Below are 576,716 nucleotides of genomic sequence, written 5' to 3'. Positions count from 1 at the left end.
TGCCCCAGAGGGCAGTGGAGGCCCAGTCTCTGGATTCTTTTAAGAAAGAATTGGATAGAGCTCTTAAAGATAGTGGAGTCAAGGGGTACGGAGATAAGGCTGGAACAGGATACTAATTAGGAATGATCAGCCATGATCATATTGAATGGCGGTGCAGGCTCGAAGGGCAGAATGGCCTACTCCTGCATCTATTGTCTATTGTCTATTGTCTATTGTCTATTTTTACATACTGATCTGCTTCAACATTGTACTTTCAGAGAGCATTGGCCTGATCCCAAAGCCGATTTAGTTTTTTTTCAATCTTGATTAAAAATTATTCACCTTGGAGTCAGCAAAGGTTCTCAGTGGATAGTATTTTAATTGTACAGCCAACTTCAAAGGCAGAAGAATCATGCAGGCTTTTGTAATTCGGCCTGAGATGAAGTAAGGATCCTTCCAGTGCTAATGCTGGCTCTTAGTCCAGAGGAGCTATTTTCCTGAGGACAGCCAATAAATAGCAAAACCGGAATTCAATATCATATTGAGAATGTAGGCTCCTGATGATACAAGCCCAATCAGTCTCGATATCCCTATAGGAGGAGGTTAAGGGTTGACAGAGAGCTTCATTATGGAGATGTGGTCAGTAGAGAAAGTACAAACTAAAATCTCATCAGAATCCAGTAGATAGGTCCCACAGATTGAAACCCCATCAGTGACAGAGTTTGGGTCTTGAGTGAAACCTTTTGTTGGTGGTCTCCCATTGTGAGGGACTGAACCTACTGCTTTTGATGTCCCCCTGATTTTAACTATGCAGATTGATGATCCACCACTTTGTACCAGATATGCATTCCTGTCTGCCCCTGTAAAACGTCTCTAGTGGCAGCACTGCATTGGGGAGCATCTAGATATGACTGCCTGCTGTTTTCCCAGTTGCTCTTTGGAAATTGGGGCCCCCTATAATCATGTGTTCACTCAATATTCAATGCTTGTTATTTCCTTTATAGCATGAAGCCTCATTTAATGGTGTTACCCTTGAAAGTAATCTTCCACAAGCATAAACAAAAGGTTTATTCTGAGTTCAATGTTTTTGGAATTAAAATAGTTTTGTTCTTGGAAAGAAAGCTAGCCTTCAAATGGAAGTCAGCAAGCTAACAATGGTCATCCTTGCATTTTGAGTAGCAGCCCATGGTCATTGGTTGAGAGTGTGTAGCCAGGTGATTGACACAACATAGCTGGCCAGGCCCAAAATTATGTATGTCAAGAGGAACAAATGGGGAGACAGGATTACGAGTAAGAATAGGAAGATGAGCCACATAATCCTGAGGGAAGGTCAGGTGCTCCCTTTCATCAACCCACACAAAGAACAAAGACATCAGCCACCAAAGACTACCAAAAAGTATTGTGAATGACTGCAAGACATCTGGGATTGGGAATATTGTGCCTCTCCCACATTTTACAGAACAGATTTGGAATCAGAAAAGCATTCTCATGTATCACCAGTTGCATATTTGCTTTCTTTACCTAATTAGGTGGAGTACCATATCAAAACTGCTGCTTTTCATTAAACGACAAGAAAACTGTGACATCTTGTCTGCTAACTGTACACAGTAACTATGATCACAAACATTAGCATTAACAGTGGTATTAGGTGGCATATCACAGAAGTTAATGTTTAATTGCCTTTACGTTTGAGAAGCTGGGAAGCAGCAGTCATAGATTGAAGTTCAATGAGTGTTGAGAAACTCTTAAATCAAGAATGGTCCATGGAGTATTTTAGAATGTGACTGATGGACAGTTTAAATGAAAAGTTAGGATTATCAGTAACAGGAGATTTACTGGAAATTGCATTATGTAATGGTATTTATGAATGCAATCTTGATAGGTTTTCAAATGAAGTTATGAAAGGAATAATGTGTTAAACAGTCACGAATAAATTAGTGTATTGTGCTTATATGTGTGCTTTAGAGTTGGATAAGGAAAATACCAAGGTCCCCCCACCATCTAAAAATCAACATTTCCACACATCCACTTCCAGATCCATTACTATGGGATCAGGAAAACTGGGTAGCAAGCCTTTAAGTTTGGCACTAACATATATCATAATGACAAAATGCATATTTGTCATTCAGAGTGCTTGTTGTTTGAGCCAGTGTATAAATAATGCACAGCAAGTCAATAGTTATCTTCTTGGAGTGTTTGCATGACAGTTGACATTTTACACTGCACTGAAATTAAAGGCACCTTCCAGAATCCGTTAAATGCGAATTCCACCTTTTTAATTTATTTTCATTCACAGGAGGTTGACCATGACCTCACCTCACATCACCAAACCATCATCTCCCAGGTCATCCACAACCTCATCACCTCAGGGGATCACCGATCCAAAGCCTTCAACCTCATCGTCCTGGAACCCTGCACTGCCCGGTTCTACCTCTTACCCAAATTTCACAAACCTAACTGCTCCCAGTCAACCCATCATCTCTGCCTGCTCCTGCCCCATCAAACATACCTCCTCATACCTTGACACCGTCCTGTCTCCCCTTGGCCCAGAAACTCCCCATATATATTCGGGACACCACCCATGCTCTCCACCTCCTCTATGACTTTTGTTCCCCTGCCCTCAACACCTCATCTTCACCGTACACAACCAGTCCCTATACATATCCATCTGCCATGCCGAAGGTCTCCAAGTCCTCCATTTCTTCCTCTCCCGCCGACCTAACCAGTGCCTGTCCACCAACGCACTCATTCAATTGGCAGAACTGGTCCTCACCCTCAACAACTTCTCTTTCAAATCCTCCCACATGCTTCAGACCAAAGGAATAGCCATGGGCACCCACATGGGCCCTGGCTATGCCTGCCTCTTCGTAGGACACGTGGAACAGTCTATCTTCCGCAGTTACACTAGCACTATTCCCCACCTTTTCCTCCGCTATATTGATGACTGTATCGGCACCCCCTCGTGGTCTCACGAGGAGGTTGAACATTTCATCAACTTCAGAAACAACTTCCATCCTGACCTCAAGTTCACCTGGACCATATCAGACACCTCCCTCTTCCTGGATCTCTCCATCTCCATCTACATGGACTGACTCAACACGGACATCTACTTCAAACCCACTAACTCCCCCAGTGACCCGGGCTACATCCCCTCCCACTGTTCCTCCTGTAAAAGCACTATCCCTTACTCCGAAATTCTCTGCCTCAGCCGTAGCTGCTCCCAGGAGGAGCAATTCCGCTTCAGTCATCTCAGATGGCCTCCTATTTAAAAGACCGCAAGTTCCCCTCCCACGTGACCAACATTGCCCTCCAGCATATCTCCTCCACTTCCCACACCTCCACTCTTGAACCCCATCCATCCATCAAGGATAAACCCCCACCCCCCTACCCCCGGTCCTCACCTTCCAGCCCACTAATCTCTGGATATAATGCATCATCCACTGCCATTTCTGCCACTTACAATCAGACTCCACCACCAGATATATATCATTCTGCAGAAACCAATCTGTCCACAACATCCTTGTTAGGTCCAGGCCCCTTCCCCCCCCCACCCCCCACCCCCCAACCCACCAACCCATCCTGCACTCATGGCACCTTCCCTTCCTGCCGCAAAAGGTGTAAAACCTGTGCCCACACTTCCCCTCTCACCTCCATCCAAGGGTCCAAAGAATCCTTCTGCATCCGGCAGAGAATTTCCTGGAAATCCAAACCCTGTGTTACTGTGTCCATTGCTTTTGATGTGTTCTCCTTGACATTGGGGAGACAGGACGCTAACTTGCAAAATGTTTCAGGTTACATCTCTGGGATACATGCACCAAACAACCCTATCGCACTGTGACCAACCACTTCAACACCCCTTCACACTCTACCAATGACATGCAAGTCCTGAACCTCCATCACTGTGAAATCCAAGCCAACCCACGCCTGGAGGAATAATGCCAAATCTTCCGCCTTAGGACCCTCCAACCACGCAGCATCAATGTCAACTTCAGCAGTTTCCTCATCTCCCCTACCCTCATCTCATTCCAAATCCAATCATCCAACTTGACACCGCCTTCTTGAACTGTCATACCTGTCCATCTTCCGTCCCACCTATCTGCTCCACCCTCCCCTCTGACCTATCACCCTCGCCCTCCACGAGCATCTATCTATTGTCTTCCAGTAACCCTCCCCTCCCCCCACCAAAACATTCCCAATAAAGGGCTTATGCCTGGAATGTTGATTCTCGTGCTCCTCGGATGCTGCCTAGCCTGCTATGCTTTTCCAGAACCACACTTTTTGACTCAAGATGTTGACATCACAGGCCAGACCAGCATTTATCGGCGATCTTTAATTGCCCTTTAGAAGGCGATGGTGACCTACCTTGTTGAACTGTTAACCACAGTGTTAGGAGTACCAGGATTTACAATCAGTGAGCATGAAGGACTGGAGATAGAATGGTGTGTTGCTTTGAGGGAAATATCAGTTCAGTTTGCTTCTATATATCTAGAAGGCATGGGGTTAGCATCCATTTACTTATTAATGGTAGAAGTGCAGATGGTGCTGTTGAGTAAGTTTTGGTGACTTGTTGCAGGGCATCTTGCTAATGGTTCATCCTGAGGTCATTGTGCATTAATACTTCTGAGAAGGAATGTTGAGGTGTTGGGTAGAGTGCCAAACAGTGGTCTGCTTTGTTCTGGATGATGTTGAGCTTCTTGAATATTATTGGAGCTGCGCTTATACAGTTAAGTAGAACAGATTCCATCACACCCTGACTTATATCTTGCAAGTAGTGGACAGGCACTGGGGAGACAGGAAGTGAGTTAGTCACCACAGAATTCTTTTGCATCGGATCTCCTTTGTGGTAAAAATGTTTATACTTTTGATCCAGGTTTATTTCTAGTTAATGGTATTGACCAGGATGTTAAAGTAAGAGATTTAGAGAGAGTTATGCTATCAAATGTCAGATGGAGAAAGTTGGATCCTCTCTTACAAGATGATTAGTGCCCAGGATGTATGTGGGACAAATGCTATATGCCATTTACCAGCCCAGGATTGGATATTATCCATGACTTAGTGTGTAAGGAGATGGATTGACAGATGCCAATGGTGCTAAACATTATGCAATCATCAGTGAAAATCCCCACTTCTAACATTATCATGGATAGGAGGCCATTGATGAGGCAACTGAAGAGTAATGGGACCCCACCCTGAGGAATGCTTACTCTTATAAACTGACATGATTGATCACCAACAATAACCAATTTTCTTTGTGCCAAGTCTGATATCCATCAGCTCTCAGGTTTCCATTGATTCCCATCACTAGTTGACGATCAAGAGTAGACTGATGAAGTGGTAGGTGGCCAAGTAGGATTTGTTCTGTTTTCTGTCAACAAGACATACCCAGACAATTTTCCACATTGATGGGTAGATATCAGTTTTGTAGCTGAACTGCAGATGGTTGGCGATTGGTACGGCTAATTCTGGAGGATAAGTATTCAATACTATTGCTAGAATGTTGCTGGGTGCATAAAATCTGCAGTATCAAGAGCCTTCAATTGTTTCTTGATATCATATGGAGTGAATTGAATTGGGTGAAGACAGACATCTGTGTTGCTGAAGACCCACACATGGGGTTGAGATGGATTATCCACTCAGCACTTCTGACTGAAGATGTTTGCATGTGGTTAAGCTTTGTCCTTTGCACCAGTGTGTTGGCTTCTCCCATCCTTGAGGATGGTGATAAGTGTTGGGCCTTCTCTTCTTATAGTTGCGTAATTATCAATTGCTATTTGTGACTGGGTGTAGCAGAACTGCCGGGTTTAGATTGATCCCTTGGGTTCAGGATCTTTAGTCTGTCTATCTGTATAGTTCCTCAAATGTATGCAGTTTTAACCATCTGTGAATCATCTCTTCTTTTCTGAATAGTTAATGTTCTGCTCCATCAGTAGCAATTGCCCTCTAATATTTGCCTTAGTGGACATTTGTTATTAATGAACCCTGACAATGAGAGTAGGCAGGTTATGTTATCATAAGTGGATCTTCACAGCTGAGCTCAAACTTATTCTCGTGTGATATTCACTCAGCAATATTTTCCGAACAGCAGTAGGAGTACAGGTTTGTTTGCTTCTGTGTTTTCTAATTCTGGATGCTGAGATTAAGTGCAGCTACTGCCATTTCGATCAGTTAGCTGAGGGTGGACTGAAAGTTTTATTGGTTCATTTTGCTTATCTATTTTCTAATCAACTTACTTTAGGTATGATTCTCAGCTATCTCCCCTTACATAGATTGTTGAGAACAGTAATATGAACGGCTATAAGATAAATAAATCACTTTAATGGAAAAACTCATCAAACACCAAATGTCATATATCAGCCCTTCATGCCGGCAGTCAGTTTTTGGAGGGTTGTGCCAATATTTACTAACAGAACGAAATGCTTCTCACATGGTGCCTGCATCCTCTTGGAAACACTTCCAGAAGGTCTTTCGAATATCTGCCTTGCAGATGTGTTCATACAGATCTTGTTTGGCCTATATAAAAACAAAATGGATGCTGGAAATTTGAAACACAAACAGAAATTGTTGGAGAAACTTAGCAGGTCTGGCAGCATCTGTAGAGAGAAAGCTGAATTAAATTTTTGAGTCCAATGACTTTTTTTCTGAAGTGAACTGTTTTAATCCAACACCAGCAGGTATACACTCTTCACAGTCAGTGACAGTAATGACATTGGCTCAAATATTCCAACAGAGAGCCATCAGAGCAGCATAGGCTGGAGTTATACATTGGAACTATGTGGAATCCAAGATGCATTTGATTCTGAGTAAATTGCCAAGGAAATTGAAAATTGCAATAGGCCACTTCTCTTGCCTCTGGAACCATCCATTAAGATAATTACAAGGGTCTTGACTCATTTTGAATTGAATAGTTACCCAAGGAAGGTTAAAGATTTAAAATCCACTCTAACTCATTGGTAATTTTGATCCGAGTCCCTAATAAGTCATTGACCCTTCCTCAGCTACACCCCTTAATAAGCCCTGACAGTCATTGAACGATTGTCACCAAACCATCCAACTTGCTGAAACTGTTAGGCCCTGCCGCCCAACATAACCCCACATTGTGACCTGTCACCAATGCTAATCTGACACTCATTCTGATCCGACACCGCTCACTCCCCACCCGACTCTTCCTATACTGACCTAATCCAGCATCCAGTCCCCTCACTAAAACTGATCCCCTGCCACCTCTCAATCCAGACCCAACATGACCCCCACCACAAAATTTGACCTGACATCACCTCCCCTGAAACCCTTCAACTCAACCTGACCTGATATCTACCTTGATCCAACCCTGGACTCTATCCACCCTGCCAACTCATTCCCTCATGACCCAATTCAATATGATATTCCCTGCCAACCAAACAACCCACCTACCATAGCCACTCATCCACTTACCTGACATTGTACCTACCTCACCCATTTGGCTCCTAACCTCGTTATGCATATTTTGCAGTTGCTGCCAAGGTTTCAGCTGGATATTTAAATTACAGAATATGGCACTCAACACTGTTAAAGGGGGCTTATTTTCAAGCACGATAATGTTGCTGCCACACACATATGTGAATTACTGACCAGGTTCGTACACCTCTGTACAGGAATCTTTGGCACAGATGTCAAAATGTAAGTGGATATTTTTAATCTGATCATGTTCACAATAGGGCTTCTGACTTATTGGACCTTCTGAGCCATTGTGTCATGTGATTGTTGAAAAAGAATAATTTTTCTATTAACATGTTTGTGTTGAAAGCATCTATAGGATTTGGAAAGTTATGGAATCATGATTTTGAATTGCATTATTTCCAAAAATTGATTCTCAGTGAAATGTATAGCACACCTTCAGCTCTGCCCGGAATATCAGCTTACATTCTTCTGCACTAGTCTCACAAAGGTTTGAATCAGAAGTGTTACCTGAGGGTCATCTGATATTTGAAATGAGATGCAAAGTGACTCGATTGAAATTCTTCACAGATAAGTGCATAAGTTAGATTTGGCTGAACAAATAATTATACTAAGGGAGGACGACAAAGGATGGACCATTTCTATTGTCCTGTATTGAACTGTATTCCCTGAATATTTCTTTCTCCACCCATAACATTTATGTTTCTGGTTTGACTATGGTTGTCAACATATGGGTCTAGGGATTTAGAAAGAAGTAGAATTTAATTCAGTTATAAGTTGATAATTTATATTTGCTGCCTGTGCTAAGAATTGATTTATTTGTAATAAGTAATAATTTTTTGTTTAGGACAGAAATCTGGTCAGTGTATTCTGTTAACCTAATTTAATCGGAGTGGACAATTGGGGAATTTGAATGATTTGGTTGAAATATTAAACTTTGTGATGATACAGGGAAAAGAGGACCTCCAGTACTCTCACGCTTTACCAAGTAAATTGTGGTCATGGTTTCATTGAATCCCTACAGTGTGAAAGCAGGCCATTTGGCCATTGAGACCAAACCAACCATCCAGACAGCATCCCACCCAAACCCACCCTTCTACTTTATCCCTGTATCCGCTGCATTTCCCATGACTAACCCACCTATCCCTGGACACTATGGTCAACTTAGCATTCCCAATTCACCTAACCTTCAGATCTTGGGACTGTGAAAGGAAACCAAAGCACCTGGCAGAAACCCACACAGACAAAGGGAGAACATTCAAACACCACACAGACAGCAGTCTGAGGGTAGAATCAAACCTGGATCCCTGGCGCTATAAGCAGCAATGACAGCCACTGTGCTGCTTCATAGAATCCTTACTGGTGTGGAAACAGGCCATTTGGCCCAATAAGTCCACACTGACCCTCTAAACAGTAACCCACCCAGACCCATTCCCCTACCCTATTACTGTACATTTCCCCTGACTAATGTACTCAACCTACACATCCCTGGACACTCCAGGCAATTTAGCATGGCCAATTCATCTAAACTGCATATCTTTGGACTGTGGGAGGAAACCAATGCACCTAAAGGAAACCCATGCAGATACTGGGAGAACATGCAAACTCCACACAGACAGTCTCCCAAGGCTGGAATTGAACCCGAATCCCTGGTGCTGTGTGCCAGCAGTGTTAACCACTGAGCCACTGTGCTGCCATGACTTCCATTCTTGACAAAAAGAAGACATGATGGCATTGGAAATAGGCTCAGTACTTGGAAGTCTAACTGCATCATTACTCTACCCATACTGGAATTAGTACTCGCTGGTTCAAAGGCAGATTAAATCACAGACAACAGTGGACACATCCTCACCAACACTGACGGGAGGATTTGGATTGATATTTAACTTATATACAAGCAATGTTATCAATTTGGCCAGCGCTAGCATGAAGGATGCACCTTACAGGGAGCAGAGCTGAACCCTGCCGAGATAGAAAAAGATTTTAGTATCACAGCTCGTAGTTCTCTAATGGTATACTGACAATGCTGTGAAGCAATAATTGAAAGCAATAGGATTCTGAACTGCATTCACAGGTACATCCAATGTTAAAACAAAACAGATATCTTTTGAGGATTAAATGTATGCCATTCAAGAGTGAAATCAGGCAGCAACTATTCACCCGATGGGTCATGCAGAAGTGGAATTCTCTTTCACTAGAAGAATATGGACTCTGGATAAATTTAGGTTTTAATTACCAAATGTTTAATCTAAAAATAACCAGCACAATTTTTTGTTTTAAATAAGGTAAAGCTTTAGCTTGTTACACGATTATTGCTGAAAGCTATTCAGGTAAAAATGATGCATTACTCGCTGAAATACAAATACAATGGATTTAAACTAAGTAAAGATTCGAGGTAATTATGAAGATGAAAAAACAATACTTTTTAATACAGTTGTAGGCCTGGCTTGCTTGGAGATAGTGTGTCTGGAAGGCATGATTGAAAGTTCAAGTCAGGTTTAATAGTTCCAGTGGTCTCTGTAGTCAAATAGTTGGAGTTAGCTCCAATAGCTGGACTACATCCTGGGGTGAGTCAAGGCTTCATTGTTTTGCTTTTATGGTTAGGTTTATAGTTTTAGGTTTGGTTCTTTGTAGTCCAGTTCAGCATAGCAATCCTTACAGTGCTCTTTTTTGCTTTGCATCCCCTGTCTCCACGTTGAGAAACTGTTTCTATTTCAAGGTTTCATAGTGTTCAAATAGAACCATAGAAAGGATACAGCACAGAAAGGAGACATTCATCTATCATGCCCGTACCTACCTGACATCCAGATGCCCTTTTTAATCCCTCATGCATGCAGCCCATCGCCCAATAGCATACAACACTTGTGGTGCAGATCGAGGTACTTTTTAAAAGAATTTAGTTTAAAAGAGTCCAGACACCCATCACCCTCTGCATAAAAATTACAGACCGATTAGCCTAAACTTGGTCATGGTTAAGATTCTGGAATCCATTGTGAAGGATGAGATTGCTGAATACTTGGAAGTGTATGGTAAAATAGGGTAAAGTCAGCGTGGTTTCATCAAGGGGAGGTCATGCCTGACAAATCTGCTAGGATTCTTTGAGGAAGTTCTCAGCAGGTTAGATCAAGGTGAGCCAACAGATGTTATCTACCTGGACTTCAAGGAGGCCTTTGACAAGGTGCCACACAGGAGGCTACTGAATAAGATATGGGCCCATGGTGTCAGAGGCAAGGTGCTAGCATGGATAGAAGCTGGCAGAAAGCAGAGAGTGGGGATAAAAGGGTCCTTCTCAGGATGGCAGCTGGTGACAAGTGGTGTTCTGCAAGGCTCCAGTGTTGGGACCACAAATGTTCACTTTATACATTAATGATTTGGATGAAAGAACTGAGGGCATTCTGGCTATGTCTGCAGATGATACAAAGATAGGTAGAGGGACAGGTAGTATTGAGGAGGTGGGGAGGCTGCAGAAGGATTTGGACAGGTTGGGAGAGTGGGCAAAGAAGTGGCAGATGGAGTACAATGTGGGAAAGTGTGAGGTCATGCACCTTGGTAGGAAGAGTAGAGGTATGACTATTTCCTAAGTGGGGATAAAATTCAAAAATCTCAAGTGCAGAGACTTAAGAGTTCTAGTCCAGGATTCTGTCAAGCTAAACTTGTAGGTTCAGTCATTAGTTAGGAGGGCAAATGTAGTGATGGCATTTATTTTGAGAGGACTCAAATACAAACACATGGATGTACTTCTGAGGCTCTGGTCAGGCCACATTTGGAGCATTGTGTACAATTTTGGGCCCCATATCTAAGGAAGGATGTACTGACCCTGGAGCATGTTCAGAGGAGTTTCACGAAAATGGTACCAGGAATGAAAAGGCTAACGTATGAGGAGTGTTTGATGTCTCTGGGTTTATTCTCAATGGAGTTTAGAAAGATGGGGGTGGACCTAACTGAAACAAACATAATACTGAATGGCCTGGACAGAGTGGATTTTGGGAAGATGTTTCTATTGGTAGGTGACTAGGACCTGTGGGCACAGCCATACAGTAAAGGGAAGACATTTTAGAATAGAGATCAGGAGAAACCTCTTCAGCCAGAGAGTGGTGAATCTATGGAATTCATTGCCACAGAAAGCTGTGGAGGCCAGGTCATTAAATATATTTTAGCCGAGATAGATAGGTTCTTGAGTATCCAAGGGATCAATGGTTACGGCATGAAAACGGGAGAATGAGTTTGAAAAGCTCATCAGCCATGATTGAATGGTAGAGTAAACCCAATGGGCTGAATGGCCTAATTTCTGCTCCTACGTCTTATGCTCTTATAGTAAAACAGTTTTCCTCACATCCCCTCTAATGCTTCAGGTACTTAGCTTGAATCCATGACCCTGGTGTTTGAAGTCGCTGCTAAGGAAAATAGGGTCTTCCTGCCTACTCTGTCTTTACCCCTCACAACTTTGTACACCTCAATCCTATCGCCCCTTAGCCCTCTGTTTCAAGGAAAACAACCCTAACCCCTCCAATCTCTCCTCATAGCTACAATTCTCCACCCCTGAAAACATTCTCGAAGATTTTCCCCCGCACACCCTTGAGAGAGAGAGAGAGAGAGCAATATGGCGACCAGAACTTCATACCGTACTCCAGTTGTGGCCTCACTAGTGTCTTATACAATTTTATCATTACATCCCTACTGTTGTATTCTATACCTCACCTATATTTCATATATAAGCATTCCACATGACTTATTTACAATCTTATCTACCTGTACTGCAACATTTAGGAACCTATGAACTTGCATACCAAGATCTTAAAATTTTATCTACCCCTCTCAGTATATTTCCGTTTATTGTGTATTCCCTTTTACTGGTTTACCACCCTAAATGTATGATCTTACACTTATCAATGTTGGACTCCATGTGCCCTTTTTTTTCCCACTCCACCAACCCATCTATATCATTTTGGAGCTTACAGGTATCCTCTACACTGGCCAATTTTTGCATCATCTCTAAATTTCCCAGTTGCTCCCCCCCATGTTCAATTTCACATTTTCAACATATCAAACAAAATGCAGAGGTCTCAGTACTAAGCCATGCAAAACACCACTTGAAACAGCTTTCCATTCACAAGGGCAGTCATTGACCATTACCTTTTGTTTCCTGTTACTAAGCCAACTTTGGACCCAATTCAGCATATTACCCTGTATCCCAAGGGTCTTTACTTTTTTGACCAGTCAAATGCTTTACGAAAATGCACAATAGACAACATCCACTGCTCTACCCTTATTGATCCACCTTCTCATTTCATCGAAGAATTCAAATTTGTAGGGCATGATCTTCCCTGAACAACTCACTGTCCTTGACTAGTCCATGCCTTTCTAAGTGACGGTTTATCTGCCCTCTCAGGATAGATCCTCACAATTTACCCACCATCAAAGTAAGACTGCATTCCTCCAGTCTTCTGGCACCTCATCTGTGTTTAGTGAAAATTGGAAAATAATGTTCAAAGCATCTGCTCTTTCTTCCCTGACCCCTTTCACAATTCTAGGGAACAATCCATCCAGCGCTGGTGACTTACCCACATTCAAGGATTCCAACTCATCTGACACTTCCTCACTCATTATGATTATTTTGCTGAATATTTGCCACTGCTCCTCTTGGATTACTTTATCCATAGCATCCCTTTCCTTTGTGAATGTGGAGACACAAAGTTATTTGAAATTCATTGTATATCCTCAGCATCTTCACATCAGTTCCCTTCATCTCTGAAAGGTCGCACTTTTTCCTTAACTATCTTTTGCGCTGCATATACTTGTAAAACATCTTTGGGTTTTCCTTTATCTTGCTTGCTAATGTTTTCTCATGCCCTCACTTTGCTTTCTTTCTTTCTTTTTGTTTTACTTTATCAGTACACTTTCTATACTCCTCTAGACTATCTGCGGTGTTGAGTTTTTTTGTGACTGTCAAAAGTTTTCCTTTCTGTTTAATCTTCCCCTGTATTTTTCTAGATGGCCATAAGGGTGTTGATTTGGCAGGCGATATGTCTGCTTTGTGCCCTAAGGATCTCACATTTTAGTGCTTCCCATTGGTTTACCACTGATTTATTCTTTAGCAGTCCTGTCCAGTCCATCTCAGCCAAATCACTTCTCAGTGTTGAGTCTACATATCTCTTCTTCTATCTACCTTTCACTATTCAGGGGTCTGTTGTATACTCCTAGTTGTATGACTGCCCATTTTTGTCTCCCCAAGCTCAACTCATAAAGCTTCATTTGTTAACTCACTTCGTATATCATCCTTTCTCATAACAGTAATTAATTCTTCAACCAATACTCCTTTTTTGTCACTCACTCTATCCAGCCTGAAAATTCTATTTCCAGAGATAGTCAGCTGCCAATTTTGTCCCTTCTTCAGCCAGGTTTCCATTATAGCAACAACATCATGCTGCCATTTGTCTGTCTGTGCCCTTAGTTCATCTGCCTTGTTTGGCATACTCCTTGCATTTGAGTTTAAACAGCTCCAGCCCCTCATTATCCTTAGCTCAATGCTTTTTTTATCCTCCTTTCTTTTGTCTTTCTGAATCACTGATGATATCAGCAACCAACATTCTACCTCCTGTTTTCTGATCCACTAAATGCCTGTCTTCAATCAGCTGTCATCACAACCAAATAACATGGCTACTAATGTTAACTTGTATGATGCAATTTTTCTTATAGCAGTCAGTTATGTTGGGATTCTTGCATGTCCTTCTTCCTGCCTCTTGGTCAACACTAGAGAAGTTTTGAATCTTCACATCTTTTGAGGGTCCCATCGTCAGTCATGAAATCTTTCAATTGCTGAAAAACACATTTTTTTTAAAAAGATAACACAATCTGATTGTTTTTGACAGTTATTAAATCCACAAGTCATGAAGCTTTTGGAAGCTATTTTCTAAGAGTCCTTCAGTCCATTTTAAAGACAGATATGCTTTCTTTACAAACTACATGATATATTTACACATATGCGATATTAGCCAAAGATATCAAGAATGGGTAAATAAAATTGTGGTTTACAACAGGTATGGTCTAATTGAAGAGCAAAATTGTCTCTAAATACTGATTAACAAATGTTGAAGAGTCAACATCCAATGATTTCTGTAAATACAGCCAAAGGCTCACAAATATCCTCTCTAATAAATTTCAAAATCGTGGGACAGATACCATCAGGCCTAGAGGTCTTTTAGTCTTGAGTCATTTTAACTCGATAAGTATGCCTAAGCGGATCACTGATCACGATGCTTGTCTTTACAAGGACATGATTTAATTTGGAGCTTTTTTTCGAACATTCTGACATGAAGGCATTTGTGTTAAGCTCATAAATACAGATTGCTAAATCCTTTTGAGTATGTGTTGCAATACCCTCATATTGCAATGTTGCTAAGTCACACACAATGTTATATCTTCAAAAGCTTTGTTATTACTGTCAAAGATAGAATGTAGGAACAAGACATATTAAGGGATATTAAGATGTGCCTAGAGCACGTGTGTAAATGCCTATAGTGAAGAAAGGCAAAGATGCATGTGGGATTATGATATTGTCAAGACCTAAAATAAACAATAGAAGAAATAGGTACACAAACCACAAAATTTAATATGGCTCACCACTGGTGTTACTGGTATGGAACCTTAGAACTCAAAAACCAGCAGCAGGCATTCTACCAGTAAATTTTATCAGGGTCCCCACAGCAGCTCTACACAGGGAGGACTCCATTGCTGGTTGTGCTATGTGCACATAAAGCGGAGAAAGTGGGCTGTTTGTAATGTTAAACAGTCGTTAACACTGATTTGACACTCAAACTGCATTTTTGGACCCTGCAAACTCAGTTACCACTATGTGTTTGTTACTCCCAGCTGAGTATACAGTCATGTTATTTGAAGGACAAACCTTCCAGTTTCAAGATTTTGACCTACTTTTGCTGATTTCAGGGAAGTGCAATGATCTGCATTATTGGAGGAGGTTTGAAAACTTTCTAGATTTTCAAGGGATTGGTTAAAGAATGGGAAATGAAATACGGCTTATCCTTTGGATGGAATGGGAGGGGACGGGGAGAAGTGTGTCTCAGAGTTATTACTCTCCCAGCTGTTGTACTCATGTTGTTACTTTCTGCCAGCCTACCGAACCCCTTAGCTAGTTCCTTAGACCATCTGATCATTCCCCATCCCAAAATCAAATCCTATCTGGGTCTGGGCACCATAATTATCCTCATCCTGAGGCTTAATTATAGTCCCTCCAACACTGAGACTGCTTAGAGCTGTTGGTTAATCAGATTAGCCAGCAGCCCTCAATGAGGGATTGACATCCCAGTCTCACATAGTTATGGCTGCCTGCACTGTGCTATTGGTATGGGGTGATTTTGTGCATTAGCTACATCTAACACTGTTCCAGGGAGGAGAGCAGTAAGGTCCCTCCTCCTGAGAATTTCAGCCCATGTTAATGTTTTACATTCTTTGAGAATCAGATCACTTGGGTTGGCGATTATAAGATATTTTTCTGTCTCACCCATGAAAAGCTAACTAGGCACTTGCATTCAAGAAAATTCCAATAAAACCAAAAAAAAGTATGCTTCTGCCCTAAGGCAAGAACATTTGATCACTGTTGCAGTTGGATAAACTGCATTAAAGTTTAGGCAATGAGAAAGATTTACATTTGTGAATCCATGTTCACAAATCTGAATGATGCAACCTACTGTGACCTGGTAAGCACTCAACAGCATTAAAAGAAAATATTCTCCACTCAATTTATTTTCTCTATAATAATTTAATGTGACAGGTGCACTATTTGAAACAGAGGAATAGAAACAAATCATTTTTAAGCAAACAAAACGATTTCTATGTCATTTCAGATAAATACTTTGTTGTCAACCTTGAAAAAATTATGTGTGACATATTATGAAAGATATTAACTTGGCTGAGTCAAGAGAGAACATGTAAATTCCCATTTTGAAGAGCTAACAGAAAGAAATTGGGAGAACTTGTATATGAGTAGTTGGTTATAAGAATATTTACAGTAGAACCTACAAATTTAACAGATTCAGGATAATTTTGAAGAGCTCAATAACTTACAATATCATGTGCAAAAGTACAAAAATTGCTTTGGACAGTGTGCACATTAGATTGACAATGCAGCATTCCAATTTATAAGGTGTAATGGTTGTTTTGTATAATAAACATGTTTAGCAAGCAACTTTGAGAAAATACATTTGCTGAGTTTTCAACTTTCTATTCAGTTGGTTAACTCTACTCAGTATATCAAATATTTTAGACATTGCATAAAGCTAAAACAAAATTATCATGTAAACAATGCTCAAGAAGAGTACTGCAAACAACACTCAAAACCATCCAATGCAAAACATTTAACTGCCATCCCATACAACATTTTAAAAACTCACTTCCTCCAGCACCAGATAAAGGGCAGCAAATCACCAATCAGCCATGCTGTCCTGACGAAGGGCTTATATCCAAAACGTCGATTTTCTTGCTCCTCAGATGCTGCCTGACCTGCTGTACTTTTCCAGCATTACTCTAATCCTGACTCTAATCTCTATCATCTGCACTATCCACTTTTGCCATGCTGTCCAAACCTGTGACCTCTAGCACTTAGAAGGACAGAGGCAGAAGATACATGGGGCTATCATGTTGTGCAAGTTCTCTTCCTAGTCGCACATCGTCCTGACTTGGAACTATATTGCTGATTTTTCGTTGTCACTGGGTCAAAATCCTGAAACTGCCTAACGGCACAGTGTCCTTCATGGTTCAAAAAGGCAGCTCACCACCACCTTCTCGAGGGGAATCCGGGATAAATGTTAGAAACTAAACTTATCAGTGACACTCAGATCCCAAGAATGAATATTTTAAAATGTTTTTGTAACAATGAACATACACTAAAGAGTGTTCGTTGCATTTTGATAGTAATATATGAATCATTAAATGAATGTAATATCTCTCAGCTTGACAACTTTTTGAAAAAATTCCTCATGTGATATGGTATCACTAACAAAGCCAGCATTTATTGCACATTCATAATTGCCCAGAGAGCAGCTCGGCGTTAATCACATGGCTGTGAGTATGAAGTTACATGTAGGTCAGACCAGGTCAGGATGGAAGATTTTTTCCCCTAAAGGGCATCAGTTAACAGAATGACTTGGAGACAGTAAGGACTGTGGATGCTGGATGGCAGAATTAATAAATGTGAAGCTGGAAAAGTCAGAGCGCATCCAAGGAGCAGGAAAGTCAAACTTTTGTGCCAAACCCCTTCCACCTACCCTTCTTCCAGCCCCCTCCCACCCATTTACTTCTGGGCTCCCATCCCCTCTCCAGTCCTGAAGAAAGGTTTTAGCCCAAAATGTTGACTTTCCTGCTTCTTGGATGCTGTCTGATCTGCTGTACTCTTCCAGCTTCACATCGGTTAGCACAATGACTTTTTTATGGCGATCAACAATGGTTACTTGGTCCCAAATAGACTAGGTTTTTATTCAAGGTTTTTATTTAATTCAATTTCATCATCAGCCCTGGTAGGATTTGAATCCATGCCCTCAGAATATTCGTCTGACTGTCTGACTCACAGACCAGTGACATTACCAGTGTGCGACATTACCATTACCACTACCTCTCCTATGATGTAATTTACTTGTAGCGTAACTTACGATTTACTAAATGGGTCTTATTGTATAATGTAATGTTTCTGAAAGTTTAATGTTGGAAAACTTATTGAACTCTGCCCAATTTGATGATGTAATTCAGGTTTGGATGGAGAGAACTTAGGATCTCATGGAATGAAGACCTATATATCCACAGAATATATCCACAAGTCTCCTTATTGTCTTTGTAATATTGTTTATCTGAATGTAAAATATAGTTGATTGAAATCATGTAATAAACTACATGTCAAGATTCTCTTTTGGTTAAGACTCAGTTGGTGACAGATAAGTACCATGACCACAAGCATTCATTGTTTAATTCCAGAACCAAATACAATATGGTGAGCAGTGGTGTGCATTGAAATTCAATTTGGCTGTACTGTCCAATAAGGGATTGTGAGCTAGAAACTGGTCACACCTATCAGATCATTTAGAATAGAGGGTTTGTAGGGACCGTCCTGTTTAGAACTTCAGCCAGAAAATGAAAAGGAATTGGAGGTGTGGGAATAAAGTTTAAAATGCCATCTGGGCAAGGGGAAATCTTTAAATGGGTTGAGAAAACTAGAAGGAAACAAAAGAATGCTTATAGCTCACGAAAACAATGCCACCATAGTGAGTGATGAACATGAGTCAAGGCTACTGTGTGGAAATCCAGGGCTATAAAAGTAATTTAGAATGTTTGCAGTACCAGTAAAATCACCAAGTCAGGATTCAAGTGACAAATAGACAATGTAAAACCATGGTGACAGACCCTAAGAGAAGAAAGTTGTAAGAAGATTATTGAAATTGCAATAAGAGCAGGAAATCGATAACTTACACTAAGACTCAGGTAGAAATAATGTATTAGCATCACAGGCGCCAGGGTTTAATTGGAAATGTTGTAGAAAAGGACAACTATTGCTTATTAGACTGTGAAAGGTGGGAAATATTCATTTTCCCCATTTAAAAATAAATTGGGAACCCTCTGTATGGTCTGCTAAACAAAATGAGAAAACTTCCATTTCAGCCAGAGCAAGCAGGGTTGTAAAGAAAAAAGCTTTGTTCTGTCAATATGAGGGCCCTCTGGTTAACAGAAGCATATAGAGCAAAATAAAGCAGAAACATAGAGCTTAAAAAAATCTCAAAACAAGTAAGATTTTGGAGTCTTAGAGGAATATGGAAAATAACTTGGCAACATATAAAAGGAAATTAAGAAAGCAAAGTGGTGTTTCAACAGTATTGTTTGGTGATATCAAGGAAAATCCAAAGGACTCTCCATTTAGAGTAAGAGGATTACTATGCAAAAGGCAGGCCCTGTCAAAGATTGTGCATAGATTCAGATCATATGGATGTGGTTCTTAACGAGTACTTTGTATTTGCCTTCACAAACTTGAGTAATGATGCACACTTTATGGTTAAAGAGATAGAGGATAAAATGTTAGATAAAAAAATGCATAATAAGACAGAAGTACTCCAGAGACTTACCTCATTAAAGGTGGATAAATCACTTGGGTTGGATGAATTGTAAACCTGCACAAGTCAAGGAAGCCGGGGGAAAATATTAGATACTTTGAGATCATTTACAATCCTCGCTAGACATAGGCAAGGTACTGAAAGATTGGAAGATTGTGAAAATTGTAGATTTTTTAATTGAATTGTTCAGAGATGTGAGAACATACCACAGAAAATGGTAGGACTTGAAGCCAGGTCTTCTGGCTCAGAAATAGGGTCTTTACCATTTTCCACAAGGCTCAGTATTGGATCACTGGCTGTTTGTGTCGTATATTAATGACTTAAATGTAAATGTGAGAAGTATGATTGGAAATTTGCAGACAACACAAAATTGATCGCGCAGTTGATAGCGAAGAGAATGGCTGTCAGCTGGAGGATGATACCAATGATTTGGTTGAGTGGGTGAAAAAGTAACAAATGGAATTCACTGCACAGAAATACGAGGTTATGCATATGAGGTAATGCAAAGAATATGCAATAAATTGGAGTTTATTGAGAGGGGGAGAGGACGTGAGAGACCTTGAGGTACTTATTCACAGGCACCTGAAGGTGGCAGCACAGGTACATGAGATTGTTTTAAAAAAAGAATTTAGGATACATTCTTTCATTGGGTGAAGCATTGAATACAAAAGCAAGGATGCAATGTTAAAACTTTATAAGACAATGGTTAGGCCACAGCTGGTATTTTAAATATAGTTTTGATCAACAGGTTATGGAAGGGGCATAATTACAGAGCACAGGGAAGATTTATACGAATGCTTTGGGACTTGAAAAACGCAGCTATGAGGAATGATTGAATAAGCTCAGGCTGTATTCCTTAGAACATAGAAGCTTGAGGAGTGACTTAATTAATGTGTACTAAGTAATGAGGGGCTTGGATAGAGTGGACAGTGAATACCTGTTTCACTAGCAAAAAGGTCAATTCCCAAGGGGACTTAAGGTGTTTGATGGAAGGATTAAAGAGGATACAAGGAAATTCTTGTCACCCAGAGGGTCTTGAACTTGCTGAGCTCTTTGAAGGTTGAGGCCTCAACTCATTTGAAAGGAAGCTGGATCTGCATCTGAAGTGCTGTAACCTGCAAGGTTTGTGGACCGGGGCTGATTTGGGACACTAGTTTATTGAGGCGTAAAAGTATCATGGGTTGAATGGACTCATTATGAGCTATTCAATGTTTTCTGTGGTTCTATTGAGCACATGCATAGATAGCTTGTGCATCCGTTTACTGAGACATGTGGAAGGGGGTATCCATTGATATTCATTTACCATATTCCACTTTGTCAATGTGGCTTAAATGTGACAGACTACAGATTGAAGACTTTGAGTAGGATTTTACAGGGGCCTGAAATGGGCTGTGGCAGTAAAGGTGAAAAAAATCACTCAGAAGATCCAGCAAGGACTATCTTGATGTTGGGAACAAGTTGCTGCACATTTTGGCTCAGTTCCAGGCATCAGGCCTGGGAGCAATGTCTTTTGGTCTTAGGGTCTTCTAATACCGTTACAGGGACTTGGATTTTATTAGTCAGTTGCCAGGGTGGTCAGGATCAGATCCTCTGCCTCTAAGGGGTGAGGAGCTGAATGCTGGGCAGCACTTCACTCACCTTGCTTTCCTCCTGGGATGAGCAAGGGACAGGTATTAAAGGAGATGAAAGTGGGTAGCATATCTGTTATTTTTGGTGATGTTGGGGAGGTGTCCTGAGAAGATAAGTAGGCAGCGCAGAAGACATGTCAGGAATTAGGCTGGGTAACAGTGAGCAAGGAAAGATGCTACAGGCAATGGTGAGAGGGCTGGAAGTGCTAGATCATGGGGAGAGGTGTGTGCAGTAACAGAAATAGAGTGAGTGTGAGGTATCGGAGAGAAGATGGGGAACTAAAGCTGGTGGACTGGGTAAAGTTGATGACTGTCGTACATTGCTGTGCATTCCTACAGGTGGCTGAGACCACATTGACCCACCTGAATGACCAGTTAGGACTTGGCTGTGACAGTTTGGTAGAGTGGCCCCCCACTACTGTTTTGGGGAGAGGTGATATCGCATGCCTGCATTACACCAACTACCGGGACCTACAGGTCCCTGCCCATAAAACAAGGCACCAATGTTCTTGTATCTGCCATGACTGAGACAAATGCAGGGTCTTTCTGGACTAATTGTGCTTATCCTGGTCTAATAGTGCTTGTCCTGGTCTAATAGTGCTTATCCTGTTCCTTCTGAAGATGATGCTGGCAGCAGAGATACCAGTCTATTCCAGGATATTACATTGATGATGATTTATTCCAGGAAAGGCATATGGTCAGATGGGGCTAGAATTGGATGAAGGGTTGCCAAAGGGCAGAGTAGGTATTTAACAAAGCATATTTGTTAGGATATGGCAAGGCATCCCACCAGGCCAAAAGAAGAGAAAGCCTCCAAAAATCTCAACAAAATTCACACTTAGCCAAAAAAAAAGTTAACTTGAGGTTATCATGGCTGCATTGAACCGACATGATGTACTGGATATAGTTATACACCAGCTGGACATTGAGAGATTGTATGGCCTTTCAGTTCCAAGGAATGTCAGCATTTGATTTGATTTATTGTTGTCACATGTACCTAAATACAGTGAAAAGTTTTGTTTTGTGAGCAGTAGACGCAGATCATAGTAAACAAGGGCATACAGATCTTAGGGTGCTGAGACAGACTGAGGTGTACAAGGTTATGGCTGCACAGGAGGTGCACAGAGCAAGACCAACATTGGCAAGATCAACATTATTTGAAGTCAGAAATTCCATTCAGCAGTTTAATAACAATGGGGAAGAAGCTGTTCTTGACCTGTTGATGCAGATGTTCAAGTTTCTATATTTTCTGCCTGATGGAAGAGCTTATAGGAGAGCATTACTCTGGTGGGATGGGTCTTTGATGATGTTGGCAGCCTTTCTACAGCAATGAGAAGTGTAAATGGAGTCCATGGGTGGGAGGTTGATTTCTGTGATGGTCTGGGCTGTGCACACAACTTTCTGTATTGTTTTATGGCTCTGGGCAGAGCGGTTGCCGTACCAGGCCGCTATGCACCCAGTTAGAATGCTTTCTAATGTGCATCTGTAAAAGTTGGTGAGGGTCCTTATAGACCTGCCACATTTCTTGAGCCACCAGAAGAAGAAGAGGCATTGTTGTGCCTTCTTGACCGTTGCATCTATGTGGAAAGTCCAGTTTAGTTATCATCAGTGCTAGAATTTAATGCTCTCGAGTTTCTAGACCTCAGCTCCATTGATGAAGGGTCGTGTCTTCCTCCTTTCTTTCTGCAGTCGATGATCAGAGATTGTTATCATTGCACCACGATACCGAGCACTCTATCTCCTTCCTGTATCACCATTGTTAGATATTCGTCCTACCACAGTGGAGTCATCAGCAAACTTGTCGATAGCATTCATATGGAATTGTCAACAGAGTCGTGGGTGTACAGGGAATACACTAAGGGGCAGAGAACGCATCCTTGTGGGGTGCCAGTGTTGAAGATTGTCATGGATGAGGTGATCCAGTTGATGTAGGCCATGACCAGCCTCTCTAAGTACTTAATGATTGCACGTGGTACCTGGAAGGTGACATGCATTCAGTCAATGCCACCCTGCGGTACAGGCAAGCTCATAAACCATGCAAAGTCATGAGCTTATGCCATCTACTTATTCCTGGCAGGAGACAATGAAATATGTTCCAAAGCAAAATACTGCAGATGCTGGAAAACTGAAATCTGACAAACAGAAAATATTGTACAAATCCAGCAGTTCAGGAAGTATTTGTGATGAGAGTTGTTGATGTATGTTTTGTTCCACAAATCTGGATGACACAAGTTTCAGTATAACGGTAGATGCTTTATTATCGGACAGCTGGTGAGAGATTCACAATGTCCCCAAAAGTAGTCGTGCATCTACTTGCGGTGACACTTCGCCACAAATCTCTGCTCTATATACAAAGGCAGTACTTCTTATAGGAATAATACAAAAGGTCTATAAGTCACATGGTTGATTGTCATTACATTGTTTAAAATGGGCAATTATAATTTTACAAGGCCTGGTGAATGTCGATGTCCTGTGATAACAAGTGAATGGATTACAGGGACTGATTATCGTATTCTTCACAATCATGTGTTGATGGGAAGAGAGTAAAACAGAAGGGTTGCCTGTTCTCAATGGGGGATTCACGTACCTATGCTAATACAGAGGGGAAGCAAGATAATGGGAGCAGGAGGCAGTTTAACAGGGTTGTGGCCATTGCTATCAGTCTGCTCCAGGGAGGACAAATACCTTTGCCTGAGGCTGCAGAGGAATCCACATGTGTGACTCCAATGGATTCATTCTCTACGATTCAGTTAGCCTCCTCCCTACTGAGATGTTCTATCTACTTTGTAAGAGGACAGACATGCAATTGCTACTGCAGTGAGTCTCTTTGGTAGTGGAATGTTTAACCCTTGAGTCCCCAGTATGTATTGAAAGAGAAGTAAAACATAGAACTGATCTCTTTGTGGCTTTCTAACTTCCTCAGAGTAACAGTGTTGCTATCTTACATTGATGATATTACATCCAAGTAAACATCAAAACGTACATGGTATGCACTGTTAGGATTAGACTGGGCCCTGGTGGTAGAAAGCACAGTGGAGGCTATTGCTGAAACTATGTTTGAAACCAATGGCTCCTTAAAAAACTGAAATGTATAATGAATGACTGATTCTTTTAATATTCTAAACACTAGAGCTTACTTGTAAGATGCAAGTAATTTAGTGTAACTGCATACTTTTAGAAAGTCATGCATTTCCCTCTAGAAGTTGCTCTGTTACTTTTGAAAGAAATGGTGATGGTGATGATGATGGAGACAGAGGCAGAGCACATAAAATGACAGGCAATGTGATATCTGAAATGTTCACATCAGAGGATATAGAGAGACTGAAGACCATACCAGGATTTCTTGCACCAGCAGGCCAGTCAAGCTAAGGTAAATATTAAGGCTCATATAAAAAGTTTGTTAAATTGTATAGATTTGACAAGCATAATATAGAATTCTAACTGCAAGTTAATTACGACTTTAAACCTGAAGCTGCAATCAAATTATTGTCCAAATAGATAGTTTAGTAGCCACATATCACTCTTTAGTTTGAAATGTTAAAGATCTAAAATTATACCATTAGTATTTTCCTATCTTAGATTTTTCAGTTTATTTAAAATAATTTGGCAGCTTTCACATCTTTAACTTGCTGCACTCTTTGATTCAAAGGTTTAATACGATAGCTAGGTTTATCTGGGGTTTGGCTGAAACTGATAAGGATCTGAGTTGCATATTCTCAATCAATGGAAGGAAGGAATTGCCGAAACAGATCTTATAATAGTTATAAAGTGAATGATCTTTTTTGTCACCAATATCTCCTTCTCCTCCTGAGCTAAGGTAGTTAGCTGATTGTAAAATCCTAAACTTTGTAGCTCAGGAATCTTAACTGCAGACATCCTTCATATTGTCTGGTTTTAAAGAGAAGGCTATTACAGTATTGACTTGCATGGTATCATCAGTTTGTAGTTATAACTAGCATTAGCTTTTTCTGCTTGTTGCAATATGAACTTTGCAGTTTAGAAATGCTAACAATCATGAAGCAGAAATTCTTTATTCCATCAGTGTTATGTCATTACAAACAATAAGGGATATTAAAAATAAACATTGCCCTATGTACATAGTATGACGAGGAGGGTTACACTGATCTAAGGAATTCCTTTGTCTGTCTGTTCTCCTTTCACATTAGCACTCTCTCTGCTAAAGTCACATTCACGTTTCAAGTGAGAGTACATGTGATTGCTCAAGCTATCTTCCTTCACTGTCACCTCCTGCTTGCGAAGTCCTCAAGGACTGCTCAGCTCCCCTGTCACTTTTGCCCCAGCTGTTAGTGCCCAGTGTCATACTTTCCTGGTTGAAACTTCCCATTTCTGCAACTACACATAGCCCATAGTGATTGTGGCTAAATTGTTGCATGACAGCAGCTTTATTTGCTGTGATGATTACACTGTTAATGGCTACATTAATGGCAGCCTCCTCTTCGTGACCTCTGATCTGTGCAAATGACAGAGGTTTGGGTGATATCTAGCATTTGCTCAAGAAGACCTTCTCAGCTGCTTCTCTGTCTTGGGACCTTCCAAATGATCCAAAGCCTGTACTGGATCACCCACATTATGATCAGCCAGCCGTCTGAGGAGTCCAGGTACCTGTTACTTCAGTTTCTGCATCTTGCCAGCTTCTCCCTGGGCCATTTCACGGGTGGGGGAAGGGGAGTGGAGTAGACCTTTCTGCACTAGATGCACCCTTGTGTTTACAATGAATAGTGCACTCTGGGATTAAGCGTCACTATCTGACTCCACCTCACTTGGGTCATAACGCCTTGACACTTCAGGTTCCACAATGCCGCTGAATAAGCTGCTTACCTCCACATTGTTCACCAGCCTCCTGACTTCAAGCACTCGCTTCCATCAATCATTTTCTGACACTATCCCCCCAGCTAATGGTTCAGCAGTATAAGTGTGGTCCCCTGCGTCCAGCATTTGCTGGCCTGTTAATGTCAGGATCCCATGCAACCTATATTTTATTCTGACCTCTGGTATTCTGAATTCAGAGCAAAAGCTTTCCAGTAATTGGGAGGCTCAGTTCAGTTAGCATTGTGTTCAGTCATTGTTTTTCTTCTCAGAGTTTCACTGTCAGTCCTCTTGCCCAGCATCTCGGCTACCTCTCGCCTCTTATGATGCTGGGCTAAACAGGTATCAACCTGGTCATCCCCATCAAAAGGTCTGGTAAGTCCGAAGAGCTGATCCGCAAGCATGACCATCTTGAAAGAAGAGATAGCATGGAGAATGGCTTATGGAGGAGTGTTTAATGTTATTTCTAAGTATATAAAAGCTCCAGAAGATACTCAGGAAATCTTGGTTACTCTGAGGAGGAAAATGTGCAGAAGTTTATGCAGAGTCCAAATTTTTCACACTGTCACACTGCCCATCAACATGTTGGGGAAGGTGGTGGGGGGTGTGGTGGGGAGGGGAAGGAACAAGTCTTGACAATGACATAGACCTTGCAAAATTCTGTAGGATCTTGCTCTTGAAGTTATCTCTGCTCATTGTGAATCCAACATGGAACACCGAAGTGGACAAATTAATCAGGCACAAACACAGTGGCTGTACTTGACGCCATAGATGGGAATGCCTTCAGTGAACTTGGTGAATGTATCTGTGAGTACAAGAACATTTCCTGTTACTACTGGGGTCAGAATTATAAAACTCCTTCAAGTACCTCTGTAGGTCTCTCTCCAATCAGAGATCCCATCCTGGGATAAAGTCACTTCTCTACTTTGTCCAAGCTAGACCTCTCACATTGTGACAGGAATTAATATCAGCATCCATCCTGGTCTAATAAGAGCATTCTCTGAACAGGGAAGTCACCTTTTCATCACTTGGTATCCAGTTTGAACATGAACTGTTATCAACACTTGAGGCTATTGGAAAAGATGAGTTATATCAACTCTCTCTCCTTGAGATGAACCTGTTGGCGATGGACTCCAACCTCATCCTTCATCCTCTTCCAGCACCTCTACAGTTTCTATGTCAGTTTAGACTTCTTCATCAGTGCTGGGTTGGTGGACATTGGGCCATCTGGAAATGGTGCAGGCTACTGATGTCTCCACCAATCATTTGAAGCTTTTGAGGTCCTCTTTCAAGATAGATGGGTAAGGATGAAGCTACAGCAGGCTCTATCTGTCTGCACCTGGTTTTACATAACATAGGAACAAAAGAGCTAAGCACAGGAGTAGGCAATTCAACCCTTCAGTCCTGCTCCACTATTTGATATCATTACAGCTAGTCTTATCTTGGCCTCAACTCCACTTTTCTGCCCAGTCACCTTAATCCTTCAACCCATTAAGAATTAAAAATCTGTCTATATCCTTTAGCTTCCACCACACTCTGGGGTAGTGAGTTCCACAGAGTTAAGAGCCTTTGAGAGAAGTAATTTCTCCTCATCCCTGTTTTGATCTCAATCATAAATGCATCAGTGGTACTTTGCTGAATTTAACTCCAAATATGATAAGGAATCATAATTGAAATGCTGTCTTTAACTTATGGAATGGACAGGGCTAAGGCATTAGTCACAACCCCTTTCTGCTGGGCAGGGGCATTAGTATTTGCATTTACTTTTCTTTGACTCATACTGGATCTGGAATAAAAACTGCACACGTTTAGTGAAACATTGAGTCTCTTTTACCCAAAGCTTGAAGGATGTTTTAAAATAACATTTTAAATGTGGATTGTTTGTTGGTAAAGCTTCAAACTCTGTACCAATCAGAATGCCTCAGGGCGGCATGGTGGCATAGTGGTTAGCGCTGCTGCCTCACAGTGCCAGAGACCCGGGTTCAGTTCCCACCTCAGGCAACTGTCTGTGTAGAGTTTGCATATTCTCCCCATGTCTGTGTGGGTTTCCTCCAGGTGCTCCAGTTTCCTCCCACAATCCAAAGATGTGCAGGTTAGGTGAATTGTCCATGCTAAATGGACAATTAGGTGAATTGTCCATTTAGTGTTAGGTGAAGGGGTAAATGTAGGAGAATGGATCTGAGTGAGTTGCCTTTCAGAGGGTCGGTGTGGACTCGAAGGGCCTGTTTCCACACTGTAACTAATTTTAAAAAAAAGCCCACCTCAAAGTTAACAGTTCGAGTTGCGTACTGGAGTAATTATCCATGTTTGTCTCATTTAGCTTGAGATGATCACTGACAAAAGAAATAACAATTCTTTTCTCCCCTTGAGCCTCTGGCAGCTCCAATCTTAGGCCAAGGAAACAGGTGTCAGTTTCCAGTATAAAAGGGAGTAGGAAATCTGGGAGGCCAAGAACAGGTGATGAAACAAGCTTCTGTTTGAGGGTGCAAATAAAATATGTTGGCGTGCCGGGGTCCAACTCCCAGTGATGCCCCATGGGACATTGTGCATCCTTTCCAAACACTCCTGCAGCACACTCTGATTTCCTCGCAAATTATGGCGTGGGCTGGCCAACTGTGCATAGTCTTGCATGAATCTCCTATAGCGACCAGCGAGAGCAAGGAGCACATGCTATTCCCTTTGAGCCTGTACATCTTGAAAGCACAAGGCAAAGTCAAAGACTTCTGACTCTGATCTGCCAACCTTGTAGTCTGGTGTTTATTGGATTCAACATATATGGTTTCCAAAGATCTCATAATATATTCAATCCCAACATCTAGCTTTCTTCCTTCTACTGGAATATTGATTGGCTCACAAACTATCAGATCTGAGGCTATGAAAATTGTGATTGAGAACAGATAGGGCGAGTGTGATATAGCCATGACAGGGGTTGTCCAACCCCAGTGAAGCAGACACTTGGATGAGGAAATTAGCTCGGACAACGCAGGCTGATACTAATACAAAAACCAGTGAGTAACAGTTCCCTCATCCACTCCAGTGTCCATTAAGCATGACATATCTAAATTGCTAACTTTCCCAATCATTAAGTAGAGAAATCTCTCTCAGCATAAGACTATGCCTCTTCCTGAAGGAATCTCCTTCCAACCCACACTCTGCCCGGCTCTAGGTGGGGGGTCTTATTAGTTTGATGCCTGGTGAGAAGGGGAGGACATTGCCCTGGGTGGGGTCTCTGTGCCTGGCAGCAATGGGTGGCCATGGTTGTTGAGGTGGGTCTCACTTGAAGTGCCCAGCCCTGTGACAGTTACAGCACAGCTCTGGAAAATCCCTTGAACGGGATCAGCCACAAGGCTTACCATAGAGATAGGAGAAAGTGAGGACTGCAGATGCTGGAGATCAGAGCTGAAAATGTGTTGCTGGAAAAGCGCAGCTGGTCAGGCAGCATCCAAGGAACAGAAGAATCGACGTTTTGGGCATCAGCCCTTCTTTAGGATATCCCAACCCAATCTAGTCCCACTTGCCAGCACCTGGCCCAAATCCCTCCAAACCCTTCCTATTCATATACCCATCTAAATGCCTCTTACCATAGAGATAGGAAATCAAGGACTCGAGCTGTGCTGACTGTGTAGCAATCTGCTCTGCCTGCCTCAACCTGAGCTTTAAATTCCTGAAGGGAGCCTCTTTCCTGGAAGTCTGATCTTTCTCCCTGATCCAAATGGTGTAATTCCATGGTAAAAGATAATTGGCATTTGTCACTATTCAGCCTCTGCAACTCTACATGGAAATTTCACCCCTCACTGGGTGTGCTAGGTGGTGCTTTAGCTGCCTGTCTCCAGTTGATCAGGAGAGGAGCATGATGCAGTAGGTTTACTTCATTAGCTTCAGGGATTCTCCCCTCTGGCTTATTTGTGCTCATTAAAACCTGTTGTCACTGGGTCAGGCTACTGCTATCCCCAGAATTCCTTGGCAGGAGCTCAGAGATCTGCTGCAGACTTAGAGTCAAAGAGTCATAGAGATATACAGCATGGCAACAGACCCTTCGGTTCAACCCGTCCATGCCGACCAGATATCCCAACCCAATCTAGTCCCACTTGCCAGCACCCGGCCCATATCCCTCCAAACCCTTCCTATTCATATACCCATCCAAATGCCTCTTAAATTTTGCAATTGTAACAGCCTCCACCACTTCCTCTGGCAGTTCATTCCATACACGTACCACTGTCTGTGTGAAAAAGTTGCCCTGTAAGTCTCTTTTATATCTTTCCCCTCTCACCCTAAACCTATGCCCTCTAGTTCTGGACTCCCCGACCTCAGGGAAAAGACTTTGTCTATTTATCCTATCCATGCTCCTCATAATTTTGTAAACTTCAATAAGGTCACCCCTCAGCCTCCGACGCTCCAGGGAAAGCAGCCCCAGCTTGTTAAGCCTCTCCCTATAGCTCAAATCTTCCAACCCTGGCAACATCCTTGTAAATCATTCCTGAACCCTTTCAAGTTTCACAACATCTTTCCGATAGGAAGGAGACCAGAATTGCATGCAATATTCCAACAGTGGCCTAACCAATGTCCTGTACAGCTGCAACATGACCTCCCAACTCCTGTACTCAATACGCTGACCAATAAAGGAAAGCATACCAAACGCCTTCTTCATGATCTAATCTACCTGCGGCTCCACTTTCAAGAAGCTATGAACCTGCACTCCAAGGTCTCTTTGTTCAGCCACACTCCCTAGGAACTTACCATTAAGTGTATAAGTCCTGCTGAGATTTGCTTTCCCAAAATGCAGCACCTCGCATTTATCTGAATTAAACTCCATCTGCCACTTCTCAGCCCATTGGCCCATCTGATCAAGATCCTGTTATAATCTGAGGTAACCCTTTTCGCTGTCCACTACACCTCCAATTTTGATGTCATCAGCAAACTTACTAACTGTACCTCTTATGCTTATATCCAAATAATTTATGTAAATGACAAAAAGTAGAGGGCCCAGCACCGATCCTTGTGGCACTCCACTGGTCACAGGCCTCCCAACTGAAAAACAACCGTCCACCACCATCCTCTGTCTTCTACCTTTGAGCCAGTTCTGTATCCAAATGGTTAGTCCTCCCTGTATTCCTTGAGATCTAACCTTGCTAATCAGTCTCCTATGGGGATCCTTGTCGAATGCCTTACTGAAGTCCATATCGATCACATCTACCACTCTGCCCTCATCAATCTTCTTTGTTAGTTCCTCAAAAAACTCAATCAAGTTTGTGAGACATGATTTCCCACACACAAAGCCTTGTTGACTATCTCTAATCAGTCATTGCCTTTCCAAAAACATGTACATCCTGTCCCTCAGGATTCCCTCCAACAACTTGCCCACCACCGACATCAAGCTCACTGGTCTACAGTTCCCGGCTTGTCCTTACCACCTTTCTTAAACAATGGCACCATGTTAGCCAACCTCCAGTCTTCCGGCACCTCACCTGTGACTATCAATGATACAAATTTCTCAGCAAGAGGTCCAGCAATCACTTCTCTAGCTTCCCACAGAGTTTTAGGGTACACCTGATCAGGTCCTGGGGTTTTTTCCACTTTTATGCATTTCAAGGCATCCAGCACTTCCTCCTCTGCAATCTGGACATTTTGCAAGATGTCATTATCTACTTCCCTATATCTTCCATATCCTTTTCCACAGTAAATACTGATGCAAAATACTCATTTAATATCTCCCCCATTTTCTGGGACTCCACACAAAGGCCGCCTTGCTGATCTTTGAGGGGCCTTATTCTCTCCCTAGTTACCCTTTTGTCCTTAATGTATTTACAAATATTCTTTGGATTTTCCTTAATTCTATTTGCCAAAGCTATCTCATGTCCCTTTTTGCCCTCCTGATTTCCTTCTTAAGTATACTCCCACTTCCTTTATACTCTTCTAAGGATTCACTCGATCTAACCTGTTGATACCTTACATATGCTTCCTTCTTTTTTTTAACCAAACCCTCAATTTCTTTAGTCATCCAGCATTCCCTTTACCTACCAGCCTTTCCTTTCACCCTAACAGGAATATACTTTCTCTGGATTCTTGTTATCTCATTTCTGAAGGCTTCCCATTTTCCAGTCGTCCCTTTACCTGCGAACATCTGCCCCCAATCAGCTTTTGAAAGTTCTTGTCTAATACCATCAAAATTGGCCTTTCTCCAATTTAGAACTTCAACTTTTAGATCTGGTCTATCCTTTGCCATCATTATTTTAAATCTAATAGAATTTTGGTCACTGGCCCCAAAGTGCTCCCCCACTGACATCTCAGTCACCTACCCTGCCCTATTTCCCAAGAATAGGTCAAGTTTTGTACCTTCTCTAGTAGGTACATCCACATACTGAATCAGAAAATTATCTTGTACACGCTTAACAAATTCCTCTCCATCTAAACCCTTAACACTATGGCAGTACCAGTCTATGTTTGGAAAATTAAAATCCCCTACCGTAACCACCCTAGTATTCTTACAGATAGCTGAGATCTCCTTACAAGTTTCTTTCTCAATTTCCCTCTGACCTTTAGGGGGTCTATAAAACAATCCCAATAAGGTGATCATCCCTTTCTTATTTCTCAGTTCCACCCAAATAACTTCCCTGGATGTATTTCCGGGAATATCCTCCCTCAGCACAGCTGTAATGCTATCACTTATCATGCTTTGAACATTTTTACATCTTCCCAGTGTTACCCAATGGGCTTTTTCCCTCATGAACACTGCCTGCTCACTCGCATTGACACGCCTAGATGCCTCAAAGAGGTGTGTATTCTCAATCTAGTCTTCAATTGCTAGATAATTAGGTGTTTCTGGAACTTGCCTAAATCTGTCCAGCTTCCCATTCACCAGCAAATAGAAAGTCTTGCCTCAAGTACCTATTCATCCCTTCAATGCATTGAACAAATGCACATAGGGAGCCTCTGCCTGCTTTTGACCCAAAGGTCCAATCCTCTCTGCCAATAGCTGAGTTTCCAATGATCCCAGCGCACCTTCAGCTCCCTCATGGACTTGGTCAATTTCAACTTCGCTATAATCTGCTCCCTCTCTGGTTGCTTTCGATGGCTTCCACCAATGACTTGATGCTTGGTCTGTGGAATCCTGCTGACAATGCCAAAAATTTAATGTGAGGACACCGAAGGTTGAAAGATCATGAAGCAGGGATACTTTATTCTACTAGCATCAGATCATTACAAGCAAGAAGGGAAATTAAGTATAAAGACTACATGATGTACAAAGAATGACAGCATTGATTACGTTAGGCTGAAGAATTCTTTGACAGCCTGCTCTCTCTTCCCAACAACTATTTCTTCAGCAACAGTCCATTTGACTGTTCTGGATGCCCAAACTCTCAATTGCTATTATTTCTGGAAGTCCTGGAAAACTGCTCAGTTCCATTGTTCAGTACCCTCCATCATAGTCACCACCTGCTGCTGAAGATCTCGTTTCACTGTTGCCAATTCTTATTAAGAAAAAAAGAGAAACTATTCCCTTTTTCTGTAAGTAGTGACAAATCCACATTCATTATGCAGAAAGTCTGAAAATCAAATACGATACATCTTTTCTTCTGATGAAAACATGGTAGTTTTACAATGTTCTATTAAAGGTTGTATACTCAAAATCAATAAATTCTCAGTTACCATGAAATAGGCTATTTTTTGAAATTCTCATTTCTATCATGTCAATCCTGGGGAGATGGTTGTATTGGTGTTCTGATGCCTGTTACAGAGAGATGGACTTCAAAGCTGGCCTCAAATAATTTGCATTTAAAAACAAAATCTTAACTTATTAATTCAGTGCTCCACAAAAAAAAATGAAGGCAGTTCTCTCCAATGCCATGGCAACCCTGAACATCAGGAATACACAGTGATATTTTTACCTCATCACAACGTTTTCCTTTGGTGATATTAAACTGCGATTAAGTTAAAGCATTATTCAGCACTAATACATAATGGTTACAAAGTAAAGAAAATTTCAGGACTGACTTCAGGAAGCAGAGCTTCAGGCAAAGGATAATTAATTCTCGGAATTGACAGTCATCCGAGAACCAGCTACAACATAGATTGTGTAATGGAGGACTTCTGAGGCATCTACAGAAGCAGGAGACTAGTGGCCCTTTGTAGGAGAAACTGAGTGGGCAGATCTCCAAACCTTGTTGAGTTTTTGTAGGATACAAATATTGGTGAAGCGAACTTTGGTGGTGGTGAGACTGAAATATGAAAATACAGCTGAGAATTTAAATAACATTAGCATTAAATAACAGAAGCCTGAACACATGCACCAGCCAGTTTTGTAACAGTTTCTACCCTACTGTTGTTAGAATACTGAATGGACTCACAAACTCTTAACATTCGCCTATACTGGTGTTTTTGTTTTTGCTGCTGTTTACCTAATATTTTCTATCTATGCTCCTTAACTATGTGATCTGCCTGTATTGCTCAAAAGCCAAAGCTTTTCACTGTGCCTTGGTACATGTGAAAATAAATTCAATTCAACTTAATTCAATTCAGTGAGAAAATGACAATGAATGTGAATTATATTGCAAAGATAGAAATAAAGCACTCTGCATGTGAGATTGGCAGTTAAGCTTCATAGAGACTGGGCATCGTAAAGTTTAATCTGAACAAACTGTTTGGAAAAATTATGTTAAAAATCACACAACACCAGGTTGTAGTCCAACAGGTTTATTTGAAAGCACTAGCTTTCGGAGCACTGTTCCTTCATCAGATGTTTGTGGAGTATAAGCTGATGTGCTTCCAAATAAACCTGTTGGATTGTACCTTATGTTGTGTGATTTTTAATTTTGTACAGCCCAGTCCAACACCGGCATCTTCAAATCAGGGAAGAATGATGAATCATTGCTGCTAGAGGTGGCAAGTTGAACAGGATGGCTTTAATCTCGGTAATGGTAAATGGAGAAAATCTTTTTTCATCCATGATTTGATGCTGGTTAAGTTAGACAGCATAGCAACGATCATTTAGTCAAGGGTGGTGGCAGACGTTTTGCTTTCATTACCCTGTCAGGAAAACCATTTAAGTGTTAGTCACTCATTGTATAAGAAGTTCTTCCTGACATGAGCTCTGAAATTGCTTTTTACTGGATTGTCCTCTTGTCCTACGTTTAAGTTGAAGTAATTATCTGCATGAATTAATTCAGTTCTACTTAGTACCTTATGGATGAATATAAGATCCTTTCTCATTCATTTCTTTTCATGGTTGAGTGTTGTCAGAATGCATTGTGAAGGAAACTCGAGGTTTATGATTAAAGGGTTTGATTTCATTTTTGCCAGTGAGCAAGGGAGGATGAGACGGAGTTAAATATAGAAAATTGTGACCCCCCAAGTTACCAAAATTAGGAATTACTTAATGTGTCTATTATGTTCTTTTGTGAATTATATATTTAAATGACCTCCCCTGTGTATTTAGGAGACTCATTTACATTTATTATTGGCTGGCTGATTTTACAGGACTTGGAAAATCTGGCAGCTAATTGGCAGAGGGATTAATGAGTTTATACAACAAAGTGCTTTTTACAGAAAGAGGAAATGTTGTCCACAAACACCCAAATTCAAGCCAGTCCCCATTTACTTCTTGATTGTAGATCTGATAACCCCCGCCCCTCTATCCCAGCCCCCTCATCCTGTGATATTCCAGTGACCCCCTCCTGATTACCAATTGAAATTCCCCATAAATCTCTGATCCATCTTGGTTGCCAAGGAGTGTGTCTACATGATCTTTACCTGCAGCATCAACTTCAATTTTTCCCCTCCAGTAGCCAGATAACGTGTCAATCTGGCCAGAATAAAAAAAAATTGAGTCCTACTATAACTTTGGCAGGATATCTTATTTTAAGGAATTATGGTGCTCCCTTTGTTTTCTTACTGTAAGTATCAGAGCCAATGTTTCCAAAATTCAGTACAAGGATGAACAATACAAACACGCCAACAAGAGAACAATAGAGCACACCTAGATGTGTGTTGGGTAAGATAGAATGGAGAAGTCATTTGCAGGAGATGTGTTGGGTGCATATACACAGATACAATGGGAAATTGGTTGTGACATGGATTTTCATTGACAGCCATTGTGGCTGATCTATATTTGGCTAAGATAATTTCATCCTGTAGTGTAAAACTGCTTCTATCAATTTTCTTTCTTTCCAGCACAGCACATTCTATTGAGTATTCAGTACCTAATAAGGGTGACCAAGTTCAAGTGACAATCAAGACAGATATGAGCATATACGTACAATTTGGAAGTCAGCCCAAAATTGCACTATGAGTTTTATTGTGCTGCCATCTTATCAGCAAGAAACTGAATATAGAACACAAATTACAAAATTGAAAGTGAGCAATTAGTGGAGGATTTTCAAATTGTGGCTGATTTTTGACAAATAAAATTGAATATATTTTAATAACAATGTGTGATAAGAAAGGCTAATTTTCCTACTGTATTTTGGTCTACAGTGTACTGTTATGCATTTGTTCTGATAGTCTAAGACATTGAGGTGGTGGTAGTGAGTCCCTTTATAGAGAAAAGTTCAATTCTTTACCAGTTTCCAGGTGGTAATGGTCTAAAAACCTGTGATCCCACTCTCTGGGCATTACAATGGCTGGAAAGGGGTTTGCTATTCTTCAGTTATGCAGCTATTACTTAAGCTCACAGGAAGACTTGCATCAAGCAGCTGATATGCAGTCCTGAACTTTTAAGCTTCAGGGCCCTTTCCAACATCACAGCTGGTAAATTTTGACAGGACGAGCAACATCCATAATAGCAGCAAGGCAATACCTATATGAGAAATGAGTGATGAGCTACAGGAGGAAAGATCTGCGGGGAGGTTTGTTTGATCATGACAATTTTCCAAGAGCACATTGATTCAGATTAAACTGATCATGTGGGTTCCATCAGACTAAGCTTTTCAAAACAAAACAAAATAATGATTACACCATATGAAAATGGTGGGGTGAATTCCATCATACAATTGTCTAAGGGGCAAACCACAAACACGAGAATGCAGATTGGAGAATGAATGTTACAACATTATTCTGATATCTAATCCAGGCAGCCTTTGCATATAACCTTCCCTGCTGAGTGCACTAGTATCACAAAACTTACTGTCGCGTGCAATATTAGCACAAGAACTCTTAAAGCTTGTGATTAAATATTAATCCAAAAGCTGTCAGAACACTCACATCCTGTGGATTACATTATTTTTGTTTCATTGTTGCCGGATGAGATCTCAGTTAATGCTTGGACCCATCGAAACAAAAGCTTTCTGCACTGTTCCACTGATGTTTTTCATGTCTTTCCTTAAAGTTGAAACTGGCCTTGACAGTAACAATTGCAACCCTGGAACAAGGCAACGACATTTGTCAGAGACTGTGAAGGTAACCCCGTCTATATGTGTGGCTTCCTTCAGACTGCTAACATTTGCAACATGTTTGCAATCTATGAGATCATAGTGATTTCCTATTCGAAGAGAGATAAATTAATTTCATTCCCTCTTATCAGTATGAGCAGGCAAAGCAAACATAATGCTCTCCAAGGACAACGGAGTATGAACTTTACCCTGTGGTCACCTGTGAGGATGAATACTGGTGGATAGAACAATAAATTGGAGTGCCAAGCCATTATACAGTGCCCACCCCTGCCTGCCATAGTTTAATGGATGGTGGGGTGAACATCAGCTGCATTTCCCATGTATAACCCAATTTAACCCCTTATGTGGGTAACTAATGACCAATTAATGGACTTCATATAACTGCTGCTTCAGTATAAATGGTGACAGGAGATGCCTGCAACCAACTTGTAGTCTGGCAGGTTTAAAACACCAGGATTGTTTCTGAGCAAAAGGGGAGGGTCTTGATTCACTGATTTGCTTCCCTGTGTGCAACCTCCCCTCCATCTTGTCCAACATGCTTCCTGGTAGCCCTTCACTGGGGTCTGAAATATGGTTTCAGAAATATCGCAGACTTACCTCAACATCTAGATCCATTGCTAAATCTACTTCCTTGGCCTACCTTCAGGTCTTGTGTAGTGCTCTAAACATTCAGAGCTGTCAGTTTTCAATTGGTTGGCAAATCTTTCAAGGGCTTCCTGGAGGATGGATGGATGTGCACCCTGTCCCACACAGAAAAATTAAAACAGGGCAAGTAACTAAGCTCACACTAGAGTATGTAGAGCCCACTCTTATTGTAACATTTAGTTCCAGGTTTCCCATTGTGGCAGGTGCTGGTGAGGACACACAAGATACATTGCAAGCATCACAAGCCAACATTGTGCTGTGACAGAACCGAAAAGGATGCCACCAGTGTGTGACCAGAGCTATCATCAGGCAGATAATTACACCTTCATTTTTTTGGCAGTCTGGAATTTTTCAGTCACTCTGCAAAACCAAATGGTAGCTCCTGAGCAGCAAAGGATCTGAGCTGATGACACAATTCATGATTCTGGTTCAAATTAATGACAAGCTCTGCTGACACAACTAATATGACAGATCAGACCACTAACATATTGAAGTAATGATAATGCTACCCGGTCTGCTTTAGAAGGAGCCTTGTAGTACTTGGGTGGCTATTAAGTTCATGCTGGTATGCTGTATGCTGGTCAAGCTCACCTTCATGAAGGAGAGAATAATGAGGAAGAGGCCCTGCTGCAAACTGACAGATCTTTTCTTGGCTAGTTGCAGTCTGGGCTGGATGGGTTGACACCGAGGGCAGCAGGATCATAAATGCTGCCATATTGAGAGAGAACTTTTGCTTTGTGATACTATTGCGTGGTGGTACCTCAGCAATCCTGACAATTTGTATGAGGTTAAAGAACTTGATGCTCCTAAGCTCCTTTGAAAATCCATGGTGTCTGTATCCAAGATGCCAGGAGCTTACAAGATGTCATGAAGTTGGAAAATTTTAATTGAAAGGAACTTCAAGTGGCATAGCACCCACTTTGAAAAAGAATGGATTGCAGTTTAAACAAGTTTGTCTCTAGAAGCGCAATCAGCTGATACTGGCCTGAGAAACACTGCAATGTCAAGCCCATCAAAAAATATTGAAACATGTCATTGTACTTTAACATTTTTCCAACTCGCTACCTTCCCCATCCTAAAATCTATTTTGTTCTTGCATGCTATTTTACATACATATGTCACAGGACTGGAAATAGACTTTACCTTTTTAATAGGTTTTATACTTTACCTTTTTAATAGGGTTTATACTTTACTTGAATGAATTTTGCAAATAACTCCAGTTCTTCACTTGTGTTACGTCTAGAGATCTGACTGCCCTGTATTTTCGTTAACATATATGGAATCATAGAATCCCTATAGTGTGGAAACAGGCCTTTCAGCCCAATAAGTCCACACTGACCCTCCGAAGAGTACCCCACCCAAACCCATTCCCCTTACCCTATATTTATCATTGACTAATGCACCTAATCTACACATTCCTGAAAACATATGGGCAATCTAACATAGCCAATTCACCTAACCTGCACATCTTTGGATTGTGGGAGGAAACTGGAGCACCCAGAGTAAACCCACACAGACAGTCACCCAGGTCCTTGGCGCTATGAGGCAGCAATGCTAACCACTGAGCCACCGTGCTGCCCTATATCTTAAAAATAATAAAGTATGTATTGAATTGGAAAAGCAGCTCTTTTAACATTTCATATTCTGTAATAACTAATCTCAGAGGCAGTAAAGAGGAGTTTATGCAACTCTTCACAATACAACAGCAGCAACCAGCTGAGCTGGAATGAGAGTGTTTGAGCTTGTATGAAAGCATTCCTATTTAAAATGAGATCAGTCTTAATTTATACTGCAATATTAAGATTTAGGATTATACTGGAAGCTGTTTGTGCTATAATGAATAAGACATTGGCTATCAACTGGTAAATCCCACATGGGTCCAGAAGTGTATGGATGGAGTTCATCATTAGTTTCATGCTGAAAAAGATGGGCTTTAATTTCTGCTTGAATGACAAATAAATATAAACCTGTTGGCAGACTTCCCAATGCATCAGGCATTTTGTTGTGTACAGCTATCAGCCTTCATCTGTAGCTTAGCCTATTGATGCTTTCATCTGAGTCCTCTGCAGTGAAACTGAAGGCTAAAATCACTTGATGTAGCAGGCTGACATTGATTCTATCCATGCCAACCATTGCCCTGATTGTAATGCACTCTACCTGGTATCTCTTCATGTCCAACCATTACCTCTTTGATGGTCCAGATTAATCAGATTCAGTTAGAATATTATTGCAGGCTTCAGCACTCTGACATTGGGACTAAATGGAGACTCTCCCAACCCCCACCATAGATGCCAGCAAGGAGTGAACACAACATTGCTCCCAGAGATGGCCTTCTAATTGTTTGCCTCCAAGTTCATCATCCCACCTAAAGCCCATGCCTCAACAACCCCACCATCAGGCAGGTGCTCACGAGAGCATCTCAGAAATAGAGGTTTTTATCAATGACTAAGGCACAAGGCCACACGTTGTGCAAGGGGGACTTTTGATATCATATTTTGAGGCTGTTTCATACTTAATAGTTCTCTGAGGACTTGACTACAAGACCATAAGAAATAGGAAATAATTAAACCATTTGGCCCATTGAATTTGCTCCATCATTCGATCATGGCTGATGTGTTTCTTAGCTCCATTCTCTTGTCTTCTCCCCATAATTCTTGCTAAACAAGAACCTATCTATCTCTTTATTAAAGACACTTAATGACATGGCCTCCAAAGCTTTCTGTGAGATGAGATCCACAGATTTTAATACCCTCTGGCTGAAGAAATTCTTCCTTATCTCAATTCAAAAGGGTCGACCTTTCACTCTGAGGCAATGCCTTCAAGTCTTAGTCTCTCCTGCTAGTCGAACAGTGTTTCCACATCCACGCCATCCAGGCCTCTCAGTATTCTGTAAGCTTTAATCAGATCCCCTCTCCATTCAGTACAAAAAAAGACTCTTCAAAACTCCACATATGAAAATCCCTTCATTCCTGGGATCATTATTGTGAACCTCCCCTGGAAAATCTCCAACAACAGCACATCCTTCCTTAGATCCAAGGACCAAAGCTCACAATATGCCAAAGGTAATCTGACCAGAACCTTATACAGTGTAAGCAGTACATCCCTACTCTTGTATTCTAGCCCTCTGAAAATAAATGCTAACATTGTATCTGCCTTCCTAGCTGCCAAATGAACCTGCATGTTAACATTAAGGGAATCCTGAACTACGACTCCCAACTTCCTTTCTGCTTCAGATTTCCAAAGCCTTTCCCCATTTAGAAAATAGCCTCTGCCTCTATTCTTCCTATGAAAGTATATAACATCTCACTTTTCCACATTTCATCTACCACTTCTTTCCACACTCTCCTAGCCTATCCAAGTCCTTCTGCAGCTTCCTTGCTTCCTCAACATGACTTGCCCCTCTACCTAATCTTCACATTCCTGGACACTATCGGCAATTTAGTGTGGCCAATCCACCTAACCTGGACATCCTTGGACTGTGGGAGGAAACCAGAGCACCCAGAGAAATCCCAAATAGACACAGGGAGAATGTGCAAACTTCAGACAGAGGCCCAAGAGTGGAATTGAAGCTGAGTCTCTGCTGCAGTGAGGCAGCAGTGCTAACCATTGAGTCTTGTTGTGGCGTATCAAGCATTAGGGCTAAAGAAAGACAGTGCACTTGTCCCACCTTAGTTGTAAAAAGCATAAGTATAAAAGCTGACAATAGAGTGCATTACTGGATGAGTGTCATATTATTAGAGTCAGATTTTAGTTAAATATTAAACAGAGGCTACATCGGATCTGTCAGGTGCATATAAAGGATACTGTGATACTGTTTCAAATTTATTCTTCAATTAACGTAACAAAAAGTAGACTATCTGATTGTTCCAACATCTGGGGGTAGTTGGGGGGGGGGGGATCCTTTTTATGCACTCATGGAAATTGGATGTTACTGTCTGGGCCTGTACATATTGTCCATCCTGAGGCTGCCATTTGAGAAGGTGATGGTGAGCCTCCTTCTTAAACTACTGAAGTCCATTTTGTGTAGGTAGACCTACAATGCTGTTTGAGGGGCAGTTCCAGGACTTTGACCTAGCAACTCTTAAGGAATGGTGATACATTTCCAAATCAAGATGGAGAATTGCTTGGAGGGGAACTTGGAAATGATGATGTTCACATGTATCTGATGCCTTTGACATTCTAGATTATTGTAATCATGGATGTGGAAGATGCTGTCTAAGCTTGCTGTACTGGGGCCATAGCTTTTACATTACATAAGCAATTGCAATGTAATTTGCTGCTCAGCGATTCGAGACATCAGTAGTCATAAAAGGTGTTTTATTATTTACTGTGAAGATTATTCAATTCTAACTTATTTTATTCTTCAGTTTAGTAAATTTACTTTAAATGGGTTATTGTTTCTTTTAAAATAGTGGATAATTACATAAAAACGTATTCAGTAATTGTACAATGCACAGTCATTCCTCGTATTTTGTCCATTTGAAAAATTTGCTAACTTTTTTTTCAACCTCTACCTGGACTGAGCGTATCTATATGATTGTGAATTTTCCATGCTAAATAAGATCCATTATATTATTTCTAAATTCAATAATAATAATAAGATATAGCTAAATGGAATATAATTTATAATTAATTACTTAAAGTAAGACATATTATATCCGAAGGTGGCTATAGGTTTTTATTTTGTCGTGATCTATAATCAATTCTATTATCAGAGGTTGATTAAAAGGACTATACCTGTACAATTTTAAGTGAAAGCAATAAGTAATCATTTGGTAGTATAGAACTTGAGTATTTCTGGAAAAAAAAGATACAGTCTGTTGAAGTTTGTTTTGTCTTGCACTCAAAAGGACAATTAACAAGAATACGAACTAAAGGGGAAAGTGATACTTTTCGAATATGAGAGGAGTGTGCTGACTGGTTGTCAAGTAGATTCTGTCTGGTCAAGGCATTGATATGGAGAAAATGGCAGTTAATGATGATTAGCAATTAACTGCCAGCCTTTGCTTAAATTTTAAACCAAGCAGGTTGACTCTGATTGTTCAAGATATTGTCCTAAGAATTTAACTAGTGAATGGCTTTCACCAATTAATTTTATTTGAAACAGGAGCAGTGAGTGTTATTGGCCTTTCGGTTTTCAAACAATAGGGTCCTGTGTATTAATATATGTAGATTGTATATATACAAGTACAACAAACATGGCAATCCTTCTCACACAGTATAAATGTTAGATTTCCCCTTAATTAGGTATTCATGTGAATTAAGCAGATGAATGCATGATGAAAGCAATAAATATCTTTGCATTCTTCTATGAATGACCATTGAATAATGTCTCGCTTATCTAAATGCCTATCTAACAAAAAGGAATGGAAAGTATTAAAGATTGGGAAATACTCCACAACAAGATAACCTAAAATGCCAAATTCTTCTTTTCAAGTATCTGCTGAAAGTAATATATGGAATTCATCCTTTTATCCAGGCAAAAAATATTGTTACATTATCAAATAGTGGAGAGAGGGACTTGAGGGCACACATGTACTGAAAGACTGATAGAATACTATAAGATGAAGACTAACAATAGTATCTAGAAGTCTAAAGGAATTATCTAGACCACGTGAAGTTTCAGGCAATATTTCTGAGAAGAAAGAATATTGGCCATAATTGATCATAATACCCTGAAGTGATTCTGCAAAGATGTGATATCATTTATAGTAGTGTAGCAGAAGGTAAACTTTTCAAATTGAAAAATTGCAGACAAGTTACAAATCAAATAGGAAACAAAGAGGAACAAAGAAAGAAAATATTAATTTAAAATCCTGCACAGCTATAAAGTATACTGTTGTTCTTTTTGAAAAATAAAGCATGGGATAATATAGATAATTTAAAACATAAGAAATCAAGAGAGCAAATTTTAATCTGCTTTTTTATTTTACAATTTTGTTCTCTTTGTGGTTTTTATTTGGCTACTTAAGGGCCTCATTAGTGATGGGGCAAGAAGACTAGCCAAGAGTCTTCCCACCCAGAACGTAATTCTTGTCAAGGTGGAGGGGTTCAAGTAAGGCATTATCACCTGCCCCATTGTCAACAATTAAAAGCCCTACCTCAAACTCAACAACAGCTGAAGTAGAAGGTCTTTCATTATACCCCAATTACCCTATTGAATACAAACCTAAAATATTCTGATAATCAAATGCACATCTGTCCACAACAGGTGACAGATTTCTTTGAAAACAGAGATGTTGTAAACATCGTTCCTCAATGAGGCTGAAGGAGCCTCCTGCCCAGAACTCTTCCCCCATCATCCTCTTCCCTTAGGACACAGTGTCAACTGCAACCAAGTATTCCTCAGTTTCGACAGCACACAGTATCCAGAAGCAAAATGACAAGATACATAGCAAAAAGATAATCACTAGAACAGCTTGCTTCATTGCTCTATATTATATTAATCGTCTGTTAGGATACAACTGTTGGAGGTGAGAAAATTTGATTAGAAAACATTATATGCTCTGTGCATGCTAATGGACCACATAATGACCAGCTGAAGTTTGTCACAGGGATATATCAGAAACATCCGTTAGTGGACTATTATAGTTGGTATGGTGCTAGATACCAGAATTTTATTTTTGTTGTAGCTGTATTTTAAGAAATTTGTTTATTTTTATTGATAATGGCCATAGTTTGCATTCATGGATCAGACTGATACCAACAATGTGCGGTTTGATGCCCATTTCAACTGAGGGTTGGTAATGTCGATGCTATAAGGCAGACATACCTACAGGCAGATAACTGCAAAAAATAAGCTGCATTATTATGAAATACAGTTGAACTCAGAAAGAATAAAGTGTCAGATCTCACTGGGAAAATTCTGGCATGTGCATAGCTACGGTCATGTTGCTATATATGAAACTACTAAATTTGTGATGAGGAAGAGATACTGGTATATTCTGAGTTGCAAATTGCCACAAGCTATTGAATGGCCCCATTGATAGACTCACAAAAATAGGATTTCACCACCAAGCTCTCAGAGTTTCAAGAATTTGCCACATCTATGCCTTAAGAATAAATAAAACTCACCACATAAAGTGGGCCCTGTTAAAATGTGTTTCCTGCTCTTAATATGTCTCTTAACCTGGAGGCCACGAGATGGAAGATTTAGAACTAGAATTTCATTCTTAAATTGTTCAGACTGTCTTCTCAAAAAAACCACTGCAGGCAAATTTTGACAAGTTTTATGGAATGTTTCCCTCCAAGACTCCAAAAAGGTTGTCTGGTGTTATCTTCCCATGGTTGTCTCATTAATGAGACACCATGCCCCACGTCATTCATTCATTATATTCTCCCATTTGCCACAGGATGAAGTAATAGCCAAAGCCAGGACCAGTCAGGATTCCTAACAGCAATGTTTAAAACACAGCCATATGCCTGGTCAAGGCCTGCCAGCCTGTAGCTGCCCTGAGTTCATTTTTTTCCACTCTTAACATATCGGACAGAGAATAGTTGGACACTGGTTTGGAGATAGGGATTTGTAGGGCCTTCCAAACAGGATGGAGTGTGTGATGCAAGGGAAGAGAGAAAGGTGCATGAGGTCACTGTGCATTATATGTGCCCTGAAGTATTGGTATGTAATGCAGGCTGGAGAACCAAGCGGCCACCTAGAGCTAGGTTACTGCTTTGACGATCATGTCAGGAATTGTTGCCATCTAGTTTGTATGCAGAAGATGGGAAAGTGAAAGCCTTCATGTTGTCTTGGCCCATTTGGAAACTTGGCACTGACACTGGAGCACCACGTTCATGCTAAGTGTGAAAGAATAAATCAGTTTACTCAAATTTTCCAATATTCGGGTTAACAGAAAACACTGAGCTTCTATCATAAAGCAATCAGTTCAAAGCACAGGTAAAATAAATAATGAATTATTAACCTAACTCAATGAACTGAAACTCTAAACCCCTTCTTAAAAACCTGCACCACACACAGGCAGATACAAAGAAGCAAACAAATACAGATACTATGGGTGAAGGGAAAAATACTGGGGAAATACAGGTTAATAGTGCCAGCCCATAGAATTCAATGGTGGTCTCTTTTGCTTCTTTGGGTCCCTTCTGATTTTCAAACTCCTTATTTCCATGTTCTTTCAGTTCTTCACTGAAGACACAAAGGACAAAGAACAATACAATGCAGGAACATGCCCTTCGGCTTCCAAACCTGCGCTGACACATTTTGCCCTTCCATACTAAAACTGTCTTCACTTACATGATCCATATCCTTCTATCCCCTTCCTATTCATGTATTCATCCAGGTACTTCAGGAATGCTGCTATTGTGTCTGCTCCCACCACTTCCTCTGGCAGCTCATTCCAGGCACTCACCACCCTTTCTGTAAAAGAATGCCTCACACATCTCTTTTAAATTTCTCCCCTTGCACCTTGAACCTGTGTCCCCGAGTAATTGACCCCTCACCCCTGGGGGAAAAAGCCTTATACTTTCCACTCTAGCTATCTTACAAACTTCTATCAGGTCGCCCCTCAACTTCTTGCATTCCAGTGAAAACAAACCCAGACCATCCAACCTTTCTTCATAGCTAAAATCCCCCATACCAGGCAATGTCCTGGTAAACCTTTCTGCACCCTCCCCAAAGCCTCAACAGTCTTCTAGTAGTGTGGTGACCAGAACTGTCTGCAAAATTCCAAGTGCGACCTAATTAAAGTTCTATAAAGCCACAGGTTTCTTTCACTACCTTATCCACAGTTCCACCAATCTTTGTACTACCCTCAAACTTACTAATAAGACCAGCCATGATGGTTCAGTGATTAGCATTGCTGCCTCACAGTGCCAGGGACCCAGGTTAAATTCCCGCTTCGTACGACTGTCTGTGTGGAGTTTGCACATTCTCCCTGTGTCTGCGTGGGTTTTCTTCTGGTTTCCTCCCACGATCCAAAGATATGCAGGTTAGGTGAATTGCCCATGCTAAATTGCCCACAGTGTTAAGTCCTTTAGTCAGGGTAAGATTAGATTCTCTACAGTGTGGAAACAGGCCCTCTGGCCCAACAAGTCCACACCATCCCTCCAAAGAGCAACCCACCCACCCATTCCCCTACATTTACCACTGACTAATACACCTAACACTATGGGCAATTTAGCATGGCCAATTCACCTAACCTGCATATCTTTGGACTGTGGCAGGAAACCAGAGCACCCGGAGGACACCCACGCAGACACTGGGAGAATGTGCAAACTCTACACAGACAGTTGCCCAAGGCAGGAATCAAACCAGGTCCCTGGTGTTGTGAGGCAGCAGTGCTAACCACTGAGCCACCGTGCCACGACCTGATATAGGGTCAGGGAATGGGTCTTCAGAGGGTTAGTGTGGACTTGTTGGCCCAAATGGCCTGTTTCCATGCTGTAGGGAATCTAATCTTCCTCCAAATCATTTATGTCAATCACGAACAGCAGAGGTCCCAGCACTGATCCTTGTGGAACACCACTTGTTACAGCCCTCCATTCTGAAAAACATCCTTGTACCACTACCCTCTGTCTTCTATGACTCAGCCAGTTCTGTATCCATCTTGCCAGCTCACCCCGATACCACCTTTTGTACCAGTGTGCCATGAGGGACCTTGTCAAAGGCTTTACTGAAGTCCATGCCGACATCGTCGATCACTTTTTCATCATCAATCATCTTCGTCACCTTCTCAAAAAACTCGATCAAGTAAATGAGGCATAGCTCTCTTGTACAAAACCATGCTGTCTATCACTAATCGGTCCACGTGCTTTTAAATGCATATAGATCTTGTTCCTGAGAATCTTTTCCATAAATTTTCCTACCACCGAGGCTCACTGGCCTGTAATTTCCTGGATTATCCCTCCTATCCTTTTTAAACAATGGGACAACATTAGCTATTCTCCAGTCCTTTGGGTCCTCTCCTGTGGCCAAAGAGGACACAGAGATATCTATCAATGCTCCAACAATTTGTTCGAACATTGACATACTTCTTTGTATCCTCTTTGGTCACAGGTGAGATCCTGGAGGACTGGAGAATAGGGAAGTTGGCCCATGAATCGTAACATTTTTAAGGCACACCCTACAGCTACCAATGGGAGAAAATAGCTTGCTACCTTCAAAGTTATGATTGTATCACAGCAAAAGGAGAGAGAAAGAAAGAGAGAGAGGATCTGTTGCATTCTGGAGACCTCTCACCCGTATTGCTTACTCACTCTCTGCTCACCTGCTCAGGAGTCAAATAGAGAACTGATCTCATATTGATGTCTCCCTACCTATATATTTGATTCTAGTTGTGCAGCAATCAGCAACTGGGTAAAGCTGACTTTTCTGACATCCCTACAGTGTTGCAGCACATAGACATTCTCCCACGTTGCTTGAACAACACAACAGTGTAAACTCAACTCACAATGAGTTCCTGTAACTTGTTTTAAATGTTTTTAAAGGAATTTTTAAGCTCCTTCAATACTGCTTGGCTTGAAACAGAACTTTTCCCATTTTGGTCTGCCATTGAAAATAAGGAAAAAAATGTAATCTTTACAATACCAATGAGGAAAAATGACATAACAATGTTAAGAACATAGAACATAGAACAATACAGTGCAGAACAGGCCCTTCTGCCCTCAATGTTGTGCTGACCTGTGAACTAATCTAAGCCCGTACCCCTACATTATCCCATCATCATCCATGTGCTTATCCAAGGATTGTTTAAATCTCCCTAATGTAACTGAGTTAACTACATTGACAGGCAGGGCATTCCACACCCTTACCACTCTCTGAGTAAAATACCTGCCTCTGACATCTGTCTTAAACCTGTCACCCCTCAATTTGTAGCTATGCCAACACCTCCCCCCCTCCCCCCCCCCCCCGCCCCCCCATACAAGCTGACGATATCAGCCTAGGAAAAAAGACTTTCACTATCTAATCCTGTGATCATCTTGTATGTTTCTATCAAAACCCCTCTTAGCCTTCTTTTTTCCAATGAGAACAGACCCAAATCTCTCTGTCTTTCCTCATAAGACCTTCCCTCCAGACGAGGCAACATTCTGATAAATCTCCTCTGCACCTTTTCCAATGCTTCCATATTCTTCTTATAATGGAGTGACCAGAACTGTCCATAATATTCCAAGTGCAGCCACTTTAGCATTTTGTATAATTGCAGCATGACATTACAGCTCCGGAATTCAACCCCATCTACCAATAAAACCTAACAGACAGTATGCCTTCTTAACAGCACTATCAACCTTGGTGGCAACTTTCAGGGATCTATGTACATGGATTCCAAGATCCCTCTGCACATCCACACTGCCAAGAATCTTTCCATTGACCCAGAATTCAGCTTTCCTGTTATTCTTCCCAAAGTGAATCACCTCACATTTATCTGCATTGAACTCCATTTGCCACCTCTCAGCCCAGTTCTGCAGTTTAACATGCAACGTGTAACATTCTTCCACACCGTCCACTACTCCACCGACTTTAGTGTCCCCGCAAACTTACTAACCCATCCACCTATGCCTGCGTCTAAGTCATTTATAAAGATTACAAACAGCAGTGGTCCCAAAACAGATCCTGTGGCACACCACGAGTAACCAAACTCCAGCTGAATATTTTCCATCAACCACCACCCGCTTCTTACAGAAAGCCAGTTTCTGATCCAAACTGCTAAATCACCCTCAATCCCATGCCTCTGCATTTTCCCCAACAGCCTACCATGTGGAACCTTATCAAAGGCCTTACTGAAGTCCAGGCAGACCACGTCAACTGCCCTACCCTCATCCACACGCTTGGTCACCTTCTCAAAAGATTCAATGAAGTTTGTGAGACATGATCTGGCCTTGATAAAAACATGTTCACCATCTGCAATTAAATTTTTCCTTGCAAGATGATCATAAATTTTATATCTTATAATTCTTTCCAAAACCATTCCTACAACAGACGTATGGCTCACTGGTCTATAATTACCTGGTTCATCTCTACTGTTCTTCTTGAACAAGGGCACAACATTTGCAATCCACCAGTCCTCTGGTACTAAACCTGTAGACAATGACAACTCAAAGATCAAAGCCAAAAGCGCCAACACCTCCTCTCCCAGAGAATCCTTGGAGAAATCTCATCCAACCCAGCGGACTTGCCTAGTTTCACTCCTTCTAGAATTGGCAACACCTCTTCCTTACTAAACTCTATACTTTCTAGTCTCTTTATCTCGTATCTCATTCTTCTCCTCTACAATATTCTCCTTTTCCTGAGTGAAAACCAATGAAAAATATTCATTTAGCACCTTTCCGATTTCCACAGGGACCACACACAAATTCCCACTTCTGTCTTTGATTGGCCCTATTCCGACACTAGTCATCCTTTTTTTTCCTCACATACCTACAGAATGCTTTTGGGGTTCTTCTTCATGCATGCTAATGCATGCAAACAGCCCTCTCATCTCTCATAAGTGCAAATTTCATCTCATATTCAACTTTTGATTAGAAAATGGGACATTTTGCTCTTGACCATTGGAAATTGCTCACTGCCCATCTCATACAATTCTTCCAACTTTGTTGCTGAAGGCCACATTGTTTAGATGCTTGGAGGATTCCACCCTAAAATATCTCTCTTTTTTTAAACCCTCTTGTCTCTCATTAAATCCAATTTTATTTCCCTTTATTTCTTTTTCTGTACATTTTGAATCTATTTCACTCTTCTAAGCTTTTGAGAGAGGATCTACACTAATAATTAAATCACTGAACATTTTCAGAGCTTTCATTTGATTAGATTGGCTCAGAAATAGAAGATTCGGCCAAATTGGGCTGTACCTGTGCTTATGCTCAGGATTAGTCTCCTTCCAACACTTTATTATGTATTCCTAACTGCATTCATTAAACCCTTTCTCCCTCACACTTTAATCTAGTTGCCCCTTTAAAAAACATTGATTCTATCCACCTCAACAAGTTTCACATTCTTACTGCTTTCAGCTAGTGATGTTCTGCCTCAATTCTCTTTTGGAATTAACTTGTCACTATCTTCCAACTGTTTCTTTGCACTTCAGCTATTTATTCACATAAGAAGGTACAGAGCTCTAAACATTAAGGCAAGTGCTATTTCAATCAATATGAAAGAGCTTAACGTTTACAAATGTTGTAAAATAGGTGATGATGGAAAGTTACAATGAAATTGCTATTTCCAAAGATTAAAATAATTGTTAACAGCTCCTCTCAGCCTGAAATTGCACCATTTATGAATGTAGATCAATTTCTGATTTTATCCATATTCATGATGAATCCCTTACTTTTTGTTTAATAAGAAGGCTTTCTTCTTACATCTAGCAGCTCAGCTGTAATGCCAGGCTGAATCTTACAATGTTTTGGCTAAGTGACAATTTCATTGGGTTTGACAGAGGTGAGGGCCAGTGAGCGTTCTCACCATATCGTGTCCAACTTGTCTCATTGACTACCCACTTCAAACCTATGATGCACCTCTTGCTTGATGCTAGCCTGATTGTCCCATTCGCCATAGCTGGAAGAACTCACCAATCACTGGATTTCCCCAAGTAGACCAATATTCTTGGTTCCTACGTCATCTTTAAATCCTGGCTGAACACTGGGCCATGCATTGGAATTCCAGAATTGCCCTTCAACATCAATGTAATGGCATAGCAGCCTCAAAATCATAGTGCTTATGACAATAGCTGACACTTCCTCACGCATAAGCTCCACTTACTTGCTCCAGTTGCTAATAACTAGGCTACGCAACCAACCTATCCTTGGCCACATCCCATCCTAAATGACTGCTAAACTATTTCCAATGCCCACTGTACACTATCACATACAAGCAAACATGGGTGACATTGTATCAGCTTCTGTATCAGTCAGAATGCAGCCATGGTCACAGTGGGTCATACTTGTCCCACAATAACCAGCCTTTTAATGCACCTGGCCCTTCCAATGTAGCAGGAGCACAAGAGAGAGGGCATACCCCTCTAAGAATATAACGGTGATGACATTACCTGAATGGAAACTGTTCCTGGAGATGAGTTCTGATAAATAATGATAGGTGTTGATGAGGCAGTTAACAATCTCCGTTCATAGCATCTACCTGCTGCCTAGCAAGAAATTGAGCTCAGCACTCGGAAATTAGTTGGAAAATGCAGCCAGTTGCTCACAATGTTGAAGTAAACTTCACGGGACTTGTTATGCGATTCTTCCAAATTGTTTGCCATAGTCCACATCATACAGGCCTCAACAGGATTCCACCCTCTTATTTCCATGTTCTTACCTCATCTATCTTTTCTGTTTGCACTAATGTGCAATGGATCAATGAGCTTCAATATGTGTCTTTTTAAAATTCCCATCCTTTTATTTAAATCTGTTTCTGATTTTAGGCTGCTCTCTCATTGCAACTTCCAACTGTAACCACCTTCCTCCAACTGTAACCACCTTCCTCTGACATTATTGGTTGTGCCTCAGTTATTTAGGATCAATACTCTGAAATTGCTTCCTTCAACAGCTTTTCCTTTCCATCCCACTCTGCTTCTTTAAGAACTCCTCTTGACTTATCCCTTTTATCAAGCTATTGGCCAATCAATTTGATATTCAATGTCATTTTTATAAGATTACAGTGGATTAGATTAGGGCAAGAAAGGAGTTGGGAAGCTATCCACTCCGAAATAACTATTGCCTTGCCTGATTAAGATTGAGCTCAATAAATTTTATGGAGAGCAATACCTGTGAAAAAAGGAGCTGTTAAATGATGCCAGTGATCAATCAGCTTATTTTAAGGGTCAAGAACTGAGTCAAGAACAAGTTGAAGAACAAGTTGAGGAGCAGGTGGATGATTTTGTACAGATGATTTTGATGAGGAACAAGGGAGAGATGGAACCAATGTCACACAGTGCAGTATGATTGGGGTCAAGGCTGAGATGAGAATCCTGAGAGGGTTGTGTTGGAATCTAAGGTAGCCAGGCAGACAGACTCAATTTTGAAGAAATGAAAATCGATAAATTCAACCAGCACATCATTATAGGTCAATTGGGGTGGATGAACAAGTTAGGTTGCAGAAGAAGAGGAGTCCAGAATTATCCTTACCTGCCAAGGGAATTTAAAGAAGTAAGGTAGTTTTCATGTTGAGAAGGAGTTGCAGGATTGTTTAGGAGGAACTATTCTGTATTGGGCAAAATAATGATTTTAAAAAAGTACAGATCATTCAGATATGAGATTATAATAAATGTAGATTTAAATTGACATAACATTTAGTTATATTCTACTTTTAAATCACATTTGCTAAAGTTTGTTAATTCATAACAGTGAGTCAGATTTTCCCATTTTCAGTTAAAGTGAAATTCCGGTGTCTAGTCAGCTGTGGCTTGGAATGATTTATCTCTTGCAATCTTGAATGCTTCACCTCATTAATTATGCAACCAAGTTCATTGGTGCCATCTCACGGAATCGTGTGGCAGAATAGGCTGAAGTGCTCACCAATGCTGGGACATTCTGGCAAAGGCAACCATTTCCATATCTCCTGCCATCTGCAACCGACTTCAGAAGTTGCGCTAGAAGCTGGACCTCACACTGATGCTTGATCATTATGGCACAGAGAAAAATCTCATACCTTACCTCATAGACAGGGGTCTGGATGTGCTGGTGCACAAGGTAGCAGAGAGGAGGGCAGTCATTTTTGCCACAGACCAGCAGATGATGAGAGTTCGGACCCAAATTGCAGCATGGGTCAAAGAGGAGAAGGCCGCTGAACCCTCAGAGGATTCATCGACAAAGTCTTCAAGTGTGTTCTCACCCTTATTTACATTTCAGGAATTCTCACCATCTAGTTTCTCAGAAAGAAAATGTAATGTTTAAATAACATAAGTTGGGGTATTGATGAGATAGAAATGCCTTGAAATAAAATAGCTGCTTTTCAATGGTGAGATTCAGAAGTCACCCTTCAAGAGAAAATCATGAAAAATATTCTCAACTTTGAGATTCTGATTTTTTTCATTCCCTGTAGGTTTTTCCAACTTTCCAACCATTGCTTCTGCCACACCAAGGAGGGGAATATTCTGACCACAAAGATCCAGAGTAATTTTAACTAGCTTTGTTGTATGTAGACAGTGGGGATTTCAATCATTTTCAGCAAAGGGTAACAGAGAAAACAAACTGTATGAAGTGAGTAAGATGTTAACATATCCATAAAGCTAAAAAAATGTACATTTCTTGCATTTACACCATTCACATGAAAGCATTGAGTTAGCTGCATTAATTAAGGCACACCAAGTTGGAGGCTGATGAAGGGCAGTGTAACTTGAGGAGTAGCTCAGGTTCAAAACTTCAGTTTCCTTAGCAAACTAACTCTTTATGACTGCTAATGTATCCCTATTAAAGAGTGCAACTTTTAATTTCCATCCAAATAAATATTTTAACTTTTAATAAGAAACTACGGTGACTGCATTTCAAGTGGATTAAATTATTTAATTGAACATGCATAGCAAATGCATAAATTGCAAAATTCAGAGCTTTTTCCATTATCAAGTAAATGCAATCTCTGAAGGTCTGTGGTCCTGAAATTTTATATTTTGTAAATAAGTAAAACATGACTGCATCATTCTGATAATCACTGACTGCTTCATTAAAAATTGATAACATGACTAAGAGACATTAAGCAAATGTATATAAAAATAGCTATTGGTCTAAATCGGCAAAACAATTATATTTTCACATTCCCAATTATAATTGATATACGTATGCTCTCTTCAAAGGATGAAAGCCATGTTACTAAAGTGTGCAGATAGGAAACTACATTTTAAAAGCAGGGAGTTATCAATTGTGAAGATATTTATTGCAGCCAGCAAGTGACCCCACAAAACTTAATAGTTTAAAAAGGAAGAACTATGCAGTGGTTCTGTAAGTGTCTCACTTTGATACTCTGGCCCATCAAGGCATACAACTTACTTTCTTTCTTTTCTATGTGTGATGGCATTTTCAGTGCAGAAGCCTTTTACTGATCTACTCTCTTTGCAGTTTCTGGCTAACTTTTTCATTTCTGAAACAATTACACTCTGACATTTGTCAACTGAGTGATTCACTGGTAATAATTAATTCTTCTACAGGCTTGTTGTTATATTAACTCTAACTGCAGTTATCAGATTTCTTTGAATTCCCATTCATTAGTTAATAACAAATGTGTTCGTGCATTAAATTTACAATATATCACTTTAAGGAATTAATTATTATGCAATGGCAATGTATCAGTCTAACTTATTACGTAAATTAAAAATCTATTCCCAGTGCATATGATCATTAACACTCCACTTATGAACCTAATTATAATATGTCACACAAATTAATTAAGTTTGCAACTTGCTGTGTTGAACAGTCAGTATCCAATTGCATCTCATCCAACATGTATATTAGGTGAAACCTTTTAATTTCTAAAAATTGTTTCTTATTCATTTTCCAAAGCTAATTTGCCATTTAGTTAATTTGGTGTAACTTTACATTTGCACTTTTACCTTGTTAAAAATCACACAACGCCAGGTTATAGTCCAACAGGTTTATTTGGGAGCACACTAGCTTTTAGAGCGCTGCTCCTTCATCAGGTGGTTGTGGAGTATAAGATTGTAAGACACAGTCCTGTGTCTCACAATCTTATCTTCCACAACCCCCTGATGAAGGAGCAGCGCTCCAAAAGCTAGTGCTTCCAAATAAACCTGTTGGATTATAACCTAGTATTGTGTGATTTTTAACTTTGTACACCCCAGTCCAACACCGGCACCTCCAAATTATCATTATTAACAAGTCTTGTCCCTAATATACAATCTCCTACTCTACCACCTATCTAATCAAAACTAACTATGCAGGATTCTTGAGTTAAAAGTCACAGCAGACACCTGGTGACTGCAGCTCACTGATTGCTCCTGTGGATGTCTATCTTCGATAGTTGGCACCAATGCCTCCTATTTCATGGGCAGTGATTGCATGCGCTGGCATCTAGGTATTCTGTACCACCTACTTCACATACCAAGTATGTGATATGCCTGGGGTTAGCAGAGGGGAGTGGTAAAGTGGGCAGATAAAGACCCAGATAATTGGATTGAGTGGGGCCTTGAGGAAGAACAGAGAACAGTACAGCTCAGGAAGGGTCCTTTGGTTCACAATGTTGTGCCGAACATAATACCTAAATTAATCCCTTCTGTCTGCCTGTGATCCACATCCCTCCATTTTTCGCATAAAAGCCTATGGGGTTGAAGGGACAATCTATTGGGAAAGCAAAGTTACACCAAAACAGAGAAGCAGAGCCTGACATTTTCTATTGGAGGTATGACATTTGTTGCCTTTCATCATGCTGTAAATAACAAGTGGTCAATGGAAATGAAAATGGCTCTGACCACACCCTGAGTGGATGGGCTATGTATTTGTTCTGTGAGGGAAGGGGTTTCAAGTTTGATCAATATGAGACCCTTCAAAAGGCAGCAGCATCACACAGACACTCATACCCTGAAGCTGAAACACACCTGCAAACGTTACATGCTTTGGGAACCTGAAGCATTAGCCTACTAAATGCAGTTCAAATCCTTGTCCCAGTCACTCCTGACCATATCATAAAAGATCCAACTGAATCTCATTAATGCCTGTCATCCAATAATTACATTTATCTACCTGGAAAGATAAACTATAGTTGTCAAAGTAGCAGTTCCCTGTGATTTAACCACTGCTTGGACATGGTGCCAAAGCTGCTCACGTCACACTTTGGACCATGGAACACGGTGGAACCCTAAGAGTGGGTGAGCTCTGTACCTTTATTCTCGCAGTTGTGCACATACAGATGATAGTCAAAAGAAAACATACATTTACTCATGTAAGTACGTATTTAAAGTGATGTTTCAAATATGCCACACGTGTGCCCTCAGAAGTTCATTTTCATTCCTTCCCTTCTGCTATGTCTTAGTATTGTCCTGCATCCCACAGCTGTAGGGTTGGGAGCCTGTCCCTTACTGGAGCCCTTTGACCTTGAAGGTTTGGTTTCGTAAAGCCAGTGATTTATTTTTATCTCAAGGGCCCAGACATGTGTTCAGCCCAGAGGTAAATGCCCCTTACTCAACCAGTCCTCCCACTTGGCTGAGAGGGCAGGCAATGTGGAGGTGGAAGGCAGTGTCCTGAGAGGAGACTTCTGTGTTTGGGGTGGGGGTGGGTGGGGGAATGGTGTTTGTATGTTTTTCCTCCTTGGCCTGGGGACCTACTGTCACCTTGTGAGGAGTGGTATCTGAAGTGTGGCCAAGGTGAGGCTTTGTCCCTCTCTTGCTTTGCCATTGGTGCTAAGCACCATGGGCTAGAGTGATGGGGTCCAGGTTTGTGCATAAACCCAGCAGAATCTGAGTGTGCTGGACCTCGGTCCACCATGGAGGCAGCCAGGTGCTCTTGTGCCTGAGGCAACCGGCTCCCAACCACCCCACTGCAGTCCTTCTGACCTTGTATCAATTTGCCCAATGCCTGTGACTAACCTGCCTGCTACTCAATGTCTGCTTGATGAAGTCCCAGACACCACAAGGCCCTCTCCTGCCTGGGGCTACGAAAGTGCCTGCTTTGTGGCAGTTCTTCGAGTGTCAGTGACAGGACTGTTTCTTCCTTGGCCATCTGTGGAGTTATGGAAGTGAAGTTCTCCCCAGCAAATTCTCCAATTATTATCTAGAGAAAATATTCTCCAAGGTGTCAGCATCTGAGCTTGTGGGAGGATCAGGAGACAGCTTTACTGATGTTTCCTCTGAGAAACCCGTGGTCTTCTTTGTGAGGCAGACTTCTTGACAGCAGACAGCATGGACATGCTGCTGCAGTCTGCAGAAAGCAAAAGTGATGACGCTGCACCCTAGAGTCGAAGTTGTGGCGTGCTAATATTAAATGGACAATGAGAGAGTAGCATGACATGGGGCAATAGGTCTTACCTGGTTGCTGGGACATAGAGATTTCAACATTTCCACAGGAGCAGTCCCAGTCTTGGCTGGGCCATACCAATTTCCTCTCCTCATCGAGAGTGAGATGGTAAATATCTCATAGCCCACTAACCACTGTGGTCATCTCAGTCCTGTCTTATCTTGGAATGAGAGAAACAGAAGGATTGGTTGGTGCATGTGTGTGCATGGTGACCTGAGTGAGTGAATAGGCAGTGATGGCCCTCCTCCAGAACAATCTATCCACCAGGAGCTCCAAGTCTCATTGTGGGGAACCAATTTACCCTTCTCGCTCATGCTGAGGCTGCCGGTGCTTGATTTGGTCACAATAGCCTTTTAAAATTGTAGGCACCAGCACATCTCAGCATTGATGAGTATTTCTGATGACAGTAAGTGGGAGAAGGGAGCAAGCATCGGACAAGGCATCAAAGGTACACTGAGTTTGGGACGATAGTTTGAGAAAACTCTCTCAAGCTCACGAGAGGCAGAGCTGTGATTCTCGATTAAACTAATATTTTTCCAAAATGTGGTAAGATTCAGCCGCAAGTTACAGGTCAATGTGTTTTCATCAGAACTGTACGTGACGATATGTCAGAGATGTACTTCCCGACCTGTTGAGTATTTTAGAGTTGTTTGTTGGTATTCATTTTAGATTTCCAATATCTGATATTGTATGCTTTTGCATCCATTCCCATTATTATCAGTTAGTTGTAAAGAATGTTTTATTGTGAATACACAGGATTTAAAATTATTCATTAAATTAAATAAATAAAACAACATACCAACTACTTTTAAAAAAATTCAATTCTAAATTAAATTTTCTGAGTAATGCCATTGTTAAAGTAATTTACAGTTTTTAAATGCAGAAAACCTAGTCCCTCGTAAATACTGTCCATTTCTACCACATGAAACTTCTTTCTACTTTGCTTATTTATTTTTTTAGCTTCCTTTCACTTTTCATCTGTCCTATTTAACTTTTATTCCATGACTTAAACCAATTTTTAAACAGGGCCTCATATCATCAACAACACTTACAAAAACTGCAAAGAAAATGGACATTCAGGTTTTTCAATATTATTTGAACCTTTAATGGTAATGACATCATTGGGAGCTAGATCAACTTTAGCATTCACCTCAGGTATTTCATCATCAGCTTTGAGTTAATTCAGTTCCCTCACATTGTAGATTTCCAATATCTGATATTGTATGCTTTTGCATCCATCCCATTATTACCACAGTTAATTGTAAAGAATGTTTGATTGTGAATACACAGGATTTAAAATTATTCATTAAATTAAATAACGTTAAGCAATTTACCAACTACTTTCAATAAATTAAATTCTAAATGTAATCATCCTGGTAAATCATTACAAAGCATGATGCTACCAGTGCTTGTTGTTAGACAAAAATATCCACTACTGCAAATAAGCGAAGTGAAACAAAATAAAAATACATCAAAATTGTTTTGTAATTTGATTATGTCAGCTTGATGGTAATATTCACTCTTCTTGTTGATCTTTGACATTTTTTCATCAACTTTAACTGTTGTATTTCAGTTATAGAACCTCATATTCTGATTTAATGTTTGACAGTGCAATCCCTATGGACCCTACATGCTTAAATATAATATATTTAAATATGCTTTTCAGTCATTCATTCTTTTTGATATATTACTTCTAAGGGTTTGAAGCCTCCTCAGTCACTTCCCTTCTCTTACTTAACATTTTAAAGTCATATTCGTAAGATCCTGCTTTTGTACTTTGAATTTTAATTTAGATTTTTCTCCTTGTTTTTAAATTTCCCAAGATGAAAAAGGTGCAAATGAAGGGATAATTTTCTAAATTTATGATGCTGGCAGAGAACTTGCTCCTCGCTAGTGCATAGCAGAAAATTAGGAAAGGGCTGCACGTTATTTTCTGACCATTGAAATTAGCAGTTGGAAAATCAGGCACAGCATGAGGCCAAACCTCTGAAATATGTTTCTGATGCGCGAGACTCCCTGTCAGCATTGTGAAAATGAAAACTTATCCCTTACGGGGAAAGAAAGATCAAAGGATCACCAGCATTTTCCTACCGGAATTTACTTCATTTGTTTACTGTTTTATGATGCCTGTATTTGGTACTTAAAATAGAAAATGAAATTAGGAAAAAATATCAAAGATTGACATAGGCTAATAAGAATGGCCTGAAAATTCCTGAGGGCCCATTCATTCTGTAAGTGGTGCTGGACATACACTTATGGAAAACAGAGGAAGCTGTTCTCTGTCAGAACTTTTTGCGTTAGCTAATTTAAATCATAGAAATTTAGAAACTAGGAGTAGGCTATTCAGCCCTTCAACCCTGCTCTGCCATTCAATATGATCATGGCTAATCCTTTATCTCTCTGTCATATTTCCATTCTCTCCCCATAACCCTTAATGAATTTAAAATCTAAAAATCTATCTATGTCTTGAATATATTCTGTGACTTGACCTTCTCAACCTTCTGTGGTAGAGAATTCTACAGGTCCCCTACCCTTTGAGTGATGTAATCTTTCCTCATCACAGTCCTATATAGACCACTCTGTATCCTGAGACTGTGCCCCTGGTTCTAGTCTCCTCAACCAAGGCAAACATGCTCTGCATTTAGTCTGTTCAATCCTGTTCAAATTTTATACATTTCAGATAATATAGCAAGGCAAGAGTATATGACCACTGTTAGTACAGGACAGATGGGCTGAAACAACCCTAGAAATCTAGGTAATGTGAAGTAAGGATGCAACAGCCTGATTGAAAGTGCTGAATGGAAATCAGAAATGTTTTTAGTTTTAAAAGTAAGTTTGCCTTCTAAATTTGGAGAGATTGAAATGAAAGTCAAACTGGCCCATTGTTGGAGTACTGGGCAGAAGGCCATCAGATGCGTGAGTCATGTGGAAGGAGATGGCTGTGGCTGTGGATGACATTTTCTGAACTGGAGAATCTCTTTGTAATGTCAGGAGAGGTTTAATAACCTCAATGAAGAGTATCCTCAACTGAAGTTCAGAGAAGATTGCTGACTCATTCGGGAGAATCTTCTAGCCTGTCAAAAATAGGGAATAAATGTGGGTCCTGATCCTGCACCAGTTAGCTATACGTTGACAGGTAAAAGCATCTAAGTGGCAAACCATAACGAGCTACCTCTGCATTTTCCCCCAGTTAAGGATTTCCGACTGTCCCTCAGGAGTGAGATCTGATGAGACGGCCTGCAATACTGTTATCCCCACTAGAACAGTCGGGCACTACTGAGGCAGGAAGAGGATTGCAGTGGGACGTCAGAATGGGTGGGGTTTCTGAAAGATGCTGAATACGTAAAAATGAAGAAAAACCACTACTGTTTCACGTACATCTCCACTGGATTGCTTGTAGTCACAACCATAGCTTCATAGGTAAAGGATTAAGAGAAGACATGAATTGGGCTCTTTGCCCTGTCACCTGGGTCCTGTTTGGCTGTACAGTAATAGGGGCCCATCATAAATTATACATTGGGATAACTACCATTGATTCCAGAAATGAGCCCCACTGTTTGCCTTCATTGTCTGCTCACCTCCGTGAAACAAATTGCTGGTTTCCAGAACAGCTCAGCTCTAACAGAATCTCTTGGACACGGGAATGTGTCAGCAGGCCTAATTTGATACTTAATTCTCAAACTTCCTCACCCCTCCTCTCCAGCCTATAAAGCCACCTTTACTAACTTGATGCAATTCAGTGCATAGAAAAAAATAACCTCACAATATTCCCAAGTACATTATATTACCTTTTTCAGTGATTTATAATCATCACAATAGAAAATCCATTTAAAGTTGATGTAAAATCTTCTTCACTGGGTGTTTTACATTAAATCTTAGACTAAGCCCTTAGGGAAAAAAATACATGAGCTGCCATGACTAGGGATTCTTCAGTAAATCAAAGTCATTTTTTAAATGCCAAACATTCTGGAGGAAGATGTGCCAATATTCAGTACTTAACTCCACATGAAGGGCATCACATGGTCCTTTTCCCAGAAGCAAAGTCAATTGGCAGTACTTATATGAAATGTCTCGCATCTGGCAATGCACACTAGTACACTGTAGTCTCATAATCTAGGTTCTTGCTCTCTGACACCTATCATTATTACCATCGATTCCACAAATCCTGGCTGATTATGACTGCAGGATCTGGAGACTGCAGTAGCCAATTAACTTCATGCACTTTTTCTACAGGAGAAAACAACACAATGACAGGGAATGCCAGACACATTGGAGGAGGACGTGCCAACGTGAAGCATTTAACCCGACACAAATGGAAGCAGTGGCAATAATTGTTTCCCACCATATCTAAGCATTTATTAATAGTGATATTCAAGCACCTATACTATAGTCATTTGTGTGCACATTTTGCTTTTCTTTATTGTTCAGGCTGTTTACTACCTAATACCTTTCTCCTATTTACATAGCAGGTGCAGCACAGAAACAGCCACTCCGCTCAACGGATCTATTATTCACCACATGAGCTTCTTCTCACCTGAGTTTATCTCATACAATGAACAGACTTTTCTATTCCTTTGCCCTTGCCTAATTATCTGGTTTCTCCTTAAATCCATTGAATGAGAATGCTACAAAAGAAAAAGAGGAAGCATTGCAAAAGGTGTGCATGAGGCACAATGTGAATGATTTTGAAAGTAGTTATCATAGATCTATGGAATATTCACTAAAAAAACTGCTTAATGTTGTTTCTATGAAAATGGGGAACAGTTTAAGTGTTGATGCTAATCCTTAATGTTATTGCTGCTGACTAGAGCTAAGATTCTACATCAACCTTGAAGTGGTTGATGGGAGTAGATGGACTGAATCTTCAGAATAATATTACTCTATACTGCTCTGAGTGATTCCCAAATGATTTTTTTTTCTCTCAACTGTTGCCACTGCTCTGTTGGGAAATAAGATAACATAAAACTACATCAAGGTAACTACAACATGTCTGGTTCACTAGGGAAACAGCAGCATCAAGGGGATCCTGCAGTTGAATTTCAGTTCATGAAATGTCATTGCGACAGAAATAATGTTAATTCCCAACTCCTGTGTGTTAACACGGTAGTGTAACATATCTAAGGAATAGACTACCAACTATTGCAAATTTGTGAGAAAGATAAACATCTATAACATGTAGCTATTCACCCAAGGGAAAAGATAAAAAGTAGAAATGAAGGAATCCTACACAAGAGACACTGAGGCCATGATCTTCCTGTATTCAGACTAAGTCTGAAAGTAGAAGTTTTGAAGAGGAAGAACTATAGCTTAGCTAAATAAAAAAAGCCTGCTGAATCTTCTGGCAATTGGCTGTCCACATGCCTTTTATCTGAATTAGGACCCTGTTGTGAGAAATCCTGTCCAGCTGCGGCTACCATTCAATCAGAGATTGGCAGCTCCAGAACCTGGCTCCTACAGCACAGCGTATGGCTTCTGGGTTTAGAGGTCATGAGGAGGGGGTCAGAAGGGTCAAAAGTCAGGACAGGGTATCTCAACAGCCAACCCTTTGCTCTCGGTCCAATCCCATGTTCTTGTACAAGTTAGTGCAGACCCAGGGACCAGCTCCCCCAAAGTGACAACCTGCCCACATTTCTGGCTAGTTGGGTGGCCAACTGCTTTTCATTCCAACTGGAGCTAAGGAATTGTACCTGTGGTGCAACAAGAATCTTAAGTGACCGCTATCCATTAATTGACCATTGATGCTGTATCAGGAAGGTCAAGCCTTGGCTTTCCCTATCAGAAATAAATCTAATGGAGATGGGAAGGCAGTAGCATCTTCCTGATGCTGTCATGCCTGATTATCTTGTACTCCTGCCACCTTCCCCATTGCTTTTCAAGAGTGGATGATTCTGTCCCAAATGTAAGAACATCAAGATGGAAAGAGAGCTAGGTGATGTCAAATGCATGCGTAGTCAAGGAACAGGCTTCTGAGCTGGCAAAGTCACAGTGATAAACAACCTCCCAACAACATACAAAGGCATATACTGTTTTAAAAAAAGAAAAGGACAAGGTCAAGATAAGAGATTGTAGTACAAGTTGCATCTAATTTTGCAGCTGCTTTGAAACACAGTATGGGAATTGTACAGGGTAGAACCGGTGAGAATGCTAAAACCACACATCCATGGGAAGAGTAATAAGGAAAGACTAAAAGAAACAGGCTTCCACTTTGAAGGAGATTCACTCAATCCTCTAAAGATAAACAGCCTTGACATACATTGTTGAGCTTGAAGCTGATGGCTGGGAAGCTAACAACAAAAGCCATGGCCTTTATGCATGCCTCGATGCTTATACCGGGAAGGGCATCAGTCTTCAAGCCATGGTTATTTGTAAGGAATTTAAAAGGTGATGGGCCACAAGAACTACACCCCACTACCTTCAGTGACAGTACCGTGAGGTTGTTATAAAAACTGCACGTACCCAGTTAGGTTTTTTTCAATGTTTGTATGATAATATTATGGGTTGGAGTGGAAGATGAGAGTCTAGCTAACTACTGAGTGAGCCCCAGTCAATGTAGGGAAGTTAAAATTACCCATCATAATAACCCCATTGTTTTCACCTTTTTCCATTATCTTTCCACATATCTGTTCCTCCCACTGCAATATATGGGAAATCAGGAACATTTCCAGTGTCCCTGATTTCCCACATATTGCAGCAGGAGAATTCCAATGGCCAAGTTCTTCTGCCATTTCAAACCTTATCAACTAAGTTAACCTTATTAATGACATACAATATTCCAGGAACCGATTGTGCAACCTTACCCATTCATCACCAAACTCAGGTCTTTCACTCTGGTTCTCTGTTCCTGGCAGATTACAACAGCAAAAAGTACTTTATGTCTTTCCAGATACTACTCACTCAGGCTGCAAATTGCTTCCAGAGCAGCCAAGCCTGGGTTACTTTTTGAGATATGCCATCAGCTCTGGATCTCTATCGTTAGGTTCAGCTCCATGTTTGCTCTGACTGACCCCACTCTTCTGCTGCTGCCACTCTTCTTCACTTTGTTGCTGCTGCCGCTGTCACTGCTTGGACTGACCTTGGCCCAGGCCTCACCCCTCATGTACTCATCCTGCTACCACTGCTACTATTCACCCCAGAGATGGTCTCCTTCGCTCTGTTGATATTGCTCAGACTCACTGTTTCTTTAGTGTTACAGACTTATGTTATTGTTAAAACTAAATCCACAGCCTTGAGTGCTAATGTTTCAGTGGACACACTGTGTTTAATTTAAAATACAGCATAATCTATCAAGCCAGACTCATCTGGGATCTGAATTGTCTAATAGTAACACTAGCTTGGTTCATAACAGGACCACCTCATCCTTTCAAGAGTACATGTAAAAATGTTTTTGTGTGTTTGGATGCGACACTACAGTATCACATTTGTAACTTAATACCACTTCCCTATTGTTTATTCACTCCCGCAAAATGTTTGTTGACAATCCATAAGTTTTCTTCCTTGCTTCTTAACATTCTGGAATAAGGATAAACGGTCTTGTAAACGTATTGTTTGAGCTCATTTAACCGAAGACTTCCAACTAATTTAAAACAAAACAACTTTACTGTGACATTTTCCTCTGGAATGCCCTTCCTACATTTCCCTGCCTCCCCACGTCTCTGTGTTTCTCTCACTCTTCTCCTTTAGGACAGTCCATCAAAGTGCCCTCTTTGACCAGACCTTTATTTAGCTGTCTTGCTATCTCTTTAAGTAAGTCTAATATCTTGTCTGATAATGCACCCATGAAGAGCTTTGGGACACCTTACTGTGTTGTTTGCTTTCTAAGTTGCTGATGTTGCTCATATCTTCTGCTGTAAATTAAGGAGGTATAGTGAGATGAAAGCTTGGACAAAGAGAAAGATTTAAAAGAGAATATTGAAGAAGAAATGATGCGAAGGAGGTGGATAGATTTGAGATACAAATGCAAAGCTTAGGCTCCTAAGCTGAAAGCATACTGCCAATGGTGGAACCATTAAAATGGGGGGGCTTAAGAAACCAGAATGAAATGGAAACTTATTCATACTTCATGTTTACCATTCATCCTTTAAAGAATTCCATTTATATCTAATGCAATGTTTATAAAAATTATTTATCCAAATTTTCAAAAATGGTTTCTTGCACTGCTGATTAAGTATGATTTGAAACCATCTTCTATTTAAAACATGGCTGTTTAATTGTTAATTTATATTAATAAATGATGGATTATTATATTGAGGTAATACCCAAAAGGACTGCAGAGGCTGTAAATCAGAACCGAAAACAGAAATTGTTGGAAAAGCTCAGCAGGTCTGGCAGCATCTGTGCAGAGAAATCAGAGTTAACATTTTGTGTCTGTTTTAGGTTCTGAGGAAAGGTCACCGGACCTGAAACATTAACTCTGATTTTTCTTCACCGATATCTTTCCAGACCTGCTTAGCTTTTCCAGCAATTTCTGTGTTCCATCTTGAGGATTAGGTTTCACACCGTGGAGTTACCTTACCTTGCCCTGATGAATGGATTATACAAATGCCACTGTATGTTCAAATGGGAAATGTTCAGCAACTCCTGTTGATTTACATGTCTACATCATGAAAATTGTTGCTGTTAAACTAAAATAGAGGTTGGTTATTTGAGATATGAAGTGTTTGACTCGATATGCCAGTGCTTTCAGTAACGGGATGCTCCCTGCTATCAGATTTCTTGAGACCATTAGTCAGTTACAGTTTAATGATGAAAGGTCTGCCACCATCGTCACTTGGTGATTCATTGTTTGCATTTGATGATTCATTGCCTCCAAGATGGTAGGTTCTAGGAAAAGGTACTATTGTTTCATCATTGCACAGAACAACTTGATTTTGGTATAACTGCATGCATCGTATCATCTCTTCATTATAATTCTACATTTCTTATGCAGGCACATCATTGATTTTCTGAAGGATTACCTCTCAAAAGCAATTTTATTTGCCAAGGGCAACTTTATTTGACATCTTGTCAGAGCCTCCATTACGCTGGCTAAAGTGTCCTGATTTCAAAAGTTCAGCTTTCTTCATTTTAACCTCCACCTAACTTATGTCGAATGGAACAGATAAATTTAAAAAGAAATACATCTAATTAACAAATTTCAGATTTTGGTTTGGCTTTCACCATGTAATTTATTTACATGTATCTTACTCAAAATGTGAATATGAGTTAATAGTCTTCAAAAGGCTACAACGCAAATATTACATTTTGGTAATTTTAGCACACTTGACTCCAAACTTTTCATATTTCATTAGCTGTTGCTCAGCTTAGATTCTATGCAAGAATATATCTTTATTGAAATCCATCTGTCGGTAAATACTTTAGCAAAGTGAGTCTAGATAAGTTATCCCTTTCTGTAGCAAGAAACTGAAAAACATAACAAGATTGTGTTATCAATAAAAGCTATTAACAGTGTTACGATCAGGGGGAGTGGAATAGCTCCCTTCCTTTTCCACTTTTCATTTCGTTGTAATAGGGTATTCATGAATTTTTTAAGAGAATGTATTTGCCATTTCAGTGTGTGTATGTAATTGTGTACGTGCTGATTACAAAGGATGAGCCTGGGAAGTTCCCCCTCCAAATTGCCTACCGTCCTGACTTGGAATGATATTGCCACTCCTTCACTGTCACTTGGTCAAAAACCTGAGACTCCTTTGCTAACAGCAATGTGAATGTCCCTTCACCCCAAGGATTGCAGTTGTTTAAGAAGGCAGCTCACTGTCACCTTCTTCAGAGCAATAGGGATGAACACTAAATACTGGCCTTGCTAGCAATGTCCACATCCCATGAATGAGTTAAAAAACGACACTTACTTCAGTCTAACAAGTAATGGGTTAGTTTAATTATACTAAAATCAAACTGGGGTAAAACAAAAATTTAGCATTACTTTCTGACTGCCACAAAATCTGTATCTAACCACACACAATAGGATATATATAAGGAAGAGAGGATTGAGTTATCAAATTTGAGTCATTAAATTAAAAGAATATAAAGTCAGTGGCTCAGTGACTCTCCTAGTCAGACATAGAACATAGAACATAGAAAAGTACAGCACAGACATTCACTTGGTGGACTTTGTGTCTTGATTTAAATTTATGGCCCAATATTTTGTTGTTCCCCTGGAGACAGTGGTGTTGAGCCACAGCTTTGAAAGATCTGTGTTTGCAATAAGTATGTCTGGTTGATTTTGATCAGCAAACAGGGTTCAAAGCTTTTGGGCTGTTGGAGAAAAGGAGGGGGATGGGGGGAAGAAAGAGCTTCAGCTGCTTATTCTCAGTTCAGCAACAACAGCAGTGCACCTCAAAATCCTTTCATCACATGAAGGAACATTGCTGGTCATATGATTTGTCCTCTAATTTTAAGGAGTACTTCAGAATTATCTGTGAGTTGATTAGTCCATCTCTGCACAATGTGCTTAGCCCTAGTTTCATAGCTTCAGTCATTAGGCTATAATATCCAGTTTCCACTGTTTGCATGCTGTAGGGCTTCTACAGGTATTTTTCAGTCGAAAAGGATGAATGCATTTCACAAATATCCAGGGAAGCCTTTGAATATAAAGGATGCTGTGAAAGGATGCTGATGTAATTCATCTTGGCCATTTTAATGTTAGGCAGTTTCTTTATTTCAATAAAAGTAACTTTCAAAAGATCAAAAGAAGAAAAATTACTATAAAGTGCAAAAATTGGGGATTCTTTAAGTGTAAAAAAGCCTGCATACTAGTGTTAATTAAACGACTACACCAGTTTCAGGTCATGGGCTGGGTTGCGCCAAAGTGATCTACACTGAACATACATGTATCAAGTGCTTGCAACTTGAGCAACTTCAGATCTAAGTTTAGGAGCTGGAATCCAAACTTCAGACATAGTTGGGGGTAACCCTGTTAGTACAAGATGGAGTAAGTGCAATAGCAAGAAATGACCTCGAATCAGATGTTATAGAATCCATATCTGTGGAGATAAGAAATGATAAGGAGTTAAAGGCTTTGATGGGAATAGTCCATACAGCCCCTACCAGTCGCAGTCCTGCAGGATAAGCAATGAATCAGGAGATAATTAGGGTATTTAGAAAGGTCAGTACATTAACCACAGGTGACTTTAATCTTTGCTCATATTGGGAAAATCAAACTGGCAGATGTAGCCATGAGGAAGAATTTGTGGAGTGCATTTGGGACAAGTTCCTTGCAAAATATATTATGGATCCAACTATTGATCAGGCACTTTTGAATCTGGCAATGTGTGATGAGCCTAGTTGAATAAATTATTTCAGAGTAAAAGATCCTAGGAATAGTGGCCATAACAGGTTAGAATTCATTATTCACTTTGAGAGTGAGAAACTTCAGTCTGAAATGATTGTGCTAAACATATATATGGATATTTACAAAGAGATGAGGGCAGAGTTGGCTGGAATGGACTGGGAAAAGAGTTAAGCAGAAACAATGGTTGAGGAATAATGGTCCACATTTAAGAAAATATTTAATGACTCAGAGCAAAGGTATGTCTTAGTCAGGAAGAAGGACTCGAGTAAAGAGATAAACTGGTTAATCAAAGAAGTTAAGGATGGTATCATATTGAAAGAAAAAAACACACTGTGGCAAAGATTAGTAATAATATTTGGGAGAGTCTTTGGAAGAGGGGGGTTTAAACTAACTCTGCAGGGGCATGGGAACCTAGACTGTAGCTTTAGGGTGCAGGACCTGGAGTGTAGGGAGGTTAGGAACATGGCATCAATCTCAAAGGAGGGTGCCTGTAAACAGGAAAGTGGCTTGTAGTGTGTATACTTCAATGCAAGAAGTATACGAAATAAGGTAGGTGAACTTGCAGCGTGGGTTGGTACCTGAGACTTCAATGTTGTGGCTATTACGGAGACATGGGTAGAACAGGATTGGCTGTTGCAGGTTCCAGGGTTTAAATGTTTTAGTAGGGTCAGAAGTGGGGGTAAAAGAGGGAGAGGTGTGGCATTGCTTGTCAAAGATAGTATTACAGCGGTGGAAAGGACGATGGATGCAGACTCGCCATCTGAGGTAGTTTGGGCTGAGGTTAGGAATAGGAAAGGTGAGGTCACCCTGTTAGGAGTCTTTTACAGGCCTCCTAATAGTCCTAGAAACGTAGAAGAAAGGATTGTGAGGATGATTCAGGAGAAGAGTGAAAGTAATAGGGTGGTTGTTATGGGGGACTTTAACTTTCCTGATATTGATTGGGAAAGCTATAGCTCAAGTTCGTTAGATGGGTCGGTGTTTGTCCAATGTGTGCAGGAGGGTTTCCTGACACAATATGTAGACAGGCCAACAAGAGGTGAGGCCATACTGGATTTGGTTCTGGGTAACGAACCAGGCCAGGTGTTAGAATTAGAGGTAGGTGAGCACTTTGGGGACAGTGACCACAATTCGGTGACTTTTACTCTAGTGATGGAGAGGGATAAGTGTGCACTGCAGGTCAAGAGTTATAGCTGGGGGCAGGGAAATTATGATGCGGTGAGGCATGACTTAGGATGCGTTGCTTGGAAATGTAGGCTTCAAGGCAAGGGCATAATTGGTATGTGGAGCTTGTTCAAGGAGCAACTATTGAGTGTCCTTGATAAGTATGTACCTGTCAGGCAGGGAGGAAAGGGTTGTGTGAGGGAGCCATGGTTTAATAAGGAATTAGAATCCCTTGTTAAATGGAAGAGGACGGCCTATGTAAAGATGAGGCGTGAAGGTTCAATAGGGACGATTGAGAGTTTTAAGGTAGCCAGGAAGGACCTGAAGAGAGAGCTAAGAGCAGCAAGAAGGGGACATGAAAGGTCCTTAGTTGGTAGAATTAGGGAAAACCCTAAGGCTCTCTATAGGTATATCAGGAATAAAAGAATGACTAGGGTAGGAATAGGTCTAGTCAAGGATAGTAGTGGGAAGTTGCGTGTAGAGGCTGAAGAGATTGGGGTGACACTGAATGAATACTTTTCATCAGTATTCACTCAGGAATAGGACATTGTTGCCGATGTGAATACTGAGTCACAATTAAGTGAAATGGATGGCTTTGAGGTATGTAGGGAAGAGGTGTTGGAAATTCTGGAAAGGGTGAAAATAGATAAGTCCCCTGGGCCTGATGGCATTTATCCTAGGATTCTCTGGGAAGCAAGGGAGGAGATTGCAGAGCCATTGGCCTTGATTTTTATGTCCTCGTTGTCTACAGGAATAGTGCCAGAAGACTGGAGGCTAGCAAATGTAGTTCCCTTGTTCAAGAAGGGGAGTAGGGATAACCCTAGTAACTATAGGCCGGTGAGTCTCACTTCTGTTGTGGGCAAAGTCTTAGAGAGAATTGTAAGGGATAGGATTTATGAACATCTGGATAGGAATAATGTGATCAAGGATAGTCAGCATGGTTTTGTGAAGGGCAGGTCGTGTCTCACAAACCTTATTAAATTCTTTGAGTAGGTGACTAAGGAGGTGGACGAGGGAAAAGCGGTAGATGTGGTGTATATGGATTTTAGTAAGGCATTTGATAAGGTTCTCCATGGTAGGCTACTGCAAAAAATAGGGAGGTATGGCATTGAGGGTGAGTTTGAGGTTTGGATTAGGAATTGGCTGGCTGGAAGAAGACAGAGGGTAGTAGTTGATGGTAAAGGTTCATCTTGGAGTTCCGTTACCAGCGGTGTTCTGCAAGGATGTGTTTTGGGACATTGCTGTTTGACATTTTTATAAATGATCTGGAGGAGGGGTTAGAAGGTTGGGTGAGCAAGTTTGTGGATGATACAAAAGTCGGAGGAGTTGTTGACGGTGAGAAAGGATGTGTCAGGTTACAGCGGGATATAGAGAAGCTGCAGAGCTGGGCAGAAAGGTGGCAAATGGAGTTCAATGTAGCTAAGTGTGAGGTGATTCACTTTGGTAAGAGTAACAAAAAGATGGGGTACTGGGCTAATGGTCAGATACTTGGTAGTATGGATGAGCAGAGGGATCTTGATGTCCACGTACACAGATCTTTGAAAGTTGCCACCCAGGTAAATAGTGCGGTGAAGAAGGCATATGGCGTATTGGCTTTTATTGGTAGAGGAATTGAGTTCCGGAGTCCTAAGGTCATGTTGCAGTTGTATAAGACTCTGGTGCGGCCGCAACTGGAGCATTGTGTGCAGTTTTGGTCGCCATACTATAGGAAGGATGTGGAGGCACTGGAACGGGTGCAGAGGAAGTTTACCAGGATGTTGCCTGGTATGGTAGGAAGATCTTATGAGGAACGGCTGAGGCACTTGTGGCTGTTTTCATTGGAGAAAAGAAGGTTTAGGGGTGACTTGATAGAGGTGTACAAGATGATTAGGGGTTTAGATAGGGTTGACCGTGAGAACCATTTTCCACGTATGGAGTCAGCTATTACAAGGGGGCATAGCTTTAAATTAAGGGGTGGTAGGTATAGGATAGATGTTAGGGGTAGATTCTTTACTCAGCGAGTCGTGAGTTCATGGAATGCCCTGCCTGTAGCAGTGGTGGACTCTCCGTCTTTATGGGCATTTAAGCGGGCATTGGATAGGCATACGGAGGATAGTGGGTTAGTGTAGGTTAGGTGGGCTTGGATCGGCGTAACATCGAGGGCCAAAGGGCCTGTACTGCGCTGTATTCTTCTATGTTCTATGTTCTATGAACTAAAAACCGTAGAAGGGGAGAAAATAAGCCAGGGTAAATAAGCAAGCATATAAAAATTTGTAAGTGTTTCCTTACATCCATTAACTATTTATTAGTAATAACTTCCAAGAGTCCCAAGTTCTGGAAAAGTCATGGAGGATTAAAAAACTCAACATAACAGCCTAATAACAGCCTAATTCAAAAAAGGGAGGGAGACCAAAAGCAAATAAACACTTAGCTCATCATCTGTCATTGAGAACATTTTGAAAACTACGATAAAGGCTAGCATATTAGTATGGCTACAGGATCTGCAGTCATGCCCAATGGAAGCCTGCAGTCTTTCAGCAACTAACTTGTAGTCACTGAGGAGCGTTAGGCCAAAACAGGCAATTCAGAATGTGATTATTTCAGTTTTGTTTGTTTAATTGGATGCTTTATTGGAAAAGTTGTTATGGAAAGGTTTTGACAATTGTTTTCATTATTGCAGAATATTGCCCAAAGGGGCACTCCAATGGGGCATCAGAGATGAATGAGAGGTGAAGAGTACTGGAAACATATAGATGAAGGAATGATCGATCACCTTAAGGAAGTGGAGTCTGAGGAAACCCTACCAAAAGGAAGTTTGGATTCATCCTTCCTGCTTTTACTGATGTGGCCATGTAATGCTGGCTCCAATGGCAACACCCTCATGGTGTTGTAGAGAACACAACAGATCACCGTGATCTTTGAGGAATACTGTATAGCCCCATTAACAATTAGAGTCATAAAAGCAATGCTTAAGCATGTCATTGATGTGCTTCATTGTGCCAGTGTAGCTCCCTTGTACACACATCCTTATCAGTTATATGGTGGAGGTTTCCTTCTCACCATGGAGCAGACATGCAGATCACAATGGCAACAATCAAAAAACTCTGTACGCGTCATTTTGACACATTAGGATTTCTGTAGCACCAGCCTAAAGGTTTTGAAATTACAACAGCCAAGTAGCTTCTTTCAACTTGTAGAACATTAGTTATTTAAAATAAATGGACTAATTTGTCTGTCAGCTCTACCCTCAAGTGCCAAGCAGATCAACAGATATTTGAATGATTAGTGTGCTGAAGTATTTTTTGACCAAGACCACTTTTATATCATGGTTGTCCCAACGTAACCCCAAGCTCTGTAATACTTTGTTGCAGGGAACAGAGACAAATTGACTTTTGACCTTGTGAGATATGTCAAGTGTCAGATCTAAAGGTCTGATGATCATCTCACAAATAAGAGAAGGTTTCTCCTCAATAAGACTCGATCTCCAGATCGCCCCTAAGATTTCATTGAACAATAAAATCCAAAGAGGATCGCAGTACAAATCCCTTTATACTTTACCTGGGTACTTGAGGATAATAACACTCAGAGATCACAAAAACACAATTGCTTCCATTCTAGAGACTGCGTGCAGCATGCCATACGGAGACCTGGTCTGTGGAGTCTCTACTCTCACTTTCCTATTTTACTTTGGAAACTGAGCATTCTCCAGATGTAGAAAAAGAGAGAAGTCTATTGTACTACTTATGTAACCCCAATGAGAAACAGTCAAAAACAGAAAAGCTAAGATTATGGGAAAATTTAATTAACCTTGTGGAGCTCATTGGCTCAGATTCTGCAGTCAGAAGTGAAGATAAAAACGATTGCCGCTGACCACAAAGATAATTGCACTGAATGATCTCACAATCTCTAAAGTGAGAACTTTGACTCTCTCCTCATGCAATTGATTGTGGCATTCTTTAATGGGAATTTGAAGTGCCAAGCTCCAGTGATGTCATTAATCTGTCCAGCCAGTCAATAACATTAAAGTATTTACACAGACTTCGAACCAAGACATGAAAAACACTAATAAGCAAATCACTTTCAAGCAATGTTGCAGAGAATTACATAAGATTGGAATGAAACTCAAGGGTAAAGGGTAAGCTAGAAGTTAAAATACCAGGAACAAACCTGAAAAATGACTTGTTTAAAGGGCCTAAGTGTTTGAGGTTTTGAGATATAAAACCCTTTTCCTTCAATATCTAAGTTCCAACTTTTAATTTATAAATATGACATCCTCAGTTGTGCTTGACCTAACAAGATACAAATAAACAGTATTTCTGAATCAAATAGAATTTAAGCAACATTTTATACAAAATTAACAAAAAGCTAAATTGTCACAATGTAGAAGATTTTTATCTGCCAAGGCCCAGAATTCCTTGAATGTTGCCAACACAGGTGATGTTTTCATTCTTCTGCCTTTGAAGTGACATTTTGATGAATTGTCCTCAGGAAAATTACAACTCAAACCAGGGTAAAACTATGCCAATTAAAGTCTCTGGCTGAATTTTTCCAGCCCCTGTACAACATGGGTAATGGCAAGTCATTGGGAAAATATTGAGAGTTTGGGGAAATCAGCTTCCTGGTGTCAAAAGAAAAATTTCTACCCAAGTTTTTGAGAATGGAATGACAGTCTCACTAGTGAGCAACAAGAGGCCTATTTGCATTTTTAACATCTTATTATTATGTATTCTCACCTCATTTATGTGCAATTGCTCTTCTCCTAACCGGTGGAGAGAGACCAGAGTGAGAGACTTCCTGACGTGTCAGAGTGGATACTTGGCTATTCCGGCTCTGGTGAGCTCCATTTTGGATAGAGTCTTCCACATCTCTGACCACACGTCATCAACACTGACTGCTGCACACTCTGCACACAGAGGTTTGCTTCAGACATGCACCAGTCTCACCACAACATCATCACACATCTTTGGCTTACTGATAGTACAATCCATCACCTCAATACTGCACTATGGAACACACTGACAGCTGGCATTGTCATACTACTGCCACTCACTCTGTATGCATGGCCAGACATCCATAACATGCATTGGAACAAGGTCTTTCTGCTTGCTTTGTTTCTGCCTTCTCACTTCACAAGATATGATGTTCAAAGAATCTCTGCCTTGCCTTTTTTGATATTTGCCACCTCATTCAGAACTTACGGGTTCATAGTACTCTGTCTTTCCTTGCTGTTTGGCACAGGCACAAAACCAGACGGCATCTCATGGTTCTCAGCAGTGATCTGTCAAATGGGGGTGACCATGTTACTGTAGTCACCTGTCACACCTACAGCATGTACCAGCAATCTAGAGGCAAACTGACTGCATGTGCTTCAATCACACAGCTCAGTCTCAAAGCATAAAGGGAATAGTATTTTAATTGAATCAAAAGGAACTATCACCAGCTAGGGGCATTGGCACAATTCAGCATCAATACAGGATCTTGGATACAATGAGTTGGCCACATGGCAGATTTAGGGTCAGCGATTCCATATCATTACAATCCAGCAAGTGGGCCACAAACAGTGTTGCAGATCCAGAGCACCCAGTCTAGCAATCAGCATTAAGTCAGTCAGGGAATTGTACAGAGATCAGTCAGGGTCCTGCTTATCTGAGTCCTCCATGTTCCACTGTATTCAGGACTATGTTAAATCATCATTTGCCTGTAATGAGACTGCTGACTGCTCACAAAAGGAGCCTTTGCACGTCTCATGATCCCTACATGGATTTGTTCGAACAGAGACCAATGGATCCAACCACAGCAGCGGTCGTTATTTTTGCGGCCACAGTGCAATGAAGATACAAAAAAACTGAGGGAGGAGCAGATGCACCAGCAAACCCAGAACCAGCAGCAACTTCCAGTGGCTGCTGAACAACATCCATGTGAGAAAGATGCAGCCAAAAGCCCCTCAAGATGCCATTTCCTCCAGATGAGCAAGGCACAGTGTTGTTGCAGATTGAGCATGACACACTAAAGATCAGAGAGAAACTCTCCATGCAGTGAATATAGAAGAAAGCACAGCATGACAATATATTGCTAGAGCAAACACCGGGCTATTACTCTTGAGATGGGTTATTTGAGTTAGTCTTTTAGCCTACTCATTAAATCAACCTTGGTAAAAGGTAAGTACAAGAAAATTGGTTTAAATATGCAATATTTCTAATCCTGTGATACTGCTCAATGGATTTGATTGGATTTGATTTATTATTGTCACATGTACTGAGATACAGTGAAAAGTGTTGTTTTGTGTGCTCCACGGGCAGATTGTATCATACAAACTACATCCATTAACAGAACGGAGTGCAGAATATAGTATTACAGCTGCAGAGAAGATGCAGAGAGAGAGAGGGAGATCAACATTAATATTTAAGAGGTCCATCCAAAAGTCTGATAACAACAGGGAAGAAGCTGTCCTTGAATCTGTTCATGCGTGTATTCAAACTTTTATATCTTCTGTTTGCCAGAAGACAGTATAACCGGGGTGGGAGAGTTCTTTGATGATGTTGGTTGCTTTCCTGAGGCAGCAGGAACTACAGACTGAATCAATAGATGGAAGGCTGATTTGCGTGTTGGCTTGAGTTGTGTTCATGACTCTCTGTGGTTTCTTGCAGTCTTGGGAAAAAACAGTTACCATCCCACACTGTGATGCACCCAGATAGGGCGCTTCCTATGGTGCATCTATAAAAATTGGTAAGACTTTGTGGACATGCTGAATTTCCTTAAGCCATGAGAAAATAGATGCGGTTTTGTGCTTTTTTGACTTTCGTGTCGACATGAGTGGACCAATACAGTATGTTGGTGATCATCACTCCAGAACTTGATGCTCTCAAACATCTCCATCTCAATACCATTGATGAGACAGGGACATGCCCTCCACTCCACTTCCTGAAGTCAATGTCCAGCTCCTTCATTTGGTGACATTGATGGAAAAATTGTTATCTTTACACCACACCACTAAGCATTCAATATTTTTCCTGTAATCTATCTTGTCAGTGTTTGAGATCAACCTACAATTATGGTGTGGTCAGCAAACTTGTAAATGGAGATGGGGTGGAATTTGACCACACAGTCATGAGTGTATTCAGAGTTCATATTTAAAAGAAAGGAAAATATTCAAAGCCTTTGATTCTCCTCAAGATGTTAGTATCTTTTAAAAGCAAAGAAAATTATTTTCAGATCACACACCAAACACTGCTAAACCTTTACAGGACTGTGCTCCTATTCCTATGGTCCTTTGTGTGTTTCTCCTACAGTCATGTGAGTACAGGTAAGATCAGATCTGGAGAACTATTTTGATCATATTGTAACTGTAATCTTGAACTCAGAACCCCTCACTGAAATAATTATTGATTTTCAACCTCAGCAAAGCATTCATAATGACATAATAATAGAACTTTGGTAATGTCAACAAAAATCTCCATTGAAACTACATGACCATAATCTATTATATCTTTTTTAAACCTGTAGTATATTGACATTCAATTAAAGTAGTCCTGAAGCATTTTTTTTAACTCTCACTGACACCTGCAGCCTAATTTCAGTAATGGACAAGGTGAAGTTATTATTTAATGACATATAAAAGTTGGAACTTTCTTCCAAAATAACAATTGGTGATAGATCAAATGTTAACTTTAAATCTAAGTTGATAGATCTTAGGTAACCAAAGGGTTTAAGGGATCTGGGTCCAAGCCTGGCATATGGGGTGATGCTGCAAATCAGCTGTGGTCACATTTGGCAGAACAAGCTTGTGGGGTGAAATGGTGTACTCCTATTCCTATGGTCCTTTGAGCATTTCTCCTACAGTCATGTAGGTACAGGTAAGATCAGATCTGGAGAACTATATTGATCATATTTAAGAAAGGATATAAATGCATTAGAAGTAGCTCGAAGGACGTTCACTTGATTGACACCTCGGATATGAGAGGCTTACATTATCAGGAAACGTTGGTCAGACATATCCTTTATCCATCCGAGTTTAGAAGAATGGAAGATGGATCTTATTGAAACATTTAAGATCCTGAGAGGAATCAACAGGGTGGATTCAGAGAAGATGTTTCCCTTTGTGGTGTAATTTAAAAATAAGGGTATTTCCATTTAACATGGAGATTAGAAGCTTTTATTTCTCTCAGAGTTGTGTGAGTCTTTGGAACTCTGTTTTCCAGACAGCAGTTAAAACAAGGTCATTGAATGCTATGAAAACATGGTAGATAGATTCTTAACAAGAGAGTCAAAGGTTCTTGGAGATAAGCAAGAATATAGATTTGGGACATTGGTCAGCTCAATTATGATCTTATTGTGGCGTGGAGTAGGTTTGAGGAGCCAAATCATCTATCCTGTTCCTTATTTGTATATTCGTATGTCACGGTCCTGTATTGTGGTCTGCCAATTTCACAATGTACCCATCCTAATGGGTGCTGTTCCATTCCCGGTCACCATCATTGCCCCACTTCCAAATACTGCAGCTGCCATACCTCTACAAGGTACCACCACCTCCCAATTAATTGTTTGCCAACCCTACATTGGTAATTACACATTCCCAGTTTCAAGCTGCAGTCACTAAACTGAGAACCTTCCCTTGTATTACAGAGGCTCATGCCAATTCCATCCAATGTTCAGAAGCAGAACGCTGTGGAAGGTGGAAATCTGAGATAGGAGCAGAAAATGCTGGAAGTACTCAGCAGATCAGGCAGCATCTGCAGATACAGAAATTGAGTTAACAGGTGAAATTTTACTGATCTCTGGATGGCAGGCTGGAAAGTGTTGGGTGGATTCACTGGGGCAGGACTGGCAGTGGAATAACAGATAGCAGTATCAGGGTGGCTCCACTACAGATCATTTCCCAATGGTGTAACTAAGTGCCAGGTTTTGGTGGGGTGGCTGTTCTTTCCAAAGAGGTGAACAGCAAATTTGTACATTTAAAAAACAAATTAAGGACTAATTTGTGGAGCCATTGATAGTTTAAGGACTGGGCAACCTACCCAAACTATGACCAGAAAGATTATTTCCATGGATGCAGTGAGGCCTGCTAAGTATTTCCGACATTTTCTGTTTTTATTTGAGATTTCCAGCATTTGTTGTATTTTGTTTTTGTAACAGTATCTAGGGGGCCCATTATATAACAATTTCACTACATTGGTGTAAGTAGAATGTGTAGAAAGAGATATGGGGATAAATTTGTGGTGCCCCACTACCACAGCTGGGCCTTGGTTAGGGTTCTCTTCAGTGAGGCTTTATGCAGAATTGCCCTATAGCATGGATGTATTTTATAATGTAGAGTGGAGTCTACATTTGTCACTATTAGTAAATGAGTTCATTTTTAAATGGCGAGTTCTGATTTACTGTCAATATTCATAGTTTTGTTTCATTGTGTGATACAGCATTGAACACTTGCAGTTGATTGCTAACCCTTCATTAACTCCACTCCTGATCAAAGTTTAATAAAACTATGAGGTCACAGTTCATGCTTCTGACATTAGTGTTATCAATCATGCTGAATAGATCGCTTTTGTGTCAACTATTGATGAAAGCAAAGCCTTAATTACTGTGTAGGACTGCTTGCAATATTAATTTTTCAAAGTCTCCTTTATTGTTATAATTATAAACTGATCAATAATACAGGTGCAGTGGGCTGATTGCTGCAAAATTGAATAATACTCACTAGAAAGTATTTTATTCTTTCACTGAAAGTTTCCTCAAATAATATTTAATACATATATAATGCCAATGAGCTGCAAATGACTTCTGTCAATTTTACCATGAAGCTGAGGGAAACCAGAGTAGGAATTCGATGTTTTGAACTTTTTTCTTTCTGTCGCATCTTGAATATGTTTTATGAAATGTGAAAAGTATTTTATAGTTAACTGTTACAGTTTGACAGTGTATAAATGAAGGAAATAAATAGAATACAGAATTCTCCAAATCAAAAACATGCTTTAGCATCCAAATGCGTTAGTAGTCCAAGCCCTTAAGAGTCAGGGTGATTAAATACTTTGTTGGAGCCTATAGTTTTCCATTTTTTAATAGCCATACTTCATTCAAATCAACCAATCACCTTGAGGGACAATTACCATTTCTATTAAATATTTGGAATATGCACATTATAGAAAAAAAGCTTCACTTAATTCAACGCAAGCAAGGGCATGTCATTTTGTGGGAGGTGATAGCATCGTGGTAATGACACTCATGAGTGAGTTAACCCAGTGAGTGTTTGGAGGACCAAATCTAAGAGTTCAAATTGCACCATGGCAACTAATGCAATTTAAGTTTAACTTTTAAAATCTAGAATTGAAAGCTCTCAGTATCATTGATGATTATGAAGCTATCATCAATGTTTTTAGTAACTCACCTGGTTTGTTATTCTCCTTTAGGGATGTAAATCTGCCATCCTCATCTGGACTGACCCCAGATCCACAGTGATGTGGTTGACACTTAACTCTGCTTTGAGATGGTTTAACAAGCCATTCAATGATAATTAGGGATGGACACCCAACACTGAAGTTGCCAGTTATGGCAAATTCCACGAAACTTTAATCTTGCTGATAACTTGGAGCCTTAATTTCCATCCATTATCTATCTGCTGCCTAAAACTGAATCTACTAGTACATAAATGTAGTGTCCTGTTTACTTCACCTCTCCCTTGGCTAATGCAGTGTTCCACATTTTATTGACCACCAGGTTTGACTCCACTAGAGTCATAGGGTCACAGAGTCATACAGCATGGAAACAGATCACTTAGTCCAACCAGTCCATGCCAAACTTTTTCCCAAACTAAATTAGTCCCAGCTCCCTGCACTTGGCCCATAGACCTCCAAATGTTTCCTATTAATGAACCTTATCCAAATGTCTTTTGAATGTTGTAATTGTACCTACATCCACCACTTTCTCTGGTAGCTCATTCCACACACAAACCATGCACGGTGTAAAAATGTTGTCTCTCATGTTCTTTGCAAACCTTTTTCCTCTCACCTTAAAAATAAGCCTCTTAGTTTTGATCTCTCTCCAGTTTAACAATATCCTTCCTATGACAAAGCAATCAGAACTTCACACAGTACTCCAGAAGAGGCCTCATCAACATCCTGTACAACTTCAACATGGCATCCCATTTAATATTCAAAGGTCTGAGCAATGAAGGCAAGCATGTTAAATGTCTTCTTAACTGCCCTGTCTACCTGTGATGCAAATTCCAAAGACTTATGTAACTGAACTCCTAGGTCTCTCTGTTCGACAAAACTACTCAGGGTCTTACCATTAATTGTATAAGTTCCTCACATTGATCCATATTAAACTTCATCTGCCACTCATCAGCCCAATGGCCCAATTAATCAAGATGTCTTTGTAATCTTAAACAACCTTCTTTACTGACCACTATACCACCAATTTTGGTGTCATCTTCAAACTTACTAACCATGCTTTTGATATTGTCATCCAAATTATTCATATAAATGATAAACAAACGTGGTCCCACTGGGCTCTTCTTCCTGAGCTTTGCCCTGAGACAGGTTATTTTCATTTTTTGGACTGAGTACCTAAGAATGGGAACATATACTAAGGATAATGAAATAAAATATTACATTTTTATTTTAGAATGAGTTACTGAACTGTGTATGAGCTGTATCTACAAGATTGGCTTTATCAAGTGAGGAATGATCGACGCCTCTGCTCCAAGACAATGTGTCCAGGAGTAGCATTGCCCAATGACAGACTTTTGATTAGTTTTCAACCAGTTGTGATGTGTTCAGGACAATTCAGCATTGCAACAACTTCTTGATTGGTGAGTGGCTACAGCTTTGCATTTAGACAAAATAGCAGAAACAATCAGCCTATGAAGGAGAAATCATCTCTCTCTGTTCTGCAAGTGGAGAAGTGAAAGAACATTTAAGCGTCTAACTAAATTCCTTCTCTCTCTGTAAATTTCCTTCATGACAAGAAAGAGGAAAAGAAACCACCTACAGGTGGAAGAGCGAGTCCTCAACCAGTGAATTAAAGGTTGAGGGAATGATTTAAAAAGGACCTTAGCGGTAACTATTTCATGCAGAGGCTGGTGCATGTCTGCATTCACTGGCAGAGGAAGTGGTGGAGGCTGGTATAATTACAACATTTGAAAGTCATGTGGATGGGTATATGAATAGGAAGGCACAGTGGTTAGCACTGCTGCCTCACAGTGCCAGAGACCCGGGTTCAATTCTGTGTGGAGTTTGCACATTCTCCCTGTGTATGCGTGGATTTCCTCCGGGTGCTCCAGTTTCCTCCCACAGTCCAAAAAGAAATGTGCAGGTTAGGTGCTAAATTGCCCGTAGTGTTAGGTGCAGGGGTAAATGTAAGGGAATGGGTCTGGGTGGGTGCGCTTTGGAGGGTCGGTGTGGACTTGTTGGGCCAAAGGGTCTGTTTCCACGCTGTAAGTAATCTAATCTAATCTAAAGGGTTCACAGGGATATGGACAAAATGCTGGCAAATGGGGCCAGGTCAGATTGGGATCAGTTTGCATGGATGCGATGGAATAAAGAGTCTATTTTAGTGCTGTATGCTAATGAACAACAAATGTATAGAAAGCAGACACAACAAGTGCTTCAGAAGACAAATAGAAAATTGTTGCCTTTCCAAAATGCAGCACCTCACATTTATCCTAATTATTCTCCATCTGTTATTCCTCAGTCCATTAGTTCAAAAATGTCTTTCATTCAGCACTGACAAACCCACCAATTATTGTCCTGTTTGGTTTTGAGAAGATGATAGTGAACCACCTTCCAGAACAATCACAAATCTGTGTAGTGCTGTTCAAAATGGAGTTTCAAGATTTTACCCAGTGACAATGAAGGAAAAAAAATACAATTTTAAGTAAGGATTGCATTTTAAACATTGGATGCAGTCCAAAGTAGTGTTTCTCGACTAAAACCAAGAATAGGGATGGAATAGTTGTTAAAAGTGGAGATGTCAGACAGGCTAGGCTTGTATTTTCTGCAATTTAGAAGATTAAAAGTTGACTTGATTGCGACAATACTTCTTCTTCTAGGGGAATTGAGACCTAGGAGGTCTCTTTTGTTTAAAAATGAGGGATTACCCATTTATAACAGGAATTAGATTAACATTTCTTTCTCAAAGAAGATCATACATTTTTAGAATCTATTCCTGAAAAGGTGGTGAAAGGAGAATCACTGAATGTTTTTATGGCAGAGCTAAATGGATTATTGTTAAAACAAAAGTGTGAAAGGTTGTCAGGATTAGGAGGGAATGTGAATTTGAAGTTACAATGAGATCAGTCCTGACTAGCAGAGTGAGTTTGAGGGGCTGAATAGCCACCTCTTGCTCCAACTTTAAATGTTCAAATGTTCACAAATATGTTGTATGATTTAAAGTTCACCTGCTGTCGTTCCCTTTCTGGGTGCTAGGAGATGTGAGGAAAGCATTGGTGAGTTGCTTTTGAGCATTTCTCTCCATTGGGATACCTATGAGCTAATATCACGCCAATGCTGTACAGGGAGGCATTGCATGGCAGTACAGATTTCCCTTGGGATCATAGTGTGCCAACCTTAGAGGATGATAGCTGTTTCTTCACTTCCCTGAAAGCTATGTGATCATTTCCAAGGCTGACCCTTTTTTCTGAGTTGATGCAAAGATGCCAGGATGGAAGCCAGGTTATTATGAGCTTTCTGTAATAATTCAGCAGCCCAAGAAAAGACATAAGCTCTGGTACAGACATGGGAGCCAGGCACTTTGATTGCCTTCACTTTATCTTCCAGCTGGTGTAACCCGGTGTTGTCAAGTCTGGAGCCCAAGTAAGTCACTTTGGGCGCTTGGAACACCCATTTTTCCCTTCTTAGGAGGTATGCGTCTGCCTTGAAAAAACATCTTATCTAAGTTCTCCCAGTGTTCCTCATTAGTTTTCCCTGTTATCAGAATGTCACCCAGGTAAAATGGTGACCTGAGGTTGACTTTGTAAAATGTTCTCCATCGTCTGCTGAAAAATTGAACTGGCTGATGACACTGCAAATGGCAGTCTAGTGCTGTGGGAGAAGGCCATATGGATATTAAATATAACATACTTCTGGGAATCTTCATCTAAACACACATGCAAGGATGTGTGGCTCACATCCAGCTTTGTGAAAGATAGTCCGCACTGCCAGCTTCGCACATAAGCCCCTCTATCTGAGGCATTGGGTATTTATCCAGGTGTGAAAAGTAGTTTATCATTTGTTTTAAAAGCCATGCAAATCAACCCATCAGATTTTACAATTGGTACGACTGGTGCTGCCAATTCCACACTGGACTAGTTTTGCTGGTTTGCTTTCCATTCTTTGGATTTCTGCCTCTAGTTTTGCCCAAAAGGCAAATGGCACAGGGTGGGCCTTGCAGAATCATGGAATTGCTTCCTGATCAACATGCAAGGTGGCCTTGCATTCTCTGATAGTTCCTAGATCTTCCTGAAAAACTTCTCGGTATTTAATTAGGACTTCACTCTGGCTCAACATTTTTCAGTTAAAGAATGGTTGCCTATCTAAGTGAATCTTTCTCAAAGCCAATTTCACGTCATAAAGCTTGGGCCCAAGCCTTTTACTACAATTACTGGTAACTGGTAGCTGTTCATAAGAGACCAGAACCAAAGTTGTACCCTTAATCTGTAAAGATCCCCCAGTATAGGTTCACCTAACTGAGGTCTTCTGCAAACTTAAGGCCTGGAGTCATAGGGTCAGAGATGTACAGCACAGAAACAGCACACAACCCAATCTAGTCCCACCTGCCAGGACCTGCCCATATCCCTCCAAACTCTTTCTATTCATATACCCATCCAAATGCCTCTTAAATGTTGCAATTGTACTAGCCTTCACCATTTCCTCTGGCAGCTCATTCCATACACGTACCACCCTCTGTGCGAAAATTTTGCCCCTTAGGTCTCTTTTATATCTTTCCCCTCTCGCCCTAAACCTATGACCTCTAGTTCTGGACTCCTCCACTCCAGGGAAAAGACTTTGTTGATTTATCCTATCTGAGCCCTTCATGATTTTATAAACCTCTATAAGGTCACTCCTCAGCCTCCGACACTCCAGGGAAAACAGCACCAGCCTATTGAGCCTCACCCTACAGCTCAAATCCTCCAACCCTGACAACATCCTTGTAAATCTTTTCTGAAACCTTTCAAGTTTCACAGCATCTTTCCGATAGGAAGGAGACCAGAATTGCATGTAATATTCCAACAGTGGCCTACCAGTCTAGTGAGAATTTTGGTAAAACTGGTTCTATGATCATTGATATGACCACGCTGGTATCAACTTCCATTAGAACCAGGTGACCATTTAACCAGACTTTTATTTTGATTGGTTCTGACTTTGATGTTGCTAAGAAATTTAACAATTCCAACCAGATGTAATAAACTTTTCAGGGTAGGAAATCTCCTGGATGCAGGCCTATGAGTTACTGTACACAATTAGGTTTGGTAGGATTCTTTTGCAGCCTCGAGTCCACATACCAGCAGCAATTACAATGAAGTGCTGGCCAGGATCTTGAGGAATATCTTAACTGTTTGGCCAAGGCTTGGTTGTGTTTTGGGGTTTTGCTGTGGGCTGGCCGAGAGTCCCTCTGTCTAGGATATGCGCTGAGTGAGAATATGCAATTGCCTTCACTCAGGTGGTGTTTCCCAAGCTCAGTGTATCCACTTACATTGGAATACCTTGCAATTCATATGCTCCACTTGCTTCATTTTCCATTGAAAAAGCCAATTGTAGCGCCTGTTTGAAGTCCTGTTGGGCTTCAGCTAGTAGGCACTTTTGCAAGGTTACATTCTGAATCCCACATACCAAATTGTCTCTAAGCATCTCATTTAGGATTAAACCAAAGTTACAGATTTCTGCCAGGTGTCTCAATCTAGTTAAAAATTCTGATTTGGATTCCCCATGGTTCTCAAATTGCTAAGTAAGAGTGATAACATCTCCAGAATTAGAGAAGGCCTGGGGTGGTTATATTCCTTAACTATGTCTGTCAATTCCTGAAAGGTTTTAGTATCCAGTGCCTGTTGGAAAATGTGAATTTGAATAATAGAAAAAGCTGCCACTCTGCTGGGTGTCAGGCAAATTCCCTATTGTTTTTTTGTCTGCCATGATGTCGTTATCCCAGAAGAAATAGTGCATTCTTTCCACATACTGGGCCTAGTTCTCGATACTGGATTAGTGGTGCTGGAAGAGCACAGCAGTTCAGGCAGCATCCAACGAGCAGCGAAATCGACGTTTCGGGCAAAAGCCCTTCATCAGGAATCAGTTCTTGATAGCAGACTCAAACGAATCAAGGCTTGATGTAAGAAATGTTTACTCCAACTCAGAGACAATGATTGCGAACGTGCTTCTTCAGGATCATGCTTTACTCTCGTTGCCACCAAAATACCCCCAGAGGCCAGCATCTTATCACCAGTCCACCCTTTAATGACACATGCACTGCCCTTGACCTTAGTACTGCCTCTTCAGCATCAGCTATCATTTGGGAATAACTCTGACATTCCCTTTTTACCTGTCAGTCAAAGCTCCTTGATTGGATCAGATTAACAACTCCAATCCGGGAGTTCATATTCATTAGGTCAAGCTGGCTGACCTTATTACAATCACTACAGTATTCCCAGACTGCCTTGACTTTTAAGGGGTTTTCTTAGAATAAATATTTGTTTACTCCTGCCTGTGTATGCATCATAGTTTTATTACAGTATGGGTTGTACATTATTCTGATAATTGGATGGTATTTAACCAAATTGACAACTAATTCATTATTTTAAAATTTTGTGCCATGTTATAGGTGGTAGCGTTGGGTTGGGTGAGAAGGTGGAAGGCCAGCTTTCCTTATATTTTATATATTTTCGCACTGCAAAAAGCATGACCAGTCACAGGAACTGGAAAATCCAGCTCAGGGCATAAGTGCATCGCTGTAGAATACCTACAACCAAATCCACATCTAAGATTCACTCTCTTACCCCTTTTCTGGTATCTATATTAATTCCCTATCCTCTAGCATTGAATTCAAAGGTTTCAAATTTCTCTCTACTAGCCAACTTCACACTCAGGTTTAATCACCACTAGTCGCCTCTCTCTCTAATGAGAAAGCAGCCTCTATGGTCTGGTAAGACTATGGCAACACACACTCAGCTTTGTTCATTGTGGTACAATCTGCAGTGACTAAATTCTGGAATTTACTTCTGAAAACTCTTTTGCTGTGTTGCCCCAATTCTACATTCAAAAGCTTCTCATACAAACCCTGTTGACTGGGTTTATGGTCGTCTCTCAAACTCCCACCCTATTATGTCTTGGTTTCTAACATCTTGTAGCAACCTGCTTTCAGGGTTGGTACAGCCTGCTTTCATAGAAATGACCCAGAAAATATAAGAACGACCATGTTTTATGTGCATTGTTATTTGCAAATTCAGCTTTAAGGCATTTATTTCATTAGATGCTTTTTAAGATGATGTCAGATCGATTCGCTGTCTGTGACTTATTCAGAGTGTAGGTTTGCAACTAATCACTTCTAATTGAGAGGGAGGATGGTGGAATCCACTCTCAAAGCTCTATTTTCCTTTATACTATGTTGGGGATATTAGTATAGATCATAAAATTACAGAATGTAAAATGAAGAAATCACCAAATTAAAAATTTGCTTTTAGAGTTATGAGTTACATTTTTAATGATACTTAAAGAAAGTGATTCACTGGCTGGTTAATGAAAAATGTGAGATGCCATTAAATTGTGTCACCGTTAATGACTTGGTTACACTTACTGATTGAATATAAATAAACACTAAGTGATTTGGGTTCTGAATATGCAAATTTATGTCATTTTGTATGCCATCAAAATGGAACTCTTATGCTTTGCTATTTTAATTTGAGTTTCATTAATTTTATTGCAGGAGAAATAGGTGGGAAGTTACAGAAGTAGGTGTTATAGGCAAATATAACAAATAAAATATGATACCTACCTGGAGATATTACTGGTGACTTATTGTAATTGATGCAGATCATGTTGACCAAAAGGTATTTCTCAAAATTGTTTTATTTCCAGTTTCCCATTCCAGTCATGTAGATCCTGAGTAAGATGCTATGTTAATTTACTAACATGTCATGAAATAACTCTTAGGCAATCTACCTAATCATAATCAGTGCTAACTGTGCATTTAATTTTTAAACCACTCACTGAGTCAAGTGATTTTCCTTTAAGTAAGTGATATTTTTCTCCATTGTGTAGAATGTAATGGATTCATAACTCTTGAGAAAAAGAATTTCTCTTTGTGTTTTTAGGTAATTTTTGAATGTATCCAGAATTGACCTTCACTTTCAAAGAGTGCAGGGTAAGAGCTCATTGTGCTATTCAGTAAGTATTTGTGTAGGGGTATAGTTCCAAATTGGAGATAATTTCACTTTACCTATTTTTTGATGCAGCACATTACAGAACATACAGTGATTAAGGACATTATGGTTCATTACAAACATACTTTCACATTTTCTAGTGCACGTTCTTTTCATAGTCTTTTTCTACTTTCATTTTGTTGTGGATTCATGTAAGACAGTTTTTAATTTCCTGAACAATTATATTTGAACTGTTACCTTGTCAGTTCTTTCCTTGGATGATGCTTAGTCTGTTGTCTGTGCAGCATTTGCTGGTTTATTTGTGTAAAGGAAATGTCCCCTGGTTAGAATTTATAATCCAAGTATCAGTGTCAGATTGCAGTATAAATGTCCTGATAGTGACATGAAGAGAATAAATCCACCTAAACGTACTGAACAGACAATACCATGGTAAATATTGGAATGGATGTCTTCACAAAGTGAAGATTAACTTTAAGAAACAGAATATTTTTCAGTTGCATAAAAATGATGGTCTGAATTTTCCCAACTCTTGAACATGGGCAATGGGGAGTCAGTTCGGAAAATAAGATGGAATTGGATTAAAAAAACCAGATTCTTGACATTGAGAAAAGAATCTGATTTTGCAGCCAAGGTTATAACAGGAAGCTCAGTGATTGGGGTGAGGTTTTTTTAGCGTACATAAATACCTCATTGTTCCCCGTTCTTGGCTCATTTCTTTGCAATTCACTTTTCTCTGACATAGCAGGTAGGTGCTGACAATTCGCAACATGATAGCCTGAGAGGATCCTTGGTGGCTCCAGATTGCTGCTTACTCTTTCATCTTGGCAAGCGTTCCCCAACATCTGAGAACATGCTCCATGGGGGCCACTGCTGTGATAGTGAAAGTCAATTCTAGGAACTGGACATTATGCTGGGATGCAGAGGGACAATAATTATATTAGAAATCAATTCAATGTTACAGGGTGACAGATGAAGATGCATTGGAAAACATGAATTACTGTAGCATGAAGAGGAGAAGTGGTCATTGATAGTCACATTTGCCACCACCCTGGCTATGATGGAGGAACAGAATATGAGAATGGGTCAGTATGGCTAAATTATGGGACTGGCGCTCAGGGGTCATTGTGAGTCATTCAAACCTAAATGCAAAAGGAGAGTGGAAACATGTGAATATCCAGAACTGCTGGCGTCAACAGGGAATGGAAAGGAAGAAAGGAATGTGATCTTGAGGGTTAACTCGATCGACAGACTGAGCCTGCGATTCACTCTGCAAAGTGCGGTCTCTGTTGCCTTCCAACTTGATCTGAATCACAAGCATGCAATGGAAATGAAAAATGACTGGCCTCATACCATATAAATGTTTTCTTTTCTGTCTGAAGATGCAGGCTGTACTTGTGAGTGATATGAGGCCCTTCAAGGGCAAGTACAAGTCAAATACATCTATAATCATAGAATTCTGCATGTGGAATGAATGCAGTAACTAATGATATTGAATACAAATCCAAGCCACAAGTAATCTTTACCATGTCATTGATCATTAGAAATGAATGATAGTCATCACAGACAATGTTCAAAGTTGTTTGTCACAATTCACAAAGACAATGCAATGTCTCACAGGCTGCACAGATTGCTAAGTTAAATTCCTCTCACCTTGAACTGTAAGTAATTGCAAACATGATCTTTCTGTGATGCTGACTTTCTTGGGTGAATTGGGAGCAGTGGAATTACAGAAAAGGTTTCAGTAAACCTAGTAGATTTGCAAACTCCTACTATATTTGTGTGGCATGCCTTGACCTGTATACATCAGAGTATGGTTCATGACATTAAATAACTTTTCGAGGAATCCCATGGATTTACTTGTAAGAGCCCTTCATGTTTCCACTGTGCTGAGGACTGTGCTAAATTGTCATTTTAGTGATATGAATGCTGACTGCTTACATTGCTAAGGAGCTGTTCTGTGTATAATAATCACCACGTGGGTTCGTTGGACTCACAACCAATGTATCCAGATAGTTGGTTATCATTGCTGTGGCCATGGTGCAATTATGTGGCAATATGTGCACCAGTAAGCCCAGGACCAGCAACAACTCCATGTGAAGAAGATGCAGAGTCTATTATCCATAATGTCATCTCCTCCAGATGAGCAAGACACTATGAGTCCACAAAATGCCCCCAGATACTGTCACATGTCATCTGCTGGAGCAGAACTTGTGATGTAGAGGCACGGGTGGCCATCTTATTGCGATTTGAATGGTTGGGTGGCCATGATAGTGTTGTGATCTGAGGGATGGGTGACTATCTTATTGTTATCTGAGGGGTTGGTGGCTATCTTATTGTGATCTGGAGGGATGGGTAGCTATCTTATTGTGCTCTGAAGAGGTGTTTTACCATCCTGCTCTGATCTGGAGAGATCAGTGACCATCCCATTTTGATCTGAAGGAATGTGTGGCCATCAAGCTGATGGCTGCAATAACTGGTTATGCAACAGACTGTTCCCAACAATCCACTGGGTCCCCGTGTGGGATCTCTCAACTCTCAACTCACAAAGTTTTAAGGCTGTTACTGATGTAATTTGTGTCTGATCACAGCACTTTGTCTCATTTCTGCATGATGAGCTCAGTGTTGCAGCCCAGGCAGTAGGCTTTGCCAACATAGCTGCTTCCCCTGGTGCCTGGCACTATAAACTGGACACATTTTATGTTGAAAGCACCATTTCATAATGTGCTTCATAAATGGAAAAGTATGCCTTGATTAATTGGAACAAGTAATCTCTGATGATCGGTACCACATCTTGGTGATTTGTGTCAGCTACCTTGAGAGCTGACATGAGACCTATATTACTTAGAACATAGAACACAGAACATTACAGCACAGTACAGGCCCTTCGGCCCTCGATGTTGCGCCGCCCTGTCATACTAATCTGAAAACCATCCCACTACACTATTCCATGTACGTCCATATGCCTGTCCAATGACGACTTAAATGCACTTAAACTTGGCAAATCTACTACTGTTGCAGGCAAAGCATTCAATACCCTTACTACTCTCTGAGTAAAGAAACAACCTCTGACATCTGTCTTATACCTATCTCCCCTCACTTTAAAGTTGTATCCCCTCATGTTTGCCATCCCCATACTTGGAAAAAGGATCTCCCTGTGCACCCTATCTTACCCTCTGATTATCTTGTATGTCTCTATTAAGTCACCTCTCAACCTTCTTCTCTCTAACGAGAAGAAGGTTGAGAGGTGACTTAATAGAGACATACAAGATACTCTCCTGTTTCGACCTCATACCAATGGCCAGATGCCTTAGAAGGATGGTTCCTGGGAGATAAGGGTACCCTCCACAAACATGACTCCTGATTCCATTACTCAAGCTCCTGACTGATGCCAAATATTTGTATAATGGGTTGCATTATACAGGGGCATCACAGAGCAGATGATAGTTTTCTTGAGGATGGGTTTGCAATGATTGGATTGTTCCGGGTTTGGACATTGCCTTGCAGTGCAATCCTGAAATAGTCTGTCACGTAATCCTTGCATGTTGTGGTCTGCACAATTGGAGCAGGCAAAGAGAGCATTTGATGGCTGCTGAAGAGCTGGGAGAATGGCAGCAATCTTCTGAGGAGGAAGCTGATGACTTTGAGCAGGAGAAACGTCCTACCTTCAGCACGATGGAATGGTGATGCATTTACCACAACAAGCCAGGCAGGACTTAATTGACCCCTGCTTCCAATAGATCTGATAAAAGTAAAGCACTGTCGCTAATCAAGGTCTGAAATAGAGACAGCACAGGCTAATGAAACTCAACAGGTCTCGCATCATCTCTTGGGAGAGAAACAAGGTTTACCTTTCCAGTCCCATACGAGTCTTCTTTGCAACTCTAATAGATCTGAGTTAGGTAAAGTGATCATTATTTACTGGGTGTTACGGAAGTAGATGAACTCTTTCAGACAGGTTTCTAACATGGCGTGGCACTAAGGACATGTAGCCTGTGCATTTTGAATCTTGTTGCTGCAGTGACAATAACAGGTGAGTGATGATGCATAGTAGCAAAACATTAAGGAATGTGCAATTCTACTTCTAGTGTAGTGTCCCCTATGTCATTAATGTGCCCTTGGGAGCTTTTTCTTTATTTTCTTCCCATTTTATGTGCCTTAAAATGTGATTTGTGTTTGGGAGTAAGCTGGGCTTTAAATGTGGCACTAGCAGTGGTGAGTAATTCTGCCACTGGTGAGCAAAAGATAGTGTGAGAGCAGTTCCATAGAGGCATGATTCACACAGGATGAGGTGAGCAGCAGAGAATTACGAGATTGCTTGCTAGAGAGAAACCCTGCATGAAACAATTTAAAATTAACACTTAGCCAATAATAGTAAAATTTACTTCAATGTCTCTAACCAATGCAACCCAGTTAATATCTTGATATGGCTGCTTGGCTTAATTTGAAATTGTGGTGCAGTAGACCAATTGTTCTATCACACAACCAAATACAACATTTGTCAATGGTTTACATTTTCAAGCATCAATTTATTAAATAATTAGCATAAAGCAGGAAGGACATCATCAGCAACACAGACAGGATATTTATTTAATCAAGATAAACCATGTGAGTATTGTTTATTTCTGGGTCAGATTGATTTCATGTGATGACTTTATCCTGAACAAAAATATCTCAAGGAATAACAAGAATTTTTAATCTTTGTTTTCACGTTGTAGTTTGCAACATATTCCTAAAGATGTTTACTTTTTGAGATTTGTTTGACAAGACTCGAGCATAATTTAGAGCCCTTCCCTCTGGTGAGTTTAATAGTTAGCAGAAGCTAACAGGTTAACCTAATTAAGAGCCCCTTCCAGCCACTACTGCTTTTCTACCAATGGGAGGCTCAGGACTCACATTAGGAAAGCCTGCAAAACAAACTCTTACTGGAGGTCCCAAATTCAAAAGCCATTTAGCACCTTAATGAAAGACTGGGCATCAGGAGTGGAAAGCACTTCTGAGAGCCATCAACTCCCTTGGACCCACTTGTTCAGCAATCCCCACCTTGTGATTCCTTTGCAAATATCATTCAATCATAGCCTGGGTCCGTCAAAGGTCTTAGGACCTACAATCACTACCACCAGATCATTGTCGCTGCTGAGCAATAATGAGCTGTTCATCTTTCATTGACCAATAGCCCTCAACAGCAACAATTTTGGCCATTGGAGTTCATGAGCACAGAGAAGAACCAACTCTGTGGAATAATGCAGGAGACCTTTCTGAAAAGAGGTGAGACAGGGCTCTCACCAGCTCTCTTGGTATTAGGTGAGCCTCCGAGCACCTATGTTAAATTTTGTTTTCTAATTGAATACTAATGTGTAACATTTGGACATATAAGTGACAATTCATTTATTTCAGAAGATAAAAAACGGGATATTGAAATTTTTAAGATTAAAATTGACACAATACTAACCTATCATGTCATAAACATATATAATAAAATTCACCTGGATTCTTAAACTTATATTTGATTTAACAAACCAATTGAGACATCATATTAAGGTTGTACAGGAGGTGAGGTGTCTTCTGGAGTTCTGTGTACAGGTATGGTCGCCCTGTTATAAGAAGGATATTATTAAACTGGAGAGTGTTCAGAAAAGATTTACCAGGATGTTGCAGGGAATGGAGGGTTTGAGTTATAAAAATAGGCTTGAAAGGCTGGGACTTTTTTAACAGGAGCATAGAAGGTTAAGAGATGACCTTATTGAGGTTTATAAGATCATGAGCTGCATAGTTAAGGTGAATAACAAGGGTCTTTTCCCTCAAGTGGAGGAGTTCAAAATTAGGGGGCGTAGTTTTTAAGATGAGAGGAGAAAAATTTTAAAAGGACATAGGGGGCAACTATTTTTCTCAGAGAGTAGTTTGGGTGTGGAATGAACTACCAGAGAAAGTGATGCAGCCAGGTACTGTCAAGTTTAAGAATAGGAAAGTTTTGTTAGGATATTAGTCAGGCACGGATTGGTGTGGAATAATTGGACTGAAGCTTGGGTTTCCATGCTGTATGACTCTACAACACTATACACCTTTATAGAGTCATAGAGTCACAGAGATGGACAGCATGGAAACAGATCCTTCGGTCCAACTCGTCCATGCCAACCAGATACCCCAACCTAATCTACTCCCATTTACCAGCACCCAGCCCCTTTCCCTCTAAACCTTCCTATTCATATACCCATCCTTTTAAATATTGCAATTGTACCAGCCTCCACCTCTTCCTCTGGCAGCTCATTCCACCACTTCTGTGTTAAAATGTGGCCCTTAGGTCCTTTTTATGTCTTTCCCCTCTCACACTAAACCTACGTCCTCTTTTTCTGGATTCCCCCACCACAAGGAAATGAGTTTGTCTATTTATCCTATCCATGCCTCTCATGATTTTATAAATCTTTATGAGGTCACCCCTCAGCCTCCGACACTCCAAGGAAAACACCCCTAGCCTATTCAACCTCTCTCAATAGCTCAAATCCTCCAACTTTGGCAGCATCCTTGTAAATCTTTCCTGAACCCTTTCAAGTTTCATAATATTCTTCCGATAGGATCTGCCAACAACTACACTCAATGCTCTAACCGATAAAGGAAAGCATACCAAACACTTTCTTCACTATCCTATCTACCTGCGACTCAACTTTCAAGGAGATATGAACCTGCAATCTAATGTTTCTTTGTTTAGCAACACTCCCTAGGATGTTACCATTATGTGTATAAGTCCTGCAAAGATATACTTTCCCAAAATGCAGCACCTTGCACCTCATAAACTAAACTCCACATGCCACTCCACATGCCACTCCTCAGTCCTTTGACCCATCTAATCAAGATCCCATTGTAATCTAAGGTAACCTTCTTCACTGTCAACTACACCTCCAATTTTGGTGTCATCTGCAAACTTACTATCCATACCTCCTATGTTCATATCTAAATAATTTATATAAATGACGAAAAGTAGTGGACCCAGCACCGATCCTTGTGGCACTCCACTGGTCACAGGCCCCCAGTCTGAAAAACAACTCTCTGCCACCACCCTCTGTCTTCTACCTTTGAGCCAGTTCTGTATCCAAATGGCTAGTTCTTCCTGTGTTCCATAAGATCTAAACTTGACAACCAGTCTCCCATGGGGAACCTTGTCAAACGCTTTACTGAAGACCATATAGATCATTTCCACTGCTCTGCCCTCATCAATCCTCTTTGTTGCTTCTTCAAAAAACTCAACCAAGTTTGTGAGACATGATTTCCCACGCACAAAGCCACATTGACTATCCCTAATCAGTCCTTGCCTTTCCAAATACATGTATATCCTGTCCCTCAGGATTCCCTCCAACAAATTGCCAACCACCGACATCAGGCTCACCAGTCTATAGTTCCCTGGCTTGTCCTTACCTCCTTTCTTAAATAATGGTACCACGTTAGCCAACCTCCAGTCTTCTGGCACCTCACTTGTGACTATCAATGATACAAATATCTCAGCAAGGGGCCCAATATATTCTCATATTTTCTCCCTCTGGATTCTAATCCCATGATTATTTGTGTGTTTACCTTTTATTTTGTCCTAATACTAAATTAAATTCTTCTACTTTGATTTCACTTATGCAACAGCTGTTTAGATTTATAAACTTAACATTTATATTCTTTACATATGGAGAAAATTCAAGCTTAGCTGAGCCTTGGTAACATTCTGCCATAAAGGATACTGTGATTTTAGTTATTGCTGTTTCTAAACATCCCTTACCTCAGCACTGGATACATTTGAACATTTTGTTCTAAAACATACCTTAGGCATAAAGACTGTCACTAAATGCCTTCTGCCTGACCTCGTCTTAATGGCCTTTCCTATGTTAAAGATCAAAGGATACCTGCACAGCATTTAGAGCTGTAGAATTTTAAAATATTTTTCAACGACTGCATTTACCTTGTTCCTACTAGGATTATCATCTATGTTAGTTCTATTTAATTAATGTAACCAAATAGAATATCATTCACTTTCTCATCTCCAAATGGATCTCTGTATACCTTGACTAAGAATAATCTTCCATTTTCAAGCAATATTATCTGTTGATGATAATGTGCAACTGGCATTAATCTTTCTTAGTTCTAAGTGGACAGAATGATAGTCACTGTTGATGTCTGTCTAGATATGACAGAAAGAACAATAATGATTTAATATTTTTAGACTGATGGAAAATGCTGAAATAGCGCTGGTCCTAAATTGTGAGGAAGGTCCAAATGAACCTGTCAGAAAAATGACAGTAATAATGTTATCTGGGAAGAGATCCAGGTAGGTCAAAAAGAATTTTAGATTTAAAGCTAACTGTTTCTGTCATGCCTAATACTGTGAAGACAACTTTCTACATGATGCCTTCCTGGATCCACCTGCTTATTATTTATACACCTGCCTTCTGAGTTTTCAGCAGATTCCTAATGCGATTGCCTAAAAGGTGTATACTTACACATCTACTTCTTCACAGGCATATGTGTAAAAAGTGCTTGCTTGGCCAAAACTGTTTTGGCATAAGTGGATTTTTTTTGGGTTTTTAGGATGATTGCAATTGTAAGTATTCATGTATCTACATTGGTGAGTTAGAAAACGTAGCATTCAAAGGCAAAATTCGAGCAGATACCATCACATGCCAAATGAATGGGTTAGAGACATTATTCAAACCTTTACCTATACGAAAGGTGAGCAGGTTCCAGAGAAAGCAGAAATATGTGTTTTTTTCTTAGCTCATGTTGGAAACACTATTCACGAGTATCTGCATCCTTGATCTTCTTTGGGTTGGTAGGTAGTAGTCATTTCTCTAGCCATGTGCAACTCTTGGAGACCCTCCTTATGCTCTTATTAAAGTGTACATTATTTTACTTATGAACATAGGAACAGCTGTAAACCATTCAGCCATCAAGCCTGCTCCCAGGCAACATGATCATGGTTGATTAAACACTTCAATGCCTTTTAGTCATCCCCATAATCCTCTGGTAGCAAAAATATTTCTAAATCTTTACCTTAAACAAAGTCAAAGACTAAGCTTCCACAACACTCTGTGGCAGACAATTCCAAAGATTCTGAGTGAAAAACAACTCCTTGTTTCAGACTTTAGTGGCATCCCTTTACTTTTAAATGGTACTCCTTGGTTCTGAACTCTCACCCATGAGAAACATCAAACTACATCTACCCAATCACTTCAAGTATTTTGTTGGTTTCAATGGGACCACCTCTCATTCTTCAAAACTTCAAATACAAGCCCAGTTTTCCCTCTCTTTCCTCAGAGGACAGTACCATCACTTTGGGAACAAGTTTGGTGAAGTGCTGTTGCACGTCCCTCTGTGGCAATAATGTATTCCTTGCAATAAGTAAACCAAAACTACACATAGTACTCTGTACACAGTACTGCACACAGCACACAGTTAGTCTTCCAATCAAACTCAAACACAGTTGAGGCAAGACTTCACTATACCTGTATTTAAATCCTCTTTCATTAAAGACTGACATTCCATTAAACCTCTGAATAATTTGTTTCACCTTTATGCTCGCCTTCAGTGATGTTTCAACAGGGACAGTTAGATCTTTTTGTACAATTACATTTTCCAAGCCCTTACCATTTAAGAAATACTCTGCACATCTGTATCTCCTTACCAAAGTGGATAACCTCATATTTTTCCACATTAAATTCCATCTGTGCATTCACTGAGCCTGTCCAAATCTTCCTGTCGCCGCTTTACATCTTTATCACAATACATATTCCCACTTATACCATCAGCAAATTTGGAAATATTACATTTGGTTTCCACCTTCGAATCATTGATATATATTGTGAACAGGCAGGATCCAAGCACTGATCCTTGCAATACCCCATTAGTCTCAAACTGCAACATGAGAATGATCCATTTATTCCTTCTCTGTTTTCTGTCTGTTAGCTAGTACATTACTTCCTATCCTATGTGTTTTATTTTTTCTCATTAAAATTGTGCTGTAAGTCTTGTAATTATTCTTTAAAGACAATTCATTGACTAAGTTGAGTCAAGCTTTTAATATGGTTTCCAATCCACCTCGAACAATTTGTGCCTCATGCTTTCATATTTCCCTTAGTCAAAATTAGCAACCTTGCTTCAGAATGAGCTACTTCAAATTTAAACATAAAATAAATTTCTGTCATGTGAACATCACTCCCTCTGAAAGGTTCATTTACAAGAAGATTGTTAATTAGTCCCTCATCATTGCATAAGACTAGGTCTAAAATAGTCTCCTATTTTTCTGTTCAACAGATTGCTCCTGAAACCAATTCTTTATATACTCCCTGAATGCATCTTTCACAACTTTAATATCCAATTGGTTTATCCAGCCTATGTACAGATTGAAATCTCCCATGAAAACTTTGGTTGCCCATGTTACATGCTTCTCTCATCCCCTGGTTAATACTGCGTCAAGCACTACTACCACAGTTTGGTGGCCTATAAATAACTCTAGTCAATCACTGTTGCCCCATTCTGTTTATTAGTTCCATCAAAACAGATTGCTCACATTTTCTCATCTGAGACCCTTTGTATTGATCCTTTTTTAAAATCATTGCAGCTCCTTCTCCTTTCCTTCTTATTTGGTCTTCCTAAATATCAACTACCCTTGAATATTCAGTTCCTAGTCTTGCTCACCACAAAGCCATGTTTTGAAAAACGCAATTAGATCATATCCCTGCATCTCTATTAGTGCTTTTAGATCAACTTCCTTGTTGTAAATGCTGAACAAATTCAAATAGAGTATTCAGATAGAATAATTTTGGCTTTTTAATATCATGCCACTTTTGAAGCATAATTGACACTTGGCTTTATATCCCCTCTTTTCTTCTCTCCCTAGCATCTTTTCAAGTTCCTGTTACCAACTTTACTTCTTTTTAATTTGGCTCACCCCTCAGGTTCCCCCAACAAACTAATTTAAACTAATGCCAATGGCACTAGCAAATCTCCTTGCAAGGATATCACTCCTCGTCCCATTAAGGTGTCACCTATCCAGCTTTCACAAGTCTTACCTGTCCCAGAATCTGTCCCAATTCATCATAAATTTGTCATAAATCTGAAGCCCTGCCCTCTTACACCTATTCTTCAGCCATGTATTCAATCGATCAACACTGAGATTACTCCTGAGATTTAGATGATAGTGACAAACAGCTTTGATGGGTGTGTTGCTCAGAGCCTAAATAGTTTTTTAGTCATTAAATGTGTTGCCTGTTAATAAATATACTTTGGTCTCCTCAGCTATTTGTCAAGAAATGTCCTTTTTTTTTGCTAAAACAAACCATTTGTTGTTTTAAATATGTTTTATGCTTCTCTCAATCTTGACAGTCAACAAATTAATTTGGAGACACTACTATCATTATGAAGGCATAAATAAGGATTTACATACCTATAGAATACATCAATCGTGCAGTTTGGGAGGCATAAGCCCAATATTGACATTGATACTGAGAACCAGATACAAAGAAAATAATATTTTGGCAGATAGGATGGTAGTATTATTGTTACTGTCGCAATTACTGTTAGTACAGATTTTCTGAAAAATGCATGAAAATTGGTGGACCTGGCATGAACTCTTCCATATCTGTGCCTTTATTAGAGTGTTTGCCTTTACATGGATCTTTAAAGTTTGAATCTTTGAATAGTGCCTGAAAATAAACGAAAGAAGTTCATCCACTTAAAACAAAACTTGATTTTTCTCATTTGGAGTTATCATTTTGCAATAATCAACCATCTATAAAAAGAGACCAGAAATACTTACAGCCTTGATTCAATTGTTGCAGTGTAATTGGCCAGTGAAGGTCGACTTGGATAAATTAACAGTGATGGAGTTCAAGGATACTGCACCTAACAACCTGATTAGGTAACTGATATGGCTGTCGGGGTTTAGTGGAGGTTACAGCTGAAGCAGGAAATCGTGATAGATTGTCTGAAGGGTTACGCCACTGTATTATTCACAAATGATTTTAAAAATCTTACAGGAGAACACAAACTGTTGCATTCCATCTTTTGTAAGTACATGTTTAGTAAACTTGTGAAGCAATTGGAAAATAAATTTGCCAAATCTACTATGCTTAAATTACTGAGATGTTCAATAACAAATACATCACAATGTTGTTCTGCATTGCTAATGTATGTGGCTGTAGGCTGAAGTAAAATGTTTTTCAAAAGGAAGTCCACCAAAATAAACACCACAACTGCATGACTGACACTGATGGGAGATATACTAAATCTTTTTTGAAGCTTTGTGAAAGATCTTGTTTGTTCAGTGGTTTGGTTCTTGTTATTCTTGATTTTGGTCTGAAATGTTTCTTGAAACTTGGTAAATTGTCAGAGACAGATGCAATCTGCCAGAGACCCACAAGTAGCATGACTTCAGGCAAACTGCACAGCAGTCTCAAAAAATTATTTCCTTCATTACATTTCTTTTAGTTCAGTCACCAATCAATGATTAAGAAGCTCATATAAAAAGTTCATCCATGTTGTCTGTTGCAAGTAATGAGATGTTAGGCAATGTTTACCCAGAAAAATCTTCATTAATTATGATGTTGGAGGTTGAATGTGACAAATGGCTGTAATGAGCTGAAATCATTGATAGAGCATGTGTTTGTATTGTGCCAGTTTCACAATTGCTTTAGTTTTATGAAATAACATTTATCTGCAGACAAAGACACAGTGAAAGGTCTGTGCGCAGGTTGCCTCTTGCTGTCAGAACCTCTGTGATAATGGATGTCTGCATTCTTATTCTGCCACCAGGGGTCATTGAACATTTCACCTTCCTTTCTGATCACTGAATATCAGCACTGACACATTTACTTCCTAACCACTGCTTGCTCTCTTCTATTCCACAATTCTGTTTAATTTTAGGGAATCGATTTTAAAATGTCCTTGATATCTTTTGTGAGTACTCAAAATATTAATGGGCTTTATGCATTGTATGAGACTGTCTGCACTTTGATAAGTAGTCCTCACCTCTGCATCTTCCAATGGTTCAAGAATTTCAATGTTATTATCGTGGCATATCAAATATAGATGGCAGGCAAATATAAACTATTAAATATAGAATCTTATCCCTATGTGACTTGAACACATAATCTAACCTGACACTTCATTGCTGCTCTGTATGCTGGTGCCATCTTTCATATGAGATGTTAAAACGAGTTTGCTTCTGCCTTCTCAGTCGGATGTTAAAAGGTAGCAGGACACAATTTGCAATAATGCAGGGGAGCTCACCTGCTGTCTCAGTTAATGTTTATCCCTAAATTAAAATAAGTGTAATTAATCATTATCTCTTTGATATTTGTACAAACTTTCTGTGCACAAATTGGGTTCCATCTTTACTATATTTCAACCTCTCACTACATATCAGAAATATTTAATTGCCTGTAAAGTCCTTTGGTAGAAACAATGACTGCAGATGCTGGAAACCAGATTTTGGATTAGTGGTGCTGGAAGAGCGCAGCAGTTCAGGCAGCATCCGAGGAGCAGCAAAATCCTTTGGCACATCCTTATATCAAGTTAAGTGTTAAATATATGCTGCGTTAAAGTGGAGAAAAAAATTAAAAAGCTATGGATACCTTTTCTGCCTATTGTTATTTCCAAGTTGTTCCATTGAGGCGAAGTGTCACCATGGATGTTGGCGTTATCTGAACAAATCTCAGAAGGTATTATGTATTGCTCAATGTCCACGCGGTAAAGGCAAATATCTATCCTTGTGTAATTTTGCAGTGTGTTTGGGCAAAGAGATCAGTTGGCTCACTAGCTTTTACCATCAGTACAGAGTCCCATTCCAGCTAAGGTAAATTGGAAGCCTCCTTTTCATATTATCTATACCTTAAAAGAGAAGCTGCTCTTTGTCAGGGACCCTCTTGGACGAAGCGATCATAATATTGTTGAATTTAAAATACAGCCAGATAGTGTGAAGATAAAATCCAATACCAGAGTCCTGTGCTTGAATAAGGGGTGTGATGACAGAATGAGGGAGGACCTGACTAAAGTAGACTAGAAAAAGATACTTTATGGTGCAACAGTTAACGAGCAGCAGAAGACCTACAAATATTTTTTTTTAAGTGCTCAGCAAAAGTATATTCCAGTGAGAAGGCAGGACTGTAAGAGGAAGGGTAAGCTGCCACGGGTGTCGAAGGAAAGAAGGCAGGCTATCAAAGTGACAAAGAAGGCATACAAAGTGCCCAAAAACAGCAAGAATCTAGAAGATTGGGAAAAATTTAAATATCAACAGAAAGCCATAAAAAGAACTGTAAAGAAAAGTAAGATAGAGTATGAGAAAATACTAGCACAGAATATAAAGATAGAAAGTAAAAGTTTCTAAAAATATATATAAAATAAAGAAGACTGGCTAAAGTAAATGTTGGTCCTTTAGAGGATGAGAAGGGGCAGTTAGTTATTGGATATGATTAAAAGGCTGAGGCATTGAACAAGTACTTTACATTGGTCTTCACAGTGGAGGACACTAATAACATACCAGAAAGTGACGAAGAGATGAATGTAGGTGAGGACCTGGAAACAATCATTATCATGGAAGAGTTATTGTTGGGTAAGCTAATAGAGCTAAGGATAGATTAGTGTCCTGGCCCTAATTGAATGCATTCCAGGGTACTAAAAAGGATGATGAAAGAAATAGAAGGTGGACTGGTGATAATTTTCCAAAATTTGCTGGGCTCTGGGGCAGTCCCAGCAGATTGGAAAACAGCAAATGTGATGCCACTGTTAAAAAGAAAAATAGACAAAGGCTGGGGAATTACAGAGCAGTGAGCTTAACCTCTGTAACGGAGAAGATGCTTGAGTCTATTATCAAGGAAGAAATAGGGTATCTTGAAAGAAATTGTCTTGTTTACAGACACAGCATGGGTTCATGAAGGGCAGGTCATGCTTCACAAATCTTTTGGAATTCTATGAAGATATTTCAAGCAAAGTAGGCAATGGGGACCCAGTGGATGTGTTGTCCCTGGATTTCCAAACGGCCTTCGACAAGGTGCCACACATGAAGCTGCTGCATAAGATAAGGTTACATGGTGGGGGTAGAGTATTGGCATGGATAGAGGATTGGTTGACTGACAGGAAGCAAAGCTTAGGGATAAAGAAGTGTTATTCTGGCTGGCAATCAATGACTAATGGTGTGCCTCAGGGATCGGTGTTGGGACCATAATTATTTAAAATTTGTACAGATGATTTGGAGTTGGGGACCATGTGTTCAGTGTCAAAATTTGCTGATGACACTAAGATGAGTGGCAGAGCAAAGTGTGCAGAGGACTGTGAAACTTTGCAGGGGAAGATAAATACATTGAGTGAGTTGGCAAAGGTCTGACAGATGGAATACAATGTTAGCAAATGTGAAGTCATACATTTCAGTAGGAGTAATAATAAAATAGATGATTACTTGAATGGTAAAATGTTGCAGCATGCTGATTTGCAGAGGGACCTGGGTATTCTTTTGCATGAATCGCAGAAGGTTGGTCAGCAGGTAATTAGGAAAGCAAATGGAATTTTGTCCTTCATTGCTAAAGGAGTTAAGTTGAAAAGCATAGAGGTAATGTTACTGCTGTACAAGGTGCTGGTGAGGCCACACTTAGAGTACTGGGTGCAGATTTGGTCTCCTTACTTAAGAAAGGATGGACGGGCACTGGAGGAGGTGCAGAGGGGGTTCACTAGGTTGATTTCAGAGTTGAGGAGGTTGACTTATGAGGAGAGGCTGAGTAGATTGGGATTACATTCACTGGAATTCAGAAGAATGAGGGGGGATCTTATAGAAACATATAAAATAATGAAGGCAATCATTAAAATAGAAATAGATAGGACGTTTCACTGGTAGGTGAGACTAGGACAAGAGGGCATGGCTTCAAGATTAGAGGAAGCAGGTTTAGAACTGAACTGAGAAGGAACTTCTTCACCCAGAGGGTTGTTAATCCATGAAAATCCTTGCCCAGGGAAGGAATTGACGCTACTTCAGTAATCGCATTTAAAGCTAAGGTAGATACTTTGTTGAAAAATATGGGAATTAAGGGATATGGTGATAACATTAGTAAATGGAGCTGAGTCCATAGAAAGATTAGCCAGGATCTTATTGAATGGTAGAGCGAGATTGAAAGGCTGGGTGGCCTATTCCTTCTCCTCGTTCTTAAGTTCTTTGCCATATAAATAATTTCTGATCATCTTCCTTTGGTAAGAGAATTTAAGAGGGATACACATCTTTGTGAAAATAAAAATGTAGAAGTCCAAGGTACAAGCACTGGGCAGCTTTCATCTTTCATTTGGAGGAAAACAGCAGTACACCTTTTCTTACATTTCAAATAGCCTTTCAGAAGTGGTATGGTCAAGGCTAGCTTCGTCCAACATAATACATGGTTAAGTGCAAAAGTAAAAGCATAGTGATCTTCTCTGACATTTTTTCCTCACTACAGACCATCCAGAGAGTGGTAAAATGTTAGATTGGAGTCCATTTCATTGCATTTCACATCTTCAATTTCAAATTTTGTTCTGTGTATTTTTAGGAGGTAATATTATAAGCTTAGTCACTTTTGTGTAGGCCTATAATAGCAGTCTGCCAATATTGGCAGGAAGATGGATAAAACAGCAATTTGTCGCATCCCTTGTCATTCTTAGCAACCTTTGAAAGCATGCTGATACACACATCTCAAAATCAGTGTGAGGAGGTAACGTCAGGTGAGTCACAAGGCAGTGTGAAGAGAAGCAACAGTAGTGCTGGAAGAGGAGGAGGAACCTGTTAGCTAGAAAACTAACATTTTGCCAAAATTGTATTCCACAAATTTATAATAGAATCTTCAGCAATTTTGCTAACATCTATAAAATGATCACTATTAACGGCAAGATATAAACACTAAAAGAAAAAGAAGTCAGTTTTTTTCATTGAAGAGCTCCAATTTTCAATTTAATCTCACACAAAGTATGAGGCAAAATGAGAACAACAGACTGGAAATTTAAAAATGACAACTGTAATTATGATTCTCTGACCATTTCGCATCCATCACAATTTTCCGCAGGCTTTTTATTCTGACAAGTATAACACTTGTCAATTTGATGGTTTCCAGTATGAGATCTGAATGATGTACAACAGTCCTTCATACAATTTTGCAGTATTTTTACCTGTTTAAATCTAATTCACCCGTCTTCTCATACATGGTGGAAAACTATGGCTTTAGCCTTGGTTATTAATGTGATAACTTTAATAAAGTCCTGTTTAAACCAGAATGAAGAATTCAGACCCTCGATGGGTGAATCTTCCCAGACCCCTGAATAAGCCTCGGTAAGTCAGGGTTGGTAAAATATGGTCGGATCACAAAAATGAGATTCTTGACATTGAGTTTTGAAAAGCATGGTAAGCATCTCACTAGTGAGTGGAGGGAGACCTATATGTATGCCTAATCTCTCCTCATTGATGCACCGTTTCCTATTCTCACATTTGCCTGATAGAAATTGTATGGCACCAATTCCAAACATGAAGACAGACTGGGTACTGAGTGACTCCAGCTCACCACTTATTCTTCCAGGTCTCTATCTTGAACAGCAGTCCTCAACATCTCAGGTTACACTGAGTAGCAAATGCCTGCATTTCCTGTCCACAGTGGTTGGCATCAATCATGCACCAGCTTCACTGCAAACTCATGACACATCTCTGACCCAACTGCAAGATGCAGTGCTGGCTTTTGAGTACATTGGCACCTATCATTGTAATGCTGCTGTCAGGACATTTTGCACACAGAGACAGGCACCTAATTCATGGTATCATTGAGGTGCATTTCAGGACTCCTTACTTCTTTCTTAGTGCTCACTCACTTTGCACCTAGCAAGATACTTCCTGCATCTCTGCGTTGCCTGCCATTGTCTTTTTACAGTTTTCTCCTCAATCAGAACTTAAGGTCTCCCAGTACTTCTGCCTTGACTTACCTTTTATTGCCGACACAAAGTCATAGTTGTCAGCAGTCATCAGACAAGGGTCAGACACATAAAAAGAAATTGCTGGTAAAGCTCAGCATATCTGGCAGCATCTGTGGATAGAAATCAGAGTTAACATTTCGGGTCAAGTGATCCATCCTCAGAACTGATGGTAGCTAGGAAAATGTCAGTTTACATGCAGAAGAAAGGGTGGGGGAGGGGGTAAGGAGTAAACTTTAGGTGGGGATAGAGTCCAAAGAGAGAGAAGGACAGTTGGAAAGGCAAAGGAGTGGATAACAATATGGCTTGGAGGGTGAATAACCATTAATGGGAACTGTCAGTGGCTAACAATGGGTTGTGTATAATAGCAGGCTATGTGATTCACAAACCTGACTTAGAGTCATAGAGTCATAGAGATGTACAGCATGGAAACAGACCCTTCGGTCCAACATCTTCAGTCAACTCATCATATCAGCCTGCTCCTGTTCCACTGAACTCATCAATGCATATCTTGACACTGTCCTGTCCCCCTTAGTCCAGGAACACCCCACTGATGTTCAGGAACATCTGTTTGGGCCCTTGAATACTGAGGAAGGTGGAAGTAAATGGTCAGGTGTCAAACCTTCTGTGGTTGCAAGGGAAGGTACAGTGGGGTTGTGGATGGATGTTGGGAGTGAATGAAGAATGGACCAGGATGTTCCAAGGAAGGGGTTGGGAATATGTGTCTGGTGATGGCATCTCACTGTAGGTGGTGGAAATGTCAGCTAACAATTCTCTAGATATAGATGCTGATTGGATGGTAGATCAGGACAAGGGGGACTCTATCACTGTTGTGGGAAGGAAGAGATGGGGTGAGGGCCGAAGTGTAGTAGATTGATCAGACCTGGTGAGACATGTTGCTTTATACTGCATCAGTGAGGTTGATCATACTACATTAATCTCATACCTACAGCATATGCCAGCAGCATACATGGTAAACACACTGCATATGCATCTATCAAATGGCCATGTCTCAAATTCTAAGGAGAACAGTCCTCAGTCAGGCCGAGGGAAGCAGCTATTAGTATTGTAAGTTAGGGCATGGTCCAATATGCATCCAGGAGTGTGGACTTGGTTAGGCAGTTGGTCAGATTCAAGGGGTTCATATCACCACTGCCTGGGGCGTGGGTCATGGTCCATCCTACAGGTCAGGTATGAATAGTTAAGACAGTTGCTGTAAGTCAGTAGGGAAATGAACAAAGATCAGTCAAGGGTTTAATCACTCATCAATCGGGGCCATTCATCCAAGTTAGCCGGGAGGGGGTGGACCTTGATCAGCTCTGACAGTCAACTGTATAAAAGTCATGGGAGGTCACTAAGACTACTGCTGTTGTAGAGAAGTGGGAAAATCAATTGTGATGATTACAGCAGCATGCTGGGACACAGAAGGAACAATAATTGTGAAAGGAGAAATCTCAGCAAATAAGTTGGAGGTGACAATAGTGCATTGCAGGACATCTTTACCACTGGAGATGTGTCATTGATGGTCACAGCCACCCTGGCTCAACAAAGGGAAGAAGTGCAACAAGATGGTTGCCATGGTTCCGCTGTAAGTCTGGGGCTCAAGAGGTAATGTAGGGAGATGATTATGCCATTCAAAGACACCCACTCCCCAGACTGTGATGATATGGAGCCCAGAACTTGACCGACTAACTATATTCAACCGACTAACTATGTCCAGGCTCCTGGGCTGATATTGGACAATGCCCTGATTTAGCATGCTGGCACCCCTGACCAAAGGAAACATATGAACGCTCAGCACTGATGGGCTTGACAGGGACTGCAAGGAAGAAAGGAACAAGGAGGTTCGGAGAGAGGAAGCGTTTTGCTTACCAGGCTGAGCCCCACTGTGCCAAATGTGATCTGCATTGCCTTCCATAGTCATGTGAAATCTGAATGTGAACAGGGATGAAAAATAATGGAACCTCAATAATGTTAGATGAAGTAAACTTTTATTTCCTGCCTGAGCATGCAGGACTTACTTGTGAGTGATGTGAGACCCTTATTTGGCACTTACACAGTACAGACTGAAGTCTATAATCATAGCATCAACATGTAAAATGCATGCAGTGGCCAACCTTGTGAGATACAAATCCTAATCACCAGCAATATTGACCATGTTATTGGTCCTTACAGATTGATCAGTCATCTCTGTGAAATAGAAGCAAGCACTTTAAAAGGGTGACCTACAGACCACAATTCACAAAACAATCCAAGATCTCATCAGCTGCACAAAAGCATAGAGCTGATTTCCTCTTTTGTTAAACTGTACGTATTTGCCAACATGCTTGAAGATACAACACAGTCTTTCTTGGTCGATGTAGGGGAGGGGGGTACAAGGTATCAGTTGTTATACAGCTCATCTTTACGTAATAAGGCTCGTGTTACATGCATCGCTGTAATGTTCCTAAATCAAAGATCGATGGAGAGGCAAGCCATGGCCTTGATTGTCAAAGTCCTCTCTGTTCCACTGGATTGAGTGAATAATCAGCATACAGCCAGTATGCTAAGTCAAGGCATTGTCCAATACAGTTCAGGAGCCTGGACATCGTTAGTTGGTCAAGATCTGAGGGTCCATATCATCACAGTCTGGGGACTGGGTGTATTTGAATGTCAAAATCAATTGGCCAAGTTGATTTTTGTGAATGATGGAAATACTGATTAATTATGTTACTAAGGAACAGTTCTGTTTCTGATATTCCCCACATAGGTTCATTGAAAGCAGGATCAATGGATCTAGCCACAGCAGGAATGATCATCACTGTTGCTGTGATACAAAAAAGGCATAGAGCAATGGAGGGGGAGCTGATATGTCAGCAAGCCCAGGGCTACTGAAACTTCTAGCTGCTGGTAAACAGACTCCACATGAAGATCTCACAGCTAAAGTGCCCCTCAGTTTGTAGAGGACACCTACAGTCAGTTATCCTCAATGCCATTTCCTCCAGATGAGTGAAGTGCATTGACATCACAGACTAAGGATGTCCCAGAACTCTGTCACAGAAGTGTGCTAACTCCTGGAGCAGTTGAATATCACATATGAAGTGGTGAGTGGCCAAACTACCACGTTCTTTGTGTTCTTAGAAGCAAATGCAGCTTTTGCTTGCTTTTCTTTGCTTTTTCTAAATAAAGCTGAACTTTTCAATTTGTTTGAAAATCTTCCAATATGTCATGCGCAGACACTGAATGATAAGAAGATGTTCAACTGTATTGAGCATTGGGGAAAGAGGAACACATACTCAGATAGTGTACTGAGAGGGGATGATGTTGAGGATTGGTAAGCGATGTTGCTTGATTCTTAGAAGGATTTATTTTTGGTTCCCCTCCCATAGCATGCACAGTGAAGGGCAACACCAGGCTGGTGGCACATGGTCTGGTGAGCAGCTGAATTTTAAATATAGCTGCAATGCCAGAAATTGAAGGAGATCCCAGCAATGGCAAATATGTCCTCTCTGGTTGGTGGAAAGAGAACACGAACAGAGCTCCATAAAGTTGTGATGCAAAGCTAACCAGGTGAGTTGCGAAGAATAGAGTGAGAAAAGTCCACCATGAAGCTCACCAAGATTAACACTTAGCCATTTTTCAGCAAAAAATCAGCCATTTATTTCCTTTTCTTTTCACTTGACAGTTTAGTGACTGTTGTGCCAACAATTCTGGGACTGTCTGTGCTACCATGGTCTTAATATAAATGCTGTGGTTTCAAGAGCACTGGGTATTCTGTGATGAGTGACTCAACTCCTGCCTCCTCAAAACCTGTCCACATTTATAAGACACATGTCAGGAATATGAGAGAAAGATTCACCTGCCTAGATGAGTCCAGCCCCAATAACAGTTAATGCTTGGTACTATCTGGGACTATGCAGTTTGCTCAAACAACATACTATCTGCCACATTCAGCATCCTCTCCCTTCATTATGCGCAGTACCAGGATGCACTGCAGCAACTAACCAATGATTCTTTGGTCATGCTTTTCAAATCTAAGGTCTCTACAACCGGGAAAGGCAAGTGCATCAGATACATGCGAATACCACCACTTGTTCATTCTCCTTCAATCTGTACAGCATCCTGACTAGCTAGTTTATCACAGTACCTGCATTATCACACAGTCAAAATCCTGGTACTCATTTCCCAGCAGCACTGAGTGTTTGTGCACCATGAACTGTAATGGTTCAAAAGGTACCTCTGCACCACCTTCTGAAGGACAATCAAGATGAATAACAAATGTCAGGACGACCAATGACCCCCCATGAAATTTTTTTTAAAAAACTAACTTGGATGCTTTTGTTCAAAGTGTGGCTTAAACCCACAACATCTTCTAAATCCAAGACATTTGCTGGTATCATCATAACTACATTTTGAGAGTGAGGCTCATGTTGCTCAGTAGGTTGGAGGAACATTGCTTGAAGAGGTCATAATTCACAAGGACAAATCTAACTATTTGCAATGCATGCTAGTTATGCAATGTGCAACTGAACTCATTGTTAGGTATAGCACTCCAGCACTGAGTGTCAGAAAACTCACATTTTCTGTACTGCTGAATGATTTTAAAGTGTCATTCATAATTTCAGGTCCATTAGCTAATGTCCAGTGCTTAGATTTATAAATTTACTGATGAATGCCTTGTTTGCTGAACCAAGTAATTTAATCTTCTGCCCAATAAAATAAAGAGCCTAGGCTGTATTAAAGCAGCAAAATTTTTCAAGTGTCAAGGGATTGTAGATTGTAGTTCTGATTCTGCATGCTCCATTGTTTAATGCCACAACCTACATGATCATGATTCAATTCTCCATTCATTACTATCAACATCATAGGACGTTAAGCTAGCTTCGCAAGTAGCGGTCATAATGCTTTCAAACTGAGGCACATTGCCAACAAAATATGACCCATGAACATATGTGACACAGTGCACAAGGTTAATGTCACAGCGTTGAAAGACAGAAGCTGAAATCAGGCATGAATTTAATGCTTCTATCAGAAAAGATAACTTTTGGCACATGGAAACAACTGGATTTTCAATCAGCCATGAGAACAACTGGCTGTCAGGTGGGTGTGGTGCCAAAATCTACAATCCAAGCCATTTAATCCATGTTGTTTAATCAAATTAATGTAATTAAGGGGCCACTTCCAGGCCAACTGGAAATTCCTAAACCCATACAAGGTAATATGGTGGTCACAGGTCAGGAAATAGAGCCATTCTCGAATCCATGAGGGAACCTCCACCACCTTGCATCTATAGATTCATCTGTGGCCACTTGCAAAATGAACAGAAATGTTTACACCTAACTTTATCCAACTCTCTTTCTTTTGATAACATTACAGTTGTAGTTAGGGAAAATATTCCTGGGAATACGTCCTGGGAAGTTATTTGGATGAAAGGGAGAAATAAGAGAGGAATGATCACCTTATTGGGATTGTATTATAAACCCTCCAATAGTCAGCATGAAATTGCAAAACAAATTTGTGAGGAGATCTCAGTTGTCTGTAAGAATAATAGGGTGGTTATAGTAAGGGATTTTAACTTCCCAAACGTAGACTGGGGCTGTCATAGTGTTAAGGGCTTGAATGGAGAGGAATTTGTTAAGTGTGTACAAGAAAATGTTCTGATTCAGTATGTGGATGTACCTACTAGAGAAGGTGCAAAACTTGACCTATTCTTGGGAAATAAGGCAGGGCAGGTGACTGAGGTGTCAGTGGGGGAGCACTTTGTGGCCAGTGTTCATAATTCGATTAGCAATAAAATTGTGAGGAAAAGGATGGACCAGATCTAAGAGTTCTAATTTGGAGGAAGACCAATTTTGATGGTATTAGGTAAAAACTTTCAAAGATTTACTGGGGGCAAATGTTTGCAGGTAAAGGGATGGTTCAAAATGGGAAGCCTTCAAAAATGAAATATCGAGAGTCCAGAGACAATATGTTCCTGTTAGGGTGAAAGGAAAGGCTGATAGGCATGGGGAATGCTGGATGACTAGAAAAATTAAGGTTTTGGTCAAGAAAAAGAAAGAGGCAGGTGTCAGATGTAGGCAGAAGAGATCGAGTGAATCCTTAGAACAGTATAAAGGCAGTATGAACATACTTAAGAGGGAAATCAGGAGGGCAAAAAGGGAACATGAGATAGCTTTGGCAAATAGGGTTAAGGAGAATCCAAAGGGATTCTAAAAATACATTAAGGACAAAAGGGTAACATAGGGAGAGAATCAGGGTCCCTTAAAGATCTGCAAGGCAGCCTTTGTGTGGAGCCGCAGGAGATGGGGGAGATACTAAATTGATACTTTGCATCACTGCTAAATGTGGAGAAAAACATGGAAATTAGAGAATGTGGAAAAATAAATAACAGCATCTTGAAAAATGTCCATATTACAGAGGAGGAGGTGCTGGATGGCTTAACATACATAATGGTGGATAAATCCCTGGGACCTGATTAGATGTACCCTAGAACTCTATGGGAAGCTAGGGATGTGATAGTTGGGCCCCTTGCTGAGATATTTGTGTCATTTATAGTCACAGGTGAGGTGTTAGAAGACTGGAGGTTGGCTAATGTGGTGCCACTATTTAAGAAAGGTGGTAAGGAAAAACCAGGGAACTATAGACTAGTGAGCCTAACATCAGTGGTGGGCATGTTGTTGAAGGGATTCCTGAAGGACAGGATTTACATGTATTTGGAAAGGTAAGGACTGATTAAGAATAGTCAACAAGGCTTTGTGTGTAGGAGATCACTTTACTAACTTAATTAGAGCCATACAGTAATACAGCATGGCAACAAATCCTTCAGCCCAAACTAGTCAATGCTGACCATAGTGCCCAATCAGCTAGTTCCAATTGCCTGCATTTGGTCCATCTTCCTCTACCCATCCATGTACTTATCCAAATTTTTTAAAAAATGCTGTTATTATACCTGCCTCAACCACTTTCGCTTGCAGTCCATTCCATGTAGGCACTACTCTCTGCATGAAGAAGTTGCCCCTTCATTCCTTATTCAACCTTGCCCCTCTCATCTTAAACCTATGCCCTCTAGTTTTCAATTCCCCATCCCTGGGGAACAAAAAAAGACATTTGCATTAAAACTGTCTCTGCCCCTCATGATTTTATGTACCTCAATATGGTTATCCCTCATTCTCCTACAGTACAAGGAGTAAAGTTCTATCCTGGCCAACCTTTCCCTATAACCCAGGCCTACTAGTTTTGGTGACATCCTTGTAAATCTTCTTTGCACTCTCTCCAGTTTAACTATATCTTTCCTATAACAGGGTGACTAAATTTGTACATAATACTCCAGGTGTGACTTCACCAACAACTTATACAAATGAAACATAATGTTCCAACTCCTATATTCAATGCCTCGATTGATGAAGGCCAGGATGCTAAATGCCTTCTTCACCATCATGTCTACCCATGATGCCACTTTCAAAGAACTATGTACTTAGACTCCTAGGTCTCTCTGTTCCACAACACTCCTCAGGCGCTTACCATTTACTGTATAAGTCCTACCTTGATTTGACTTTCCAAAGTTCTCTGCATTGAATTGCATTTGCCAATCATCAGCCCACATCCTCATCTGATAAATATCCCTCTGATATTTTGATAACCTTCCTCAATATCAACAAACCCTCCTAATTTTATATCATCCACAAACTTACTAATCATGGCTTGTACATTCACATCCAGATCATTTATGTAAATAAAAAATAACAAAGATCCTGACCCTCAGTTTCCTCTCAACAACTTGCCTACCATGGATGTCAGGCTCACTGGCTGTAGTTCCCTGGTTATCTTGGCTACCTTTCTGAAACAATGGAACAGCATTAGTCTTTTGGAACTTCACCAGCGGCTAAAGATGAAGCAAACATCTGTACAAGGGCCCCTGCAATTTCTTCCCTGGCTTCCCACAATGTCTGAGGATGGACTTGATCAGGCCCAGGGAATTTATGCACCTTAATGCACTTTAAGGTTGCAAGCATCTCCACTCTGATAATATGTATGCGGTCCGAAACATCCCCACTTGTTTCCATTATTTCCTAAACATCCATGATTCTCTCATTAATAAACAGCCGATTCCTCAGAAACGAACCCAAACTAGCAGACGCAATGTAACCAAAAACTATAGCCACATTACCTTACATAAAAGACATCAGAAATGACTTCCAGACTACTCAGACCCTTTGGCATCATGGTAGTCTACAAACCTGCCAAAACACTTAAACAGTGACTAATAAACCTAAAGGATCCCTTAGATACTACCAGCAAAACTAACATCATTTACAAGATACCAAGTAAGACCTATAAAAAAACATTACATCGGACAAAGTAGCAGGAAACTTGCCTCCAGGATACATGAACAGCAACTGATCACCAAAAGACACAACTCATTCTCACTAGTTTCCATACATACAAAGAAGGACACCACTTTGACTGGGACAACACACTTATCCTAGGAAGGTGAAACAAAGACACGCACGAGAATTCTTAGAGGCATGGCATTCTAACCAGAACTCCATCGATAAACACATTGATTTAGACCCTATCTACCTTCCCTTGAAAAAAAGAACCGGAAATGACATCACCCACCTTAAGAAACCAAGACCTATAAATAGAGAAGCAGGACACACCACCAGCACTTCATCAGAGACTCTCACTGATGATGTTACTGAGTATGGTGATGAAACATCTGTAAACAAACCTTCAAGCTCAGTGAGCTAACTTACATACTTATCATCAACCTGTGCTAAGGTGAGGAGAAATATTCATGAAAAATCTCCCCCACCTCCTGTGGCACCACACGTAGACAGCTATGCTGATCTTTAAGGGGCCCTATTCTCTCCCTAGCTACCTTTTTACTCTTAATATAGCTATAAAACCTCTTGGGATTATCTCTAACCTCATCTGCCTGATCCATTTTGTTCCCTCTTTTTGCTCTTCTGACTTCCCTGTTAAGTCTGCTCCTACACCTTTTATAGTCATCTAGGGATTCACTTGAGCCCAACAGTTTAACCCAATGCATGCCTTCTTCTTTTTCCTGACCAGACCCTCAATATTCCTCTTCAGTCAGGGATCCCAAAAACTGCCAGCTTTTCCTTTCACCCTAACAGGGACATCCTGTCCCAAGACTCTTGACATCACATTTTTAAGTCTCTCATTTGCCAGTCATTCTTTTTCCTTCAAATAGACTCACCCAATTGAACTCTGCTAGATCCTGCCTAAAGGCCGCAAAATTGGCCTTGCTCCAGTTTAGCACCTTTACCTGTGGACCTGTCCTATTTTTATTCATAACTATGGTAAAACTAGGAGAGTTATGGTCACGGGGCCCAAAGTGCTCTCCGACTGACACTTCAATCACTTGCCAGAGAGGAGGTCCACCCTGCTGAGAAGGGCCCTCGACATATTGATTTAGGAAACTTTCTTGGACAGAATTAACAAATTCCATCCCTTCTGAACCTTTTACACACTGCGTGGACCAATTAATACAGGGGAAATTAAAATCTGCAATCAATACTATTCTGTTGTTTCTCTAGGTAGCTGCAATCACTCTACACCTCTTCTCCTCTACTACCTGCTGGCTATCTGAGGGCCTATAATCCAATCCCAACAAAGTGACCATCCCCTTCTTTTTTCTACATTCTAATTGTATGGTTTCATTTGATGACCACCCTCCCCTCCCCATCAGAATATCATCTTGAAGCACTGTTTTATGTCGTCCCTAAGGGCAACTCCTCCTCCTCACTTACTTGTGCTTCTGTCACACCTGTATCTTCTGTATCCTGGTACATTGAGCTGCCAGTCCTGCCATTCTCTCAGCCAGGTTTCTGTTATGGTAATATCCCAACCCCCAGAGCCAATCCATGCTCTAAGCCATCTGACTTCACCAAACAGGCCTCGTGTGTTGAAATAAATACACTTTAAACTAGAGGTTTTTTCCCTCCCTTTATTGTGCCCCTGTCTATCCTGAATAGCAAACTTGCTCTCGATGGCTAATGTATTTTCCCCTGACTTCTCGTTGGCCCCTCTCCAAGCCAGTTTAAACCTTCCTGTGGAAACACTAACAAATCTCCCCACAAGGATATTGGTCCCTCTCTGGTTCAAGTCAACCCGTCCGTCTTGTATAGGTCACCTCTATCCCAGAAGAGATCCCAATGAACCAAAAAATGAAAACCCTGTCCCCTAAACAGCTCCTCAGCCATACATTCATCTGGCCTATCATTCTATTTCTATCCTCATTGGCACATGGTACTGACAGTATTCCGGACAACTCTTGAAGTGCTTACATTTTAACTTCTTACCTAACTTCCTATACTCATTTCCCAGGACCCCATCCCTTTGGCTACCTATGCCATTTATACTGATGTGCACAATGACCTCTGGCTACTGAATTTTTTTAGAAGAAGTAACAAAGAGGATTGATGAGGGCAGAGCTGTGGACGTGATCTCTGTGGACTTCAGTAGGACATTTGACAAGATTCCTCAATGTAATCTGGTTAGCAAGGTTAGATCACATGGAATGCAGGAAGAACTAACCATTTGCATACAAAAATGCACAAAGGTGGTGGTGGAGGTTTGCTTTTCAGACTGGAGGCCTGTGACCAGTGGAGTACCACAAGGATTGGTGTTGGATCCACTGCTTTTCGTCATTTATGTAAATGACTTGGATGAACACAAAGGAGGTATAGTTTGTAAGTATGCAAATGACACCAAAATTGGAAGTGTAGTGGATAGCAAAGCAGGTTACCTCAGAGTACAATGGGATCTTGATCAAATGGGATAAAGGGCTGTATAGTGGCAGATGGAGTTTAATTTAGATAAATGTGAGGTTTAGCATTTTCAAAAGGCAAATAAAGGCAGGACTTATACACTAATGATAAGGTTCTGCGCAGAGTTACTTAACAAAGAGACCTTTGAGTGCAAGTTCATAGCTCCTTGAAAGTTGAGTTGCAAGTGGGTAGGATAGTGAAGAAAGCATTTGGTATGCTTGGCTTTATTGGTTAGTGCACTGAATATAGGAGTTGACAGGTCATGTTGAGACTGTGCAGAACATTGGTTAGGCCACTTTTGGAATAGTGTATGCTATTCTAGACTCCTTGCTATAAGAGGATATTGTGAACTTTGAAAGAGTTCAGAAAGAATTACAAGATGTTGCTAGTGCTGAAGGATCTGAGCTCAAGGGTGAGGTGGAATCGGCTGACACTATTTTCTCTCAAGCATTGGAAACTGAGGGGTGACCTTATAGAGGTTTATAAAATCATGAAGGGCATCGTCGGATAAATAGACAAGGTTTTTTTCCCCTGAGGTAGGGAGTCCAGAATTAGAGGGCATAGGTTTAGGGTGAGAGGTGAAAGATTTAAGAGGGATCTAAGGGGCAACTTTTTCATGCAGAAGGTAGTGCATGTATGGAATGTGCTGCCAGAGGAAGTGGTGGAGGCTAGTGTAATTGTAACATTTAAAAGGCATCTGGATGGTGATAAGAAAGGAAGGGTTTGAAGGGCCACGTGCTGGAAAATAGGACTGGATTTATCTAAAATATCTGGTCAGCATGGACAAGTTGGACAAAAGAGTCTGCTTCTGTGTTGTACATCTCTATGACTATGACTCTCTATCTCTCTCCATCATAACTCAAATTGACAACTTGCGGCACAGCTGGTGGGTCTGCTGAGCTGCATCTTCTGATGTACCTCCCTCAGTTCTCCAACATAGGGAGCCTGCCCTCCATCCCTAAGTGAACAACGTGCTGGCTATATTTATATTCAACCATTTATCTAAAAAAAGTGACAGGTTCATCTAGAACATACCATGAAGTGTCAGAATCTGAAACTGGTCCCATTATTAGGGTCCAGCCTTGGAATGCAAATAAACCCCCTGCATAATACATTTAAACTTGTACTTTCAACATGAAACAGTGCATATAAATTTTTGCAAAGCTGCTGCAGGAACCTGAAAAATCTTGCTATCTCCTTATTTGAGTAGCAAACTTACTTCTTTGTTTTGACATTTCTTATTATGAATTTTTATTTTCTCGAACTGTTGTATACTGTATTTCACAGTTATAATGAGGAACTGTGCCAAGAAGTATTAGGACAAATCTTCAAATTAAGCACTTTGAATAATTGTTGTAAACATAGTTCTGTATTGCAGTCGACATTTTTATATGCATCAAAAGTGGCTTTAACATTTCTTCTCTCTTTTTTGGTGGTGTAAATATAAATCAGAAACCTGAGAGGGAATCAGTTGAGCAAGCAATGTATTTAATATCTTGCTGCTGACACTTTAAGCTATACTCTTGCAGGAGTTGACTGCTTGTCCATATAAGTATTGAAATCTCACAGGATTTATTGCAAAAAAAAATGACAAAGCTAGTGAAAAGAGATGGGAGTTTGTGCTTGAGCCTGATTAGGTGGCAAAGTCCTGGAACATCAAAGGCTAAAATGAGCAAAAACTGAAGCATTTATCATGGTTAGACTGTGGGAGTGTGTAAGAAGGAGAAAAATAATCATATTTGCTGAGATCTTAAGTATCCTCCAGAGCCATTGATGGTGTCATAAACTGTAGTACCCTTCAGGCATGGAATGTCTGTTACAACACAGTGGAATGAAACTTGGGCCAGGACTGTCAAAGGTTGGAAGATGCATAATTTTGCACTGCTGGGCAGCTTGTCATTTTGTTGTCACCATTCCCTCAGCCTGTGTCCTTTTCTCAGAGGTGGAGTCACAGTCAATAAGGCTGTACACATGCGTAGCTAATTAAGATTTGGAGATGCCGGTGTTGGACTGGGGTGTACAAAGTTAAAAATCACACAACACCAGGCTATAGTCCAACAGGTTTAATTGGAAGCACACTAGCTTTCGGAGCGACGCTCCTTCATTAGGTGATTGATGAAGGAGCGTCGCTCCGAAAGCTAGTGTGCTTCCAATTAAACCGGTTGGACTATAGCCTGGTGTTGTGTGATTTTTAACTTTGTAGCTAATTAAAATATGGTTATGGCCAATTAGTGTTCATAATCACAAACTGGCTAGAGTTTTTCAAGTGAGCTGCAGAGTCCTCACACATTGGGGCCAGCCTAAATTCCTCCCTGTGGTAGACTGGGTTGGAGGTGTTGGGGAGGAAAGTATCCAGACACTTTCCAGACAGTGTCCAGCCTACCTGGTTACCACAGCAGCTCCAGGCCGTCCTACAGAAGATGCCTATCACCTTTATTGTTTCATGTCCACTGTAGTCTTTTAGTAATTCAAAAATGTTGTAAAGTTGCTGACTGGACACTTCAAGGTGACTGTGCTCTCTGTCTCAGCAAGACTTCCTATTAGCCCTCCAGCTTCAAGAGGCCACCTACCATAATAATTGGTAATAAGTGTACCCTCCAGCTATTGATTCACGATGTCAGAAAAAGAATTACAGCTCATTAAGTAATGCAAGATTAAAATCTCTCTTGTTTGATGCTTTCTGACCAACCTGTTTAGAAATGGTATAACACACATCTGGAACATGTATGACTTAAAGTCAGGTGTCCTGGTCTAGAGGTAGGGAAACTACCACTGTGCTATAACAGTCCTCTCTCTTGTTTGATGCTAACATGAATGCCCCAGCCCAAAACCCAAAACCCTACCTTTGGACAATCGCATCAGAATGGAAATACTCAATGGGTTTGGTAACATCTCGGAAGAGACTAACGCAGCTTTATTGGAATTTTTACAGCATGCTGCTGGTCCTACCAACCAATGATGACCCTAACTCTGCACAAGTTAACCTTTGAATAACAGAGAGGCAGTATATTAAAATACCAGTGCAGAGCCATTCATCCCATTAAGGGTTGTGGCTTACCCATTTCCAGACAGCTAGTCAAATCCTGGCCAATGTACCAGATCTTTGACCTTACATTGCAGATCTGAAAGAAGATCACTGACCTGAACATTAATCTATTTTCTTCTCTTTATATAAACTATAGATACTTTAAGTATTTTCTGTTACTTTGCAGAATTCTAGCATCCCTGGTATTTGGCTTTGGCAAATCTTAGAATGTGTTGGGAGTGAGAAGACAGGGAATTATTATAAGCACATGAGGAGATTTCCTTTCTAAACTGGAAATCTGTTATGTAAATTAGTGCATTGGAACCTGATCCATCAGTTGTGAATCAAATCTGTCTGAAACTTAAAATCTCCAGTTTGCAGGATTTACAGCAGGTGAATTTGGTCTGTAGGCTAAACATGTGTAATCTGTAACTGGGCTAGTGGTGCGCTACATAGCTTGACGTGTGAGTGAACTTTTAGTTTCTTTTGGAAGTATGAAAGATTGAAACATAAATGGAGAAGCAATGGCAAAGGCTACAGTATTAAGAGCCGAGGAAGGCCAGGAATCTAAAACTGGAACAGAAAATGTTGGATGTACATGTCATGTTTGTGATAATCTAGGACAAGTTAAATGTCAGGAGGATGTCTTATTTGGAACTGAGTTAAGCAATGATGAAAGGCCCAATCCAAATTGTTAACCTCTCATTCTGCTGACTGAATCACAGCCCAGTTTGTTTTTATTTTCAAGTCTTATTTTGAATTGAATCACACACAAGTGAATTAATTGATTATGAATTTCTATTCAACTTTGTTTTTTTTTAAATCAAATTCTGAAAGCAAACTAAAAAAAACACACCACCATGATAACTCAGTTCAATTTCTTAGATATGTAGGGGGAGGTATATGGAATCTATAACTGCTGAAGATAATACCCATGTTTTAGAGAAGGGTATTTGAGAAGTTGCTACCAGTTGACAAAGATGATAAGAATGGGTGCAACACATGGGGAAGGAATTCATTGCTATTGCAAAGACTCTGGCAATATCACAGGCTCCATGGTGCCATTGAAGTAATCACTCTTGGGCTGCAACAGTCACAGGGAGATGCTGCAGAGACGGCTAAGAAGGTATCTGAAGATGGAGAAAGAGGAGTGGATAGAGGATTGTTGGGTCTCATCCATCCAAACTCTTCCAGAAGCATTTTTCCTACCTCCACCAAAACCAGCAACTGTGTATTTAACATCTTCTGTTCACAGAAAACATATATTTTGAACTTTGTTACCATTTTGAACTAGGTTTGTGGGTTTAGAACTTGATGGATGATTGTTTTCAGTGACTATGAAAACAGCTCTCACAGTCTTTTCATCAGGATCCTTTCAGATACAGTCATAGTCATAAAGATGTACAACTTGGAAACAGATCCTTCGGTCCAACTCGTCCATGCTGACCAGATATCATTTCAGTTTGCTATCCACCGTTACATCTGTGAGGTGTATGACTCTGGACTGTTTATGGCTGGAGGGTTGGGACAAACTGAGGCTGCTTTACTATGATGCATACTCACCCTCCTTGGCTAGAACTTTTACAGGGTTGGGGGTCAGAGGTAGGATGGAGGTGGAGAGGCCAATCATCTCTGGGTGTCCTGAGTGGAGATTTCTAGGTGGTGGCTATATATAGTTCCTCCTTAGGTTAGGTGCTTGCTGGAACACCTTGAGAGGAAAGGAGACTTTGGGTGAGTTCAAAATTTCTCATCATCTTGTCATCTTGCCTTTGATGCTGAGCACCAGTGGGTTAAAATGATAGATTACAGTCTGTATGCATTTCTGTAAGCCAGTGAGCGTTCTCCTTGACCTGAGTTTCCATACAAATAGCCAGACACATGCGTGCCAGAGCCATAATGGTCTTGATAATATTGATGGACTCCTCCAACTTTTGATCCAGTTTACTGAGTATCTCTGTCCAACCTGTATGCTGCACTTGTGTCTGTGTGTATTCTCAAAACGTTATTGATGGCTGACACCATGAGGCTATTTTCTGCCTGGGGCTGAGCTGGTGCCTGGTCTACAGCAGTCTTCTGACTGTTGGAGAACTATGATGTTTCTTTCCCAAACAGATACAGAACAATCCTCATTTCTGAAGAAGGGCTTATGCCCGAAACGTCGATTCTCCTGTTCGTTTGATGCTGCCTGACCTGCTGTGCTTTTCCAGCAACACATTTTTAAGATACAGAACAATGTCAGTGATGTGTTCACTGGATTGTGCTTCCGACTTTAATTCATGTAAAATACCCACTGAGTACCTGAACTTCATCAGTGCATCCTCCAAGGGATTTATAGCTTCTTTCTCAGAGGTGGAAGAGGATTTGATGTCTGGAGAGACTGGTCTTTTCAAAGAAGAGGCTTTTTATGAACTGTTGTAGGGCTCGAGTCCAGAGGGAATGAGTTGCCCATTGGGGATAGCAGCTTCAGCATGTTGAGAATATGTTCACAGTCATGCTAACAGAGGAGCAGTGTAGCACACATTAATGAATCTTATTTGGTTGCTGGGACACAGAGGTCTCAGCATTGCCATGAGAGTGGACACAGTCCTCTCCTTAGAACAAAAGGAACCTCTACTCATACAGGGTGAGAAGATGAATGTCAGCCACCCCATCTGACCTCTCAGGATATTCAGTACACCTCCTGGACCTGTATTGCAGGGTGCACCAGCAATGAGCATTGAAAGGCTGCAGCAAGTTTGGCACGGGGATTCACTGTCTGCATGCTCACAGCATCCATGTAATGTCTTGCCATGCTGTCCCATGTCTGTGAGTGCCTTGACAGTTTAACCAGACTGCTAGGCTATCAATATTGCCATAGTGACATACTGTTTTGTGCAGATACACATTAGGGGTGACATGGTGGCTCAGTGGTTAGCACTGTTTCCTCACAGCGCCAGGGACCCGGGTTCAATTCCCACCTTGGGTGACTATCTGTGTGGAGTTTGCACATTCCCCCCATGTCTGTGTGGGTTTCCTCTGGGCGCTCTGGTTTCCTCCCACAGACCAAAGATGTGCAGGTTAGGCGAATTGGCCTTGCTAGAATTGCCCGGTGCATTAGTTGGGGTAAATGTAGAGGAATGGGTCTGGGTGGGTTGCTCTTTGGACGGACGTTGTGGACTTGTTGGGCTGAAGGGCCTGTTTCCACACTGTAGGTAATCTAATAAATAATGTGACTTGTCAGTGTGGATTTAATTTTTATTCATTCAGGGGATGTGGACATGGTTCGTGACATCATTGCACAAATCTTTAACTGATGCAGAACTTGAATACAATCGTGCCCCATGCTTAGAACAGGGCTGTGGTGGAGCAGATCATAGGGCTACTGGAGATGCGGTTTCACTGCTTGGTCTAGTCCTGGGCCACCCTTCAGTATAGCCTAGATAAAGTATGTAGCATCATTCTGGTTTGATACATTCTATATAATTGGAGCAGCCAATGAAGTGAAGTGGGCAGTCAGGGGTAGAGTAGTGATGCGCAGAAAAGGTGGTTCCATGGAATGTAACAAAGGAAATGTAAACTGTTTAACCTGGTGGTTAAACAGTGACTAAGGAGAGAAAATGGGGTTGAGGATATGTGTAAGTGTCAGACATATGCCTTGAACAGTATGGCTTTGTGGTTGCTGTGTCATTACATTGCTGAGGAGGGGGCAATGCCGGTTTGCCAACTTTTGTTTGGGTGCAAAGCAGCCTTTTAAAAAATGGCACAGATGCCAGGAATGCCTGTCCTTTGGTGGATATCTGGGAATGGTGCTTGGTATAATGGGGCTAGAACTGGGTGATAGGAGTGCCAGGGGGGCAAAGTAAATAGGTAACAAAGTGTGTGAGAGGGATCTTACTAGGCCGCGCAGGAACAACAACCTAAAAAAAAAGATGAACTGTCACATCCAAAAAATTGTAAGATTCATCCAGCAAAATATAAATTTAGACCTTGAAAAACATGAACAACCACACGCACACAATCTAATTGTGCTAAAAATACATGTTAGAGTAAAGTAAGTTAACTTTGATCGGGTTGTAATTCAATAATGAAAAGAGATGAATAACAGTTCACTGATTCTGGATCCTTAGACCTTGGTTCTCAGCTAAGGTCATTTTTAAAGTAGTAATTACTACGTCCTTCTTTGAGAGACGGTGCTGTGCACATGAAAGTTTTTCTCTAGAATTCTCTGTTTGCCTTCAAAAATGTAGTCATGGTCAAACTCTGCAAATTGGGTTTTCTCTTAGATGGAGACAAAGGGAGAAAGCAGCTAAAACATTCTGGAAGCTAAAGTCCAAGTACACACACAAAGCTTGTTTGGTTTGAACTGTCATCAAAAGTTTCAAAATTTACCACATATTACAAGTGTAATTTTGATTAGGTTATGCTTACAGTCATTTTAAGAAATTAAAGTTTTTTTGTGTTTAAGCAATTAATATTTTAATTGTTTTTCCAGAGTTGTGAGTATCTCCATTTTGGTAGAGCAGGAACGGCGCCGTTTACACCTCTCCAGGATTGTATTCATAGAACATAGAACATAGAAAAGTACAGCACAGAACAGGCCCCTTGGCCCATGATGTTGTGCTAAGGATTATTCCTAATCTAAAATAAAATAACCTAACCCACGCACCCCTCAATTCACTGTTGTCCATGTGCATATCCAGCAGTCGCTTAAATGTCCCTAATGATTCTGCTTCCACCATCACTGGCAACGCATTCCATGCATTCACAACTCTCTGCATAAAGAACCTACCTCTGACATCTCCTCTATACCTTCCTCCTAATATATTAAAATGATGACCCCTCGTGCCAGTCAATCCTGCCCTGGGGAAATGTCTCTGGCTATTGACTCTATCCATGCCTCTCATTACCTTGTATATCTCAATCTTTTCACCTCTCTTCCTCCTTCTCTCCAGAGAGAAAAGTCCAAGCTTAGTCAACCTCTCTTTGTAAGACAAGCCCTCCAGTCCAGGCAGCATCCATATAACTTCTTTGCAGCCTCTCCAAAGCCTCTGTATCTTTCCCATAGTAGGGCAACCACAACTGGACACAATATTCCAAGTGTGGTTTCACGAGGGACTTGTAGAGTTGCAGCAAAACCTCGCAGTTCTTAAGCTCAATCCCCCTATTTTTGAAAGCCAAAGCACCATCTGCTTTCTTAACAACCCTATCCATTTGGGTGGCAACTTTGCGGGATCTATGCACTTAAACAACAAGATCCTTTTGTTCCTCCACACTACCAAGAATCCTGTCTTTAATCCTATATTCAGCATTCAAGTTCAACCTTCCAAAATGCATCACTTTGCATTTATCCAGGCTGAACTCCATCTGCCATTTCTCAGCCCAGCTCTGCATCCTGTCTATGTCGTGCTGCAGCCTGCAAAAGCCCTCAATACAATCAATGGCACCTCCAACCTTTGTGTCATCTGCAAATTTACTAACCCAACCCTCAACCTCCTCATCCAAGTCAATTATAAAAATTACAAAGAGCAGAGACCCAAGAACAGAGCCCTGCGGGACCCCACTCAACACTGCACTCCAGGCAGAATACTTTCCATCTACAACCACTCTCTGCTTTCTGTCAGCCAACCAATTCTGAATCCAAATAGCGAAATCTCCCTGTATCCCATACCTCCTGACTTTATGAATAAGCCTACCATGGTGAACTTTATCAAATGCCTTGCTGAAGTCCAGATACACCACATCCACTGCTTAACCTTTGTCGGCCTGTCTCGTCACCTCCTCAAAAAATTCAACAAGATTTGTGTGGCATCACCTGCCCATCACAAAGCCATGCTGACTGCCTTTAATCACTCTATGCTTTTCCAAATAGTCATAAATCCTATCCCTCAGAATTCTTTCCAAAACCTTGCTGACCACAGACGTAAGACTGACTGGTCTATAATTGCCAGGGATTTCCCTATTCCCCTTCCTATAAAGAGGAACAACATTTGCCTCTCTCTAATCCTCCTGTGGAGAGTGAGGAAGCAAAGACCTTAGCCAACGGCTTAGCAGCCTCTTTTCTCACTTCCCGGAGCAGCCTAGGATAAATCTGATCTGGCCCTAGGGACTTATCAATCTTAATGTTTGCCAAAATTTCCAGCACATCAGCTTCATCAATCTTGATCTGTTCAAGCCTATTTCCCAGCTCCTCAAAGTTCTCATTCACAAGTCCCTTTCCTAAGTGAAAACTGAAGTAAGCAACTCATTTAGGGCTTCCCCTATATGCTCAGACCCCACGCACAACTTCCATATGCTATCCCTGACCACCCTATCTTCTCCCTGATCATTCTTTTTATTCCTCATGTATGAGTAAAATGCCTTTGGGTTCTCCTTAATCCTTCCTGCCAAGCATTTTTCATGCCCCCTTCTGACTCTCTTCAATCCATTTCGGAGCTCCTTTCTAGTAAGCCTGTAATCCTCTAAAGCTGTGCTAGATCCTTGCTTCCTCCATCTTATGTAAGCTGCCTTCTTCCTTTTGACGAGAAGCTCCTCTGTTCTTGTCATCCAAGGGTCCTTCATCTTCCCCCTTCTTGCCTGTCTATTCCTTCTGGCGGGGTCTTCATAGCTGCTGTGTATCTATCCCAATGGAGTGGAATGGACACCACAAAATAATTTAAATTGTCAGACACTTGCAGTCTTAGTCAATGTTCTTGTTTTGGTTAGAACTGTCCTGTTAAAATGTCTAGTGTCTAGCCAATAGCTTAAAAAATATTTGACATAAGCATGCTTCTACAACACCTCTGCACCACATGGAGTGAAAAATTACTTATAAAAGCACTTCATTATAAGGAGACAGGTAAAAAGAAAGCATAGGTACACATATTCACTGTTTTAACTTTGTTTTTACCATAATGTTCCATTTCAAGTTCTGCAACAATATAATCTTGTGTAAGTTAAACTCTGGACATTGCATCAGCTATCACACTGTTATTTCCTGTCTTTGTTTGAGTGCTTCCAAACCTTACACTGAGTCTTTGGATTTCCTTGTTTTTTTGGTGGCCAGGCACCTAACGGTTGATATTGATTCCGAACCCAGAGCCTTCCCTTTCTGTGAATCCTGTTTATGTATCATCTTGGGAATGATAGGTGGTAATTTGGTTTTAAACTACTGTAAGCTGTGTGTACTTGCTTTCCACATTTCATTTTCAGTTATGATTACATCTACACTGCTGGGTTTGTTGGGGTTTAATATTTAAATTCACCAGCAGATCATTCCAAACTGATTTCACTGGATGTCCTTCATGACTTTCTCGAGTGGCATTCATTTTTAGATGTGTTTTCTTTACTTTCACCTTTGTCTTGGGAATGAATGGGTTTCCCCTAAACTGCCCATGACCCTCTGGGACAGTACTGTCCCCAGGGTGGAGATGTAACTTGTGTTCTCCTGTGATTCTTCACCGAAGTGAGGCATCTCCCTCACTTATGTTTTGTCCACTAGGGACTTCTGTAGTCCCTGTTTAAATCTGGAAAGAATGTTTGTGCTAACCAAACGTGGCGCAGCCTTACCATCCCTTTAAACACAGTGGGTTCTTCCTTAACGCTTTTTAACTTTACCGTCTCTGCAGGGTTCAGTCCTGAGTTTTTCTAATAATGTTGGCCTGGTTTTAGCATGTTTTCAACTTTTTCTTAGTGTCTTCAACCCTAACAGTTTCTATTATCCCTTGTACAAGTCTATGGACCTCCCTATATTCTCTGCACCTTGTCAGAATGTTTGCTGGCTTTACTTAGCCTTTTCAGTTCCTCTAAAATGTCCTCGATGCATTGGGCATATGGATCTCCAAACTGCCAGTCATTCTCCAGCATAATGCCAACACAATGGATGGGAAAACATGGAGTTACATACATCATCAATAGATCTAGAATAAGATCATACTCCAAGCAAGCATTTACCCGTGGCGCTTGCCACTCCCATGAGCCTCCGCATTAATAGACTGGAAGCTACCCTGCTCTCAGCTGGACATTTTTCCCTGGGATGGGGAGTTCAGAACTAGAAGGCATAGGTATAGGGTGAGAGAGGAAAAATTTAAAAGGGACCTAAGGGACAACATTTTCACACAGAGCGTGGTGCGTGTATGGGATGAGCTACCAGAGGAAGTGGTGGAGGCCGGTACAATTATAACATTTAAAAGGCATCTGGATAGGTATGTGAATAGGAAGGATTTAGAGGGATATGGGCCAATCGCTGGCAAATGGGACAACATTAGGTTAGGATATCTGGTTGGCACAGACGAGTTGGATTGAAGGGTCTGTTTCCATGCTGTACATCTCTATGACTGTATGACTTCCTCCTTTTGTAAACAGCCAATGTCTAGATAAGTGTTAATCTTATTTTCTGACTTTTTTATTCAAGTACTGTTATTATCCGATGTAATGGCAATCCTAGGCAAGTCAACTTGGCTTGATTGATCAGAAGTCTAGATTTTTTGCAGTTTATTGTGTTGGCTAGTCACTGGCGATATTCACACGAGGCTGCTAAAGTTCCTTTAAGAAAAGGAAACAAACTTATGATGAAAAAAAAAGCTATATAGACCTTAACATAAACAACAGAAAAACGTAACTCCATTGCTGATTAATCTGCTTCTCTCAAATCCCTGTTTGCTCTTCAGCTTGCTTCACTTTATTAGCTTTTATCCATCTCTCCTTCGTTGGTGGAAATCCCAGTTTACTTTTGAGTGTCAGCTGCTACAAGTGTTGTATATTTATAACCCTTTGCTTTTTCCACATGGGTTCTAAGTGGTGTGAGTCTGTAAACTTAAGAGTTAACTCTCTGAGGATTTTGTGGGTGATTTTTACTTTAGGTGCTCACATCCATTTGTCAAAAACAAGTTGCGGGATCCTTTCAAATTCAATGTAAATTTGTTCAGGCTGATTTGGAAGATTCTGAATTTCTGTTGGCATGCTTCAGCATTAATTCAAAAGCACTGGGGATAGCTTCGTTAGTCGGTGCAATTTCTGTCAAAATCTCAATGCAAAGATGGCATAAGTCTTGAGTAATTTTCCTGTTTACCTTTTCTGTACTGGCATAATTCTTAGCTAGAATATTCTATTCTGAAGTCTAATGGTGGGCTCAAATAATAGGAAGTATTTCAGTGAGTTGTGGGGTGAGTTCTCCAATGCAATTACATTGTTCACAGTTCAGTACTTATGCATGCACATGTGACATGGCAATTTTGTTTTGAGCGGGAAGCTCTGAAGCCTGCCAGGACATCTTTTGTTGCAGTCTTGTACACTGACAAACTTGCAATTGTAGCTCATACTCATATAGGCTTGAAGCATTGAACTGATGGTTGTAACTATACAGGTGGAGCAGAAAGATTTTCTCTTCAGCAAAAAATTGATGATCCGGTTGTGTTTTCACAATAATTGGCTGTGGTTTATGGTCACCATTGCTGAGGTGAGATGAGATTTCATATATTTGTTGAATAAAAATTCCTACCATTTGGCCGTAATGAAATTCAAACCCAGTTTGGCTGAGTATTAATCTGGGACTCTGTATTCTTAGTCCAAGTAACCTTGCATGTTAGAAAAAATGCCTAGGTGGCAGCAAACTGGGATTTCATGACAGGAAACTAAGCTACCAGTGTTGCACTCAAGTCACTGAGTGGTTCTCTTTATACCACAATTGTTACGACATGGGTAAACACCTCTGCTAATTTAAACCAGCCACACAGAAAAAGCTCACCTCACAAGTAATCTGTTAAAATTCGAGAGGCAAAGAACTATCCCAGAGGTCACTATTCAAAGTAAAATATAACAATTTTATTCTTTAAGTCCAATAGAGAATATTAAAACCAATAACGATTTACAACTCCTTTTTCTTAAACCTATCTTTTGCCTCCCACTCTACAATACTAGTCCGATAAAAGCACTGATTAAGATTTTTTTTTTAAATCACGTTTCAAAAACCAGTCAATTTTGTTGATTCTCCTTTGTAGATTTTTCTCTGTAGATTTTCTCTAGGTTAGTTTTGATGTTCTGCTGCACAAACTCACAAACAGGTATCTTTCAGAGAGCTATGTTGCTGGCAGTCTGTACTTGGTGGTGGCTTGGTAGTTCTCCTTCTAACTGTTCAAAATGTCCAGTCGTATATGCCAAAACATTGGATCATTTCATTGGTTTTAATATTATCAAAATACTAAATTCAAATTCGATTGGATTTTGGTATCTTGGAACATAATTTAAACTGATTGGCTGAATTTGAATTTGTTTTTGGTTCATGGCAACTCAACTACAATTATTTGTTTCCCAAATGTTACATTCTTACTTTTTTCAGGACTTTCAGCTCTCTTAAAGGTACAGTACACCTCTACAACCCTTATAACACAATTAATGCTGAGAAATCAGCCAGCAGCTCATTCCGTATACACACCATCCTCTCTGCGAAAAAGTTGCCCCTTAGGCCCCTTTTAAATCTTTCCACTCTTGCCTTAAATATATGTCCTCTAGTTTTGGACTTGCCCACCCTGGGGAAGAAAACCACAGCTATTCACCTTATCAGTGGCTCTCATGATTTTATAAGCCTTTATAAGGTCACTGCTCAGCTTCCTACAATCCAGGGATAAAAGTCCCAGCCTATCGAGCCCCACCTTGTAACTCAAACCCTCCAGTCCTAGCAACGTCCTTGTAAATCTTTTCTTCACCCTCTCCAGCTTAATAATATCTTTCCTGTAGCAGGGCAAACAAAACTGTACACAGTACTCTGAAAGTTGTCTCACCAATGTCTTGTACAGCCATTCCAAATTCTGTAATCAATGCTCTGACAAATTAAGGCAAGCATTTTAAATGTCTTCTTCATCCGTGGTGCCACTTTAGGTCTCTATGTTTAACAGCACTCTCCAGGGCCCTACCATTAACTGTGTAAGTCCTGCTCTGGTTTATCTTACCAAAATGAAACACCTCACATTTATCTAAATTAAACTCTATCTTGCCATTCCTTAGCCCACTGAACCAGCTGATCAAGATCTCATTGTACTCTTAGATAACCTTCTTCACTTTCCAGCATACCACCAATTTTGGTGTCGTCCACAAACTTACTAATCATGCTTCCTATATTATATTCTCATTCAAATTGCTTACAAAAATGACAGACAACAGTGGACTCAACAATGATCCTTGTGGCACACCTCCAGCCCAAACAACTTTCTATCACCACCCTCTGTCTCCTATCATCAAACCCATGTTTTAGATCAGATTAGATTACTTACAGTGTGGAAACAGGCCCTTCGGCCCAACAAGTCCACACCGACCCGCCGAAGCATAACCCACCCATTCCCCTACATTTGCCCCTTTACCTAACACTACGGGCAATTTAACATGGCCAATTCACCTGACCTGCACATCTTTGGAATGTACAAGGAAACCGGAGCACCCGGAGGAAACCCTCGCAGACACAGGGAGGACTCCACACAGTCAGTCACCTGAGTCGGGAATTGAACCCGGGTCTCTGGCGCTGTGAGGCAGCAGTGCTAACCACTGTGCTACCGTGCCGCCCACCATGTATCTAATTAGCTAGCTTTCCCTGTATCCCATCTGATCTAACTTTACTAACCAGTCAAACATACATTATCTTGTCAAACGCCTTGCTAAAGTCTATGTAGACAACGTCTACCGCACTGCCCTCATCTATCTCCCTGGTTACCTCTTCAAAATTCTCAATCTAGTTTGTGAGACATGCTTTCCCAAATACATAGCTATGTTCACGATATCCTTAATCAGTCATTGCCTTTCCAAATGCATGTAAACTCTGTCCCTCTGAATTTCCTCCCACAACTTATTGACTACTGATATCAGGCTCACTGGTCTATAGTTTCTTGGCTTTCCCTTGAAGCCTTTCTTAAATAATGGCACAACAATAGCCACTCTCCACTCTTCCGGCACCTCACCTGTGACTTTTGACTGTACAAATATCTCTGCTAGGGGCCCTGCAATTTCTTCACTAGCTTTCCACAATGTCCTGGGATGCACCTGATCAGCTATTAGGGATTTATCTACCTTTATGCATTTTAAGACTTCCAGCATCTCCTCTTCTGTAACATAGCTCTTTTCAAGCCATCACCATTTATTTCTCCAAGCTCCCTAGCTTTCATGTTTTTCTCCACAGTTGATACTGTTGTGAAATATTTGTTTACTATCTCATCCATCTCCTGCGGTTCCACTCATGGACGGCCAGGTTGATCTTTAAGAGGCCTAATCGCTCCCTAGTTACTCTTTTGCCTTTAATGTACTCGTAGAATCACTTTGAATTCTCCTTAACCTGATGTGTCAAAGCTATCTCATGTCCCCTTTTTGCCCTCCTAATTTCCTTCTTACGTGTACTCCTACTCCCCTATACTCCTTAAGAGATTGATTCTAGCTGTCCTTATCTCCTTCTTTGTCTTGACCTGAGCTTCAATATCTCCAGTCATCCAGTGTTCCCTACTCCTACCAGCTTTGCCATTCAGACTAACAGGAACATACTGTCTCTGAACTCTCATTATCTCACTTTTGAAAGCCTCCCACTTGCCAGTCGTCCCTTTACTTGTGAACAAGCTCTCTTTAATCAATATTTGAAAGTCCCTATCTAATATTGTCAAAATTGGGCTTGCTCCAATTTAGAACTTTAACTTTTATACAAGGCCTATCCTTTTCCATAACTATTTTAAAACTAATGGAATTATTGTCACTGGTGCCAAAGTGCTCCCACACTAACATATCAGTCATTTGCCCTACCTTATTTCCCAAGAGAAGGTCAAGTTTTGCTCCTTCTCTAGTAGGTACATCTACACATTGATAAAGCACATTTTTTTGAACATACTTAACAGGTTTTTAACCAGCTAAGCCCTCAACACTATGGCAGTCCCGGTCTATGTTTGGAAAGTTAAAATCCCCTATCATTACAATCTTATTATTCTTACAGATATCTGAGATCTCTCCACACATTTGCTTCTCAGTTTCCTGGTGACTATTGGGAGGCCTGTAGTACAATCCTATCGAAATGATCACCCCATTCTTGTTTCTCAGTTCCACCCAAATAGCTTCACTGGACTATCCACCAGGAATATCCTCTCTGAGTACTGCCGTGATGTTTTCACTAATCAAAATGCCACATCCCCTCTTCTCTTGTAACCATTTCTATCTTTCCTATGATATCTATACCCTGGAATATTGAGCTGCCAGTCCTGACCCTCCTTCAGCCATGTTTTTGTAATAGTTATAATGTCCCAATCCCATGTTCACATCCATGCATTAAGTTCATCTGGCTTATCTGCCAGGGTTCTCACTTTGAACTAAATGCAGCCTAATTTATCAGTCTTACCTTCTTTGCTGTGCCCTTGCTTGCTTTGTCTATTTAACTTGTTCCCTTTAAATTTTGTACCAGTCTCAATCTTTTCTCACTACTGATAAGGGTCCAACCCCCTGCCAGACTTGTGTAACCAACCCCCCAAAAGTAGCTTTGTAAATCTCCCTGTCAGGATATTGACTCTCCAGTTCATGTGCAACCTGTACCTCTTGCATGGGTCAGTTCTGGCCCAGATGAGATCCCAAAGATACGAAAATCTGAAACCCTGTCCCCTGCAACAGCTCCTCAGCTACGCATTAATCTGTTCTATCCTTCTATTCCTACTGTCATTATCACATGGCACCAGGAGTGATGCAAAGATTATCACCTTTGCAGTCCTGCTTTTTAATCTAACTTCCTGTATTCATTTTACAGAGCCTCATCTTTTCACTATCTATGCCATTGATACCAATATGTCCAGTGGCCTCCAGCTGTTCACACTTTCCCCTTTGAGAATTTGCTGCAACTGCTCAGCAATGTCCTTGACCCTGGCACCAGGCAGGCAACACACCAACCCGGAGTCTCAGCCATTGCTGTAGTACTGCCTATCTGTGTCCCTGACTTGACAGTCCCCTGTAACAATTGCTCATTTAGGCTTTGACAAACCCTGCTTAAGAGTGGAGCCAGTTGTGGTGCCAAAGGGTAGGAATTCAAGTGCTATCATAGGGCTGAACCTTTCCACTTGTGAACTGATACCAGTGTTTGGAGGATTTCCAGATCAGGAATCTGAATGTGCATCCTATAGGACATTGGGCACAATGTTCATGGAGGAGGCTAATTTTAAAAAAACACCTCCAGGACCACTGTCCAATTCAGGATGGCAGGTCGAAGATGATGTAGGAGAATCAACTGGCCTGTGTGAAGTGAAGGGCAGCTATGAATTATGGGTGCTGCTTAGGTGAACCTGTGAAGGAGATGGCTGAACACGAGGGAAGCAAAAAATCACTGCTGGAACTGACAGCCAAATTCTCATGCTTAGCACAATCAGATGGATCCAGCTGTAGAGAAAAAGCTTCCAGTGAAGAATGCTAGTCTGTAGATGTTTGAAAAGTGACAAATTTGCTGCTTTAAAGACAATACTGCACATGCGTTATGTGACACTCCAGAGTCCTGCTGGACTCCTACCTCAAAGGAGAGAAGCTAAAGTCACAGCAAGGCTTCTGGGTGCTGCTGGAAAATTGCCACTGACTTAAAACAATCTATGATAACTGCCATTAATAATGGTATAATGCCGAGTATCTGACCTGGTCTAGGGCAGCACAAATGCTCCTTGCCACTTATCAGCCCAAGCCTGAATATTGTCAAGTTCCGCTGAATATGAGCATTGACTGCTTCATTTAATAGATGTAGCATATGGTACTGAACACTGTTCAACCATCAGTGAACATCCTCACTTCTGACTTTGTAATAGGGTGATGGTGATTGATAATTCAGCTGAAGGTTGTTGCACACCAAGGCCTCCAATATAGAAACCATGAACCTTTGAAAACAGTCTTTTACCATTTGCACCAGAAGTTGTTTCAGGTCATCGCCCATATGTACCTAACTTCAGTCCATGCTGTACCAGAATCTATCTTCCCTTTAAGAGATATAATTTGGCTTTATGCAGTACAGACTAGATTTAAGTGGTGCTCACCTCATCAATAGTTGTCAATAGAATCTCAGGCTAATGCTTTGGGGGCATGACAGATGAAATTTCAATTCAATAAAAAAGAACTAGAAAGAAAAAAGCAAATGATGACCCTGTAACCACTACTAATTGTAACTTTTTAGGGAAGGAAATTTATCATCCTTACCTGGTCGCTCCTGCATATGACTTCAGAACCACAGTAATGTGGTTGATTCTTAACTGTTTTCTGGGCAATTAGGGATGGGCAAGAAATGCTGGCCTGGCCAGTGATGCCACATCCCATGAATGAATGAACGAGTAACTTGGGATTCTCTGAAGAGGTGTATAGGCACTGAGCAGTGCAGTCTGCCTTGGTTTGTTTAATCAACTGCACATTTTAACTCAGCAGGGGGTATTCAAATCCCAGCCTACAATATTTGGGCTTTTTAATTTAGTTCACATTGAGTTATATTTTGAATCCCATTTATTTTATTTATTTTAATTTTATGGATCAGATTCATAATAATGCAGAGACAACAGTGTTCTACAAAATGCAATAACTGTTTAAAATCCAAAAGTTTCTGAACTTGATACGATGATTTTGTATAATTGAAAAGTGCCTGAATTTCTGATACACTCTCAATTCTTTTGTTTGTAATTTATGTTCCCTATCTTTCTGTCCATACTTTCTGCAGTTTCAATCAACTTGCTTTATCTACTTTTGTATTCTATTAAAGACTGTAATTTTTATTGTGAAGTGCTGTGACCTTGTATTATTGTTATTTACACATATCCCAAGAGTATTTCACATCTGATGAGCTACTGGATTGCAGGTTTTTTTATACTTGACTTATTTTGAAGATTAAATCCAAAATCACTTCTGACTTCACTAGCTTTTCAACTACTTGTATTAGAATGCAATCCCATTTTGGCTTTAGCAAGCACTATGCATTTGAATTATCACACTGCTGTTATCTCAGAGTCTGAGTAATGGAAATCCCTCATGATTATTGTCTAGCATTCCATTGATCTTGTTTATCTACAAAGACAAAATGTAGTTTACATTTTCTTAGGTAAAATAATGCCATATGAATTTGAGAGACCTTTTTTAATATGTTGTGCAACAATGCAAACTTTTGTGTCAATCAAAATATTTCCAACATTGCTTACCTGTTGCCATAAAACTATGCTACATCTAAATTGTCAGCTTCATCTGGTGCACAACTGTAAATCACTGATTGACCATAATACTGTTTCTAAAAGAGGTTCCAAAGGAAATTGCAGCAGATGGTAGAAATCTTAAATGAAAACGAAAAATACTGAAAATACTCAACCAGGTGGACCTTATCTGAGCAAATGAAGCAGAATAATCTTTCAGGATGATGATTTTACACTAAGTGAAGCCACTTTGAAGTTGGTGACTTTCTCAATGGAGCAGCTTACAGAAACTTATAATACTGAAACACTGTGAACTGTATGAGATGAATCGGCTCCTCCATTCCCATCCTATGTCTTCACAGTTCCTCAGGGAACTCTGCTTGTGGGCATACATTTCTCACACAGGTTAGATGAACAAACCTTCCACTATTATGACTCCCTGGGTTCTGCATCTCTGCCCTTCTCAACAACACTGCCCATTTTCCAACGTGAGAGGTCTGACCATGATTGCAACTACCTCCCATGAATTTTCCGTCTCTGAATAATATACACTTCACCCTGTGCCACCAGTTTTAACACTGTGCAAGGACCGATTAAGGATCAAGTTTTAATGATTCATCCTTGATGCACTCCATCAGTACATGTTGGCCATGTGAAAACTCCTTTCCTATCTGCAGCTGCACTTGTGGGAAATAGAAGGGAAGGTGGTCATGAAAAATCAGCAACATGAATGGACATTACTGCTGCTTATAGTAATGAGAGTACAGTTTAGGAACTAATACCTTATTGCACAGGAAGTGTTGCCATGAACTATCAAACCTAGAAAGCTTGAGATCTTTTTTATTGTAAGAGCATGTGACCATACAGAATCAAAAGTAGGCATACTGCCCACAGAGTCTGTTCATCATTCAATTAGGTCAAGCTAATCCAAAAAAATCATCAACTCTGCCTTCCACCTTTCTCTGTAAACCTTGATTCCATTTTATCTCAGCCTTGAATATACTTAACGGCCCATCTTCTGCAGTAAAGAATTCCACAGATCCTCTAAGAGAAGATATTCCTCTCCATTACATCCTACATTGGCAACCTCTTACACTGAAATTATGCATTCTTGCTCGACTCTCCCACAAGAGAGAAAAAAATTTCTGAATCTACACTGTTAAGTTTTCTAAGAATCTTGTATCTTTTAATAAGCTTATCTCTCTTCAATGAACACAGACCCAATCTATTCAATCTCTCCTCTTAAAACAATCCCTTTATACCCAGGATTAACCTAGTGATCGTTCTCTGGACTGCTTCCATGTTAATATGTCCTACATTGGTTAAGGGAACAAAAACTTTATAAGATACTCCAAAGTGGTCTGATTAATGCCTTATCCACTTTTAGCATGACTTCCTACATCTATACACAGTGGGTCAGTGGGTAAGCACTGCTGCCTCACAGCATCCAGGTTCAATTCCAGCATTGGTTGACAGCCTGTGTGGAATTTACACGTTACTGCTGTGTCAATGTGGGTTTTCTCCAGGTGCTCCGGTGTTCTCTTACAATCCAAAGATGTGCAGGTTATGTGGTTTGGCCGTGGAAAATAAAGGGTAACAGGGATGGAGTATGGTCGTGAATATAGGAGTCAGTGTGGATTAGGAGAAAGTGAGGACTGGAGATCAGAGCTGAAAAATGTGCTGCTGGAAAATCGCAGCAGGTCAGGCAGCATCCAAGGAGCAGAAGAATCAACGTTTCGGGCATATGCCCTTCTTCAGGAAGCACTTCCTGAAGAAGGGCTTATGCCGGAAACGTCAATTCTCCTGCTCCTTGGATGCTGCCTGACTTGCTGCACTTTTCCAGCAACACATTTTTCAGCTCAGTGTGGATTAGATGGGCTGAATAGCTGCTTCCACACTGTAAGGATTCTGTGATCTATAACTAACAATATTCTATTTCCTTTGAAATAAAGACCAACATTTCATTTGCCTTCCCTAATATCTGCTGTATGCGTCCCTAATGTATGCTTGCCATTTGTGGTTTAAGCATGAGGACCCCAAATCTTCATGTGTTGAGTCTTTCTTCACTTTTTCTCCTTTTAAATAACATTCAACTCTTCTATAATTTCTGTCAAAGTGCATATCCTCAACTTTTCCCACATTATATTCCATCTGCCAAGCTTTTGCCCACTCTCTTATATCTAAACCCCTACCTGTACCATCCTTACTACTTGTCTTCCTAGCTATTTTGGTGCCATTTTCAAACTTGACAATTCACTTCTTGTATTGAAGTCATCAATATGTATTGAAACTAATTGTGTCCCAACACTGATCCTTGTGGCGCTCCAGTTATTACAGGCTCCCATCCTGAAAATGCCAACTTATTCCAGTCTTCTGTCTTCAAGTAGTTAGCCACTCCATTATCAATGCTAATAAGCAACTTCCAACATTATAGATATTTATCTTATTAAGCTCCTCCTTTTTGAGGCATTTTAGGAGCTGGAGGTGATTTCCTTGAATTCCAGGAGCAGCAATTACTGGTTTATATGCTGTTGCATTGTTTTGGAACTTTGGAGAAAAGAAAAGTCAAAAACAACAGCATTTTTAAAAAGGAGAAGAACAGACAATGGAAGCACATGGTGAGGTCGTGCAGGAGAGAGAGTGAGGGAGAAACCTACATTGCTAACTGATAAAGTTAACAGTTACTGCCTTTGCTGTTTGAATTCATGTATCACTGGACATCGGAATGTATCTGAGAAAATTAAAAAACAGTGAACTTCATAACTGATCTTGGAGGAACCTGTCTGGGAGTGATTACAGCACAGAAGCAGATAAGTGGATTTGAAGCACAGTCTTAAAATAAGTCTGCAGTAGTGATTGGAGTGGTTCTTTCTTGATTATATGTTTTATTGAGCTATGTCTCATGATTAAACTTAAAATATAAGCGATAAGTATTAATTTAATCTAGAGCAGTATTTTTTAGAGGAATAAGAGAATAATATTTTCTGTGTCTGTAGATTGAAAGAAGCAAAAATGGATCTTAATAGAGTGATATGTTCTTCTTGTCAGATGTGGGGGTTTAGGGAGAGTTTATGGGTTACTGAGGATTATATCTGCAATAACTGTCATTGGTTGTGAATCCTATCAGATCAAATGGATCAGTTGGAGAGGCAGTTAGAGATAATGAGGAATTTACAAGAGTAACGGAATGTGATTGACGGCAGTTATAGGAAGGGTGGAATGTCTCAGATACAATCACATAGATGGGTTAACTCCAGGTAAGTTGAGAGAGGTAGACAGGTAGTGCAAGAATCTTCTGTGGCTATCCCCATTTCAAACAGGTATGCTGTTTTGGAAAATGTAGGGGGTGATGGATTCTCAGAGGAACAGCCAACTTTCTGGTATTGAGACTGGCTCTAATGTAATGAGGGGTGCGTCGGGTTCCAAGCGATTGATTGTGTTAGGTGACTATATCGTCCGAGGTACATACAGACATTTCTGTGACCAGCAGCGAAAAATCAGAATGGTGTGTTGCTTCCCTGGTACCAGGATCAAGGATGTTTCAGACAGGGTGCAGAATGTTCTCAAGGGGGAGAGGGCCCAGCAGGAGGCCATTGTACACATTGAAGCCAACAACATAGGAAGGGAAAAGGTTGAGATTCTAAAAGGAGATTACAGAGCATTAGGCAGGAATTTAAAAAGGAGGTCCTCGAGAGTAGTAAAATCTGGATTACTCCCGGTGCTATGAGCTAATGAGGGCAGGAATAGGAGGATAGAGCAGGTGAATGCATTGTTGAGGAGCTAGTGTATGGGAGAAGGATTCATATTTTTGGATCATTGGAAGCTGTTTTGGGGTAGAAGTAACCTGTACAAGAAGGACAGGTTGCACCTAAATTGGAAGGGGGCTAATATACTGGCAGAGAGATATGCTAGAGTTGCTCAGGACGATTTAAACTTGTGAGGTGGTGGGTGGGACCCAGGGAGTTAGTGAGGAAAGAGATCATCCTGAAACTGGTACAGTTGAGAAGAAAGGTGAGTCAAACAGTCAGGAAAGGTAGAGACAAAGCAGAGAAGAAGGTAGGACTGATAAATTAACTGCATTTATTTCAAGAAAGAGGCATAACAGGGAAGGCAGATGAACTCAGGGCACGGTTAGGAACCTGGGACTGGGATATCATAGCAATTACATAAACGTGGGTCAGGGATGGACAGGATACAAATGCTGCAGGAAGGATACAAATGCTGCAGGAAGGACAGAAAGGGAGGCAAGAGGGGAGGGGGAGTGACATTTTTGATAAGGGATAACATTACAGCTGTACTGAGGGAGGATATTCCCCAAAAATACATTCAGGGAAATTATTTTGGGAGGAACTGAGAAATAAGAAAGGGATGATTACCTTATTGGGATTGTATTATAGACCCCCTAATAGTCAGAGGGAAATTGAGAAACAGATTTATAAGGAGATGAGGTTAGATTAGATTCCCTACAGTGCGGAAACAGGCCTTCGGCTCAACAAGTGCACACCAACCCGCCAAAGAGCAACTCACCCAGACCCATTCTGCTACATTCACCCCTGACAAGTTATCTGTAAGGATAATAGGGTGGTTATGGTAGGGGATTTTTTTTACTTTCCAAACATAGACTGGGAATGCCATAGTATTAAGGGTTTAGTTGGAGAGGAATTTGTTAAGTGTGTACAAGACAATTTTCTGATTCAGTATGTGGATGTACCTACTAGAGAAGGCACAAAACTTGACCGACTCTTGGGAAATAAGGCAGGGCAGGTGACTGAGGTGTCAGTGGGGGTGCACTTTGGTGCCAGTGACTATAATTTTATTAGTTTTAAAATAGTGATGGAAAAGGATAGACCAGGTCTAAAAGTTGAAGTTCTAAATTGGAGTAATGCCAATTTTGGTGGTATTAGGCAACAACTTTCAAAAACTGATTTGGAGCAGATGTTTGCAGATAAAAGGACAGCTGAAAAATGGGGACCCTTCAGAAATGAGGTAACGAGAGTCCAGAGAAAGCATATTCCTGTTAGGGAGAAAAGAAAGACTGGTAAGTGTCGGGAATGATAGATGACTAAAGAAATTGAGGTTTTGGTTAAGGAAAAGAAGGAAGCATATGTCAAGTGTAGACAGGATAGATCGAATGAATCCTTAGAAGAGTATAAAGAAAGTAGGAATATACTTAAGAGGGAAATCAAGAGGGCAAAAAGGGGACATGAAATAGCTTTTGCAAATGGAGTTAAGGAAAATCCAAAGGGTTTCTACAAATACATTAAGGACAAAAGGGTAACTAGGGAGAGATTAGGGCCCCTCAAAGATCAGCAAGGCGGCCTTTGTGTGAAGCCACAGGAGATGGGGCAGATACTAAACGAGTACTTTGCATCAACATTTACTATGGAAAAGGACATGTAAGATATAGAATGTAGGGAAATAGATAGTGACATCTTGAAAAATGTCCATATTTCAAAGGAGGAAGTGCTGGATGTCTTGAAATGCATAGAAGTGGATAAATCCCCAGAACTTGATCAGGTATACCATAGAATTCTGTAGGAAGCTAGGGAACTAATTGTTGAACCTCTTACTGAGATATTTGTATCATCGATAGTGACAGGTATGGGAAAACTGGAGGTTGGTGAATGTGGTGCCACTGTTTAAAAAAGGTGGCAAGGACAAGCCAGAGAACTATAGACCAGTGAGCCTGACATTGGTGGAGGATAAGTGTTGAAGGGAATCCTGAGGGACAGGATGTACATGTATTTGGAAAGGTAAGGATTGATTAGGGATAGTTGACATGGTTTTATGCATGGGAAATCATGTCTCACAAACTTGATTGAGTTTTTTGAAGAAGTAACAAAGAGTTGATGAGGGCAGAGCGATAGGTGTAATCTATATGGACTTCAGTTAGGCATTCGACAAGGTTCCCATGGGAGACTGACGAGCAAGGTTAGATCTCATGTAATACAGGGAGAACTAGCCATTTGGGTACAGAACTGGCTCAAAGATAGAAGGTGGTGGTGGAGGGTTGTTTTTCAGACTGGAGGCCCGTGACCAGTGGAGTGCCACAAGAATCAGTGCTAGGTCCTCTAATATTCATCATTTATATAAATGATTTGGGTGTGAGCATAAGTGGTGTAGTTGCTAAGTTTGCAGATGACACAAAAATTGGAGGTGTAGTGGACAGCAAAGAAGGTTACCTCAGATTACAATGGGATCTTGATCAGATGGGCCAATGGGCTGAGCAGTGGCAGATGGAGTTTAATTCAGATAAATGCGAGGTGTTGCATTTTGGGAAAGCAAATCTTAACAGGACTTATACACTTAATGGTAAGGTCCTCGGGAGTGTTGCTGAACAAAGAGACCTTGGAGTGCAGGTTCAAGCTCCTTGAAAGTGGAGTCGCAGGTAGATAGGATAGTGAATAAGGCGTTTGATATGCTTTCCTTTATTGATCAGAGTATTGAGTACAGAAGTTAGGAGGTCATGTTGCAGCTGTACAGGAAATTGGTTAGGCTACTGTTGGAATATTGCATGCAATTCTGGTCTCCTTCCTATCGGAAAGATGTTGTGAAACTTGAAAGGGTTCAGAGAAAATTTACAAGAATGGTGCTCGGGTTGGAGGATTTGAGCCACAGGGAGAGGTTGAATAGGCTAGGACTGTTTTCCCTGGAGCATCAGAGGCTGAGGGGTTGACGTTATAGAGGTTTATAAAATCATGAAGGGTGTCGATAGGTTAAACAGGCAAAGTCTTTTCCCTGAGGTGAAGGAGGCCAGAACTACAGGGCGTAGGTTTAGGGTGAGAGGGGAAAGATATAAAAGAGATCTAAGGAAGGGTTTGGAGGGATATGGGCCAGGTGCTCGCAGGTGGGACTAGATTGGGCTGGGTTATCTGGTCGGCATGGACGAGTTGGACTGAAGGGTCTGTATCCATGCCGTACACGGCTATGACTCTATGACTCGAAGTAGACTAATACATGATACCTTATCAAATGTCTGGAAGACCAAATATATTTCAACCCCAACTTTTCCTTTTATCTATTCTGCTTGTTGTCAGTCATGGAGCCCTTTGATGGAGCCACGCTAACTCTGCTTCATCATGTATTTCTAATTACTCCGCTATTACATCCTTTTTCATAGACTCGAAAGTTTTCCCAATGACAGATATTAACTAACCTATAGTTATCTGCTTTAAGTTTCCTTCCTTTTTAGAACAAATGTGTTACTCTTTCTGACTCGGGGTTGGAGGGTTTGAGTTGTAGGAAGAAGCTGAATAGGCTGGGGCTTTCTTCACTGGAGTGTCAGATAGTGAGGGGTGACCTTCTAGAAGTTTATAAAATCATAAGGGGCATAGATTGTGTAAATAGCTAGGGTTAAAGAGAACAAAACTAGAAGGCACAGTTTTAAGGTGAAAGGGTCATGAGCGGCAACTTTTTCACACAGAGGGTGGTGTGTGTATGGAATAAGCTGCCAGAGGAACTGGTGGAGACTTACACAATTACAATATTTTAAAAACATCTGGATTGGTACATGAATAGGAAGTGTTTAGAGGGATACGGGCCAAATGTTGGCAAAAGCGACTAGATCAGTTTAGGGTATCTTGTCAGTGTGAACAATTTGAACCAAAGGGTCTGTTTCCATGCGTATAACTCTTTGACTCTATGATTCTTGGAAGATTACTCCCAGTGTATATATTATTTCTGAAGCCACTTAGTTTAATATCCTAGATACATCCAATCAGGTTTAGAGAACTTATTAGTCTTTCATTCTATTAGTTTGTCTAGTATGTTTTATCTATTGATAATTATTGCATATATTAGCAACTCAAGTTTGGGCATCCATGAGACACTGTGAGCCATCAACAGCAGCAGAATTGTACTCCAGCACAATCTATAACTTTATGGCCAGCATAACTCCCACTTAACCATTACCATCAAGCCAGGGGATCAACCCTGATTCAATGGAGAGTGCAGGAAGGCGTGCCAGGAGCACCACCAGCCATACCTGAAGGTGAGGTGTCAACTTGATGCAACTACCAAACAGGAATACTTGCATACCAAATGCACAAGCAGCAAGTGATGGACAGAGCCAGGCGAGCCCACAATCAATGGATCAGATCTAAGCTCTGCCGTTCTGCAGCATCCAGTCATGAATGGTGGTGAACAATTAAACAACCCACTGGATGAGGAGGTTCCACAATTGATCATCCTCAACGATGGAAGAGCCCATCAGTGTTCTTTATCTAAGTGCAAAAGATAAGGCTGAAGCTTTCGCAGCAATGTTCAGCCAGAAGTGCTGAGTAGGTGATCTATCTCAGTCTCCTCCAGCGGTCTCCAACATTACAGATACCAGTTTTCAATCAATTCGATTCACTCCACATGATATCAGAAAACATTTGGAGGCACTGGATACTGCAAAGGCTTCAGGCCCTGACAACGTTCCGGAAATAGTATTGAAGACTTTTGCTACAGAACCCGCTGTTCCCTCGCCAACCTCTTCCAGTTACAATGCCAGCATTTACCCAACAGTGTAGAAAATTGCCCAGGTACGTCCTGTACATAAAAAGCAGGATAAATACAACCCAGCCAATTACCTTCCCATCAGTCTACTCTCGATCATCAGTAAAGTGATGAATAATACCATCATCAGTCAGCACTTGCTCGGCAAAAACCTGCTCAGTGACACTCAGTTTGGGTTTCACCAGGGCCACTTAGCTCCTGACCTCATTACACCTTTGGTTCAAACATGGACAAAAGAGCTGAATTCCAGAGGCGAGGTGAGAGGAACAGCCCTTGACATCAAGGCTGCATTTGACTGAGTGTGGCATCAAGAAACCTTAGCAAAACTGGAAACATTTGGTATTGGGGATAAAATCTCTGCTGATTGGAAGTCATACCTGGCACATAGGAAGGTGCTTGTGCTTATTGGAGGTCAGCCATCTCAGCTCCAGGATATCACGAGTTCCTCATGCTAGTGTCCTAGGCCCAAGAGTCTTCAGCTGCTTCATCAATGACCTTCATTCCATCATAAGGGCAGAAGTGGAGATATTCACCAATGATTGTACAGTGTTCAGCACCATTTGTGACTCCTCAGATACTGAAGCAGTCCATCTTCAAATGCAACAAGATCTGGACAATATCCAGGCTCGGGCTGACAAGTGGCAAGTAACATTCACTCCACACAAATGCCAGGCAATAACCATCACCAATAATAGACAATCTAACCACTGTCCCTTTGCATTCAATGTTGCTACTGTCACTGAATTTCCCAGTATCAATGTTCTGGGATTACCATTTACCAGAAACTCACTACATAAATGCAGTGGCTACAAGAGCAGGTCAGAGGCTAGGAATACTGTGGCAAGTAATTCACCCTCTGACTCCCTAAAGTCTGTCTGCCATGTACAAAGCACAAATCAGGAGGGTGATGGAATACTGTTGAGAGTGTGGAGCTGGAAAAGCACAGCAGGTCAGGCAGCATCCGAGGAGCAGGAGAATTGATGTTTCAGGCATAAGCCCTTCATCAGGTGAGGGAATACTCCCCACTTTAAGACTCCGTAAAAAACACCTTCAGAGTTCACCACCACTTCCACCCAATAGATGGGCAGCAGATATTTGTGACACCACCAGCTGCCAGCTCCCCTCCGAGTTACTCACCATCCTGACTTGGATCAATATCACTGGGTAGTTTTCCATCAGGATCAAATACTCACAGCGGGTGGAATCCTGCCTGTTAAGAGCTATCAGCCAATCAGCGGCTGGCAACTCTATTGAATGGCAGCTTCATCATGGTGATTTTGGTTGCTGTAAGAATGACACCCATCGAAGGCTCAGGATCCAGGCCAGAAGTGAGTGATGACTGAACAGAAGTTCCAGATTGTCAATGTAAGTGGGGTGAGTCAGCAGCAAGAGCAGCATATTGGCTTTCACTGGCCAATCTTCCTGTTGACAGATGAATGTCTTTGAATGAGAGACATCATGTTTGCTTGTTAGGGTGATCATGGGGTGATCCCCTCATTCCCCACGTATTACCAGCAGCATTGGAAGGGGGGTCCTTACGTGGGAATTAATTAGCCAATTCAGGCACTTGATTGTTGAACTGATGTGAGGGATATATGCATGTCTTCCCACCACAGACATAATTGGGATGGATGTGGGAAGAAGGCATGGTTCCTCCTTCCCTGAAACCGTTTGCTGATTTGTAGTGATTGGAAGGAGGTAAGCCAGGTAAACTATATAGAATATGAGTTCCCTGATTGGGGCTGTTAACCTGGTTCAGTCAAGGAGCCCTGACTGACAGATATAAGCAGAAGTGCCAAAGGTTCTGTTCACTCTGAGAGCTGGCTCTTGGGAAGCCAAAAAAGTGTCAAGTACTATGTGTGTGTAAATGAAGCGTGACTTGGTGATGGTATATGGACTTCGGTGGAGCTATATCAGTGGAAATGAAAGACAAACATAAGCTCCTAAAGAAATTCATTGACAATAGTTGCCTTTGAGTTGGGGTAAGCATTTCTGGCATCACGCCATTGTTTGGAAAGCTTGACTTGTTCGATCCTGCCATGGAAGAATGAGCCTAGTCTTTGATGGCAGGATCGGATGAGTCAAGCTTTCCAAATAAGCCCAGTCTTCAGTGGAAAGAATGTGTTATTTTTTTCTGGGAAAATAACATTAGGGCAGATGAAAAGCAATGAGTAATTCTTGTAACAGCTTCTGGACTTATGCCTTTTTCGGGTATGAGGAGTCTAACATTTCCTGAGACACTATATACTAAAATCTTTCAAGAGTTGATTGATTTAGTTAATGAAAATTATGAACTCAAGCCTCCTCTAATTCTAAGATGCATCAGATTTTTTTGGCAGTTAGAAATCCAGGGGAATCGGTGTAGGGATTTTTGACAAGGTTAACATGACTGACAGAGGCATGTGACTTTGGTTAAACCCCTAGGGAGATGCTGAGACACCATTTGGCATGTGGGATTAATGGGTAAGTGGAGAGTAAGAGATACAGGAGAAAGTGAAGACTACAGATGCTGGAGATCAGAGTTGAAAAATGTGGCACTGGACAAGCACAGCAAGTCAGGCAGCATCTGAGGAGCAGGACAATTGATGTTTCGGGCATAAGCCTTTCTGAAGTGCTTATGCCTGAAATGTCAACTTTCCTGCTGTTTGGATACTGCCTGACCTGTTGTGCTTTTCCAGCGCCACAAATTTCAACATGAGTTACAGGGTTGGTCGATGGAAGTGTACACCCTTGCTGGGCTGACTGGCATTGGGGGACATCAAATAATTGAAGGCAATTGCACAGCCTAACTCAGGGCATATCCTAAACAGAGGGACTCAAAGTCAACGCACAGTAAAAACTCCACAACAAAGCCAAACCTCGGCCAAATGGTTAAAATCTTCTTCAGGATCCAGGCCAGCAAGCCATTGGAGTTGCTGCCAATATGCGGACTGGAGTCAGCAAAAGAGTCCCATCAGGCCTGAATTAAGTAAGAGACCGCATCGACTATTGAAAACAGTCTCATAGGGAAGTGAAGGAACAGATATCATTTTCTAAGGTATTAGCAACACACTATGATTCCAAACTAGATCTGGTGCTTACATGTGATGCCTCCCCGAATGGTATTGGAGTAGTGTTGACTCACAGGTGGCCCAATGGAAAGGAATGCCCAACAGCATCTACTTCCTGTTCTTTGACTGATGCAGAGTGCAAATACACCCAGGGAAGGAAGGTTTAGTGGGCATCTTTAGTGTGAGAAAATTCCATCAATTCCACAGTGGGCACAAATTTGTAATGGTAATAGACCACAAACCCCTGCGAGGGCTACTCAAAGAGGACAAATCTGTGCCACCTACAGAGTCATGAAGTCATACAGTACAGAAATAGACCCCTCGGTCCAACCAGTCCATGCTGAACATAACCCCAAACCAAACTAATCCTATCTGCTTGCTCCTGGCCGATTCATGTATCTATCCAAATGTTTATTAAACATTGTAATTGTACCCACATCGTCCACTTTCTCAGGAAGTTCATTCCACATACGAACCATCCTCTGTGTATAAAATTTATAATTTTTAAAATCTCTCTCCTCTCACCTTAAAAATATGCCCCCCAGTCTTGAAATCCCCTATCCGAGGCAAAAAACAACTATTGTCGACTCTTTCGATACCCCTCATTATTTTATAAACTTCTATCAGGCCACCTCTCAACCTCCTACACTCCTGTGAAAAAGGTCCCAGCCTATCTTTATTAATCAAATCTTACAGACCCGGCAACATTCTGGTAAATCTCTCCCGAACCCTCTCCAGCTTAATGAAGTCCTTCCTATAACTGGGTGACCAAAACTGAACACAGTATTCCAGAAGAGGCCTCACCAATCTCCTGTCCAACCTCAACATGACTTTTCAACTCCAATACTCAAAGGATTTGAGCAATGAAGGCAAACATGCCAAATGCATTTTAAACCATCTATATGTGATGCAAATTATGTACTTGCACCTTTAGGTCCCACTGTTTGACAACACGATCCAAGGCCCTACCATTAATTGTATGCGTTCTACCCAGGTTTGTTGAACCAAAATGCAATTCCTTGCAATGACCCAGATTGAACTCCATTTGCCATTTTTCAGCCCAATGACCCAATTGATTAAGATCCCTTTGTAATCTGAGAAAATCTTCTTCACTGTCAACTATGCCACCAGTTTTGGAGTCATCCACAAACTTAATAACCATGCCTTTTATACTCTCATTCAAATCATTTATATAAATGACAAACAAAAGAGGACCCAGAACCACTCCCAATGGAACACCGCTGATAACATGCCTCCAGCCTGAAAAGCAACCTTCCACCATTACTCTGTGTTTCCTGCTGTTAGGCCAGTTATGTATCTAATCAGCAAACTCACCCTGAATTCCATGTGACCTAACTTTACTAATCAGACTATCATGCAGAATCGTGTTGAAGGCTTTACTAAAATCCAAATTGGAGCAGTTTGAGAATTTTTTTTTGTAGAAACGGGCAGTGCGGGGTTGTGGGACTATGAGGTTGGAGGCAATTCCTGAAGAAGGGCTCATGCCCGAAACTTCGATTCTTCTGCTCCTTGGATGCTGCCTGACCTGCTGCGCTTTTCCAGCAACACATTTTCAGTTAAAATCCAAATAAACAACGCCTACTGTTCTGCCATCATCAATCTTTTTGGTAACTTCCTCAAAAAACTCAATCAAATTTGTGAGGCACGATTTTCCTTGCACAGAGCCATGCTGACTACCCCAAATCAATATTTACCTCTTTAAATGTCCATAAATCCTATCTTTTATAATCACCTCCAACAAATTACCCACAACAGAAGTCAGACTCACAGGTCTATAGTTCTCTGGTTTCTCCTTATGACCTTTCTTCAACAAAGATACCACATTAGCCACCCTCTAATCATCAGGCACCTCACCTGTAGTTACAGATGATGCAAATAATTCCGCAAGGGGTCTCCGCAAGTGGATATAATTACAAGTTGGAACACTCTCTGGGATATACTAGGGACTGCAGATGCTGGAGAAGTCCAAATTGATAAAGTATGGTGCTAGAAAAAGCACAGCAGGTCAGGCAGCATCTGAGGAGCAAGAGAGTCAACCTTTCGGGGTTAACCCTTCATCAGGACCCAATCTGGGAGGCCAAGTAGCAAATGCTGATGCCTTGAGCCACCTCCTGCTGGCAGATACACCACCAGTGGTGCTACCGCTGGAAGAGTCTGCTCTGGTTTTAAAATTTCTGGACACCTTTCTGGTCACCACTGACAATATCAGACTGTGGACAGGAAAAGATCCATTCCGGCAAAACTAAACAAAAGGTGGTGATGTGGAAAACAAAAGGGCCATCATAACCAGTATTGAAGCCTTTCTAGACCCAGCAAGACCTGATCGCCCATTGAGGGCAATACTTTATTATGGGGAACAAGAGTGATTGACCCAAGTAAAGGTCACTGCCAGTTACTATCTGAACTCCATCAGGTCATCCAGAGGTTTCCAAAAGGAAGATGTTGGTAAAAAAATTATGTCGGGTGGCCAGGATTGGATATAGACACAGTCGTGTTGGTGGGGCAGTGCCCAGAGTGCCAACAAGGACAATAATTACTGCCAGCAGCTTCCCCACGTTTGTGAGAATGGCCGGGTAAACCCTGGACTCAGTCACACGTCGACTATGCCAGTCCTTTCATAGGTTCAATGGTCTTAGTCATTGTTGACTCCCACTCAAAATGGTTGGACGTACAGAGAGTTCATTCATCAAACATACGGACGATTATAGAAAAACTATGTGTGTCTTTTGCAAAACACAGACACCCAGAAGTTTTGGTCATAGACAATGAGCCATCATTTACCAGCAGGAGATTTCATTATTTCCTAAAGTCAAATAGCAATTGACATGCAAGGACAGTTCGATACTAACCATCATCTACTGGGAAGAGCCTCCAAACATTGAAGGCAGGCTTAAAGAAACAGCCTACAGTGTCACTTGGTAGCAAATTGTCCTGGTTCTTATATGATTACTGGATTACCCATATGTAACCACAGGGATAGCTCCAGCAGAGTTGCTAATGGGGAGAAGACTCTGCACCAGGTTAAATCTGATATTCCCAGGCCTGGGTGGGGATTGGGGAGGTGGTGAAACAGCGTCAGGAATGCCAGTGCTGGACACAAGACATCACTAAGTGAGAGAGAAGTTTCCTTTGGGAACAAGGGTTGGTGCCAAAACCATGGAAATGGCCCTGAATGAGTCAGAGACATGGGCGATGCGAGGTCGTGTCCTGTGATATACAAAGCTCGGGTAGGTGAGGCAGTCCTGAAGAAGCACGCAGACCACATGAAAGCTGCAAACTCGCAAATGGGACAGGAGCAAAGCATGACCTTTACTCGGGTCAATCACTCTTGTTCCTCATAATGGAAAGGCTGTCAGAATCCAATGGGTACTCCCACCTCTGTCTACTCTAGACGAAACCCCAGAGTCCCAGATGAACACGTGGATGTGGCAGCTTCCATTTCTTTGCTGCCTGAAGAAAAGAATGAATTTCTTCCGTGGCATCCTGGGAGGGAGATGCGGACTACAGTCTGGTACATGCCACCCATATCCGAGACTGAGTTGGAGGAACCAGACCGAGTGTGAAAAGGCCCCAGGAGAGGCTATAAGAAAAAGAATAGGCCTACACCCCTGGATTAGAGGGGGAGGGATGCAGTGATTGTAACGAGATCAGTCAGGTGGACCTTATAGAGTATGGTTCCTTGATTGGACCAGATTAACAGACCCCATCAGGGAGCTCTGGCTGACAGATAAGAACAGGCACGGCAGAGGTCGGTTGACTTTGAGAGCTAGCTCTGAGGAAGCCGGACCAATGTCAAGAACCGAGCACGTGTAAATAAAGGGGGTCTTGGTGACAGGACATTGGCCTCTGTGGAATTATTTCAGATTAAATACACTCTTAACACCCAAGGTGCCACAAGGAAAAGTATATGATTCTGACCATTGCTTCAATCATGTGGCATCAAATAGATTTCCTGAAAAATAGAAAGGACCTCACACCTCAAAACATAGAGCAGTAAGGAGGGAAAAAGGAGGTAAGGAGGATGTTACCTCAACTCAGTATCTTCAATATGTCAGTAGGAAAGAATTGTCATTTCTGGAAGCAGATGTAATTCCATGGTTACAGCTGATAAGTGATCACATTCAGGCTGACTGATTCAAAATGCAAACAATTAAATCTTGCAAAATTCATAATTATCCCTTCAATTATTTTCGTACTGGGATCAAGATTTCTTCAATCTGCCAATAAAAACAGTAATTATGTGTACTGTGAAATGCTTGGTCATTCGCTTAAATATTCTCATCTAAACACAAACAGAAATCCTTATCAAAAATCCATATTAGCATAAACTTGACTGGATTTCTCTTTATAAATTGAGCTAATATTGTCAAGTGAAGTATACTAATAAAGTGACCACATTTCATGTGCTGCACATTGAAAACTTGATAACTTATGAATATTTGATGTTTGAAACAGTATTTTCCATTAAGCTGCTATGCTTGAATCAAACATCTTGCACAGAATGAGAGACATAGTGAAGTGGTTCTATAAATTAAGGTCTGTGCTTGGGATTAGGTATGTGCTCACCGAGAGCTGATGACACAATACTGTGCAATTAAATAATATTTTATTTGTAGTTTTGAAGTACCAACATTCATGCCAGGGTAGCAGTTATAGGCATGTGTGGGGATTGCAAAATTGCACTCTGAATCTACAGAAATTCCTTTTGTTACACAACACACTCATGGAACACTGTAAATGTTTTTTTCCCAAACTCAACAGTTTGAAAAAGTAATTGTATTAGCTTCCCAGATTTCAACTTCTGTCACCTAGACCAGTATGTTGCATTCAATAAGGGTTCACTGCTAACAATCCACCTTTATCTTTGTTTTGTCTTAGGCCCATCCAGTGATCAGCAGTTAAGGATTCACAACTGTAGAGTATATGAATATATGATTTAGGAGCACAATTATGCTAGTTGGCTTTTCAATCCTGCTCAGTGATGCAATAAGATCATAGGTGATCTGGTAACTCTATCATCCTGCCAGCCCCCAATAACTTTTCACCTCTTCACTTAATAGGAATTTGTCTACAACTGCCTTACAAAGAAATTCAAACGCTCTCCTTCAATTGCCTTTGTGATGCTCTTTCTGATAAGCTCCCATTCATTCTGCCTTTATAATTCAACCAATCACGTGGTTATTGTTAGCAGGGACCTGTACACCACTTCCAGAAGCAACTTCTTGCCTTTATCATTTCTACCGAAATTGCTTTGACATTCTGGTTTTCCTAGACTTGGCTTATCCTTCATTGTTATTCCAATATCATCATTAATTAAGAGCCAACCCTCCATCTTTTCCTGGCTGCCTGTCCTTCTAAAATGTGACATATCTTTCAAAATTCAGGTCTTAACCTGAGATACGCTGCAATCATATCTTTGTAGTGGCTATCAGATCGTACTTAGTTATCTCTATTTGTACTATCATTTCATCTCATTAGTTTCAAATGCTGCATGCATTCAGATAGAGCTTTTTTTAGTTTTATGCTTTCAATACTTTGTAATTTCTAGCCTTATCTGCAGATTTACTCTTAGATATGTACTGATCATTCCTTCATGTCATGATCAGTTTATTGATTCCCATCTTAATACCTTTCTCTCGGCTTTTCTATACTCATTAATTTACTACATTTTCCCGAATAAGATCCATTGGCCCCACTATTTTGTTTAAAATCCTCTTTGCACCTCTGGTTATATGGATCTTGAGAACATTGTTTCAGCATGGTGCACAAGTCAACAGTCCAAAGGTACAGTCCCAAGGTTCTCCAGTGTTGGTACTAGTACCTCACAAACTAGAACATAGCTCTCCCACACCAATCTTTCAGCTACACTTCAATTTTTCTATTTGTGTCTGTCTTAAGCCAATTTGCCTGTGGTTCAGGCAATTATTCAAGTATAATTAACATTAAGGTTTTGATTTTTAATTTGGTGTCTAGCTTCTCATCCTTTAAAGGCAGAAACTCTTTCCTTGTCCTGTCAGTCTACTCTTCTCGGATAACAAGAAGGTTTGTTACATAATAACAATTAGTGCAACTATATTTGGTTAAGCGTAGTTACTATGATTTATAGAGCTGGTACAAATACAAATACAGCAGAACTCCTTACCTCCACCACAGACTGTGTGACCTCAGTAGAATGGATAGAACCAATATAACGTAACAATTAACCCCTTCAGAACCAATAACTCTCTCAACATAACTTGCCATAGCCTGCAAAGCTTTTAAAAATTTTTAAAGAAAATGCTTCTTACAGCGAATAATGCTACTGACAATATTTGTAGGTTGCTAAGTAACAAAGCATGTGGTCTCTTTGTTGTAAATTAAAAATCAGGCTCAGGTCAGATTGATTTGATACGTGTATCTTTTGCCAATATCTGTTGTTGACTGCCATTTAAAAACATACTGAGGGGTATAATTTGTGCTGTTGCTAATTTAACAATAAGTTAGTTTAAATACATTTCCCTTTTGACTTGGATTTCTGAAAAAAAGAGAATTTCCCCTGATTCATTTTAACACCTTATTCCTACTTCCATGGCCAGCTGCTTGGAATGTGAAATAAATTGGTTACTCACAGTCACAGTCCAGTTACCAACTGACATGAATTTTCATCACAAGAATAACCCATTTTGACAATCCTAACTCTGAAAAGACCAGTATGAAATTACAAGAATAAAACCGTTGGCCGGAGCAGTTCACTGTGTCTGGGACTTCACTAGCACAGCAGTGCAGCGTATTGCTAACATGTGTTGTCTATTGTTTGTAGTGCTGCAACATTTTAAGTTCATTCTAGAGTTGATAAAAAGAGAACTAGGTCATGCTCTTACCAACCCTCAAGCTCTGGCAGGCTCGGAACTGAGTGGGAGTGGAGGGTGGAGGTGGCAGATGAAATCTCTGCGTAATTGAACATTTGCATAATGTTTGAATCCCTGAACAGTGGATACCTGCTTTTATCTCAAGAACAGAGAATTTGCAATTTGAATCACATTTTTAATATCTTTCTGCAAACAGAATACATTTTCCTTATAAGTAATTTTAGCTGCTTAACTATTGCATTTCCCAGTTAAACATTTCCAGATTAATTCTTGTCTTCTCATGGGTACTTTGTGTGAGTGTGGTGACGGTATTCCTTTCATCTTGTTCTGTTATTTTTTAAACCCTTCTTGTCTGCAATTTCTGCCAATTCTATTGATATATATGCCTGAAATGTTAATTGATCTGCTCTCCTTACAGGTATTGCCAGTCTGATAAGTGTTAGCTGTATGTCCCAGTTTTTTTTAGATTCCTAATATTTACAATTTGTTGTTTGTTTATTAATGATTTGAAAATATAGGGTATTGATATTCAGGCTGGGCCAAATATATCCATCATAAATACAGACTTATTAATCTTTAAGCTTTTAAAAAAAGGACAAACTGGAAGGAATTATGCATGCCCCTCATATTCGCATATACACACACTTGTAAAAGAATAGAATTATCAATAAGATGTTTCAATAGAAAGCAATGGATAGTTAACTGGGTTGTAGGAAGATTACTTCCGATTGGGGAATGATTTTGAAAGCAGGATATGTAGGCCACTGAACTGATAGTTAGTAAAACTGATAGCTAAGTGTGAAAACATATAGGGTTCTGAGAGACATGGGCTATGGTGAGATGGCAGAATTAGGCGATAAGTGTGGGTATAGCTGGAAAGTGATGCAGTGTTTATGGTTGGAGAAATCTGGCCCAGTGAGGAGGGTAGGTGTTAGGTCATAAAGTAGTGGTCAGATCAGGGCATATGTTCTCTGGGGGAGGTGCAGTTGGCTGTGTGTAATATGAGTATGGGGTTGGTTTAATCGTTTCTCAGGAGCTACACTATGTATTTATTCGTTTAAAATTGCCCGAACAACTCCTTTACTTAACTTCATCAGAACCTTCCAAAGCTACTGATTTAAGGGGGGGACTTACAGAGGATTCTAGGCATAGAGGAATAGTAGAGAGGAATCTTCAATTTTGGGAGTAGTTTCCTCAGACACTGCGATAAATGAGGATTTCATAGAACTCCAAGTACAACTCTGACCTACGCTAGAGTAATGACTGAAAAAGGTCACCCGACCCAAAACATTTACTCTGCTTTCTCTCCACAGATGCTGCTGACCTGCTGAGTTTCTCCAACAATTTCAGCTTTTGTTTCAGATTTCCTGTCCTTTGTTTAAGTTTGTCAAATTGGAATAATGACTGTCTGGCTAGGAGAGAATCCAGGCCAATGCTTCAGTGTCCAATGGCCATTTTGACCCCTGCTGTTTGAAGTTCTCTTGCTGTTCCTACAACTACTTTATGTCATGTCTCACTGTTCAATTTCTTTGCAAGGATATGGGTGCGGAATGAAGTGTTAATGACACATTTAAGTACAGTTATTGAGCATGTCATATGGGTGTCAGATCATATGGATTAGAGTCTGAGCCTGTAGAGTTCCAGAAAACATCCTCCCTTAACTCTTCCATTGAGTTATATTTAATAAAGCCTATTAAAGTCCGCTTATAAGAATATAGACCTCAACTTATGGCATGGTATCAGACAGTGACCAGACGCAGAGTAGTGGCATTAAGTGCTTGAAGTGAAGGTGAGAGACAGTGCAGTGGTACACGTGATAAATGAGGCAAGCCCAGCAATCTGAACATCCATAAGCACAGGAGGAGATGCAGTCTGAAGACAAGCTCAGAAACATCAAAAAGCAGCAAGCAGCAGTTCTCAAGGTCCAGTCATCTAGGTACGAAACCACTGAAAGGGACAGCCCAAACCACAGCTGAAAAAGTTTAGCAGAGAATGCAACTTGCAACAGGGAAACATCAATAATCCACAGCGATGAATACATCCTTGTCAGTCAAAAACAGAAAGAAAACTGTACAAGGGAGGAAACCTGCACAATGGGAGGGAAAGTCACTGCAAAAACTGAAAGAACAACTGTAGGAAAGAAAAGCATTTCAGTCACCATAGCCCACGTAATGAATATGGAAACTGATGATGGAAACAAATCTTGACTTTATCAGACCACTTCGAAAGCAAAGAGGGACCCTGACTATGGTTGCATCAGGTACGGTGGTTTAAGTAGATGCCACTTTGCTTCAGGCCTCAGTGCAAAATTAGTCAAAACCCAAATTGGCAGCAGTCTGAATGCCATTCACACCAGACAAAGCATAAAAAATAAAATTGCAGCATACAATGATATAATTAAAACCTTCAACTTTTTCAGTTTAAGGCAAAACCGTCTTGTAGATTGGGCAAACTCCAATCAATGCAACCAGAATCTGGGGAAAACATTCTTTTTTAAAATTAACCTACTTTTCTAATCAGATGTTATTACAGGCCACGAGAGGAGGCTGAGACTTGAACCTAGGTGTCTCAGTCCAGGGGTAGGGACACTACCCTGGTACCATGAGAACGCACATTCAGGAACACCATTGATTTCATTATAAACAATTTTAACCACCTGTGGATAATTGCTAATGTAGAACATTGTGGAAGACCTGCTATGAGACCAGTTTGGAATGGTAGTGCAGACTGAAGGCCTATCGGGAGTTTTCTTTTTGCAGCCTAAAGACTGTTACATTGAAGACTAAATATTACAGTGCTGGTCATCAAATAGTCTGAACGTCACAAGCAGAATGGGCTTTTTATCCGCGGGCACAGAGAATATCCATGCGGTAGCCCAATGACTCTGAGCTTTCTTCATCAAAGAGTTGCTAACACACTGGAAAGAAAGCAACCACAAGAGGAAAGAGGGTGCCTTTGCCTCCAGCCACATTGCGGTGGGAAAGTTCCACATCAGCATGACCCCTGCCCAGGCACCATCCACAATACTTTACCTGTCATTAGGTAAGTCATTTTCAGGTAGTTTATCCAAGCAGCAATGGGACATCATAACCCACAGCAAGAAACTTTCTAATCCCATGACCTCAATTTGTAACTGTCCAAGAAATAGATCTTATTGAGGACCAAGAGACTTGATTCTTGGGAGAAGTGGTAGCTGAACAATGGAGAGCAGCGAATGAAAAGCTATCTAAAAAAAAGGACTTACTTAACCGCAATTGAAACCCACCATCACCAGTCACATTTTTTTATGCCTTGCACAGTTTTCCTCAGTTTTCTGTCAGAAATTTACCTGCACCTCTACTAATGTCATCTACTGCATCTGTTACACCCTATGTGGTCTCCTGTACATCGGGAGACATGGCACCTTCTTGCGGATCATTTCAGAGAATATCTCTGGGACACCCGCACCCACCAACACCACCTCCCCATGACTGAACTCTTCAACTCCCCCTCCCACTCCATCAAGGACATGCAGGTGCGGGGTCTCCTCCACCACCAAACTGTTACCACCCGATGTCTGGAGGAAGAATGCCTCAAATTTCACCTTGGGACCCTGCAACCACACAGGATAAATGTGGATTTCAACAGCTTCCTCATTTCCCCTCCCCCCATATTATCCCAGTCCCAAGCCTCCAACTCGACACCGTCCTCTGGACCTGTCCATCACTCCCCCCTCACCTTCATCCACTTGTCACTTTCTCAGCTACCTTTCTCCAAACCCCACCCCTTCCCATTTATCTCTCAGCCCCAACCCACAAGTTTCATTCCTGTTGAAGGGCTTATGCCCAAAACATTCTCCTGCTCCTCAGGTGCTGCCTGACCTGCTGTGCTTTTCCAGCACTACATTCTCTGACTCTGATCTTCAGCAAGTGCAGTCCTCACTGTTTCCGTAGTTTTCCTCATGGTAACCTATTGCTCCTCACATTCGTGTCAGTGTTAATGATTATCTTCTATTTTGTGTACGTTTTTGTCCCTATCACCAGTTTATAAACAGCTATGCACATTGTACAGATCTCTTCCAGAACTTAGAACATAAAGAACATAGAACATTGCAGCACAATACAGGGCCTTTGGCTCTCAATGTTGCGCTGACCTGTGCAACTAATCTGAAGCCCATCTATCCTGCACTATTCCATTTTCATCCGTATGTTTATCCAATGACCATCCCTACTACTCTCTGGGTAAAGAAATTCCCTCTGACACCTGTCCTATATCTATTACCCCTCAATTTAAAGCTACGTCCTCTCATGCTAGCCATCACCACCTGAGGAAAAAGACCCTCACTGTCCCCCCTATCTAACCCTCTGGTTATCTTATATGTCTCAATTAAGTCACCTCCCAACCTTCTTCAAACAGCCCCAAGTCCCTCAGCATTCCCTCATAAGACCTTCCTTCCATACCGGGCAACATCCTAGTAAATCTCTTTTGCTTCCATATCCTACCTTTAATTCAGTGACCAGAACTGTATGCAATACTCCAAGTGTAGCTACATCAGAGTTTTGTACAGCTGCAGCTTGACCTCGTGGCTTCGAAATTCAATCCCTCTACCAATAAAAGCCAACACCCCTTCTGCCTTCTTAACAACACTAACAATCTGGGTGGCAACTTTCAGGGATCTATGTAAGTGGACACCGTGATCTCTCTGCTCATCTAGACTACCAAGAATCTTACCATTAGCCCAGCACTCTGCATTCCTGTTGTTCCATCAAAACTGAAGGTCCAGAGAGAACAAACAGAATGTCCTGGAGAGACTCAGTAGATCTGCTAGCATCTGTGGAGACTAAAATAGAATTAACATTTTCAAGTCCAATATTATTCTGCATTGGATCTATCTGAAGAGTCACATTAGAATTGGGGTGGCATGGTGGCTCAGTGGTAGCACTGCTGCCTCACATCTGCAAGGATCTGGGTTTGATTCCTGCCTTGGTGACTGTGTGGAGTTTGCACATTCTCCCCATGTCTGCGTGGGTTCGCTCCGGTTTCCTCCCACAGTCCAAAGATGTGCAGGTCAGTTGAACTGGCCATGCTAAATTGCCCATCGTGTTAGGAGTAAATATAGGGTGGGGGAATGTGTTTGGTGAGTTGCTCTTCAGAGGGTCAGTGTGGACTTGTTGGGCCAAAGGGCCTGTTTCCATACTGAAGGGAGTCTAATCTAATTGAAATGTTAACGCTGGTTTTCTCCAAGTTGCTGCCAGTCCTAATAGGTTTCTCAACCCCCTTCTGTCTATATTTTAGATTGCAGCAAACGTGTACTTTGCTTACTCATTATATTTCCTGATACAATTCTTCATCCTATCCTCTTCCAGCCCTGTCTGTGGATGGTTTCCCCCACCTACTTTGCCAGACTTTTTATTCCATCATTTTGATGTACCCCAGGTATTATTTTTTAACTTAATTTGCTTCAAAGTCACTTGACGTCACTCCTGTCCTGAAGTTATATTCTCATAAAGCTACAAATTGGAGTTTAAATGAATAGTTGCTTAAACAATTACTTTTCTGCCCATCACCTCTTCTTATTTGCAGGTTGCTTTATTTTACTTGATGTGGAAAGCAACTCACACATGGGCGTTTAATCTTAGAAACTGATTTAATTGCTAGAAATGCTAAGTTGTGATGACACCCTGAGCAAATTCCTGGCTTACATTTCATTGAGTCATACTGCATCCTAATTAGCAAATCCATGTTCAGGAAAAATTCCAGCGTTCATCCACTGTGATATTCATTCGAATACAATTCTGCTGATTAAGTATGTACGTGCAACATTAGAAGCGCTAAAGAAGTCTGTAGCTTTTTAAATGCCTTTTAAAACCTTTTCGTACCACTTTGATTAAGGGGTGCAGAGCATCACAGTCGAGCAATGTACATAAACAGAAGTAAATCCTACTGGATTAAAATGAGCTTTGATGTGAAATTTAAATCATTCAAATAGTCTAAATGCAAATTAGGATCTGAAACAGGGCAACCTTGACCACAAATTATTTGGTACAAATAGGAATTATGTTTTTTGATGTATATTGCTCCTGTGAACAAAGTGACAGAAGTTTTTGGAATGTCTATCATGGCGATGACCTAGAATGATCTCCTGCTGGTCTGCATTATTTATGCACTTCAATGCCATGTTCAAATGACATATTGATTTCAGGCCAAGTTAAAGTATCTTGGGAAATCCAAACTTACATGTCACATCTAATAAAGAAGCATTCCTATCTGACAGCCTGTAGCAAAGGGGGCTCTTTTATTTTTATGTCAGATACACACAAAGCTGTAAACACTGGTCAAAGAAGTTGATATCATTGACTTCTAGGATTTTATGATTTTAAATACTATGATAACTTTTTAATCACTGATGGTTTCACAAATACAAACAATTAACACAAAATGGACATTTGTAATTATTAAACAGCAGCAGGAATGCTTTCTGTTTAGTTTTGATGTTAACATTCCAGCTTTGTTGGGGGTGAAACTCTCATTCCATAGTAATGCCAAGTGAGAACAAATTGGCAACTTCTTTCTACCTCACTGAATTTTGGAGTCAGTGGAAAGGAGAGTCACTGGGATGTGGAAGGTGTTGCTGATTTTCTGTTGAACTTTCAGCAATACCATACTATCACATGCAAATTTGACAATGTTTTAAAAATAAAATTTACAAATGGATATGGATAGGTTAAGTGAGTAAGCCAAATTTTTGCCAGGTGAAGTTTAACACGGATATGTATGAAGTTATCCATGTAGGCAGAAGAATAGAAAGGCAACTTATTACCCAGAAGGAGAGAAACTTTAGAGAACTTCAGTGTGGAAGGATCTGGTTATCCTTATTCATGAATTGCAGAAAACTAGCATGCAGGTCCAGCAGATAACAAAGAAGGCAAATGGAATTTTGTCATTTATTGCTAAAGTAAGAAAGTATAAAAATAGGGAAGGGTTGTTGTGACTCTTCAAGGCATTAGTGAGACTGCATCTGGAGCATTGAGTACAATTATAATCCCCTTACTTAAGGAGAGGTGTAGTTGTACTGGAGTCAGTCCAGAGCAGAAATCTTTAGATTGATTCCAGCGATGAGGGAGTTGTCTTATGAAGAGAGATTGTACAGTTTAGATCTACATTCCCTGGAGTTTAGAAGAATGAGAGGAGTTTTAATCAAGGCATATAAGATACTAAATGAGATTGACAAAATAGGTGTCGAAAGAATGTTTCTTCATGTGGGGCAATCTAGAATGGGAGATCATCGTGTTAGGATAAGGGTAAGCAGACTTGCAACCAAAATGAGGAGAAGTTACTTCTTTCAAATGCTAGTGAATCTGTACAATTCACTACTCCAGAGTGCAGTAGATGCTGGGACATTGAGTACATTTAAGAAGGAGATAGACAGATTTTTAATTAGTAATGGGTTGAAGGGTATGGAGACTGGACAGGAGAGTGACGTTGAGGCCAGATGTGATGAGTTATGATTGTATTAAATGGCGGAGCAGGCTTGAGGAGCTGAATTGCCTACTGCTGCTCATACTTCATATGTTTTTATGTTACATAATAATTCTATAGGGTTGATTAGCTCAGTTGGCAGGATGGCTGGGTTGCACTGCAGTGTGGTGCCAAGAGTATGGGTTCAATTCCTGTACTAGTTAAGATTATCATGGAAGTCCCTCCTTCTCAGCCTTTCCCCTGACCTAAATTGTGGTGAGCCTAAGGTCAAGCTACCATCAATTGTCTTATGGGTGTGATTCTGTATTTTGCACAAAAGCAATATCAAACAAAGATGTCACTGATCCAACTTAGGAGACATTAGGTCACATGTCCAAAAGCTTGGACAAAGAGGCATTCTTTAAGGAAGATATTAAAGGTGGAAAACAATGTAGAAGGGCAGAGAGTGATGGGATGGAATTGTAGAGCAGATGGTCTCTGCAATTCAAGGCATCAATGGCAGAGTGCTTAAAATCAGGGATCTTGAAGAGATCAGACTTAGATCGGTGCAGATGTTTAAGATTATTGTTGTTTGGGAGGAGATTACAGAGATAGGGTGGTGCGAGGCGATAGAAGGATTTGGACACAAAGATGAGAATTTAAAAGTCAAGATGTTGCTCATTCAGGAGCTGATGTAGATAACTGTGCACAAGGGTGCTAAGTGGACAGGACTTGATACTAAAAAGATATGCTAGCAGAGTTTGGATGACCTCAAGTTTATAGAGAGTCGATTTTTGGAAACAAATTTGGATGTGCTGGGTTAATCAAATCAAGAGGTAACAAAGACATGTATGATGGTTTCAGCAGCACATGAACTGAGACAGAAACTAAGTGAATGTGATTTTACAAAGATAGAAATAAGTGGTCTTTGTGATAGTGCAAGTGTGTTGTTGGAAGCTCATCTCTACACGTTCACATTTGACACCAAGGTTGTGAGCAGTCTGATTTATTATCAGACATACATTTTGGAGATAGATCAAGTCAATCGTCAGCAATCAGGTAACAGAGTTCAGATTGAAAGTAACGGCTTTAGTCTTTCCAATAGTTAGTTGGAAGAAAATTTTAGTCCGATATACTGGAGTTCAGATAAATAGTTTGCTAATTTAACAACAATAGAGTCAAGAGAGAGGTAGAGCTGGGTAACTTTCAAGAAAAGTGTTAAAATCTATTGGCAAGTTCTGGAATTACATTAGATAGGCAGTCTTAACAGTGCATTTAAAAAACAACAACATAGTATGATTAAAACAAGTCAACACTGTTTTATGAAACTATTATAGGTTGCACCTAATTGAGTAAATAAATTGGAATCAGGTAGCTGGACATTACCTGATTTTTAAAATCAAATATAAACTTGATTTTGTACTTGAAAGGGTGTCAACACTAAATTCTCAAGAGCTTATGGAGTTGGCTAACATAGCAGGATGGTTAAAGAACTAGTCAACAGTCAGGAAGCAGTGAATAGTGATAAATAGGTATTTTTGAGTTGGCAGGCTGTGACTGGTGGGGTGCACAAGAATCAGTGCTGGAGCACCAGCTATTTACAATCTAGAATAATCATGGAAATGAAGGTATAATGAGTGATGTATCCAGATTTGTTGATGATTTCAAGCTCGGTGGGAATGAAAGTTGTGATGAGGCTGCAAAGTCATGCTGCAAAAAGATTTGGACAGATTAAGTGAGTGCACAACAAGGTGGCACATGGGTACAACTGACGAAACGTGAGGTTATTTTGTGTGGTTTTAAGAATAGGAAAGCAAAATATTCTTTTTATTAAAATATGTGAAACTTGTAACTCAGATGCTCAGAAAGACTTGAGTGCAAATGAGCAAGGAATATAGAACTTTAATGTGTAGGTACAGCAATCAATTAGGAATGGAAATAATATGTTAACCTTTATTTCAAGGGGAGTTGGGCACAAAAATAAAAATGACTTGCTACAATTGCAAAAGGTTGTGCTGAGGCTACGCCTAGAACACTGTGATAAATCAAAGAACTATGATGCTGGAAATCTGAGACATAATTAGAAATTGCTGGAGAAAGACAGCAGGTCTATACGCATCTGTGGAGAGAAAGCAGAGTTAACATTTCAACTCCACTAATCAGTTCTGAAGAAGGGTCACGAGACTTGGGTGCTGCCAGATCTGCTCACTTTCTCCAGCAATTTGTGTTTTTTTGCCTGGAATGCTTATGTGGTTTTAGTCTCCATATTAGAAGAAGGATATACTGGCATTGGAAACTGTAAAGAGAACGTTCAATAGATTGAACTCAGGGATGTGGAAAGAATGTGTAAATTTGGTCTATATGTTCTGGATTGGAAAAAAAATGACAGGTGATCTTATTAAAGTATTCAAGTATATGAAGGGGCTTGACAGGATGGATACTGAGAGGATATTTCCGTTGGTTAGGGAGTCTAGGAAAAGGGCTAATCTTTTAAGACTGAGATGAGGAGAAATTTCTCATTTTGAAGGATTCTGATTCATTGAAATTAGACAGTTGTTATGTGAAAAAGAACTGAATAAATTGTGGCTGAGATGGATGGATCTTTGGTCTTTCAGAGATTCAAAAGTATGAGGAGTGAAGGGGAAGATGAAGTTCAAGCTCATGGTCAGCCATAATCATATTGAATGGCAGAGAAGGTTTATAGAACCTGATGGTGTCCTCCTGCTTCTATTTTGTGCACCTTGGGTCTGCCTACAGCACATGGACTGCAGCAGTTCAAGAGGTAGCTCATCACTGCCTTCTGAACGGCAACTAGGGATGAGCAATAAATGCTGGCCAGTCAGCAATGCCCACGTACCATGAGTAAATAAAATTATGCTCTTACATGTGAAGACTAAGGTTTTGCTTTTGGATGATGCAGCCAAGGGACAGCATTTAGATAAGTAATAGCAGGGGCGAAAAGCTGAATTCATAGGAAATACCAGAGATAAATGGGTATAGGAACAGGAAAAGAAGTTACAGCTCATGGCATTCTGGCTATGATTAGATATAAATCAAATGAGGAAAAGTGAAGACTTTATTATTTAGAATCATAATTTTAGGAAACAGGGCAAATGTACTCAATACAACAGTGTACTCAACTGATGCAACAGGGAATTGCAGAACATTTTGCTTGAATCTACTTGTCTTTAATACGTTACTTGTGATATGCAACTTGTTGAGAATCTGCAAGGCATATTATGAAGGAACATTTTTGAAATTTAATAACAAATTCAGCTGTAAAAAAATAGCATTATCAACATTGCACATTTCTAACAGAGTAAAAGTTCATGGAATCACAGAATTTTCCCTGGGGTGGGGGAATCCAGAACTAGAGGGCATAGGTTTAGAGTGAGAGGGGAAAGATATAAAAGTGACCTAAGGGGCAACCTTTTCACGCATACGTGTATGGAATGGGCAAAAGTGAGGACTGCAGATGCTGGAAACCAGAGGTTAGATCAGAGTGGTGCTGGAAAAGCACAGCAGGTCAGGCAGCAGCCAAGGAGCAGGATTTTCCTGCACCACTCTAATCTAAACACGTGTATGGAATGAGCTACCAGAGGAAGTGGTGGAGGCTAGTACAATTGCAATATTTAAAAGCCATCTGGATGGGTTTATGAATGGGAAGGGTTTGGAGCGTTATGGGCCAGGTGTGACTAGATTATTTACAGTGTGGAAACATGCCTTTCGACCCGCCGAAGAGCAACCCACTCAGACCCCTTCCCCTACACCTAACACTGTGGGCAATTTAGCATGGCCAATTCACCTAACCTACACATTTTTGGACTGTGGGAGGAAACCGGAAGAAACCCACACAGACATGGGGAGAATGTGCAAACTCCACACAGTCGCCTGAGGTGGGAATTGAACCCAAGTCTCTGGCACTGTGAGGCAGCAGTGCTAACCACTGTGCCACCATGCCACCCACTAGATTGGGTTGGGATATCTGGTCAGCATGGATGTGTTGGATCGAAGGGTCTGTTTCTGTGCTATATATCTCTATGACTCTATAATCTCTAAGTGTGAAAACAGACCACTCAGCTTATTGAGACCACATTGACCCTCTGAAGAACATCCCATCCAGATTCACGCCCTCACTCAATCCCTATACCTGTCTTTTAATGGTTAATCCACTTAGCCTATGGATCCCTGGACATTATGGGCAATTTAGCATGGCTAGTTCACCTAACCTACATATCTTTGGATTGTGGGAGGAATCCAGAGCACCCAGAGCAAAGCCACACAGACACAGGGAGAATGTGCAAACTCCGTACAGGCAGTCATCTGAGGGTGGAATCACAATGATTGAAATGTCATATATAATCCATATGGTTTGTGTCAATTTTATCTTTTAAATTTCACATGCTTCTTTGTTTGCAATGAGCGTACTCATTTTTCTCTATCAATAAGTTTAAAATCACGGAACATTTTCATTCTAACAGTGATTTTTAAAACATTGCTTCCTTCTGTACGGTATGATTAGGTTAGACAGCCATTTTGAGTCACTGTGCAAATCCATTCATAACCAGAATTTAAATGGTAAATCTAATTAGTTCTGTTTTTCTTTTTGTAAAATTGCTGAACCAATGAATTACATTTGGTTTGTAGACAAATTTCATTGGATATGCACCCTTATATTTGTCTGACTTCCTTGGCCTTACTTGACAATTGCATTTTTCAGGTTTTAAATGAGAATTCAATCATGCTTGCAATTCTAATATAAGTCAATAAATTATGTAACACGTAGAAACTCACAGATTAAAAGTTAAGTTTTTTGTAAGACACACAAACCCATATGAGCTGATGGCTGGGACTTGTGAACTTTATCAGAGATCAATTATCATCAGATCCTTCACCAGTAAACTCTGCCGGGAAATATTTTGAATTTGTGATAAGACACATCTAAGCACCTTTCACCAAAGCAAGCAGCTACATTAATTGAATGCATATTTTTATTTCAATGAATATATATTTGTAACGTGCATATAATTTGCTCTGATTCTTCCAAAGGATAAAGCTATATTGAAGTTGTTAATATGCTTCATTCAATAAAAAGCAAGAAAGTTATGGGGTCATAAGTATTCAGCATGCAATAAAAGAATTTTCTCTGTTTTTGAAGAAAGAATGAAGCATCCTTTACCTAAAATTTATCATATTTTATCCTAAAAATAGCATCCTTTTTAACTTTGTGCTGTTGTCAATATTAAACAGTATAACAAAGAACTTTGACTGCAGATTTTTACATGCTGTGAGTATATTGGAAGACAAGTGTTCCAATGAGGATTCTTCTAGCTTTGTCTTTTTGGAGAAGGGAGAAGAGAATTAAATTACGAGGGTGGGTGGTGGGCTAAAGACAATGTAATCCTTTCGACAATACTTCAAAATGTATAGCTGAAAGATAGGCAATATATCTTGTGAAAAATCACAGAAAAGCTTCAGCTTCTCTTCAGGGAGACATGCAATTGTAAAGTCACCAGAATCTGACAAACAGCCAACTTCTGCAACAGGGATTGTTCTGTCTGTGACCACCAAGGTCACTGAAACTCTGAACTTTTACTCATCCAACTCATTCTAAACTACTGCAGGAAACGTTGACAATATCAGCCAATCTTCACTTCAAAAATGTACCAAGCCTGAAGCGTCATTCTCTAGACAAATAATTACTTTATTTACCCTGTGGCAAGTCATAACAGAATAAGAGGACTGTGCAATTATTTTTCAAGTGGCAGATTTCCCAAAATTCAGGACACTATTGCTGTCACTACTTGGATCCCCGCAAGCAATTGCATGCCCTTCACAAACTGCAAGGGCTTCCACTCCATAAATGTGCAGTTGGCTGTAATCAGTAAAGCAGGATTGTGCGAGTGATTGTCTAATTCTCAGGCAGCAGTCATGACACCACTAACGGAATGCAATCTGCAGTATCAAACTCAGTAAGGTATGTATGGCTTCAGAAGATCTTCGTTATGCTTTCAGTCACAGCTCCTTACATCTTGAAGGGCAATTGCAATTGACAATAATATGAAGATGGCATAAAGCAGATGTGTCCACTTGAATCATTATTAAATAAACAGCAAACCATCTTGAGGCATCTCACATTAAGCCTTCATCATGTTGAAGCAAACCATGTGACCAATAGGAAACTGAAGACTCTGCCGCTGAGACTGTCTTATTTAGGTCTAAATGATCTCTGGCTGTGGGCTCCAACATGAAACTCACAAGATTAGCATCGCAAACATAGGAATAGGAGAATTAAGCAATTGAGCATCTTGCTGATGAATTAGTGTTGGAGGGAGCACCTCAGATTTCTGAGGAATTGGGATTGGTTTGGTGCAGTTAGAACTTGGAAAAGATGGACAGCTTGCATCTTAAAGGACCAGGACTTAAATTTGAGCAATAACATTAGTTCCTGGTGTTGGGGCTTTCTGAAAATAGATTGCCATGGGGATAGGAACCTGCAAAGGAGCTCATATTAGAATCAAAACTGGGAACAGTAAGTAGAAAATTAGGAAGCAAAATTAGAAAAGGATGGAACAAAGGCGAGCATAAAATAGGATCAGAACTGAAATGTAATAAAAGGCAGGATTCAAAAATTAAAGACATCTTATCTGAATGCACACTGCTTTTGCAACAGGATATAATATTTGAGGGTGCAAATTGAGGTAAGTTGGTATGATTCAATTATCATTTCAGAGACATGGTTGCAGTGTGACCAAGTTTGGAAATTGAATATTCCAGGATATTCATCATTTGGGAAGCAAGGACAAGAAAAAAAAGAGGGGAGGTCGAGTTCTTAGTAAGAACCAAGATAAGTAATGTTAGGGACAGAGAATCTTGGATTTAAGAAACAGAATGCTGAATCACACTGGTTGCAGCTAAAAAAAAAACAGCAAGCGAACGCAGCATAGGTGAAAGGTTTTAATAAACATGCTGAACATAGTAAAAATCAGGAAATTAGTAAGCATGTATTGTGGCTACTATGGTAATAATGGGCAACTGCAATTTACAGAAAGACTGGGTAAACATAATTGGCACTAATGCTGTGGAGGATGTTTCATGGATTCCTTAATTTTCCCATAAAATCAAGGTAGAATACAGCAGCAAATTATGTGGTGATAAATCTGATAGAAAATTACAATATATACCTGGTTTACGCCCATACTCTTACTGTCAAGTGTACTGCGGACCCGACCAAACCCCTCAAAATATATAAAGAAGATAGTCTAGATGCTAACTTTTTCTTATTTTAAAGGTAAATGTAATGTATTTTGTTCCTGATACAATTTGAGATGTCAAAATACCAGGCTTAAAACAAAACACACTTTAAACATTCACTACAATTAAAATGCAGACAAAATAAAAATGAAAAGAATTGGCTTAACTATTGCTCTGTTGAAATGCTTAACAAAATAATATATGTCCTAACTACTACTAATTAACTGTTCCAATATAATTACATCCCACAAACACACCCTTTGCAAAGGCAAATTCAGTAAAATAGATTGTCTCACATGCAATTCTGGCAGCAACAAGACAACCACAACTTTTATAAATAAAACTCCAGCAAGAGAGGAATAAAGCTTCCACGTCCAGCTCCAAAACTCCGGCAACTACAATTGCAAATCCTTGTTCTGTGGGAGTTTGACCGAATCCATTCTGGCTGCTTCTATTTTTTTTAAAAAAGCCAAGGTCTCACAAACTGTTTACTTTATTGACTTTGAGCACTTCTGTCTCAAACTTTATTCATAAAAAAAGGACAAAATACACCTCTTAAAACCATAGAATTTCCGACAAATGGGAAAGATTATATTAATATGACATCTGCTGAAAGATGGGGGAAGATTTTCTGATGGTCAGACAGTTGTCGTTCCAAGAGAATCCAAGAGGGATCCTGCAGAATCCCCATCATAAAACACCTGATGTAATTGTCCAGAAAGTTGAATTTTATTCTGGTCAATTCCTCTTTACCTGTAACCCTCTGAAAATCTTCATACCTTATGAGAGATTACGGAGGGTTCCGATTAAATTAAGCAAAGTAGTTTCTCAGAAAAATTTGGGCTATTAAATATATAGTCTAAAGCCAGAGTAACTGTTAAGCAGACCCTACAATTATTTCTTACACCCCAAACTACACTTTCCCTAGGTCACACACCCCAGACCATGGCCTGACCGTCATAGGAATCTACAGATTCTCCCAAGCCTCCCTGGGACATGACAACCCTCTTCCCCAACCTCCCCAGGACAGGACAGCCCTGTCCCTGGACTCAACACTCCTGCCCCAAACCATACCTGAATCTCTGGAACTTATCCCCAACCTCTCTGCTGCCACTAGATCCAACAACCTCCCAACCCTGGTATCATATCCAATGCCCCAAGAACACTTTAAAACTCTATGTATCCACCTTAGTTACAACTGACCTGACCCGCTGAACTACATCTGTCACCATGACCAGTCCTGACCCCATACGTTGCTTCCACATTCCCACTAGTCAACACGGCCCAACCCAACACCCCTGCCCATGAACCTAACTATCTGTTCCAATGCTCTCTTAGGCCCAGACCTGACCCAAATCCCTCCCTCCATCCCACCAACTTCCCCACTGCTGCCAGACCCGAACCACCAGGAGCTAACACCTACATTCCCCAGCCCCAATTGAATCTGATTGCTCCAGCTCACCCCAATCTACTTTAAATCTTATCTGGCCCACTTTCCACCTTGCTCCCTGGCACCATTCACACGTCTAATACCATCTTATCAACTTGGCACCTTATTCCTTACATATATGGCATCCTATCCCTAGCTAGCACTATACATATCTGGCAACCTGGTACTTTAATCACCTGTCAACCTATCCCACTGCCAATCTGGCTCCCTACCTTCTTAGCACTCTAATATCACACCAACCCCAAATACATAGCTATCAAAGTGGCTGTTAGGACCTTTCAATTTCAAAATGCAGCTGCTGACTGCTGTAGGAAAGGACATGGTTACCTTTCTCTAACTGTTCTGTGCCACAAAAGAAGAGTCAGATTGGAAGCACATCTCTGCATTCCAATGAGGTTGTTACTCCTTGGAAAATCTCACCCATGAATTCTTGGGGATCAGGACAATAGGTGCCTTGATTGCCTTAGATTGGACCTTAAGGAATCAGCAATATAACGAGCACTGCACCAGAAAAGCTAAAACCTTCACAATATGACATATTTTCATTCATCCATTTGTACATCACTATATAATTATAAAGCCTCATTCCTCATGCTGCCACATTGTACAGTCTTATGATTGCAGCAGAGCGGGAAGCAGGCTGTTGAGGACCCTGTTAAACTTGATTAGATTCCCTTGACTGATGACCTCTAGGTTTAATAGACAATAAGGGACACATCAAGAATGTTCCACATTCACCCATGCATGGTTTGACACAGTTGGCAGTAAGAAGAACAATATCTGGGTTGCTAACATCATTGGAACAACAAATGACAATTGTAAGTGCATTAAGGATTGTCCTTACTTTCATGCCCCCTTTCACCTCCAATTTTCAGTACTTCTTCCTCTTCACTTGATAACTAGGAAAGCTATATAACACAACAATTAACTCTCTCCCTTTCTCGAGTGTTTGATTTTCTTAACAGGGGGAAGAATAGACTACTGAGTGACTATAATGATATATGTACTGTACATTTAGTACAGGGGATATCATGAAATACTATTATAGATAAAAGGAGAAGATTGGATACACTTATAAAATAAATGGGCATGATGAGTTACATGATGGAATAGACTTGACAAGGTAGGTTGAGTAGGTGGGGTGATGCATACAGCAGAATGTTGGTGAATGTGCAATTGTCTTCATCTTTCCTTACCTGCTACATTAATTTACTTGCTGCAATGAATCCGGAGGTGAGGCACAATGCTCCTGCTGCTGATTTTCTGTACAGTCTTCAGTTGTAGCTGCTTTATGACAGCAGCAGGTTTCTTCCTCTCATTAGGAAGGACACATAGTTCTGCCTGTCTGCCTACAGTTGCAACAGTACATTCAGGAAGGACTAGGCAGAGAGCAGCTTTTGAGCATCCTGAATGTCTTGTCTTCTCTTCTTTCCAACTCTAAGTTCTCCAAATTCCATCTTTGGTCAAGTCCTTAAAATAGTGGTGGTGAGATTACATCATGCAGAGTCACAAAGCTGCCATGTAATCAGGCCATGATGTAAACTGATAAAGAGCTGACTTCATTAAAATGTCACTGACTGGTGTGCTAATCTTCACTTTGGTGTTTTCCATCAACTTAGAATGTTCCAATCTTAACGCACCTTAAAGCTATTATAGGGATCAGTTGTAGTTTGTCTAATATCTGATGTGATATTCGATAAAGTGTTCATGATCACTTTACGGAATGTTTTCATCCATTATCTAAAACATATCTGGAAGAAAAGGCTCTTGTAGCACAGTGATATTATTGCTTCTCTGGTCCAAGAGACCTGGGTTCAAGTCCCACCTACTCCACTGGTGTCTAATAACATCACTGATTGGAAAATATCTGAACTCTGGAATGGCCACTGATTTTGGAAGCATAGGAATTCTTGACACTGTCGTTAGATTGGCAGTTATAGACCACCTAATGGATACAATTTGCTTAGACTTTCAGAGGACAATTTATGTAGGTGCACAAATGAGACTTTCAAATCAAATATAATCAAGTCTCATAATATTAACAAGTTAACAGGATACACTGAAAATTAACAAGTCAATTAGAAAGCAAAAACTGATGACAAATTATTAAGACTCTTTATTAAGTGAAAGAAAGAGGATAAATATTAAAGTTTCTCTACACACTAATGGAATTTGCAATATTGCTAGAGATACTAAGTCATAGTACAATTGGGAATGCTGATTACTTTCAAAGGGATTTGGACAAAATATTGAATGAAATAAAAGCAAGGAAGCTAAATTATAATGCAGGGTAGATAAACGTGGAAGTAATAAAGGGCTGAAATATATATTGAAGACTTGGTGTTAATTTAAAATATCTTTTAAACTGTATGAGCACTGTGAGGAAGTGAAGACTGAAGGAAAAAGGTGAGGTTTATTCCCTGGGCTGTAAATGGAATGGAAAGAATTTCTGCAAGAGATCCCTCGATCTTCCACTCATTTTATACCATTATTCACGGGTCTTTGAGAATCTCTTCTAAAATTACAGCAGGGAATTGAAGCAGAATCACATAACGGAACTTCCAAAATAAATAGGCAGATCAAGAGATGCATTATAACTGCCCTTAAAATGCTTTACAACAACAGTAACTTATTTTGTCATTTCAGAACTGAAGGGTGCAGCTACAAAATTAACAAGCTTTAAAGAGATTGAAGCTTAAGGAAACCCATCTAGAAGAGGAATAAATAACAAAATATAAAGTGCATGATTCTAATATGAACAGTTGATGCTTTGTTAATTAACTTCTCAAAAAAAAGGATTTTCTAAAGATTCAGTCAAATTTGGGATAGAATGGAAGAAGAAATGGAGACATGAATAATGATTTATATAGCGCAGATCTCCGAAAATAGTATCTAAGAGATACAGCTGGCAGCAGTGAAGGTAAATGAATGTAAAGCTAAATTAATATTTCAATACTTTGCCATATTACAGATCCAGTGAGCTTTACCTGTATTGTTTACCTCTCTAGGGAAGACTAAGTAAATTGGATAAAATCTATAGTAATCCAAATTGTGTAACGTCTGTAAAAGGAATAGTGAAGATGAGCTGAACAATTATAAGGGCTAAATTGGAGAGGCCCTGAAAACAAACATAGGGAGGATAATGGTCAATTACCCTTTTGCTATGTGTGTAGGCATTATGCCAACTTTGCTCTGTTTGTTCATTATGATGATTGCAGGGTGCAGTGAGTGCTATCTCCAGTGTTGAGTGGTTACACACCTCAGCAAGGAATCAACATTGAGGTTGACACAGGTTAAAGCTAACCTCCGGCAATTAAAGGAGATGCGCATTGTGGCTGGAGTAGGCGATGCAAGTGCTGTGAGAAGTCATTCTGACGTGAAACAAGACTAAAACGTTGCACAAAAGAGAAAGCAGTTTGCTCCAAGGTTCTCAAGCAATGCACTGTATGCCTTAACAGAGAAGCTACTCGGGGGAATGAATGTTGTATCCACACAGGCTAGATGAATACCCCACAGGGGTATATCAAATAGCAAATGAGATCAAATGGATGTCTCAGCAAGCCCCTAGACATCAATTACACTGAACATCAGAACACTAGGACTGATGGGGGGGGGGGGGGGGGGGGGTTCCAACATGCTACTGAATTCATAGGTATGGGATTCAGAAAGAGTGATAGCTAGTACTTTTAAGATTAAAAACGTTAGTTGTCAAACCAGGGCTGCACACTGATAGATGTCATTTATACCTGGTCTGACTACCTTTAGCACAAATTCCCTATAAATGCTCTACAGATCTACCAAAATGGTTTCTGGTGCATTCCACACCAGAACTGTCTATGCACAGAGAGTTCGGTAGTGAAATATATTTACAACATAAGGCACGCGGTGAGGAACACACAGGGTCTCCAGAGAGATAGCGACAATTTACGTGCGTGAGCAAAAAAGTTGACAGATGGCAAGCAATGTAGTAAATTGTAAAGTTATGTACTTTGGGCAGGAAGAATAGACAAACTGAATATTACTTAAACTGAGAAAGACTGCAGAAAGAGGCAATACAGAGGAATTTGAAGGTCTTCGTGTATAAATCTAAAAAGCTAGCATTCATGTTTTGTAGGTAATGGGGAAAGAAAATGAAAGGTTTACTTTTATTTCAAAAGGTTGGAGCATGAAAATAGGGAAGTCTTGCTAAAATTATAAAAAGCACTAGTTAAACCATATCTGGAATACTGTCTAAGGAAAGCAATATTGGCATTGGAAGAAGTCCAGAGAAGTCTCACCAGGTTAGAATCATAGAAACCCGTACAGTGTGGAAACAGGCCCTTCAGCCCAACAAGTCCACACCGGCCCTCCAAAGAATAACCCACCCAGACCCATTGCCCTGAGCCAATATTTACCCCTGACTAATGCACCTAACCAACACATCCCTGAACACGATGGGCAATTTAACATAGTCAATTCACCTAACCTGCAGATCTTTCAACTGTGGAAAGAAATTGAAGCACCCAGAGAAATCCCACGCAGACACAGGGAGAATGTGCAAACTCTGCACAGACTGTTGCCAGAGGCTGGAATCGATCCTAGATCCTTGGCGCTGTGAGGCAGCAGTGCAAACCACTAAACCACCATGCTGCCGGTTGATCCAAGGCATGGAGAGATTTTCTAATGAGGAGAGATGGGGTAGGTTTGGCTGTACTTTTAGAAGTTTAGAAGCAGGTGAACAGCATTTGCTGAAAATGATTAAATATTTTGAGGGCCTGACAGGGTGGATGCTAAGAGATTGTTTTCCCTTGTCGGAAGGATCTAAGACGAGAGAGCATAATCTCAGATTAAAGGGTCACACAGTCAAAATGGAAATGAGGAGAATTGTTTTTTCCTCTCAACAGGTAGTCACTCTGTGGAATTCCTCACCACAAAGGGCTGTAGATGCTGGGGCATTAAGAATATTTAAGACTGAGATAGACACATTTTTAATCACCAAAGGAATCAAGGGATATGGGGGCAAGGCAAGAAACTAACTAGGCATGATCTGATTGAATGGCAGTGCAGACTTGATGGGCTAAATGGCCTACCTCAGCTTTTGTGTCCTATGGAAATAGCAACAATACTATCAGAATTATCAATGTTGCACAAATGCATTTTGCAGCATAACCATCCTCATGTTTTCCAAAAAATAGTTGCGTGAGGTGTTCATTTTCCTCAGAGTTAAATATAGAAAAAGAAATGCAAAGGTTGAAGTTTGTATGGAGTCAATTTTATCATTAATATTGCTAGCCATATGCTCTTTAAGAATATTCAGGAAGGAATATGACAGGAAGGATATTCTAAAGAAAACCTAACCTTTGGATATAATTTAGAAAATAATGCATGACCTACCAATGTCTAAAGTAGAAATAAATTAATTAAATCAAAATGACTTTCTCTTCTACCCCCTTCCAACATGATTAGCAAAGTCCATGGTCTAAAAACCTATTGATTCTGTTGCCATTTCAAGGTAGTAAAATACAGATATTAAAAGCACATGACACAACAAGCAGCTTGCACACATACACACATTACATAGTAGGAGTGCACTGCCGCAAGTGTTTAAAAATAGAAAAGTGGCATCTCACATGATTTGCACTGAATACAGCCTGCGAAAAGCGATCAATGTTCAGGAACACTAGGTTTACAAAGGGCTAGAAACGAACTGCTGAAGACCACTGCTGAAAATGATAAATTACTTAAAATGTACACTAGATATGGAGTTGAGGGGAATAGACTAGCAGTGATTTTAGTGTACAGCAGGACCAGAGCATGTCCTCTTGAGACATTAAACATGTTAATATTTTCAAACCCTATTTTGTGTCGCAACTCCGGTCCTCACACCCGAAGAAATACAAAATAGTGTTCTGTAGTCAACTGTATGGAATTTCATAAAGGCATCTGAACTTTGTATGTAATCTGTCAGTAATTTCTTGAATTTTAATTACACCTCATTATGAAGTGAAGTGAGCATATTCTGCATTAAAACCTAAGGAATTGTCTTTAAAACCTGAGGTCCGGAACGGCTCTTAATGGAAACTGATAGCTCTAAACTGCCAGCTATTATTTGTTTCACAAGTCTTCTTCAATTTTCAAGATCTAAAGGAACAGGTTGAAAATGTCTGTGAAAGGAAAAGATTGACTACCAATCCGATGTGATAAAGGTGTGACTTCAATATTTATATCTAGTATCTGCAATTCCTTAGAATAGGATAGTTAAATGTTAAGTAGTCTTGATTTATCTATCATTGGCGAAAGTGGGGACTGCAGATGCTGGAGGTTTAGAGTCGAGAGTGTGGTGCTGGTAAAGCACAGCAGGTCAAGAAGCGTCCAAGGACCAGGATAATCGACGTTTCCGGCATAAGCCCTTCAGCAGAAATGTCCTGCCACCATCACCATCCTGGATATGTTCTGTCCCACTGGCAGAAAATACATAGAACATAGAACAGTACAGCAAAATACAGGCCCTTCAGCCCTCGATTTTATGCCAGCCTTTTATCCTACTCTAACATCAGACTAACTGATATACATTCTATGTACTATTTACCATGTGCTTATCATGTCCCTAATGTATCTGACTCTGCTATGATTACCAGCAGTGTATTCCATGCACCCACCACTCTCTGTGTAAAGAAGCTACCTATGATAGCGCCTCTAAACCTTCATCCAATCACCTTAAAAGTATACCCCTCATGATAGACATTTGCACCCTGGGAAAAAGTCTCTGGCTATCCACTGTATCTATGCCTCTCATTATCTTGTACACTTCTATCAAGTCACCCCTCATTCTTCTTTGTTCCAATGAGAAAAGCCCTAGCTCCCTTAACCTTTCTCATAAAACATGCCCCCCAGTCCAGGCAGCATACTGATAAATTTCCTTTGCACCATCTCTAAAGCTTCCACATTTTTCTTATAATGAGGTGACCAGAACAGAACTCAATATTCTAAGTGTGCCTAACCAGGGGATCTGTAGAGCTGCAGCATAAACTTGTGGCTCTTAAACTCAATCCCCCACCAATGAAAGCCAACACACCATACACCTTCTTAAAAACCCTATTAACTTGGGTGGCAAGTTGAGGGATCTATGGACATGGACCCCAAGATCCCTGTATTCTTCCACACTGCCAAAAATCCTGCCTTTAATCATGTATTCTGCATTCAAATTCAACCTTCCAAAGTCAATCACTTCACACCTTTCCAGGTTGAACTCTATCTGCCACTTATCAGTCAGTTTTGCATCCTGTCAGTGCCCTGTTGCAACCTAAAACTGCCCTCCACACTATCCACAACTCCACCAACCTTTGTGTCATCAGGAAACTTACTAACCCATTCTTCCACTTCCTCATCCAAGTTATTTATAAAACCACAAAGAACTGAGGTCCCAGACCATTCCCTACAGAACACTACTGATCACCGAGCTCCAGGGTGAATACTTTCCATCTACTGCCACCCTCTGTCTTCTATGGGCCAATCAATTCTGCATCCAGATAGACAGGTTTGCCTGTATCCCATGCCTCCTTACTTTCTGAATGAACCTACCATGAGGAACCTTATCAAATGCCTTGCTAAAATCCATATATACCACATCCACTGCTCTACCTTCATTATTGTGTTTTGTCACATACTCAAAGAATTCAATAAAGTTTGTCAGGCATGACCTAACCCTCACAAAGCCATGCTGACTATCTCTAATCAAATTATGGTTTTCCAAATAATCAGAAATCCTGTCTCACAGAATCCTCTCCAATACTTTACCCACCATTGATGTAAGACTGACTGGTCTATAATTCCCAGGGTTATCCCTATTCATTCCCTTTCTTGAACAAGGCAATAATATTTGCCACCCTCCAATTATCTGGCACTACTCCAGTGGACGGTAAGAATGCAAAGGTCATTGCTAAAGGCGCAACAATCTCCTCCCTCACTTCCTGTAGTAACCTAATGTTGATGAAAATCTCAAGAGGCAGACTTTAATCATTAACCAGTTTATTACATGATGCATCATGGGGAGTCTCCAAATCATCATGGGGAGACCACTGTCCCACACAGTGGCTTGGTAAGACTCTGAAGTACTGCAGAAAGTCACAAGACTAGATAGAAATCAAGACACGGGCTGACACAAAGTGTCAGGATGGTCTGAGGAGGTACCAAATCAGGGGTCAGCTCTCAGGATCAGCCCTAATTGAAGCAACACATTCCACAAGATTGAAAATTATCACCTGACATGCTGTTTACAGAGATCCATAACAAATGCAGGACAGAGAGGAACAACATTCATTAGCAATGCATTGTAAAGAGAGAGAGAAGCTATTTGACAAGAGGAGCAATTAAGCTACACACACCAGCAGAACTTCACATCATTGTGAGAGAGGAACTAATTTTAGATTAGATTCCCTATTGTATGGAAACAGGCCCTTCAGCCCAACAAGTCCACATCGACTCTCTGAAGAGTAGCCCACCCAGACGCATTCCCCTACCCAATATTTACTCCCGACTAATGCACCGAACACTATGGACAATTTAGAATGGCCAATTCACCTGACCCACACACCTTTGGATTGTGGGAGGAAACTGAAGTACCCAGACGAAAACCCACACAGATACAGGGAGAATGTGCAAACTCCACACAGACAGTCGCCCGAAGCAGGAATCAAACCCGGATCCCTGGCACTGTGAGACAGCAGTGCTAACCACTGAGCCATCATGCCACCCTAAACTATGTGCGGGAGGCTGCAGGACAGTCTCTCACAGCTAACATGCCAAGTACTATTGTTCTGATGCGTAAGGGGACATTTTATCAAAATGGTTCCTTAACCGTGAAGGAAGCCAAGATCAAGAAAAATGGCTTCCACACCAAGGGTATATACCATCTGGCCCAGAGGATTTATCTATCCTTAAATTTTTCAAAAGTTTCAGCACATCCTCCTTGCTAACATCAACATTCGAGCATGTCAGTCTGTTTCACACTGTCCTCAAAAAACATCAAGGTCCCTCTCACTAGTGAATATTGAAGCAAAGAATTCATTAAGGACCTTCCCTATTTCCTCCAATACCAGTCGCAAGTTCCATTCACTATCCCTGTTTGGCCCTACCCTCATTTTAACCATCCTGTTGTTCCTCACATAAGTGTGGAATACCTTAGGGTTTTCCTTAATCCTGCTAAAGCTTTTTTAAGCCCCCTTCTAGATCTCTGAAGTCCATTCTTCAGTTCCTTCCTGGCTGCCTTGTAACCTTCTAAAGCCCTGTCTGATCCTTGCTTCCTCAACCTCAAGTAAGCTTCTTTCTTCCTCTTAACTAGATGTTTCATATCCCTTATCACCCAAGGATCTTTCAATCTACCATCCTTTCCTTGTGTCCAGTACTATCAGCAAGTACTTCCTAAACAAACTCTACATTTCTGTTGTGTGTTTCCTTGAGAACATCTGTTCCCAATTTAGACGCTCCAGTTCCTGCCTAACAGTGTTGTAATTCCCCCTGCTCAATTAAATACTTTCCCATATTGCCTGCTCCTATCCCTCTCCATGAGTATAGGAGAACTGCAGATGCTGGAGGTCAGAGTCAAGAGTGTGATGCTGGAAAAGCACAGCAGGTCAGGGAGCATCTGAGGAGCAGGAGAATCGATGCTTCATCAGGAACAGCTTAAGCCCAAAGCGTTAATTCTCCTGCTCCTCAGATGCTGCCTGACCTGCTGTGCTTTTCCAGTACCACACTCTCGACTCTCCATGAGTATGGTAAAGGTCAGAGAATAGTGATCACTATCATTGAAATACTCTCCAACTGAGAGATCTGAAACCTGGCATGGTTCGATGCCAAGCACCAAATCCAATATGGCCTGCGCTCTAGTCGGCCTATCGACATATTGCATCAGGAACCCTTCCTGGATGCACCTGACAAAAATTGTTCCATCCAAACTATTTGAACTAAGTAGCTTCCAATTAATATTAGGGAAGTTGAGGTCATCCATGACAGCAACCTTGTTATTTCCAAAATCTGCCTCACAATCTGCTCCTCTGTGCCTCTGTTGTTATTGGGGGGGGGCCTGTAGAAAACTCACAATGAAGTGACTGCTCCTTTCCTGTTTCTGACTTTCACTCATACTGACACTGTAGATAAGCTCTCCTTGATGATCTCTTTTTCTTGCAGCTGTGATACTATCCCTGATTAGCAACGCCACTCCTTTACCTCTTTTACCGCCCCTACTATTTCTTTAGAAATATCTAAACATCTAAACCCTGAAACATCTAACAACCATTCCTGATTCTGTGATATCCAAGTTCCCGTAATGGCCACAACATCATACCTGGCAGAGGTGGTGACATAGTGGAATACAGTCAGGAAGGTGTTACCCTGGGAGTCCTCAACACTGATTCCAGATCCCATGAAGTCTCATGGCTTCAGGCTAAACTTGAGCAAGGAAACCTCCTGCTTATTACTACGTACTGTTTCAGCTGATGGATCAGTACTCTTCCTTGTTGAACAACAGTTGCAGGAAGCACTGAGGATTGGCAAAGGCACAAAATGTGCTCTAGGTGGGAGACTTCAATGTCCACCACCAAGGGTGCCTCAGCAGCAGCACTACTGATTGACCTGGTCAAGACCAAAAGGACTTAGTTACTTGACTGGGTCTGTGGCAGGCAGTGAGGGAACCCACAAGAGGGAAAAACACACTTGACCTCACCTTTACCAATCTGCCAGCTGCAGATGCATATGTCCATGAGAGTATTGGGAAGAGCGACCACTGCACAGTCCTTGTGGAGATGAAATCTCGTCTTTGAGAAGAACCTCCAACATTGAGAATAACCTCCAATGTGTCATGTGGCACTATCGTCCTAAATGGGACAGACTTCAAACCGATTTACCAACTAAAGACTGGGCATCCATGAGGTGCTGTGGGCCATCAACAGCAGTAGAATTGTACTCCAGCACAATCTGTAACCTCATGGCCCAGCATTTCCCCCACTCAACCATGAAGCCAGGGAATCAACCCTGGTTCAACAGAGAGTGCAGGAGGGTTTGCCAGGGGCAGCACCAGGCATACCTGAAGAAGAGGTGTGAACTTGATGAAGCTACCAAGCAGGACTACTTGCATGCCAAACAGCACAAGCAGCAAGTGAAAGACAGAGCTAAACAATCCCACAATCAACAGATCAGATCTAAGCTCTGCAGTCCTGTCACATCTGGTTGAATGGTGGTGTACAATTAAACAACCCACTGGAGGAGAGGGCTTCACAAATATTCTCACCGAAATGATGGAAGAGCACGGCAAATCAGTGTAAAAGATAAGACTTAAGCTTTCGCAGCAATCTTCTGCTAAAAGTGCCAAGTGGATCATCTCAGCCTCCTCCCGTGGTCCCCAGCATTACAGATACCAGTCTTCAGCCAATTTGATTCACCCCACATGATATCCAAACACGGTTGGAGACACTGGATACTACAAAGGCTGCAGACCCTGACAACAGGCCGGCAATAGTACTGAAGATTTCTGCTTCAGAACTTGCCGTTCCCCTGGCCAACTGTTCAGTACAGTTACAACACCGGCATCTATCCGCCAATGTGGAAAATTGCCCAAGTATATGCTGTACATAAAAAGCAGGACAAATCCAACCCGACCAATTACTGCCCCAGCTGTCTACTCTCCATCATCAGAAACACGATGGAAAGTGTCATCAGCAGTGCTATCAAGCAGCACCTGTTCAGCAATAACTCAGCTCCCAACCGCAGTACAGCCTTGTTCCAACATGGACAAAAAAGCTGAATTCCAAAGGGACGTGAAAGTCACAACCCTTGAAAACAAAGCTACATTTGACTGAATCTGGCCTCAAGGAGCCTAAGTAAACTTGGACTTGATGGGAATCTGAAGGGGGGGGGGGGGGGTGCAAACTCTCCAGTGGATAAAGTCATACCTGACACACAGAAAGATGATCATGGTTGTTGGAGGTCAGCCATCTTGGTTCCAGGACATCTCAGCAGGAGGTCCTCAGGGTAGTGCCCTAGGCATAACCATCTTCAGCTGCTTCATTAATGACCTTCCTTCCATGATAAGATCATAAGTGGGGACGTTTGTTGATGATTGCACAATGGTCAGCACCACTCATGTTTCCTCAGAAGCAATCCATGTTCAAATGTAACAAGATCTGGACAATATCCAGGCTTGGGCTGACAAGTAACAAGTAACATTTGTGTTACACAAATGCCAGGCAATGACCATCACCAATAAGAGACAGTCTAAACACTGCCTATTCAATAGTGTTTCTATAACTGAATACCACACTATCAACATCCTGGGGATTATCATTGACCAGAAACTCAACTGGATTCACCACATAAACACAGTGACTACAAGAGCAGTTCAGAGGCTAGGAATACTGCAGCGAGTAACTCACCAAGTCTGTCCATCATTCCTGATGAAGGGCTTAAGCCCTAAACATTGATTCTCCTGCTCCTCAGATGCTGCCTGACCTGCTGTGCTTTTCTAGCACCACACTCTCAACCCTGTCCACCAACTACAAGGCATAAGTCAGGAGTGTGATGGAATACTCCTCATTTTCCTGGATGAGTGCAGACCCAACAACACTCTAGAAACTTGACACCATAGAGGACAAAGCAGCCCGCTTGATTGGCACAACATCCACAAGCGTCCATTCCTTCCACTACCAACTCTCAGTAGCAGCAGTGTGTAATATCTACAAGATGCACTGCAGGAATTCATCAAAGATCTTCAGATAGCACCTTTTGAACCCACAAACACTTCCATCTAGAAGGACACGGGCAGCAGAAATATGGGAATCTCACCACCTTCCAGTTCCCCTCCAAGCCACTTACCATCCTGACTTGGAAATGTATCGCTGTTCCTTCACTGCCGCTGAGTCAAAATACTGGAATTCCTTCCCTAATGGCATTATGAGTCAACCCAGAGCATGTGGACTGCAGCGGTTCAAGAAGGAGCCTCACCACCACCTTTTCAAGGGCAATAAATGTTAGCCAGGCAGCAACACCCAATCTCACAAATGAATAAATAAAAGAAAAAGCTGTTGTTCATGGGATCTTACTGAATTATAATCATAGTTTCATAACAGCACGGAAATAGATCCTTTAGTTCAATGAGTCCAAGTCCACCGTGTTCCCAAATTAAACTAGTCCCATCTGCCTGCATTTGGCTTCTATCTCTCCAAACCTTTCCTATTCATGAACTTATCCAAATTTCAAATGTTGTAACTGTACCCACAGCCACCACTTTCCCTGGCATTGTCTCTTGTGTTTTCCTACATTAACATTGACATGTTAAAAGTGTTAATTGTCTGAAAAGGAATTTGAGTCATATTGAGTTTATGAAACTGCTAAATAATTGAACATTTTAAAATCTTTCTATCGTGTGAAGAACTATATTGACAGTTTGATCATGTAGTGACTTTAACACATAAAAATGTCTGCCTTTGATCATATATAAGGATAAAAATTAAAAATCGTGCAACCTGTTTCAAAACTTATCATGTTAACAAAGCTATGACAAAAGGCCTTGTGGAATTGTGGTCAGACTGGTGTTCCAGAGACCCAGGTAATAATCTCCACAGTAGATAATGGAACTTGAATCCAAACAAAAACCTGGAATTAAAAGTCTGGTGAAATCTAATGTTTCATGTACCACTATCACCATTCCTGATGGCAGAGGTGGTGACATGATGGTATACAGAAAGGAGATTGCCCTTGCAATCACCAAGGTTGACTCTAGACACCATTAAATTTCAGTGCTGATGAAGGGTCCTTCCCAAAACTTGGACTCTGCTGTTCCTCAGATGCTGCATGACCTGCTGTGCTTTTTCCAGCATCACACTTTATCAACTCTGACTCTCACGCATCTGCAGTCCTCACTATGTCCTATCAGAACAAACAAGGGAAGGAGATCTCCTGCTGATTAGTACTTATAATCCCCCATCTCCCAACACCAACACACACACATGCAAACACACTGTGTGTGGGGCGGCACAGTGGCTCAGTGGTTAGCACTGTTGCCTCACAGCACCAGGATCCCAGGTTTCGATTCCAGCCTCGGGTGACTGTCTGTGTGAAGTTTGCACATTCTCCCTGTGTCTGCATGGGTTTCCTCTGGATGCTCCGGTTTCCTCCAACAGTCCAAAGATGTGCAGGTTAGAAGAATTGGTTATCCTAAATTGTCCAAAGTGTTAGATGTATTAGTCAGAGGGAAATGGGTCTGAGTGGGTTGCTCTTCGGAGGGTCAGTGTGGACTGGTTGGGCCGAAGGACCTGTTTCTACACTGTAGGAAATCTAATCTAAAACACATACACACACCTCCCCACTCCCTTTGATGAATCAGTACTCCTCCTGCTGAACAGCACTTGGAGGAAGCACTGACACCTACAAGAGAATAAAATACACAGCAGTTAGTTAACTTTTTTGCTGTCCATCATCAAGAGAGGCTCAGCAGTTGCACTCTCAGACTGTTTAGGTTCTAAAGGACATAGCTATTAAACTGGGTCTGCAGCAGGCAGTGAGGGAAACTACAAGGGAAGACTATACTTGACCTCACCAGCACCAAACCCTCTGCCACAGATGCACCTGTTCATGGCAGTATTGGTAAGAGTAACCACAGCACAGTCCTTGTGGAGACACAGTCTTGTCTTCATACTGGGAATAGCCACCATCATGCTGTATAACACTGTCACTGTGCAAAATGGGAAAAGCTTCAAAAAGATCCAGCACCTTAAGACTGGGCTTCCATAAGGTACTACAGGATACCATCAGAGCAAAACTTTAATATAATCTGGAAGCTCATGAATCAGCAATGACCCCAACTCTACCATTACCATCATGTCAGAGATCAACCTTGGTTCAAAGAAAAGTGCAAAAAGGCATACCAGAAGGAGCACCAACTAATCCTAAAAATGAGTGTCAACCTGGTGACACTAGGGTACGGGACCACTTGGGTAGCAAATAGTGTAAGCAGTAGCGATAGACAAAGCGAAGTGAATCCACAACAAATATATCAGATCAAAACTGTGTTTTCATGCCTCATCCAATTGTGAATGGTGGTGGTCAATTCAACAATACCATCGAGGAGGAGGCTTTACAAAAATTCCCTTCCTCAGTAATGAGGAGCCCAGCCCATCAGCCTAAATGACAAGGCTGAAGCATTTGCAATTACTTCGTTAGTCAGAAGTACTGAGTGGATGATTCATCTTGGACTCCTCTGAAAATTCCCAGCAGGACGTATTCACTTAATGGTAAAGTCCTAGGGAGTGTTGCTGAACAAAGAGACCTTGGAGTGTAGGTTCATAGCTCCTTGAAAGTGGAGTTGCAGGTAGATAGGATAGTGAAGAAGGCATTTGGTATGCTTTCCTTTATTGGTCAGAGTATTGAGTACAAGAGTTGGGAGGTCATGTTGCGGCTGTACAGGACATTGGTTAGGCCACTGTTGGAATATTGCGTGCAATTCTGGTCTCCTTTCTATCAGAAAGATGTTGTGAAACTTGAAAGGGTTCAGAGAAGATTTACAAGGATGTTGCCAGGGTTGGAGGATTTGAGCTATAAGGAGAGGCTGAACAGGCTGGGGCTGTTTTCCCTGGAGCGTCGGAGGCTGAGGGGTGACCCAGTAGAGATTTACAAGTTATGAGGTGCATGGATAGGATAAATAGACAAAGTCTTTTCCCTGGGGTCAGGGAGTCCAAACCTAGAGGGCATAGGTTTAGGGTGAGAGGGGAAAGATATAAAAGAGACTTATGGGGCAACGTTTTTACACAGAGGGTGTTACGTATATGGAATGAGCAGCCAGAGGAAGTGGTGGAGGTTGGTACAATTGTAACATTTAAGAGGCATCTGGATGGGTATATGAATAGGAAGGGTTTGGAGGGATATGGACTGGGTGCTGGCAGGTGGGACTAGATTGGATTGGGATATCTGGTTGGCATGGTCGGGTTGGACCAAAGGGTCTGTTTCCATGCGGTGCATCTCTATGACTCTATCTTTAATACCAGTCTTCAGTCAACTCAGTTCACTCCATTGTTATCAAGAAACAAGTGGACACACTCAAGACTGAAGAGACTGTGACTCTTGACAACATTCCAGTAATAATGTTAAATTCTTGTGCTCCAGCACTTGGCACACCCCCTTTGTCAGTATGACTATATTTACCTGACAATGTGGAAACTTCCTCAGGTATACCCTGTACGCAAAGGAGGACAACTTCAACCTGGCCAATTACTAGCCATGATGTCAATGTTCAATACTTTGCATATGTTAATATCTTCCTGCGACCATGATAGGTTTCCAAGTAGTCTCCTTTTTCATAACACACCCTGCTTCCACCCCCTTGAGCGGGAGTTTTTGTTTCTCTCAGCTCCACTTCGAAGGGTCTCTGTACTTTTTAAGGAATTTGCCTTGTTTCTGTCAAATTTAAACCAGCTGAAAATTTTAAGAATCATGCATTCAAAAACCAAAAGGACTACAGTCTAGTCACAAGTCTCCACATCAGCATTTGCTTCACCACCTATAAATAAAACAGTACCAACCAACTGAAGTCTGCAATGAACTCACATAAAACCTGAGAGCATGATTATGAGAAAATGTGAGGGAAATGAGCTGCAGCTCCACTTGTAACATGAGACATGACTGTCTAAAGATTTTGCAATTGAAAGTGAAGCTGCTATAGACTCACTGAAAAGCAAGTTGTATCCTTAATGCTATGGTTTGGCAAAGTGATGTCAATGGTTACTTACCTTACTTTAACCATGTACCTCAGCTTTAGCATTCTCCCATTGCCCCTCCTCTTCTATCAAGAGATAATAACAATGCATGGCAATCAATAACAATAATGTACAAAAATAATAAAAATGTAAATGTAAGTATTTCCAATAGCCATTCCATCATGATAGATGAGATGGGAGCATTGAGTGGAAAGGCAAGAAGACGGAAGAGGTAAGAAATTACTTGAAATAAATAAAATGATGTCACAATAAAATTTCATAATAGCTTTTTCGGTTCAATTTTATCTTCAGGTAGTGTGCTGAAAGCGAAAACAAAAACACATTTTAAGTCAGTCTGGCCTAGAGGTATTGTGGGTGGACTGTTGATCCAGATAAAGTTCTGAGGGCCTGGGTTCAAATCCTGCCACGCCAGATGATGGAATTTGAATTCAATAAATATTTGGAATGAGCAATCTAATGGCAACATTGGTATCAGTGTTACTTGGAAGGAGTTCAATTGAAGAAACTGTGGTGGTATGTAGGATATTCCCGTGTTAATAAAGCCACCAAATAACAACAGACAGTTGAGCAAGTACAAAAAAAGGATGGGGATTTAGTGTGACAAATATGTCCCCCAGCATTCACCCACACTCTGATTATCACTGAAAGCTCAAATTAATGATGTGGGACCAAATCGATAAATAAGTCAAAAGGCATTGCCTTATCAGAGGCAATTAGGACTAAATTGTAAAAATAAGATCCAGCTTAAATAGTTTAATTCAAATCATGAAGACATAGAGATGCACAGAATGGAAACAGACCCTTCGGTCCAACTCAACTATGCCGACCGAATATCCTAAATTAATCTAGTCCACTTTGCCAGCATTTTAACCATATCCCTATCAACCCTTCCTATTCATATAGCCCACCAAGATGCCTTTTCACAGGAATAAATCAAAATATTTTTGGTGTACCTCCAGACCAGGAATCCCAGGTTCAAGTCCAACCTGCTCCAGAGGTGTGTCATTACTTCTTTAGACCGGTTGATTAGAAACTATGTAGGTAAAAGTCAGACAGTTCATTTGACTGCACAGACACAAGAAATCTTTTATGACTTAACAAATAAGAGAATAATGAAAAGTGGAGTACACAGTATTAAAAGAAATTGAATTTTGTGAGTTTTAAACCATCATTGGTAGTTTGGTTTAATAGCCTGTTGGGATGGGTTGTCATGGAGCCACGAGGGTAGGAATGGGACATCCAGCATGCTTTAATCATACAGGATAGGAAATTTGAATTCCTAATGGCAGGGTGTAATACAGGTATAAAGTTAATGATGTGTGCTCGACCGATCAAGCCACTCCAAAGCAAATTTCTAGTTGTAATATATTTGTATATCTTGAACGCTCATGAGTTTTTTGAACTGTGTTAAATTATGTCTTGCCTTGAAAATAAAATCAGTGGCAATGAGAACCCTGCTTCTGGTTCATGATCATTTCAAGGTGGTGTGTACCTGGTGGCTCTGTGCAGCAAGCTGGGGAATGGACTCCTGCATGGAAACTTTGCTCAGACAAGGGTGAGGGAGTGGTAAAGGAGATTGTAGATTGGATTTGGGATATGATGAAATGAAGTTGGGAAAGCAAATATCCAGGGAATGATGCAGGATCAGGTTAGTGAGGATGGTTAGTCAAGGTAGTAAAATGAAGGGTTAAACTGGCAAGTTAGATCATGGAATCTCTACAGTGTGGATACAGGCTCTTCAGCCCAACAAGTCCACACCAACCATCTAAAGAGTAACCCACCCAGACCCATTCCGCCAAGTTTACCCTGACTAATGCACCTAACCTACACATCCCTGAACACTACAGGCAATTTAGCATGGTCAATTCACCTAATCTGCACATCTTTGGATTGCAGAAGAAAACCAGAGCACCCAGAGGAAACCCACACAGACACGGGGAGAATGTGTAAACTCCACACAGACAGTTGCCTAAGGCTGAAATTGAACCCAGATTCCTGACGCAATAAGGCAGCAGTGCTAACCATTGAGCCGCCATGCCACCCCAAATTAGTAAGATCTAAAAGTGTACCTAACTCAGGATATTAGCTAGCAGAGTCTTGACAGGACTTTGCATTCAATATGTGCAATATTTCAATTATTTCCACTGAGAGTGACTTTTGTATAATGCCAATTACAATACAGAAAGAAAGGACAGCTAAATACAATTTCAGCTGTATCCCACTGAGTGGACAATTCAACATGCTGATCAACCAAATAGCATGCAAGTACATTTAGTCTCAGGAAATAATGATAAAGCACAAATGAATAAAATGAAACCAATCTAATATGTAACATTTACATGTGACATTTAATTTGGTCTGAAGCTCTTTGCTAATGCAGTTGGATAGAAAGATTGTAGCCATGGTACAGAGACTCTCTGATTTTAATAGACCATCCCTAGATGCAGCATTCATCTCTCAGCCTCCTTCCCCCACCCCCCACCCTGATGAAGAGCTTATGTCTGAAACGTCAAATCTTTTGCTCCTCAGATGATGCCTGACATGCTGTACTTTTCCAGAAAAACAACACATATGGACCAAATATTAAACTACAGAAGCAATCATCCCAACATCCACAAACAAAGCTGCATCAGAACATTATTTCAGTGAGCCAACCCACACTGCAGCACAGAGAACTACGCAGAGCAGAGGAAAGTCACTTATACCGTGTAATCAAAAAGAATGGGTACCCAATGAACACAGTCCGCTGATATCTCAGCAACAAACCCAAACAAGCAGATAAAATGCATCCAGCAACCCTAGCCACTCTCCCATAGGTCAAAGACATCTGGGAAATGACTGCTAGACTACCTAGATCCCTTGGCATCATGGTAGCCCACAAATCCACCAACACACTAAAACAGCAGTGAAATAACTTGAAAGACCCTATACAGACAAGCAAAACTAATGTCACTTATTAAATACCATGCAAGAACTGTAACAAACCCTACATTGGACAAACAGGCAGAAAACTAGTCATAAAACGACATGACCCTTTCTCACTAGTATCCTTACAAACAGATATGGAAGGACACCACTTCAACTGGGATAACACATCCATCCTAGTACAAGCCAAACAGAGACATGCACGAGAATTCCTAGATGCATGGCGTTCCAACCGGAACTCTACCAACAAACACATTGATTTGGACCCCATTTGCCATCCCCTGAGAAAAAGAACAGAAAAGGAAATCATCATAGGAAATGATGTCACCACAGGAAATAATGCCAACAACCTAAGGAAACCCAAACATATAAATTGAAAGCAAGCAACACCAGCAGTGCTTTGTCCGGAGGCTCACTGAAAATGTTACCTAGTATGGTGATGAAACGTCTGAAAGTGAACCTTCCAGTTCAGTGAGCAAACCTACATCCAGATGTCTAGAAGTGAATAAAACCGTGGGAGAGACTGCAGGAACAGTCTCAATGGGTATAAATTATCTGACAGAGTAGCTAAGTGTTAGTCAACTGTAAAATGTTAAAAAATGTGAAGTAGGGAAATAAAACTTAAATGCATATTGTACTTTAGAAGTTTTTCATATCCAATTACAGATTTGAGGTACAATTAATATTTTTTCAGTAAAGTAAACTTTGGGAGAAAGAGCAGTGAAAAGAACTGACAGATTTGGAGGTGTAGCTTTGGGTATTGAGGTTAAATTTCTTCAATGATCAAAAGGAGGATTTAACCAGAGGTAAGCAGAAAGTGGGATTTTATGGATCAAAGTAAGAAGTAGAACAAGAATTAGGACAGTAATGGAAACTGTTAGTCTCTGGTAGCTATCTGAAGAGACAAGATTTATCCATGCAGAGACTGAACAGGCACACAGTAAAGACAAATTAGAATTAAGGGGGAGTTTTAACTTTGAATCAGATTGGGATAAGTACATTGGTTTGTTTCAGAAAAGTTGAAAATACTTTGCAAAACAGTTTGTTGCAACAACATGTCCAAAAGCTAACAGCCTATATTGTACTTAATCTAATCAAATTGGATTTAATAGTGAGTAATGAGCCATTTTCAGTCGTTGAACATTGATTGTTGACAACATATCTACGAGTGATCATAATATTGCCAAGGTCATCTGTGGATTTCTTTTATATAGACTCACAGAAAGCATTCAATAAGGTCCCTCAGAAGAGATTGTTAGCCAACATGGAATCAAAGATAAATTACATACCAGTTTTTCAAATTGACTGACTGCCAGTAGAAAAAGGAAAGCAAGAATGGGAAGATTCTTAAATTGCAACATGTGGTTACCACAGGCATCTTTCTGGAATCCTCAACTGTTGTTTTATTTATTTTATTTATATCATTATTATCCCACCACAGGGTTTCTGTCTTTAACTATGGATGACATCCTATTATTTCTTACCAACTTTCTAATTGATTTTGGTTTTTGAAGTATCTTCATTTTTACATAAACAGCCCAAAGGTAGCATAGATTTTCTCTGAGTCTGTTGATGTGTGTATTTTGACTGCTGCTGCTGACCTGAGCTCATTGCACTATTTCCATCGAAGCTCTCTTTAATAGTTTTTTTTTGTCTCTGTTTATACATCCTGGACTCTTCTTCTCTTGCTTTTTCACTTTTCCACTCTCAGGTATTCTGTCTCTCATCCATACTCCAACCATTTAGTAGTCCTTGACTTTCTTGCTGTCTTGGCATTGTCCCAGGCTTAATGCCTATTTACATTCCTTCTATAGCTCTCTTGGCTTTGGAAGGCTCATAAAAACATTCAGATCTGATTTGTTATAAGCAACAACTCCAACTGCCCCAGCTCACTCTCTCATTAAACTTCCCACCCAGCGTGCCATTGGAGGATAATCTTGTCAATTAGTTCACTCCCACTCCATCTTATCCTCACAACCATTGCTGATCCATGTCATGGAAATTACCTGCCCAACTTCAAAAACTTCAGGTGTGATCTAACAGTCACTTGCTTCACGGCACATATTATGGAGGACTGAAGCTGAGAAATACTTGATATTGTAAAAGGAGGGAATGCTGGTGGAAAAGAAGAGAGCACACAAGGATGTGAACACAGGAGGTATGGTTAGTAAATTTGCAGATGATATCAAAATTGGAGGTGTAATGGGCAGCGAAGACAGTTACCTCGGAATATAACGGGATCTTGATCAGATGGGCCATTTGGCTGAGGAGTGGCAGATGAAGTTTAATTTAGATAAATGTGAGATGCCGCATTTTGGAAAGACAAATCAGAGCAGGACTTATGCACTTAGTAGTAAGTTCATGGGGAGTGTTGCTGAACAAAGAGACTTTGGAGTTCAGGTTCATAGTTCATTGAAAGTGGAGTTGCAGATGCTTAGGATAGTGAAGAAGGTTTTTGGTATGCTTGCCTTTATTGGTCCACGCATTGAGTATAAGAATTGGGAGGTCATGTTGAAGCTGTACAGAACATTATTTAGGTCACCTTTGGGATACTGGGTGCAATTCTGGTCTCCCTACTATAGGAATGATGTTATGAAACTTGAAAGGGCTTAGAAAAGATTTACAAGGTTGTTTCCAGGGTTGGAGGATTTGAGCTATAGGGAGAGGTTGAATAGACTGGGACTGTTTACCCGGAGCATCAAAGGCTGATGGGTGACCTTATAGAGGTTTACAAAATCATGAGGGGCATGGATAGGGTAAGTAGGTAAAGTCTTTTCCCTGGGGTAGAGGTGTCCAGAACTAGAGGACGTAGGTTTAAGGTGAGAGGGGAAAGATTTAAAAGGGACCTAGGGGCAACGTTTTCACATAGATCGTGGTGCGTGTATGGAATGAGCTGGCAGAGGAAGTGGTGAAAACTGGTACAATCACAACACTTAAAAGGTATCTAGATGGATATATGGATAAGAATAAGAAGGATATGGACTAGGTGCTGGCAAATGAAACTAGATTAATTTAGGATGTCTGGTCGGCATGGATGAGTTGGACCAAAGGATCTGTTTCTGTGCTATACATTTCTATGATAATATGACTCTATATCACATAAGCAAGTCATTAAATAAATGTTCAAGACAAATTAATAAGTGATTGAACAAATGAGCAAGTCAATGAAGGAGAGGGAGACTGAAAGAGAGAATAAGTGGAAATGAAATTAGTGAGATGATTGTGAAATGTTGAGTTAATGGGTGGGAGTTTGACTGAATAGTGAATGAAGTGTGATTGACATTGAGTGAATATAGGCAATGCAAGTCAATAAACATGAAAAGAATGAAACAGCGTCAAAGAAGGTGTTCAGCAGCTTGCACAGTGCTGACCCTTTAACCCACATGCATTCATGGCTGAGGAGGGGGAAAGAGATAATGAAATATTTGAGACGTCAAACAACTCAGATCTTATACGAGTTCACCACAGCTAAAGCACGCAGAGTTTGATTAAACCACCCTTCAAATATCTAAATTGCCATACACCTCAGGCTGAAGCAACATCAGCATTTCAGGACCAACAATCTTGGAAGCAAAAGTCTACTGTTCAGAACCCAAAGCATGCTCTGCTATTCTGTTAGATTATGGCTGGTCTGTATCTCAGTGCTGTTTACACATCCTTGCTGCAAATGCCTTGATATCCTGAGCTAACAACTGTCTACCAATTTCCTGTTCCCATTAGAACTGGATCACTAAAAAGTGAAATGTTGATTCCTGAAGTTATTTCCTGATTTCAATTCTAATTGTTCCAACTCTAATTTAGTGATTATGCCTATTTGCTCAGGACTTCCTGTCAGAGGAAAGAGCTCTCTGTGCAGTATCAATAATTTAATAATTTTAAACAGCTTGATTCACACTTCAGCCTTGTAAATGCAAGAAAATATAAACTAAGCTTATCTAACCTGTCCTACTTTAAACCCCTCTTGATTAACCTAACAAGCCACTCAATTCAAGGGCAATTAGAGAAGGGTATCAAATGCTGGTCTGACCAGCACTGTCCACATCTCATGAAAGAAAAATGTCTTGTTCAGAAATGTATCTATGCTACGGCTTCCTTAAAGCCAATCTTACCTTTCCAAATTAATTTTGGTATAGGTCAGTATTACATTAGCCTTTTTGACTACCTTGTCAGTCTGTACATTCACTTTTCATGATTTCTGTGCATGGAAAGCCAAATTCCTTTGCTCCTCCACATGCTTAATGTTTCTCACCATTAAGCAACTGTTCCCACTTTTCTTAGTCAGAGCCAAAACAGAAATCCTCACACTTCCCCATATTGAATCCATCTGCACTACCTCCTATTTTCATTTCACACTCTCACACTCTCTGGATCAACTTAAGGCTCGCTATACAGAGTGCAATGTGCAATCTATCTTTGTCCCTTCTACAAACTTAAGAAAATCAGATACAAGAATATAGGTCTTAGGAGTTGGAGTTGGCCATTTGTCCTGTTCAGCCTGCTTTTTCATTCAATAATAAAATAGCTGACTGGATTGTGGTCTCAATTCTATGATCCTGTGTGCACTTATAATTGCTGACCCTCTTGTCCATCAAGTCTATTTAACTTAACTTTGAATAAATTCAATGACCCACTCTCCACTTTTTCTGGTGAAGAGAATTCCACACACTAATTGCCCTCTGAGAAAAAAATATTTGTCCTAATATCCTTTGTAAAACTCATATCTTTTATTTTAAACTATACCTCCTAGTTTGAGTCTCTTCCACAAGGGAAACATCCCTTCAACATCAAGCTAAACCAGTCAAGTTCCCCTTCAGATTTACATATGCTACATTAAGCCATTTCTAAATACAATGGGTAAAGCTCAGATTTGTTCAACCTTTCATCACAAAATAAGTTGTGTATCCCAGGAATGAGCCATGTGAACCTTCTCTGAACTGCTTCTAATGCAGTTATATCATTTTTCAGATAAGGCGACCAAAATTGTACAGAGTACTTCAGATGTGGTCTCACCAAGGCCCTGTACAGCTGCAGTAAAATTTCCTGACTTTTATAAGACATTGTTTTTGCAATAAATGCCAAATTCTATGTGCCCTTCTAATCCCTGTATATACTACATTTTTGTGATTCATATACCAGGATACCCAGATCACACTGTAATACAGACTTCAACAATCTCTCTCCTTTTTAATTAAGAGCATAAGCAAAAGTAACAAGAGTTAGCTATTTGGCCCCTTGAGTCAGCTCCACCGTTCAGTAGGATCATGGCTGATCTGACATTTTTGGCATCCCACTTCCTATCTTTTCCTCCTTAACCCTTGATTCCCCTAATGATCAAAATTCTATCTATTTCAGTCTTAAATACACAAAAGGACTCTGCCTGACAGCTTTTTGTGCAAAGTAGTTCCAGAGATTCACAAGCCTCTGAGGAAAATATTTCCATTCTAACAGCTCAGATAGTAGGATTTGAATCCATGTACCCTGAGTATCAGCTTTGGATTAACCGGTCCACTGATATTATCACTGTCATCATCTCTTCACATTGTAAACTGATTTTCTATTCTTCCTGTGAAATGGACAAGTTCACATTTCCCTACATTATACTCCATCTACCAAATGTTTTGCCCAGTAATTGAACTGACCTATATCCCTTTGAAGACTCTCTACTTCCTCTTGACAATTTATTTTCTTTCCTGTTTTTGTGCCACGGTGGCACAGTGGTTAGCACTGCTGCCTCACAGCGCCGGAGACCCGGGTTCAATTCCCGCCTCAGGCGACTGACTGTGTGGAGTTTGCACATTCTCCCCGTGTCTGCGTGGGTTTCCTCCGGGGTGCTCCGGTTTCCTCCCACAGTCCAAAAATGTGCAGGTCAGGTGAATTGGCTATGCTAAATTGCCCGTAGTGTTAGGTAAGGGGTAGATGTAGATGTAGGGGTATGGGTGGGTTACGCTTTGGCGGGGCGGTGTGGACTTGTTGGGCCGAAGGGCCTGTTTCCACACTGTAAGTAATCTAATCTAATCTAAAAAGCGAACTATAAAATATTTGGTTCCCAAACTAAATAATTGTCGGAGATTATAAAGAGTTGAGGCCTCAAATTGATTGCTGTAACATTCTACCAGTTAGAGCCTGCCAATCTGAAAAACTCATATATCCTGACTCTCTACCATTTGTTAGTTAAGCAATCCTTTACCTATGCTAATATGTCACTCTTTATACCACAAGCTCTTATTTTGTATATCAAACTTTGATGTGGCACCTTATCAGATGCTTTTTGGAAATCCAAGTGTACTGCAAACACAGATTTTTCTTGCTTGTTATTTCCTCAAAAAACGCTAATAAATTAGTTAAGCACAATTTCCCTTTGCAAAAGTATGTTCTCTTACCCAACTATTACTAAAAGAATAAACTATCAACCCTATAGTTTCTTGTTATATGTTGTCTTCCTTTATTGAATAATACTGTTACATTAGCTATTTTCCTATCCACTGGAAGTCTTCCAAAATCTGAGGAATATTTGAAGGAAAGGCTCTATTTGTTCTTTGGAACTTGTCAAACTTTAGGTTCAGTAATTTTACCAGCACTTTTCCCTGGTGATGGTGATTATTTTAAGTTCCTACCTGTCTTTCTTGATTTTCAAGTGTTTTCAGGAAGTTTTCTAAGTTTTATACAGCACAGTCAAGCACAAAACACCTGTTTAATGCATCTAATATTTCATATTGTCCCTTTTCAGCTTTCCAGACTCTTTGCCTTGAAGACTTGTACCAGTTCTAGTTACCCTTTCTTAAAGCATTAGAACATAGAACAGTACAGCACAGAACAGGCCCTTCAGCCCACGATGTTGTGCTGACCATTGATCCTCATGTATGCACCCTCAAATTTCTGTGACCATATGCATGTCCAGTAGTCTCTTAAATGTCCCCAATGACCTTGCTTCCATAACTGCTGCTGGCAACGCATTCCATGCTGTCATAACTCTCTGTGTAAAGAACCCGCCTCTGACATCCCCTCTATACTTTCCTTCAACCAGCTTAAAACTATGACCATTTTTGCCCTGGGAAATAGTCTCTGGCTATCGACTCTATCTATGCCTCTCATTATTTTGTATACCTCAATTAGGTTCCCTCTCCTCCTCCTTTTCTCCAATGAAAAAAGTCCGAGCTCAGTCAACCTCTCTTCATAAGATAAGCACTCCATTCCAGGCAGCATACTGGTAAACCTCCTCTGAACTCTCTCCAAAGCATCCACATCTTTCCTATAATAGGGCGACCAGAACTGGACACAGTATTCCAAAGTTTTATAGAGCTGCAACAAGATCTCACGACTCTTAAACTCAATCCCCCTGTTAAATGTCTGTTTTCATATTAATGGCTGGTTTTCTCTCATATTCTATTTTCTCCATGTTTATTTTTCCATGAGTAATTCTTTGCTGCTTCTCAAAAACTGTCTAATCTTCTGACCTACCACTAACTGTCAAAGAATTGTAGTGTTCCTTTCAATCTGATGTGCTCCTTTCCTTTTTTATTCGCCCATGATGATACAGCCTTCTCAAAAAGTCTTTCTTTTTCAATGGTATACAGCTTTGCTGAGCAATATTAAAGATCTTCACAAAAGTCTGATACTACAATGTATTTTTTAAATCATTTGTGGGAGTTGGATGTTACTGGCTGGCCAGCATTGATAGCCCATCACTATTTTCTCTTGAGAAGGTGGTGGTGAGCTGCCTTCATGAATGGCTACAGTCCACCTGCTATGGGTTGACCCACAATATCGATAGGGAGGGAATTGCAGGATTTTGACCCAATGACTGTGAAGGAATGGCAATATATTTTCAAGTCAGGGTGGTGAGTAGCTTGGAGGGGAACTTGTAGATGGTGGTGTTCCCAAGTTCCTGCTGCCCTTGTTCTTCTAGATAGAAGTGATCATGGATTTGAAAAGTGTTGTCTAAGGATCTTTGGTGAATTTCTGCAATGCATCTTGTAGATAGTACGCACTGCTGCTACTGACCGCTGGTGGTGGAGGAATTAAATGTTTTGTAGATGTGGTGTCAATCACGTGGGTTACTTTGTCCTGGATAGTGTCAAGCTTCTTAAGTGTTGTTGGAGCTGCACCCATCCAGGCAAGTGGGAAGTATTCCATCACACTCCTGACTTATGCCTTGGAGAAGGTGGATAGACTTTAGGATGTCAGGAGATGAATTACTCACTGCAGTATCACTAGTCTCTGATGTGCTCTTGTAGCCACTGTGCATATGTGGTGAGTCCAGTTGAGTTTCTGGTCAATGGTAACCCCAAGGATGTTGACAGTGGGGGTTTCAGTGATGGTAATACTATTGAATATCAAGGGGCAGTGGTTAGAGTGCCTCTAATGGTGATGGTCATTGTCTGGTATTTGTGTGGCATGAATGTTACTTGCTACTGGTTGGCCTAAGCCTGGATATTGTCCAGATCTTGTTGCATTTGAGCACGGATCTGACGAGTCATGAATGGTACTAAACACTGCAATCATCAGCGAACATTCCCACTTCTGACCTTATGACAGAGGGAAGGTCATTGATGAAGCAGCTGAAGATTGTTGGGCCTAGGACACTACCCTGGGGGACTCCTGCAGAGATGTTCTGGACCTGAGATGACTGACCCTCCACCACGACAACTATATTCTTTTGTACCAGGTATGACTCTAACCAGTGTTTGCCCCCTGATATCCATTGATTCCAGTTTTTTCCAGGACTCATTGATGCCATACTCAGTCAAATGCGGCCTTGATGTCAAGGGCTATCACTTTAATCTCACCTCTGGACTTCAAAGCTTTTGAACCAAGACTGTAATGAGATCAGGAGCTGAGTGACCCGGGTGAAACCCAAACTGGGTGTCACTGAGCAGGTTGTTTGGTAGCTTCATCAGGTTGATACCTCATTTTTCGGTATGCCTGATGTTGTTCCTGGCATGCCCTCCTCCGCTCTCCATTGAACCAGGATGATTCTCTGGCTTGCTGGTAATGGTTGAGTGGGGGATATGCCAGGCCATGAGGTTGCAGATTGTGGTGGAATACAGTTCTGCTGCTGTTGATGGCCCACAGTGCCTCATGGATGCCAAGTCTTCAGCTGCTGATCGGTTCGAAGTCTGTCCCATTGAACATGGTGATACTGCCACACAACACGATAGAGGTTATTCTCAATGTGAAGACAAGACTTTGTCTCCACAAGGACAGTGTGGTAGTTGTTTTTACCTTTGCTGTCATGGACAGATGCTTCTGCAGCCTGCAGATTAGTAAGTTTGAGGTCAACTATGTTTTTTCCTCTTGTTGGTTCCTTCACCACCTGCCATAGACCCCATCTAGCAGTTATATCCTTTAGGACCTGACCAGCTCAATCAGTAATGCTGCTGCTGAGCCAGTCTTGGTGGTGGATATTGAAATCCCACACCCAAAGTACATTTTGCACTCTTACCACCCTCAGTGCTTCCTCCAAGTCTTGTTCAATATGGAGGAGTGCTGATTCATCATCTGAAGGAGGATGGTGTGTGGTAACTAGTATGAGGTTTCCTTGCCACTGTTTACCTGAAGCCATGAGACTTCATGGGGTCCAGAGCCAATGTCAAGGACTCCCAGGGCAACTCCCTCCCTACAGTATCCCAATGTGCAGCCATCGCTGCTGGGTCTGTCCTGCAGATGGGATAGGACATATCCAGGGATGGTAATGGTAGTGTCTTGGGTGTTATCTGTGAGGTATGATTCCATAAGAATGATTATTTTAGACTGTTGCTTGACTAGTCTATGAGACAGCCCTTCCTGAAGAAGGGCTCATGCCCGAAACATCGATTCTCCTGCTTCTTGGATGCTGCCTGACCTGCTGCGCTTTTCCAGCAACACATTTTCAGCTATGAGACAGCTCTCCCAATTTTGGCTATTGTCATACCTTTTGACCTGGTTTACTTCAGTTCACTTTACCTAGTTTTCCCTTCAAACTATTAGAGCTACTTGTATTTTAGTTAAAACACTAGTCTCAGAACAAAACATCTCTTCTTCAAACTGCACATAAAATTCTACCATATTATGATCACAATCTCCATAAGCTCCTGTGCTCTGAAGTAACTGATTAATCTTGTCCCAATTCTTACTTTCAGGTCCAGAATAACATGCTTCTTGGCTGGGGAATGAGTGTGCTATCAGAAGATATTCCCAGATAAATTATATGCATGCATTTTCTAGGCTATCTAGGCAGCCTGGTTTGCCTGAATTTATACCTGCAGATTAATGTTATCCACAATTATTGTGATACTATTCTTATCTGCTCATTTATCTCTTTTTGGTTATTCTGTCTGACAGTAAACTATTGTTTTGGGGCATATAAATTACTCTCACAAGTGATTTTCTACCTGCCTATTTCTTATTTCTATCCAAACCAATTCTACACCGAGCTCATACTCATTACTGGTCATCTCATATCTAAGATAACAATACTCTTAATTAACAAAGTTAGCCCACTACCTTTTAACCAGCTCCTCCTTTTTTATGAAATGGGAAACTTCCCTTAATATTTAGGACCGAGTCATGGTCACCTTTCAATCATGTCTCTGTAAAGTTGTCAGGTAACATGTTTTGATTTCTGTCTATGCTGACAATTCAACTATTTTATTACCAATGATAAATGCACTCAGGTACAAAGCCATTAACTCTATCTTTTCACGGTTTTTGTGATCTCTGAGCTTAAGTGTTGGTCCTTTCCTTTCCAACCACACTCTGGTTATCAATACTCAAATTACTGCCCTGTTTTATTAAATTGTTTTCTTTGAATTGGCACTTCTCTCCTCACATGTTGTCTTGTCCTCATCATTTAATTTAAAACACATCACTGTTCTAAACTGGATAATTTCCAAAACACTGGTCTGTGGACATGTTCTCATTAAGCTTGTCCCAGCAGTACAGATCTCACTTTTGCCAGTATTGGTGCTAGTGTTCCAGGAATTTAAATTCTTGTCTCAATGTCTTTGAGCCATTCTGCTATCCCTCTAATATAATTTACCCTAACCTTTCTCTTGTGTCTGGCAACACGGCCTGCTGGACTTTGGGTCTTGGCTAAAGAGAACTGTGTTATCCCACTAACCATCCGATCTCTTACAGCTGGTATAGTCCTATCAACTAACCCCACCTGATTGTTTTCCTTTACCATGGTACCATTGTAAGTTTACTCATTCACCTTGAGGCCTCGGCTTTCAATCATACAATCTGCAATCTCGAACAGTTGGTTAATAAGAGCTGAGGCCCACAACATCCACCTATTGATCCCAAACCTTCCTCACTCGCTGTTAGATTTTCCTGTGCCTGACCATAGTCGGAATTAAAAGACTCTATTTAAGGAAGTGTGACAGATTCCTGGAAAAAGAATGTTTAGGTAAAGTTTGCCCTCCTTGATATGTTGCAGTATTTGTAGCTCAGCAATTGGCATTTGATATACAACTATGTCTCCTTTAATTAATGACTTAATCCAAGTTATTGTCTAAAAAAAACTGAAGACTTGTGCAGAAATGTGAGAACATAACTTGAGAACATACATCCTTCCAACCAGAGAAACAACTCTCTGTCCTTAGCAGCTGTTCTGTATTGCAAGTTTTGAAAGAACCTACAGTGGTCACTTATGGTCCTGAAAAGTTCCCAGACTGACTCAGATTACACTGGAAGAGGAAGATATCTCAAATGTTTGAGCAACAGGTGAAGATAGCAGTAAGATGCAGTAGCAACACAAAAGGGGTTTGCATAATGCAGCTGTCAGACAAAAAAGACATGTTTCCTATCACACACATAAGTGATGTAATACATAAATTGCAGTGCTGGTATGTGCCAGGTGTGTCGACAATGCATCCCAAAGATTGGCAGATCATATCAAATATTCCTTCATCTCTTTGTAACAAGCAAGTTAACGATTATACCCAAAAAGCTCGCACTGCCATAACTCACAATGTGTAACATTTGATGTAATTCTGCAATTGGACATGATTTGCTTGATAATCAAGGTTTTGCAAACAATAACACGAACAATCAACTTAGAACTGCCTGTCAGATTCACAATATGACACATTTGTGTACACAGGGTCCTGCTCTTAGCAGATAGAAAAAACACATGCACACACTGTTATTGTTTCACATCAACAAGCTAGGTGACTGCCATTTGCTAATCAATAGAGTCAGAGAGTCACAGAGATATACAGCATGGAAACAAACTCTTTGGTCCAATGCGTCCATGCCGACCAGATATCCCAACATAATCTAGTCCCACCTGCCAGCACCTGGCCCATATCCCTCCAAACCCTTCCTATTCATATACCCATCCAAATGCCTCGTACATGTTGCAATTGTACCAGCCTCCACCACTTCCTCTGACAGCTCATTCCATACACATACCACCCTCTGCATGAAAAGGTTGTCCCTTAGGTCTCTTTTATATCTTTCCCCTCTCACCCTAAACCTATGCCCTCTAGTTCTGGGTGCCCCGACCCCAGGGAAAAGACTTTGCCTATTTACTCTATCCATGCCCCTCATAATTTTGTAAAACTCTATAAGGTAACCCCTCAGTCTCCAACGCTCCAAGGAAAACAGCTCCAGTCTGTTCAGCATCTCCCTATAGCTCAAATCCTCCAACCCTGGCAACATCCTTGTAAATCTTTTCTGAACCATCTCAAGTGTCACAACATCTTTCCGATAGAAAGGAGACGAGAATTGCATGCAATATTCCAACAGTGGCCTAACCAATGTCCTGTAAAGCCACAACATGACCTCCCAACTCCTGTACTCAGTACTCTGACCAATAAAGGAAAGCATACCAAACGCCTTCTTCACTATCCTATCTACCTGCGACTCCACTTTCAAGGAGCTATGAATCTGCACTCCAAGGCCTCTTTGTTCAGCAACACTCCCAGGACCTTACCATTAAGTGTATAAATCCTGCTAAGATTTTCTTTCCCAAAATGCAGCACCTCGCATTTATCTGAATTATACTCCATCTGACACTTCTCAACCCATTGGCCCATCTGGTCCAGATCCTGTTGTAATCTGATATAACCCTCTTCGCTGTCCACTACACCTCCAATTTTGGTGTCATCTGCAAACTTACTAACTGTACCTCTTATGCTCGCATCCAAACCATTTATGTAAATGACAAAAAGTAGAGGGCCCAGCACCGATCATTGTGGCACTCCACTGATCACAGGCCTCCAGTCTGAAAAACAACCCTCCACCACCACCCTCTGTCTTCTACCTTTGAGCCAGTTCTGTATCCAAATGGCTAGTTCTTCCTATATTCCATGATATCTAACCTTGCTAGTCAGTCTCCCATGGGGAACCTTGTCAAACACCTTACTGAATTCCATATAGATCACATCTACTGCTCTGCCCTCATCAATCTTCTTTGTTACTTCTTCAAAAAACTCAATCAAGTTTGTGAGACATGATTTCCCACGCACAAAGCCATGTTGACTATCCCGAATCAGTCCATGCCTTTCCAAATACATGTACATCCTGTCCCTCAGAATTCCCTCCAACAACTTGCCCACCACCGAGGTCAGGCTCACCGGTCTATAGTTCCCTGGCTTGTCTTTACCGCCCTTCTTAAACAGTGGCACCACGTTTGCCAACCTCCAGTCTTCCGGCACCTCACTTGTGACTATCGATGATACAAATATCTCAGCAAGAGGCCCAGCAATCACTTCTCTAGCTTCCCACAGAGTTCTTGGGTACACCTGATCAGGTCCTGGGGATTTATCCACTTTTAACCGTTTCAAGACATCCAGCACTTCCACTTTTCAGGACAATGCCCTGACTGATCAGAATCAATTTGCCTGGTTTGAAATTTAAACAAGGCCAGGCTGCTAAATGTCAATCATAATTAATCACAGAATTCTGTATGACAAAGCCTTTGCCAAACAGAATCCTCTTGCCAACAAATCAGCACTCTCTACTTATACAGAATGCGTATAAAGGTAGTTTTGAAAGTTAGGCTGATGACTGTGACAAAATGTGTCTCTTGCAAATACTCAAGTTATGTATTACCAAATGATTGCTTCTCCATAATTGGGTAAGTTCAATACACTTCCAGTTTCTTTATTCTTTTGTTCTTAAACAGTGAAGCAGTGTTGAAATGATCAAATCCAAAAGCACAGTTTCTGCCTCCAAAGTACTTTGGAAAGTTAAGATTATTGAATCTTGAGTATTATTGAATAAAAACTCTTTGTAGAAGATTTTCATCTAATGTTTACCAGGTCAAGTCACAAATGTAAAGAGAAAACAATGTCTATACAATAAGAAATTTGTGTCGATTGGTTAGAAAGTGAACTCTGATTGGGTGAGTCATTGCCATAGCAAATGCACCATTGAAGGCATTTGAAATTTTCTTGATTACTTATTTTAATGTTCATGGGTAGATATCATTAGGCCTTGAAGGTTTGATATCATATATTTACTTATTTTTGTAACCTTTTGTGTTTCCACTATATGAATTCAGTAATTTTTCTTCACTTTATAATCCTGCAATGTCGTTTAATGTTGCGTTAACTATTAATTCTTACATTGACAAATATTTTTATAATAGTACTTGCAAACATGTTTTTTTTCACAATCACAGCTATTTGACACCAGAGTAAATATATTGTAGTTAGTATTGTTGATTAATAAATTGCACCCATGTACCCAATCCAGGGATGTAAATCTTTGCACAGGACTCCAAAAAGGACATGCCTATGTTGATAGATTCCAATCAGATCTGCCCTCAATGCAACAGAAATGGAAATAAACTCAGTGCAGACATTGCTGTATTATAAAGTAATAAGCAACATTGTTAATATCTGTTTTCTGTTTATTGCGTGGGTGCAATAATCTGAAAACAATAAGAAAGCATATACATCACAGAACTCAGCTAGTCTGTGGCATCAAACAACTTTGAGCCAGCAACATGGATATGACTGTAGAATACTGCAGCAACACAATAGGTTTCCTGAAAGATGATAAAATGTCATACAATGCTGACATTTAATTATGAAACAAAATCCACAGTAGATACAACTTTCCATGTGGCTGTTAATGCCACTGTTTTTAATTTGTAAGGATCAGGGTCAATGGTAACTTGTGCAGTTTTGGTGACAGGAATGGATCATTATTTGGTGTAGTGTTGCATTCTGAATTCAACATGCCTCTGCTAAAGAATACATGTTGGTAAATGCACGGTGACAACAAGCCATAGAAGGTAATCAAGAGAACAAAGTTGTCTTCGAAATTGTTCGTTTCCCAACATCGCAGCATATCATCAGTTGCACAAATATCAGGAAACCATCAGTGCTAACAGTTAAGATGTAAACTAATATGCAAATATTATACCCATTGTTTGAGGCACCAAGCTGCATCCAAATGTTTTGCTTTTCTACCTAACTGTGAAAGCAATTCAAATATGCATCATTGGATGTGAAGGATTTTGGAGCACACTAAAATAGTGAAAGATCTAATGTAAATGCAAGTTCTTCTTTTTATTTAATGAGGTGATGCAAATTGTCAATCAATTAACTGCTTTTTATCATTCAGTAAAAGAACATACAAAGTAACCATCATCACAAATTTTATTTAGTAACTTAACTCCATTTCGTTATCAGAAGAATGAACCAAAGTATCTTGTCCCAGTTAAAAGGCGAACTATACTTAATTTTTAATCAGGTGAAAGTGAGGACTGCAGATTCTAGAGATCAGAGTCTAGATTAGGGTGGTGCTGGAAAAGCTCAGAATGAATTTTCCTGATGCTGCCTGACCTGCTGTGCTTTTCCAGCACCATTCTAATCTAGACTGTTAATTTTTAAACAGTCTTTGTATATTGGATCAGACATACCCTGGATTTGATCACAGTGATTTGTAAGGGGTTTTAACTAGCCCTCAAAGAATTTTGGGGTATGATTCTTATGCCTTCTCCCTATCTAGCTTTTGAGCTGCTACACCACCCTATCTGAGGATGATCAATTTTAATGGAAATAAAAGTTGTGAGAGATAGAAAACTCAATGGAGATGTGTAATTGCTAATTTTGAACTGTTACATAAAGTCAAAAATTACCATCCTGAGAATCAAGACCAATTTAAACAGAATTAGAGGACAGGTTGGAATGTTTCAGATATACAACTTTAAGTCAATATTGATTCTAAAAGCATTCAGTAAATCCTCAATATCATCTGTACAGTATTGGTTTGCATTAACATCCATCTTCAATTAATACCCTTCAACAGCATAGCATTGTTGCTGTTTCTTGGAAATGGTGCAATACTCCTGACTGCTCTCCAGTGAATCCAAAGTGAGACTCAGATGTGATAAGGAGCAGGCAATCATGGGAGGCAGTTACGTGTCTAAGATATATTGGAAGCAGCCACATTTTCATTTGCGTAGGAAACAAAAACAGAAATTGCTGAAAAAGCTCAGCAGGTTTGACACCATCCATGGAGAGAAATCGGGGTTAACATTTCAGGTCAAGGAAAGGAAACTTAACCCGAAATATTAGCTTCTGGTTTTTCTGCACAGATGCCGCACATGTTCAGTTTTTCTAGCAATTTCTGTTTTTGCTTCTGATTTACAGCATCCACAGGTTTTTTTTCAGTTTTTTCTTAATTTGTATTGGGTCCATTTGTCTTGTGCTTGGTAACCTTCAATGGTCCTTTTAAAGGTGACTGATACAATGCTGAACCCCTTTTGCAGTTTGAGTATAGTAAAAAAAAGTTATGTCTGTTACCATCTCAGTTGTTATTAATTATTATATTATAATGTATTAATCGCACTCCTACAATTCATTTGCAATGAGCCAGTGAATATAAAGTTCTTCCAGCTGAAACAATACAGGAAAAACAAATTGTTTTTCAAGTGAAATTAGATATCATAAAACTCTTAACTGGTGAGCACACAGTGGATATGAATAGACCTCTTGAATTGCCAGCAGCAATGGGAAGAATAATTATAAAAGCACTGAGGAAATAATAGACAATAGTTGCAGGAGTAGGCCATTCTGCCCTTTGAGCCTGCACCACCGTTCAATATGATCATAGCTGATCATCCTTAATCAGTATCCTGTTCCTGCCTTATCTCCATAACTCTTGATTCCACTATTCTTGAGAGCTCTATCCAACTCTTTCTTAAATGAATCCAGAGACTGGGCCTCCACTGCCCTCTGGGGCAGAGCATTCCACACAGTTGGGGCACAGCATTCCACATACTTGGTTCGACAACAATTCTTTTAGCTGATGTTAGATTCAGCAAAAATAATCAAATCAGAATTGTGATAGACATGGAAAAAGTCTTCGATTTGACAACAAACTCAACAACTTATATCTCTTAGCCTGTTTTTTGTTAATGGTGAAGCATGAATATAAGATTTTGTCCACTGATCTTAAAACTACGGTAAAAGTTCAAAGATTGAACATTTTATTATTCATTGTAGTTCACTTAGAAGGTATAAAGATTGTGCTAACTTGCTTAACATTGTTGCAAGTGAGGACAGTGTCAGTGCTAAAGCAACTGAATTCTTCTTTAAAACATTAAGTGAAATCATTAAGGATCCAACTTTCAACAAGTTCTTTATGTAGTTTCTTCTGGAATAGGTTGCTTTCCAGGATATGCATTCAAGGGCAGAAAAGAGTGTCCAGGCGACAGAGTCATAAATGATCGCTTGGCCTTACTGCTTGGTGGAGAGGCAGCAGATGATTCAAATTGAATCCAATGCTCATCAACCATTCCCAAGTAATCAGGACAATGAAAACTTATTCAAAGAATAAATTGCCTGTTCTTTGGAGGATAAGCAAAAAGGAACAGTAGCCTCAACAATTCTTATTTTATATCTTACTTTTGTCCAGCAGTTAAAATTATTGTTCAGCACACAAACCTGTCAATGAAACATTGGGTCCTCCTGGACAATGGTCCTCACAATGCTATAGTTCTTGATGACATCATTGACAATATCAAGGCAAAATTCCTATTAGCTAACACTAGTAACACTTATCCCTTTTTCAGCTATGGATCCAGGAGTGATTACAACTTTCAAAACCTGTTATCATTAAAGAAATTTTGGTCAATGTAAAAGTTTGACCTGTCATAAGTGATACTTTTTAGAATAATTATCAATTCAGACAGCACAGAAAAGGTCCTTCAGTCCATTGAGTCTGCACCGACACAGCTACACTAAAGGTCACTAATCCCAATTTCCTGCACTTGTCCAATACCTTTGAATGTTATGATATTTAAAGTGTTCATCCAAATTATTCTTAAGGTTGTAAGATTATATAGAATCCTTATTGAATGTATAGGCACAGTAAAAAGCCACATTGGCAGAGAAACCTTTCTTTCTTTCTCTGAAGAAACATAAAAAATCTCTAAAAATATTGAGATCTCAAGATTTTGGCTTCAATGTTGACATTTCTAACTCAGTGATGCTGTCCAGTACCCTCCCACCTGCACATGTCAAATAAGGGACAACAAATACCCTTCAGTATGAGTTAAACTAAAAGTGATGAGTGACTAAACTAATCTCGCAGTAGAGAGGTGACCATAATGACATCTTACGTACCTGTGTTGTATTCATTGATTAGTAATTTTTTTTGAAAAGTGAATGACATGGTAAACTACTAAAATCCCCCACAGTCAATGTCTTGGGGGTTACCATTAATGAGAAACTCAATTGCATTTGCTAATAAACACGGTGGCTGCAAGAGCAGGTATTGAAATACAGTGGTGAATAACTCACCTCCTGGCTCCCCAAGACACATATCAAAAGTGTGATGGAATACTTCCCACTTGCCTGGATAGGTGCAGCTCCAACAACACTCAAGAAGCTTGACATCATACAGGACAAAGCAGCACGTTTGATTGCACCACATCCAAAAATATCCAATCCTTCTACCACCGACGCTCAGGTACAGCAATGTGTGCTAACCACAAAATGCACTGCAGAAATTCACCAAACATCCTCAGACAGGACCTTGCAGACTCATAACCACTTCCATCTAGAAGGATAAGGATAGCAGATACATGAGAATGCCACCACCTGCAATTTTCCATCCAAGCCACTCACCATCCTGACTTGGAATAAAATCACCATTCCTTAATGTCGCTGGGTCAAGATCCTGGAATTCCCTCCTAAGGGTATTGTGGATTAACCCACAGCACATGACTGCAGCAGTTCAAGAGGTACCTCACCACCATATTCTCAAGTACAACCCGGAACGTGCAACAAATGCTAGCCCAGCCAGCGATGCCCATGTCCCATGAACGAATGAATAATAAACAAAACAAAGTAAACATGTAATCCAGGTTGAAGGATGGTAAAAAATCATAGTGGTAAGAGCTGTTCCTTTTTTGAGGTACTTTCAGTATTGCAGCTGACTTCCTCGAATTCTAGAAGCAGTAATTACAGTGTTATAAGCTGTTGCATTGTTTTCGAACTTTGGGGAGAAAAGGATTTAAAAAATGGCATTTTGAAAAAAATGAAGAAGGCAGACAAAGGTAGTGACCACATGGGAAGTGGTTCAAATGGAGAAAGAAACCTACACTGCTGTCTGACCCAGCAGTAACCTGTACAGCCACACCCCCGGCTGTTTGGTTTCAAGTAGGTCTGGACATTGGAGTTAGTTCTAAGAAAATTAAACAAACAGTGAGATTCACAGCTGACCTTAAAGAAACCTGTGTGGGGGAGGTCACAGCAGGGGAGCAGCTAAGTGGTTAATTTTAACTTTTATTTTCTGTACATCTATCCCTGTGAGTAAAATGGATTTTTTTTATTATATGCTTTTATTGAGATACATCTCTTCATTAAATTTTAAAATTATAACAACATGGTGGCTCAGTGGCTAGTACTGCTGCTTCACAGCATCAGGGACCCCAATTCGATTCCAGCCTTGGACAACTGTCTGTGTGGAGTTTACAGATTCTCCCTGTATCTGTGTGGGTTTTCTCCAGGTGCTCCAGTTTTTCCCCACAGTCCAAGGATTTGCAGGTTAGGTGAATTGGCCATGCTAAATTGCCCATAGTGTTCAGGGATGTGTTTGTTAGGAGTAAATGTAGGGGAATAGGTTTGAGTGGGATACTCTTCAGAAGGTCGGTGTGGACTTGTTGAGCCGAAGGTCCTGTTTCCACATTGTAGGGATTCTATGATAGATACTCAGCTAGCCTGGAGCCATGTTCTTTTGAGGAGAAAAACTATGCTATTTTCTGGGTCTGTAGAGTGTTAAGATGCAAAGATGTCCTTTAATAGACTGATGGATGTGGGAGATTAGAGAGAGTTTTCATATTACTGATGATTATGTCTGCATGAATCCAATCGGTTGGAGAGGCAGTTAGAGGCAATGAAGAATTTACATGAGCTAGGGCGTGTGATGCCTGGCAGTTATAGGAGGGAGATAAGCCAAAGATACAGTCAGGTAGATGGGTAAGGTAGGGGAGGGAAGCAGGTATTGTATGAGTCTCCTGTGGCTATTCCCATCTCAACCAAGTATGTTGTTTTGGAAAATGGACTCTAAGGGGAATGTAGCACTGACAGCCAGGTTTATGGTACTTAGACTGGCTCTATTGTAACAAAGGGAACACCAGGTTCCAAGCAATCAATTGTGTTAGGGGACTCTCTAGTCAGAGGCGCAGACAGATGCTTCTGTGGCCGACAGGGAAACATCAGAATGGTGTGTCGCCTGCCTGGATCCAGGATAAAGGATGTCTCAGAGAGGGTGCAGAATGTTCTCAAAGGGAAGAAGGACCATTAGAGCTAATGATATGTGTACATTAGAGCTAATGATATAGGAAGAAAAAGAACACAATTCTGATGACAGAATACTGAAAGTTAGGCAGGAGTTTAAAAAGGAGGTCCTCGAAGATAGTAATACCTAGATTCTTCCTGGTGCCATAAGCTCGTGAGGATAGGAATAGGAGGATAGAGCAGGTGAATGCATGGCTGAGGAGTTGGTGCAGGGGAGAAGGATTCACATCATTGAGTCGTTCGAATCTCTTAGATTCATAGAGATTCATAGAGATGTACAGCATGGAAACAGACCTTTTGGTCCAACTTGTCCATGCCGACCAGATATCCCAACCCAATCTAGTCCCACCTGCCAGCACCCGACCCATATCCCTCCAAACCCTTCCTATTCATCTACCATCCAAATGCCTCTTAAGTATTGCAATTGTATCAGCCTCCACCACAACCTCTGACAGCTCATTCCATTCACGTACCACCCTTTGCATGAAAACGTTGCCCCTTAAGTCTCTTTTATATCTTTCCCCTCTCACCCCAAACCTATGCCCTCTCGTTCTGGACTCCCCGACCCCAGGGAAAAGACTTTGTCTATTTATTCTATCCATGCCCCTCATAATTTTGTAAACCTCTATAAGGTCACCCCTCAGCCTCCAATGTTCCAGGGAAAACAGCCCCAGCCTGTTTAGCCTCTCCTTATAGCTCAAATCTTCTAACCCTGGCAACATCTTTGTAAATCTTTTCTGAACCCTTTCAAGTTTCCCAACGTCTTTCTGATAGGAAGGAGACCAGAACTGCATGCAATATTCCAACAGTGGCCTAACCAATGCCCCGTACAGCCACAACATGACCTCCCAACTCCTGTACTCGATACTCTGACTTCTGGTGTAGAAGTAACCTGTATAAGAAGGATAGATTGCACCTGAATTGGAAGGGGACAAATGTACTGGTGGGGGCATTTGCTCAGGCTGCTCAGCAGGATTTAACCTCATTAGCAGTGGGTGGCTGAGACTCAGGGAGATATTGATGAAAGAGATCAGTCTAAGATTGTTACAGTTGGGAAAAGGAGCAAGTCCAACAGTCAGGGAAGGCAAGAACAAAACAGAGAATAAGCTAGGACTAATAAATTAAACTATATTTATTTCAATTTAAGAGGTCTGACAGGTAAAGCAGATGAACTCAGGACACATTGGGGATATGGGACTGGAATGTATAGTAGTTCGAGAGATTTGGCTTAGGGATGGACAGGAATGGCAGCTTAATGTTCCAGGATTCAGATGCTCTGGGAAGGGTAGAAAGGGGGGCAAGAGAGGAGGAGAAGTGGCTTTTGTAATGAGGGATAACATTACAACTGTATTTAGGGAGGATATTCCTAGGAATACTTTCAGGGAAGTTATTTGGGTGGAACTGAGAAATAAGAAAGGGATGATCACCTTATTGGCATTGTATTATAGAATCTACCCCCTCCCTTCCCCACCAGCTCCCCACCCCCGTATATTCAACGGGAAATTGAGAAACAAATATCTCTAAGATATCTCAGATATCTCTAAGAATAATAGGGTGGTATTGGTAGGGGATTTTAACTTTCCAAACATAGATTGGGACTGCCATGGTGTGAAGGGCTTGGATGAAAAGGAATTTGTTAAGTGTGTTGAAGAAATTTTTCTGAGTCAGCATGTGGATGTACCTATTACTGAGGTGCAAAGCTTGACGTACTCTTGGCATCGAGGGCATGGTAAATAACTGCGTTGACAGTGGGAGAGCACTTTGGGGCCAGTGACCATAATTGTATTAGTTTTAAAATAGTGATGGAAAAAGGATAGACCAGATCTAAAAGTTAAAGTTCTAAATTGGAGGAAGGCTAATTTTAACGGAATTCGGTAAGAACTTTCAAACATTGATTGGGAGTGGATGTTCGCAGGTAAAGGGATGGCTGAAAAATGAGAAGCCTTCAAGAATTAGGTAGCAAGAGTTCAGAGACTGAAATTCCTGTTAGGTTGAAAGGAAAGGCTGGTAGGTGTAGGGGTAAAAACAATGACTGCAGATGCTGGAAACCAGATTCTGGATTAGTGGTGCTGGAAGAGCACAGCAGTTCAGGCAGCATCCAAGTAGCTTCGAAATCGACGTTTCGGGCATAGGGAATAACTGGAGAAATTGAAGTTTTGGCTAAGAATAGGAAGGAATTATATGTCAGGTATAGACAGCAGACATCATGTGAGTTCTGAGAAGAATATACAGGCAATAGGACTACACTTCAGAGGAAAATCAGGAGGGCAAAAAGGAGACATGAGATAGCTTTGGCAAATAGTTTTAAAGAGAATCCAAAGGGATTCTATAGATATATTAATGACAAAAAGGGTAACTAGAGAGAGACTAAGGCTCCTTAAAGAACAGTAAGGCCACATATGTGTGGAACCACAGGAAATGAGGGCAGTACTAAATGAGTATTTGCATCAGTGTTCACTGTGGAGAAGGATATGGGGCAATGTCCATATTACAGAGTGGGAGGTATTGGATGTCTTAAAACGCATAAAAGTGGATAAATCCCTAGGACCTGATCAGGTGTATGCTAGAACCTTGTGGGAAGCTAGGGATGTGATTGCTGGGCCCCTTGCTGAGATATTTATATCATAGATAGCCACAAGTAAGGTGCACAAAGACTAGAGGAAAAGCCAGGGAAATATAAACTGGTGAGCCTGACGTCAGTGGTGGGCAAATTGTTGGAAGGAGTTCTGAGGGACAGGATTTACACTTATGTAGAAAGGCAGGGACGGATAAGGAATAGCCAACATGGCTTTGTATGTGGGAAATTGTGACTCACTTACTTGATTGAGTTTTTTGAACAAGTAACAAAGACAATTGATGAGGGCAGAGTGGTGGAGGTGATCTATAAGGATCTCAGTCAAGTGTTCAAGAAGGTTCCTCATGTTAGACTGGTAAGGTCACGTGGAAAACAGGAAGAACTAGCCATTTGAATACAGAACTGGCTCGATGGGAGAAGAGAGAGGGTGGTGGTAGAGGATTGCCTTTCAGACGAGAGGTCTGTGACCAATGGTGTGCAACAAGGATCAGTGCTGGGTCCACTGTTTTTTGTCACTTATATAAATGATTTGGATGTGAACATAGGAGGTATGATTGGAAAGTTTGCAGATGACACCAAAATTCGAAGTGTTGTAGTTAATAAAGAAGGTTACCTCAGAGTACAACAAGATCATGATCAGATCGGCCAACGAGACAAAAAATGGCAAATGGAGTTTAATTTAGATAAATGAGCATTTCTGCATCTTGGAAAGGCAAATCAGGACAGGACTTATACACTTAATTGTAAGGTCCTGGGGAGGCCTTGGAGTGCAGGCACATAGTTTCTTGAAAGTGGAGTTGCAGATAGATAGGATAGTGAAGAAGGCATTTGGTATGTTTGCCTTTATTAGTCAGAGCACTGAGTTTAAGAATTGGGAGGTCATGTTGTGGCTGTTCAGGACATTGGTTTGGCCACTATTGGAATACTGCATGCAATTCTGGTCTCCCTGCTATAGGAAAGAAGTTGTGAAACTTGAAAGCATTCCGAAAAGATTTTCAAGGATGTTGCCAGGATTGGAGGGCTTGAGCTATTGGGGAGGCTGAATAGGCTGGGGCTACTTTCACCAGAGTGTCGGAGGTTGAGGGGTGATCTTGTAGAGGTTTAGAAAATCAGGAGGGTCAAAGATAAGATAAATAGACAGGATCTTTTCCCTGAGATGGGGGAGTCCGAATCTAGAAAGCATTGGTTTAAGGTGTGAGGAGTAAGATATAAAAGGGACTGAAGGGATGACCTTTTCACACAGAGGGTGGTACATGTATGGAATGAGCTGCCAGATGAATTGGTGGACGCTGGTAAAATTACAATATCTGAAACACATATGGATGTGTATATGAATAGGAAGGGTTTAAAGGGATATGGGCCAAATGGTGCCAAATGAGACTAGATTTGGTATATCTGGTCAGCATGGATGAGTTGGTCTATTTCCAAGCTTTATATGTCTATGACTGCAAATAAAACATATTAATGAGGGCCTGGAGCAATCCTCATCAAGCAGCACTCTTTATCATGCAGTATCCTTCTTCAGAGGAAAGGTGAAATATTGTGGAGAGGTATTCCCTCATACTTCGGCTCAAGACCAGAGTGCTGCCACCACCACACTACTGAGACCAACATGTTCTATGCCAACTGTCAGTTCATCCTCTGGGGTCACAATTGCATTCACTGTCACTAGTTGTATGGTTTCTACTTAGTTACTGTATTATATCTTTAAGACACATAAGAAACAATCTTAAAACTATTTAAAACATGTGACTATCGATCCTAGGTATCTATTGCTTCAGAACCCAATGTCATACATTGTCCATAAAATAAACTGAAGTCAGGTCATGATATTTGAATCACAATGGAATTTGGAAAGAATTATAATATTGTTAAGGTCATTGATAATACCTCTGTGGCACACAACAAAGTTTTTCATCCAAAATGAACAATGCATTGAGGAAATTGTGGCCAGTTTGTGTTAGAACTGAAGAGCAGGGGAGGTGCCTATGGAGTTTGGAGAAAATCACAAGAGATATTTGAAGAATTGGGCAAAGAAATTGGATTGAATGAATTAAATATCAAGGATGTTTCAGAATTGTCTCCAATATAGTTATATTGCATTAGAACCTGAAAGAAATGCAACAACAAAAGACTGCTATTATCTGATAGACAAGGGAGAGGATGGTAAGTTAGAAGAATAACCAAACGAGACATTTAACTGAAAATCATTTGCCGAAGCCTTGGAAAAGCTGAAGGGGCAATGACATAGAAGATCATAACAGAAAGCATTGTTCACGGATAAATGGAAGCATTAATAATTTAGTGAGCTGCTACAGGGAGCTCTACAAAGTTAAGAAAAAAAATTGTGACAAGTGCGTCAAGAAATGATACAAAGTATCCTGCAAGTAATCCTCAAAAACACCTTTAAATAGTCATTCAAAATGTCTGACCAACCTTTCGTAATATCCACCTCCATTTCCCTTCATGATACAAAAGCTTCACAATTTAAACATCATCATACAAATTATAAGACCATAAGACATAGGAGTGGAAGTAAGGCTATTCGGCCCTTCGAATCCACTCCGCCATTCGATCATGGCTGCTGGGCACTTCAACTCCACTTACCCGCATTCTCCCCATAGCCCTTAACTCCCCGAGACAACAAGAATCTATCAATCTCTGTCTTGAAGACATTTAGCGTCCCGGCCTCCACTGCACTCTGCGGCAATGAATTCCACAGGCCCACCACTCTCTGGCTGAAGAAATGTCTCCGCATTTCTGTTCTGAATTTACCCCCTCTAATTCTAAGGCTGTGTCCACGGGTCCTAGTCTCCTCACCTAACGGAAACAATTTCCTAGCATCCACCTTTTCCAAGCCATGTATTATCTTGTACGTCTCTATTAAGTCTCCCCTTAATCTTCTAAACTCCAATGAATACAATCCCAAGATCCTCAGCCGTTCCTCATATGTTAGGCCTACCATTCCAGGGATCATCCGTGTGAATCTCCGCTGGACACGTTCCAGTGCCAGTATGTCCTTCCTGAGGTATGGGGACCAAAACTGGACACAATACTCCAAATGGGGCCTAACCAGAGCTTTATAAATTATGAGCAGGAGTATTTGAGCTTCATGTTTTATTAGCTTTCTCATGGCTGGACATCTTTATCACTGATATTTTTCTATGTTTAATTAACTTTTTAATGTTAATGCAATGCTTTTGTGGAAATGAATATTACAAAAGTCATCACCATCCCCCCCCCACCCCCCCTGCAGAAATATAAGCTGGGTTATGCAGTTGTGTCGATGTATTGCATTGTCCAAGAGAGTTAGATGAGCACTTCATGTATATTTTGCCCTTACACTCACATAATACTTTTGGACGGAGTAAAGAAATTTAGCTGGGTCATGGGATATTTTCTGCAGTGTAAGCTGAGGAGCTGGTGACGCACGTCTGAGACAAGTTAGTCTTGCCATTGTTAGCGATTCAGTACAACATGACAAATTAATATAAGCAGTTTCCAATACAAATGTGAACTTGGGGAATTTATAATGGAAAACTTGGCACAGGAATTGTGTGCAGATCTAAAATTTCCAGTATTGATAGATATTTTGATGCTATCCACTTACTGCTGTTTCATAATGTTATTTTGCAGTCATGGTCCTAAACATGTTCTATTTTTATTCATTCACACAATGTGGCCATTGAGAAGAGAGTGGTGAGAAATCTTGAACTGCTGGTGAATGTATACCCATTGTTTCATTAAGTCGGGATTTCCAAGATTTAAGCCCAGTAACAACAGACAACAAGTCTGTAAGTCAGCAGTGTGTGAGTGTGACTTGGAAGGAAGCTTTTCTGATTGTGTGGTGTTGATGTTGCTTGCCACCCATCAACACAAGTTTCGATATTTTCCAGGTCTAGCTGGATGGGGCATGGACAGTTTCATTATCTGAAGAAATGTCAATAGAACTGAACAGTGAGCAGTGTGCATTGTTGGTGAACATCATCACTTCAGATCTTATGATGGAAGGAAGCAGTTGGATAAAGCAGCTTAAGGTGTTTGATACTGTCTTTAGAGACTCCTGCAGAAATATACTTGTACTGAAATAAAATTGCTGGAAAACCTTAGGGGCGTCTGGTAGCATCTGTGCTGAGAAAGAGCTGAAAAATGTATTGCTGGAAAGCGCAGCAGATCAGGCAGCATCTAAGGAGCAGGAGAATCGACGTTTCGGGCATAAGCCCTTCTTCAACTTATGCCCAAAACGTTGATTCTCCTGCTCCTTGGTTGCTGCCTGACCTGCTGTGCTTTTCCAGCAACACATTTTTCAGCTCTGATCTCCAGTATCTGCAGTCCTCACTTTCTCCTCTGTGGAGAGAAAGCAGAGTTCTGAAGAAGGATCACAGGAGCCAAAATGTTAGCTCTGCTTTCTTTCCACAGATGCTTCAAGACCTGGTGAGTTTTTCCAATAATTTCTGTTTTTGTTTCTGATTTCCAGCATCCCCAGTTCTTATGGTTTTTATGTATTTATATTGAGATCATGGGCTTCCAACAGTCACAAACATCTTTGTTTGCTCTATATTTGACTTCAAACAATGGAGAGTTTCCTCATTTCCATTGACTTCGTTTTGCCAGGGATGCTTGATGCCACACTTGGCTAAAAGTTGCCTTGATATCAGGAGCAATCACAATACATCTCACATTAAATAATGATGTTACTATTGACATCCTCTGCTCAGAATACATGTTTTTACTTCAATGCTTTTTCAAGTAGGGTTTAACATGGCCAGCCAAGGGTATCAATCAGCAGGAGGTTAACTGTTCATGCTAGATCCAATGCCATAAGATTCCATAGTGTCTGAAGTCAATGCTGAGGAGCCCAGGGGCAATTCTCTCCTGACTGCATTTTGTGAAACTGTGCTACCACCTCTCATAGGTCTGTCCTGCCTCTGGGAAAATGTAAATCTAGGGTTGGTGATGGAGGCATTTGAAATTGTATGGTTCTGTGTGTTTGCTTTATTAAAGTTGTTAACAGCGCTCCTAGGTTTGGCACAAGAACCCAAATATTAATGAGGAGGACTTTGCAATGTTGTCTCATTGTCCTGTCGGAGCCTAATGCTGAGAAGAAATCTTGTGCCAGTTCAACCAACTATGCCTATGAAGGCAGTTAAAAATTCACTGTGGTTATGTAATTGCACATAGACATGTATTCCTTAAAAGACATAAGTGGATCAGTTTTTAACATAGGTTTGTGGTCATGCTCACCACTAGCTAGAGTTTGAGCTCATTTTCTTAATGAAGTACTCATTGGTGGCCAGTAACACAATGACTATGTTACTAAACCTGCTTTGGGATTATCACTTGTTTAGCATGTGTAGATATGGCTTTGGGGCTTTTCTAGCTCAAGCCAATCAATGTTTTGTTACTTTGATAATACACAATTTTCCACAATGTGACTTTGTTTTACGGCCAGCTGTTATCATATAATTTAATTAATGCAATCTGTTATTTACAAATATTCAGAAATGGAGTTGTAAAACTTAATATTCTTGTTTTTAGCTAGACAATGAAGGTCACAGCACATTATATTTGTGTGAGCCAACTAATCTTATTTATTTTCAATGCTTATTTCACAGTTCCAATTGTGGTTGCAAATTGCTTGAAAGGTTGCTCCTTGTAATCCGTGGTATATGTTTTAATGAAACATATTTAAAACAAACACCACACTATAATATTAATGACGGGCCATTTTGGAAAACAAAAATCTTTGAAACTAATTGAGTGGCAAAATCGGAGTGGAAGTGATGTTTTTGATTAAGGAAAGCATTACTGCTGTATAGGTTGTTCTGCTATAACACGACTGATGTGTTCCTCTGCAACCTCGCACTATAGAAAATCATGCTATGGGAAACCGCTGCAGAAGACTGCGCTATGGAAAACCCATATTCAGCAGGAAGTTTCAGTTATGCAAACAATATCCATAATTCATCAATCGCATTGTAGCCAATTCACACTGACAAAACACAGGTTATTACAGAATGAACTGTCACTGTCCAGTGAAAATATATGGGTTGAAATCCGAAATCAGAAAGGAACAGTCACCTTGATGGAATTTATGAGAGGTCCTACAACAGTCAGAGGGAAATTGAGGAGCAAACAAACCAGGGACCTAACGGGCAACGTTTTCACACAGAGGATGGTGCGTGCATGGAATGAGCTGCCAGAGGAAGTGGTGGAGGCTGGTACAATTACAAAATTTAAAAGGCATCTGGATGGGTATATGAATATGAAGGGTTTAAAGGGATGTGGGCCAAGTGTTGGCAAATGGGACTAGATTAGGTTGGGATATCTGGTTAGCGTGGACAAGTTGGACCGAAGTGTCTGTTTCCTTGATGTACATCTTTATGACTCTATGATTCTATGTAAACAGATCTCAGATACATGCAAGAATAATAAGATGGTAATAGTATGTGATTTTAGTTCCAGACGTTAACTAGGACTACCTTAGTGTTAAAAGTTTGGATGATGAAGAATTGTTAAATGTGCTCAAGAAGAGTTTCTTTATCAATTTGTCAATGTTCCCACCAGACAAGGAGCAAAACCTAACCTTCTCTTGGGTAATAAGGCAGGGCAAGTGACAGAAGTGATCGGAAGGGAGCAGTTTGGATCTAGTGATCGTACTCTATTAGTTGTAAAATAGCATTAAAGAACAAAGAAAATTACAGCACAGGAACAGGCCCTTCAGCCCTCCAAGCCTGCGGTGATCCAGATCCTCTATCTCAACCTGTTGCCTATTTTCTAAGGATTTGTATCCCTCTCTTCCCTGCACATTCATGTATATGTCTAATTATATCTTTAATGATGCAATCATACCTGTCCCTACCACCCCCACTGGCATCGTGTTCCAGGCAGCCACCACCCTCTGTGTAAAGAATTTTCACACATAGCTTTCCCCTCTCACCATGAACTTGTGACTCTTAGTAATTGAGTCCCCCACACTGGGGAAAAGCTTCTTGCTATCCACCCTGTCTGTACCTCACATAATTTTGTAAAAGTCAATCAAATCCCCCTTCAACCTCTATCTTTCTAATGAAAATAATCCTAAGCTACTCAACCTCTCTTCATAGCTAGCACCCTCCATACCAGGCAAGATCCTGATGAACCTCCTCTGCACCCTCTCCAAGGCATCCACATCCTTTTGCTAACGTGGCCACCAGAACTCTATGCAGTAAATAATTATGGAAAAGGATAAGCCTTCTATAAAAGTTAATGTTTTTAATTGGAGTAAGGCAATTTTAATGGTATGAGATAAGAACTTTCAAAAGTTGAGTGGAGTAGACTGCGGGTAAGAGGGATGACAGACAAGTGGGAAGCTTTCAAAAAGGTGACAATGAGAGTTCAGAGTCATTATGTTCCTGTTAGAGTGAAAGGTAAGGCTGGTAGGATTAGGGAGCAATGGCTAAATAAAGATATTGAGGTTCTAGAAAAGAATAAACAAGAATCATATATTAGACATAGACAAATGAATCTCTTGAACATGGTAAATAGTGGCGTTCTTAGGAGGGAGATCAGGAAGGCAGAAAGGGATAACCTTATCTGCCAAGGCTAATCCAAAGATATTCTAAAAACACATTAAGAGCAGCAAAGCAACTAGAGAGAGAGTTGGACACCTTTAAAAATCAAAGAGGTCATCTTTGTGTTGAACTTCAGGAGATGGGAGAAATATTAAATGAATATTTTGCATTAGCTTTCACTGTGAAAAAAGAAATAGAGACTACAGCACTCAAGGAAATAAATATTGATTTTTTTTAAAAACAGTTCACATTACACAAGAGGAAATGCTGGAAGTCTTAGAAAATATAAAGATCTATATATATATAATATAAATATATATAATCTAGTATATCCCTGAATATTGCGAGGCCCTTTGCAGAAATATTTGTCATCTACAACTATGGGTGAGATGCTAGATGACTGCAGAGTGGATAATGTTGTTCCTTTGTTTAAGAAGAGATGTCAGAAGAAACCTGGGAACTATAGACCCGTGAGTCTGACTTCAGTGGAGGATAGGTTATTGGAGGTGATTCTGAAAGATAGGAATTATATGCATTTGGAGAGACAAGGAATGATTACGGATAGTCAGCATGAATTTATGCAAGGGAAGTTATGCCTCATAAAGTTGATTGAGTTTTTTGAGGAAGCAACTCAGAAGATTGAGGGCAGTTTTGGAAGTTGTTTACTTGGAGTCGAGTAAAGCTTTTGACATGGTTCCTCATGGTAGACCACATAGTAAAATTAGATCACATAGGATCCAGGGTGAGCTTGCCAATTGAATACAAAATTGGCTTAATAGCAGGAGACAGAGAATGGTAACAGAGGATTGTTTTTTCAGATTGGAGGCCTGTTACAGTGGAGTTCTGTAGGGATCAATGCTGGGTCGACTTTTGATTGCCATTTTTATAAATGACTTCAAAGAAAATATAGAAGGCATGGTTAGTAAGTTTGCGGGTGACACCAGAATTGGTGGTACAGTGGATCGTGAAGAAGGATATCTAAGATTACAAAGGGATCTTGATCAATTGGGTCATTTGACTGAGGAGTGATAGATGGAGTTTAATTTGGATAAATCAAGATATCGCATGTTGGTAACATAAACAAAGACAGGACTTATACCATTAATGGAAGTGCCTTGGGTAATGCTATAGAACAGAGAAACTAGGGGTTCAGGTAACAATTTTTTTGAAGTTTATGTCACATCAAGTCATAGAGTCATAGAGATGTACAGCACTGAAACAGACCCTTCGGTGCAACTTGTCCATGCTGACCAGATATCCCAATACAATCCAGTCCTACCTGCCAGCACCTGGCCCATATCCTTCCAAACCCTTCCTTCACATGTAGACAGGGCATTTAGCATGCTTGCCTTCATTGCTTAGACCTTTGAGTATAGGGGTTGGGACGTCGTGATGAGGTTGTACAGGACGTTGGTGAGGCCTCTTCTGGAGTACTGTGTCCAGTTCTGGGGTGGTCACCTTGTTATAGCAAGGATATTCTTAACCTAGAGAGTGTTCAGAAAAGATTTACCAGAATGCTGCTGGGAATGGAGAATTTGAGATATAAGGAGAGGCTGGATGGGCTGGGACTTCTTTCAGTAGAGCATAGGAGTTTGAGGAGTGATTTTATAGAAGTTTACAAAATTATGAGGGGTATGGCAGCTGTCTTATCCCTAAGGTTGTGAATTTGAAGACTAGGGGATATATTTTTAAGGTCAGAGGAGAAGGGTTTAAAAAGGAAATGAGAGGTAACTTTATTAAACAGTGCGTGTTTCTTATGTGAAATGAACTTCCAGAGGAAGTGGTGGCTGCAGGTACAATTACAACATTTAAAAGATATTTCGAAAAAGACATGAAATAGAAAAGTTTGGGGGTAAAAGGGCCAAGAAGAGGCAGGTGGGATTAGTTTAGTTTGGAGTATGGTCAGCCTGGACTGGTTGGACCAAAGGGTCTGTTTTGTTGTTGTATGACTCTGATTCTAAGTGTACCTTCTGCATCAGTACGAAGTGATTTCAGATACTCATAAATGCAATACGATGCAAGGCGGTAAATGCTCAAGAGCCAATTCTCAATCCAAATTGAACAAATGCTAAATAATGTTAGACCTGTTCAGAATTTTGAAATATAGCTTCAAACGAGTGAGAAGGCACATTTCCAAAGTAACATTTTTGTTCAAAAGTCTCCTGCCATTCAAAATTGATCAAGCTTGTTAAAGCAGAAATTCTTCAAAGCTGGCCTCAGAATAACTTGCAGCAAAGCATAATGATCGGTATAACTCGCAGATAAACAAACCTCAAAACATAATAGTGAGGTTGTCTATTGTTAACTGGTAACATGTATGTGTTGACTTGTTGACAGAAGTGAATGATTTGGGTAGTTTGTCGTCACCTCTGGCTTGAAATGCGGGTGGGTGTTAGGCAACTTCACCTTAGATACTCCTTCAAAGTTGTTGGTTTAGAAACTGAACCATGTCCAAATCAGAATGCAATTTAGCTCCATAGTAATTCCTACTCCCAGCTGCCAAAGTTGACAGCATACTTGTGGAGAAATAAGCAGCGGGGACAAAATTGCCCAGAGTCTTATAATGGACACACTCTGCTGCTTCTTCATTCTCCCAATGCAACTTGTCTTAAAAATAGGTTATAATTTTAGGCAATATTTCATATATTCACTATGATTAAATATTAGAAAAGTGAAGTGCCTACCTTGCAGTGCTCAAATTGCTGATGATACAGCTCCGTTAAGGAGCAGAAGTGGAACTAATGAGCACAGGTTTCACGCCCCCAGATGTCTGCGTGAAATTAGATTTTTACAACAAGCAGCAACTAACTATCATGCTGAGTTTGTCAAATTAATTTGAATTGATTTTTACAGACTGATTGGTTATTTTGAGTTTCAAGAGTCAAGGGACGAACAGATTGAACTAATCCAAAAGAAAACTGTGAACAGTGAATTTTTTTTATGGTAACTTTTATCATTTTAATGTATCAATGACCATGAAGCAATGATGCTTTGGCAGCTTCCTCATTACCTCTTGTGATTTTCTTTTATCCTTCAGCGGTTTCTGCATACTTACTGCTGCGTAGCTTACATTGTTTCTATGCTGTGTTTGAAAAATTTTGTGATACTGCACTATAGTTCATTGGCTTTAATAATTAAAATAGCCAATGCCTGAAAATATAGGCGCATGTGGTCTAAACTGCTTGCTGATTCAGACCTAATCCTATTACATAACAGGGAGCATGCAACCTTTTTTTATGACTCTATTGATTGCTATAAGCAGTAGTAAATGTACCATAAGCCATTTTTAATTTTGAGAACCTGAGAATTGCCATTTTGGCAGTTTGTTTTTTGTGTAAGTGAAATGAATTTGCAAGCTAGTTTAGAAAAGAAAATAGATTTGTTTTTTTGCATTGCTTCCTGCTTCAAATTTTGATTGCAAAATGCCATTTTTTTACTAACATTTATTTATATTTAAAATTGTAAACTATCTTGAAGCATACAAGGAAGCTTATGTATCAGGTTGTTTAAAATAATTAGAAGAATGACAACAAGTTTTTCATGTGCAGTCAGGGAAATTAAAAACTTCAAGTGATATAAAACGAGCTGCCACTGCTCTGTGCCCATTCCACCCTACTACATGAAGTCAAGATCTGACCAATTGACTTTTGCATAAAATTCTTAATTTATATTACTGGCAGAAGAAGCCTTAGACCGGAGGGAACAATTTAGTAAAATTAATTATTTGATGCACAACCAGTTAAGAATGTCTAGGTTGACAGTATGGGTATAAAATTGGATTCCTTAATGCAACTACAGGCAGCACAACAGAAATCCAAGGCCATCCAAGTGTCTTGCTGCTGTTGAGATGCCTAACAAGTTGTTTCATGTTATAAAAGGTACTTGAGTAACCATTCAACATGAAGAGCAGAAACTTTCCAACTGCTCAGAACATGACCTCAAACACCAACTGATGGGATGCCTGACTTAAAATTGTGGACCATACAGCTCCACTCAACGTATTCACTTTGTCACTTATCAAAGAACATTTATACATCTGCAATAGTGACACGGAGGGGAAATTCAACATAGTCAATTTCTGCCCCATTGGTCTATTCTCACTCACAAGAAAAATGATCAAGTTTGTCAACTGCACTTACTCAGCATTTATCTGTTCTCCCAGTTGATCAGTTTGAGTTCTGCCCGGGCCACTAATCTTCTGAAATTCTTATAGCCTTGGTCCAAATGTGGACAGGGGAACTGAACTCAAGAGCTGAGGTGAGAGTGACTGCCCTTGAAATGATGGCCAAAATTTGACCAAACATAACATCAAGAAACCCGAGCAATATTGGAATTGAGAGGAATTGATGTTTGATTACAATCATACCTGTCATACAGGGAGATGGTTTTGCTTGTGTTGGCAAATTATTTAATCCCTAGGACATCAGTGCAGTCATTCTCAGGGTAATGTGCTAGACCTGACCAACTTCAGCTGCTTCATCAATTACTTTCCTTCCATCATAAGGTCAGGAGTGAGGAGATTCACTGATAATTGTGCAATGTTTAGGCCATTTGTGACTCCTCACATACCGAAGCAGTGCATGTCCATATGCAACAAGACCTGGATAACATTCAGGACTGGGATGATAAATGGTTAGTGTTGACTGAATTGGACCAATCTTGGCGACAACATAAGTGACATACCATGGCTATCACAGCAATTGAGAGATTAAGAATTCAACATAGACAACTCACCTCCTGACTCCCTAAGGATATCTACCATCTTCAATCCACAGATCAGGAGTGTGGTCAAATACTCTTACTTGATTGGATGAGTACAGCTCCAACAATACTCAAGACACTTGACACAAATATATCAGTCTGTGCCCCATCAGGATGTTAAACATTCATTTCCTCAACCAACAAATTACATTTACAATATTTATACAATCTATAAATACACTGCAATCAAAGAATGTAGTGCTGGGAAAGCACAGCCAGTCAGACAGCATCCAAGGAGCAGGAGAATTGACGTTTCAAACATGAGCCCTTCATCAGGAGTGAGAGTTGTGGGCCAAAGGGCCAGCGAGATAAATGGGAGGGGACTGGGGCTGGGGGGAAGGTAGCTGGGAATGTGATAGGTAGATGAAGGTGAGTTGAAAGTGATAAGTCAGAGAAGAGGGTAGAGCAGATAGCTTGGAAGGAAGATGGACAGGTAGGACAGTTCAATAGGGTGGTGCAAAGTTGGAAGGTTTGGACTGGGATAATGTGGGGGAAGGGAAAATGGGGAAAACGGTGGTTGGAGGGTCTCAAGGCGGAAGATGAGACATTCTTCCACCAAGTGTTCAGTGGTCAGCATTTGGTGATGGAGGAGGCCCAGGACCTGCCTATTCTCGGTGCAGCGAGGGGGGAGTTAAAGTGTTGGGCCGCAGGGCGGTGTGGTTGGTTGGTGTGGGTGCCCCAGGGATGTTCTCTGAAACAATCTGTAAGTTGGCGTCCTGTCTCCCCAATGAAGAGGAGACCACATCACATGCAATGGATGCGATAACTGACACGAGTTGAAGTATAGGTAAATTTCTGTCGAATGTGGAAGGATCTTTTGGGACTTTGGATGGGGCTGAGAAGGGAGATGTGGGCACAGGTTTTGCACTTGTGATGGCAGGGTAAGGTGCCGGGAGGGGAGGGTGGGTTGGTGGGTGGCATGGCCCTGATAAGGGAGTTGTGGATGGAATGCACAACTGAAATGCAGATGGGGTGAGGAGGGAAATATATCTCTGGTGTTGTGATCTGTTTGTAAGTGGCGGAAATGGTGGTGGATGATGCAATGTATCCGAAGGTTGGTGGGGTGAAAGGTGAGGACAGGGGAAGTTCTGTGCTTGCTGCAATTGGAGGGGTGGGGTTCAGTGGCAGAGATGTGGGAAGTGGATGAGATGGCCTGGAGGGCATCATCGACCACGTGGGAGGGGAAATTGTGGTCTTTGAAGAAGGAAGCTATCTGAGATGTTCTTTGATGGAATTGGTCCTCCTGGGAGCAAATGTAGTGGAAGCAGAGGAATTGGAAATAAGGGATAGCATTTTTACAGGAGTCAGGGTGACAGGCGGTGTAGTCCAGGTTGCTGTGTGAGTCAATGGGTTTGTAGTAGATGTCCATAGTTAATCAGTCGCTGGATCTGGAGTTGGAGAGGTACGGGAAGGGGAGGGAAGTGTTCAAGATGGTCCAAGTGAACTTGAGGTCGAGGTGAAAGGTGGTAGTGAAGTTTATGAACTGTTCAACCTCCTTGTGGGAGCATGAGGTAGCACCAATACAGTCATTGATGTAGCTGAGGAAAAGGTGGGGGATGGTGCGAGTGTAGCTGTGGAAGATAAACTGTTCCATGCACCCGACAAAGAGGCAGGCATAGCTGGGGCCCATGCAGGTGCCCATGGCTACCCGGTTCATCTGAAGGAAATGGGATGATTAGAAGGAATAGTTGTGAAGAGCGAGGACCAGGTCAGCCAGTTGAATGATTGTGTCAGTGGAAGGGTACTGGTTAGGCAAGTATGAGCGGAAGAAAGGGAGGGCTAGGAGGCCTTTGTCATGGCAAATAAATGTGTACAGGGATTGGATTTCCATGGTGAGGATAAGGCATGGGGGGGGAGTAACGAGTTATGAAGGAGGTGGAGGATGTGGGTGGTATCCTGAAGATAGGTGGAGACTTCCTGGACTAAGTGGGACAGGACAGTATCAAGGCATGTGGAGATACATTCAGTGGGGTAGGTGTAGGCTGAGACAATGTGTCAACCGGGGCAGTCAGGTTTGTGGATTTTGGGTAGGAAGTAGAACCAGGCAGTGCGGGGTTCCCAGTCTCTGAGTTTGGAGGCTGTGGCTGGGGGATCCCCTGAGGTGATGGGGTTATGGATGGTCTGGGAGATAGTGGTTTGATGATGGGAGGTGAGGTCATGGTCGAGGGGGCAGTAGGAGGAAGTATCAGTGAGTTGGTGTCTGGCTTCAGTGATGTAGAGGTCGGTGTGCCAAACTACCACAGCACTTCACCTTATCTGCTGGTTTGATGGTGATGTTGGGGTTGGAGCGGAGGGAGTGGAGGGCTGCGCATTGTGAGGGTGAGAGGTTAGAGAGGTAGAGGTGAGTAGGCAGGTTGAGGTGATCTATGTCATGGCAGCAGTTTGAAATGAAGAGATCGAGGTCAGGAAACAGACCAGCATGGAGTGTCCAGGTGGATGGGAATGTTGGAGGCGGGAGAAGGAGTCCTTCAAAGGTGGGCAGGAGTCTTGATGGAAAACAAGCACGGGAACGGAGGCAGTGGAAGAAATGTTGAATGTCCACTTCCTGCGCCTCCGCCCTTGAACTCCACTCCTCCAATTGTAACAAGGACAGAATCTCCCTTGTCATCACCTTCCACCCCACCAACCTCCGGATACACCGCGTCAGCCACCCTTGAATTCTCCTACCCCACGACACCAAGGACATGTAGGTCCTGGGCCTCCTCCATCGCTAAACCCTAACCACCCGATGCCTGGAGAAAGCACACCACATCTTCCACCTTGGGATCCTCGAATCTCACAAGATCAATGTGGATTTCATCAGTTTCCCCATTTCCCCTCCCTCCACTTTATCCCATTCCCAACCTTCCAACTCAGCACCACTCTCTTGAACTGTCTACCTGTCCATCTTCCACCCTCTTCTCCAACCTATCACTTTCGCCCCTACCTTCATCTATTGCCTTCCCAGCTACCTTTACCCCAGCCTACCCCGTCCCATTTATCTCTCAACCTCCTTGGCCCACAAGCCTCATTCTGGATGAAGGGTTTATGCCTGAAATGTTGATTCTCCTGCTCCTTGGATGTTGCCTGGCTGGCTGTGCTTTTCCAGCACCACATTCTTCGACTTTGGTCTCCAGCTTCTGCAGTCCTCACTTTCTCCAAGATACACTGCAGCAACTCTCCAAGCCTCCTTCGACTGTATTATTGTATAATAAGAATGGATATGATAATGGGGTGGCAGTATGTAGCATAATGTATTGGTGACATCAGCAGTCATATGGAGAAGGTTATGCAAAAAGGAATGGGAGTTAGAGGGACATTAGACAGGAACATACCATCAATCAGAATGTTCTCTGTGTTGCTGGAACCCGTTTCAGCTATCCCAATGATGTGAAGAACCATTTTGCACATAGGGCTCAGGAGACGTAGATGTCCTGGTCCCTAGTGGTTCTACTTTGTTCCCAGATTCCATATTGTCCTGCAAGAGAAAAAGCAGAACATAAGCAATGCTGTTGCAACGTTGGTGTGGTTTGCTTGTCAAAACCGAATGGTTGGTCGTATAAGGAAATGACAGGAGCTGGATGCAAGGCTGTCATCAGTGGAATATGTTGAGGGTGAGAAGGAGCATCTGAATGTTGGCATGAGTGCCGACTGCCATAGTATATTGCTACTGAGTGATGGGTGTGTGATTCATTGAAAACTGAGACATGGGGATGCATAGCTATGAGGTACTTTCAAGATGCATTCACTCATCTTGACCACCAATGTGAAGTAATTAAATGTCTATGGTATTGCTGTCAGGCCTGCATGTACATTCCCTCTATTCTACTCCCTGGCCACTTTCTTTGGTCATGGCAGACAACCTAGGCCTCCACATAAGCATGACCTCTCTCCTCCTGACCACTTCCATGACTAAAGCCTCCAGCACCATTTTGGCAGATGGAGGTCTCCCCTCTCTTCCCTGGTATTCCATTTATGAAGCTTTTACATTCAGCCAGTGTCAGCACAGGCAGCCATCAGAGACTATATTCCAGAGTGTAGCCCCCCTTTAGAAGGACAAGAGTGTCTTGAAGAGAAGCAGCAAATTGGTTCTACCATCAGCACAAAGTGTTCAGCCCTGTCACAATCAGAAAAGTTACTAAGTGCTAGATTTTTGTACAGTCTGCCACAAAGCATCGACATGTCAGGAAATGTGCACAGCAATGTGCCTAATTGAAATTTTAGTCATAGATTCCAACTTTCCCTTTCACTTTGTCACCCATTAAAGTAATAACAAGGGAAATTCATATTCACAGATTCATTTCAATACAGTACAGTGGTTTCTCAAAGGTAGTTTGCTTTGAATATAGTTAGTGCAAAGTATTGTGATCTAAAATAAACTGGCTTCATTATCCATTTGGAGAGATCGTAAAGAGTTGCATGAGATTGATTTGCTGAATGCTGACAAACATGAAGACTTCGCCAAGAAAATTGTAAGGGACAGTACATACTAGCAAGAAATTGTAACATTAGAACATAATTGAGAGGGAATTTGAAACATTAACAAAAGCAGAATGAAACTGTAAATGGGAAAATAAAGAAACCCAGAGAACTATTTTTAAAAACAGGTTACAATTCCAACATGCAGTAAGAACTAGCAGATGCCATCTGCACTGTGCTCATACATCACAATAAATAGTATCAAGCCAGCTTAATCTAACATCAATCTTTCATATTGGACAACAACTCAGTTTTTTACAATATTTACTTATAGAACACAGAATGTGGAATCCCTACAGTGTGGAAACTGGTCCAACAAATTCACACCAACCCACGAAAGAGTGTCCCTCTCAGACCCATCCCCCTAACCTATAACCATATATTTCTCATGGCTAATGCACCTAAACTAGACATCCTTGAACACAATGGACAATGTAGCATGGCCAATTCACCTAACCTGAAAAAATATCTTTGGATTGTGGGAGGAAACCAGAGTACCTTAGGAAAAAACCCACTTGCATTTTTTATTAATCAGATCCTTTTGCTGGAAATAATGCTGAGACAGAAGTCATAAAGGAAACTGTTACCATGGTGAATTATTAAGCAACAGTTACAGCTGCTGCTACATCCCTAGCTAGCAATATTGCTATGATTCTTTTTCTTTCCTATTGGTCCCAGTGGCACAATGGTCTCCTTAAACTGGGACAGGAGAAGAAGTGGAGGGGGGATTGTCACACATAACTTGAAGAAAGAAGTTACATTAGCAAAATGGTAGCTCCAAGAATTCTGGATTAGTGGTGCTGGAAAAGCACAGCAGATCAGGCAGCATCCGAGGAGCAGTAAAATCGACATTTCGGGCAAAAGTCCATCATTCCTGGTGAAGGGCTTTTGCCGGAAACGTCGATTTTACTGCTCCTCAGATGCTGCCTGAACTGCTGTGCTTTTCCAGCACCACTAATCCAGAATCTGGTTTCCAGCATCTGCAGTCATTGTTCTTACCTAGATCCAAGAATTTCCTGGCTATAGCTTTAAAGGAATTTTGACAAATTAAGCCCATGCCTAACTTCCTTTCCAGTAACTTTATTTTTGTTTTGGATTTTTAGTGTCCCCAGTTGTTTTCTTGTGGTTTATTTGTTTCTAACATTGAGTTTGGATTGGCTTGGATCCTTTAATTGTTCAGTTAAACATGAAACTAAATTTGATCAGTAAGGTTTGAATCAGCAGACTGCCCCCTCCCTCAACTCTCTTCAAACACCATTGTATGTGATTTCAGGGTTGAATTCTATCTCGATTATTTTGTGAAATCTGGAGAAAATTGCTGTTGCTTCCACCTTAGCAAACATAATCTTACTTCGCTAGAGTTTCCTCAGTTATCTTGCTGGGGGAAAAAAAAATCTCAGAAGGCACTGATGATCCTGCAGTTGGAATTTGGGGTCCCATGCTCATCATGGAAATGATAGGTGTTTTAAAAAGAGATGTGCAATCTCAAACAGTTTGGCCAGTGATTGACCCCTGTAAAAATGGCTTTCATTTTGAGCTGGCATTGCATTGGTTAAACTGGCTTTGCAACTTAATCTTAAGAATCAAGTTGGTGCATTGCTTTTTGTGAAATTTTGAGAATTGACAATTTCAAATTTCCATCTCTGACTATGTAACTCTGTGATGCAATGTTTGTTGCCCAGATTTAAAGAAGAAGTTTGAGTGTAGCCATTGGGCCCTTCCTTGTAAGTACAATGTTGTATGAACTGTTGATTTTCAGACTAGTTTGTTTGGCACATTTCCAGTGGTTGTTATTCAGATGATGATTGTGAGCAATGTGGCAGTAATAGGCTTTTCGATAAGATTTCTCCTGAGGTTTTTGTTTTGCATTCTTTGTTCTTTCAGGCTGTTTATGGCGCCAGTGTGGATTATGAGTGTTACAAAAATAAACAAATGAAAGCAATTAAAAATGCACACCACACCTGCTGGAACATACGTTTTAGGAAGTGTTAAGTCTGACTCAAATGAAGCAGCAACCAAAAGAAAGGGATTAGTTGCATATTATCCCAATTTTTATACATAAACCTTCCAAAAGTGAAAAGTCAAAATGAATCTAAGTTCTGTAGAACACAATAAATAAAAACAACCTCTGGATCAAATGAACTATTTTAAAAGGAACAAGTGACTTTCATGAAATGATTTGATTTCCCTTTTATGTTCTTACGTTTAACTAAGCTATTCCATATTACCTCTGCATCACCTTTAAAATCCAAATGAAACATAATTATCAGATTCTTGTTATTAAAATGATCAAGGATCATTTGGTTCAGAATACTAAATTCAATTTTTGGCACTATACTTTGTTTGATTTTAGTGTTCACCAACACAAGCAATACTACGAAAGGGAGCATTTTCCAGTTTTGGCAGTCAAATGAAGTTTCATTGCAACACTATGACTCACATTGAAAGATGGATGGGACTAAGGCAGTTACATGACTTTAATTCTTGATGACTTTAGTGGTGAGGGGGTTGAAGGTGGGTGGCTCTATAAAAAGAAAGTTTGTGTAGCAACATTCCTGATCATTAAATTATCTCTTATATATTTGACATAAATCACACTTCCCTTGTGCACATGTCAGTTTTTGTCCAAAAATGTTTCAATACCAGTTGAGCTGTATTTTCTGCAGGTATATCATATATTCTCATTGTGGCAAATGCCTACCTGAATAGAGTTTGCTCTTTGAGCATGATTTCATATTTAACTATGTGGCCGCTAGTCAATGTTTAGGCAATTTAAAATAGGGGAAGAAAGATCTGCCCTGATGGAGACACTTGCAATGCTTGGCTTAACATCTTAGAATTCATGCCTAAAATTTCAATTATTTTTCAGAAGACAGAATCAGAAAATTAAATCATAAAAATACTCAATAATAATAATATTATTATTATTATCAATGCACATTCTCCAGATAGTCAGAACTTTCTTGAAAAATACATGAAAACATTGTTCCTCTAATGTAAATGATCTTCTGTCAAATTTAGTGTGAACAATCAGGAGAAATCTTATGCTACTGAACCCTTTAATGCAGGCTATATAATATATCCTTGGGCAAAAAGGCCATCATAAACATTGCAGCCTAGCTTTTGTAACATGTTCACATAACTGTAGAAAGATTGTGGATTGCAATCTGCTGAGCAACTGTACAGTGGCTGCTAAGAATCAATATCTGGCTGCAGTTAATATCTGGTTATCACATTAAAGGGAACAATGAATTATTTCAGGAACACATCTTTTTGTTGCTGGAAATAACATTTGGGAAAGGAATGCTGTCTCACTATCACCTGATTTTGAGTTGTTTAACAAAGTCAAGACCTACCCTTCTGTTTCTTTGAAACTCACTGGAACATAAAGGAAATATTTAGTTTCAACCTGATTTCCACATTGCATCTTGAAAATGTGGGATTGTTATGCTTGATTTTAAATCCTTTAAATTGGTTATCAGAATATTGTACATGCCTGCTCAAGTTTCAGATATGTGCACACATTGGGCAGGCTCCATCCCAGTAATGTTATGTTAGAAAATTAGACCTTCAATCTAACATAATAAGAGACAATCTTTTCTGGTGTGCATTCAGAACATCAGCACTGCTGTAACATAATGTGAACATGTAGGCTGACATATACAAGATTCTGGGGTGCTGAAGAAGGTATTTAGCATGTTTGCTTTCATTGGTCAGGAGTTGGCATATCATGTTGCGGCTATACAGGACACTGGTGAGGCCACTTCTGGAGTTCTGGTTGCCCTGCTATAGGAAGGATCTTACTAAATTGGCAAGGTTGCAAAAGGATTTAGATTAGATTCCCTACACTGTGGAGACAGGACCTTTGGCCCAACAAGTCCACACCGACCTCCAAAGAGTAATCCATCCAGACCCATTTCCATCTGACTAATGTACCTAACACTGTGCAATTTAGAATAGCCAATTCAGCTGAACTGTATATCTTTGCACTGTGGGAAGAAACCGGAGCACCCAGAGGAAAAACACACGCAGACACAGGGAGAATGTGTAAACTCCACACAGTCACCTAAGGTTGGAATCAAACCTGGATCCCCAGTGCTGTGAGGCAACAGTGCGAACCACTGAGCCACCGTGCCATACCATTTAGCAGGATGTTACCAGAATTGGAGGCTTTGAGTTACATGGAGAGGCTGGAAAAGCTGGGAAGTTTGCAAGGTGAGAGAAAACAGATTTAAAAGGGATCTGAGGGGCAACTTTTTCACACAGAAGATGGTTCATGTGTGGAATGAACTGCTAGTGGTAAGTGCAGATAAAATTACAATATTCGAATTACATATGGACAAGTACATGGATAGGAAAGGTTTAGCGGGATATGGGCCAAATGCAGGCAAATGGGACTAGTTTAGTTTGTGAAACTTGGTTGTCATGGATGAGTTGGACTGAAGGGTCTGTTTACAAGCTGTATGACTCTATCTGTAGAATTACAGGCCCAGAACGAAGTATGATGGATTCTGCTGTAAACCAGAAGTGAGTTGACAATGTTAGCCCTTGACATCAAGACTGTGTTTGATGGAGTGTGGCATCAAGGAACCCTACAGAAACTGGAATTAATGGATTTCAGGGGGCATACAATCAATGACCTTCAAATCAATAATCAATAACCTTCCCTCCATCATATGGTTAGATTTAGGAATGTTTGCTGATGATTGTGTAATGTTCAGCACCATTTGCAGGCTCCTCAGATATTGAAGCAGTCCATGTTCAAATGCAACAAGATCTGAACAATATTCAGGCTGAAGTGAACAAATGGCAATTAACATTAATGCCATATAAATGTCACTGAATTCCCCCCAACTATCAATATCTTTAGGGCTATCATTGACCAGAAACTCAACTTGATTTATCTCATAAAGCACATTGACTACAAGAACAGGTCCGAGGCTAGGAATCCTGCGGATAGTAATTCACCTCTTGACCTCCCAAAGTCCGTCCATCATGAATGTTGCACAAGTCAGGAGGATGGAATATTCCTCACTTGCCTGGATGGGTGCAGCTCCAACAACACTCAAGAAGTTGATGAAATCCGGGATAAAGCAACCCACTTAATTGGCACCACATCCACATGCATCCATTCCCGTCCACCACTGACACTCAGTCGCAGCAGTGTGCACTATCTGCCAAGATGCACTGCAGCAATTCACCAAAGATCCTCAGACAGCACCTTCCAAACCCACAACCACTTTCATCCAGAAGCACAAGGACAATTGGTATGTGGGATTACAAGCACCTGCAAGTTCCCATCCAAGCCACTCACCATCCTGCCTTGGAAATTTATCATCATTCCTTCACTGTCACTGTCTCCCCTTCAGGGCATTGTGGGTCAACCTACAGCACATGGACTACAGCAGGCTAAGAAGACAGCTCACCACCACCTTTGCAAGGCCAACTAGAGACGGAAAGTAAATGCTGGGCAACCAGTGAGGCCCATGTCTCACGAGTGAATTAAAAATAACAGAATTAAAGCAAAGTATAATGGATGCTGGAGATCTGAAATAAAACAGAAGTTGCTGGGAAAAATCAGCTGGTCTTGCAGCATTTCTGGAGAGACAAACTGTTCAACTGGTTAATGGTGACTCTCTATTCACAGAAGTTGCCAGACGTACTGGGTATTTTCTGGGTTTTTTTCAGTTTCATAAACCAACTTACTTTGTGTGATGGAACATAATGAATTCTTGAATCTAAGGGTAATACTTACTCTAAATTCTAATGTTAAGTTTGCAACTGTTCAGCGCTGAGGACAGTCTACACCAAGATTTTGATAATTTCATGAACATGCACTCCACCCAATGCACAATGCAATGGTGTCACTTTCTGAGATACAAGGACAGCAGTCTTAAAGTCTTTAGATTGCATATAACATTGTCCTGCAAGAGAAAGGGTAAAGGTGGATAAATCCCCAGGACCGGATCAGATGTTCCCCTGACCTCTGTGGGAAGAAAGACAAGTGATTGGTGGGCCTCTTGCTGAGATACTTGTATCATTGATAGTCACTGGTGAGGTGACAGAAGACTGGAGGTTGGCTAACATGGTGCTACTATTTAAGAAGGGTGGTAAGGAACTATAGTTGGGTAGGGTGGTAGGGAACTATAGACCAGTGAGCCTGACGTCGGTGGTGGGCAAGTTGTTGGAGAGAATCCTGAGGGACACGATGTACATGCATTTGGAAAGGCAAGGACTGATTAGGGATAGTCAACATGACTTTGTGCATGGGAAATCATGTCTCACAAACTTGATTGAGTTTTTTGAGGCAGTAACAAAGAGGATTGATGAGGGCAGAGCGGTAGATATGATCTATATGGACTTCAATAAGACGTTCGACAAGATTCCCCATGGGAGACTGATTAGCAAGGTTAGATCTCACGGAATGCAGGGAGAACTAGCCATTTGGATACAGAACTGGCTCAAAGGTAGAAGGCAGAGGGTGGTGGTGGAGGGTTGTTTTTCAGACTGGAGGCCTGTGACCAGTGGAGTGCCACAAGGATCGGTGCTGGGTCCTCTACATTTTGTCATTTACATAAATGATTTAGATGCAAGCATAAGAGGTACAGTTAGTAAGTTTGTAGATGACACCAAAATTGGAGGTGTCGTGGACAGCGAAGAGCGTTACCTCAGATTACAACTCGATCTTGACCAGATGGGCCAATGGGCTGAGAAGTGACAGATGGAGTTTAATTCAGATAAATGTGAGGTGCTGCATTTTGGGAAGCAAATATTAGCAGGACTTATACACTTAATGGTAAGGTCCTAGGGAGTGTTGCTGAACAAGAGACCTTGGAGTTGCAGGTAGATAGGATAGTGAAGAAGGCGTTTGGTATGCTTGCTTTTATTGGTCAGAGTATTGAGTACAGGTGTTGGGAGGTCATGTTGCGTCTGTACGGGACGTTGGTTAGGCCACTGTTGGAATATTGCCTGCAATTCTGGTCTCCTTCCTATTGGAAAGATGTTGTGAAACTTGAAACGATTCAGAAAAGATTTACAAGGATGTTGCCGGGGTTGGAGGATTTGAGTTATAGAGAGAGACTGAACAGACTGGAGCTGTTTTCCTTGGAGCGTCGGAGGCTGAGTGGTGACCTTATAGAGGTTTACAAAATCATGAGGGGCATGGATAGAGTAAATAGGCAGTCTTTTCCCTGGGGTCAGGGAGTCCAGAACTAGAGGGCATAGGTTTAGGGTAAGGGGAGAAAGATATGAAAGAGACCTACGGGGCAACGTTTTCACGCAGGGTGGTACGTGTATGGAATGAGCTGCCAGAGGAAGTCGTGGAGGCTGGTACAATTGCGACATTTAAGAGGCATTTGGATGGATGTATGAATAGGAAGGGTTTGGAGGGATATGGGCCGGGTGCTGGCAGGTGGGACTAGATTGGGTTGGTATATCTGGTAGACATGGACGGGTTGGACTGAAGGGTCTGTTTCCATGCTGTACATCTCTATGACTATGACTATGACTAAACGGTGAAAAAAAAATTACCTTTTCATAGTGAACCACTGTTCATATTTTAAAGGATTGTCCCTCATTTTGACTGCTTGTCTATGCCTTATGAAACGTTTGTTTCTGGGACAGCCTATCAAAGACTGATCCTTAGAGTCTTTAGCATGAGTTTGAATGACTTCGGTGGGACTTCTAGTGGTTGAATTGGCCGGCAGACAGGACAATGTTGCGACTAAACAAAATGATTTGGAAGTTTTAGTTGAGTTTATATTCACCTCACTTTTTTATTATTGACTTCAGGTCTCCTCTGCACCACTTTTACCATTTCCCACCTAGCCTTGCTGTGCCTACACTTTCAGCTCCACCCTCAGATTACCAATCTCCTGCCCCTCCACTGCCACCCCACTCCCCAACAGTCACCAGCAACTCTGCAGTACCATGTTCAAAATGCCCACTTATTTTTGTTTCATGCATGTTGGTTATCCTGTCTTTCTTTTCAGTGAATTGGATTTGAGGTCCTGTTGTGAATCTCTTTGTAGAGCTCAGAGTCAATCTGTAGTCAAAGTCAGTGATGGGAAGAATCAATGTTTTTTTAATAATACTGAACATGGGACCTGTTGAGCAAATCATTTGTTGGTCCTCGGAAATTGGTAAGGATACTGTTCAAAGCTTTCTTTGTTTCACAACAGTGCTTTCCAAATGCACTTAACAACACTTCAGTGAATACATGGTGCAGAAGTGCAGAGGGATAATGGACAGTGCTCCTAAAATTGTCAATACACTTTCTAATGGAAAGCCATTTAGTGTGAACATCCTATATTGGTGTCATGACAAAATGCTTCTCCAATGTTACATTAAATATAACAAGCAACAAAAACAAGAACACTTCTCTGACTTAATTTAGTGTTCCTGACACACAATAATTCTATATTTACTACATTTCACAGATTGACATAAGGAGGCTTTTTATCTTGGCCGCTCAGCTGCCAAACATCTTCATGAGTGTCTGCTCATGGAGGCAGGATCTTCTCATAGATTACCTACAACATACGTTCCTTTTCTTTCTTGTAAGAAATATATCTGGTGTAAGCTCAGTCAGAGGAAAAAAATAGTCAACTCCTACAAGAAGAAAACTCTCAAGATTCTGACCTGGAAGTTGATGAGAAAGTGGGAAGAAGGAAATCAAGGTACTTCTTCAAGTTCATAGTCAATATGACCTCAGAGCAAAATGTCTCTGAATCTGTACAATTAAGAACTGGCCCTGTTTCTGCACAAAAATAGGATGTTATGAATAGGTATAAACCATTCAACACTTCAAATCTATTCCTCCATTCAGTGAGATCATTTCTGATATATTGCATTTAATATTATTTCGGAATATGTTATTCAATATATGGCTAAGTACAACTCAAGGCCAAACTGATCTCCTGGGCTAGTTATGGTCAGACAAAATTGACCAAAATTGACCTAATGTAGATCATGATGCACAAATCGACACAGAGTACAAAATAACTTAATCTGTCTAATGCCAAAATATATATTTAACCCTAGACTTGACATGTAACTCAATTTTCCCACCCTCATTTTTCAGATGATAAATGCATGCTTAACACGATACTCGATTAGGAATGATTTTTTAAGCTCAGAGATGCATGTTCAGGATGATTGACCCCAATGCTAACCTATGAGGCAACAATCAGGCAAACATCATATTGCCAAGATGCGTGAGAGTTTAAGATACACACAAGAACATGCCGTGATCAAGAAGGATCCATGGACAAAAAGATCTTTCTCCGTCCTTTATTATTTATTATGCTTTGCCTGAGTTATAATCAACTTTACTGCAAGCAGCCTCTTATAGATTTAATCCTTTAAAACTGAAATGAAGTTCAAGGCAACATCTGAATCTAAATTAACTTGAGTTATTCTCAGGTCAAACCTCCCATAGACAATAACTCCAAAAGCCATTTATTTGATGTTTTTTCCAATGAAGAGAAATAGTCAAGTATTTCCAATAAGCAACATCAATTTTCCAGAAAATAAGACCACTACAAAAATTGATGGGCACCTGAGGAAACAGATCCTTTATTATCCCCAATTCTGACTGCCAAAGTTACACTATTAAATCTACAGTGAATGCAGATAATTTAAGCCTTGGTATCTTTTCTAAACTATCAGCAGTCCAAGATAGAAACAGTATAGCTTCTACTGCATGTTATTCTTTCTTTCTTCTTGTTGATTACTTACATATTATTCAGAAATGTATTTGGAAATGACAAATTATGCAGCAATGTGCAAACAATTTGGCACAACTATATTTAGTTGTGGAAATTTACTGGATTGTTGAAGCCGTACTTCTTAAAATCTACCAGCTTATTCTGTTAAACTTCCTTACACGCCTATTGTCTCAATTTTATTCTTTTTGCAACACAATCACTTTGTCCTTCAAATACTGCTCAGAGATTTCTTGATGAATGATTGGTTAATACAGCCTGAAGGCTGACTTTAAATTTTTTATACGCCACTTGTTTCAGTAAGAAAAGTGCACTTGAAAAGTAAGATATTTCATTGCTTCTCATACACTGATCTGCTTTTTAAATGTTGTAAATTACCAATTCAGCTGGTTATATAAACCCAAAATTCAGATTGATTCTACATTCCCTTGTGTGCTTGGCAGATTGATGTGAAACTACCTCCCCAGTTGCTTCACATCATGTTTGATTCCTGTCTAAAGTTTTTTTGTTAGTGGTGCACTACATCATTCTGCTCCCTGGGCTAATCTTCAAGGCCAACCCAGAAAATTCTGAAGACAGTTCATTAGTGGCTGTCTGAAACAATTTCAGAACTAGAATTATTTTGTAATTATTTCCATTGCCCATGTTGCCATTCTGGGATATCTGTCTTTTGACTCATTAAAACTATACTAATACTCTCATCGTATTCCAATAATCCTGACACCAATTGGAAAGTGCTGATCCATCTTGCTGCAGTCTTCTGTATCAACTTGAATTGTTCCTTTTGTGGGGTGTAGTTATATGTGTGAGAGTATCTCTTCTGTGATAGTGCTTTTGACTTGAGGTAGCTGATACTTTTTTATGACTAGTTTAGAGGCGGTGGCAATGGATTCTTTGTAAGTGCAATATGTAAGGTCGCAAATGTGGAGAAGGTAGATTTACTTGCAACATTTTTCAACATCTTAAGATGTAGTGTAGAATTCTGCAGTGTCTAATAGTACAAGGCAGATAAAAAATAAGTGGTTATATTAGGTCAACAATTTTATCTGGGCAACAGCTTACAAGCACAAGGAAAATACTGGAAATTCTCTCAATAAAGATTGGATTTATATGGATTTGAATGTGTATTACATTTTACAATTCATTATTGTTTACATTTATGTGCAATTCTGTCAAGTATGCCTGTATTTTGTACTTTAGGAAATGTGACACTGCCTAGAACAGAAATCTTGTTACTGATGTTCTTGTAAAATTTCTGTCATGGCAAGGTTCACATTTGCTTTTGGACCTCCATAACTTATTTTGTTAACTTGAGTTACCAGTTTCTTTAGACATTATGATAGTTCCTTTGATTTATAATCAATGCCCAGCTGCACAAAATAATTTTTAAAAATGCTCTTAAGACTTTCTCATCCACGTGGAGAATGTCTGGAAAGCAGAGGGCACTCCAAATAGTTTTCCCAATATTAGACTATAACAATAAATAAGCAACTTGTGGCAACAACGACAGAAAATGAAAATGTAACTGAGGTATATTCATACATTATTACAAATATCACATTACATTAGTTAAATCAAGAATAATGGTCAAGTTGGTATAAAACAATTTTGTATATAAGAATATTTACTATTGTAATGATCAATAATAGTGTTATGTCATCACCTTGAACTCAAATGATATTCATTCTTTTTTGAGATATTTAAGTTTATGACAGCAAATCATTCAATACTTTTAACAGTCTTGCTTATTGTAGAAGGTATGTTACAAATACAAAATCTACCTTATTCAAGTATTTTACTACTTCAGCTGTAATCTATTCTTCATGTAAATTCAATACTTACATTCAGAATAAAACAAAGATTTCTTTTCAACATCTCTTAATGTATTCAAAGGTAGTTAACATTCAGAGAAAAATATTTGGATGAATTGCCTTATTTGAGAATAAACTGCCAGGTGGCATTTTTTGTTTCCCAATTCAGAGCTGGGTGTGAATAGATCATAAAGCAAATTGACTAAATTTAGAAAAAAATTTGATTCCAGACTGGGCCTCTGTTGGTGCTCTCACGACTTTTATTTGCAACAATAATTCCTGATTCCCTCACTCACAAACAAATTCTGCAGCCAACATCTCATTCTGATAATTTCCCATTCTTGCTTTCCCTTCAGTAACTTAGATAAATCTCTTTACTCAGGTCATGGAATCTTCATACTGGCTTGTACAGGATAATTCCTGAAGACTGATAACCTTAATCATGTCCAAAGGCTAACTTTGCTAATATCATCTGTGCAACTCTTCCCCGTTGCATCACCTCCCTGTCAGAGCTACCTAACAAGTCATTAACCTCCAATATCATACAATAATAGAATGCTACAGAGAAGGTCTATTGGCCTGTTGTACCCTTGCAGAATCTCTGAGAGATTGTCAATGATTTCCATTCTCCTGCATTTCTTCAGATAATTATCCAATTCTCTTTTCAAAGCCATCTTGTTTTATATTTCAATCTAGAATGGTGAAACAATGATGTTTTGGTCATGTCAATGACTAATCATCTGTGAGGAAAAAGTGAGGACTGCAGATGCTGGGGACCAGAGATGAGACTGTGGTGCTGGAAAAGTACTGAATGTCAGGTAGCATCCGAGGTGCAGGAAAAACGATGTTTCGGGCAAAAGCCCTTCAGCAGAATGAAGAATCTAGAGGAATCGTCCTCATTCCAGATGAAGGGCTTTTGCCCGAAATGTTGATTCTCCTACTCCTGCACCACAGTCTTGATTTTCCAGCACCACACTCTCGACTCTAATCATACAGTGAGCCAAACTAATGCTGGACGGGCATGAGTTCTACTCTTACCTCTGCTATTGGTGAGATTTAAAATTCAATTAACAATTGAACTTTTAAATCAGAAATTCCATGTTAGTCTCATTTTCGGTGACCATGAAACTAAGCTACATTGCTGTGAAGCTCCATCTGGCTCACTCATGCTTTTCAGTGAAGGAAATCTGCTGTGCTTACATGGTCTGGCCTAATGTGATTTCAGAAACACAGCCGTGTGATTAACTCTTAACTGCTCTCTGCTGTAGCAGTTGTATGAAACATCAAACAAAACCCTAAAAGGAATACAACTGCATGGACAAACTGGTATTGACAAAAAAAAGACAATAGCACATACACCCCTACCAGCCCTGCCACGTCCTACTTATTAACATCTTGGAGCTTCAGCCAATATTGGGAGAGCTGACTCACTGACTAGACAAGCAATATATTCATTCTCACCTAATCATAGCTTACAGCTAATATCCCAAAGATCACCACCACCTTGGTATGCCCCATCCTAGCAGCAGGAAAGATCCCTCGAGTTGACAGCACAGAATACACAGTAAGAAATAAATTGCTCCGTGAATCCTCAAATTTGACTCTTGAACCAATGAGCTCTCACATTATCAAGTCAAAGATAGGCAAGGAACCTGTGTGCTGATTACCACCTACTGTCCTCCTTCAAATGATGCATCATTTGCCTTAATGTTATGCACCACATGATGAATCACTGTGGCTGGCAAGGTACAGAATATAATGTGAGTGTGTGATTTCATTTGACAACATCAAGAGTTGGCTCAGTGGCATCAATATTGACCAAGTCCTAAAAAGACATATTTGCCACAATGGAACTGTAGCAGCACCAATAAGAGTAAAAGCCTTCCTGGATCTTGTATTCACCTGTAACAGATTCATCTGTCTATAATTGTGTATGGAGAATGATCACTGCACAGTCTTAGTCTTGACAAAGTCCCAGCATACTGAGGTGATGTTACATTAGATTGCATGACACTACCATTGTGCTAACTGGGTTTGATTCAAAACAAATCGAGCATCTCAGAATTTGGGCATAAATGAGGTGCTGTGGGTCATCAGAGTAGAGGAATTCTATTCAAACTCAAGCTGTAACCTCCTGGATCTGTATATTCCCACTCTACCAAGGGATCAACACTGGTTCAGTGAAAGGTGTAGGAGACTATGCTAGGATCAGACATACCTAAAAATGTCTGGTGAAGCTACAATATAGGATTGCTTACACACCTAAACCCATAGAAGCAGCATGTGATGTTTTAAATGGCGCAGTTGATTCTGGGACTAACATGCTGAATCTAAGTAAAGGAAACCACAATGGGATGAGGGGCAAAGTGGTTATAATAAATTGAAAAACATTACTTAAAGGGGATGATGGTTTGGTAGGCAGTCTCATAGATTTAAAGAGCAAATGGGTGAACTGCAATAATTCAGAACAAATTACTATAGATACTGGAATCTGCACTGGAAACAGGAAATGCTGGAGATCACAGTAGCTGGACAGAGAGCAAGCTAACATTTTGAGTCTAGATAACTCTTCATCAGAACTGAAGTGAAGTGTAGAGGGGACCACATTTATGCTATAGTGGTGTGGGGGTACTGGGTGTAAGGTGCTGGTGGAGAAAAGATGTTGATATCTCAGATGAAGTTTTCGGAATGTGAGAATGGCTGAACAATGGTCTGTCTCCTGCCAGATTTGAAAAGACAGTGACTGGGATGAGGGCAGGGGAGGACATGGTAACAAGCTAAAAGAAAGGGAAGAAATGCAAGGTTTGTGAAGGTTTGTAGCTCAGGTTGTGGTTTAGGGTGTAGGTTTGCTCACTGAGCTGTGGTTGGTAGGGCTGTTTGTTCTAGTATTTGCATTACTGCTTCTGCTATGAATCCTGATAGCGGAGATCCCATGGGTGTGCCATTGGTTTGTTTGTAGACTATGTTGTTGAAAGTGAAGTTGGTGGTGAGGCACAGGTCCACTAGCTTCATGATGTTTTCGTTGGTAATGTGATTGATGGTGGTTGGGGTGTGTGTGATGGTCTCCTCTAAAAGTGTGGTAAGTGTTTCCTTTGCCAGGTTGATGTTGATGGAGGTGAACAGTGCTGTTACATCGAATGAGATCATTGCTTCGTCTTCCTCTATTTTGACCCTAAACCTACACCCTAAGGGAAGAAACGGTTCACAATCTGAAGGTATTGAACTCAATGTTAAGTCCAGAAGACAGTAAAGTGCCTAGTCTGTAGATGAGACGTTGTTCCTGTAGTTTTTCCTATGACTCACTGGAACACTGCAGCATGCTGAGGACAGACATGTGGGTAAGTGAGCAGGATACTGTGTTAAAATGACCAGCTATGGGACATGCGGGGCCACGCTTACGCACAGACCAGAGGTGATATGCAAAGTCGTCACCCAGTCTGTGTTTGATTTCTCCAATGTACAGTTGACCACATTGGGTGCAGTAAATACAATACACAAGATTGGAGGAGTTCATTCCATTCAGCATAAAAGTAAAACAAGAAAGTGACCTAATCATGGCTGACAAAGGAAATTAAGGATAGCATTAGATCCAAAGAAGTGATGTAGAAATTGGCCAAAAGAAGCAGCAGAACTGAGGATTGGAAATAGCGTGGAATTCAGCAGAGGAAAACAAAGGGATTGATTAAGGTGGGTGAGGTGGGGAATACAATGAGAGAGTAAACTTGCAGTAAATATACTAACTGATTGTAAAAGCTTCGATATGGTTGTTAAGAGAACTAAATGGGGGAGACAAACAGTTAGGGCCCTTAAAGTCAGAAACAGAGGAGGTTAAAATGGGGAACAAGGAGATAGCAGAGCAATTATAAATATTGTCGAAAAGTGTGCTGCTGAAAAGCACAGCCAGTCAGGGAGCATCTGAGGAGAAATTTCAAGCATAAGCTCTGCATCAGGAATGAGAGGAGGCCCAAGGGGGCTGAGAGATAAATGGGAGGGGAGGTGGGGCTGGGGAGAAGATATCTGGGAATGCGGTAGATAGAGGAAGGTGGGGAGTAATGATGGGAGAGGAGGATAGAGCAGATAGGTGGGAAGGACGATGGACAGGTAGGACAGTTCAAGAGGGCAGTGCTGAGTTAAAGGGTTGGATCTGGAATAAGGTGGGGGGGAGGGGAAATGAGGAAACTGGTGAAATCAACATTGATCCCCTGTGGTTGGACAGTCTTATGGCAGAAGATGAAACATCCTTCCTGCAAGCTTCGGGTGGCTAGAGTTTGGTGGTGGAGGAGGCCCAGGACTTGCATGTCCTTGGCGAAATGGGAGGGGAGTTAAAGTGTTCGGCCGCAGGGCGGTGGAATGTATTGATGCTTGTGCCCCAGAGATGTTCTCTGGAACGTTCCGCAAGTTGGCGTCTTGTTGCCCCAGTGTAGAGGAGACTATATCAAGAGCAACGGACACAGTAGATGACATGTGTGGAAGTACAGGTAAATGTCTGTCGGATGTGGAAGGGTTCTTTGTGGCCTTGTACTTCACTTTCCCCCAATTATAAACATCATTTGGTTCTGTATTCACAAAGAAAGACAAAATAATGTTTTAAAAATGTTGGAGAATAAAGGGCCTAGTGAGAGAGGGGAATTGAAGGGGATCAGTACTAGGGAAATGGTACTGGAGAAATTGATGAATTAAAGGCCAATAAATCTCTAGGGCCCAATATTTTATGTCCCACTGTAGTTAAGGAAATGACCCAAGAAATAGTGAACACTTTTGTGGTCATCGTTAAGATTCTATACACTCTGGGACAGCTCCTCCTCATTGGAGGGTAGCTAATATAACTCCGTTACATGAAAAAGGAGACTGAGAGAAAATAGGGAATTATAATTTGGTTAGCGTACAACATCTATCCTTGAGGCAAAAGTTAGAGACCATTCTGAAAGATTTATTAGCACCGCACTCTCTCCGATCCTCTCACTGTTTTCAGGGTCAGTAGGATTTGCAAAAGGCAAATCATGTTTGACAAATCTAGTGGAATTTTTCAGAGATGTGACTAGTGGTTTTGATAAGAAGGAGCAAGTGGATGTGGTTTACTTGAACTTTCAGAAGCCTTTCAATAAGATTCCACATAAGAGATTAGCATGTTAAATTAAAGTGCATGGGAGTGGGTACAAATATGGATAGAGAATGGCTGGCAGACAGGAAACAGAATCAGATTAAATGGATTGTTTTCCAAGTGGCAGGTACTGACTGTTGGGATATCTCAGGAATCAAGAGTCAAAATGTTTGGCCAAGCAGCATCCAAGGAGCAGGAGAGTTGACATTTCAAGCATAATTCCTGATGAAAAGCAGGCAGTAATAAAGGCACATGTGTTGGCCTTCATCGTGAGGAGATTCATGCACAGGAGCTGCCATCCGACAGGGTCTCGGTGACACCACATCTGGAATATTGTGTACACTTTTGGTCTCCTGACCTGAGGAAAGCTTTCTGGCAGATGACACAAAGATAGATGGAGAGACAGGTCATGTTGAGGAAGTGGAGAGGTTGCAGAAGGACCTCAAGTCAAAAAGTGTGGCACTGGAAAAGCACAGCAAATCAAGCAGCAGCTAAGGAGCAGGAGAGTCGACATTTCAAGCATAATTCCTGATGAAGAGCTTATGCTTGAAATATCGACTCTCCTACTCCTCAGATGCTGCCTGACTGGCTATGCTTTTCCAGCAGCACACTTTTCGACTTTGACTTCTCCAGCATCTGCAGTCCTCACCTTCTTCTAGTTACAGAAGGACTTGGACAGACTAGGAGAGTGGGCAAAGAAGTGGCAGATGGAGTACAATGTGGAAAAGTGTGAGGCTTTGCACTTTGGTAGGATGAATAGAAGTGTAGACTATTTTCTGAATGGAGAAAGGCTTTGAAAATCTAAGCACAACGGAGCTTAAGAGCCCGACTCAGGATTTAGACATGCAGGTTTGGCAGTTAGAAAGGCAAATGTAATATTAACACTCATTTCGAGAGGGTTAGAATACAAGAGAGGGGTATTATGCTGAGGCTGTATAAGACTCTGGTCAGACCGTAACTGTAATATTGTGATTTGGAGTTGCTGGTGTTGGACTGCGGTGTATAAAGTTAAAAATCACACAACATCAGGTTATAGTCCAACAGGTTTAATTGGAAGCACTAACTTTCGGAGTAGACAACCACCTGATGAAGGAGCAACACTCCAAAAGCTAGTGCTTCCAATTAAACCTGTTGGACTATAACCTGGTGTTGTGTGATTTTTAACATTGTAATATTGTGAGCAGTTTTAGGTACTGTATCGAAGAAAGTCCTAGCTTTGGAGTGGATCCAGTGGAAGTTCACAACAATGATTCTGAAAATTAAGGGCTTGTCATTTGAGAGCAGTTGAGAATTCTCGGTCTGTACTTGATGGTGTTTAGAAAGATAAGGGGGAACCTCATTGAAACTTGCAGAATACTGAGAGTGGATTCTTGGATTCACTCTTGAATAAAGTGGAAATGGAGAAGATGTTTTCATTAATAGGAGAGACTGGGATCAAAGGGCATAGCCACAGAGTGAAAGGATAACACCTTAGAACTGAGATGAGGAAGAATTTCTTCAGCTGGGACTAGTGAATCTATGGAACTCATTGCTAAAGGCCACAGAAGCCAAATCATTCATTGCCTTTAAGACAGAGGAAGGGCTTATGCCCGAAACGTTGATTCTCCTGTTCCTTTGATGCTGCCTGACCTGCTGCGCTTTTCCAGCAACACATTTTTAAGCTCTGAACAATCACTATCCTCCTCCACCTGGCTGAGCTCATTCTCCCTCTAAACAAAACCAGCAGCTCTAAATCACAACTTTCTTCAACTCAAAGATGTGGCCATAGGTACCTGCAATGCCTGTCTCCTTGTTGGGTATTTACTCCCATGTCCTTACTTCAACCCCCACACACCAGGCTTGACACCACATTGGCTGCTACCCCACAAAACTCAGTATTAGCCACTACTTGTCCCATTAGCAGCTAATCATTCTCACAAGCTGATCTTTACCCATTTCTTTGTCAGTCCAACTGTTTTTCTCTCTCTTTGTGCTCTACCTCCACTTATAACCTACCCTCCCCTCTCCACTTATTCTTACTTCTTCAAAAATGACAAAATTTTAATAGTTAACATCAGTCCTGACGAGGGGTCAATGGACCCGAAACATTAACTCTGCTTTCTCTCCACAAATGCTGCCAGACCTGCTGAGTTTTTCCAGAAATTTCTGTTTTTGTTAATAGATAGATAGATTCTTTATTAATAAGATTAATCTAGATTAATACAATCTAAGTTTATTACTCATTAGGGTTTGTTCTTAGCATAACAGTCATATGCACCTCACGTTATAATGACTTCTTTCATGGTACCGCTGTTTAAAGCATGAACAATCCTTTGTGGAGCTGCGACAATTATTACTTCTTTGTTTCCTTAGAGACAAATTAGCACAAGAACAAGCGATAAGGCAATCCCACATGGTCTTCCCATAGCTTTACAATCAATTATATTTCTATTATCGTCTCTGAAGTTTAACAGAGGTCTCTGAGGCCCATGGTGTCCCTTCTTGGGAACTGGCGACTTGCAGTTTTGCGTCCTTATACATTTATTCACAGTTGGCAGCTCGCAACTGTGTTCCATTTAATGTCACGTTGCAAGATGTTTGCAGTTCTTATCAGTTCTCACTGTTTAGCGGTAGTTTACCAACACAGTTAATTTAATGCTGAGGATAACTCTGTGATCCTTTGAATGGCCAATACTTAGGCGGCACGGTGGCTCAGTGGTTAGCCCTGCTGCCTCACTGCACCAGAGTCCTGTGTTCAATTCCTGCCTCAGGCAACTGTCTGTGTGGAGTTTGCACATTCTCCCCATGTCCGTGTGGGCTCCCACATTTCCAAAAAATGTGCAGGTTAGGTGAATTGGCCAAGCTAAATTGTCTGTAGTGTTAGGTGAAGGGGTAAAATGTAGGGGAATGGGTCTGGGTGGGCTACTCTTCGGAGGGTCAGTGTGGACTTGCTGGGCTGAAGGGCCTGTTTCCACACTGTAAGTAATCTAATCTAAAGACTCCAGATCTCGGTAGATTCCCTCAATTACCCTGCTGTAAATACCAGAGTCTATCTTTTCCGCACCCTTCCTTTGTAAAAGTGTGACTGGCATGGAGTGAAAGGTGCTCATAATCTTGGTCATTCTTCATTGTTGACAGCACATGGCTATCACCCACATGAGCAATACTCCTACTTCAATGGTATACCCCATTCTGGTGACCTGCCAACAATTAGTTGCATTATTTCCTGCAGTCCCTGGTATTAGGAAATCCTACCAATGATGGGTCCCAGATTTTTTTCAGTTAGTGGCACCTTGGTGGCTCGACTTACTGACATTTGTTCCTTATAAGTTAGCTATCTGGAGCATCTGACATATTCTTGAGCAATTTCTATAGCCTTCTGCATGACCTGTTGGATCACCTTTCCTGGGTTCTTGATAATATCCAATGAGTTGTCCCATCTGGCCCCAAAAAGGTAGAATGACTTTTTGCTGGGCAGTTGGAACTCCTTACAGTCAATGAATCCATTATTTGCAGACAAAAACTGTGATTGGTTTACAAAGTAAGCGATGAAGCATCATTAGGTGGAGCCAACCTGTTTCTCTTTAAATAGATTCTCTAATGGCCAAAATATCAAAAGCTGTTTCATTGCTGTTTCCCAGGGGTCCAAGGGTCCAACAAGTGCACACAATAATGCTCTGATTCTGAGCAACACTCTATAGTACTCACATTTGCTCAACCCTCTTTTTTGGTCATATATGCTTTAGACCCAGTACGACAAACCCGGCCTTTGTTTGCATACCCTCAATGATTCAAAACTGTAACCTCAAAGACACCATGAAATGAGTTCTCTTGAGGTACTGCAGTAACCTAATGAGCCTCCATCTGTCACCCTTTTCCAACCCTCAACTTCTAACACCCGAAAAGACAAGGGTGGTGAACGTATGGAAAACTCACGACCTGCAAGTTCCCCTCCAAGTCACATTCCGTCCTGCCTTAGAAATACATTGTCATTTTTTTTAGCTATTCCTGAATCAAAATCCAGGGTTTTATGAACAGCTTTATGGGTGTATTTACTCCAGCTCAACAGCAGCACTTCAAGAAATTGGCTCAATGCCACTTTCTTAAGGGCCATCGTATGTGGGTGTTACTATCCACCTCCAATGAAAGAACAAAGAAAAGCTTACAAAGCAAGGTACACCAGGCTGGTGTCTGTCCTGTTACCTAATTATATTCAGCCTCCCTGACTGCATTGGTCCTAGTTTTGTTGAGTATCTTTCCAACCTGTATAGGATCTGTCGGCAGCGAACCTAGTCCCAATGTTGCAAAGAGCTAAATTCCACTCGCCTGAGGATTGTTTCTCCAGCCCCATCTTCTCTTATCCTAGGTTTTCTATAGTTATTAGAACATTGCAGTGGGAATATTCCAGAGGTTCCAACATTTAAAGAGATGCCATGCTCTTTAAATTCCTTGTGAGTTCCTGTGCCTGACCACAGAACACCAATTTGTCCTTCTTAATTCACTCATTTCCAAATGCTTGCATAGTCCCAGAAGATTCCTGCGCAATCCTCCACTTTTCAACTTGCCAAAGAGCCATCTATATATATATTCTCCTAAAATCTTTGTGACTGTAATGTGGAGTGGCTGCTCTGGGAAATTCTCAGCCTCCTGTATGTTCTGGCACTAGTTGCTGCTTGAGGTGCAGATAGTCTTGCTTGCAGTTCCAACAATGCTCGGGAAACTCAAGGCCACCCTAGATAAAGCAGCCCACTTAGTTTTCACCACATTTAACACCTTCAGCATTCGCACCCTGTACCACTATCACACAGTGGCAGCAGTGTTTACTACCAACAAGATGTATTCTAACACCACACAAAGGCTCCTTACACATCACTTTACAAGCTCAATCTCTACTAGTGATGACAAGGGCAACGGTAACATGGAATGCTGCAGTTTGAGAAGGAGTGGCCATAAAACACTGGTCAAACCAACAATGCCCACATCTTATCAATAAATCAACAAAACCTCCAGAACCCTGGGGTGGAGTCCAAACAACTGAACGTACTTCATGCCCATATGGTAATCCAGACAGCATGAAGCATCCTCCAGTTCTCATGTGGCACATGAACTGCAAAAATCGGTCTCTGCATTCCCATTATTTGACTTAAAAAGTCTTATCCATTTCTGTTTCATTTTATCTATTTGTTTTAGTCCTTACCGCATTCACTCTTACATGTTATTTATTTATGATGTCAGATTTTGCCTTTGATTGTGAATTTCTTTAATGTTAATCTTCCATTTAGTTCACTGTAATTTTATCCCTTTAGATCTAATCAAAAATATATCTAATTATTAGATTTGCATTTAAATAATTTGTTATTTAGATATATTATTTCTATATCTACTTGAGTTAACACAGCTAGCACCTCCTCCTCCTCTGCATTGAGTACCCACTCTTAGTAAGTTCACACTGCCACAATGCTCAGCAGATATTCCTGCAGCTCAGTGCAGACACAGCTCTGCTGTTTCCAACACAGTTTCTATTAGAAACCTGTGACTGTTTGAAAAGCTGGAGAATGATGTACTTTGAAGGTCCCTGAGCTATCAGTCTCAGCTGGTGATATAAAGAAGTCAGTACTAGTGCCAATAACAGCAAGATTTCTTTTAAAGAATGAACATAATAATGGCACAGCAAGTCCCAAAACCTGTCATTTATATGTGACTCTCGAGCCCCCATTGCTATGTATTGATGGATGCTTACTGTGGCGAAATAGAAGTCAGGTTCAGGAACACGAAGATACAACATATTTAAACATAAATTTTATGAAGCAAGGTAGATCATAAATTCAACCTTTTTAGAAGTAAAGTTGAGGGTCAAATAACTGTCTAGCATTCTGCAACCACAGTTAACAACAAAACCAGTAAGAGATTTAAACAAATGTGTAACTATGGAGACCAGAGTGCAAGGAACAAGATGAATGCCTCAGAACATAATTTCATACTCTGATATGCTACCGAATATATCACAGCAGTTCAGGCAGCATCCAAGTAGCTTCGAAATCGACGTTTCGGGCAAAAGCCCTTCATCAGGAATAAATCCTTTATTCCTGATGAAGGGCTTTTGCCCGAAACGTCGATTTCGAAGCTCCTTGGATGCTGCCTGAACTGCTGTGCTCTTCCAGCACCACTAATCCAGAATCTGGTTTCCAGTATCTGCAGTCATTGTTTTTACCACCTTACTGAATATATCAACCAGATGTATTTATTTTATTATGTTTCAAGTAATGATAAATACCTGCTTCCCTACATTACTGATATGTATTCCTTTATTTTTGTAAAATAGGTGTGTGAGAAAGAGAAACTTTTGCAGTTAGCAGCCAACAAGACTGAAGGAACTATGAACAAAATCAAAAATTTGCTGGAAAAGCTCAGCAGGGCTAGCAGCATCTGTGGAGGGAAATTTTGGGTTGAGTGACCCTTCCTCAAAACTCACTGGACACAAAATATTAACTCTGATTTCTCCCCACAGATGCTGCCAGACCTGCTGAGCTTTTCCAGCGATTTCTGTTTTTGTTTCTGATTTACAGCATCTGCTGTTTTTTGTGGGGGTTTTGAAGGAACACTGGCTTACTTATCTAAGTTAACACTTCAGAGTCTCAGGACAATGTCTTAAAAATATTAGTCCCAACAGCTCTTTTTCTTGCAAGCCAGTAACTTGTAATTCACAGCGAACACATTCATGGATGAGCTGCAAGCAATATAATGAAAAAATCGTTGGAAAATTGCCGTTTTGCAATCAAGTTTAAATAATAAAACAACTTTATCTCTGGAACTGTAATGACATTTTGTTCTACTTCCTTAATCCCACTTTAGTGATTCTTTTCAATGACTACTGCTAAATTGCTTAAGGGGAACATTTAGCTTTTACTTCACACCTCTTATGATTTATCTGAGAGTTCACTGTCTACAAAACTGAGATAAGAAACTCCCTGATCATTCTAAAGTAGAGCAAGGTGGCAAAATATGATGTAATACTGTCAATTTTATTATAAACTCAGACTTCAGTAGATTTAGTTTTTTGCAATGGGTGTAAGCATATTTATTGCACATCTCCAGTGTTCTGAAGAGTTAGTGGCAAGCCTTCTTGAACTACTGCAGCTTTTGTGGTGATTGCATTTGACATTGGAGAGTTCAAACTTCAAGGATTATAACCTGGAAATAATGAAGGAGTGATAATGTGTATCCAAGTAAAGGCAGTTTGTAGTTTGGAGAACTTGTGAGACTGCAGTATTCCCATAACTTTGATGCTATTGTCATTCAGAGGCTGCAAGGTCCTGTTATAGTGTCATACAGATGTACAGTACGGAAGCAGACCCTTTGGCCCATCTCGTCCATGCTGACCAGATATCCTAAATTAATCTAGTCCCATTTGCCAGCACTTGCCCCATATCCCTCTAAACCCTTTCTATTCATATAACCATCCACATGCCTGTTAAATGCTGTATTTGTACCAGCCTCTACCACTTCGTCTGGTGGCTCATTCCATATACACACCACCCTCAGTATGAAAATGTTGCCCTTTAGGCCCCTTTTAAATCTTTGCCTCTCACCCTAAACCTATGCCCTCTAGTTCTAGACTCCCCCACCCCAGGGAAATGACCTTGTCTATTTACCCTATTCACACCCCTCACGATTTTAAGTAATCTTGGTGAGTTGCTACAATGCATGCTGTATATAATGCATCATGCTACAATGCATCAGAGTTAGAATGCATGGACTCTGTGTCTGACCACTGAGCAATGCTCCAGTTGATCATTCTGCGTAAGTTGATGTGGATGTGCTGGTGTTGGACTGGGGTGCTCAAAGTTAAAAATCACACAACACCAGGTTATAGTCCAACTGGTTAATTTGTAAGTACAAGCTTTCAAAGCGCCGCTCCTTCGTCAGGTAGCTAGTTGTTTTGAATGGGGAACTTGAACACCGTGTTTACTAACACATCCAAGTTTTCAGGCTTTTCACAATAGGGGTTCACTTTTGGTCATTTTGGCATCTTCTTAATAAGAGTAAGTGTCATGTTCTTGTGAACTAGTGTGCAGAGAAAGGAGACTTGTAAATTGCAATCAATTCCCCTGGCACCACAACCTGTCCCCTCCACCCAATCCAGCGGAGAATATTGTGTTGTATTCCACGTGGATAACATCACTGGGAAAGTACACAATGTTTCCCTCTGTAGAAGGCTATGGAACCAAAGCCCCAACTGCTTGACATCACTCTAGACATGGCTGTCATCTATTGGCCTCAACTTAAATGATCAATTCAACCAAAATGTAAAAATCAGAGTGAGGCTAATCTGGAAGCTGACAGAGAGAGATGGATATGTATAGCCACAGCATTGCACTCTGAACAGAGACTGAGCCAGCACTGCTGCAGAATATTGCTCTGCCTCATGGTTGTCCAGCTGCCTCAGATAGATCATGAACATGCAGCTAAACACTACTATGAGGACAATGTCAAAGCCTGTTTAATCTGCTACAACTGAGTCACCCTTGGTACTGGTCTACTTTGCCTTACTTGCCACTGTACCAATTCCATTGTGCTCCATGACATGGAAAAATTTGAGAGCAAAACTAATTCTCTCATCCAAAGACTTGATTGCTCTTTGGAGGCTTTTCAAAATCAGACTGGCCATTCTGGGTCAAGCAAATAAAATTCATTCAACTGCTATCTGGGTGGTTGGAATCATGAGGTGTGTCAGTGATCTGACAGCAGAGGTCAATGACCTGAAGGTGGCCTGGAGCTCTCTCCAAGACAGTGAGTAGCACACAAATGAATCTGCAGTAGGTATGGACAGTGCAGAGACCCACTCCTCCAGTGAAAGATGAGGGATAATCCAAAGTCTGATTATGGCCAGGGGTCTCAGACCATGGAAAAAGTATCACATCAATCCGTTCACTAAAAGGCTGTTATGGGATCCACCAACCTTTCATTATAAACTCCCCGTCTCACAGTCAAGAACGTTTTATGCAATTCATGAAAAAATTTTCTAACTCACTAGTGACTTTGGAAAATGTAAAACAAACAGTCATTCTCACTTAAATGATTCAACTGATAGTTTACTATTTAGCAATTGATCTATAACTATTCAAGTTAAGACTAAAAATCACCAGAAAAAAATTACATTCTTATTAATTGCAGGCATACTAATAATGCTATAAAAACGCAAATGGTTCAGCAAAATTTGTTAATGAGATTCCAGTCATGCTGAAGATTCCTTTGTACCCAATTTCAGGCTTGGGATTTATGATTCATGACCTGCCCACAATCACTTCTTTGAAGACAAATGGCAAATTCACTTCTTATTTGCCTCCGCATATGACTGATTGTAGCATTCTACCCATGGCTAAATGCACTGTTGCCTGGCTGAATAGAGTCAAAAAACGTAGTGCTGAAAAAGCACAGTTGGTCAGACAGCATCCGAGAAACAGGAGGGTCAATGTTTCAGGCATTAGGAGAAAGTGAGCACTGCAGATGCCGGAGATCAGAGTCAAAGAATATGATGCTGGAAAAGCACAGCCAATCAGGCAGCATCCAAAGAGCAGGAGAATTGATGTTTTCAACAAAAGCCCTTCATCAGGAATGTGGGGCGGGGTGGGGGTGGGAGGTAAGTGAGCTGAAAGATAAATGGTGGGGGAGGGATTGGGGGGAAGGTAGCTAGGAAGATGATAGGTGGAGGCAGGTGGGGAGTAATTGTGATAGATTGGTGAAATAGATAGGTGGGAAGGAATATAGACAGGTAAGACAGTTCAGGAAGGTGGTGCTGAGTTGGAGGCTTGGATCTGGGGTGAAGTGGGGAGTGGGGAGAGTGGAAACTGGTGAAGTCAACGTTGATGCCATGTGGTTGTAGGATCCCAAGGCAGATGATGAGGCATTCCTCCTCCAATTGGAAAGTGGCTTTGTTTTGCATGTCCTTGGGGGAGTGTGAGGGGGAGTTGAAGTGGTTGACCAGAGGCAGTGAGGTAGTTTGGTGTGTACAGACTAGAGATGTTCCCTGAACCGTTTTGGAAGTTGGCATTTTGTCTCCCTGATGTAGAGGAGATCACATCGAGAGCAATGGATGCAGTAGATGAGGTGAATGGAAGAGTAGGAAAATCTCCGCTGGATTTGAAATGATCCTTTAGGCCTTGGAGAGGGGAGGTGTGGGTGCAGGTTTTATACTTTGTGTGGTGACAGGGGAAGGTGTCCGGTGTGGAGGTGGGTTGGTGCGGGGGTTGGGAGGGAGTGTGGCAGTGTGAACCTAATGGGGGAAATCTAACAGTATGCTTGGCTTTAGGTGTTTCAGCTTGCCTGCATCTCATAAAAGCAGCCTGGCCCTTTTAAATGAGAAGATAAACTAAATAGAGGAAAGCTGCTGCTAACTGTCAATATTGGAATCACCTTGGCTCCCAAGTTTGTGAATGTACTACTGCAAGTGTTTTTTTAAAAAGTGGTCATGATGCCATGGCTGAATGGAGTTACCTGGAAACCCATAAAGAACATCCTTCAAAAGGAATGGGTGTGTATGGGAAGGAGGTCAAATCCTGAGAGACTTAAACTGGGAAGTTTTTTTTTATTCATCTGTGGAATGTGGATGTCACTGGCTGGGGCAGCACTCATTGTCCTTTCCTATTTGCTCAGAGTGAACCAGATTGCTGTGGGTCGGGAGTCACATTGCTGTAGGCCAGACCTGGTAAGGATGACAGATTTCTATCCCTCTGAGACATTAGTGAACCAGATTTTTTTTTTCTGACTATTGACTCTTATTTAATTCAAATTCCACCATCTGTCATGGTGGGATTCAAACCCAGTTCCCCAAAACATTGTCTGAGTCTCTGGATTAACAGTCTAGCAATAGTACCATGAGGCCATCATCTCCTCATATGTACCTGCAGTATCAGGAGTATAATGACCTTACATGGGTGGTCAGGATTGGAGAATGCACCTTCAAAGAACAGCTTATATTCACTATGCCACCAACTTTTTCTCATTCTGTTAAATGAATCAAACCACCATTACTCAGCCATCAATAACACAGCCATCAGACTCAATCCTCAAATTTGGAAATTCCGCTACACCATCACATGCCTTCTAATAATGCAAGCCTAATCCCCACCTCTTGAAGCCTCCATATATCTTCAGCCTCTCATTAAAATAGTCACATTACACAAATACAGTGCAATGCAATTACTGATGTGTTCACGCTGTCCTGCAGAACAAGGCTGAATGAAACCAAATGGTAGCCAAGATGTGGAGGAGCCGGTGTTGGACTGGGTTGGGCAAAGTTAAAAGTCACATAACAGCTATATAGTCCAATAGGTTTATTTGGAAGCACTAGCTTTTAGAGCACTGCTCCTTCATTAGTTGGCTGTGGAGCAGGACCATAAGACACAGAAATAATAGCAAAAGATTGCAGTGTCATGTAACTGAAGTGATAAACTGAACAAACCTAGATTGCTGTCAAGTCTTTTATCTTTTAGAATGGATTTCTGGTTTCAGTTCATTATGTAAATCCCAGAATTTGTTTAAGTCACATTCTCAAGATAATTTAAGGTTTTATAAAAAATCCCAAAGGATTATGGATCACGAACCCACTCTAGTCAATCTACAACATAGACTACACTGAGAGACTTTGCCACCACACCTCTCGCAAACCCCTCAATCATCTCATGCACCAACTCTACAGTAGGTGCCATAACCTTGAAATCAAGATGGAATGAATGCTCTTAGTTTGCACTCAAGACACAGCAGTACAGTTACATGACACTGCCAAGCAGACAAGGCGACAGAACTGCACAATGTAGATGCACACCAAGAACAAGAAACTGGAGAAACTTGGCATCACCACCAGCAGTAGCCAAGCTTCCCCTGGTACCACAGTTGAAAACATTAGCTCCATGGGGAAGTCGATCGTCAACTTATTAGACCATACCCGTCAACTGGAAGAGATTGAGGTTCTCAACCGAAGGCTCAATTTCTGCCCCACTACCAAAACAGACCTCATGGATCTTTCAGCAGACATGGAGGAATTCATCAGATGATAGAGACTCCGAGAATTCTTCCAAGATGTCAGCAGTGATCCCAATGACCCAACCAACAAACTGGAACAGTCATCAGAGAGATCTGTAGTGGAGCGACCAAAGAAGGAGTTAATTTGGACCCCACTGGAGGCCTGCTGCCCTGAGCTTGACATGAATGCTCAAAATGTCAGGAAATGTGTAAATACCAGATTCCTTAGCCGCACCCACAAGGCAGAGCAAAACATTACCCAATCATAATGCAACACCATTCATGCTGTCAAAACCAATCACAACATTGTCATCAAACAGCAGATAAAGGAGGAGCCATCGTCATTCAGAATAGAAGAGACTACTGCAGGGAAGTGTACCGACGACTGAACAACCTGGAACACCATAGGCAACTACCAGCCGACCTGACCAAAGACCCCGTGAACTAAAAGCATTGATCAGGACTTTGGATCCAGTCCTTCAGAGTTCCCTATGTACTCTCATCCCATATACTTCTTGCTTAAGTGATTTCTACTGCCTTCTGAAGATACACAAAGCCAACACACCTGGTCATCCCTTTGTATCAGGCAATGGGACCCTCTGTGAGTACCTCTCTGGCTATGAAGAGGGCATCTTGAAACCCATTGTACAGTGGAAACCCAGCTTCTGTCACGACACTACAGGTTTCATCCAGAAACTCAGGATCCATGGACCAGTCAAACTGGGAATGTTCCTTATCACAATGGACGTGTCAGCACTCTACACCAGCATACCTATGATGATGACATTGCTGCAACAGCCTCAATACTCAATACCAACAAATGCCAATCTCCAAGCACCATCTTACAACTCATCCACTTTCTCCTCAACCACAACATCCTTGCCTTTGGCAATCAGTTCTTCATCCAGACGCACAGAATAGCCATGGGGACCAAATTTGCACCCCAATATGCCAACATTTTCATGCACAAGTTTGAACAAAACATCTTTGCTGCACAGGACCTCCAACCAACCACTATACACCAGATATATTCTGACATTTTCTTCCCCTGGACCGATGGCGAGGGGTCAGTGAAACAACTGCACAGTGATATCAACAAGTTTCATCCCACCATCAGGCTTACCATGGACTACTCTTTAGTATCTGTCTCATTCTTGGACACACACATCTCCATCAAGGACGGGCACCTCAGTACCTCACTCTATTGCAAACCCACAGCTAACCTCACGATGCTGCACTTCTCTAACTTCCACCTAAACATACTAAAACAGCCATCCCCTACGGACAAGCCCTATGCATGCACAGGATCTGTTCAGATGAGGAGGAATGTGGTGGACACCTGAAGATGCTCAAGGTGCCCTCTTAAGAACAGGGTGTGATGCTCAACACATCGATCACCAGTTCCGATGTGCCATAGCAAAAAGCTATAATGATCTCCTCAGGAGACAGACATGAGATGCAACCAATAGGGTACCCTTCATTGTCCAGTACTTCCTGGGAGCTGAGAAACTACACTATGTTCTTTGCAGCATGCAATATGTTATCAATGAGGATGAGCGCCTCGCAAAGAACTTCCCTTTGCCTCCACTTCTCACCTTTAAACAACTGCAAAACCTTAAACATACCAGCCTTCAGGACAACATCAAACACAACACAGTACAATTCTGTCATGGCAACCATTGTAAGAGTGTCAGAGCGTTAACATGGATACCACCATTACACGTGGGGACACCACCATCATGTATGCAGCAGACACTCATGTGACTTGGCCAATGTTATCTATCTGATACGCTGCAGGCAAGGATGCCCTGAAGCATGGTACATTGGTAAGACAAGCAGATGCTACGACAATGGACGAATGGACAACACACAACAATCGCTAGACAAGGGTGTTCCCTCCCAGTCGGGGAACTTTTCAGCGGTCAGGGACATTCGGCCTTGGATCTTTGGGTGACCATCCTCCAAGACGGACTTCAGAATAAGCAGCAATACAGAGTGGCTGAACAGAGGCTGATAGCCAAGTTCCGTACCCATGAGGATGGCCTCAACTGGGAGCTTAGATTCATGTCACACTACAGGTGACCCCACTACATTATACACTCTCTCACACACATGGACACACGAGCACATATGCGCACATGCTCTTACATACTCACATTCGCAGACCCTCTCTCATATACACGCCCTCTCTCATACATACACACATATACACACCCACGCATACACGCTCTCACAGGCTTCTACTCCATTACTCTCACACACGCACTCTACCAAGTATGTGCACATGCAAACACACACTCTCTCATGTGCACTCATGCTCACGTACACACACACTCATATGAAATCAGTCACTCTCTCTCTATCTCTCTCATGCACGCACACACACATATATGTCTATGGGTTGAACTTGCATTTGAAGAATTACATGTGCAGATACATTCTATTATGCTCAAAAAGCACACAATTTGCAGGCAGTCAATCCATGTAATATTATATAAATTCCACTTTGGAAATAGAACCAGCCTGACTCAACATTAGAATATCGACAGACTCTGACCTCACACCTTTATTGCATTGCCTGAGCTGAGATGTCACTGTTATTTATAAAACTTTAAGTTATCTCAAGATTGTGACTTGAAAGAAGTTCTGGGATTTACATATTCATGAACCAAAGCCTGCAACCTATTTGAAAAGATGAATGGGTTTCCATTCATTAACAGTAATCTAGGTTTGTTCAGTTTATTGTTTCAGTTGCATGACACTGTAATCTTTTGCTATAAATTCTGTGTCTTATGGTCCTGCTCCAAAGCCTCATGATGAAGGAGCATCACTCCGAAAGCTAGTCCTTCCAAATAAACCTGTTGGACTATAACCTGGTATTGTGTGCAGAGTTCACAGGAACACACATGCCTTCAAGTGGTGCTTCACATCTTGGAAATGGTTGGGGAAAGATCCACTTGTATAAAATACCGTGAGATATATCCAATGATGTAATGGTTCCTGTCTAATTCCCCTTCTCAATTTCTTTTCTGTCATGTTTTTATTTACCATGAAATGATAATGTTATTGTTGACTTCATGAGGGCTTCAATGGACTGGTATTAGAGTCAAACATGACTGAAGAAGACCCTTTTAAACAACGTTGTAAATTATTTCTGTACCCTTTCCAGTTTAATAACATACTTCCTATGGAAGGGTAACCAGAATTGTATGCAATACTCCAAATGTGGCTTCACCAATGTCTTGTACAGCTCGTAGAGTCATAGAGATGTACAGCACGGAAGCAGACCCTTTGGTCCAACTTGTCCATGCCGACCAGATATCCTAACCCAACCTAGTCCCACCTGCCAGCACCTGGCCTATATCCCTCCAAACCCTTCCTATTCATATACCCATCCAGATGCCTTCTAAATGTTGCAATTGTACCAGCCTCCACCATATCCTCTGGCAGCTCATTCCATACACGTCCCACCCTCTGCGTGAAAAAGTTGCCCCTTAAGTCCCTTTTATATCTTTACCCTCTCACCCTAAACCTATGCCTTCTAGCTCTGGACTCTCCCACTCCAAGGAAAATACTTTTTCTATTTCCCCTATCCATGCCCCTCAAGATTTTATAAACACCTCTAAGGTCACCCCTCAGCCTCTGACGTTCCAGGGAAAACAGCCCCAGCCTATTCAACCTCTCCCTATACTCAAATCCTCCAACCCTGGCAACATCCTTATTAATCTTTTCGGAACCCTTTTAGATTTCACAACATCTTTCCGACAGGAAGGAGACCAGAATTGCATACAATATTCCAAAAGTGGCCTAACCAACGTCCTGTACAGCCACAACATGTCGTCCCAACTCCGATACTCAATACAAATGCCTTCTTCATACCCTATCTACCTACGACTCCACTTTCAAGGAGCTATGAACTTACACTGTAAAGTCTCTGCTCAGCAACACTTTCTAGGACCTTACAATTAACTGTATAAGTCCTGCGAAGATTTGTTTTCCCAAAATGCAGCACATTGCATTTATCTAAATTAAACTTCAGCTGTCACTCCTCAGCCCATTGGCCCATCTGATCAAGATCCTGTTGTAATCTGAGGTAACCTTCTTCGCTGTCCATTGCACCATCAATTTTGGTGTCATCTGCAAACTTACTAATTGTACCTCCTACATTTATATCCTAATCATATATATAAATGACGATAAGTAATGGACCCAGCACTGATCCTTGTGGCACTCCACTGGTCACAGGCCTCCAGTCTGAAAAACAACCCTCCACTGCCACCCTCAATCTTCTACCTTCAAGCCAGTTTTGTATCCAAATGGCATACCAAATGCCTTCTTCACTATCCTATCTACCTATGACTCTACTTTCAAGAAGCTATGAACCTGCACTCCAAGGTCTCTTTGTTCAGCAACACTCCCCAGGACCTTACCATTTAGTGTATAAGTCCTGCTAAGATTTGCTTTCCCTGTAGCATAATGTGCCAACTCCTGTACTCAGTGCTCTTCTCAATGAAGGCAAGTGTGCTAAATGCTGTCTTTATTGACTTGTCTACCTGCAATGCCACTTTAAAGCAATGATGTACCTGCACTCCTAGATCTTTCTGTTTGATAAAGCTCCCCAGGGCCCTATCATTAGCGGAGTAAGTCCTGCCCTGGTTTGTTTTATCACATTGAAAATCCTTACATTTATCAAAATTATCTGTACAATATCTTGTAACCATCTGATATTTATTGGACCAGAGGCCCAGTTGATCAAGATCCCATTGTACCCTCATATAACCTTCTTCACTGTCTGTGTCATCTGCAAACATACTAAGAATGATTCCTTTATTCTCAATCAGATCATTTCAAAAATGACAAACAGTGGACACAGCACAGATCCTTGCTCAGTGCATCGGGAAATCTAGCAGAAACCTTTTTTTACTGACAATTAACATGAAGGAGTTCCAATCCAGCAAGGTATCGAGTATTACACAGCGCTTGGAGCCTATTGTTTCCTCCATGGCAGGGATAGCCAGCCTGCTGACAGCACTGTGGACTGATTTATCTGAAAGATGCTGTCTCAGTGTGGGCAGAAGCTGTCTAATAACTCAGGCAGAGGTCATGAAATCCATGGTAGCTGTTGGCAAACACAGACTGCTTTAATATCTCATTTCTCTGTTGCTTCCTTCCAGTGAGTAGAGTCATAGACTCAGAGAGATGTACAGCACAGAAACAGACTCTTCAGTCCAACTCGTCCATGCTGACCAGCTGTCCTAAATAAATCACCTCCCATTTCCTAGCTTTTAGCCCATATCCATCCAAACCCTTCCTATTCATAGACCTATCAAGATGCCTTTTAAATGTTGTCATTGTACCAAGCTCCACTTCTTCCTCTGGCAGCTCATTCCATCCACATGCCCCTGTGAGAAAAGTTGTCCTTCACTCCCTTTTATATCTTTCCACTTTCACCTTAAACCTATGCCCTCTAGTTTTGGGCTCCCTCACCTCAGGTCTATTTACCCTATCCATGACCCTCATGATTTTATAAACCTCTATAAGGTTACCCTTCAGCCTCTGATGCTCTATGGAAAATAGCCCCAGCCTATTCAGCCTCTCCCTATAGCTCAAACCCTCCAACCCTGACAACATCCTTGTAAAGCTTTTCTGAACCATTTCATGTTTTACTTCCTTCCTAAAGCAGGATATCAGAATTGTATATAGTAACCAATGTCTTGCACAGCTACAACACGACCTCCCAACTCCTATACTCAATACATTGACAAATAAAGGCAAGCATACCAAACACCTTCTTCACTATCCTATCTATCTGTGTCTCCCCCTTCAAGGAAATATGAACCTGCACTCCAAGGTCCTTTTGTTCAGCAATACTCCCCAGGACCTTACCATTAAGTGTATAAGTCCTACCATGATTTGTCTTTCCGAAATGCAGCACCTCACATTTATCTAAATTAAACTCCATCTGCCATGGTCAAGCAGGGCAGTTTTCTCCTTGAGAGAATGAAAAAGAGAGTCTGCTCAGCCTACGTCCAGTTCTGCATTCTTCATTTCATCTCCTGTTCATCTGGCAAAAGTTCCTTGAAATAAAATCTGTTTGTAACTTTCTTGTCTGTTAAAGCCATTGTATTGCTATGACACTGGGGGACAGCAAAAGAAACCAAATAACTGTCCCCATCATTAATTCACAACACAGTGAAATTCAACCATTCCAAGACGTCCAATTGCACAATTGCACTTAATCAGACTTTGTATAAAATTAGATCTTAGACAGAGAATTTATGAGTTAAACAAAAAATAAGAATTTATTAACTTTAGCAGAACACATATAAACTTCAAGGCAATCTAATTAATATTTACAATCTAAGTCTAGTCTACTCTGAATATACACCTCAATTTCAAACAGTTAAGGGATAAATTGGAAAAAGAAAACAAAAGCATCAAAACTTTTTAGTTTGATACCCATTTCAATGAAAAATACCAGGCCTTCATGAAATCTTTCGACAATGGCTTATATTACAGGTTGTATTGTATGGTAGGACTGTGTATTTTACTTGAATTCCAAATTCACCAGTCAATGAAAACAACTTCTGTAGACTTCTGGGGACTTTTATTTATTTCTTACAGTCTGATATTCCTTTCTCTGAACTTTCAACATGTCAATAACTGGAGAATAATTAGAAAGCAAAATTAAAAACAGCTTCCAAAAGATAAAACTGCCTCTAGTCAAAAAAAAAGTCAGCACCAGTTCTTTTTGATTTTTCCTTCTTTCCAACATTCTGTGGTTGGTATTCAGCCCCAGTCCTGCCTTTATTTACCAGATCAAATCTCATCAGCTACCATTCCCTGAGCATAACACCAACTTGATACCCAATCTTCACAGTGCTCTTAGAGCAGCGATTAACCTGCATTACTCATTCCAGTTCAGTTCCCAAGAGCAAACATTGTCACAGAGCCATAGAGATATACAGCATGAAAACAGACCCTTCGGTCCAACTCGTTCATGCCAACCAGATACTCCAACCCAATCTAGTCCCACCTGTCAGCACCAGGCCCCTACCCTCCAAATCCTTCCTATTCATATACCCATCCAGATGTCTTTTAAATGTTGCAATTGTACTAGCCTCCACCACTTCCTCTGGCAGCTCATTCTATACACGTACCACCCTCTGAGTGAAAATGTTGTCTCTTAGGTCTCTTTTATAACTTAACCCTCTCACCCTAAACCTATGCCATCTAATTCTGGACTCCTTCACCCCAGGGAAAAGACTATTGATCGATTTGACAATTTGTCTATTGATCATATCCATGCCCCTCATGATATTATAAACCTCTATAAGATCACCCCCTCAGCTCCAGGGAAAACAGCCCTTGCCTATTCAACCTCTCCCTATAGCTCAAAATCTCCAACCCTGGAAACATCCTTGTAAACCTTTTCTGAACCATTTCGAGTTTCACAACATCTTTCTGATGGGAAGGAGACCAGAATTGCACACAATATTCCAAAAGTGGCCTAACCAATGTTGTGTATAGCCACAACACAATTTCCCAACTTTTATACTCTAACCAAAAAAGGAAAGCATACCAAACACTTTCTTCACTATCCTATCGACCTGTGTCTCAACTTTCAAGGAGCTATGAACCTGCACTCCAAGGTCTCTTTGTTCAGCAACACTCCCTAGGACCTTAGCATTAAGTGTATATTTCCTGTTAAGATTTACTTTCCCAAATTGCAACACCTCGCATTTATCTAAATTAAGCTCTATGCTTTTTTGTTTTGAAAAAAAAATTGAGGAAGAACTATCCACTGTTCAAAGTTCAGTTCTGAACTGCAACTCACAGTTCCAAGTCAACTAGGAAAGCAAAAGCAAAATAGTGATGTTCTCGACAATATCCGAAGTGGCCAAGTGGCCAACAGACTAAACATCATGGCCCAACATGAAATTGGCTAAACAGTTTCTGCAAGCAAGGCCTGATTGAATGCAGAGGCCAATGTTACCACAGGTCAAAGTCGAGAGTGAGGTGCTGGCAAAGCAAACAGGTAGAGCAGCATCAAGGAGCAGAAGAATCGACATTTTGGGCACAAGCCCTTCATCATTGATTCCTGATGAAGGGCTTATGTCTGAAATGTCATTCTTCTGCTCCTTGGATGCTGCCTGACCTGCTGTACTTTTCCTGCACCACACTCTCGACTCTGATCTCCAGCATCTGCAGTCCTCACTTTCTCCTACTGCAGGTCAAAAGCAAACAAGGACCAGCCGGGAACTGTCTTTCATATTGAAGAGGAACGCTCAGCCTTAACAATGGGAGAGTATTATGGTCAGAAAATCATTAGGAAGTGCTCAGCCAAAACAACAGGGAGATATGTTTGCCTATTCCCCAATTCCGGCCAGACCTCTTGGCATCATGGAGTAATTATATCTTGGAAAGAGGATGGGTACACCTGAGTTGACCTGGTCAAACCTTATTCGGTGCTGTGACCTTTGCTATGTGGTCCCATTGAATGAACATAGAACATAGAACTGCAGAGTATAGGCCCCTCAGCTTTCAATGTTGTGCAGACTTTTTATTCTATTCTAAGATCAAACTAACCTACACACCCTTAAATTTACTATCATTCATGTGACTATCGAAGAATCGTTTCAATCTCCCTAATGTATCTGACTGCTACCACCGCAGTCCACACAACTACCAGTCTCTGTGTAAAGAACCTATCTCTAACATCTCCCCTACACCTTCCTCCAATCACCTTAAAATTATGCCCCTTGTTATAGCCATTTTCACCATGGAAAACAGTCTCTGGTTACCCACTCTATCTATGCTTCTCATCATCTTGTACACCTCTATCAAGTCACCTTTCATCCTTCTTTGTTCCAGTAGGAAAATCCCTAGCTCCCTCAACCTTTTTCTATAAGACATGCCCTCCAGTCCAGCCAGCATCCTGGTAAATGTCCTCTGTACTCTCTCTAAAGCTTCCACATCCTTCCTATAATGAGGTGACCAGAACTGAACACAACATTCAAGTGTGGTCTAACCAGGGCTTTATAGAGGTATAATAGAATCTCGCAGCTCTTAAACTCAATCCCCCTGCTAATGCAAGTCAACACACCATGCAGGTTCTTAACAGCCCTATCAACTTTGGTAACAACTTTAAGGGATCAATAGACGTGGATCCCAAGATCCCTTTGTACCTTCATATTGCCAAAAATCCTGCGTTTAACCCTATAATTTGCATTTAAATTCGACCTTCCAAAATTAATCACTTCACTCTTTTCCAGATTGAACTCCAACTGCCACTTATCAGCCCAGCTCTGCATCCTGTCAATGTCCCTTTGCAACCTGGATCAGTCCTCCACACTATCCACAACTCCACCATCCTTCTGTCATCGGCAAATTTACTAATCCACCCTTCCACTTACTCATCCACTTTCTCTTATAAAAATCACAAAGAGCAGAGATACTTGCAGAACAACACTGGCCACTGAGCTCCACGCTGAATACTGATCATCTACTACAACCCTCTATCTTCTATGGGTCAGCCAATTTTGTTTGTAGGCAGCCAAATTTCCCTGTATTCCATACCTCCTTACTTTCTCAATGACCCTACCAAGGAGAATTTTATCAAACACCTTGCTAAAATCCATATAAACCACATTCACTGTTTTACCTTCAACAATGTGTTTTATCACATCCTCAAAGAATTCAATAAGGTTTGCGAGGCATGACCTGCCCTCACGAAGCCATGCTGACTATCTCTAATCAAACTATAGTCTTCCAAATAATCATAAATCCCGTGTCTCAGAATCTCCTCCAAAAATCTTCCCACCACTGACATCAGAGAACATTCTAGAAGGGCTCAGAAAGAGGGCCGTTAGATAAGAAGGGATATCTGGTGGCCATTCCACTGAAGATTCCCTGCAAGACCCACCTTCGTAGTAAAAATAATCCTGAGCGCACCTGTCGACAGAGTTCAGTGAATTGAATTCTGTAGCCCAATCAAGTTGACAGAACGGGTACGAGATGTGTTTTTCAGGCAATCAGCCTAGTCTGGGGAGAAGTTAACTTCATTTGCTTTGTAAGAGTTGTTTCTTCAGCTTATGGGTATCGAACTAAGCTTAACCAACCATCCTTTATTTAACTCGTAAGGTAAGGACACCTGGGTAAATGTTTTTTGAGTTATAACCAGTTTGAAGTGCCTGTACACAACATTTCACTGGCAACACCACACTCGGTAATTACAATTGATGTTTCATCTGCAACATCTGAAGTTTCTCATAATGATGTAAGTTAAAATAGGAGATGAGGAGTTTTTTCACAGTTCCCATGGGTCTGACTAATGAATTTTGTTGTCCTTGGAGAAAATGTTCATTTCAGCTTAAACTGTCTTCGATCCAATTCATATTGGTTTCATGAAATTTGGTCAATCTATTCAAGTCAGGCGTTCCCTGTACCCATTTTAAGTCAGTGTTTGATCCCTTTTATTAGAAACAGTTTCAGTCCAGAAACATCCCAGATATTAAATCAGCTGATGAATTTCAAAGATCAATCGACTGTATTTATATCGTTATGACAGGCTACACAGAAAAGTAATAGTCTGTTTTTGTTTGCATAATTAGATGTGTTGCTGACTACAAATGGCTTAGCAAGATTTTTTTTAAACAGCTTTTATTGGAACAGGACATTGAGAGCTAAGCGATCCAAGGTGACATTGTCTTGCCCTGCTTCCCCTTCTCTTCTTTATTGTCTTACTCTTGATGTGTAACAAGATGCCTAGTGGAAGTATAATAGGGAATCCTCCAGTAATCTAGACAATCCAATTATAGGTGAAAAACACTGATATCAGGCTCTATGGTGTTTCTTGAGGCACCATTGTTTACAAAGTGTCCAATGTCATATGAGCAAATGATGGCAGAGGAGAGCAACAGCATGTAGAATGATAGAATCGTTATGGTGCAGAAGGAGGCCACTCAGCCCATTGAGTCGGCAATGACTCTCCAAAGAGCATTCACTCACCTCCACTTCCACCCTTTCCCCCATGGTTAATCCACCTAACCTGAACATCTCTGGAAACTACAGACAATTTAATATGGCTAATCCACCCAAACGGCACATATTTGGACTGTGGGAGGAAACCAGAGGACCTGGCAGAAATCTACACATACACAGGGAGCACATGCAAACTCCATACAGAGAGCCACCCAGAGTTGGTATCGAACCCAGTTTCATGCAGTGAGACAGTGGTGCTATCACTGAGCCACCGTGTTACTGTGTATAGAAGTGTTGCCCTTATCTCCAAGTCATGGGTTCTCTCACTCTTACATGATGCCCCAGAGATTATGGGATCATCAAATTGCCTCAGAGCTATCAGGGTTGCTGCGAGGAAAGCTGGCAGTCACCAACATGATGGCACATTAATAGTATGCAACATTTCCAGTTTATCTTCCCATTACAACTTTGGGCCCTCAGAGCTATTTAGATACAATCAATGGCTCCTTGCACCACTGGGTCATCCTTAAAAATGACAAAACCACTTGTTCATTTATTCTGTTTCTCTCCACCTAAAGCCTTTACCAACATAAAGCAATGCCATCACCTTTCAGGTATAGCAATGTAATATATATTTGGATATTTTCACAATGTCATCAATTCCCAGCTGATAGGATCTGGCTGTACAGGTGTTTACAGCTCACCTTGATAAGCACTGACAATGCAACCCTTCTCCCACCTCACCCACATGGTGAGGCTGCAGGACCTATTGAAAGTGATTGTACAGTTGTTAACACCTCCCTGGTGACTCTCAGCAACCACAGGTTTACAGCTTGGTGAGGTGCAAATATGAGAAATGTTTCCTGAAGTCTTTGGCATATAGAATGTTTTGTGGAGTGCCCTGTTCCTCCTTCCTATGTGCAGAACTTCTCCCAGAAGGAAAAGAGAGAATATAATAAAAACTAGTGATATGGTTGCTAACCAACATGTAGGATCATTTGGGAACAGTTAATTCTGTTTTGTGAACAGTACATTTCTTCCTGGTTGGGGCAACTTGAACTGATAGCATTGCAATTCACCATTAATGTTTGGAAAAAGTGAGGACTGCAGATGCTGGAGATCAGAGCTGAAAAATGTGTTGCTGGAAAAGCACAGCAGGTCAGGCAGCATCCAAGGAACAGGAGAATCGACGTTTCGGACATAAGAAGGGCTTATGCCTGAAACGTCGATTTTCCTGCCTCTTGGATGCTGCCTGACCTGCTGCGCTTTTCCAGCAACACATTTTTCACCATTAACGTTTGGACATTGTTGTCACTAATTGTTGCCTGATCCTTACTAGTTGGAATTGACTAACACTGGTTACTAGGCAGCTGACTTTGATAATGCAGATAGAGGTGCTCAAGGTATTGAGTTGAAGCCCCTTATTGTTTTAATTTTATTGTTTCCCCAATATGATTTTAAGCATTATATGACATCGATAATATTAACTCATTAAAAAGGGAAGAACATGCCCTCAATGAATTAAGCCTGCACGTATGAAGACAAGAACTTTCAAAAGTTGAATGGAATAGACTAACACAGTTAAAAGGACATCTGACAAGTGAGAGGCTTTAAAGAGTGTGATGATGAGAGGTCAGAGGCATTATGTTTCTGTTAGAATGAAGGGTAAGGCTGGTGGAGTTAAGGAACAATGGATGACCAAAGATATTAAGGTTTTAGTCATGAATAAAAGAGAATCTTATTTTAGGTAAAAAAACAATTTAGTTCAATTCATCTCTGAATCAATATGAAGACTATAGGGGCATTCTTAAGAAAGAAATCAGCAAGGTAAAGAGGGATATGAGAAAGCATTGGCAGATAAGGTTAATGATAATCCAAAAAGATTCTACAAATACATTAAGAGTAAGAGGGGCTAATAGGGTCCCTTAAAGATCAAGGAGGTCAGCATTGTGTTGGATCCTAGGATATGGGAGAGGTAGGAAATGAATATTTTGCATCAGATTTATTATAGAGAAAGAAATGGCATCGAGAGAATGCAAAGAATTAAATGCTGGCGTTTTCAAAACAGTTGACGTTATGGAAGCGGAAGTTCAGGAGGACTTAAAGAGTATAAAGGTGGATAAATCTTCAGGATTTGATATCCAGAATATTGTGGGAAATATGAGAGGAGCTTACAAGACTGCTTACAGAAACATTTGCATTATCTATGACTACAGGTGCGATGCCTGATGGCTACAGGCTGGCTAATGCTGCTCCTTTATTTAAGAAAGTTTGTAAGAAGAAACCGGGGAATTATAGACCTGTGAGTCTGACTTTGGTTGTGGGTAATTTGTTGGAGGTGATTATAAAAGGTGGCTCTCCAACTGGAGCTCCTCCACTCCTTCTGTTTCCCTCTCTTTTCTTTTTCAATTCCCCCCTTTAGTCTCTCGGTGGGTCTCAGGCCCTGTCTCCCAGTGATTTGGAGGGTCCCAGCCTGGTCTCGCAATGAAAGCGTTGGTCCCGGCCTTGTCTCTCAGCGACATGGTGGGTCCCGGGCTTGTCTCTCAGCAACATGGTGGGTCCCAGCCTTGTCTCTCAACGATATGGTGGGTCCCAGCCTTGTCTCTCAATGACTTGGTGGGTCCCGGCCTTGTCTCTCAGCAACATGGTGGGTCCCAGCCTTGTCTCTCAACGACATGGTTGGTCCCGGCCTTGTCTCTCAGCGATATGGTGGGTCCCGGCCTTGTCTCTCAGTGAAATGGTGGGTCCCAGCCTTGTCTCTCAATGACTTGGTGGGTCCCGGCCTTGTTGGGTCCCAGCCTTGTCTCTCAATGACTTGGTGGGTCCCAGCCTTGTCTCTCAGCAACATGGTGGGTCCAGGCTTGTCTCTCAGCATGGTGTCGGGTCCCGGCCTGGTCTCTTGGTGATATGCCAGGTCCCACTTGGTCTCTCGGTGATGTGGTGGGTCCTGGCCTGATCTCCTGAAAATGTGGTGGGTCCCGTCCTGGCCTCTCAGTGATGTGGCAGATCCCAGCCTGGTCTCTCGGTGACGTGGCGAATCCCACCTGGTCTCCTGGCGATGTGGTAGGTCCCAGCCTTGTCTCTCGGTTACGTGGCGAGTCCCACCCTGGTCTCCCGGTGACGTGGAGAGTTCCGCCTCATCTCCTGGTGAAGTGGTGGGTCCGGGCCTGGTCTCTTGGCAACGTGGTGGGTCCCGGCCTGGTCTGTCGGTGATGTGGTGGGTCCAGCCTGGTCTCTCAGTGATGTCGCAGATCCCAGCCTGGTCTCTTGGTGACGTGGCAGGTCCCGGTCTGGTCTCTTGTTGATATGGTGGGTCCTGGCCTGGACTCTCAACAGCATGGCAGATCCTGCCCTGGTTTCTTGGTGGTTTGTCAGCTGGTCTTTTGGCGGCTCATGGTGGTGTCTCGGCTCAGCGAATGAGTGGACCCTGCCCAGACATATTTCCAAGGGACTGGGGAGATCAGAGATGTAGCTATTTCAGCAGCAGCAATGGTTTCTGTGGCAACGGCATTGAGAATAAACAGTAGAGTGAAATAAGACTGTTGAGCCTTTAACTTACTCCTTCATTTTAGAGTCATAGAGTCATAGAGATGTAAAGTATGGAAACAGTTCAACCCGTCCATGCCGACCTTCCTAGCTTACACTACAAAAGACTTTGATGTAAACTATTACTTATTGCTTTATTTTTCTATGAAGTGTTGTGTAGCTTTTTAACTCTTGTTCTCTTATTATTTTGGACCTAAGCTTTCTTTGTACCTAGTACCTTGGAATATAAGATGGTGCCACATGTGGCGACATTATACATTTTTCACTGTACTTCAGCACTTGAGTACATGTGACAATAAAATTTAAATCTAAAAGATAGGATTTATGAACATTTAGAGAAGCAAAAACTGATTAGAGAGAATCAGTATGGTTTTTTTATGAGGAAATTCGTGTCTCACAAACTTGATCGAGTTTTTTGAGGAAATTACCAAAATGATTGATGGTGGCAGAGCAGTAGACATTGCTTATATAGATTTTAGTAAAGTCTTCAACAAGGTTCTGCATGGTAGACTGATTAGTAAAGTTAAGTCACAGTGAGCTTGCAAATTTGATACATGATTGGCTTAATGGCAGAAGAAAGATTAGTGGTGGTGGAGGGGTGCTTTCTGGACTGGAGGCATGTCTCAAGTGGTGTTCCACAGGGATTAATTCTGGGTCCTCTTTTGCTTGTCGTTTATATAAATGATTTGGATGAGAATATCGAAGGCATGGTTAGTAAGTTTGAGGGCTGCACCAAAACTGATAGTATAATAGATGGTAAAAAAGATTTTCTAAGATTACAATAGGACTCTGATCATTTGGGTCAATGGGCTGAAAAATGGCAAATGGAGTTCAGTCTGGATAAATGTGAGGTATTGCATTTTGGTTCAACAAATCAGGGTAGGGCTTGTACAATTATTGGTCAGACCTTGGATAGTGTTGTAGAACAGAGGGATCGAGGGGTGCGGATAGATAATTCTTTGAAGTTTGCATCACATATAGAAAGGGTGGTTTAAAAGGCATTTGTCCTCTTGCCTCCATTCGTCAGTCCTTTGAGTAGAGGAATTAGGAAGTCATGTTGAAGTTGTATAGGACATCAGTGAGGCATCTTCTGGAATATTTTGTCCAGTTCTGGGGTATAATACGAATGATATTATTAAGCTGGAGAGAGTTCCGAAGAGATTTATCAGGATGTTACTGGGTATGGAAAGTTGGAGCTAGATTAGATTCGATTCCCTACAGTGTGGAAACAGGCCCTTTGATCCAACCAGTCCACACCGACCCTCTGAAGAGTAACCCACCCAGACCCATTTCCCTTTGACAAATGCACCTAACACTTTAGGCAATTTAGCATGGCCAATACACCCAGTCTGCAGGAGGAAACCCATGCTGACATGGGGAGAATGTGCAAACTCCACACAGACAGTCAGCCAAGGCTGGAATTGAACCCAGGATCCTGGTGCTGTGAGGCAGCAGTGCTAACAGCTGAGCCACCGTGCCACCCTATCTTGTTAGGCTGGATAGGAGTTTGTAAAATAATGTGAGCTATAGGTAGAGTTAATAGTAGTTGTCCTTTCCCTATGATGGGGATCTCAAGACAAGGGGGCATATTTTAATGGTGAGAGGAGAGAGGGTTTAAGAAAGACATGAGAGGCAAAGTTTATACACAGAGGGTGTAATTAGTATTCAAGTGTGAAATGAACTATCTGAGGAAGTGGTGTATATTGGCACAATTACAATGTTTAAGAGACATTTGGTTAAGAACATGAATAGGAAAGGTTTGGAAGGATATGGGCCAGGAGCAGGCAGTGGGACGAGTTTAGTTCGGGATTTTGTTTGGCACGGATTGGTTAGACCTAAGGGTATGTTTCCATGCCGTGTGACTCTGACTGTATAGACAACTACGAAAATCTATAGAGGATTCAAGAAGACGCTTAGGGTTAAAAAAATAGGATGAATAAATAAATACCTGAACAAACAAAAGTGTAAAAATGAAGTGATACATGAATGCACACAAAATTCATACAAATAAACACTTCAGAAAATTTACACACCAATTCATCTTCAGGAATTGCTACTTATAGTTTACATATGACTTTTTGAGATCTTGTGTTTATATTGGAGATGCAGGTTTTTTCTTTATCTATTTTGTCAGGTCTTTGGTGCCTAAACTCTCTGTATGTTGGGAGGTGAAGGACGTATAGAGAGAAAACAAGAATTGTGTGTAATTCCACTGAATTTGTCCAGCAAAACACAAAGGAAGATGCTCCAATAAAATTACTGTTTCAAAAGAGCACTCTCAATTAAATAAAATTAATTCCAAATTAGCTTCTCTAGATACCCTCACTCTATTCCTGTACAAATGTCAGTCAGAAAATGCAAGGAAGTAAAATTAATCTGCCCAGTCACTATCAGTGATAGGCAGGAGGCTGGAAGAACACAGCAAGCCAAGCAACTTCAGGAGGTGGAGAAGTCAATGTTTTGGGTGTAACCCTTCTTCAGGCCTGGAGGTGGGTGTAGGGGCAAATTGCAGATAAAGGGGGAGGCAGGGACAGGGTGGTGAACTGGGGATAGGTGAAGACAGGTGGAGGGTACGAACTGGTTGGGCAATAGGAGGAATGAATCTAACCAGTGACTATCAGTGACTATGTATGGATCATTGATAACTAACATCTCTCTATTCTCCACTAAAAATTGAACAAAAATTGAAGATCTGGCAACATCCCTACTAAGTAACCATTCAATCAGGTCTCAAGTTCACTGCAGGCAGACAAACCAGACCATAGCAGGGATGGGATGTCTGATTTCAAGCTGTGTGTAGGGTCAGCAACAGGAGCAAAATATGCAGCCAGTCCCTAAGGTTCACGATTGGAAAGACGGGGGAAGGAAAAGTTTCTACATCTGGCATAGGTGTGGCATAGGTGCATCACTGTTGTTAGCGAGGGAGTTCAAGGATGTTGATCCAGTGACAGTGAAAGAATGGTGATATAATTGCAAGTCAGAATGGTGAGTGGATTGGAGAGGAGCTTGTAGGAGTAGTGTTCCCATGTACGTGCTGCCTTAGTCGTCAAGGGAAGTGGTTATGGGTTTGGAAGATACTGTCTCGAGGGGCTCTTGGTGTATTACTGCAATACATTTTACTGATGGGGCATACTGTTACGACTGACCATTGGTGCTGGAGGGAGTGAATCATTGTGGATGTGCTACCAATCAAATAGGCTGCTTTACCCTCGCTCAGTTGATTAATCAGGGATCCTCTTTGTTCAGCAGCACTTAGAGGAAGTACTGAGAATGGTAGGAAAGACTCTGAGTGGGGGACTTCAACATTTATCGCCATGACTGGCTTAGTAGCACCACTACAGAGCAGCCTGGCTGTTAGACTGGGTCTGTGGCAGATGGTGAGGGAGCTAACAAGTAGGAAATATCTTCTTGACCTTTTTCTCACCAATGTATCTGTCCTAGATGTATCTGTTCATGACCCTATCAATAAGCTTGACCATCTGAGATGATCCATCTCAGTCTCCTTCTGAGGTATCCCATATCTCAGATGCCAGATTTCAATGAATTGAATTCACATCGTGTCATATCAAGAAATAGCTGAAGATTCTGGATACTGCTTTGCATTCTGACAACATTCTGGCAAAAGTAGTGAAGACTTGTGCTCCAGAACTTGTGGGTGGCACGGTGGCACAGTGGTTAGCACTGCTGCCTCACAGTGCCAGAGACCTGGGTTCAATTCCCGCCTCAGGCGACTGACTGTGTGGAGTTTGCACATTCTCCCCGTGTCTGCGTGGGTTTCCTCCGGGTGCTCCGGTTTCCTCCCACACTCCAAAGATGTGCAGGTGAATTGGCCATGCTAAATTGCCTGTAGTGTTAGGTAAGGGGTAGATGTAGGGGTATGGGTGGGTTGCGCTTCGGCGGGGCGGTGTGGACTTGTTGGGCCGAAGGGCCTGTTTCCACACTGTACGTAATCTAATCTAAAGAACTAACTACTCCAACTCACCAAATTGTCTCAGTACAGCCTCAACGCTGGCATCTATTTTATAATGTGCAAGTTTGCCAAGATATATTCTAGGCACAAAAAGCAGGACAAATTCTCCCTGGCTGATATTGCCCTGTCAATCTACCCTTGGTCATTAACAGTATGATGGAAGGGCTCAACAGCAGTTCTGTTAAGTGACATTTGTAAAGGAATAACCTGCTCACTGATGCTCAGTTTGGTTTCCTCCAATGTCACTTTGCTCCTGACCTCAGTTCAGCCCTGTCCAAACATGGATAAGATTTGAGCTCCAGAGATAAGTTGAGAGTGACTGACCTTGACATCAAAGGAGCATTTACCCAACTACAGCATCAGGGAACCCTGTAGGTTCCCCTCCAAGCCACACATTGTCCTGATATGGAACTATATCACAGCTCTTTTCCTGTCATTTTGTCAAAATCCTGGAAATCTCTTTCTTACAGCTTTGTTAATGCCCCATACCCCAAGGACTGAAGCTATTCAAGAGGCAGCTCACCATTGTGTTTTTCAGGGCAGTTAGGGATAGGCAATAAATGCTGATCTAGCTGACAACTCTCATCATTTGAACAAATAAAAATGAATCCTAAATTAGAATCTGTGGATTACAATTACAATTGGCTTTGCATAAACATAAAAAGTAGCATTTCTTACAGCACTATTTGCGCAATGCAACAAGAAGTGAGGCACTGCTAGGCCTTCTTGGGAATGAGATAGGACAAGTAAATCAAATGGAAGTGAGAGAACGTTCCAGGGACAGTGATCATTGTATCGTAAGGTTTAGAATGGTGATGGACAATGACAATGAATAGATAAAGACCATTTCAGTGGAGCAAGAATGGAGCTATACTACATACACTATGCCTAAAGATTAATGGGAAGAGCAGGATCTGAAGAATAGGTGACCTTTAAAGAGGAAATGGTTTGGCCAGACTCATGATATATTCCCCTCAAAAGAGGAAGTCAGGACAAACAAATCCACAGGTTCTTGGATGACAAAGATAAAGCAGATACAGCTAAAGAAGAAAATGTGTGCTGGATACAGGTGTTCAGTCGTGAATATAGCTGAGACCAAGCTGAATGCAGAAGGAGGTGAAAATACAAGAACGAAAGTGAGATAATGAAGTAAAGACTGACAGCTACATAAATGAAAATCCCAAAATCTTCTATTAGCATAAAAATATTCAACAGTGTTAAAAGGAGGAGTTGAGCTGACTAGGAGTCAGTAAATGGGTTTTACATTTCACAGCAACAGGTATGAATGAGGTGTTAAGTGAAAACTTTGAATCTGCCTTTACCTACAAGAACAGGTTCTGCTATGGTGACAGAGAAGGAAACTCTGTCACCAGGTTTTAGCATTGGAAGAAGGGCTTATGCCCGAAATGTCAATTCTCCTGCTCCTTGGATGCTGCCTGACCTGCTGCTTTTCCAGTAACACATTTTTCAGCTCTGATCTCCAGCAGCTGCAGTCCTCACTTTCTCCTATTGAATAAGCTGTCAAAGTACCGGGTCAAACAGATGTATCCCAGTATGTTAAAGGAAGAGAGAATGGAATTATCTTTCAATAATCCCTGAATTTGGGGTGGTGCTGAAAGATTGGAGAATTGCAAATGTTATACCCTTTTTCAAAAATATTTGTAAAGATTGATTCAGCAATTACAGACTAGTTGGTTGAACATTAATTGTGGGAAAAGCCTACAAACAATCATTCAGGATAAAATTAATAGATGGAAAAGCGTAGATTGATTTGCAAGTCAACATGAATTTCTTAATTGAAAATCGTGTCTAACTTATTTGATGACGTTACTTGAAGGGTGAATAAATAGAGTTGATGAGAAAAAGGCGATTTATTTCATGTACATGGACTTGCAAAAGGCAGTCAATACAGACAACACAACATATTCATAAGGAAAGCTATAGATTATGGATTAAAAGTGACAGCAGCATCAAGGATACAAAATTATCTCGTGGAAAAAAAATAAGAGTGTAATGGTTAATGGGTATTTCGTATCATATGGTCTACCAGAATGTATATTGTGGAGTTCCCCAGAGGTCACAAGGTATTCAAGACAGCATTGTTTGAACAGAAATAATGTGCAGGAATTGTGGGAAAGGACACTTGGTTTAAATGCTCACAGAGCCACTGTAGAGATGATGACCTAAATGGCCTCCTTTTGCACCACAATAAGTCAATGATTCTGAGATTCAGAGGTTCCCTGGTTGTCATTTTACTTGGAAGATCAAATTCACCTCTATTCTGTCAATTTTAAAACAAAGTGCATTTCAAACTTGAAATGCATTAATTCAACAATCAGTACTTATGACTATGTGCAAGAAAATTGCCCTTTTTCAACTTAACATAATTGGACAAAATATTTGCAACATTCAAATTGGTTTTTGATTGTAAGCACGTTATATTCTGACAGGAAAAAGTGTTTACTTCAATGCAGCAAGACCATAATCAATATTGCCTTGACAAATACTTTATGTGAAGATTTCTTCCAGGTGATGCTGATGATCATCCTAACTTAACTTATGGAACACAATATAGGCTAAATCTAAGATGGCTTTGTGTCTATAACAAAGGTGCTGACATTTTTATGCTTTTTGAAGTAACAAGCAAATAACTTTCACTCGTATAACGTCTTTCTTAAAGTCAGCAGTCCTTTATTCATCCTGAACTAATGAATGACCTTTGAACTGCTATTTTGTGTGAAGGAGTGGAAAATTGCAGCAATGTGCACAGCAATGTCCCACAAGTAGCAAGAAAATAACTAATCAACTCAACTGTTAATTATTTTAGTTGAGGAAGATCAGGAGAATTCCCTTGCTCTACTTCAAGTTTCATGGGACTTTGTGTGTTTGTTTGAGTTGGTATCTTTGACAGCTTAGCCTTATCCCACTCCCTAGAACCTATGACTCTCTCTAACAGGTTATTGTTCTACCACTGAGCCAATGTCATATTTAAAATAAAATAATGTGAAAAGTAGATTTCGAAATTCATACTGGGAAGTATTTCTGCCTGTAACAAACTGCTCCTTTTTTGAGGTATTTTAGGTGTTAGAGGTGATTTCCTTGAATTCCAAGAGCAGCAATTACTGTTTTATATGCTGTTGCAATTGTTTTGGAACTTTAAAAAAAAGTCAAAACAACAGTACTTTTAAAAGGAAGAGAAACAATCAAAGGCAGCGAGCACATGGTCTGTAAGGGAGAGAAAGAAAGAAACTCACACTGTTAACTGATACAGCAGTGAATCTGTGCAGTTACTGCCTTTGCTGTTTGAATTCTTGTATCGCTGGACATCGGAGTGTGTCGAGGAAAATTTAACAAACAGTGAAATTCACAATTGATCTTGGAGGAACCTGTTTGGGAGCGGTCACAGCACAGACAGAGATAAGTGAATAGCTTTAAGTAGAGCCTTGCTGTAAATCTTTAATAGTGAGTAAAGTGGGTTCCTTCTTGATTAAATGTTTTTATTGGGATCTGTCTCTTGATTAAATTTTAAAAGTATAAGCCACAAGTATTAAGTTAGCCTGGAGCAATGTGCAGTGGAATGTAGAGCAATAAGATGGTGCTATTTTCTGGGTCTATAGATTGAAAGGAACAAAATGGTCTTTAGTTGAATGGAATGCACTTCTTGTCAGATATGGGAGTTTTGGGAGAGTTTAAGGGTTACTGAGGATTATATCTGCAATAAATGTCATTGATTGTGAATCCTGTCAGATTGAATGGAGCGGTTGGAGTGACAGTTCGAAGCAATGAGGAATTTAACAAGAGCTGGGTGTATGATGGAAGGCAGTTACAGGAAGGGAGAAAAGCCGCAGATACTGTCAGGTAGATGGGTTAACTCCAAGAAAGATAGGAGAGGTAGACAGGAGAGGTAGACAGAAGTACACTTGTTTGGAAAATGTGAGGGGTGATGGACTTTTAGCAGAATGTAGCATGGACAGCCAAGTTTCTGGTATCAAGACTGGCTCTAGGGTAATAAGGGGTAAATCAGGTTCCAAGCGATCAATTGTGTTTGGGGACTTGTCTAGTCAGGGGCACAGACAAATATTTCTGCAGCCAGCAGTGAAAAATCAGAATGTTATGTTGCCTTCCTGGTGCCAGGATTAAGGATGTCTCGGAGAGGGTGCAGAATGTTCTCAAAGGGAAGAGGGGCCAGCAGGAGGTCATTGTACACATTGGAACCAATGACATAGGAAGGGAAAAGCTTGAGATTCTGAAGGGTGATTACAGAGAGTTAGGCAGGAATTTAATAACGATGTCCTCAAGAGTAGTAATATCGAGATTACTCCCGGTGCTGTGAGCTAGTCAGGGTAGGAATAGGAGGATAGAGCAGATAAATGCATGACTGAAGAGCTGGTGTATGAGAGAATGATTCACATTTTTAGATCATTGGAATCTCTTCTGGGGTAAAAGTGAACCGTACAAGAAGGATGGATTGCACCTGAATTGGAAGGGGACTAATATACTGGCAGGGAGATTTGCAAGAGCTGCTCAGGAGAATTTAAACTAATAAGGTGGGGTGGGACCCAGGAAGGTAGTGATGAGAGAGATCAATTTGAGAAAAGAATTGAGCCAAACAGTCAGGGTAGGCAGGGACAAAGCAGAGAATAAGGTAGGACTGATAAATTAAACTGCATTTATTTCAATGCAAGAGGCCGAACAGGGAAGGCAGATGAACTTAGGGCATGGTTAGGAACATGGGACTGGGAGATCATAGCAATTAATGAAACATGGCTCAGGGATGGACAGGACTGGCAGCTTAATGTTCCAGGATACAAATGCTATCGGAAGGGAGGCAAGAGAAGAGGGGGAGTGATGTTTTTGATAAGGGATAGCATTACAGCTGTACTGAGGGAGGATATTCCTGGAAATACATCCAGGGAAGTTATTTGGGTGGAACTGAGAAATAAGAAAGGGATGATCACTTTATTGGGATTGCATTATAGACCCCCTAATAGTCAGAGAGAAATTGAGAAACAAATTTGTGAGGAGATCTCAATTATTAGTAAGAATAATAGGGTGGTTATGCTAGGGGTTTTTAAACTTTCCAAACATAGACTGGGACTGCCATAGTGTTAAGAGATTAGATGGAGAGGAATTTGTTTAGTGTGTATAAGAAAACTTTCTGATTCAGTATGTGGTGGTACATACTAGAGAAGGTGCAAAACTAGACCTGCTCTTGGGAATTAAGGCAGGGCAGGTGACTGAGGTGTCAGTGGGGGAGAACTCTGGGGCCAGTGACCATAATTCTATTAGTTTTAAAATAGTAATGGGAAGAGGATAGACCAAATCTAAAAGTTGAAGTTCTAAATTGGAGGAATGCTACCTTTGACAGTATTAGGCATGAACTTTCGAAAGGTGATTGGGTGCAGATTTTCACAGGTAAAGTGACAGCTGAAAAAAGGAAGCCTTCAGACATGAGATAGCAAGTATCCAGAGACAGTATATTCCTGTCAAGGTGAAAGGGAAGGCTGGTAGGTATAGGGAATGCTGGATGATGAGAGAAATTAAGGGTTAGGCTAAAAAGAAGGAAACATATGTCAGGTATGGACAGGGTAGATCGAAGGTTTGAAGAGTATAAAGGCAGTGATTACTGGGCCCCGTGCTGCGATATTTGTATCATTGATAGTTACAGGTGAGGAGCCAGAAGACTGGAGGCTGGCTAACATAGTACCATTATTTAAGAAAGATGGTAAAGACAAGCCAGGGAACTATAGACCAGTGAGCCTGACATTGGTGGTGGGCAAGTTTTTGGAGGGAATTCTGAGGGACAGGATGTACCTGTATTTGGAAAGTCCTTGCCTTTCCACTGATTAAGGATAGATGGCATGTTTGTGCATGGGAAATCATATCTCACAAACTTGATTGAGTTTCTTGAAAAAGTAACGAAGAGGATTGATGAGGGCAGAGTGGTAGACATGATGTATATGGACTTCAGTAAGGCATGCGACAAGGTTGCCCATGGGAGACTAGTTGGCAAAGTTAAACCTCATGGAATACAGGGAGAACTAACCATTTGGATACAGAACTGGCTCAAAGGTAGAAGACAGAGGGTGGTGATGGAGGATTGTTTTTCAGACTGGGAGCCTGTGATCATTGGAGTGCCACAGAATCAGTGCTGAGTCCACTACTTTTCGTCACTTATATAAATGATTAGGATATGAACATAGGAAGTATAGTTAATAAGTTTGCAGATGACATCATAATTGGAGGTGTAATGGACAGCGAAGAAGGTTACCTCAGATTACAATGGAATCTTGATCAGATGGGCCAATGGGCTGAGGAGTGGCAGATAAAGTTTAATTTAGACAAATGCAAGGTGCTGCATTTCGAGAAAGCAAATTTTAGCAGGACTTATAAACTTAATGGTGACATCCTAGGAAGTGTTGCTGAACAAAGAGACTTTGGAGTGCAGATGCATAGCCCCTTGAGAGTAGAGTTGCAGATAGAGAAGATAGTGAAGAAGGCTTTTGGTAAGTTTTCCTTTATTGGTCAGAGCATTGAGTATCAGAGTTGGGACGTCACATTGAGACTGTACAGGACATTGGTTTGGCCTTTTTTTTGGAAAATTGTGTGCAATTCTGGTCTTCATATCAAAAGGATGTTGTGAAACTTAAAAGGGTTCAGAAAAGATTTATAAGGGGGTTGCCATGGTTGGAGGACTTGAGCTATTGGGAGAGGCTGAATAAGCTGGGGCTGTTTTCCCTGGAGTGTTGGAGGCTGAGGGCTGACCTCATAGAAGTTTGTAAAATCATGGGGAGCGTGGATTGGATAAATAGACAAAGTCTTTTCCTTTGGGTGGGGGAGTCCACAACTAGAGGGCATAAGTTTAGGTTGAGAGGGGAAAGATATAAAAGGGACCTAAAGGGCAACTCTTTCACGCAGAGGGTGGTGCATGTATGGAATGAGCTGCCAGAGGAAGTGTTGGAGGCTGGTACAATTGCAACTTTTAAAAGGCATCTGGTTGGGTATATGAATAGTAAGGGTTTAGAGGGATATGGGCCAAGTGCTGGCAAATGGGACTAGATTATTTTGGGATATCTGGTTGGCATGGATGGGTTGGATGGAATTGTCTGTTTCTGTGCTGTACATCTGTCCTACTCTATGACTCTATGAATGCAGCTCTATGAATCTGGTGAACAGATGAACAAGGAACGAGAGTAAGCTGTTTGGCCCCTCAAACTTGCTCTTCTATTCAATAAGATCATGACTGACCTGATTGCGACCTTAAATCCCCATTCCCTCTGGCCTTGATAATCTTTAACTGTACCTGGTAAATAGCTATCCACTTTGAGCTCCTCAATAACAGCACTGAGAGAATATCTTCACTGTATGGAATGCAATGATTCAAGTAGGCAAGTCACCGGCACCTTCTTAAAGGCAGATCTCGATGGATAACAATGCCAGCCGGGTTAATGATACATACATAAGTTAATGAGGTCCAGAAAATGTTGTTATTTACAAAGTTGGATTTGAGAAACCCGAGATGGGAATGGAAAATGCCAGGAGTTCTGACAGGTCCATGTACCTTTTTTTTTATTTGTATCTGTACACCAACAGAAGTCAAAACCCAGTTGCTACCAAGTGAAAGAGTGCCATCTGCTCCTCCTTGGAATTTCTGTATGAATCCATACTAGGGGCTTATTCAAGATTTGGAAGTTGCTTGATATACTAAGGATGCAATATAAATGTACTCCAGGAAATTGCATTCAATGAACTTTGAATTAAGAACATAACACATTATGCAATAACTTGAAGCTTGTAGCTATTCTGCTCATGCGTTAATTAATCTGAAGTTCTGACTCACTCTTGCAGTGGTGTACTGGATTTCCAGAGGGGATTCAGGAAGCAGAACAACTGTTCTGTACGATTTAAGATATATGCTGAAGTATATTTCCCCCAGTGACTGAAAAGAAAATCCAAAAAAACTTTGGATAGTTGATTAATTGAGCCAGATACCTGTGTTGTTTTAAATTAAACTCAGTGATTTAATTAGATGTACCATTAATTCTGAGCTGAAGAGTAAAGTATTGTGCAATTATAGCATGCTGTAGGCATGTTGAATTTAAGAGAACAAAATTGGCTAGGTGATGCCCTGGCATTGCATTAAATGATTCAAAACCTTTTTCATGGATGAGTGGAAAACAGATGTGTGTAACAAATGCAGGGAGCAGATTAACTAAAGCTACTTGATTTGAGACATATGCTTACATTGTGAAATATGAAAGCAACTACTTTTTCGTTACTACTTCTATTCATTTAATGTCATTTAATTCCATGATGCATAAATGTTATATGGCATACGAGCCCTCAATTTTAATGAACTATTTATTTCATTAATGCTTTGTGGCTAAACACAAAGTACCCAGACTCAACATTGTTCTCACTGTCATCACCATTGTTGGCCATCATCATTGTTACAACTATCGCTAATGTCTACCAATATGGTCACCACTGCCATCACCTTCCCCATTAAAAGTTCTACAAAAATTGTCACCATCCCCATTAGCAAAATTGCTACTGCAACACTATCAGGGTGACTGATTTGGGAATATATTCTTAACTTAAGTCACGGCAGTGCCATAGTAGTGTTGTCACTGGACTAATAATCAGGAAGACCTTGCTAATGTTCTACAGGCTTGGAATTATCATGGTAACGGATGGGCTTTCAATTCAATCTGTATATCTGAAATTCATCTGAGTAAAGGTAACTAATTAAACCACCATTAATTGTCATTAAAATCCTTCTAGCATATGAATGTCTGTTCAGGCAGGAAATCTGCTGTTCATACTTGATCTAACCTATGTGTAACTCCAGATCCATAGCAATGTGGTAAGTTCTTAACTACCCTGTAATTTGTATGAGCTAGACACTCAATTCAAGGAAAAATAGGGCTGGGTAACAATGCTGACTTTTAAGGGTTACCCACATTCATTAAAGTATAATTTCAAAAGATTTGGAATTTATTTTTCCCTAAAACAATTTTATCACGTTGTCAAGTCACCCAGGACTACAGCTCTTCCATCTAAGCTTTCTTTTTCAATTTTTCCAGTTATATTTTCGAGAGTGGTTGTAGGTTGACAAACTGTCAACTTACACTATTATTGTCTGCATGAAAGTAGCTGCCACTTCAGGATGTCAGCCATACACAGATTAGCCTGGAAATCCTTAAATTACAGACTGTCATTCAGGCCTATAACACAGGCTGTTCTATTGTTGTCCCCAAAATTCACCAGCCACTGAAATCAATGAGAATTTCAAATTTTCTTTTCTCACACTGCCATTAGACACTATTTAAAAGTCACATTTTGTATAATCAACAGCAGCAGGGCTATGAATGGTGATGGGATTAATAGCATTCAGTGAACAACAAAACTAGCACGAAATACTATCTTGGGCAGAATCCTGTAAGGTCCTGAATGGCATGGCTCCTGAGCCCTATCTTGTTGTCAGGAGCAATTTGTTGCATCTTTCATATATCGCCCAGGTGGCAAATGATACCAGGTTCACAGTACTGCTGGATTGTGTGCCGTTTAGTGCAGACATAAAGCCCGGAAGCTTGTCACAATTGTCAGCAGTCCTCAGTTAAGTCAATGAGGATAGCCTTTGCTCAAGGGTTCCCAATGCAGTAATTCAAGAGCAGCTTCTGATTCAGGTCCAGAAGCTTAGATATAGTCAGTCAGTTGCTTGGGTCAGTCCAATTTTGGATGAACTCCACATTAGTGGAGAGGAGCAAAGTGTTAGGCAGCCCCTGATTCTTTCTGCTCTGTTGTGGGCTTCTTTTCCTCTTGTAATGAGTAAGAGGCAGGTATTAAACAAGATGAAAGCTGTTATTTTCACTGGAGGTGGAGAGGTGACTTGAACAAATTCATCGGCAGTCCACATCATGATGCTATGGGTTACGTTGGTTTGTGTGATTGTGAAGAAAGATGTTGCTTGTCATAGAGAGATCAGTGGAGCATGAGCTTTGGTGGGAGGTAATTTGAGCAGAAGAGACAGAGTGAGTATGAGGTTTCATAAGACCAGCCATGATATAGGAGGAGAATTAGACCACTTAGACCATTGTGTCTGCTCTGACATTCAATGAAATCATAGCTAATCTGATTTTTGTCAACTTGACTTTTCTGCCTTTTCCCTATAACATTTCTTACTGATTATACTTAATGGCCCAGTCTCAACAGCTCTCTGTGGTAAAGAATTCCATAGATTTACTATCCTTTGAGAGAGAAAGAAACTCTTCCACATATCTGTTCTAACTGGGTTAACTCATGCTCAGAGGTTATGTCCTCTAGTCCTAAACACTTTCACAAGGCATGACAAACTTACCACATATAACCCACTAAGCACCCTAAGAATTTTCTATGTTTCAATACAGTTGTCTCTTATTTTTCTAAACTCCAAATGACTGCCAATCAACTACTTAACATCATCTCATTAGAAAATCCCCTAGCCCCTGAATCAACTTAGTGAATCGTCTCTGGATTACCTCCAGTGCCAATATATCTTGCCTCAGCCAAGGGATCAGAACTCTACTCATTATTTCATAAGACTTACCTTTTTACGCACTTTGAAATAAAGGCTACCATTAGATTTTCCTTCTCTATTACTTATTAAATTTGTATTTTTTTTGTGTGATTAAGGCAAAGGACTTTCAAATCCTATGGTGCCAGAGCTTTTTGCAGTCTTCCACCAATTAAATAGCATTCAGCTTCTCAATTCTTCCTCTGAATTGCAAATCTCATAATTTCCCACATTACATTCTACTTGGAAAATGTATCCACTTACTCAAACTGCCGATATCTCTCTATATACTCTTTGAATGAACCTCACCATGTTTTTCACCACATTTTTTTTATCATCCACACAAACTTGGTGATAGTTCATTCACTTCCCTCAACCAGGTAAGTAACTGTGGCCTTAGCACTGATCCCCATAGCCCTTCACAGTTCCAGGTTGCCATTTGGAAAATGCCTCCCTTAACCCAATCTCTGTCTTCTGTCAGTTAGCCAATCCTTATTCATGCTAGTACTACACCTAACACCACAGGCTCATACCTTATTAAGGAGCCTAATTTGTGGCAACATACCAAATGCTTACTGCAAATCCAAATACATTATGTCCACTGTTTCCCATTTAATTATCTTGCTTGTTATTTCTCTGAAGAATTCTCACAAGTATGTCAGGCATAATTGCCCCTTCATTAAACTGTGCTGACTTTATTGGTTATAGTATACAGTTTTAAATGCTGTGCAATTATATCCTTAATAAGGTACTCTTACATTTTCCCAAGAACCAATCCTAAGCTAACTGACCAATAGTTACTCATCTTTTGTCTCACCTTCCTTCACAATGGCCGCTTTCCAATTATCCAGCAGTTTTCTGATCATCCAATACTTTTCCAGAATATAAGGATTCTTGGAAGTTATTTGTTATATCTGCAGCTACTTCCTTTAATGTCCTGAGATGCATTCTATCAGGTCTGGGAACCTATCAGCATACAGCCATATTAGTTCAGAGACAATATGGTGAAACTTATGCAGGTGGAGTGGATAAGATTATTGACCTTCTTCTTGCAATGCTAGGCATACTCCAGACAGCTTACCTGGTGGCAACCATTGACCAGATTGGCATGGTCTGGTATCATATCATTGCCTGCTGGTGCTGAGGGAAGGAAACGTCAGGCCTGTGCACCACCCCATCAGTCAGGATCTTATAGTCCCTGCCTGCAAAGCATGACCTGAAAGTTCTCTTGACTACCATGACCACAGCAAGTGCCAGTTACTGTTCAGGGAAAATCCAGACCTATGGTGCTTGTACCAGCTGTGTAGTCATCTTTTAACTATGGTTCCATTGCCAGACATGCCCATCAACATTCTGACATATCCCTGAGAGATGAGTTGCTGCGGGAATGACACGTGGTAAAATGGGGTTAGAATCAGGCAAAGGGATGCCAGGGGGGTGGGATAAGTAGTTAATGAGAACTTATTAAGAAATAGTGAGGAACCCATTAAGCCTCTCAGCAAAACCCTTCCAAAAGACTCAATACAACTGATCCTTATGCAGAAATATGAAACTCAGCCCCAAGTCACTGTGAGATCCTGTGAAAGCATTTCTAAACAAAGCCTACTAATTATTTTAAAAAACTATTTTTACTAAATATTTTTACACCTCCCTTCATCCCATGGGAATCTCAAACTAGAATTTAATCAATGTAAAAATATTCAAATTATTTTATTTTATTATTTTTGATGACTGTTTGGCTGACTGTGAAAATCCTTTAAAGTGACTTAACAACCTAATAACATGAAGTCCAGCTCCACTTGTGAATCACCAGTAAAGAACGTATCACTGCATAGTGAACAAAGTGAAAATCTCACCAAAGAGATAAGTAGATTTCTCAGCAAGGTTAAGTTAATGCTCAATGATAAACAATTTTTACCATTAGCAGCAAACTCTGTCCCAGTGTAAATCCTATATGCTATTCATTTTTCCATTTACTTGGCTGTTATGAAGAATATCACATAATATCATGGAAGATTCCAAAAGCTTTGCTTCTTCACACATCCATTCATTGTCAGCGTGCTGTAAGTCACTAACAAGGATACCTTATTTTACATTAAGCTATTTCAAATTTAAATTACATTACAAAGTATTCATGTAAACAATTCTTTCATAAAGAATACAATTTTAATCAATAACAGACTTATGCACAACTGTGGTTCAAGGGACAAGGCAGTGGTGTGCTGTGTGTTCTAAAAAGTACATCAACAATTAATTGAAGAACTTCCACAAGCTGAAGCAGATTGTTAAATGTTAAAGTAGTTTAATGGCACTTCTGTTTGGTAAAATAAACACAAATTGAGACAAGAATGTGTAGATCACAGAGCCAGACACAGAGCCCGTGGTGGGAGATGCTAGCTGGCCAATATTGAGATAGAAACAGAATTTAGAATGAGATGTAAGTGGTCTCCTTATATGTCCTGGTAACCTGCCAGGAGTGCTCTTTCTGATAGAAACTTTGGAGTTCACAGCGAAGGCTCGAAAATTCAGCTGTCTTTAATAAAATAAGTTCTAACTTTTAACTTTCAATAAGCATCTAAATAATCATCTAATATATCATTGCTTAACATCTGTCCAGAGATAAAACTTGGAATTACTATTACAGATGTTATAGCAGGGCACTTTGAAAATCTCAAAAATAATCAGGCAGAGTCAATACTGCTTCGTGAACTGGAAATCATGAGTTGCTAATTTAAGAGACCTCCTTGAGGAATGACATGGATATAAGGGAAGTTGGGAATATGGTGTACTTAGTCTTCCTGAAAGCATTTGACAAGGTGCTGCATCAATTGATTACTAATCTAAATAAGAGGTTTGGAGACTAACAAGTTTATCATGGAGAAATAATTCATTAGCTAATCAGAAACATTGAGTGGCTCAAATGGGTCATTTTGGGATGGCAAGATATAACAAGGTCCAGTGATGACTTGTCGTGGTGAGGATGTCAGTGGAGGTGAGTTTGTGCTGACAAGTAGGGCCTTTCCTTCCAGTGATAGTGGCGAAGCAAAGGAAGCTCGTGCCTGGCCAACAGGACCATGGCCCATGATGGAGCACTTAACAAGAACGATCGTAAAGTTGGATATTTTCTTCATTTTTTTGCCTTTATGTTCTCTGTTTTGGTTTACTTTTCTGTGTTTTAAGATGGCACCAGAGAATGGCGACACTATACAACAATTTCCACTGTATTTTCTAACAAGATACACATGACACTCAATCAATATGTGTACTTAAAATCTAATGAGCCATATGTAGTGGTACTCTTCTGCTGAAGGAGAAATGAAATTATGTTACATCCATTTATTAAAGAAAGTCACAATTTGTACATGCATTAATGCATCCTAGTTATTCAGTGAAATTGTTTTATGTGCTGACATGATTGTTACAGCAGAATCTGTGCGAAACACTGAAACTTGACAATGGGAGGATTTGCTTCAGTTACTTTGTGGGTGAAATGGTGGGACGTGGGTGGTATTATTGATATCAGATAAACAACATGAATGTTCGAAGAAATAATTGGATTTTGATAAATTATCATTTTAATTCCCATGGGCCACCTTATTGCTAATACTTCAAGAATAAATAATAGTATCCTGGTTAACACTGTCAGCAACACAAATGTTTTGACCAAATTTATCCAAATGGAAACAAAATACAAGTTGTTCTTATGCCAGCCTCTTATTTCCTGATGCTTATCAAATTAATTCATTCTGAAGTATCATAAAATGGACACTAAGTCTATAGTAGCCAATTAGTAAAGCTTTAAGTTTATATTGTGATCTTGCTATTATCCAGTGCTCCAGTTCTGGGCAGAATACGGTCATTTGATGAGTGGCCCTGGGGTGTATGATATTAAAGGGGCTATCACGCACTGACGTCAAGCGGATTTACATATTTCTTTCACAGAGTGGCTTCTGCATTTTGGAGTGTATTAATGGGGAAGTTGTCTCATGTGATTAACTGAAAACCCAAATACCTCTTTACCCACCTCCTCACCTCACCTACTTAGCCACCCTTCTGTGGAGGCTGGGACGAAAAGCCCTGCAGTAGTACCAGATCGTGGAAATTCCCAACCACAGTGACAATTTGATAATCATTGCTGCTGCTTGAAAGATCTGTAATTAAAATGCAAACACTTATCCTGAGATGAAGCCCCCCCTCTTCGCCCCTACCCCATCTTGAGTGAACAGTAAAAGTCAGCAAATTGCCTTCCTGATGTGCTCAGCAGTTGTGCCTAGTTAACTTCCCCAAACACACTCAATTCCACCCACTCATCTCTGTTAAAATCACCCCCTGGTTTCCAAAAACATTTGCTAATTGTTTTATGCTGACATATACATCACATCAAGAGTTATTTGTGCTTGGCTTTGAAACATTTACTGGATTTTAATAACAATTGAACTGAACATACTGTCCTAAATGAAATAACAAAGATAAATGTTAAGAAGCTTGTTACAACCAGCTGAGGACAGGAGTCATGCCTCGCATGTTTTTATACTCCTACACCTCAGTCAGTCACAACAAATACCTTTTTCATTTTCTCCTTAAACATGTAACTATCACATTAAATTAGACTTTTAGCCAATGAGATTAATATGAGAGCGAGCCAACCCCTAGGTTTTCTTGAGTGAAAAAGAGTAGCGTGTTATTCCCGAAACAAAAAACACATGCATAAAACACAGCTTACAAAGACAATGGTAAAGACAGGAAAGTAAACGCTTCCAGTCTGCAGAGTCTTTAATTTGCAAAAAAGAAAATGGAGTCTCAACTGCTTAGCTGTTGCCCTTAATTACAAGAACTGGGGTGACAACACATACATTCCACATTCACTCTCTTTGCCCTAAATTAGGTTCAAAAGCTGCTTTTGCATTTAACAGTCAGTTTTACTCACTGCAATACCTGTGTGTCACATGCCTAAGTTTTAACCCTTCGCTGTCCAGACATCAGTTCTGTAACCTATGCACGAGATACAAACATTTTTACAAATTTAACTTCCAGACAGTTGGTGGGTTATAATCTGAGGTTTGCTTCCGCTAATGTGTCTGGACCCGCATTATTTAACTTTACATCTTTGGCCTCTATCCCCACCTACCAGTTACTCCTTACCCCTTCCCCACACCCTACTCTATGCATATAAACCAGCATTTTCCAAGCTATCAATTTGGACGGGTCACCAGACCAGTAACGGTAATCTTGATTTCTCTTCACAGATGCTGCCAGACCTACTGAGCTTTTCCAGCAATTTCTATTTTTCTCTCTGATTTGCAGCATCCGCAGGTCTCTCTGTTTTTATTTACATCAACACAACTTGTCTGAAACTTTGTGTTGGTCTTTCAACCTTCCAGCAAATAACTTGGTGTTTAGTTAACTGGTACATCCCGATGGCCTCTAGCAGTGTTTTCTGCATCAATTGTGTTCCCTTCTCTTCATCATTTGTTTTGGGAATGGGTTTTCCCCAATATTTTTCCTAAAACACTCCTGTCATGGTTAAACTTAGTAAATGTTCAGCATCAGCTATTGGACCCTGTAGCTCTGCTATTACATGAGACTTCACTTTCATTTTCTCTTGGTCTGGTCCTCTTGTAACTTTACTGTGAAGATGTCTCTGGCTATGGCAGATTGCCCTTTGTCAACTTCCCTGGTCCTTTATTAGTCTGTTTTTATTTGCCCAGCTCCAAACCTTTTAACTCTATCTAGATCTGTCTCGACCCTTTTTTATTTATCCAGTTTGATTTCAGCTCTTCCAAGTCAGAAGTCACACAATACCAAGTTATAGTTGGACAAGTTTATTTATAATCACAAGCTTTCAAACTGCTGCTCCTTTGTCTGATGAGCACTCCTGGGAAAAGGCCTTAGCTATTCACCAGGTATTCACCAGCTATGTTGTTCCTCCAGGTTACACTGATTCATTGGAGCACTGCAGCATGCTGAGGACAGACAAGTAGGTATGTGAGCAGGATACTGTGTTAAAATGATCAGCTATGGGAAGGTCAGGGTCATGCTTGTGCACAGACCAGAGGTATTCTGCAAGTGATCATCCAATCTACATTTGGTTTCTTCAATGTAGAGTAGGCCACATTGGGTGCTGTAAATGCAATGCACAAGACTGAAGGAGGTACAGTGAAATGCTGCTTCACTTGGAAAGACTGTTTAGGAAGTTGGATGGTGAGCAGAGAGGAGTTGAAGGGGCAGGTGTGGCACCTTCTGCGGTTACATTGGGAAAATACTGTGGAAAAGTGGGGGGTGATGTTGGTGGTTGTGGAATGGACTAGGGTGTTCTGGAGGGAATGATCCCTGTGAAATGCAGACAGGAGGAGTGAGGTGAAGATGTGTTTAGTGGCGGTGTTCTGCTGGAGATGTCTGAAATGGTGGAGAATAATCCTTTGACTGAAGAGGCTAGTGGGATGAAAAGTGAGGACAAGGGGGACCTGATCATGATGTTGTGAGTGATGGGAGGGGGCAAGGGCGGAAACACAGGTGATAGGTCAGATGTGTTTGAGGGCCCTGTCAACTACAGTGGGAAGGAAACCATGGTCATGGAAGAAGCAAGCCATGTCAACAGCGCTGTTTTGGAAGGTGGTAACATCTAAATAGATGTGAAGTAGGCAAAGGAACTGGAAGAAGGGGATGGAATCCTTGCAGAACGTGGGATGTGAAGAGCTGGAGTGAAGGTAGCTATAGGAGTCAGTGGCTTTGTAGTGGATCACTCACCCCTTCACCTCATCTCTGCTCACCATCCAAGGGTGTAAACAGTCTTTCACAGAGCAGCATTTCACCTGTACCTCCTCCAATCTTGTGTATTGCATTCACTGCACTCCATGTGGCCTACTCTACATTGGAGAAATCGAACACAGACTGGGAGACCGCTTTGTGGAACACCTCCAGTCTGTGTACAAGCATGACCCTGACCTTCTCATAGCTGGTCAATTTAACACAGCATCCTGCTCACTTACCCACATGTCTGTCCTTGACATGTTGCAGTGTTTCAGTGAGTCACAGCGCAAACTGGAGGAACAACATCTCATCTTCAGACTACGCACTTTATAGTTTTCTGGACTGAATATTGAGTTCAACACCTTCAGATTGTAAACTCACTCCCATTTCTTCCCTTCCTTTTAGCTTTACTTGTTACATTCTCTATCATCATGTCTTCTCTCCCCTCTCCCCACCCCAGTGAGACTGTCTGTTCTTTCAAGGTTGGCAGTTAGACACACAACTGTTCTGCCATTCTCACACTCCGATCACTTAATTTTAACTATCAAGTCTTTTTTCCACCAGCACTTTATGCCACACCACTCTCACACACCTGACCCCCCCACCCCCCGCCCCCCAACTATAACATAAATGCTGCCCCCCCCCCCCACACTTCACTTCAGCTCTAATGAAGAGTCATCTAGACCCAAAATGTCAGCTTGATCTCTCTCCACGGATGCTCCACGGATGATTCACTGTAAGCTCCAGCATTTGTTGTTCTCAGTAATGCTCCTATACATGCCCTGGTTCCCCACACTTATGCAGGATTTCAATTTATCTCCCATCTGGTATCCTTCCTTCTAGTGGCTGGGGACAGTTCTGTCTTCTCAGTCTGGCTTTTCTTTCAACCCCAGCCTTTCTCTGGGATATTTACCTTCCCCATAACTCCCAATGCTTGTGACAGGTTCCACCTTTCATAAGTTTGTGGGTCTGTGCATTAGCCAGAATCATTGTCAGTCTGAGCCAACACTGCTCTGTTCTTCAGCGTGAGTTTGAATTGGAAGGAGAGTAGCGTTTTTGTATTTGCTGAATGAAGATTACCTTACCAAACTATTCATTGTTGGCTGCAACTTTAAGTGCCCAAATGACTGGTCAAAAGCTTTTTCAGAAACAAGCTACAGAAGTAATTCATATTCAAGATAAGATTGTTTATAGATAGTATGGCATTTATGTCTATAATCCACTAATACAAACTCAAACGCACCTTGAATAGCCCCATTTTCTGGCTCATTATCAGTGACACTCTCCTCAAGTAAGAAAGAATAAACCTCATGAGATTTCCCTTTTCAGTCTGAAATGTAACAGGAGAGTGAAACAATGGACTGACCACTTTAACTACTGTGCTAAGATTTGTAAAAGAGACTTTTTAAACTCCTCCTGGTCAAATTTAGGGGCATAATCGGTAGATTTGAATACCTGAGCCTAGATTAGAGTGGTGCTGGAAAAGGTCAGGCAGCATCCGAGGAGCAGGAAAATCCACGTTTCGGACAAAAGCCCTTCATCAGGAATAGAGGCAGGGTACCTGCAGAGTGGAGAGATACATGAGATGGGAGTGGGGAGAAAGTAGCATAGAGTACAATAGGTGAATGGGGGTGGGGATGGAGGTTATAGGTCAGAGAGGAGAGTGGGGGAAGGTAGCAAAGAGTACAATGAGTGAATGGGGATGGGAATCAGAGAGGAGGGTGGAGTGGAGAGGTGGAAAGAAAGATAGGCAGATAGTACAGGTCATGGGGGCGGTGCTGAGCTAGAAGATTGGAGCTGGGGTGAGGTGAGGGAAGGGGAAATGAGGAAACTGGTGAAATCTACATTGATGCCATGGGGTTGAAGTGTTCCGAGGTAGAAGATGAGGGGGCTCGGAACACTTCAACCCCATGGCATCAATGTAGATTACACCAGTTTCCTCATTTCCCCTTCCCCCACCTCACCCCAGCTCCAACCTTCAAGCTCAGCACCATCCCCATGACCTGTCCTACCTGCTTATCTTCCTTTCTACCTATCCACTCCACCCTCCTCTCTGACCTATCACCTCCATCCCCACCCCCATTCACCTCTATGCTACTTTCTCCCCACCCCCCTCTCATTTAACTCTCCACTCTGCAGGCACCCTCCTCTATTCCTGATGAAGGGCTTTTGCCTGAAACGTGGATTTTCCTGCTCCTCGGATGCTGCCTGACCTGCTGTGCTTTTCCAGGACCACTCTACTCTAGACTCTGATCTCCAGCATCTGCAGTCCTTGTTTTTACCTACTTGAATACCTGAGCCCCCACATCTGAGTTAGGTGCTGTTCCCTCACAAGGGCTGCTATCACTCTCCCTTCTCAGCACAAAACATAGATAATGAGTTTAGAAAGAAGGTGGGGGTGGATGGCATCTCGTAATAACAGCAATGTAAAGGCAGTTGCAGTGTTCAGGTTATGAGCTGTTATGACCTGAGTCATCAGCTACGCTGTTGTTCTGGTTCCTCAGAAGTGGCATTATTTGCCGATACCTTTGAGTTCTCAGTCAGCTGAAGTTTTTTGAAGTTATTATTTCCAGCTTGTTTGTGTACTTCAAGTTTAGCTCCATGTCCTTTTCCAAACTGAACACTCCAAACATAACCTTACATCTCCAGTCTGTGAAGATACCAGCCAAATTTATTGATACCTCACTGAGTTTCAGTGCTTTCTGCTTAAAATGGCAATTCTGAGGCAAGTAGGCTTGTGTGTGCCACATGAGCTGCCTGGGATTGACTTGCACTCACAGCAGCCATTTTCAGTCAGCAATGCCTTACTCTAAAAACTCACTTTTAGTTTGTGGAAAAGATCAGAGATGGTTACAGAGAGTGGTGAGCTCGACCCAGACAATCACAAAGGTCAACCTCCCATCTATGTAATCCATCTACCAGGCCAGCTGTCAAGGAAAGGCCACCAGCATTCTCCAAGATCCATCCCACCCTGGCAATGTTTTTCTACAACCTCTACCATCGGGGAGAAGTGAAAGAAGCCTGAACACATGTACCAGCTGATTTCGTAACAGTTTCTACCCTACTGTTGTTCGAATACTGAATGGACTCACAAACTCTTAGCATTCGCCTGTACCTGTGTTTTTGTTTTGCCGCTGTTTACCTATTATTTACTTATCTATGTGCTTTACTTATGTGATCTGCCTGGATTACTTGCAAGGCAAAGCTTTTCACTGTGCCTTGGTGCATGTGACAATAAAATCAATTCAATTCATTTCAATTATAATTAAATGATGAAAGTTGAATATCAATAGTTCATTTATAATACTTGTATCCAGCTTAGTAAATGGTTGTTTCTTATTTATTTTTCACCAGATGTGCTAATGGTTGATAAACTTATTTCCACTGATCTTGTCATGTGCATGACATGTGTCAACTTTATTGGACAATGAGATCGCTACTGTTTCTCAACCATGTGGAAATAAGACTTGAAAAAATTCAAAAATAGTGTCCTGATCCTCATGACATTTGAACTAAATGATTCTATGATAGGTTTAACATGAGAAAAAAAGAGAGGTAATCTAGCTGACAAAGATAAGATTCTTTGGAAATCTGACAGGATAGATGATATGGGGGTGTTTTCTCCTCTCGTGAAAATCTAGAACTCTGGGCATGTTTTCAAAATAAACAGTCTTCCATTTAAGGTAGAAGTGTGGAGACATTCCTTCTCTTGGAAATGTTACTAATCTTTGAATTCTTCACTGCAGTGAGCAATGGAAAGTGATTCGTTGAGGTTATTCCCAATTGTGATAGGCATATTTTTGATCTGCAAGGGAGTCAAGGCTTATGAAGTGGGAGGAGATGGCTTCAAGCAGGAAAGTTAGGTTAAGAAAATTATCATATCAACCATGAATTTATTGAATAACAGAGAAAGTTTAAGGGGCCAGATGGTCAACTTCAGTGCCTAGTTCTTCAGTCGCTATGCAACAGAAAATTGAAATATCCAGTATAACTGAGGGCTTCAAATACAAAACGCACACTCCTTTACTGCAGTGTAGACATGCCCTTCAGTGACTCTGCTACAAAAATCTTCTTACTTATCATCTACAATCTTGTAACATCATAACATTAAAGAATCAGGTAACTGGCAATTACCTTGAGAAAGTTGAATATTGCTAACTATATCAGTTTTACCCAAATAATCAACAGTTTGAATCTTGTTTTGTTTTCCCAATATTGAATAATTAACTAGTGTTGATCTCACCCCTGGATACACCACTGACCCAGATCTGCTCATCTCTGGATCATTGGAGACCTGACATCAAATGTAAGATGAGTGTGAGGGTATCATGGGAGTCTTTGCTAATTGCCTTGGAAACCTCAATTCTCGACAGGTAATTCACCTGCTCCCCATGACCCATCACAAAAGTCTTTGATATTTAACACTGAATTTTACTAGACTGTGAATGAAATGAACAAAAGTGGGACTGTCGCAAAGATAATTTGAGATTGGAGAAATTAGATTCTCAACACAGGAAAAAAAATATTTTCTGCAAAAGCTTTTCAACATTTAGATGAGAAACCCACTAGTATGTAATAAGGGAGCGATTTGCATGTTCTAATATCTCTTTATTACCTAATCTCATCTTGTTTATATACAGGTTGTGATATTCCCTGGTACTGGAGAAAAAATTAGACAGTACCAATTCCCAACATGAAAGTCAGAGCAAATACTTAGCAGTTACAGCTCATGGTATCTTCTCCAAACATTCAGTGTGATAAGCTTCCTGCAACATCTCAGGATTCACTCTTTAAGCAGTGTCTGCTTGCTTCCTTTAGCCTTGGAGGTTACAACAGCAAAGGATCAGTCTCATCACATCATCATGGCACATCTCCGACTCATTTTTAATACAGTTCACCATCTTAATACTGCACTTCAGAGCTCCCTAATACCCTGAATTCAAATGCTACTCTCAGTCTGTTTAACATGCAGGGACGCATGCCAGTCTCATGCATCAGAACAGGATCCATCTGCGGGTTCATAGCTTGCTCTGCTTTCATAATGCTCACTCACTTTGCACCTACTTGGATGCTCACAACATCTCTCTTTTGCCTTATTCAGAACAGACAGGCTCACAGTGTTTCCCTCTTGCCTTTGAGAGCAGACACAAAGCCAGGCAATGTATTATGTTTGCAAGGAAAGAGATATAAAGAAAATACTTTATATACGAATCACTGCTGCAGTTGGATAGAGCAGATAGGTCACCTTGATCAGAAGATATGCCACAAGTATTAGACTGAACATTTGAAATGAAGTCTGGTGCTCAACTACAAAAAGATTTCCGATCAACAGCATCTCCTTACTTTGAAAGACGCAATCATCAATTAATTCCATTTGCAAATACTTGCTTTGGAACAAACTTCTTATGAGGGAATATTGATGTGGAAAATTACTGATGTCAGTAGAAAATGCCAGAAAGCCATTTCAGGCAAAATAACAAACTTCTCCTCTCTTGGTACATATTTTACTCATAAGTCTCGCAGTATTTGAAGGTGAGGACACATTTATTGGTTTCCCTTTAATTGGAATGTTCCCAGTTCTGAATCAGTGAAGGGACTTTTTTTCTCTCAGTCAACTTCATAAGTAGCCTTGTTTTTCTCCAGCTTCCTTTCCAATTATGCCTTCGAGGTGATAATGAGAATAAGTCTACTCTTCTGTTTTCCTCAATCCTGACATTTTGCTTTTCTACTTTTTCTTTCATTTTCATTGCACGACAGGAAGTGATAGCCAGTGATCATTTTATTGATTCCTTTATTCCTTTCTAAGAATATTAATTTATTATCAATGGTGTAATCATTATTACTGTTAACAACATACACAATGAAGCTGACAGCCGTGTTCTTTCAATTCATTCATGTTACTGGCTGGGCTGGTATCTGTTATCCACCCCTCATTGTCCTTAAGCAGAGTGACTTGCTAGACCATATGAGGGCACTTAAGAGTCAATACATTGCAACGATGAAACTAAAGTAAATTGCATTTTCAGTTCCAAACTTACTTTGAATCTTTAAATTCATTATATTATAACTAATGTTCATAGTTTTACAGAAGCAAAATATTGTGAATGCAAAAAATACAAAAAATGCTCAAAAAACTCAACGAAGCTGGCAACATCTGTGGAGAGAGAAACCGAACTAATATTGCTAGTCCGATATCACTCTCTGCTTTGGATTGAAGAGTTGGAGGTTTATTTGCACATTCTCCCCGTGTCTGCGTGAGTTTCTTCCGGGTGCTCCAGTTTCCTCCCACGGTCCAAAGATGTGCAGGTCAGGTGAATTGGCCAAGCTAAATTGCCCATAGTGTTAGGGGTAAATGTTGGGGAATGCGTCTGGGTGGGTTGCTCTTTGGAGGGTTGGTGTGAACTTGTTGGGCCGATGGGCCTGTTTCCACACTGTAGGGAATTTAATCTAATCTAATCTAATCTATCCTGTTGAAAAAGAGGTGTGGTCAAGAAAGGGTAAGTGAAATAGAAAGGTTAGAGGGTTCAAGGTGATTAAGTATTAAACGTGCCATAGAACAAATGGTGGTCGCCCTTGGTTGACAGGGCCATTAGCCTTGTCCAGCCCATTTCCTGCTCTTCCCCTCTTGACTTTTTCTTTTTCTCCCAGAATCACAGTGTGGTTCAAATGGCCTAAAGAGGAGCAGCAATGAGGAGCCCACGCAGCAGAACGTGGGCAAAACTTACAATTATCAATTGCAATTTATCAATTGTGAAATAAACCTGATTTGAGATTTAGGTAAATTGAACATAAGCTACATATCAATCACGACTGGTTTAAAAACTGAAAGAACTGCAGATACTGTAAATCAGAAACAAAACAGAAGTTGCTGGAAAAGCTCAGCAGATCTGAGGAAGGGTCACTGGACCCAAAATGTTAATTCTGATTTCTCTTCACAGATGCTGCCAGACCAGCTGAGCATTTCTGAACACAACAGGTTTCCTTTTGTCTTCACTTTCCAACACCAGCTTCCATACATATAGGATTATTGTTTTACTGCAGACATGTGAAAATCCAAACAAGGCGAGAGCTTCATTCGACTTTTTGCGTACAGGATGAGAGAGATTCTTCAACAAATACACTAAGGACAAAAGGGTAACAAGGGAGAGAATAAGGCCCCTCAAAAATGAGCAAGGTGGTCTTTGTGTGTAGCTGCAGGAGATGGGGGAGATACTATACAAGTGTTTTGCATCAGTATTTACTGTGGAAAAGGACATGAAAGATATAGAATGTAGGGAAATAGATGGTGACATCTTGAAAAATGTCCATATTACAGAGGAGGAAGTGCTGGCTGTCTTGAAATGCATTAAAGTGGATAAATACCCAGGGTGTGAACAGGTCTGACTAGAACTCTGTGAGAAGCTGGGTAAGTGATTGCTGAGATATTAGTATCAACAATAGTCATGGGTGAGGCACCAGAAGACTGCAGGTTGGCAAACATGATGCCACTGTTTAAGAATGGTGGTAAGGACAAGCCAGGGAACTATAGACCAGTGAGCCTGACATCGCTGGTGGGCAAGTTGTTGGAGGGAATCCTGAGGGACAGGATGGACATGTATTTGGAAAGGCAAGGACTGATTAAGGATAGTCAACATGGCTTTGTGCATGGGAAATCATACCTCACAAACTTCATTTGAGTGTTTTGAAGACGTAACAAAGAGGATTGATGAGGGCAGAGCAGTGGACGTGATCTATACGGACTTCAGTTAGGCGTTTGACAAGGTTCCCCATGGGTGACTGATTAGCAAGGTTAGATCTCATGACAGGAAGAAAAATCCATTTGAATACAGAACTGGCTCAAAGTTAGAAGACAGTGGGTGGTTGTAGAGGGTTGTTTCAGACTGAAGGCCTGTGACCAGTGGAGTGCCACAAGGATCGGTGCTGGGTCCACTACTTTTCATCATTTACATAATGATTTGGATTTGACCATGAGAGGTACAGTTAGTAAGTGTGCAGATGACACCAAAATTGGAGGTGTAGTGGACAACGAAGAGGGTTACCTCAGGTCACAACAGGATCTTGATCAGATGGGCCAATGGACTGAGGAGTAGCAGATGGAGTTTAATTCAGATAAATGCAACGTGCTGTATTTTGGGAAAACAAATCTTAGCAGGACTTATACACTTAATGTTAAGGTCCGAAAGAGTGTTGCTGAACAAAGAGACCTTGGAATGCAGGTTCATAGTTCCTTGAAAGTAGAGTTGCACGTAGATAGGATAGCGAAGAAGGCATTTGGTATGCTTTCCTTTATTGGTCAGAGTATTGAGTATATAGGGAGAGGTTGAATAGGCTGGGGCTGTTTTCCCTGGAACAGCAGAGGCTAAGGGGTGACCTTAGAGAGATTTATAAAATCATGAGGTGCATGGAGGGTGGTATGTGTGTGTAATGGGCTGCCAGAGGAAGTGGTGGAGGCTGGTACAACTGCAACATTTAAAAGGCATCTGAATGGGTATATGAAGAGAAAGGGTTTGGAGGGATATGGGCCGGGTGCTGGCAGATGGGACTAGATTGGGTTGGGATATCTGGTCGGCACGGAAGAGTTGGACCGAAGGGTCTGTTTCAATGCTGTACATCTCTATGACTCCATGACTCCAAGTTTTACAGTGAATATGCACTATAGGTTACCACGTTATAAAAAACAATACAGCACAGGAACAGGCTCTTTGGCTTCAAGACTGCAATACATGATGCTTTTCTGAACAAAAAGAAACCTTTTGCCAATATTTGGTCCATGTCCTTCTATTTTCCACCTATTTATATTTCTGTCAAGGTACCTCTTAAATGTTGCTACCCTACCTGCCTCCACTAACTCGTCCGGCAGTGCATTCCAGGCACTTACCACATTCTGTGTTAAAAAGAAACTTGCTTCTCAAACCTTCTTTAAAATTATCCCGTTCCCTTGTAAGTTATCTTGGTGAAAGACTCCAACTGTGCATTCTATACAAGCCTCTCAGAATTTTGTAAACTTCTATCAGTTTGGCCCTCATCCTTCAATCTTCAACTGAAAACAAAGCAAGTTTTTCTATTCTCTCCTTATAGCTAGTACCCTCCATATCAGGAAGCAGCCTGTAAACTGTTTCAATACCTTCTCCATATCCCTCAGATTTCCAATCAGAAAAACACTCTTCCACTATTATACATATCCTTCTGATAGTGTGGCGAACAAAACTGCACATGATATTCCAAATTTGGCCGAACTAAAGCTCAATATAAATGAAACATAACTTGCCAAATTTTATACTCTATGCACCCATAAATGATGAAGGCAAGCACACCATATCCTTCTTGACCGGCCTATCCACTTGTGTTACCACTTTCAGAGAAATATGGACTTTTACACCTGGATCTCTCTGTATGTTGATGTTACAAAGGGTTCTGTCATTGCCTTCTGCATTAGATCTCCCAAAATACATAACCTCACATTTGACCAGAGTAAGCTCCATCTACCATTTCTCTGCCCAAGATGCTGGCCTATCTATATCCTACTGTACCCTCCTCACTAACCACAGCTCCCTAATCTTTGTATCAGCTGCAAACTTACTGATCAGGCCACCTACATTCTCCTCGAAGTTATTTGTATATATTACCAACAAGGGCCCAACACCGATTCCTGAAGAACACCATTGACACAGATTTCCAATCAGAAAAACACTCTTTCATTATTATTCTCTGTCTTCTATGACTAAACTAGTTCTGTATCCATCTTACCACCTCATATGGATCCCATGTGACTTCACCATTTTTTATCAGACTGCCATGAAGGGACCTTGTCCAAGGCCTTGCTAAAATCTAGTGGGGAGGAAATAGCCTGGTGGTATTATCACTAGAACTGTTTATCTAGAGACCCAGGTAAAATTCTGGGAACTCGGGTCTGAATCCCACCAAAGCAGATGGTGGAATTTGAATTAAATAAAGGACATTTGGAATGGACAATCTAATGATGATCATGAATCCATTACTGATTATTGAAACAATCCATCTGGTTTACTAATCCCCTTTAGGGAAGGAAACTGCCATCCTTACCTGGTCTGGCCTACTTGTGACTCCAGACCCATATCAATGTGGTTGACTCCTAATTGCCCTCTCGGCAATTCTGGCTGAATAATCAATGCTGCATAGCCGGTGACACCCTCACTCTGTGATTGAATAAGACAAAGTCAATTTCTATCATCCTACTCTAATAAATTATCTTTATCATTTCCTCAAAAAGTCAATCAAGTTTATGAGACATGACCTCCCCAGACAAAGTCATGCTGCTTATCACTAATAAGTCTACATTTTTCCAAATGTGTGTAAATCCTGTGCCAAATAATCTTCTCAAATTATTTCCCTATCACAGACATAAGGCTTACCAGCCTGTAAATTCTTAATTATCTGTATTGCTCTTCTTAAACAAACGAACAATGTTGATTATTCTCAAGTCCCTCGGGACCTTTCCTGTGACTAAAAAGGATACAAAGATTTTGTACAAAACCCCAGTAATTTCTTCACCTGCCTCCCTCAGCATTCTGGAATGCTTTTCAAAAAACCCAACACCTCCTCCATTTTTATATTGACATGCCCTAGCATATCAACATACCTCTCCTGAGACTCACAATCCTCTACGTCCTTCTCCTTTGTGAATACTAATATAAAGTATTCATTAAGGATGTCATCCACTTCCTCCAGCTCCACATATAAATTCCCTCCTTTGTCCTTGAGAGATATACCCTTTCCCCAGCTACGGTCTTTCTCCTGGTATATGTATAAAACACCTTGGGATTTTCCTTCATCTTGTTTGCAAAAGGCATTTCATGGCCCTTTTTAGTCCTCCTTATTCCTTTTTTGAGTTCTTTCCTACTACTTTTGTCTTCTTCAAGGGCTCTGTCTGTCTTCAGTTTCCTAAACCTTACATATGTCTCCTTTTTCTTTTTGGCTGAGCTCTGAATTTCTCTTGTCATCCAAGGTTCCCAAATCTTGCCACCTTATTCTTCATTTTTAAAAGAGCATGCTGATCCTGAATTCTAATCAGCAGGCCTTTAAATGATTCCCATATGCCAGATGTGGATTTACCCCCAAATAGCTGCCCCCACTCTACATTCCCCAGTTCCTGCTAACATTGTGGTAACACAGACATTTACTACAAACCTACCGACTCTCACAGCTACCTAGATTTCACCTCCTCCCACCCTGCCTCCTGTAAAAATGCCATCCCATATTCCCAATTTCTTCGCCTCCACCACATCTGCTCCCAGGAGGACCAATTCCACTACTGAACAGCCCAAATGGCCTCCTTTTTCAAAGACCGCAATTTCCCCTCCGACGTGGTCGACGATGCTCTCCACCACTTCTCCTCCACTTCCCGTTCCTCTGCCCTTGATCCTCGCCCCTCCAATCGCCCCCAGGACAAAACCCCACTGGTCCTCACCTTCCACCCCACCAACCTCCGGATACATCGTATCATCCTCCGTCATTTCCGCCACTTCCAAACAGACCCCACCACCAGGGATATATTTCCCTCCCCACCCCTATCAGTGTTCTGTAGAGACCACTCCCTCTGCGACTCCCTCGTCAGGTCCACACCCCCCACCAACCCAACCTCCACTCCCGGCACCTTCCCCTGCAACCACAAGAAGTGCAAAACTTGCACCCACACCTCCCCCCTCACCTCCCTCCAAGGCCCTAAGGGATCCTTCCATATCCGTCGCAAATTCACCTGCACCTCCACACACATCATTTACTGTATCCGCTGCACCCGATGTGGTCTCCTCTACATTGGGGAGTCAGGCCGCCTACTTGCGGAATGTTTCAGAGAACACCTCTGGGACACACACACCAACCAACCCAACCGCCCCGTGGCTGAACACTTTAACTCCCCCTCCCACTCCACCAAGGACATGCAGGTCCTTGGCCTCCTCCATCGCCAGACCCTGGCCACACAACGCCTGGAGGAAGAGCGCCTCACCTTCCGCCTAGGAACCCTCCAACCACACGGGACGAATGTAGATTTCTCCAGCTTCCTCATTTCCCCTCCCCCCCACCTTATTTCAGTCCCAAACCCTGGATTCGGCACCGCCCTCTTGACCTGCAATCTTCTTCCTGACCTCTCTGCCCTCACCCCCTCTCCGGCCTTCCATCCTCACCCTCACCTCCTTCCACCTATCGTATTCCCAGCACCCGTCCCCCAAATTCCACCCCCCACCTTTTATCTCAGCCCCCGCTTGGCACACCAGCCTCATTCCTAAAGAAGGCCTTATGCCTGAAACGTCGATTCTCCTGCTCCTCGGATGCTGCCTGGCCTGCTGCGCTTTGCCAGTACCACACTTTTCAACTAACATTGTGGTAGTCAGCCTTCCCCCAGTTTAGTACTTTCATCCGAGGACTTCTCTTACCCTTATCCAGAAGTAACTTCAAACTTACACAATTATCTGTGGATAATAACAAGTGGACTAAATGAAATGGTATCCAGATCATTGTGTGTCATTTATATCTGGGTCAGACACTTAATAAAAATGTTTGACAGCGCTCAGGTTCCTCCTTCAGTTCAAGGGTCGAATGTTTTACAAGGATAACTGCTAAGAGTCAAGGGCACTGCACTGATGTATCACAGTGAAGGTGAAATTATATCCATTCATTTCTCTCATCTTCTTCCTCAGAAAACTACTACCTCCCTTCCAGCTCATCAGGGGCATCATATCACTGCTTTGCCTGCTCCACTTGTGCAGAGAAGGCAAAGTAGGGGCTTAATTGATAATCACTTCCTATAGACGTGAGTTACATGAGGTGATCATTCATTCTGTAAAATTTACTGTTCAAATGATTAAAAAAATCCCTGTTTAGACCCAGAATCTGATTTTGCATTTTTATTCCTTTGCTTTTCCTGTTGTTTAGTAATAGTTAATGTTAACAGCTGTTTTAAGGCTCACACATCAAATAATAACAAGATGTATTACAATCAGTATCAAGGAAAGAGTGGCTGTCTATTAGACAGGCTTCTAACAGTATTGTGCTAAGGAAGAGTAGCCTCTATTGCTTTTTACTTGTACCTGCAGTTAAAATGATAGTCAATCACAAAGATGATTATTTAAAGTTCAAGTATCTTTACAAATATGATCTATATACAACAAAGTGCCATCTATGCCATTTACGTGCCCTCTGTTATGGACCAGGCCAGACCCCCTCAAAACATTTCGGGAAAGTAGCCCAGACCCTAACTTTACTCGTTGTTTTAAGCAGGTGTACAGTGGATATTCCAGGAGTGATGTGGCTGGCTCAACAACTTAGTTTTAAACAAAACAGAATTTATTTATAATATTATCAAATGAAACACAAACAAAAGCGAATAGAAATTCAGAATATGTTAACCTATCTGAAAACCCAACAGACTATCCAACTTCATGATACTGTTCCAAATTTCTGCAACAATCCCTATAAACACCCACTTGGCGAAAAAAAGGTAAAATCAAACACAGGGTCTTACAGGAGACAGCGAGATGGCAGAGGGATTCGGCATGGAACACCATCTTCCATGTAGCTGTTTCTTGGACCAGCAGCCTCAAACTGACTGACTGCTTTCAGTGAACAGCCAGACTGCTAAAAGCCAAACCAAACTAATCCAAGGAAAAGTGAGTTGGAAGAACTGGCCACTGTTTCATTGTACAAGATTTTTTTATTGAAAGCCTTTTTTTCCTGAGGCAGTATCTGCTAGCTATAATCAAACTGACCTTAGAACCTTTCAAACCTAGACTTTTCAGAATTGCTGTTTTTTTTAAGTCTCTAAAGAAAAACCAAGGAAAGCATAACCTTGTTAGAGGACCAGCATTGTTACACTTCAGAAACATTTCTTTCTCATTTCTTTCCGACTGTGCACTACAGTGGCCAAAGTTGAAAAATGTGGTGCTGGAAAAACACAGCAGGCCAGGCAGCATCCGAGGACAGAAGAATCGACGTTTTGGGCATAAGCCCTTCTTGAGGAATGAAGAAGGGCTTATGCACGAAACATCGATTCTCCTGCTCCTCGGATGCTGCCTGGCCTGCTGTGTTATTCCAGCACCACATTTTTCAACTCTGGTACTCCAGCAGTCCTCACTTTCTCCTACTGTGGCTAAAGCTAGGTTGAAGGGTGCAGAGCCTGTTGGGCTTCAAGGTTTGGGTAATGACCCCTGAAGCATTTGTGGCAGGAGGACCCAGGCTCGCAGAGAGTGTTCAGGCCATAGGCAGACTCAGAGGTCTCAGCTGCAACTTTCTCAGGGTCAGGGTGGCAGGCAGACTGGAGGTGGAAGGATCTGGCATCTCTGGAGGGGTGTGAGTGGAGTTTTCTGTGGTGCCTGCATGTGATTCCTCTTGCAGTTGGGTGTGTGCTGGTGCTGCCCTATTGTCTTGGGAGGAAAGGGCACTTTCCTCACCCCATGTCATCTCGCCATGGTGCTGAGCTATGAAGACAGATGAGCTATGAAGACAGCTAGATGAATGCATACTGAAGTCAGCAGGGTGCAGGTAGTGTTGGCAGACCCCTCAAACTTCGCACCAGTTTTCTGAGCATTGCTGATATATCCACTGCTCCTATGTCAGTTGTGCATTCTATTTGAGATATTAATGGCAGGGAGCATGGAATTGGGGCTCTTCTGCCTGGAGTGAACAGGTGCCCAGTTTCTAGCAGTCCTCAGGGAACTGGGAGCTGAGCTGTTCCTTGCTGCCAGTTGTGGAGACATGCCAGTTCTGTGCTAACCAGAACATGCTGCTGAATCGGATTGACCCAATGTGCCGATTAAAGTGTGAATATCTGACCTGGTGGAGGGTGATGGAGAGAGTCTTGTGAGTGCATCCTTTAAAGGATCTGTGCCTCCCTCTTCCTTAAAGGTGGAGGAGGGCATGATGCCTGGACGGGCAGCTCTCTTCATGGCCGAGGCTGAGAGGACAATGCTTTTGACTGCAAAAGAGAACAGAGGGAATGAGATGTGAAATATGTGGAGAGGTTTGAGCATGTTAACAATACATTCACAATCATAGTAATTGGAAAGCAGCACAGCACTTGGATGTGAATTTTACCTGGGTTGCCAAGATATGGTAGTTCCACTATTACTATAAGACCAGTCATCGTCTTCTCCCACAGGGGGTCTCTTCTCATAGGATTTGGGCAGACTAATGTCAGGCACTCCACACTCACCTTGGCCTCTCTGCTTTACTGTGGGCTGTTTTCTACCGGAATGAGCTCAGGTGAGGGATTAAATGAGATAGATGGGGCTGGTATATGTATTAGTTTTAGTGTAGATGGAGAAAAAGTGTTGAGGTGGCCCTAGTGAGTGATTAGCAAGTGCAGAGGATAGGAAAGTTTGGTTATTTGAGGGAATGGGGTGGGTGAGAGCTATTGAGGAAGATGTATGCTATCTTGAGAGTGATATACTTTGAGTCTCAGTGGGAGGTGGGTGAATTATCAGGGTTGGAGGTGAGTCTGAGATAGTATACAGAGGTCAGTGCCACTTACCCTTGTGAAGTGCGGCAGGCCATAACCTTGTTGTGGTGTTGCACGGCATTCCTCTGAACTGTGGACACTATACTGACCAGGGTGGCAATCTCAGAGCAGACTGGCAGCATCTGGCAGTCCTGAAGAAAGACATGGCTCTGATGTCGACCACTCCATCCCACCAGGGCCTCAGAGATCCCTGTCAATAAAGGGAGCTGCCAATCTTCCTCTATCACCCATCTGTGGGGTAACTCTTCACCCACTACCACTGTGAAGTTTAATTCCTGGCTTGCAGTGCTTGAATAGCCATACAGTTGGGATTTAAATATGGCAGTAGTGGTGAGAAACCTGGAAGGTCCCAGCAAATGTGAGCACTTCTGTCATTGTTGAGTACAAGGTAGTGTGAAAAGAGTGCTGTGGAGACAAGGTGCAGACATAATAAGGTGAGCATCATGAAGTGAACAATAATCTCTCTGGATCTCACAGAGGGGTCGTGGCTGATTCTCCAGTTTGAATAGCTTCTGATCCCATGGTCCATGGCTAGTTCTCTCATCCAAGTTGCATCCCTGCTCTGTATAAGCTGCAAGAACCTCTACTCTGGAGGACAATTTCAAGCACCAAGATTCCAATGCTACCTTCTTGATCACCTTACCTATTGACAAGGTCATATCTTCATTATTTAGTGCTTTGAGATCCTTCTATAGCCATAAAAGTAGATGCAATGACCATGGTTTGACATATGATCTGAGAACAGACTCAGTAGCAACAGTCAACCAATATTAATAAACCACACCGTGGAGAACATAACCTCCAGGAACCTTCTATAATGGACCCAATATCTTTTGTTAAGAGACAGCATAAGCCAGCAATGATGATGTAAATCTGCATCACTTTTAGCATGGTGCTTATGGCCATCTTGTGTAGATTAGCTGTCACCAACCCTTCTTATTGGTATTCGCCTAAGTTACTGATACCACGTGATGAAGGATGCCCAGCTGAAGTCTTTGTCAGAAGATAGTCTCTATCTTGTTTAACAGAATAGATATATTATTTGGTAATTAATAGTTAATTACATTACAGCTAAATTATGTGTTTGTCTTTGTCAGACAGCTGGCTGGCCTAAGGGTAAGTACACATTACTAATAGCTAAATAGAGTTAACACTTACTTAGAATTGACTGGAATATTGCTTAGCTTTCCCTGGAGTAGTCCTTTACAACATAAGGGGTAGAGCTTATCTCATGAACTCAGTTAACCCTGTCCTGTTTTAATTGCCTTACATGTAGAGTTTGCAGTACCTGGTTTGGCAAGTAAGCATCAGGTTCTTGATCAAGAAGTGTGCTTTCTTAAATTCCTTTTTGCTTTCTACAAGTGTTAGAGTTAGAAAAGGAAGTTGTCATGGATCCAAAGTTCTGTGAACTCGACATTGAAACATGCCTTCAAAATGCATATCACTGTTTAACTGACACAGTTTTCAAGTATGTGTCCATCAAAGTGAAGTATTTGTCTAAAGAAAAAGATATTGCTTAATTCCAATTTCAACTCACTAAGCCTCCTTTGACAGCACCTTCCAAACTTGCAACCTCGAGCAGCTAGAATGACAAGGTCAGCAGATGCTTGGGAATACTAACAACCTTGGAGTTCCTTTCCAAATCACACAATATCCTTACTTGTAACTGTATTAGTGTTTCTTCACAATTACTGGGTTGGAATCCAGGAACACTCTTTCTAACAGTACTAAAGGTACCCCACATCATTTGTACTGCAGCAGTTCAAGAAAACAGCTCATCGCGATCTTTTCAAGGACAATTAAAAATGAATAAAAAGTGTTGGCCTTACCAACATGCCATGAAAAGATTTGTGAACTTTTTTGGACTTATTTTTGGTCCAATCATCTTTCAAACATTTGAATAAAAACATTTGCTCTCATATTCAAGAAGCTTCCCTTCCAGTTTACATTACTTTTGGAATTCTACTTCAAACTATGGTACAATGTCAGATCTGAACATTGTAAAAGGCTTGCTGTTGAAAATCCAACTTTACGTGATTAAAGAAGTGAGAGACTGTAAGGGAAGTTTGATCAGGGAGCACACAAGTGGCCACTATCAATCTAAAAGGATGTATATATACCAGGCACTATATTTAGAACCTTTCCAAAGTGTTCTGTTACAGTAGGTGACAAATCAGCAATGAGGATTTTTTGTTTTAAAGTATTTTTGTTACAGCTAGATCTACAAATCTGATTGACGAGACACAGAATCGTGTAGATTTTATAGCACAGAAACAGATCTTTTGGTCTAAATTCTATACTGATGTTTATTCTGCACACTTTATTTTAACTTCTAACCCTTTTTTGATTCATGGTACTATTCTTCTGCCTCTTAATTCATCTTGGAATTCTCTTTTTCCAATTGAGCATGTGTTGAAGGTTGGCTGTTGCTGTGTAACTTAACCAGTATGTCCAAAATTTCTCTGCTTGTTCTTTACTGTGTTATTGTATTGAAATAGGAGAGAAAAACAGAAAACACCAACCAGTCACTGAAGATAACAATAAACAGGAGAGAAACAGCCATAAAAGTCCACAAGGCTAGCTTTCCACAAAATTGTCCAAATTGTAAGAAGGGTTGGCCTCGAAAAGCAATGTCCTCTCCCAAGCCAACTTGCCAGAATAAAGGCCCAAATAATAAAAAAAAGCTCCAGTTGACTCCGAGACAGACATTTGAGAGGTGTTGTCAAGGCTTCCCTGAAGAAGCGAATAATACCTGGCACTCATGGGAGTCTCTGGCATGTGACTAAATAAACCGGAGAAGACTCATGTGAGAGGGCACTGAGTACATCAAGAGTCAGCAGTGGTCTCAAGGTATTTTAGGGACCACACACAATACTCGAAACACCCTATTTACTACATATCTCAAGCACCACCTGCTTTAAATGTAGCAGATTGTGCATTAGACTTATTAACCATCTGAGTGTCCACTGAAGTAGAGTGGAAACAAGTTATCACCAATACCATGGAACAGCCTAAAAAGAGGGCTAGGGCAGAATCTTGTGTAAACTGCTGATAGTACCTGCAGAACTGTTTTCATTCTCTTTAAAATGTTTGAAAAGTTCCCTTTGAGAAGGGATGATGTGGGAGAAAAACCTGCTACCCTGTCCACCCACAGCATGGCCACATAAAAAACAGAGTCAGGTCTGTGAAATACAGAGATCAAGCCTGCCAACACACACAACACACCCATAATGCCCCAGTCTTGCCCAAACAGGCTAACATTGAAACCAGACATGGCCAAGTTACTCCCAGACCAGAGAATACACTTCCCAAACAGCCTTCACAGTAAGCTCCCAGCCCAATTAGCACTGCGGTCCCAATGACTTAAGGGCAGGCTCATTTTCCATTGAACGCAATACCGCATAAACAAAAAGGCAGACCGAAAGGCCTTGGAAAACTTTGCTCGCAGGATGAACACAATGGACAGACCTGGATGCCAGGAGAAGGGACATTTACAATATTCGCGTGCTCAGGAAATACAATGAAGAACATTAGAGAAGACATTCTCACCCACTCACGGAGATGGCTGGAATCTCCTGTGTCAATTACAAATGAATTGCTGCTGCTGTACGCTTGATTAATTTCCATTCAGTTTATTCTTGTTTTAATTGCTTTACAATTTTCATCATTGTACTATAACTGCTTTACAATTATCACCTTAGTGTTGTACCCCGATAAAGCCTGCACCTTCCATTCAGGGAAGAGAGTCCTGGCCATTTGTGCAGAGAATCTGTTCTGTGTCAGCCTGGTCACTTTCTCTTCAGTGATATCCCTTTGTTTAATAAACCGCTTGTCAATTTCACTGCAATCCTTGTTTTGTGGTCTCTGATTCATTGGGCTGAATTTCTCTGACAGTTTGGCGTTAGTCGGCAGGCCCTTTCTATCAACAGGGAAAGCGAACCTGACTTTTCAAATTGGGCCCAATTTGGACCTGGCGGCTAGCTCTGCCCTAGCAGGTCATACCTACAATGGGTTGGATATCTGGGGAGTAGCCACAATTCTAATCTATTGTGGCAGCATTTCAACATTAAGCTGTTTTCCCTGTTCAAGCAAAGCAAGCCGGTAAGCTCCCAAATTATACCCAAAATTGTGCCCATTTAGGCAGATGCATGTTCTGACTTGAACCGGAGAGCAGCCATGTGCCTGATCCAGCCAGGGGAAAGGCAGACTGGCTGGGGTTTCTGGGGAGACAGAAGGAAAAACTGCCTATTAAATTATCGCTTAAAAGATCTAAAGTTTGGGGAAATTGATAAGGGCAACAGCTGCTGCCCTTTTTTTTTGTCTTGTGTTTTTTTTTCCTCCCTGCGCGCTTGTTGTTTTCAAGTATTTGTTTTGCATTTTGTAAGTGTTTGTCTGTGGTTTGTCATTGCATGCCTGAGTGGTTTTACAAGCATTTCTCTGGCTGGCGCTGCAAACTGTGTTGAATCGGTAGCTAAGAGATTGTTTACATCGCGGTCAGCGATGAACTTGTCCTGCGCTTGATTGTTTATCTAACTCGTGGTGACTGGCAGCTGGGCTGTCTGGAGGCAGGTACATTCACTGAATTCCTTGAAAGCCGCATTCACAAGCTGTTTTACAGCATGGGAGCACAAAAGTTCACCCTCTGCTGGGAGGTGCCACCCACGGGCACGTCACTGCCCCAGCCGCGTGGGGATAACGGGTCATGGCTGCCAATCCTGGACAAGAAGACGCTTCGGAGGTACAGTAAATATGTTACTTTCAAGACAAAGGTAGGAGATCCTCTTGTAACACCTGGGTCCCCTGCAAACACAGTGCACAAAGAAATACGAGACAGCCATTGCATCATCCCCTTCACTGGGGACCTGTACAACTGATATTGGCCATATCGGGGGTCCTTTAAATTTGAAAAGATTGACTATTGGACCACAGCCAATGCGGGAGGGAATGGGGACCCTTCCTGGGACACTGCCTACATGCTGCAGTGTCTGGGCAAACTTCAGGCCCCTAAAGTGAAAGATGGCTGCCAGAACCCCCCCTAAAACGGATCCTCCATGACCCCCAGTCACAGCCCCACCGCTCTATGGCCCGCGTGACCCCAAGCTGCCCCTATCACGTCCAGAATCAGACCCGCAGCTAGATGAAGTGGCTGCATTAGTCGCCACCCAGCCGCGGGAGGGCTCGCAGCGGGACACAGGAGCTCCACTGCAGCCTAATGTAACACCGCTACCAGGTACCACCAAAATCATCTTAATTACCCACAGTGGAGCTGCCATTGTTACCCAAAACCAACAGGACACAGAGCATCAATTCCCACACATCACGATCAGCTCCACTCCGATGGACAAGTCCTGGACTCATGCAGAGGTCCGGACCATGCTGCAGGACATCCCAGACCCCTTCAAAAGGCCAATGCCACTCCACAATTGGCTACTGCAAATTTCCGCCATCTATAATTGCCTGCTCCAAGACAGGCAGACCCTGCTGCAACTTGAATATGGATCCCACTGGGGAACTGTTCATTCTGCCACAGTATTCCCTACCCAACCCTGGGACTCCGCTCCGGACCAGGAGCACTGGCTAGACATTTTTGTAAAAGAGGGCCTTAAAAACCAGTACCTGGCAGCTCGCGGACTTTGGTGCTGTAATCCAGTGTCTCCAAAAAGCAGACGAATCCCTACCAGACCTCATAGCCTGTTTCAGCGAAATCTGGGATAGTTCAGCAGGCAGCCCATTGTTAGAAAATCAACAACTTGTAGTACAGACCCTCGCAAACTGCATATTGCCGGCCTCTGCCCAAACATATAAATAGCACAACTTGCCCTGGCAAACAGAAGAATGGAGAGGGGTGGGAGTGCAGGTGAACATGGGAATGACATTGACCAACTTGGACAGAAATCAGTTGTTTCCCACTCCCACTCCCAGCCAGAAAGGGATATTCCCTCGGATTGCCCAACCGGACCACCGGACACACAGCATCAGTCCACTAAAATGGCTCAGGGGATTCCCAAGAGGGCAATGCTGGAACTTTGGGAGAGCAGGGTATTGGGCTAGGGAGTGTCGGTCAGGAGCTAGGCAGGGTCACCCAGATGCCCCCACATCTCCCCAGTTGCCCCTGGGCACCGCGACTAACCACTGCTCCCCAGTGGCAGCCTCACCAGGCTGCAGACACAATGACCAACCCCTTTCCCTGTACCCAGCAACCCAAGTAGGGTTGCCATAGGAGGGAAGCTCTGCAAGCGGTTTCAATACGCCTCTTCCACTCCCAATTTGAAAATCCCATGATGGATGTCCAGTTTGGGGGATGGCTCATTTCTTTCCTGGTGGACTCCGGGGCCACCCTTCATCTGCACCTCCCTCAACGGAATTTATCCCGAGCTCGAAAACTGTCCGAACGGTGGGGGTTTCGGGAGTACCCAAGGTGGAGCCACTTTCCCATCCTGTGCTGATCAGCATAGGACCCACCACAGTCCCAGATGCTGCCATCATCTCTGTCTCCTGCCCATTAGCCCTCCTGGGTCACCAGACGCTGTGCAAGTTAAATGCCAGTATCTACTGTTCCCCCCAAGGACTCATGCTCGAGATCCTGGAAGCAAACTATTCCATGCTGCAGGCAGCCATCTCCCAAGCCCCAAGCCCTCCAACCAGGCAAACTCTTGCCAAGCCTGGTTGTGCCCACCAGAATCTACCCCACTCTTCTTGACCCTCTCCTCTCCCGGCTATCAACCACCCCTTCATCCCCCACATTATCCTTCCTCCAGTGGGTGATATTGACAGGACGCTTTGTCTGGCAATTTCACTGTGCAACTTCCAGCCAGCAGGAACTGGCATCAACATATGCTGCACATCTCGAGCTCACCTCCCCACTGGGGGGGCACACTGGCTCAGTAGTTAGTACTGCAACCTCACAGCACCAGGGACCGGGTTGGATTCCAGCATCAGGTGACTATCTGTGTGGAGTTTGCACATTCCCCCATATTTGCGTGGGTTTCCTCTGGGTGCTCCGGTTTCCTCCCATAGTCCAAAGATATGCAGGTCAAGTGGATTGGCCATGTTAAATTGCCCATAGTGTTAGGTGCATTAGTCAAGGGTAAATATAGGATAGGAAAATGGGTCTGGGTGGGTTAATCTTAGGAGGGTTAGTATGGACCTGTTGGGCCAAAGGACCTGTTTCCAAACTTTATGGAATCTAATCTAATGATCACTGTAAAGTACTTTGTCAGATTGCAGGGTGTTGCAGCAGAAGTGTAACTCAGCGCAGAGCAGGCTGCGCTGGCCTGCAATGACCCAACAGTGGTTCCTCATGTTCCTTTTATTGTTAAGAACCTATGGCTCCCTAAAAATCTAGGAACCATGATAGTATTTCACACTACATTTCACCACTACATTTCACACCCCACGGGCAAGATACAGACCACTTAGTAGAGGTTGCACAGATTGGACAAGATGAGCTCTGCATGCTCTGTCCTCCTGCATTACTTTTAATGCAGGAGGACTCCTTTTACAACTCCTTTTACAAAGCAGAGCCCAGGCACTGCCCCATCCTATGAGAGCCCCTTCATATTGGCTGATCTCTCAAACTCACTGTGGGCACAGCACATGATCCATGCAGGCCAGGTAATGTCCACCCCACCACATACAGTTACACTCAGACAGGGAGCCGTCATACTGTCAAAATGACAATACCCATTATCACCTGCAGCAGTAGAGGGGATCAGACCAGTTATTGAGTCACTTTTGTAACAGGGAATCCTAGTGTCCACAGCCAGCCAGTGCAAACTCCCATCTTAACAATCCCAAAGCTCGAGAGAACCGGAAAACGGCGCTTTGTGCAAGATTTCAGGGCTGTTAATGCCATTGTTGTTGTTCTCTGCTCCATAGTAGTCGCAGACACAAATGTTAGCCTGACCAGTACCCCCACCTCCGCCACTTGCTTCTCTGTCATCAAACTATGCTCAGCCTTCTTCTTGATTAAATTGTCCCCTGAGAGCCAATACCTTTTTGTTTTTACATACAGCAGCTGCCAATATATATGGACCCGGCTTCCCCAAGCGTATACGGACAGCCCCAGAGTTTATGCTGTTGCAGTACTCCGCACCCTGTCCACCCTCCACCTGCCATGCCACAGCACCCTCCTCCAGTATGAGGATGATCTGCTATTGGCTTCCACCTCTGCTGCTGCATGCATACAGGATAGAGTGGCCTTGCTCCGCTGTCTGGCACAGGATGGGCACAGGGTGTCTATTGAGAAAATGCAGCTCTGTCAGCCAAACATCCGATCCCTGGGGTATGACCTTTCCCATTGCCTCAGAACACTGCCCAAAGATTGGGTGGCTGCCATCACCCAACTTGGTCCACCTGCCACAAGGGCGTAGCAGTCAGCTTTTCTGGGGATGGTAAACTACTGCAGGCACTGGATCCCTGATCCCCGTGTCATTGATGCACCCCTGCGGGAGGCAGCTTCCCCTAAACTACCAGCCAAAGTGAAGGGGACACCTGGAATGGGCATTCACTGGACTGAAGCAACAACTAATCTCCACTCTTGCTCTGATGGCAGCATCATCTGCACGAAAGCCCACCTACCCTTACTGGCCCTGGCAGTACACAGAATCGGACACGCAGGCAAGAGAGGCAGGAGACATGCTGTCAGCTGTCCCCTGGTACACACCAGGATTCGCTGCAGTTGTCCGAGCCCTGCTGTCACAGTGCCTCACCTATTTACAAAACAATGCAGGGAAGCCTGGGGCCAAATGTAACCACTTACCAGTGCCAAAGGGGCTCTTTACCCATCTCCAGATTGATTTTGCCCACGTGCCTCAGAAACTGGGATACAAATACTTCCTAGTTATTGTAGGCATGTTTCGAAATGGGTAGGCACATTCCCCACCAAAAAGGCGATGCCCTGACAGTGGTGAAGTGTCTCCTGTGGGATGTTATTCTAAGATTTGGGGTCCCAGGGAACATTGAAACAGACTGGGGACCCGTTTCACTGCGAAGCTCATTACTGTGGACAGTGAAGCCCAAGGGATAGTCTGGAGACACCACATCCCCTTCCAGCCCCAGTCATCAAGGATGGTGGAGAGAATGAACGGCACCCTCACAGAAATCACTCAGAACAATGACTGACTTGGCCAGATGCCCTGCCACTGACACAATAAGAGGACAGATAAACCGGATGACGGGACTTACACCTTTGAGGTGCTAATGGGATGGCCCATGCCCACAACCACCAGACCCCCAAAACTAGCCACTGAACAGCACTGCTCCTAACACAGGAGGCTTTCTTAGATTATTTTCAAGCCCTTAGTAGAAGGGTCATTTTAAACCATGATTTGGTAAAAGCTGCGCTGCCCACACCACAGCAGGAACCATTTCACCCATTTAAACCTGGGGACTATGTAATGACACAATCACTGCTGAAGGATTCGCTCTCCCCTTGATGGAAAGGACCATACCAGGTCTTGCTCATGACCAGGACAGCTGTCAAGCTCCAACGGAGACCAGAATGACCGCACGCGACCCGGTGTAAGAGGGCTCCACCTCCACACAAGGACGACCAATCAGGACAGGATACAGCTCTGGACACCGCAGAGGGATCCAGCTGCTGGCCGCAGCCATCAGAATCATCACCCTCGGTCTGACCTGTACATCTCCACGGATCACAGAATGGGGCACTTAATCAGCTGTGAGCTGTGAGTGAACACGCTCCTTAACATGACTCACGGGTATGCCCAGAGGGTGAACCAGACCAGCTGCTGGGTTTGTGCAGACCTGGATTCAATTCCCACCTTGGGCAACTGTCTGTGTGGAGTTTGCACATTCTCCCCGTGTCTGCGTGGGTTTCCTCCGGGTGCTCCGGTTTCCTCCCACAGTCCAAAGATGTCCAGGTTAGTTGAATTGGCCATGCTAAATTGCCCGTAGTGTTAGGTGCATTAGTTAGGGGTGAATGTAGGGGAATGGGTCTGGGTGGGTTTCTCTTCGGAGGGTCGGTGTGGACTTGTTGGGCCGAAGGGCCTGTTTCCACACTGTAGGGAATCTAATCTAATCCCTGCCCATTCCCATGGGGCACTCCCCTAGTCACAGTCCCTTTTAACATCGCAGAGATGGCAGACTGGTGACTGGAACCAGACAGGTTCCCTGATGTCACAACACTCAGCCTACCAACCAGAATTGGCCATTCACGTAGATAATAGCCCAGAATGCTGGAAATCTGCAGGGTACTGCCTTGACAAATTCACAGGATGGTTCTACCCAGCCTAGAACCTCTCACACGAACCCTCAGCCTTGACCATCACTGACACCACCAGACGGGGACTGCCAATAGGAACCATCTGCCTAACGAGAAGCCAGCCATCCGGATGGGAGGCTGGCTGGAGCCAGTGCACCAACTCCCTGCTCCTGACCCCTGCAGCGCACTGGTCCCCAGCAGGAGGCAGCATCCTCAATTTACTTGTCCCTAACGAGTCTGCCCACAATCCCACTTTCACTACCACCTGAACAGGAACCCAAACCTACCACCTAAGAACATAGAATAACATTTATTTTGTCTGCAGCCACAAGGCATACCCCTGGCTGCTGTTGTCATGGACTGGGAGCTGTTTCCCAGTCCTCTCCTTTCCGGAAGCCTACTACCCACAGAAAACACGCCCTCACTGATCTAGATGAGGTACTCTCCCTATTTGTGCCCACCTACACATCCCTGCACCTCGACATAGAGGCACATCAGTTGGCCACCACGTTAGAGGAGATAGCAAATGCCACTGCTGAAGCGCTTGCCCAGCTGAATGCCAATCACACTGTCACCCTACAAAATAGAATGGCCCTGGACTACTTGCTGCCCGGTAAAGGGGGCACTTGCGCTGTCATTGGCGCGGACTGCTGTACCTCTATCCCTGACCCCAGCAAACATATAACGGACCTGGCGCACCACACCCGACAGATTGCTGCTGCCCTAAATGGACGGAAGTCCCAGTGGGACTTGTGGAGCTGGGTAACCTCCTGGTTCAGCTCATGGGACACAGCCCAGCTGCAGGGTCTGATATCCCTTACTGCCATTCTTGTTGGTATCATAGTTCTTGTCATGGCCCTCCATACGTTCTACTCCAGGGTGCACACAGCATTGTTACCCCCTGCCCCCTCACCACCCAGCTCGTACATGTTCACTGGAGTTACATCCCCACCCCTGACACAGCCTCTGCTCTGTCAGATTCAGACATCGGCGACTCCCTCTCCAACAAACCACACCACCACCTCTTCCACACCCCCCCCCCCCCCAACCCCGCCAGCCCGGATCTGGCTACATTGCCCCCTTTTCATCCCTCCCTTAAAAATATGGGAAGAAAGATCTGTTATCCTACCCAACCACAGCATAGCCACATAAGAAACACAGAAGCAGATCTGCAAAACACAGAGATCAAGAACACACCCACACTGCCCCAGTCTTGGTCAAACAGGCTAATAAAGAAATCAGACATGACCAAGCTACTCCCAGACCAGAGAATACACTTCCCAAACAACCTTCACAGTAAACTCCCAGCCCCAGTTAGCACTACAGTTCCAATACCCTAATTCCCCATTGAAGGCAATACCGCATAAATAAACAGGCAGACCGAGAGATGCTGGAAGACTTCGCTCGAAGGAGGAACACAGTGGACAGACCTGGATGACAGGAGAAGGAACATTTACACATATTCACACAAGCAGGAAATACCATGAAGAATCCTCTAGAAGACATTCTTACCCACTCACGGAGATGGCTGGTATCTCCTGTGCCAATTACAAATGAATTGCTGCTGCTGGACGCTTGATTAATTTCCATTCAGTTTATTCTTGTTTTAATTGTTTTACAATTTTCACCATTGTACTGTAACTGCTTTACAATTATCACCTTAGTGTTGTACCCCGATAAAACCTGCCTGCACCTTCCATTCAGGGAGGAGAACCCTGGCCATTTGTGCAGAGAATCTGTTCTGTGTCAGCCTGGTCACTTTCTCTTCTGTGATATCACTTTGTTTAATATAAAAAACTTGTCAATTTCACCTTGATCCTTGTTTTGTGGTCTCTGATTCATTGAATTTCTGAATTTGTCAGACAGACAATAAATCAATTTTTTTTTCTGGAATCCTAATTGTGCCATGTTTATCAAGTTAATGCGAAAATGCTTGCTTGAGCTGTTAATGTGATCAAACTTTCCTCAGATTAATGTAGAACACTTAAAACTTTGACATCAATGCAGAATGCCTTGGTCAGTAGTCCAGCAGTTTATTTGCCTGTGAGGCTGCTTTGACTGCAGAATAATGACTTGCAATGTTATTGACAGATAGTATTAGATAGGAAAAGATCAACAGATGTAAGCAAAAGTCAAGCTTGTCATTGATGTGCTGATATTTAGGATTTTTACTGATCCACTGTATTGACAAATCAAGCTTTTGCAATCAAATAAGATTTGGTGGACTTTTCAAAATCTCTCAAAATATCCCAGAGATCCTGCAATTCACTTAATTTTCTAAGTGGCAATTATACGATAATATGGGATAAGAAAAAAAATTGGAATGGAATTTGTCTGTGCATCACTAAATTGGAACTGTTGACAACCAGCCACAATTGCAACGACTTTAGTTTTCTGAGCAAGTAACTTGTACCTAACAACTCACATCCACTGGTTACCAGTGAGTACCACAACAGTCAACCACTGTGTAACTTTACGTTTCCTCCTCATAAATGGCTTACAGGTTATAATTATATATTAAATAGGATGGCTACTGTGTATTCCTCCTCAGACCAATGCTTAAACAAGAAATGACAGAATAAGGATGATTTTCAACTGCCAACTATCCATTTATTATCTGATAAACAAGAAACCAATAATTGAAAATTGAGTGGCAGCTCATCCCATGGTCATGCAAGGCCTGCTTGGTGTAATTTTCAGACAGGTCAGTCGTTAGGTTGGTGTGTTCAATGTTTGATTCTAAGTGTCTATTGACTGTCCTCAGTGCTGTGTGCCATTAGTTAGGTCTGTGGATGTGTTTACAGAGAAAAGACAAACTATGCTGTCAGCTTGCACAAGTAGTCTGATGAAGTCCTGATCACAGTAGTTCTGGCCAACCTAGTAATTCTCCAATGGATGAAATACAATTGCCTTTTTCAATTTTGAAGTGTATATGGACAGAGTATGCTGTGCATTTGTTCCACCTGTTGATACCAGCTGAGTAGCACAGCCAATGTTCCTCATTGTTCCTGGAGGACAGACTTAACCATTTTGATGAAATACATGTTTGGGATCAGGGCACCTAAGTTCTGTTCAATTGTGAGAATAGTATCATAAGGTTTTGATTAGTAATGGAAGTGGCAAAGGATCAATCAAAGGTATATGTACTTAATCAAAGGTACTTAATTTTCCCAACCTACAACCTGAACATTTGAATAAGGAATACATCCCTGTTGATACTCGCTGGCCCTTTACACTTATGTAATTGTAATTGGCTAACAATGAAATTTCTACCTTCATCTGAAAAGGCCTGCCTCGTGATCTGCTGGTAAACCAGATTGTTCAATAGTTCTATAGACACAACAATGTCAGGTTCAAGTGGTGGCCGCTCCTGTGAAATAACTAGTCCCCTAAGAAGAGGAGCTATTGCAACGAAACTGAAACAAACCCCAAAAGGCAGAGGAGTAGGAACCAGAGTTACGGATCAGAGGATGGAGTAGTTAGTGTACAGCCAGATGCAACATGCAGAGAGTCAGTGAGGATGGATAGACAGTTGATAGGGCAAATTTACAGTCAGTGTGATGGGTTAAAATGTATCTATTTTAATGCAAGAAGTGTCAGGAATAAGAGTGACAAACTTAGTGCATGGATCAGTACTTGGAACTATGATGTTGTGGCCATTACAGAGTCGTGGATATCACAGGGGTAGGAATGGTTGTTGGATGTTCTAAAAGAATGGAGGGGAGGTAAAAGAAGTTGGGGAGTGGTATTGCTAATCAGACAGGGATAGTATCACAACTACAGAAAGGGAGGTCGTCGAAGAGGATTTGATTTCAGAGTCTGTATCGGTAGAAGTCAGAAACAGGAAAGGGCAGTCACTTTATTGGAATTCTCCACAGGTACCCCCCCCCCTCCCAATAGCAACAGAGACACAGAGGAACAGATTGGGAGGCAGATTTTGGAAACGTGCAGAAGTAACAATGTTGTTACCATGGGTGATTTTAACTTCCCTAATATTGATTGGAACCTCCATATTTCAAATAGTTGGGATGGAGCAGTTTTTGTCAATTATGTCCAGGAAGGATAATTGACTCCATATTTAGGTAAGCCGACTACAAGGACGGCCATATTGGATTTAGTGCTTGGCAACGAACTAGGCCAGGTGTCAGATCTCTCAGTAGGAGAGCATTTTGTTGATGATGATCAGAACTTCCTGATTTTACTATGCTCATGGAGAGGGACAGGAGCAGATGGTTTGGGAAAGTATTTATTTGGGGGAGGGGGAAGTTACAATACTAATAGGCAGGAACTGGGGCGTCTAAATTGGGAACAGATGTTCTCAGGGAAGTACAGGACAGAAATGTGGAGATTGTTTATGAAGCACTTGCTGATAATGCTGGATAGGTTTGTCCCACTGAGGCAAGGAAGGGATGGTAAGGATGACGGAACCTTGGGTGACAAGGGATGTCAATCTTCTAGTCAAGAGGAAGAAGGAAGCTTACTTAAGGGTGAGGATGCAAGGATCAGACAGGGCTCTAGAGGGTTACAAGGTAGCCAGGAAAGAACTGAAGAATGAAGAATGAAGAGAGCTAGAAGGGGGCATAAAAATGTTTTAACAGCTATGATTAAGGAAAACCCTAAGACATTCTACACTTATGTGAAGAACAAGAGGATGACCAGAATGAGGGTAGGGTCAATCAGAGGTAATAGAGGGAACATGTGCCTGGAGTCAGAGGAGGTAGGGGAGATTTTTAATGAATACTTTGCTTCAGTATTCACTACTGAGAGAGACCTTGTTGTTTATGGGGACAGTGTGAAACAGGCTGATACACTCGAACAGGTTGATGTTAAGAAGGAGGATGTGCTGAAAGTTTTGAAAAACCTAAGGATAGCTAAGTTCCCTGGGCCAGATGGGATATAACCAAGGATAGGAAATGAGGGAAGAGATTGCGAAAACTTTGGCGAAAATTTTTGCATCCTCACTGTCCATTGGAGTAGTGCCAGATGATTGGAGGATGGCAAATATTATTCCCCTATTCATGAAAGGGAATAGGGATAATCCTGGTATTTACAGATCAGTGAATCTTACATCTGTGGTAGACAAATTATTGGAGACGATTTTGAGAGACAGGATTTTTGATTAATTGGAAAACTATAGTTTGATTAGAGATAGTCAGCATGGCTTTGTGAGGGACAGGTCATGCCTCATAGGCCTTATTGAATTCTTTCAGCATGTGACAAAACCACATAGGTAGAGCAGAGGATGTGGTATACATGGATTTTAGCAAGGCTTTTGATAAGGTTCCCCATGGTAGGCTCATTCAGAAAGTAAGGAGGCATGGGATACAGGGAAATTTGGCTGTCTGCATGCAGACTTGGCTGGCGCATTGAAGACAGAGGGTGGTAGTATACGGAAAGTATTCAGTCTGGAGCTTGGTGATCAGTGGAGTTCCACAGGGATCTGTTCTGGGACCTCTGCATTTTGTGATTTTTATAGATGACTTGGACAAGGAAGTGGAAGGGTGGGTTAGTAAGTTTGCTGATGACATGTAAGTTGATGGAGTGGTGGATTGTGTGGAGGGCAGTTGTAGGGACATTGACAGATTGCAGAACTCAGTGATAAGTGACAGATGGAGTTCAACTTGGAAAAGTGTGAAGTGATTCATTTTGGAAGGTCACATTTGAATGCAGAATACAGAGTTAAAGGCAGGATTCCTGGCAGTGTGGAGGAACAGCCTTTGGATCCATATCCATAGATCCCTCAAAGTTGTCACCCAAGTTGATAGGGTTTTTAAGAAGACACATGGTGCATTGACTTTCATTAGCATGGAGATTGAGTTTAAGAGTGGTAAGGTTATGCTACAGATCTATAGGGCCCTGGTTAGACCACACTTGGAATATTGCGTTCATTTCTGGTCACCTCATTATAGGAAGGATGTTAAAGCTTTAAAGAGGGTGCAGAGGAGATTTACCAAGATGTTGCTTGGACCGGAGGGCATGTCTTATGAAGAAAGATTGAGGGAGCTAGGGCTTTTCTCATTGGATTGAGGAAGGCTGAGAGGTGACTTGATAGATGTGTACAAGATGATGAGAGGCACAGGTAGAGTAATAAGTCAGAGACATATTCCCAGGGCAGAAATGGCTTTCACAAGTGGACATAAATTTAAGGTGATTGGAGGAAGGTTTAGGGGAGATGTCAGAGGTTGGTTCTTTACACAGAGTGTGGTGAGTGTTTGGAATGCACTTCCAGCCATGGTAGTAGAGTCAGGTACATTAGGAACATTTAAGTGACTCTTTGATATGCACATGGATGATAGTAAATAGAAGGGTATGTAGTTTAGTTTGACCTTAGAGTGGGATAGAAGGTCGACACAAAATCAAGGGCTTGTACTGTGCTGTACTGATCTATGTTCTATGTTCAATGATCAATATGTTTCATAAAAATGCTATACATGGGATTGCCAGCAAAGTTGAAGTCCATGTTTAATAAAAGGACATGTGACAGCATCAATACAGAGTTGGCTGAGAGAAAGGTAACAGAGTAGAAAAGGTGAGTTTTTTTTGGAGTGAGTAAGCTTTATGTGGGTGTTATGAAGGATCAATATCATGGCCACTACTTTTCTAGATAGACTTTAATACCTATTGTAGAATATATGAGGCTCAAATACAAAATTTACAGGTGATACAAAACTTGGAAGTATTGCCAACTGTGAGTAGGAGTGCATTGAACTTTAAAAAGACATATAGACAAGCTAATAGAATGGCCAGTCATGTGGGCAGGGCGATCATGGCATTGAATTCTGGCTGTGAAAGTTGTTGCCATGTACAGGGCTCAGAGGCCCGTGTACTCAGAAAGAAACTTAGAGGGGACTCTGGATGTGTGATAGATGAACTATGCTTCAGCCGAGAGCAGTTGGAGATCATAGAGAGATGGTGATTGTGGAGGAGGCGATAGTGAGTGAGGGAGGGCGATAGGGAGCTTTTTTGCATGCTAGGGGCAGGGCCAAGAATGTCCTTGGGAACGTCCCCAATCAATACAGGGTACAGTCTTAGAAGGATGATCCCCTTTCTTCGTTGCATTCTTGCCAGAGTTATAAAAGTAATGGGCTGGTCTCCTTCAGCCCACGTCTTCCAGCCATGTGCAAGTTATTGCTGTGGAGGCAAAATAAAACTGGCCAATTAATGAGGGAACAGGTCATGGGGATGGGGAGATGGTTGGCTAGCTGCTCATTTTATTTTATGTGTCCTACCCACCTGCAAATTTATTAGTTGTGATGCTGGGGGCATAAATGTTACCCTCTTCTGTGAGGAATGAACAAAGTGATGTCAATATCCTTACCAACACCCAAAGCATTTTACTGATCAGGCTTTTCAATCAAACTGAATCAGCGATCTGACTGTGTATATTGCTGATAAAAGTCATATTTTGTTAAAGCTTTTCATCTTGCAATCTTCAGGATACTTCACAAGAACACCTATTTAAGGGGAAAACAATATTTATACAATATGAGAGGAGTATGCTGTTTGGTTAGCAAGTGGACTCTGATTTGTCAAAGCTTTGCCAGGGAGAATATTGCATTAGTTAATGGTTGACAATTATGTATAAGGCTTTGTTTAAATTTTAACCTGACAGGTTGACTCTGATTATTGAAGGCAGTGCCCTGAGTAATGAATCAGTGAATGGCTGCCTGTTGAGTTAAAAAAGGTGGGGGCGTATACACGTTCTTTCTGTCTGGAAAGCACACGGTCCTGTGTATTAATTGATGTAGCTTTCATTTCATACACTTATGCCACACTTTGAGCCGGACTGACAATCTGAAATTGAATGTCAGTGTAATTCTTTACACACTTTGAATTATCCGGTAAATGTTGTCCAATTACAGAATCACATCTAATGTTGTACACTTTATTGAAATCTTTGTATAGGCTGGTTGGATACAGTCAGTACCTTGCTTGTTGCATGGAAGGACTATATTGTTTGATATAATTGGATCAGCCTTTAGGACATACAGCCTTCATACATGTCATCACACTGACACTGGAATTTGAATACCACATTACTTATTTGTGTGATGGGCAAAATATCATTTTAGCTCTCCTGTTAGTGGCAAACACTACTCGTGTTGCTATAGCAACCTGAAACAGCAAGCTCCAAATATTGCTTAAACTAGAGATAACGTACAATAGGATTGAGCATTTTTCAGGACCAAAATGGATGGCCTTAAAGGCTGCCTATGCATATATTCAATTGATATGTTACTTGTCTAATATCATTAACTGGTGCATTCTCAATGGCAATGCATCTAACATTCAGGGTCCAGTCACTAAACAATCAGCACTCTTCTCTCAACTTAAGCTGTTTCTTTTGTTTTAAAATTGGTATTCCTGCAAATTGTTCTGCTGAAAACAAGACAAAGTTTCTCCAAAATGTCCTTTTTTAAACATTGCTCAAATTATATACGACTATGAGACAATCTGCCTGTAAGAAATGAATTCTGGAAAGCAGCTTGCTGTTTGGCAAGTGAGATAAGATCAGAACCTAGTAACCCACCTGCAGAGCCAATTGGTAGAAGACACTTATTGAGAAGAGACAAACCAATTTCTAGAGTAGGAGAAACAGAAGGTTTTTTTTAATGAAGGTGCAAGAATTTCAATAGCGCTGTAAGTTCCTGAAATTTGCTTTGGTTATCTGAGGCTGCTAATAACCCACTGCTTTGGCTGTTCTTCAAACATTTTAGTTTGTAAATAGCATTAATGTTCTATCTTAAGTAACAGGACATTGATTAGTATCAAGTGATTGGGCACATGCCTGTTTCCTGTTGGATTTCCTGCTTGGAAATGCTAGCCCTCAGACCTCAGATGGGACGACTGCAATGTGTCAATTTAATGATTTTACTTTCACACTGTTTCGCTTCCTCCAAGTCCCTAAGCCAACACAAAAGCACTTTGAAACTGCTAGAAGTATCTACTGTAACCATGAATTAATTATATATATTTTTTAAAAAGGTTAAAAACAAATTACTATGTGGAAGATGTATAGTTTTTAATTGTATTTCTTGGTGCATTTCTTTCCATATACAGTACATGAGATTGAGATCAAAAATACTGACTTAAAGCAACTTCCATTCATCCTATTTAACACATACACTTTCAAAGATCTTTAGCAAAAATAGTCTAGCAAAAAGATGTAACACATTAAGAAAATTTGTATTTAATTATAAAACACTTATGCAGAATGGAACTAGACTTATGCAAATTAATGGCAACCATTCATTTCTAATCTTTAGTCATTCAAATATCTAATTTGAACATGAATAAACAAATAATATGACTATTTGTGAAATAAAATCAGGAAAACTATAAGGAAAAGGAAAAATATAAAGAAAAAGGCTACTTATCAGTTGCATGTGGAGAAACAATAGTGACAAAATTTACCTGTTGATTTGCAAAACGTATTAGTGAAATTAAAGAGATTTATCTTACATTCTGTGGATGACATTGTTAAGTGAACCCCTCACTAAAATTTCAGAATTATTTTGTCATGTGGCTGAAAGCATGCATAAATAGTACAGTTAAAAAGTGCAGAAAGCAGCTGCAGGGAGATTGGAAACTGATTCAAGGAGGCAAATAGGTGAAAATTACTTTTCAGGTGAATGCACTGTCAGTAGTGATGGAATGGGACTGTGCGACATCACTTAAGAAAGACCTCAAGGCATTCAAGTTCTTGTGAAAATTTGCTAACCTTATGAAGATAACAACAAAGTAATGGACTGTATATTTGCAAACAGACTATTTTTATTCTTCTACTTCTCTCCCTTCTATCAAAGTTGTAGCAGATAAGCCGGAAACCCCTGCAAGAACTTCATGCCCAAGAATCTAACCTGTAAATTCATTATATTATACCCCAGAAGGAGTTAGTTGAATGATTCATGGGTCAGCCCTTCTGTATTTCCACAGATCTAAAACAAATGCCAAATCAGTGTATTGTGACCACCCAGCAGATAGGTCCCCAGATTAGTCTATGAGCAAAGAATTTGTTTCAGTTCATATGTAATTCCCTTTTGGTTTGAGTGTTTCAATTCAAAACTAAGCAGCACCATGGTTTTACGATTGGAGCAAAATAATAGGCTACTTTATTACACAACCATTGATTAAGCTCCATAAATGAAAAGTTAAGAATGAAAATACAGAAGTAAAGATTTGATGTAAAAAAGGATAAAAGCTATGTGTCATGGAGAAAATTAGATCATCCCCTATGATCGTTGCAGTTTTGGCTTGATTGTACTTGCTTAAGAATCTCTTTCTGAAGTGAAAGTATTGAAACTTTAAGTCAGATTCAACAACTGTAATGGATAACCAGATTGCAAATACTTCAACTGTGGCTGAACCAAGCATATGTATAATTTTCAAATCACACCTTGTTCTCATATTCAATTCACCAGCAAAAAAGCACGTGGCATTTACCCACTTAACATTGCTAAATTATTTACAACAATGCTGATAGATTCACTGCGGCATTGTAACTGCTGCATGCTTTAAGCAAGCAATAGTTTGCATCATAATATCATCATTTCAAGGCAATACGAAAAAAAAATGCAAATAGGATGATAGGGTAGTGATAAAGAATACTTTATTTCCAAATAAAGTTTAATGAAAGATTTCAAACAGCATTTCTTCTGATTCATAATTCCAAGTATTTAAATTAAATTTATAGCCAATTGTTATATTTTCCAAGAAGTGTTGTAGGAAAACAACAGGTCTAGCAGCATTTGTGGAGAGAGAAACAGAGTTAATGTTTTGAGTCCAATGATTTCTGAAGAAGATACGTCAGACTCAAAATGTTGACTCTGTTTACCTGTCCATGGATGTTGCCAGATTTGTGGATTTTCTCTTGCACCTTCTGGTTTTAATTCAGATTTCTAGCATTTGCAGTAACCCACTTTTATTAAATGTAGGACTTTTCTTCAGTAAGTTCCTCTGAAATCTTCATTAATCAACAATGGGATAACAAAACTCATTTAAAAACTTTACACATCAGATACATAGAACTAATACTCATGGTGTATTCCAAAAAATTTCCAATGGCTTGTCTATCTGGAAATTTTTATCTGTCATTTGAACATAGAGTTCCTGTAAGTGAATGAGAAAATTAAGTAAGTAAGATGTTCTTGTAAGGGCATTGCTAATATTTAAGGAATATTCAGGTAATTTTTAAAATGACTTTCATTAAACACTTGACAATAGATAACGAAATAAAGCAAAAACATAAAACAGAAAACCAGAATGGCTGAGTCATCTTTTGAGCTAACATGTTTTTGTATAAAGTAGACTACCTTCATTAAAATGGTAGTGAGAACTTCCGAAAAGAATAACAGACCCAGTGATTAGCTTCATAGACTATGTTCCATCAATTTAATTATTTGTGGCATTGACTTGTTCATAATTCCTTCATTTTTAATGTTCACCAATATCTTACTTCCCAAATATCTATTTTTCTTTTAAATACTTCAACAATTGACTTTTAGACAGTTTCACAACTCACTATGATAAAGAGCTGAAAATCAAGCTCCACTTTTCCTGCAACTGTCATAAATGTTTAGTAATATTTATATAAATATATTTAATAAACATAATTTACAAATATATTTTGTATAATTATCCAAAGTACTCAATTGAACTGACTGATGAACTTGGATGAAAATAAGCTGCTCACCAGGTTTTTGTTTTTCAGAAGGAAATAACTGCTTCAAACAAACAAACTGATTTCCAGTAACTGCAGAAAGGGAAACATGAATTTCTAACTCTTTATAACTTCAACTCTATCCTTGTAAATGCCTTCCTTCATAAGCAGCAGACGTATAAAGATAGAAATAATGTAGTTACTAGGGTTAGAAATGGAAAAAAAAACCTGGGAAACACAGTTTGATCGTATCAGTGTGGGCATAGGATTTGATGAATTGATTTTATTCTGTTTTTTTCCTGTACTTTCAGTTTTGTTGCTGCTGACACAAGGTTGTTGCACACAAGAGCTTTCCATTCCCAGGTTGGAAATTAGTCCTTTCACTGTTTTAAAGGCATTTTATTGCTCAATCACCACAGGGGATCCACAAAGCAAGGAGAGTGGAAGACAAGTATCTATTCCTGGCGTCGTTCTGGTCCTGCACCCAGGAAACAGAGAAAGTCACAGACTTTTTTGATGGTTTTGGTTTGCAGCCTGGATGCTTCTTTGCTACACTGGTCCCACACAAGTCATTGTTCGCTGATCAGGAGCCATCCAAACATTGTTGTCAATTAATTACTCCCCCTAGTACAAAATGCATGCTCCATGATGTCTGCTTTTACTCTCATTGTTCCAGGAGAAAAAACAACATTGTGTACAACTCACAGTGTGTTCCAGTAAATATGATTTTCAAACTGCAGCCATCTCCTCGCACACAGTCTACTTGGTTTAAAGCGGCATCTTTCTTTCTTCGTCCACAGCCCAATAATTATGGAAATAAATAAAATATGCTCTTCACAGCAGTGAGTTTCATATGTGGTAGGTAAGTAACTGTTGTCATCATCAAAAGAGGTGTGTCATGATCCAGTATATTCTTGTGGGAGATTAGAAATGTTGTTTTTGCAGGTGGGGGTGGGGGGGGGTGGGGTGTTAATTCTTGTAGCATGTAGCATACTTAAGGCTAAGACTTTAATGAATATAGAGGATCTTTTAAAGAAAATAGTTTTAAGTTAGGAAATAACTATGAAGGGTTGGAGCTGACCACAAAAAGAAGCAGCAGGAGCATTTCACAATAAAGCTTATAGTATGAAAAGAGAAACTGGATAAAAGAACAAGCTGTAACAAACAAGGAACAAAGAATACAGACAAGGACAGCAGGATGGCCAGATAAGAAAATAACTAACAAGTGAGGTAATCAGCTTATGATAGGATGGGAACAGGGAGGTGTGATTCCGCAACCTGTAAACTGAATAAGAATGCTTTAATGTTTTGTTTTCGCACGCATTTCTGCTTGATTGCAGAAGTGTCCGGTTCTTGCAAGGTTGTAATAAATTGTTCTTGTTTCCAAGGCTTTGTCTCAGGCTGCTTGATTTGTGAGTGAGTTCTGTTTCTCACATTCTGAACTCCAAACTTATTTTTACAGTGTAAAAACTGACCATGAAAGGCTGCTAAGTGATGACAACCTGAGGATAGCCTGACTACTTTCATGGATTGTAACACTCTCCTGTCACCACAGGGAACAAACTAAACTATCCAGGATAATTTTGACTCGATTCCAGAAAGGCACTTTCAATTGGAATTCAATTCAGATACAAAGACCCCAGCTGTCTCAAACTTTCAAATGGGTGAATACCACAAAGAATGGTTGTTTGTTTGTTTATATATAATTCATTTTGTGAGATGTGGGTGTTGGCTGGCTGAGCCAGTATTTATTGCCCATCCCTAGTTGCCCTTGAAAAGGTGGTGGTGAGCTGCCTTCTTGAACTGCTGCAGTCCACCTGCTGAATGTTGACCCATAATGCCATTAGCAAAGCAATTTCAGAAGTTTGTCCAAACAACAGTGAAAGAACAGTGATATATTTCCAAGTCAGGAGAGGGGAACTGGAAGGTGGTGGTGTTCTCAGATATCTGCAGCCTATATCCTTCTAAATTGAAGTGGACATGGGTTTGGAAGATGCTGGCTTAGGATCTTTAATGAATTTCTGCAGTGCATATTGTAGATAGTACACACTGCTACTACTGAACGTCGGTGGTGCAAGGAGTGGATGATTGTGGAGGTAGTGCCAATCAAGTGGGCTGCTTTGTCCTGGATGGTATCAAGTTTTTTGAGCACTGTTGGGACTGCATTCATCCAGCTAAGTGGGGAGTATTCCACCATAATCCTGACTTGTGCCTTGTAGATGGTGGACAGATTTTGGGAAGTCAGGAGATAAGCTACTTACCATAGTATTCCTAGCCTCTGACTTGCTCTTGTAGCCATTGTGTTTATGTGGTGAGTCCAGTTAAGTTTCTGGTCAATGATAATCCCAGGATGCTGATAGTGGAGTAATCAGTGATGGTAAAACTGTTGGATGTCAAGGGGCGGTGGCTAAATTGCCTCTTATTGGTGATGATCATTGTCTGGTATTTGTGTGGCACACATGTTACTTGCCACTTGTCAGCCCAAGCCTGGATATTGTCCAGTTCTTGTTGCGTTTGAACATGGACTGCTTCAGTATCCGAGGAGTCATGAATGGTGCTGAACATTGTGCAATCATTGGTGAACATTCCCATTGCTAACCTTACAATGGAGGGAAAGTAATTGATAAAGTAGCTGAAGATGATTGGGCTCAGTATGCTATCTTGAAGAACTCCTGCGGAGATGTACTTGAGCTGAGATGACTGACCTCCAACAACCACAACCATCTTCCTATTTGTCAGGTATAAGTCCAACCAGTGGAGAGTTTGCCCCCTGATACCCATTGATTCCAGTTTTGCTAGTGCTCCTTGATGCTACACTCAGTCAAATGCAGCCTTGATGTCAAGAGCTGTCACTCTCACCTCACCTCTGGAATTCAGCTCTTTTGTCCATGTTTGAACTTAGGCTGCAATGAGGTCAGGAGCTGAGTGGCCCTGGTGGAACCCGAAAAGAATGATATATAATTAACTGTCCACCCTTATTTGAAAATGCATTTAGGCTCACTGTAAACCCTGTTTTCAAAGATACAGTCAGTTGACCTAGTTGACAATGTTGCAAAGTATACATTTAGTAAAGTCAAATAACTTTGGACATCTTGTGGGTCAAGAATGAGTACTGCCCAGGGCTGCACAGGTAGAAATAATAGCATAATTCCCCATTCCTATAACAAAATGGAAAATCACTGTGGTGCTTTGGAAAATGTGGGTTCTACAGGATATTTGCTGCAATCTTCAGTCCAGTATTACTGGCAGGTTTACTTCGGGAAAAAAAACACAAAGGTAGTATGAAAAATGCCAAACTAGTTTTGAAAATATGAAGGTCATTCTAAAAGGTGAGCTGATTCTTGCAGCTCCAAACTTTAAACTAGTGTTTAAAGCAGTAATCAGTGTAACTGACATTGGAGTAGAGACTTTTGGAATATGAAGCCTGAATTAAGAGACGCAATGGGCACTTGTCCAAAATACTAAACAAATACTCTGCAGCAGAACAGAAAACCCTAGGCTTATTACAGGCTAGGAGAAAGTGAGGACTGCAGATACTGGAGATCAGAGCTGAAAAATGTGTTGCTGGAAAAGCACAGCAGGTCAGGCAGCATCCAAGGAGCAGGAGAATCAACGTTTCGGGCACAAGCCCTTCTTCAGGCTGTCAAACACTTTGAGATATAAGTCCGAAATTTGTCTCCTCTGACCACAACCTGTTAACTTTTGAGGAAAAGCTTAAAACTTAGAAGACTAAGTTGTTATGTTGAGGCTTGTTCCTTCTACAGTGTTTCTTAAACATTGCCAGGAAATCATAAGAACAAAAGAATCAGGAGCAGGAGTAGGCCATCTGGCCCTTCGGGCCTGCTTGCTATTCAATAAGATCATGGCTTATCTTTTCATGGCCTCAGCTCCACTTACCCATCCTCTCACCATAACCCTTAATTCCTTTCCTGTTCAAAAAATTATCTATCTTAACTTTAAAAACATTCAATGAGGAAGCCTCAACTACTTCACTGGGCAGGGAATTCCACAAATTCCCAACCCTCTGAGTGAAAAGGTTCCTTCTCAATTCAGTCCTAAATCTGCTCCCCCTAACTATGAGGCTATGCCCTCTTGTTCTAGTTTCACCCACCAGTGAAACATCCCCTCTACCTCTAATCTATTTGCTTCATAATTATATATGTAATTATAAGATCTACCCTCATCCTTCTAAATTCCAATGAATATAATCCCAGTCCACTCAGTCTCTCCTCATAAACCAACCCCCTCAACTCTGGAATCAACTTACTGAACCTCCTCTGTACCCCGTCTAGTGCCAGTATATGCTTTCTCAAGTAAGGAGACCAAAACTGCACTCAGTACTCCAGGTATGTCATCACCAGCCCCCTATACAGATGCAACATAACTTCCCTGCTTTTAAATTCAATCCCTTTAGCAATGAAGGACAAGATTCCATTTGCCTTTTTAATTATCTGGCGCACTTGTAGACTAACCTTCTCTGATTCATGCACAAGGACACCCAGGTCCTTCTGCACAGCAGCATGCTGCAACTTTTTACCATTCAAATAATAGTTCTTTTTACTGTTATTCCTACCAAAATGGGAGACTTCACATTTATTAATATTTGCATTCCATCTGCCAGACCTTTGCTCATTCACTTCAACTATCTATGTCCCTCTGCAAAGTTTCACAGTCCTCTGCAAAATTTGCTCTACCACTCATCTTAGATGAATGTAGACACCATATCCTGATCCTAAAAGAGACCTGGTTAGAACTGAAAATCTAACCGGCAAGACTAGAAGAAAGAATATGCGCTAGAGTGTGTCTGTTGATGTTTCTTTTATTTTACTCCTTTGTAATAAAATGAGAATGGATTTCATTTCATTCTTCCTGTGGAAAAGTATTATGATGATAAAGCTAAACTCCAAAGGATTGATGGTTATTTTTCCTTACTTTTATTTACAAACTGTATTGTTTGTAAAAGGAAGATTGTTACAGAAAAACTGATGATTTATATTTGGGACTGTCTGGCCAAATCCTGTGTGAAGCCCATCCAGTACCACACGTGATAAGTCAAACAAGGAAAGACTTAACAAGAAAAGATAATGAGGAGCAGACTTCATCTCCCCTCTTGGCAGAAAGACACCTCTTGCAGTGTAACCCTGGGGATATACCAAGATACACATGGGATAAAAAGCCAAGTTCTACTCTACTGAAGTGGACTAGTGTCTCTGAACACTCTCATGTGTACAATTCTGGGTTTGAATGTTAACATTCTGTGAAAGCCACAGATAAAGACAACAAGAACTCTAAGGGCAAGTAAAACACACTGATTGTGATAAAACACAGTAATTCTGTCTGTGATAGGAGAAACTGGCATCATGATGGTATCTTTCTACTAGTCACATCCCCAGGCGTCCCTGGTATATTGTCTGTCTGCAAGAACCAAGTATTTTGACTTACAGGGATTTTGGTGCTGTGGGAAGAGCTAACCCTAATTTAGGAGAGCAAATTGCAAAGTCAATAATATGAATTCTGTTTTTAATTTTTTTTTGTTGACATACCTAACTCTTTAAAACTGTGGCATGGCTCAACATTTAGTTTCTTCCCAACCATGAAGGTTATCTATGCTGACTCACAAGTGGTATAGATGGCTACTTGATCTGTGAATGCACCTGATCCTGGAAATTTGGAGCATATCGAGAGTCCAGTGTCAGAAGGCCTTAAATGTCAAGGACTAATTACATTTCAGCTTGGTCTTCTGGATTCTGCAACACACTCCTGGCAAGGAAACCATGCTGTGCCAAAATGATTCTTTACATTCCAGTTAGTTTTAGTTGCATGCATCTTAGGTGATCTTAAGGAAGTGCAAATTAAATTATAATTGACTCAAATCTGATGGCGTACATCATTTTCACAATCCTTCAAATATGTCAGGTTCAATGGTTATCAACTAATGGATTTATCACAAATAAATCTGCTCACCATGATTGTCTACTAAGGTTGATTTATTTTGGGTGAGCATTAATGCCCCCGTCCCGTCTAAATTAGATTGGTAGTGGCAGAGCCATATGGTCGAGGGGGCTTGGTGTTGGAGGCATGCTATCCTGCAACCTGCCTTCCCCCTATTTATTTCATGATGGAAAGGCCCAAGGATACCCTCCTATCCAGAAGAGGCTCTTGTGGTGCATTGAGCCTGCTCCTCCTTCTGAATTAGAGAAGCTGGGTTCAACTCCCATCAGCTTCAGATGCTTATGATAACATCTCTGAATAGGTTGATTAGAAAATATCCATCCTCCTCATCCAGAGGCCAACTGAGGCCAGTAAAAGGGACATTAAAAAATCTCTTCTCATTGCCACTGGTATTCACCCAATAGCTGGTGGGAGCTTCACTATGTGAGTCTTGTTTATATCTCAGTGGAAAGGGTCATTTGTACTTGGAAAGCACATGTCACAAGAGAGCTATAATAACCCCTATGATCATTACATTAAACCTCCTCCGCCCTCACTGAATGCATCCTTTTTCTTTATTCCTGAAGCTTTCTTCACAATTCTGGCCATGCTGCAGTATTGGCATTGGACACCACTCAGGGTGGAGCTGACAGAATGAGCAGCTTTGGGATATCTCCTCACATTCAGACTTAGATCATAGAATTCCTACAGTGTAGAAACAGACCATTAGGCACAAGTCCACACCAGCCCTCCGAAGAGTATCCCACCCAGACCCATTCCCCTACCCTATTACTCTACATTTACCCCTGACTAATGCAGCTAACCTACACATCCCTGAACACTATGGGCATTTTAGCATGGCCAATTCACCTAACCTGCATATCTTTGGACTGTGAGAGGAAACCGGAGCACCCAGAGGAAACCCACGCAGACATGGGGAAAATGTACCACTCCACACAGACATTCACCTGAGGTTGGAATATAACCTGGGTCCCTGGCTGTGAGGCAGCAGTGCTAACCACTGCGCCTCATTATGCTGCCTTTTCCGGGGGATTTCTGGGGATATTCTCCTCAGAGGAGTGAGGAAACCTGATTGGAAGGTAAATACTCAATTGAGATGTCAACACAGTGGGTCTCCAGAAAAAAATGCCATGGCAGGGTTACTCCTGGTTTACCAGGTGATGGACAGGCCTTCTAGCAATCATTTAATTCTACCATTTCCTAATCCTAGCAAATTATTGCTTGTCTTAGCATTTGTATCTGTATAATTGCATACTGTATTTGTAGTTGTAAGACGAATAAGGCATTATAAATGAATATTTATATTAATGTTGTTGAGGCGTTAATTTACACATTTTGTCTAGATTCTACCAGGTTATGCAAATTCTTGATTGCTGCATTTTCTTGACTTCATTCCTTCTGCTGTCTTCTGTTTCAGAGTCAATTTATATGTCAAATTGATCCAGAAACATTATATTCTTATATTGCACTTAATGTCAGTTAATAGGAACAAGAATAATAGGCACATTCATATAAATTGGGAATATTCCCAGAATAATTGATTTTGAATGCATTTAAATCAATACTAATGAGGTTTGCTTAATGGGGATAATCTGATACATGAGATGACTTCATTTTATCTGGAACGTCCAATTAACAGGTAATATTTGCATTTCCTTTCTATAATCCTAAAAGGGAAAGTGAACTCTTATTTTTATCTTTTAGTTGGCCTGTGTTACTGTGATTTAAGTCTTGAAACGGATGATTAAACAGTGCAAGACAGCAATCTGGAATGCACTGAGAATGTTTGCTTTCTTCCAGTTCCAGGAATCACTTTTTAAGTACATAGGGTAGTCGGTTTAGGATTGAGATGGGAGAAATTTCTTCATCCAGACAACGGTGACCTGTGGAACTTTCTGCCACTGAAAGCAGTTGATGTCAAAATATTGCATATTTTCAAGGCATTAAATATATTTTTTAGGCCTAAAGGAATCAAAGGGAGTTGGGAGAAAGTGGGAAGAGGGTACTGATCAGCCATGATCATCTCAAAAAGTGAAGCAGGCACGATGGGCTGAATGACCGACACATGCTTCTCTTTTCTATGTTTCTATGTATTCAATAAACTTCATGGTGTCACATCAAGGACATGATTCATTGATTCACAAATGGAAATGATTTCATAATTAGAATTAAAAGACAACTGTAATGATTGTGCAAAAAGCAAAATAAATATAAACTGACTAATATGGCTCCAGCACCCACGCCACTCTCGATCTATAATACTCAAGCAATACTTGCAAAGAAAAAACTTAACAATTGATGCTCAGTTTTGATATCACCAAAACCACTCATTTCTTGATCCCATTGTAAATTTGGTCAAAAAACAGAGAAAGTATCTGCAGCCCACAGGTAAGGAGAGAGTGATTTACCATCATATCAAAGAAAGCAGCTCCTGACCAAATATGGCATTTGAGTGCCCTAGGAAACTGGAGTAAATGGGAATTGAGGGAAAACACCTTTTGTGCTAATTGGTCTCATCATTAGCACAAAAGGAAAATAGTTGTGGTTTTTGGAGGGTCAATCATCTCAACCCTGGGAATGCAGAAGTTCCTCAGAGTGATGACTTTTCTTTGTTAATGTGGTTATAACAATGGTCCTCCTATCATCATAAGCTCAGAAATAGGAATAATTGCTGATGACTGCACAATGTTCAACCCAATGCACCCTCCTTCACATAGTGAAGCAGCTTGGGTCAACATGCAGTAAGACCTGGCATCTCCCAGGTCTTATACATTGCAAGTATATTTGAGCCACTCAAAAAAGCCAGGCGATGACAAGCTCCACCTAGAGAGAATCTAACCATTGTTCCTTGCTGTTGACGGTATTGCCATTACTAAATGATAGATATACCCTGATGAAAGGTTACACCCGAAATGCTGATTCTCTTGTTCCTCAGATGCTGCCTGATCTGCTGCTGTGCCTTTTCCAGCACCACATTTTATCAACTGAATCTCGAGTATCTGTAGTCCTCACTATAATCCATTATTGAATCCCCATTATCCAAATTTTTGGAGCTGCCATTGACCAGAAACCTAAACTGGACTATCCATATAAATAGCAGGTGAGAGGCTAGGACCTCTGAAGTAAATTACTCACCTCCTGACTCTACAAAGCCTGTTTACTATCTACAGACCACCTGTCAAGAATGTGTTGCATAACCCCAACTTACCTGGATGAGTTCATCTACAAAAACACTCAAGAAGCTGGAATCCATCCAGGGAAAAGTATCTTGTTTGAATGGTACCCCATATATCACATCCAACATTGAGTCATTGAGTCCCACTATCACCAATACATAGTAGCAACAGTTATGGGATGCATTGATGAAATTCACCAATTTCAAGCTTCTTTTGAATGTTCCAAGCATACAATCTCGAGGATGTAGAAGGACAAGGGCAGCAAATTCATGGAAACAGCATCACCTGGACATCCCCTCCAAGCTACAATCAACCCAAACTTAGAAGTATATCACCATTCCTTCACTGTTGCTGAGTAACAATTTTCAAATTGCCTTCCTAACAGTACTGTGAGTGTACTTACCCTTCATGGATGACAGCAATTCCAGATGGCAGATCACTGATACCTTCTCAAGGACAATAAGTGATGGGCAATAAATACTAGTTTAGTCAATGAGAATCACATCCAGTGAACAAATAAAAAAGAATAACCAGTATCCTTTCTATTGATTTTTAGAACTGCCCAGACTCACTTTCCATTGCAGAGTGAGCTTCTAACAATTGATAGTGAGAAGTTTTGATACATTATACCACACAGAAAGAGGGATATCAAGAGATAGACATAACACAGATATTTGTCTTTCTGATATTAAAGATTGTAATACAAATCTGGAGGATAACCATTAACAAAATAAGTTTCACTATCATAACAACTGCTAAAAACAAATTATTGCAAAGAATTATGACTAATGTCCTCTCTATTTTGTCTGGGATTTTGAGTATCTTTTTGTTTAAAGATAGAATTGTTGATGTTATCGTAGTGATATTATGGAGTTCACTGAAACACAGCATTGTTAAAGCACACAAATAGACCATTCAATTCATTGGATCTTTGCTGGTTCTCTTAATGTGTGCTTCATTTAAGTTCCATTCTCCAGCCTTCTCCCTGTAATGCTGCATACCTTCCTTTTTAGATAACACTCTAATCCCCTTTTGAAAGATTCAGTTGAAATTGCCAATGCCACAGGCTCAGCAATATATTTCAGAGTTAATTGTAAGGAGGCTGAAGAAAATCTAAGAAATATTGTATGAATTTGTATGAATTGTGCATGTTTATGCAAGCTTTATCTCATTGTTAAGCTATACGATAACGATAAGATAGTGGGTTTAAATTTATGGGACCATATTAGAAGTGTAGAAATGGGAACAGGAACTGGAAAATATGAGCACAGAGGTTAGCATAAACAATGTATGCTATTTCTAATCTTCCCAACAGTAACATTAATAACCTTCAAATTGGAAAGTCACTGTCAAGTTCACTCATCACCATGATTTACAGACTCAGATCTATATTCCCATCAATCAGAAGATCAAGATTAGAAGCATAGGGCTGAAATTTATAGGGATTTGAATGACATGAAATATGGCAAAATTCAAGGTAGAATGCAATGATAAATCCAACAAGGACATCACAAATTCAGGCGCATCTTTTACGCTTTTGCCAAACAGCTTGGTGTGAACTCAAGTTGGACCAAAGGGTCTGTTTCTGTGCTATACAACTCTATGGCTCAATGCTGAGTCTATGGGCCTGTCTATCAGTGATAGAGAATAAGCTACGAGAGAATCTTAATATAAGAGGTAGTGAGTTGAGTGTGACAGCCTTTGACATCAAGGTTATGTTCGACCACGTGTAGCATCAAGGAGCCTGAGAAAAACTGGAATCAATGTATTTTCTTCCTTGATATAACCTGGAGTTTTGGACCAGACGATTGCGTTTTAATCTGAACAGGTTTTTTTTAACACCCTCGATATTGAGACCAGGCAATTTCTTTTCTTTTGATGGCATCCTGAATTGATGGAAGTTGGATTGGCTTCTAATGCAGCCATTCCCTATTTTGTTCAAGCAAACCCATTCTCAGCTATCTTCCTCCAGCCCCCACCTCCCTCCTATGTATCTCTCCACCCCCGAGGCTTCCAGCCTCATTCCTGATGAAGAGCTTTTGCCTGCAACTTCAATTCTCCAGCTTCTCGGATGCTGCCTGACCTGCTGTGCTTTTCCAGCACCACGTTCCTGACTCTGATCTCCAGCAACTGTAGTCCTCACTTTTGCCTTACTCTAAATCTGCCAATACATTGGAACTGGAATATATAAGCTGTCAACATCAACTTGTTGATTTGGTTGAATATCTTTGTGCAACTTCTGTGCATGCTTTTCTGATGAACCAGATATTTTCACATCCTCAGACACATTACTGAAGTTTAGCTGTGGAGTCATCAGAATCTCTGTTACTGACATTGAAAATTCTGCTTTGAGAGTCAATGGATTGATTATGTTTTTCAGTGATGGGTCAGAATGGAAAACATTTCCAGGTTTGTAAAATCTGTAAGTGTTTTTTCCTCTTGATGGTATGACACAATCCTCATGTACCAACATAAATTATCTCAATAGATACTTTCTTCTTTTGGGGTTTTGCCATGAGGCTAGAAAGCTCAATTAAATTTTCTGCAGCTACTCTTTGAGTTCATTTCTGAATGAGTTGCTTTCTCAGAACTAATTGGTCTCCCTCTGCCACTTCAAAGGTGCTGAAGCTCTGAAATACATTCAGTCTCAAAAAGTGTGGAATGTTGGTTGTGAAACACATTTTCAACTCTCATATACTTTTGTGTTGCAGTGTTACTTGTAGCATACTTTAATCCAACAAGATGATGTCACCCATTCCTCTATCAAGATTAAAATGAAGATGTCTATTGACAGATATAAACTCTGTGAAAATCAGTTCGGCAAGATCATTAATTTCCCATTCTTGCCTCTGGTATATATTTTTAATGTAGCCACATCATCAAATATGAGTTTTTTTTTGAAATGGTAAGTTCCATCACAAGAGCCTTTTCACGTGCACGAGCTTTACGCAGCTCTGGAATGGAGTACTAATTTTGCATGTCTTCTGGAAGTGACTTGCAGTTGTACAAATGTAGCACATTTAATCATTACTGGGCATTGCCTCTGCCAGTGAGACTTTGTTGTTCCATAACACTCTTGCGATCAGCTGATTGGCTTGTCACATGTTCTGTTAGTGTGTTTGTACATTTTTAAGTGAATAGATCCTGTTGCTCTCCTGTGGTAAGGTTATTCTTTCTTCTTAGTGTCTGGTTCATGCTTCCAACTAAAGTTAAATTGGACAGATATCTAGAAAATTAAATTTTCCTTGAACATTTAAAAAAAAAATCAAGGACTTCTGAATAATTCTAACACCAGTTCTGGTTGTTGTGAGTTCTCACTTCAATCTCCATAGTTCCAGTTTTCCACTAAACTAATGTGGTCAGTAATGAAATCATTGATGGATTCCCCCGATGATGAACTCTGCTTTTAAATCTTGCACATTCGAGAATTTTATTTATTCACAGTTTGAAGGAATTACCAAAGGCTTTTCATCATTTTTTTTCAAAAGCATCAGCACCTTCTTTAAAATTTTGGTGATTCATAACATCATTTGAAATAGGACCTACTGAGTATAATACTACCTTATTTAGTTTCAGCTTTAAAGTTCAACTTTGAATTAATTTTGCACCTTAAGAATTGCCTTCTCCAAGATTTGCAATCCCGTGTTCTGCTTGGTCCAACTCTGGCATTGATTTTTTTTTGTAAGTATCATTTCTCCATCCATTTCATCTCAATCTATTTATTTATTCATACCCCTTCAAGCTGTTTTAAATCTGTAGCATCTCAATGCTGTTTATAATTTGCTGACTTCAAACTTGGATTCTTGCATTAAATCAATGATGTTTAAAAGCTTCTTCAAATTTTTAAACTCAGTATTATAATAATGTAGGAACACTTTTATCTGCAAGCTTTTAAATTCTGTATTACTGCAATACGCAATGAAATTCTTCCAATAAAGTTTAAAATTCAGTTAATTAGCAAAACTATATCACATTACTTCTTTCAAACTTTAAGCTGTTTTCATAGTCAATACTCTAGTAGCAGACTCACCAAGTTTATTCAAGGAAACAAAAAGGTAAAAGTAAAAGATTTAAAGAAAGAGATGAAGAGAAGACTTTTTTCCCCTGAGTGTAGGAGGCTGAGGGGTGATCTTGTAGGGGTTTATAAAATCACAAGTGGCACAGATAAGGTCGAAGTCTTAGAAAGTCCAAAACTAGAGGTCATAGCTTTAAGATGAGAGGGAAAGCTTTAAAAGGGCCCTGAGAGGCAACACAGAGGGTTGTGCATATTAGGAATGATCTGCCAGAGGAAGTGGCAGCATCAGATACAGTTACAACATTTAAAAGACATTTGGACATATATAGAGATAGGAAATGTTGAGACGAATATGGGACTAGTTCAGTTAAGGAGTCCTGGTCAGCACGGATGAGTTGGGCTGAAGGTCCTGCTTCCTTGCTGTGTATTTCTATGACTCAATATGAAGAACTTTAGACTTTATTAAGGTGTTATTCAGGTTTTCCCACACTCTGTAGCCAAGATGAAAGTTTCACACATCTTCATGGACAATATGGATATTTTCCTGCCTTTCAGCATATAAAATATAATGCACATCATCTTATACTTTTTTTAAAAACTTGTATGGTTGCAACTTTAATTAATCTTCCTGCTAATATTATGTCTTAAAATTATAAGTGCTCTGATCTTCTGAATTTCCTACTTTCTTCTGTCAGTCTCATTCTTCAAATCTTTTACATTTGCATTTTTGTCTCCTTTAACAAATTTTGCAAGTTTTCTGATACTGCAACCTCAGCATAAATTAATTTTCTGGACCTTACTCGATCTACCATTACCAGGCTCCTTGGAGCCCACCATCGATTGCACTGATGTTCCTTTTCAGTACTCCCTTTTATTTCTTCCCTGCACAAGTTTGTTTTTGTATCTCTGTTAGAAAGTTTTCCCAGTTCTGCAAACAAGGATCCCTATGCGTACACCAGAGCTCCCAGTTACATCCACAGAGCCTTCTTCTCTAAGGACTTTAGGTAGAATCATGGAGGAGTTTGAGTGTTGTGAGGTATGGTGAAGTTTGTGGTAGAATCAGACAAGAAGTCTTAATGTCTAGCTTAATGTCAAGAACAACATGCTGCAAATTTTATGCCTAGCTGGTTAAATACCTTATTAACACTGCAAATTGCCTAATTAATATTCAGCTTCCTGTCTTACCAAATGTGCTGAACAAGTTGGATGTCAAGAATCTTCAACTTGGAAATCAGAACAGGTACCCCATGATTTAAGCTTGCTGCTGGTTCTGAATTACTTCCATGTTGGACACCAGGCACCAACTTCTCATGGCACAAACCTCACATTCATAAATATTAGCATTGACATGTGCCAGCCTCTAATAACTCTCATGGCAAATCTCCAATCCACTTGTGCTACTGCACTTCAGTGTTTCACCTCAGGCTGCACCGGCAGCTATCATTATAATTCTGCAGCAAGGACATTGTGTGCTCGAAGACATACACCCAGACCGCATCCCAGTGTTTTTCAGCGCACTCCCTCCTCTGAGCCTCTCTGATTGTTTAATGCTGGGCACTCCTCTAGATGGCAGAGACTGCACGGACCTGGGTGGAACCTTAAAGCAAGTCGGCTTAGTCTAGTATTGTGGAGTCCACTGCTGATTCTGGGAGAGGAGGATATCCTGTGCCAGCACCATCCCACCCCATCCAACATCACCTCTAGACCCCTGCTCAAACTGGCATTTCTCCTTGTCTGATAGGTCCAGAGCAAATGTCAGCAATCATGCAGGCTAGTTCCAGACTGATAGTGCTTGTCTGGGTGCACTGCGCTCTTTTAAAGATAGCACCGTCACAACGGATGCTGGTTCTCCTATCAATATCCAGAGGGTGGTGTGCATTCTGGGTATGGTATGTGGTAAAATGGGACTGGAATCAGACATGAAAGCCACCATCGGGATGGGGTGGGTAATTAGTGAGGCTCATTTGTTAATGTACACTGAGAAATCTTCCCCGACCTCGTGGGGAGAATCCCACCAAAAACTCATTGCAATTGACATCAGCCAAAAGAAAACGTAGAATTTAGCATCTGTTTCTTCACAGTGCAACTATCTTTATTCTTCTCCTAACCAACACTGATTTTTCTGAGGTGAAGGCATTCATCTGGAGTGCTGCGTTCTTTCTGTTGTTGTGCTCACGTTTGTGGTTAATTCTTGCTATATTGACAGTGTCTATCAGTGTCTTCCTGAAGTGCTAACATGATTGCATGGTTTCAGAATCTTATTTATCCTGGATCAAATAGGTGGCTCTCTATTATTGCTACATTTAGGAATGGTGCCCACCACTGCTCAACATGTCATACTGGGCTCTGGGTACCAGTCACTGGTGGCATGTGGTGGTGTAATTTGATGCCACTAATCTTTCTTTCTAGATATTTTCTAATCTGCTCAGTGATGCGATTACACACTTCTGGAACAGGTGAGGAGCTGTCTAATTATCATTGTTTGCAAAATAAACCATGAATGAATCTTGTCAAGAAATGGTGCTTCTTTTACATAACATGGCCTAAGTTATTACAAGATGGCAATTGTTACTATTAACATTAACTAGTTATGTATACAGTAATCATAACTATGAAAGCCAGAGTTGGCATATTTGTCTCCATCGGGACTTTCTGATTCTCTTACTAAAGATTGCGTGGCAGCATCAAATTGGGTGGTGTTTTTTCTGACATCAATCTGAACTCGTTCAGGAATATTATCTTGTAAAACATGAATTAAAAACTCTGTATTTTTAATGTTTAAGAAGTGTATAGTCAGTTCTGATATAACACGATAGTTCCATTATTGCATTATATGAAAACTGCACAATAGCTGCACCATTTAAACATGGAAACTTTGCATTCGAAAAATAAGTCTAAAAACTTCAATTACGTTAAAGCCAAATTGCATTGAAGAAATATGCATTATAGCAGAACAGACTAAACTGATAACTAATGCTTTTGTCCAAAATGTTGATTCTCCTGCTCCTTGGATGCTGCCTGACCTGCTGTGCTTTTCCAGCATCAGTCTCGATTGTACTGATAACTAAATAACTCTCATCTAAAAGAACACTACGGTTAATATTGTCCATTGATAAATCTGGGGGTCAGGCAACACTCTTGCCGTGCATTTAATATACAAGCATACTTATATATGTCTATGCAAGTAAGGAAAGCTCATTCCTCATTTTACCACAGCCAATCAAAATATAAGAAATTGTATTTGCAATGTGAACCTGTGCATCCTTGCAGCAGTTATGTTTTCTTACCTGTGATTCAGATTTGTACTCAACATTGTTGATTGTGTGATTATTGTTCTCATAAGTTACAGTGACACTTGTAGAGTGAAAGTTTCTCAGTCCCCAGACTTGGAGATGTCCCAATTTCACTTCACTTGCTGTACTCTTTGGATTGTCGTGAACAATTTCAGTTTGCACCCTGTTCTGCAATTTAACAAATAAAATGTAGAGAATATCAGATGTTATAAAGCAAGTTATATTGCAAGATTGCTAATCTTATTTAACTTAAGTCAGAAACATTAGTGAAGATTAATCAGTTAAGATTCACACGATATAGCAATAAGGTAAATTTAGAAAATGAATGTCAGTGCTGAATTAGATGGCATGGCTGTAATGCAATAAAAAGCTAAGGAGAGCACAAATAGAAAACCAAAACACATGGAACTGATTTCTGCATATAAATGACAATTATGACATTTGAGTAATTCAATTCATTGTGCAAAGTCTTGTAATTGTGGAGTTCAGGTTAGAAAAGTGTGGTTACAATGTTGCAACACTTTTCAATGTTTTATTGCCGACTGCTGAACAGAAACAGAAAATTGCATAATAATGACTTGTTTATCATCACTATATATGTCTGAAGCGAATCACCAAATTAATGCAGCAATTGAAGTCCTAATCTTAACAAAAATTTGTATTGAGTTTGAAAAAAAAAATCCTAAATCCTAAATTTGTGGGCGGCACGGTGGCACAGTGGTTAGCACTGCTGCCTCACAGCACCTGAGACCCGGGTTCAATTCCCGCCTTAGGCGACTGTCTGTGTGGAGTTTGCACGTTCTCCCCGTGTCTGCGTGGGTTTCCTCCGGGTGCTCCGGTTTCCTCCCACACTCCAAAGATGTGCAGGCCAGGTGAATTGGCCATGCTAAATTGCCCATAGTGTTAGGTAAGGGGTAAATGTAGATGTAGGGGTATGGGTGGGTTACGCTTCGGCGGGGCAGTGTGGACTTGTTGGGCCGAAGGGCCTGTTTCCACACTAAGTAATCTAATCTAATTCTTGCTAAGACCAAGGCTCATATAAACAAGTGAGCATGGGATAAATAGATGAAAGACCTTGAGTCAAAATTGTGCACTGTAAATCAATGGCCTTGAGTTAAGACACGCAAAGAAAACACATATGTACATCATTCAGTCCTTCAATGAATTCATTCATAAAACAGAATTCTTAACAATGAAAAAAAGAAGCTCTTTCTGGAACCACAGATAAAGTTCTCTGAAAAGTGATTTCTTTTTCTGTATTGTTTCAGATCTTAAATTTATACTGAAGTATTTAGTATAAATACCATTAAATATCTGATAATATATTCCAAATGCTTTTCTATGTGGATTTGACGGTGGCTCAGTGGTTAGCACTGCTGCCTCACTGCGCCAGGGACCTGGATTTGCTCCTACCCTCAGTTGACAGTCTGTGTGGAATTTGCACATTCTACCCATCTCTATGTGGGTTTCCTTCGTGTACTTCAGCTTCCATCCAAAGTCCAAAGATGTGCAAGCTTGGTGGATCATCAATGCCCATAGTGTCCAGGGATGTGTCGGTCAGGTGGATTAGCCATGGGAAATGCGGAGTTACAGGGGCTGGGGGAGGATGGGCCTGGGTGAGATACTCTTTGGAGGGTTGGTGTGACTTGAAGAGCCAAATGGTCTACTTCCAGCCTGTAAGGATTCTGTGAATATTGTGATACAATTCTGACTAGAAATTGCTACATTACTTTTCTCTCTAGGCATATGTAAGTAATAAAATTTTCTTCAGATAGATTCATGAATACAGATATTTTTAGGTGAATTAAGTATTTTAGTTATCTTGTCCTATAGAATATTGTAAATATTACTATGAAAATCTCATATTGATTATTTTAAGTATTATTAAATCATTATTAAAATGTTTTAGATTCACATTCAATGTTCAGAATATAGCCAACAAAACAAATAAATAAAAATATTTTAGAATTCTTAAATTAGGATTCTACGTGATAACATTGGTTAATTCAAGTGATTTGTTTCTGCTGTAATATATTGTGATGTAAGATGAGTGATTTTATACAAATTTTAGTGTAATTTATTTTGAGTTTGGATTTTGAATTTGGGACATGTAGTGGCATGTAGGTTTCTGTGTATACAAATTAATGATTAATTTGTCAATATCTTATTTCTGTGACTATGATTATTTCAAACAAAGCAAATAAGTTAGCAGGATCAACACATTGTGCTTGTATTAAACTTGAGGGAACATCCATAGCTTGAAAACTATTCAGCTTCAGTTTAGGAGTTAGTTCTTCAGGTGTTTTGACTAAAGTTGAATGTGTGAAGCAGTTGCTTCTAAAAAAGGGGAGAGATAACTCAGCATTGTTATAAAATTAGATTATCTCAGAGCAACGAGTTTGGTAATGGTTCCAGATCCTGGTTTGGTCAAAACCTGCAGTGTTATTTGAAACTAAAAAATTTCAGTTTGGTTGAATGAAGGCTCCAGGAAGGGGAGTTGAAGCCACAGTTAAATTATATATTATGGAGACAATAGAGAAGGGATTGCACAGTGTGAGAACTCTAAAGGGATGCTTTTGGAAACAAATGGGATTATATTTTTACAGTATGTTTCAGAATCTTCCAATGTGTGTTACATGTAAATAGTTTGTTTATTCTATCCTATCTTCATTTCTTTCGCTCAATAAACTCTTGCTCTCGTGTTAATACCTTTTCTTGTGAGGGAGGACAGCTGAAGAAGTTGGTGCCAGGACCAGCAGCAAATGGTGACAGTGAGAGAGGACACTTAACAGGGCAGCTGGATTAGTTGATCTGACCAAAAACATGTCTTAGGGGAGGGATTATAGAAGGGGCGACATGGTGACATAGTTCAAAGTTTGTGAGACGATTTGTAGCTCGGGTGCTCGTTGTTGTGGTTCTGTTCGCTGAGCTGGGAATTTGTGTTGCAGACGTTTCGTCCCCTGTCTAGGTGATATCCTCAGTGCTTGGGAGCGTCCTGTGAAGCGCTTCTGTGATGTTTCCTCCAGCATTTATAGTGGTGACATAGTGATGAGCACTGCTGCCTCACAGTACCAGGGACTTGGGTTTAATTCCACCCTCAGGTATAACATTTGTACATTCTCCCCGTGTCTGCATGGGTTTACTCTGAGTACTCCACTTTCTTTCCACAGTCTAAAGATGTGCAGGTTAGGTGGATTGGTCATGCTATAGTGTCTGCGGATCTGCAAGTTAGGTGGATTGGCCGTAGGAAATGGAGGGTTACAGGATTGGCAGGGTCTGGGTCAGATGCTATTCAGAGGGTCAACGTGGACTTGATGGGTCGAATGCCTTGCTTTCACACTGTCAGGGATTCTATGATCAGACAGATGAATGATTTCCCCAACAGATATAAATTACTAGTGTAATACCATAATAAATGCTGTGTTTTACATGTTTAATCTTAATTTCCATGCAGGTTTGCTATGATCTGATGTCAGTAAAATAAAGAATTCCTGCTTTATAATCTTTGGGCCTTCCGTGAGTTCAAATGCCGCTGTGGGCGGCACGATGGTTCAGTGGTTAGCACTGTTACCCCTCAGTGGCAGGGACCCAAGTTCGATTCCAGCCTCGGGCAACTGTCTGTGTGGACTTTGCAAGATCCCTCCGTGCCTGCATGGGTTTCGTCCCACAATCCAAAGATGTGCAGATTAGGTGAATTGACTGTGCTAAATTGCCCATAATGTTCAGGGATGTTTAGGTTAGGTGTATTAGTCAGGGGTAAATCTAAAGTAATAGGGTAGGGGAATGGGTTTTGGTGGGATACTCTTCAGAAGATTGGTGTGGACTTGTTGGGCCAAAGGGCCTGTTTACACACTGTCGGGATTCTGTGAGAAATCTCATGTTAAACTTTTGACATTGTTAGCAGAATTCAACAGGTCAGGCATCAAGACATGATCGAAGAGGTTGAAAGATGCCAAGCTCAGATGGAGTGGATTGTGAAGGGGTTGACATTGGTAATGTTCATGAGGAAAGCTGAAGCTACTCCAGTATCATTGGAGGCTCAGACATTGGTAGAGGAAAATAGACGTTTGGGCTCATTCTAGGCAGAGGCTCCTGCTATGCATTCCCTCAAGATTATGGAGGAGGAAAGTGGTATTCCTTGTTGCATTTACCTGCCAAAGAATAGGAAGCCCAGAAAAGACTAGAAACACCCAGTGATCCAGTGATTGAGCAGGCAGATTTATGATGGGGCATCAGTGCATGAAAGCCCATCAGGAAATTCTTGGAAGAGGTACAGATATTCAGAGAAGCTCTCAGCAGATTCTTGAGCTACTTGTCAAAGGGTTTTGGGGACAGCTGTAGTCTGATAGCAATCACAGGTGTTCCATGAGTACAAGCAAGTCAAAGGGAAGGGCCTAGTCTCTGTATCCCTAGTGCTGGTGAAATTGTTCAACTGCATCATGCTCCTGGAACCCTCCTTCAAATTGACCATGGACAAAGTACTGTTTACGGCCTAATGGAATCAGTGAAGAAATGTAATCTCTGTACCGCACTGAGAAATAATAGTAACTAACGCCAATTGTCTTTGGCATACAGAATGCATTATCTGGACCATGGAGAAAGATTGGACTTCTATGTTCCGGAAGGAAACTACTATCAGGGAGGTGACAATTGATATGGACAGGGATGTAAATCTTGGGTTTGGAGAGGCAGACAGAACTGATTTCTGCACAGTCAGTACATGTTCAATCCTTGCTGTCATAGCTTCATGATAAACCTTGCAGCTGATCCAATGCTCCAAAGAGGTATCACAATCAGAGCAGAGCTGGGCACTTCAAATAAACTTGCCTTTAACAATGAAGACCTCTACTGTTAACAGATACAAACCCCTCATCCATTGCAATGACCTTTCCTTCTCACCAAATGTTAAATCAATTGAACTTTCTACAGAGAGCCAAGTTGGGTGGTGGGGAGATCCTTCAGCAACAGGCTTAGACTTATGTAGAAAAATAGAGACTTGCCCTATGATGAAGTGTTGTGTCGAACTGACAGAGGATTGGAAGTGTTGCCACTACTCATCAGTTTTTCTAGAAGCATCTCACTGACAGGTGAAAGATGATTGAAGTCACTTCTCTCACCCCGTCTCTATGTTGCAGGAATAAGCTATGCCCTCTCACAGCAACATCAAACTGTCCCACTTAGTTCTCAATCATACTTACCAAGACCGAGGTTTTCTGGTAGCTCTTGACCTGATTAACATTCCATGAGAAGTAATGAAGTTGAGAATAACCACGGTGTTGAGGTTGAATATGTTAAGAGACGTCGGAGCATCCTTGGAAACTGCATCGTGAAAGGAATCTTTGAATTTGCTCTGCACGCTCAAAATATATTCATCTCTCTGGGACCCCAAACTGTTTAAGCTGCAGGAAATCAGGCTGACCTTGTACCAGCCTACACATTCACTGTTCTTGGAGGCTCATGCCAGCCAACTGCAACTGGCTGGTATCGGGCTTTGCTCGACCATCAAGTGCCACATGTGGCAGAGCCTCCAATTTGGTGCAATTCAGGGAGTTTCCTTCATCACTATGGGTGAAATTGGGAGAGGACCAACTTCAGTGACAAAGATATTTCACTCCAATTAAGAACAGTCACTGTGTTTAAAGCTGCTAATGTTATTGACTTTGAATCAACTTAGAGAAACATCTTTACCCTTAATTGCAAGGTTAACTTTAGTGAATTGGAGATGACCCAGAAGAGACAGCTTGTTTCTACTCTCTCCAAGTACAGAACATATTTCAGTAGAGATGATGATAAGTTAAGATGACATTGGGTGTTGTCATCCAGTATGCTACATCCAGTAGGCTGTGACACAAGGGGGTGCAGTGGTAGTCTGGCGCACTGACCTCTACACCGCTGAAGCCAAACGCCAACTTGAGGACACCTCTTCCTACTGCTCCCTCGACCATGACCCCACCCCCCCATCACCAAACCATCATCTCCCAGACCATACAGAACCTCATCACCTCAGGAGATCTCCCACCCACAGCTTCCAACCTCATAGTCCGGGAACCCCGCACTGCCCGGTTCTACCTCCTTCCCAAGATCCACAAGCTTGACCACCCTGGCCGACCCATTGTCTCAGCATGCTCCTGCCCCACTGAACTCATCTCTACCTACCTTGACACTGTCCTATCCCCCCTAGTCCAGGAACTCCCCACATACGTTTGAGACACCACCCACGCCCTCCACCTCCTCCAAGACTTCCGTTTCCCTGGCCCCCAACGCCTTATCTTCACCATGGATATCCAATCCCTCTACACCTCCATTCGCCATGACCAGGGCCTCCAAGCCCTCCGTTTTTTCCTCTCCAGACAGTACCCTTCCACTGACACTCTCATTCGTTTGGCCGAACTGGTCCTCACCCTTAACAATTTCTCCTTTGAATCCTCCCACTTCCTCCAGACCAAAGGCGTAGCCATGGGCACATGTATGGGCCCCAGCTATGCCTGTCTCTTTGTTGGCTATGTAGAACAGTTGATCTTCCGTAATTACACCGGCACCACTCCCCACCTCTTCCACCACTACATTGATGACTGCATTGGCGCCACCTCGTGCTCCCGCGAGGAGGTTGAGCAATTCATCAACTTCACCAACACATTCCACCCTGAGCTTAAATTTATCTGGACTATCTCTGACACCTCGCTCCCCTTCCTGGACCTCTCCATCTCCATTAGTGATGACCGACTTGACACTGACATTTTTTACAAACCCACTGACTCCCATAGCTACCTGGATTACACCTCTTCCCACCCTATCTCTTGCAAAAATGCCATCCCGTATTCCCAATTTCTCCGCCTCCGCCGTATCTGCTCCCAGGAGGACCAGTTCCACCATAGGACACACCAGATGGCCTCCTTCGTTAGAGACCGCAATTTCGCTTCCCACGTGGTTAAAGATGCCCTCCAATGCATCTCGTCCACATCCCGCACCTCCGCCCTCAGACCCCACCCCTCCCACCGTAACAAGGACAGAACGCCCCTGGTGCTCACCTTCCACCCTACAAACCTTCGCATCAACCAAATCATCCACCGACATTTCCGCCACCTCCAAAAAGACCCCACCACCAGGGATATATTTCCCTCCCCACCCCTTTCCGCCTTCCGCAAAGACCGTTCCCTCCATGACTACCTGGTCAGGTCCACACCCCGCTACGACCCACCCTCCCATTCTGGCACTTTCCCCTGCCACCGCAGGAACTGTAAAACCTGTGCCCACACCTCCTCCCTCACCTCTATCCAAGGCCCTAAAGGAGCCTTCCACATCCATCAAAGTTTCACCTGCACATCCACCAATCTCATTTATTGTATCCGTTGCTCTCGATGTGGTCTCCTCTACATTGGGGAGACTGGGCGCCTCATAGCAGAGCGCTTTAGGGAACATCTCTGAGACACCCGCACCAATCAACCAAACCACCCCGTGGCCCAACATTTCAACTCCCCCTCCCACTCTGCCGAGGACATGGAGGTCCTGGGCCTCCTTCACCGCCGCTCCCTCACCACCAGACGCCTGGAGGAAGAACGCCTCATCTTCCGCCTCGGAACACTTCAACCCCAGGGCATCAATGTGGACTTCAACAGCTTCCTCATTTCCCCTTCCCCTACCTCATCCTAGTTTCAAACTTCCAGCTCAGTTACTGTCTCCTTGACTTGTCCGACCTGCCTATCTTCTTTTCCACCTATCCACTCCACCCTCTCCTCCTTGACCTATCACCTTCATCTCCTCCCCCACTCACCCATTGTACTCTATGCTACTCTCTCCCCACCCCCACCCTCCTCTAGCTTATCTCTCCACGCTTCAGGCTCACTGCCTTTATTCCTGATGAAGGGCTTTTGCCCGAGACGTTGATTTCGCTGCTCGTTGGATGCTGCCTGAACTGCTGTGCTCTTCCAGCACCACTAATCCAGTATTTGATTTTCAGCATCTGCAGTCATTGTTTTTACCTTTGTGACACAAGATGACCATTAGTGGAAGGAAGACCAGGACTACCTACAAAAGTCTTTAGCAACAGGTGTCATATGAGAGTAAGTCCATTCACCTCCCCTTGATATTTTGTGAGACAGAGGATCTGGACATTCAATGCAAGTTTTCATAAGGATGTTTTTCCTCAACCCGAGGATTGAAGAAACATTACAAATTCTTAAATATGCAATGTATTTCTGCAGCCTTGATTTAGCCTATGTTATAGCCAATCACTGAACAAGACTTTGAAAAGACAGTATTCCAAACAGACACAGGGAGACTTTATGAATATCAAGGATGATATTTGAGGTCTGAAATGTTCTTGCCATGTTCATGCATGTGATGAATGAAGTTTTGTTCAACCTTCAGTCCCTCGTTGTATATCTGAACAAAGTACTCCTCTTTGACTCAACATTTGAGGAGATCCTTCAAAGGCTAGACACTACATTCAATTTCTTTTTTGCAGTTTAACTTGAAAATTAAACCAGAGAAGTGCCGATCTTTTCAGACCAAAGAACGTATCCTGTACACTTTGTCAGTAATACTACCTTCCTTGGTAATAAAGAGAAAATCCTAGTGCTAGAGGAATAGCTTCAGCCTGAAATGGGGAGGGAACTGCGTGATTACCTTGGTCTAGCAGGTTAGGGTGTTTGTGCAAGGCTCTGAGCAGTTGACTGGCCAATTGCATGACTTGTTGAGAAAATCGGTGAATGTTGATGGAGTAATTGTGAAGGGGTATACAATGCTTGATACTTTGTGATGAGGCAATAGCCTAGTGGTCTTATTGCTGGACTGTTAATCCAGAGACTCTGGGAACCTGGATTCGAATCCAGCAACACCAGATGGTGGAATTTGATGTTCAATAAATAAGAGTTTAATAATGACCATGATTTGATTATTGGGAAAAATGCACCTGGTTCTCTAATGTCCTCTAGGGAAGGAAACTGCCATCCTTACCCAGTCTGGTCTACATGTGACACCAGACCCACAGCACTGTGTTGGCTCTTGACTACCCTCTGGATGATTAGGGATAGGCAATAAATGCTGGCTTAGCCCGTGACACCTCATCCCATGAATAAAAAGAAACATCATGGCGTTTCACTGGGACCTGAATGTCAACACATGAAAACACCTTCTACACTGTGAAGCAAAGGTTTTTCTCATTACTTGTCTTTGTCTTCCAGGTTTCCATCTCGCTTTCACACTGGAGTGAACACCAGTTTCCTTGGCCTAGGGGCACTGCTATCACAAGTTCATGATCAGCTGTGGCTATGCAATGTCACCATATAGTGTATCAAGAGAAACATAACTACCCACAGTAACTCTAGGGGAAAAGGAGCAATAATTTTTAAACCAATTTTAAATAAAATTACCAAATGGCAAACCATTCAAAGCACAATCATTATACAACTCCAGTTGATGGGGTTTTTGGCGAGGATGGCAAGTTTTCAAAATAAAAATCCTTGTGTCATAAACATTTAAATGCTATTTCAGTCCATTGAAATAACTTTAGGAGTTTTGAAAGGCTGAGAATTGCACATACCTCATCAGCGGTGAATTTAGCCAGGAAATATTCCTTTCTTTCAAATGTGTCTGCAAGGTAGAATTGAAAGAAAGTGTCAATAAATACAACCTCAATGGAGCTTCAGACTTTTCAAATGTATAGCAATTGGCACTGATAACCATGCACCACTTATTTTCATTATGAGTTTGAAAGATTCCCATAAGTTATAAAGATCTTCGGCATGACTGAAACAACATCAATAATACATCTCTGGTATTCTGTGTATTATATCTAAACAATGATGTTGAGCTACTGCCCTTCTCTTACAAGCATGAAGGATCCATTACTCACAAGCATGACAGCTATGAATGAGTTACGATGCTCTCCACCAGTGAAGGTGTAACTGGAAGCACAGATGCATCTTGCAAGAATGAAATTTAACTGAAATTCTAATGCAGTTTTAAAATAGTTGCAGAATGCAATACATTGCTGCTAAATGTTGACTATGTACATATCAATGAGGTCAAACTATATGATGACAATGAACAAATGAAAACCTCCCACTGAATGCATTCTCATCATTCCATTGCCCACAGATGATTCCCTAACACATCAGGCATTCTTTCTGAAACAGATCTTGGAGCCGACTCAAGAGTTGTTCTGGATCACAGTTGGGTAGAGTGGAGGAGGGGTTGGGGAGTGGTTCTAGCTTATAAAGGGATCAAAATCATAATTTGTAGGGGCTCCAAGAACAGCCAGAAGGAAAATAAAATAGTGAGTGAGACTTCTGTATACTTTAAAATCTAGGTCAATTTGGCCAGTCCATCCATTTCAAAGAATTACTATCACTTCCCTCTGGACATTTTGGGAGTGCTTTTGGGAGATGGTGGTTGGGGTGCTGTGGTGGAGGGAGTTAAGGTCAAAGGATCCCTTGGGAGGAGTCTGCCAATAGTCGTGCAGGTGCAGCAAGCTAACAGCTCATGGAGAACAATGTGGCTTACTAAGTCTGGAGGAAGTACCAATGTCCTTTTGGCCTATTTGGCACTTATTTCAGGGATCCATCCCAACTGTCCTCCTTGAATCTGTAAATTCACCCATGGTTGGACACCCGGCCACTTGTGGTAAAAGTTGTGTGACTTTTAAAATTACGTCATGGAGCCTAATTGTGATAGTTTAAGTAACTATTCCATTCCTTATGAATGACTGTTTGCCTAGCCTTCATCCAAACTCCGTTAAACCTGAAAGTGAGCTGTCTTGAGGTGACTACAGTTCCATTTCCAGATGTTTTGGCACATAATTTCCAAGATGACCTCACCCCAGTGGTTTTTAGCACGTAAGACATGGCCTGTAATGTTCAACGGTTTCTGCATAGTGTAGTATTTATGCTGATACAGTGAAATACGACAGCTTGGTTCTGAAGTTTATGGCACAGTATGGAATCAGGGAGACAACAGGGAAAGCAGCACATTGGACATCAAACAGAGGGGCTGTAGATTCTTCAATTTATCATCTGTAGCCAAGAGAAGGAATTGAAGATTAGGTACTGCGTCTCCTTCACTTGACTACTAACCCAGTGATCTCTCCTGTTAAACATCTATTGATGTTAGTTTGGTGTGGGGTTAAGTAATAAATGTCATAGAGGATCATAGAACCACTATAGTGTGGAAGAAGGCCTTTTGGCCCATTGAGCTCACATCAACTCTCTGAAGAACACCCCATCCAGACCCTGCATTTCCCATGGTTAAACCATCTAGTCTGTACATCCCTGGACACTATGGGCAATTTAGCATTGCCATTCCACATAACTTGCATGTTTTTTGACTATGAAGGAAACCAGAGTCCCAGAAAAAAGGAACCATGCAGACATAGGGAGAATGTACAAACTCCACACAAGCTCCTGAGGGTGGAATCAAACCCAGGTCCCTGACACTATGAAGCAGCAGTGCTAACCACTAAGCCACTGTGCAGTCCAATCATGCAATTGAAACAGGCCATCAGTAAGGTGTTTGTGTGTAGAGAACAGAACTTCAAAAGAATTCCGTCTTCAGGATCAAAGAAAATAAATTATACGAAAATACATTCATTATTGTCCCAAAAGGGATTAAACAGAATTACATTCCTACACAGATTATATGACTCCTTAACAGGATTGCCTACCATTATATATTTTACAGCTAGGCAAAACAAAGAACCGCAGTGAAAATGCCTACCGATGCTCTGACCATCATCCCAGAAAAGTTGACCACGAGCGACTTGTTTATCATCCAAAGCAACTATAAGTCCCAGGGAGTTCCTTCGGCTATAAAATAAAATTTATTTAGTTAAAATTCAAGAAATTAAGGGCGACAGGGAGAGTATGGGTAAGTAGAGTTGAAATGCCTATCAGCCATGATTGAATGGCGGAGTGGACTCGATGGGAAGAATAGCCTTACTTCCACTCCTATGTCTCATGGTTTTATGGTCTTAAAACTAATTTATAAAGAAAATTTCCATCACATATCCTTTAAGTTCATAACTGTTGTATAAATCAGCTTCCTACTATGTGTTCATGTATTTAGTATAGAATTGAAAATGTTGGATGAAGCATCCAAACACAGTAAGAACTCTACACAAATGTATACTTCACTTTACATGTTCCTACTCTTATTCCTTTCTGTCCTGCCCTTTCCTGGCTTTAAAATCTCAGAGCCTGAATGCACTCATTTGCAAACAAACAGTATCCCTCTGCATTTTTTTCAACTGACTTGATTTCTACTTCAATCTTCCTGCATCTGTCAAGCATTTCTGAAATTTAAGTATTCTGTGGAAGATAATGTTACAAGATTGTGTTCATTATTGTCAATTCTTGTTCATTGCAATTACAGGTTGAAAATTTTGATGATTCCAAAATGCACTTTCTATTGCTGGACCACCTCTGCCAAGAATGTAAAGTTGGGAAAATGATCTACATGGAAGACAGTTTTCCATTGGGTTACCACTTTTTGTTAATTGGAATATACTTTGAAATGTGCATTTACCTGTAATATGTAGTATTTCCTGGCTCTTGCCAGGGAATAACATAACCTCCTCTGATATGAAGATTAATGTGATCGAATGGTGCCGGCATATCAATCCACTTACGTCTTTGAGGGATGCTTTTGGCCTGAATGAAATAAGCATTGCTATTAAAGAGTGCTATTTCTCTGTTCAAGTTGCCAATTAGAATTATACTAATTACCATTATTATTCGTTCTTCCTGTTTATTTGTTGAAAAAAAAAATCAAGTTACAAGGGTGCAAATCAGATCTTTTTGAGTTCTTACATTATTCACAAATATCTTTCCAGCTGAGTGATTTGTAATTGCATTGTAAAATTTAACAGATTCATGTTACTGTTACTAACTTCACTAAGTAACTAGCAGCAAAATGTTAATCAAAAATTATAAACAGCTAGCAACCTAAAAGGCATTGGGAGGTCAGGGGGAAGTTAAACTGCTCAACACTTGCAGTGTAACATAGGCTGATTAGAAATTGGTAGCCTGTTTTACTCCGTATGTGATTTTATGGCACATTGGCTCTTAGTAATATTAGCCACTAATTTGCTGTCATCCCACTTTCCTGGCTGTTAACTCATTTCAATTTCTTGATTTCACAAGCTGTGAATGACAGTGTAATACTGATGACCAAGATATGAAGGTTTTGCAGAGATCTATGTTCTTTTAATTAGATTGCATTTGGGGACTAGATTTGTGCACAGATTAGCACACGTTGCTTTCAACCTTGAGGATTGGATCCAGCACAGAATAAAGGAATCAAATAAAATGATTTTGAACAGACAAGGTCTTGTTTCTGACAAGCAAGAGACCTAAGCATAAACATGTCCATAAAATAAAGGAGGCAGATATCATTTAATGCAAGACAGCAGCATTTGAGAGAGTAGGAACATAAATTTAAAGTAAACATACTGGTTTTGTGAAAAACAGAGAGAACCAAGGATTCAGATATGTAACTTCCCTGAAAGTGAAAGTAATTAATGCAACAAAATGGATGAAAGCATTTCAATGTCTAAGCCATACATGAAACATGTACACAGTTTTAGTAGACTATGGAAAGGATATTAAATGCTCTGTGGGTAATGTAGTTTACAAGAATATGAAGTTGTATATATGTAGAGGATTCTTAAGGACGTCATTGTTCTCTCCCTGTAAGGGACTCTGAGCTATCTAACTTTATCCAACTCTATATTGAACAATCAAAGTTTTTATCTTACAGTAAAAGCTATGTCCATTAGGATATGATTAGCTCACCAGTAATGGTGTTTGGTGATGAAAGTTGAAGTCCCTGCTTAAGTACATTTTGCATGATTGCCACCTTCTGTGCTTACTCCAAGTGCTGTTCAAAATGGAGCAATGCTTACTTGACCAAGTTAAAAATCACACAACACCAGGTTATGGTCCAATTGGTTTGTTTGGATGCACTACCTTTCAGCGTGGCGCTCCGAAAGCTAGTGCTTCCAAATAAACCTGTTGGACTATAACCTGGTGTTGTGAGATTTTTAACTTTGTCCACCCCAGTCCAACACTGGCACCTCTAAGTCATTACTTGACCAAGTTAGTGTGTATGTGTGTGTGAGGGGTACATATTAATCAGCAGGTGCTATTCTTCAGTTGTGAGCCAATGCCATGATACTTCATGGGTTCCAGAGTCAATGTTCAGGACTCCCGGGGCACTCCCATATTCCTGCATACCTCTGTGTCACCAGTGTTGTTAAGGTTGTCCTGCTCATTGGACAGGACAAGATGTTGTTGGTGTTGTCTGGGGTATTGTTTTAAAGCACAATTTTGAGAGTATGACTGTTGGACTGTTCCTTGGCTAGTTTGAGTGATAGATCTCCTAATTTTGGCACAAACGCCCTAGCCCCCCAATGTTGGTAAGGAGAACTTAAGAACTGAACTGAAGCTGCCAACATTTCCAGTGATGAGATAGGTGCCATATGGTTCATTTGGTTTCATTACTGTTCTTATAATTTTTAATAGTTTGATGCAACTGAGAACTGAATGGCTTGTTCATCCGCATTGTTGTGGGTCTGTAGGTCCACTCAGGTAAAGATGGCAGATTTACTTTCCGAACAAAAGTTATGACCCAGGTGTTTTAAAAATCATCACAAGATTTTTAAAAACAAAACCAAATCCCATCATAAGCTGTGGTTAGATTTAAACCCAAGACTCCAGAACATTACTGAGGTTATTCATCCAGCAACAATACCATTACACCATTGCCAGCCCCTGAGGCCTTGTACTGGATTAGTGGTGCTGGAAGAGCACAGCAGTTCAGGCAGCATCCAACGAGCAGCGAAATCGACGTTTCGGGCAAAAGCCCTTCATCAGGAATAAAGGCAGTGAGCCTGAAGCATGGAGAGATAAGCTAGAGGAGGGTGGGGGTGGGGAGAGAGTAGCATAGAGTACAATGGGTGAGTGGGGGAGGAGATGAAGGTGATAGGTCAAGGAGGAGAGGGTGGAGTGGATAGGTGGAAAAGAAGATAGGCAGGTCGAACAAGTCAAGGAGACAGTAACTGAGCTGGAAGTTTGAAACTAGGATGAGGTAGGGGAAGGGGAAATGAGGAAGCTGTTAAAGTCCACATTGATGCCCTGGGGTTGAAGTGTTCCGAGGCGGAAGATGAGGCGTTCTTCCTCCAGGCGTCTGGTGGTGAGGGAGCGGCGGTGAAGGAGGCCCAGGACCTCCATGTCCTCGGCAGAGTGGGAGGGGGAGTTGAAATGTTGGGCCACGGGGCGGTTTGGTTGATTGGTGCGGGTGTCTCAGAGATGTTCCCTAAAGCGCTCTGCTAGGAGGCGCCCAGTCTCCCCAATGTAGAGGAGACCACATCGAGAGCAACGGATACAATAAATGATATTGGTGGATGTGCAGGTGAAACTTTGATGGATGTGGAAGGCTCCTTTAGGGCCTTGGATAGAGGTGAGGGAGGAGGTGTGGGCACAGGTTTTACAGTTCCTGCGGTGGCAGGGGAAAGTGCCAGAATGGGAGGGTGGGTCGTAGCGGGGTGTGGACCTGACCAGGTAGTCATGGAGGGAACGGTCTTCGCGGAAGGCGGAAAGGGGTGGGGAGGGAAATATATCCCTGGTGGTGGGGTCTTTTTGGAGGTGGTGGAAATGTCGGTGGATGATTTGGTTGATGCGAAGGTTTGTAGGGTGGAAGGTGAGCACCAAGGGTGGATGTGGTCTCCTCTACATTGGGGAGACTGGGCGCCTCCTAGCAGAGCGCTTTAGGGAACATCTCCGAGACACCTGCACCAATCAACCAAACCGCCCCGTGGCCCAACATTTCAACTCCCCCTCCCACTCTGCCGAGGACATGGAGGTCCTGGGCCTCCTTCACCGCCGCTCCCTCACCACCAGACGCCTGGAGGAAGAACGCCTCATCTTCCACCTCGGAACACTTCAACCCCAGGGCATCAATGTGGACTTTAACAGCTTCCTCATTTCCCCTTCCCCCACCTCATCCTAGTTTCAAACTTCCAGCTCAGTTACTGTCTCCTTGACTTGTCCGACCTGCCTATCTTCTTTTCCACCGATCCACTCCACCCTCTCCTCCTTGACCTATCACCTTCATCTCCTCCCCCACTCACCCATTGTACTCTATGCTACTCTCACCCCACCCCCACCCTCCTCTAGCTTATCTCTCCACGCTTCAGGCTCACTGCCTTTATTCCTGATGAAGGGCTTTTGCCCGAAACGTCGATTTCGCTGCTCGTTGGATGCTGCCTGAACTGCTGTGCTCTTCCAGCACCACTAATCCAGTATTTGGTTTTCAGCATCTGCAGTCATTGTTTTTACCCTGAGGCCTTGTGACCTTCCAGCCTCTTGTCCCATTTTTTTGATCAGCTGCATTATGAGCATACTTTACCCCATAGTCTGTGACTTTGGAATTTTCCATACCCTTATTTGCCCTACACCCTATTAACATAATGGTCAAAGTAACCATGATTTGTTTGAACACTCCTGCCCCATTCTAGAGTCCCCAGTCCATTCCTATTCACTAATAAAATTGCACCCTGTTAAATACAATTGTACCTATCCCAGTCACCAATCCTTTGGCAATGCAGTATAACACAGCTTATCTCCAGATTTGAGTTGCCTGCTTTATCTGGGATTACATGGACTGCTCTCTGATCATTCTTGACTAAACACTGAGGACTGATCATGGGTTACCTCACCAAATTGACTTATTAGGACAGTCCTTGCTGATCACAACTCACCCACTGGATGCATAACTCCATAGCATCCTGACTGACCTGCCTGTAATTCCCAGGCTGGTTGCACTTGATCTCCTGGACTGATCATAGCCCAGTGCTTGATTTGCAAGGATAATGATCCCAGACTCACTTTGACCTGCATGCCTGAATATTACAAACAGGATTGTTACAAGCCCCTTAATTGACTGTGGCAGTATTCTGTGACTAACTAGTCCATATTGACCTGACTAAGTATTGTTTCCCTTTGACATTCACACATGGACATTTGCTTGAAGCATATGCAGTGTGTTTGTTATGTAACCTACTGGTATATCCTGGGTGGGACACATGGTGCTGCCCATTGTCATGTCCTCCACCTTTCTGTAAATGACATTTTGACTGTTCAGTGCTTCCCACTATCACAAGCTTTTTTCGTCTCACTGTGCTAAATAGCAATGCAAGCCACAGAGACTGGCTGCCTACAGCTGAGCACTGAATAACTTGAGACCTAAGGTGGCAATGTGAGCCACAGCAACTGGCAGATTATGAATCATTGCTGAAGTAAGTGAGTGTGCACTAAGAAAACCATAAGAGGTATAAAGAGGCTGGCAGTCTCCAATAAAGTGGTGAAGTGAATGGAGCACTAAGGAAAAAGGCTATAAGCTGTAAGATGCATCCTTGGAAGATGCATGAGATGAGTCTGCGTCGCTGCATGTGAAGCGTTCTGGCAGAATGATCACAGGTGTCCTTGAGATCCAAATTAATGAATTGAATGGCTAAAGTGTAATTAGTCTCAGAGTACACATGGTGATATGCTTAGGTTGCTGGTGCCAACATGTTAATTGATGAAGTGCCACAGACAACAGAAGCCATGGAACAAGCAGGGATATTGTTGTGAAGTAGTAGTTGGATGATGATTGGGACAAGAACTTGGTGAGTTGGAGCTGCCAGGTACTTGCTCTGGTCTGCCTGTTGGGAATTAGTGCCATATAGCTTTGCAGTGGAAGCAACTTATATATGTATGAGTAAGATGGACCTTTATTAAGATGCAAGTTCATAGAACCTAGTCAGTCATCACTCGATTGTGAGATTCTGAATTTACCATTTACAGCTTGAAGTGAAAATCAGAAAAAAAAAACTCATAATGTTGAGAATTTGATTTTCTTCATTCTCGTCATATTTTCCCATCTTTCTTGTCACCAGGAAAAACTGAGAAATTTCAGAAGAAGTTTTGAAGATGATTTAAGCTTTTTCCTCTGCAAGTGAATGTGATAGCCATTTTAGTCAGGTGTTTTCATTAAATAGTAGCAACTTGTTAGCCTAATTTGTGATGCTGTTGATTGAGGGTAAAATATGAACCAGGTTAACTGAATTATTTACATTGATGGATGAGAATGTTACCAGTAGTTGAGATTCTCTACTTTGGGAACATTTTAATTAATTTATCCATAATAGTGTTCACCTATGTATTGGCCCATTGTGACAACATTTGTGCTGACATTAAAACATCCCCTCTGATCTGCTTTATATCATGCTTTAAGCTAATACTGCTCTGGAGTATCTCAGACTGTGGATGGCTGCACATTACTAACTTTGACACTTCTTGTTCCTTATCACAAAGGCTCTTCAACTCTTATATATTCTAACACATTTTTATTTGCACTTGGACGTAGTTGGCTACCATATACAGTTCTCTACAGTCACAAAGATTTCAGTCTTCAAATGCTCATTCTGGGCTTGTGTCCTTTCTATCTTACTGATCAGATTTATCAGTTACATCATATGATTTACATGATTCTCGAGTATCACATTCATAAATCAGTGTAATGAGGTAATGTAATTCTAACGTAGATATTTCAGTCCTTAAACTCAATGGAACTAGTAACACAAGGGTTGAAAGTACTGCTGATAGAAATTTAAAGAAAGATGTAAATTTCTCTTTCCTCTCTTTCTATTTGTGCAGGTGAAATAAACATTCTTTAATTAAAAAAAGCCTCGTATTTTTCAAGTCTGCCTTGTTCCTCAATTCCAATTACCTACCTCAGTATTACTCCCTCCTCTAACACACACCTCCTCTCCATTTCAGCTCCTCAGTTCAACTTAATTTTCTTCTTCATCAATTATTGTTTCTGACATTGGAGGAACTGAGGAAACTGAATGGAGATGCTGTGGGTCTTTGATTTGGATGGGGAAGCAATGGTGGTGGTGAATCTGTAACTAAAACTACATTAAATATAGAAATACAAAGAATTAAGAAACAATTCCTGTCATTGAGGTGAACACAGAACACGGGACATGTCTTCAGCTCATAATATCCAAATAGAACATTACTTCTCTTGCAATCTAAAGTGTTACTGATGTGCATTAACATTCGATCTATTGTTAAATTCCTGCTACAGCCAGACAGCAATTCCTCACTGCAGCCTACAGAAAAGGTTGGGTTGTACATTTTCGCATAGGCAGCAATGAATGCTGCTGACTGGAAGACACAAGCTATAAATAACTCTTAACCTGGAAGATATGCCAAATTGCTCTTGTCCACTTGAACTGCACTTTAAGCAAAATTATTAATTGGTGAAGAATCTCAATATTATTTAGCAATGTTTTAATTGATAGGAATTATTTGGATGCATCAAATAAATGTTGTGACATTAAGAAAAAGCTAATGCATGGAGGTGGAATATAAAAGGAGGGACATCCTGTTTCAAAGTTATAGGATATGATATCAGTGAAGCCACATGAGGCTACTGTGTAATGTTTCAGTCTCCTTTCTCAAGAAGAGATATATTTGATTAGATTAGATTAGATTACTTACAGTGTGGAAACAGGCCCTTCGGCCCAACAAGTCCACACCGCCCCGCCGAAGCGCAACCCACCCATACCCCTACATTTACCGCTTACCTAACACTACGGGCAATTTAGCATGGCCAATTCACCTGACCTGATTTGCATTGGAGGTTGTTTAGAAAAAGTTTACTGGGCTGTTTCCTGGAATAAAGTGATAGTCTTATCAGGAAAGGTTGACCATTTAGTCAATTCATTGGAGTTCAGAAGAATGAAGATCTTACTGAAATATAAGATTCTAAAATGAAATTAAGGAGTCTCCCATTTCAGATTAAGATGAGGTGAATTATTTCTCTGTTGGTCTTTTGAATTTTTTTCTAAATGATATTATTTTACACTTCATGTTATTGAGGTTGAGGACAATTTGAAATAACTTACCGTAAACCAGTCATACCAGAGAGAGTCCGGGATATATGCATGCACAGAAGTTTCCCCCTAAAATCAAGAGTATGGTTAAAAAAATGTTACTTATATTTATGATCAATTATACCTAATAGGTATGTGAGTAATAAAATAAATATGAATCCCTACCTGATCCAACACAGGACTAATCATCAGTGCCCCACCCCAGAGGAACTGTCGATCAATATCCCACGTATTTTTGTCTTCAAAAAACCTTCAAAAGCAAAACAAGATCAAGCAAGACAACATCATGAGTGGATTGAAATACTAAGCAATGCTTAATCAGTGTACATTGGATTAGGTTAGTGTGCTTACTCATGAAGTAATGGTCTAATTACTGTACTGCCTTGAACGTGAGCTTCATACATCAATGTGTAGAGAAATGGCAACAATTTGTAACGTATTTGAAGAACATTCCTTGTGATGTTTTGGAATGTCTCATTCCAGGCCACTGGATCCTGTCTCTGAAAAATAAGAATATGATAATTAAATCAGGTGTATAATTTAATCAAAACTACATTCATTTACTGTTCACTTAAATATATCCTGGAAGAAACTTGAGACACTCTTGCAGTACGTCCTGTTTACTTTTCCAATCATGTGAGGAAAAAAGCAATTTGCATAATTGTCTTTTGTGACCTTTGGTTGTACAGACAAGAAACGTAATGGACATATAAAAATTACAATCAAACAATCCAGTTATAATGGAAACAAGATATGAAAAATGCAGGGACGAATTTCCATGGGTGTTCTCTTGCTTATTTGCTACATCTTGAATGGAAGAATCATGCAAAATGTCAGGAAAATGACAGAAAATCTGTCATATCTGTCTCAGTCGCTCTTCAAAGTCTAACAAGGCAGGTTCTACGGAAAATCAACTCATAATGTGCCCTTGCTGGTGTGTATTCGGCTATAACATTGCATTTCCTATTTATCAGAAATAAAGAAATTATATTTATGTAGCAAATCTTACTTTCACAGGACAGCATAAAACAGTTCTCAGTTGATGAGATATGTTTGAAATGCAGTCACTGCTTTGTGAGCAAGAATGACAGCTAGTTTACACACCACAGGGCACGAAGAGAATCTTCCCTGCTCTTCTATAAATATTGTCATTTGATCTTTTATGTTAGGGAAAATATGGTTTTTCTTAACATTTCATCCTACAGATGACATCTCTGACAGAGCAACTTTTTTTTAAGCAGTTTGACTTTACTTATTCTTCCCAGATTCCCAACTTGCCTGGAAATGTTAACCCCTGCTGTTGCAGCCAGCACTCCCCAGCATTACACCTCAAGGTCATTCCTTCAGCTGTGTATCCAACATGGGAGTTGTGGGAGGTGAAAAACCAGAGCTGAGCACATTACTGTTCACACCTAGTGCTGTAGGAAAGTACATAGATGTGAACATTGCAATTGTTTCCTAAATCCTGCTGAGGTCAACTAACTCATCTCCTAAAAAGGAGAGGTCTTCAGGAGGAGAAAGATATTGGTCATAGCCTCAATATGTCTGCTCTGCTTCAGAAAACATGTCAGATTGGATTTTCTAGTGCATGTCAAGATCCTAATGTTAGGCTGGTGTAGAGGTTTCAAGCTTGCCTATGTTGTCAATGCACCCAACTGAGCAATCTTCAGTGAGATTAGTCCCCTTGTTAGCTGACTTTTTGTTACCAACCAATTAATGATGTCAGGAGATTCCTGAGGCTAACAGCCCCATTGAATAGCACTGATACTACTGAGGTAGGTCAAGTAAGCAGATAAAGAGGCCTAAAGCTGGAAGAGACATGAGTATTGAGAGGCAACCTTGCTGAATGAGTAGTGATGGAAATGGCCTTTCATCTCAATAACCCTATCTTTGGGATATGGATCCTCTGGCTTCAATGGCTCTCGAGCCTGCCATTTGAAGGCATCTCAATTGGACCTCAATTACAAAACAGGCAGCCTCTGAACATAGTGGAATGCTGCTCTGAAGGCAGAAAAGTACTGGCATCATTGCTAACTGGCTCCTAAATGGAACATTAATAGCTCTGTTTGGTTGGCCACCACTTTGCAGCTGGGAGCTGAACTGCTTCCATTGAAATCTTCCAGAGGCTGGGATATGTATGTGAGCCATCCCAGCAATATGTATCTGTATTTCAATAGGCCCTTGGTTTCCATTTCCATTTCCTCAATTCAGGCAGAATCCGAATCATCATCTTAACTTTCTTTTGTACTTTTGAAGATCTTTCATGGTGTTTTAGCCCTCCTGGGTAGGCCAGCATTTATGATCCATATTTAATTGTTTTTGACAAGGTTGTATAACTGCCTTCTTGAATAACTGCACTCCTTAGGTTTAGGAATACCCAGAGTGTCATTAGGGCGGGAATTCCAGGATTTTGACCGAGTTACATGAAGGAAATGTGATATATTTCAAATCAGGGTGGTGAGTAGCCTGGAGAGAGCTTGCAAGTGGTGATGTTCCTTTGCATCTGTTGACCTAGCCTTTCTATTTAGTAGAGGTTATGGATTTAGACGGTGCTATTGGAATATCTTTGAGTAACTTTGGTATACTATGGAGAAGGTGCACACTGCTGCTGCTGAGTGCTGGTGGTGAAGAGAGGAACTGCTGAAGGTGGTAGACATGGTGCCAAGCAAGCAAGTTGCTTTGTCCTGGTTGATATTGAACCTCTTGGAGTGCATTCACCCAGGGAAATGAAAAGTATTCCATCAGACCCCTGATTTGCGCCTTGCGGTTGATGGATAGACTTTAGAGAGATAGGATGTGAATTACCTACAGAATTCCGAGCCTTAACATAGTCTTGGAGCCACACTGTTTATACAATTCATCTAATTCAATTTCTGGTCAATGGTAAACACCAGGATGTTTGCAGTGGGTGTGTTTCAGCAATGCAAAAGACTTTGAATGTCAATTGGTAATGGTTAATTCCTTTCTTAGTCGAGGACTGTTATTCTTATTGCCAATTGCTCTACCTCCACTGCACCTGCTCCCAGGAGGACCAATTCCACTACATAACATACCAGATGACCTCCTTCTTCAAAGACCGCAATTTCACCTCCCATGTGGTCAATGATGCTCTCCAGTGCATCTCCTCCACCTCCCGCACCTCTGCCCTCGCACCCCACCCCTCCAACCACAACAAGGACAGAACCGCTCAGTCCTCACCTTTCACCCCACCAATCTCTGTGTACATCGCATCATCCTCTGCCATTTCCTCCACCTACAAATGAACCCCACCACCAGAGACATATTTCCCTCCCCACCCCTATCTGCCTTCTGTAAAGACCATTCCTTCCGCGACTCTCTTGTCAGGTCCATGCCCCCCACCAACACACCCTCCCCTCCCAGCAACCTCCCCTGCCATTGCAGGAATTGCAAAACCTGTGCCCTTGCCTCCCCCCCTCACCTCTATCCAAGGCTCCAAAGGAGCTTTCCACATCCATCAGAGGTTTACCTGCATTTTCATACGTCAGTTACTATAAACGTTGTTCCTGATACAGTCTCCTCTACATTGGGGATACAGGGCACCTCCACACACAGCGCTTCAGAGAACATTTTCAGGGCACCCACACCAACCAACCCTACCGCCTCGTGGCTGAACACCCCTCCCATTCCACCAAAGACATGCAGGTCCTGGGCCTCCTCCATCATCACACCCCAACCACCCGATGCCTGGAGGAAGAATGCCTCATCTTCTGCCTTTGCAATTTCCAACCATATGGGATCAATGTGGATTTCACCAGTTTCCTCATTTCCCCTTCCTCCACCTTATTCCAGATCCAACCTTCCAACTCGGCACCGTCCTCATGACCGGTCCTACCTGTCCATCTGCCTTCCCACCTAACCGCTCCACTCTCCTCTCCAACCTATCACCATTATCCCCACTTCCATCTACCTATCGCACCCCCAGCTACCTTCATCCCCAGCCCTGCCCCCTCTCATTTATCTCTCAGCCCCCCAGCCACAAGCCTCTTTCCTGATGAAGGGCTCTTGCCCGAAATGTTGACTCCCCTGCTCTTCGGATGCTGCCTGACCTGCTGTGCATTCCAGTACCACACTATTGATTCTGGTCTCCAGCATCTGCAGTCCTCATTTTTTCCTTCCCAAAGATTGTCACCGCCTAGCACTTGCGTAGTACAGCTTTTTGTTCAGTCGCTGTTCTATTTTTAAAAAGGGCTACTAACCAGTATTTTAGTATGACATGATTTAAACTGTATGATTTAGGCTGTTTTACAAACATCTGAATGTCTGCAAAATTAGCCAAATGCTGATGTCAGATTCCAAGTATATTATGAGAATTCTATCAATCAAACAGAATGTGAATCAGAACTTCAGATGGATGCCTCTGCATGCTTATCCATGTATTCTTTCCAAGGCTTAGATAATGTAATTAACGGAGCATTCATTCATCAAAATATGTTATTTTACTGACAAGGCAAAGTGAGAGGCAGGTAAACAAATCTCTGTCTTGCTTCTTGATGCTTTTGTTCCACAAATTAGTTGTGCTTTCTGTCTCTGGTTGCCATGGATTTCAGAAATCCTGGAATTTAATTGGTCTGAGTTAACCCTCCCATTTTTCTGATTTGGGAAAATGTGATGCACTGCATTCTTTATGCAATATTATTATCTTTAATATGAAGCCACATTAGCTTTCACTAGTACTGTGTGTGTGTTATTTACATTATATGACTAATTAACTATTCATTTAATAACTTGTAATCAGATTTTACACAATTTCTAAATTGATTGTTCATCTATGTATGTAAATAGTGACCTTCATTCATTTCAGGAGCTCAGTGGGATAAAAATGTTTCAAGATATTAAGATGTGGTAACATATCCAATCAAAGGAATCAGGCCAATTTTGAAAAGAGATTCTTTGTACATCACTTGAGGAGCTTTAATGTGCAAATTAGATTGGAATTTGTTGGAGGATTCACTGTATGCTTATAGAGTCATACAGCTTTACAGCACAGAAAAAGGTCCTTTGATTCATTGAGTCTACACTGAAAATAACTACCACTAGAGGCACACTAATCCCAATTTCCTGCACTTGTCCCATATCCTTGAAAGTTATGATAATTCAAGTGCTCATCCAAAAAACTTTTAAAGGTTGTAAGGTTTCCAGCCTCCACTACCTTCCCAGGCAGTACATTCCAGAATCCCACAACCCTCTGAATGAAGTAGTTTTTGTTTCTCAAATCCCCTCTGAATCTCCTGTCCCTTACCATAAAACTATGTTCCTTGTGATTGAAAACTACTGCTCTCTATTCATCCTGTCCATACTCCTCAATTTTATACACCTTAATCATGTCCCTCCTCAGTCTTCTTTCCTCTAAAGAAAACAATCCAAGCCTATCTGTTCTCTCCCTATAGCTCAATTTCTCCATCCCAGGCAACATTCTGGTTAACCTCCTTTCTACCTAATCTTGTAAATTCTACAAACATAACATCTGATGATACCCAGCAGCATAAGTATGAAATTATTTGGCATAGAAAAGCTGGTCCAGGCCCATAAAATATTCAGCACACCACACCCTACAAACCAATACATCATAGTAGTTGGTATACTCCAGCAATACCCCACAATCCGTAAGCAGACATTCTCCACTTGACAGCATTTTTCAGCATTTACCACACTGTACCAATCACCAAATTTCTGTTGACCTTGGATCACCACATTCCACTCTATTTTACGGCATCTTTCACTGTTCATCCTTCCACTAATTCCTTCAGTTGACACACCATTGCAGTCCATCAGTAGCATACTTCATCAAACATTGCATTCAACATGTCAGTTGACATCACCAATCATCACCCTGCAATCCAAACATTGCTGCAAATTGCTCATTGCCACACATAACCAATCACGTCCCTGCACCAGTTGATATACTCAATTAAACATCACACTCTATTTGACCATGTATTTCAGTAACGGCTACACTCCACCAATAGCTGCTCTTCATCAAAGGTTTGGATGTAACATATTCAAAAATAACTTATCATTGTTCCTAAACAAAGTACATTTTCCTTTGACAACATTTTAATTAATGTCTGTTCCACCTTTTAAAAAAACACTAATTTTAACTAATTTTACTTCCTAACACTTGAATTACACTCCTTCTTCATCAAGTTATTAGGAAATAAGTCATGGTCTAAAATTCCTAAAAAAAAAGATCAGTTTTGCATCTAGTGTTAACAGTGATTGACAAACGTATTTTACATTTGTCAATCAGTTCTAACAATTCACTTTCCGATTAGCTGCCAGAAGATTTTAAAACACAATGTTAATTTCCAATCTTAACTTATGGAGAAACCATTTGCATTATGAAGACTTAAAACTTAAAATTTAAATCTTCATAATGCAAATGGTAAGATTTATGTCTTAAAAATTTAAAATAATAGTTTGTAATGCAACCTTAAATGGACAAAAAGCCTTAAAAGGTTCTTTTATTTATGCGCATTACTGTACTCTAAACAGTCTTCTGACTTTATCCTTGTCAACTTGACTGAATAATATTTTGACCATAAGATTGCCAATATTGTAATACTCGTTTTATTTCAACTGACTGACCACTGGATAATTTTAATATTTATCTTTGGTGAACATGTATGATAGTAGATCACCTGTTTAATTTACTCCTCTCCTAATTTTGTAATCCATTAGCATTGAAGGAAAACTGTACTATGCCAAGTCCAAATGAGCTGGTTATTTGCAATTGCCTATTTTTTGCCTGGTGATAAAAGTTACAATTATCCACTTTATTTGCTTGTTGTCATTTATAATATCTTAATTTTGATTAATTTGTTAATACATAAAGTTTTTCCATGTACTTAGTGGCCAGTACTGAAATGAACATTCAGAAAGTGGACCTTAAAAGCAGCCACTCACAAAGCAATCACAGTGACATGGGTTTCCCCTTTAACATTGTTAATTTAATTCTGGGGTCAGTTATAGATGATTCCTGGTGTTAAACACCAATGATGTATTCAAACAATCTAAACAGGTAATATGTAAAGCAGGAACAAATGGTATTCGTGAAACCAGGTCATGGGACAATCAACTTCCTGACAGGCCTGGGGGAACTACAAGGCCAAGAGCTAACAGTCACATGTCTCAAAGAACTGTTGTTTCCACCTCCAGTGAGCCTGCTTTGTTGGAAGCATGTTACATGGACTTGGTAGCAACCAGCTCAGTGGGAGGCCACGACACAGAGTGACAAGGATAACACTTGACAGTTGAAGTTTCAAAACTATGCTCCGCAACCTCCATGTATGGAAAGTAGTCACTGCATTGGATCTTTCAGTACCAACGGATGCTAATTATAGAGTTAGAGAGTCATAGAGATGTACAGCATGGAAAGAGACCCTTCGGACCAACTCGTCCATGCTGATCAGATATCCCAACCTATTCGAGTCACATTTGCGAGCACTTAGCACATATCCCTCTAAATCCTTCCTATTCAGATACCCATCCAATTCCTTTTAAATGTTGCAATTGTACCAGCCTCCACTACTTCCTCTGGCAGCTCATTCCAGACATGCCCAACCCAATGCATGAAAAAGTTACTACCTAGGTCTCTTTTATATCTTTCCCCTCTCACCCTAAATCTGTGCCCTCTAGTTCAACACTCCCCCACCCCAGGGAAAAGACCATGTTTATTTATCCTATTGATGCCCCTCATGACTTTATAAACTTCTATAAGGTCACCCCTCAGCCTCCAATCCTCCAGGGAAAATAGCCCCAACCTATTCATCCTCGTCTTGTAGCTCAAATCCTCCAATCCTTGTAAACTTTTCTGAACCCTCTCAAGTTTTGCAATATCCTTCTGATAGGAAGGAGACCAGAATTGCACACAATATTCCAAAAGTGGCCTAACCAATGCCCTGTATGGCCGCAATATGACCTCCTAACTCCGATGCTCAAAGCTCTGACTCATGAAAGAAAGCATACCAAACGCCTTCTTCGCTATCCTATCTAGCTGTGACTCTACTTTCAAGGAACCATGAACCTGAACTCCAATGTTTCTTTGTTCAGGAATACTCCCTAGGATGTTACCATTAAGTGTATAAGTCCTGCTAAGATTTGCTATTCCAAAATGCAGCACCTCACATTTATCTAAATTAAACTCCATCTGCCACTCCTCAGCCCATTGGCCCATCTGATCAAGATCACATTGTGCTCTGAGGTAACCTTCTTCACTGTCCACTACACCTCCAATTTTGAAGTCACCTGCAAACTCACTAACTATATGTCCTATGTTCACATACAAATTATTTATATAAATGATGAAAAGTAGTGGACGCAGCACCGATCCTTGTAGCACACCACTGGTCACAGGCCTCCAGTCTGAAAACAACCTTCCAGCATTATTCTCTGCCTTCTATCTTTGAGCTAGTTCTGTATCCAAATGGCTACTTCTCCCTGTATTCCATGAAATTTAACCTTGCTAACCGGTCTCCTATGGGGAACCTTGTCGAATGCCTTACTGAAGTCCAAACAGAACACACCACCTCATCAATCCTCTTTGTTACTTCTTCAAAAAACTCAATCAAGTTTGTGAGACATGATTTCCCACACACAAAGCCATGCTGACTATCCCTAATCAGTCCTTGCCTTTCCAAATACATATACAACCTGTCCCTCAGGATTCCTTCCAACAACTTGCTGACCAGCAATGTCAGGCTCACTGGTCTATAGTTCCCTGGGTTTTCCAAAACACCTATCTTAAAAAATGGTAGCACGTTAGCCAGCCTCCAGTCTTTAGCACTTCACCTATAACTATCAATGATACAAATATCTCAGCAAGGGGCTCAGCAATCACTTCCCTAGCTTCCCACAAAGTTCTATGGTACACCTGATCAGGTCCTAGGGATTTATTCACTCTTATGCGTTTCCAGACATTCAGCACCTCTTCCTCTGTGATATGGACATTTTTCAAGATGTCACTATCTATTTCCCCACATTCTATACCTTCCATGTCCATCTCCACAGTAAACACTGATGCAAAATACTCGTTTAGTATCTCCCTCGTCTCCCGTGGCTCCACACAAAGGCCACCTTGCTGATCTTTGAGGGGCCCTTTTCTCACCCTAGTTACCCTTTTGTCCTTAATGTATTTGTAAAACCCTTTAGATTCTCCTTAACCCTATTTGCCAAAGCTACCTATGTCTCCTTTATGCCTCCTGATTTCCCTCTTAAGTATACTCCTACTGCCATTATACTCTTCTAAGGATTCACTTGATCCCTGCCATCTCTACCTAACATATGCTTCCTTCTTTTCTTAACCAAACCCTCAATTTCTTTAGTCATCCAGCATTCCCTGCATCCACAGCCTTTCCTTTCACCCTAACAGGAATATACTTTCTCTGGACTCTCGTTATCTCATTGCTGGAGGCTTTCCATTTTCCAGCCATCCCTTTACCTGTGAACATCTGCCCCCAAACAGCTTTTGAAAGTTCTTGCCTAATGCCATCAAAATTAGCCTTCCTCAATTAGAACTTCAACTTTTGGATCAATCTATCCTTTTCCATCACTATTTTAAAACTAAACCTGCATTATTTCCCAAAATTAGGTCAAGTTTTGCACCTTCTGTAGTAGATACATCCACATACTGAATCAGAAAATTTTCTTATACACACTTACATTCATCTCCATCTAAACCCTTAACACTATGGCAGTCGCAGTCTGGAAAGTGAAAATACCCACTCCCATAACCACCCTATTATTCTCACAGATAACTGAAATCTCCTTATAAATTTGTTTCTCAATCTCTTGCTGACTATTAAAGTGTCTATAATACAACCCTAAAAAGGTGATCATCCCTTACTTATTTCTCAGTTCCACCCAAATAACCTCCCTGGATGTATTCTCAGGAATATCCTCCCTAAATACAGCTGGAATGCTATCCCTTATAAAAAACATCACTCCCCCTCCTGTTTTGACCCCCATTCTGTCCTTCCTGTCTTATGTGTATCCTGGAACATTAAGCTGCCAGTCCTGGTCATCCCTAAGCCACATTTCAGTAATTGCTATGATATCCCAGTCCCATATTCCTAACCATGACCTGAATTCACCTGCCTTCCCTGTGAGGCCTCTCACATTGAGTAAATGAAGTTTAATTTATCAGTACTACCTTGTTCTCTGCTTTGCTCTTTCCTGCCCTGACAATTTGGCTTGCTCCCTTTTCAAACTGTACCAGTCTCAGATTGATCGCTTTCCTCACTATCACCCTGGGTCCCATCACCCACCCCCTCCCCACCTTATGATTTTAAATCTTCCCAAGCAGCTCTCACAAATTTCCGTGCCAGTATATTCATCCCTTTGCAATTCAGGTGCAATCCATCTTCTTGTACAGGTCACTTCTACCCCAGAAGAGATTGCAATGATCCAAAAATGTGAATCCTTCTCCTATACACCAGCTCTTCAGCCCTGCATTCATCTGCTCTTCCTCGCATTCCTACCCTCACTAGCTCTTAGCACCAGGAGTAATCCAGATATTACTACTGTCAAGGACCTCCTTTTTAAATTCCTGCCTAACTATCTATATTCTCCCTTCAGAATCTCATCCTTTTCCCTTCCTATGTTTTGATACCAATGTGTACAATGACCTCCTGCTGGTCCCTCTCTCCCCTTAGAGAACATTCTGCACCCTCTCTGAGACATCCTTGATCCTGGCACCAGGGAGGCAACATGCAATTCTGATTTTTTGTTGCTGGCCCCAGAAACGTCTGTATGTGTCTCTGACTGGAGAGTCTCCTATCACAATTGATCGCTTGGAACTAGACGTACCCCTTATTACATTACAGCCTATCTCTAACAGCCTTCAGAACTTGGCTGTTCATGCTACATTCACCTGAGAGTCCATCATCCCTACATTTTCCAAAACAGCATACTTGTTGGAAATGGGGACAGCCACAGAAAACTGCACTACCTGCCTACCTCTTTTACCTTTTCTAGAGTTAACCCATCTATCTAATTGTATATGCGGCTTTTCTCCCTTCCTATAACAGCACACACACACACACACACACACACACCTACAGATGCATAAACACATGCAGATGCTCTCTCATACACAACCTCTCTCTCATACACTCACACATACTCCCCCACACACGCATGCTCTCACAGACTTATGCCCCATTACACTCACACACATACACATACTCTCTCACAGACACTCGCACCCTCACATGCACACACTCACTCGGTCTCCCCTACATGTGCATACATATAAGTTTGTAAGGTGAATTTGTACCTGCATTTTATTTTGCTCAAAAACTGCATAAATCCACATAAGATTCTATAAATCCCACTTTAGAAATAGAATCAGTCTGACTTAACATTGGGACACAGTCAGACTTGAACTTTACACCTTCAATGCACTTTCTGAGCTGAGATGGCACCTATTGTTAAAGCTACCTTGAGAATGCAACTTTAAAAAAGTTCTGGGATTTACATATGAAGGAACCAAAACTAATATGATCATTCTAAAAGCTGAAAGACTTAAGCTAAATTTGTTTAATATTACATTCCATGACACTGCGATCCTGTTCCTATAAATTCTGTGTCTGACGATTTTGCTCCACAACCACCAGATGAAGAAGCAGCACTTCAAAAGCTCGTACTTCCAAATAAACCTATTATGTGATTTTTAACATTTTACACTTGAGATGTAATTTTCACACACTTGTATTGACCTCAGGTAAATTTGAAGGTTAAAGTTCGTGCTGTATACTAACCCTCATCGTGAAGCTATGAGCATTTACTAATATGACAAAGGAAATTTGACCACAGATTAATTAAGTAATTAATTTTAAACATGTACAATTTAAATCTTTCAGAGGAATACTTGTGATAGAGAGTTTTATTCTTTCACTTTACTTTCTGTCCTCCATTTAAATGTAGTTTATATTTCCCAATTTACACTTCATTGATCAGACTCTGCAGGCTCAGAGAGGGTATTCTGACCAGCTTAAGATCCTTGCTGGTTCTTGGCCTTGTTCATACATGCCACAGATCTCCTACAGAAACCACCATGCTGGGAAAGACATGCAATTGCCAATCCTTGGAAAATGTGTGGAACATCCGTGGATAAGAAAATATGCAACATGACTCCAGGATTAAGTTTTGATACCAGAAGTATCCTTACTATATAAATATAATTGTATGAATATATAAATCGTTTTTTCTACTTTGCACTTAGAATTGTTTTTCTCATAGTAACTCAAAACTGACTTACAATGGAGCCCAATCCATTGTGGTTCCGAGAATAGGGGTAGAATGCTCCAAGTTGCATCCATCGAAGACACATTTCATATGTAGCATTCTTAAAAAAGCCACAGATGTCTGCTCCAGTCTGAGATTTAGTGAAATATATATTATTCCATGAGAAAATGCTGAATTTCTGTTTAATATAATGAAAAACAGATTGCAATGCATTCTGTTAAAAAGCTTCACAAATGGACTTACATAAGAAATCCCAAATAGACTGAACTCCATCATTCCTAGGACACAAAAAAGAAAATTATTGTATCATGCATTGTTTATTCCCTACAGAGGCAAATAATTTCAACTTTTAAAAATATATCCAAACTTCCAGAAACAGGCTGCAAAAGCCACATGATAAGTTTTCAAGCTTTAAGACTTTTATTGTAATAAACTAAAAACTACTTGACTAAACATTATTTAATAGACAATTTATAATCTAAACTAAACAAATGTTTCCCTCAATAACTTAAAGCAAACAAACATCCCTCCTTACAATTATACTTTACTCTGTCACTTAAGTGGACACTTCACTCTTCAGAATCAGTCCAAAAGTTATTCCAAAGAATAGCTTGTTTCTTCTTTTCATTTTGAACCAGCTAACATCTAATCTGACTTGCATGTAAAGATTACTCCAGAAATCTCTCTCCATAGCTAAACTAGACAAACTTTTCCTCATGAATGTGATCTCTTCAATATGAGCTTGCACTCTCACCTACAATCTGAGTAGCAATTAATAAACTACTGCCTATATTTCTCTTTCTCTTTCAGATTGAAACACTCTCTGATGTTCAGAAACATGTTAAGAAAGTCCCTGCTTCTGTTCCTAAAATGGCTTATCATCTTTTCTACTCTCAAAGCACAGCGTTATAGCAGTATGAATCACAAAGGTCTTGTATTCATGTATTCATGTAGAATTGAATCATCAAATTATGGTGTATTACTGCTATTTTTTAAGTTTGTAAAAGTGAATGTTGTGCAGAGTTGCTTACTGTGGTGAAGTCTGCAGTGAGAGATGCTGGACGTGGGGAAGGCATTGTTTATTACAGCAGGGACTCTGCACTGAAAATTTGCTTCCAGTCATCACTTTAGCATGTCTCATTGAAAAGTATCATTCCAGTCGAATAGTGCTTGGGGAGATGAAATTGGATGGGGAGGGGGAGCAAGGGGGAAGAATGCCAAAGATACATGATTACACAAACAAAACTCATTGAATAATTGCTGATGGTCAGATGTGGGCGAAATGGAATATGGGCATGTGTCCTGCCTGGGATATGTTGTCACCTTTTATATCCTTAACCCACTAGTACCACTTCCTCAGTCACATCAAAGATTTACTGCATTGTCTCCTTCATGGGATTGAGGACATGCAGCCATGCCTATGCCCCCATCCCTACCCATTTGGAGGTACCACCACCAATAAAGGGCTGCCTGATTCAATGAGAGTGAAATCGTTCAGTGAGTGTTATCCAATATGTTTGGATAATATGACTTACAGAAATGAATATCTGGCAATGTGTACAAACTGTGAAATATATATGGGCATCTTAGAGCAGTGTTTTGTGTTTGACTGTTAGATGGATGGAATCAAAGGTCAGGTATCAATTTTGCAACTTATTTCACGGTTGTTTGTTAGCCAAGCAATCTGACGGGAGATTCCCACCTCCAGACAACTCATCTGCTTAATTTTCAAGCATAATCTGCATTGCATGTGAAATAATCTACTTTTGCACATTAGACCTCTCAACAATCTCAGAACCCAGCAACCTGAAGTGCAACCAAGTTAACTAAAATCCCGAGGAACTGTCTAAGAAGAAGGAAGGAGATAAGTATGGCCAGAGTTGTTACCAAATTTCAGCATGTAAATGATAAAATGGAAAAGCCTGGGATCAGGTTGCTGGGAGAATCCAAAGGCAATTGTGAAAGTTAAGAGTGTAGTCATTGTAATGAGGTCAGAATACAAGTTCCCTGATTGGAGTTGATAATCTGGTCCAATCAGGGAGCCCTGGCTGACATATCTAAACAGGAGTGTTAGAAGTTCTGCTCTCTTGGAGAGCTGGCTCTGAGGAAACTGGATCAGTGTTAAGGACTTTCCACATATAAATAAAGGGTGACTTGGTGATGGGACACCAGACTCGGCGGAATTATTACAAAGGGGAATGTCATTCTACTGCTATCCTTGCTATGATTTCATATGTAGGAGTATGACTGTGTGAGTCACTGCCTGCAAGGTGAGTTGATGAAAATAGACATGGGAAGACAGATAATAAAATTACAGAAGAGTATTAAATATAGTTGCATTAAGGACATAAGACTATTATACTCGATACCAATAATTGATTTATGCATCTGGTTCCAGGCGGCTGTGTTGTCTCCAAGCCAATGTCCCGCCCATTGGCCAGTAGATGGGAAAGTTGAACGTGTCACCACAATCCCTCGCTCTCCAGTTATATTCTGTAATGAGCTATAAAAATGAATAATTATTTGGAATGATAATAGTAAGGTTTATACCATTAATATAGTGAATCAATTGAGAACTAGAGTTTTCCACAAACTTGATTTAAAATGTTTACTTTGCTCAGAATGTGATATGAACAATTACATTTCTGTGTCCTGTGCTCTGTTTATTGTGTTTGAGATTTGTTTTATGGAATTGTAGATTCATGCAGCATGGAAACAGATTGTTCAGTCTAACCAGTCCATGCTCTCCATAATGAAGAAAGAGAGGATTGCAGATGCTGGAGATCAGAGTTGAGAGAGTGGTGCTGGAGAAGCACAGCAGGTCAGGCAGCATCCGAGGAGCAGGAGAATCAACGTTTCAGGCATAAGGCCTTCGTCAGGAATGAGGTTTGTGGGCCTGGGGTCTGAGAGATAAATGGTGGGGTGGTGGGGGGGGGGGAGAAGGCAACTGGGAATGTGGTAGGTAGATGAGGGTGGGGGAAAAGGTGATAGGTCCGAGAGGAGGGTGGAGCGGATTGATGAGAAGGAAGATGGATAGGTCAAGAGGGTGGTGCCAAGTTGGAGGCTTGGGACTGAAATATGGTGGGAGGAGGGGCAATGAAGAAACTGGTGAAATTCACATTGAGCCCATGTAGTTGCAGCATCCCAAGGCAGAAGATAAGGTGCTTTTCCTTCAGTCATTGTATGGTTAGGGTTTGGCAATGGAGGAGGCCCAGTACCTGTATATCCTTGTTGGAGTGGGATGGAGACTTAAATTGTTCAGCCATGATGTGGTGGGGTTGGTTGGTGCAGGTGCCCCAGAGATGTTCTCTGAAATGATCCACAAGTTAGCAGCCTGCCTTCCCAATGTAGAGGAGAAACATGCTGCCCTTAATCCCAAACTAAACTAATCCCACCTGCCTGCACTTATCTTTTGTTAAGAATATATCAGTGTGTCAGGGTATTGGATGGGCACAAGGTTTAGTGTTCAGCTGGAGTTAGATTAATCATTGGAGTTATTTTACCAACTATACATCAACTTTTGTCTTTATTATGCTTTCAGTACATGATTGCGAAATTTCAGGCAATTTGGGAAACAGAATTGATGTAAACGGAATTCCCCTGAAAAATCACCTGGTGAGCTGCAAGATGCAAAACTAAGATAACACTGGCATTATGGGAAGTAAGATGTTACTGTAATGTATCACGTAAACAGAGTAAGTATTCATTTTATACGTAGAAATTGACTTAAAAGGTTCTTTTTGTTAATAATGACTACCAGAATCAGTCATAGGTATTGAGTTTCTTATGCATGATCAGTGTCAATTTCTTATGTTGCACACAATGTTATGGATCAGACCCGACCCCCTCAAAACAAGGTAGCCCAGACCCTAACATTTTCTTATTTTAAAGGCAAATGTGAAGTGCCGTCTTCCAGATATAATGTGACTGATCAAACTACTCTATGTTAAGCAAACACAATTTATTTAAACACTAAAGGTAAAATATAATAAAAAAAGAACTGAGAATAACTTTATTAGAAAATTTAACCAAAAAATAGGTATAGTAACTATTACTAAATAATTGTTCCAATATAGCAACATCCCATAAACACAGCACTTGGCAAAAAGGCAAATTCAGAAAAATAGATTTGTCTCACAGGTAAGCCAGTAGCAGCAAGAAACACCAGCTTCTAGCTGTAACCCCAACAGAGGGAAAATATAGCTTCTACTTCTTGAAAGCTCCAACAGCTTCTGCTCTGCTGAGATTCCAACAGCAACTGCTTAAGGCTAAACCCAAAAACTGAAAAAACCTAGAAATCCTGGTCTATAACATCTGGCCACACCTATCCAGGCTGCTTCTATTGTTCCAACTTTTAAAAAAGACCCCAGGCCTCCTGACCTGTTTACTTTATAGATCTTCACTAGCCAGTTCAAGTCCTCTGTTGTAAGACCTCCCTTCAATAAAAAGGACAAAACCATCCCTAAAGCCACAGCCTCATTGTTACAATAAGGAAATGCAAAATACTTATCCACGTACTGATCCTTGCAGTATCCCACTAAACACTGCCTGTCTATCTTTATTTCCTGTCTGCCAACCAGTTTTTATCCATGTCAGGACACTACCCCAATCCTGTGTTTTAACTTTACATGCTAAACTCTAATATGGGACCTTGAGGGCATTCCGAAAATCCAAATAAACCACAATGATTGGCTCTCCCAATCAACTTTACAAATAACATCCTCAAAAACATTCAATAGTTTTGTCAGTCATTATTTCCTTCCTGTATTTCCATGCTGACTCTGTCTGATTTTGACTCTGTTTTCCAAGTGCTCTGTTTTTAATTCTTTGGTTCTGTAATTTGGTATTTTCCCCACTGCTGATGTCAGGCTCATCTGACTATGCTTTCTCTCTGCCTCCTTTTTAAACAGAGGGGTTAATGTTAGCTATCCTCTAATCCATAGGAACTGTTCCAGTGTCTCTAGAATCTCGAAAAATGACCACCGATACATCCATTATTTCCAATGTCACTTTCTTAAGTATTTTGGGATGTAGATTTATTAATTTTTTTTATCAACTTCTCCAGGTCCATTTCCCTATTGAACAAGTCATGAAGCTTTCTCCCTCTGTAAAGATCTTGTGATTAAGAAGGTTGCAATGTAAACTTGAGAACTCCAAGCTGCCTTTAATTTGGAAGAAGTTGACAATCTGATCTGGATATAATAAGATTGATCGTTACATAAAAGAAGCTGACATTGAGCTTGACACTCACTTTCAGGTCTACAAGTCGAGAAATATTTAATGCTGCATTGGTTATTTTCACTTTGACGAATGTGAAATTCCCTTTTTCCAAGTTCTCGATTTACATGCTTTCACAGCAATGTTTCTCACCAGAAAGAATTACAGTATAAAGTGAGTGCTCTTAGGATGACATTGCATTACTTCACTAAAATATGTCATAGATCTGCCTTTCCTGTTCCAAGATCAGACACTATTTATATCATTAAGGTCCTATTGATTTTCTTTTGTCTGCTGTTCACTTAAACCATTAAAGTTCAATTTTGAAGAGTAGAATGATTGCAGCATAGGGACAATTGGCCTGAATTTCTTTAAGCTTTACCTTGCTTAAGTGCTATAACTTACTATAACTTATTATAACTTATTAGACATATTGTAGTAACTCCATCTACATAATGATTCCACAATACAACTTGTGCTGTTATGAAAGTACAGTGTCGAAAACTTGAGGAAATTTGTGGCCTGTAAAAATTGTTCCGACAAGTATTATTCTGTGCATATAATTTCATTAGTTTTGCAATCAAAGTATTTCTTTGATATTCTCTACATAAATCAGATACTATGACATATTTTTCTAATTCTATTTTCAAACTTCAAAATCAGCCCATCTACAATTATATCAATTAAATTTTAATCAAATATAATATTCAAACCACAAGATTTTTCAAAGTAATCGACTACAACATACTCAAGTGTTGGCTTTGTTTGTGACCATCCATACAGGTTATGCACATCATAGTGTCTTACTGCAGTTCCATCAGGTAGAAACTGTTCACTTTCCATACAGAGGGTTTTGTGACTCAGTCCCAAATGCTTTGATTCAAGAGCTTAAAAATGAGAATATGACATATGGTTAAAAAAAAGGCAGTAACAGAATGAAATAGATAAAATGATTAGCCACATACTTCATTGCTTGGAATTCTTGTAAAATAATTTTCAGCCACTGAAACATACTACCTGTAACTTCTAAATTCACAAGTTTTTAAAATTTGAAAATGAAAACAAAACGATGAAAAACATTAATCCTTTTTTCTTACGTGGAAAAGTAATGTGCCTGAAAATAAGAATTGTATCTCTGCTTTGATTCAAGAGCTTAAAAATGAGAATATGACATATGGTTAATTTTGCATTTAAGTGCCATAACAGGAGACATGTCACAATTGTCCCTAGTCAATCTTGTCCAGAAGTAAATCTATGAGGTAAATAGTATCTTGCCAGTATCAACTCAATAATGATGACCCTTACTTGCTAATTTTCTCCCACCTCCAGGCAAGGGGAAAATACTGCTGTATACCTTCAAGTTGGACAAAATAAGGTTTGGTGATCAGATGAACTGAGAAAGGGGTTGCTTCCAGATTTGTTACATTTATAAATTCAAATGCCAACCAACAAAACACTGAAATCTCCTATTTGCGTATTCAAGAAGTCTACCATCTCAGGCAGGAAACTGCTCATTAACATGGAGACAACCTAGTTACCAAGGGAAGAATTCATTAAAAGTGGTAGCTACAGTTCACACATATTTACTCCATTTCAGAGATGTTACCATTTTGTTAACATTGATTTGATCAACTGATGATCTATCCAGAGGATAAACTAAAATTGTATTAATTCTTCAAAATAATATTGATAAAGCAAATTCCTTAATACTTAATAAACTATGGTTCACGACAATGATGTATCTTAGAAAACAATATTCAGCAATATTGAAGTTTGACAGGGCAATCCAGTATACAGAAAGTTGCATTGAACACTGACAAGCTGATTCCAGTCTAAATGACAAGTTAACATAGATTATCAATCACTAAACTCAAATAAATCATAACTCTTTGAAAAACACATTTGATAAATCCATTAAGTGAAAATATCCTAACCTGGCATATAAGGTGGATAGTTCAGTTTGTTATCATGACACCCATGAACAGATCCATGAACAAAGCTGGCAGGTTCATTCATGTCCTAAAAAAACAATGCAAGGTAAAATGCTTTTGCTGCAAATTGAAATTTGGAATTGCTTTTTAATGAGACAGAAAATGAACAGCAAAAACTCACAATCCAAAGTCCATCAAACTTCAAAGTTCTCTCGTAATATTCTTTTATTGCTGTGTGCCACCAGTTGACTGTTTCATTGCGGAAGAAGTCCGGGAAAGCAGCATAAGCTCGATAATGCTGTAAGAACACAAAACACTGATTTAACAAAAACAGGATAAATTCTTTATATATGCTAATTAAAAATGAATTCTGGACCTTATTGTGGCTTTCTTTCTAATTTTCTCAATCAGGCTAATCAAATATCTCTGCTTTCTTTGTTTGTTAATTATTAACTGTGTTCATGACTCAAGCTTAATCTTTTCTGAAATAAAAATAGAAGTTGCTGAAAAAGCTCAGCAGGTCTGGCCGCATCTGTGAAGATAAATCAGAGTTAATGTCTCCGGTCTGGTGACCTTTCCTTTGAATTTCTTTTTAATCTTTTCAGGTTTTCTTTGTGAGCACAAACATTAATGTCAAAGCATATGGTTTCAGATAAGTATTAAATTAATATATTTCAGGTTCAAGAGTGAATATGTTGACAGATTATCATTAGATATACAATTTGTTTTATAAATCAGGCTTACCTCCACTTGATAGTCCCAGTCTTTTGAAGTATTTACTGTTGCATTTGGAATATCTGGCCATACCTGCAATTGGTATTCAATAAGTTCAAAGATTAAGATTGCTTTATGTATTTTGCAGCTGTTAAAATATACAAATAATTGAATTTATGGGATGAAATTACTAGCAAAACTGTCTTAATTACAACGGTAACTAAAGCGACCTTGTAATATTGCTAAATTTCAAATGGCTCTCAAATATTTTTTAAAAACGGATTACCTTGCCCCATACAATACCAAGATTATTTTTCCAGTTAATGAAGACATTGTTATCTCTTCCAGTGGTAAAGGCTTTATAACTTTTAGTTTCATTTCCTGAAATTGCTGGATCCTGCATAATTAAAAAAATACACAACCACAAATATCAAAATCTATAGCTCCAAATTACATTATTCATTTTATTCAAGTCATCTTAAAAAGAAATGCACACAAAACTTACCAAGATGATAATAGTTCTCATCCCTTCACTTCTTATTTTATTAAAGAAGTCTGGCAAATTCTGGAAATCATTGCCATCAAGAGTAAAGTCCAACTGCCGCTCCATGTAATCGATGTCAACATATTGTACATCCTTTAAAAAAAAATTATTTCATAGCAAACTAGACTAGTTGGAATAAGCATTATTTAGGCCCCTTGAGACAATCCCAGCTATCAGTCTCAAGCAAGTTGTGTAATACCTAGTTTGGAGACCTGATTTACATTGACAGCCACAACTCTATGTCGTATTGAGCCCAATGACACAGAAATACTATGTGAGCACATTTTGCATTACATGTAGAGCCTTTCTCCAAAACAAGTTAATTTTTAATCTAATGAGGGACAAAAGAGATATAAAAATATACAACTAGTGCAGTTCTTAGCACTTTGCTATATTCACACCACTAAGGATCAATACGTGGTCACCTATTTTAGGAGATATTACATCAATTGGCTATGCAAAAATTCTGGTAGATCTGCTGCTGGTTTAGCATTAGCATGTACCTGAGACTAATTTCTATTGGCATAAATTGGTTTATATTATCTTCAAAATCCTTTTATACATTATTTACTCTTTCGGCATATTTAAACAATTCATATTCTTGACAGATTATTAGATGGATTGATATAATACATGCACTTAATATATAAGTAACGTACATATGGTATTTTTGCATTCTTCATGTCAGTGTAGAGATCCTCAATTTCAGTGGTGTTTACGTATCCATATCGACATAACTGAAATCCCAGTGACCAATAGGGAGGCATGACTGGGCGGCCAATAAGCTAAAAAGTACAAGTAAAACATTTTTAAAATTTGTTTTCCAAGCTGGAAAGAATTTTTTTTCACAACTTGTTTTTGGTTTCAAAATGTGATTATAAGTGCCTATTTAGTTTAAAGTTCAGGATTCAGAAGGACTGATGAATGGTTAGGCATTTTAGCACTAAAACTTCCTGCTGAAGTCATATCAATCTTGTAAGATGCTTAATGATTTCATAGCTATTGTGCAGAGCTATTGGTGCATTTTATTTTGTACAGTGGCTGGGTTGTATGGGGCTTTACTCATGAGCAGTCAGATGTGAATTGTATGTTGAAACTAGATATGGAAATATTTCTCCTGGTTCACCCTCAACACACAATTTTGATCTCCGACAGTGTTAACAGTACCTACTACATATCACCCTGTCAATAACTATAGAAATGAGGTTAAAAATCACACCAGACCAGATTATAGTCCAACAGGTTTAATTGGAAGCACACTAGCTTTCGGAGCGACGCTCCTTCATCAGGTGATTGACAATCACCTGATGAAGGAGTGTCACTCCGAAAGCTAGTGTGCTTCCAATTAAACCTGTTGGACTATAACCTGGTGTTGTGTGATTTTTAACTTTGTACACTCCAGACCAACACCAGCATCTCTGAATATAGAAATGAGATAATAGACATTTGTTCATGGCACTGAAATTGAAATTCATCCACTCACCATGCATAGATTACTACAATCGAATCAATTTTTTTTCACATTTACATTGTTAGGCTACAATTAGGAGGATATAAGGTTGGAGACAGTGAGGACTGCAGATGCTGAAGATCAGAGTCGAGAGTGTGGTGCTGGAAAAGCACATCCAGTCAGACAACATCCAAGGAATAGGAGAATCAACGTTTCAGGCATAAGCCCTTCATCAGGAATATACAGGTTGGTCTAGTGCTGCAATTGAGACGTTCAAATGCAGAATACTGGGATTATGCTTGGGTGACCTTTTCGATCAGGCTTGTCCAACAGGAGGCAAATGCAAAGGGATTCAGTGTATGCATCACGTACATAGTTGACTGCCTAACTAATCCTTTGATTCTTTGTCCAACACACTGCTAACTTGATTGTCTGTTTGCAATCTGTATGGAAACTAAGACAGAGATCATCAGAGCGATGTTGTGATGCAATTTGGATCCCTTAAAGGTAAAGTGACTTTCTGATGTTCAATAGAACAATAGCCACCATAACACCCTTTCCCCCACAAATGCAAAAAAAAAGTTTTATATCCTTATTTTAAAAGTTTTTATCTGATATATTTGTTGACCACGCTGGCATTTTTTGCCCACTCAGAAATGTGGAAGATTGTATTCTTATTGCTAGTACTTCTTCAGCGTTCTGCTGAAATCTTTAAGTCCCGTGTCTGTAGGACGATGAGGTGTGTTAATGCTTATTGGAATTTGTTCTTTTGCAAAATTTATTGCAGATGAGAAATGTAAAACCTGCCTTGTGAATTAATCTTCAATCATCATTAAACTGCCTTTCTACATTTATATTACCCAGTAAATATATTTAAATATGCACATTGATAATTTGTACAATAGCAATACTAAAATTAATTCAAACCAGACTATTAAGGCATAGATACATACTGCTGTGTATTGTTCAACAACATTTTCTGGATTTGTACCAAGAACCATATAAAAATCCAGGATTCCTCCAGTAGTGCGATATGTCAGAGAAGGATGTGGTTGAAGTGTTACATCTGGAAGTCAGAAATATCATAAAAAACATTAAATGAGCAGTAACTGTTAAATTCACTTTCTTAGTTTGAGGTATTGTCATTAAGTTCTCACTGAAAATATATGCAAGAACCATTTCCTGTGCGTAGGATATTGACTCATTATATTAATATTCACAACAGCAAATTTGCTTTATTCTGAGTACTTTAGCATATTTTTGAAACTCATGTTGATATAGACCAAAATAAAAATGCTAATAGTTTCATAATAATATGACTTGTAACACATAGAAAGAAAGATTTGCATTCATATATCAATTTTCATAACCTTTGGATGTCCCAAAGTGTTTTATATCCAAAGAAGTACTTTTGAAGTGGATCTACTGTTATAATATTAGATGTTTCAGCAAATTTCATACAGTAAGATTTCACAGTTAAAAATGCAATACTAATATGCAGATAATCTATTTATGTGATGTTGATTGATGGGTAAATATTAGAAAGACCTCTGATGATGACTTATCTAATCTTCTAAACGGTGCCTTGGATTCTTCTGCATTCATTTGAGAGGACAGACATTGTCTCAGCTTAATGTCTTATCTGCAATCAGCAACTCCAAAAGTACAGCACTTCCTTCAAGCTGTACTGAAGTATTAATCTTGGTTTTCATGTTCAGGTTCTGAAGTGGGACTACTTTCTGACTCAGGCTAGAATACTAATAGCAGTTCCATGGATAGTATGATCACTAATGGCCATATATTGCTACTGTGGTCATCATAAATAAAAGGGCAAGATTCAATTACAGAGTGCTAAATTTAAATTTAGTGAATTTATTTGGCTTGGAGACAGTAAATATTGGTGGAAAATAAAAGTTCAAGTTTCAATTATTATTTGATTTAAATATGCACGGGTTAATAGATTTGTGTCACATTCTTGATTTCACTGTTTAATGCCACTTTCCTCCAGGAAAGTGCTAAAATATTTATATACCACAGATTGAGAATAATTTAGCATCTCAGTTTTAAAATGTAATTAGGAATGACTGGAGAAGTTCAGTGAGAAGCTATTAAATTCATTCTCTCCACAGATGCTGAGGTTCTTCAGTGTTTTCTGTTTTCATTTCAGATTTCCAACATCGGCAGTATTTTGCTTTTATTTCCTCTTGTTTTATTTTACTTTCAATGACTTCCAATGTCATTTAAGATAAATTAAGATTAATTGAAGATTTTAATATTTTCCTTTCATATCATCTGTTATTATCTCATTGAAGAATTCTTTGATCTTTATACCAGTTGGTTAGTGTAATCTTTGATACTTATATTGTTTGTTTTGGTATCGATTGTAAAAGATTATCTTTATTACTTATGTCAAACATAAAATTAAATAAAATGTACTTAATTCTTCGAATATTGGGATTCTTTAGTAACATAAAATGTCCATGTGTGTTTTCATTTATCATTTATAATGTGGATGTAAACTCAGAGGTTAATTGATATTCTGACCAATAACAAATTTATATAGCACGGTTAATTTATAGGAGCATTATGAAACAAAATATGATATTGTACCACTGAAGAAATATTAAATTAAATGACCAACAGCTTAGTCAATGAGGTATGTTTTGGAGAGTGTCTTAAAGGTGGACAGCTCTGGAAAGAGGCAGAGGAGTGCAAACAAGCTATTTCAGGCTTGGCACATCGGCAAATGGAGGTAGACATTAAAGACGGAGCAATTACAATTGGAAGGCACAAGAGGGCATAATTAGAGAATCCAGAGGTCTTGAAGCATTGTGGAGCTAGAGAAGATTACAGAAAAAGAGAGGGTTATGGGTAGAATTTTGGACTGTGTGAAGGTTACAGAGGACAGAATGTGGGAGATCAGCCAAAAACAATCTGGAACAGTTAAGAGGTAACAAATGCAGGAATGAGAGTTACTTACCTTTAATACAATCACAGGTTTCAGCAATGGTTAATCTGATAAATAGATGGTGTTATTGACAGCACAAATATGAGGTAAGAAGCTCATGTCTAGTTCAAGTGTGACTCCAGGTTGCAAACAAACAAGCTTAACTGCAGATTTGCATCAACAAATGGATGAAGTTAATAGTTTGGCAATAGAGTTTAGAACAGAAAATAATGGCTTCTGTCTTCCCAATATTTAATTGGATGAAATTTCTGATCATCTAGCTCTAGATGATAACTTCACAGCTGTAGATGAGTGGAGAGAGGTGCTGGGGAGAGAGAGGGGTCTGGCTTCAGCATGTATGTGAAAAACATTGCTGTGCTTTTGGATGGTGTAACCAAAGGGCAGATAAGAAGCAAGGGAAGGCCAAGAATGGATCTCTGTGGGTTACAAGAAGGAATTGTGCTTAGCAGGAAGATAAGCCATTAAATAAGTGAATTTCTGGCTGAGATTAGATAGATAAGAATAAAACTAGACAGTTGGGGTGATGCACTGGAGGATGATGCTGTGGTCAACCATTTCAATGACTGCAGACAGTTCAAGAAGATTACAGTGAAGGTAGACTAGACTTTTGTTATATTTTCAATGTTAATGCCAACAAAAATATTTTAAAATGATTAACATGACATTCTGAAAAGTCAATGCATAAAAAAGAACATCTTAACTTACCCATTGCATTACTGTTCAACAATAATACACCATGGGCTTTGAAATTTTCTTCAAGACCCATATAAAAAGGTTGGCTCCCATAACCATTCATTTTATACTGTGAACATATATAAAGTGAAAAATAGACAAAACAAAATCTACAATGGCATCAGTCAGAACATTGAAAACCTAAACATAAACTTTTGGTAAACTAAAGTCAATGACTTATAACTTCAATCATACCAAGCATGTTGTTTCAACACTAAGAGCCTTAATAAGGTTGTCACATGCAATACTGTAAACATGTTTTGCTGGATGTATGCCACCTGCCATATTATTGAGGGGATAAAATATTTGCTCAAAGCCCAGGCCTGAACTTTAACACACAAGCTTTTTTTTTATTTAAAAAATATACTTTATTCATGAAAAATATCTTTGTATATATACATTGTCACAAAAGCAGTTCAGTTCTGTGCAGTTGCATTTCAAGTAAATAAACAAAACATTGGATTTTGACTCTCTCTTACTCATACAATATTAATATTTACGTGCATTTGAAGTACTGGGAGGTTCTGATAACTGGATAAACCCCTTTGCCTTCAGTAGCAAGACCTCAGACAGTGGTCTTTCCCCACAGTGCCCTAGCAGCAGCTGCCCCAAACTTTACATCCCTCAGCATGTAATTCTGAACCTTGGAATGTGCCGGTCTGCAACATTCGATCGAGGTAAAACTGATTGTTCTGAAAGACCAACAAGTTTCGGGCAGACCAAAGAACATCTTTCACCGAGTTGATGGTCCTCCAGGCAGGGGTGATGTTTGTCTCAGTATACAATCCAGGCAACAGACCGTAGACAGAGAGATACGCATCGTGGATCTGCTTGGGAGAAACCTTGACAAAAACACTGCATCTTCCTCCAGACTTCCTTTGCAAAGGCATATTCCAGAAGAAGATGTGTAACAATCTCAACACCTTCCATAACCACTTCCAGGGCAGTGTGTGGTGGCACAGACTGATCAGGCATACAAAAAGGACTTCACAGGTAGTGCTGTTCTCGACACCAGCCAAGCAATGTCATGGTGCTTGGTGGAAAACTCTGGTGATGAGGCAATCTGTCAAATGATTTTGACAGTCTGCTTAAAGGAACCACATGACAGGATCCACCCTCTCCTTTCTCCACAGGGTCTCAAGGACGTTGTGTACTGACCACTTCCTGAAGAACTTGTGTTTAAAAGTCTTTCTCTTTGCAAGTTTCTCTATGAAGGACAGGTAATAAACTTTTGAAATGTATTTACCTAAATAAATACTGGAAGGAGTAGGAATGAAACCTTCACAAGTGAAGAATAAATACATGACTGCTTTCACTGTCAGCCCTTCTTTAAACCCTTCTTTAACCTGACTCGGTCTTCTACCAACCCAGATCTTGAAAGCCCAAATACTGATCTGCACTCCTAACTCCCAAATCCCTCCTCATTCTGATGTTTGAACCAGTCATTGGCCTCATAACTCCCAATCGTATGGCTCCTTTTTATTCCCTTTGATCTCTTAACTCCTGACTCATGGTGTGCTCGAGGGCCATTGCAACATCATAGCAATCCATTCCTGGGTTCCACTTGATTCATCATTATGATGCATAATACGTCACTGCATCTTCTGTGCATCCAAAAATGAAACAAACAAGAACCTTTTCTCTTTTTCTTCGAATCCTTCAGATAATTTTAATAAAATGATTCCAAACATTAACTCATGTTCCTTTTCAGCTATTGAATAGCTGCTATGCATTCCAAACATTTTATGTTTATTGCAGATTGCCAACATTCCTGATTTGATCCATTTGTCTCATTAATAATCTACTATGCAAGTGGAAAAGATGTAAAATTCTATCCTGTGTAAATTGAGTGTTTCTTCCTGTCAGAGACAATCAACAGCATCCATCAAAGTATTACAGATGAAGTTTCTTTCAATATGTAAATGTCCTTTACATAGCAACTGCTTTACTACTGAGGACATTGATATTCTTATTCTGAAATAAAATCTAGTCATCAAATTATATTTATGTTAATAAGTTATTTACTCTTTGTGCACTGGGCAAAAAATTCAATTCAGTGAAAGTTTTGTTTTAATGAAGACAGAATATTATAGTTGTCCAGTGCACAGAACCAAAGTGCAACAAGCATGAGATTCTATTCGTGGATAATGCCATCTGAGATCTACAGATGAATCACATTCTCTCTGCATACACTGATCATCATAACTCATCGCTCACTGTCTTTCTGTGACCTGAGTAGAATTTAGATTGCTGCCACTTAAAACTAGAAACGACTCTACATTCTCAGAAGAACATTTCCAATAACCAAACCCAGAATAATTTATTATGCTTCCATGAGTGTGTGAGGGTGGGTGTTAAATTGATCTTTCCTAATGTCAATGAGTTTCTGATCTGAGATTAGATGTAACATTTTTGTTGCTGTACATTCATCAACTCAGTCACTGCTGTCTCTCGTACTATCTAAAATCACACTTTTGACACAAACTTCATTTATCTTCTCTATTGTTAAAGCCTTTCATTTTCTTAAACATTTCTGCATTCTTTTGAACCCACATTGCTCATTGTCTTCAATTTTCCAGGATGGATAACATTAATTTTTATCCCTTCTCCACTCTACCAATTCTAATTGTCATCTATTCCATTTTAAAATATCCTCAAAATAGTCACCTTCAATGTATTCAGAAAAGAGTGCAGCATCAATACTGTTGCTTAGGTATACAGTCTAAGGTGCTAAAGTGTCACATTCCATTAACAACCTCACAATCATCTTTGTATTGTCATTGTGTCCAAGGGGAAAAAAAATCTGCCCTGCCTAAGTACAAAAATGCAGCCGGTAAAAGCTAACAAAGACAACTGAAAAATAAATATGAAAAGTAAATTATAAAGTAATAGATTGAAAATTAAACACAAAAAATAAATTTGTAATTCTGCTTCACATTTGCCATTACACTCATGATGGAGGAAGAGGGGAATTGAGCCAGCAATTTTACCTGCAGTTATGTTTGTTATCCCACTATTGTCTTTTTCAGGTGTTACCAATTGAATTTTTTTATTACAGTGCACTGTATTATCATTGGCAACATAAACCAATGAAATATTAATTCACTGGTTTGATATTTCTTTGTCAACTGTTTTAGTGGAAATGTTATCTTACTTAAAATAGACAAGTCAAGCACCTCTAACAACAACCTAGATGGCCTGCACCAAATTTACTTAAGTTATTTGGACTACAATAATAAAAGATAGAATTTCATTTGAATCATTAGATAAAAATAATTTCCACCCTTGTGCAATCTAACTGTTTTTGTGAAAATGCAAATAAATATCAGTTTACTTTAAATCAGCAATACTCAGCATTCTAGTCTAGGATGCAGAAATCATAGTAGAGATCATTGCTGTGGCATAAATATTTTTTGAATAGAATGTAGGTTGTTATTTTTGTATTAACCTGCATTCTACCATCAAACAGGAGCATTCAGTCATTTGCTTTACAATTTTGAAGACAACAATCCTGAAAAGGTGAGATAAAGGGTTACAGTAAATCAAGGCTCTGTGATTTATGTGTGAATGGGCTCTGTTGTTCTTCACTGTAAAACTTTGAGCAATTGTAATCACTTTGACTTACAACATTGAATCCCAGCATTGATGTGTAGCTGGGGTAATTCAATTTTTCACAGCACTTGATGCTAGTAATAAAACACAATAAGCCACAGCTAAGGAAATAAGTTTCAAACTTACACCAGGTGGCTGATCTTTGGCAAACATTCCCCAAGTATTCCAGTTCAGATCATGTTTGAAACTTCGATGTTCGGTTTCTCCAAAGCCATAAATATACTTTGAAGGGAGGTGTGTTGAAATTTGTATAAATTGGTCAGTAAATGTCAAACCAGGCAATTGGGAATTCCAACTGCAAAAGTAAGGAAGAATGGAATTCTTAGCGTTTTGGAATTAAATTAACTCACAACAAAGTTAAAGTCTAACAGTGTTCTAATCTAGTTTAGACTGCTATTATGAAGTGCAAATTCTTAAGCATTCACACCAAAGGCAATATTAATATATAAGTTGGGACAGTGAAATTAACAGTTTGCATAATCAAAGCAATTTAATGTGATGAATGCAATTAGATGCTAACATAGTAGGAGTTTGTTGTAGTATGTCTAATGTAGAAGGGAACAGTTAGTCATTTCAAATATATGACATTAGACAATTATGGGTCACTATTCTGGGTCCATGTCAGTAGTATATTACTTCCTCTCAATTATTGTTTGTCAAAACTTAAGGCTGTGCTGTACAATTTTCTAATTTGCACTGGTCGTGGGCAAGATTCTTGGTTCTGGCACAAAGAGAATGTTATGTCTGCATGCCTTAATTACCAGTATCTATTAATAATTGCAGACACCTAATCAGACATTAATGAATACATTTGAAACTTTTTGCCAAGGTTTATAAAGAATTTTGGAATAGCACAGAAAACATTTTTGAGTATATTATATATATATAAAGTACAAAATTATATAACAATTACAAGCCACAACCTCTAATATTTGCATACTGAGTTTCACAGGGAAAACCATATCTAATCTTTCTTCAGAGAAGAGTAAGCAGATAAGTCTCAACATGAGCTAAAGACAGAAATATTAAAAGAGTGGCTAAAGCCTTGGCTATATGACAATGTTTTAAAGAGGGTCTTAAAGGTGGATCAATCTAAGAAGAATCTAATTCCAGAGATTATATTCAGCAACCAATGGAAGGGTGCAAAGAGTAGATATTGACAAAGGTTTAACTCAGAGGAACAGTTACAGTGGTAAGGAAAAATGAGATTGGGAGAGATCATGAAAATACTTAAATATAATGAAAATAATTTTGGAGTTGAGGTATTGGGTCTAGGCATGCAAAAGATTGGGTCTGGATTATAGTGGTGCTGGAAAAGCACAGCAGGTCAGGCAGCATCCAAGGAGAAGGAAAATTGACATTTTGGGCAAAAGCCCTTCATCAGGAATCTGCAAAACATTGGACCCAGGCATGATTTGTGAGTGGGACTTGGGATAGCATTGGCAGTAGAGTTTTGAATACTTTTTTATATGGAATCTGGAGGGAAGGACCAGCCAGAAGAAACTTGGAGTAATCAAATCTGGAGATGACAAATCTATGACAAACATAGAACACTATGGCATAATAACAGGCTCTTCAGCCCACGGTGTCTGTGCTGACCATGATGCCATTCTAAATCAATCCTATCTGCTTGCACATGGTCCATATCCTTCTATTCCCTGCCTGTTCATATGTCTGTCTAAGTATCTCTAAAATTTTGCTATCACAACTGCTTCTACAACCTCCCCTTGCTTCCAGGTACCTACCACCCTGTGGGTAAAAGATCTTGCACATCTCCTTTAAATTTTCAGCTTCTCACTTTAAACCAATGGCCCGTAGTATTTGACATTTCCACCTTGGGAAAATGACTTTGACTATCCACCCAATCCAGGCCTCATAATTTTATATACTTCTATTAGGTCGCCCCTCAGACTTTGACACTCTAGTGAAAACAATCCAAGTTTGTCCAAGCTCTCCTTACAGCTAATACACTCCAATCCAGCCAACATCCTGATAGACCTGATTTATACCCGCTCCATAGCCTCCACTTCCTTTCTACAGTGTGGTGACCAGAACTATACACAACACTCTAAATGCATCCTAACTAACATTTCTTCAGCTGCAACACTCAAAACACTATCCACAACTCCACCAATTTATGTGTCTTCTGCAATCTTACTAATCAGACCACCTATCATTTTCATCCAAATCACTGATTTATATTACAAACAACAGATGTCCCATCACTGATCCTTGCACTACTGGTCACAAACCTCCAATCTGAAAAACATCACTCCATAACTACCTTCTGTCTTCTATGACCCAGCAAATTTTGTTCCAATTTACCAACTTACCATGGAGCCCATGTGATCTAATCCACCGGACCAGCCTATCTTGGGGACTTTGTCAAATGTTTTAGTAAAGTCAATGTTGACAACATCTACTGCCTTACCCTCATCAATTATCTTCATCACTTCCTCAAAAAACTCCATCAAATTTATGAGATAAGACCTGTCATGCTCAAAGCCATGCTGGCTATCCCTAATAATATGACTTTTTTCTAAATACAAATTAACCCTATCAGTAAGAATCTTCACCAATAATTTCCCTATCAACTGGTGTTAGGCTCACTGGCCCATAGTATCCTGGATCTCTTCTCTTGCCTCCAGCAGTATCCGGGGACAGATCACATCAGGCTCTGATAAGATTATCTACCTTCAAGTTTTTCAAGAACCTTAACACCAACATGCCCCAGAATATCAATATACCCCACCTGAAACTTACCATCATCCATGTTGTTCTCTTTGGTAAAACCAATGCAAGGTACTCACTGAGAACCTCACCCACTTCCTCTGGCTCCCAGGATAAATTCCCTCCTTTCTCCTTGAGTGGGCATTACACTTTCTCTAGCTACCATCTTTCTGAGATAGTAATCAATGAATTTTCTACATGCCTATAGCTAATAATTAACCTAAGTATTTCTGTAACCATTTCTATAGCCAAGCTGTTATTTTAAGAGTTTTTGAGGCCTGATTTTAGGCTAAGTCAGTTTTGTGTGTGGCTAATTGATGTTTTTTGGTTATTTTAGACTGTTTAGTGATGTAGCAAGATAATTAACCAGGAATTAAGTTTTCTTAGAGACTCATAATAATTTTTAAAACATTCACAATTTGCTCAAAGACAAATTCTCAAGGAAAATAATAACAAATTACTCAGTTGTAGCAAAAAGAGAGACAATTTTATGGCTGAGCTGAAAACCTTTGATGGTTATATAAACTTGCAAAAGTTTACATTAAAAGTATCACTGAAAGCATTGCTTCTTTGTAAGCAGTATTCAATAATATTGAATCCAGTAGCTCAATTTTAAAAAAATCAATCAGTGCTGAAAAGCTAGAGTCAGCTGTTGTGGATTTAGTTCATTGCTTTGTTAGCTAGGACTTATTTTATTAGAAGGATCATCTGCTATAATCAGGTTCCACTATGTTCTTTGTTGCATTGATTACTTGTATCTCATTACTATTTATCTCTCTTTGTGTACGAGAATTTGAAAGTTATTATCAGTACTGGTTGTAAAATCAGAAATAAAATATGATCCGAAAACCCGTTACTCACATCACTGCACCCGTACTCTTCCTTTTGACCAGGATTCCAAATGGAAAATCGACAACTTGAACCTCATAAAGTCTTGTAGAATTATCATGTTGTGTCCATTTGGGAATGTTTAGCTGGATTGGAACCTCAAATCGTTTTGCTTTTGGGTCAAAAATCTGGAGAAAAATTAAGTTTTGTCATTAATATCCTTAAATTCTAGCAGTTAACAAGTATTATCGTAGCAACCTTACTTGTGACATAGTCTGGTGCTCAGGAAAAAAAAATGTCCTACATTGCTATCTTACTGTTATTGTATTCTTATGAGGAGGACAATAATTTTATCTAACAGTGCAGGCCATCCTTATTCCCTCAACAAGCAATATTAAAACATAAAAACGTAGAAAATAGAAAACAGAAGCACAGTAGGCCATTTTGCTGTTTAAACCTGTTTCTCCATTCAATATCATCATGACTGATCATCCAATTCAGTGTCCTGTTCGCAAATTAAAATTTATTTCATTTCCTGTTTGTGGGATAATGTGTCAATCTTGGCTTAGTTTTTACACTTGTTCTCAGACTATAGTCAGCATGAACAAAACTACACATCTTTGGCCAGTGAAAGAGATGTTGGATCTTCCCTGCAAACCACTGGAACCCTCAAGATGATGGCACACATTGGATGGTGTTAAAATGAAGATTTGGGATATTGGTTCACTGAAGATAAAGGAGCAATGATTAATATCCCAATCATTGTGGTACATGACTTGATGGAGAACAAGGAGGTAATAATGTTTCCATTACATCAATGCTCATATCCTCCACAGTAGTAGGATTCAAAGGAAAGAGAGGTTATATGAAAACTGGTTTGGTAAATTGGAATAGTGCATTGTATGTATGTAACTCAGGAACAATGATGGGAAATACAGAAATTGAGTTCAAGACAGTAGTATTGCACATGCGGTCAGGTCTGTCAAGGCATTCACAGGAACTATGAGCAGTGTGATTACATCAAATCACCTTTGGTGTGTAGTCTAGCAGACATGATTTGAGCCTTATAGATGGTAAAGAGGTTTAAGAGATGGGACAAGGTATTCATTGCACAGCACAAAGTTCCTGACCACCGTAGACATGGAATTGACATGAAAAAATGAATGATTTCACAGTGTATTTTACAATGAGAAAAACAATAAAATACAGTGCAAATCTTTTACACTGTTACCACAATCCAGCACCATTTTGAATAGTTTAAGAATAAATGAAAAGTAGGAAGATAGTGCTTAAATACAGTCCATCAGTCCTGAGCCAGCTCATCACTACAACACCAGTACCACTGTCCCTCCTCCACCGCCCCGCTGCCATCTACTCTGGACCCAATCAACATTGAAGTCATCATTCTTCAGGCAACATGTTTCACCGTTGGGCCAATTCTCTTTCGTGGGCGGCACGATGGCACAGTGGTTAGAACTGCTGCCTCACAGCACCAGAGACCCGGGTTCAATTCCCGCCTCAGGCGACTGACTGTGTGGAGTTTGCACGTTCTCCCCGTGTCTGCATAGGTTTCCTCCGGGTGCTCCGGTTTCCTCCCACAGTCACAAAGATGTGCAGGTCAGGTGAATTGGCCATGCTAAATTGCCCGTAGTGTTAGGTAAGGGGTAGATGTAGGGGTATGGGTGGGTTGCGCTTCAGCGGGACGGTGTGGACTTGTTGGGCCGAAGGGCCTATTTCCACACTGTAAGTAATCTAAAAAAAAAACCACCTCACTGGACCTGCCCTTGTCCGAGTTGCATGTTCCACCACTGGGCCCACTTTATTGATGACACTGGGATGCCCATCTGCCATTGCTTCACCAATGCCAGTGTCAGACTCAGCCAATGACAAAGTCACTGACCCTCAGGTGCCACTTTTCGTTGCTGGACCTTCCTCACCAATGTAACCGCCAACATTGTAGCAGCTGCCAATTTTAATGCCAGGTCCCATGCACACCCCAGAAAAGTAAGCGGGGGCTAAATCACGACGTGCACGCTGGGATTTGTAGCTGCCATTGATGCTGTCTGAGCTCAGGACAAGAGGTAAGTAAAGGAATGGAGAAGAAAAGAAAACAAGGAAAGAGAAATAAAGAAGAGAAAAGCTGTTGGAGTGGACGAGCCTTGGCTCAGGTATAATTGGATGCAATTTGTTCAGGTTGGCGGCTGAGGCTGAAATAGTAAGGCTTTTATGTTTTTCAGAATTTTAATGTTCTGATACCTGCAAAATATATCTTTGTAGTTAATGGCACCCTGTACCATAGGAAAGTTTATTGTACTGAAAAACCCATTTGCACATTCCTCTTCCTTCTGTCTGGTCACAGGAACATTATAACTTCCTTTTCCTATTACTCACCACATTATGCTACAAAAGATGCTGTACTGAGAGATGTTTGGCATGCTAACTGCTCTAGTTTGAAGAGGTTCAGGGCCGTGGTAATCTTTGTAGTCACTGCCAATGCCTTGTTTAACCTCATTTGATGCTGCAGGTGACAGGGAAATGTTCCTGTTTTTATATTTGATTATGTTTTTTTCTAGTTTAGCCTGAGGTAAGAGAATTGTCTGAAGTCTCTGGGTGGGGAAGGTCTTCCTGCTGACAGCCCATATTTCTACTTTCCATTTAGATTATTGCATGTGAAAGATTTTGAGGCACAAATGTTATTTACTCAAAGAACAACATTGAATTACCAGGAGCAGACTATAAATTTAATATGTCTTCTATTTAATTGTAAACTTCCCAGCTTTCTTGACTTTCATTCTTTCATTGGAATCCTACCTTAAAATTCAACATATGGTCATTCAGGTATGTGACATCAACTTGAAGGATTTGCACAGTTGGGGTGATGCCTTGGTAACGTTCTGGATATGCTTTATTTCTCATAATTTCAGCTGTCATTCCACGTTCTGTGACTGTAATTCCCTTGCCTTTGTTCAGGAGGTAACCGTAGTCTTTCTCATAAAAGCAGTATGGTTCAGAAACTTCGGGACTGCTCTGCAAAGAGAGAAACCCAGGTTTCATATCAAATAAATGAGGAGAAAATACAAGTTTGTTTAAACAAATGCGTTTAAATATTTGTCAACAGATGTGAAGTAATATCTCAATATTTCAGATTCATCTAACAGAGTTATTGACCTTTTTGTACCACTACTTCAATTTAGATCATTGATAATTTGTTCCCTCACTAAAAAGCAATGCTTAATTTATTATTTTCATAACGTTAAACATTATGGGTAAATCCTTGAGGAGCTTGAGCAATATGGGCTATGGTAGAATGTGTGGTAGTATCAGGTGACAAATCTACTGATCTCAAGATCATTTTGCTTCACATATGCTTTTGAGAGACAATGTGCCACAAATCTCACTAGGCAGTGGCAAGATGCCAGTGAACAGGAATTAGCTTTGTTAAGTGCCTTGTTAATGTCACAACATACCTCATTAATATCCAGACTCAATTCTTGTCAAACTCATGAACCAAACAAGATGTCTGGAAACCAGAGCGAGAACCTTGCTCCAAATTACCTCCAGGTTAGATCCTGGTAGCAACATCTCAAGGCAAAAGACATGGGCAGCAGTCATGTACACAGTTTATGTACAACCATTGGCATCCAGCGTCTGCCAATGCATCACAACCAACATGGCATCTCTTCACCTGGTGGGATAGTTGTTCATTGCTTGCTCCAAATTACCTCCAGGTTGGATACTGCCAGCAACATCTCAAGGTATGAGACATGGGCAGTAGTCACACGCACCATTCATGTACAATCAGTGGCATTCAGCATCTGCCAATGCACCACAACCATTATGGAACCTCTCCAATATTTTGTCATGCTGCTTTTAAGACACAGACTTGCATTGAAGAACATACCAGCAGCTAGCATTGAGAAGATTGCCACAAGGATACCTTGCTGCAGGGATAGGCACCCAACTCAACAAGTGGACTAGGCTGCATCTCAAGGTTTATCTGCTTGTCCATGAACAATAGTTCACGTTGTGCCCAGCTGTATACTCACACCATTCATGCCTTACCTTGCCGTGCCATGCTATGCTAAGCCAGTTAGCATGTTAGTGCTTCATAGAGAGCCGAAAACTCTCATTTCTGCCATTTTGAGGAGCTATTTTGGTTCTATTAGGTTAGGGACACAGTCAGATATAGTCCAGGGACTTGACCATAGTCAGCCATCAGATTGAGACACTCACTGTCAAGGGATGCGGGGATCTGTCTGAATGCAGCCAAGGGAGTAAGCAACAATTTCTTCTACAGTACCAACAGCAGCAATCTGTTGATGTACCAACAGCAGCAATCTATGTCATGTATCATCAGTTGGGGAGCTGTGAAATAATGGCCAGGATCTAGTCAGACATGTCAAGGAGCTGCTGAGTGATGTTGGTCTAAGGTCTGGGCCAAATACAGTCTGTGGTTGGAGAGGCAGGGGTGGGGTTTGGTGGAGTAATGTCAATCATTAAAGAAGCTGCAAGGGGAAGCTTGTATGGGCAGTGTTGAGAACACTGTCAAACCAATTTGGGAATCAAGACTGGAAGGTCAGGAGATGTAATAGCATTTGTGGAGGTGGGAGCAAGGACAGTTATGGGGTAGTTCAAGGGTATGAAGATCAGCATCAGAGGGCATGGTACACTACAGAAGGCAGATTATTGGTGTTGACCATGTCCATGGCCTCCACAGGGGGTTTGTAGAGGATAAAGGTGGATAAGGTTAAGGTGTAATGTTAGGTTTGAGAAGAAGAGAGGTCAATTAGAGATGAAGTTTAATGGGGTAGGCATACACAGTAGGGAGATGGGGGGTAAATGGTGGTAAAAGTGGAGGGTTACTTGACAGCGAGGCAGGTACATTGCTGAGGAGCTGTCTTCCCTGTCGTTACTTGCCATTTTCTAAATGAGAAATGCAATTAGAAATTGGTTGGGTAAATGGTCAGGGAGGACAGGGTTAGAGTCAGCTTGATGGATGAAAATGTGGGATCAACATCTTCTGCTCATTATGACATGTAATGGGCATACTCCAGCTACATCTCAATTGTAAATATTTCTTCTCACATGGTCAGAAGTCAGACGACACCAGATTATAGTCCAACAGATTTATTTGAAATCACAAGCTTTCTGGGCGTTGTCCCTTCATCAGGTGGAGTGGGAGAGAAGCACACAGGCACAGAGTTTATAGGCAGAGAGATCAATGGGCAGAGAGATCAAAAGATCATATAAAATGGTCTGAGTAGGATGTCAACAAGCCAAATAATAGATCTCGGCAGGTGATTAAAGTGTCAGACGGTGTGAGTAAAGTGTCTACAGTTGAACAACAAGCAAAGGGATGATCTATAATCCGATTAAATGAGGCAGAACAATAATTATAAAACATTAAAAATAAGGTGATGCTGGAGACAAACCAAATGACTGGAATAACATGAATAACATGATAGGAATGGGAGTTGCACTGTGAGGGTCTAACCAAATTAATCAGTAATCCAAAACTGTACAAATTAATTAAGGTAGAGAGATCATAGCAATTTACCAAGGTGCTAGTGTCAAAACAGAACAGTAAAAAAAAATTTACAGACACAGAACAGTGTGGTGGGGTTACATGTAGTACAAATCAATCCAAGATCACAATTGAGTATTTGATTTGCCTCCTGCACCACCTTCTTTTTTACTTTTTTGCAATTATCTCTCTGCCTCACTTAATCAGATTATAGGTCATCCCTTCACTCGTTATTCAGCTGTTGACACTTTACTCACACTGTCTGACACAGTGATCACCTGCAGAGATTTATTATTTCACACTCCACTCACACCACTTGTATGATCTTTTGATCTGGATTAGTGGTGCTGGAAGAGCACAGCAGATCTTTTGATCTCTCTGCCCATTGATCTCTCTGCCTATAAATATAGTGCCTGTGTGCTTCTCTCCCACTCCACCTGATGAAGGGGCAATGCCTCACAAGCTTGTGATTTCAAACAAACCTGTCGAACTATAACCTGGTGTCGTCTGCATTCTGACGTTACCCACCCCAGTCCAACACCGGCACCTACACATCACGTCTTCTCACACATGCAATGTATGCAGATTGAGTGTGATGATGCATCAAATTTTGCTCAAACATGGAATATAAAATGGCATAAAATATGCTTTGTAATTCCTTAAATATCTGGTTTGACAATGGGGGCAACTTCCACAGTCATACAAATGATACCTAGCTCTACTCTAAAGTTATAGATGGTTGGTGCCAGTCTAATGTGCATGAGACACAACTTGCTTCATGTGATGAGTGAAAAGATCAAGATAAATTTTGTAATAAAATCCACTTCCTTACCAATAACCTCATCCACTGTACCAATGATTCAGTTACAATTAAAAAGACAATCCAAAACCTTGGAACATATGTTAGTTCCAAAATAAGTTGCAATCCTCATTCTCTGTCCTTCAGAATGATCGCTCATTTCTACCTTCACAACATTTCTGCTGATATGCTTATTCACAGTTTTTATTATCACTTGCTTCAATTATTCTAATTACCTTCTGTTGAATTTCCCATCTACCATCCTTCATTGACTTTAACAATGCTAAAAGTAACAGTCTTAATCTGGTATTAATGTCTGTTCTAAATAATCCCTTCAATGATTCACTCCAGATTCATCAATGCATCAACTTTAAAATTGTTGTCTTTACCTTCAAATCTCTCCACAGCTTCATTCTATCCTATTTTGGTAGCCTCTGAGTTTTAAATTTCATCTTATTATAATATGGATTATATGATTTGGGGTATACACATATATATTTAATATAATTTTGTGTTAAGTTTGGATCATGATATAATGACATATGGGTTTTTCTTTGCTTCTGAGGGATTTAATAATTAACTTGAGTGTTCTTGTAGCCATGGTGATTTTCAAAAACACAGTTTAAAGAGGCTAGCTTTCAGAACTATTGGGTTTTCATTTTTCTGAGGAGGGTTGAGGATCTAGCAACTAAGCAAATGTGCCTCAATATTTCAGTTAGAAATTTCTGACTTTTTTTTGCTTAGGGGAAACATTCATAGTTTAGTGAGAGAGACATCTTTTTTAGTTTTATTTTCAGGTCATGGCAGTTTTGCATATCTTTCATGTGTAAAGTTGCTTATGAGAAAATGGGAAGATAATTTAATTTGTTAGCAGGAGATTACCTTAAAGTAAAGGTTACTGACAGTTTCACACTGAAAGTGTTAAAACAAAATCGTGAAGAGGTTATGTAAAGGTGTGAATATTTAAATTCAGGTGAATGATTGCTTTAGGAAGAAGCTATCAGATTTTCTAGAGACCCATCTAGCTATAAGAAAAAGAGATTTTTCTGGATGAATGCTGAAAAAGGGTGACCTTGGATGAGGTGCAGTGGTGCTTTTGAATCTATATAACAATGATTTTTTGAATCATTGGGATTTAATTTCACAGCTTGTTTCAAAATTTTTAAGCTTGTGGTACAAGTAAATAGTCTGGTTTATTCCATTTTGTTTTCATTTCACTTCATACAGTGACTAATTTGTACTTGGGAGTTTGTTGATATTCCAGTAGTTTGTCTATCCCTGAGTGAAGGAATATTTCTGTTGGAAGATTATTTTTCCAACTATTCTGAACTGTATTATATTCAATGGTGCCCAGTTATATTGCTGTACAATATATCTAACATTTTTAAATTGCAAAAATATACTTTATTCATGAGCAATCTTTGTGCACATATATAGTTACTGAAGCACTTCGCTACTCTCTTTGCACATGAAAAGCAAACAAACATTGGAATGTGACATTTCCTGCAGTTGCAAAAAACCCAAGGCATTTCTTACTTATGCAGGACAATATTTATAAACATTTGAGGCACCATGAGGGTCTGATAACTGCAGAAAGGTGGTCTTTATCCTCTGTGCCTTGGCAGGGCTACCCCAAGCTTTAGTTTGTCCCTCAGCACGTAGTCCTGGACCATGGAATGTACCAGTCGGCAACACTTAATCAAGGTCATTGGAAGACCAAACTATCTTGGCACATCAAAGAGCAACTTCCACCAAACTGATGGTCCTCCAGGAACAACTGATATTTTTCTCAGTGTGCATTCTGGAGAACAGACTGTAGAGCACAAAGTCCTGCATGACAGAGCTGTTTGGGACGATACTCAACAAAAACCATTGCATCTCTCTCCAGACCTTCTTTGTCAAGGCACATGCCAGTAGAAGATGTCTGGCAGTATCTTTACCAGCACAGCCATTTGAAGGCATAGTGCAGTGGCACAGAGTGTCTGAGCATATGTGAAGGATCTCACAACTCATTCTTTTCACAGCAGCAAGCAAAATACTTTTTCCCCTCTTCTGAAAGACCTTACTCCATTTAACTCCCTTATCCACTAATGACACATTTACGTTATGCCTCTAACTTTGAATTTTGCTGCCCTGTATGCTCATTTGTCAACGTCTGATTTCCAATGACAGTCAATTAAACAATAATCAAAATAGCTGACTCTAGAAAATGTTTCAGGTGCAGCCGTTGCTAATTTTTGGCTGATGACAGTAGTTGTGCATTCAGATCTGGCAGAAAATCCAAGCAGAATGTGGAAAAACTCAGAAGGATTTTAATCAGCAAGCAAGTGGACCAAGAAAGTAATAAACTTATGTACAACATTTTCTATTGGCTGGTGACGAACATTATAACTCTCTAAAATGTGGTGCAGCTTACGAATGTGCGGAGCCCATACTACTAATTTCTTCTTTGCTATTTTCAACTTCAAAATCCATCAAATTTCATATCTGATCTTTAAATACTGGCATTGAGGTGAACACATTTGCTTTATTATCACGTTTGCTCAAGCTAATTGGTCAGAAAATCCAATAATAATATGGTAATACAGTAGAAGGTTGATTAGACCTTGACATATACATGATGCCTTTAGGATTTCTTGCATACTCTTGGATTTTCCTGCATCTCTCATGGCAGCTACTTAAAATTGGGACAATGTTTGCCACTGATAATGGAATTCTAAATGTTCCTTTAAAAAAACATTTATCAGTAGTTATTATTTGATATTGAAGATCATAAATTATCCTGACTGCCATGACTCTGCAAAGCCTGGGGTGATAATGGTCTGAAGCTGCTCATGTAGCTGCAGACTCAACTCTGCATCGAGTTGTGCACCTACATGAAGTTTGAGTGGAAGTGTCCATCCAGCTGATGATAAAAAATAGTTGCATCCCATTTTTGAGCAACCTGAAATGCAACTGATAATCAAAATCATTCCCCACACGCCTCACAAACTGATATTGCAAAGTACAAATCTGCATATTAAGATGATTTATGTATGTGTACACACTGAGATGCATATCAGTGTATCCAACAAAATAACTTTTTGTCTTAAAATAATTTTCTGTCCATCAATTACTTACTGCCCATATACAACCCCGCTTTCGACAAGCAGCTTCATTTGCATGTTCTTCAGGATGACAGTCAATCCTTATTATTGAAGAAGAATTCCATTCTATTGAATATGATTCTCCTAGTTCTAGCTGAAGACCAGTAAAATAAGCAACCTATTTAGAGAAAAACACTTTTATTGGACGGGTCAATTAAATGGAAATTATCCTTTTTAATCATTATTCTAAACAATGGTTTACATAATGACCTTCATTCAGTATCTCTTGTGTATGAGAAGTCTATTTTCCAAAATAATACAGTTAATCATGTGAACTTAAAATTATTTGTAGTGTTTCAATTATTTTCTCTTTTCTATGGTACCAATGACCACAAAAATGTTTTTCACTTGTTGAATATTAGTGATTTCAGTTGCCCCAAAAATATATTTGAGCACTTGCCACCAAAGTTTGAACAAATCTGCCTCTGGAGCACATACATATTCAGAAATTCTGGCTTACTGCTTTTTTAGCAAGAATCCTGGCCACAGTGGAACACCTAGTGTACTAATCCATTTAACTGATAAAAATATTATTTCATTACCAGATCAAAGAACATCGTGATAGATTACACTGAGTGGACATTCCAGGTTCATGTGTCAAAGTGCAATATGATCGGAGAAAGACAAAGAGCTCAATTTTACAGGAAAATCCTAAATGTTCAAACACAACATCTAGGCAGATATGTGTCTTTGACTTCTTTATCATAGTCCAACATGAACAGCAATGAAGTCCAGGAGAATTTGCTTTGCAACTAACAGATGTTACGTATATAGATCATAATCTTTAAAATCATTTTAGTGTTATCAACCTTGCCCCACAAAACAATATAATCTGACTTAATTCTCACTCCGCATTTATTAGATTTAAAATCTGAGAATGAAGTTAACCCTGGAATGAAGTACTTCTGCTGCAAAGAGAATAATTAATATATCTTTTCACATCCAAATGATAATGGCAAAACAAAGTTCAACTGTTCTGATGAAGAAGCACAGAATGGGATAGTTAGAGAAAAAACAGATTTTAGCAGAAATTATTGAGATTATTAGAAGATTTCCATTACCTTAGTGGCATGATGATAAATGATATTTTCTGGCAATAAAGTTTTGACATCCTGACCATGTTTCACAATGACAGATGTTGGAACACTATTCATGCCAAGGAATTTTATTTCTTCAAATATAAGGTTGTTTGGGTCAATGTATCCCCGTTGTTGTACTTTAATATCCAAAACATTCTAAAAGAGAATAAAGCCATATTAAACCATGTTTCATTTCCCTGGAAGTGTTGAGACTCATCATGCAAATATTGGTCCATATTTTGTTATATTTAGCTTTTGCATGTACATTGTTTGCCCAAAGAAATGAACTTGATTGCTGAAAAAAAATCAATGAAGGCCAACACATTTAAAGCAAGTGCTTGGGCCATAACTCTAATACTGATTGCAATTCTGGTCACCACATTATAGGAAGAACATGACTGCTCTGGAGAGGATGCAAAGGAGATTCACCGGTATGCTGCCTGGGTAGGAAGGTCTGAGCAACGAGAAAAAATTGAATGGGTTCAATTGTTTTCCTTGGAGCAGTGAAGCTTAAGTAGAAACCAGATATGGGTGTATAAACATAGCAATATGATTAGATTCCCTACAGTGTGGAAACAGGCCCTTTGGCCTGACAAGTCCACACCAACCTTTTCCCCTACGTTTACCCCTGACTCATACACCATGGGCAATTTAGCATGGCCAATTCACCTGGCCTACACATCTTTGGACTGCGGGAGGAAACTGAAGCACTCAGAGGAAACCCGTGCAGATATGGGGAGAACATGCAAACTCCACACAGACAGTCACCCAGGATTGGGATTGAACCCAGGTCCCTGGCACTGTGAGGCAGCAGTGTCGCCCACTGAGCCAACGTGCCACCCATATAGAAAACAGGAGCAAGGGGCCACTCAGTCCATGTGATCATGATCTCATCATCAACTCAGTTGCCCGTTTCCATTTTCACCCCATACCCTTTGATTCATTTCATCTGAAGAACTTATATCTAATTCCTTCTTGAACACATTCAATAGTTTGGCCACAACTGCTTTCCGGAACAGAGAATTTCACGGGCTCACCAACTGGAGTTAGGAGATTTCTCATCATGTCATTCCAATAGCCTATCTCACATCCTTAGACTGTGATCCCTGGGCTGGACTTCCCAGACATCGGAACATCCTTCCTGTGTTTGCCATGTATAACCTGATTAAAATTTTATAGGTTTCTATGTGAATCCCCACCACCTAATTCTTCTAAACTGTAGTGAATAGAGTCCTAACTGATTCAGCCCCTATTCATATAACCATCATTTCTGGAATCATACTGAGTTAATCAATTTGAGACCATGGTCTCTGGTCCATTTTGTTCCTTTTCCCTTGTTTGTACTTTTCTTATCCAGTCAACAGCAAACCTATTTTCGGCACATATTTGTTTTTTTTTTGGTACTTTTCTCCTTCTCTCTCCAATTGATTTAGACCTGGAAAAATAACTCAAAATCTCTCCAGAATTTAACATGGTCTTGGAACATCTTTTTGTCATTATCCCATTTATCCCTTCCTCAACACTTATTACATTTCTAACCCTTTCCAGTTCTGAGGAAAGGTCACAGACCTGAAACTCTAATTACATTTCTCACTGCAAATGCTGTCAAAACCTGTTGAATGTTTCCAACAATTTTCGTTTTATTACATACAGCCTTGTGTCACTTTATTGTTTGTGATCTCTAGCCTTCTAAGTTATGACACTTCAAGTGCAGAACCAAGTTTTCTTTTTAAATGGGAGGAGTGCCTCCACCCTTAGCATCGATTCTGATAATGGTCAAATTTGCTACAAAGTGGCAGTCACTATCTGATTGCTGTTCCATTCCTGCTTTTCTGCTGCTCCACATTTCTGACCAGCAAGTCCAATTCCACTTTTAAATGTATGCCTCTTGGTTATTGACCTCTCCATTAGGGGAACCCAATCCTTCCTATCATCTCTGTCTCGGCCCTCAACATTATGTCCAACACAAATAAATCTCATTTTCGCTTCCTTTAATGCAAAGAAAAGAATCTTAACCTACCCAATTTATCTTCGTAGATCTGACAACATCTACATAAATCTCTCTTGTAACCTCTAGTGCAATCATATCTGTCCTGTAACGTGCTGGTCGTGGACTCTAGTTGAGGACTCACAAGTTAGTTATGCAATTCTAACTGTTTCTTTAACCAATTATACAGTAGGTTTATGAAATTAAAAAAAGAGTGCTAGAACCATGGCAGAAGTACAAATTAGAGCAGGTTAATTCAATCCAAAATCTGGTAGGTAAAACAAAAAATTCCCAACAGCTGAAGGATGCATTCACATTTCAGTGACATAGATATTTGTTGCTAGTTAGTGCTTCATATGTTGCTAAAAGGCTGTTTAGAATTGACAAAGCTCCATTAGCTATGAAGAGATTGGATCATATTCAATGCAAAATGCTGCTTTCAGAAACACAGATAAATATAGTAATCTGATTTGCTATCCAAACTTTTTCTCTATTCTTTCCTGCCAAATAATCCAATAAATACAAATGGAAAAACAAATGAACCCTCAACATACTGTGAGATTAAAAATTAGATAGCATTATTAAAGGGACCAATGAAGGACAGTCACTTATTTTGAGTCTTACAATAAAAGGTTGACACTTAATTTTTTTTTGGTGTAACTTGAACTGATTCTTTTAACATCCAAGGTGACATGACAATGGTGAAGTTTCAAAAATAACAATATCACAGTGAAGACCTGGCCTTAGTGCATCCGATAAGGCCAAAATTACATCTATTGTTGAAGCTGGGTACCTGTTTATCTTAAGCCTTATTTGGGAAATTTAATGAGGGGGATTTCGGGGTGGTGTGGTTGCTCAGTGGTTAGCACTGCTGCCTCACAGCGCCAGAGACCCGGGTTCAATTCCCGTCTCAGACAACTGTCTGTGTGGAGTTTGCACATTCTCCCCGTGTCTGCGTGGGCTTCCTCTGGGTGCTCCGGTTTCTTCCCACAGTCCAAAAATGTGCAGGTTAGGTGAATTGGCCATTCTAAATTGCCCATAATGTTAGGTGAAGGGGTAAATGTAGGGGAATGAGTCTGGGTGGGTTGCTCTTCGGAGGATCGGTGTGGACTTGTTGGGCCGAAGTGTCTGTTGTAAGTAATCTCAATCTAAATCTAAACCTTTCAGGATTGAGAGATTGCAGCTGTTACCAATATCTAGGTATGCCACCATTTAAAGTTAAGTGATGTTACATATGAGAATAAAAAGTGTTAGAGCCTTTTTAAAGATAGTAAAATAGTTTACTCAGATTTTAATTTTTGTAAAGGTGATAAGGAAAGAATAAATGTCAGATGTGGTTTGAAAGGATGGACACTGTGCTATGAAAGCAATACTAGAGGAGATGCAGCTGACAGACGTGAGCAAGTTATTGAACTCTTTTGAGCATCCTTCCCACAAAAAAAGGGCGGAATACTGTACCTAGAAGGAGATGGCAAAATGCTTCTTACTTGTGGGAAGAGATGCTAGAACAAAATGCACACATCAAAAAATTGCCACAGTTGGACATAGACTTTGCTGAGAAGCAGGACATAGAGGTAATGGTCTCCTTCTGTACTCTGACCAAGTCCCCACTATATCATTAGATTGGATAGTATTTATTGCACTCAATCAAGTATTAAGCCTTTCAGACCCATATACAACAACTCCCTCACACCTGCTCTTCTGCATGATACTGCCTAATACTTATAGTTGAGTTGGTCACATCATCAACGTACAATGTAAAATTGGAACCATGTCACACTCAACTACCAAAGGCTTCAGGTTAACCCCAGATTAAATCTGGGCTTCATCCTTTACACCTCATGGCAATAAGATAATTTTCAGTCCAACACTTTTATATTGCACTATATTTAGTTAACATTTATTTTTCTTTATCTATTTCTATGTGAATCTTCTCAATTCATTGTAACTATTACCAAATGGTTCTCCTATCTTGAGGTAAATTATTTTCCTGCTTCATTGTTTGGAACCGGGTCAAATGCTGGATTATTTTACATGTAATACATTGATGCAGTAAAGTCTATAGGTGCACTCTTACAGTACATGTCTATTTGGACCACAAGTTTTTGTCTCAGAATACTTCAAATTCTCTATTACAATTCATGCAAACTTCTATTGACTCCTGTAGCTTTCATCCTTGATTACTTTTCACTTCTTCATTAGCTAACATATTCTCAACATGGAAACAGTCCCTTACAATAGAAAAAATGAATTGTAGAAGATAAAGAAAAGAATGGTCTGACCATCATTTCCTGAGGAAGTCATGGAATGATGTTCTGGGACTGTGCTGGCCATTCTCTGATAACAACAGCATTGCCAGATGTTTGAGGTTTGGTTTCAGCCAAGGACAGTTTTGTGTTTGTTTATCTCACTGAATTTAAGTTTGAAGTGCTCCTTGGTGCCATACTTGGCTCATAACTGTCTGATGGATATGTAACATAGCATGAAACAATCCCGAATAAAATGAGACATGCCAAGATTGAACCTGAAAATTACTGTGACATTTCAAATGCTGAAAGTCCTATTTAAATTATTTTTTCACGACTTTAATGAGGAATTGATTTGAATTAACACATCCTCTAAGAATTCTACTGAATTGATGACGAATGACGTTTGAGTATATGCTTTGATATGCCATCACGTTTTAGAATTTCTATAGATTGGAGAATGAACACATACCAAACCTTTAGAAACAAATCTGAAAACAGTTTGTTTTGACAAAGGGTAGTATTTATGAAGTTTAAAGGGATGGATAGTTACTTCTGTAAAGCATCTCAGCCAACAATTGAGAAATGTGTTCCAATACAAATTGAGCAATACATTTTGTAATACCATAACAAAGACAAATGATCATTTAACCAATGTGGAGAAAGCTAACCTTTGCAACTGTAAATTGATAGGCAGTGTAGACCCCCTTTTCGTAAGTATCTGAAAGACAAAACCAGTGAAATTTATTATCCAGCAACACTGCATCAGAATCACCAGTAACAGAGTTACTTGTACATTAGGCAAAATATTTAAAAGTATTTAGGACTGAGAATTAAGAACATCAGGTCACTACTACAGGTAACATGATTGCTTGATTACAAAGGTTGAATTAGCTTAACAGCCATGTGCTAACCAGATTTAATTCTTCTTTTTGTATGATAGCCTGAGTTGAGAAATAAACTATGTAGCTTGGACAATTATCTTGAACAGAAACTAATCTAGGAGATATGATTGGCAACAATCTTCACCTTTAATAGTGAATATATATTTTGAGGAAAATGATTTCCCTGATCGGTATCTAAAATGTTGTTTAGTGCAAATCCAGTATTTAAAGCAGCTTTGGACAGCCATAGTAATGAATACAATACCTTTGGATTCTCCATCATCCCAAAATAATTCTCCACTAGCCTTCTCTTGTTCATCAAGGGCAACGAGGAGACCCAATGGATTCTTCCGACTATGTGGAAGAACAGAATATTTATTGGATGCAATTCAGTGACACTATGACATTACCTATGACAGCTTAGCATAAATGTGTTAAAACATCAGAAAAGTTAAATATGAATATGGCTGTACTTGCCTATAAAAGGTAGTGTTTGCTGGTTGCTGTGTTGGGAAGATAAATCCACCTCTGACATGAAGCCCCAGTTTATCACCTGGTAAATGCATATCCATAAACTGCTTTTGAGCCGATATGGCAGAACCCTAATTTAATAATAAAGACTTTCTTATAATATATACATAATGCACTTTTGCTATTAATTAGGATGACAGCACTACAAGATGCGAGTGTGACAGTGATGGATATTAAATATAATTTATGCATCAATTTATGTCTTTAACCTGGCATCTAATATAAATACTGTAAAATTTGGCAGAAAACAGATAGACTTATGGAGATGATGTTTTACCTTGGATGTAGGTAGTAGAAATAAGAAATTTCCAGGTTTCACATTCCCATCTTAGGAAATAACAATTCTAGCAGAATGGCATTGAGTTCAGGGAGAGGAAGTGCTAACAAGGGTCAGACTAACTGACCTGAGAAATATTCTGAGACATCCACAGGGATTGCTGGATGTGAAGATGGAATATTTAAAAGGCCAGCCTCAGCCTTATGGGACTTTCTCCAAGTTAGGATAGAAATAGAAAGGCCATCCAACCTTCATCCCGTTCCATCCCCACTAACCCCCACACTCTTACTATGCTCACCAATAGTGCCTCATGTCCTCCAAACAGTCCCCATATCCACTTGTCAAAGTATACACTTGTACATGCCTCATCCCGCAAAAAAAACTTAATGAAATCCATAATTGTATTGAAATACATGGATCCCTGCTTGATTATTAACACTATTATCTAATCTATGCCATCAATTTCACAATGTTCATTTATATAATGTTAGGAAGTTTCAAGTGCCAGATGTTTCGACCATTAAAATTTTAAATTATTGGATGATTGGCATTTTTATTGCTTTGTAGTAGGAAGAAAGTGCTTTTAACATCGTGTAACACTTTCCATGAATGTTTTCAAAGCTTTATTTTACAGATTCTATGGTTATTTTAGGGTTCATTGCTTCTTTGCAGTGCATAGTTGTTGAATGGATATTTAAGTACAAAAGCATGGCATGGGGGCATGAGGAGCCAATCTGGATGGATGGAGGTTATATTTTGACTTTTGAAGTTTCTTTTGAACTTAACTTTCATGAAGTGTCCACACGCACACAATGGATAATGAAACTACTGAAGTGTCAAGTGAATGGGTGCCAGCTATTAGGGTCGTCAGGATAGAGAAAGTTTATGTCTGGGTCTGTGAGGGAAGCAGGGAATATTAATGGATTATGGAAATGGAAGGGGATATTGAGGCCAGCAAACAAGGGATTTTCTGGATTCGGCAAAAGGTGTCAGAGCTTGTTGGAGGGGTGTCAGAGCTGGCGAGGGATTTTCCTTGTGCTGAGCAGGGATGCTATGGCCAGCAGATGAGAAGTGTGGCGGAGAGCGATGGTTGGTACTGAAGACCGGTCAGTGGATGGGTGGGTTATTGGGATAGGTGGCAAGAAGTATGGCTGGCAGTGAGTGAGGTGGGCTATCTGTGCCAAAGAACAAGGGGTGAGGCAGGAGGATCCTGCCAGTACTGGAAGGGGGTGGGGAGGGAGGAGTAGATACAGTAGGGTTATGGTTGGCCAGTGCAGAATGATGCTAAGCTCTGGGTGAGGCAGGGGTGAAATGAATTTAGGTTTCGGGCATTTGGTAGATGGTGGGCTTGTTGGAGACCGGGGAGGTGTAAGGAGTCAGGGGAAATGTAGTTGTGGTGGAGTGTTAAATTGTAGGGTTAGCTTAACATTTATCCAGGAGATGGATTAGATTTTAACAGTCTAATCTTTCCTGGGTACCTATTTATAAACAGAAGGTAATCACTCCAAATTCTTTAACCTTAAGGGAGATTTTTGCTGAGTTCCACATGCAAGGGAGTTTCCCATCATAATCTTCAGTTTATCAGGTAATTCTTGCAGAGACTGCTGTGTGTGGGATTCCATGTGGGTCAGCCTCTGTCTGTGCAGTTTCAATTACTATCTGGCCATTGGAATATCTGGGCCATTCAATTCATCATATGGTAGTCAGCAACCATTAAAAATGAATTCTACACTGATATCAAGATGAAATTAGTAACCTATTGGGCAATGGGATAAGCTGTCAGTCAAGCTGTTAATTTGGCATTCCTTATGGTTATAAGATAGTTGCATGCTGGATGATAGAAAAAGTTGGCTGAAAAATACAGTCTTCCTATTTTTTGTATTAGCCAATTTGATAACACCTCCACATTCCTGTCAAGGTATGGAGGCAGCAGAATTAATTTCGGAGACAACAATGACCACCTTTTGTGTTTTCTTGCTATTATCTTCGTAATTGAATATCTGATTTCTGGATCCAAGTATACTTAATCTGTAATAAGTCTTTTGATGTACTAAATGGTTAAGGAAAATCTTTAGTTCTCAGAAATGATAGCACTGATTTCTATGTGTGTTATCCTAGCAGCGAACTGTAGCCAACAAATTGTGGGTCTGTAGTGTATAATTTTCTATCCATTAATTTAATATTTGGAAAATCTGATGCATTTGAACCATGACTTATTGGGTGGTGTTCATTATTAGTGCTATTGCACTGCAGGAGTGTTCAATTGTGGAAAAATAATTTATGAACTCAAAATTGAATTAAAGTGATATTTACTGTTTCATATTCATACCAAACTGCATCAGGCACATAGGCATGGACAATTTCTGTATTCTGAAAAAAAAGGAAATATGTGAGTAACATTGCTATGAATTTTTAAGAAAGGTATTCAGCTTACATTTGAGAAATGAAATAGGGAAGGCTTCATTTTTACTTCAGACTGACAGACATTCCTTGGCTTCTGGTATGGTGTATTACTAGACTATTTTCAGCCATAACTCATAATCTTTACCTCTGGGATACAACGTTTGGGTTCAGGCACCACTACATAACCATATGTAGCTGCAACACTAATGCAGTACTGAGGGAGCACTGCAAAATCAGAGGCACAATTTTTCAGGTAAGATGTTAGACTGATTGACAAAAAAAATGGAGAGGAATAGTGTTGATATCTGTGTGACATCAAGGGTTGAATTTTCCCACTTTTGACAAAGGGTTCGCTCAAGTGAGATTTGTTACATCTGGCCTCCTGTGGCTGATGTCCACTTTTCTCATGTAGTTTGTTGCTCTTCACCTTGTTTATATCATTACCCATCTCTTGCAATTGCATTGGTGAGACAGGTGGAAATACTCACTGCGGCCAGGAGTTTGCAATGCTCACTCTGCTAGCGCCAAATTTAAACCCCAGCTCCACAACACTTCAGATGCTGCAAACTAGAAACTGAGCTGTGGTCCTGCATCATATAAATATTTGAATTAGAAACAGACATAAGCCATTCATTTCTTCAAGTATGCTCCACCATTTAGGTCGATCATAGCTGATCTATTTGTATTTTAAATTTCACATTCCCACATATATCCTTAATAACCTTTGAGTTCCTTGCCTAACAAGAATCTATGAACTACACTTTAAAAATATGCAATGAAGCTGCCTCTACCACCTTCTGAGGCAGAAAGTTGCAAAATCATACAACCCTCTGAAACAAAATATTTCTCTATTCTAAAAGAGTGACCCCTAATTTAAAAATATTGCCCCCTAGTTCTGGCATACTCCTGTTCCTAATGCACATGTTCATATATTATGCTGCAAAAAGGAGCTCTGAGGTGTGTCAAATGTTACAAATGTATTTATTATAACTAAAGTATTCATGGTACACAGGGAGAGTGCAATTTTGGCAATAGAGCACCACGAAAGTCCCCTCCCACAAAACAGCATGCCTTAACATTTGTTAGAGACCACATATATTTCCTTTTTGGGTTATAAACTGGAATGGATGTTAGACGACTACACAGATGAAATAAAACAAAAGTTTTTCAACTTGGTAAAATCAAGTGGTGCGCATCCTTAGCCGCACAAGACAATGTTTCTGTTTAAGCAGTGAGATCAATATAGTGCTGGGTCAGAGTATCACCAGGAATCTTTGAGTAAAGGAAAGACTGCCTGATGACAGTGCTTGGATTGGTCCAGCTGCAGTTTGTACCAGATCTGCATGTGGAGAGCGGCCATAGACCTCCAGAATTAGCGAACAGAAAGCACCTCTTTCTCTCCCTACTTTTGCTATGAGTGAAAAGACAAAGAATTCAAATATTAAAAAAAGACCTAAGCACCAGATCAACTACTGAAGTGAAGAATGGCCATTGCTTCACACGCAATGCATTATTATTGTAAAATGAAAAGAGATATTAGAGACAATTTAATTCACCCAATGTTAGCTATACTGCTGATATTCAAAATTTTAATTTCCCTGCTATATTTTTCTGCCCATTGTGCCAGGGTCAAAATGTTTGTTTCTTGTATATTCATGAATGAGTTTGTGTGAATTTGGGTTTTTCAGTGGGTATAGCTTTAATCAGATCATAGTAGTTTTATAATCCTTTATTTTCTCTGCCATTTGTCAAATAATAGATATGTTTATAATGGAGTTATTTTATTGTTAATGGTGAAACTTGTTGTGAATTGCTTTTATACTAAATAATGGTCAGTCAGACAAATTGGTTATCTTAGTGATTTAATTCGGTACCTACATATTGTAGTGTCTTATTCGGCACTTTTCCCAATTAGGTTGTAACATATTATAAAACTTCATGAATAGCAGTGCCATTTTTGGTCATATACTGTTCTCGGGTAGTATTTAGAACGATAGTGACTTTATAATTTGCATCTTGAATCTCAAGCTCGCATTCCCTTCTTTAGTGTATATGGTCTAATCTTTTTACCTTGAATTTTGTCCTTTCATTCCCTCAATGATGCCTTTTAATGAAGCCCATCCCTAACCTGAGTTTCTCACTTTCCCCAGGACGTAAGTAGTTACCCTGTTAAGTTACCTGACCATGAAGGTACAAAGCCGAGACTGGTCAAGACCCATCTATCCTGGAGTTACTTATGTGGATAGCCTCGACTAAGCAGTTAAAATTATAGGAAAAGCATACCAATCAAATCATATTAAATTCAGTGAAACTATCCAGTTATCAGTAACAGTGTAAACCATAAATTGCTCTATAAGAAATTTGCATATGTTTTAGTATTTGAAAAAAAAAGTCATTCCTATTCTACAATATTAGAGTGTCAGTTGTTATTAGTTTGTTCATAATTTAAATAATTTTTAAACAAACATGTTAATTAACATACAGGGTCCAGCACAGGTGTGATAAGAAGAGCAGGCCCCCATAGGAACTGACGGTCAATAGTCCATGTTGCACTGTCTGTAGGAAACCTTGCAAAAGATAAAACAATTTTCATGTTTAAACATCATTGCACTCAAAAATCTTTTTGTTGTGGTTGCAAGTGTTGTAAAATGAAACTTGCTGCTTTATCATCAGTGAAACAGTGAACAATTAATGCCACACTACATACGGAATGAGGAAAGCACAATCAAGCTGTTTCTACATTTCAATAGACAATAGACAATAGGTGCAGGAGTAGGCCATTCTGCCCTTTAAGCCTGCACCACCGTTCAATATGATCATGGCTGATCATCCTTAACCAGTATCCTGTTCCTGCCTTATCTCCATAACCCTTGATTCCACTATCCTTGAGAGCTCTATCCAACTCTTTCTTAAATGAATCCAGAGACTGGGCCTCCACTGCCCTCTGGGGCAGAGCATTCCACACAGCCACCACTCTCTGGGTGAAGAAGTTTCTCTTCATCTCTGTCCTAAATGGTCTACCCCGTATTTTTAAGCTGTGTCCTCTGGTTCGGCACTCTCCCATCAGCGGAAATATGTTTCCTGCCTCCAGAGTGTCCAATCCTTTAATAATCTTATATGTCACAATCAGATCCCCTCTCAGTCTTCTAAACTCAAGGGTATACAAGCCCAGTCGCTTCAGTCTTTCAATGTAAGGTAATTCCATCATTCCAGGAATTGACCTCGTGAACCTACGCTGCACTCCCTCAATAGCCAGAATGTCTTTCCTCAAATTTGGAGACCAGAACTGCACACAGTACTCCAGGTGTGGCCTCACCAGGCCCTGCACAGCTGCAGAAGAACCTCTTTGCTTCGATACTCAATTCCTCTTGTTATGAAGGCCAGCATGCTATTAGCCTTCTTCACTACCTGCTGTACCTGCATACTTACCTTCATTGACTGGTGTACAAGAACACCCAGATCTCTCTGTACTGCCCCTTTACCTAAATTGATTCCATTTAGGTTGTAATCTGCCTTCCTGTTCTTGCCACCAAAGTGGATAACCATACATTTATCCACATTAAACTGCATCTGCCATGCATCTGACCACTCACCTAACCTGTCCAGGTCACCCTGTAATCTCCTAAAATCCTCATCACATTTCACCCTGTCACCCAGCTTAGTATCATCAGCAAATTTGCTAATGTTATTGCTAATACTATCTTCTATAGCAAAAAGCTGCGGTCCCAGTACTGATCCCTGCGGTACCCCACTGGTCACTGCCTGCCATTCCGAAATGGAGCCGTTTATCACTACTCTTTGTTTCCTATCAGCCAATCAACTTTCAATCCAAGTTAGTACTTTGCCCCCAATACCATGCGCCCTAATTTTGCTCACTAACCTCCTAAGTGGGACTTTATCAAAAGCTTTCTGAAAGTCCAGGGACACTACATCTGCTGGATCACCCTCATCCATCTTCAGAGTTACATCCTCAAAAAATTCCAGAAGATTAGTCAAGCATGATTTCCCCTTCATAAATCCATGCTGACTCTGACCTATCCTGTTACTACTATCCAGATGTGTCGTAATTTCATCCTTTATAATAGACTCCAGCATCTTTCCCCCCACTGAGATCAGACTAACTGGTCTATAATTTCCTACTTTCTCTCTCCCACCTTTCTTAAAAGTGATACAACATTAGCTACTCTCCAATCCGCAGGAACTGATCCCGAATCTATCGAACTCTCGAAAATAATCACCAACACATCCACAATTTCTCAAGCCACCTCCTTCAGTACCCTGGGATGTAGACCATCAGGCCCCGGGGACTTATCAACCTTCAGACCTAACAGTCTCAGCTGATAGATGAAAAGCATTTCCTGATAAAGTTTTGTAAATCTAGTGTCAGAAACCTCTGGAACAGTTATTATGATTTGTACTTTACTGTATAGTTAACAGAGAAAAATACTATAAGGCATTTTACAATCAAGGCCAGGAGTAGTGACCAAGCTCAAGCAGAAGTATCTATTGGACAGGCCACATTCATGCTCCAAATATTTCTATCGTGTCTTAGGATACACCCAATTTCATCACATGAACTGTTCACTGGTAACTGGAAGGATTCTACTCAGGCTTATTTTGTTTGTGATTCCTACTTATCATGCAAGAAAAAAGATGTATCCATCTATTTGGGATATATTGAGGAATTTGCTAGACATGTAGAAAGCACAATATAATAACAAACTGCAAAGATCTATACATAATAATCCTACGAATGAACTTTCCTCTGAATCACACAAAATATTCCATTGTCTTTTTCCTGTGTTGTGAAATCTGAACACTGTGCCATGCTTTTCATCTATCAACTGAGACAGGCAACTTTTCTCTAGATCTCTGACAATTCCATCTTAAGTTGCTCGCTGGAAAATTTGTAATAATAACTTGAGGTAATATACTGTGTGGGCATCATCTAAGATGTCATGGTTCTGATCAATATGCTTGGCATATAACCTGGATGTGAAAATAAAGAAAAACTCATGAATCAAATATGAGCAGCAGGTTTGGCCATTTTAACATTTCTTATAATTACTTGGGTTTCATTTTCCATTTTCTTGATGCTTAAATTAATTTATACAGAAATTGTTCATTTGAGCTCAAAACTGTTTACGTAGAAAGAATACCACAAGTGTACTGAATTTCATTGAACATACTTTCAAATCACTCTGGGGAATTAATTTACCGAGAATGGTTTGATAATATGTTCAAATGGTTTTAATAATTAACATCACTCCTTGATTCTTTACAAAACTTACTCATGAAGCAGTGGTCGAACTACAGTGGCTCCATAAACATTGGCCTTGTGAAAGAGTGTATAGAGGTAAGGAAGCAATGTATATCGAATATTCAAGTAATGCTTGGAACTGTTCACTAAAAGGGAGTCTTCACCATAATAGGCAGGATCTTGAGGCTAAAAGGCAAGATTTGTATGAAAATGAAAATTGTTTTTATTCTCATTATGAATTAAATCTAATCTGATGTCACACTACTTTTGAGTCAGTATACATTTTCATGACTTGCATTTTCTACTATTGCCAATAAATATTCATTGTCAACTCACTTTGTAGTTCTCAGCATTGTGGTTCCTACAAAATGGATAAAATGCTCCAACCTGCATCCATCTCCTACATAGTTCTTCAGGTGAATCATCAAAGAAACCACAAATATCTGCTCCTATCTGTTGAAAGGAAGTACAATTGTGACTCTTTCAGTTCTTCAATAGGTTGAGACTGTTCAGTTTCTATAAGCAGTTAATCTGTCCATATGCAATCCATATTATGACTGACATTTTGTGATCTTGATAATGTGCCAAATACTGCATGGAAAGGATTTGTCATCAAAACATATAACCATTTGAAAGTCACTTTTCTGGATTTTACTGTCAATTTGGCGGACACATGCTTAAATTAACTTACATATGGAAAACCAAAAAGATTAAACTCAAGCATCCCAGGAATTGCCCACTTGATGTCATTCCAGTTTGCTGCATTATCTCCCAGCCAGTGTCCTGAGTAACTTCCTGACCCAGCAAATGTTGATCGAGAAAGAATAATGCTTCTTTTTCCAGGAAACACATGGTTAATTACTCTGCAATGTCAAGCAAAGGATTTTTTTTTGTTACAATGTTGTAAAGACCAGTTCTTTTTGTTCCAAACTTTGCCTGTGGACTAAAGAAAGGAAATTGTTCAAAGAGATTGTTGCCATTCTAAAAATTATATTTACAGAACCACATTGTGAATGGTATACAAATTTACATTTGTTCCTAGAACAGAGACAGTAAAACCAGACATTATAGAGCCAATAATTCTCAATGAAGAGACAATTATTTGGGAGCAATGTTTTATTTTTAATTGTATGATTCCAGGAATAGTAGGGCTTGTAGTGATTGTGGGAAAAGCGCAGCAGGTCAGGCAGCATCCAAGGAGCATGAGAGTCGATGTTTCGGGCATGAGCCCTTCTTGTAGTGATTGTAACAAGATCAACCAGATGGACCTCATAGAATAGGAGTCCCCATTTTGGGGCTGTTAATCTGGTGTCACCAGGGAGCCCTGGCTGACAGATAAAAGCAGGTGCGTCAGGCATCCTGTTCACTCTGACAGCTGGCTCTGGGACCTGGATCAGTGTCATGGATGTCTAAATAAAGGGTGACATGGTGACAGGATATTGGTTTCTATTGAGTTATTTCAATGGTAATAAGAGAAGAGCACACTCCTGAAGAAAGTCACTCGCAATAGTCGCCTTTGAGTTGGGATAAGCATTTCTGGCATCATGCCATTATTTGGGAAGCTCGACTCATTCAATCCTGCCATGGAAGACTGGGTCCAGTATGTGGAAAGAATGCATTACTTTTCCAGGAAAATGACACTGGGGCAGATGAAATGCAAGGAGTAAGTCTCCTGATGGTTTGTCAATCTGCAGCTTTTTCGGTTATAGAATGTAACTTTCCCTGAGGCACCAAAAGCTAAAACCTTTCAGGAGTCGATGGGTTTAGTTGAGGAGTTTCATCACCCCAAGCCTTCTCTAATTCTAAAATGTTACTGGTTTTACTTGGCAATTCAAGGAGTTGGGGAATCTTATTGATATTTTTGACTAGGTTAAGGTAACTGGCTGAGGCATATGACTTTGGTTTATCCCTTAATGGGATTCTGAGAGATCGTTTGGTATGATGGATTAATGATGTAACCATGCAAAAGCACATGTTAGCTGAATCCCAATTCATCTTCAAAAACAGGCACTACAGCTGGCTTTACTATTGGAAAATATAGCAAATTGAGTACAGGTTGGGGACCCTGCAGATTTGAGGAAATGCTTCCTGATCAACATGCAAGGTTGTCTTGGCTCCTTTGATAGTCTATAGAGCTTCCTGAAAAATGTCTAGGTATTTAAATAGTACGCCATTCAGGCAGCCATTTTCTAATCAAAAATTTGTTGAGCCAATCCAGGTGAATCTTTCTGCATCAATTTGCTAGGTATTCTGATAGAAGTGGACACCCTCACCTGGCCAACTGAGTTTGGGGAACACCAGTTGAGTGAAGGCAATTGCACAGCCTCACTCAGGACATATCCTGAACAGAGGAGCTCTAGGCAATCCCATAGCAGACCCCAAAACAAAGTGAAGCTTCAGCCAAATTCAGTTAAAATTCTCTTCAGGATCTGGCCAGCAAGCCATTCTTATTGCTGCCGGTATGCAGACTCAAGACAGCAAAAGAATCTCAAAGGACCAAAATTAAGTAAAAGAACTCATAGGGCAGTATTCAGGACAGTGCATGCCCTGGAAAGTCTATCTACATCTTTTTTGCAATAGTTAAATTGTTTAGCAACATCCTAATCAGAACCAATCAAAATGAAAATCTTGTCAATTGGTCACCTTGTTCTGGTGGAGGTCAATGCTGGTGTGGCTGTATCAGTGAATGCAGAACCAGTCTTCAACAAAATTCACTCTGGACTTCAACCCTTAAATTTGTACAAGAACTTGGCTAGACTGAGAATCTATACCATGGAAGCTTTACTGATTAAAGGTGCAACTTCAGTTCCGGTCTCTTATGAGAAGCAGCTGGTACAGTTACCACTTATTGTCGTAAAAGACTCAGGCTGAAGCTTGATGAGGCGATATTAGTTGAGAAAGATTCACCTAGATTGGCTCAACATTTTTTTGATTAGAAAATGGCTGCCTGAGGGAAATCCTAATTAAATACCTCGAAGATTTTCAGGAAGGTCTATGGACTGTCAAAGGAGTCAAGGCCACCTTGCATACTGACCAGGAAGCAATTCCATGATTTTGCAAGGCCCGCCCAGTGCCATTTGCCTTATGGGCAACAGTAGAGGCAGAAATCAGGAGGATGAAAAGCAAAGGAATCATCAATCCTGTCCAGTTTGCAGAATGGACAGCACTGGTCATACCAATTGTGAAGCCTGATGGGTTAGTTCATCTTTGTGGGGATATTAGAAATGGTAACCTGCTTTTTGCAGCTGGATAAATACCTGATCCCCACATAGAGGATTTATGCAGAAAGCTGGCAGGGGCTGCCCTTCATGAAGCTGGACATGAGCCATGCGTACCTGGAATTGCAGTTAGATGAGCATTCCCAGAAGTATGCTACAATTCATACCCATAAGGATTTGTACCAATATACAAGACTGCCAGTTGGGGATGAACTCAGATTTCTCCAGTTCCCTCATTTCCCCTCCCCCCACCTTGTCTCAGTCCCAACCCTCGAACTCAGCACCACCTTCCTAACCTGCAATCTTCTTCCTAACCTCTCTGCCCCCACTCCCACTCCAGCCTATCACCCTCACCTTAACCTCCTTCCACCTATCGCGTTTCCAACGCCCCTCCCCCAAGTCCCTCCTCCCTACCTTTTATCTTAGCCTGCTGGGCACATTTTCCTCATTCCTGAAGAAGGGCTCATGCCCAAAACGTTGATTCTCCTTCTCCTTGGATGCTGCCTGACCTGCTGCGCTTTTCCAGTAACACATTTTCAGCTCTACCATCAGCCTGTGTCATTTTTCAGTGGATGATGGAGAACATTTTACTAAGGCCTTCCACGTGGCCATTTATCTAGATGATGTGTTGATAACATGGAAGACCAATAAAGAGCTCTTAGAGAACTTGGACATCATCCTTAGATGTTTCTCTCAGGCAAGTGTATATCTTAGAAAGGAAAAATGCATGTTTCAAGCACCCCAAGTGACATACATTGGTTAGAGTTCACAAGACCAGGTTACACCCTTTGGAAGATAAAGTAACAATGATCAAAGATGCCCCAGCTCCCATGTCCGTTCCAGATCTTAGCTCTTTCCTTGGCTTGGTGAATTATTCAGGAAAGTTCATAGATAATGTGGCCTACATCCTGGTGTCTTTGCATCAACTCTTCAAGGGTCAGACTTGAGTAGCCAAGCCATAGCTTTCATGGAAGTGAAGAAACATCCTCTATCATCCCCTAAGGTGTTGGCATGTTACAATCTCAAGTGTGATCTGGTATGAACATGGAATGCCTTCCCATATGGCATTGTAGCTTATAAGTGGCCCAATTGCATATGCATCCAGGACTTCGGCAATTGCATTGCATAAATATGCCCTGGTAGAGAAGGAAGGTTTGGGAGTCATTTTTGGAGTCAGAAAGTTCCACCAATACCTTTATGGATGCCAATCTGTAATAAAAACAGACAATAAACCCTTACTGGGTCCAATTAAAGAGGATATGGCAGTACCACCCATCGGGCCCACTGCTGAATTCAGCCTGAAGCTATTACCAAGTCCATATAATTACATATTGGAACACCATCTGGGAGGTCAAGTAGTAAATGTAGATGCATTGATCTGCCTCCTGCTGGCAGATACACTGCCAGAATAGTCTAGGGACTTTCAAAGGAGCCAAGGCCACATTGCACATTGATCAGGAAGCAATTTCACCAGTGATATCACTACTGGAAGAGTTCATAATGGTTATAAATGTTCTAGATACACTTCCAGTCATAGCTGGCAATATCACATTTTGGTTGCAGAAAAATCCAGTCCTGGCAAAACTGAAACAGCCAATGGTGACAGGGAAACCAAAGGGCCATCACAACCAGAATTTAAACATTTTCAGACCCAGAAAGACCAGATCACAGCAGAGGACAGTAAGTTCTTATGGGGGACGAGAGTGATTGTCCCGAATAAAGGTCGCCGCCAGATATTGGCTGAACTCTACCAGGATCATCGAGCGGTGTCTAAAATGAAGATTTTGGCAATAAATTATGCCTGGTGGCCACGACTGGATGCAGACATTTGTTGGGCAGTGCCCAGAGTTCCAACAAGAACAACAATTACTGTCAGCAGCTTCCCCAAATTCATGGGAATGGCCAGGTAAACCCGGGACTCGGTTACATATCGACTATGCAGGTGTTTTCATGAGCTCAATGTTCTTAGTCATTAGGGATGCCTTCTCAAAGTGCAGAGAAGAAATTTGTCAAACATGGAAGAGACAATAGAAGAACTGTGTACATCTTTTGTAACAGACTCCCAGAAGTGTTGGTCACAGAAAACAGGCCATTGTCTACGAGAAGGGAAATTGAGTATTTCCGAAAGTCAAATGGTATTCGCCCTGCAAGGACAGTTCCATATCTTCCACCATCCAAGGGTCTGACAGAAAAAGATGTCCAAACTTTAAAGGCAGCTTTAAAGAAACAAGCTTCACTAGATACCAAATTGTCCCAGTTCCTATTTGATTATAGGATCACCTCTCATGCAACTACATTGATAGCTCCAGCAGAGTTGCTAATACGGAGAAGACTCTGTATCAGGTTAAAGCTGATCTTCCTGTTCCTGGTGGGAGGTGGTGGTGTGAAACAGCACAAGGAATGCCAAAGCTGGACACAAGACTCTGCAAAGCAAGAGAAACGGTTTACTTCAGGGCACGAAGTTTGGTGTTAGAACCATGGGAATCACCTGCATGAGTAAGAGGCATATTCAATGCGAGATCAGTGATGTGTAAAGTTCAGATAGCTGTGACAGTCCTGAACAAGCTCAGGAACCGTATGAAATCAGCAAACTTGCAAACAGTGTAGGAACAAAATATACCCAGTTCCTCAACTGCCTTTCTGGTTGTTCTGGAACCTTCTCCTGGGAATCTGGGATGGACACAGTGGACATCGCTGCCTCAATGCCTTTGCTGCCTGAAGAAGAGAACTAATTTCTCCTGTGATGTTCTGAGCGCAAGAGGCAAGCAATTGTGCATTACACGCCACCCTGTATCATAAGTAGAGAAACGGGCCCAGTGTTAAAACACTGCAGCAGGAGCTGCAAAACAAAAAACTGGCTTATGTCTTTGGATTCAGAGGGGCAGGGGTGTAATAATTGTAATGAGGGCAGCCAGATGGACCTCATAGAATAGGCATTCCCTGATTGGAGCGATTCATCTGGTCTAATCAGGGAGCCCGGCTTGACAGATAACAACAGGAGTGTCAGACATCCTGTTCACTTTGAGCGCTGCCTCTGAGAGGGCTGGATTATTGTCAAGGACTCTCCACAAGTAAATAAAGAGTGACTTAGCAATGGGATAGCAGCCTCTGTGGAGTTATTTCAGAGCTTGCTTTCTAGTTCTCTATGCCAATGAGTTGTGACAATATGGGCAGGAATTATTACATTACAGCAAGGATTCATGATGTATATGCCTGTCTTCTATACTGAAATCTCAACATTCTAGGGTTTATCATTGACCAGAAAGTGAACTGGACTGGTCAAAATAATCCTTTGGCTATATGACAAGGTCAGAGACTATGAATCTGGAGAACCTGACTTACTTCCTAACTCCCTAATGTCTGTCCAACATTTACAAGGCAAAGATTAGGGGTGTGTAAGAATACTCCACACTTTCTTGGAAGAGCACATCTCCAATAACAGTCAGGAAGCTTGACACCATCCAGAACAAATCAACCCATGATTAACACCACATCCACAAATATTCACTACCACTGATGTAGAAATTCAACAAAGTCCCTTAGATAGCACATTCCAAACCTGCTATCATGACCAGCTGGAGCAATAAAAATGAATAACACATAGGACCACCACCACCAACTACAAGTTCCCCTCTAAGCCACTCAACATCCTAAACTGAAATAAATCGTTGTTCCTTCAGTGTCTCTGGGTTAAACTTTGGGAGCACCCTCCTTAACAGCATTGTTGGTGCTAAAGCAAATGGACTGTAGCCGTTCAAGAAGACATTTCACCCCTACCTTCTCAGGAGTAATTAGGGAAGAGCAACAAAGTCTGGCTAAGCCAGTGAGATTGAAATCCTATGAATAAATAAATCAAAGTTGCACCTCATGATTTTGGCAGCTTTGCCAATTAAATTTTTTTGGATTAGTGTTGTACCATTAAAAGTTCGCTACATTCTCCAATGATACAGGGGACTGACATAGTAAAGAAGACTATCAATTGTAGTTAAGTAAGACAGACCTGAAGGGCTGAAGAGTTAGCTGATCTCTGGTGGGTCACAGTAAAGATGTTACAAATAATTGTTACAAATAATTGATATGAAACCTGGGTTTCTCTCTTTGCAGAGATTGTCTCAAGAATGGGAACATCATTTATGGTTTCTCTGGCTGTTCACCACTATTGAAAGTGCATAAGTACTGAGTTGCATAGGTTTCGGAACTCATTCTCAAGATAATGACCCTGAAATTCTCTGGGAATTTCCCTCATTTCCTGTATAACTTCATTAGAAAACAAGTGGCAACCACCTTCTGTCATATATATATATTATATATAATTTCTCTATTGGTGATGTTGGCTTTAACCAAAGTACTTTGGCGACTCCTTCAGTATTTCAAGACCATGATAGTAACCATTTAACAAAGGAGAGCACCCTAGGATTGGCAAATGGAAGGGAGAAAGGAACATTGATAAATATTTTCTTGTCATATGGAAAGCGTTGCTCTTTTGCTCTACATCAAATTCATTTTCAGAAACAATTTAAAGCCAACATATACAATCATTTTTATTCCCAATTTTCCACTGAGTGAATTCTGGCTTTTAAAATTATGAAGTAAATAAATTTAAGCCAGATCATGCATTACGTAAACAAAATTTCCAAGCTGAGAAAGAATAGCAGTCCAGAAGCATAAACTGTTTAATTGTAATGCCCCAAATGTTCCAGTTGTTTTCATATTGTTTTGTTTTAAAATATCTTATTTGCCCTTAATTGCCGAAATGATTCTATGGTAAGCTTGGCTGTTGTAGCCACAAGATATCATAGAAAGGTAAATACTTTTCAATCATTAAAGCAGCTTATCTAATATCAGATCTTCAGTATAATTAGTTATGAAATTAGCCATTATTGAAACATGCTTCTAGGAATTTAGATACACAGAAAAGTAGAAAAGTAACAGAATACAGTTGATGTGTGAATGAAGTAGCACTGTAGGTGATTTTGTAATGAGGTGAATGTTTAACTGGTTGGAACTTTGTGGATCAGTTCCCCATTTTATAAACTATCTGATTGTTCTGACATTTATTTAAGTAGGAACAACTATTTGGCTGTTTCTATAATAAGCAATCTTTTCTTGATTCAGAAAAAATCAGTTTTACAGTAAGGCTGTAAGAAAAAAATTCCTTCAAAGTTCTGAACTCAATCAGAATGTTTGGAGAGAATGTTTAACTCCAGCAGACATGTTGTGATAATTGGTTTAGTAAAACAATGAAATCTTACAAAATTATGAGGGGCATTGGTAGGGTAAATAGACAAAGTCTTTTCCCTAGGTTCGGGGAGTCCAGAACTAGGCATAGGTTTAGGTTGAGAGGGGAAAGATTTAAAGAGACCTACAGGGCAACTTTTTCACACAGAGGGTGGTACGTGTACGGAATGAGCTGCCAGAGGAAGTGGTGGAGGCTGGTACAACTGCAACATTTAAAAGGCATTTGGATGGGTATATGAATAGGAAGGGTTTGGAGGTATATGGGCCGGGTGCTGGCAGGTGGAACTAGATTGGATTGGGATATTTGGTCAGCGTAGATGGGTTGGATCAAAGGGTCTGTTTCCATGCTGTACATCTCTATACCTCTATTAACAAACTCCTTCACATTATGACACTGATTCACCTCAATGTATAAGCATTTATTCCTATATTTAACACTTACTGTTCAGTTGCAAGTATCATAGAGTGTCCATAAAGACTGTGAAGATCATAATGCATTCCTCCAGTTTGACTGGCATCCATGCAAAGGGTCTTAGAGTACATCAATCCATCAAGAATCTCTTCAAAAGAAAATATTTCATTATGTGGAAGTTGATATCCAAAAATTATAAAGAATATATGTGTAACTTTGGCATATGTTTTACAGTTACTGTGGCAAAGTTGCAGACTTATCATGCATATTATACTGTGTATGGATTTTGTTTCATATGCTTATTTTGATTCTGGTATGTAACAAAGTTGTTGTCTGTAGATTAGGATCTGTCACTGTCAAGTCTCAATATCAAACGTCAGGTGACAGTGCAGGGACGTCATGAAATATTCCCCAGAAAATTTGCTTCATTGGCAGTAATCCAACTAACAAGTAAAGCAGAGCAAGGTAGAGAAAAAAAACAGAAGAATGTTTGAAGTTTAAAGGAAAGTCTTTGACCTGATCAGGAAGCATTTTCTTTACACAAGTATGTTAACACAGCTATGCAGAAAAATCTGGAAGAAAAATTCTGAGCAAGTTCAAATGGTGTTGGTGCCCACATGAACAACAAACCAGCTGCCAATACCTGGAATTAGTCTTTCCCTCAAACATGTTCCCAGGAGCGAATTTACTCTTACCACTTTAAATACGGGGTAGACCATTTAGGACAGAGATGAGGAGAAACTTCTTCACCCAGAGAGTCGTGGCTGTGTGGAATGCTCTGCCCCAGAGGGCAGTGGAGGCCCCATCTCTGGATTCATTTAAGAAAGAGTTGGATAGAGCTCTCAAAGATAGTGGAATCAAGGGTTATGGAGATAAGGCAGGAAGAGGATACTGATTAGGAATGATCAGCCATGATCATATTGAATGGCAGTGCAGGCTCGAAGGGCAGAATGGCCTACTCCTGCACTTATTGCCTCTTGTCTATTGACAATAATTGATTCAGGAAAGCAACATTTACTTTAGACGGGGATGAAATGTTGGGGTTAAGAGCTCCAATGTCATAATTACAGCTATGGAGTGGACAGTCGGTTGGGAGAGTCCTAGGATGAGCTCCAAGATACAATGACACATGCACTTATTTTTTTCCTCCCACCTTGCAGTTTGTGGGATGGGGAAGGAAAGTAACTGGCATTTCTCAGGGGCTGCCATGAGCACACCAATTTTCCCTCTGGCTCAAAGTTCATTGTGAGGACAAGTGAACCAGTCTCAGGATCTAGCACAGGCACATGCAATTTTCCTCTGGCTCAATGTTAACTTGGAGAGGAGGGGTTATGCACACTTTTCCAAATAACTACCTGAGCTCAGTGAGCTAGATAAAATTTTCATAAAATAGTCTACATTGAAAAGCTCGTGAGTTGTATATGTTTAAAATTACCATGCACTATAGGTAGGCAAATCATGAACAATACTATTTTGGCTTCTTGTTTTGTTTAGTTTCGTTGATCCCATCCCTCACCCTAACTCAAAAATTGAAAGCCACCCCCTCAGCCTAAATCCTTTCTCATACGCTCCACTCAACTCTTGCTGACCTAAATTTTCACTCTGAAAACATATCAAATCCAAGGTATATATACTTCATTAGAACTTTCAGCCAGCAGAAATAAAAATCACATTGATATGGTCCGTGCAAAACCTGTTTGCTCCCATGTATATCCAACCACTACCTTGTCCTAGGACTTTCCAAACAGAGTTTCCCCAACAGAAGCTCATCCCACCATCCAACTGTCGGTCCTGATACTTGGTTTGGGAACCCTTGTCTTTGGGGCAGTGAGGAGATCATGGCTAATGTCTTGATGCAGAGGATGGGGTTGGAAGCATTTACTAGGGATGGAGGGAATGGAAGAAGAGGTAGTGAGGCACCCAGGACACCTAATATGGAAAGGTGCCCTTGAAGGAGGTGAATTCCCGCCTCCCCCCCCACCCTGACTGCATTACCCAAGGCCACAGCAGAATGACATGACATGTTGGGTGTCACTACCATACACACACACATACACGGAGTGATTCATTCCTCACACTGACCTCACAAGTACTTCTGTTCAGACAAACTTTCCGGGTCTCAATTGGCTTCAGCTACCCTCACCTGTCCCACATAAAAGTGAAGGCAGTGGCTGGTAGCATGGAATCTTGGCTGCAAACCCACCAGTGGGCAATCAAAAATTTCTGTCCATTATTACAGAATGACAGAGATATACACATTCTGAAGCAAAATATACAACATGTGAAACTAGACCACCATACCACTGGCTAGATTAGAGTCGTGCTGGAAAAGCACAGCAGGTCAGGCAGCATCCGAGGAGCAGGAAAATCAACATTTCAGGCAAAAGCCTTCATCAGGAATAGAGGCACAGGCATGAAATGCCAGCAGCCCTGACATCAGAAAATGGTGCATTGCATTTCTAGGAATGTCCAGTACCTCCTACATAGTACTCCATACTGGGAAAGGTGTTAGTGTGAATGTGTTTTGTGTGCTTTAAAATATCAGGATTGGCATGATCATGGCTTCAAATAGTTGTTCAAATGGACTTGATGCATCTTTTTAAAACATGGATTGTACAGGTCCTGGGAACATATGCACCAACACATGTAGCTGAAAAACGATTACTGTGATTCAAGGAAGCACTCACTCCATTTTAAAAGTAAACTTAAAATAAAAGTGGAAATCTAAAACAAAAACAGAAATTGCTGGAGAAACTCAGCAGTTCTGGCAGCATCTGTGGAGAGCAAACAGTTAACATCTCTGGTCCAGTGACCCTTCAGTGGACTCAACATGTTAACTCTGTTTTCTCTCTGCAGATACTGCCAGATCTGTTGAATTTCTCCAGAAATTTCAGATTTTTGGGTATAATAAAACTCACTTGGAACAAAAGGAGGATAATTCCATTGATTCTTAACACATCCTTTTATTGAACCCTGCTTAAAACTTGACACTTCATTCATATCCTGCAAATGAAAGATATAACAAGGTATAGAAACAATGTGTACTGACAGGTTTTACAATTAGACTTCATAAAAAAGAGAAAACACAAACAAATAAATGAAAAGGTGATTTTAAAAAAAAGGAACATACAATCCAAAGTCCATCATAATTTATCTTTTGGTGGAAGTTCGAACATTCTTCTACCCACCATTTAATACCCTGGGGATTTGTGTAATCGGGGAAGACAGTTTCACCTGGCCAGACCTAAATGAAAGGAGATAAAGAAACAGCGGCATATTGATGTATCGTGAATTTTATCCTGATAGCATTATAAACAATAATGGAAAATCAATGTTATGAATCAGAACATGATTAATTTTTTATCATAAACAACTTCAAATTTAGAATTTGATTCTAATCGATATGTATTGAAATCATTTGGTAATATGTAATCAATAAAAACAATAAAATATATTATTATAGTCAACAACTACATAGCTCCTTTCCAGATTTTATCTTTCCAGAATTCCATACTGTACATACAAAAAAACAGTTACCTCTCCGAAAAGAGGTGTCTTTCCATCAGATTCATTGACCCATACTCCCATTCTTGTGCCTTTATCATAAGAGTCATAGGGACCATTTATTAGTGCCTGAGTGCTTATGGCTGGATCCTGAGTTTTGATGAAAGAACAGAGTTTCAAGCAGTCAAGTCACAAAAACCGTCAATCACAATGTGTTTCCAAAACGTTGATATATTATTTTAATTTGTTTTGAAGAAGCAATATACAATGGTGAAGTAACACTTATTATCCAACCATAGTTGCCTTAAGAATCCTTTCCCTGAAGACATTTGTGAAGCAGTTGCATTTTTTATGATGACCTGGCAGCTTTCATAATGTTTGTTCACAAATTTATTAAATGTAGTTCATTGCATAATTGGGATTTGAATGCAGCATTATTTTGTTGATGCTTATTCTTTGTGTTTTATATTCTTGTAACAGCATGACATGCAATCATAATGTATTAGTAAAACATATCTTTGCATTTTTGAAACTGTTCGTTCTAATTTGTCAGAAAATTGTCAAATTATCACAGTAAAACAGAGAGCGAAAAACTATGCAACTTACCAGAATGATAATGTACCTCTGGCCATGTGCATGTAAATCATGAGCAAATTCAGGTAGATTGTGGAATTTTTCCATATCATAAGTAAAATCCTTTTTATTTTCCATGTAGTCAATATCAGTGATCTGGATATCCTAAGCAATATTATTTAATACATCATTAGTCCATAACCAATAAAGGAATGCAAAGCAGAGATGGAAGTTTTTCCAAGAATTCAGAATGTTGCCCTAACTTGTATTGACACAGATTGAAAATATTCTGTTTTTAATATTTATCCTTATTTTCAATATTGGTTTAGACTTTCCCCAGTCTTGCCAAAAACGTTATCATGGTGTAATTTTGTTGATGGAATTTGAAACATTTTATTTATTTTGCAAGCATTTCCATTGCCTCAATTAGTGGGACTGCCAGTTTCGGGATCTTTAGAATTTAGGGCCTGAATTTTCACAACCATGGAGAGTTCCTCTATAATTGTGGATATAATTGGAATTTTGAAACTACCAAGTCTCAATCCAAGCATAATTGCACACCAATGGTTTAAAGTGACAGCTGCCCATATAATACATTGCATGTCTGTTTTCATCAGCGAGATGAGTGGGAAACTCTTATGTGCAGACTATATCTGGTTGGAGAACATCTAAAAGTTTCAGAGTTTAGTGAATGGATGTGGTGCTCTTTTGAAGAGGAAAAGTAATCCTTTTAATTTGTTCACAGGCCACTTGTGGGCAAGTCACATCCCCTTTAGGAGAGAAAAGTCACTCTTTTATTGAGGTAAGACACTCTTTGGGAGGTTAAAAATAATTGGAAATATGCATAAAAGATGCACAAACTAACTGAAACTGTTAACAGAACTGTGAAAAGGCCTTTCAACCTGATAAGGCATTTAAACTCCCTTCCTTTTAAATATTGGAGAAAAATGCATGTTGTGGTTAAAATAACTTGTGCTTGATATTTCACTCTGACACGCACCAAGATTTATCATTGCTGGATTAGTGATGCATGTCTGATTTCACAACCTTCCATTATCACAATCTCGTGCCTTTCAAATTATTATTTGATAGACGTCTCCAGGTGTTTATGTACTATTTGAAGTTAGGGCCATGCTGCAATGCTTATTTTTATAAAAATGTAACAGCAAGTTAAAAGTGGTGAGTTTACTTTCATCAGTTGGGGTGTTTGCTTTTTGAAATAGTGAATTATTTCTTAGCAATTTATGAACTTGATTTAAGTTCAATGTGAGTCCTCAGTTCTGCCCAGGTTGGATACTGAGTAAGTTGGCATAACACTATAAATACAAAATTTAATGGATGGGAAGGCATGAGTTGGCACTGAGTTGGCAATAGAGTCTACAAAAGGAAATGTGGGATGTGAAGGGGAGTATTGGTTAATACAGAGCATATGAAGAGTCTTGGGGGTGGATCGAAGGCATTAGGTCAAATGTATTGTTAAGCATTGGAAATGGGGAGTGAGTGGTTTGAGGCAATGTGGGGGGGGGGGGGGGGAGTGATATCTGAGTAATGGTTCATGCTTGATTATTTTTAATTTTCTCCCACAATATACAGGTGCACTGAGGCAGCTCTTCCACTTAGACCTTCTCCACATCTGATGACCTCACCCTCTCTACTCTTCTTGAGATCACTCACCACAAACTGAAAGAACACAGCCACCCCAGAATGAAAATGTGACATATTGGGGCACTTTGTCCTTGGTCAGGTTTCCAGAACTAGGAAATATCCTAACTTTGCTCTCTTGACCTGAGAGTGAAAATTTAGTTTAGATTATGGTAACACTAATACAACTTCCACGATCAATAGGCAATGGAGACTTTCATCTTATATAAACCCAGTTAACATGATAAATAACAATGTCACCACAAAAAGAAATCTTGCTTTTAAGACTTAATCCATGCAAATATCAAAACTTCTGCATACACATTCTAAAATTATCATTAGAGTTGAATAAAGTTTTATGAATGAAAAGTCAATCATAATCTGTGAATTCTGCTCTCTGTCTCCATTATCTAAAAGTATAATTATTGTTCAACTCCAAATAATTAGGTAATGGAGTACAGAACATGAATCTAAGTTAAGACAATTTGTTTACAGAATCACACATTATAAATATTTACTTTCAAAAGAAATATCCTTTTTAACATATAGGGGTACAAGTGAATCACCAGTTAATGACCACTATTGAATACAATTAAATAGTCAATTGATATACAGCTAACACAACTGGATTTTTTTAAAAAAACAACCACTGTTTCAGTATCAGTATTTCAAATCTACAGATAGACATTTTTACAATAAACAATTAACCAACAATTTGTGCAATATTTATATATTTACTTCAGTCCCAGAACAGAAAAAAGTGATTTTTTTATCATAAATCATATCATAACAATGATGAAGAAGTACAACATATATTGTTGTAATTTGTAAATTTGAATATTTAAAGTAGATGTGGATGGGTTTTTCCTAATCATGCTAAGATCTTTTAAAAATGCCTAAATATTTTTAGTATTTTGTTTTCCTTTGTGTAATACACTATTGTTCTTGTGTTAAAGGAACATTGACAGGCTTGTGTGGGTTCTATGACAAACCCCACAGTATCGAGTGAAAAATTCTACCATGTCATATTTCATTCTGGGATCTGAAGTACCCAGCCTTACAATTAACTAGTAAAAGAGCAAAAGGTAGACCTTCAAAACTTCCTGGATAAAATCTACAGATTCTTTTTCTTTTTGATCTAGTTTGGAAGGAGGCAATTATAGTTCCTGATGTGAGGACAAGAAAGAACAATTGAAATGGATCAGTTTGGTGGTGACAGAGCGAAGAAAAAAGACCAGATCAATTTTGTAATAAGATGTTCATAAGAATTTGAGGCAGTCATCACAATACTTAACCTTTGGCTCAAGTTAAATTAGAGTATTTGTCAGAGTATAATTACTGTATTTTATTCCTATAAGTCAGAAAGAAATGATTGCAATTGTTCCCATTGCATCCCTTACCTCCAAGCTCTCACAGCATATGAAGGTTCTGGATAATGTGGAATATTTTTTGTATTATGGAGTATTTTCTGTATCCTTTCAGCTAAGACTGACAAACGTGAAAATATCATTTTCACCTCCAATATGCTCATCTTAGCAAAAGAGTATTTGAGGACCAAGATGTCAAACCCAAGACTAATGTTATGTAAGTTTATGGTTTCCTATGTTTTAGTCCGCATAACATATGCCACAAAGACTCAAGCTCTTGTCAATCACATATCTTAAGTTTACTAACAACACTAATAATTTAAATGGCTGCAATAATATTGGCTTACATCCATTGTCTGGGTTGTGTGCTTAGTGATGTTATTGCATGTTACAAACATAAAATTGACCAACTGTGTTGGCTCTGTGACATAGACATAGTGGTTGAAGGTGAATTGGATTCCTTAATAGCACAATATCAACATGTTATCAAAATTTGTTATAATTCAACATGTCTGCTTTACCCTTTAAAGATTAGGATTCCTTTTCCTAATAAATATGTACAAATATGAATATTGATATATTGAGCAAGAATTTTGAAGGTGTGTCAATCATACTCAGATCATCACTCTGCTCCTATGTTTTATACAGAAAGAAAGAGTTCCACGCTTCTGACAAGAGTTTCTGATCACAGCTCCTTGTGAAATCTTATGTGCACTTTAAATCTAATTAGTCTGTTGTAGTGCAAGTCAAACCACACTTTCCTTTTAACTGTAACAGTTGCCATATTCTGCAGTTTTAAACGTCCAGCATCACAGACAGCTACATTGAAAACTTCTCTGAAAGTGTAAATACATAAGGTAATTGCAAGGTTAGATGCCAAGAGAGCAGTGTGCCTGGTACTTAGGATGCCATATGCAAGGTAGGAAGGGGGTTTGGTAGGGACTGGAGTACTTAGGGGAGGTCAATGTAGGCAGGAGATATTAAGTTTTTTATTGACACATGGGATGTAGGCATCACTGGCTGTGCCAGCATTTATTGCCTCTCTCTCGTTACACTTATGAAGGTGGTGATGATCTGCCTTCTTGAACTATCACAGTCCGTGTGCTGTAGGTGGACCCATTATGCTGTTAGGGAGGGAATTTTGCGACTTTCACCTAGTGACAATAAAGGGATGGTGACATATTTCCGAGTCAAGATGGTGAGTGGCTTGGAAGGGAACTTGTAGGTGGTGGTATTTCCATGTGTCTACTGCCCTTGTTCTAGGTGGAAGTCGTCATGGGTTTGGAAGGAGCTATCTAAGGATCGTTGGTGAATTTCTGTAATGCATCTTGTAGATAGTACACACTGCTGCTGCTGAGTGTCAGTGATGGAGGGAATGGATGCTTGCAAATGTGGCGCCAATGAATAGGTTGCTTTGTCCTGGGTTTTGTCAAATGTTGTTGGAGCTGCACTCATCCAGACAAGTGGCGAGGTGTTCCATCTTGCACCTGACTCGTGCCTTTTTAAATGATGGACAGGCTTTGATGAGTCAGAAGGTGAGTTACTCTCATCAGTTTTCCTAGACTCTGAGCTGCTCTTGTGACTACTGTTTATATGGTGAGTCCAGTTCAGTTTCTGGTTAAAGGTAACCCCCAGGATGGTGATAGTGGGGAATTCAGTGATGGTAACACTATTGGATGTCAAGGGACAGTGGTTAGATCATCCCTTTATTGAAGATGGTCATTGCCTGGTAATTGTGTGGCACAAATGTTACATTGAGGTTATCAGCCCAAGTCTGAATATTGTCCAGATCTTGTTACATTTGGACATTGATGGCTTCAGTATTTGAGAAGTCACAAATGGTGCTGAACATTCCGCAATCATCAGTGAACATCCCCACTAATGATGGAGGGAAGGTCATTAATGAAGAAGAAAATTAATGTTTGGGCCTCGGACATTACCCTGAGGAACTCTTGCAGTTCAAAGATGTGTTCAGGTGGCACACTGATAATGACCTTCTTGGCCTTTGGAGCTGATCATCATCTGACATAGATCTGCTAGATCAGCTTTGCTCAGTTATTGCCAAAATGCATAAGATCAATTCTGTAGTTTAGAATTTTTGGTTGGAACTGGTGGATTTGTTACCTCATGGATCTGTGCATGCCAGTGATTCATCCATTTCAATAATACAAACATTTTTGGGTGTCTACCCAAGAAGCTGTTAAATCCATTGTAAGCAATTAGCTAATCTTGTGTGGACAGCACCATGTTGTGCCAGTTTCTGCCCTCAAATGCACAAAGGAATGATATTGTCAATGATATGGTGTTAATATTGGCGAATATTGCGTATTGTCTGTTTCTTTTGGCATTGTGGAGAAAGAAACATTTTGGAACAATAAGCAGGCAGAGAGTGGTGTGGAGTTTACTGGGAGCAGAGCAGAAAGGGAGTGGAGCAGAGGAACACTGAAACTTGGATAAATGTACTAATCATACAGGAGCTCAATATTCTGGCTTGCCTTTGCCAGGGGATTTGGACCAGTTTGCATCATTTCTGAGTGGGGATTGGAGAAACAAACAAACCAGCAAGTGGAGTGGGATTTGAGCTGTGAGTCTGAACTGAAAGGGTGAGAAGAAAATAATTCTTAAAATTACGTGATAGCACATGGGGTGAATTTTCGGGTTATTTTTAAAATTAATTTGTTCAATCAGTTAATCAGTTAATTAGAATAAAAGCTAAAAACTAAGCCAAATTGATAATTTGTCAAGTGGTTAAAGTCAATGTTCAATTAATTCATCAGATCTAGGGATATGTAGCTAGAACTTTTAAAAAGTAGCATTAAAGCAGTCTGATTTCATTATTAGTTTAAAATCAAAGATTATTATTAAAAGAACTGAATGATATTATTTCTGATAACCAAAGTTAAAAAAAAAATAAAGTGATGTCAGCACAAGATAAACAGCTAATTTTTAAGGAACTGCTGAGAGTTAACTTAAGTACTAACTTTAATAATCAAATAAACAGACACAGTGGGAAGGCTTGATCCTGTGGAGTGTGCATTCTGTTCCTTGTGGGAAATGAAGGCTCCTTCTCATGTAGTGTGGAAGATTTCCACATGTGCCAGAGGTTTTGTCAGCAGCAGCAGCAGCTTGAACTGTGGGTTTCACAGCTTGAGCAATCCTGGCATGGCTGATGTATAAATCGAGGCTAGAGTTTTGTGGATAGATGTGTTCAGCCCACAGCTTGAGGCTATGCAAGAAGAGAGGGAAGTAGTGACCGTTGGATAATCAAGGAAGCAGTGCAGCAATTGCTTGCATCTCTTTTCTCCGATGTGTGTAGTATTCTGAAGTGCATGAGTGTGGTCAATTCCATGGCACCATGTACGTTCAGCAATGCAAAGGACCAGGAGGAAGGTGAAGAGATCAATAAAGAGGGATAAATAGTTTTATAAGTAGGTGCTTCTTTGGTTGCTGACATAAATTCGGGATGGTCAAAGATGTCACTGCGAGCACATGGAGCACTTGGAATGTAGAAGGTGAACAGCCAGTGGCCATAGTCCACTAAAGTACAAATGACATAGATGGTCGGAAGGATAAGCTCCCTGAGTCTGAGGTTATGGAGCTTGGAAAAACATGAACAGACTTCAAAGATTGCTTCAGGAAGAACAGCGCTAATGTTACCAGACCTGTAATCTAAAGGCTTAGGCTAACAGTTTAATAATGCTGCAATTGTAGAGTCTTGCTAGACAATAGACAATAGGTGCAGGAGTAGGCCATTCAGCCCTTTGAGCCTGCACCACCATTCAATATGATCATGGCTGATCATCCTTAATCAGTATCCTGTTCCTGCCTTATCTCCATAACCCTTGATGCCACTATCCTTGAGAGCTCTATCCAACTCTTTCTTAAATGAATCCAGAGACTGGGCCTCCACTGCTCTCTGGGGTAGAGCATTCCACACAGCCACCACTCTCTGGGTGAAGAAGTTTCTCCTCATCTCTGTCCTAAATGGTCTACCACATATTTTTAAGCTGTGCCCTCTGGTTCAGTACTCACCCATTAGTAGAAACATGTTTCCTGCCTCCAGAGTGTCCAATCCTTTAATAATCTTATATGTCACAATCAGATCCCCTCTCAGTCTTCTAAACTCAAGGGTATACAAGCCCAGTCGCTCCAGTCTTTCAGTGTAAGGTAATTCCATCATTCCAGAAATTGACCTCATGAACCTACGCTGCGCTCCCTCAATAGCCAGAATGTCTTTCCTCAAATTTGGAGACCAGAACTGCACACAGTACTCCAGGTGTGGTCTCACCAGGGCTCTGTACAGCTGCAGAAGAACCTCTTTGCTTCTATACTCAATTCCTCTTGTTATGAAGGCCAGCATGCTATTAGCCTTTTTCACTACCTGCTGTACCTGCATGCTTACCTTCATTGACTGGTGTACAAGTACACCCAGATCTCTCTGTACTGCCCCTTTACCTAAATTGATTCCATTTAGTTAGTAATCTGCCTTCCTGTTCTTGCCACCAAATTGGATAACCATACATTTATCCACATTAAACTGCATCTGCCATGTATCTGACCACTCACCTAACTTGTCCAGGTCACCCTGTAATCTCCTAACTTCCTCATCACATTTCACCCTGTCACCCAGCTTAGTATCATCAGCAAATTTGTTAATGTTATTGCTAATACCATCTTCTATATCATTAACATATATTGTAAAAAGCTGCGGTCCCAGTACTGATCCCTGCGGTACCCCACTGGTCACTGCCTGCCATTCTGAAATGGAGCCATTTATCACTTCTCTTTGTTTCCTATCAGCCAACCAACTTTCAATCCAAGTTAGTACTTTGGCCCCAATGCCATGCACCCTAATTTTACTCACTAACCTCCTAAGTGGGACTTTATCAAAAGCTTTCCAAAAGTCCAGGTACACTACATCTACTGGAACTCCCTCATCCATCTTCAGAGTTACATCCTCAAAAAATTCCAGAAGATTAGTCAGGCATGATTTCCCCTTCATAAATCCATGCTGACTCTGACTTATCCTGTTACTAGTATCCAGATGTGTCGTAATTTCATCCTTTATAATAAACTCCAGCATCTTTCCCACCACTCAGGTCAGACTAACTGGTCTATAATTTCTTGTTTTCTCTCTCCCTCCTTGCTTAAAAGTGGTACAACATTAGCCACCCTCCAATCTACAGGAACTGATCCCAAATCTATCGAACTCTGGAAAATAATCACCAATGCATCCACGATTTCTCAAACCACGTCCTTCAGTACCCTGGGATGTAGACCATCCGGCCCTGAGGACTTATCAACCTTCAGACCTAACAGTCTCTCCAGCACCAATTCCTGGCAAATATAAATTCCTTTAAGTTCAGATCCTTCAGCCACTGTTACCTCAGGGAGATTGCTTGTGTCTTGCCCAGTGAACACAGATCTGAAGTACCAATTCAATTCTTCTGCCATTTCTTTGTTCCCTGTAATATATTCCCCTGTTTCTGTCTTCAAGGGCCCAATTTTAGTCTTAACCTTTTTTTTGCCTTTCACATACCTAAAAACTTTTACTATCCTCCTTTATATTATTGGCCAGTTTACCTTCGTACCTCATTTTTTCTCTGCGTATTGCCTTCTTAGTAATCCTCTGTTGTTCTTTAAAAGCTGCCCAGTCCTCCGTTTTCCCACTTATCCTTACTGTGTTATACTTTTTATCTTTTAACTTTATATGTTTCTTAACTTCCCTCGTCAACCACAGCCACCCATGCCTCCTCCTAGGATCTTTCTTCCTTTTTGGAATGAAAGACCACACCAGGAGTATTATGTACAGTTTTGGTGTTCTTAACTGAGGAAGGATGTTCTGGCTTTGGAGGCAGTTGCCAAAGATTTAACAGACTGACTCCTGAGATGATAAGACTGACAAATGAGGAAAGATTGGATTGGTTAGCACTATATTCACTAGAATTTTGGAGAATGAAGAGAGAGCTCATAGAAGCTATAACATTCTGACAGGTGTAGACCACGCAATAGAGAAAGGACATGGCTGACGCCTGGGGAGCCCAGAACCAGGGGTCACAGTCTCAGGATGTATAGCAGGTCTTTTGGGATTGAGATGAGGAGAAATTTCTTTACCCAGAAAGTGATGAGCCTCTGCCACAGAAAGCAATTGAGACCAAAAGTTTGAATGTTTTCAAGAGAAGTTATATACAGTTCTTACAACTAAAGGGTCAAAAGATTTGGGGTGAAATTGGGAAGATGTACTTAGTTAGATAATCAGCCATAGTCATATTAAATGCCTGAGCAGGCTCGATTGACCTACATCTGCTCTTGATCTTCAAGTTTCTATGAATTCATTGTTGGATCAGATTTTAGGGCACGAGGTGACTCAAATGGATCAAGTGATATTAGGGGAACATGTGGGAGACAATTATCATAACATCATAAGCTATAGATTGGTTCAGGAAAAGGACAAGGATCAATTAAATTTTAAAATAATTGTAGATGGACCAAATTTTAATGGGGTGTGAAAAATCTGGTTCAGGTAAATTGGAAACAAAGCTTGATTGGCAAAAATATAATGGAACACTGAGCTAAATTTAATGTTGAGGTAAATTGGGAACTGTTCAAGTACCTTCTATACAGAGAGAAAATAGGACAAATGAGTCCAAACCTATATGACTGAAAGAGAAGTGAGGAAGATAAATCAGAAAAATAGGACAAATAACAGATATTAGAATGATAACACAAATGCGAACAAGTTGATGACTATGACAATTAGAATATAACAATTAGAGGAGAAGCAGAAAAAAATAAGAAAGCCAAAGAAAGAGTATGACAAGAACATGGAAAATGGAACATAACTTATTATATAGGGATGATAATAGTCAAAGAAAAATGAGACAAGGGGGCAAATGGAGGATGAAATGGGAATATATAAGTGGAGAGAAAGGTCATAGTGAGGTAGTGAATGAATACTTTGCATCTATCTTTACCAAGAAATATGGTAGTGCCCACATCATGGTGAAAAGAGACGTATTTGAGATACTGGATGAACTAAACTCTGGTAAGTGGGACTTATCAGTGTTATTGGACAGACTGGCTATACTTAAATTCAACAAGTCATCCAATCCAGATCACCTGAATCCAAAAATCTTGATAGAAGAGTGGAAATTGCAGACACATTGGAAACAATCTTCCTTAGAAGCAGGGGTGGTACCAAAATACTGGAGAATGGCAGATATTACAGTCTTTTCAATGAACCGTTTAGTTTAACCTTGGCAGCTGCAGGAAGGTCTAAGAAATTCAATGGTGGTGCAACTATTATGAACAGTAATGTGGGACAAAATTAACTGTCACTTGAATAAATGTTGATTGATTTAAGAAATGGATTTGTTAAAGAACAAATCATGTTGAAAATATTTTTCTCTTTTAATAACGAATAATTAAATAATTTAATAACAAATGATTTGTAATGGCAATCTGCTACCCCACCAACTTGACACCTTCCTCCCACCCCACCAATCCAGACTATAGTCCTGACAAAGAGAAGTTTAAGAGATTTAGTAGAGGTTTTCAGAATCATGAGGGGTCCGGACAAAACAGAGAGTAACTGCTCTTGTTGGTGGAAGAGCCTAAACAAGGGGACACTGATTTAACCTGGCTAGAAAAAGAAGCAACTGTGACAGGAGAAAAAACTCTATTATGCAGCAAGTCACGAGTAGCTGAAATCTGAAATCCATGCTTTAGTACCCGGTGGAGGCAGATTAGATTGAGCTTTTCGAAAGATAAGAGGATAATTATTTGAGGAGTAAAATGCCAAGGAATGGGATTAGCTGATATATAATTGCACAAAGGTGGCAAGGACATAACAGGCCAAATATTTTTCATTTGTGATGTTACCTTCTGCAGTTTTACCTTTCTCGGTCATAACCCTTTAGAAAACAAAAGATATCAAACTATTTTCTTTATGTTTCTGATTTGATTTTTTTGTAACAATGCACAGTACTCACATATGGCAGATTAATTTTTCTGTTCCTCGCCACTGTAGCTTCAACATCGCTGAGGTTTTTATAACCCCAGCGACTAAGTTGGAATCCCAGAGACCAATATGGAGGCATTAATGGTTTGCCAACCAGCTACATTATTTCAAAGAAAAACAAAAAATAAATATAACGTTCATTACTATATAGATTTCAATTGTCAAAAATTTAACTTAGAAGTAGTTTCTCTACAATAACATCAAATAGTAATTGTTTGAAAGACATGATTTTGTAATATTGTCAAGTTCTATTGCTCGTTACTGAAAGTTGTATACATACTGTTAAGTATTCATGAACAACATCCTCAGGTGAAGAACCCACAAAAATGTAAAAATCCAGAATTCCACCTATTGTCCTATATGTTACTGATGGCCTTGGCTGAAGTTCAACCTCTTCAAGAGAAGAAATAGAATCGTTAGCCATTAATCAGATTTAAACAGGGTGGTCAACAATGATAAATTAAAATTGGTTATTAACAGCAAGTATATGGTAATGAACAAGCATTTTGTTATATAGCCCTCTATATTTTTATCTCTGTTGGTAAGGTAAAATAAAATTAATTCAGGATTGGCAGTCTGCAGTTCAGAATGGGTTAGTCTTATACCATACATAACTGGTAGTCATAGCTAGTTTCAGATCCATTACTTTGAGTGAGGTTTCCAATAACAATAATAACTTGTACTTGTAGTTAGCTCTTTACACACTACAGATAACATTATAATATAGAAAGGCACACTGGAGTCATTTATGCAGTGGGTTGTACTGCTATGGGCTTTATAGTATATTATCTACATTTCAGAAAAAACCTTTATTGACAAACATCACACATTGAAAGGATAAAAATCAATGGAATTTAACTACATTTCACAGCACAGAATAACATACTTGTTTTAAAAAAATGTATTGTTTTGATGCAGTATCACACCATTAAAAATAAATAAATAAGGGTCATTAATTGTGCATGCATGAATAACACAGGTCAATTACTTTTGTGTGCTGTTGTAAAGACTCAAGTACATGCTTTTTGATAACATTATTTCATTGTGTCAACCACATTTACTTCATAATCAAAAAATGTGGCACTGTAAAAGCACAGCTAGTCAGGCAGCATCTGAGAAGTAGGAGAGTTGACATTTCAAGCATAAGCTCTTCATCAGGAATATTTAGCTCATAGTTTATTTGTTTGGAATATAACTTTGTTTTAGGAATATGCCATTTAGGTTTGAGGTTAAATGTGAATAAAGGAGCATATCTGGATTTTAAAAAAGCTAAGAAATCCTGAAGTAGATGTAATTCAAATAAACTTGAAGGTATTTACACTTCAAAGTTAATCTATATTTAATTTGCAAGGTCAGAGATGGATGTAGACATTTGAATAATGGAAGACTCATTCTCAAATCTTAGTGATATATAAAGGATCTCCACTTTAATAAACAATTTATGTTATGTATCAAATCTTCAGTTATAAGAAACTTTACAAACATAAAAAAATTCTTTGTGGGTTAGAGTGTCTGACAAAAGAGCAATCACATCTAAAACAGCATAAATTAATTATTGGGATCACATAATTTTAAAAAAGTATTTAGAATCTTAGTATTTTTATGTTAGGGATACTTAATCTACATTTCTAAACAAAAGTTATATTACTCTCAATGCTAACTGTTTTTCTCTCTCCATAGATGCTGCCAAACCTGCTCAGTTTCGTCAGCAATTTTACTTTATGTTTCAGATCTCCAGCATCCACAGTATTTTACTATTAAACTAAAATTGCATTTGAGGATACCCCCAAGCCCCCCAAAAAGGTTGCATTGTCATACACTGAAGCTGTGCAAGACTGAAAAGATAGCCAAAGTTGATGGTTGTTAGAGAGGTCATCAGTCAAGCCAAGAAACTACTAATTTCACTGTCCTATGTGGAATACAGGTGGTCAATTTTAGTTTGGACATTGAGAGGGAAAATAAGTTGGAAGATTTAATTCCAGCACACAGTTCATGGAGGAAATTTATGAGAACCTATCACTGAGAAGAGAAATAGGAGACAGAGCCAAAAAGAATTATACAAAGAAACTTACTTCACAGAACAGGTAAATCTGAGGAAACTTAAAGGAACTTCCAGAACATTGTGGCATACTTTTGGGTCCTGACAGAAGTAAATAATGCAAAGCTTTCATAATGTATGAGAGATTCTTCTGGGAAGATAGATATAAAAATCAGTGAACTACATATGTGGGTTTAAGCCATATTCTTAAGATAAGTGTTTTGTTTTTAAAAGTATTTTGTACACAGGAAAGTTCTTCTCTAATTTAAAAAATGTGCCTTCTGTGGCATAGTTCTATCGGTCAAAATTATATGTTGATTTCTCTTTAAATGTTAACAGTCCTTATCAAAATCACAGTAATTGATGCTGGAGCTAGGCACTAACACGGTAAATACTACAGCCTAGAATGGTGCCTGACCTGATTTATAAGTAGGTCATATTTTATATGTAAATAATGATGGTTATGAGGAGTTTTCATTGTGCAGTATAGTGGAAAGTAAAGTAAACAACTATGACAGCCCCAAATTGTATTCATGCAATGGTTTATCATAATGCCAACTAGTTATTATATATTGTCCAAAATATTTTGTTCTAAAACCCATTTTAACATCTCTGTGAGGGATTGTGAAGAAGAATGAAGAATGGAATACACAATAGGAATGTGGTAACGCTTGCAGGAAGAGTGAGCTAGTATTTATTGGAGGTAAGCTCAAGGCTGATACATCTGTCCACAAAAGTTGAAAGCAGAATATACGGCAGTGAGAACCATATAAAATTGGGCCATATATCCTGAGGTTCATCATGGTGCCCTGATATGGGCATTCGATAAAAAGGTGAGCTTGTCACTTAGATATGAATTGCACTCCTTAGGTTGTCAAAGTCAATGTATATCAAAGGCCCACAATATGGTTTTGTGGTTAGGCAGAGTTTCAGCACCACAGAGTTCATAAAGGCATGGCTACTGAAAGTTAGGTACTCTTGTTTTTCACACCTAAGCAACCCAGTGCTTTATATTCTCCACAGTTCATTTTGCAAGGTGCCTGAAACATACAGGTTTGGAATTCTTTTCAACCGATGGCAGTTGATGCTGGATCAGTTGTATATTTTAAATCAGGGATTGATAACTTTTAGTTCAGTAAAAGTGTTACAGGCTGCAGGTCAATGGTAGGTATATGGAGTTGGACCATAGATCAGCCATGATCTCATTAAACACTGGAACAGAGTCGAGGAGCTGAATAGCCTACTCTTGTTCCAATGTTTCTACTTACTTACAAGTTGCTATCGCGTAACAATGTTGCCTTAACTATCCTCGTTCATCCTGAGAAATTGCCTGGAACATCACAAGCTGACCACTTAGCTCTTCCTTATTTCAACATTGAGCCATTGGTGGAAAAAGGGTTTCATTCTCTGTTAAAGGAACATGAGAATGCATGGTAGCTCATGGTAATTCCATTGGCATTACATCAGTCATGTTTAGAATTATAGAAACCCTACAGTGTAGAAGCAGGCCATTCAGCCCATCGAGTCCACACTGACCTGTCGAAGAGCAGCCCACACAGAGGCACCCTCCACCCTATCCTTGTAACCCTGCATTTCCAATGGATAATCCACCTAGCCTGTACTTTCCAGGACACTACTTAGCCTGGCTAGACCACCGAACCTGCACATCTTCAGACAGTGGGAGGAAACCAGTGTACCTGAAGGAAACCCACGTAGACACAGGGAGAATGTGCAAACTCTATACAGAGCCAAGGTGGCTCTATGAGGCAGCAGTGCTAACCACTGAACCACCATTCTACCATGTATGTCTATTACAACATTTTCTATTTGTAGTATCAATCCTATTTTAATACGTTATGAAAAATGTTTATTTATGATTCTAGTACAATGAGCAACCACAATAAATCTTCCCTACTATGCCTGATAAACAAAACAAGCTCTCTCCCATCTTTTACAATGGTTATTTTATAGTTATATTTAACACCCTAATAACAACAGCATTTGGTAATGAAAACCAGATTGCAATGTGCTGAAAAATGCCCCAGAAGTTATTTAAATCCTCAATACAGTCAATATCTAGAGATTTGTGTCTGAATTGTTTTGGATGTGTTTTTAGGGAGCTAAACAGTGCAGTTTCACTATTCAAAGTTTGGGAGAAGATTTGTAGCTCGGGTGCTCGTTGTTGTGGTTCTGTTCGCCGAGCTGGGAATTTGTGTTGCAGACATTTCGTCCCCTGTCTAGGTGACATCCTCAGTGCTTGGGAGCCTCCTGTGAAGTGCTTCGGTGATGTTTCCTCTGGTATTTATAGTGATTTGTATCTGCCACTTCCGGTTGTCAGTTCCAGCTATCCGCTGCAGTGGTTGGTATATTGGGTCCAGGTTGATGTGCTTATTGATTGAATCTGTGGATGAGTGCCATGCCTCGAGGAATTCCCTAGCTGTTCTGTTTGGCTTGTCCTATAATAGTAGTGTTGTCCCAGTCGAACTCATGTTGCTTGTCATTTGAGTGTGTGGCTACTAAGGATAGCTGGTCATGTCGTTTCGTAGCTAGTTGGTGTTCATAGATGCAGATCGTTAGCTGTCTTCCTGTTTGTCCTATGTAGTGTTTTGTGCAGTCCTTGCATGGGATTTTTTATATGGCTACTATTATAGGACAAGCCAAACAGAGAACAGCCAGGGAATTCCTAGAGGCATGGATAATCCAGGATAATCAAAACCAAACTCCCATGTTCAACACAGAAATAGAAGGTGAGAATTAGTCAGATTTCTCTCTCTCATGAAACTGATGATGTCTTATGCGCTACTTGTTCTAAAGCAATGCTGGAGGTTAGTTCACCACTGAGGAAAGGTGGTACTATTGGAAATTGGGTTACACAACGTGACATTTGACCTGAAAATTGCAGATGAATGCCACTGTTGTATTGGATTTGTAAATTAGAGGTGGTATTTTATGAATGCTTCTTGAAACACTGGGCGATTGTGAGGTTAGGGTGGAGTGTTCAAAACTTAAAAAATAGTAATCCCAATATGGTGAAAAATCCAACTGATAATGTGACACTTGCGGTAAAGATGATCACATCCATCCTTTCTGTGCAAAACATGCTTGTGACAAAGTACACAGAGTTGGGAGAGTAAAAATTACCCCTTTATATGACGCAAATCACATTTCATATATTGATAGTGGAAGAAAATACAAACACTTCAGTCCCAAAATGTTGGTTTTGTACATTAGGTTTTAACCAGAATCTGAACTGTTTTACAATATTTTCTTTGCAAGTATTTTGAAACTGATGACAGTGTCACTACTGTTACAGCAATCAAGCATCTTTATGTTAACAGTGACCTTAATTTTCAGACGATGATGTTTATATTAGATAGAGCTTCTGTTATGTTTGGAAAGAAAAATAGAGCAGTGGCCATGTTGCAATATGAAATCAAACATTTGTCAGAACAGCATTGCAGTGCTCACACAGAAGATCTTAAGATGATGCTTGGAAGCAGGTCTCAATTATGAAGGATATTGAAATACTTCTACCGATAGTGTATACAATATTCAGCAGGTCAGCTATGGAAAAAGGATGTTTTGAAGAATTTGCCAAAGACAGAATGAGATGCAGTGGCATTTCAGTCTCTGAGTGAAGTGAGATGGCTGTCAAGACACTTCACAGTAAGTGCATTAATGCAAAACTATGTTTTTATTGAGTTTTGCATGGATAAAGTGAATAATTCCAATGATCCAATAAACAAATATTTCCTGAAAATGCTCAGAAAAGCCATAATATCTCATTGTATTGACAGCTCTGAACAATGTTCTAGGTGAACCACAGCACTGTGCAGAGTCTTTTAGAGCAATTACTGAACAATAATTGAAGCTATGCAATTTGCAATGGCCTAGATTAAAAAACTGAAGACTCAGTATCTAGGTTAATGTGTTCATTGGAGGGATGACTTTAAGAGGTTTTGACTGCTTTCAACACTGATGCTTGACACTGCTGCAATCTGTAAATTTATTCACCTTCCATGTGACCACCTGGAAAGCAGATTTTTGAAAGAGGAAATACTCAGTGGCATTTGATCAGGCCGCAATTGCCAACGTAAGCAATTATAAATTTGGAAAACATAGTTGCATGACTGATGTAGACATATTCCATGCTTTTAGCAACATGTAGAAAGTGTGTCCAGAAAGATTAATATTCAAATTTCAAATGTATGGCTGTGGAAAATGTCAAGATTGATTCCATTTGGATAGTTAGTGATTAAGTGCCCTAAGAGATGATATATTTCAGGAAATGTCCATTCCTCTGGACACTTGTTCAACATTTTAGATATCAAATGCTAACTGTGAGCCTAGATTTAGTCAAGCAAACTTAAATAAGTCAAAATCCAGAATCAGATTACTTTGACAACTTGATGCAAATTGAGTCATGTGGACAAAACATTTGCTTGGATGTACATGCAATCATTGAGCAGCAAACAGTGGTAGATGCTAAAAGCTGCCAACAAAGGAGTGAATAAATGATCAGTGCCATTTTTTCCATTGTGTTTTATACGTGGTGTACTTGGATAGATATGAACTGGGACTTTAGACTTCTGAGCCAAGCAAACAATTCTGTTTTTTTTTTGGCTGTCTTTCTGACACAGTGATACTTGCAAAATGTTCAAATGCTTTTAATTCCTACTTGGAGCTAACACTGAACATAAAAATTGAGGGTATAGTTAATTTTTAAGGCCACTGATGCCAATACCTTATTCTGCCCTGTGGCTGTAAGTACAATTGTAGGAAATTGCAGTTTAGTAATCACCTGCTTGGTGAAATGCAGATGCATCATTTGTGACTCCTCAGGTACTGAAGCAGTCCACATCCAAATGTAGCAAGATGTGTACAATATCTAGACTGAGACTATGTTGTGGCAGTGACCATCTCCAACAAGTGAAAATCTAACCATTGCCCCTTGATATTCAGTGCCATAACCATCACTGAAATCCCCCATTGTCAACATCTTTAGGGTTCCTATTGACCAGAAACAGAACTAGACTCACCAATACAATGGCTACGAGAGCAGATTCAAGACTAGAAATCCTGCAGTGAGTAACTCAACTCCTGACTTCCCAAATTTTGCTCAACATTGACAAGGCACAAGTCAAGAATATGTGAAATACACCAGTTATCTGAATGAGGGCAGCTCAATCGATACTTAAGAAGCTTGACATTATCCAGGAAAAAACAACCAGCTGGACTAGCACCACATCCTCAAACATCTGTTCTCTCCAGCAGGAGGAGTAGTGTGCACCATCTACAAGATCCACTCAGGAGGATCCATAGCTACAAAGCCCCTTATACAGTAACCCATTAACTTCCCCATTTAGAAGGACAAGGACAGCAGATATATGTGGGAACAAGCAAGCTCCCCAAGAAGCCACTCACCATCCAGACTTAGAAATATGTCAACTTACTTTCAGTGTCTTTGAATCAAAATCCTGGAATTCCTTTCCTAACAGCATTGTGGACCTACCTACAGCACATAGATTGTGATGGTTCAATAAGGCAGCTCACCGCACATTCAAAGGAACAACATGGGACAGTAAATAAATGCTGGCCCAGTCAGCAATGGCAACATGTCATGAATGAACAAAGGTAAAAGGTGGAAGTAGGGTGTGGTGCCCCTACACAACCTTAATGGCTATGCCCTTAAATTGAAAGTCTTTCTCCTTATCTTTATGAATATACTTTGGTTCTCAGCTGTCTCTGTTTCTGCTCTAGTCATGCTAAGGCAGAAGAGAAATGCAAATATCTCTCCATCATTGGCCTTCTCCTAATTGGTCTTTTCAATTAATCTGATCACACGACAAATTCTAGCACAATTAGCTTGCAATCAAGAATATTTCTGATAACTCCTCCATTTATATAAATGACTTGATGTGAACATAGGAGGTATGAGTTTACAGATGACACTAAAAGTAGAGGTGTAGTGGACAATGAAGAAAGTTACCTCAGAGGACAATGGGATCTTGATCAGATGAACTAATGGGCTGAGGAGTGGCAGATGGAGTTTAATTTAGATAAATGTGAAGTGCTACATTTTGGAAAGGCAAATCAGGGCAGGACTTATACGCTTTAAGGTCCTGTTGCAGAACAAAAAGATCTTGGAATGCAGGTTCATTGTTCCGTGAAAGTAGAGTTGCAGGTAGATTGGACAGTGAAGAAGGCGCTTGGTATGCTTGCCTTTTTTGGTCACCGTATTGAGTATAGGAGTTGGTAGGTCATGTTGCGATATTGGTGAGGCCGCTTTTTGAACACTGTGTGCATTTCTGGTCTCCCTGCTATTGGAAAGATGTTGTGAAATTTGAAAGGGTTCAGAAAAGATTTACAAAGATGTTACCGGAGTTGGAAGATTTGGCTATCGGGAAAGGTTGGATCAGCGGGGGCGATGTTCCCTGGAGCATTGGAGGTTGAGGGGTGACCTTATAGAGGTTTATAAAATCATGAGGTGCATGGTTACGGTAAATAGACAAAGTATTTTCCCCAGGGTGTGGGCTCCAAAACTAGTGGGCATAGATTTAAGTTGAGAGGGGAAAGATATAAAAGAGACCTTTTTCACTCAGAGGGTGGTACGTGCAAGGAATGAGCTGCCAGAGGAAGTGGTGAAGGCTCGTGCAATTACAACTTTTTTAAAAGCATCTGGACAGGTATATGAATAGGAAAGGTTGAGATGGATATGGGCCAAATATGGCAAATGGGACTAAATTTATTTACCATATTTAATCGGCATAGATGAGTTGGACTGAAGGGTCTGGTTCCACGTTGTATAGCTCTATGAGTCTATGACTCTATAACACAAAGCACAATCCCTCCACAGACTCATCAAAACCAAAGAAAAGTCAAAAGCACTCCTCCAGAATGTTGAATTCTAATAACCCTAGGCTGGTAGTACCTCAGGTACCAAACGTGTTTTCAACTAGGTATATTTGGTATTTTACAGGATCCGAAATGGCAGAATGCTGATAAAATGGATTTGAGAAGCCATTTGAAAACAGGATCAGACCTCTCTGCATTTGTCTGGTGAACAGAGTTAGGAGGTACAATGCAGAACATGCCAAAAGTAGTTGTAAACGCTTTGGGATTCTATACTGTCATTACCAAAACCACTAGGGATAAATTTTATAACCTTAATCTCTGACATCTTCTCATTCTGAAATGATAAATAGATCAGCCTGAAATCTTTCACTACAATCGCTGGCTGGTTTGTTGAACAAATTTAATTTGTTAAAACAACATCATATCCTTACTAAACACAGAATCCTGGTACAGGATTAACCAGCTGCATTTGCAAAACAAAGGGAACAAAAGTTAGAGCCATGCCATGTCTTCATATCGTATTAATTAAAAGGCAATTTGGTGAGTATTCTACTGTTGAATTCTATGTCATTTAGTATATGGTGACATAGTCATCCAGAGCACATGAAACTCAATAAGCAATACTGTGAAGTTTTGAAGGTTTGCATCTCCAGGTCTCCATATGCTGAGTTTATTTCCCTCAATTCTGTTGCAGTGGTGAGAAAAGCCAAAAAAAGTATTTCTCACAGATGAAAGGATAAATCAGAGGCAACTCTCATATTTGTTCAAGAACCTGGGTTCAGAACAGCAATGACAGATACTTATAAACATGTAATTTATCTGCCCACTCTCTAGGACAGTATTATCAATTCATCTGTTGTCATAGTCCTTATAATATGCTTACCCATTGCATTGCTATTCAGCAAGAAAACACCAAAGGCTAAGCCATCCTCTATTTCCAGGCACATAAAGAAAGTGTGATGTCCATAGAGATTAGTCATGTCCTGTCAAAGCAAAAGAGCAGCTTTAACCATCTTGAGAATGCATATCTCATGCAACATTTACAGTTATCAATTTCAATTTAATCTTAACAGTCACACCATTGACAATTTTAAATTGCTTGAAGCAATGAGCTTGACAACAATTTGCACTTGCATGGTAGGTTTTCTGAAATGAAACATCTACCGATGTTTCCCACAAATAACATAAGCACCAAGCAAAATGGAAGACAGTGCGTAGGTGCTGTTACAACTCAAGGGTATTCCATATTCTTTTCTTATGACCAATACGAAGAATGACAGTTGCAAGCAAGCCCATACTACCAACAAACTGTAAAATAGCCTTTTAAATAAATTCCTACACATTAAATTGGATTCCACATTAACCTGACTCAATGCTGGTGCAACGTCCAGCGTTGACAGTGATGGACTAAACCACCTCAGTCTCATGCTTGAAAATTTCCGATGCAATCCCTTCACCTTTTCCTCCTATAAGACTTATCTAAAAATCTTAGATTATTTTCTCAACTTTTTATCTGAATATTTTGCTTAACGTCTATGAAATAGTTTACAACAGTTTCTATGATAAAGACAAAGTATAAATGCAATGTGTCAAATTTCCATGGAGTTGAACCAACTCTAAAAGTGGTGGGTGGGATGAGTGTGCAGAATTACCACTCTGCTTCCAGCTTGTGATTTTTTTTGCCAGCAAGGATAGCAGCAAGAGTATGAATCAGTCCCACACTCAGCAGGATCACTTGAAGTTAGTGATAGTTAAAATAAATGCTCTTGAAGGGCAGATAAGGTTTGTTAAAGTGTCATGATTTCAAGTTCTTTACTTGCCAAAACATGAAATAAAAAAGGCTGCAGCAATCAGAGTGAATGCAAAACTGGTAGCTGGTTTGCTTTGGTACAGAAGTCATCTCATGTAGCTAGAACAAAGATAAATAGTTTATTGTTGATATTTCCAAGGGTTGTAAATCAGTGCCTATTGTGAATACTTTGTTGATTCTCAAAAGCTCCAAAACCACTTCTTTCAACTGGGGTGAGTGGGTTGCTTAGTTCACATTTTGTTTGGCCATTTTGGAAATCTTTTAAAGGATTATCTGTCATTGATGAGTTTACTGAGAAGAAAATTGTTAATTTTTGTAACAGATTGAATACTGGAGCAGATTTTCATGAATGATGTTTTTTTCACTGTAATTACTGTGAATAAATGAAAATTCTATTAGATTATGAGAATTATAATAATTCCATTTTTTTTTCACCTCCATGTGGCTCTGAGGTCTGACCACAGTGGTTCCTAGGTGAGGGGTGTCAATTGGCATGGGAACTGTGACATTGCATGGAGTGGCATGAATGTGGTATGGAGTTATAAGGTTGTATGGTGGGGACATGGAGGATTTAAAGGGCCTAACAACTCTTAAAACAACTCAGACAGTGTCTTAGATAACCGTTGTGGGTCTTCTACCCAGCCAGCTTGGCACTTGCTTGTATCACATTACATGTGATAGGCACTTTATGTCAAGGCAGATCTGCTGAGTTGTAAAGTTTTCCAACTTAATCTGCCAAATACCATTGCACAAATCCAGCATGATCTACTCATGCTGAGTGAACAGCCAATCACATCAGGTAATGGAAAGATTTCTTACGTAATTGCTTTATGGCATGAGTACAGACTCACGTATTTGCACGGGAAGAAAGATAAGAGGACAATTATCAAGATTATAACTGTTGTAAAGAAAAGAAGTTATACCTGATTAAGATGACTGTTTTAATGAAGATAAGCTATAAATATGCCTTTGTATGAGTAAACACCACTCTGGCAGTTTTTTCCCCTTCTTTTAACCATCAATTCCTGATAGACAACTGATTTTAGTGATAAAGGACAAACAGTAATCGTGAGAATTACCCTGCTCTTCTTTGAATAGTGCTGTGGGATCTTTTTGCAACTGCCATGAAAAGGTGTACTGGACCTGTTTAATGAAATACAGCAGCTCCAATGTTGCAGTATTTCTTCAATCTTTCGCTTGGATGTCAACCTTGATTTTTGGGCTCAGACCTCTGAAATGGGAGTTGAACCATAGTTTTCTGAGACAAATGCTGGCTTAATGTTGATTTCTGAGAACATTAAGTATGTTTTTCTGTTCAATTGTTCCAGAATAGAACCAACAGGATAAACAACAAGGTGGCAACATGGCATGCTTAAACATTTGATAGTATTATTTAAAATAAAATTGGCATTCAAAATCGTTTTCATACCCCATTAGGAAATGCATCTCTGGTGAAGATAGGCCAGATCTTCCAGTTGGTGTCATGACGATAGTGTCTATGAACATGTTCTCCCAGCCCATAGATGTTGTGACTAGGAAGTGTTGCAGTTATTTGCAAATACTGATCAGCAAAAATCAATGGTGCGACTGAAGTATCAAACCTACAGATAGAAATGCTATTATGTTTCAATTCTGTATGAAATACAATTGGAAACATTTTAATATAAAAAAAATGTCAGAACAATCTACAACTTACACACACCTATAGAGAAAAATAGAAAAATTTTGTCCCTCTTCTTACTTGCCCATAACCAAAATAAGCCAACAACCTGACTTTCCAAACAAAATTGTAAAAGATGTTACAATGAGCAATTTATGTTTTCTCAGTTCACATAATTCATTTTCATAATACTGAGACCTTTAATCCCTGTTCTTTATATGTTCTTAACAATTAGAAGTTGCCACAATTTTTCTTAATATATTCGATTTGTGAGACAAAATGCATGTAAGTAATTAACATAACTTGACAGGTATGTAAATCATGTTCTACATCACATTAGGAAAAAATTCAATGGTATCTGCAATATTTGCAAAGTTATTAAAAATTCTATCATGTCCACCAAAACTTGTATCACTTTTAACATTATTCACTTTCATAAATCTCTCTCTAAAATCCAGCATACAAAGCTCCTGAAACCCCTGTATAAAGGTCAAGAATGATTTGATATATTTCAGATCGCTTCTTAATCCGCTATGACTTTTATCATTGATAATACTAATTGCTGTTTATCAAATTAATAGCAGTTACACTTTATTAGGAACAAATTACTGCAGATGGTCAGATTGAAATTATAGGTCAAAATACAAGCTGATTATATAAATTGTTATTAGATGTGATAAGTTGACAACATTTATTTTCAAAATACAAACTCATTCTAAATCTGTAAATTGTGTTCTAGAGTTTCCATTTTGGGCTTAACTGACAAACTTATGGGTACATAATGAAATTGCACTGAAGTATGATTCAAGTTTCTATCTCAACGTACTAGCCGAATCACGAGCATCCTACAAAATTCAGATGGAATCTTACAGTTGCTACAGTTTCACATAGAGAATCAAAATGGGTAATGTGGCCATCACATTTCATACATCAGTACCTTTCCAAGGCTTGAACTGAAAATACATTTTTAATATTAGAAATGGCTGGCAGTTTGCTGTCCACTGTTGAAGAAGAGATTCCTGAGGGTCTCTGTTTGGAGACCTAACTAGATTTCATTTTCACTTGCCAGAGATCAGCAGAGACTACTTCTGTAATTTTACCAGGAATTTAATCACTCCCACAGTGTAAGATATTGTTTTCTCAGCACTGCATGTTAACACTGAACTATCACAAATGCAAGGAATTTAAGTCCCTCAATCTTTGGCGGCTGTGTGACCGTATGTAGTAAATCTTGCAGGTCAATGACTTTGTTCTTGACTGCGATCATGATGCCTTAATTATTGTAACTGTCTGCTATGTCTTTTGTTGAGCCACAACAGCAAACAGACCAGGCGCCACATGCTTTCTGCTGTCTCTTATGCATGCTAGCTCATCACGCCAATGCCCAATTGCACACAATGAAAGCTGTACTATGTCAATTATTTTAGATCAAGCATGCTGACAAAATGCATTCACTGCATAGATTGCTCTGCTTGAGTTGTGAAATACACAACAGAGCAAATATCATGACTTGTGGTTATCTGCTGTAAACCATAAACGCCACAGACAATTCATACAATTATGGATCCAATCATGTTCCAAAGTATAGGGGACAATTTCTCTGGCTTAATTGCTGCAGAAGCTGATGCCTTCCAATATTCAAGTACTCTAGTGGAAAGCAGTAAAAGCGAACAATCAATTTCTTATTCACCACAGTTTTACACATTATCATCCCCATGTTGCTGACAATCATTCCATCTATTTGACGATAATACAAAAATAAAAATCAACAGAAAATAAACACATTAAACATAAAAGTCAAAGCATGTCATGTTGCATACAAATACCAACTAATCATCATTGAGTTTTTCCTTAGTGCCTGTAATCTATGCCTTTGCTATCATCATACCCCTATACAATGGCATAAGGAGTAGGTTAGTTCAGTTGGCTGGATTGCAATGCAGATCGACACCAACAATGTAAATTCAATTCTTGCACCAGCTGAAGTTACCATGAAGAACTCTCCTCTCAGCATCTTTCTTTGTCCGAGACATGATGTCCTTCACATTATCCCACCTCAAGTCCTCTGGGACTATGGCAACTTTACCTTTATCTTTTGTAATGACATTTCTATGGTTACAGCATGGCTGCTAGAAGGTTGCTGACTTTCAGTAGAGGGCATTGCAATGCCTTGGAACGTGTACCTTTATTCTGTATTATTTTATCTATTCTGCTGAGTTAATGAGCCTGAGACTTGTCCTCAATACCAGATCAGTTTTTAAATCAGGAAATGAATCTAAGAATATTGAGGCAAGACAGGAAAGTGGACTTGAGAATTATTGCATTAGATTAGATTACTTACAGTGTTGAAACAGGCCCTTCGGCCCAACAAGTCCACACTGACCCTACATTTACCCCTTCACCTAACACTACGGGTAATTTAGCATGGCCAGTTCACCTAACCTGCACATTTTTGGACTGTGGGAGGAAACCAGAGCACCTGGAGGAAACCCACGCAGGCACGGGGAGAATGTGCAAACTCCACACAGTCAGTCGCCTGAGGTGGGAATTGAACACAGATCTCTGGTGCTGTGAGGCAGCAGTACTAACCACTGTGCCACCATGCCACCCACCAAATTATCAAATTAGCCATGACCCGATTGAATGGCAAAGCAAATTCACTGGGCTGACCGGACAATTTCTGCTCCTGCGTTTTATGATATTTAAGAGTGTTGACTTGCTGAAGGTTTAGTAATATAGCTGAAAATATCACAAAAATTAAGCATTGATTGACTTGATTTAAGCTATGAAAATGATTTGGAAAATCAGCACAGATGATTAGCTAGCTTCTCACTACATTAAATATATTTAATAGTTAACATCTTTAAAATACGTCAACCATTGCCTGTGTGTCTAATAATCAACCTTGAGTTGAAACTCCTTCTTGATCAACTCCAAATGCAATAGTTGGAAAGATGGCAATCTTCTCATTTTGATTTGGTGACTTGATGAGGTTCGTGAACTGGGCCAGCTTAAATCAGCATGAAAGATCCTGTACATTTGATTTTGGATAGGTTCATATTTTTGGTCCAATTGCTGTATGTTTATATTGCTTATCAGTGAGTGATTTATGAATCATATCTTAAACGAGTCATGGTTTTGTAAATGAACACAGGGTTGCCCTTTGAAATCTGTGGTTTGATAATGTTTATCTTTTCATTAAACTTGCATCAAAACTGTTTTAGAATGATACTGCTGAATAGGTAATTCATTGTTCAACATCAAAGTCAAAAGGTGTGGTGCATCCGATGAGCAGGGGAGTCAAGGTTTCGAGCATAAACTCTAGGTTATTTGACTCTGATGTGCAGTCCTCACTCTCTCCTCATTTTTCAACATGACAACAAGTTACAGAAAAAGAGTAAACAGCAGAGGAAGAAAACACTGCCACAGTAGTGATGGAAGATTGACATGGATGACTACATGCTTTACAGCTCTATGTTGCTGAAAGACTAACAGATTTCCAGATCATGATTACAGAAAAGTTACTTGAATTATGCGGTCCAAGTTGTTAAATTCTAATGGTTGGCACTGGCAGTAGGGTGAATATGGTGTTTAGAGATTCTGATTATGATACTGCAGCACATGAATTGACAAACAACAAGATTCAAGAAAGACCAGAAACATTTTTGCTTGATTGGTTTTGCTTAACTTGTTTCTCCTGAATCATGACACATCAGGGAAGTTGTAAAACACTGTCTGGATGAGGGAACATATGGTATATGTTTAGGGTAAGGGTTAGGGTTAGACATAGACCTAAGTAAAATAAATAAACTGTGTGGAGTTTGCACATTCTCCCTATGTCTGCATAGGCTTCCTCCAAATGCTCTGGTTTCTTCCCATTATCTAAAGATGTGCAGGTTAGATGGATTGGCTATGGGAAATGCAGGACTATACGGATAGGGTGGGGTTAGAATCTGGGTGAGATGCTCTTCAGAAAGTCAGTGTGGACTCAATGGGCCAAATGACCTGCTTCCACACTGTAGCGATTCCATGATCTTATGAAAGGTAAGTGAAAAATGTCATGCCCATGATTTCATGTCAAGCTTTGTCCAAGCACCCCATTCACTTATGGCCATCATGGCCCCTCATGACCTTTCCATGCAAAACTACGTCCAAGCAACTACCTACAGATCTGCTTTTCCCAATGCCAACCTCTGACAGCCTCATGCTCATTTGCTCACTGTACACTGTCCAGAACAAATGAATCTTGTCGTGATAATAGAATATTTAGAAAAGCTTTTTTTTAAAATGTCATTAATTGATAACTTCAACATTCTTAAAAAAACTCATTTCTAGTACCAGCCAATAGAATTATCAATCATTCAGACATTTTAAAGTATCAAAAACAGTAACAGAAAGTATGTAAAACCACTTTACCTTATACAAAGAAGCATTCTGCAACTGACAAAAGAGATTATTGAGCCAGACCTGTTAAACAAGAAACGTTCTTCCCTGGGGTTCAGTTGTGGCCAATGGAGTTTAAATTAGATAAATGTGAGGTGCTGCTTTTTGAAAAGGCAAATCAGGGCAAGACTGTTACATTTAACGGGAAGGTCCTGGGGAGTGTTGCTGAACAAAGAAACCTTGGAGTGCAGGTTCATAGCTCCTTGAAAGTGGAGTTGCAGGTAGATAGGACAGTGAAGACGGCATTTGGTATACTTGCCTTTATTGGTCAGAGCATTGATTGTATGAGTCTAGATTAGAATGGTGCTGGAAAATCACAGCAGTTCAGGCAGCATCCGAGGAGTAGTAACATCGACGTTTCGGGCAAAAGCCCTTTATCAGGAGGTATTCCCAATGAAGGGCTTTTGCCCGAAACGTCAATTTTACTGCTCTGCAGATGCTGCCTGAACTGCTGTGCTTTTCCAGCACCATTCTAATCTAGACTCTGGTTTCCAGCATTTGCAGTCATTGTTTTTACCGCATTGATTATATGAGTTGGGAGATCATGTTGCGGCTGTACTAGACATTGGTTAGGCTACTTTTGGAATATTGTGTGCAATTCTGGTCTTCCGCCCATTAGAAGTATGTTGTGAAACTTGAAAGGGTTCAGAAAATACTTACAAACACATTGAAGGATTGGAGGGTTTGAGCTGAAGGGAGAGGCTGAATAGACCAGGACTGTTTTCCCTGGAGAGTTGGAGGCTGAAGGGTTAACTTATAGAGGTTTATAAACCATGAGGGCCTGGATAGGGTAAGCAGACAAGGCCTGTCCCCTGGGTTGGGGGAGTCCAGAATTAGAGGGCATAAGTTTCGGGATGGATGGGAAAGTTATAAAAGGGACCTAAGGGGCAACCTCTTCACACAAAGGATGGTGTGTGCCTGGCATGCGCTGCCGAGTAAAAGGTGGAGACTGGTACAATTACAACATTTATAAGACATCTGGATGGGCATATGAATAGCAAGGGTTCAGAAGGATGTGGGCCACGTGCTGGTATATGGGACTAGATTAATTTAGGATATCTGATCAGCACAGGTGAGTTGAACTGAAGGGTTTGTTTCTGTGCTGTACATCTCTATGACTAAGACTATGCTAATAAATGTCTAACCCTCCATCAATAATGTTTAATGAGGCATGACCACTCCAAATTGGTCGTAAGAACAGTGTATTGTGCATGAATGGACATAACGGGCCATTGTTGTTTGCTGGAGAGCATGATGTCAAATGAATGGGGCTTTGTGTGGAGGTTGAGAAGATATTACTGTTGATAGTGAGTTGGCATACTTTTCTGGTCATAATTCCGATGATGTTCCACAGGATTGAAGCAGGCTTGTTAAACATCCTACTTCCATTTCTGCAGCCATTATGACTGGCTCTGGTTTCTTTCCTTGGTCAGCTGGTCCAACTGCATCCACAAAGTTCTCCTCACTGCAAGGAAAATCTTGTCTTTGTGGGAATTTTCTCTTGAGGGGTGGGATTGGGTAGAATGATCTCAACTCTCAATTCCCACCTCAAGAATGAAAATCTAAGCCAATTTATGACCAAAGCTACTCAAAAAGATAGAATTTGGGGAAAAATTGATGCAGTATGAGCAAATAGGACTTTTATTTTCAGTAAAAACCACTTATTTAAACTGGTGGTAACCAAATCTTGGAACAAACACATTTATATAAAATTTCTTATGATTATGTACCTTTAACCTTCACCAAAAAGTAGAAAGATAAATTCCATAATATATTTGTTACAAATATCCTGTGTCAATAACATGGTAAACAAATATTAGAAAGAAAATTGCTTACAGCACAGTTCTGGTGGACTTTCTCCTGATTAAAATTCCAAAAGGATTCTTAGCAAGCTCAACTTCATAATTAGGATTTGGCGCTGCAGGACCATCAAATGGTTTAATGATTTCATGCGGAACTTCAAATCGATGCTTGTTAGCATCTGTAATCTTAACATGACAGTCAACAAAATGAATTTGTCTGTTCAAAGAACATTGTAAAAATAATTAACATTATGCCTTAAACACCATCCCTTCACTAAGATATCAATCTGATCATAAGAAAAGCAAAGTTTTTTATCCAATCATTTTAATTAGAGGTTTTGGTAACTAATTCTTTTGATAATAAGACATAATACAAATGTGTGAAAAAGCTGAATGTTTTGATGCACTTTAAAGCAGAACGGGTTTTTTTTTGCACCAGTACTAACAGCTGAGCCACCTTCTTTCAATGACCCTTCCTTAAGTTCCTTAACCAGTGGCTTCCAGCCTCCATTTCTACTTGGTAATAAGCCCTTAAACATCCAAATGTCATCTTGCTTGTCTTTCCGAAACAGCCACAGGCTGTGCAATTCCACAGGTCCCCACCAGACTAACTTACAAAAGCCTGGACCTGCCCACTTTTCCGCCACCATTGCAAGCTGACTTGTCTTGTACTACACTAATGATAATGCTAATTGCAAGGCAAGGTGAGGTGTAGATGGTGCAAGCATCCAGGTAAGTGTTATGTGATAAATGTTAAGAGAGCAACTTTTCAGCCCTGAGATGCAGCCTGGTCTAATTCATAAGCTGGCTCTTCATCCATGTGCGTAAAGTGCTCCTTCAATGCTAGTTGCTGGTGCATCCGGAAATGCATGTCTGTGCTTCCTTGCATGTGGCTGGTGCCTGTTAATCATGTCTTGAGATGCTGTTTAGCCCTAACTAACATGGAGGTCCTTCAGAATAAGCAGCGAGCTGAAGTTAATGGTACCCAATCTGATTTCTGCATCTTGTCAGACAGGAAGCAAAATATTAATGATGTAAATTGGGTGGTTGCCAAGTCATTTAATATGCAATGAACTCCCTTACTGGCAACTTTCCACTGTCTGGTGAGAAACTTGTCACAATGCTTGTCAATAATTGAAGCAAGCTGCTAGTGATAGGCCTTACCAGACTTCAGTGACATTAATCTCACAGGGTCCCATTGCTCAGTCTCTTATAAGTTTCTGCCCTATGTAAACAGATCTCTAATTGCAAAATGTGTACAACTGAGTTGCTTCAATTTTTCTGATGAAGGAACAGGGAAAGTTGATGAGGGGAATGATGTTGATGGGATGTGCGTGGAATTCCAAAAGTGAATTAATAAAGTGTTAGGCAACAGACTTATGAGCAACATTCAATAAAAAGGATGTTTAGTAACACAGGTACAAAGTTGACTGAGTGAATGGAAACAAACATTTGTGGTGAGTGGTTGGTTTTCCAATTGGGGAAAGTGTTGATAGTGGAGTTCACAACGCTTCCCAGAATCTCTGCTCTTCATGATATACATTTATGATCTAGACTATGGTGCACAGGTACAGCTTGAACATTTATGAATACTGGGAAGCATTGTGAGCCAGGATGAAGATAATATCAATTTTGAAAAAAGACATTAACTTGCGGAACGGTGCACAAGTAGCAGATGCAATTTAATGCAGATAGAAGCTATTCATTTTAGTAGAATGCAGAGAAACAGTATAAAATAAATGGCATGATTCTGAATAAGATACGGGAGTAGAGAGACCAAGGTATATGTGTAAATAATGCAACGAAGATTACAAGACAGGTTGAGAGAGCAGTTAATAAAGCAAACAGTATCCTGAGCTTTAACAGCAGATGCATTGAATAAAAAAAAAATATTTTAAACATGTGTAAAACATTGGTTTGGCCTCAATCAGTTATCCTGAAGTCCACAATAAGATATAATTACTAAAATGTACATAAAGAGTTTTGTTCTCTTAAAAGCACACTAACCTTGAATCGGAAGCGATTTGGTGTCTGAATTTCAATGGTCAATCGCAGTATTTCAATATCATTTCCATAAAGGGAGGGAGAAGGAATACGGTGAAGTAGAGTTTCAAACCCTATACAAAATGAAATCTAGGTTAAATGTGCTCATGAGGAAAGAAATACAAATTACATGTTAAAAGAGGCAGACAACAAATCACATCATTAGAGCAACAGTATAGACCTGTTTGTGTTTTATTTACACTTTCTTGGACTTTGTATCCAATATTCACAGCGAAAAAGCACCAAGGCCCACTTCCATTGGTCACTGGTTTCCAGCAGCAACCTCGGGCTTCACAGCGTTCCTAAAAAGAGTAAAATGCAAAATATCAGATCAGAATTGACAATAAAAATAATGGTCAAGCTAAAAGCACCCATACCTCTTTCTTTCAAAACAAAATTGCACAAATTGAGCTATTGCTTCAGGCAACTGCAGATATGAAAGGCAATGCAAAAGTCTGAATGTTGCACTCTGATATCTACCACTCCTTGGTAAACTGTATGAAATCATTGTCTTATCTACTAACTCCCCATTCGAATACATTAAATAGCATAAAATTCTATTGGCAATGATTCTGAAATAGTTAACATTCATGTTACATTGGCTTGAGACAATGTATTGACGTCATTCGCAGTCTGTAGGTAGAAACAAAGAATTCTACTCTAGCATTTGAAGGGAATGGTATTTCTGCACCAGTTCTCTATGTCTTGGTAATTATGTCTTACCAAATGTCATTGTATCTATTGCTATCATGCAATAAACCTTTTTGTTATTGAAAAAGTGTTTGCTTTGTAGCTACTTCAAGATGGGACATCCTCATTTGATAGGCCCAAGCAAAGTTAAAAGAGGATTTGTGACAGCAAGCTACTTCAAAAAAGCTTTACCCAACACCAAATACTAATGGAGGTGATATACAGCACAAGGTGATACAGTAGATCTCTGGGAAAATACCAGATTTTACAAGGTTGTAACAGTGCGGACCTGGCTTTAAAAACACACAGATTGTCAGTTAGCAGCTGAAACGTAATTACCTTGAGGCAAGAGCTTAAGATTAACAAAAAGAGAAAAGGCAACCTGTGAAACAAAATGCAGACACCTAAGAGAAATATACTCCCTAAGAAGCAACTGAAGACCTTGCGCCAAAAGAGAATAACTTTATTAAAAATAGCACAAAAAACCAGAAATGGGATGATATGTTGTGCAGAAAGAAAATTCTCATTTCTCACAATGAAGCATCACCACCGTTGACATTGAGATTCAAGAAACAATAAAAAGGCCAGAAAAACATTTCAGTTATTTAAGGGCTACAACATTAGGCAGGCCTTAGCATTTACTTTAGTTGAAAAGTGACAAGATTTATGTAAATCTCATGGAAGAGTCTCATAGTAGAAGAAAATCAAGACAGACTGAAGGGTAAAATGATAGGGACTCATTAATTAAGCTGAGATTTCAGCAGGAAGGTTTATAAATGTTAGGACCAGAGAATTATATTAAAGCATTTGTGTAGAAGGAAGTGAATGATATTTAGGACTATGAAAAGTGGGAAAACATTCAATTTTACCCAGAAGAAGACACATTTTTAAAAGAATCAAATAGCAACATTTTATGTTGTAAGAAGATTGGAAAACTCTGGAAAAAGTAGGAAGCGCAAATGCAGTAGAGAGACATAGCACTATAGGGAGACAAATTTCAACTCCCCTCAGGAAGTTAGGTTTATCCATCTGTTTTTTTAACAGTGTGATACACCTGAATCACTGCCAAACAACCTCTTTGACACTGACAATGAAATGTATGGAATCTCTTTTGAAGATTAAAAGGAAATCAATGCAGTTTTCGTTGATGTTTTTCTCTATGGGACTTACTTTTTTAATCAAATGTTTATTTCCTCAGTGCAGGATTAGTTGGCAATTGCTCTTAATTAGCTACTTCATACCTGCATGGAGTTTGCCATTCTGACCCAACCCAGCTCTCCAAACATGGTTCCCGGGTCAGTATCACGACTTCAAACTGTTATGATGGCCAACAGCTTGAAATTACAGTCCTGCCCACCTCGAATCCTAACTGTGATCTGTTTAAAATGCAGCTACCTGTTTTTCTTCCTCAGATTTTGATTTTCTCAATAGCAATGGTTCAGTTTGATTACTTAAGAAAATATATTGTTGCTTGCATTGTATGCACAGATTGCAGATCTCCAATAGAGATTGCTTATTTAAATTTCTCCCTTAAAGCAATTTCCTGAACAAAAGAATCTCAAAAATTAAACAGAGAAGGATAAGGCTAGCAAACAGTAAATACATGATAAATTTGCTACTTTGTTTGCTCAGTGATTGCAGTCAATTCTCCCTCGTGATAATGATCTGTTCGGATTTTGTTCAAATTTCTTTTGTTTCCCACGCATTTGCAATATCCATCTTCCTTTATTAACACAAACTGTAATGTGTATCATAATTCTCTTGGCACAATTGCCTTTGAAAAGGTGTATTATGATGATAATTGTATCTTATATCAGTTCAACAGAACAAAAGGAGGCATTTGTTTAATGAATTTTAAATTGTGGCACAGAAAATTTCAAACTGATATCTGTCAAATCGTCATGCGAATTGCCTTGTCTGGACTGATGTTAAGTTTGATCATTTTTATGTGCCATCCCCTGCCACAATGTCTTACTTGGTTGTCAGGTTAAGGTCTATTACACTTTGCTTTTCAACTGACATTTATAAGGTAAACTCTACCTCTCTGGGTATAAAGGATTGATCCTGGGAGGAGCTAAACTGTGTCCCAAGCATTTGATTCAAATTGCTCTTGTGTTAAGTTAACATAGCTAAGAGTAAAGTATATTTTTTTCTAGCTTGAGCCTGATGTCTCATAAGAGATCATTATGTATCTCAGATCTAATGTAATTAGCTATTAAGTATTATGTAATTAACTTTGACTAGTTATCAAGATTTAGCCTATTTATGCTAAAGATTTCACTTGGATGTTCTTCCCACTTGGTTTCAATAACTAAGGGCTGAATCTTACACTTCCTTGGCAAAGTGAGAGTTGCATCAAGCTTGGCGAAGCGATTCTTGCCACAAGGCAGAGCATGTTTTCTCACTGTATCTTACCAAACTCACCACATTAAATGCAATTTGAGCCCTTATGACATGACTCATCCTATTTCTGCCCCATTCTACCATATGTCATTTGTAGACAAACTCAACAATCAATGGGGGTTTTCATAAGATTAGCATCCCTTGGTGCCCCATCATCTTTCAATGCCCACTGCACACCTGCAGCAGAGTTGCCATCTGCGAACTGTGCTGCTTAGCTGTGATAGGGTCAGGAGAGATAGCAAGGCAAGGAAAATATAGCACTGTGCTTCGTTGAAAGGGTCATGGAAATCCTGAGGGGGAGGGCGGTGGAGAAAAGAGGACACTTTTGCTAGAAAGGTTGGCAGAGAGTGTGCCACCCAAGCCAGTGCTATCTCCAGGGTGAGGAGGAGTGATCCACAATTTTGCACATCCGCCCCAACCTACCCTAAACACTATATCATCTAACTTGTCACCTTGTACCTTGGTATTCTACCCACTTACTACTATATCCTCTTCTCACTTTGAATCCTACCCACTTAGCACTCTACCTCTTATTCATCTGGCATCTTATCCTTTGCACCCATACGTCTATCCAGCTGTGTCTCTGGTACACTAGCTGGCATCTCTCTAACCTGGCACACTTCATCCTATTTATTATTTCACATCAATTTTTTTTTCATGACATCCTGCCCCTCCCATCCAGTGGCACCCTTCCCAGCGACATTATTCTTATCTGGCTGCCTTCCAAACCCCCAGCCATCCCACCACTTTATAATCACACTTGCTGATGTACTTAAGGTATGACAGCAGCTGCCAAAGTGACTGTCAGAACCTTTCCTTTTCTGAATCTGGCAGCTACCTTCTGTGAAAGGAGAGCTTGGTTTGCCTTTCCCCACAGTTATGCATTATTAGAGGACTGTCAGAATGGAAGTACATCTTAGCATTTCTGAGACAGCCCTGAGTGGCATCTCCTCTCAGAAAATACCAAACTCCCCTCTTCCATCAGAAAGAAAGAGCATAGTGACAATCTGCATGCAACCACCATCCATTGTAAAATCTGACCACTTGCTGTAAGTTTCAATAAGAAACCACAATAAATAAAGGTTCTGCCTTCAATCAGACAGCAGTGACTTTTTTAAAAGAAGCCCATGTTACTCCATTTAGAGATGGTCCCACTCAGATGGTAGTTCCTATACATTGCTAAACTAGGGTTCAGGGGTCCATTGGGCCTTCTCGAGGATTTGAACCCACAATTAATATACACTTGGTATTGTGCGGATAGCATATATTAAGTTATGTAAGTACTACACATTTAATTATTTTTAGGAGGTCCTAACAAATGATGTAGCCATGCATGTATGATCGGAAGAAACTGGAGAAATGAGTTTCTAATCAGTCAGTATAATTAGGATAGTGCCTGCTAGAATCCTAGAGCAGCCACCTGTTTCTGTATAAATGTACCGCAAAACTGTTTGCTTTGAATGACAAGACTTTAGAGAAAAGGCAAGTCTGGAATGGGTAGTTGAATGGGTTGGTAAGGCTACTTTGCTATTTAATTTTCATTACAGCCATGTTCATGCCAAGTTAATGGAGTCTAACCCAGCATTCTGATTTCCTCAGATTGTTTTTTTGGCATCTGCCGAGTTTATTTTTCTATCTGACTCTTGATATCATTTTTAAAAACTTAAACATCGTGGCCTTTCTACCCAAAACCAAATCATTTATTTACATTATGTATCCATGACACCTCATTCTGACCTATGAGAAAGATTACAACTCACATCCCTCAAATATATTTTTAAAATTCTATTAATTTAATTCTCTGTTTTCTGTCAGTGACATATTATTACATTTCCCTACTATGCCATTCATATGCCATTCATATGGCACCAAATCATGTCCTTTGAAAATTCATTCACAGAAATTGTACTGAATTTATCTTTTCAATATCTTCCATTAGATCCATTAAAAACTGCACCAAACTGATATTGTATGATCATTGTCACAAAAATAAAATTAGTTTGGACTTAGTTAAAAGAAACCAAATCATGCCTGCAATACCAAACAGTGAATTCTATAACAGATACAACTACACTAGAGCATTAGATCTTCCTTCTAGTATGAACCTGTTTTTAGTCTTTACAATTTTGTGAAGCAGATGCCAAAATTCCACAAACTTAACATCCGTTGACAAGAAAAGTCCTTGAAAAATATAAAATAGTGAAACTTACCTGCATACTATCATCAACCCCATTCTCTAAGCATAATTCAAAAAGAAATTAAATTCCAAAACAGGCAAAATGTCTGATAATAGGTCTGACTAATAAGTGTGACATTAACTTTAAATTGTATGTAATTGATGTACAATTGGATTTTATTAACAGGATTTGAATTCGGGATTTTAAATTAAATGGCTGATCATCTGCAATACCTGTGCTGCGCATAATGTAGTCAGAAAAATGTTATAGAATAACCCTGTAAAATTCCGCATAACTGTGTCTAAATTATTCACAACGCCTTTGCCTTTCTCAACAATTGAGGAAACTACTATGGTTATGATCCAATAATATCCTACTCATTAATCTTCATAATAATAGCCATAATATGATGTTCAGATTTGAACTTGTGCAGCGCTCTGCTCACAATGGACCAATGTCACCATGGAATCTAAATTTCATAAACTGTTATTTTAAATGGTAATATTCTTTTTGTGAAAATAACATATTTGACCTCACAAGGGTTTAATTTCCTCCAGTAGCCATGTTATTTAATGCATTCACATACAATTTTAAAACAATTGTTTATTTTAAATGGGTCAGCAGCAGTGCTAAAGAATATACAAAGGAATTTGATGCAAGGCTAACGGAGGAATATAAATCGATTGCCATCCCCCCACTTTCATGGCTTTCCAATTAAAGACTAGGTTATGCTAGCTCTTGAGATTTTTAAAACATGAACAGCATGGAGTTTTCTTCGTGGCCAAAGTAAAATTGAGCTCTGTTGAAACTTCAGAATAAATTGAATATAAATACTCTCATGAATCAGCACAATCAACTAACATAATCTAGTGTCATTTATTTGCAAATGGAACAGAGATACTGGGCCTCCAAAGTGTCAGGCTCTTGCCATGGAAAATATCAGGGCAGAAACATGGGTCTTTAAATTGAAACTGTCTGAAAGCACCTATAATCTCTCAGGCCTGTAAACTTTGACAATGTTTAATTTCAATTGTACAAAGTCAAAAACAATTTTTAACTTTGCAATTCATGCTGAGGAATAGGCAGAAAATCATCCATCCCCCAATTTTAATTGAAGATGTATGACATTTAGAACAGCGGGACAGCTTTTATTTCACTGTTGGTCAACTGATTTGTGTAGGTTTCAAGGATGTCTGTGTGTTTGAAAATTTAAGCACAGTTCAGGAACTCCATCAAAACAAGTACAATTTCCCAAGGAAACTTGCATTTCAGTTCAAGACTATCGTCAGTTTTGTGTCTGGGGATTTGCTTCAGTGTATGCCTGCTCATTACTAAAACATGCCTTTTACAACATAATAAACTACATAGTACAACAAATTTTCCTTAAACTTTTAAAGGTGTATTTGAAATCTACCCTTGAAGCTCCAGCTTCTGGATGGCAGTTGGTTCGATCATTGTCTTGAATGGCGAAAGGACAAGATGGGGTGAAAGGTTCTACTGTATCTGTGAAAGGATGGACATAGGTTTAGCAACATAGCAGCACAGGAAATACAGCCAACACAAGAAACCTTAATATTTGTTGTACTAACTCATGTAAATAATTATAAACCTCGTAATATACTTTCAGATGCAATGAAAAGCCACAAATGATTTAATAAGTGGTGGAATAATTTCATCACAACAAGGATTCTAATTTATTACATTTCATTCAAGCAGGCAATGGTCTTTCAGATAAGAGCACTTTTCAAATTTAAATCTTTCAAATAGAGAGAATCTCTGAATCCAATGCAGGTTAGAATATATCTTTCAATTGTATGTGTCAATTCAGGTTTAGTTTAAAATCTAGGCACGTTTATCCTTTTTGTATTAGTGCTTTGTTATAAAATTACAATAAAGAAAACCAAACCATTAATTATGCAAAATATCTTGGAACTTTACTCTTTACCTTTGTCGGGACATTCTGGTTTGCTAGTGGCTGAAAGTACAATTAAAGCAATGGCCACAATAGTCATCATAACGAACAAAGCAATAAGCATTGCTTCCAAGTTGGTAAACTTCCTTCTCGCCATTTTTTAGAATAAGGAGAAATTTCGCCTGGAAGCAAATGAGTATAAAGTAATTTAATAACATCATAGTTTTTGTGCAGAGTATATAGCCACATTCCATCCATTACCCTTCACTCACTTTCTTTACAAACTTCCTTTATTCATCATTTTTTCCTTTTCCCCATCTTGAGAACTATTTTACATGTTACAATAACAACTTAATATTTACATAACACCCTTAATATAATAAATTACCCAAAGGAACTTCGCATTAGCATTTTGATCATTCAAATTCTTTTTATGGGATATCAGAGAAGTTGATTTCAATGGAACCAATTTTAATTGCTCCATCTTTGGGTGCCACAATCTTCAGTTTGCTTAGATGCCAGAGGAAAGTTACTAATGCAAAAGCTCAGGATAATGCTCTGCAAGCAGCTGATTGAATTTGAATTGAATTGGTGAAGTCTGGAATTAAGAGCCTGGCTCAGTAATTCTACTTTGAAGATATCAGCAATTGTTGAAAAAGTCCATCTGATTCACTGAGGCACTTTTGAAGAGGAAATCTACTATTCTTACCTGATCTAGCCTGCATGTGGTTCCTAACCCACAGCAATGTGACTGACTCTTAACTGCTGAAATAGTCCAGCAATTTATTCAGCTCAATCACAGTCAGGCATAGGCAAGAGAGGTTGACTTTGCTTGTTGTCCCACATCACCACAAAAAAAAGAAAAGCTCAAATTTTACGTTTCTCTATTAAGATACTTCCCAACAACCTACGTCTTTGATCAAGTATTGAATCATTTGATGTAATATTTCCTCATTATGGCTCAGTGTTATTTCGTATTTTAAAGTGCTAATACAAAATACCGAGGGACATCTTATTATATTAAAGTTGCTATCTCAATACAAGTTTTTATTGTAACATCATAAAATACTTCACAAGGCAATAAAATATGAAAAGTCACAAGTACGTACAGAAGTTGAGAATTTTTAAATTATAAAAAGCTTAGCTTTAAACTAGAACTTGCTTTTTATTTATTGAGATATTCCTCCAAATTATGTGGAATGATTTGGAGACATCAGACACTGATTGGATAACCACTTTGTGGAACATAGAATTCTTATAGTGAAGGGAAAGGCCAATTGGCCCATCCAGTCTGCACCAACCCTTCAAAGACCATCCTGTGAGACCCATTCCACCCTATCCCCGAAACTTTGCATTTACCATAATTAACTCATTGGGCCTACATATTCTTGAACACTACATGGCCAATTCCCTAACCTGTGCACCTTTGGACCATGGGAAGAAACTGGAGTACTCAGTGGAAACCCACATAGGCACGGAGAGAATGTGCAAACTTCATACAGTCAGCCAAGACTGGAATCAAGCCCAAGTCCCTAGCGCTGTGATACAGCAGTGCTAACCACTGAGCAGCCATGCCCACAAAGGTCAGTCCACAAGCAAGCACAGGAGAAACAAGAGAGGCCCTTCTACCTCCTTTATCCTCACCGCAAGGAGTCAAACATTTTTTCCAGGTTTAACAGCAATTTATCAGTACTTCTTTCAATTTTGTGCACTGCATGCTCACAATGGAGTCTACTCAACACCAGCAAGTCTAAACATGGATTGGAGACTGTTTTTGAAATACTTTGTCTCAGTTTGCAATTCTGAGCTTCTGATTTCCTGCCATTTTAACTCTCACCTTGCTCTCGCGTTGACGTCCCAGTTCTCATTCTCCTAAAATATTGCAATGGATCTTCATGTAGCCTCAATGAACAATCACTCATGTTTTCATTACAATTTATGGCCTTCTGGATCAACACAATTCAACAATTTAAGACTATAAATCTCTGCCCTCATTGAGTCTACATATTGTTTTCAGTTTTTTTTGCTTTTGGTTGGCAGTTGGCCATTGTTCTGCCATTTATACATCCTCTTTTGTTTCCTTAATTGTTGCATTATATAACCTTTTGCCAATAAATGTTTCTTCTTTTTCCTGCAATACTGACCTCCTTTTGTTCTGTTGCACTTGTTTAAAACCTGCTATGATTAGAACTTTTCCCAGTTTTGAGGAAAGATCAATAGAGAACAGCCAGGGAATTCTTAGAGGCATGGCACTCATCCATAGATTCAATCAATAAGCACATCGACCTGGACCCAATATTCCGGCCACTGCAGCGGACAGCTGGAACTGACAGCCGGAAGTGGCACATACAAATCACTATAAATGCTGGAAGAAAAATCACAGAAGCGCTTCACAGGAGGCTCCCAAGCACTGAGGATGTCACCGAGACAGGGACCGAAATGTCTGCAACACAAATTCCCAGTTCGGCGAACAGAACCACAACAATGAGCACCCGAGCTATAAATCTTCTCCCAAAAACTTTGAACCTGCTGAGAATTCTCAGCATTTTCTGCTTTATAGTGAATAGATCAATTTATAAAGACCTGAGAGAAAGGTCTTGATTAAGTAAAGGAGAAAGTGTGGACTGCAGATGCTGGAGATCAGAGCTGAAAATGTGTTGCTGGAAAAGCGCAGCAGGTCAGGCAGCATCCAAGGAACAGGAGAATCGATGTTTCGGGCATAAGCCCTGAAGAAGGGCTTATGCTTGATTAAGTAAAGCAAAGGTGAACAGAAGAATAATATCTTACTTTTGCTGAAATGTTCCTCCTGTTAGGCTTAAGACTGGATATTGCCCAGTGTTCAGAAATCTTCAGTTTTATTAATATATGACCAATACTTCCTGCTTTAAATGTTATTAAGTAACTAATTAAATAGAAAGTGCTCACGGAGGCAAAGAATATATCATAAATATCTTTACGCATATCTCCTAAGCTCCATGGACTCAACTACACTGATATAAAGTTAAAATATTACATAAGTTTAGTATATCATGTATTTTGTATATAAGCAAGTAAAAAGGGAGGAATCATATTAGGGTTGATGTGGAAGTGTACCTGTTTGGATAGTGACTGGTAACTTTATTGTATGTTAAATGCTAGTTGCTTCTGTGAATCCTCCAGTATTTTAGAAGGTTGTTATTTAGTTATTCTGATAACACATTGACTTCTAAGCTTATATGTAACTACAAAATGCCTTATTTTAAAAGTACAAAGTCTGAAAGTATCACCATGATGGCAAGGCATACAATTTTTAAACTTACTCAATTTTAGGGTTTATATTCTAATTCCTGTTTTAACCCATGCTCTTTTATTGATCGACATCATTCAGATTGCTACTTCAGTTTATTTCATTAACTTGATTTGGCCAGTCTCAATTTCTTGTGGGTATCTGCACAATTCAACACTGTTTTGTCACTAAATTGACAGAAACATAATGAGTCTAAAATGAAAGATAATACAGAAATGTCATAGGAATTGCTCATTATAGACACATTGGCTGGGAAAATCAGTAAATCCTGACATCCAGATCATATACCTTCCTTGAGGCATGGTATGAAACCATAGAAATGATCTTCTCAATTGTGTTTTAGTTGGCTGTCACAGGGCCCATCATCCAATCAGCGCATTGACAACTCTGCAGCACTGGCAGGACCATGAGAGTGATGGGTGCAAGGAGAAAGTAAAAGTGCCTCCATTTTGACACATTGTCAGAGTGCAGTATGAAATTTCTTTGGCTGAAGTTTACCAAAAACTGGTGAAGTCTGAATTTTTGAGAGTTTCATGGAAGGTTGGCCCTGTGAGCATGAGTTTTCTCATGCAGTGTTACACTGCTCACCTCATTATATATGCACTACACCTTTATGGTGCCAGCTTTAGGCTAACCTGAATGCTCACCGGTAGGAGATGTACTCACCACTGCCAGGACTAAACAGGACTTCTGGGACAGGCAGCAGATTTAAAGCCCAGCTATGCACCAGGTCAAATGTTGTCAACCAAATATAGCCGTTTACAATGCATGTAGTGTGAGGGAAATGAAAAAAGCAAAGTTGCTGAAGGTATTTATGGGGCAGAGTTAGCACTTGATTGCCAGTACAACTTCACAGCCATAAATGTATTGACTCTGTAGATCATCATCTGTTTGATTGACTGTTATTTTAACTGCAGCGATAAGAATTAAGTTACACAGGTTACCTGTCCTTAGCAACTTATTATGTTAGAATGATGTTGAAGGGCATGCTACTCTTTGTTCAATGCTTACTGTAGCATTACATCTTATTGTTTAATGTGGCAGCATTTCATAGAATCATAGTCATAGAGATGTACGGATGGAAACAGACCTTTCAGTCCAATACATCCATGCTAATCAGATATCCGTAATAAATCTAGTTCCATTTGTCAGCATTTGGCCCATATCCCTTTATATCCTTCCTATTCATGTACCCATTCTGCTGCCTTTTAAATGTTGTAATTTTACTAGCCTCCACCACTTCCACTAGCAATTCATTTCATAAACACACACACTTTTTGCATGTAAAAGTTGCCCCTTAGGTCCTTTTTAAATCTTTCCCCTATCACCCTAAACCTACGGCCTCTAGTTCTGAAATTCCCCAAGCAGAGAAAAGACCTTGTCTAATTACACCATCCATGTTTCTCCTGATTTTATAAACCTCTACAAGGCAACCCATCGGCCTCAGACACTCCAGGGAAAACAGCTTATTCATCGAAAAAGACTTCAGAGTGATGAAACTGTTAAAGGAATATATTAAATAATTTGCATTGCTCTTAAATATTGAACACACAAATAGCATTCCAAAAATACTAAATAATCAAGAGGCCGAAGTAAGGGAGACAACAAATACAGTATTAGAGAAAATAATGGAATTAAACATCAATGAGTCCTCTGGACTTGATGTGATGCATCCAAGGATATTACAGGAAGGAACTATAGAGATATTGGATCCATTGGGTAGCAGTTTTCCAAGAATCTTTAGATTCTGAAAGATCCCAAAGGATTAGAAAACTGCTACTTTTATTCAAAAAGACAGTGGGACAAAAAAAGACAAGCAGAAAACAATTCTCACTTGTAATTAGGAAAATGTTAGTCTATTATAAAGGGTGCAATATCAAAATATTTTAAAATGATACAATCAAGTAGAGTTAGCATGGCTTCATGAAAGGGAAATCAAGACTGACAAATTTATTTGGATTAGTATAGGAAATAACAAGCAGGATAAATATAGTGAACCAGTAGATATAATATATTTGAATTTCTTGAATGTGTTTAACAAGATACTGCACAGTAGCATGCTTAGTAAGGGAAGAACACATGGTGTTGTGGGTAATATATTATCATTGGTAGAGGATTGGCTGAATAAGAGAAGAATGACAACCTGTAACAGGTAGAGTGTCATGTAGATCAGTGCTGAGGCCAAATTATGTACTGTAAATATTAATAACTTGGATGAGGAAAGTAAATGTGCTGCAGCCACATTTGAGGAAGATACAAAAATAGGTGGGAAGGCAAATAGTGTGGGTAACAGAGTCTACTGAGGGATATAGACAGGTTAAATGAGTGGGCAAAATTTGACAAGTGGAATATAATATGGGAGAATGTGAGGTTGTGCACTTTGGCGGAAAGAATAGATGAGCTGAATACTATTTAAATGGAGAAAGATCTCAGAAATCAGCAGGAATGAGAGATTTGGCAGTCCTTGTGCAGAAATCACAATAAGGTAACATCTACATTTAGCAGGTAGTAGGGATGGCAAATGGAATGTTGGTCTTTACTTCAAAGGGAATGGAATATAAAAGTAGGGAAATCTTGCCAAAACTATACAAGACAACATGGACCACAATTATTCTGGAACACATCTCGAATACTGTGAACAGTTTTGGTCCCCTTATCTGAGAAAAAGTGAGGGGATTGTCAATGGGGGCAGTACAGAGAGACTCACTAGGCTGATTCTGGTTATGGATGGTCTGTCTTATCAGGAGAGGTTGAGTAGATTGGGCTAATTGGCGTTTGGAAGAATGGGCAACATGTAAAATTGTTCGGGAGCCTCACAGGATATATATTGACAAATTGTTCCCTCTTGTGGGAGAGTCTAGAATGAAAGGGCACAATCTCAGGACCGAGATAAAGAGCAGCTTCTTCTTAGACAGCAGTAAATCTGTACAATCCTTTTTTGCAGAGGTCTATACATTTTTGCTTTTCAAATGTATTCAAGGCTGAGGTAGACAGATTTTTAATCAAAATGTGAATCAAAGGTTATGGCGAAAAGATAAGAAAGTAGTCGAGGATTTAAATGGCAGAGCAAATTTGGTAGTTTGAATGGCCTACTGCTACTTTTAATTCTTATGTTCTTATATTCTCCTTGGAAGCCTTTCAAATTCATGCAAACTCAAGTTAAATCATCTTGCCAGTGGGAAAATTGCTACCACTAACAAGCATTGAACCGAAGATTTATCTTGCCAAATGCCATGGTTTGGAACATTCCATGTTTTACACAAGATTAATAAAATGGTGAAGCTAAAATGGAAATTGCTGGAGAAACTGAAGTCTAGAGAAGGATCTCTGGACTTAAAATGCTGACACGGATTTATCTTGACAGATGGCCAGATCTGCTGAGTTTCTCCAGAAATTACTGTTTTTGTTTCAGATCTTTAGCATCCACAGTTCTTAGCTTTATTTCAATGACATGGTGATCTTCACAGTCATAGGAATCAACTTTCCAGCCAGCTTTGTCCATCAGCCGTCAGCATAAAGCATAGTCTCTCCAGTGAGGCAGAGGCAGTGAACACAAGCCACTTACATTTCAATATAGCATGGTTTGTATAGACATCCCCTAATGGATTGATAGCAATGAACATGTTGCTGCTGCACATATTATTGAATTTGAAGGCACTGTTCTCTCAAGAATTTGCTCCTTGTATCCAATTTGAGTAGCAACATGGGAATAGCCAATGTGACTCGCACTGTTTAAAGTTGAAAACTTTTGAATGATTGTTAATACTACAGAACAGTTGTTCAATAGGCTTGAAGGCTTTTACAAAAAGCCATTGATGCATAAGTTAAAAATGTATAAGAATATTCAAAACAGATATAAACACACACTGTAAAGAAAGTACTATACTTCAACCTCAACTATGTTTTAACAATCAATGCCGGTCTGTACTGCTGAATCAAAATGGTTCAGCCATTCTGGATGATGCAGACAGACCTCTTGGCAAAGCTGTGAAATGTATTATAGGACCTTATTTCAATAATCTGACAATGTAAGGTTGATTTTTCTCACCTGCAAAACTTCATACTATAGTGGTGGAACTTCACAAAATTAGAGCAAAATATTGAAAGGTATGCATCCTCCAAATTACCATGAGCAATGCTACATGTTATCTTCCAGGATATGTACAGATAAGCCAAAATACAGAAGTTTTAAATATGTGTATGTTCAGAAATCAGAAGTCTGGGCTGAAATAGGTCTTTTTTAAAGATTCTTCTGGACTATTTCAGTTTCTTTTGTACATGCTTTAACCTTTCTGCTTTCTGTCTCACCTATAATCATTCTCCACTTATTTCCCGCATGACTTTTGACTTCCCGCACTTACCTCCAATGTGAGCTGTTTACATTATGGCTGTGATCCAACTGCAAAGTGCAAAAATGATATGTGCTGTCAATCTCAAAAGGTCTGAAAGCCCTACAGCTCCAAATTGTGAATGCATAGGTCTTGGTTCCATATGTTTTAGTATATAATTTTTAGATTTAGGAATTTAAGTTTAACCATAGAAAATGCGATAAATGTAACTGAAGCACATAAAAGCTTATTACACTTAAAAGTTTGGGGTCATGTGCCTTAAGAGAGTACAGATGGATGTTTAATGGAATCAGAATAGAAGGAATTGGAGCTAAATTAGCTAAAAAGCATTCAGTGAACTTTGAAAGTCTAGAAATCAATTAGATTGGATTAGGCTAGGTTGTGTTATTAAAGGGTGTGATCAAAATACCACATTTTAAAAGATTTTTAAAAGATTGCAGGCCCATCTAAATAGATCTTGAACTTTAAAACAAAGCACGCTTTAATAACGAAAATACACTGAGTACAGCAGCAGCAAAATTGCACCAAAGAGCAGTTATGAACTCAGAGACGGAGAATTTGAGACTTACCTCGAAAGCAAAGCCCATTGGTCACCCTCATTCTCACTCTTTGCAACTCCGCTCAGCAAAGGAGAAAGAACTGAAGCCCTCATAGAGGTTGGCTTCACTGCTCCAGGAGAGTTCCTGAAGAAAGTTTTCTTGGAACCTACACCACTATCTGAACCAAATGGAATTTAGCCAATTATGATTGTTCTGGGAAGACAAACCAGTGCCAACAGCTTGTGGCTACAGAAACGCTTCAGAATCAAAACATTTGAACAACTTCAATTTCACCTTTTATCATGAGTTTAATTATTACTTGGTCAAAATATTACAAAGTTAACACTCTGCAAGATTTTCATTTTTGTTTTGTGTGTGTGTCTAAGTGTATGAGTGCAAGTGGGAATTTTGAAAGCTACATATTTGCACAATCCAAACTGTCAATAAGTTATATATCTTTGTTTGAGTCAGTTTGTTTTGGTAATAAGCCTGCTATTTGTTGTTGACTAAAGAGAATGGCTGATTAGTTCTTAATACTCACCATATAGTGTGTCAGGGACAGGTGCTGCAAGGAACAGCAAAGTTATAGGCATTGATTGAATTCCCTACTCCTAAGACCAAATGGATAATCATGAAGTTTTGGGGATGTGTGCTCTTCTATCACAAGTTTATATCAAACTTCCACACTATAGCTGTTCCAGTGTTAGAAGAACACAAAGTGAGTGCTGTTAGTTAAGTGTCAAGCATTTTGAGAGGTTGAAAGCCATCTTAATCAGCGAAGTTGTGCCAGCTGTCTCAAATTGCATTAAGCCCTTTCAGGTCAAGACTGACAACAATGATCTGAAGGCAGGTGCAGTCCTCATTCAATAAGATGAATCAGATAAAGAATGAGACTGATGAAATACTTTTCTAAAAAGTTAAATCAACAACCAGAATTGATACACTGATATGGGAAAGGAAACACTCAGACTATTACTGGCTCTTAAACACTTTGATATATATGGGAAGACATACCAGGGTATGTCAGAACCTCCTATTTTTTGTGCAAAAAAATCAAAATGCCAAATTGTACAATGGAGTTTGCTATAATAGCCCTTTCACTTAATAATTATATGTATTACAGGGGAAAAAACAATATAACTGCTAGTTTGTTAAGAATAGAGCTTCTTTCTAAATTACCTGTGTAATAATATCAAAAAATGTATCATTGTATTAGTTAGACTTAAAGGGTGCATATGTGCTTCTTTTTTCTGTAACTTTATGCTTTGATTGTTTTGAAGCATTTGACTACAAGGTAAGTTTCATTTTGCTCAAGAATACAGATGTTATGAAGAAATAGAATCATAAAATCACAGATCTTTACAGTTTGAAAAGAGGTCCTTCCTCATATTTTGTCCACATCACTCATCAAACATCCATCTATTTAATCCCATTTTTCAGCACTCGACCCATCACCTTGTAATGCTATGTCATTCCAAATGTTTGTCTAAATCGTTTTGAAATGTCTTGAAAGTTCCCGTCTCAACCATTCATTCAGCTAGCGAGATCCAGATATTTGCAACACTCCGGGTGATTTTTTTTTCTCAAATCTTCTCGAAACCTCCTGCTCCATACTTTAAAATGGTGCCCACTGCGTATTGACCCTTTTACTAAGGAGAAAAGGTTATCTCAATCTATCCCATCTATGCCCATCAGAACTTTATATACCTCAATCAAATCTTCTCTCAACCTTCTCGACTCCAAGGAAAATAGTGCCAGCCTCTCTGATCTTTCTTGACAACTGGATTTCTGCAGTCCAACCAACACCGTGGTGAATCTCTTCTGCATTTTATGTAACATAATTACATCCTTCCTGTAGTGTAGTAACCAGAACTGCTCACAGGATTTCATTCTGACTAAACGTATGCTTTATTCAGCTCCATCATAACTTCCATGTTCTTGTATTCAATGACCTCACTAATAAAGACAAATATCCCATATGCCTTCTTAACCATCTTATCTATCTATCCCCTGCTCCCTTTAGTGATCTATGGATACTCATACCATGGTTACTCTGATCCTCTGTACCAATTAGGTACTATCATTCAAAGTGTATTGTCTTGCCTTATTAGTTCTCCTAAAATTCATCACTTCACACTTTTTGGGTTAAATTCCATTTGCCACTGTTCAGCCAATCTATATCATCCTATAGTCTAAGATTTTCCTCTTTGCTATTTACCACACCACCAATTATCATGTCATCTGCAAACTTACTGACGATAACTTCTGCATTCATGTCTAGGTCATTAACGTTAACAACAAACAAGATCCAGAATGGAACTTTGGTACACAAATGAACACAGACATCAAAGCACAAAAACATCCTTTGACTATCTCTCTCTTGATTCTGCCATTAAGCTAAATTTGGATCCATTTAACAAGTTGCCCTGAACCTTATGGGCTTTTAGCTCCTTAACCACCCTCCCATACAAGCCATTATCAAAAGTCTTTCTGAAGTCTATGTAGACTACATCAACACTCTATGATCCAATTATAACATTTTTTAAAAGGATTATGTGGGTCTATAGAAATATATTTTTAACTTTAAAAGAAAGGACGCTATGCTAAGTTAAAGGAACTCCATACAAACATCAATAATGATGCATTTACATGGAACCGAACATTCAGGGGGCGTGGCCACTTAACTCAATCGGTGAGTAAATAAAAATATTGCAGTTTAGAACACAGTGAAGCAGAATTTGAAGTTTGTCTGAAAGGCACCAAAATGTAAGTTGAAATGTTATCTTTACCTCTCAGGAAGAGTTTCTGAAGACAATTTTCTTGGAGTTTACTCGACAATTGAATGCAAAGGGAATTCAGTCAAATTGACAGTTCCAGGAAGAAAGACTAGTGCCAGCAACCTCTGTCTATGTGGAAAGAATTTGGAATCAGAGTGCCAGTTAGACATCCTGGTTCCTGATGAAGGGCTTTTGCCCAAAATATCGGTTCTCCTGCTCCTCAGATGCTGCCTGACCTGCTGTGCTTTTTCAGTACCACATTCTTGACTCTGATCTCCAGCATCTGCAGTCCTCACTTTCTCTATTCTGAAATGCAGTCATTTTTTGAGATTTTAATTGTTACTCGGCCAAAATACATTAAAATTGACACTCTTCAAAGTTTTCATTCTTTTTTTTTCCTCTTCAGATTTGTGAAGGTGTTTGCACGTCTTTAATGTTTTCAAGAATGGGAATGAACGGGTTCATGTAACATAAGCCAAGTCTAGAATACACAGGGAGTTTGTGAACCCAAACCAACAGGCTAGGCAAGCAGTAAAGAACAGGGAGTGGATGGACCATGGCCAACAAGGCTGAGACAACACAAACATATCTAGGCATTCAGGGAGTGGGTTAACTCCAACCAACAGGTTAGGCAAGCAGCAAAGAACAAGGAATGGATGGACTCTGTCCAAAAATGATATTATATCAATGGCATTTCCAAATTTGAATTTAATCTCTTGAATCATTGGGGATAATATGAACATTGATATCTTGATACTGTAAAGTACATTGTTAACCACTGTTCTGGGAGTCAGAGGAGAGATGTTAGTCTGTTCTTTGGTTTCTGTTAATATGCTTGATAAAAGGTAAAAGATAACTTCAGCATCTGGGCTGGGTTATTTCTTCCCACCACACAACAACTTGACATAGTTAGCAGGATTATTGTATATAGAAGGCACAAGTTGACATAGAACTGCAGAGACATAAATGATTCAGAGGCAGGGGAAAGGGAGCATGCAGTAAAGAACAAAAACACAATATGATAGCACCATCCTGGACCACCCAGAATTGATGTCTTGTTTTCTTTCTTTTTTTGTCAATTCTTTGATATTGACACAAGGGCTTTTTTTTTGCAAAACTCAGTTTTTCACTCACTAATTAAAAATTTATTATTTTAGTGCCTATGTTTTTTTTATTGCTCATTCAATTGGGACTTGCAGAGTAAGGTGTAAGGATGCCAGCTAGCTGTTACTGGAGACTTCAAGTTTCCTCCTCAGGAGAGAGAGTGCAATTTTTGATGTTTTCTCTTTGCAGAATTGACATTTCTGCTGCATAGGTCCTGCACAAGGTATGATCACTTGGTCAGGTGTCAAGCAAAATATTCTGAAGGGTCTCAGTCGGCCCAAGAGTGACTGGCTGCCTGACGACTATCCATGAAATTTCAGGAGACTAAGCATTGGGAACTTCACCTGTTCATCTACACTCTTCCTTAAGTAATCTCCTTCTCTCTACTCCCCCCATCCCCACCTGTTGGGAACAACAGAGGAGTATAGGGGTATAGGACTTTGGAGCAGAATTCAGCAAGTTTGCCCAAGAGACCTGTTCCAGCATTTAACAATGTAATGGATGATCTTGTTGTCATTTTAATTTACTTCTCTGTCTGTTGCCCAGAGGTCTTCCTGGTCTATCAAAAATTTATCGAACTCTGCCTTGAATAAGTTAAAATTATATATCCTCAATTACTTTCTGAGGAAGAGAATTTCACAGACTAACAAGTCTTCGACAGAAAAAAGAATAATTTCTCCTCATCTCCATCTTAAAGCGAAGATAAAAAGGTTACATAGTTTGGGTTAAAATTTTAGCCACATATTCACTAATTAGCAAAACTATCCGAGCATGTGGGAACTAAGAAACAGGACATCCAAACTTTCAAAGTTGGTAACTAGAAGCCATGCTCAGTGAGGAACAGATAATGCCTAAACATTTGGTGGGAAACAAGGATAATGTGGGACACATGGATATTGAAATGTAGAAATTGTCATTTGTATGCTGTAATTTGTTTGAAGATTGAAGATGTTATGAACCTCAACTGAGTGAGTTTATCTTGTCTGAAAACATCCTGTCCACATGAATGTATCAAATAAACAATCATTGTCCTGTTTCCCTGAAGATTTCTTGTTAACTTGTCAAGTTTAGCCCCCAATAACAGGAGGCCTGTTCTTAAATTGTGTTCCCTAGTTTTAGGTTCCCTACAAGAGGAATCATCTTCCCTGTATCCACTGATCATTCCCATCATTCCTTGTATTTTTCCATAAGATTTGCTCTTCTAAACTCCAATGAGTACAGGCTGTCCATATAACCTTTCCTCATACAATTACTCCCATCCCAGGAATAAGCGGGATGAACCTTTTCTAAACTGCTTCTAATGCAAATATATAATATAGTCCCACCTGCCAGCACCCGGTCCATATCCCTCCAAACCTTTCCTATTCATATACCTATCCAAATGCCTCTTAAATGTTGCAATTGTACCAGCCTCCACCACATCCTCTGGCAGCTCATTCCATACATGTACCACCCTCTGCGTGAAAAAGTTGCCCCTTAGGTCTCTTTTATATCTTTCCCCTCTCACTCTAAACATATGCCCTCTAGTTCTGGACTCCCCAACCCCAGGGAAAAGACTTTGCCTATTTATCCTATCCATGCCCCTCATAATTTTGTAAACCTCTATAAGGTCACCCCTCAGCCTCCGACGCTCCAGGGAAAACAGCCCCAGCCTGTTCAGCCTCTCCCTGTAGCTCAGATCCTCCAATCCCGGCAATATCCTTGTAAATCTTTTCTGAACCCTTTCAAGTTTCACAACATCTTTCCGATAGGAAGGAGACCAGAATTGCATGCAATATTCCAACAGTGGCCTAACCAATCTCCTGTACAGCTGCAACATGACCTCCCAATTCCTGTACTCAATATTCTGACCAATAAAGGAAAGCATACCAAATGCCTTCTTCACTATCCTATCTACCTGTGACTCCACTTTCAAGGAGCTATGAACCTGCACTCCAAGGTCTCTTTCTTCAGCAACACTCCCTAACACCTTACCATTAAGTCCTGCGAAGATTTGCTTTCCCAAAATGCGACACATCGCATTTATGTGAATTAAACTCCATCTGCCACTTCTCCCTGAGCCCATTGGCCCATCTGGTCAAGATCCTGTTGTAATCTGAGGTAACCCTCTTTGCTGTCCGCTATACCTCCAATTTTGGTGTCATCTGCAAACTTACTAACTGTACGTCTTGTGCTCGCATCCAAATCATTTATGTAAATGACAAAAAGTGGAGGGCCCAGCATCGATCCTTATGGCACTCCACTGGTCAGAAGCCTCCAGTCTGAAAAACAACCCTCCACCACCACCCTCTGTCTTCTAAGTTTGAGCCAGTTCTGTATCCAAATGGCTAGTTTTCCCTGTATTCCGTGAGATCTAACCTTGCTAATCAGTCTCCCATGGGGAACCTTGTTGAACATCTAACTGAAGTCCATATAGATCACATCTACCACTCTGTCCTCATCAATCCTTTTGTTACTTCCTCAAAAAACTTAATCAAGTTTGTGAGACATGATTTCCCACGCACAAAGCCATATTGACTATCCCGAATCAGTCCTTGCCTTTCCAAATACATGAACATCCTGTCCCTCAGGATTCCCTCCAACAACTTGCTCACCACCGAGGTCAGGCTCACTGGTCTATAGTTCCCTGGCTTGTCTTTACCGCCCTTCTGAAACAGTGGCACCACATTAGCCAACCTCCAGTCTTCCGGCACCTCACCTGTGACTATCGATGATACAACTATCTCAGCAAGAGGCCCAGCAATCGCTTCTCTAGCTTCCCACAGAGTTCTCGGGTACAAATGAAAGTCATCAGGGTGGGTACATGAATAGAAAGGGTTGATAGAGATATGTGTCAAATGCTGGCAAATGGGATTAGAGTAATTTATGATATCTAGTCAGCATGGACAAGTTGGAATGAAGGGTCTGTTTCTGTGCTATACAGCACTACGACTCTATATACTCTTTCAAATATAGAGTTCAAAAATGGACACAGTACACCATATGTGGTCTCACCTGCCATAGGTCTTGTAAAACCAAAGTCTTACAAGGTTTTATACTCCATTCCAGTTTGAAAAATTACTAACATTCCATTTGTCCTCCTAATCACTGTACACCCAGACTGCTCTACCACAGAGTTCTGCAATTTTTCTCCATTTAAGTAATGTACTGTATTTCTCGTCTTCCTGCCAAATTGGACAAATTACCATTTTATCACATTATACTCCATCTGCTACTTTTTTGTCCACTCACTGAACTGGCTTACATCCTTTTCAAGACTCATTACCTCCTCTTGACAACTTACTTTCGTACCTACCTTAGCATCATTAGCAAATTTAGCTACTTTACACTAGGCAGCTGCACCCATGCCAATAACATGAATTGTATCGATTCGAGGCTCCAACACACTGATCTCTGTGGTACTCTTCTTGTTACAGACCTGTCATCAACAAACCCCAATCTCCCCCACCATGTCTACACCATTGCCCGGGCTCAAAACAAAAAAATTGCAACCCTGTTGGATGAACAAAAGGCCAAAGTTTGAGGTTTGCAGAGATTTTGGAAGGCTGTAAAGCTGGGAAAGATCACATAGATCGGGAGGGTCAGCCCATAGATGAATTTCAAAGTAAGGATAAAAATTTAAATCTAGGTAGTCAAGAGTGCAAGGACTTTCAGCAAATACAGAATTGATGAAGCAGAAATAAAGAAAGAAAAGCATTTACACATCAAAGGACCAGGCAGCAAAGAGATTGCCTAACAAGGAGCTGGACGGATAAGGGTTAGGTTAGCAGGTTGAGTTCCCACAGCAATCAACATCAAAACATGTTCAATATCCTTTGCACAGTAGATTGCTACAAAAATCAACAAAAATAATAGCCGCAAGATTAAGCGATGGCAGAATAGTGATTGCCAACAAATAAGCAATGTGAAATCGGAACAGTCACACGCTATCCACATTATAATGTAAAGCCTTTATGCCTTCAAAGTTATTCAACATGTCATCTCATTATGGTCTTGTAGCATACAGTCCAAGCTTATATAATAGGATAAGGATTAGCTGAAAAGGAAAAGCATTATTAAATATGGAGTGGGAAAAGGAAGAAATTCAGTATGTCAATGATCCTTAATGAGGAGCATTATCACCTAATTATGTGTCTCAGTAGAAGAAAAATGGATATTTTCTAGATTAGCATAAGAATGAAACAAAAAAATCAGCCAGAAGCAAAACAAAAATATTCTAAACACTCAGCAAGTCAAAATATATTTGTGGAAAATGAAAGGGTACAACTACGTTTCTCTCTCCACTGTTGCACAGTATTTATAGCATTTTCTATTTATATTCATACTTTATGAATTGATCTTATGTTTTTTTTTACAAGGAGCATTTATTTTAAAATAGCATTTATTTTAAAATAGCATTTCCAATGGCTGAGGAATATCAAAAATATGAACAGAAAATGTTAGTTGTTAACTGGTCTGGCAGCATCTGTGTTGGGAGAAGCAGATTTATTGGGAAGTTTTAAACCATAGAGAATTTTTGGCTTTTCTAAGATGGCAGATAAATCATGGATCGGGGATCACATCAGAAACTACTTGCCCTGGGGCAAACCAGGGTAGGACAGGTCTTCCACATGTAGGAAACCTTTGTGCTCTGTGCTAAGTTTAAATAGTCCCCATTTTCAAATGAGATTCTTGTCCTGCAGTGCAGAAGTTACTAAGTTTTAGAGCAGTCAGAAAAGCTCCTGAAGTGTGGAAAAGATATGCAATACTGGCAAATTATTGAACAGCGTAGTTGTTTGAAAAAAACTATTGCCTACACCTGTGAGTGATAGATAAAATCTGTTATGGTAGTTTCAACAGCTCTTTATCCCTTAGTGTTCTTATTACAGCATTTGTAATGCATGACTGCCTGCTTACAATTATCACATGTGATGCTGGGAACATGTCAGTTCACAGTTATATTGACAATCAAAGACATTATTAAAACATTAACTGTCTAAAATGCAAGTTAATGACTAGAAGTCTGTTTTGATAAGGGTTTAAAAGTATTGAATGAGTTTTCATGACCAAAATGTATTTTTTATAATGGACAACTTTTCTCTTTACATTTTTCATGAGATAGTGATGTGTGGGCATGTCATGAATTGGAATGATTCATATTCTGTTGGCAACAGGTATGAGGAGCAACTGGAAGGTTGTTGAGGCCATGGGTTGGGATGAGTTGACAGGGAAAGAGATGGGGATGATGATATGAGAGGTGAGGGCTAGAGAGCCTATTGTTTAACAAAACAACTGGTACAAATCTATGGAGAACCAAATCCAGCATTTTATGTGCTTGCGTCTGTCTCCAATCTGCATTCGAATACCACAGGTCCTGAATGATGCCACTGATCATGTCATCCTCAGAACAACGATCCTACTATTCAGGACAGAAAACAAATCAGGAAATTTCCTGACTCTCACTATCAAACTCTGCAGCAAAAATCCAAATTGTAACATTGGAACTGATTAAATGGCCATTGTCTGAAGTAATTTGCTTTGACATCAGTGTGTCTTAGGGATATTCTTGTGATTACCATTCAAATATATTGTGGAATTCAATTTAATCTAAAATTATTTGGTATTGATGTTAAACACTTGGACTATAAACTATTACACCAGTGTTCTTGAACATAGGTTCAACTTCTACCAAAGACGTGGGAAGAAGGGGCTGGGTTTGTTTATGGGTCAGAAGCCTGCTTCTGATGGAAACTAATTGAAGTTTAGATTTTTATGGGCCACTAGTGGATAAAGAGATAATTCTCCTCTCCACTTAGAGCCAGTAGGACAGAAACAAATATGGATCAGAAGGGTGGGATTGTTTTAGATTCCCATTGCAGCTATCTCTGATGCTGTTGGTTATCCAAAAGAGATTTTCTAAATGTGCCAAAACCTTCCACAGTGCTAGGAGAAAGAAATGTGACACACAGAATTGTAAGGACTTGCACCAAAGGCAGGGTGGTCCTTCGCTGATGTCAACCTGGATCTAATTCCAGAGGTTATGGAGCAAGGAAGGTAGTCCCCTTTTGGAGAGTGGCAGAGAACAGAGCACTTGTGGGTCACTATTTCTTTTCTGTCCCTACCTACTATTTTACATCAAAATATACTTTGTTAATGATGACTCTTTAAATCACACACCTAGGGCTCCAGTTATTGGTATCACAATAATAAAAATGTCATGAAATGGTTAAAGATACAATGGCTTCCTCCTCAGTGAGTGAAGCCTTCAGCCAGCATTGCAATGTGGATGATCCTCTTTGGTTTCCTCCTGAGGACCACAGCATCACAGATTCCATTCTTCAGACAATTTAATTTACACCACCTAATTTGATGAAATGGCTGAATGCAATTGACATTGCAAAGGCTAAGTACACTGACAACACTTTGTCAATAGCAGCACTGAAGACTTACGCTCCAAACTTGATGTACCCCTTGCAAACCTATTCTAGTACAGCTATAACACTGGCAACTTCCAGAGAGTGTGGAAAATCGCCAAGCCATGGCCTGTCCACAAAAAAAGCAGCACAAATTCACCCCAGCCAATTACTGCCCCTTCAGTCTAGTCTTGATTATTAGCAAAATGATGGAGTTATCATCAATACTCTTATTGGTTTAGCTAAGTTGGCTGAATTGTTGGTTTACAGAGCAGAGTGATGCCAACAGTGTGAGTTCAATTCCCCATCACTGTTTTGACGTTACCATGAAGGACTTTCCTTCTCTACCTCTTCCCTTACCTGAGGTCTGATGGATCTGCGATAAATCACCATCAGTCGCTTCTCTCTGTAAGAGAGAAGCCCTTATGGTCTGGTTAGACTATGGAACACAACAGTGTGATCAAACAACACTTGTTCAACAATAACCCACTCACTGATGTTCCGTTTTGGTTTTATCGGGCCAATTCTTGACCTCATTACAGCCTTGGTCCAAACATTGACAAAACAGTTGGACTCCAGAGATGAAAAAAGAGTGGCTGCCCTTTCATCAAAGCCGTTGACTGAGTATGGCATCAAGGAACCCAGGCAAAACTGACATCATTGGGGTTAAAGCTGAAAACTCACCACTGGTTGGAGTCATACCTAAAACAAAGGAAGATGTTTGTGGTTGGAGGTCTATCACCTCAGTTCCAGGACATCTATGCAAAAGTCCCTCAGGATTGTGACTTAGGCCCAATCAGCTTAGCTTCTTCGCCTATGACCTTTCCCCATTATACTGTTTGAAGTGGTGGTGATGTTCACTGGCAGTTACACAGTTTTCAGTAGCATTCACAACATAAAACAGTCCATATCCACATTCCATGAGATGACAACAATATCCAGGCTTTAGCTGATAAGTAGCAATAATGTTAGTTCCACACAAGTGCCACAAAATGGGCATCTCAAACAAGAGAGAATCTAATCATCTCCCTTTGATGCTAAATGGCTTTACTATCACTTAATCCCTCACAATTAACATCCTAGGGATTACCATTGAGTGGAAAATGAATTGAACCACAAGAACATGTTAAGGGCTAGAAACTCTGTAGCTGACTACCAAGGCTGAAATCAACAGTATGATGAAATGTTCTCTACTTCTCTGAATGAGTGCAGCTCCAAAAAAGCTTGACAAGATCCAGAACAAAGCAGTCCACTTGTTTGGCATCTAACCCATTACTTATAACATTCACTTCCTACACCATCGATGCACATTGGAAGTGGATACTATCTTCAAGATACACTGCACCAACTCACCCAGATTTATTTGAAAGCACCTTCCAAATCCATAACAAGAAGAACAAGAAAGCATATTCATGGGAACCTGAAGGCTCCTGTCCAACTGCTCACCAGTCTGACTTAAAAATGTTTCACAGTTCCTTCAATGTCATGGGTTAAATCTTGGATTTCCCTTCCTGTCGACACTATTATAGTTATACCTATATCTTAAGGACTGTAGCATTTCAAGAGAGCACGTCATCACAACCATCCCAACGGCAATTAGGGTTGGGTTATAAATGCTGCCCAGGTCAATGATGTCCACATCCCATGAACAAATGACAAAAGCCTGGACACTTGGAGAAAAAAAACCTAGCAGTGGCAGATGGAGACATTTAAAAAGCCATTAAGTGGTGACTTCAGAATTTTAATTAGCCCATGGACATAAATGAGCTGTACAACTCTGCTCCAAACAAGGGCAAAATATTTCTGCAGGTAATGTTGGACCAATTAGACAATGGACACTGTGATGCTGCTAGAACATCCAAATTTACTTCACATCCTGCCTACCATTCCATCCTGGGAAGATGTAGAATTCAGCCTTTTATGGGGATAAGTACTTCGCCAATTTTTATGCCATTCCTTGTATTTTTGATTGTGTATGTTACCTTTTGTTACAATAACTCCTTTAACACCTTCAAGTCTATATCGCAGATTATATTCATCAACTTCAGGGAGGAAAGAGTTAAAATTCTCACTCATAAACCAGAGTAAAAAACATCGTCAGGCTTTTCAGTGAAATTCAGACAAAAACAAGCTAAATGCCTCAAAATTATACTCATGAAGACAATCTTCATATTTATGTATCTAGCCCATGCAATAATTAAGGCTAATTAGGGTAATTATGAGGTAATTTCATGGATTATTAATGATATCAGTTTCTTTTCTACAAGCATGACATTTTGGCATCCTTAAACATAGAAAATGTGCCACTGGGTTGATCCAGTGTATTAAGCCAAAGCTTCACATTTAAATCCCATTGGTGAGGGGTAGGTTTCCGAATTAGAAAGATCCAAGTTAAACCAACACTTCAGTTGAGTAGAAAGTGGGTTGATACCAAACTCAACTGCTACATTGGGAAGAACAGTTAATATTCAATAATTAAACACTGTTCATTTCATTTCCAGTAGCTCTTGTAATTCATTTTAAAATCTTATTGCATTGATGTCAGAGACTGAATAATGGACCCCACCTGAATCAAGAATAAGCATTCTACCTAAAACTAAAAAGGAAGTTAGCATTTCATTAATAGCGATAGTAATAATGAAACTTCAAAATAATGACTAATAATAAAAGCCCACAATCAGTGAGCCACTGATTGTTTTATGCACCCATGGGGAAATTAACATCACTGGCTGACCAGCATTTTATTGCCCATCCCTAGTTGCCCATGAACCGCTGAAGACCATGTGCTGTAGGTTGACTCACTATGCCGTGGGAGGGAATTCCAAGATGTTGACCCAGCAACAGTTAAGGTACTACAATATATTTCCAAGTCAGGATGGTGAGTAGCTTGAAGAGGAACAGACAATTGTAGTGTTCCCATGTATCTGTTGTCCTTGTTCTTAGGGATGAATGTGTTTGTGAACTTAGAAGGTGCTATCTAAAGACCTTTTGCAAATGTTTTCAGCACATGTTATAGATAGCAAAACACTGTTGCTACTGAGCATTGGTTGAGGAGCCAATTAAGTGGGCTGCTTTGTCCTGGATGGTGCCAAGGTCCTTAAGTGTTGTTAGAGTTGTACACATCTAGACAAGTGGGGAATATTCCATCACTTTCCTGACTTGTGCCTTGTAGATGGTGGTAAGGCTTTGGGAGTGAGATGAGTTACTCACAGCAGTTTCCTAGCCTCTGACCTGCTCATGTGGCTATTATATTTATATGGTGAGTCCAGTTGAGTTTCTGTTCAATAGTGACACACAGGATGTCACTAGTTGGGGGGGGGGGGGGGGGTGCTGTGGAGAGGATTCGGTGATGGTGACATCGTTGAATGTCAAGGACTTTTCGTTAGATTCTATCTTTTTGGAGATGGTCATTGCTTGGCATTTGTGCATTGCTTGTCACATGTCAGCACAAGCTTGGATATTTTCCAGATCTGGCTGGATTTGAGCTTGGACTGCTTCAGTGTCTGAGGTATCATGTTTGGTGCTGCACATTGTGTAATCATTGTCAACCATCCACATTTTTGACCTTATGAAGGAGGAAAGGTCCTTAATGAAGCAGCTGAAGATGCAGCAACTTATGCAGCTCCACCTCTGAAATGATACTGTGATGTTAGAGTCATAGAGATGTACAGCACAAAAAGAGATCCTTTGGTCCAACTCGTCCATGCCGACCAGATATCCTAAATTAATCCAGTCCCATTTTCCAGCACTTGGCCCATATCCCTCTAGGTCCTTTCTGTTCATGTACCTATCTAGATGCCTTTTAAATATTGTAATTGTATCAGCCTCTACCACTTCCTCTGGCAGCTCATTGCATACACGCACCACCCTTGCAGGAAAAGGTTCTCCCTTAGGTCCCTTTCAAACCTTTTCCCTCTCACCCTAAATCTATGCCCTTTAGTTCTGGCCTCCCCAACCCAGGCAAAAGACCTTGTCTATTTCCCCAATCCATGCCCTTCATGATTTTATAAACCTCTATAAGGTCACTCCTCAGCCTCCGATGCTCCAGGGTAAACAGCCTCAGACTAATCAGTCTCTCCCTATAGCTCAAACTGTCCATCCCTGGCAACATCCTTTAAATCTTTTCTCAACCATTTCAAGTTTTACAGCATCCTTCCTACAGGAGGGAGATCAGAATTGCACACAATATTCCAAAAGTGGCCTAATCAATGTCCTGTACAGTTGCAACATAACCTCCCAAAAGCTATACACAGTGCTCTGATCAATAAAGGCAAGCATACTAAATGCTTTCTTCACTATCCCAGCTACCTGAGACTCCACTTTCAAGGAACTCTGAACATGCAAACAAGTCCAAACATCTTGTTGGGCTGTCCTCCACCCTCAACCAATGCATATATCGTCAATATTATTCAGGATGTCACCATCTATGTCTTTTTGTGGGTATCCTTGCTCTTGTGCTTGATGAAGGTCCTCCAAATTGCTGTTTCTGTTTCTGTTGAGCATGCTTGCTTATCAAGGGGCCCAATCATTTTGCTCAGTCTTTATTGACTGTCATTGAGCTTAACATTGAATCCATCAATCAGGTAGTTTGATATCTCAGTTGGGCGCCTCATTCAATGTGTCCTGAAACTGTTCTTAACATTTAGTTTTCTCTGCTGTTTCTCTCTTTTGGTGCATAAATTTGCATGGCATTGACTTTGACATGTGTTGTGTGCTCTTCAATTAGTTTGAAGTGCTAATGAGAGTAACATTGAGGAACAGTGGGAAGTCATTAAAAGAGTAATTAATAAGAGTGCAGAACGCACCATGGAGCAGAGGAGAGAAACCAACAAAGAACAATGGATCATTGACACAATGTGGAAGTGGATTGACGAAAGAAAATTGACAAGGAGCAGGAGGGACCAGCAAAAGAATATTGAGCAAATACAAGAAGATGACAAGTAAGAATCCTGATCAAGCCATAAAGAAGAGTTGCAGCAGAAACAAAATATAGATGGATTGAGTTAAAATGCAAGAAAGAACAAGAAGCTGTAAATCAGAATTGGCTCCAAGGTGCTGTAAAGGGTCATATAAGAATTGACTGCTACAAGAAACAACACTATGGCACCAATTAAAGGCAAAGATGGCAGGTTACTATAACAGGACGAGAAGCGGTCAGTGAACCTAATTGTCTGCTTGATATCATCTCATGTGACAAAATGCTTCTCATTATGTGCATACTCAGTTCATGTCTCCAGTCGACAACCTAACTGGTCAGTGATAGCAATTATCACTTAGTATTCAGCCTCTGGCTTGATGAATCTCATCAAAACTGATGGTGCTGCTGGCTGACATGCCCAAAAAAGGAATCATAGCTGCTGCCAGGATACTGAGCATGCACCTACATGATGTGCTGAGTATGACCACACCATGTACACATTCAGCAAGTGCAATCTTTTGCAGCTGGAGTACGTCCTTGGTCACAGAACATGCGCACAGTCATGGAACCCTAATGTTCACCATGTATCACAGAAAGCCCATGATCCTGACAAATACGATTTACACATTGTCAAATGTATGAGATTCTGAATTGTCTTGACAAGGCAGTATCCTTTTCTGGACAGAGATGGGAAGAATATTTGTCTAGCAGAGAGTTATGCAGTTTGGAACTGTTTACCACAGATGGTGGTGGAGGTGGAGTTATTGAATATTTTTTGGCAATAGTACAAATAAACCCTGGAACAAGGAGTATGAGTATGCCATTCAGCCCCTTGAGCCTGCTTTGCTATTCAGTAAGATCTTGACTGATCAGTTTTTATAACCTCAAATTCACATTTCTGCCAACTCCTGAAACAACCTTTCACCCCCTTGCTTAGCAAGTATCTATTTGTGTCTCAATTAAAGTAACTCTTGTTAGTCAAAAGAACAAACATCTATCAGGGATGGATGGGAATGTGGAATTTGAAACACAAATGGATCAGCCATGATCTTATTGAATGTGACTGTAGCATCAAGTGGCTAAGTAGCCTACTTCTTCTCCCACGTAACATGCTCGCACAGCAGTATAACTGACGACTGACCAGAGGTAAAAACAATGACTGCAGATGCTGGAAACCAGATTCTGGATTAGTGGTGCTGGAAGAGCACAGCAGTTCAGGCAGCATCCAAGGAGCAGTAAAATCGACGTTTCGGCAAAAGCCTGGTGCTCTTCCAGCACTACTAATCCAGACTGACCAGAGGTGAGTGGCTGCTCAAGGTAATTACTATGCTCGAAGATGACCATCTTGTGAGACTATTAGAATTTTACTGGCAGCCAAGCTGTCCCGGTGCATGATGGGTCTGTCAACTACATCAAAGTTTGTGCAAAGTGTCATCCCAAGGTGTGTTGTGTGTCTTCTTTTTTGGAGTTTCTATTGCCCATGGATGGATCCCCTGATGGCAATAGTCACCCCATGATCTTTATCCTCCCAATTACTGTGCACTGCCATCCAAATCATACAATTTTTTGTGTACCTGTCACAGTGTCTCAAAATGGAGAGATACTCTCTTTCATCTAGCAACTTCAACAGCAAACAGCTGTACCAGTGGAAATGCCAAATTTGCAAAGCTGCCACCTTCTAATTAAGCAAAGAGCTCAGAAGGGTAGACAGGATAAGTACCTGGATTTGGTTCTAGTTCCAGAATAATACATTTTACCACAAAAATCCAGCCACTGTGTTATGCTCAGTTTACAAATAAACGAGTCATTCTTGGATTGGCAGGCTGTAAATAGTGAAGTACTGTGAAGCTCAGTACTTGAGGTCACAGCTATTTACAACATATATCAATAATTTGGATGCAGGGAACAAATGTTATATTTATATGTTCGCAGATAACACAGAACTAGGTGAGAATGTGAGCAAGATATAAAGCAGATTCAAGGGGATTTCTACAGACTAAGTGAACAGTCAAAAGCATAACATATGGAATATAATGTGGCAAAATATGAGAATATCCATTTTGGTAGGATAAACCTACATGCAGAATATTTCTTAAATGGTAAGAGTGCAGATGTGCTCATCATTAAGTCACTGAAGGCTAACAAGAGATATGCACATAATTAGGAAGGCTATTGTTGTGTTTGTGTTTATTGCAGGAGGATTTGAGTACAGGAGTAGCAAAGTCTTGCTTCAAGGAATAGAACCTTGGTGAGATCACAGCTGAAATACTTTAATAAGTTTTAGTTTCCTTATCTTAAGAAAGATATTATTGACATTATTACATAGAGGATATTGTATGGAGGGAGTGCAATGAATGTTTGCCAGACTTGTTGCTAGAAGAGTAGATGACCTTTGAATGGAAGTCGAAGAAACTGGACTTTCTAGAGTTAACTTTCTAGAGTTTCAAAGAATGAAAAATGATCACGTTGGAACTTATAACACACTTAAAGAAAAAGCATGGTGGAAGCAGGTAAGACGTTTCTGCTGGCTGGGGAGTCTAGAACCAGAGTACACAATTTCAAAATATGAAGAAAGCATTTTGGACTGAGATGAGGAGAAACTTGTTTGTTGAGAAGTTTCTGAATTTTTAGAATTCTCAAACTCAGGGTTGTGGAAGTCAGTCATTGAATGGTTATAGTAGAGATTGCTAGGTTATAAATACTAGTGATGGATAAGCACTTGGGGGTAATGGGCAAAAAGGGCGCTGAAGGGGATAATTGACCATGATTGTATTGACTGCCAGATAGGCTCGAAGGCTGAGTGACCTAGTGGTCTGTTCCTATGATGTTACAGTAAGGAATCTGCCCACTGAAAAACCAGTATCTTATGGAGAACCCTTCTCTACTTCTCCTCAACCTTCTCAGAATAGAGTGTTCTCATCAGTGTCATCCATGTTCATTTTCCCTGCCATGTTGCAGGTCAACAAGGTGGCAACTACATCAGCCATGATGGGGAACAACTGAGGTCTGAGCAGATGTGAGAACCAAGACTTAGCAATTGCCACACCATTCCACACAAATTTCAGCAACTTCAAGTAGTAGTACAGACCACCAGACACTCCTCCAAACTTGGCAGAAGTTAATCAGCTACAACTTGAAAATAGTTCATGATTATTTTAAAATTGCATTTGTGGAGCTTGGGTTCCTTGTAGCTGAATGCAAGTTCAGCTGTTCAAAATTAATAGAGGGCATTAGGTGCAGTGTTGATGTTGAAAATTGCATTGTTAAGTCCAATCAGCATTACACACTAATGTCTCTCATGCTCTGCCTACTCTGCATGTCTCTGGTCTAAAAAATCTCTGATGACACTCACACCAAACTGGCGTCTGGAATTGACACCAGGGTAGGCCTACTTAACACAGCTATCGTTTTCCACTCAAACTAGCTTCCATAGCCCTGAAAAATCTATACTCTGGTGCCAAATGTTGTGGCCATTATGTGTTATGCTGCTTAGACAAGAAAAATAATTGCTTGCTCCAACGTGATAGAAACTCTGACCTAGGATTTAAAAGTCGACTTACATGAGTGAAAGATTTGACTCAGTTATTTACAGCACAAAGCTGGTTAGCCACACAGACTTATCAATCACTCTTTATTTTAAAGTCAGAACTTGCTGAAGACAGTTATGGGTTGCCCTTTTGACAAGGATGTCATTGTTATGATCAAGGTTGTCTCATGCACTGTCATACTCTACTCTCTCTGCACTAGTTGTCACAAAATGAAGTTAACTGCTTAACTTAGTTACGAATGTTTATATTTACAAGCATCTCACTAAGGCTCATGGATTACAATTCTCATTATTGCATAAATCATATCCATTTAATAGTTGAGACACAGCTTATTCTCCGAAACTCCTTCTGCCCTTTGCACTTCCTTAATACTCCAGGAAACATTTCACCACCTCTCCTACCCCTGCATCACCATGAAGAACTCTCCTAACTGCTTCCATCATATTTAATCCTACCTTTGTCTCATTGCAAGAACAACTCCCCCCAAAATAAGTTAAGCCCTGCATGACTAGTGAGGGGGAAGTTTGGCTGAGGTAGACATGAAGCTCTACACTCCATCTGAAGATAAAATTCTCAGGCTGGCCAGAGAAGAGCATGAGTGCTCATTTGGGAAAGGGGAGACCTCATTGAACAACAAAACCGGCATGCTGTGCTGTGCTGCTCTTTTCTGATCACTAAAGCTAGCTCATTTTAACCTGCATAAGCTTTTCTCAGTACAAGTATAGAGCATTCTTTTTTCATATATTCACACCAAAATTCTAAATGCTAAGTTACCCATGCACACACACACACAAACATATCCATATCTGGCAGAAGCCTTCATTTTAAGGGTGATCCTGAGCTCCAAAGTGAAGCCCTGAAAGGTTGAAATGGTGACTTATTTGATCTGAGAGCAAGCATAATGACATAGTGAATCTGGTGGTTTGCTGATGCCAATTTACAGGGACAAATTTACCAAAGAGGATGTTGGCTATGGTGCATGTACAGATATTGTGATGATGATAGAGCTGAATGAAGGCCTGAACCAACAAGCAGTGAGCTACTGCCATCAGATGCCTGCACCTATTTTCAAGTAGGAATTACCACTGTCTAGTTTCTGAAGGAATAAGAGAATTAGAAGTGACATATAAATAAGATGAGTTTATCTTATACTGGGATGTGAATTCATGGAATTAAGCTCGTTGCCACGTCATAGCAAGATCCTAAAGTCATTATTTCAAGCTTAAGCAGAAAAAATTGGGAATTATTTTCTTGATGTTGAGATTGAGATGTTTTTCATCCTCAATATATTTTCTAATCGTCTCCATTGCTCACATCACTCCAGGTTCTCAAAACAGAAAATACATTTGCTTTGTGTCTCTTTGCTGGTTTGTGTAAAACTTGTTGGACGGTTGGAGAAAAGTTCACACTTGTACTTTGTAAGTGAAGTTCTGTACCCAATTCTCAGTGAAAGAATTTTACAAGCACACAGTGAACCTTGTTTCCAAAGGCAATTAAATTTTATTACAACTATCTATGAGTAATCCCTATAAGTTTATAATGGTTTCCCTTCTAGCAGCAACAAGATTTCTGCTTCATAATCTTTCAAATCTGAAATTAAAATTTGAATGGAAGAATGTCCTAAAACTCTGTAAAACCTGCCAAGTCAGGTAAATCGTTAAAGTAATTGCCACACTATGTCAGCATTGCAATTAAATGTACTGTTATCAGTCATAATCTTCACAATTTGCTTCCAAACCAAGAGGCTAAATATTTTAGATGTCTTGTAATTATAATATCTGACAAGGTAGTGATGTTTCACGATCACCTCTCTGAAAAGTGTGCTGAACTCTTGCTCAGTGTTGCAAAATGAAGACAGATCTTTTTCATAACTTTCAATGTGGACTGCTTTCAGCATATACGATTCTGGAAGTGTTATTTATTTATCATTATCTGTTTGAGGGAATCCTGCAATAACTTTAATATATGGGGCTGGTTATCTGAATCTGCCTCGACTAATTCCTCAGGAGTGATTTTTTTTAATGGCCTGCATCTGATGAATTCTTGGTTTATTTGTAATTGGTAAATCTGCATTATTGTCCTGGATTGCATCTTCATCTTGTGAATGTGTAAGAGCATGGGTGTGCATGTGTACAGGTATGTACATAAATGGATGTGTGCATAAACAGGAGTGTATATATATATGGAGGCGTATAATAGAATCATAGAGTCATAGAGATGTACAGCACAGAAACAGACCCTTCGGTCCAACTCACCCATGCTGACTAGATATCCCAACCCAATCTAGTCCCACCTGCCAGCACCAGGCCCATATCCCTCCAAACCCTTACTACTCATATACCCATCCAGATGCCTTTTAAATGTTGCATTGTATCAGCCTCCACCACTTCCTCTGGCAGGTCATTCCACACACACACCACCCTCTGTGTGAAAAAGTTGCCCCTTAAGTCTGTTTTATTTCTTTCCCCTCTCACACTAAACCTGTGCCCTCTAGATCTGGACTCCCCAACCCAGGGAAAAGACCTTGTCTATTTACGCTATCCAAGCCCCTCATGATTTTAGGAACCTCTATAAGGTTACCCCTCAGCCTCCATCGCTCCAGAGAAAATAGCCCCAGCCTATTCAACCACTCCCGATAACTCAAACCCCCCAACCCTGGCAACATCCTTGTAAATCTTTTCTGAACCCTTTTAAGCTTCACAACATCCTTTTGATAGGAAGGAGACCAGAATTGCACACAATATTCCAAAAGGGGCCTAACTAACATGACCTCTTAACTCATGTACTAACTCATTCTAACTCATAAAGGAAAGCATACCAAACGCCTTCTTCACTATCCTAACTACCTGTGACTCCACTTTCAAGGAGTTATGAACCTGCACTCCAAGGTCTCCTTGTTCAGCAATACTCCGTAGGTCCTTACCATTAAGTGTTTAAGTCCTGCTAAGACTTGCTTTCACAAAATGCGGCACCTTGCATTTATCTATTTTAAACTCCATCTGCCACTCTTCAGCCCCTTGGCCCATCTGATCAAGATCCCGTTGTAATCTGAGGTAACCTTCTTCGCTGACTACCACACCTACAATTTTGGTGTCATCTGTAAACTTACTAACTATACCTCCTATGTTCATATCCAAATCATTTATATAAATGACAAAAAGTAGTGGACCCAGCACTGAGCCATGTGGCACTCCACTGGTCACAGGCCTCCAGTCTGAAAAACAACCATCCACCATCACCCTCTGTCTTCTACCTTTGAGCCAGTTCTGTATCCAAATGGCTAGTCCTCCCTGTATTCCATGAGATCTAACCTTGCTCATTAGTCTCCCATGGGGAACCTTGTCGAATACCTTACTGAAGTCCATATATATCACATCTACCACTCTGCCCTCATCAATCCTCTTTGTTACTTCCTCAAAAAACTCAATCAAGTTTGTAAGACTTGATTTCCCATGCACAAAGCCATGTTGACTATCCGTAATCAGTCCTTGCCTTTCCAAATACATGCACATCCTGTACCTCAGGAATCCCTCCAACAACTTTCCCACCACCGACATCAGGCTCACTGGTCTTTAGCTCCTTGTCTTGTCCTTACCACCTTTCTTAAATAGTGGCACCATGTTAGCCCACCTCCAGTCTTCTGACACCTCACCTATGATAATCAGTTATGCAAATATCTAAGTAAGAGACTTAGCAATCACTTCCCTAGCTTCCCACAGAGTTCTAGGGTACACCTGATCAGGTCCTGGGGATTTACCCACTTTTAACCATTTCAAGACATCCAGCACTTCCTCCTCTGTAATCTGGACATTTTTCAAGATGTCACCATCTATTTCCCTACATTCTATATCTTCCATGTCCATTTTCACAGTAAATACTGATGCAAAATACTCGTTTAGTATCTCCCCCATTTTCTGCAGCTCCACATAAAGGCCACCTTGCTGATCTTTGACAGGCCCTACTCTCTCCCTAGTTACCCTTTTGTCCTTAATGTCTTTGTAAAAACCCTGTGGATTCTCTTTAACTCCATTTGCCAAAGCTATCTCATGTCCCCTTTTTGCCCTCCTGATTTCCTTCTTAAGTATACTCCTACTGCCTTTATACTCTTCTAAGGATTCACTTGATGTTACATAAGCTTCCTTCCTTTTCTTAACCAAACCCTCAATTCCTTTAGTCATCCAGCATTCCCTGCACCTACCAGCCTTCCTTTCACGGTAACAGGAATACACTGTCTCTAGAATCTCATAAGCTCATTTCTGAAGGCTTCCCTTTTTCCAGCCGTCCCTTTACCTGCGAACATCTGCACCCAACCAGTTTTTGAAAGTTCTTGCCTGATATAATCAAAATTAGCCTTCCTCCAATTTAGAACTTCAACTTTTGGATCTGGCCTATCCTTTTCCATCAATATTTTAAAACTAATAGAATTATGGTCACTAGCCTCAAAGTGCTCCCCCACTGATACCTCAGTCACCTGCCCTGCCTTATTTCCCAAGGATAGGTCAAGTTTTGCACCTTCTCTAGTAGGTACATCCATATACTGAATCAGAAAATTTTCTTGTACACACTTAACAAATTCCTCTCCATCTAAACCCGTAACACTATGGCAGTCCTAGTCTATGTTTGGAAAGTTAAAATCCCCTACCATAACTGCCCTGTTATTCTTACAGATAATTGAAATCTCATTACAAATATGTTTCTCAATTTTCCTCTGACCATTAGGGGGTCTTTGGTACAATCCCAATAAGATGATCATCCCTTTCTTATTTCACAGTTCCATTCAAATAACTGCCCTGAATGTATTAAGCATAGGTCCATTTGAGTATGGATATGTTTTCATGTTTATGTGCATGTGTAACTTAGCATTTAGAATTTTGGTCTGAATATATTTTTTTAAAAACTCTTATTTATACTGAGAAAAGCTTCCATCTCTTACTTTAGTGGGCCTCACACATTCCGGAGCTGCGAAGAAATATTTGCTTTTTAAAAGCATTCACTTATTATGGATAGGAGAGGGGGCAATGGTTTAGTTTACTCCTGATGTTTATAACATCAATTTAAATTATGATACCCATCCTTTACAACTAACTTTGTGCTGTCACTATATTTTCTGTAATCATGAAAACAACTGTTTTACTGAGCTCATCTTTTCTGAAGCTGTTCAATGTACATAATTTCCCATTTATTCCAAATTTATTCATTTATTTTTCAAAGGTTTCTTAAAATATGCCAAACTGTTTAAGTTTTTAATTTTTTTATCAGGAACTGTGTTTAAAATAATTAAGAAATTACTTTAATGGTTATGACTTTACCTCATGATATAGTCAGACAGTGTGGCTTCACAAAATGCACTTCACTACAAGGCCTTATTACTTTTCACACCTAATGGTACAACATGATAAAAATTTCACTTTGACCAGCAGATATGTGAATTGTTTAGTATGGTCACTGGTAGACACAGGTAGATAAAGGGAACCAGTAGATACACTACTTAGATTTGAAGAAGGCACTTGATAAGGTGTCTTATTAAAGGTTAATATGGAAAATAAGGGCTCAAAGTGTAGGAAGTAAGATAGTTGCACGAATAACAGATTGGCAAATTAACAGGAAGCAGATATTTGGTAAAATGGGCCTTTTTCTACTTGATGAGGTGTAATGAGCAGGATGAAGGCACTGGGGTTATGGTTAGTAAATTTGCAAATGACACTACACCAGATAGAACAGTAAGTTATGAAGAGGATATAGTGAAGCTAAAAGGAGATATATTTTGATTAAGTTAGTGGGAAAATATCTGGCAAATTGAATATCTGGTAAAATATGTAATTGACAATTTTGGCATGAAGATTAAAAGGAAACATATTATCTATATATTGAGAGATTGCAGAGCTCTGAGATGCAGAAGGATCTAAGTGCCCTACTGTTGAATTGCGAAAGGGTAGATTTAAGTGCGACAAATAATTAGCAAAGCTAATAGAGTGTTACTGCTTATTATGAGGAAAATTGACTAGAATTAGGCAAGTTAAGTTTCAATTAATCAGGCCCTGGTGAGACGATATCTGGAATACTGTGTACAATATTGGTCTGCCTACTTAAGGAACAATATAAATGCCTTGGAAGCAGTTCAGAGAAAGTTTGCCATATATTTGAATGGGCAGGTTGTCTTCTGAGGAGAAGTACAATGAATTAGCTTGTATCTGCTGACCTTTAGAAGGGTAAGAAAGAACTAGATTGAAACATACAAGATCCTGAATGGTCTTAACAGGGCAGATGTGAGAGGACGTTTTCTCTTGGATGAAAACTCTAGAACTGGGACCATCATTTAACAATGCCCATTTAAGACAAAGGTAAGGAGAATTGTTTTTTAAGATGTTATGAGACTTTGGGATTGACTTCATGAAGAAATGGTAAAAGCAGAGACTTTGAATACTTTTAAAACAGAAGTGGATAGACTCTTTGTAAGCAAGGAGATGGTAGGTTATCAAGATAAATGGGGATTTGGAGTTGAGATTACAATCAGATCCACCATGATCTTCTCAATGGCAGTGCAAGTTCAAGGGGCCAGACAGCAAATGCCTGCTTCCCATTCATATGTTCATATCTTCACAGGAACACTGTTGCTTCATCATTGACTGCAAAATCCATACCAATATCTCTTCCAATGCAGTATTGAGGGGGCAATGTTACAGTAGAATCAGGTCTCACTCAATGTAGTAGACTTGCCTTGACCAAATCCTCAGATATTTTTTGGAAAGCTAGTTGGACCCTAAAAATATTGTAACAAGCAGATGGCCTATTTTGTAAACTATGGATACAGCATTAACCATAAACTGTGACACCCATTTTCAGACAATGACTCAATTTTCTCCCAAGGAAACCTCAACTTGAGCATGTTATTCTGAGCCATTTAAGCCAAATGAAGTCCCTACAAAGTAAAGAGCTACTGGCAAAAGCTGATAGTGTTTAAAGTGGCAATTGAACTTCTCTAAAGTAATCAAGCACTGCTGCAAAGCTAGATTAAGATACAGTCTGCCCTGATGCAAGAAGGATCATTAGTGAGGCAAAGCAGGATTAGTAGATTGTGCAAAACTGCACAGATGCAGAATTATACCAATAATTATCTTAAATTGCTATTTCATTCTCTAAAGTCTGTCATCAATAATGGTCAAAAGAGCTCCTCTATACTATTGCTAATGACTGCCGAGTTTAGTGTGCTCTGACAAATCTATGATGATAACCACAGGATCTGGAATGAACATTATATTGAGTTAACTTCTGTATTAAAGATCGATTTAGCAGAAAACAGAAAAGCTGGTAGAGTGCTGTACTGATCAAAGGTTAGTGGAGAAGTGAATTCTGCATTGCACTTCCCAAGCAGTACAGTGTTGCATGTGGAAATGGTATTCATGCCAAACAGACAAAACTGCCTTAGATCGCAGAGAAGTTACATTAGTTTTGACCAATATTGTTACAGTCCTTGTCCATCTACGTTGATACTACAGCTGAGAAAGCACAGCAAAGCCTCTACTTCCTCAGAAGGCTAAGGAAATTCATTATGTCCATAAAGATTCTTATACATTTTTATAGATGCAGCATTGAAAGCATCCTATCTGGATGTGTAACAGTGTGGTGTGGCAACTTCTCTTCCCAAGGCTGAAAGAAACTACAGAGAGCTGTGAACACAGCCCAGTCCATCACGCGAATCATGCCATTGACTTTGTCCACAATTCCTACTGCATCAGGAAAGCAACCAACATTATCAAAAATCCTTCCCACTCTGGTTATACGCTTCCACCCACTTGTCAGGCAGAAGATATAAAAGTTTGCATTTGTGTACAAACAGATTCAAGATCAACTTCTTCCCTGCTGTTATCAGACTTTTGACTGGACCTCTTTTATATCTGTGTTGATCTCTCTCTGTACCTTCTCGGCAGTTGTAACATTGTATCCTGCACTCTGTTCTGGTACTCTGATGCAGTTGTATTATACGATCTGCCTGTAAAGCATGGAAGACAACACTTTTCATTGTACCTCAGTACACATGATAGTAATAAATCAAATAAAATCTTTTTTTCTTGATTTGTTCTTCTGAGGGTGACAATTCTATTTGAAACACTTACACCAACAATGTTCCAGTGCACAGTTAGTGTTTCCAACCTCGTGAAGGAGAACTCATGTCCAAAAAACTCTTGACGAATTTCATAGATATAACTGAAGTTAAGCTACTTCTTGGACTTATCACAGCACAGTGTCTACTAAACAGAAAGTGACATACTTGACTTTAAGCTAAAGAATATGCAGGATGGATTAGTGCAGATCTCAGAATGTTATAAAATTTCCATTTTTTAAAATCTTTTCAGTTTATACCTGATCACGAAGCCCTCATGCATTAGTTGGATTTTATTCAAGGTGAGCACTCCAACACCATGGTTTATATAAAGATAGAAGACCTACTAAACACATCTATCTTGAAAGAAAAGTGTTATGGACCAGGCCAGATCCCCTCAAAACATTTCAAGAAAGTTGCCCAGACCCGAAGTTTGCAAGTTGTTTTAAGCAGGTGTATCATAGATATTCCAGAAGGAAACCACTTAGTTTTAAACAAAACAAAATTTATTTACAAGATTACTGAATGAAACACAAACAAAAGAGAACAGAATACGGAATAACGTAATCTATCTGAAAACCAAACAGATTATTCCAAATAATGATGCTCTTCCAAATACTTGCAACAATCACCATAACACCCCTTGGCACAAAAGGTAAAATCAAACATCGAGTCATACAGGTGAGAACTCTGAGAGAGGGGACCTGCTTCTTTGGGTCCAGCAGCTTTTTTAACTGCCTGACTTCTTTCAGTGAATAGCCAGACCAAACCAAACTACAGAAAAGCTGAGCTGGGAGAACTGGTCACACCCCTGTCCTCATACAAGTCATTTTTTTAAAACTTGAAATGCTTTTTCCTGAGGCAGTATCTGTAACCTATAATCAAACTGGCCCTAAAACCTGTTGAAACTCAGACATTTCAGAACCTGTGCATTTCACAACCTCTCTGAATGAAAAACCAAGGACAACATAACCTTGTTAAAGGAGGAGCATCATTACAAAAGTGACACATTTCCATTTTAATGCATCGAGGTTAATGTTTTTATCAGTGACATAGAACATAAAATAGTACAGCACAGTACAGACCTTTCAGCCCTCAATATTGTGCCGACCTTTTATCCTACTCTAAGATCAAACTAACCTACTTAACGTTCATTTTACTATTTTTCATTTGCATATCCTAGAGTTGCTTAAACATCCCTAATTTATCTGACTCTACTACCACTGCTGGCAATGCTTTCTATGCACCCACTACTCTGTGTAAAGAATCTACCTCTGACATCTCCCCTAAACCTTCTTGCAATCACCTTAAAAGTATGCCCCCTTGTGATAGCCATTTCTGCCCTGGGAAAATGTCTCTGGTGATCCACTCTATCAATGCCTCTCATCATCTTGTATACCTCTATCAAGTCACTTCTCACCTTTCTTCGCTCCAAATGAGAAAAGCCTTAGTTCCCTCAATCTTTTTTCATAAGACATGCCCTCCAGTCCAAGCAGCATCCTGGTAAATCTGCTCTTCACCCTTTCTAAAGCTTCCACATCTTTCCTATAATGAGGTGACCAGAACTGAACACAATATTCCAAGTGTGGTCTAACCAGGACTCTATAGAGCGGCAGCATAACCTTGCCACTCTTAAATTCAATCCTCCTGTTAACGAAAGCCAACACACCATACGCCTTTTTAAAACTCTATCAACTTGGGTGGCAACTTTGCGGGATCTATGGACTTTGACCCTAAGATCCCTCTGTTCCTCCACACTGCCAAGAATCTTGCCTTTAACCGTGTATTCTGAATTCAAATTCAACCTTCCAAAGTGAAGCACTTTGCACTTTTCCACATTGAACTCCATCTGCCATTTCTCAGATCAGCTTTGCATCCTGGGTAAAAACAATGACTGCAGATGCTGGAAACCAGATTCTGGATTAGTGGTGCTGGAAGAGCACAACAGTTCAGGCAGCATCCGAGGAGCAGTAAAATCGATGTTTCGGGCAAAAGCCTGATTCCTGATGAAGGGCTTTTGCCCGAAACGTCGATTTTACTGCTCCTCGGATACTGCCTGAACTGCTATGCTCTTCCAGCACCACTAATCCAGAATCAGCTCTGCATCCTGTCAATGTCCCATTGTAACTACAACAACCCAAACCACCCACAACTCCACCAAGCTTTGTGTCATCGGCAAACTTACTGACTCACCCTTCCACTTCCTCATCCAAGTTATTTATAAAAATCACAAAGAGCAGAGGTCCCAGAACAGATCGTTGCAGAACACCACTGGTGACTGAGCTCCAGGATTAATACTTTCCATCTGCTAGCACCCTCTGTCTTCTATGGGCCAACTAATTCTGTATCCAGACAGCCAAATTTCCCTGCTTACTTTCTGAATGATAAGTGATTTAAAATGCTATGACAGACCAAGTGCCAGTTCAGAACATTTCTGTAAATACCAAGGTTCTTTCTTTCACAAATTTTATTGAGTTTCTGGAAAGCTCACTTTGTGTCCCTAATATTGATGCACAAGTTGTATTCAGCACTCCTGTGGATCTTAACTGGCTTAGATCTAATCCTCCTGCTCCTTGTGAGAAGAGGCAAAAAGTGTTTTGATCTTTCTTGTTTTTATTCAATGACATCAAAGTTCCATTGCAAGTTATTTGTGGTATAGCTCCATTCTGAATTTTTTTTTAACATTTCTGTTTCATTGTTCAAGCTGCTGGACAAAATGCAATAGAAGAGCCTCATATCCATATGCAAGAATCAAGCTATGTGATTGCTCTGTGATAAAAAATGAAGATTTATAAAGAGAGGAAAGACTGTGACCTAGTCCAACCTATCACTTAACGGTAGACATGTTTCTTTGTCAATGTTCTCTCACAATAACTTGGATTAAACAATTATACAGCTGTAGACAAATTTAACAGGAGTATCAAGGATTCTGGTGAGATGTGAACTGCTCTCTATAAGTTCCACGACATTACAGGAATATCGCAGCTGCTGGAAATTGACATAAAATGGTCCATCATATGTTTGAATTGGTACCTACCATGATTGTAGAGAAGCAAAATATTGCTTCCTTTTTCTGGAATCACCATATGACAGAGCCTGATGTTGTTGGTCTAACTGAGTAGGTTTTATTATAAATCCTAGGATTAACAGTGAAACAGGCCATAGAGGAAATCCTTAAAAACAACCTTCAACAGTGCAAAAACAACATTGCTGACCAGGGAGAATGGCACCTGAAACTGAGGCTAATTCTATTTTATCCTGCTTGCAGGTTCATTGATGTATTCTCGCCAGAGCGACTGAAAATCTTTCATACTGAACACAGAGGTGCTATGTACTTACTGACTGCTACATAAATGATGATAGCAAAAGATTTAAATATAAGTCCAAAGATAAATCTTATACATAAGCGTGCATTTTTTCGTTAGCTAGGTATCCATTATCTTATCAAATTAAAAATAAGTGAACTGAGATTGTGTCAAAGTTAACAACATCTGCCCCTACGGTCACCATAGGATACCTATCTCTACCACAATCAGGTCATTCCCTCCCTCACAAGCATGATAACTGTAGGGTATTGGAAGTTACATTGTACATTTTGTCCACCAAATGCTACCATACACATACACCCAAGGATACAGTGTGGAGGAGAACAGTGATTTCATGTCTCAACAACATATACAGTTCTGAATCTCAAAGCTTTTATAGAATCCTTAAAGTTTCTTACCAGGAACTTCACAATGGCAAAAGTATAGTAAAAATATTAAAGATTGTTTTCAGATAAGAAACATTTAGAAGATCTTTGTCAATTTCTTTTTACAGAAACCATTTTAACTTGAAGATTTACGAACACACAAACCAGGAACAAAGTAGACTACTTGGCCTTTCGAGCTTGCACCACCATTCTATAAGACCATGGCTGATCTAATTTTAACCTCAACTCTACATTCTTCCATACCCCTTATGACTTTAGTAATCAAGAATATAACTCCTCTGCCTTAAAAATGCTTAAAAAAAGATTCTGTATTTACTATCTTTGAGGAAGACTCACAACCTACAGAAGTTTTCTCCCTTGCCTCTGCTCTAAATGGTTGACCCCTTATTTCTAAATTATAATTTAAGGGATATAGTATTGTTGTAGCCTGTTGATTGATCCCGACCAGGCACTCCAACTCACGAATAGCAATGGTACGTGTGCAGCGAATGCATGCATTAATCTCATCAAAGCACCAATCCAAATAAGAAAAACATTGATCACAGATCATTACAGAGAGATTTTTCTTGGGCAGGAATGTGATGATAGATCCTTCATCAAGCACCATCACAGCTTTGACAATCAAAGCAGTATTATTTGTCTGCAATCTAACATGATTTGGTATGTATTTGGAGTTTTTGTCTGTTTTCCCATATTAGGAAAAGTGGCTGTGAAAGTGTAAAAGTGCAATGGCAGGTTTGGGAATCACAAATAATGAAAGGAGGGTATATTTGAAACTCATATATTTGCGCAAGTTGAAAATAACTATAAATCAGTACAAAATGCATTCACAACCCATTTCATGTCCAACAAAAATACAGCAGATGAAACAGTTAATATCTATAACACTAATCAGGAAACAAAGATAACTGCTCATCAGTATTGCACACAACTGAAGCAATTAGCAAATAAATAAAACTATAGTAATGTTGAACATGCCTACTGGAAAACCACATCTGAGAGTTGGAAGATCATTAAAGCATTCTGCACCCAGGATTACTGAAGTTAAGGCTGCCAACTACCACTCTAAGTTCAGCTCTGATAGCCACCATTCATTGCTCACATGCATGGAAACCACTACCAAACCGATACAGTAGCTTTATGAACAGATTGCAATTTGTTGAATGTTTCCACCAGACTGAAAGTGTCCTGCTGCTGGCAAACAGATGAAAGCTTGTAGAAAACTCAATCATTTTCTCATTTTTTTATGCTAATCAGCAAAGTCAACTACGTAGAACAAACCAATAGATTTGTGTGTGCACCACAGCAATTTGGAGAGAAAATATAACCAAGCTAGAAGTGGATGAGCCTTTTGAGCTTTTTTCCAAAACACATCAACCAGGCCATATGACTACTGGCTATTTTGACATAGTTATTCTGAGAGGTACAGGAGTCTATGTCTCATGAGAAATCAAGTGTCATCAATCTTCAGGATTTCTCCATTCTTCACACAGTAAGAAATACAAGATTGCCCTTAAAGGAGCGACAAACTACTGAATTCAAATGGCATTGGAGTTTGAAACATTTGCCCCTCCTCATTCAACATATCTACTGTTTGGCTTCTTCCATGCACAAAGACACAAGTATCAAAAATTTGTTCAGCAGTGCTACTGACAGGAAGGTGCAACCGACAGAGAGGGTCATTGCTGTAGATGACCAGGGAGTAAGCAGGCTACTTGTCTGTGTGCTCTACCTTTTGTGGGTAAGTGAGCAATGTCGTTCCTACTTAACCTTCCACTCTAAGCATGCTCACAGACACTTTGTTCCCATTGTGCACATCTGAGTTCCAGCATGATGGAAAACAACAGTGAACAGCCTTCTTCCAGTAGCATCCAGTCTCAGTCTGACTGCATTAATGAGCTCCAAAATATCCATTCTCTCTGCTTAGTATGTTACCCCATTAATCCCAGATGCTTCACACCTCCCAGGTCCCCACCCATGTCTACATGGACTACCTGACACATGTCTGTTGTAGTCATTTACTGCCTACTGCCCACCCCTTTCAATCCCTGAAGCCAGGGTGTTCCTGACAGTAGATGTATCATCCTCCCACATTACACATTTCCCAGCAATGCTTCACCATATCTCTCCTCTACAGATCTTTCTATACCCCTCTCCTTCACCACTGCATGGTGCCCTTCCACAACCCACAGCCGCTAATTCTGATTGTTAAATTGCTGAGGGTCATTGCTCTTGACAACAGCTCTTGACTCCTATTTTTCCTCTTCCCGTTTCCCCTTCTCACCTTAGTTTCTGTGGAAACATACAATAGACTGAGATAATGTGTGAGCTACATGCCTGTCCATGTTTGCAATGTCAATAGATGTGAAGCTGGAAAAGCCCAGCAGGTCAGATGGCATCCAAGGAGCAGGAATGTCAACATTTCTGGCTGAAACCCTTCATCACCCTTCCTGATGAAAGGTTTAGGCCCAAAATGTTGACTTTCTTGCTCCTTGAATGTTATCTGACTGCTGTGCTTTTTCAGCTTCACATCTATCGACTCTAGCTTCCAGCACCTGTCGTCCTTACTGTCTCCATGGTTGCAATGTGTCCCTACAGCAGTCTTTCAATGTTATTTGCTGGTGTGCCCTGCAATGCAGGTTTGTGGTTCGAGAGTTCCTTGCCAGTGAATAGTACAAATGCAAGGACAGTTGTGAAATATTGTGTTAGCTGATTCTGGATGCTAATGCCCAAGGAGGATGAGTGCATTCAGTCGGTGCCTATGGATTGTGCCCTGGGAAAGTTTTTGTCTAGTGTCCAACATGAAGATGGTTCAGAACAAGTGGCAAGCCAAATCCACCAGGTGCACACTGTGGTTCCTTTTCAAGTTTAAACAACATCTAGTTTATCTGGTGAGTTTCGTAAGATGGCAATCTGAATATTAATGAGACAAGGTGGGGCATTAGCACCATGTGTTTAACAAGCAATAATGACCATCAGTTGGCATCCTGCCGAATGAGAATCTCTTCACACTGTTTGTGTAAAGAATAAATGATTGAGCATGATAACTTCAATGGTGAAATAGATCTCATGCACTTTATTGCCTGATTCTGCCACAGGTCTCACCATGACTAACATCATTCAGACTCTTATAAGATTCCACCCCCTGTCTCTGGCTATCGCAGAATCAAGAACCCAAACTTCCAATAAATGATATTGAACATAATTATAAATTGCACAAGTTTACATCACAAGATGTGAAACCACAACACAATTCCATTCCCATCTCAGTCACTCATGAATAGTAACAAATATCAATTACACATTGGAAATGAGACAGAGAAGGAAACTCAACACATTAAATCTGCACTTGCTGTCCAAATCTGAGTCATAAAAAAAACCTAAGAATGAGAACCAGATGCCATGGGTCTTCATTGTGGCCAAAGTCAATATTCTGTACTCCCAGAGCAACGTCTTCCAATTGCATACCAATATGCCTGCTAAGGAGGAACAGGACTAACCTGGGACGGTGATGGTGGAGTCTGGGACATTGGGTGTAAGCTCTAATTCAGTGGGTGCAACTATTTCAGTTCATTGCTCTATGGTCTGTGGGTAACTCTCCAAATTTTTGCATGACTCTTCAGTTTTTTGGTCCAAATACTTTGAAAGATTGACAGCGTCAATTGTGACGATTGTGTCGTCGTTGTTTCTAGTGCTGGGTGTTCTGTCCCTTTTCAATTTTTCTGTGTCAGATTGGTTCAACTGAGTAGTTTGCTAGGGTAGTTAAGGGTCAGCAACATTGCTGTGGATCTGGAGGAACATGTAGGCCAGACCAAACAAAGATAGCAGATTTCTAGTGAACCAGATGGGAAATCAATGGCAGCATTACTGAGACTAGCTTTCAATTCCATATATTTTTATTAATTCATTGAATCTATTCATTATGTTTGAATTCCACCAATACTTGTGGGAATTGAATCAAAGCACATCGGAATTTCAGGATTACTAGTGCAGCACTACGACCACACCATTGTGTCTCCCAAACACAATGCTCATGTTGAGTTGATGTCAACATGCAGGGAGTAGTGACTCAGAAACTTCCCACAATGTCAGTTTTGCTTCATAATTTTCATCTCTCATAGCCCTTTCAAAATGCTACCCCGATATCATTGTTTCCTGTCAAGTTGAAATGGAGAATTTTGAGGTTTGTGCCTTGCACAGGCAAGCAGTCCGAAAACAGAAAAGCAATTGAGTATTTGAATGTGATAGAGAGACAGAACTAAGTGTCATCAACATACTTGTGAAAGCAGACACTGTGTCAAATACATGCAGCCTTCACATCAGTTACATTTTTAAAGCAAAATCAATCTTTCTCTAAACAAAATGAGATGTTGACACATCTGGTAATAAGGTTGAACCATATCAAAATACCCCATAGCAAAAAGATACTCTCAACATCCTTCCGCTATGAATCTTCCTGTCTGGCATGAAACTAATCTGAAAAGAAACTATTAATAGAACAATTTATTTCTCTATTAATACAGTCATTGTCCTTGACTATCCACTTGTTGTGGGTATTTTTATTCCAAAATTGGAAATGAAAATGTTGAAAGTTTTACAATCTATTACTCAAGGGTAATTGCTTTCTGCCATAATAGAGATGTAATCAGTAGCCACGTTGTGGAAGACGTTAAAAGCCTATTCTCATTGGTGTTTAGAATAAGTTCAGCCTGTACCCAGAAGGGGCAGATGAATCAAAAGTATCCATAATTCAAGGAGAAAATAACATTTCTCATTGCATTACATACTAATTCACAATGTGAAGTGGTTAGTATGTTTAATGAAGGTTAAAGATAAACATCATCCCTTTCTTAAGGCAAGATAAAGTTATCATGATCAGAATGACAAGATAGGTAAGTTACAAACCATCTAACACAAGGAAATGTAATTTCTCCTGTACTATGTTTGGAATAATAAAAACATCAATTAATTAGTGGGAAATTAATACAATATTTTAGTTCTTTCATGACCTGTTGTACAAATCTGAAAAAACATTGACTTTCAGAATATAGTTGCATTTTTCAGAAGACAGTTCAAGCAGGGCTTGGAATGATCATTGGAATGTAAAATTACAAAGGACAGAGGATGGAATGAAGAAACAATGAGTACCCTAGGGTTAAATATAATTGAATTCTGCTCTTAAGAAAGATTGGTAGAGAGATAATTAATGCTAAGAATTTCATGTCCTGTAGTTTTTTTTTTAGTTTCAGGCTTATTAAAAACAGCTTTCATATCACTTCTACCTACGGGAGGAATGGATCCTGAACACTACAGTAATTAGAAAGGAACATCAGTATAGAATGTACATTTCAAACTTTTGATTTAAAAAGAAATGAATTGCTTGGAGGAAGTTATTCTTGTGATTAACATAGTGTAGTGTATCAGTGTTTTTCAGAGTATGTGTGGCATGATATTTGTTCCAAAAGTCTCTACTGATGGTTCAACAGTTTTAGAATCAAATAGCATCACACCATATAGAACAGGTATTTGAAAGGCATAAGCAAGAACATCATTATGGCTTGAGGGGATATGAAATCAGTGCATTTAAAAACTGGATTTACCTTTACTAAATTCACTGAAGATGGAGTCATTATGCCCTTCCTTTTTAATGTAAAACTCTAGCTAAAATGCAACATTTTCTAACGTTTCTTTTTGTTGTACTGTTCATCCTCAAACAACTCTCAATGTTCTATTAACGGTGTTTTTATTAAAGGGAAGTTGTTACAAAAATCAATGTGCAACTGCTAGGAAACTCAAAGCTATTACCCCTGATTTTAGCTTGTGGGAAGCGTGTGAGACCAGCAGGGAATCCCCATAAAGATTTAAACTGAGGACTGTGCTGCTTAAACTTCTGAGCTTTACTGGTATTTTACAGAACTCTCTGCAGTAGCATATCAGAATGAGTGACAGAGAGCTAACAGCCAGGAGTGGAAATTCGGGCAAAATAGCACAGCTGCCAAAGATGCAAAATGTTAAAATAAGTTGAAAGGTTTGGAAAGTGTCTCAAGTTTAAGTCTTCAAATTGTGTCACAGTACTAAAGATGTCAGCAAAACCTTTGGATGGAGAGAAATGACTTGATAGCTTGGTTTGAGAAGAATAGAAATTAAGGCAAAGTTAAAAATCACACAACACCAGGTTATAGTCCAACAGGTTTAATTGGAAGCACACTAGCTTTCGGAGCGATGCTCCTTCATCAGGTGATTGTGGAGGGCTCGATCGTAACACAGAATTTATAGAAAAATTTGCAGTGTGATGTCACTGAAATTATACATTGAAAAATTGATTATCTGTTAAGCCTTTCATCTGTTAGAATACAGTGATAGTTTCACTTCTTTCATGTGTAAATCACAAAACCCTTTTTTTTAAGCTGCATTCTTGGGTTAGCTGTTAACAATGGTGATAGCTAGATTCTGGATTAGTGGTGCTGGAAGAGCACAGCAGTTCAGGCAGCATCCAAGTAGCTTCGAAATCGATGTTTCGGGCAAAAGCCCTTCATCAGGAATAAAGGCAATGAGCCTGAAGCATGGAGAGATAAGCTAGAGGAGGGTGGGGGTGGGGAGAAAGTAGCATAGAGTACAATGGGTGAGTGGGGGAGGGGATGAAGGCGATAGGTCAAGGAGGAGAGGGTGGAGTGGATAGGTGGAAAAGGAGATAGGCAGGTAGGACAAGTCCGGACAAGTCATGGGGACAGTTACTGAGCTGGAAGTTTAGAACTAGGGTGAGGTGGGGGAAGGGGAAATGAGGAAACTGTTGAAGTCCACATTGATGCCCTGGGGTTGAAGTGTTCAGTGGCGGAAGATGAGGCATTCCTCTGGTGGTGAGGGAGCGGCAGTGAAGGAGGCCCAGGACCTCCATGTCCTCGGCAGAGTGGGAGGGGGAGTTGAAATGTTGGGCCACGGGGCGGTTTGGTTGATTGGTGCGGGTGTCCTGGAGATGTTCCCTAAAGCGCTCTGCTAGGAGGCACCCAGTCTCCCCAATGTAGAGGAGACTGCATCTGGAGCAACGGATATAATAAATGATATTAGTGGATGTGCAAGTAAAACTTTGATGGATGTGGAAGGCTCCTTTCGGGCCTTGGATAGAAGTGAGGGAGGAGGTGTGGGTGCAGGTTTTACAGTTTTACAGTTCCTGCGGTGGCAGGGGAAAGTGCCAGGATTGGAGGGTGGGTTTTTGGGAGCGTGTACATGACCAGGTAGTTGCGAAGGGAACATTCTTTGCGGAAGGCGGAAAGCGGTGGGGAGGGAAATATATCCCTGGTAGTGGGGTCTGTTTGGAGGTGGCGGAAATGTCGGCGGATGATTTGGTTTATGCGAGGGTTGGTAGGGTGGAAGGTGAGCACTAGGGGTGTTCTGTCCTTGTTACGATTGGAGGGGTGAGGTCTGAGGGCGGATGTGTGGGATGTAGACGAGATGCGTTGAAGGGCATATTTAACCACGTGTGAAGGGAAATTGCAGTCTCTAAAGAAGGAGGCCATCTGGTGTGTTCTGTGGTGGAACTGGTCCTCCTGGGAGCAGATCCGGCAGAGGCGGAGGAATTGGGAATACGGGATGGCAGTTTTGCAAGAGGTAGGGTGGGAAGAGGTGTAATCCAGGTAGCTGTGGGAGTCGGTGGGTTTGTAAAAAATGTCAGTGTCAAGTCGGTCGTCATTAATGGAGATGGAGATGGGAAGGGGAGTCCAGGAAGGGGAGGGAGGTGTCAGAGATGGTCCAGGTAAATTTAAGGTCAGGGTGGAATGTGTTGGTGAAGTTGATGAATTGCTCAACCTCCTCACAGGAGCATGAGATGGTGCCAATGCAGTCATCAGTGTAGCGGAGGAAGAGGTGGGGAGTGGTGCCGGTGTAGAACATAGAACATAGAACATAGAACAATACAGCACAGAACAGGCCCTTCGGCCCACGATGTTGTGCCGAACTTCTATCCTAGATTAAGCACCCATCCATGTACCTATCCAAATGCCGCTTAAAGGTCGCCAATGAATCTGACTCTACCACTCCCTCGGGCAGCGCATTCCATGCCCCCACCACTCTCTGGGTAAAGAACCCACCCCTGACATCTCCCCTATACCTTCCACCCTTCACCTTAAATTTATGTCCCCTTGTAACACTCTGTTGTACCCGGGGAAAAAGTTTCTGACTGTCTACTCTATCTATTCCTCTGAAGAATTATGGAAGATCAACTGCTCTACGTAGCCACCAAAGATACAGGCATAGCTGGGGCCCATACATGTGCCCATGGCTACCCCTTTGGTCTGGAGGAAGTGGGAGGATTCAAAGGAGAAATTGTTAAGGGTGAGGATCAGTTTGGCCAAACGAATGAGAGTGTCGGTGGAAGGGTACTGTTGGGGACATCTGGAGAGGAAAAAACGGAGGGCTTGGAGGCCCTGGTCATGGCGGATGGAGGTGTAGAGGGATTGGATATCCATGGTGAAGATGAGCCGTTGGGGGCCAGGGATACGGAAGTCTTGGAGGAGGTGGAGGGCATGGGTGGTGTCTCGAACGTATGTGGGGAGTTCCTGGACTAGGGGGGATAGGACAGTGTCGAGGTAGGTAGAGATGAGTTCAGTGGGGCAGGAGCATGCTGAGACAATGGGTCGGCTAGGGTGGTCAGGCTTGTGGATCTTGGGAAGGAGGTAGAACCGGGCAGGGTGGGGTTCCCGGACTATGAGGTTGGAAGCTGTGGGTGGTAGATCTCCTAAGGTGATGAGGTTCTGTATGGTCTGGGAGTTGATGGTTTGGTGATGGGGGGTGGGGTCATGGTCGAGGGGGCAGTCGGAAAAGGTGTCCTCAAGTTGACGTTTGGCTTCAGCGGTGTAGAGGTCAGTGCACCAGACTACCACTGCGCCCCCTTTATCCGCTGGCTTGATGGTGAGGTTGGGATTGGAGCAGAGGGATTGGAGGGCTGCGTGTTTTGAGGGTGAGAGGTTGGAGTGGGGGAGGGAGGTAGACAGGTTGAGGCGGTTAATGTCCCGGCGGCAGTTGGAAATGAAGAGGTCGAGGTTCATCAATTTCACCAACACATTCCACCCTGACCTTAAATTTACCTGGACCATCTCTGACACCTCCCTCCCCTTTCTGGACCTCTCCATCTCCATTAATGACGATCGACTTGACACTAACATTTTTTACAAACCCACCAACTCCCACAGCTACCTGGATTACACCTCTTCCCACCTTACCTCCTGCAAAAATGCCATCCCGTATTCCCAATTCCTCCGCCTCTGCCGGATCTGCTCCCAGGAGGACCAGTTCCACCACAGAACACACCAGATGGCCTCCTTCTTTAGAGACCGCAATTTCCCTTTCCACGTGGTTAAAGATGTCCTCCAATGCATCTCGTCTACATCCGTCATCTCCGCCCTCAGACCCCACCCCTCCAACCGTAACAAGGACAGAACACCCCGGTGCTCACCTTCCACCCTACCAACCTTCGCATAAACCAAATCATCCACCGACATTTCCGCCACCTCCAAACAGACCCCACTACCAGGGATATATTTCCCTCCCCACCCCTTTCCGCCTTCCGCAAAGACCGTTCCCTCCGCGACTACCTGGTCAGGTCCACGTCTCCAAACAACCAACCCTCCAATCTTGGCACTTACCCCTGCCACCGCAGGAACTGTAAAACCTGTGCCCACACCTCCTCCCTCACCTCTATCCAAGGCCCTAAAGGAGCCTTCCACATCCATCAAAGTTTTATTTGCACATCCACCAGTATCATTTATTGTATCCATTGCTCCCGATGCGGTCTCCTCCTAGCAGAGCGCTTTAGGGAACATCTCCAGGACACCCGCACCAATCAACCACACCGCCCCATGGCCCAACATTTCAACTCCCCCTCCCACTCTGCCGAGGACATGGAGGTCCTGGGCCTCCTTTACCGCCGCTCCCTCACCGCCAGACACCTGGAGGAAGAACGCCTCATCTTCCGCCACTGAACACTTCAACCCCAGGGCATCAATGTGGACTTCAACAGTTTCCTCATTTCCCCTTCCCCCACCTCACCCTAGTTCTAAACTTCCAGCTCAGTAACTGTCCCCATGACTTGTCCGGACTTGTCCGACCTGCCTATCTCCTTTTCCACCTATCCACTCCACCCCCTCCTCCTTGACCTATCACCTTCATCCCCTTCCCCACTCACCCATTGTACTCTATGCTACTTTCTCCCCACCCCCACCCTCCTCTAGCTTATCTCTGCACGCTTCAGGCTCACTGCCTTTATTCCTGATGAAGGGCTTTTGCCCGAAGCGTCGATTTTGAAGCTGCCTGAACTGCTGTGCTCTTCCAGCACCACTAATCCAGAATCTGGTTTCTAGCATCTGCAATCATTGTTTTTACCCCAATGGTGATAGCTAGACAATATGTTGAAGGTGTTAGCTCCCTGTGTTCTCTGTCTATGACCTGATGTTTAGATTGATTCTAATCTAAAAAGTGAGATAACTGCATGAATTTATGTAATACTCTGTTATCTCACTTTTTAGATTAGAATCAATCTTAACATCAGGTCATAGACAGAGAACATAGGGGGCTAACACCTTCAACATATTGTCTAGCTATCACCATTGTTAACAGCTAACCTGAGAATGCAGCTTTAAAAAAAGGGTTTTGTGATTTACACATGAAAGAAGTGAAACTATCACTGTATTCTAACAGATGAAAGGCTTAACAGATAATCAATTTTTTAATGTATAATTTCAGTGACATCACACTGCAAATTTTTGCTATAAATTCTGTGTTACGATCGAGCCCTCCACAATCACCTGATGAAGGAGCGTCGCTCCGAAAGCTAGTGTGCTTCCAATTAAACCTGTTGGACTATAACCTGGTGTTGTGTGATTTTTAACTTTGTATACCCCAGTCCAACACCGGCATCTCCGAATCAGAAATTAAAGCAGATAGAGATTTGCCAGAGTCATGACTGAAACCCAAATTCAATTTCAAAGGACCATTTATCTCAATGAAACTGGGTGGGATGGTGCTAGGTAGGGCCATTAGATTTGCACTTATTAGAACTGATGTCTGCCTTTTGAGCCAATCTTACATTATCACCAATCAGAAATGCAAAATAATTAGAAATTTAAATAATTTCATTTGAAATGCATATTGTGTTGTTAGACATCATTTGGTTTAATACTGTTATGACCAGACCTTGGCCTAGGTTCCCCAATTCATTTCTGTTCTAGATGGAATAACTGAAACTGGTAAGCTCCCAAGTGAGCACTGATGAACTTTTTCCCATTCTTCATTCACCCATTCTCTCAGTTGGATGCAGCCAAGTTCATTTAAAAAGGATCTTTTCCCTTACAGATACCTTTCACCCAGAACCAAACGATCTCAGGTTTTAAAATGAGGTTTTCCTGAATTAACGAATAAAAGTTAGTTTATTGATTAATACACATGAAAAAATTTATATATATATATATATATATATATATAGTGAATCTCAAAATGGTAAAACTGAAAACACAGTTATACAGATCGTGCGGATAATTGAACATTGCAGATTTTGCAGTGAATGTTACTAGAACATGAACATTGGTATAAGAGCAGTCCACTTCATGATCCGTGGTATTGCAGATTGGCTGAGATTCCATCATTCCAATGCCTTTTGAAAATGAATTAATTTCAGCATTCAGGGTTGCAGAGAGTCATTGGATGTCTTTTTTTAGAGGGCATAGGTTCAGGGTGAGAGGGGAAAGATATAAAAGAGGCCTAAGGGGCAACTTTTTCATGCAGAGGATGGTACGTGCATGGAATGAGCTGCCAGAGGATGTGGTGGAGGCTGGTACAATTGCAACTTTTAAGAGGCATTTGGATGGGTATATGAATAGGAAGGGTTTGGAGGGATATGGGCCAGGTACTGGCAGGTGGGACTAGTTTGGGTTGGGATATCTGGTCAGCATGGACAGGTTGGACCGAAGGGTCTGTTTCCATGCTGTACACCTCTATGACTCTATGAATTGCTTAACTCAGAAGTAAAGAGGATCTTTATCTCCAAAACAGGGGCAACAAATGAATAGTTCATTGACTATGATCTTAAGCAAACACTAATGCTCTAATGCAGGCTGGTCCATACAAAGATGCTCAGTCCTACTAGTCCATTCCAGTAGCATTGAAATTGAATTTCAATCTCTGCTGTCATGTATCATTCAAAGCCAATATGTCTCCACATTGGGATACAATCCCGAGGAGGTAGCCTGCTGTTGAGGAAAGGCTTGTCAAAACATCGTTATATTTTGCACTCACAAAAGATCACAGTCCAGTCTCTTTGAAGTTTCTTTGACAATTTAGGTGTTGCATTCAATTTCAAGAGGTCTCAATACTGCCTCAATCTCTAGACAACCACTTAAATTACATTCACAGCCATTTATGGCTGTGTCAACACATCTAAAAAAATGGACTTAAGGGCTAAAATGGCAGTAGCATTTTAGTATTCCGATCCAGCATCATAACACTTCGGACATGAATACTTTGGACATGAAATTTGAGCCAGGATCCCAGTAGATCTCAGTAGGCAGACCATAATGGGTAAAGAATTGAATGAATTCTATTATTATTGTTTTGGCAGATATGGTCCTTGGGGAAGAGTCTCTTGAAAAGGGGTGGGCATATCCTTGATGGCAAGGATACATTGATAGCCTCCTTTTGGTTTGGGCAATTGTCTAACAGTTAAATAATGCTCTGTTGATTACAGTCATAGAGTTGTACAGCACAGAAACAGACCCTTTCAGTCCAACTCACCCATGCCAACCAGATATTCGAAATTAATTGAGTCCCCTTGGCCAGCATTTAGCCTATATCCCTCTAAACCCTTTGTAAACATATACCCAATGTTGTAATTGTACCAATATGGATGTCGAAGGGCAGGCTTTATCGCATGTTGGTATTTTCCCAAAACTTGTCAGGTATGGCAAGTTCTACAAAATCTTATTACATCCTTGTGGAGTTGAGGCCAATAAAAAAACTGGCTGATGTGAGTGTGGATATTTTGTATACCAGCATGTCCAGCCATTGAAATTCTGTGTGCTAACCCCATAGTACATCAGCAGAACCAGTACTTTGTAGGGCACAGTCCACTTCATATTTGCAGATCAGTGAGGTGATGTCCATTTTCTCATCAGGACCTTATTTTTCAAGCATATTTGTATTTAGTGATTGTGTCTGCCTCAGCTTCTGCATGCACAATGTTAGCTCTTGTTTTTTGAATAGCTTTGTTGGACTACTACCATTGAACTTCTATTTATTAACTCCTTTGATCTTCTTAGTGCCCAAAAAAGATTTCATATAACAAGATCAGTGGGTCTTCTGCTTGCAGTGCTTTATCCAGCTCCCCTGGTTGAGCTGGTCTGGGCTTAAATTATGTGACAACACAAACACAGGCACTTTCTCCTGTAGCTGATTGCGATTTGGGGGAATCAGAATATTTGATGGAGACCACAGGGGATATTATTAGCTTTGAACCCATCAGATCATTGCTGAGGAGCAGAAGTGGAAAACATATGAAGATTTTATTTAGTAGATTATGGTTCTGGAATGTAATTTTTTATTTTGTGAATTGAAGGTATATAGCTCCACGGTTAGACTCCAACCCTACCACAAGATCATAAAACCATAAAACATTGGAGCAGAAATTAAGGTCATTGAGCCATTGAGTTTGTTCTGCCATTCAATCATGGCTGATAGGTTTCTGAACCCCTGCTGTCTCTCCATAACCTTGATCCTCCTGATACTCAAGAACTTATCTATCTCAGTCTTAAATATATTTAATGATGTGGCCTTCACAGCCTTCTGTGGCAGTGAATTCCATAGATACCAGTCTTTCTTCTGCTACATTCCTGGATTTTCTTTCTTATTGCCAGTTATTCCATCTTTACCTCGTCTGCTGCTACAATGTAGCAACCATATCCCCCCCTCCACTGAACTCAACTTTTGCTTCCTTACTTTTCTTATTTGTTTCGCACCATAATCATTTTTGTCGAGAATACAGGCACTGAAAAGTGAAACAAACAAGATGCCATCAAAGGAGTCAATGCTCTCAACCTACAGTATTTCTTGGCTGCCTCATGAATAAATAACAGAACTACTTCATATCTTTTTATCAAAAGAGAATTGATCTTACAGAAAGAGTTGGCTTGATCTCTGTACACCGCAATGAGATGAATTTGAGGATAGAATGACTATGTAAAAATTCAAGGGTTAATTAAAAGTGTGGGATGCAACTTTAAAATGTAGCTATTTGGCAATGAGCCATAACACTGACAAAGCTCAGCATTCTACATGATAGATCTAGAACTATCTATTAATGGACTGATACAATTGGTTTCGTGAAGGTGCTGAAATGAACAATGAATATATTTTTAGGCTTTTGATTTGCTTCTGGTTAATTGCTAGGCAGAACTTATTATTGACTAGAATGAATACAGATGTATGTGACTGTTCACCATCCAGTATCTGATAGAAGGAGGTGAAGACATGGATAATGACTGACAGGAACAATTACTTGACCTGGTGAGTTATTTCCCCTGCAGTAATTGTATGCCTTGGGGAATAGAAAATCAAGTAAGCATTTGCGATCCTTACTAATTAAGTAAGTGAAAATATGCTCTGACATGTGCACGGTAACCAGTGAGAAAAGCAATAAAGATTAAAATGACTGTCAGCAGCAACATGAGTGAAAGAAAAACAGGAAATTTTGAGTTTACAATCTTCCCCAATGCTACCTCACACATTACTACTTCAGTTGCAGCAGCTACTTAAGTATTTTGGGGACAAACGCATTTAAACTATAAGTTTAAACTTTGATGATCTTTTCAAACTGACACAAAAGTTTCTGTGTAAAAATCCTAAATTAGGTCCTCACCCAATTCGAGAACAAGGCCAAAATTGTCTGGTGGAGAAAATCTCGCAAATGCTTCAGACTGACAAGACTTGTAGTGGAATCCAGCTTGGTCTCTAATTTAGTTTGAATAAATGTAAACTTGAACCAGTTGAGTAATTGTGAAACAACTGTAAATTGTACAACTGTTCAGTGTTTACCAATGTGTGTGTGTTGACTGTTTGCTGAATATGATTTGTTTAGTCTGATGTGGTCACTTAGATTTCAACTGACTGAGACTAGCAGCCATAAACGTGGAGCAGACATGTTAAAGCACTTTGAATTAAATCTATTACATCTAGAAATTAGACTCATCCCTGCACAGCTCTGAGATAACAATATATAGAATTAATATCACCTCAATTTAAAGCTTCAGAAAACAAGGGCTTCCTATGTGTTTGGAATTCTGACGGTTAGATAACTGTTCTGAACATATATTTCCCATGTGTTCTTATTGAAACATGCAAAGTCTGAGGACACTTGACAGAGCAGATGAAGAAAGATTGTTTCCCCACTGGGAGAGTCGAGGACTAGAGGGCATAATCTCAGAATATGGGGTCATCCTTTTAAGATAGAAATGATATGACATTTCTTCTCTTAGAAGGTAAAGGGTTTGTGGAATTCTTCACTGCAGAGGATCGTACAGCCTGAATTGTTAAGTATTTTCAAGACTGAAATAGATGATGCAGATACTGACAGGTTTTTTCCCTGACTGGAGAATTTAGGATTTAGGGATTTAGGGATTTAGGGTTAAGGGATCAGCCATTTAGAGAGATTTCTTTCCTTGAAGGATTGGGACTCATCACAATTCTATGCATCAGCGGGTTGTGTGTTCTTAGTTATAAAGTATATTCAAGCTTGAGTTTGATAGACGATTGAATTCTAATGGTAATTTAGGGATATGTGGAGCTGGTGGGGAACTTAACTTTAGGTCGAAGATCAGCCACAAAATTTTTATTGAATGATGGAGGAATTGCAAAGGCCTGTACAACCTGTTCCTCCTCCTATTATAGTTTAACAAATATCTGGACCATAAGATGTCAGAACAGAAGTAGGCCATCCAGTCCATTGAGTCTGCTTTGCCATTCAATGAGATGAGGGCTGCATTTTCCCCATTATCTTTGATTATATGCTTCAATGAAATCACCTCTCATTCTTTTAATGTACAAAAGTATTGGCATATGCTTTCCTCAATCTGTCATCATAGGACGATTCTCCCATCCAAAAAAATCAACCTTCTAAATCTTTGTTCTGTGATTTTAAAGGCAAGTTTATTTTTTACCAGCTAGAGAAACAAAACTGTATGCAACATTACAAACATAGTTTCACCAAAGTAATGTGGAATTGTACTCCAACTCCCTTTCAATAAAGACTGATAATTTGTATTCCTAATTTATTGCTATTTCTACATGTTTACTTGTATTTTTGAAGTATATCTAAATCCCTTTAAATACCAAAACTTCTTCAGATTTTCCCATTTAAATGAAATAATGTTTTCATGTTTTCCCTCCCAATGTGAAAAAATTCCCATCTCTATTCTTCATACTCCATATACCACCTTCTTGTCTACCCGCTCCACCGCTCTGTATCTTGAAGCAAATTCTTCAGGAGGAGGGATTTAATGTAGGAATGGGTTTGTTGGGAGCAACCTCTCACACTCACTTAAGCCTGACGTGGCATGGTGTTGAGGAAAAGACTTAGTCTGAGACTTTGAGTCTTGTTTCATGAAGCTTTATTTTACGTGAATTCATGGAGAGGCTGCCTCAGTCTTCACTGTCTCACAGCACTCTCCTGAGCCCAATACTCAGCCTATATTTATACAATGATAAAAACAACTTTGCTTGTTTTACTTAGATTACACACAGCACTCAAAGTAATCTTGAATATAAATAATTTGAGGTAAAGAAAAGCACAGTGCTGCTACTCCCTTTGCTCAAGGACAGAGAGACTAATGAGCTTAAGATACACTGTCTATATTTTGTGAAATTATAATGACACACCCTCAATCTTTATCTCCAGCTGTATTTTTCCACTATAGCTGTGCGTCTGAGAACGAGGTCACCTTTTACCTTGTTCAAGTATGCCATCATGCAGCAATATGCCAAGGCCTTACAACTTCCACAATTCCCTCCTTGTTGATTTTTCAGATCAACATCTAAGTTCAGGATACTGGCTCACCCAAAAAAGGGGGCGAAGATCCTTCCAGAAAAGGGCGAATGCTCTTATACACATGTTCATCGTAGGGATCATCATGGAAAACGGTCCAATAGATGATCACTGGTTTTGGAACAAAAAATGTGATAGGGACAAACTGTGCACAACAACAGCCTGTAGTTCTCCATACAAGACAAAGTATCAAGGGTATGATAGTAAAGGTGATGAGCCCAATGACTAAGGAGGATCCCCACCTACCCAGCCAGGCATCGTCAAAAGACCATCCTGAATCAAAAGGGGAGCTTATTCTCTTGACTTTCGTGAGTCACTAAATTAGAGACATTTTTAGAATTGTCTGGTATGTTGGTACAGCATTCCCACCCAATAACAGTACATGAACTCCTTGAATAATAGGAAATTCCAGGCCAAGTGGCTCTGAAGGGCCACTCTTCTAACTGTGACTAGCTCAGCATTGATCTCAGTCAGGGCCTCTGCTGTAACATTGGTGACAGTTTTCAAATACTGTTTTTAATTTGCTCAATTCTGTGGAATGCAGATAGATTCCAATAGAAGGTGAAGATATCCCAATCCAGGTGAGGGATCCGGTGAGGGATCTCTTGGACTTCAAGGGTGAAGGTAATCTCATCCAAAACTCTGATGCGCGGTACTACATATCCAATATAACACGACCCTTTCCAATCTGAGGAAAGCCAAGAAAAGGCCTTAAGATTGGAAATAAAATAGCTACCATTGTAGGAGGTTATGTAGGAATCTCCGACCCTCTGACCCTCCCATGTGGGACCAGGGTCTTTCCACAGGGAGCCTGACAGTTTATTAAGGACACTAGACCAATTAAACAAAAAGTGACCTCAGCTTGTCAAATTTTGGATAGGTTCGATCCAGGGGATAATAAAAGAACATTGATTAGATCCTACATAAGTATCAGTAGAGACATTGTTGTTTTGTGTGAAGCAAATGGTATCACTAACTGTGTAGTTAAGGACTACAAGAAAAGTGGGCATATGGGATTTGTTACACTTGGGTTCATATCAATCTTGGAATAGGGCCAGATTATACTCTGCTGACTCCCATTCTTGCACGTCCTCAGAGTTATTGGGTTCACCTGAAGTGTTTCAGCATATTAGCCATTTGGCAACTTCAGACCAGTTAAAAGATACGGGACACAAAGGAAAACACCCCTGTGAATGGGTTGACATATGGGCACATACTCAACAGGCAGTTTCTTTTCCCACCATATGGGTGCTTTGATAGGTCAAATACAAAAAAGTATTATAGTGTATTGATCATTTTGTCGCTTTCTTCCCGTAACAAACGGGAAGCCATTTTTCTGAGCCATACTCTCTGGCAGCTGAAATTTCTCAAAAAGCTGAACCCAGTGCTCCAAGCACCAATAAGATGGGTTCTGCCTGGGGCCACTAGACAGGGAATAATATACTCTGCCTCCTTGACCCCTGTGTTGACAAACCCAGTGTGTCACAGGAGAATTGTCAGTCATCGCCATATGAGATTGAGAGCAATTCAATCACATCTTTTTCTGATACATGCCTGCAACCTGCCCCCTTCTTTCACGCACTTGCAAGAAAACCCTTATCATTTAAATATATTCCCCTGCAGTGGATACCTTGCAGGTTGTGATCTCCCCTCACATCCCTGAGGAGCGCTACCAGGGAATCCTGGAAAATCTGTCATACAGCAGAGGCTAAACTTACAGACCAATATAGCAAAGTATCAGATACTCTTTTTGACCTCTCACTGCACTGGAGGAAAGATGGTTAAGTCTCCTCAGACTCTGAACTGTTCCTTGCATATTCTGACTAAAACCAACGTAAGAGCGCAATACACATTGTATTATGTCATTATTGCATAACTGATGGGTACTTTTGGCACCACAAGGCCATACATCTCTAATTTCAGTCATTTGCAGGCTGAGAAGGCCTTGGAATTGCATCCACAGGGTTCTCATCATTCGCTTTAGTAGTTGCAAAGTTGGTGGGATCATGTATTTTACACTTGGTCATGTGCACCCACTCATAGAGTTATAGAGATGTACAGCATGGAAACAAAACCTTTGGTCCAACCTATCCATGCCGACCAGATATCCCAACCCAATCAAGTCCCACCTGCCAGCACCCAGCCCATATCCCTCCAAACCCTTCCTATTCATATACCCATCCAAATGCCTCTTAAATGTTGCAATTATACCAACCTCCACCACATCCTCTGGCAGCTCACTCCATACATGTACCACCCTCTGTGTGAAAAAGTTGCCCCTTAGGTCTCTTTTATATCTTTCCCCTCTCACCCTAAATCTATGCCCTCTAGTTCTGGACTCCCCGACCCCAAGGAAAAGACTTTGCCTATTTACCCTATCCATGCCCCTCATAATTTTGTAAACCTCTATAAGGTCACCCCTCATCCCCCGACGCTCAAGGGAAAACAGCCCCAGCCTGTTCAACCTCTCCCTATAGCTCAAATCTTCCAACCCTGACAACATCCTTGTAAATCTTTCCCGAACCCTTCCAAGTTTCACAACATCTTTCCGATAGGAAGGAGACCAGAACTGCACGCAATATTCCAACAGTGGCCGAACCAATGTCCTGTACAGCCGCAACATGACCTCCTGACTACTGTACTCAATACTCTGACCAATAAAAGAAAGCAGACCAAACGCCTTCTTCACTATCCTGTCTACCTGCGATTCCACTTTCAAGGAGCTATAAACCTGCACTCCAAGGTCTTTTTGTTCAGCAACACTCCCTAGAACCTTACCATTAAGTGTATAAATCCTGCAAAGATTTACTTTCCCAAAATGCAGCACCTCACATTTATCGGAATTAAACTTCATCTGCCACTTCTCAGCCCATTGGCCCATTGGGTCCAGATCCTGTTGTAATCTGAGGTAATCGACTTCGCTGTCCACTACACCTCCAATTTTGGTGTCATCTGCAAACTTACTAACTGTACTTCTTATGCTCGCATCCAAATCATTTATGTAAATGACAAAAAGTAAAGGACCCAGCACCGAACCTTGTGGCACTCCACTGGTCACAGGCCTCCAGTCTGAAAAACAACCCTCCACTACCACCCTCTGTCTTCTACATTTGAGCCAGTTCTGTATCCAAATGGCTAGTTCTCCCTGTATTCCATGAGATCTAACCTTGCTAATCAGTCTCCCATGGGGAACCTTGTCGAATGCCTTAATGAAGTCCATATAAATCACACCTACCACTCTGCCCTCATCAATCTTCTTTGTGACTTCTTCAAAAGACACAATCAAGTTTGTAAGACATGATTTCCCACATACAAAGCCATGTTGACTATCCCTAATCAGTCCTTGCCTTTCCAAATACATGTACATCCTGTCCCTCAGAATTCCCTTCAACAACTTGCCCACCATTGAGGTCAGGCTCACTGGTCTATAGTTCCCTGGCTTGTCCTTACTGCTCTTCTTAAACAGTGGCACCACATTTGCCAACATCCAGCCTTCCGGCACCTCACCTGTGACTATCAATGATACAAATATGTCAGCAAGAGGCCCAGCAATCACTTCTCTAGCTTCCCACAGAGTTCTCGGATACACCTGATCAGGTCCTGGGGATTTATCCACCTTTACCCGTTTCAAGACATCCAGCACTTCCTCCTCTGTAATCTGGACATTTTGCAAGATGTCACCATCTATTTCCCTACAGTCTATATCTTCCATATCCTTTTCCACAGTAAATACTGATACAAAATACTCATTTAATATCTCCCCCATTGTCTGCGGCTCCACTCAAAGGCCGCCTTACTGATATTTGAGGGGCCCTATTCTCTCTCTAGTTACCCTTTTGTCCTTAAAGTATTTGTAAAAACCCTTTGGATTCTCCTTAACTCTATTTGCCAAAGCTATCTCATGTCCCCTTTTTGCCCTCCTGATTTCCCTCTTAAGTATACTCCTACTTCCTTTATACTATTCTAAGGATTCGCTCAATCTATCCTGTCTATACCTTACATTTGTTTCCTTCTTTTTCTTAACCAAACCCTCAATTTCTTTAGTCGTCCAGCATTCCCTATACCTACCAGCCTTTCCTTTCACCCTAACAGGAATATACTTTTTCTGGATTCTCCTTATCTCATTTCTTCCCATTTTCCAGCCGTCCCTTTACCTGCGAACATCTGCCTCCAGTCAGCTTTCGAAAGTTCTTAACTGCAGTTTGGCTGATCAATAACACTTGATATGGTCCCTTGCACATTTGAGTGATTGGCCCAGGCTGCTTTGCTCAGGGCTTGGGCATACTGTAGGGTTTTCTCATCTACCTACATCAGAGCTATTTCTGATTTAGACAGAGGGTGTCGATTACCAGTCGTCATAGGTCTTCCCATAAGAGTTTCAAACAGGATTAAATCAGTGGCTCTATTAACCTGGTTTCAGAGGATGTACAGGGTAATAAGCAAGTCTTCAGGCTGCTTTAGTCCAGTGTCCTGACAAGTCTTTGCAGGGATATTTTTTAGCATCCTGTTAGTTTGTTCCACTATTTCCGAGGACTGGGGTTGATAGGAGATATGAACCTTCCATACAAATCCCAATACTGCACACAATTCCATTACTATTTTCCCAGTAAAGTGGGTAATGCTGTCACTATTCATTTGTCCCGTATTCCAAATTGGTGGATTATATCTTTTATCAGACATTTTAATACTGTTCGCACATCATCCCTTCTGGTGGGAAATGCCTCTATCCATCTAGAGAACATATCTACTGCGACCATAGAATCATAGAGCCATAGAGATGTACAGCATTGAAACAGACCCTTCGGTCCAAACTGTCCATGCCGACCAGATATCCCAACCCAATCTAGTCCCACCTGCCAGCACCCGGCCCATATCCCTCCAAACCCTTCCTATTCATATACCCATCCAAATGCTTCTTAAATGTTGCAATTGTATCAGCCTTCACCACTTCCTCTGGCAGCTCATTCCATACTCGTACCACCCTCTGCGTGAAAAAGTTGCCCCTTAGGTCTCTTTTATATCTTTCCCCTCTCACCCTAAACCTATGCCCTCTAGTTCTGCATTCCCCAAACCAAGGGAATAGACTTTGTCTATTTATCCTATCCATGCCCCTCATAATTTTGTAAACCTCTATAAGGTCACCCCTCAGCCTCCGATGCTCCAGGGAAAACAGCCCCAGCCTGTTAAGCCTCTCCCTGTACCTCAAATCCTCCAACCCTGGCAACGTCCTTGTAAATTTTTTCTGAACCCTTTCAAGTTTCACAACATCTTTTCAATAGGAAGGAGACCAGAATTGCATGCAATATTCCAACAGTGGCCTAACCAATGAACTGTACAGCCGCAACATGACCTCCCAGAATGTATTCAAACCATCCTGAGGGAGTCATGTGGACAAAATCAATCTGCAACTTCCCAAGTGGCCCTTCAGGGATAGGTAGATGATTGAAGTGTGCAGGTGTTCTTCCTCTATTGTATTGCTGGCAAATAATACAGGTTTCGGCTATTTGTTTTAAGGTAGTAGATCTGCCAGGAGTAAACCATTGTTGGGCAATTTGATGTAACATCTCTCCTTTTCCTACATTCTCTTGTCCATGCACCAGCTGGACAAGGGTACAGAGAGAGAGTATGTGGACAGACCACCCTAGATTCAGGATGCTGCAAGGACCAGAAGCATCAGGAGACCATCCAGCACAAGCCCAGAAATCACCTCCACCTCTACAATCGCATCCTGCTCCTGGAGAGCTGCTGTAAGTTCGATGATGGAGGGGATTTGAATCTTAACAAAGGAGGGGACCATGACGGGCGGTGTCTGAGCTGCCTCATGGATGAAAGGAGGCTAAGTGAATCAACAGGTTCACACAATCTCGCTGACAGTCACTGTGGGACCACAAGGCGACAAGGAAGTCATCAGCATACTGCAAGACAATGCTGCCACAAGGCAGAGAGCTGAGACAGATCCCTTTGCACTGCTACAGCAGACACTGCCAGGCTTTCTGTATAGCCCTGAGGAAGATGAGTTCAGGTGAAGGCAATGAGATCCTGGCTATCCTCATGTAGGGGAATGGAGTAAAACACTGAGTAGAGGTCAATGACAGTGCAACAATCCAAATCGGGGAGGGGGGAGAAAAAGATGATATTGGTATCAGGGATGACTGGTGTCACAGCACACATATCCTGAACAAACCACGACTCATTGTTTCTGCCCAGTGTAGGAATAGGTAAAATGGGAATATTACAGGGACTTCGAGTAGGACCCCTGAGAGAGCAAAGCATCAATAACAGGCCAAATGCTTACTTCCACGAGAGGGGAAAGTCTACATTGACGGACGCAAGGGAGATCTGTGCCTGTATGAACAGTAACATGGTGTGGCGGAGCAGAAAGCACCAACCCTACATGATTTTTATAGAGTGCTCACAGGAAAGAGGAAGTGGATGCTAGGAACACTGGGGGCATATAGTCATGGGGGGAGGGTAGCTGATACCGGAGAAAAGTCATCATACAATGGACAGATGGGAGCTAGGCATAACTGGCCTCATCAGAGAATACAGTAATCCAAACGTTCCTGCAATGGGTCTCCGTTATAGATTCACTGCTGGACAAGAATTGGATCATCGGATCAATTTCCTCAGGCCGATTTGGGGACTTAAGAGAGACAGTGACATGGAGCACTGAGGAGAACCCATTGCGAACAAAGATGATTGGACAGTATCAAGCTGGATGGAAGCACCTAGCCCAGAGGACTGAAATAAACTCACCCATTGAACTGCAGTAAACCTGACTGACCTAAACAAGGGGCTGCGAGGCGTATATATAAGTCAGGGACCAGACAGTGGGTAAAAAGGGCCATGCAATGAGTGATTTCGGGACAGCAGAATGTCGGGAGTAGGTGTTGGAGAAAGCTTAAGCTGGGATCAGTGCTCCCTTCTAGGTTTGTTATCAGGGGCGCAAGAGAGATTCAGCAGAATTGTTCAGAGTTACCAGCAGTACAATACAGACTATGTTGCAGGGTCAAAGCACTTCATCAGCAAATTCAGGGCCTGCGCCACAGAGTGATCATGGAACTCCAAGAACAGACCCTGATCAGTACAGTGGATCGAGGAACTGAGTTTACACGGGGCTTGGAGACCCAACAGGGAAACAGATGAATTCTTTGAAATGACAAATGACACTGCTAAGGGGAGCTGACCTATCTAAATAGGAACAGGTTGGGAGAGAGATTCCACCATGGGAATTCCGGCTATACCAACGGTGGAGACAGTTGAAGTTCCACGGGGGGGAATACAGATGAAATAATTGCGCCGGAGTTGACTAAAACCTTAACACGCTTCCCCGAACATCAATTTCTATCACTGAGTGTTTGAAGAGAGAGGAGCCCTTACATTTAACCTCTCATGACACTCTTATTGTGTAGTCTGGAAGGGGTCCATGAGTGTAAAAGTTGGGGCAGACACAGAGGGCTGAATTCCAGGAGAAGCAACCAACTGTCCCCAACAATCTCTAGCCCAAAGACCCTTCTGACCACACTGATGGCAAATGTCATTATCCTTGGACCAAACCAGCTCCTGCCCCCCTCCCCCCATCTAACTGAAATGAATAATATCTTTGGGGGCCATTGTTATAAGATTGGAGATATTGGAAAAACTGACCCTTGGGACCCTCTGACGTCTTATTGAATAGACTTTGTCAATGCATATTAGTGAGGGAGGTAACTACAGCCCCCCAATTCTGCTGTTGCCAGGTGAGATTGGTTAGCTGGAAAGCCTGAGCTATCTGGGGCTCAACACAATTTAACAGATTCTGTATCGCCAAGGATCGTTTTCTTCCAGAAGCACTCCCATGGATGATTCCCACATGTCCTTAAAACAGGTACCCCTTTCTTCTGAAGGCATCAAGTGACCTCCCAAAGTTATTATGCTGCCTGCCCCATTTGAGAAGGCCTGCGTTGCTTGGTTCTGGAGCCACATTTCCCAAGGGTATATTTCCCTGACCCTGCAGTTCCTCTGTGGATTCATCTATCCAATCCCCATTTTCCCCAGCTAAGACTGAAAAGCAATCCTTAACAGCCACCCAGGAGGTGCCTAAATGCAATTTTGAGTGGGAGAAGAACATCCTTGGATAAGAGGTTATGAATCTGACAGGTCTGGACCAGCCAGTTATGGAAGGGGATTGGCTTCTTGAAATGAGTTAGGGGCCTCATTGATTATGTTTCTAACCTCAGAGGGGGACCAAGGCTTCAGGACAACTATTTGCCAACCATCAGTCAGGACAGCTAAGTGGCAGGATGGGTGGAACTAGAAGGTTCAATTGCATCAGAGGCTTTTAAGAATTGAACGAGAGTGACCCAGATGCCATATTCAGCTGACGTATTTTAGTCTAACTGCAAGTCTGCATCATAGTGAGTTGAGTAGGATCAGATGGGGCTGCAGGCAATTCAGTAGTATGGACTATATCTTGGTAATGTGGAGGCTGAGAGGCCAGGGCAGTTGTTCCTGCACAGCTAATGCCACATGGACGTTCTCCGTAACTGCATCCTCCTGAGATTCAAGCTGGGAATATAGCCCCGTCAAGGCATTTGAAGGTGACTCCTTCTGTGCACCAGCATCTTTCATAGGTTTAGATTTGGGAGGTTGGTGATGCTTAGCAACCTCTAACCATTTAACAAAACAATCCATCATATAACATTTGTCCCAAGTAGGATTACCACCTTCTCCCTGAGTAATTTCTTGCCATTCGTCAATTTTATTTAAGTCAAAAGAGCCTTTATAGGGTCAACAGCCCTAGGACCATCCATAAAGATCATTACAAAAAGGAATGACATACCCAGATTCTCATGTTTCATGGAGCACCATATCCGCTATTGATCCCAGTGGAAGGATGGGGGTCTCCTACCTGTTGCAGTCATCTTATCACCTTACAATATCTTTGTTTTGTTCGCTTTTCCATCTTTGGGCCACCTTCTGGGTGCCTCACATCTGCGTGCATGGAGAGGCACTGACTGCTGGCTAGATGTCCCATTTCCGTAAACTACAAAGAGACGTCACGCGCCAAGAAAGAAAAAGGAGAGAAAAACTGTTATCCGCACTCGCATACACTAATCTACTATAAGTACTCACCGGTGTTTCTCTTCCAACCACAAGATGTCGAAGTCTCGAGCCTACTTCAGTTGGGTAGTTATCACCTCTTAGTCTCTCTCATTGTCCTGGTAAGTTTAGTCTTCTCCGCAATCTTGCCTCAGCCTTTCGGTAGTCTAGCTCAGCTGGAGACACTGGCCGGACACCAGACAGTCTGTACACTGCGCCCCCCCACCCGCCACCATGAGGGGAGCACTAGGCCCAGTCCCCCTTTCAGTTAGGACTGTCCCATGCACTATTTCCACTATTTCCTCCTTTACTGTTTTTGGATCCCATATTAATTGGGATCCTGCTAACTACACCAGATTCTGTTGAGGAAATGACTTAGTCTGAGACTTTGAGCCTTGTTTCAAGAAGCTTTATTTTTTGTGAATTCACAGATAGGCTGCCCCAGTCTTCACTGTCTCACAGCACTCTCCTGGGTTGAACAGTCAGCCTATATTTATACAATGATGCAAACAACTTTGCTTGTTTTACTTAGATTACACACAGTACTCAAGTAATATTGAATACAATAATTCAAGATGAAGAAAAGCACAGTGCAGCCAGTCCTTTTGTTCCCAATGTTGCTCAAGGACAAAGAGACTAACAGGTTTAAGATAGATACACTCTCTATATTTCGTCAAACTATAATTACACAACCTTAATCTTTATCTCCAGCAGTATTTTTCCACTACAACTGAGAGCCTGAGATCCAGGTCACCTTTTACCTTGGTCAAGTATCCCATCATGCAGGAGTATACGAAGTTCTTACTACTTCTGGTATGTGGGGAAGTTAAAACATGAATACATGTCAGAAGCCTGACATGGTCCTGTTGGTGTCCATAGTTAGCCAATGTCTGTCAAGTGTGTTGCTTTTCCAGCAACTCATTTTTCAGCTCTGATCTCCAGCATCTGCAGTCCTCACTTTCTCCCAATGTCTGTCAAGAACAGCATTAAATAGTTGGCTTGCTAATTATCATATGCAAAGTGGGAATTGATTGAAAGTTTAACCTATATTTAATTTTAGCTACCAGCACACAGTTTTCCCAAACTGTAATACATCAAGGTGAATTAATGAGAGCTCAGAGCATTGTGAAATTGACAGGTTGGTAAGCTTTTAAGAATTGAACGATGATAGCAGCTTCTTTGCCTCAGTGAAATTCTTTTCTTCACAGGATTTGGTCTTAGTATGCATAAACCCTGCTTTGGAATGATCTCTATCTTTGTTTTTTACTTTGATTCACATTTCCCTGCTGTCAGGATTCTCAGATTCATTGGAGTAACTCGTGCAACTTTAAATATAGCCAGGTATTCTATGAGGAACAAGAGCAACATTACCAACAAAACCAACACTAGCAAGAGCAACAACAGCAAGAACATCCCCAGCAGGAGCAGCAGCTGGCTCCTCCTCAGATACCTGTCATGAAAAGGACAGTAGATGAACACAAAACTTCAGTTCACTGGAGCCAATAATCACAGAGAGGGTATACTGACAGAGAATCAACTCTCCGCACAAAACAACGCAACATAGCCACAGAAGCCTAAGATGTTTTGGACAGTTTATTTCTGTCATCTGTAATGTGAGGCAGCTAGCATTCCCTGTGTCTCAGGTGGGCATACATTGCCAGTTGTGGGCCTCATGGTTTAGAATTATTCCACCTTCAGCATCTTCCAATGTTCTTCTGGTGAAATTAATAGGATTTTACAATGAACAGATGGAGACCTGAGGTGGCCAATGCCACTTTCCTATAAATGAGATTTATAAGAACTTCCTCAGCTTTCCTGCAACATCAGGATTCCCATAGATCTAGGGAATTGTGAACAGCATCAATGTGGGAACCAACACAATCTCAAATCACCCAACAATATTCTGGCAATAGTACAGAAGACTTGTGTTCCAGAACTTGTCTCCCCCTAGCCAACCTGTTCCTGTACAGTTATGACACAGTGGCACGGTGGCTCAGTGGGTAGCACTGCTGCCTCACAGCACCAGGGTCCCAGGTTCGATTCCAGCGATTGTCCGTGTGGAGTTTGCACATACTCCCTTTGTCTGCGTGGGTTTCCTTCCATAGTCCAAAGATGTGCAAATCAGGTGAATTGGCCATGCTAAGTTGCCCGTAGTGTTAGGTATATTAGTCAGAGGGTAAATGGGTCTGGGTGGGTTGCTCTTTGGAGGGTCTGGGTGGGTTGCTCTGTGGACTGGTTGGGCCAAAGGACCTGTTTCCACACTGTAGGGAATCTAATCTAACACTGGTATCTACCCGATAATACCAAAAATTGCCCAGGTACATCCTGTACACAGGATATATCCAACCTGGTTAATTTCTGCCCCATCAGTCTATTCTCGATCATCAGTTACATGATAGAAGGTGTCATCAAGAGTCCCAGCAAGAAGAACCTGCTCAGTGATGCCCAGTTTGGGTTCCACCAGGGCCACTCAACTCGTAATCTCATTAAAGCCTCAGTTCAAACATGGACAAGAGCTGAATTCCAGAGGTGAGGTAAGAGTGACAGCCCTTGGCATCAAAGCTGTATTTGACAGTGTGTCATCAAGGACCCTGAGCACAACTGCTGTCAGTGAGTATCAGGGACAAACTCTCCACAGTTTGTAGTCATACTTGGTACATGGATGGATGATTGGAGAATTTGGAGGTCAGATGTGTCAGCTCTCAAATGCAGGAGGTTCCTCGGGGTAGTGTCCTAAACCCAACCATCTTCAGCTGCTTCATCAATGACTGTCCCTCCATTATAAGGTCAGACATGGGCATATTCACTGATAATTGCACAAGGTTCAGCACTTTTATGACTCCTCAGATACTGAAACAGTCCATGTTCGAGTGTAACAAGATCTAGACGACATCTAGGCTTTGTTTGACAAATGACAAGTAACATTCGTACCACACAAATGTCAGGAAATGTAACCTTCAATAAGAGACAACCTTCAATAAGAGCATTCCTTCACTTTCAATGATGTTACGAAAAATGAATCACTCTATATTAGCATCCTAGGTGTTACCATTGACCAGAAACTCAACTGAACTCACCATATAAATACAGTGGCTATAAAAGTAAGCCAGCGGTTATGAATACTGCAGCGAGTAACTCACCTCCAGACTCCCCAAAGCCTCCACCATCCACAAGGCACAACTCAGGAGTGTGATGGAATGCTCCCCAATTGCCTGGATGAAGACAACTCCAATGACACTAAGAAAAGCTTGACACAATTCAGGAAACAGCAGCTTGCTTGACTGGCACCAGAACCACAAGCATCCATTCTATCCACCATCAATGATAAGTAGCAGCAGTGTGTCCTATGACTAATTCTATTGAAAAGAACAAGCACAGCATATTCATGGGAAGACCAGCTCCTGCAATTTCGCCTCCAAGCCAATCACCACCTTGACTTGGAAATATATCATCATTCTTTTACTATTGCTGGGTGAAACTCCAGAAATTCCTCCATTAAAGCATTGCAGGCTGACCTACAGCCATATGGACTACTGTTATTCAAGAAGGCGTCTCACCTCCACCTTTTCAGGAGCAACTGGGGACAGAAAACAAATGCTGAGTCTGTCACCTCCCTGTTAACCTTCTGAGAGGAGAAAGTGAGGACTGCAGATGCTGGAGATCAGAGTCAAGAGTGTGTTGCTGGAAAAATATATCAGGTCAGATGGCCTCCTTTTTCCACGATTGCAACTTCCCTTCCAACGTGGTTGACGATGCCTTCTAGTGCATCTCCTCTACTTCACACACTACAGCCCTTGAACCCCACCCCTCCCAATGCAACAAGGACAGAAACCTCTTGTCCTCACTTTCCACCCCACCAACGTCCGCATACATCGCAGCATCCTCCACCACTTCTACCACCTCCAAATTGACCCCACTACCAAAGATATATTTCCCTCCCTGCCCCTATCAGTGTTCCAAAAAGACCATTCCCTCCGCAACTCCCTTGTCAGATCCATGCCCCTCCCCCAACCATCATACCCCACTCCTGGCAGCTTTCCCTGCCACTGTGCCGATACCACTCCCCTTACCTCTGTCCAATGCCCCAAGAGATCCTTCCACATTCATCAGAAATTTACTTGTACCTCTAACAATGTCATCTACTGCATCAATTGCGCCCGGTGTGGTTTCCTCTACATCAGGGAGACAGGATGCCTTCTTGCGGATCACTTCAGAGAACATCTCTGGGACACCCTCACCCACCAATCCCACCACTCCATAGCTGAACACTTGAACTCCCCCTCCCACTCCATCACAGACATGCAGGTCCTGGCCCTCCTCCACTGCCAAACTGTTACCACCCGACGCCTGGAGGAAGAACACCTCATATTCTGCCTTGGGACCCTGCAGCCACATGGGATAAATGTGGTTTTTCAATAGCTTCCTCATTCTCCTCCCTCCACATTATCGCAATCCCAAGCCTCCAACTCGGCACCGCTCTCCCGACCTGTCCATCACTCCCCCCTCCCCCCTCTGACCTATCACCTCCTCTCTTACTTTCATCCACCTATCACTTTCCAGGCTACCTTCCCCTCAACCCCACCCCCTTCCCATTTATCTCTCAGCCCTGACCCAAAGGCCTCATTCCTGATAAAGGACTTATGCCCGAAACATTGATTCTCCTGCTACTTGGATGCTGCCTGATCTGCTGTGCTTTTACAGCAACACATTCTCGACTCTGTTAACCTTCTGAGTTTGGACTGTAAAGTTTTGAGAGCTTACATTCTGCATCTTCCACCACATCTTTTTGCTTTTCTAGTTTCTTCTTTAAAATTTCATAACCAGTCTCAATCACTTTCAATAATAAAGATTTGCTTTTCCCGGTTGTCTTTTGAAAACGTAATCAAAAATCATGATTCTCTCACTCAAGAGTTTCATTTTTGGAGGTAAGATCATCACACATGGATTGGAAAAGAATGTTTTCCTCAGACAATAAATTGGAGTTCAATGTAGGTAAGTGTGAGGTGATTCACTTTGGTAAGAGTAACAAGAAGATGGGATACTGGGCTAATGGTCGGATACTTGGTAGTGTGGATGAGCAGAGGGATCTTGGTGTCCATGTACATCTTGGTCTCTGAAAGTTGCCACCCAGGTAAATAGTGCTGTGAAGAAGGCATATGGTGTACTGGCTTTTATTGGTAGAGGAATTGAGTTCCGGAGTCCTGAGGTCATGTTGCAGTTGTATAAGACTCTGGTGCGGCCGCATCTGGAGTATTGTGTGCAGTTTTGGTTGCCATACTATAGGAAGGATGTGGAGGCACTGGAACGGGTGCAGGGGAGGTTTACCAGGATGTTGCCTGGTATGGTAGGAAGATTGTATGAGGAAAGGCTGAGGCACTTAGGGCTGTTTTCATTGAAGAGAAGAAGGTTTAGGGGTGACTTGATAGAGGTGTACAAGATGATTAGAGGTTTAGATAGGGTTGACCATGAGAACCTTTTTCCACGTATAGAGTCTGCTATTACGAGGGGGCATAGCTTTAAATTAAGGGGTGGTAGGTATAGGATAGATGTTAGGGGTAGATTCTTTACTCAGCAAGTCGTGAGTTCACGGAATGCCCTGCCAGTAGCAGTGGTGGACTCTCCCTCTTTATGGGCACTTAAACGGGCATTGGATAGGCATATGGAGGATAGTGGGCTAGTGTAGGTTAGGTGGGCTTGGATCGGTGCAACATCGAGGGCCAAAGGGCCTGTACTGAGCTGTATTTTGCTATGTTCTATGTTCTATGTAGTGATCTACAAACTCTGAATATTTCAGTAAAAGAGGAACGTTTCCTCCTATCAGGGTACTTCTTTCATTGTTCAATTGTTTAAAAACTCTGTTTCTGTGCAGGGGTTTTGGAAAATTGTTCTAAGCTTTCCTTTCTGAGTTATGAGCTCCTGTCTCTTTTACCTTATGACTTCCCTGTGGATTATTAACAATGCTGCCTATTGCATTAGTTTGCAGTCTGAAAACTTATGGTTCATTTGACCTTCTGCCAGCTTGCAGCTGCTGTCGAAGTGTCAGTCTTGAAATCTTTATTTGCTACAATTTATGAGTGCATTAAGAAACTGTTCCTTTTCTAAATTTGGGGATCGACAGTACTGTGACTGCTAACAATTGAACTCACTGTTCTTTTTGATAAGTTGACTTCTCCAACCCTTACATTTAACATGGTCAACCACTATTTGATGCTTCCTCAGTTGTAGAAGTTCAGTAGTTAGTTACTGAAATGTCCCTTGAGTGTCTCAATAGTTTGCAGATTAGACATATAAATTATTTTTGATCAATCTATTTAGATGTGTTAGGACAACCTCTGTGGCAGGTCAGACTTGAGTCTAGACTACCTAGCTCAAACATAGGGCCACCATTAGTGCACCATTAGTGCACCACAAGACCCCATTGTGATGTAACTTGTAGACTTTGGCTGATTATTGTAATAGTTAATGATGTGAATGTTCAATGTTGCCATGATCCAATCTGAATTTGAATCTCCTTTTCCATGGATAGCTTTTCACCAGCTGTTTGCCATTATTGAATTAATTCTAGGTAGGCTGGTTTTGAGATTACAATCTGAGAAAATCTTGCATCAAATTCATCTTGGTGTCAGGCTGCGTCAAAGTTTGAGTAGGATTGAAGATCTCTTGCTAACTCCATAAATCTGAACATCTCAGATTCTGTGGTCTTTTCACTGGCTGACAGATATTTTGAATCTTTCTCGGCAATCATGGATGCTGTATAAAACAGATCAGAGTGGATTTCCACCTGTGGAGTTACTTAATGGGTTGGGCTACACCCTGATTCTTGGCAAGATTGCCATCAGTGTATTTTCTGAGTGGTGGTTTCTTCTCTATCTCTGTAAGTACCGTTGTTTCTGTAATACTATATTTATTATGGCCATTTGTTTCCTACCCGTTGCTGGTGGGTACTATTCAATAGCCTCCTCCTATATATCCCTCAGCTTCTGTGCAGATTTCCCATTCCAGGGCTCACTGCCCAATACACCTTGATGTCAGTCACCAGGTCATTTCAGGACAGAGCTTCAATTCAAATACTTATCCACCTCTGAGTTTTTGCTGGGCTGGAGACAGACTTTACCATCACTGTCTTCCCTTTGGTTTCTTTAATTTAGTGATTTAGTGTTGTGTAATGAGACAGACTTGATAAGGGAGCTTAAGGTGAAAGAACACTTAGGAAACACTGATCATAACATGATCGAATTTACTCTGCAATTTGAAAGACAGAAGACAGAATCTGAGGTAATGGTATTTCAGCTGAATAAAGCTAACTAGAGAGGCATGAGGGAGGAGCTGGGTAGAATTGACTGGGACAGGAGTCTAGCAGGAAAGATGGTGGAACAGCAATGGCATGAGTTTCTGGGAGTAATTTAAGAGATGCAGCAGCGATTCATCACCAAGGAAAAGGAAGCTCAGCACAGGGACGGTGAAGTAATCATGGCTGACTTGGGAAATCAGGGATAATATAAAACCAAAAGATAAAGCAAAGAACAGTGGGAAACCAGAGGATTGGAAAGCTCACAAAGACTAACAGAGGGCATCAAAAAGAAATGGAATAAGGAGGGAGAAGATTAAATATGAGGGTAAGTTAGCCAGTAATATAAAGGAAGACTGTAAGAGTTTCTTTAGATATATAAAGGGCAAAGGAGAGGCAAAAGTGGACATTGGGCCGCTGGAAAATGATGCAGGAGAGATAGTAGTGGGGAACAAGGAAATGGCTGAGGAATTGAATAATTACTTTGTGCCAGTTTTCACAATGGAAGACATGAGTAATATCCCAAATATTCAAGATAGTGAGGGTGCAGAGCAGAATATGGTGGTCAATGCCAAGGAGAACTGCTAGAAAAACTGAATAGCCTAAAGGTGGATAAATCACCTGGACCAGATGGACCACATCCCAGAATTCTAAGAGAGATAGTTGAAGAGATAGTGGAGGCATTAGTTGTAATCTTTCAGGAAACAGTAGAATCAGGGAGGGTACCAGAGGACTGGAAAATTGCTAATGTGACACCCCTGTTTAAAAAAGGGAGTAAGGCAGAAGGCGGAATTAGCCTAAACCTGGTTGTGGGTAAGATCCTGGAATCCATCATGAAGGCTGAGATCTCTGAATACTTGGAAGTGTATGTTAAAATAAGGCAGAGTCAGCATGGTTTTTATCAAGGGTAGGTCATGCCTGACAAATCTGCTAGAATTCTTTGAGGAAGTATCAAGCAGATTAGACCAAGGAGAGTCAGTGGACGTTATCTACCTGGACTTCAAGAAGGCCTTTGACAAGGTGCCACACAGGAAGCTACTGAGTAAGGTAAGGGCCCATGGTGTTAGAGGTAAGGTGCTAGCATGGATAGAAGCTATGGCAGCTGGTGACAAGTGGTGTTCCACAAGGCTCAGTGTTGGCACCACACTTTTCACTTTATACATTAATGATCTAAATGAAGTAATTAAGGGCATTTGAGGTAAGTTTGCATATGAGACACAGATATGCAGAGGGACAGGTAACATTGAGGTAGCAGGGAGGCTGCAGAAGGATTTGGACAGGTTAGGAGAGTGGGGAAAGAAATGGCAGGTGGAATACAAGTGGGAATACAAGTTGAGGTCTGCATCTTGGTAGGAAGAATAGAGGCGTTGACTATTTTCTAAATGGGGAGAAAATTCAGAAGTCTGAAGTGCAAAGAGACTTGAGAGTTCGAGTCCAGGATTCTCCCAAGGTAAACTTGCAGGCTGAGTCAATAGTTAGGAAGGCAAATGCATCAATGGCATTTATTTCAAGAGGACTTGAATATAATACAGGGATGTACTTCTGAGGCTCCATAAGGCTATGGTCAGGCCATATTTGGAATACTGTGTACAGTTTTGAGCCCCATATCTCAAGAAGGATGTACTGGCCTGAGAACATGTTCAGAGGATATTCACGAAAATGGTCCCAGGCATGAACAGCTTAACATATGAGGAACGCTTGAGGACTCTAAGTCTGTACTCAAAGGAGTTTAGAAAGACGAGCGGAATCTAACTGCAACTTACAGAATACTGAATGGCTTAAACAGAGTGGATATTGGGAAGATGTTTCCGATGGTAGGAGAGACTAGGATCCAAGCACACAGCCTTAGAGTAAAGGGAAGATCTTTCAGAATAGAGAAGAGAAACTTCTTCAGCCAGAGTGTGGTGAATCTATGGAATTCACTGCCACAGATGTCTGTGGAGGCCAGATTATTCAGTATATTTAAGACAGAGATAGATAAGTTATTGAATGTAAAGGGGATCAAGGGTTATGGGGAGAAAATGGGAGTATTGGGTTGAGAAACTTATCAGCCATGATTGAATGGTGGAGCAGACTTGATGGACCGAATGGCCTAATTTCTGCTCCTAGGTCTTATATTCTTATAGTCTCTTACCATCTGTGTCCAATTATGTAGATCTAGTCATTTTTTGAACCATGTCATGATATGAGACCTATACTCTTGTGAGTGAATAACCACAGGCTTTATTGGACATAACTATGTACAGAGGGCGAAAAGATAGAACATCTTATTTAGAGAGATACCGACCCAGACTCTAATTATAGAGTGATAGGGGGGTCACACAGCATGGAAACAGGCCCTTAGGTCCAACACATCCATGCTGACCAGATATCCCAATCTGACCTTGTCCAATTTGCCAGCATTTGGCCTGTATCCCTCTAAACTCTTTCTATTTTTCTACCCATGCAGATGTAATTGTACCTGCCTCCACCACTTCCTCTGGCAGCTCTCTGCCAGGGCTCCATCTCCACCTATCTACTCACTTTCCCCACAGCTCCACACAACATGTCATTAATATAACAGTCACTTTGTCCAAGATGCTATTAGTTCTGAAGCAGGTGCACAGGATTTAGAATTTTAACTCTATTTCTCTCTCTTTAGCTGCTGCAAGATACGGTGAGTTTTTCCACCAATTTCTGGTTTTGTTTCAGATTTCCAGCACCCACAGTTCTTTGATAATGTTAATGTGATTTGATACCACTATGGCATAGCTCATTTCACAAATGCCTATTAGCATGTATATGGCTGTTGTAGGTGTGGATATATTCGCTGAGCTGGGAAGTTGATTTGCAGATGTTTCATTCCCTGTGTCGGTGACATCTTCAGTGCTTTGGAGCCTCCTGTGAAGTGCTGCTATACTGTGTCTTCTGGAATTTATTTGGTCCTGTTTCTGCTGCTTGCAGATGTAAGTTCCATTTGTTCATTGTAATGGCTGGTATATTGGGTCCAGGTCAATGTGTTTGTTGATACAGCCCGTGGATGAGTGCCATTCTTCTAGAAATTCTCTGGCTTTCCTCCGTTTAGCTTGCCCTATCATTGTTGTGTTGTCCCAGTTTAATTTGTGGTCCCTGCAATCTGTGTGTATGCTTACTAGGGACAGCTAGTCGTGGCATTTGGTGGCTAGGTGGTGTTCGTGGATGCGGATTGCTAGTTGTCTGCCTGTTCCCCTGCATAGTGTTTCATACGGTCTTTGCATGGCATCTTGTGAACTTGTAGCACTAAAAAATGACAAGAACATAATCATAGTACCTGCGGCCAAGAGCAGAATGCTAGTTATCATGGACAAGACCAAATATATTCAGAAAAGCAGAGAAACTACTTTCATGGTACTCAGCCATGGACTCTATCAACAACCATGTTGACCTGAACCCAATATGCCAGCTACTAAACGAATGACCGGAACTGACAACCGAAAGCAGTAGAAACGGTACAAAATAAATTCCAGAAGACACAGTACAGCAGTGCTTTACAGGAGACTCCAAAGCACTGGAGATGTCACCTAGCCAGGGGATGAAACATCTGCAAATTGACTTCCTAGTTCAGCAAACATGCCTACACCAAGACAAATAACACCCAAGCTACAAACCTTTACAGAAACCTTGAATTTATCTGGCTATACCAAAATTCAAACACAACATTAACCTTTAGTTACAGTAATCAAAAGAAACAGAAATTGAACACACAGAGGCTGCCTTTACCCTATATTACAATCAAACTGCTGTTATGTTGAGCAACAAGTACTTTATGGGTAATAAAGTATCAACTAAGTTGTGTTTCACTTGCTGTGTCACACATAAGGTCATGGTCCTCCCAATAAAGGTTCTCATCTCCACCTTGAAAGAGTGCACCTACTCTTCCAGCTCCTCAGCATCCATCACATCCCCTCATGCCTGCTCCAGTTATGCAAAGTAAAGCATGCTAGGATTATGTTCCACACTCTGATGCCCCAGCAGACCTGCCCATGCAATTTAAGTAGGCCTATCAACTGTTTCACCATGGCCTTGGTTGAAGAATATGCTACATTTGAATATATGGTCTGCTACACACCGGGGGTTACATAATGGAATCATCAACAATGGTCACAGTTGGTAGTCCTTTAATTACCCTTCTACTGCAGCAGGAACAAAAGAGTTCTCAAGGGTACAGGAGTCACAGCAGTTTCCAGGGTACTGGATGCAGGTCTCTAAGAAGTGATATAAGTGACCACAGGTCATTGATGAAATGGAACTCTTTTCCATTGACAAACTCTGCATTGTGACATGATCTTCTCAGCATGAAACGTGTCCAGTTGATGCTGACTTGCATCTGGGAAGCCAGGTACAGAACAACCTCATTTTGGAATTATCCAAACAAGGTCTCAAGATCCCTGTACATGCATTTCAATTGAAATAGGAACATTTTATTCATCCATTTAATGCATAATTTTGTAAACTTGTACAAAAATATAGATGCAAGTATGCTTTAATAAATAATTAACTTCAAATATATACTCAAGACGTGACAGGAGTTAAATCTTACACTTTTTATAAAAAGGCTCTCCAACGCTTATTCTCTCTAAGGACAAAAGTTTGTGACTGTGAACATACAAGAGCAACATGTGCGTAAGCCCGAGCTGTGCGTTCTTACAGCAAGATTCCCTCTCAATACTGATTCACTCCATTTTGCAAACCCCAGCATTTTTTTTTCCTCAGCTCATTCTCCGGAGAGTTAAGTCAAAAAATGCGCTCGCACTTTTCGTCTCCATTGCGTTGCATCCCGTTATCCCATGACGACTCTTTTTTTTCCCCCAAAACAAAAAGTACTTCAATATCTTTCAGCTGACATGAAAACTTAATGTAACTTTTTGTCGATGATGGGGAACAGCAATTCGTAGAGAGTTAGCACACGTGAAAATAAACAGGAGGAAAACCTCACGGGAGAAAACACGACGAAAACATTACCCCTTAAAAATAATTGATGGGAGAAAGGAAACTGAGGTCAGCGACAAAATCTTCCCTCTTTCCAGCGCTCCCCCCGATAGTTTACGCCTCTCTCTTTCCCTCAGGGCTCGGCGGTCACAGAGGCGGGAGGCAGAACACTCGATTAGTCTGGACGGTGGGATGTCACCAAACAGAAAGATGTCAGCTGCTGTCGAGGTCCTGGATAAACGTCAGTGAAAACTTTCACAGACTTCATGTATACTCTGGCCAAGAAGTGATTTTATTTGTAAAATATCATGAATTTTTAAGCAATACTCAATGTTTGTACATATTCTATCAATTGAATGGAATGAAAACTCTGTAAACATTTTTAAAATGTAAATATGTTCAGTTTGGCTTCCTTTGTTTATGATCAGATCAGTTATCGGAACAATCAGTTATCCGAGCAAAATACACCCCGCTCGTCTTTTTCGGCTGATTGAGATTGTTCTGTATATTGCTAAATGCTACCGCCCAGACTGCAGCACTCAGCTTGGGAAAATGAGATGGAGTGCCGAGAACTGGCACAATTGGCATTGGTAACAAGGTTTGATGCAATTGTGACTGATTGAAAGACCCCACCAGTGTCTTCTGTGGCTCCCTGGTGAAATAAAAGTCCAAGATGTCAGCACAGTCGGATGCTCCAGCCTGGGCGCCTCTGCTCAACCAGTCGTTTCTCTTTTTCTCTTGTCTTTTCAAACTTCTAACTCTGAACTCACTCGGAGGGGAAACGAAGAGGCAACTCCTGGACTGGAGGCTATTGCAGGTGAGGCCCAGACCATGCTGGTCGGGGAAGCAAGTCCCAACCAGGGCCAGAGATGGAGATAAAGTCCCAGCTGGGGGCCATAACTTGATGGGGTGAATCCCAGGGGGCCAGAGCAGGGGAGGTGAATCCCAACTGGGAGCCAGAGCTGGGGAGGTGAATCCCAGCCGGGGGCCAGAGCTGGGGAGGGGAGTCCCAACCAGGGGCCAGAGCAGGGGAGGGGAGTCCCAACCAGGGGCCAGAGCAGGGGAGGTGAATCCCAACCAGGGGCCAGAGCAGGAGAGGTGAATCCCAACTGGGAGCCAGAGCTGGGGAGGTGAATCCCAACTTCGGGACAGAGCAGGGGAGGTGAATCCCAACTGTGGGCCAGAGCAGGGGAGGTGAATCCCAACCGGGAGCCAGAGCTGGGGAGGGGAGTCCCAACCAGGGGCCAGAGCAGAGGAGGTGAATCCCAACCGGGGGCCAGAGCTGGGGATGTGAGGCCAACCAGAGGCCAGAACTGGGGATGCAAGACCCTTGCAGACTGGACATGAAGCCCGGCATGGTCTGGAAACTTACCCTGTTGTGGTCTGGAGGCTAGGTGCTGGCATGGACTGGGGTGAAAATGATTGCAATCCAAATAATTTGTTTTCCTTTTTCTTCTTATGCTGAACTTTTATTTACTATTCTTTCAATTTTGTACCAAATACCTAAATATCTGTTCCTAGGTATCTTGAATCTAAGATGGCACCATAAGCGACGACATTGCAAATTTTTCACTGCATTCATTCAAGTCCACGACAATAAAGCTCATTTGAGTTCTAATTCTAATTTTAATGCCAAGGGAGGGTCAACTTGTATCTGGTAAAAAGGCCCTTGGCCTGTCTGGCATATCCAGACACAAGTGTCCCCAGGAGTTACCCAACCAAACATTCAGGACCAATGGTTCCTCTCCACTCCAATTATGGAACTAGGCACTACATTAAGATATAGTGGAGGGAGAGGAAGAATTAAAAATGAGGGCACTTTGATATAACAGGTAACAATATACTTTATACTAGTTTTTCATGTTTTTTAAATGGTGTAGCTCCAAATGGATTTGTTCCAGCATAAATCATACCTCGAGACAGACTTTACATATTGTTCTTCCAATCTGAAATCATCTCTCACTTGTGTCCTAATCCCTTTTTTTATTAACAGCACAACTCCATCTCCTTTTCCATCTTGTCAATCATTCCTAAATACTGAATGTCCTCGAGTACTCAGTTCCCAGTCTTAGTCATCATAGAGCCATGTTTCCATGATGACAATTAGATCATAGCCATGCGGCTTGATTGTGTGTTTAGATTCTCTGTCTATCTTTTTGTGAATGCTGCATGCATTCAGATAGAGTGTCTTAACTTTGTCTTTTAACATCAGTTTTGAAGCACGTTTATTGCTTGGTTTTGACTCCACTGTCTTCTCGTAGCCCAAGCATATTTTTCACTTCCTGTTAACAACTTTATTTCCTTTGGATCTGGGTTATTCCTTCGGTTCCCACTCCCTGACAAGTTAGTTTAAACCCAGTCCAATGGGTTCTAGCAAATCTTCTTGCAGGGACATCAGTCCAGTCATATTAAGGTGTAGCCTGTCCAACTTGGACAGGTCACAACTACTCCAGAACAGGTCTCAATTCCTCTTGTGCTTATGCTGTAACATATGGCACTGAAAATAATCCTGAGATTATTGATCTTGAGGTCCTGCTTTTTCATTTCCTTTCTAACGACTAGAAATCTGCTTTCAGGGCCTCAGTCCCTTTTCCTACCTATGTCATTGTTAACAATATAAATCATGACTCCTGTAATGAAGGAGTTTTCCCAGAAGGATATCTTGCAGCCCCTCCTTGACCCTGGCACAGAGAAAGAACACACCACCTTGGAGTCATGTTTCATGTTACAGAAATGCCTGTCTGATCCCCTGACAAAGGAATCCTGCTTAATTATCACTGTTCCGTTCTTCTTCCTCCTCCCCTATAAAGACGAAATCAACATGAGGGCATGAGCTTGGTTCTGACTCCAGTTCCCCCGAGAACCTTCGCCCTCTATAATTTCCAAAATGGAATACCGACTAGCAAGCAGGATAGTCTCCAGTAACTCTTGCACTACCTGCCTGATTTTCTTAGGCTGTCTAATAATCACTCATTCCCTCTAAACTTACACATTGTGATCACCTCCCTATACATGCTATCCATGTAGTCATCTGCCTCGTGGATGCACAACAGTGACTTCAGCCACTGTTTAACTGCTGAAACCAGAAACTCAAGCTTATGTAGCGGGTGACATTTTATGCAGATACATTTTTTTGGGACACATGATATGTTCATGACTTCATATGTACTGCAGGGTATATAAACCACTTCGTTCTTAAAGTCCTATAGCACAGAGACAGGCCCTTTGGCCCAAATTGGTCCATGTCAACCAAAATGTTCATCCCCATTTCCCTGCACTTGGCCCATATCATTCTAAACTTTTCCTATTCGTGTATTTGTCCAAATGCCTTTTAAATGTTGTTAATATACCCGGCTCAAACACTTCCGCTGGCAGCTCATTCCATATGTGTACTACCTTCTGTGTAAAAAGGTTGCCCCTCATGTTCTCTTTTATTCTTTCCCCTCTAACCTTAAACTGATGGACTCTAGCCTTTGATTCCGCAACCCTGGGAAAAAGACTGAGTGCATTCACCCAGCCATGCCTCTCATGATCTTATATACTTCTATAAAATCCACTCTCAGTCTGCAATGAGCTGCCACAGGAAGTGGTGGAGGCTAGTACAACTTCAACATTTAAAGGTCATCTGGATGAGTATGTGAATAGGAAGCGTTAAGAGGGATATGGGTCAAGTGCTGGCAAATGGGACTAGATTACTTTAGGATATCTGGTCTGCATGGACGAGTTCAACCAAAGGGTCTGTTTCCATGCTGTACATTTCAATGACTCGAAAGAAAAATGTCCTAGCTTGTCCAACCGCTCCATATAATCAGACTGTTAGTCCTGGCAACATCCCTGTAAATTTCTTCTGCACTCTTTCCAGTTTAATAACATTTTTCCTACAGCAAGGTGACCAAAACTAAAAACAGTACTCCAAGTGAGATCTCATCAACGTCCTGTAAAACTGCAACATAACTTCCCAACTTATATACTCAATGCCCTGACTGTTGAAGGCCACTTTGCCAAAAGCCTTCTTCACCGCCCTGTCTACCTATGACCTCCACTTTCTGACTTGCCATTTGTAATTCTAAAAACTATTTATTCCTTTTAGAATAAGTATGAATTTACTATGAAAATTTAACAAGAACCACTTTAATGATTTAAAATACTGACCATTCAGCTACTTTCCCTACATTTGTAGGTTATGCCACCATTGGACTTAGTCCAGGTCGACCTCTTGATCCATCCCTTACTTCCTCTCCTATCCACCTTGCACTCTGGACTACTTCATTTGTGCAATAAACCTCAATTAAAGCACCATTTGCCCCTTCTGTCATGAATTCCAACTTTGACGCAAATTCTCAGTGACTCACTCTGTTTCTGTCTCACAAAGATGCAATCTTCCTCATTCTGATCATGTTTGGACATGCTGGCATTGGACTGCGGTGGACAAAGTTAAAAATCACACAACACCAGGTTATAGTCTAACAGGTTTATTTGGAAAAACTAGATTTTGAGGTGCTGCCTCTTCATCAGACAACCACCTGATGAAGATCCAGCACCTCGAAAGCTAGTGCTTCCAAATAACCCCGTTGGACTATAAACTGGTGTTGTGTGATTTTTAACCTCATTGTGACCATGCTGCTTACAGTGATCTTTGGTTCCTTACTATTCCTGATATTGTTTCCATGAAAACAGGTTCAAAATATTTGTGCCTTATTTCTTCTGTTTCCCTAATTGCTATTATAATTTATCTTGTCTCTGCCTCCACTCTCTTCCCATTTACGTATTTGTAGAAGCTCTCACAATCTTGCTAATTTCTTGTTTGTTTGCCATTATATTCTATTTTCTCATTCTCTTATCATTTTATGTCACAATTTGCTGGTTTCAAAAACACTCATTCCACCAGATTACTACTTTCCTTTGCAACATAATCATCTATTTAGTCTAATATTATCAATAACATCTTTGCTAGATATGGATGGAGCACATGTTGCCTGAAGTATTTATTTTTTCAACAGAATGCATATTTGTTGAAAATCATGAAATATCTCCTTAGAATTTTACTGTGGCTTAGCTACTGTCCAATTTCCTTGTGTAGCAAATTCATCCGTACACCTGTGTAATTGGTCTTATTTAAGTTTAACACTCTAGTTCAGAACTCACATATGCCACTGTTGAACTCAATGAGAAATTCAGTCATTTTATGATCAATCTTCTCTCGGGGATTCCTTACTATGAGATTATGAATTATGTTTGGACAGGACAAGATCTAAAATAGTTTATTCCCTACTTAGTTCCATGATTTACAATCGAGAAAACAGTCTCGTGATAATTCCATATTTTTGCTAGCTTGGTTTGTCTAATCTACGTGAAAATTTGTGGCATTACCTTTTAAAGAGGACAATGAATCAACAGTAGGAACTCAATAGTTATGAATGATGGATAGAATAGATGTAATCCCATGCGGTAATGATAGGTAGTAACTAAGAGATCAAAAGAATAGTGAAACTTCAAATGGTAAGTATCTGCTTAATCAAAGTATGGTCCAAATGCTGGAAGATCTAAAATTTAAAAAGTAAATAGAAAATGCTAGAAATACTTAGTTAGTCTGTGGAGCCATTGAGAGAGAAACAGCATTAACTTTTCGGGCTAATGATTTGGAAAAGCTGGCGATATAATGGACTCTAATGAAATATAATGGCATAGGATGGAGAAAAGGAATTTGGTAAGAGACCTGGGAAATATGAGAAACAGTATGTTAAAACAAGGGTGAACAATCCTTTTTAAAAAAATCATGAGAAATCTCAAAAGACTATTAAGGAGATGGAAAAAGAGATCAGGACTTTTAAAAAAAAGTAAATGATAGTGGATGGACGGTATAGTAAGAAATGAATTGGTATTAATAGAAATAGGTAATACCTAAGAGAAGGTATTATCACTCATGACTGAAGGCAAAGATGGTGAAGTTAATAATAAAATGCACCTTCCAATGTTAATATTGCTTGTGAGACTAATTATGTATTTGAGATTGTAGTGGAACAATTGTTTGTGATAACTGCATAAAAGTAATTGATGACAAAGGTAATCAATGATTAAGGGCCACAATACGGTGCACCGTATAACATAGGAAATCCAGACAGGTTATTATTAATATTATAAATTATTATTGTTAACTTGTTTAGAAAGTGAGAAAGTCATAAGTGGTACGACCTAATGTAATTAAATTTGGAAAGAGGGAAATGAGGATAATAATGGTTTCAAAGATTGCCCTTTCCGATACCTAGCCTCAGACATCAACCAGTTTTAATAGCCAAGAGAATTGTTGTTATTAACTTGGGCATAGATTGGACTTGGTTTGAAGTTATGCTTCGTAGGATTTACATTCGTTTTCCTTTATGTACTTAAAATATTTGCCAATTAAACTGATCAGCAGCTTGTAAAAATTCAGAAATGTATATTTGAAGGAACCAGTTGACAATTTTTGAGAAAAATGAGATAATACATGACAGTTAGATTGCTCTCATATATTTTTCTTCCTCTTGGCTGCTGTTTCTTTCGATTTGTTAGCTTCTATTGTCGCCTGAATCTGAATAGAATCACTATGCTTCATATTCCAGTGATGCATATCAAATATATGCTTTATTTGATTGACTGCTTTAATATTTTTTCCCATGAATGAGAAATTCATAGCTCACTAGTTGTATTGCAGCTTTGCATCAAATTTCTCTAGTCAGGTTGTGCCTTGGGTTCAAAATTAACATCTCCAATGAGCTTTACTTTTGCGTCAACTTTTTCAATTGAGAATCAAGTATCCCTTTCAAAATCTGTGTCACCTGAAGTAAAATAGAAAGAGCTACTGAATGAACTGTTCAAAGCATTGAGAAAATAGAACGGTTATAAAAAATTCACATCAATGAACTAGTTTACTGTTAGTAAGTCAAGTAATAGCATAAATAACTTACCAATAGCATTCAATTATTATGTAAATTTGAGTACTGCCCATGCAAATAATTTCATCATGGAAAACTGTGTGCTGCAAAACTATCAAGATAATTATTATTTCAAACAGCAGATTAGATCATCACAGACATATTTATTAGTTTTATGCCAATAAATACTCCAAGAAGAGACATTATAATTATTTAAAATGCTCAAATCTTAAAAAGCGGAATTCTTAAAATGAGTTAGCTGTGCTGGGAGTTTATAATACAGCACAGTAATTAGATTTCTTATTATGTGTTTACGCTGCAAAAGACAAGTTGAATTCTGTTTCAAAATGTGTCCAATCGCAGACTTTTCCAGAGATGATAGTGAATTTTGAAATTCAACATGTAAGTTTTTTCAATTTTACATCATCTGCTCAGCACAATTACATTGTATGTGAGCCAAAAGTTAACTTCATAATGAATTGGAAGAGATAATCTATTAATGTTTTTGTTTATCATACGTTTTATTAACAAACCCGAGCATGGTCTTCCCAAGATAGACAAAGTGATGCCACTTTTCACCCTGTATAATCAATGACTGATGATGTTCAACATGAATTGACCAAATAGTTAATCAGGTTGCTACAACCAGTTCTAGACAAGTATTCAAAATATACAGCGAAGGATTCCTCCATCTTTGGGAAGTCTACACAAGACTGCATGCTTTAAAATGTCACACATTCAGTAAGTTAGCAGATTTGTAAAATTCTCAGTATTTCTGTATATCTTTAAGAGACACTGTCATGACATCATCGCTGTATCATAATTCCAGCTGCTTGAAGCATGATACCCTGGTATAAAAATGCAAATCTTTATAATCAAATGTGTCTGTGAATTTAATGTTTAGAAACAACATTGAGCTGCAATAAACATTCTGTTGGGTTCTTCAATACCACCTTATCCAAGTCCGATGCTTACATTATGGGCAACATCATAAACCAGGCAATCATACACTGCTGGAGACAAAACTCATATCACTGCATATCAACAACAATGCCATGTCATTGTGCTCATTCAACACTGCCAACCTATTTTCCAATGCGCAGATCAAGAATAGCATAGTACATAAGTACACAAATTGCTCCCAGAGAATTGGACATGCACTGGTGGGATATGTTGAGTTACACACCAGTCAAGTGTTTATGGATTAAGACTCTTTCCTTTTAATAAAGGAAATAGGTTGATAAAGGTGAACTTTAATGGTTACAATTGGTAACAATCAATCAAACATTGGAACTGGAGCTAATCTAAAGTGGCCTGCCTTGAAGCCAATTGAGCCAACTCCCTAACAAGATCAGTTTAATAATTCTTGGACTGTCTTGATCAAAGCACTGGTAAAGTCCAAATAGCACTGATCAGTGACTATCTTGGACATGATTTGGAGATGCCGGTGTTGGACTGGGGTGTACAAAGTTAAAAATCACACAACACCAGGTTATAGTCCAACAGGTTTAATTGGAAGCACACGAGCTTTCGGAGCGACGCTCCTTCATCAGGTGATTGTGGAGGGCTCGATCGTAACACGGAATTTATAGCATAAATTTGCAGTGTGATGTAACTGAAATTATACATTGAAAAATTTATTGTCTGTTAAGCCTTTCATCTGTTAGAATACAGTGATAGTTTCACTTCTTTCAGGTGTAAATCACAAAACCCTTTTTTTAAGTTGCATTCTCAGGTTAGCTGTTAACAATGGTGATAGCTAGACAATATGTTGAAGGTGTTAGCCCGCTGTGTTCTCTGTCTTTGACCTGATGTTTAGATTAGAATCAATCTAAAAAGTGAAATAACAGAGTTTTACATAAATTCATGCAGTTTTGAGCTCAGAGTTCTACATGAATGTATGCAGTTTTTGAACAAAGTGCAATGTAACTCTGCAAGTACAAATTCACCACACCACACAAAATATATGTATGCATGTGGGTCTTTGTGTGTGTGTGTGTGTGTGTCTGTCTGGGGTGGGGGTTTTGAGTGTGATCAGTTGTGTGTGTGTGTGTGTGTGTGCGTAGTGAGTGCAGAGTGTCATAAGTCTGTGAGGGGGTGCATGTGTGAGTGTGGGAGTGTGTGTGTCTATGGGTGTCTGTGTGCACGTGTGTGTGTGTGTGTGTGTGTGTGTAGGAATATCTGTGTGTGTGTGTAGTGCAATGGTGATCACCTGTAATGTGACATGAAGCCAAGGTCCCGGTTGAGGCCCTCCCTATGGGTACCGAACTTAGCTATCAGCCTCTGCTCGGCCACTTTCCTCTGCTGCCTGTCCCGAAGTCCACCTTGGAGGATGGTCACCCGAAGGTCAGAGGCTGAATGTCCTGCTCCACTGAAGTATTCCCCAACTGGGAGGGAACCCTCCTGTCTGTTGATTGTTGTGCGGTGCACATTCATCCGTTGTCGTTGCCTTTGCTCGGTTTCCCCAATGTACCATGCCTCCGGGCATCCTTGCCTGCAACGTATAAGATAGACAACGTTGGCTGAGTCACATGAGTACCTGCCATGTACAAGGTGGGAGGTGTTCCCACGCATAATAGTGGTATATATGTCCACAATCTGACACGTCTTGCAGCATCCGCCGTGACAGGGTTATATGGAGTTGTCCTGAGAGCCGGGCAGTTTGCTATGAACAATGATCTGTTTGAGGTTTGGCGGTTGTTTAAAGGTAAGTAGTGGAGGTGTGGGGAAGGTCTTGGTGAGGTGCTCATCCTTATTGATAATGTGTTGCAGGTCACGAAGAACATGGCGTAATATTTTAGCCCCTGGGAAGTACTGAACAACGAAGGGTACCCTGTCAGTTGCAGCATGTGTCTGTCTCCTGAGGAGGTCATTACAGTTCCTTGCTGTGGCACGTCGGAACTGGCGGTCGATGAGTTGAGCATTGTACCCCGTTCTTGTGAGGGCATCCTTGAGTACTTCCAGGTGTCCGTCACGTTCCTCCTCATCTGAGCAGATCTGGTGTATGCATAGGGAATGGCTGTTTTAATATGTTTTGGGTGGAAGCTGGAGAAGTGTAGCATTGTGAGGTTGTCTGTGGGTTTGCGGTAGAGTGTGGTGCTGGGGTGTCCGTCCTTAATGGAGACGCACGTGTCCAAGAATGAGATAGACAGTCGAGAGTAGTCCATGGTGAGTTTGATGGTGGGATGAAACTTGTTGATGTCACTGTGTAGTTTTATCAGTGACTCCTCGCCACGGGTTCAAAGGAAGAAAATGTCATCAATGTACCTGGTGTACAATGTTGGTAGGAGATCCTGCATAGAGAAGAAATCTTGTTCGAACCTGTGCATAAAAATGTTGGCATATTGGGGTGCAAATTTGGTCCCCATGGATGTTCCGTGTGTCTGGATGAAGAATTGGTTGTCAAAGGTGGAAGACGTTATGATCGAGGATAAAGCGGATGAGTTGTAGGATGGTGTTTGGAGACTGGCAGTTGTTGGTGTTGAGTACTGAGGCTGTTGCCGCGATGCCATCCTTGTGGGGAATGCTGGTGTAGAGTGCAGAAACGTCCATTGTGACGAAGAATGTTCCCGGTTCAACTTGTCCGTGGGTGCTCAAACTGTCAGGAAATATATAAATGCCAGATCCATCAGCCGTACCCACAAGGTAGAGCAAAACATCACCCGTCCACAACGCAATGCCGTCCAGGCTCTCAAAACCAATGACAACACTGTCATCAAACCAGCAGATAAAGGAGGAGCCATTGTCATTTAGAATAGAACAGATTACTGCAAGGAAGTGTACCGACAACTGAACAATCAGGAACACTACAGGCAACTACCAACTGATCCGACCAAAGAACACACACGAGAATTAAACACACTGATCAGAACTTTGGATCCAGTCCTTCAGAATTCCCTACGTGCCCTCACCCCACATACTTCTCGTGTAGGCGACTTCTACAGCCTTCCAAAGGCACACAAAGCCAACACACCGGGACATCCCATCGTGTCAGGCAATGGGACCCTATGTGAGAATCTCTCTGGCTATGTGGAAGGCATCTTGTAACCTGTTGTACAGGGGATCTCCAGCTTCTGTCGCGACACTATGGATTTCTTACAGTAACTCAGCACCCACGGACCTGTCGAACCAGGAACATTCCTCATCACAATGAACGTTTCCGCACTCTACACCAGCATTCCCCACAAGGATGGCATCGCGGCAACAGCCTCAGTACTCAACACCAACAATTGCCAGTCTCCAAACACCATCCTACAACTCATCCGCTTTATCCTCGATCATAACGTCTTCACCTTTGACAACCAATTCTTCATCCAGACACACGGAACAGCCATGGGGACCAAATTTGCACCCCAATACGCCAACATTTTTATGCACAGGTTCGAACAAGATTTCTTCTCTATGCAGGATCTCCTACCAACATTGTACACCAGGTACATTGATGACATTTTCTTCCTCTGAACCCGTGGCGAGGAGTCACTGATAAAACTACACAGTGACATCAACAAGTTTCATCCCACCATCAAACTCACCATGGACTACTCTCGACTGTCTATCTCATTCTTGGACACGTGCGTCTCCATCAAGGACGGACACCTCAGCACCACACTCTACTGCAAACCCACAGACAACCTCACAATGCTACACTTCTCCAGCTTCCACCCAAAACCTATTAAAACAGCCATTCCCTATGGACAAGCCCTATGCATACACCGGATCTGCTCAGATGAGGAGGAACGTGACGGACACCTGGAAGTACTCAAGGATGCCCTCACAAGAACGGGGTACGACGTTCAACTCATCGACCACCAGTTCCGACGTGCCACAGCAAGGAACCGGAATGACCTCCTCAGGAGACAGACACATGCTGCAACTGACAGGGTACCCTTCGTTGTTCAGTACTTCCCAGGGGCTGAAAAATTATGCTATGTTCTTCGTGACCTGCAACACATTATCAATGAGGATGAGCACCTCACCAAGACCTTCCCCACACCTCCACTACTTGCCTTTAAACAACCGCCAAACCTCAAACAGATCATTGTTCATAGCAAACTGCCCGGCTCTCAGGACAACTCCATACAACCCTGTCACAGTGGATGCTGCAAGACGTGTCAGATTGTGGACATAGATACCACTATTATGCGTGGGAACACCTCCCACCTTGTACATGGCAGGTACTCATGTGACTCAGTCAACGTTGTCTATCTTATACGTTGCAGGCAAGGATGCCCGGATCCATGGTCCATTGGGGAAACCGAGCAAAGGCAACGACAACGGATGAAAGGGCACCACACAAAAATCAACAGAGAGGAGGGTTCACTCCCAGTTGGGGAACACTTCAGTGGTCCAGGACATTCAGCCTCGGACCTTCGGGTGACCATCCTCCAAGGTGGACTTCGGGACAGGCAGCAGAGGAAAGTGGCCGAGCAGAGGCTGATAGCTAAGTTCGGTACCCATAGGGAGGGCCTCAACTGGGACCTTGGCTTCATGTCACATTACAGGTGATCACCATTGCACTACACACACACACACACACACACACACACACGAACACCTACACACACCCTTATAGACACACACACTCCCACATGCACCCCCTCATAGACTTAAGACACTCTGCACTCACTACACACACACACACACACACACTTGCTCACACTCACAACCCCCACCCCAGACAAACACACATATACACAGACAGACAAAGACCCACATGCACACATATATTTTGTGTGGTGTGGTGAATTTGTACTTGCAGAGTTACATTGCACTTTGCTCAAAAACTGCATACACTCATGTAAAACTCTGAGCTTAAAACTGCATGAATTTATGTAAAACTCTGTTATTTCACTTTTTAGATTAGAATCAATCTAAACATCAGGTCATAGACAGAGAACACAGGCGGCTAACACCTTCAACATATTGTCTAGCTATCACCATTGTTAACAGCTAACCCGAGAATGCAACTTAAAAAAAGGGTTTTGTGATTTACACATGAAAGAAGTGAAACTATCACTGTATTCTAACAGATGAAAGGCTTAACAGACAATCAATTTTTCAATGTATAATTTCAGTTACATCACACTGCAAATTTTTGCTATAAATTCTGTGTTACGATCGAGCCCTCCACAATCACCTGATGAAGGAGCGTCGCTCCGAAAGCTAGTGTGCTTCCAATTAAACCTGTTGGACTGGTGTTGTGTGATTTTTAACTTTATCTGGGACATCTTGGACATGTCCTCAGTGGATTCCAAAAAATAAGTTTGGTATGCAGGTCTTCAGTATAACAGTACCTTTCAATGCCAATGGAATTGACTGCACACCCAGAATCATTGGTTGCAAGCCATTCAGCAACATCATGCCTACATCAGTAACAGACTCGTTTGACAGCTGTAGTTTTCATTGCCACCAATGTTGTGACATCTGGCAATACCTCAGGAGAGTCCAGGAAATGCTGAACTATATTTGGCCAAGTCCTATGATGCTGTCCTCATGCAAAGCCATTTGGCACACTTTTGCAGGTTGGTTAGCAGATGTTAACCTTCTGGCTGCCACTGCTGCTGCTAACTCTGCTTTCTAGTAGTCCCTCCCTCTGCAATCCTCTTTGTCTGCATGGGGTTACAGGAGCAAAGAGCCGTACATGTTTCTTTCACCTTTACTATGTGTTCCCTTTTTAGGAACGTTTACTTGGTCCAGACTATAGTTATTAGTCCTGCTAGTACAAGTGGCAGTAATGTCTGGCCTCCTTTTAGGCAATAACTATAAGTGGGAATCCCTCATCTCATTTTTGAGAGAATAGTCTGATCTCTTCTTTAATCAATGATCCAAATCACAATTAAGATGGCTCCAGTATGGGTGACTTCTATTTGCAAACTAAAGGACTCATCCAGTGCCACCAACTTCAAGAAAAGCAAATCTCAGCAGGACATAGACACTTAATGGTAAGGTCCTCGGGAGTGTTGCTGAACAAAAAGACCTTGGATTGCAGGTTCATAGCTCCTTGAAAGTGGAGTCGCAGGTAGATAGGATAGTGAAGGCGGCGTTTGGTATGCTTTTTTTTATTGGTCAGAGTATTGAGTACAGGAGTTGGGAGGTCATGTTGCAGCTGTACAGGACATTGGTTAGACCACTGTTGGAATATTGCGTGCAATTCTGGTCTCCATCCTATCGGAAAGATGTTGTGAAACTTGAAAGGTTTAAGAAAAGATTTACAAGGATGTTGCCAAGGTTGGAGGATTTGAGATATAGGGAGAGGCTGAACAGGCTGGGGCTGTTTTCCCTGGAGCGTCGGAGGTTATAGAGGTTTACAAAATTATGAGGCGCATGGATAGGGTAAATAGGCAAAGTCTTTTCCCTGGGGTTGGGGAGTCCAGAACTAGAGGGCATAAGTTTATGGTGAGAAGGGAAAGAAATAAAAGGGGCAACTACAAGATATATAAGGGGCAACGTTTTCACACAGAGGGTGGTACGTGTATGGAATGAGCTGCCAGAGGAAGTGTTGGAGGCTGGTACAATTGCAACATTTAAGAGGCATTTGGATGGGTATATGAATAGGAAGGGTTTGGAGGGATATGGGCCGGGTGCTGGCAGGTGGGACTAGATTGGGTTAGGATATCTTGTCGACATGGATGGGTTTGACAAAAGGGTCTATTTCCATGCTGTACATCTCTATGACTCTATAACTCTAAATTGGTTATCTTCTGGCCCATGATCCCCTAATTTTAGCATTTTAAATTATTTTACACATCATTAAATTATACTCAGACTGATTGAAATGATTACTTACTTACCTCTAATATCTGCACAATTGGCTTCCTGCTGCATTGTTACAAGAACGTCACTTTGTTGGTTTCTGCCATCAACAAAATGTGGACCCAATATTGTGTTGTTGGGTTTCCACTTGAGGACATTTCGATGTGATTCTACTGAAGTACCCACCTGCCTCACATCCCAATTGACAGGGTCAATAAAGTTCTGTGTAAAAAAAAAACAAACAATCTGCACTACCTTCACAGGAGAATAATATTCCTATATCATTTACCTTTTTACAAAAGAAACTAGGCTCGAGATCAGATTCTGACATTGCTTCTGTTCATTTCTATTCAATCTATCATTCAGTGAGGACTAATTACATTCTCTTGTGCAAGTGTTTCTGTACTGGTGGCCAAACATGAAAGATGTGTGACGAAGTTACAAAGGTGTCAATTAGACGTGCCAGGCAGGTCTTTTCAGTATTCACAACTTATTCTTGAATTCCACCCAGCAGGTAAATAAATGGAAACTACGTTTTTTTAAAAATGGAGATTGGATGTAACATGTCACTTTTAAGTTATCACAGTTTAATAATGCACCTGTGATAAACTCATCACAGGAGACTAATGATTCAGTACACTGTTGATTGCCTCTGCTATTAATAACCTCTTCCTAAAATCTTCCCTCACAATTACACATTCTCCCACTGCCTCGTATGTTTCTCTCCTCATATGTGAAACACTTCCTCCTTGTCAATGTTTACAGGTCTAACTTTGCCAGTACTCTTCCTGAGGTAGTTTACAATTGGCTATGTGCAACCTTTTCATTTGCTAAATGAATTCAGACCAAGAAAGAATTGATTGACATAAACAATTAATTTCATTCGGATGTCTGTATTTATATCATTGCGATACTACTTTCAAGTGCAGGTTTCCATGAATCATCCCTCCTTTGATACTTGTTCCATTATCCTACAATCACATGTTGTGAGGTGGCATCATGGAATGGTAGGAAAGAGCTGTGCAAATACTGAACTTTCTAGCATTATATCACTCAGCTGCTTACACTATATGAAAGTAATTGACTGTCTTTCAGGTCATGCAAAGGGACTGTGGGCAAATGTGAGTTTATTTAGGATTTTTTTTCTGGCACCATTCTGTTGTGAGTGGGATGGTGAAGGTAACAATGTCTGGCTTAAAACACTGTCCATTGCACCTGGTGCAAATGGTGCTTGCATGTCTTCATTTCCAAGAGACAATCCGTTTTAAGCCTCATTCTTTGGTGCAAGTTATCCAGTGAAGATGTTCTTTTTTGCTGCTTATAGAATCATAGAGTCATAGAGTCATAGAGATGTACAGCATGGAAACAGACCATTCGATCCAACCCATTCATGCTGAGCAGATATCCCATACCAATCTAGTCCCACCTGCCAGCACCCGGCTCATATCCCTCCAAACCCTTCCTATTCATATACCCATCCAAATGTCTCTTAAATGTTGCAATTGTACCAGCCTCCAACACTTCCTCTGGCAGCTCATTCCATATACGTACCATCCTCTGCATGAAAAAGTTGCCCCTTAGGTCTCTTTTATATCTTTTCCCTCTCACCCTAAATCTATGCCCTCTAGTTCTAGACTCCCCAACCCCAGGGAAAAGACTTTGCCTATTTATCCCATCCATGCCCCTCATAATTTTTTAAACCTCAATAAGATCACCCCTCAACCTCCGACGCGCCAGGGAAAATAGCCCCAGCCTGTTCAGCCTCTCCCTGTAGCTCAAATCCTCCAAACCTTGCAACATCCTTGTAAATCTTTTCTGAACCCTTGCAAGTTTCACAACATCTTTCCAATAGGAAGGAGACCAGAACTGCACCCAATATTCCAACAGTGGCCTAACCAATGTCCTGTACAGCCGCAACATGACCTCCCAACACCTGTACTCAATACTCTGCTGGCTTTTTCTCCTTTTTTTGTTTATCTTGAGTACATTCAGAATTCCCTCAAGTCAATACCTCTTTGTGTGTTGCATTATTTCCCTCTCTCACAATGGCTAATAATTTGTAAGGGTCAACAATACAATTGTAAATTCATCCACACCTCACAGCTAACTTGGTGCATTTCAAGTTAATTCAGCACACAGTCATGACAAGTACTTTCCATTGCTTTTCTGTCATGCTAGTAGAAAGTCAGCCAGATAGTCGACAAACAGAATCATCATTTATATCCGCGACCATTACAAAGAGCTTTCTTATGTTAAAGTATGTTTTTTGATAGATATTCTTCTATGCAAAGCATTGCAATGACCAAAGCAACCTCCATATACATTAGTAGTGCACTTGACAAATGGGCAGGTTCAAGGGTCAGCAGTGCCAGGCACTCTATCCAACTAGTACTAATTTGGATTATTTCTGCCCTCATGCAGGGTACTGAGATGTGGCATGTCATGTCAGGCGATAGATCAACTATAAGGTTCTTCTATATTTCCCTCAAAATCATACCTTGCAGTAACCATTCTTGTACAACTTGCACAAGCAATTTGAATTTTTATTCACCCTTTCTGACATTTTACCATTTCCTCCAGATTGAAAGCTCAATAATAGATAGTGTTCTTTTCTTTTTACATCTTTACTATGACAAATTTACCTGTGTATTTATGAAGAAGAACACACTAACCCCGCCTCCCTGTGCCACACCAAAGAGCATACTTATAAATTACTATGCTTTCTTTTCAACACTGAGGCCCTAAGATTACATCTGATCACTGTTTTGACACTCATTGCATTATAGCATTTTCAAATATATTCTTGCAACATTTGTGACATCTATTATTAACACAGAGAAATAGTCACATAGTTGATTTTTTTTCCTTGGTGATATAATAATATATTTAAAATTACTCCAATTTTAGATTTATGGCAGTAATTATTCCATGAGAAGAATTTTGTTATCATTGCAAAGTATTTGGATTAACACAAATATATGCCTCTTCCACCTTATGCAGACTCAGGATTGAGGATGACTATACTAACAGATTTAGCATTTCCTTATTTCAAATGTATAGTTTTTAACACATCCAAAAAGTATTAGAAATTGACCATTAATGTTAGCTTCTTAATGTTAAGCAGCTGTCATAGAATGACCTTTATTATTTAATGACTTCTATCCCATCAACTCTGAGGCTCCGTTTTTGATTATAGAATATGCAATCTCTGCCAAAATACAAGTAGTCTGCTTCCTGTCACTGAGGAATGGATCAGATAATTTATGACATTATGTGTGCTGTTTCAATTCATCATGGTTGCTATATATAACATGGGAATACAGTCTTACCAATATTAGAGACTTGGATTAGGAACGTTACTTTACCAAGTGTAACCTCTGCAATTAATACATAGTTAAAACAGAAATTAGAGTTCCTGCTTATCCTAGTCAATTTCAATATTGTGAGCTCAATGCATTCCTTAAATGACATGGTATAAAATCTAAGGTTACAGAGCTAATTGTAGGGCAGTTAGACTAATGTAATTACAGTTAATGTTTCAAAAACAAAATCTATGTGTAAAAGAGAAATGTTTTTTAAATCCTTTTTTTTGTTCACTACGTTTTGCTCCATGTGACTAACAATGCACAGAGGCATATGTAAACAACCGACCTGTTAAAAATGTTGATCTAATTCTTTATAAACATGATCTTACTTACTATTTGCTCTCAACTTTTATTTTCTCCCACTCGTCTTTTTTATTTCTCAGTTTCAATTTTCTTTTCCGTAATACTTTTATATTTCTCAATTGCTGCTGCATATCCTCATTGTGTCTTCCTGTCGTTAGTCTCTTTCTCTACTGCATTTTATTTTTGGCTTGCTCTTAACTGGGGCTCACCTTACCACAACTCCAAATCTAAGATCTATCAACAGCATGTATGTCATGCTTCACAGTGGTTTAGGTTTCAGTCCAAATTGTTTAAATGGATTAATCATCATCACTGAAATGTGAAGAGCAGACATGGTACAAGTTATCCAGGGTAAATGTAACATGCTATATGTATTTTTGACTTCATTTTATCTGTCTGCATCTAAGTTCATGTCAGCATCTCTGAAGACATTGTCAAATTATAACTTTCAAGAAAATTAATATAACTTAAGAGCATCCATACTGAATTTTAATTTAATTTGTTAATAGGGTGATCAAAGGTTTATAATTTTATGTAACATGCATTATATAGATATCACTATTGGATTCTGATTTCCACGTAGAGGCTGATGGGTGTTAGTTACTTCTGTCAAAGGTTTTCTTTCTTTCAAAAACATGGCCAGAATATCCATTTGGAGCATAATCCAGCATTTATCAGAGAGCAAGTGACCACAGGTCCCTGTGGTGTTAATGGAAACTACTCTTGGATTTATGACAGGTAGCATAAACAGGTAAGGCTTTGTTTTTAGTTTAGTTGAGTCTTCAATTGTGCATATTTAATAGTCTGTTCAGCAGACTCCAAAATTCAGCTCAAAAACAAATATATTTTCTCTCCTGAAAGAAGTATAAGCCAGTTCAGGGAACAAGTTAATTCAGCAAAAAGGTTTACTTTGTGAAACATTCAAGCCAGGAGAGTTTGGTCAGAAATCTGCTGGTTTTTAGAATTGACAGAATTTAGACTCTCAGATTTGGTTCATGTCAGCAGATACAGAAAAAAATACTCTTTGAATGTCTCCACAGTCCACAGCAAAGTTAAACTGGGAAGGAGTCAATTAGATATAAGCTACAGATGCCAAGTCCAGAATTTATTACAATCCACTCAGATTGAAAAGATAGTATTGTCCAAGGCTAAGAGAATGAATGTATGTTGTTCATTGTTTTATGCATGCAATTCATTTTTTCCATTTGTAAAGGAATGAGAATAGATTTTATTTAATTCAGTCACTTGGGGTACTGTCATGACCACAGATTAAAATCTCAAAGTACGAGTGACGTCTTAAACATTTAGCTCCAACATATTTTTCTTGAAGAGGACTGTGAAGGTAAATTCTGTGACTGCCTGGCAGAGTTCTGCTGGGAAACCATGGAATATTACACCTATCCAGAGCCAAGGAAATGTCAAACAGAAAGATTAAAATGGAAGACATAATGAGAGGCTGACTAACCTCAGCAGGAGGTGACTTTCTTTTAAATTAGATTACCTACAGTATGGAAACAGGCCCTTCAGCCCAACAGGTCTACACCAACTCTCCTAAGACTGACCCACCCAGACCCATTCCCCTACTCTACCCTACATGTACCCCTGACTAATGCACCTAACACTATGGGACAATTTAGCATGGCCAATTCACTTGGCCTGCACATCTTTGAATTGTGGGAGGAAACCCACACAGACATAGGGAGAATGTGCAAACTCCACACAGACAATCGTCCAAGGTGGGAAGCGAACCCGAGTCCCTGGTGGTGTGAGGCAGCACCGCTAACCACTGAGCCACTGTGCTGCTGGTTTTACATTTCCAGAGAACAGGCTAAAAACGGATTGCAATGTCTAACCAGTGTGTGTTATGGTCTTACGTTCCAGTGTGGGGGCCAGAGCCCATTATGGTCACAGTTTAAGATCAGCCTATAAACACTTATGCTCTGAAGGTAAAGAAAGGGAAAAGACAGTCTCTCACTTCTGAGTATTGTCAGCCAATTACCATCAAAAGGAACCAGAACAAAAGAATCGTGTGAATTGCATGCTGTGTGGATTTGCGATTTTATGCTACTATTTACTTTGAAAAGCCCATCTATTCATCAACAATGGCCAGGTATGCTGAGAGCTGTTTTTTTTCTCTAGCACTTCCTACTGGATGATTGTAAAAATTGAGATGATTTGAGAGCCAGTTCCTGATCTCTGCCTCTCCCTGGTGTTCTATGTTCTCTTCTCCAAGAGACCGATGAGCATGAAGGTTAGTGTGTCAACAAGATAGAAAGATAATGCTTAGATTTAATTTATTATTGTCATATGTACCTAAGTACAGTGAAACATTTGTTTCCATGCAGCACGGGTATATCATAACATACAGATCAAAAGATAATTGAATAGAGTGAAGCATGCAAAATTTTGGCTGCACGGAATGTATTCAAAAATCAAGATCAACATTAGATTTTAAATTTGAAAGGTCCATTTATCAGTCTAAAAACAGCAGAGAAGAAGCTGTTCTTGAACCTGTTGGCAGATGTGCTTAAGCATTAATATCTTCTGTCTAACGGAAGAGATTATGACCAAGGTGGGAGGGATCTTTGATAAAGTTGGCTGCCTTCCCATTGCAACAAGAAGTATAGATGAAGTTAATAGATGGGAGTTTGGCTTGCGTGATGGTCTGGGCTGTGTTCACAACTTTCTGTAGTTTCTTAGGGTCCAAGGCAGAGCAATTGCAGTACCAGGTTGTGATGCATCCAGATAGAATACTCTCCAAGGTGCAACTATAAAATTTGTTCTGGTCCCTTATGAACCTATCAAATTTCCTTAGCCTCCTGAGGAAGAAGAGGCATTGTTGTGCCTTCTTCACCGTGGCATCAACTTGGGAAATCCAGGACAGATTGTTCATTATCACTACCACTGGGAACGTGAAGTTCTCGACCATCTCCACCTCAGCTCCGCTGATGTAGATAGGGATGTGTCCTCCTCCTTGCTTCCTGAGGCTGATGATCAGTTCTCTAGATTTGCCAACATTGAGAGAGAGAGAGAGAGAGAGAGAGAGAGATTGATATCATTGCACCATGACACCAAGCATTCTATCTTTTTCCTGTAATGTTTGTGCAATGTTATTGTGAGGGATTGACGTGGCACTGCACAAAACTGAGGTTGTGTGTCAGCAGTAACTGTTCAGGTGGGGATGGGAAACACACGGAAGGTCTGCTGGTGTGAGGAAATGCCTGAAATGCTGATTTTCCTGCTCCTTGGATGCTTCCTGACCTGCTGTGCTTTTCAAGCACCACTCTAAGCTA

At 40.5% G+C, this 576,716-nt stretch overlaps 1 protein-coding gene across 1 annotated transcript; it reads right to left on the bottom strand.

The window, feature by feature from the left end:
• Positions 1-330,294: 330,294 nt before the first annotated feature.
• si (sucrase-isomaltase) lies at positions 330,295-573,551 on the bottom strand. The gene is made up of 48 exons (XM_072572690.1): positions 573,454-573,551; positions 478,007-478,155; positions 477,476-477,564; positions 470,973-471,093; positions 470,756-470,865; positions 468,783-468,934; positions 462,273-462,444; positions 459,917-460,016; positions 450,421-450,533; positions 450,112-450,237; positions 439,146-439,277; positions 438,573-438,689; positions 438,166-438,279; positions 437,954-438,038; positions 435,066-435,183; positions 426,859-427,030; positions 426,504-426,620; positions 426,199-426,353; positions 423,390-423,474; positions 420,818-420,874; positions 418,174-418,298; positions 417,962-418,050; positions 417,484-417,533; positions 412,562-412,735; positions 411,475-411,618; positions 404,843-405,058; positions 402,065-402,219; positions 398,600-398,768; positions 394,835-394,931; positions 392,115-392,227; positions 390,371-390,496; positions 389,673-389,804; positions 389,454-389,564; positions 389,198-389,260; positions 388,635-388,751; positions 388,457-388,541; positions 387,271-387,409; positions 383,675-383,808; positions 381,549-381,583; positions 381,319-381,435; positions 369,393-369,541; positions 369,207-369,291; positions 369,054-369,110; positions 361,622-361,746; positions 360,815-360,903; positions 358,644-358,693; positions 349,097-349,270; positions 330,295-332,116 (listed from the first exon to the last, which is right to left on the bottom strand). Exons 2-48 carry the CDS (start codon positions 478,128-478,130, stop codon positions 332,042-332,044), a joined length of 5,454 nt encoding a protein of 1,817 aa, XP_072428791.1. The 5' UTR covers positions 478,131-478,155; positions 573,454-573,551; the 3' UTR covers positions 330,295-332,041.
• Positions 573,552-576,716: the final 3,165 nt, after the last annotated feature.

The sequence above is a fragment of the Chiloscyllium punctatum genome, chromosome 6 (genome assembly GCF_047496795.1).
Source record: "Chiloscyllium punctatum isolate Juve2018m chromosome 6, sChiPun1.3, whole genome shotgun sequence".
Lineage (NCBI taxonomy): Eukaryota > Metazoa > Chordata > Chondrichthyes > Orectolobiformes > Hemiscylliidae > Chiloscyllium > Chiloscyllium punctatum.
Note: the sequence above shows the minus strand (reverse complement) of the source record. Positions and strands in the feature narration are given on the sequence as shown.

Bases quoted from the DNA above. Each gene is read 5' to 3' on its own strand.
- si (XM_072572690.1), bottom strand. From the start codon at position 478,130: ATGGCGAGAAGGAAGTTTACCAACTTGGAAGCAATGCTTATTGCTTTG. The intron at 426,621-426,858 runs GTAAGTTAATTT...TCCTTTCAACAG, and splicing joins ATCTTTTTGGTTTTCCATAT to ATAGGAGCAGATATTTGTGG. The intron at 417,534-417,961 runs GTATTGTATTCA...TTTGTCTTTCAG, and splicing joins GGATGATGGAGAATCCAAAG to ATACTTACGAAAAGGGGGTC.